The sequence below is a fragment of the Onthophagus taurus genome, chromosome 7 (genome assembly GCF_036711975.1).
Source record: "Onthophagus taurus isolate NC chromosome 7, IU_Otau_3.0, whole genome shotgun sequence".
In the NCBI taxonomy this organism is placed as follows: domain Eukaryota; kingdom Metazoa; phylum Arthropoda; class Insecta; order Coleoptera; family Scarabaeidae; genus Onthophagus; species Onthophagus taurus.
Window position 1 is genome coordinate 16,905,008 of NC_091972.1, and position 506,951 is coordinate 17,411,958.

At 33.2% G+C, this 506,951-nt stretch overlaps 23 protein-coding genes, 7 long non-coding RNA genes and 1 other non-coding gene across 45 annotated transcripts; 16 read left to right on the forward strand and 15 right to left on the reverse strand.

Moving 5' to 3' along the window:
• Positions 1-1,351: 1,351 nt before the first annotated feature.
• On the forward strand, positions 1,352-267,693 carry LOC111413795 (nucleolar protein 4). 4 transcript variants are annotated; one of them, XM_023044906.2, is made up of 12 exons: positions 1,353-2,309; positions 120,446-120,577; positions 124,248-124,910; positions 234,728-234,782; positions 243,325-243,399; positions 243,627-243,760; positions 251,846-251,989; positions 252,740-252,946; positions 253,038-253,199; positions 253,295-253,470; positions 265,637-265,845; positions 266,045-267,693. In XM_023044906.2, exons 1-12 carry the CDS (start codon positions 1,749-1,751, stop codon positions 266,206-266,208), a joined length of 2,682 nt encoding a protein of 893 aa, XP_022900674.1. In that variant the 5' UTR covers positions 1,353-1,748; the 3' UTR covers positions 266,209-267,693. The 4 variants fall into 4 exon arrangements, with proteins under 4 accessions (XP_022900689.1, XP_022900674.1, XP_022900682.1 ...); XM_023044914.2 differs by having other exon boundaries at positions 1,355-2,309; positions 253,053-253,199; XM_071197863.1 differs by lacking the exon at positions 1,353-2,309 and adding an exon at positions 43,935-43,987.
• Positions 33,232-34,607, reverse strand: LOC111413828 (uncharacterized). The gene is made up of 2 exons (XR_002706216.2): positions 34,495-34,607; positions 33,232-33,912 (listed from the first exon to the last, which is right to left on the reverse strand). It is a non-coding gene; the product is annotated as an uncharacterized lncRNA (long non-coding RNA).
• On the reverse strand, positions 53,390-54,677 carry LOC111413820 (uncharacterized). The gene is made up of 2 exons (XM_023044931.2): positions 54,137-54,677; positions 53,390-54,067 (listed from the first exon to the last, which is right to left on the reverse strand). Exons 1-2 carry the CDS (start codon positions 54,267-54,269, stop codon positions 53,487-53,489), a joined length of 714 nt encoding a protein of 237 aa, XP_022900699.1. The 5' UTR covers positions 54,270-54,677; the 3' UTR covers positions 53,390-53,486.
• LOC111413834 (uncharacterized) lies at positions 62,860-63,460 on the reverse strand. The gene is made up of 3 exons (XR_002706217.2): positions 63,411-63,460; positions 63,087-63,353; positions 62,860-63,033 (listed from the first exon to the last, which is right to left on the reverse strand). It is a non-coding gene; the product is annotated as an uncharacterized lncRNA (long non-coding RNA).
• Positions 64,178-64,965, forward strand: LOC139430662 (uncharacterized). The gene is made up of 3 exons (XR_011641051.1): positions 64,178-64,333; positions 64,399-64,481; positions 64,531-64,965. It is a non-coding gene; the product is annotated as an uncharacterized lncRNA (long non-coding RNA).
• On the reverse strand, positions 140,202-142,125 carry LOC139430677 (uncharacterized). Its single transcript, XR_011641063.1, has 2 exons — positions 141,419-142,125; positions 140,202-141,304 (listed from the first exon to the last, which is right to left on the reverse strand). It is a non-coding gene; the product is annotated as an uncharacterized lncRNA (long non-coding RNA).
• Positions 166,858-170,111, reverse strand: LOC139430680 (cytochrome c oxidase subunit 4 isoform 1, mitochondrial-like). Its single transcript, XM_071197900.1, has 3 exons — positions 169,835-170,111; positions 167,182-167,374; positions 166,858-167,132 (listed from the first exon to the last, which is right to left on the reverse strand). The coding sequence occupies exons 1-3, from the start codon at positions 170,102-170,104 to the stop codon at positions 166,921-166,923; spliced, it is 675 nt and encodes a 224-aa protein (XP_071054001.1). The 5' UTR covers positions 170,105-170,111; the 3' UTR covers positions 166,858-166,920.
• Positions 215,928-218,374, reverse strand: LOC139430905 (uncharacterized). 2 transcript variants are annotated; one of them, XR_011641263.1, is made up of 3 exons: positions 217,627-218,374; positions 216,887-217,571; positions 215,928-216,830 (listed from the first exon to the last, which is right to left on the reverse strand). It is a non-coding gene; the product is annotated as an uncharacterized lncRNA (long non-coding RNA). The 2 variants fall into 2 exon arrangements; XR_011641262.1 differs by having other exon boundaries at positions 215,928-217,571.
• Positions 267,694-271,680: 3,987 nt separating the features above from the next.
• LOC111413671 (glycerol kinase 5) lies at positions 271,681-279,358 on the forward strand. 3 transcript variants are annotated; one of them, XM_023044719.2, is made up of 10 exons: positions 271,681-272,114; positions 272,207-272,377; positions 272,444-272,758; positions 272,821-272,910; positions 272,965-273,279; positions 278,246-278,477; positions 278,538-278,632; positions 278,692-278,855; positions 278,917-279,050; positions 279,109-279,358. In XM_023044719.2, exons 2-10 carry the CDS (start codon positions 272,273-272,275, stop codon positions 279,264-279,266), a joined length of 1,608 nt encoding a protein of 535 aa, XP_022900487.2. In that variant the 5' UTR covers positions 271,681-272,114; positions 272,207-272,272; the 3' UTR covers positions 279,267-279,358. The 3 variants fall into 3 exon arrangements, with proteins under 3 accessions (XP_022900487.2, XP_071053366.1, XP_022900496.2); XM_071197265.1 differs by having other exon boundaries at positions 271,681-271,836; XM_023044728.2 differs by having other exon boundaries at positions 271,695-272,377; positions 272,444-272,537; positions 272,589-272,758.
• LOC111413692 (Ste20-like kinase) lies at positions 279,077-284,746 on the reverse strand. The gene is made up of 4 exons (XM_023044741.2): positions 284,256-284,746; positions 279,828-280,419; positions 279,531-279,755; positions 279,077-279,481 (listed from the first exon to the last, which is right to left on the reverse strand). The coding sequence occupies exons 1-4, from the start codon at positions 284,424-284,426 to the stop codon at positions 279,408-279,410; spliced, it is 1,062 nt and encodes a 353-aa protein (XP_022900509.2). The 5' UTR covers positions 284,427-284,746; the 3' UTR covers positions 279,077-279,407.
• Positions 284,747-284,759: 13 nt separating this feature from the next.
• Positions 284,760-285,732, reverse strand: LOC111413694 (canopy family protein seele). Its single transcript, XM_023044755.2, has 4 exons — positions 285,632-285,732; positions 285,465-285,580; positions 285,085-285,407; positions 284,760-285,024 (listed from the first exon to the last, which is right to left on the reverse strand). Exons 2-4 carry the CDS (start codon positions 285,544-285,546, stop codon positions 284,815-284,817), a joined length of 615 nt encoding a protein of 204 aa, XP_022900523.1. The 5' UTR covers positions 285,547-285,580; positions 285,632-285,732; the 3' UTR covers positions 284,760-284,814.
• A 3,590-nt stretch (positions 285,733-289,322) lies between these two features.
• Positions 289,323-316,726, forward strand: LOC111413764 (SIN3 transcription regulator family member A). Of its 3 annotated transcripts, XM_023044884.2 has the most exons (7): positions 289,328-289,574; positions 299,429-300,702; positions 302,163-303,542; positions 303,599-303,839; positions 303,897-304,063; positions 309,048-310,085; positions 314,913-316,726. In XM_023044884.2, exons 2-7 carry the CDS (start codon positions 299,449-299,451, stop codon positions 315,150-315,152), a joined length of 4,320 nt encoding a protein of 1,439 aa, XP_022900652.1. In that variant the 5' UTR covers positions 289,328-289,574; positions 299,429-299,448; the 3' UTR covers positions 315,153-316,726. The 3 variants fall into 3 exon arrangements, with proteins under 3 accessions (XP_022900635.2, XP_022900652.1, XP_071054157.1); XM_023044867.2 differs by having other exon boundaries at positions 289,323-289,574; positions 303,599-304,063; XM_071198056.1 differs by lacking the exon at positions 289,328-289,574 and adding an exon at positions 298,106-298,571 and having other exon boundaries at positions 303,599-304,063.
• A 3,007-nt stretch (positions 316,727-319,733) lies between these two features.
• On the reverse strand, positions 319,734-321,714 carry LOC111413747 (cilia- and flagella-associated protein 45-like). Of its 2 annotated transcripts, XM_023044848.2 has the most exons (6): positions 321,574-321,714; positions 321,325-321,520; positions 321,121-321,264; positions 320,899-321,051; positions 320,148-320,846; positions 319,734-320,094 (listed from the first exon to the last, which is right to left on the reverse strand). In XM_023044848.2, exons 1-6 carry the CDS (start codon positions 321,630-321,632, stop codon positions 319,801-319,803), a joined length of 1,545 nt encoding a protein of 514 aa, XP_022900616.1. In that variant the 5' UTR covers positions 321,633-321,714; the 3' UTR covers positions 319,734-319,800. The 2 variants fall into 2 exon arrangements, with proteins under 2 accessions (XP_022900616.1, XP_022900624.1); XM_023044856.2 differs by lacking the exon at positions 321,574-321,714 and having other exon boundaries at positions 321,121-321,283; positions 321,325-321,414.
• Positions 321,715-322,027: 313 nt separating this feature from the next.
• LOC111413704 (Ubiquitin specific protease 20/33) lies at positions 322,028-340,995 on the forward strand. 2 transcript variants are annotated; one of them, XM_023044766.2, is made up of 6 exons: positions 322,028-322,205; positions 322,468-322,565; positions 322,716-322,835; positions 328,163-329,084; positions 334,313-334,761; positions 339,634-340,995. In XM_023044766.2, exons 2-6 carry the CDS (start codon positions 322,473-322,475, stop codon positions 340,900-340,902), a joined length of 2,853 nt encoding a protein of 950 aa, XP_022900534.1. In that variant the 5' UTR covers positions 322,028-322,205; positions 322,468-322,472; the 3' UTR covers positions 340,903-340,995. The 2 variants fall into 2 exon arrangements, with proteins under 2 accessions (XP_022900534.1, XP_022900543.1); XM_023044775.2 differs by lacking the exon at positions 322,028-322,205 and adding an exon at positions 322,310-322,402.
• Positions 340,996-342,339: 1,344 nt separating this feature from the next.
• LOC139430376 (uncharacterized) lies at positions 342,340-342,831 on the forward strand. Its single transcript, XR_011640860.1, has 2 exons — positions 342,340-342,493; positions 342,597-342,831. It is a non-coding gene; the product is annotated as an uncharacterized lncRNA (long non-coding RNA).
• Positions 342,832-343,074: 243 nt separating this feature from the next.
• LOC111426251 (putative autophagy-related protein 11) lies at positions 343,075-346,302 on the forward strand. 2 transcript variants are annotated; one of them, XM_071197267.1, is made up of 2 exons: positions 343,075-345,964; positions 346,068-346,302. In XM_071197267.1, the coding sequence occupies exons 1-2, from the start codon at positions 343,140-343,142 to the stop codon at positions 346,075-346,077; spliced, it is 2,835 nt and encodes a 944-aa protein (XP_071053368.1). In that variant the 5' UTR covers positions 343,075-343,139; the 3' UTR covers positions 346,078-346,302. The 2 variants fall into 2 exon arrangements, with proteins under 2 accessions (XP_071053368.1, XP_071053367.1); XM_071197266.1 differs by having other exon boundaries at positions 346,122-346,302.
• Positions 346,303-346,603: 301 nt separating this feature from the next.
• LOC111420037 (zinc finger MYM-type protein 1-like) lies at positions 346,604-348,292 on the forward strand. Its single transcript, XM_023052943.2, has one exon. The coding sequence runs from the start codon at positions 346,604-346,606 to the stop codon at positions 348,290-348,292; it is 1,689 nt and encodes a 562-aa protein (XP_022908711.2).
• A 3,966-nt stretch (positions 348,293-352,258) lies between these two features.
• LOC111413718 (fanconi-associated nuclease 1-like) lies at positions 352,259-361,157 on the reverse strand. Its single transcript, XM_023044787.2, has 5 exons — positions 361,053-361,157; positions 359,092-360,984; positions 352,588-353,104; positions 352,421-352,532; positions 352,259-352,360 (listed from the first exon to the last, which is right to left on the reverse strand). The coding sequence occupies exons 2-5, from the start codon at positions 360,933-360,935 to the stop codon at positions 352,344-352,346; spliced, it is 2,490 nt and encodes an 829-aa protein (XP_022900555.2). The 5' UTR covers positions 360,936-360,984; positions 361,053-361,157; the 3' UTR covers positions 352,259-352,343.
• Positions 361,158-361,305: 148 nt separating this feature from the next.
• LOC111413730 (Dead-box helicase Rs1) lies at positions 361,306-367,947 on the forward strand. The gene is made up of 3 exons (XM_023044809.2): positions 361,306-361,500; positions 361,556-362,027; positions 366,277-367,947. The coding sequence occupies exons 1-3, from the start codon at positions 361,405-361,407 to the stop codon at positions 367,902-367,904; spliced, it is 2,196 nt and encodes a 731-aa protein (XP_022900577.2). The 5' UTR covers positions 361,306-361,404; the 3' UTR covers positions 367,905-367,947.
• A 5,374-nt stretch (positions 367,948-373,321) lies between these two features.
• On the forward strand, positions 373,322-374,380 carry LOC139430349 (uncharacterized). The gene has a single exon (XM_071197190.1). The coding sequence runs from the start codon at positions 373,322-373,324 to the stop codon at positions 374,378-374,380; it is 1,059 nt and encodes a 352-aa protein (XP_071053291.1).
• A 12,579-nt stretch (positions 374,381-386,959) lies between these two features.
• LOC111413786 (putative OPA3-like protein CG13603) lies at positions 386,960-388,279 on the forward strand. Its single transcript, XM_023044895.2, has 4 exons — positions 386,960-387,174; positions 387,235-387,403; positions 387,453-387,595; positions 387,658-388,279. The coding sequence occupies exons 1-4, from the start codon at positions 387,033-387,035 to the stop codon at positions 388,119-388,121; spliced, it is 918 nt and encodes a 305-aa protein (XP_022900663.2). The 5' UTR covers positions 386,960-387,032; the 3' UTR covers positions 388,122-388,279.
• A 4,007-nt stretch (positions 388,280-392,286) lies between these two features.
• On the reverse strand, positions 392,287-393,908 carry LOC111413738 (desmosome associated protein-like protein pinnin). The gene is made up of 2 exons (XM_023044837.2): positions 392,996-393,908; positions 392,287-392,826 (listed from the first exon to the last, which is right to left on the reverse strand). Exons 1-2 carry the CDS (start codon positions 393,789-393,791, stop codon positions 392,405-392,407), a joined length of 1,218 nt encoding a protein of 405 aa, XP_022900605.2. The 5' UTR covers positions 393,792-393,908; the 3' UTR covers positions 392,287-392,404.
• Positions 393,909-401,440: 7,532 nt separating this feature from the next.
• Positions 401,441-401,512, forward strand: TRNAD-GUC (transfer RNA aspartic acid (anticodon GUC)). The gene has a single exon. It is a non-coding gene; the product is annotated as a tRNA-Asp (tRNA).
• Positions 401,513-405,105: 3,593 nt separating this feature from the next.
• LOC111420421 (fatty acyl-CoA reductase 1-like) lies at positions 405,106-406,907 on the reverse strand. Its single transcript, XM_071197191.1, has 7 exons — positions 406,711-406,907; positions 406,404-406,649; positions 406,098-406,353; positions 405,859-406,051; positions 405,571-405,804; positions 405,254-405,514; positions 405,106-405,193 (listed from the first exon to the last, which is right to left on the reverse strand). The coding sequence occupies exons 1-7, from the start codon at positions 406,900-406,902 to the stop codon at positions 405,106-405,108; spliced, it is 1,470 nt and encodes a 489-aa protein (XP_071053292.1). The 5' UTR covers positions 406,903-406,907.
• Positions 406,908-409,474: 2,567 nt separating this feature from the next.
• LOC111420645 (ephrin-A1-like) lies at positions 409,475-433,035 on the forward strand. 3 transcript variants are annotated; one of them, XR_011641240.1, is made up of 3 exons: positions 409,475-409,923; positions 418,380-429,457; positions 429,571-433,035. XR_011641240.1 is itself a non-coding variant. In XM_023053680.2 (3 exons), the coding sequence occupies exon 3, from the start codon at positions 418,475-418,477 to the stop codon at positions 419,342-419,344; it is 870 nt and encodes a 289-aa protein (XP_022909448.1). In that variant the 5' UTR covers positions 409,475-409,683; positions 409,791-409,923; positions 418,380-418,474; the 3' UTR covers positions 419,345-433,035. The 3 variants fall into 3 exon arrangements, 2 of the variants coding, with proteins under 2 accessions (XP_022909448.1, XP_022909457.1); XM_023053680.2 differs by having other exon boundaries at positions 409,475-409,683; positions 409,791-409,923; positions 418,380-433,035; XM_023053689.2 differs by having other exon boundaries at positions 409,475-409,683; positions 418,380-433,035.
• A 6,791-nt stretch (positions 433,036-439,826) lies between these two features.
• Positions 439,827-441,771, reverse strand: LOC111420725 (uncoordinated). The gene is made up of 3 exons (XM_023053769.2): positions 440,397-441,771; positions 440,108-440,341; positions 439,827-440,055 (listed from the first exon to the last, which is right to left on the reverse strand). Exons 1-3 carry the CDS (start codon positions 441,673-441,675, stop codon positions 439,883-439,885), a joined length of 1,686 nt encoding a protein of 561 aa, XP_022909537.2. The 5' UTR covers positions 441,676-441,771; the 3' UTR covers positions 439,827-439,882.
• A 355-nt stretch (positions 441,772-442,126) lies between these two features.
• Positions 442,127-442,644, forward strand: LOC139430676 (uncharacterized). Its single transcript, XR_011641062.1, has 2 exons — positions 442,127-442,254; positions 442,313-442,644. It is a non-coding gene; the product is annotated as an uncharacterized lncRNA (long non-coding RNA).
• Positions 442,645-444,136: 1,492 nt separating this feature from the next.
• LOC111420742 (enolase-phosphatase E1-like) lies at positions 444,137-458,942 on the forward strand. The gene is made up of 6 exons (XM_023053783.2): positions 444,137-444,498; positions 445,448-445,683; positions 451,236-451,489; positions 451,557-451,726; positions 452,100-452,271; positions 457,403-458,942. Exons 1-6 carry the CDS (start codon positions 444,397-444,399, stop codon positions 458,617-458,619), a joined length of 2,151 nt encoding a protein of 716 aa, XP_022909551.2. The 5' UTR covers positions 444,137-444,396; the 3' UTR covers positions 458,620-458,942.
• A 5,509-nt stretch (positions 458,943-464,451) lies between these two features.
• On the reverse strand, positions 464,452-465,374 carry LOC111420368 (ADP ribosylation factor-like 2). The gene is made up of 5 exons (XM_023053346.2): positions 465,229-465,374; positions 465,037-465,147; positions 464,820-464,982; positions 464,690-464,770; positions 464,452-464,641 (listed from the first exon to the last, which is right to left on the reverse strand). Exons 1-5 carry the CDS (start codon positions 465,291-465,293, stop codon positions 464,507-464,509), a joined length of 555 nt encoding a protein of 184 aa, XP_022909114.1. The 5' UTR covers positions 465,294-465,374; the 3' UTR covers positions 464,452-464,506.
• Positions 465,375-465,560: 186 nt separating this feature from the next.
• On the forward strand, positions 465,561-490,125 carry LOC111420693 (tudor domain-containing protein 1-like). 2 transcript variants are annotated; one of them, XM_023053736.2, is made up of 18 exons: positions 465,561-465,662; positions 468,210-468,252; positions 471,299-471,347; positions 471,424-471,524; positions 471,574-471,708; positions 471,774-472,001; positions 472,061-472,171; positions 472,421-472,649; positions 472,703-472,872; positions 478,165-478,375; positions 478,430-478,695; positions 478,747-478,905; positions 478,966-479,191; positions 479,243-479,528; positions 479,591-479,892; positions 479,943-480,249; positions 485,281-485,448; positions 489,890-490,125. In XM_023053736.2, the coding sequence occupies exons 2-18, from the start codon at positions 468,245-468,247 to the stop codon at positions 489,982-489,984; spliced, it is 3,051 nt and encodes a 1,016-aa protein (XP_022909504.2). In that variant the 5' UTR covers positions 465,561-465,662; positions 468,210-468,244; the 3' UTR covers positions 489,985-490,125. The 2 variants fall into 2 exon arrangements, with proteins under 2 accessions (XP_022909504.2, XP_022909512.2); XM_023053744.2 differs by lacking the exon at positions 468,210-468,252 and having other exon boundaries at positions 465,572-465,662.
• LOC111420711 (integrin alpha-PS4-like) lies at positions 490,052-503,000 on the reverse strand. Its single transcript, XM_071197192.1, has 20 exons — positions 502,994-503,000; positions 501,288-501,588; positions 501,142-501,239; positions 501,028-501,086; positions 497,508-497,604; positions 497,371-497,453; positions 497,183-497,312; positions 496,846-497,123; positions 496,689-496,791; positions 496,460-496,639; positions 491,904-492,190; positions 491,785-491,842; positions 491,412-491,734; positions 491,200-491,360; positions 490,966-491,143; positions 490,664-490,904; positions 490,534-490,606; positions 490,354-490,480; positions 490,238-490,300; positions 490,052-490,177 (listed from the first exon to the last, which is right to left on the reverse strand). Exons 1-20 carry the CDS (start codon positions 502,998-503,000, stop codon positions 490,172-490,174), a joined length of 2,853 nt encoding a protein of 950 aa, XP_071053293.1. The 3' UTR covers positions 490,052-490,171.
• Positions 503,001-506,951: the final 3,951 nt, after the last annotated feature.

The following is a 506,951-nucleotide window of genomic DNA, read 5'->3' on the forward strand; positions in this document are numbered from 1 at the left end:
ATAAAACAATAAAATTAAATATAATAAGTATATATTTGTAATATGGAATTGATAATAGAAAAACAATGGTCACAGCAATCAACTAGACATTTCGGCGGTCAAACCTACTTTTAGTTATAACTTCGTAATGCTGTATCCCATAATTTTGATTTTCTAGAACAATAACTAGAACAACCCAGAACAACAAAGAAAATTTGATTTTACCAAAAATGGGGGGCTAGCCAAACAACCCGTTTTTTCGGTTTTCTCGCGGAGTTTTTATTTTTTCGATTTGCCGCTTTGGAACAATGTAGAACAACTCTAGAACAATCTAGAACAACAATAAAAAATTTAAAAATCAAAAAATGGGGGGCTAACTTCCCGCACTCAAAACCTTTGCTAAATAAAATTCCGTTTTAAATCTCATCATTCAATTATGTATCTGTATTTAAAGTTTAACCTAAACGCTTCTTCTGGGCTCGATTAATTAACATTGGCTTGTCGTTAACATGAGGCTAATCAAGCATTATAAAACAGTGCCTTATTTAAAGAAATACTCTTTGTAGTTCTTAACAGAGACTTAACATTCGATTAAAGGCAGATTAACAGTTGATTAACGCTTGATTTAAACTTTTTCATTTCATAAACAATAGTTTCCATATTATTGCATTATCTCGTTTTTTTTTGTATAGCAAAAAACTCGTCGGAACACAACTTTAAAGTGTATTTGATTTTTCCAAAAATGGGGGTCTAGCCAAAAAACCCGTTTTTTCGGTTTTCTCGCGGAGTTTTTATTTTTTCGATTTGCCGCTTTGGAACAATGTAGAACAACTCTAGAACAATCTAGAACAACAATAAAAAATTTAAAAATCAAAAAATGGGGGGCTAACTTCCCGCACTCAAAGGTTTTTCCAAATATAGTTGAGTCTAACAAATAGAATCAAAAAGCTAAGGTATGTACGGGTAACGCTAAAGTTAAAGTACCTACAAATTGAAAAATGAAAAATAACTGAATAAGACTGTGCAGCAAGTAAAAAGGAAGAACGAAACGCATAGAAGGATGCGAGTGAATCCACGGGGTCCGGCGCTCGATTATGTAATCGCTTCCTAATACGGGCGGTCATTTATTACGAGGCCACCGGCGGCCGGCGAGACCGCATCAAGTCGGCGGCGCCTACCCATCCAGCGCGTATATCAAGGCGGCCAGAGAATCCGATCCCCGGACGGGCCGTTCTCCATCCTCCGTTCGTTCCAACGTCGTCGTCGTTGTCGTTTTCACACACGCCAACAGACCGACCGCCGACCGAATAGAGGAGGGGATACGACGATGTCCCGTTCGGATCGGGACTACTCACCGGCAACCAGCCAGTACGGGACCATCCGGCAACGGGAATACGCGAACCGACAGAGTACGCCACCACCAGTAGAACTTACATTGCGCGCGCGCACGTTTAAACTTTACCCAAAATTAAACCCGCGAACATTCAAAACATTTTTTCAACCCCCCCAAACTAAATTTATTCCATAAACTACAATAACTAAGACTTTAACACTAATTTAATCCCAATTTAAACAAAAGAAATTGTCAAAGTGAACATAATATAGTGAAAAAATCATGATGATAACAACACCCATCATATAAACGAAACCCAAGGAAAAACATTACAAACGAAATGTCCTTCCGCTTGTGCATAGTTCCAAAATAAATTGTTGAGTGACAGTAAAAAAGTCTAAACCTCCGTATCGATAATCAACAGGTGTTTTCCGAAATGGCTACCGCGCTTTTAACAGACGCCTCGTCTCGAATAATGCGAAAGAAAATTTGTCAAGCAACCGCGAACGATGACAACGCCTCATCGATGAATAACGACCATCATAAACAGCCCCAACAATCGAGGAAGCAACCGCCGAAACGAAAAACGCCCCCGAAACAAACCGCCAAAGCGGAACAGAATAACAATGTGAAAAGAAGGCGGCTGTCGACCGCCGATGGTAAAGAGGACATGCTGACCAATTACCAGCCTTGGGTCATACAAACGTACGGCGATTTGGCCAAAACGAAAACGATCACACTAAAAAAGTATGCGAGGATCTTGCGAACGTTACGAGGAGAGGAGGTAGTCAGTGCGGACAACAGCAAGTTCCGGTTTTGGGTGAAAGCGAAAGGTTTTCACGAAGGAAAACCGTCTGGTTATGAGGCGAAACCTGCCGATGCTATCGTGGGGAGATACAGTGTGTGCGATATGGACGAGGGAATAAAACCGATAAGTGACAAATTAACGGGATCGTCGAAGGATCCATCATTGTATGTTCCAAACGCACCGTTTAAGGTAAAACAAAAATTTTTAATTTAATTTTTAATAAGAAATTTGTGACGATAACCAAGCAACGCAATCTAACCGTGACGTCATCAACCATTTAAAATTTATAATATTAAAATTTGCTACAGCTATTTCTTGTAATTTTTTTAATATTCGAAATTATTATTTTAATCATTAACGTAAAAAAAATATTTTAATTATACGAAACTATTATTCCTTAAAATTGCAGTTAATGGATCTTATTTAATTTAACCACTTGCTTAGGTACATTGTAATTTCTCTTTAATTGCGTTTCTATTTTAGTTTTTTTAATGATTGAGCTCTCAAAAGTGCTTAGGTATTTACGCGACAAAGTAAAGTAATTCGTTTTTTTAACGACTTCAAACGTGGTGTTTAATTTCAAATTTTTAAAAACTGCAAAACAAAAATAATGACGAAATTTTTACCATTTTGTTGTGGTAATCAAGGAATTTAAGTACTCTCTCATTAATTAACAGCTTGGTTTATCTAGCAAATAAATTTAACAAGAAAATAGTAAAAGTAACCCTTATTGGGACAACTTTCCACTTAATCAGCTATAAACTGCTAATTGTGCTTTATTGGTCGTTTATAACGTAGTTATTGTTTACCTTATTGTCACTCTTTAAGTTAAGCGACCAAAGGCATCCATTTTTTAATCGATTGTTAATGAAATGAGAAAAACTTAAATCGAGCGGTAATCAACGGTTAATCTGTCATTAATCGAACGTTAAGTCTCTGTTAAGATCTACAAAGAGCATTTTTTAAAAATTAAGGCACTGTTTTATAACGCTTGATTAGCGTGATGTTAACGCCAAGCGAATGTGAATTAATCGAGCCCAGAAGAAGCGTTTAGGTTAAACTTTAAATACAGATCATTGAATGGTAGGTTGTATGAGACTTAAAACGGAATTTTACTCAGCAATGGTTTTTCCAAATATACTTGAGTCTAGCGATTATACAGGGTGTATCAGGTATGAGTAGATAAAATTTGAGAGGTTATAGGTCTCCTCTTTCTGAATAAAAAATTCTTATACCACAATGTCCCATTCTTTGTCCTTCTTAAGATATGATACGATAAAGTTAAGGGTTTACAAGTTTGAGTACTACTTAATGAATTATACTAAGCATGCTTTGCTTTGCAACTCGTAATTTGTTTCTAGTTTTGTAATTTTGTTGTTTTTAATACAATAAGTAAATTTATTTATTAGAAAAAAATGTTTGTAAATTTTTACATTAAAGAGTGATAAAACAGAAGTGATCAATTTATTCGTATAAAGTAAACAACCTCTATATTATGTGTCAAATTAAAGCTATATACATAAGCAAAGCCTGCTAAGTATAATTCTTTATACAGCAGTACTTAAACTTTCTAACCCTTAATTTTATCATATCATATCTTAAGAATGGTAAAGGATGGGACATTGTGTCATAAGAATTTTTTATTGACAATAACGGGATCCATAACCCTTCAAGTTTTCTGTACTCATACCTGATACACCCTGTAACTTATAACATAATAACTTGACTTCCTCCCATATATAGTTTGGGAAGCTAATAGATATAAGAATAAATCTAAAAATCTCTAAAATATTTAGTCTTGAAGGAGTACACTTTAAAGTTGAGTGTTTCGACAACTTTCTATACAAAAAAAAACGAGATAATGGAATAATATGGAAACTATTGGTCCTACATTGTTCTGTTTAGTTTTAAAATATGTACAATGACTTACTAAACACGATGAATACACTCAATCTAACTTTGGCAATCAAATAAATACACATTAGCGTTTTTGAAAAGTTTTTCTTAAATGTTGTGTGCAGGATTTCACTTTATAGGAGTATTTGTAAAATCCACTGGACCTAGAAGCTCCTCGGATATATCATTAGGAAGCTAATAGATTAGGGGGTTTTAATCTACTACCCATATTTCTCTAAAATGCTTAGTCTCGAAGAAATACACTTCAAAGTGAATGTTCCGATGAGTTTCTATACAAAGAAACGAGATAATGCAATAACTTGGAAACTCTTGGTCCTACAGTGTTCTGTTTAGTCTTAAAATATGTACAATGACTTACTTAACACGATGAATACACTCAATCTAACTTTGGCAATCAAATACACAGTAGCGGTTTTGAAAAGTTTTTCTTAAATGTTGTGTGCAGGATTTCACTTTATAGGAGTATTTGTAAAATCCACTGGACCTAGAAGCTCCTTGGATATACCATTAGGAAGCTAATAGATTAGGGGGTGTTAATCTACTACCCATATTTCACTAATATGCTTAGTCTCGAAGTAATACACTTCAAAGTGAATGTTCCGGCGAGTTTCTATACAAAAAAAACGAGATAATGCAATAACTTGGAAACTCTTGGTTCTATAGTGTTCTGTTTAGTCTTAATATATGTACAATGACTTACTAAACACGATGAATACACTCAATCTAACTTTGGCAATCAAATAAGTACACATTAGCGTTTTTGAAAAGTTTTTCTTAAATGTTGTGTGCACGATTTCACTTTATAAGAGTATATGCTAAATCCTCTGGACAATCTTCTATTTCTCTCGAAAATGCTTAATCTCGAAGGAATACCCTTCAAAGTTGAATGTTCCGGCGAGTTTCTATATAGAAGAAAGAGTTAATGCAATAACACGGGAATTATTGGACCTACACAGTTCTGTTTGGTCTTAAAATATGTACTATGACTTACTGAACACGATGAATACACAAAATCTAAATTTGGCAATGGAATTAAAAAGTTACAAATCTTCCTGTACTATGTAGCGGTTATCTTTTTTCCAAACGGCTTACTCGAGCTACTCATCAAACTCTTTACGGACATGGAATCTTCTGCTTATTTAATAATAGGGATATGAATTATATATGTCTTGGAGGTAACTCATCTATTCTTCAGTTAGATGTTTAAGAAATTCATGGCTTGCCGCGATTAGTTTCGTTTCTTTTAGGACATCTTCTAACATGATAAGAGGCAAGTTGTAGGTTTCCTCTCCTTACGTAGACTCAATCGTTACTCTCTTCTCAAACAGAGATGAAACATTAGAGAAGCTGCGTTTTTGCTTTAGTCTTGTCTATCAGATTACATGATACCTTATCATTCGACACTATCTTTAAAGCTTCAAGAATATTGCGTGTTAATGCAGAATGAAGCATTTCTTCTTGTGTTTCTCTTTGTGTCTGATACATTAATATCAACCGTTTCTTTTCATCTATTCTCTTTCCAACCAGCTATGTGATTTGCTTATTTATTGACACCAATTTCGATATCAACCCATCTTCAGCTCTTTTTTATTTCAATTTTATCTTTAATAAACGAATTCAATTTGAATTAATTTAAGTAAAATAAAAATTTTTGTATTTCAGTCGTCGTGGTTGCGGCAATCTAGTAGGCGTTAAAAGTCCGTTACCGAATTAATAAACTTTCGCTCCGGTCTTAATTAAGCGTTCGGCAATGGCATTGCAACGCAGGGGGTAGCGACGATGTGATCGACCGGGATTTAGGGACGTCGGTCTTTCCGAAGCGACGACAAATTGGGGCGGCGAGCTTTTTAAATTTAATTAAACGGCGGGCGTGAACTTGTACCGTCAAACACCTTGTCTACTTCGTTGGAATATCGGGCGCGACGTAAAGCTTTCGATAATTCGAACCTTACTTCAATGTCTGTATTTATGTCTAAAAGTTACAAGTATTGAGTAATATTAGGATTCTATTGTCTAATTGGTTAAGTGGGGTCCCACACGATATAACTTAGAAGTACTAGAGTAACTAATTTAGGGCAACTTCTACGTTTGAGTAACTCAAAAGCACTCAATCAGTTGTTCGAAAATCATCATAACTAAACCACCCTGTATATTTATATTTTAATATTAGAATGGAAGCAATTTAGTGCAAGTTCTCTAGTACGAACAGTATATTTTATTGATGCTATTAAATTGATCCAATACGGTACTGGCTTTATTATTGTTTGAGGTTGGCGTTATACCTCCGCTAGCGATGATAACGCTTTTATCACAATTTTATTTGGTGCAATCGTGTAATTGTACCGGCCGCCGCGCCGCCAGCAACCTAGCTGTACGATAATAACTGTTCCATTGTTCCGTATCGTTTGAAAATTATCCACGCGGAATGTTCGTGCCAACGTGTTTAATACCTGATTTTAATTGATATCTTAAATAAGACATTATGCGTTCATTTCGCCACAGATTCAAAATACTCAAAATTATCTTGCGTACAATATCAATTTCGAGTATTGCGAGTGAAAGCTTTGTGAAAGTTTTTTAATTTATTGATTATATCTTTGATGGATTTTTGATAATGTAACGATATTTATGGATGTGTTTATGGTGAATTTAATTATTAAGCTGCTTTAGGCAACAACTTTGGAATGTGTAATAATACATCTCCTATAATGGTCGGAACATGTACCAACCGTTTAAATTATAAAATCATGAATTTGGCATTAAATTTGGAATAAAAAAATCATTGATTTTTAAGCCACAATGCTATTCTTGAAATATGCCTTAAATTTAGTTATAACTCAAAAATTAATAAAACTTATAAGACGCCAAAAAATTAAAATTCCAAATTTGACGTTTTTTAACAAAATTTTTTAATATCTCAAAATATTTATAAGTTATGGCAAAAAACTTTTTATGCATAAAACGTTGATGAAACGAAAAATATCACTCATATTCATTTTTATCCCATTGCTATTATAATTATTATGAACGTACGATATGTAATTTTAAAAAATTATGAATTTTATGTTTTCGGCATTAAATTAAGTTATAATTCAAAAACTAATAAAAACTTTTTATATAAAAAATATACCATATTAACGCGAAGAGGATATCTCATGGACGATTTTACCTCATTCAATATCATTTACCTATACTACACCAAAAAGTTAAAATTCCAAATTTAACGTTTTTTGACCAAATCTTTTAATAACTCAAAATATTTATGTATAAGAGATGGCGAAAAACTTTTCATACAAAAACCGTTGTAAATTAACACGAAAAACATTTCCCATATTCATTTTTATCCCATTACTAAGTATTGTGAATGTATGAGATGTAATTTTTGAAAATTATGAATTTGATGTTTGTACACTTAATGAAAATGTACACTTAACCGCAAAATTAACGTACCACTTATAGTCAAAGTTATCATACATTTTGAAAAACATATTAAGAATAGAATAAACAGAATTATTTCAATAATAACAATAAGTTTGACTTCAATGATTTGTAGGAAATAAACGAAAACTGAAAATAAACAAAATCATGTAAAATGATCATTATTGTTACTAACACAAAGAACTTCGTTTGAACCGTATTTAAGTTATCAGTAACTAGTGTTACCACCACTGGCTGTTATTGTAGTCTGACATCGTCGTGACATACTTGCAATTAGAGATCTGATGGTTTCCTGAGGGATATCTTCCCATACGCAAATAAGACTTTGTCGCAGCTCATCTAAGCTGTTAGGTGGTGGATGCTGACTTCTAATCTCCCGTCCCATTATGTCCCAAAGATGCTCGATAGGGTTCAGGTCTGGACTACAGGCTGGCCACTCGAGGACTTGAATATAAACATAATTTAAATATTCAGTAACAATATGTGCCGCATGTGGCCTCGCATTATCCTGCATAAGAATGATCCCATCGCCAATGTAAGGTGCAAAAGGTATCACAAAAGGATCTAAAAAGTCTGTTATGTATCGTTCAGAATGAAGACGTCCACCATCAACGATAAAAAGTTCTGTGCGAGCTGTTAAAGATGTTCCACCCCATACCATCACTGAACCGCCGAGTAAATGTGGTTTCTCGAATGTTACATGTGGAATATCTTTCATTGGGCCTTCTGTACACTCTTGGACGATGATCAGAACTTACAAGGCAAAACCGTGACTCATGATGGATCTCAATGATGGATTTCCCAATCCACGTGCCTTCTTGCAAAAGCCAATCTGCTTGTTCGGTGGTTTGCAGATAATCTGGGACCAGTAGCTGCTGCCCGAGGTCGTAAATCTTTTTTTCTTCTTCTTATGGTATATTGACTAACAGCAGTGCCATGAACTCGCTTGGTTGTATTTGGAGGCTTCGTCCAGTAGTGAACCATTCCCTAAGTGCTCGAAGCATCAAAAATCGATCCTCCACCGCATTTGTAGCTCGTGGTCTGCCTTGGCCACGTCGTCTAGCATAATCGTTGGTCTCTAAAAATTTTTACAGAACCCTACCGACCGTTGTAGGAGCCACGCCAAACCTTCTACCAAGTCCGCGATTTGTTAGTCCTTCATTGGACAAAGTTACAATTTGAACACGTTCATCACGATTTAAATTTCGTCTTGCACGCTCCATTATGTATTGCACGAATGTCAGTTATCTTACTTACTTAAAAAATAAGCCCCTCATGAAAAGCTGCTATGATTTCAAAATTAAATAAAGAAGACGAACAAATCCTATACAAAAGGCGTAATAATGAACAAATTATTATAACTGATATTAATGAATCGGAAATATATAATATTTCTCGAAATAAAACCAAAAGTCAGAGTGGTGCGTTAATTTTGCGGTTAAGTGTAGGTATAACACAAAAATGAATAAAAACTTTTATCTACAACTATTGAATTATCTATTCGTTATACATTTGATAAAATATTAACAGAAATGACAGCTTTCTTATATTGAGGTTATGTATGAAATGTCTATCAAGTCTATTTTTTTTCCTTTTTTTGATTTTTTTTTCAAAATTAAATAGTTGTAGATAAAGTATAGTATTCAACTTGCGTATAATGGATGTTACCCACTCAGATTACAACATTCGCTCGTTTCGTTCGCTCGTGTTGCAACTTCATCTTCGTGGGTAACAGCCGCCATTATGCACTTGTTGAATAATATACTATTTATCTACGACTGCTTGGATAAGTCATCATTACCGCACTCATTTGAGGTGATTTGAGTTACGTAATGAAGTTCATTACCGTACTGGTTTTATTACGTAACGCATTTTTAGTCTAATCAGAACATACTTAATTCATTGAAACGAGCAACAATACAAAAGAAAAAGTACTATCTACTTACAGAGAAACAATACTATTTATTATAAACATTAATTGTTATGTTTTTACATTTCAAAACACTTATTCCAGATGAGTAAACATGTTGTTGAAACTGACAATTCAAAATTGTCCACAATCATTTCAAAATATTTTTATAAATGTCAAATAGACTTTTTTAAAGAAATTGATTTTTTAGTAATTTTTAGCAGTCGTAGATAAAATGCTGTATATCACACGTGGGCTAGAGCATAATTACAGTACTCGTGTGATTACACGACTCGGTCTGAGACCTCGTCGTGCAATTTTCCACACTCGTACTGCAATTAAAAACATCTCCTATATTCGTTTTTATCCCATTGGTGATAATTGTGAATGTATGAGGTGTAATTTTTGAAAATCATGAATTTAATATCAAATTTGTTTATAAATCAAATACTGATTATTGTTAACTCGAAATGTGTTTATTTTTTTTTGTTAAGTGATAGCAAAAAAAACTTTTTATACAAAGATCGTTGTAAATTAATACGAAAAACCATTCCAATCTTTATTTTTATCCTATTGGTAACTATTATGAACGTAGGAGATGTAATTTTTGAAAATTATGAATTTGAGGTTTTCAGCGTTCAATTTATTTTTAATAACTCAAAATATTTATAAGCGATGGCAAAAAACTTTTTATACAAAAAATGTCGTAAATTAACACGAAAAACATCTCCCATATTCGTTTTTATCCCATTGGTGATAATTGTGATTGTATGAGATGTAATTTTTGAAAATCATGAATTTAATATCAAATTTGTTTATAAATCAAATACTGATTATTGTTAACTCGAAATGTGTTTATTTTTTTTTGTTAACTGATAGCAAAAAAACTTTTTATACAAAGAACGTTGTAAATTAACACGAAAAACCTTTCCCATCTTCATTTTTATCCTATTGGTAATTATTATGAACGTAGATGTAATTTTTGAAAATTATGAATTTGGGGTTTTCGGCGTTCAATTTATTTTTATTAACACAGAATATTTATAATCGATGGCAAAATACCTTTTATACAAAAAACGTGGTAAATTAACACGAAATACATCTGCCATATTCGTTTTTATCCCATTGGTGATAATTGTGATTGTATGAGATGTAATTTTTGAAAATCATGAATTTAATATCAAATTTGTTTATAAATCAAATGATGATTAATATTAACTCAAAATGTCTTTATTTTAGACAATTTGCTTCAAAAATTTGTTAAATCATTATCCAATTTTTTTCAAGTCCACCCATATACAGGTGAGTATATGGGTGGACTTTAAGAAGTGAGAGTTTTTAGTGAATTTTAAGGGTACTTTGATATATGAACCATAATAATAATAGTAAGAAAAACATTGACATTTAAACGTCAAAAATATTTCTGATAAAGATTGGAAAGCCCACTAAGATTTTTTTCATTAAAAATTCATTCCAACTTTTGATCGACAACCCCGTTGTTTAACGGGCAGTGTATGCTTTATTATTTTTTTTCTCAAAAATTAGTCGTTTTTGGGAAAATTTTAGAGAGACAAAAAAGTTTTAGGATACTTTCATCTACCTATGTAAAATTTTTCTAATGTATTTATCATCTGCATACAAAAAATGTTAGCAAAAATGTAAAGGGGGTGGTTGCGTTTAGTAGTTTAGAAGGGTAGGATGAAAGTACAAATAGGGTCAAAACGTGCTCTATTATGAGTTAAACATATTCCCCAAATTTCATTTTCCTAGCGTTTATGGTTTTTGAGAAAAAAAAATTAAACCAAAATTTTCCGCCATTTTTGGAGGGGCGTTGCTCCCCAGGGGGGCCGAAGTCGCCCATGGTTCATATATGAAAGTACCCTTAAAATTCACTAAAGAATCACCCCTTGAAGTTTGTTGCAGTCATTCAGATACACCCTGTATATAAAAAATATACTAAATGATTAGTACAAAAATTTTTAATGCCTTACAAAATTAGTACATAAATAGTACAAAATTATGGCACTATCAAAATGCTGATATCTTGAAAGGGAGGTTATATATGGAGGGGGGGTGTAACTGAACGTTCAGCTACACACCCCACTTTGACATAATATATATAAAAAAAATACTAAATGAATAGTACAAAATTTTTTTATGTAGTACAAAATTAGTACATAAATAGTACATAATTATGGCAGTATCAAAATGCTTATATCTTGAATGGGGGTGTAGCTGTACGGACCTCATGAATTTAATGTTTTTGATATCAAATTTGTTTATAAATCAAATGATGATTAATATTAACTCGAAATGTCTTTATTTTAGACAATTTGCTTCAAGAATTTGTTAAATCGTTATCCAATTTTTTTCAAGTCCACCCATATATACGTATCGCTTCGCACTTTTGAGTAGTTGTAGGCCATACCACATGCACCGGGCCTACGTGACGCGACTGAGCTTGCAGTTATCGCCGGTCAGAGCGCTCCAGCGTGCCGTGACTGCCGAACAGCGGTGTCATCTGCGCCTATAACCCCGTTACACCCGCTCCCGACCAATGCCGCCGCCCGCCGCCCGCCGTCGTCGTCAGTGTCCGTATATTAACGGCGACGTGCCAATGCAGTCGGCACTCTGGCGCGCCCGTATATGCCGCCACCGCCTGGAGGCCGCCGCTACGCCCTTTGGTGCACTGAGGTCGGGCCTAATGAGATTTTCACGTGCCGCGCGCCAACGCTCGTTGTGCCGCGGCCTCGTCATTCATTTCTATACTTATTGGAGAGACCGAAAGAGAGTCGGTATAGATTATTTTCGGTAGATATTGTACTCTTCATACAGTTATTTTATAGGAATTCCATATCCTAATTGAGAACAAAAGTAAGTTTATAAAGGAGCAAAAACTCTTTGTCAAATATCCGTTTAAATTACGTCTCAATAGTCAAAAGCGAGGTTTGTTTCATTCCACGCCACTGTTTTCTGGTAATTTTTTTTTTAGAAGTTCAACATAAATACGTCATTATCCTCGCGCGTTCGCGTTAATACCCGGAAAAAGCGCTAGGTTCGCCAGACGGGCCAACAAAAATAGTGGGCCGCGACCGGGCGGCTAATCCACGCAATTTGCAGTCGACCGCCGAGCGAGCAGCTCCGTTTCCCCCTTGACGTCCCCGGCCCCCCCCAACCAACGCTCGAGCTCCCCGTCTCGCTTCCATCGCTACCGCCACCCGTCCCGCGTTGCCTGCCCCTCACTCGTGCTATCGCCCGACGGGCCGCGGAACATCTGTCACTGCCTCGGTGCCACTTCGTTACGGACGTCCTTGTCTAACTCACACTGACCCGGCCCCCTTCAGCGATCAACCCGTTTCTCTCTATCATTCGCTTTTACCGTGAGCACGGAGCCGCGCTGTTTTGCGCCGCAGCGGCGGCGGCCGCTTTATGCGTTTTTTGTGTCGACGCCGCGGGGGTCCCGCAATTATCATTATTAATTTAATTAGTCGCGTCACGAAGTCGGGCCGAGGTCCCGGGCTTATACGACCAGGAGGAGGACCTCGTTGTTGCGGCGGCAAGGCAACGTTCGAAGCGAGATGGAGATAGCAGAACGTACATGTCGCGTACAATAATAACGTAACGCCCGTCTCGTAGCCGTTAGGAAAAGTTACGCCACCGTCGGCGTCGTTGCATCGTTTGTAATTAAAACGCGACGGCCCGATTCTAAATGTTACGCGGTTGGTATTATTTCTAAACCGAAAATCCCATTGATAAAGTTATATCACTTATAAAGATAGCCCATTAGCAACCATAACACATTTTAATAAACAATTTTTAATTAGAATTCTATATATATGTTACTGTAAAAGCCCGAACTACGGTATATCTTAGGTTTCACTAGTAAATCTTAAGATTTACCGACGTGAGTTGGTAAATGTGAGGATTTTTTAAACAGGAGATAATTTCTAGCTTTTACCAATAGAGTTTGGTAGAGGGAAACTGATGCTGCGTAAGCTGAAGGAAATATGTGCATCGGTTGGTCTGAAAATCAATATCGCTAAAACAAAATTTATGACCAATCTGGTTCCCAGAGAAAACATTGTGATGGAAGGAAAGGAGATTGAATTAATGGATAACTACACCTAGCTTGGCCATGAAATTAAAATCACAAGAGACAACCAGACCTGCAAACTAAGGAGGATAATAATCTTGTCATGGGCAGCATATGGTAAACTCAGGGATGTGTTTAAGAGCAACCTATCAATATGTCTAAAAAGAAAAATGTTCGATCAGTACGTGCTGTCTGTCATGATATGGGGTAGAAACAGTGACTTTGACCATAACATCTGTCAACAGGCTTAGAATAACACAGCGTAAAACTGAAAGATCGTTACAGGCTTTACACACGTCATTAACATGGTAATTATCCCTTAGATAGTTTATCAGGAGGATGGTACAACCGGCCCTTATAAAGTTAGCCCATTAGCAGCCATAACATATACTATTCATTTTTTAATTTTAATTTTACAGTATGTCCCCGATTCGAGTTACAAAGAGGGAAAAAAAATTATTACTGATTTCTCAAACTCTCTCAGCATAAATAATGCAAAATAGGACCATTTCATTCCATCCATTTTTGACGAAATTGTAAATTTAACCATTTGGCACAATGTGTGAATGGTAAGCTGGGAAACTGTCTTGCTGAAAGTACATTGACGTATCAAATTTAAGGGTAATTGGATTTATATCACTTCAATAACGACAATGCTGGAAAGAAACAATGTCATTTATTGAAAATTGAATAATGTACAGGGTGTTCCATTAAGGTTCCAGCTCGGACAGTCTTTTGTCTGACAGTAATGAACGTGCATTGTATGTTGTAATATTTAATCTTTTACATTCCTTTGATTTTGCAAATGATTTGTTCCCCTTAGAATCCTTGGGACAAATCGACTCACAATTAGTCCCATCGGTGCAAGATTCTGAAAATAGATTCCTACTCGCCCTGGGTAATTTGAACTTTTTACTTGGCAAGACCTCTGATTTTCATAGGGCCAAGACAGAGATAATACCAAGATAATAATCCTGTCAGACCCAACTGGTAACAGTGTATATGTAATTTTATCTAAATAATTATGGCTACCGAAAAAGTAATACTAAATGATGTGCTAATAAAACTGAGCGAATGAGCATACTTGCATTATGTTACGGATCGACAGTCAGTTACTACAAGAAAGGAAATAGACACAAGGTCAGGAGGAAGATAGTTGAAGAGATAGCAGATGGCGCCTCAAGGCATTTTTAAAACTTATTACGTATACTACATTTTCAGATTAAGTCATGTATTGGTATGGAACAACACGGTTTCTACCCTGCATGTTCTGTTGAGCCCAATCTGTTAGAGTATACTGATTATCTTTTTTCACCTCTTGATAAGATGGTCCAGGTAGATGCTATTTACACCGACTTTAGCAAAGCTTTCGATAAGGTTGATCACAACTTATTACTCTTAAAGTTGGAACGCGTAGGAGTCGCGGGTGTCTTGTTGAAGTGGTTTGCCTCTTTAATCTAACACAGGTTGTCATGATTGGTGCGCACTCGTTTGGCCATATAAATGGTATTTTATGTTTCGGAACCACTGTTTGGAATCCTCAATATGATATTTTTGTTAATAGAATAGAGATTCCTGAAACACCTTTCTTATCGATTCTGACATCCTTATACAGATTATGCCAAATCTATCATATGCCCACGCTTCAATAGCGGAGATGTTGTAATGATGTTCGCTTCCTGTTTAGGTTGGTCAATGGTTACTGCGACTCCCCATATTTTTTTTTAAGTTTTTACTTGCATGTTACTCCTTGTCGGTTATCGTCCGAAAAGTGGTCGCCATTCTGTACCAGATGAAACAAGAGCAAACGTTTTATTATCTGTAATTGAAGATCCTCATAAGCCTGGTAGAGTAGTTGCCACAGAGAATGAAATTAGCCAACGTTCCGCACGCAAGATCCTTAAGAACGAAAAATAGCATCCTTATAAAGTACAATTTTGAGAGATTTTGACAATATTTGAGCGATTAAACGATAAACCCAGAATTTTTTAAACAAATCATTTTTAGTCAACAGGCAGAACTGCAGATATTGGTCGGACAAAAATCCTCACTGGAAGATGTATAAGATATACACAGTATACTCAAAAAGTTAATGTATGGGCAGGAATTTCTAATGATCAAATTATTGGGCCTTATTTTTTCAATGGTACCATAACAGTTTTGTCTATATTTAATTATTGTGACGTTGTTTACCATTCATGTCTTGATAGTGTACACTCGGATAAGATTCAAAAACTTCAAAACTCTTGCTTGCGATTCATTTACGGTATCCGTAGAAGAGACCGCATATCACACGCACTAGTGTGGGCTGGATGGCTAAATATGTCACGACGTAGAACTCTTCACTGCCTGTGTCTCTACCATAAAATTATCTTGCATAAAAGACCTCCTTATTTATACAATAAAATTAAATTTCGTACGGATGTTCACCACATTAATGTTAGGCATAGGCATGCCTTGACGATACCTCTTTACCGCCTAGAAATGTTTAAACGTAGTTTCTCTTATTGTGTGCCTAACATGTCGGTTACCTGATTCAATTAAGAATCTTGGTCTGCTTTCCTTTAAGGGCATGGTTAAGGAGTTTTTGGGTGGGTGAGTGAGCAATGGAAGGATTTTAAAATTTTTTTTCTTTTTGTATACGATTACTGTCTTACTTTGCGCATTTAAAATTTATTTAAATATTATTATGACTTGAATCATATAATTATATTGTTTTGATTATTATTATTATTTGTTGTATTTTTTTTTTTTCGATGGGTCATTGAAAAACAGGACACGTCGGATTTTCTTTGGTCGCTCTGACATGACTCTTTTTGATTGGAGTTGTATTTTCTTCATATATTGCTATGTACTTATGTATTTCGTTTATTACCTATCAATAAATATTATTATTATTATAATAGGGAAACAGTACTGGGTATTTTTGGAATTAGAATTAATTCTGGAATTAGCCAGACGCTTTCCAGATGATATGAATCGTGTCGTGCACTTTCTTCGGTTTCAACAAGATGGAGCTTCTCCTCATTATTTACGAGGTGACTTTCTGTATGTGAGATACTGCATTTCCCAATCGTTGGATTGGCAGAAGGGGAGCTATTGAATGGCCAGCAAGATCTCCCGACTTAACACCACTGGATTATTTCTTATGGGGATATATAAAAGGCAAAATTTAAGTGAATAGGCTACAAAACATACAAGAACAAAGGATCGAATTACAGAAGAAATAGCGCTTATATCACCAGAAACCATTCGAAATGTTTTAAATGAGTTCTCACTCAGAAGTGATTTCTGTTTTTGAGACAAGGAAATCAAATTGAAAATTTCCTTTAGGTTTCTGCTTCACATTTATTGCTCTTTCATGGTACTCTCATTTGTTGAAATTACAATTACATTGATCAATTGTTCAAATTGTTCAAGCAGTTAAAAGGATTTCTTCATGTTTCCATACATTACGCGCGCACTGTATTAAATCCCACTGAATAGTAAGGTATTGTAATGTAAGATATCGGAGTGCGGGAAGTTAGCCCACCATTTTTTTATTTTTTAATTTTTTATTGTTGTTCTAGATTGTTCTAGAGTTGTTCTACATTGTTCCAAAGCGGCAAATCGGAAAAATAAAAACTCCGCGAGAAAACCGAAAAAACGGGTTTTTTGACTAGCCCCCCATTTTTGGAAAAATCAAATTTTCTTTGTTGTTCTGGGTTGTTCTAGTTGTTCTAGTTATTGTTCTAGAAAATCAAAATTATGGGATACAGCATTACGAAGTTATAACTAAAAATAGGTTTGGCCGCCGAAATGTCTAGTTGATTGTTGTGACCATAGTTTTTCTATTATCAATTCCATATTACAAATATATACTTATTATATCTAACGCAATCTGGAACAGCTATTATTTTCACTAGAACAACTTTCTAAAGGGCACTTTACTCTTTGGAAATTAAAGTTTTTGGATGTTTCAGTCAGTAATTCTTGTGTCAGCGGTTTTATATTACACAATAAGAATTAAAAAGCATAGAACAATCTAAAATAACTCAAACTTTGCCGATTCAAATTGTTCTAGATGTGTTTTACGTTTAACACGGACATTAATTTTGCTAAATCACATATTTTTTGTTGCTCTAAATTATTCTTGTTGTTCTAGGTACTTAAAATGTTTATTTAATCACTGCGGCTTTAGTTCTTTTAAAGTTTCATATTAAAAATTAGTACTTACAACAATTAAAACAATTCAGAACAGCTGTTGTTCTCACTAGAAAAACCTTAAATTTCAGTTGTTATGATATCGTACAGGTTTTGTTAAATCAGTGAACCCAATCTTTTATATAACAATAGTTTTAAAAAACTAAAAAAATATGGAATAATCTGACCACACTAATTTTCTAAAAATCACAAGTTTCACCTTTCTCTTTAAACTTATACTAGTAAAACATAAGATGCGATTTAAAGTGTATTTTATTTTGCAAAACAAAGTAATAAATTAATAAATAAACTAAACTAACAAAAGTAGGTTGGGCTGCCAAAATGTCTAGGTGATTGCTGTGACCATAGTTTTTCTATTTTCAGTTCCATATCACAAATATATACTTATTATACCTAAGCAATCTGGAACAGCTAATATTTTCACTAGAACAACTCTATAAAGAACACTTACTTTTTAAAAATTAAAATTTTTGGAAGTTTCAGTTAGTAATTCTTTCATAAGTTCATAAGTAAGTTTCATTAATATTTATTTCAATAAAAAATATATTGTTCAAAATACTTGCGGATTCGACAATATATTTTTTGTAATTCGCTACGGTAATGGAAGCTATAACAGTACTCAAACGGGTGCTGTAATGAGACTCTTTACAGCATCCGATGCTGTAATGAGATTCTAGTAACATTTTATGGAACCAGTTCAAGTTGGTGACAGTGGGTCATTAATTTTTCTAGTTGTCAATGTGACAATTTTTGTCTATGGATGTTTAAACACGTTCTTAGTATCAAATACAAGGTCCACAATGATGAGGGCCATTGACTGTGAGCAATTTCTCTTATTTTGGGAGGTGTACATCAAACATTTTTTTCAGGTGAATACATTTTGTGTTTTGACAGTTTCTAATTGTCAATTCAAAGTTTCTCTTTTCAAGTGTTCCGGTGTTACCAACTGCTACATACCTAGTTCCTACATTGCCAAAATTTACTTTATTTTTGTTAAAAAAAAGTATAAAAACGCGAATTACAAAAAATAGCATAAAAAACACGTTTCATAAGACTTAAAGCACTCATTCATTAAAAAACTCGTGGCTTCGCCACTCGTTTTTCAACTTGAATTCGTGCATTTCAAGCGTGTCTTACGAAACTTGTTTTTTAATATACTATTATAGTTTAGCATTTGCCTGTACACACAATTCATTTAGAAATCATGTTGAGAATGTTTGCACAGATTGCTTTAGTTTCCTAAAATTATTTTTTAAAACCGGTTCTAGTAAAGCAACATGTAAAAAAAGAGCTGAACTATTAACAGGAATAAATTATTGTGAATAAATCATGTGATAATAGTGAATGCTTTTTCAAATATTGCGTTTCTTTGCACACAACTATTTAAAGAAGAATTCAGTTATTGTAGGACTAAAAACTGCAATAACAGTTTAAACGTTACTTTCCATAAAAACATAATTTTGCCAATCGACATTGACACCGTAACAATATTTGGCTATGCACAGCTAAGCAAGTAATAGAAAACTACATGCAAACTCTAAGCAACAATTGCAAAAAATGTGGTTGTGATGGAAGCATTAGCCTTCAATATGGAGAGATGTTGTTTATAGAAACAACGAATGGAGATAACAATAAAACAAAATTGAGTGATTACTCAATTTCAGTAATCAATAGTATCATCAGTTACGAAGGTACTCAATCTTTGAATGATGTAGGACACTACCCGGCATTTGTGCCCAACAATGCCAATTGGATATTATTTAATGACTGCTGAAATAAATGCTCAAATGTGTATATATGTTTATAAATGAGCAAAGTGATGTAACCGTATTATTCCATGATATTAGTTTATTTACATAATTTAGTGTATTTAGTTATAGTTTACCTTAGAATAAGTTATTGTACTGATATAGTAATACTGATCGAATAGTTATTGTTTTATTTGTTAGTGTAATTTATTTATTCATTTATTACTTAGTTTATACAAAATAAAATACACTTTAAATCGCATCTTATGTTTTACTAGTATAAGTTTAAAGAGAAAGGTGAAACTTGTGATTTTTAGAAAATTAGGATGGTCAGATTATTCCATATTTTTTTAGTTTTTTAAAACTATGCTGTTCTGAATTGTTTTAATTGTTGTAAGTACTAATTTTTAATATGAAAGTTTAAAACAACTAATGCCGCAGTGATTAAATAAACATTTTAACTACCTAGAACAACAAGAACAATTTAGAGCAACAAAAAATATGTGATTTTGCAAAATTAATGTCCGTGTTAAACGTAAAACACATCTAGAACAATTTGAATCGGCAAAGTTTGAGTTATTTTAGATTGTTCTATGTTTTTTAATTCTTATTGTGTAATATAAAACCGCTGACACAAGAATTATTGACTGAATCTTCCAAAAACTTTAATTTTCAAAGAGTAAAGTGCCCTTTAGAGAGTTGTTCTAGTGAAAATAATAGCTGTTCCAGATTGCGTTATCTATAATAAGTATATATTTGTAATATGGAATTGATAATAGAAAAACTATGGTCACAGCAATCAACTAGACATTTGGACGGCCAAACCTATTTTTAGTGATAACTTCGTAATGCTGTAACCCATAATTTTGATTTTCTAGAACAATAACTAGAACAACCCAGAACAACAAAGAAAATTTTATTTTTCCAAAAATGGGGGGCTAGTCAAAAAACCTGTTTTTTCGGTTTTCTCGCGGAGTTTTTATTTTTTCGATTTGCCGCTTTGGAACAATGTAGAACAACTCTAGAACAATCTAGAACAACAATAAAAAATTTAAATATCAAAAAATGGGGGGCTAACTTCCCGCACTCTATATAAAAGGCAAAATTTAAGTGAATAGGCTACAAAAAATACAAGAACAAAGGATCGAATTACAGAAGAAATAGCGCTTATATCACCAGAAACCATTCGAAATGTTTTAAATAAGTTTTCACTCAGAAGTGATTTCTGTTTTTGAGACAAGGAAATCATATTGAAAATTTCCTTTAGGTTTCTGTTTAACATTTATTGCTCTTTCATGGTACTCTCATTTGTTGAAATTACAATTACATTGATCAATTGTTCAAATTGTTCAAGCCGTTAAAATGATTTCTTCATGTTTCCATACATTACGCGCGCACTGTATTAAATCCCACTGAATAGTAAGGTATTGTAATGTAAGATATCGAAGAATTCGTGTTTTAGACGATGATTATATGTCGTATTGATTGAATGTTATATGATAATAATTATGTATTGTTAAAAAAACTATTACAATACCAAATCAAAAATAATCTATAACAGCCCCGACCCGTTTCGGTTACGATTAAATTGAGTAACGGCTTCCCGCGATTCTTAATGGCCGGTATGTATCGTTACGTACGTGACGGAGCGCAGTATCGTTGGTAGGAAAAAAAAAAGTGGTTCGATAAAGAACGCCGCCGGAGTTTCCGGAGAACCGTGGTCCGGAAATGGCGGGGCGTCGGGGGCCCCGGCCTCGCGCAATTACGCTTTGCCGGCGCGCCCACGGGCCGACCGGTTGCTCGTCCGGTGAAGCGATGTTGGCCGCGGCGGCGGCGGCAACGTCGTCGCCGCCGACGAACCGACCGGAAACGCGCGTCCCGCATTTCGAAACAAAGCGCCCCGTCCGTCCGGCCCGTTGGGCCCCGACGACTTTACCAACCGAGTGAGCGAGCGAGCCAACGAACGAACGACCCGAGTGGCCGTAACGGCGCGACGGACCTAGTTATTCATGTAAATGCACCTGAATAAATGAAGCGCCCCCACCTGTCGACTGTCGGCGCACACCAAGAATGAAACTGTACAGATACGGACTCGGTATACTATACACCTTTCAATAAGTCATCATTTAATTGTGGATTCAAAATTTTTTACTTTTTTCTTATATTTCTTTACTCCAAACAGATGAGTACTATGTTATGAGAACTCAACAAATAATTTTGATTCCGCTTGATTATTTTATTTCATTTTTCCTCATCAGTTAACACTCCATCGTTATCTTATTAATTTCTGAACTATCCTCACGTACTTCACTTCATCTTGAGAGACGATGTTGCTGTCTTCCCCGAATTATTCAGTCCCTGTAAGATTTTCTTCATCTTCATCTATCAACAAAACCATTAATTTGTCATCACTTCGACGTGTTTTATTTACTGATTATGTGTGCGTCTAATATTCTAAAGACAAGTCTAGGAAAGTCATATCGGGTGTATGAAGGGAAAGATCCAAAAACGAGACGAGCAAGTCGCCGCCGGTTCCATTACTCGCGGAGACGGCGGCATTTTTCGCTCGTAAAGTTCCGAGTTTATCGACGCGAGATAATCCGACGAACGGTGCGGCGCCGGCAGCAGGAACGACAGCAGCGGTGGCGGTAGCATCGGAGGCGGCATCCCTTCTTCGCCCGCCGCCAGCGTAACAAAGAGGCAAACAGACAGTCGGACGAGGAGCGAAGCGGAAGCGACGCCCGCTAAGCCACGACACCGGGATAACGGAACCGGATGACGACGTCGACGGCCGAATTACGGGACGTCTAGTTGACTTGCCATAAATCGAACGGTCTGCACGGTGTTCGTACCAAAAGAAATTTTCCAAGATTCCATCATTCTTTATTATTTATTTCATATTTTTATTCGTTCATTTTCAGATGTCTATTAGTGAGATTGTTAACGTTAATTACTTTGTTGCATGTTAATTTGTAAAACAGCGTTATATTCTATGTACTTAATGTATTAAGTAAGTGGTAGCAATTTACTATTAATTGACTGTTGATGATGGAAAATAATAACACCTCATTTAATAAGCAACTATATTTATTGTTCTGTACAAATAAATGAACGAAAATTTTGGATTTTTACATGTTTAAGTTTGCCAAAATCGCGTTCTGAAAGCAGTTAAGAGTCATTACCGTGTGCAAATGAGGAGTAAGGTAATGCAAAGTAATTAAGACTAAAGAAGTGGAGAGTATAATTACATTACGTTGTATTTTTTTGTGGGATAGTCTTTAAACAAAAGGTTAATTTGCTCGAGTTACTTAAGTAGTTAGTTGTGTAACCTTGGGTAATCGCTTGTATTATTTTGCCCAAATAAGATCAACCAATACGAGGAAATGTTTTGTGTATAAAGATCAAATTATTTGCGAACGAGATCAATTCAGAATGCCTTAGAGTTACATTCATTCTATTTTATTGCATTTTCTTTAGTTTCATTCTGTTTCTTTAGTAGCTGTGGTGTAAGGTGTAATAAGCTAAGTGTAGCAACATAAGTGACAGCTCTTAACTTCCTATTAATTGAAACGAATCCGGAACCTCAAAAAACTGCAAATCTTGGAGTTACTAACTAAACATTCTTGCATTAACGCAATATTTATATCCAATCATATCAAGGTGCTGATAAAAGGTGGCAGTTGCAGCTCTGCTACGATACAGGTTGCATTGAACCAGCATCAGTTCATCAAGATTCCCTGATATATAACTTGTCTTTACCATCATTGTGATGATAATTCTGAAAGACTCTGTTGATAAAGAGGACTCTTTCCTTACTCCTTACTCCATACTACTGCTTCTACGGAACTGGGAAGGAAATTTGGTATTGTTACTTTTAACCAAGTCAATCATTATAAGTATGATGGCTCTAGACTTGGAACTAGAAACTTTCCGGTTAAGCAGTGCGTCTTTTGAAAAAGTGTTGCACCTTATTCAAAAACATGTTGGAAGTGATGAAATCAGTTAAAGTTTGACAATAAATACATGAAAAGATAATAATAACTAATTATTAGTCAATTGTCAAGTAAGTTACTTCCATGTGCGGCTGAGTTCCTATATCTATATATTCCTATATCGTCATTCTTTGGAAATAACCTCAAGTTCTTGCTAGTACTTTGTTTATGTCCAACTTTATGGTGCCTCCTCCTTTGTGGTAATGCTCGGCGACTCCAGATTGTTGGATTTTATTATTTTATAATACTTCCCGCAACTGCACGATAGCTGATAGACTCGCGCTTCTTTTAATGGAATTAGTTTCTCTTTAGCTATCGGAAGAGCTCTAGTATTCAGGTATAGGTATTCTTCTTCAGGTACCTCACAATCCGCTCCGTCACACCTGAAACATTAGGAAGACAGGTAAAACCGGCTGGTGCCTACTTACCGAGTGTTCCTTCTATTTGCGTGGTTTGTTGGCTCACTGGATATCCCTCATCTTGTAGGAATCTTTCTTCTTTCGTTAAGTTCTCTTTGTCACATATTTCTGGTCGCTGGAATAAAGCTTGAATTACGGACCTCTTCTGTTGTGGGTGTTGATGAGATGAAGCCTGTTCGTATGTGTCTTCTTCCGATAAACTCCCGGTTCCATGACCTCATCTGTTTTCCTAGTGACCAATACATCCAGGAATGGCACCTGTTTTGTAGCTTCTGTTTCCATAGTAAATTTAATTATGAAGTATTATGAGTTTAATCTGTTCAAATATCTCCATGTAAAAATTAACGATCACAGGTGACAGAGGTGGTTACCATAGAATTCTCCTTTCCAGGTAAAATATTTCGATAATAGGCAGTACTCCACCAGTTCTGGGACATACTCCGGAATGAGTTTGTGGCGAAGACCATCCACGGCATCTTTGACTGGTACTCTTATGAATAGAGATTCCACGTCGAAACTTGCCAGGATATCCTGTGCATCTGACTTCATGCTCCTGATTGATTCCACAGAAACTGTAGAATCTCTGACATATGATTCTGTTTTACCTGTACAAGGAGAGTGAATCTTGGCAACGTGTTTTGCTAGTCTTCTACGTATCAGAATTATGGCACTGGCAATAAGGCGTAGCGGGACATCCCGTTTATGAATTATAGGTAATCCGTGTATTCTTGGTGGTACTGGTACTAAGCACGGCTTAACCCGATAGTTTAAAATAAGTCTAACAAGACTTAAAACAAGTTTAATCGATGCTTAAATATTGGATTGCATCCCTCTTGTTTGAATCGTAAGCATTTAGGTTGGATTCTTTGGAATTGAGTTGAAAAAACGCTTTAACTAAAGCCATTTACTTCTTGAGATCCTTGTCTTTTTAGTCTCGGTTAAAAAGATACCGCGATATTGACACTTTGATCACAATGTTGTGGTTTTGTATTTTACACCTTTTTGAAAATAAGCTACGTAATAGAGAATAAATTTAACAACTGCCAGAACAAACTGAGAATGAAATTCTTTAAGAAGCCAAGACGGGAAATCAAATTCTGGAAATCAGATCTATTTTGGACTCGAAAGTATTGCATACGTAGTCGTCTTAACTATTCCCAAAAGACGAAAATGAAACTGCTTAAAACAGGAAATTGTGAGCATACAGCAACCTAACTACTATCCGTCGTTAACTATATAACTCAAATGATACACGTAAATGTTATCAAACACGTCATGCTTGAAGCTACGTCCACATTGAAAGGAACACAAAGGAACATTGTGTTTATGTTGCTTGTTCCTGGAACTTGATCTCAATGTTTCTGGATGTTCGTTATTGTTTATGGTTGCAGAAACAAATGTTCCTACAAGTTGCTTGTTTACGTATTTAGCGATAAATATCATTAGGAAATTTAGAAACATCTCTAAACATTTTTGTTTCGGACGCAGTGTGGACAGTGTGGAAAATATGTCATTCCAGTGGTCTACCGAAAATATTATACATTGAATTGAGATATACAAAAATGCCGAGTGTTTGTGGAACCCACGGGATAAATTTTTAAAAATCGTTACAGAAAACATTTTCTTTCTTTAATGAACTCATAAGGCGCATGATGCCATGTTTTTTTTTCTAAAAGAGTCTGCCTAGTCCAATATTTACTAACATTCTTTTTCTGTTTTTGCAAAATAATAATAATTGCAGCTACTGCGCCTGTAAATCATCATCGCACCATATTGTATTGAAATTTTGAAACATACACTAACCTGATGTAGATGGAAAGGTTCTTATTGCAGCAATACGGTGATAAGCGACTAAAATGAGTTTTCTTGGTATGGACAGAATGTTTACGATAAATTTATTATTGTTTCTGTCTCCTAAACTGGTTACAATAATCAGGAACAAAAAGTTTCAAACAGTAGTTCGTTACAGTTTTATCATTAAATGTATAAGCAAATACTATTGGACAAGACAAATAGTATCTGTCTAAGCTTGTTTTAGGCAAATACCATTTTGTCGATATAACAATACAATATAGAGTAGCTACCTGTTCACAATAAAATAAAGTAGTTCATATCGTTATCAACCTACTTTTCTTAAATTAAAATCATTAATGAGTGTCAAACGAGTCAAATTATTTGCGTATCATTTTCAAAAGGTGCATAACAGTTTCATATACTTTTATTAAGTTTAATAAAAATACAAATAAGCGATTTCTTGAAGACTTAAATACTAAATACAAAAATTTACTTGTTTTGACAATTGTTGACAAAACAGTGACTGTGAAGTGCAGGCCTCTCTCAAAGAAATAAAGCAGTCCTAGGGTTTGGTTGGGTTGGGTTGGTTTAAAGTGCTATTTGCCTGAAAATATTTTAGCCATATGCTATTTGCCTAGGAAAGTAGAATTTAGACTGAAATAAATGGAATAAAACTATTTGCCTGCGACATGGACATACCTTAACATTCACTGAAGAGAAATTTTGGATAGCATGAGGTTCCAGTGATAAAACGACCTTAAAATATGAATCTTTCTTTACATAATAATCTTCTGGAATTGGAAATTCCGAGATTGAAATAGCAACATACTAATATCGCAACAAATATTTGACAAATTTAATTTACGAGCATTACCATCCACATATTCAAACAAAGTAACTTATTGCCGTGGTATTAAATACCGGCTTAAACACCAAACGGATTTGAAATCCGGTCCACCCGCATGAAGGGTTCACGTACGTAGTACGTACGTCGTAGGTGGGCTAAGGGTCTTAATGCTAATGAATACCGCGTGTGACAGATCGATGTTCATATAACCCGGTGGCGTGGTGAAGGTGGTGCGGGTTAGGGAACGGACGCGTCGCGGCGCTGCTGGCCTCGTTATCGGGGCCCCTCTAGCGCCTTGGTTAATCACCCGTGCTATATTCCTCGCCGCCTCGCTCTCTCCGCCACCCACCCGCCCCCCGAGGTCCCTCTTTTCCGTCGTCCCCTCTTCCTCTAACCGCATCGCCCCGTCCTTCGCATCGAAAGCACCTGCTACCGCTGCCGCCTCGGATATATATTCCCGGCTCACTCTCTTGGGCGTCGCGGCGCCGCTTCGCTACGGGCGCAAACGGCCCGCCTCGACGCCGATTCTAAATTTACGAGCACGACACGTACGCCACTGCTGCTGCTACTGCCGCCGTCGACTCGACGTCCCCTGTAACGTCGCTTCGTGTTTGTTTTAATGCCTTCTGATTAATTTGGGACGTGTACTAGTTGGCTGTTCCCAGTTGTATTCGGTTTGGTCCAAAGGTGTGGTGCTGTTGCTTATTTGTATCCTGACCCTATCCGGGGATTTAATGCATTTATGATTCATTGATGAACGTGCTTTAATTGACTCGATATCAATTTCTACGCTTTCCGTTGTCGTATTGATCATCGTATTATGTTTGTTTCGGTCTGTGAGTTACGAAATTTCTAGTTCATCTGGTAACATCGGTAAAGCGAGAAACTTCCGAGGGCGAAGACGATTGTCGTCGTCGACGAAATATCGTAAGGTTACTAGCTACTCGACAAAGCCCGCTTGGGTAATTTTGAAAGTTGGGCTTCGGGGAATATTCGAGGAACGGATAGAGGGTGGTATGGAAAAGCGATAGCTCGCACGCTTTGATTTCTTTATAGTAGACGGACGCAATGATAAATTCGCTTTTCCTCCATATTTTCTTCTCTCAAACTTCTTTCCATCTTCACCTTTTAAAGGTCGCTTTGTTGGCAAACACCGTCGTTCCCGCATACACTTGCCAAGAAGCACTTTCAGGTAGAGAACGTTCAAAGGCCTTCGTAGGATCATAACAGGTGAAGCATTCATCACTAATTCGGTTGTTGACTTGAAAAAAAAAATACCTGGAGGGTTTATTTGCAACTATTATCATACGGGGTAATAATTCTATTACGAACACATGTCTCGACATTAACCCTCTGTGTCCCGACGGTACTTTAAAGTACCGCTAGTTTTAAACACTCATTTTAAACTGTAGTCTATACAAGAAAGAATCTGTATAAAAAATTACACAATCCGCACTGTAGGGTTTTTAGGTATACCTATTTAAACTTATTCATCCAGATGTGAAGTTAGAAGTTTAGTGAAAAGTGGTCTTGTTGAATTTTGTTGTTCAAAAAGGTATTTCTTTGATAAATGGTTATTAGGTGTGATTATTACAGATCATTTTAAAAAGAAAGCATTGAGCTTTAATTTAAAATAAGTTTCATTCCTTAATTTCAATAAATACGGCTTCCGGGAATTTTTAAATTAACATCTTTTTTGACACTTTTAGGTTATACGAAAATGTAAGTTTTATTTCAACATTATTTTTCTCAATATTTTTCCAATCCAACCTAACAATTATTATACATCATTTTAAAGAGAAAGCTTTGAGCTTTAATTTAGAATAAGTCTCATTCCTTAATTTCAATAAATACGGCTTTCAGGAATTTTTAAATTAGTACCTTTTTTGACACTTTTAGGTTATACGAAAATGTAAGTTTTATTTCAACATTTTTTTTCTCAATATTTTTCCAATCCAACCTAACAATTGTTATACATCATTTTAAAGAGAAAGCTTTGAGCTTTAATTTAGAATAAGTCTCATTCCTTAATTTCAATAAATACAGCTTCCAGGAATTTTTAAAATAGCATCTTTTTGGACACTTTTAGGTTATACAAAAATGTAAGTTTTATTTCAACTTTTTTTTCTCAATATTTTTCCAATCCAACCCAACAATTATTATACATCATTTTAAAAAGAAAGCTTTGAGCTTTAATTTAGAATAAGTCTCATTCCTTAATTTCAATAAATACGGCTTCCAGGAATTTTTAAATTAACATCTTTTTTGACACTTTTAGGTTATACGAAAATGTAAGTTTTATTTCAACATTTTTTTTCTCAATATTTTTCCAATCCAACCCAACAATTATTATACATCGTTTTAAAGAAAAAGCTTTGAGCTTTAATTTAGAATAAGTCTCATTCCTTAATTTCAATAAATACGGCTTCCAGGAATTTTTGAATTTGCATCTTTTTTGACAATTAGATTATGCGAAAATGTTAGTTTTTGCTCAATATGTTTTTTCCCAATATTCTATCAGATTTTGATAATTACTGATAAATAAATATTCAAATTTACTGCGTCCACGAAAATGTTGTAGCGTAAGTTCAACAGAAAGAGGAAGTTGCGAAAATTGTTCTGCCAAAGCTAGACCCCACTCAAAATGTACTTTATGCAATGTTTATTTATGTTGTAATGAAAGAAAATTTTTGACTTCTTGGGACACAAAGGGTTAAATTTAAACATTTAAGCTCGATTTTATAACATGAGCGGGCGCGTGTCATAAATTTTATTATTAAATTAACCCGCGTATCTTTGTACTTGTTTTCAACTTTTTCTTCGTTAGGATGAAACGTTGTTATAGTACGTTATTATAGAACGTTGGATGACGCCTCAACATGGAATTTATGATTCATAAAGGACAGCTCGGCAGGAGGTAAACATCTAGATGACTGGGCTCACACCCTCCTCTATGATTACATCACACCCTCCTATCGTATATCCCTTGTAACCAACCGTTCTCGTTCGTTGGGATATCCGTTGGGATCAAAATTAGGTCAAACTCTAATAAGTAATTCATTACGACATTACGTGATAAGCAAAAACACTTTACTCCAATAAAAAATATATTTGAACACATGGACGTTACACAAAGTGACGATTTAAATGTGCCACAAAGTAACGTTGAAGTGCGTTTCGAATATAAAAAAAAAAGATTTGTTAGCCACATTAGCTGACATCGTTAAATTCCACGCGCATATAAATTCAACGACGGGGATCATTTTGAGCATCGGTCGGGGTCGTAACGTCGCAGGTCGGTGCTTGAGCGTCAGAGCACGTAGGTCCTCGGTTCGGGAGGGCTCATTGTTGATGGAGGCGCTGCCGCGTGTTTGGCGAACCCTCCGCGCCTCCATCCATTCCCTTTCTCGTCGCAGCCCCCCTTTCCACCGCCCCGGGACGGCAACGCGCCCCAAAACCGTCCCCAGCGATTTTCCCGACCCAAGGGTAGCGCGCGATCGCTCTTGTTAGTATCGTTGACAGATAAGGCCGAGCCCGATCGAACGGTCCCTCGGTCGGTCCGCATTCCCGTTTCGGGCGAGAGGGAATACTTACCGGGAAACGCCGCGTTCTGTTCACTGCCTTCTCCTCTCTCTCGTCGTTACCGACTCTCGAACCCTGGGAACTGACGGTGGAATGCGGCGAGACGTGGGGAGATACTTGCTGGAATACTGAAAAAGACGCATTGAAAATGCTCCCCATTGTGTTCAATGAACGAATACTTTATTTTCATCCTTATTACACGATTGTATACTACGAATTATATTTGACGTGGTACACTTAAGTACTTAAGTGGGATTATGAGGAAACATTTTACATCTACTAGTAGTAATCAGAGTGTAGCACCAAATCTTTCCATAATTAAGTTAACAACTATGAAAAATGTTGTTGAAAAAGAAGCTCTTTAGTTATAATTTGATGTAAAAATAATTCCTCAACCTCATAAAATAGCCAAAATGATTTGCTTAGACATTTTAATGATATATTTTAATGATTTACCGTATTTTCTCGAATCTTATCCGTACTTGAATCTAATCCGCACCTCGATTTTAAAAATGCAATGATGGTAAAAAAAGTTGGTTTACCAATGTAATCCACATCCGATTGTAATCCGCATTTGATTTTAGAGCATACAAAATTTGTAAAAAGGGTGCGGATTAGATTCGAGAAAATACGGTATTAGCAGGAATTAATTGATGATATATATCTCAAATTAAAGCTAAAACCATCTATTTGAACAAAAACTATGATCTAGACGTTAATTATAAAATTTTCTAGAAAATTTTTGTTAAAGCAAATAGTACATTTGAACCAATTTCGGGTAATTTTGTTTTTTCTCAAATTTTTTGTTAGTAAATCAATACTTATGATATATCATTCGAAAAAGGGCACTTTTAGCTTTAATTTGATATAAAAATAATTTCTCAACCTCATAAAATAAAGCCGCACAAAATGATTTTTTCAGTTACAATTTAAAAAAAAATGTGTAATCTTTATCACCAGGAATTAATTGATGATATATATCTCAAATTAAAGCTAAAACTATCTACTTTAAGAAAAACTATAATAGCCTGGACGTTAATTATCAAGTTTCCCAGAAAATATTTGTTAAAACAGCTCATTCATTTGAACCAATTTTAGGGTATTTTGTTAAGATATCTTTCTCAAATTATTTCGTTAGTAAATTATTGATTATGATATATCATTAGAAAACGGACACTTTTACCTTTAATTTTATATAAAATTAATTCCTCAACCTCATAAAATAAAGCCTAAATGATTTTTTTAAATTTTTTACATTTTAACGATAGTTAAAATTAAACAAATTGTGCAATCTTTATTAGCAGGATTAATTGATGATATATGTCTCAAATTAAAGCTAAAACCATCTATTTTATCAAAAACTATGATAATCGAGACGTTAATTATCAAATTTTCTAGAACACTTTTGTTAAAACAATTAGTACATTTGAACCAATTTTAGGTAATTTTGTTAAGTTCTCAAATTTATTCGTTAGTAAATCGTTGATTATGATATACCATTCGAAAAAGCGCGCTTGGTATTAAACTATCTCTTCAACCTCTTAAAATAAAGCAAAAATAATGTTTTTAAATTTCTTGTCATTTTGATAACCACAAAAATTTAAAAAATTGTGTAATCTTTATTAATAGGAATTAATTGATGATACATATCTCAAATTAAACCTAAAACTATCTATTTTAACACTAACTATGATAACCTAGGTCCTAGACGTTAATTATCAAATTTTCTAGAAAGCTTTTGCTAAAAGAAACTAGTACATTTGCACAAATTTTAGGTAAATTTGTTAAAAATTTTTCTCAATTTTTTGCGTAGTAAGTCAATGATTATGATATACCAGGCAGTTTTAGCTTTAATTTGGTATAAAAATAAATCTTTAACCTCTTAAATAAAGCAAAAATTATCTTTAAAAAATTTGTTGTCAGTTTGATAACCACAAAAATTAAGAAAATCGTGTAATCTTTAGTAATAAGAATTAATTGATGATATATATCTCAAATTAAAGCTAAAACCATCTATTTTAAGAAAAACTATAATATCTAGGCTATCAGTCAATTATCAAGTTTCCCTAAAAATATTTATTAAAACAGCAAAATTTTTGGGTAATTTGTTAAGATATCTTTCTCAAATTTTTTCGTTAGTAAATTAATAATTATGAAATATTGTTCGAAAAAGGGCACTTTTAGCTTTAATTTAATATAAAAATAATTCCTCAACCTCATAAAATAAAGCCAAAATGATTTTTTTTAAATTGTTTACATTTTAATGACAGTTAAAATAAAAAAAATTGTGCAATCTTTATTAGCAGGAATTAATTGATGATATATACCTCAAATTAAAGCTAAAACCATATATTTTAAGAAAAACTATAATAGCCTAGACGTTAATTATCAAGTTTTCCAGAAAATATTTGTTAAAACAGTTCATTCATTTTAACCAATTTTGGTTTTTTGTTAAGAATTTTTTTTCAAATGTTTTCGTTAGTAAATTAATGATTATGATATATCATTCAAAAAAGGGCACTTTTTAGCTTTAATTTGGTATAAAAATAACTCTTCAATCCCTTAAAATAAACCAAATATTATTTATTAATAATTTTTTGTCGTTTTGATAATCACTCAAATTTAAAAAACCGTGTAAATTAATTGATGATATATATCTCAAATTAAAGCTAAAACTATCTATTTTAAGAACAACTATAATTTCCTAGACGTTAATTATCAACGTTTCCAGAAAATATTTGTTAAAACAACTTATTCATTATAACCAATTTTAAGTTATTTTGTTAAAAATTATTTCACAAATTTTTTTGTTAGTAAATCAATGATTATGATATATCATTCGAAAAACGACACTTTTAGCTTTAATTTGATATTAAAATAACTCTTCAACCTCTTAAAGTAAAGCAAAAATGATTTTTAAAGAATTTTTGGTCGTTTTGATAACCACAAATATTAAAAAAAATCATGTAATCTTTATTAATTGGAATTAATTCTTGATATATATCACAAATTAAAGCTAAAACCATCTACTTTTAAGATAACTATGATAAACCGGATGTTAATTATCAAATTTACTACAAAACATATGTTAAAGCAACTAATTCATTTAATCAAAAATGTAGATATATTTTGTGGTCTACAACTAAAAAAAAACGAAATCATTTATAGATTATGTTTTAGCGATTTATTATAAACAATTTCTATTAATACCATCCTCATCAACAGTTTTTAATTTTTGAGTTAAAACCCATTTTGTTCTTAAACGCGTCAAATTTAAAACGCTTGGGATTTAACACCAGTTAGGTTGATAATAATCATATTTTAGTTATAATATTATGTCATTCAATTAGAATCATTTTATTGTTAATCTTACAAAAGTTTTTCTTGTAACGTTTCCGAGATGGGACACTTCTCGCCAGAAAAATGCACCTTTTTGGTTTTCTACGGTGCGGATTATCTTCGGGCCGCTGGTTCGCAGTTAGTCGAAGCCAGTCGGTCGTGCCTTCCCGAAAAAAGAAGGATTCGGGCGGATACGATGGAACGACGGTGGCGGTTTCCAGTTTCCCTACTTCCTCGTTCTCGAAGCTCGCTGCTGTGGCGGCAGGGCGCGGATTGCGCCGCGAACTTAATCCCCGGAATTGAGCGCTCGCTCGCTCGTTCGTTTGTTGGGTTCGGTCGCCGGCGGCAGTAGCGCCGCGAACAAAGAACCACAGTTCTGGGGCGGCGAGGGGTGGCAGGGAAGGCCGGTGCCGCCTGCAATGATGCCGAGGCGGCAACCGCCGCTCTCATTCCGAATAAAACTGGGCTCGGAAGTGTCGACGACAGAGTGTGGTACAACCAGGGATGTATTCTAAAAAAAATTTGAAAAATTAAAACTGATTTATTATTTAAGACTTTCAACGGGGTAGTTTGCGGAAACTTAATGAATCTACTTTTATATAATAACAATTTGGAATCAAATATAAACATTTATCAAAAGAATATGTTCACGGCCGGTGTAAATTAAACTAAAACTAACACTATCACTGTTACTAGAACTAACACAAGACCTAGAACTAGAATCATTCGGGTTTAGCCGCACGACTCTCAAGACGGCTAACCCGAATGATTCTAGTTCTAGGTCTTGTGTTAGTTAAGCATAAACTATCACTATGTTGCATATTTTTATTGAACTAAAACTAGAACCAACACTAGACCTAGAACTAGAAAAAGTCGGGTTTAGCCGCACGTCTCTCAAGACGGCTAAACCCGAACGTTTCTAGAACTAGAAACATTCGGGTTTAGCCATGAGTCTCTCAAGGCTTTATTAGTTCTAGTTGCTATTCAGCACTAGCTTATTGAACTCAAGGTTCGTAAAGCGTATTGTACAAGGTTAACCAAACAGAGTGTTTCATTTGGAAAAGAAGGAAGGAATATATTTGAGATAAATTACTTCGTTTCAGTCTCTAGCTCTCACATATATAATGTAGTTGTTTCGTAAATATCTGAGCCAATAACACAAAACTAAGCGCGTGTACTTGAAAATTAATTAACTTTGACATTTTCTTGGTGACTTAAAAATGACAACTAAATGAGCCGATAAAGTAGAAAATAATTTGAAGATGTCAATATTGTTTATTTTATTTATATATTATTTAATAATTTATAAAAATTTAATGAAATAGTTTAATATTTACAAATTATTATAACAATAAAACAATGGAATATAACGATTAATTTATATAATAAGGACCATCTAGTTATTAAAAGTGCCCTCTCTCGGTATCAATGATAAATATTAGTAACAATGTAAAACAAGAACTAACACTAGACCTAGAACTAGAAAAAGTCAGGTTTGTTCTTCAGACGCACGGCTAAACCTGATACTTTCTATAATCTTTAAAAATAAAATTAAATTTCGTAACATCGTTTTAATTTGGCAGTTTCATTTTAATCATTGTTACCAAGAGAGGGCGCTTTTAACAACTATCAAGGTGGTCCTTATTATATAAATTAAAGTTATAGAATAATTTAACTCTACTGTTTAAAATAATTTTTAATAATTAATTTTATTAAATTTTTATAAATTATTAAATAATATGTAAATAAACAATATTGATATCTTCAAATTATTTTCTACTTTATCGGCTCATTCAGTTGTCATTTTTAAGTCATCAAGAAAATGTCAAAGTTAATTAACTTTCAAGTACACGTGTTTACATTTGTGTTATAGGCTCAGATATTTGCGAAACAACTACATTACATTAGTGAGAGCTAGAGACTGAAACGAAGTAATTTATCTCAAATATATTCCTTCCTTTTTTTCCTAATGAAACACTCTGTTTGGTTAACCTTGTACAATACGCTTTACGGACCTTGAGTTCAATAAGCTAGTGTTTAATAACAACTAGAACTAATACTAGCACTAGAATTAACTCTAGACCTAGAACTAGAAACATTCGGATTTAGCCGCACGTCTCTCAAGACGGCTAAACCCGAATGATTTTAGTTCTAGGTCTAGTGTTAGTTTTAATGATAGTGCTAGTGTTAGTTTTAATGATAGTGCTAGTGTTAGTTTTAATGATAGTGCTAGTGTTAGTTCTAGTGATAGTGCTAGTGTTAGTTCTAGTTTTAGATTAATACAATATTTTTTTTAGTATGTATGGATGAATAGATACGGCAATGTATTCGTGAGCATACCGGTTGAAAATTATTATAGAGACCGCAAACTAAAGCTGAAAATGCCCGGCCAGTAGTGCCGCAGCAACGCCGACCTCTCTAATATTCGTTATTTATCGACCCTTTATTACTTTTTTATTGGTATCGGGGTGCCGCACGGCGTCCCGTGCGATAGACATGGATCGAGAGGGAGCGAGCTTTTTCCTTCGAAAACGGTTTACAAACGTCGAGCAGAGACCGTCGTTATATGAAAGCAGGCAGTGGCGGCGGCGGTAGAAAGCATGGACGTACCCATCCCCTTTATGAGTTTACTCGCATAGCGCGCCCGCTTCGTTCGGCGCCCTCTGTCGACCGAGCCGGAAGCACGACCGCCGCAGCGCCATCGAACAAATATTAATCGCGCGCCCTGGGCGTGTCGAGCGCAGAGGCTAATAGTTTTTGCGTTTTGCCGTGTTTAATAAATTATCCGCCGGTTCGAGTTCGAATTGGTAACGGGCGCGGGAGCGGTCAAATCAGAACAAACGAAAAGCACCGGCTGTCCGCGATGCGTTATTATCGGAGAGTCACCGGGCGGCCTGATTTCGATCGAACCATCGATCGTAACGCTAATGGGGATACTAGACTATTTAAAAATGCAAATGCCCTAGTCCTTGTTGTTGACCGTAATAACTGACGAGATTTCGAATAGTTAAATTTGAAATAGATACAAAGAATGTCGTTTTATTCATTAATTGACATTGCAATCGAATCAATAATTACATCAAAAAATCCTGTTATTATTAGATTATTCCCACTCAACTTATAAGTAAGTAGACTGTGTTGGGAACAATGAACTTCACTTTATTGATGTGTGTGTGTTCAGTATGCTGGTACCCTCCATCATTCCTAATAATCTACTCCACGTATTGATAACCTATTAGTAAAAGTAGTTAGTTCTGTAAAAATATGTGAAGCTACGTTGCAACCCTATTTTTAGATATCCTACATTTTCCGGATTTTTGAAATAACGAAATAGAATCAAGATCAGAAAACATGACTTTGGAATATTTTTGACGTTTTGTTTGGCATCATTTTATGGCAAATATTTTTTAATTATCATTGCTTGAGTTTTTTAATAAACAACTTTCCATCAGCAATCATCATGGGAATGACCAACCATATCTTTTAGAAACAGAATGCATAAACATCAATTATTAGTGCTTGGGTTGAGTTGGTGAAACGCAAAAAATAGTGTTAAGGTGGTCGCTAGCATGATTTTATCTTACAACATGGTCCTTTGAGCAATCATAGAGATGACCATATTATTATTATTATCATTGCTGCTGGGCTGAGGAAAACGGATCTTCTCGTCACCGCCACCTATGAGATCTATTGTAACTTAAACCCACCAAAATATGTTCATTAGTCTCTCACTTGTCATTGCAAAGTCGAGAAATTTGATCGTCAGTTAGTCTAATGTTGAATAGATGGTATTTTAGGCACGTACAGCGCGTCAGGAAACCTAAGAGTGACCTCAGGATGATGAGACATAAAACCTCTTTGGATTTCTTTTGTAACGGAGTTATTATACTTTTCGCTTGTCTGTGTCCTGGAAGTTTTTTCCAGCGCAAGGCTACTTTTGAGTCCTCTCTTTGGCCACCTTTCCCGTTTTTTTGTTGCCCTCAATATCTTTATAACTTGGAACCCACCATAGAGTACCATAACTTATTGAGGGTCATTTGACCATTCATATTTCTTATTATTATTATTGATATTATTCTTGTCTTGTTGATTGTTACGCATATTATGATTTAGTGCTAGCTCGCTCTATTAGTAATTAAAATACTGGTTCATACATTTTTATTGGTTATATGATCTTTTTGAATGCTCATCTTTAGGCTATGTTACATATCGAAGGAAATTTAGAAGATACTCTTTCAATAAGCTGACACGATTTCATAAGAAGCAAACACTTTTTCATGTTTGAGTCTCTAACTGCACACTGTCTTAACTTATGTAATCAAATAAGATTCGCTGCTTATACCCAAAATGCATATAGTCAATGGTCTTACGATAGAGGAGAAGAAATTCAAATATTTTATTGCCTCAATTATCAATAAAATTCAACTTTTATTGAAAGGTAGTCAGAAAACATAATAGAAAATAATCATAGTTTGATTTATAATTTTAACCTTTTGAAGATCTTCCCTTTATTCTTAGATAATGGTGGTAGCTCAACCAGAATTGGTTATGGATCAAGCGTTTTAAGTTCTATATGAACACTTTTTATAAACACCATATTTCTTTAGGTCACTTACAGTTTTATAGTAGATATTTTGACATTTTGAAAATGATGTCTTCATGTTGTCTCTTAAAGAGTGGCAATAACTAGACTCTAAATGGTTATGGATAATGAATTTTTGGTTCGAATATGAACAACTTTTATACAAAACATATTTCTCGATCAGCTAATCTTTTAAGTAGTGATAAATTATCTTAATGTAAACTTATTATTTTTGCCATTTTGTGATTATCCTTTTATTCGTAGAAAGTAGTGATATCTAGGCGAGATAGAATTGTAGACTATGGTTTTTTGCTTCAATATGAACACTTTTTATAGACACCATATTTCTAGATCACTTATAGTTTTAGAGCAGTGATATATTTTCAAAGTGTAAATAACCTATTTAGATATTTTGAAGATTTTCCCTTTATTTTTAGTTAGTGGTAGTAACTAGACTCTAACTCGTTATATATTATGAATGAATGATTCAATATGAACAACTTTTATACACAATATATTTCTCTATCAGTTATATTTTTTATGTAGTGATACATTTTTTTGCTGTAAGTTATACATTTTTGACATTTTGTGATTATCCTTTTATTCCTAGATAGTGGTAATATTTAAGTAGGGTCTTATTATTTACTGCTCTTTTCTGTCTCAATATGAACACTTTTGATATTACACCATATGTCTAGATCAGTTATATATAGTTTTAGAGTAGTGATATATTCAATTCATTTTTACATTTCCAAAAATTTTCTCTTTATTCTTCTTGATATTTTGGTATTTATTCTTTTATTTCTAGAAAGTGGTGACACAATATTTCTAAATCACTTATTAGGTTTTAAAGTAGTGATCCTATTAATTAGTGTAAATGATCCATATTGAAATTTTCCCTTTTATCTTAGATAATGGTAACAACTAGACTGTAACTTGTTATGGGGATTATGCATTTTTATTTCAATATTAACTACTTTCATAAATAACTTATTTCTCCTCCTTTTATAGTTTATGAGTACACATCTATCAAATCTTTATTTATAAGCATATATTTTTGAGGTTAACTTAATTAACAATTAAGGTTGCATCAAACAAATTCCCTGTACACAAAGCTTTTCATGAGAATGCAAAACATATTATAGTATCTTCTTTTTACTTAAAAATGTTTCGTACAGTTACTTAGAAAGTGATTTGAAATCGATTTTCTAATACAAACTTTCGATACCATCATCAAGGGAAATTACTAATTTCCCTGTGAATAGTATGGCAATCCAATATAATGAAAATAAGTTACAATAACGTTAACATTTCCGTCTTTTACGATTATTTTTGTTCACATTGTTAATCAATTCCGACCAAATCAACTAAATGAAATAATTCCCTAACAACACGAAACTTTTTTAGGGCATTTAATAAGCTTCGATTCACTTTCTCCTCCATCCAGGTCCGATGATTACAACGAACCCAACCCGTAGGTGTTAATTACTCCACACCCACTCCACGATTCGAACAAAAAAAGAACACCCCTTTTCAAAATTCCTTCCGTTCCAGTTACCCTCGTCCGTTTACCCCGCACAAATCGAATTAGCCCGGTCCGGCCGATAGAGGCGGGTTTTGTTGGAGTTGGAGTCGGGGACGGGGTGGCAGAGTGATCGGGCGAACGCGGGGAAACGGCGGGTCGGATCCCCGACCCTCGGGGCCCACGCAACTCGAAAAACCGACCCCGGATGAAATAATAAGCCGTGGCGTGGACTTCCGTAACGGCCGCTCCGGCAACCGTAATTAATCCCCGACACGCATCGCGGAGTGCGTGGGATTTCTACCGGACAGAGGCCGGCTATGGCCTCCCTGATTGGGCCTCTACGGGCCGTTACCGCGACGGGCCCTGAATACTTTACGACCCAGCACGGCGCGCGGCAATGCTGTAATGCGTTTTTGCGAGCGGCACCCGTATTTCCTTCTGGCCGTTTGTTAAATCTTACGTTCTTGTTGCGTACTGGAATGACACAACAATTTATGATATGCAACATTTTCAGTTTTATTTTGTTTTTTCTAAGACTTACATCAATCGACCCAACTTATTTAAGTTTTTTTAAAATTCTAATTATAATAAAACTAGAACTAACACTAACACTATCACTAGAACAAACAGAACTAGAAACATTCGGGTTTAGCCGCACGTCTCTCAAGACGGCTAAACCCGAACGATTCTAGTTCTAGGTCTTGTGTTAGTTCTAGTGATAGTTCTAGTGCAAAACTAGAACTAAGCTTAAACCGAGAACTAGAATCATTCGGGTTTAGCCGCACGTCTCTCAAGACGGCTAAACCCGAATGATTCTAGTTCTAGGTCTTGTGATAGTTCTAGTGATAGTCCTAGTCCAAAACTAGAATTAACACTAAACCGAGAACTAGAATCATTCGGGTTTAACCGCACGTCTCTCAAGACGGTTAAACCCGAACGTTTCTAGTTCTAGGTCTAGTGTTAGTTCTAGTTTCAGTTCAATAAAAATATGCAATATAGTGATAGAAGAGTGGTACACAGTGAAACAAATTTTAGGTTTATGTTAGTAATTTTTTTGATTATATCACTGAAAATAAATATTTAATACATTAAAGAACAATTTTGACACATATTGAAGGAAAATAAAAATATTTATCTTAAAAAGTGAAAGAGACAAAAATATGTTAAAAAATGTTAACACTTGTTTCATTGTGTACTTCTGCTAGTATACAGTGAAACAATGCGTGGTACAGAGTAAAACACTAATATTGTTTCAGAAATTCATTTTTATTCTTTTATTATAAAACGGAATCATTTTAACACAATATTTAAATAAATCAATAGCAACGATCGGGTATAACAATATTTTATGTAATAAATCTTGAACTATTAATAATATCGTCATATAGAAAATATTTTTATCTACGACTGCTTGGATAAGTCATCATTATCACTCTCATTTGAGGTGATTTGAGTTACGTAATGAAGTTCATTATCGCACTGGTTTCATTACGTAACGCATTTTTAGCCCAATCAGAACAGACTTAATTTATTGAAACGGGCAACAATACAAAAGAAAAAGTGCTATCTATTTAAAGAGAAACAATACTATTTATTATAAACATTAATTGTTATGTTTTTACATTTCGAAACATTTATTCCAGATGAGTAAACTTGTTATTGAAACTGACATTAATTTAAAATTGTCAAGAATCACCTCAAAATATTGTTATAAATGCCAAAATAGCGTTTTTTAAAGAAATTGATTTTTAAGTAATTTTTAGTACTCGTGTGATTATGTTTTTAGCGCACTTGTAATATAAATAACTATTAAATGTAGGTGTATATTACATATTTTATTGAGTTAGAAACAGTCTTTAAAACCGATTTTTCAGATACAAATTTATTCTTACCCGTTTTATCCCACTATACCCGTCTTACTCAGACTGATCCTACTTAACGGATAGTAAGTCCTAACCCAAAGTTAATAGGAAGCTTTAAATACATGGCCAGGCGTTTGTTTTTGCTATGTGGTAGAGGTTTTGGAAGCACTGCTCTTATTCGTCCTATCTTAATTAACGATACGTCTGGAAAATCAGGAAAACGAAAACCTGACATTTTTTTCCTCCTCCCAGATACTTGTACGGAGATGGCTCAATAGCTCAATGTTTTCGATATTTAAGAATCTAAACAGTAAAACTAACATTAACACTAGCGCTATCACTACAACTAACACTACCGACCTAGAACTACAAACTTTCGGGTTAAGCCGTGCGTTTTTTGAAAAAAATGTTTATACCAATGTTTTGCAACCTTATTAAGAAACAAATTCGAAGTAATAAATATTCGTATCCATGTAGCAAGTTAATTAAGGTCCATTATCTTTTAGTTAACTTTATCTTATAGATAAACCCATCTAGTAGCCAATCAGAGCGTGTAAAATAGCCGTAACCGTGGTAATAATCCCTTAGATAGCTTAACCAAAACATGGTAGTAACGAGCCTAAGTATTAATAAAACGACAAAAACTTCATCCTTGCTATTTATTAATATATATGGGACTAGTTTCGGGCTAAATGCCCATCTTCAGGCAAATCTGGACGCACAACATTATACAAAAACCCAATTAATATGATCATTGCTTACTTACTGTCAAAACGGAACTAATACTAAAGCTATTCTGGTTAAATTTTTTGCTATAAAAACAGCAACATTTACGTTTATCTTGATCGATCTTATAAGTTAACACTTATTAATCACAATTAAAACATAAACATTTAGCGTTGAGTACTTGTCGAAGCTTGAGGTTATGTTTTTTACATTTCGGAAATACTCAAAGTGCTAGCGCGAAATTTACAGAATTACCTAAATTATTTAAGTACAAAAATAAAGGTTTATATTGTATTTCTAACTGTTCGTTAAATAATTTGTCCTTATTCTTAAATGTCTGTTTATAAATTTCGAGCATTTCAAGGAAATCGAGTTTCAGACCTTTATTACATCTATGTAAGAGTGTCGCATCTTCAAAATTAATATTACATCCTGTTTTCAGTCCATGGTCAAAAACTTTTGAGTTATTTTTAGTTTTGCGCTCATGTATTGGGGTTTCAAGTCATCGCCCTGTTTGACCAATGTAACTTCCATCTCAGTCGGAACATCTAATTTGGTAAACTCCATTCTCCTTCAAAATATCTTTTTATTTTCTCCATTGTAATTTGAAAAAATGTTAAGTAGGTTTGTTCTATTTGAGAAACCAATTGAGATGTTATACTTATCAAAAATATGTCTAGTATTATAAAAAATGTTGTTGTATAAAATGGGTTTGTAAATCTTTGTCTGTTTATCTGGTTTTTTATATAAAGGATTTGTCTTTCTTAACATTCTATTAATCAACCTATCAACAATATAAAGTGGAAACCCATTTTGACATGCTAGTGTTTCAATGCAATCAAACTCTTTTATCTTGTTCTCTTCGGACAAAGGATATGTTATTACCCTATTTATTAAAAACCTAAAATTTGAAAGCTTTTGATTCATTGGGTGTGCAGAATCGTATGGTATGGTTGTAGATATCATTGTTAGTGTTGGCTTGCTGTAAATGTTATAATCAAGGTTTCTTCCTTCTTCACTATATTTCAATTTTAAATCCAAAAAGTTTTGAGATTTATCTTCTTAGAATTCCAATGTGAATATCTTGTCTATTTGAATATATGTTCCTTAAAAGAATTTTTATCATTCATTATTTCAGTTTTGTCATTGTGATTTTAAAAGATATCGGCTAGTATTCCAGACAATGGCATTCCCATTGGCAAGCCTTTTGTAATGATGTAGTATTCTTCATTAAAGGAACAGTAATTTTGTTCTATGTGCTTTATTATATTATTAAGATGTTTTATTTTTGTATTATTATTATTAAAAAATGTCCTAAACAATTTATTCGTTAATGCAAGTGTTAACTCTTTGGGAATATATCAAATGAAACCATAATTCTGTTATTGAATTTTATGTCTTTAGTGTGTTCTACAAATTGTTGGATGTTCCTTATTGAAAAACCTGGCACAAAGTTAATCATTTTATACACATTGAACATGTAATTGGTCTTATTGGCATACCAGTCTAATATATCTTTGGAAGAGAATAAAGTTTTGGGATATTAGTGTTTATATGTATAAAAAATGAGCTGTTGACAAATACATTATTTGAATTTAAACCAGGTGTATTTTCAATTAGTCTTTTTACAACTATGAATGATTTCTCTTGTTTTATTAAGTATGTATTTAATCTAGCTGGTATTTTACTATGAATAGCAAGGGAGAAGTTTTTTGTCGTTTTATTAATACAAATTCGAAGTGATAGTTCTAGTTCTAGTGATAGTGCTAGTATTAGTTTAATTAACACCGGCCGTGAAAGCCTTCGTACTTATATAATCATTTTTATTTTGCAGGTAAGAAGTTGCATTCCACATAACTTTTCGTCGCGGTTCCTCAGTTTGACCATAACGGTAAGTGAGACAATAAATTGAGCAATAACGTCAGTTTTTCTCTCTCTCGGTCGCAATCTGTAATTGATTCCGTGTCGGGAGAGCTTTTCCTTATGACCTCCGAGCATTTTTACGAGCAGCCGTGGCCGGAATCTCCGCTCGCCTCGCCGCCTTCCTCACATAAAGACCGGATAATCGCTTCACCTACCCGTGAAGCCGTGAGCTCTCGCGCGGCTCCGATTTCGCCGTCTCTTTCGCTCCAATCGGACCGCCAACGCCGTGTCGCGTCGCCGTCGGCACGCGAGAGGGACTCGTGCAGACGCCGTTCAGTGCTTTGATCTCGCGAAGTGAACGCGACTCGCACGTCTTACTTATGTGTCGCTAACTTCGGTTCTACTACTCTTTTAACAAATCACCTACATTCTAAGAGTATTATCATAGTATTAACTAATCTGCATACTTTTTTCGTTTCTTGTTTGATTAAATCTTTTTTTAAATCACTGATTTGACGAAAATGTTATGTCCATTATCAATTTTGCTTGAAAATTTCTCCGAAGTCGAAGGGAAAGTCTAGTGTTTGTTCTATGGCGCGGTAACGAGATTTACATCGCAGTCGCTTTTAGAATTTATGCCGGGACCGACCGACGCCGTCGGTGGCCCGTACATAGAGAGTTTGCTCGCACGCATACTCACGCCACCTACGGTGCGACGCTAAACAACGGCCCAACATTAAAAACGCGTAAATGCCGCCACCATCACCAACGATTCCCAACAAACGCGCCGCTTCGCGATCGATATGGAACCAAAAGCGGTACGGCGATGAAATTTTCGAACGCCCTCTGTGGCATCGACCGACTGCTGGGATAATGAATGATATGGACGGTTAATATTAATTGGACGGTGATTAGTATTTGGCGGCGGGGTCCGGTTTCAATTAGTTTCGCTTGTTTTTGCACGCCCTCTCTTTGTTTTGTATTCAAATGCGCTTTTTCCCCGATTTTTAAATGTGGAGACAAAACGGAGATGGTAGAGAGGAGAGCCGCATTGCGTCGATTTTCTTTTTGGTTCATTCCTCAATGGAACCAGCACACCTTATGGCTGGCGGGAGCATTTGCTTTCCGAGAGAAAGCGAGAGGACGATGATGAATGCAGCAGTCTCCGGGTACGAAGCGGGCCGGCAACTCAAGTGAGGAATTAGTGAGATTAATTAGCGGGGACTGGAACATCTTCTCGCTCCACCCTGGAAGTTTACGGTTGGTTTGAAGTTTCTATTGGCATACAGAGGTTTAGCATGAGTTCGAATTTCTCGCAACAAAATATTCCGAACTACTACTGTAGGTTTTATTAACTTTCTACTTTTAAGTATGCAAAATTAAACTGTCAATGGTATTGTACTCAATTGAATACAGTTTTTATCATTTTTAGTCAATTCACAAACTTTATATGCATTTTACAATAACAGATATAGTCATTTTGCAAAATTAATTTTTGATATATCTTTAAATTAACCCATTGGTATATTAATAATAATAATGTTTATTTGTCGCATAGAAATGTGCGTACAATAGTCAACAATACAAAAAAATAATAATAATATTCAATAAACAATGCAATTTAAGTATTGCTCTATTGAGTAGAAGGTAAGAGTAGTAGTAAGTGGTAACAATCGCTTCACTTTTCCTCTGAAAATGGGCAACGGCAACTCCGAATAGGCTGGTGGCAATTAATTATATAATTTTATGCATATATAATTAGTGATTTGTTGTGCTCTTTTGATGCGGTGCTGTGGAATGACCATCCTGTTCTTCTGCCTAGTGTCATGTTGGTGAAAATATCACTATGAGATGAATATCTCATTTTGTTCTTATGCAGAAGGGTAACTGCCGCCAGTATGTAGACGCTACACTTAATATTTGCATCGCTTTAAATATGCTTCTGCAGCTATCCCGCGGTCCTGCACACGCCAAAGCTCTAAGGGCTTCCTTTTGCTGGATTAAGAGCTTGGAAGTTTGAGGCGATGATATTAGGAGTGTCTTTTCAGTATTCAAAATTTCTGGAATTATTGCCCGCCCATATTTCGCATGTATCAGGTGCTTGTCGCAAAGCTAGTCAATAACCCAGATAAAGTTGACTTGATTTTATTCAAATTCGTCTTTCTGCAATTCAATTAGATTCCGATGTTAATGTTTCCAAGGTCAAAAGTTATCCATCTGATTTTGAGTTGATGTCGAAAATTTTGTCAATCCTTGTTTGATTGCGAGAAACCAATCCGCTTTTAATTGAAAGTAGTGTTCTTTAAGATTTGGCAGGCATAAAACATAAAAGAGAAGGTTGGTACTATACATTTATGCAAATACCTCGGCATTTCAAAAATTTCTGCTAAATTCGATAACTTTTCAAAACGATCTTCTCTTCTAATTTTAACATATTTGCAAAATTCTCCACATTGATGCATCTAGGAGCAAAAATGTTACGGACCATTGCGTTAAGGGTACAATTTGCTACAACTTCTGTCGTAAAAGTTTTTCTGTATTAAGCTCCGAATACCGTTTTTTTTCAACACTCTTCTAATTTTAACATTTTTGAAAAATTCTCCACATTGATGCATCTAGGAGCAAAAATGCTGCAGACCATTGCGTTAAGGGTACAATTTGCTACAACTTTTGTCGTAAAATTTTTCTGTATTAAGCTCCGGATACCGTTTCTTTTCAACACTCTTCTAATTTTAACATTTTTGAAAAATTCTCCACATTGATGCATCTAGGAGCAAAAATGCTGCAGACCATTGCGTTAAGGGTAGGCTTGTGGGCGTCAAGGTCTTCACTACGACATGTGTGCATGTACATTTAGGCTCTAGATATAGACTCTTCCGATTCCACCCGGTTCTTGATTTTAAATGGCGCAAAGATATTCACGACCCACATTAATTCTTCCTACTTCCAGATACTTGTACATAGTTGGCGCAATAGCTCAATATTTTTGATATTTACGAATCAAAACGGTCGTTAAAATGCTTTAATCAATTCAAATAGTCTAACAATATGCTTACTATTATCGATGTTCTAGTCACAATGTGCTTGCAGAGTTTTTAGCTCTATTAAAAGCAATCTCCATATAGCCGCTAATATGCGAAGCACCACCAAATGATTGCACGCCCATATTTCACATATATCAGCTGCTTGTCACGAAGCTAGTCAATAACCCAGATAATGTTGACTTGATTTTATCCACATCCGTCTTTCTGCAATTGCGATTCAATTAGATTCCGATGTTAATATTTCCAAGATCAAAAATTATCCTTTTGATTTTGAGATAATGTCGAAAAATTTGGCAATCGTTGATTGATTGCGAGATATCAATCCTCCTTTAATTGAAAGTAGTGTTCTTTAAGATTTGGCAGGCATAAAACATAAAAGAGAAGGTAGGTCCTATACATTTTTGCAAATACCTTGACATTTCAATACTTAAAAGTTCTGCAAAATTCGATAACTTTTCGAAATGAACTTGTTGGTGTCAACGTCTTTTATAATGTGTGGGCATGTTCATTTAGGCTCTGGATGCAGACTCTTGCTATTCCAGCCGGTTCTGGATTTTAAATGGCGCGAACATATTCACGACTCACATTAGTTCTTCCTCCTCCCAGATACTTGTACGTAGATCATTGAAAGCAGTGTTCTTTAAGAGGCACAAACAATAAAAAATAAGGTTGGTGTTGGTGTATTTCTGGTTTCCTTAATTTCTTTAGTGGATTTAGAATGTTAATAACAGCAACATTTAGGTGTGGTGAATGCGGTTTTTTTTAGCCCATGTTGCTTTTGAAGTTACATGCAACATTCTACGCATGAAGACTTTCACAGCCTGTGTTCATATTTCGTGCTTGTTTACGCTCTTGTACGTCACAAAACACTTTATGCTAATCAACCCCAATCTCACTATATTATTCGTGCTGGGCGTATATATTTTGGATTATCCTACAAGTGATTCCAAAATTTTCCGTGGCAGAGAGTCGAAGTCTTTTTCCAAGTCAATAGCAGATAAGTATAGCTTTTCATTCCCACCTCCCACTCTACAAATTATTTGTTTGATATAGTCTCGATAGATCTATTCAAAACTCCTTCTCTGAGGATCACGACTTTCATTCTCAACCTGAACAACTCCAATGAACCCTGAATCAAGGATTTGCAGTTGTTCTTGTTTCTTTATTAATATTTTTTATATTAGCCTTGATCTTAAAAATTTTTGTCATATTTACACCATTCTCTTAACACTGCAGTAGTCGCGCCTCCGGTTATTACAAGAGTGGGCGACTATTGGAGTGTTAATCAAGTGTATTAGACTTACTTTCTGCATATTACGAAGTGTACAAACATCACTATTTTGATCTCCTTTAATCATTTCATAAAAGTTTCCCAAAATCGCTCTTTTACATGACAAACTTAAGTTTTTTTAACATTTTTCTATGGATCATATAGATTAGTATGAATCATATATCAATTCCATGTTCTTCTTGTTTCTTTATTAAAATTTTGTATACTAGCCTTGATCCGAGGAATTTCTTTTTCATATTATCATTTTCATATTTATACCATTCTCTTAATCAAGTGTATCAGACTTACTTTCTTCATATTCCTCAATATGAAATGTACATAGTGACATCACTATTTTGATCCCCTTTAATCATTTCATAAGAGTTTCCTCAAAATCGCAAACTTAAGTTTTTTTAACATTTTTCTATGGATCATATTGATTTCTATGAATCATATAGAATTATTCTTCTTTTATTACTAAATCTTCGTCAAGTGTTAAGATATTTTTCTCATTTTAATTTGCAACTAATAAATGTCTTCAATGAATAAATACGAATTTCTTTCTTTTCCGCGACAATTATAAATCCCAGCGAGAACGTCTATCCATTTGACTACAAAGGTAAAAACGGTCGCTCAATATCCCGAGAAATTTATACGGGAATCCCGCTGCCGACGCACCTTCAACTTTCTTCCGTTCCCCACAGGCAATCCTCCGGGAAGCAAATTGAATATCTCCCGCCCTGACAGTTCTCGCATCTCGCCGGCTACAGCGGGAACGAGACGACCGGCAGCTCGTAACTTTGAGTGGTAAACTCCTACCCGGACATCAATTAAGCGTTTCTCGTTCTCTCGCCTGAACGTCCATGCCCCAAACTCCGATCGACCTCCCTTGAAGCTGCCACCCTTCGAAACGTTCGAATACGGACCTGTAACGGGATTTAATCCGCGCTTTTTAAGCGAAAGTCGAGAGAGGAGATACCGCCCGCTCGTTTCCTTCTCTTTTACAAGAGAAGGAACTTTAACTCCTTGTAGTCATCGTCGTTCGTCTAATTAAGCTACCGAAGCGACACCAGGTGAAAGACGAAAGTGTGCGCTCGTAACGTTGGGCTTGAAGTAAAGGTTTAGATTTAGATGGATGATGATGGTAGCAGGCTGCGCTGCCAGTTGACATGGCCCATTACGTGTGGGGCCTGTAATCGGATATCGGGCGACCGTTCGCCTCGGGCTACGCGCCGCCACCGCTTCGTCGCTCGTCCCTCGTCCCGCACCCTTCATCGTCAACGCCCGCCGCCGCGCCGCGCCGATGTTCCATCCAAAGCCAACTAGAGAGCGAGTAATGATTCATCGGACGGCCGCTGGGCCGTATCATATTTCACAGATGATTTTCCTCCCGCCTTTGTTTACGATGGAGGGATGTCAACGCGCTTTGGTATGTTTATTAGGGACCGTAGAAAGGCATACGGGAAATTAAATTATATCGTTAATTAATCGATCGATGCGGTCGCTCTGAACGCGACATGTCGGTCATTGTTCGAATTGATGGGATCGCCGTTAAATTATCCTATGGACATACTTGCAACATACTTTTGTTCAACATTAATAACTAGGTATACATATATGTTCGAAATCAATAAGATGCGATATGTTATCTCCATCCGGTTAAAAAACTAAAGCCGAGGTCGCTTACTCCCGAGGCATTACCTCATCATATTTTATCTTTATATATCTCACTTATTACACTTTTTAAACAAAAGAAAAAATATATGTTCTAAGCTTACAACAATAATTTCTTTGCAAAGAACATAATACATTATCTTCACTTATTAAGATACTGAAGCCGAGGTCGCTTGCAGCCGAGGCATTACTTTGATGATACTTTATCTTTATATATCTCGATTGTAGTACCATAACAAGAATCCACCTCGTTTACACTTTTTCACAAAAAAAAATGTATGTTACCTAAGCATACAATATTTTCGTTATCAAGGACATGATACATTATCTCCACTTATTAAAATACTGCACCTGAGGTCGCTTGTTACCCCGAGGTATTACTTCGATGATATTTTATTTTTATATATCTCTGTAGTGCCATAACAGTAAGTTACCTCGTTTACACTTCTTCACCTAAAGAAAAAATATATGTTCCTTGACATGTCCACCACTTCAGCAATCCCCTAACTCAACGCATACGAAATGGTTTTGAAAACAATTTGTTGAAAACGATCTGACCATAGCTTTCGACTGCGTTGACTACGAGTTATTGTTGCTAAAATTAAAAAGCTCACCATTTTAGTGAAACCAGCATTATACTGCTTAAGTGTTACCTTTGGGAGCGTACCTAGTATGTTTCTTTCAACTACGAGACATTTGATAAAATTACAAATAAATACGAAGTTCCACAAGGATCTGTACTTGATCGGTTGCTGTTTTTGATATTTGTTAATGCCTAGCTACCTGCCACAAAGCTCGGAGGTTATATTTTATTGGGGTAATACCCGCCCTAATTTTAATATTCTTGATCAGGCTGTGTCTAGCTCTATCAGAAGACTTCTATCTTGGTTTGAATCTAATAATCTTGCGGTAAATTACGGGAAATTCCTCCAAATCTCACTCAGCCGATTAAATATCTGATTCTATCTTGATTCCAACCTAACGTGGGAGGCTCATGTGCTGAGTTTGGTTAAGAAGTTAAATAAGTGTATTTTTACAATTGGAAACCTTATAAATATATTCTCATTTGGCACTTATTACGGATATTTGTACCCATAAGTGTCCTACACCATTCTGTATTGGGGTCACTTTGCTCACGCTGCTCAGGCTTTTCGAATGCAAAGGAGATGCTTGAGAATCATGACTGGTTTACGCTTTCTGGAATGCTGCAGAACCAAATTCTCTGAACTGAATATTCTGACTGAATAGAAAGTCTACAATACATTAAAAATAATTCAACCTCACATCGTAAAGTAAGCCATAATGGTACATTAAAAAACTAGTTTCGTAAGACACGCTTGAAATGCACGAATTCAAGTTTTTTTAATGAATGAGCTTTAAGTGTTATGAAACGTGTTTTTAGCTACTTTTTGGAATTCGCGTTTTTATCCTTTTTTTTAAATAAAAATCAAATAAATTTTGACAATGTGGGGAAATAGGTATTGAAATTTGAATTGACAATTAGAAACTGTCAAAACCAAAATGTTAGAGAAATTGCTCAGAGTTCTGTTAAAACACTACTTGAATAAATAATAACACTTACTTAATTTTACTAGGTATAAATTTCAATTAAAATTGTCATATTGTATATCAATTAGAAAAATTTATGACCTATTTATGAAATTTATGATGAATGTTATTAAAATCTCATTACAGCATCGGATGCTGTAAGGAGTCTCATTACAGCACCCGTTTGAGTACTGTAATAGCTTTCATTACCGTCGCGAATTACAAAAACACAATTATCAAACTAGAAATAATAACGATATTGAAATAAATTTTACACGTACTATTACTCCGCCAAGCTGTTTAATGTAGTTCTATTGTATTTTATCTTTATGTATCTCAATAGTAGTACCTCGTTTACAGCTTTTCAGCACAATAACATGTATATGTTCGGTGCCTAAGCATACAATAATAAATTGTTTGCCGAGACCACTATACAATAAATCTACCAGTTAATATACAAAAACTCAGGCATTAATTCCATCTATTTTTATATTAAATAGTCTGAATTATAGAACTTTGGCCATCAACCAGCTCGAAAAAATTGCAATAATTATTTCTATATTATGGTCGTTATCTACTATTATATTTCGATGACCAACAAAAATATATCCATGCATTATCTTTCCCGGTTGAAAAAAACAAAACCGAGTTATTACCTCGGTCGCGTTTTGTCAATACAGGTATCGGCTGTAATGGTCGCAAGTGCCCTCATCCATAATCTTTTATTTCCAACAAAAATATATTTACGCTGCCTTAGTATGCAATAATTACACTAGTTTATAAATAAATTGGCTTCGATAAAATAAAAATGACAACCAAGTTTTTATCAGGTCAAAGGTTTTTGTTACAACAGTGTTTTAAAGCATAGGATATCAGAAAGTGTTTTAAGTTTTCTAAAATGTCTAATAAATCGTGTAAATTAGATTGTGATCGGTTTTATTATGTTTGTGAACATTTATATTTGCAAAAGAGAAAGATCTATCTAGATCAGAAGAACTGAATCTGGTATATCTGCACTATTTTGGTTTTGCAGTAACGAATTAAACGAAGACATGGAGTTCAGGTTGTAATTCCAAAAATAAACATAAAATAGTTTACGCTGATATTGTTATAAAACCAATTCTTCATTCAGAAATCCTATCACAACATATTTATCCAGATGTGTCAAATAATTAAAATATCAAGGTTTTTTAGTTGAAAATATTATTATGGTGAGTGGACTTTCCACTAGAAACCATTTTTGCCCTTCTTTAACATAAATAAAATCATATTGATGCCTTCAGTAAAAGTAAATTGATGACTGCTTAGGTTGGCCCTTATTTTGATGCTAATTTGATCAAGTATGTCAAGTTTGTTATTACTCCCTTGTTTTGACTTAGATTACTGTAAATCTTTTGCCAAACCAACACTTGTTACTAGTAATATGGTTGCATAAAATCGAAGTTTCTGGTCTTGTAATTTTCATAAAGCTTATGTTGAGATCGGTTGCTAAATTCTTAAAGCAATAGATTTTCATTTCGGCAAGTTTGACATTCAAATTTGTTTGCTCATTATTTTATCATGAATAATCGTTAGCTTTAATTTCTAGAGTCATAAAAAGATTGAAAGTTTCTGATATTATAATATCATAATCACCATCTTGTTCCAAATCCGAATTTTCCTCGTAGTCCTCCAAATTATCGTACGTTTCTGAAATTATTTTTCCCATGATTTTGGAAATGTCCAAATCAAAATCGCCAACATTTTCAGCTAATTCTTCATTAGATTATAAGTCTATTCTTTTTTTGGTTTACTGCTAAATTTGGATAAACATGTAATCAAAAACATAATCTCATAGATGGCACAACTTAAAAAAAATGTAGGATGTAGGATTTCAATAAAATTGTATTTATAATGAAGCATAACACTGTTTTATTAATAATATAATTATTACGCTATACATACAACGAACATGATAATAATATAAATTATAATGTAGAATAAAGATTACGCTATGCATGAAAAGGATTACAAGTCTGTGTGGTGACGGTTGTGTTTTGAAGATAAACCTCGTTGTAAATTAAGTGTTCGATTTTCATCCTTAGCATCAGTTTCCTGTTGACAGGTACTTGTTTTAAGTGAGGATATAAACTCACTAAAAACTGATAGTCATCGTCCTCATGGACCGCTAACCTAGCTAGTTGCTTTTCGTGCTCGTGTTTGTCGGCGTCTAGGTCCAAAAAATGCGTCACTAAATCTTCAGTGGCGTGACGACGTCTTCCCGTGCCCGCCTCCTGTTTGATATGGAACGGCGGTCTGAGGTGGTGGTGAAAACCCATTTGAAGGGGATCGACGCTGTCTTCCGCTGAGGTGGAGAGAAGGGTGATGGAATAGTCGGGTTCCAGGGTGCCGTCGGCCTTCTTTAAGGAGATATCGTGACTCCTGGCACGAACGCTCAGCGTAATGTCCTTCATGAATTCCATGGCTTTGAAGTACGACCATTTGGGATCGTCGGTTTCTAGATTTTCCAATTTGCGCATGATCTTACGATAGGAGTCTCGCAAGTTCTTCCATCGCGTTTTCACTATTTCTTCTGGCGCACAAAAGAAAAACAATGGTGGGGATAAGAAAGCGTGCTATTTCGACTACGATTTGTACTTACTTGAGGTATCCATTTTAGAAGCAACCTCACTCCAGAGTTCCTCTCTGGCGATGACATCGACTTTGTCCCAGGTCGTCTTGTCCCATAAGGGACGCCTGAGGCGTATATTTTCTATGAGGTCGAAATTATTCATGTTGGGCGTCGGAGCTCTACGGAGTTGTACACGGCGACCTGGCGCTGCGGTAGCGGCAAACTGGGAACTGCGGCAAAGCGGCGTTGCTGCGAGTTCCAAATCGCACCGCGCCGCGTCTCTTCCCCCCTCTTTGGCGGCAGACTGTCGCCGAGCTGTTGCCGCGTCGCCGTCGCTACAAGTTCACGGCCGAATAACTTCAATTAGTGGCGCTGTCAACTTTTTTTTATCCTTTTTTTCCCATCCATACGCCTCCCTATCATCAATATTAATAACGCCTAACATAAAAACTAACCCAATTAATAATAATTAATAGGTACTTATAGACTGTAGCGGCAACGTAGCGTCGCGACGCTACATTCTATCTGGAAATAGATTCGTTCGACATCATCGCCGATCATACAAAGACTTTGGAAGTTACACGAACGGTGACCATGCGTTGCAACATTACATCTGCCGCTAGAATGCTAATAGCGGAAGCAACTCACGCCAACGGACAGAACTTCGGGGGGGTTCTACGAACCTGGCATGTGTGAGTAAGTGTATATGTGTGCGCACACGAGTACGTTTCCCGCTTCGGCTCGGCTCCGGGCCGACGTGTGCAGCTTTAATATTAATGCGTTTCTCTGAATAAACAACGGATAACGGTGTGGGAGGGAGTCGACACGACGCAGAGTGGGTCCAGACGCTTATAACGCTCCTCTCCGCTATAAAAGGGTCCCTGGATACGCTAGGGAACTGCGTGCAAAGTGACGGTTTAAGAACCCGTGAAAAAATATAATACGAGCCATATAAGCACAAAAACAAATTATCATTAAAAAGTTTATTTGAATTGACGAACTCAACTTGCTTGCATTAATGTGGTTTTTAATTGAAGGAAACATCATATAAAGATGTAATGAGGAAAGTTGGCAGAAGACAAAAACGATAACGGCAATGCACTCGTTTCTGTGGAATAACAACCTAATGATACAAACACAGGAAAATATTTATGGGGCCATTATAGAACCATTAATGACGTATGGGTCAGAAGTGTGAGTGAGAGACAAAGACACAACTCGAAGACTGAGCAGCAAAGATGATGTTTTGGAGAAGATGCTGTAGAATAACCATGCTGGACCAAGTTGAAAATGATGAAATAAAAATAACTGTAGACGCACAGCTAAACCCAAAACTTTCTAGTTTTAGATCTAGTGTTAATTCTAGTTTTAATTGTTATGCAGCACTAGACTAAGAACTAGAATCATTCGGGATTAGCCGCCTTAAGAAACGTACGGCTAAATCCGAATGTTTCTAGTTCTAATTCTAGTGTTAGTTCTACTTTTATTTCAGTAAAAATAGACAACAATATAGCGCTTGATAACAAATAAAACTAGAACTAACACTATATCATTTCAAGTTCAAATTGGCACTAATCAAAATCAAAATGACATTAATCAATTACAAATTGTCACTGTTAAGGAAGCAGCAAACGTAAAACTCCAAATTTGTGCCATTTACAATACGAATTGCGTCTGGTGCAATTCAGCTAAAATTCTTGGCGTTGCAAAAAGAACAGTTGAGATGGGTAAAAACTCAAGAAAAAAGAAGAAAAACCAAGAGAAGGAAACATAAAATAAAAATTACATATGAACATCACCGTTTCTTTGAAATTAAACTTGAAGAAAATCCTAAAATCACACTTAAGCAGGTGCAAGAAACATTACGAAATGAGTTTTAGCTTAATGTAAGCAAGGAGGTGTATTCGACTACACCTTGATGGCCTCATTTTTACATTAAAACAAATACGTTTTGAACCGGAAAAAAACAACACAGTCGAAGTAACACAAAAACATCTGATTAAATACGAAATTTGCTTGAGCTTTAAAATGAAAACTTTTTATGCCCATAATCTATTTAGTCGAAACAAACTTTAATTTCTTTATCTCGCGAAGTCAGGGTCGTTCAAAAAAGGTGCACTTTCATTGCTGCCAGTAGCCGGGGAAGAAATGTTCATCTTATCAGATGTACCTGTAGCTTGGGATTGATTTATCATGAATTAAGAAGGGGTCATTTAAAAGAGAAGAGGCTAATGAGTTTGTTAGCCAATGCTTAAGGAGAGCTCAAGATAGCTAATGTTCAGTGGCTTTAGCTAGAATTACAGCTATAACAACCCCTTTTATTTAAAACAATTATTTCGCAGATTAAGTTCCTATAATTTCAATATCCAACCTAAAAAATGCGTTTTCGGTGTTAAATCATTGGAGTCATCATATTTCAGCCGATGGTATTCGAGTATCCCAATCTAGAATCATAGCGATAACACATTTTCCAAAACCAACGACTCTAAACGAGTTACAAAGATTTTTGGGAATGTTAAACTTCTACCACAGATTCTTACCTAACGGTTCAAATATTCTTGATCCCTTATACACTATCACAAAATCACTTCACTATCAAAAACTAAAAGCGATCTCATCAACTTCTTGGACACTGAAACACCAGTCTTTTTCTTCAGCCAAAGATCTTCTGTCAAATTCTATTTTTCCAGCTAGGACATCCCTCTTCACATGCTACCTTATCATTGTCAACTGATGCATCTAACTAGCATTCTTTTCCAAAAAATTTACAGCATGCCAAATTTTTGATAGAGAACTATTAGCAATCTATTCTGCCATCAAATTTTTCAAAAATTCCTTACATGGAAATCAATTTATAGTATATACAGATCACAAACCCATTGTCACATCAATTTTTTCGTCCACAGACAAAACTCCTCGTCAAAACCGATATCTAAGTTATATTGCACAATTTACTTCAGATATCAAATACATCAGAGAAAATTCAAATGTTACTCTATCCAGAACAAGCATCAGATCTCTAAATTCATCTTACCCAAATTTTCTAACCTTTAACAACGCTCAACTTGTTGACACAGAATTGTCAAACTTACTGAATAAACAATTTTCCAACAATCCTTCAAAACCTTATCGTTTGGCACATCAAACATCACAATCTAATATCAAACTGTGCTGTGAAACCTATTCATCATCTCCAAGAATTTATATTCTACAACAGTTTAGACAAGCAATTTTCGACAAAATTCATAGCTTATCTCATCCCGGAATACATTCCACCAATCATGCAATCAAAACAAGATTCTTTTGGCCACACATGTCAAAGCAAATTGATGTTTAGACCAAAATCTGCTTAAAATGTCAACAAGCAAAGATCCAAAAACATACAAAATCACCAATCATCACATCAAAATTCCTAAAATTATATTTGATCATATACATGTCGACTTGATTGGATCGCTCACTCCGTTCCGAGGTTGTACTTATATGTACTCGATGGCCAGAAGCTTTTCCGCTCACTTTTTCAGAATTATTTTAGTCGATTTGGCATTCCTACCACAATAACACATGATCAGGGACGGCAATTCGAATCAAAATTTTTTTTTCAAAATTTAATACACATCATCTTTTCATACTCAAGCAAATGGAATATTAGAATGATTTCATCGATCATTGAAGACGAAAGCTAAAGGAGACACTACTAGATAGAACAACAATCTACCCCTCATCCTACTAGAATCAAGAACATCTCTTAAGGAAGATCTAGGTTGCTCCTAGATAAAGCAGAACTGCTTTACGGACAATCACTAAGACTTCCTGGAGAGTTCTTCATACCTACTAATCCATCTATTGAATATGAACTTTTCCTCTCTAGTTTAATAGACACTTTTTCCTAAACGCATGATTGTAATACTCATCGTACAATAGACATCTACGGCGAATGAATAAAGAGGGAATCCCACTTAAGGTTTAACAAAACTAAGCCTACAAAAAAATTTATCCAGGATATCAATGTGAAGATGATTGGAATGATAAGGACCTTTGGTGGTTGGAATGCAAGAAGCAGCAATAAAAAAAGTTGCAAATACTCGCATAGAAATAGAATAGGAATATCATAAAAGATATGTATCGTAATCTTGCCAACAAGTAGTTAATAAATCAAAAGGGTATCATCCCCTCCATCAATTTATTGAGTGAGTTTCGCAAACTTTCGAAGAACCTTATAAAAGATTTACAAGGTCAGTATTCGGTAGTGCCCTCCCCTATTAAAGCGCGTCTCGCTCATTAGCCCTTTACGCGCGTTGGCTGGATTCAGGCGATCAGCATCGACGGGACCGGAAATTTAGCGAAACCGGTTCCTCTGGCCGATTGTGTCACCCCTCGTTGGCCGGGCAAATTGAATACGCTCCAATTATGCAAGTGTGTATCATCGGCCGGCCGGCAGCTGTATAATTAACCGCCGCCCTCCCTTCGAAGGGCTCCGATTGCCCTATGTATTTGCCGGGTCTCGCTCTCTCTGTGATCGAATCGGATCCGACTGCCTTGTTGTGTTGTCCCAGTACTGTACCCCTCTCTTAATAGTCCTATGTTACGTTAGTATCCATTCAAATTGACGTTACTCCTAGTCGCCACATACTACGACTTGGATTCATTTACATAATGAAGGTATTTCATACGATCAAAAAGATATTAAGCAAAACGATATTATTATAGTATAAGTGCGTAAACTAAGAGGATACAAGATTGGAAATAAGGTAGTTAACATCCTGTGCTGCGCAGATGATGTGGTGCTCATCGCGGAAAACGAGGATGATCTCAAAACAGTTTAATATGGCTATATCAGCTGCAAAAACAAAATGCATTCAAATATTTGGGCACTGAAATATCTAGTTACACAATATGGCGAAATAAGCATATTACAACTGAAGCCAAAGCTCGGATATACAAAACCGCAATTAGACCTATATTAACATATGGAGCAGAGACTCGACCAGAAATATCCGAAACAGAAGGAATGCTAGAAAGTACAGAAATGAAAATAGTGCGTACGTAGTTGCAAAAACATTAATGGACAGAGAAAGAAGTGACAATATCAGACAGATTTGCAGGATAGATAACATCAATGTTTGGGTTTGGACAGAAAGAAGAAATGGAATGAACTGAGAGATGAATTGTGAAAATCATCATCAAAACGAAGAAGCATTGGAAGACCTAGAAAAAAAATGCAGCGACAACCTTCCAAACCATTAGGGGGAAAAAAGTGGAAAAAACTTTGTGATACTTGATGGCTAAAAATTATCTATGATTTTTTATTTTTAAGTAAAATAGATAGAGAAATTTGATCGGAGATCAATTAAGGTCCTTTGCGATTCCCTTTCAGGACCAACTTAATTAACGCCAGCAGAATATGTTAATGGATAAGGCGAGTAGTAGGAGCGAATAAATTCTGTCTACGAAGGGTGAAAAATAACGAGGACGGCGGCGAGCGGGGTACACCACCATGTGCCCAATGCGTCCCCGACGGGGTTGTTTGCCGCCCCCTTCGGCCGTGAAAGCGGCCTACTTTGACGTCGCTCCTCTTTCACCGAAATGAAAAAGTGTCGACGCTCCCGCCCGTTCTTTTCTTCCCCCGGGTGCCGCCCGACGCAGTCCCGAACAACGACGGGATTTATTATAGGACCCTCTCCGTTGCTCCTCGCTTTCCGTCCTTTTCTCCGCCGAGTCGACGTTTTTGCCGGCCGGTTTTGCCCTTACCTCGCGCAAATTGCAGCGAAACGCTGCCGTCGCCTTTACCACCGCCACCACCATTACCGCCGCCCTCCGTCAATTTCTTACGCCACCGAATACATCAACCGCGAACGCGACAAGAGTTAGAGGAGAAAGACGAAGAGGGAATGTAAAGGCGTCGCGGCGGCGATGCAATTAGGGGTGGACATGTGCTAATTGGGTGTAATGATAAATGATGGTGTAATGGAAGGAATGTTTTTTTAATTGCTTAAAATCGAAAGCGTACATTTTCGAAGAAATGAGAATAAATAATCGGGTGCTCTTGTAATAGTGCGAAATCAGATAATCCCGAATATTTTCCGGTATGGCTAAATTTATGTTTGTCGCTTTTACATTTTGGCTGTGTCATTTATAATTCGAATGCGGTAAAATCCATCGACGGGGTTGGCGGCACGATTAACGGGGAGCCTTTAAATAAAATTAATTTGGCGGTTTGGAATAAACGGTTTATATTGGATTTTGAACGAAATCATTTATTGGGCACGGCTGGATGACCTCGTCACGAATGACGAATAAGTTCCAAATATTTTCATTTTTGTGGACAAATATTTGGAAAATTATAAATTAGATTAATCAGTTCAATAAAAATAAGAATAAAAAAGTTCTCTTAATTAAATTTTCTAACACCAAATGCTCCAGAGGTGTGGAAATTTTAAGTAAAAAACATTAGATCTTCACGCCTTTTATCATCCACGTTATTGACCGAATCATAACTTTGAGGATAGTTTTAAATTTTTCAAAGCTTTTTGTATAAAAAAGTACTCTTTATTAAAAGTTATATCACCAAGCGTATTTAAGAAAAAACGATTTTGATCCAACAAATCCCAATAAATTCATTACATTTTCATTCTTCACCCTGTAATATTCACGTCTTTATCCGAGTTATAATTTTGAGGACATTTCTGAAAGGTACTCTTAAATAAATTTTTTAAGACCAAATGCTTCAGAGATGTGAAGGTTTTTTTGGTAAAAAACACAACAATTAAAGAACACAACATTCTGCAACCTGTCACATCCACCACACTAATCAAATTATAATTTTGAGTACATTTTTGAATTCCACGAAGTATTTTACTTAAAAAAGTACTCTTTGTTAAAAGTTGTATCACCAAGCGTTCTTAAGAAAATACGGTTTTTATCCAACAAACAGCAAAATCCCAAAAAATTTATTACATCTTTATTCTACGTTCTGTAACATTCACGTTGTTAACCGAATTATAATTTTGAAGACATTTTTGAATTCCTCCAAGTGTTTTGTGTAAAAAAGTACTCTAAAATAAAGTTTCGAATACGAAGTACTCGGGAGGTGTGAAGGTTTTTTTGGAAATAAGCACATTAATTAGAGAACACAACATTCTGCAACCTGTCACATCCACCACACTAATCAAATTATAATTTTGAGGACATTTTTGAATTCCTTGAAGTATTTTACATAAAAAAGTACTCTTTGTTAAAAATTGTATCACCAAGCGTTTTTAAGAAAATACGGTTTTTATCCAACAAACACCATAATCCCAAAAAAATGATCATTCTACGTTCTGTAACATTCACGTTATTAACCAAATTATAATTTTGAGGACATTTTTGAATTCCTTGATGTATTTTACATAAAAAAGTACTTTGTTAAAAGTTGTATCATCAAACGTGCTTAAGAGAAATCGATTCAAACAGCAAAATCCCAAAAAATTCATTATATCTTCATTCTACGCCCTGTAACATCCACAGCATTAACCGAATTATAATTTTGAAGACGGTTTTGAGTTCCTCCAAGTGTTTTGCGCAAAAAAGTACTCTAAAATAAAGTTTAGAATACGAAATGCTCCGGAGGTGTGAAGGTTTTTATGGAAAAAAGCACATCAATTAAAGATAACAACATTCTGTAGTCTGGCACATCCAGCACACCAACAAAATTATAGTTTTGGGTACATTTTTGAATTCCTCGAAGTATTTTACATAAAAAAGTACTCTTTGTTAAGAGTTGTATCACCAACCGTTCTTAAGAAAATACGATTTTTATCCAACAAGCACCATAATCCCAAAAAATTGATTACATCTTCATTCTACGCCCTGTAACATCCACGTCATTAACTGAATTATAATTTTGAGGACATTTTTGAATTCTTACAAGTATTTTGCGTAAAAAGTACTCTTAAATAAATTTCCTAAGACCAAATGCTCCGAAGGTGTGAAGTTTTTTTTGGTAAAAAACACAACAATTAAAGAACACAACATTCTGCAACCTGTCACATCCACCACACTAATCAAATTATAATTTTGAGTATATTTTTGAATTCCTAAAAAATATATACTATAAAAAAGTACTCTTTGTTAAAAGTTGTTTCACCAAGCGTGCTTAAGAAAAAATCATTGTGGTCCAACAAACATCAGAATCCCAAGAAATTCATTACATCTTCATTCTACGCCCAGTAACATCCACGTCATTAACCGAATTATTATTTTGAGGACCCTTTTGTATTCCACGAAGTATTTTGCTTAAAAAAGTATTCTTTGTTAAAAGTTATATCACCAAGCGTGCTTAAAAAAAAAGATTTTGACCCGACAAACACCAAAATCTCAAAAAATTTATTACATCTTAATTCTATGCCCTGTAACAGCTACGTCATTAATCGAATTAAAATTTTGAGGACATTTTTGAATTGTTCTAAGTGTTTCGCATAAAAAGTACTCTTAAAAACATTCTCTAATTCCAAATGCTCCGGAGATGTGAAGGTTTTTTTGGTGAAAGACCACAACAATAAAATTGTGGACAACAACATTCTGCATCCACCATATCAACCAAATTATAATTTTGACTACGTCTTTGAATTCCTCGAAATATTTTACACAAAAAAGGTACTTTTTGTTAAAAGTTACATCATAAAGCGTTCTTAAGAAACAAAGATGTTATGCCAAGATACATCTTTAATGGAGTATTAGAGCAAAACTAAAACATCAAATACTACATTAAATAAATCAATATATATTATATTAAATTGTTAGTAAAATGAAACATATTTTATATCAACCTATTACAATATCTTATCTAAAAAATCGATACTCTTTGTAGTATTCGTTATTTTGAGATCTTGATTTTCACTTTGAGCACGCTGTATTTTCAGTGGTACCTTCTTGTCTTGTAATCACTACATGAAAAATAAAAATAGTGACAAAAAAAATCAATTTCAAATTAACTTACGCAATGTCGCATTAGAATTTTGTAATAGGAGTGCTAAAAGGACAACCACAGCTATAAGAAGTCCGAGTATTATAATGAGTATAACCAAATGAGTGGTCACTGACATTCTGGAGTCGTAATCGTCCATGTCCATGTATTTCTTTTAAAATTTTGTTAAAACTACGTTTAACATTGTTAAATTCGTGTTGGGTATGTTCGCAAGATGTAATACCTGGTTTGATGGTGACATGGTAGTGACATATCTTGTCAAGTTCTTTTTGATTAAATCTAAATGTCATTTTTTTATTGAAATATTAATGAATTAAAAAAGTATTAAAGTTTTACTTAACGTAGATGCTTTAGTAGTGTGAATCGAGCTTGAAATCGACACCGCCCGGTCCCAGGCGGTCATGGAAAAGCATGAGGCGGGAGGGGAAAGCGACCGGCATCATTAGCGCCTACGGCAGCGCCGCATCAATCAGTCATCGCACCAATGCGAGGCGCGCGCGCCGCCTATAGGGGGCCCGTGGAGCGCCTGGAATTAATGACGGCACCGTGCTCGAGCGATTAAATATTCCAGTACGGAGACCCTGAGGCGTCCTACCGTGCCTACGCCTGTGGAATAGCGAATTTCGCACCCTTCCAAACCTATGTTCGGTTCACGCCACCCTCTTTCCCTTCTATCGACTCTCAAATTCGTCGCTTTTATAAAAATGTATTAGAAGATTAAACTAAAACTTGAACTAACACTTGCACTTACACTAGACAAGTTGGAACTTATTTCTGAAGAAGATTACAACATGGCACCCGAAACATTAATAATTTTTTCAAAAAACGCACTTAACCCGATAGTTTCTAGGTCTAGTGTTAGTTCTAGTCTTAGTTTAATTAACACCGGCCATGAAAGCCTTCGTACTTATGTATTAGAAAATCATCATTGCAAGTATGCAACCAATATTGCAAATCGCGTATTGCAATACCAGTACTGTGATATTGGTTGCATACTTGCAATGATGACATCGGGTACGATAATTAATAAACACACTGTATTTAAAATTCACAAATCCATAAGTAACTTTTAAAATCATTTTATGACTATGTTGTATATGTGGTTAGATTAATTTGTCAAATATGACGGTTTCTAAACATCATTTTCGTGCATAATTATAAATCTAATCTTATGGAAAAAGACGATTCATACAGATGGGAAATGAAGATGTTAATTTTAATTCTATCATTATTTATAGCTAATTGTCATTTATACCTTTGTAAGTATCGTTTATAATAAGGATAATCCAAAGAAAATAACTAAAATAACGGGGTTTAATTAAAGTGTTTATGGGCATTATAAAAGCATCATGCTCGGACAATGGCTTGCCATTAGTTAAGTATAATAGAACGAACATTCACGCAAAGGTAAAAACACTAACATTTTAGAAACGATTATAAAATTTTTGAATTTTAGAACAAATTATTCGTATATTAACTATGTAGCTGCATTTTCCAGCTAATGACGTAAATAATTTGTGTTTGAAAAAATTGTTATATACGTAACACATATTATGTTGTGCGAAATTAACAGGATCAATACTGAATACATGGTTGTTTGAGTACTGCTGAGGTCTCGCAATTGTAAATACAGGATGAAGAGAATAAACTTGGAAATTTTTTGAATTTATGTGAACTATGTACTATTTTCGGGAAGTTACTCTCTAGAGTCTAGACAATTCCTTGACCAACAAAAATGTAGGAATTATACATGATCTGTTGAAACATGATTAAATTTCCTGCAAAATGGTTTTTATTTCATCTTGATATCTCATATACTTTTTGAGATATGATTTTATTTAATTTAATCTTTATTAACCGAACGGAGTGATATTAAAAAAATCCTTAGGATTCATAGGAATAAAAAAATTATACATGGTGTGTTGAAACATGATTAAATTTGCTACACAATGCTTTTTATATCATCTTGATATCTCATCTATTTTTTGAGATATCACTTTTTATACTTTATTAAACGAACGGGGTGGTATTAAAAAAAATCGTAACATCGAAATTTGTAGAAACAAAATAATAATTTTCACCAATTCAAATAACATATAAATTTGCTTCAAAAAGGTATTCATTTTATTGTGATATCTCAATTAGTTTTTGAGATACGACGTTTTAAAGTAACACGATAACACCTTTATTTAGTCCTATAACTTAATTTCAATCGAAGAGCTGATCTTAATCGGATATTAATTAAAGATAAAGCAGTCCAAGGAAGTCGTTAGAATTAATTCGATAAAAACTTTTGTTTTGGGACCTTGACAACATTCTCATGTTAAATACGTCGTTATGACACGTTTCAAAATTATTCACTCCTGATGGTGACTTATCGATCTTGGCAGTAATTCGGGAAACACTTATTTTATTCAGCATCGAGAGTAGGGTTGCTCTCCATAAGTTGTCAAAGGTTCCCGAAAAGTCCATAAATTGAGCCACTACATATTTTAATGCAGGGTTTGTGATCGCCCTTTCTGTTATGCATATTGCTTTTTTATGGCGCATGCGATTATATTGAATGACATGCTTTGGTATATGGAATCTATTTTCTAAGAGGTATAATGATAAATGAATGTATCATCTTTTTGGTATTCTTAACAAAAACATCGCAGGTGTACAATAAAAACGATGTCAAACAGATGCAGGTATCAACAGAACACATCCATGCTGTTAAAGCGTTATACAAAACATTGGAAAAGGAAATGCAACCCAATGGGAATATGGGTAGGAGACAGCCACATACACACCATGCTGTTTGCAGAGGATCAAATAGTTTTTGCAGAGGAAGAAAAGGATATGAGGTATATGTTAAATAAACTAGAAGAAGAATACAATCAATTGGGCTTGGAAATGAACAAAGATAAGAGCCAATATATGGTAATTGGAGGAATGGGAAAGGACATACAATTAGAGATCGGCATAATAAAACGTGTAGAGCAGTACGAATACCTTGAAGTAGTTATAAACGAAGACGCAAAGGATAATAAAGATGTAGTGAGGAAAGTTGGCAGAGGAACAAAAGCGATAAAGGCAATGCATTCGATTCTGTGGAATAACAACCTAACGATACAAACAAAGAAAAATATTTTTAGGGCCATTATAGAATCATTAATGGATGAGAAGGGTAGCTGAGACACAAAGGCACTACTCGAAGATTGCTAGCAGCAGAGATGATGTTTTGGAGAAGATACTGCGGCATAACCATGCTGAACTGAGTTGAAAATGAGGAAATAAGACATTAATAATAAGTAATAAGACACAATAATAGACACTACACAGTAATATATTTGGGATCCATGTTGCAAGTTTCAATTTCAATATTTCAAAAAACTTGTAAAAAAACTTTTTACTTGCTTTACTTTATGACAGTAAGTTGTAAATATATTACTTTTTCTACTTATTTTATATTCGAATATTTGTCATACGATATGTTTTTTAATGTAGATTCGGCTGATGATGAGTAGAACACTGCTCATCAGCTGCTTAATGTATTAACTTAATTCGTTCGTTCTCGTTAAGTATTCTTGAGATGTTTTACGCAGATTAAATTCATTATGATTCACGCCAATCACATTTTCGAATATATTAATAGCTTTGAAGCTTCTGGACATTACCCCATTAACTATTCTAACTCTTTCAGTCTTTATTAAGCAATTTAAAAACATATTTTTAATCGATTTGAGCCATTTTGACATTCAAAAATTAATTATTTCTATTTTTGGCATCATTGAAGTACTTTTAAAAAGCGACAAAATCACTTCTTAATGAGTAAAATTAATTCTTTCGTTCTTGTCAAGTATTGTAGAGATGTTTTCATCACAATTTCATATAGATCACATTTTCGAATATATTAATAGCTTTGAAGCTTCTGGACATTACCCCATTAACTTTACTAAATTACTAACTCTTTCAGCAGTCTTGAGAGACGTGCGGCTAAACCCGAATGGTTCTAAAGCTAATTCTAAATATACAAGAGAGAATAAGAAAAGAGATAGGAAAAGAAAAAGAAAAAGACCCGATACTGAAATCATAATTAATTACTAAGCGTGAACTGCCCGATCCCTGTCGCCCTACAATGCATTCTGAATTTGAGACAAGCTGCCTCCCATTCTGTGAAGAAACAACCTTAAAGAACCTTCAAAGTAATTATATTAAAGAACAAAACTGCCGAATGAAGTATGCGCCTGTTTTTCATGTTGAGCCAACTCAAATCCTTTAATTTACTGATATACTGACGCCCCCGTAATCCAAATATCAAGCGCAAGCAAGAATTTTGAATTTTCTGAATTTTTTTCGTGTTACTATACGAAATACAGGAATCATACAATGTATCACAATAATTAAAATGCGATAACACCAAGACCTCGCATAAAAGCACCCTTGTTCTACGATTGAGGAACGACCGACCGCCATAAATCAGCTTAAGAGCAGCATACGCGGAAGTAGTGCATTTATTGATGTATTTATCAAAGTTCAATAAGACACCCAAGTTTCTCACACAATCCTTCAGCGGCAATACTTGATTGTTGACAACTATCTTGACCCGATCCCGAACAGAATTGACACTTATCACCTTTCTTGGCCCGAATAAAATCAGCTCCGTCTTAGCAGCGTTCAGACAAAGGCAGTGACGTTTAGAAACCAGCTCCAAAGCTTCTATATCCGAAGTCAGACCAAAACAAGCATCATCGATATCCGATGACAGAAAAGATATATATAACTGGTGTCATCCGCGTAGAAATGATGATTACAACTTTTTATGTATCTGTTAAAATGCGATGTGTCAAGTGAACCCAAAATTGAACCCTGAGGAACATCAGACGTTGTCGAAAGAAACGATGATACGCACTGCATTCTGCCCGTCAAGTAACTGTACAAGAACCCCAATGCAAAATCATCAAACCCAATGTAGCGAAGCGTGGCATACATCAAGTCATGATTGATAGTATCAAAAGCCTTTGAATAATCTAAGAGACACATCAAAGTCAATTTTCCTTGGTCTGTGCTTCGTATGATATCGTCCACAATATTCGATAAAGCTGTATTACAGCCATAATGCTTTCTGAAACCTGACTGCGTAGGCGGTAAAAGGTTGTATTCCGTAACATAGTCCTTTAATTGTGATTCGATTACTCTTTCTGTAGTCCTAGGAAAAAATCGATCCAGGATATCAATGTGGAGATGATGAGGAGAGGACTGGCTGAAAATGATTGGAATTTGGAATGATAAGGACTGCTGCTGGCAGTAGTTTTGTAACTATGGTTACAGCATTCATATTTGATTTATATGAAATTTCCAGTAAATGAAAAGCAACTAAAATGGTATGGACTTCGACGCTGAATGAGTAAAGAGAGAATCTCACATAAGCTTTGGAACTGGGTGCTAGCAGAAAGAAACAAAGGAGGTAGTCCTAGGAAAAATTCGATCCAGGATATCAATGTGGAGATGATGAGGAGAGGACTGGGTGAAAATGATTGGAATTTGGAATGATAAGGACTGCTGCTGGCGGTTGAGATGCAAGAAGTGGCAATAAATAAAGCTGCAAATAAGCTCGCCAAATAGAATAGAAAACAATATTTGTGATATTTCTAATCTGATCATTGAGTGGTAATAGTTGAGTATATTTTATTGGTATAGAGAGGGTTATTGGGAATAAAATAAAACGAGATGTACGTTACGCTCTGGAAAATATAACTCTGAATCAAGCTTGGGTCGAGCCATTATATCCGACCCGCAGTAAGCGACACGCGAGTCGTTTCCGTCCCCCGGTTCGGCGGAAACCCAGGCCGACCGAAACGATGCGACGGACGCCTCGTCTCTTTCTGGCGCCGGCGGCGTCGCACTCTAGATCCCAAAGTCGGATAGGCGGCCGTCGCGGCGTGGAAAAAGCGGTCGGCCGTCCTGTGATCACGGCACCCTCTTTGCGGCTCGCCGGCCGTCCGAGACTCATTAGCCGTTGAATGTGGGCCGCGCCGATTGTCCCGTAAGCCGACTAACAAACAGGACCGTAACGAAAAAAAATTTTTTTTTCAAGTCTAAAAACCGCGAATTACAACAAAATCATTTTCTATTTAAACGAAGGCAATAAGTTAATCGGTACTTTACTAAAAGAGGAGTCGAAATTTAAAAAAATCCACTTGTTTTCCAATCGGTCTTCGCGGAAAACAAAATTCGAAATAGTCGTCAGTCGTCGAAAGAGTTTTCTGCTGAAGAAAAAGAAAAAGAAACAATACGCTCGCTCGTAGGTCATTAGCAGAAGCTCCGCGGAGGTCCGAGGTGTAACGACGTTTTAAAGGGAATATACCGGAGTAAAGAGAGCCGAGGAGGTTCCTTTTAATAAAGCCCCCGTCGGCCCCAGTAGACGCTCGACGTGGCCTTAATTAAACCGACGGGTATTCATTCGTTTATGGGGGAAAGTATAAATTCCGGGGGACTTCAGATTTATCCTTTCCCAATTTTCTCCGCCGCATCTTTCGCGAACAATGCCGATGTCGAAAATTTATCGTCCCCGTGTGTTAGGGTGAGAATATTCTTTGATTACAAAGAGCACAATTTTTTTTTACTCCGCAAATATAATTTCATCAACAAATAAATAAAGTTATTGATTATTATTAATCAATGTTGTTTTTTATGTTAAAAAATACTATTTTTACAATTCCCTTCTACATCGGAGAAATGTGAATTTGTTTAACAACATCCTCAAACAAAGATTGAATCTGCTAAGATATGAAAGTTGAAACTTTTTTTTTATAAAGTTAGAGAATCGCGAAGCTCAAACCACGTTATCCTTTCGTAGTAAGTTCAACAGGTTGCAGTCAATTACCCGGTACCCGCGGCACTTCCACATTGTAAAACCGTGCAAATTCGATTTCCGGCGACTTCCGGTTGCTAACGACGATGGGCCCGCGGCGGCCGACACGCTTAGAGGTCGCTAACATTCGCTAAAATTCAGGTCACCGAGGCCGGGCATTGTGTTTTAAGTAAGAGAGAGCGTCCATCGTCCCGGTCGATCGGCGGTGTTCTCTGCGGTTCAAGCACAATTTGCCGACCGCCGCGCTTCGTCCGCCACTAATTGACGGTCTCCGGGGGGCGAAGGCTCTGCTAATTTAAGAGGCGGCGGCGCCGCCACTTCTGCCCGTTACGTGTTAATTAACGCGGTTTCTTTCTTTCCTTCGGTGCGATTCCGAGAGAGCCCGTTTTAACCTGGAAAGTTCTCTTCGTCTGGGTGGCAACGGCTGCTGCTGTTCAGTTTTGCTTTTAATTCTGCTAATTAGTCGGGGTCCAATCAAAATGTTCCCGGTTACTGCCACCGCTTTTATCGTCTACTCTACCTTGAGGTTATTTTACTATGTTTATCACTGCGTGGTTTAGCAATACTTTACAAACAAAGTTGAGTGGGATACAAAATCATGAAATGTAGGAAACCTCATAGTATCGTAGAAGAATTTATTGAATAAGCTGCTACAGATATGATAAACATCATGATTGTGTATATAAAAGTGTCTTAAATTAAAAAACATGATCTGTTTGAACACTCATGATCTGTTTGAGATTCTTAATACATTCTGACAATAATTTGAATTCGCCTAAATACGTTGTTGTTTATACTGACAGAGCTCACTCTATGTTTAACTGCTTTGAAGGATTACAGCAGCTTATTCGGGCAAATCACCAAATGCACTGTGGACCTATTACATTATTCATAGGGAAGCGCTTGCATCAAAGCATCCTGAGCCCTGCACTGAATTAGGTGAACTGAGACAGAATTTTGGATATCAAGAAAAGATGAACATCCTTCTCTAACAATAAGTGATAATACTTAGCGAATGTTATTAATTTTTATTTATCTTAATTTCTCATCTTCTTGCTTATTTCTTAATAACAAATGAGTTTTGATTGAATTTCTTCCAAAATGTATTTCTGCGTTTCATTGAGTGTTGTCCGATTTTCTGTACCACTTAGTAAGCTTTTGAAAAGCTGTTCCTTGAATGCTGTTGAATATAATTTATTCTCGGCAACATTTTCAATTTCATCGTCTCGTCTTTGTTGTTTTAGCTGTATATTTTTTACTTCTATAGTAATCTGTACAGAAGATGTTATTAAATGATTTTCCAATAAAAGCGGATCGATATTGAAATGGAATAAAAAACTCTGTGTGAGATATTAACAAAAGTCTTTAAAATTTGGAATACCCTTGTATGCCGATATGTATGGAATATGACATAGTTCAAATATCCGCCGCGGCTTTTCACGCTTTGACGAAGATTCGAGAGCTCCAGCATTCCATAAAATTGAATAACCATAACACGAATTCAGCAAGTAAATGCGATTAGTCATTATCAAAACAATGTAATGATAGATACACATCCCAATATGATGATTAACAGCAAAAATGATATTTTGAGATTCTGCCGACCCGAAAAATTGTGATATAGATTCGCGCAGTTTTCTATACTTTATCCACAGTGTCAATTTAGAAAAGTCTTGCGTTTTACAAAAAATGTTTCGTCTAAATTAATCTACTCTTCGTATCTTACCATTTCCTAATTACTTCTAGTAGACCAATTATCTGGAATGTTGTGCATTGTAATCGAGAATGCTCGCTGCAATCTAGACTTTTAATTATAAACCGCAGTCCACTCTTGAATGGATACATAAATAAAATATACGTTATAGCATACAATATTCTTTGTATATCTGTGTTGTTTCATGTGAGGTTGAATTCCATCATAGCACTTACGCCATAGCAGGTACTGTGTACATCCCCACAATTGACAGTTCATTAAAGGGTCAGAATACTCTATGTTTTAATGAACGTTAATACAGAACAGAAGGGTATGTTCTTTATGTTTGAAATTTGGGACCATGGTACGCCAAAAATGGATTCTTTCAAATTTTCTGGTGTACTATTATTTGTATGTCTAGACCAATTGTTAAAATTGTTTATTTTATCATCTGTTATATCAATTTCACTTTCAGAATCACTCAATGGCAAAGCCTCCTCTTTCGTCTTAAAATATCCTCAGAATCCTGCGTTGTATTCTCATTATTTTCAGCGCCAGATAAAGTATCAGCATATATTTCGTTAATTCCAGTTTCAAAGCCTTTTGTTTCCATCGAAATTCAGGCTGTATTTATTGTACATGAAATAAAACTAATGACACTTGTCAAAAGAGTACTACAACTTTCACGGCTACTGGAAGATGAATGTCAACGGCATAACCAGGAACTGAGAAGTCCTCTTCCGCTCTCATCCCATCTATCATAAAAAGCTCGATAGGAGATGGAATTGATCAGCTTTGATACTGTATTAAAAGTTAGTACTAAAACCAGTGACTTTTTAGCCGCCCGTTTCACCAACTTGTCCGCATGATCGTGTCCCTTATTTCCGGTACGTCGTTTTCGCCACTCTATCGTAACGTTGTTATAAACATTAGCCTTCTCAAGAGATGATGTAGTTCATCAGTGCAGAAAAGCCGATAAATATGGTTATTGCTTTATTTACTGAAAATTTTCCAAATACTGGAATTAGAAGAAGTACTTGTTGGCGTTTAATCAAAAGGTTTGTTACAGCAGGAAGTATTCACTCTAAGAAAAAAAATTATGATGAAATTGATTAACTGTTAACTATGATTAACTAATTAACTTTATTTCTCCCGAATAATCTGAATCTCAAAACAAAAAATCGTAATGAAGTACTATTGACGAAAGTAATAAACAATGGGTTTTATCAAAGTAGGCCGATGCTCACTTGTTTTTTTAAAATTATCTAAGTTTATTATCGTATCTAGGTTAAAAACACACAATTTCGAAGGTAGGATTCAACAAAAGTTTTTTGACCATCAGTACAGTGCATTTACTCCAGCTTAATCAAGCATTCGTACCAGTATCTCAAAAGCCATCATCTAGTTTTTCATATCACGGAGTAATTATGTATCAACTGGTCAAAGATGATTTCTATTTTTTTGTGCCACATCATTAATACATATGGGCCGGTTGTACAATATATCGATAAACTTTCCTACAGAATTGTCTGGGCGATAACTTAGTTTGTACTGTATTACAATGTACAGATATTTTTGTCGGTGAGATTATCGGCAGGATAACTTATCGGGTACTCAGCGGTGCCGATAAGACAGTTATCCGCCAGATATTTATGGTTACCAAGGTTTTTATATAAAAACTTTGTATGGCTACTGTATAGGTTAACATATAACATTAACTGTTAACCTGACAGTCGAAAAAAATTTGCAAACAGTTGTTATTATGAATAAGGAAATATTGGGTCTACAACCAAAGGGGGTTAAATTAAAAGACCTCCTTTTACTGAGCCAAGCTTTCGATTTAATTTTCAAATCTTCTGCGGGTCATGTTACAAAGACAACAGTCCCAATGAGATTGGTTACATATAATAGGTTAAAACACTTACGTATAGAGGTTAAATATGTCTCGTAGACATAGATGTTGAAGTTAAATCCCTCAAAATGACTGAAACTTGAAAAAATTAAGAAACACCAAATGGAACTGACAGTTGGCAACAACGTAGAAATAATGGAAGTTATGAATTGGAAAAGGAATCAGAGACTCACAAACGACCTTAAAAATATATATAAAATATAATTAACATTACTCACTAACACTAATTACAATAATTGTAATAAAATTCACATACGGCAGAAGGCCGACATAAGAGATAATGTTGACGTTAGCAAATAACGCAACCAAGGGGGTGGAATTTAAAAACAAAATTAAAGGGGCAAAACAAATGGCCGAAATATACCCAATAAAGAATTTTTGAACCTAAAACAAGCGAAAAAAATCTTTTTTTATTTTTTAACAGATGAATGGGAACCAAATAATGAACCCTTCAGTCAAAACCAAACTGACCCGAACGAGTCATCAGGGGGGGAATCACCAGATTTCACTCTGGAGAGCTTGATAAAGTGACAATAAATGTCACTTAGGCCTTGAAAGTCAGTCCTAAAGTTAACCGTGTTCGTCAGGGAAGCTATGTGGAACATTTCTAAGAACATACGCTTAGAATAAGCGGCTTCTTTACATAACACCTAGGCAGTTGTTATTATTGTCACAATCATAATTCAAACTTCAATGAAAGACATTAGCGTTACCAATTTACGACACAAATCACTAGATATGGGGAAAAACTACTACCAACGTTTATTTCGCCGATAGCAATCCTATCGACAAAAACAGTTTGTACAAAAGCGGATATCTTTATCCTCCTGATAAGTTTATCGGCCGGATAGTTATCAGATAGATTTATCGGTATATCGTACAACTGAACCTTAGTGCCTTTTTCGATTTCCATCAAAGTAAATTGTGATGACAACGATTTTTTCTTTCTACTTGGCAGGAAGTTAGAAGGAATGTTCCTACAATTAGTAAGATGAGAATCTTATCTTGCACCTGTATTATCTTAGAGAATGTATCGAATCTATGTTTTGATGAATAACGTTAAAATTTATATACTATGTGTTCGTTTAATTGTTGGTACATACAGTTTTTTAGTGTTTCTAATTAGCAACATATAATAATAATTATCAGTATTCGAGCGAAAATAAACAAGGACTAGTAGAGTAGAGAGAAATTTCAAAATTGAATTTCGCCAGGAAATAAATTCATAAATTATTTTCTCATCGGTGCCCGGTTATTTATTGTTTACCTTCGCGTATGTGTGCGTGCGAGGCCCGCGCCTGGTGATTTAAAACAATTCTGTCGGCAACGGCAATTTGTTCGAACGAAGTGGACGCCGGTCGGCATTTCCGAGCGGACCGCCCACAAATGTTTACATTAATGCGCATATTTATAAATTCGGCGCCGCCGCCGGTGCTTCTGTCCATCGATACCGAATCCCACTAAAGCACCCGTTGCTCCCCGCAATCACCCCTTCAACGGGCCAAAAACTCTCGCATAACATAGAGGTAATTATGTATTGTGCTGCCGGCCTGCACCGACCGCAAAATGCATCGAAATAACGGTGGCCGTTTGTGGTCCGCATTAAAATTTTAAAAATATCGGTCGCCGCTGGCTGCATATAAAACATCAAAAGTTTCAAGCATCACAAAATGAACAAATGTAATAATTACAGCTCGATTATTTTAATATCAAATATACACCAAAGGAAATTTTACCACTTTTAATTGTGTTAACATATTTGTTTTTATTAACTTACTTTACAGATAATTAAATTAGATTTTTCACAATATTACAAAATAAAGTTCCTCTTTTATTTTTTTATGTTAAATACACCTTGCAATAAGCAATAATTGTGTCGCGTGTCCCTAAACGTAGGCACGACCATCTCATTACCTTCACTAATAGGCAATAAAAGCGAGGTTGGTAGCCCTACAGGGACAATCAAGCCGGAAAGGCCAAAAGTATACCATAATTGGGGGGCTACTGGGTATGTTCAGAGCGTCCGAACGACGAGGACGCTGTGGAATTAGCCGCAATTCGCTTCGGTCCTTCTCGGTTTCTCGCTTCCGCTTGTACGTATCGTCGTGAGTCGACCCTGATCCCTAGGGAACTTCGCGTGCTGAGACCGACCCAAATCTAATTTCGACTCGCTAAACATAATTAGCGGTATTTTTTAACTTCGTTTTGGAAGGTGTTGTCAAAAAAAATCGTTAAAAACATCCATTATACGAAGGCTGATATCGGTGACCCCTTTTTTGTTTTGGTTAAAAGTGCAAATAATTAGCGGACACGTACCCGTGAAAATAAATTCAAATGCGGATCGAGCGAGCGAGACCGAACGATAAAAAACAAAAAATAGAAACGAGACAAAACGAGAGGGGGGTAAGGCAAAATCATCCGATAGAGAGGGATGGGAAAAGAATGAAGAAGTAAAAGGAAAGAGAGAGGATGAGGAGCGCAGAGAAAACGGTAGTACGCGGAACGGAAAAAGCCACCGGGGGGAAAAAACAAAAACCCGACGAACCGTCGCTCTGGTCTAGATCCGCCCTACCGTCCTTCCGTGCGGCAACGATAAGAGGAAAAAGGTCGGGCGCGTGTTCCCGCTTCGAAGCGCGCCCGGCCCGTCTCACTCTCTCTGTCTCATTCTGGCATCGCTTCAGTCTCGGTTACGCTTCGTATAACAGTGAACCTCAAACGTTTTCAACAGGATTTTTACAATTTTGTTAGAAAAATAGCCTACAAATAATACCATATTAATAAGAAGGCAACTAAGAAAACAACGAAACATATAATTAACAGTGTTAACAACAATTTTTAGTTCATATTATATGCCATAAAACACTCCAAAGGAAGTAAAGGTGTATTGGCAGAAAAAATTAAAATTTTGCAGAAGCAATATGATTTAAGCTACATGGTAGCTGAGAAAAGTTTTTGTGTGTTAGATAGCTTAGCTAAAGATGACGATGGGAAATAGGAGAGAATGTAACTATATATAACTATGTAGCCATCGAAGACAGGTACCTCGCTAATTAATAGATCGGAGGCATGAAAGGTGGCCTTGCGCTGGAAAGAATTTCCAGGACACAGAGAGGCGAAGAGTATGATAACTCCGTCGCAAAAGAAAACTAAGAAGGTTTTATGCCTCAACAAAAAAGATCTAAGGTCGCTTTCAGGATTTATGCCTCAGCAAACCTTCTTCCACCTCGCTATAATAACATGTAGTTATTAAAGAATCCTGAACTCATGTCCAGAAAAATAATAAATGCATAATGAAAAAAGTCACATAGCAAACATAATGTCCGCACAGGCCAAGTACTTCCCTTCAATAACAGACAAATAAATAATTAAAGTTAGACAAGCTTAGAATTAAACTTGACTTTGCAACGACAAGTCAAAGACTACTGAACATATTCTGTGTGAATGCTTTTCCAGAGGCCGCCTAAGGGTGTGTTTATGTTGGAGCTGCGATAAACGATAATAGCGACGATACTACCAAAACAACGAAATTGTTGTCATAGTTTTATATGCAGGTGTTTATATTAAAACGAGAGCTGCGATAAACGATAAGAACAACAATGAGAGCAGCGATAAGAGCTGCGCAAAATGAATTGAAAACGATTTGTCAGAACAAATTTGTTGTGGTAATTTTTATCTTTATGGTCCCACAAGGGGATCTAACAAAAATTTCACTAATTAAACAGTCGATATCCATGCCGACCACACCTGATAATAGCAAAGAAAATAGGGAATACAATTAGCGTCGCTCTTATCGTTAGTCGGCTGTCAAGCTTGTGACAATTCGTCGCTCCAATATAAACACTTGCATATAAAACTATGACAACAATTTCGTTATTTTGCTAGTATCGTTTATCGCAGATCCAACGTAAACGCACCCTTAGACGCAACATTTTTGTAAAGGTACGCCTAACACCTACTGACATAAAGGAACAAGACCTTAGAGGGCTTAGAGCAATACTAAGGTTCATCAATCGATCGATAGAAGTTACAATAGATCTTATAGGTCGTGGTGATGAGAGGGGAAAATTTTACCTGGCTGAAAATATCACCGAAATATCGACTGTATCCTATAGTTGAATAACATAACAATGGGAACAACGAAGTAAAGCTATGTAGAGAGGCACGAAATTTAGAGATAGATCTGCTACGTCTAGGTAACATTCTTTTAGACACTCAGCTATTTCGTAGTGGTTGAATTTAACTGATGTGTTACACTTGGTTTAAAGAACCTTTTAAGATGATGAGATAGATGCGTTTCATTGTATGATGTCTAATATTGTGTTGGAGTGATATTAATTGCAGCAATCTTGGCCGTAAGTGGCCTTGGCATAATAAGAAATAAGTTCAACTATACAAAATCCTACAATCTTTGTTCTTAGTTTAGCCACAGAATAACCAGAAAGGACACTGATATCGGTCTTCGATGTTGGAAGAACCGCATTTTTTGACCTCGATTTAAATTCCGCCATCTTTAAGAAAGGAACCCAACAAATCTAGCAACGTTACTCGCTTCGCTTCTCGAGAGAGAGACAACGTTGCCAGATCGTTGAGGGAACCAAAGGCACGCAAATAACAACAAGGTGCCCCTTCTAAAACATGTTCGCCACACAGACAGAGTTTTGGTGGGATACCCCCAGTAGTGGCCTTTCTGGTTATTCTGTAGTTTAGCCAAGCTTTTATAATTAATACCATATCAACCCTAAACTGCTAATCAGATTGCTGTCTCTGAGCCTCAGGCGACCACGACTTTACTTAAACTGGGATATGTATGATTTTATCCAAGGTTGCTTTTGGCTAAGGCGCTACAATGTTTCGATCAAGTAGGTTTAATATGATATTAATAGCAAAACTTCGGCAGCAAATGACTTTGACTTAATTACACGAAATCACACTTCACTTATTTCAGTTTAGCCGCTATAATGTGTGTTAACCAATATTGTGTCAAAATGGTAAATTATATCACAAAATTATTGTATTTCCAACTTAATAACACCAATATTGTGTGATGATATGATATTAATAGTAGAACCTCAATCGCAAACGATTTTAGTTTAATTACACATCTTCCATCTACTGAGGCCGAGGTATTGCTATGTGTATTGTGTATTGAGTGTCAATTATAGCTCCATATCGTGGAGTTGGGGACCCCTTATGGTCAAGGCACTAAAATATGTGTTAAAAGTATTGTGTTAGGGTGGAATCAGTTGAATGTTATGATATGATGTGCTTTTCTGCTATTATTAGCTGTTAGTAGAATTGCTAGTCAAATTTGGATTTAAGTATGAAGGTTTTCACATGAATGTCTCCAGTTCTAGGTCTAGAGTTAGTTCCAATTTCCAATGCTAGTGTTAGTTCTAGTTTTAGTTTAAATTTGGATTTCCTTTATAAATGTCTTTTCCAATATGCAGTGTGTATCAAATGTCTGGAATACAGCTAATAACTTCGCCATTTGTGGTTTTAAAGAAAAATGTTTCAAATACAAGTTTCTTTATTAATCGTGGGGCATTTTTTGGGCGATATTTGCTTGTTTGTATTGTTTTTTGTTTCGTTGCTATGGCAACCAACATTGTTATTTTAAATGGGATGCATATTTGTTTTTACGTACTTTGATAGAGGATAAATCCCTGTGTGCGATGAACATATCAAATTATATAGTTGTACAAGAAAAAAATCGAAAAATGCGTTTTCTGAAAACATTAAATCAGAAATTACAATCAAAGTAGACACCGAAATAACGCCGTTAACAGCTTTAAATGTCAAAAAAAATGACAGTTTCAACAATTATAAGTAATTAATAATATATGGGCACGGTGACGCACATTTAATGTAGTTTCGTCATTGCATCATACTTCATTAATATTTGGATTCTTTGTCGTTCGCTTAATTACGCCATATTTAACATTTTGACATTTGACACACCCTGTATATACGAAAAATAATAACATTTCAGTGTCGTTTATTATTCACCCAAGATCACACTAAATCTTTTATTACTCTTTGATATTAAAAGATGTCTTTTTCTTAATTTAGGGCCGGTTGTACAATATACCGATAAATCTACCTGATTTATCGGTATATCGGTTACCTGAACTATCCGGCCGATAAACTTATCGGGAGGATAAAGATATTCGCTGTTATACAAGCTGTTTTTGTCGGTAGGATTGCTATTGGCGAAATAAGGATCGGTTGGTAATAGTTTTTCCCCATTTGTTTTATCGGATAAGTTATCCTGCCGATAATCTCACCGACAAAAATATCCGTACATTGTAATTTAGTATGAACTAACTTATCGGCCAGATAACGCTGTCAGGAAGTTTATCGGTATATTGTACAACCGGCCCTTAATAAATCTTGTTTTCATAGATATAACGTGGTTTATGACGCCATTAGTTTTTACCTTTATAAAACTTTTATTTGTTCATCAATTTGAAGATTTTTAGAACAGTACAACATACTCTTCCTTCAGAAAATTAATGTTTTTTAATTGGATAGGACATTTTCCCACAGTTCCTGACATTTGTCGCTGAAGATGGGATTTTAATCCCGAAACATTACAATACGTACATTATAATACGAAACATTAACAAGTTACTTTAATATTTAATAATATTTTTATCGACTACAACATATTTGCAACAGGTTGTAGAATTCTTCCCATGTATGCTGTTCGTAAATAACTTATAATATTGTAATGCTATGTACGACTTGATTCATGTAAAATCTTTGCCTATAAGTATGCTTTAAGTAGAGTATATTGATTACACAAGAAAATGTTGTTAACTTCAAATCCAGTTTAAACATAATCAAATAATTAGAGTGTTCTAGACTGGACGTCGCGCCTTTATTTTACTTACACAAAGAAATAAATGCGCGACGTCCAGTCTAGAACTCCTCTCTCATTTTCATTTACCTCGCGATAAAAGAAAAACCGCGAAGTCGAAAATATTCAAATTCACATATGTTACGTAGAAAATTTCAGTTATTACAACAAATTTTACGGTAATTTTTTTTATAAAGTGGTTGCCAAGACATCGATCTTTAAAGCATTGCAGTATATAAAAGCAAGCTAGAAGTTACTTTAATATTTAATAACATTTTTATCCACTACAACATATATGCTGTTCGTAAATAACTTATAATGTTGTGATGCTATATGTACGACTAGATTCGGGTAAAATCTTTGCTTATGAGTATGTTTTAAGTGTGATTACACAACAAAATGTTGTTAACTCCAAATCCAGCTTAAATATAAATAAATAATTAGAGTGCCGAATTCTTTATTTATCCTTAATCGTTTTACGTTTGAGAACCACTGAAATACAGGGTCCCGGATCCTTTATTACGTTGGACGCGGCTCCGGGCAGCATTGTCCCGTGGCACGCAATTAAAGGAGCAAGTTGGCCGAGACCGGGCGCGAATTATTTTTGCGGAGTGCTGTACGGCGTTGCCGTCGTCGACGTTCGGCGTCGTTTTGCGCCCTCGGCAAGTCGTAAACGTTACGCGACTCACGTTCCGCCGTCGGCCGCCTACGCCGCTATGACGAGACCCACCCGTTGATGCTTTTCGAGCGTCGCGACGCTCGCTAGTTCGCTTCGACGAGGTAAACGGCAAATAGCAAGCGAGGGCGAGTGAGATGGGTGGCAGCATCTGTCGAGGGGACTGCCGGCAAATCACTGCTGCCAATTTAGCGTCCCGCTACTTGGAAGTGAATCTCCAAAAATTGCTCACATATCGAGGGCGTCAACGAAAGAGAAATAAAAAATAACGTGAATTTTTTTAAATTAAATATCTTCCATTTTACTTTGGTTTTCACAGTCAATACTATATTAATTATTTAAGAATTTAATTGTATTCGGAGGCGGAGTTCTCACTTAACTTGTGACTTATCCGCGCTCTCATTAACTGCGCGATTATTCTCGGTCGGTACTCTTTTTCTGCTCGAATCCGGCCAAGGCAGTTAACCGGGCACATAAACGTCCCCTCATTAAGGCCGATTCGCAGCCAGAACGTAGTTGAACTCTTGCGTTGAGCGCCTCCGGTGGCCGTGGACCGTTATAAAACAGCTGTGCTTCGGTTTTTCGGTTGCCGAGACGCCCATAAAACGACAATTATGACCGACCCGAATGGGGCCCTTTTCGATTTAACGAACGAACTCTCGGCGCGACTTTTCTTCGCTCGAGATATTTGCGGAATTCGGTTATATCTTTTAATTGGAAATTTGATGCTGAAATTTTTCGTTCCACCGTAATATTCCATATTGGTTTTACCATCGTTCCTATTATTGTTGCTACTAATTAACCTTGTTTCTTAATCTTTATGTTGTATCGTTAACAATAATATTTCAAAAAATACTTTTCTTGATTATATTGTTTTTAATTGGGGATTTGCGGATGGTTTTGTTCGAAAGTAACTTTCTTTAAAAGATTTTAGCCAATCAGATATATACAGTTTCTGAATTTTACATTTTAGACACTTTGGAGGTCGCGGTTTAGTAGAATCATGTCAAATAATTGTCTTTGTGGGATTCCGTTATTAATTTTTCAAAGTTATGTCTCTTTAATTTCTTTTAGAACGATTTAAGCTAATTATAAATGAGAAAGAAACAGAAATAAGCCATGCGGGGAGATTATAGTTCTGTCCAATTCAATGTCGGCTGCTGTGTGTTCCAGACAGGACGTCGCGCCTTTATTTTACTTACATAAAGAAATGAGGGCGCGACGTCCAGTCTAGAAGCCCCCTCTCATTTTCATTTACCTCGCGATAAAAAGAAAATCGCTAAGCCGAAAATATTCAAATTCACATATGTTACGTAGAAAAGATCAGTGATTACAACAAACTTTACCGCAATTTTTTTATATAATGTATTGTATCTAGTTGAAAAATTTTCAAATACAAGTTTCTTTATTAATCGTATCGCATTTTTTGGCGATATTTGCTTGTTCCGTTGCTATGGCAACCAACATTGTTATTTTGTTACATTGTCTCTCAAGACGGCTAAACTCGAATGATTCTAGTTCTAGGTCTTGTGTTGGTTCTAGTGATAGTGCTAGTGCAAAACCGCAATTAACACTAGACCAAGAACTAGAAACATTCGCATTTAGCCGCACGTCTTGCAAGACGTCTAAACCCGAATGAGTCTAGTTCTAGGTCGTGTGTTAGTTCTAATGATAATGCTAGTGTAAAACTACAACAAACACCAGACCGATAACTAGAAAAATTTAGAGTTAGCCGTCTTGCAACTTGAAAGACGTGCGGTTATATCTGAATGTTGCTAGTTCTATGCAACAATTAGTGATATTGCACGATTGCATTGATTGCATTGCGTGATTGCATTGTATATTGCATCGAAATATGCAACATAGTGATATTTTATGATAACTAGCGCTACCTACCACCTACCAGCCATCTTAAGGCTCACTTTTACCACCTCTTGATAAATTTATCCGATAGATAAATCCAGCTCTTAGCCAATGAGAGCACATAAAACCGCTGTGACCATGGCAACTATCCTCTAGATAGTCTATCAGGAGAATGATAAAAGTGGGCCGAAGAGAGGTAGGGCTAAACGGAATGTTTCTTGTTCTACCCAACTGCAATCACGTCAATTAGGGTTCTCACATCAATAGTTTTCCTAACCTAAAGCAATAATTTTTCCTTTCTTATGGCGTATGCTAATAAAGATCCCTCTTTACTTTCTATATTTAAAAGACGTGCGTATTTGATAGATGACCACCCTTTATGTTTCTATGAAATGTTTTGTCCATGTTTTCCATTCAGAGTTTATATTATTTTTCAGCAACATGGAACTATACCACTCCATTGCAATATTTTCCAAACATTCTGTAAGGAGCTCTATCTTTGTCTTATCTTCAATTATTTCAAATCTTGCACATTCATTTTCAAAATCAGCTAACCATTGTGTTACATTTATATTTTTTTCATTAAATTTGTCTATTATTAGTTATGATACAATTTTTTACGTTGACTTCTTGTTCTGTTTTCTTATCGTATTATTGATTACTTTCTTCTTGATCAAGTTCTTCCAAACATTCTCCCATAAATTGTATGTTGCCCTCTTTATCTATGTATTCTTTTTTGTTTTCATCAGAAAAGGTAATCCATACTTTTCTGCTCTGGTGTCTTTTTTTATTGTGTTTTTTACTTTCCCAAATGTTTGTATTTGAGATATAATTTTGTGATGTATAACATCTTGCATTTCTTTCGGGAGTAGGTACGTTTTATTTTCTTTTGTTGAAATTGATGATATGGCTATAAAGTTGGTTTTGCCATCAGGTCCCGCTTGCACAATAAACTCATATAATAGCTTTTCCATGTTAAAATCCGATAAATCGGTTATAAAGGTTGTCTCAAAATGAGTCAAAGGAGTCAGATTAGCCAATTGTTTCTGTAATCAGTAAGATTGGTTTATTGACTACTCTTACAAAAATTATTTACAAACATTTACCTGTAATCAGTAAGAACCTAATTATTACAAGTCCTTTCACATCAGTCGAATCAGCACGATTGACAGGTAAATAGAACGTGCGTCAACTTCACAATACATCTATCCAACATAACAAAACAAAAGTCACTAACATCCTAAACATTTGAAATCAAAAGTAACTAAATGTAAAAAGTAAAAAATGCATGGTGACGTCACATCGAAATTTTGTAAGTTGTCGAAGTGATTTTTGGTATGTTCTACACTTTTCCGCACTTTTTGTTTATTATTAACGTCTTTCTTGGGTCATTTCCTATCGATTAAAATAAAAGTCAACGATTTTTAGGCGACCTTGCTATTCTTGAATTATTCTCAATAATCTTACATATACAGGGTAATTCAAATTCGACCCCCACCATTGGGATCTCAGAAACCATAAGAGATACAGAAATGGTTAAATGGGGGCAAAGTTGCGTATCTTAGAGCTCATCATTTTTCAACTAAGTTTTTGGATCTAGCCGTTTTAGTTTTTAAAATATGACCGAAAAACAAAAAAATGACTCTTTCGTTTTTTGCCTATAACTTCTTTATTTTTCGTTTTTTCGTGAATCTGAAAAAACATTCTTAAGGCAACTTTTTATGAAAAATGTCATGACAACTAGAAATTTTCTCCAACGTTTCGCTTTCGTGAAACTATCATCAGGTTTATTTTTTCTTATGAACGCCAAATGATGAGCTTTAAGATGCGCAACTTTGCCCCGATTTAACCATTTCTGTATCTCTTCTGGTTTCTGAGATCCCAATGGTGGGCGTCGAATTTAAATTATCCTGTATATACTATACATATAACCATGATTGTGAAGTATAAAATCCTGAAACGAACCAATTTTGTGCTCGAATTATCCTGTATGTGAGCGTACCGGGAATTATGAAATCCTCGCATCGCGTTTGGAGTGTCAACAATCCGATTTTTTTCGGAACTAGTAAATTCAATAGCGCGCGTATGAATTTGAGAATACCCGAATTTGCCCTCTGGCTTCCAATGCTTCACTCTGCGATAATCATTGGGATTTAATTTCAAAGTTCATCAAGGTTGAGTCGTAATAATCCTACCATACAATATTTATCTCGTCTTCATTAACAATCTGATTAGATTTCGATAACAAAGATATTGGTAATCTTAAGATTACTTTTGTGAATGTACCTCGTAGTAAATAGATTGAGAGATGATTATCTTTTAAAAATTAAACTTCGATTTTGCCTTATCAACCGTAGAATTTTTCCGGCATTTACCTCGCCGTGAGGAATTTGCATCGCCACCGTTTAACAGATCAATTTCCCCCTAGGGAAGCAAACGCTGCGAAAGAAGAGGACGAACAGGGGAGCGGCGGTAACCGCACCAACCTTCAATATAAATCAATGCTCACCAATCTGAGCACGCGGCTAGCATATCGATCAGGCGGAATGAGTTACAAGCGCGAGTGAGACAACGATGTCGTTGAGGGAAAAGCTCACTATTCCAATTCTTTCAGTCTCTTCGAGTATTTTCTTCGTCTGGTATCGGATTAAAATCAGAATTTTAAATTGAAGAAACGCGGCGCGTTCTAAGTTTCAAAACTCCTATCTCTCGACGGTCGTGTAGAAGCATCTCTTCACAAAGAAAAACCGCGGCGTGGGCAACGAGCGGATCGCACCTCCTCCTCCTCCTTTTCCTTAGTCTTTTACTCTTTCACCTCCTCCTCCTCGCTTTTCTGTTCGCCTGGTGGCCTCTTCGCCAATTAGTGCCGCCAGATGGCAGCGACGCGAGCGGCCCGTTAAGCCCGTGCGGGTCGGACTTCGTGTATCTGACGGGCCCACTGACTGAACCCGAGGGTCGTGTCCCATTCGGTCGGCAACAGCCTGTCAAAGGAGTATCGGATCACGCAGCTGAGAGAATACAGTTGTGTAACGGTGACAACTAGCCACACGTCGCGTTAAATAGGATTCAAGTTAAACTTGAACTTGCTTTATCGGAGTGAAAATATAAATACCGATAAATTCCCGATTGATTCTTTGATGTAGCCGTGATGGACCGGTATCGCTAATGAATGAGGGCCATTAAATGCGTTCGGTTGGTGAAATAGTGCAGAAGAGGCGGCTGCGTAAACGTCCCACTTGAACTAATAGCGGCGGCCGTTTTTTGCAATTAATTAAACGTCCACCGCCCGCTAGATCTAAATTCCGGGCGGCTCCTCCGGTTTCCGGGCGGGGGTGGCGATAACGCGCTTTGTTTCCGCGCGATAACCTATTGCCCGGCGGCACGGAAGCAGCCCGGCGCCGCCACCGCCGTCGACAGAGGGCGCATTACAAACAACCGCCTCGCGTTACCCAACGGCAAATCCCAGCTCTAACCTCGTATTCTAATACAGAAGTTCTAAAACATTTTACATTATCTATAAAATTATCTTTTCTTTTAAACCTTATTTCATTACTACAAACATTTCTGTAGAGTTATTACAGATCTAAATCAATTTAAATCATAAACTTCACAACATCAAATTATCACTCTTTTTTTACTCTTCTTTCAGATCGAATCATTAAATGTTTCAATAAATTAACATTCGATTCATTTTATATACAGTGTGTTAATTAATTATCGTACCCGACGTCATCATTGCAAGTATGCAACCAATATCACAGTATTCGTATGGCAATACGCAAATCGCGTTATTGGTTGCATACTTGCAATGATGACGTCGGGTACGATAATTAATTAACACACTGTATAACATAAATAGTGTAAAATATATACTTGAAGTAATTTGTTTGAGTACTGCTGAGTGCCGATTTGCCGTAGCGGGAAGAAGCCACAGCGCGCCCAGGGATTACGGACCGGGGGCATGCTAATTGCTAATTACTGGATCGCCGCAGAGCGTAGTTAACATAGCCATCGGTAGAGGGCGTTATTACGACGTCATTTACGATTCCAAATTAATTTTTGCGGAATGGCCCGCTCTACGATAAGCGCCGATGAGGAGTGCACTTAATTGAATGCGCGCCCGAGGGTAAAAAAGCAACGTTTATCCTCCTCCGCGGAAGAGAAAATGTACGCAACTTACTTTCCGGTACAAAGAGAAAGGATGAGGAAAATGCCGGGCGTAAAAGATTAAAAGGTTCTTTTCTGTGTTCTTTTTTGGACAGTAACGAAACGTTTTATTCTCGCATACCACAAAGGATAATTTTTATAATCATTATCCAATTTAATATTAGATTTTCTTAATTGCGTTAAGACAGAATAAAATAAAACAATGAGTTCACCTTGTGATATATATGGTTAGTATACGGCGAGTTTAGTACACTTAGGGGGCACGTCGTATGTAACGAGATTCGTTGGGGCCAAACGCGTCATCCGGCAATCTGGGCAATGAATCATCTGACCCATAAGGTCGTTACACGTCGGCACAGCGGGTTAGTTGCCCGGTCCGTTCTCTCCTATCGGTTTTAGGCCCGTTGGGTGCTGGCTCGTGCTATGATTGATCTACAACCTTGAGCCAATCCCGTCGTTTCGCTTTCCAACCTTAAGCTTCGTGCACGTTCCTGATACCCACGGAGTTTGCATACCCATAAAAGAAACTATTCTTTCCTTCCTACCATATATTAAGAAATTCACCAAATTAAAGGTATCGATTGCATATGGTGCACTCGTAAATTGATTTAAGTTGCGATATAATGTATCTATTAAGGAATAAGTCTATATTTGATTGCTGGAAGAAAACTTTAACTAAAACCTGAAATATTATTATATTTACTCCACTCCATTTTAGCAAAGCATTCGATTATGCATAACAAGCCAAGGCTCTGCAATGCCAAGCACATAATCTCTGCTCGTTATATCACAACTACTAGGGATACTTTTAGCTGATACTTTACAACTTCATGATAATTTTGACACTTACAAGTTACACAATATATTTAGCCAATACCATCATGTATAAGAATCCGATGAAGCTTGTGGTCGAATCATCACCAATTTAACTCTGTTCATTATACCTCGACTGCTGCAACACTTGTAGATGAAAGTTACAAGTTAGTCGCTTGCGGCTGAGGCAGTGCAATACAGACTACATAAACTCTGCTCGTTTTACCTCAACCACTGGGGATACTTTTAGCTGAAACTTTACAACTCCATGATCGATACTAAAGTCTTAGGACGAACTGCTGCAATTTTGACACTGAAAAGTTACACAATGTACTTATCCATTACCATCATGTATAAGAAGCCGAGGTCGCTTGAGACGGAGGTTCCTTGCAGTCTAACTTCTACAACCCTAAGGTCATTTGAACTAAAACTAGAAACTTTCGGGTTTTGCCAACCTTCTTCAGAAACTGGTTCGAAGTGACGAAATAGAAAATCGGGTACAATACATATATTTTAAGTCGGAAAACTGATTAAAAATTAATTAACGCTAATTATAAGCTAATTATTTAACTAATTGCGTCGCGTCCGATGTGAGGCGGGAGGAGGTCTTCGTGTTTTGACACTGAAATTTCTACAACCCTAAGGTCATTTGAACTAAAACTAGAAACTTTCGGGTTTTGCCAACCTTCTTCAGAAACTGGTTCGAAGTGACGAAATAGAAAATCGGGTACAATACATATATTTTAAGTCGGAAAACTGATTAAAAATTAATTAACGCTAATTATAAGCTAATTATTTAACTAATTGCGTCGCGTCCGATGTGAGGCGGGAGGAGGTCTTCGTGTTCACTACCATCTTCTATGTTTTGCTAAGCTCCCAGCCATCTTCTCTGTTGACGTTATTTCTATGTCGATGGATTTCTATGGCTTCTCTTGTCAGTCTTTGGTAATATCTGTTGTCCCTAGCCAGTACCTTTGTTTGTTCGAAGTCTATTCGGTGTTCCTCTGCATGGCAATGTTCCGCAACCGCTGACTGCTGGATCTTCTTCAATATTACATCCCTTTCATAAACCTTCCCACAACTACACGATAGTCGGTAGACTCCCGCTCCTTTTAATGGAGTTAGTTTGTCCTTGTGTTCCGAATCTTGCTCACCGTCCCGTATCGCACCACGATGTCGTTTTTCTTGAGGTACCTGGCAATTTGTTCCGTCATACCTGAAACACAGGGAAGACAGATAAATCCAAGTGGTTTTGTACATACCGCGTCCTCTTTCTGCTTTCGCTGCTTGATGGCCTGGTTGATGTTCTTAGAAGTGTTCTTCTGCAGCACGCCTCGTAGAAATTGTTGCTTCTTCCTCAAGTTATCTCCTTCACATATTCACAATTCACACCATTTCTGTTGGGGATGACGATGTGATGAGGTCATTGCATTCTTAAGGTCATTATTAATGTCACGAACAATTGCGGGCTACATACAGCATCAGTAAACTGCAAAATTCGTTCATTATATATCAACAAATTGCTTACATCTTAGCCATAATCATTATATATTACAAGTTTCTACTAACTTCTAGATCGGTACTATGCCGAGGTCGTTTGCGACTGAGGCACTGCAATGTTGACTCTGTTCATTAGTTGCAGTTTGCGTACTGCATCTGCAAACTGAAAAACTCGTTCATTACATAAGCATAAGCATTATGTGTCACAAGCCTAGGTCTCTTGCGACTGAGGCGTTGCAATCTTGTCTGTGTTTGTTATACCTCAACCACTTAGGGATACTTGTAGGTAAAACATAGAACTCCCAGAGCAATATAAAGGCTGATGTAGCTTGCGGCCGAGGCACTACAATTTTGATATTAACAAGTTCACTCCGCGTCTTGAAATTTGTGAAGCATTTGTAGTTTGCGTACTGTTCGTTCATTATATTATATCAACACATTGCTTACATCTTAGCCATAATCATTATTTGTCACAAGCCGAGGTTGCTTGCGATTGAGGCACTACAATTTTGGTTCTGTTCATTATATGTATATGTGTTGTACTGTTCATTATACCTCAACCACTTGGGGATATTTGTAGCTAAAATTTAGAAGGAGAAGAGATCCAGGAGTAGTACAAAGGCTGAAGTAGCTTGCGGCCGAGGTACTACAAAACCTCTACAACTCTAAGGTCATTGTTAATGCCTAGAGCATTGGCTGTTTGCGTTCTGCATCTGCAAACTGCAAAACTAGTTCATTACAGATCAATATATTGCTAACAGCATCTTAGGCATAATCTTAATCAAAATTTTGACAAATTACGCTTTCACTTTTAGAATTACTCGTTCACTATACATTGCTTACATCTTAGCCATAACTGTAATTATATTTATCAAGCTGAAGTCGGTTATAGCCGAGACATTGCAATTTCAACCCTAAACGTTATTCCTCGAGAATATTTTTAACCGTAACTTTACAACCTCTATATCGTTATTAAGGCCAAGGTTATTGTAAATGCCGAGGTCATTTGCGGGCTAGTTACCACATATCAACTTGCGCAATTTGATCGCTATGTTCAAAATTTGGTGCAATTACTAAAAAATGTTGTACTTATCTTTACTATAACGATGATAAAATATACATGGAGTCTGTGTTTCGTAGGTACTTGAGTTTACTCCTTAACCTCCTACATAACCACATCCAGAAACGTTTCGGTAATGTACCTAAAGCACTATGTCTCATGAGTCCAGTATCTCATACAATCGCAAGTACCTAGGCGTACGTTACTCAGGTTAACACTTGGAATTGTTTAATAATAATAATAATATTTATTGGCACAGCCCACATACTTTACTATTCAACATTAAAAAAAATCAAATATGAATATATAAAAAAAGAAAAGAAAAATCAAATACCTCAAACAACTTTTGACCAGAACTACTAATTGACCAATTTGAACACATCGAACATTGCTACACCTAACGAACTCACCCTCACCGCAGCTCAAATAAATATTTTATGACGGCCTTTTTAAATTCATATCTCAACTTAAAACAAAAGCAACGATTAAGATCAATGAAATACTTTGAAATATTGGATAAAAATGATTTCTTAAATAGTTGAGTCCTATGCCTTGGAATTGCGACCTGACCCCTGAATCGAGTACCGAGATTGTGAATATCAGTTGCGTAAGTTATATGACAGTACAGATATGGATGCATTTGCCAAATCATCACACTATGAAAAAACAAAGCGGTATGTAAAAACCTTCTCTTCCACATATTTAGCCAATTGACGGCCTCTAACATATGAGCAACATGCTGACGACGTTTAATAAAACAGATAAATCGTAAGCAACTATTCTGCACTCTCTGAATTCTACCAGCACTAACTTGATCTATAAACAAATGATAAAGTGCACCACAATAACTAAAATGTGATGTACTATCACATTTTAATGACTCACATAACAATTTTCTAAGCTTGACATTTAAAACCGCTTTGTGTGAATATAACAGCTTTAAACTGGCAAACGCTCTCCTGACCAGGCAGGACACAAACTTCCTCAATCTTAATTCTGAATCTATCCACACTCCCAAATACAAAAAATTTTTTTCTCGCACAAAACTAGCTTATTATGAGTAGAAAATGCTTACAAACGCTGTTTTCTATACGATAAACGGTTCCGGAGATATTCGCAAAAAAGATTTTTTTTATTAAATTTCAACACCCTGTATCTCGAAAATGGTGCATTTTAGAGGGTAAGTTGATAGAAACCTTTTTCATATTTTTGGACAAGCTATCACATCCTGAAGTCCTGCGCATATATTATGAAACACCGTGTATAATAGCTGATGCAAGGAGATCAAGCATACCACTTCTCCGTAATTAAAAAGACGTAGAACTCCCAAACGCCGAAACGCTGGAATCTCTTATCACACAGAAAGTACTTCTACAACGATGCGTATTGCCTCGCTTGTTCATGTGCCTAAGTCCTCTACCGCACATACGTTTTTATAGAGCAATACTCTGAACTCACTTAAAGTGTGATACAATAAAGTTTTATGGATCGATGCTGAGTGATCTGATTTACCATGTCACTAAATGACATCGTATTTAGACATCGATAAGTTTAAAAGTTTAATAGTTGGGAATTTCTGCAATATGCACGAAACGTCTTTTTAGATTTTCAAAAGAACTATACAATTATTGTTTATCTCACTAAATTTCAGGTCATCATCTTAGTTTTTTATATTCTTAAAATGAAATTCCTATAAGGTCTTTCTTCATCCTTGGAGTTAGTGTTGACGGTGAAGGTAAGCTCCACGTTATCGATGATCCCATCAACCAAATATGTTTCTTCTTCGATTTTTATAATATGGTCTGGTACGCAAGTCTGCTACCTCTTCGGTGTTACATATAAGATAAAATCTTTTGTATTTCATAAATTTTATTATTAGTTTTTTAATAACAACACTATTATTATGCTATACGTAAAGCCTGACGTAATCACCAAGTAATGTGTCATGAACCTTATTTGGAGTTGAGACGCATTTTATTTTTGCATTGACCTACACACCCGATTGGTCGTGGAAAGGTTGTTTATGAGGGCGCCCCTAGTCGCTCTTCGGTATGAATTATTAGGGTGTAAATAGGGTGATTCCGCGCGGCTTTGCGTAATGCCGGCTTGAGTGTGTGCAAATCCTTTGAGGACGGGCCGCGGTGACGGCGCAGATATACATCACACGTTGCCGTTACCGCCTGTGGCCCCGCTTCTCGCATTTCCATTTCGCTCCCTCCAACATCATATCGCTTAGTGCTTCTCTTTCAGACGCTCGAACTGCCGTTACCTCCTTCCCTCCCGGAGATTAATGTGCCCGTTGCATCCCCCTTTGCCTCTCAATGCACCTCCCGATGCTAGGTCATAGTGGAGACCGGACGCACACAGCGTTGATGTTATTATTAAACCGGCCCTGGTGGAAACGACCCGATCTTCTAAATATGCATCAGCTGCTTTAAATAAAAATTTTTAATTGCTTTCATTTAAAATAATTAACATTTAAAATATCAATAACACGAGTAGAATTTTTTGCTTGACTTGGGAAAGTAAGGCGGTCAACGACTTCTTTATGATGAGGAGTGTTGGTGGGCAGGTGAAATTTTGTCATTCCTAAATCGCCCCGATTCTAACGGTAACCTAATCCGCGGATGGGAGTAGCCGGCAATTTATATGCAAAATTAACGCTTACCTCCAGCCTTCACGGGTATCCCGGGTGCCGGGGCACGCAGGCGGCAGGCAGCTTTAAGAGCCGATCCGGTAATTACGTAAGGACTTTATGTACCTGCAGCGTAGACCGAGCTAAAGCCTGCGGCGTCACGTAAATTACCCACAACCATGCGACACTTTCGATTAGACCTTATTTATTATATTACGTGTTTATTTTAGTAATTATATCATTACACTTCAAATTCAATCAATTCAATATCGACGAGAACGTTGAGGCCTTTGAAAATTCTGCCTCGTCTTGAATTAATTATAATCATCGAAACGCTACCTTCACCTTACCTTTGGACGTCGAAAAGAAAAAAATCACGAATTCAAGCTGGATAGCAGGTAAGGTATAGAAGAAGGAAAAGCCAACGGTGGAATTACAGAACCGAGTTCGCACCGAGTTTCGGAGAAGCAGACTTGTCACATTAATATTTCACGGCGCGGCGCTCGCCTCGGCCACCTAACAAGGGAGAACGGAGCACGCGATGATCTGGAAAGCAACCGTCATTTTTCACATTTTCATGACGCTTCAGAAGCTCTGAATTCAAAAATGTTGAATTGTTACAGAACAATCGTTAACGATGGTATAATAACTTATAGTAGTCAAGTTATAATTTGAAATCGAAAAACGTTATTTATTATCCAGAAACCTTACCGATTTTGGAATATTTAAGAAACAGAAACGAGTTCGAGATGATAAAAATTGCGGCAACTAAGGACAAGCAAATTTGTGTTACATGTCATCGAATTTAAAAAAATAAATACATTTTTGCTATATAAGTCCAATTTTGTTCAACATTTACAACTAGGCGATAATATCCGTTGGCTTCAGTTCTTGGCTGAATTTTCACTTTTGGCATAAAGAGACAACTTTCTCAATAACATTCTGTGGTGTAACGGCAGTCGTTTCCATAACAATTGTCTCTAGGTAATCTTAGTTGGACCCAAGGACAGTAGAATCTAACAGGACTGCTACATTCATTGTTGTGACAACCTGCCCGCAAACTACATCATACCATTTGCCACGCCCAGCTCTATGCGTTTGCTGTGTATTTTTGGAGGTTATATCGTAGATGTATTCATATTATTTTTGACGTTTTATTTTTTTAGAAGTATTAATGTCTATCATGTAACCTCTAAATCTCAAAAAACACACAGCAAACGCATAGCACTCAATGACAGTTAACAGGGCGTGGCAAATAGTGTGACGTAGAGTGCGGGCAACCAACCCGTAGTGGGCTACAAAAATACAATGCCTGTAGCAGTCCTGTTAGATTCTACTGTCCTTGAGTTGGACCGTACAAACAAATAATCAAACAACCTTACAATCAACAAGTCACCGTAACTTGGAGTTTTTGCAAAACAACCTTTCTGAACTGCTGAATGTTTTGCTGGATGCATTAAAAAGACCGATGTGGTTTCAACAAGATGGTGCACTTCTACCTAATACACAGATAGTGCCTCAGTACCTGGACAGCAGGTTTCTAGGACGATGGATTGGTACAAATTAGTGATGGAACGGATAGTGATTTTGCGAAAAGCCTGATACCGGATATTCGGCACATTAAAAAGAGGATACTTTAATTAATAATTGGTAATATTTCTACAAGGATCCTTCAAGAAATTAATTTTATAGCGAACTTTGAAAATTATCGATGAAAATTTTATCAAAGCTTCAAATATTGTTTTCTCAAAAACTAAAAGTTATTTTTCAAAACATGTTGGTTCATTGGAAAGAGGACACTTTCATTAACATTTTGGGCAATTTTGGTACTCATATTCCAAGAAATCGATTTTATACGAATTTTTAAAACTTAATCGGCGAAAATTGCAAAATTTGAAAAAATTGTCGATTATTCCAAAAATTTATTTCTCAAGAACTAAAAGTGATTTTTCAAAACGGCTTTTTGCATTAAAAAGAGGATACTTTAATTAATAATTGGTGATATTTCCACAAGGATCCTTCAAGAATTTAATTTTATAGCGAATTTTGAAAATTATCGATGAAAATTGTAACATCGAAAATTTTATCAAAACTTCAAATAATGTTTTCTCAAAAACTAAAATTTATTTTTCAAAACGTGTTGATTCATTGGAAAGAGGACACTTTTATTAACACTTTGGGAAATTTTCATATTCATATTCCAAGAAATCGATTTTATACGAATTTTTAAAACTTAATCTGTGAAAATTGCTAAATTTGAAAAAATTGTCGATTATTTCAAAAATTTATTTCTAAAGAACTGAAAGTGAATTTTCAAAACGGCTTTTTGCATTAAATAGAGGATACTTTAATTAACAATTGGTGATATTTCCACAAGGATCCTTCAAGAAATGTATTTTATAGCGAATTTTGAAAATTATCAATGAAATTTGAAACAATCGAATATTTTCTCAAAACTTCAAATATTGTTTTTTCAAAAACTAAAAGTTATTTTTCAAAACGGGTTGGTTTATTGGAAAGAGGATACTTTTATTAACATTTAGAGAATAGAGGAAAACTAGACGAAACTGCAACAAGAGATTTTATATATCGTATTGGGATTGTTACAATGAGGTTACTAATGATAAATAAAGTTGTATTCAATGAAAAAAGTGTTCTTGGGGTTGAACTTGATTATTATCTGCAGTATTCAACTCCTAAAAGAGATACTAATTCCTGTGAATGGTGGAGTATTAAGCCGGATTTTAAAAAATGCTCTGATAGGCCGGATACCGGATAGTGGCCGGATAGTAAGAGTATTGGTAAGACGATTCGAATTGTGCGGGCATCAAAATGGAAGTAATTTTGTAGTTATTATAAATTTCCTTTTGTTGCTCCAATATTATTATGGTGTAAACTTTATTTGATATTCTAAAATATAATTCTGTTTATTGTTTTGTTAATCAATTTTGTTAATATTTTTTATTTATGTTAGAAAATAATGTTGTGACCACCTTATTGGTTTATATTATGAATAATTTTATTTCAATTCTTTGCTTCTTTAATGTTAAATATCTTCGAATCAACTAAGTTTTGAAATCAATGTTAATAAGGGAAGTTTGATACTCTATCACATGCACCTAATAATTGTAATGAAGGAAAAGTTTCTTTTGACTGCGGCGCCATCTTTATTTCTGTATAATGAATAATAACAATGCTTAAGAACTGAAGTCATATTTGTACTCTAACAACAACTTCTTACAAAACTAAGATATCTCAACCCATTCCAGAGATACTAGTGTTTGTTCTAGTTTTACACTAGCACTATCACTAGAACTAACACAAGACCTACAACTAGAATCATTCGGGTTTAGCCGTCTTGAGAGACGTGTGGCTAAACCCGAATGTTTCTAGTTCTAGGTCCAGTGTTAGTTCTAGTTTTTATTGTTATTCAGCGTTAAATTGTGGTATATTTTTATTGAACGAAAAGTAGAACTAACACTAGACCTAGAACCAGAAACATTCTTGAAAAGTCTTGTGATATAGTTCTAGTGATAGTGCTAGTGCAATACTAGAACTAACACAAAACCTAGAACTATAATTATTCGGGTTTAGCCATCTTGAGAGACGTGCGGCTGAACCAGAATGTTTCAAATCGCTTCAAAATAATGTATCCTTCAACCGTATAATGTTCTGATGCGGAAGATATGGGACATCCTGTATAGGAAACATGGAAACAGGATGGTAAAAGCCATGGAAACGTAGCTGGAACGGGGGTTATAGTTAAATTGTTTGTTCGTACTCGTAGTTTGGAGTGCAGGATGGGCAAGCGAACGCATACGGGACGTTCTCTCGACACGACGGTATAATAAAATATCGGATTTGCGAGGAGCCGATGCGGCAGTGGCGTCGGAGAGAGAGTGTGGTAGTTCAACAGTTCAGGTCCGGTCGGGGTCAACCCGGGACCGAAATTTTAATTCTCCTGTATTATGCATGGGAACGGCACGGAACGAACCACCGCCGGAGTCCCGGGCCCCCCAACTCCCGAAGCGTTCTGCATAGTCAAAACATCACGGAGAGAGAGAGGGAGGAGTAAGAGAGACGAAAATAGAGAGTGCGGAGCCAGAACGGTAAAAATTCCGGAGCCGACGAGCCCGCGCTCATAAATTAAATTACCGGTTAAATTGCGGAATTTCGCGCGACGTTATTTTCGGCCCACGGTTTTAACGGGCGGGATGCCCGCAACGTCGGTTTATAACCGCACGGTTTTTTACAGAAAAATCTTGCTCCAACAGAATAATCTTTATACATATTCATCAAAGTTATATAAAGAAACTAAGAGATAGCACTTTTCAAGTCTTATATTGTTTCCTAGGCTTAATTACCACCTTTCCAATACTATTTCAAGTTATAGGACAATCAAATATAAAGTGATTTATTAGGACAATTGTTCATCCCAGATTTTGGTAAGGATCCTAAGAAGTAAAGAAATAAGCTTACAAATGATTCTGAACAAAAACGGTGTAACAGTATATTCGAACTATTAAAAGTACTCAATTTACTCTATTAGATACCTGATGGTATTAAAAAGTCAAATAGTCCCACAGCTAGAAATGATCGATGATTTTTTTTGACAGCACTCATTTTTTTTTACATACGAATGGGCGAGTGCGCGGGTGAGTGGCTTTTTCAACATATTGTAAATACGACGTGCGACAGATTGGGACGATTTATAGCCCCCATTTAAATTTTGATATAAATAGGACTAAAATGAAAAGTTTTATAATTTTTAAAATCTCTAATAATTACTTAATAAATTGTATCTAGTAAAATGTAAAAATCTGTGATCAACCGTAAGATTTCTCTAATTTCTTCGATACCTTTTTTTAGTTGATGATGTACATAGTATTTAATTTTTCACGGACACATCAGCACAGAAGAATAAATTGAATTTAAAAAGTATGCAAACCAAACCTGTCATAAACATACAGTGTCGACTACAAACAAAAAATTTGTCCGAATGACAGTAAAAAAATTCTATTGATCCCCCATCCAAATTAATGTGCTTATAGCGAATATACCTATACTCGTGCACAATTAATTAAACGTATTATTAGTATGATCAACAAAGGAGATGGCAAGATGATCGGACATTACATCAATATTAGTGAAAACATTATCTAGGGATGTGTTACAACATGTGTTCAATAAATTAGTAGTGTAAATTCGATTTTGGTCAGATATTAAAATTTTCTGCTATATTTCTATCAGATCATATAATTAAATTCGATTTCAATTATATTTTTTCATGTAATAAAAAACATACCCACCCAAACAACAATTTGGGTTTCAAAGATATTATTAATCTTTAATGAATTTACTTGCATAAAATAAGTTTCTTAATTTCCTTGTAAATTCGGAATTTACTTAGCAAATTATTTGAGATCTATGGAGTACTTGTTGCATATCTCTCTCAATATCATTTGATTTAGGTAAACAATAAAATTGTTCACAACGTGAAGACTGCGATTATCCAGTCTTATTAACTTAAATCTTAAATCTTTGAAATTTCGTTTTAAAAACAAAGATGTCACGTACAGAACCTATAACACTTATGAACGAACTGGGATTCAACTAAATTACTTGCAACTTGTATATGATTCTTAGTCAATTATCATAGTATGTATTAGGTTTTTAGTGTAATATCTTCTAGAATTTGATCTCGATCATATATGTATAAGCGATTTCAAGCATATTTTTCCATTTAACTTGATCGCATATTTCTATATCATTGAAATCATATACAGTGTGTTAATTAATTATCGTACCCGACGTCGTCATTGCAAATATGCAACCAATATCACAGTGCAATACGCATCATATGCAAATCGCGTATTGCAATAAAAATACTATGATGTTGGTTGCATACTTGCAATGATGACGTCGGGTACGATAATTAATTAACACACTGTATTTCGATTTGTAGCATATATTTAAATTTGATTTTATCATATTCCTATAAAATATCAATCATATATTTCTATATGATGTCCATTATATATTCTAACATTTCTTTTCTTTTTCGAGCATACATTTTAATCCAACCTCAAGCATACATTTGGATTTCATTTGATCATATATTCAGATCCGATTTCAAGCATACATCTGAATGTTAATTTGGTCACATATTTCTATAAGATTTAATCATAAACCTCAATTTCAGTCATGTATTTCAAACGATTTTAAACATATATATGAATTTGACTTCGATTATAAATTTGTATATGATTTTGATCATATATGTCAATACAATTTAGACATATACATAAATTTTACTTAGATTACATATTTGTATAGAATTTTGATCATATATTTGGATTCGATTTTTGAGTTGATCATTATAAAATATCAAATCATATATTTTTATATGATGTCGATTTCCATATTATTTCGATCATATGTTCCAACCTTACATTTCTTTATCGAGCATATATTTTGATACTTACAACATCAATCATATATTTTAATCCAATCTCAAGCATGCTTTGGGATTTCATTTAATCATATATTTAGATCCGATTTCAATCATACATCTCGATTCTAATTTGGTCACATATATCTATAAGATTTTAATCATAAAGCTTAATTTCAATCATGTATTTCAATACAATTTTTAACATATACATGAATTTGACTTCGATTATACATTTTTATATAATTTTGATCATATATTTCGATCCAATTTTAACCATGTCATTGAATTTGAGTTCAACATATATTCCTATAAAATATCAATCATATATTTCTACATATATGATGTCGATTTCTATATTATTTCGATCATATGTTTTCACCTTACATTTCTTTATCGAGCATATATTTTGATACGATATCAACCATATATTTTGATTCAACCTCAAGCATGCATTTTGATTTAATTTGATCATATATTCAGATCCGATTTCAAGCATACATCTAGATTCTAATTTGATCACATATATCTATAAGATTTTAATCATAAATCTCAGTTTCAATCATGTATTTCACTTCGATTCGAAACATATATATGAATTTGACTTCGATCATTAATTTCTATATGATTTTGATCATTTATTTCAATACAATTTTAAACATATACATGAATTTGACTTCGAATATACATTTGTATACAATTTTGATCATATATTTCGATTCAATTTTAACCATGTCATTGAATTTGAATTCATCATATATTCCTATAAAATATCAATCATATATTTCTATATGATGTCGATTTCTATATTATCTCTGTAATATGTTCCAACTTTACATTGCTTTATCGAACATATATTTTGACACGATATCAACCATATATTTTGATTCAACCTCAAGCATGCATTTTGATTTCATTTGATCATATATTCAGATCCGATGTCAAGCATACATCTGAATTCTAATTTCGTCACGTATATCTATAAGATTTTAATCATAAAGCTTAATTTCAATCATGTATTTCAATCCGATTCTAAACATATATATGAATTTGACTTCGATCATAAATTTCTATATGATTTTGATCATTTATTTCAATACAATTTTTAACATATACATGAATTTGACTTCGATTATACATTTTTATATAATTTTGATCATATATTTCGATCCAATTTTAACCAGGTCATTGAATTTGAGTTCATCATATATTCCTATAAAATATCAATCATATATTTCTACATATATGATGTCGATTTCTATATTATTTCGATCATATGTTTTCACCTTACATTTCTTTATCGAGCATATATTTTGATACGATATCAACCATATATTTTGATTCAACCTCAAGCATGCATTTTGATTTAATTTGATCATATATTCAGATCCGATTTCAAGCATACATCTAGATTCTAATTTGATCACATATATCTATAAGATTTTAATCATAAATCTCAGTTTCAATCATGTATTTCACTTCGATTCGAAACATATATATGAATTTGACTTCGATCATTAATTTCTATATGATTTTGATCATTTATTTCAATACAATTTTAAACATATACATGAATTTGACTTCGAATATACATTTGTATACAATTTTGATCATATATTTCGATTCAATTTTAACCATGTCATTGAATTTGAATTCATCATATATTCCTATAAAATATCAATCATATATTTCTATATGATGTCGATTTCTATATTATCTCTGTAATATGTTCCAACTTTACATTGCTTTATCGAACATATATTTTGACACGATATCAACCATATATTTTGATTCAACCTCAAGCATGCATTTTGATTTCATTTGATCATATATTCAGATCCGATGTCAAGCATACATCTGAATTCTAATTTCGTCACGTATATCTATAAGATTTTAATCATAAAGTTTAATTTCAATCATGTAGTTCAATGCGATTCTAAACATATATATGAATTTGACTTTAATTATACATTTGTACATAATTTTGATCATATATTTCGATCCAATTTTAACCAGGTCATTGAATTTGAGTTCATCATATATTCCTATAAAATATCAATCATGTATTTCTATATGATGTCGATTTCTATAATATGTTCCAACCTTACATTTCTTTATCGAGCATATATTTTGATATGACATCAACCATATATTTTGATCCAACCTTAAGCTTGCGTTCAGTTTTCATTTGATCATATTTTCTGATCCGATTTCAATCATACATTTGATTTTTATTTGATCTATTTCTATACGATTTCATTCATAAACTTTTTCATAAATTTCAATCATATATTCCGATCCGATTTCGACATATATTGGAATTGGACTTCGAACATATATTTCTATATGATTTCGATCATATATTTCAATAATGTTTTTAACATGTGTACAAGATTGACTTCTATCATTTTCTATGATTGCAATCATATATTTTATTCCGATTTCAAGCACATCGTTAAATTTGATATTTCTGTATGATTTCGATCATATATTTCAATCCGATTTCGTGAAATATTTGAATTCGTATTTGGTTATATATTTCTATATGACCAATATGTTATATTTATGTATTATATTATTATACTCTCTCCATATATATATATATATATATAACATAATTGGTAATAAATCTTGATTCAATTTTTGTTTACACTGTTACAGAAAAATGTCACGTTTCACAACATTAACGAAATTATTAATGTATTATCAGTAATTCACATCAAACAATACAGTATTGATTTATTTTAAAGAGATGATCTGTTTTTGATTGTTTCAAAATTCATAAAAGCTCGAATCGATAACAGCATATACCGTGGCGTCGTCTACCGGAAGCTTCAGAAATTTTACTCCAATTTACTCCCTACAGCGCCCTCCATCAACAAGCACACGCGACTCATTCTTTGCTGAAGAGCCTTGCTGTTCAACCACTAGATGGAACCACCATCGATTTTAAACTTTTCAAAAAGATGTTATTTTTTTTTAATAAGTGAAATGTATGTAAAAGTTGTTTTTCATGTAACTTTTTTATACTTTTTACTTTATTAATTATTCTTTTGTAAGTGGGTTATTTATAATTCAGTTAATTCTATTGAAGTTTCAACCCCGTTATGTCACTCGACGGGTGCAGAACCCCTCATGAATATTTACTGGAGCGTAGTAGATTATGCACTCGATTGCCGAATGAATTTATAATGGTGATTGTGGGGCCAAGGAGGAAATCACGTTACCGGCCGATTAAGGATATTAGAAAGGAAGCGATTTTTTCGCGTTCGTCCTTCGCGCATCATCCGCGCCGTGCCTCGATCTTCTTGGTCAAAGTAGCAGAAAAGCGGCGCGGCGTCTCCTTACCTTGCCGCGCACATTTTTTGTACTTCTCTTCACTCGATTTTACGTTCACTTTTACTACCTGCAGCCGTCGGCGTACGTATAAACAGGGCACGGCAAAAAATCTAATTGTAACATAGCGGCTTTACGGAAGGATAATGACGAAAATAGAGCGATATTTCTACTGAGACGCAAAGAACTAATTCCCTACGGCGACACACCCCTTTACATCTATAAATTGTACCATTCCCGACATCTCATAAATATACAGTTCTCGTTTTACATCCCACATATGAAGAAATTAAACTGTTTTGTATTTACTTGATATGTATTTACAATTTAGTTATCAATACATTGTGTTATGAATGATGGGGTTATTATTAGGTTTGAAATGATTCGGATTTCGTGGGTTATGTATATGGGTTGTTTTCTTAAAGAAAAGTGGAGACGTTAGTGTTATTATATCCAAGGTGGTTTGAGGCGTAACCAGGGGAGACCGGGTTCGGCTTCAGCTTCCAGCTAACAACAGGAGCCACGGTGTCGACCGGACAGCGAACCCGGCGGACACAAATAAGTACGCGTCGTCGCGAGCCGGTTCGTCCGGGGACTTCTTCTTCTTCGTCCTCCTCGGTGTTCCTTCCAGATGAGAGGAGGGACCGCGCCCTGCCCTGCTGCTGCTTGCTCGCACGTTGCCGCTGCCTTCCTCGTCCGTGAGTCCCAACGACGCGGATTCCTCACGTGCACGGATCTCTCTCTATGATAAGTTGAATTTAAAGCGTCGCCGGACGCCTTCCAAATGGCCCCGCGCCGATACCAACTCCTTTGATATCGAGCCGACGATTTTTTCCGGTCCGGCGGTTCTTTGACGGACGCTTCTCCATCCGACCGTCCATCCGACCCACCGGCTTCAACAACGTAGAAAAAAAAGTTGTTCGACGAAGGGAAATCCACGAAGCTCTCGCGTGACGACGACCACTCTCTTTAAAAAATCTGACTGTAGAAGACAGATTTTTTATATATACACTAAAATTGCTGGATTAATACGGCGAAGAGAGTGTACGTTATAGCCAAGAAACCGTTATATGAAAAATTTTTAATTTACACCTCAGCTATGCATATCATTGCGTTCTTTATTAGTTAGTTCTACTTTAAGTGCAATAAAAATATAGAACGATCTAGTTGAATAACAAATAAAACTAGAACTCACACTAGCACTGGAACTAACACTAGACCTGGAACTAGAAACATTCTAATCTTAGGTCTTAATCCATCTTTGTCCAGGCGGTTATACCTACAAGCTTATAAGTGTTCAATGTGACCACCATTTGTTACAAGGCACACAACAATTCGATGATGAAAGAAATGCATATGTGTTACATAAATACTACTTTTAATGTTGCATTGTAACAAATAGTATATAAATATAATAAAACATAGGGTCATCCACGACGACCGTCCATTAGAACTTTACAGGGTTCTGGCCAATACAAAAATTTGAAGATTCAGATTCAAGTATTATCAATTGCGTTCTCTTCGACTAAAATATTTTCAAATATCTAACACTTCCGGTTATACCGGACGTCGCCACCTACTTTATTTTTTTAAATGGAACACTCTATATATTTTTACATATTTGGATTTGTCTGTTTTCAAAGTTTAAGAATAACTTTACTTTTAGCAATTTGATTCGGCCGTTCTCGAGTTATTCGAAATTTTCTAGAAAAATCTGCTCCAGCAGACATTTGTTAAAAAAATCAGAGAACACTCGATTTTTGGGATATCAATTTAGGATTCAGAACATGCGTAAGCAACATGATGGAGTATGTTTTGGTGCCGAGTACGGCTGTCTAGATCGTTAGGTCACTTTACTATGGCACGTTAACTTTTCGAAATTTGGAAATACCATAACTTAATTTTTTTAAATGGCACCCCCCATATTTTATTACTTAGTCGTCTTCGGTGTTTTACATCTTTTATATCCCATATGTCCTATACCTAACATTTATAGTTTGGGAGATAATTAGGGTTTTTTGAAAAATGCACACATATCATATCGATATTTAACCTAGTGTGCCATGAATACCTAGTGTGACTAGTGTGTAACCATATGAACTGGCCTTTTGAAAATTTGCAGACTTCTGTGTATGATGCCAGCTTTTTACTAAAATATTTTCAGGTTCCGGGTGCTTGCGGTTACACCGGAAGAGGTGACAATTTTCATATTTCAAATGGAACACCCTGTATTTCATTACATTTTTGAAATTTTTGTTCAATTTCAGGCCCCTGTATGTTGCAGCCGACACGTACGCGCAATTATTTGGTTGCACTCTCCATAAATTATTATCAAATTCCAATAATCTTCATTACTAAATTCCAAATGTGGCATTTCTTGAGAACAGATCACTACAAAAAGTCATCACACCAACAGAAATAAACCATAGCTTTAGCAAATGTCAAACTGTTTACTCTTTCCTTACTGATCCTCTGATAATACATAACCACAACAACATTCCACAACACCAATTTTTTTTCCGGCGGTCAAACTAGATGATTTATAAATAATAAAAAGTAATGTTGTAGTTGACATTTTTGATTGAAAAATGTAATAAAACTCAGGGTGTTCAATTTGAAATATGAAAATTGTTACCTCTTCCGGTGTAACCACAAGTACCCGGAACCTGAAAATACTTTAGTTAAAAAGCTGGCATCAAACATCACAAGTCTACAAATTTTCAAACTTCCACTTCATCCGGTTATTCACTAGGTCGCACTAGGTATTCATGACACACTATATAGGTTAAATATCGATATGTGTGTGCATTTTTCAAAAAACTCTAATTATCTAGCAAACTATAAATGTTAGGTATAGGACATATCGGATATAAAAGATGTAAAAAGAGACACCGTAGACGACTAAGTAATAAAATATGGGGAGTGCCATTTAAAAAAATTAAGTTATGGTACTTCCAAGTTTCGAAAAAGTAACGTGCCATAGTAGAGTGACCAAACGTTCTAGACAGCCATACTCGGCACCAAAACATACTCCATCATGTTGCTTAAGCATGTTCTGAATCCTAAATTGATATCCCAAAAATCGGGTGTTCTCTGATTTTTTGAACAAATGTCTGCTGGAGCAGATTTTTCTAGAAAAATTCGAATAACTCGAAAACGGCCGAATCAAATTCCACAAAGTAAAGTCATTCATAAACCTTGAAAACAGACAAATCCAAATGTGTAAAAATATACAGGTGTTCCATTTAAAAAAATAAAGTAGGTGGCGACTTTCGGTATAACTGGAAGTGTTAGATACCTGAAAATATTTTAGTCGAAGAGAACGCAATTGATAATACTTAAATCTGAATTTTCAAATTTTAATTTTGGCCAGAACCCTGTATAGTTCTACTGGACGTTGGTCGTGGATGACCCTGTATAATATATAAACATTACAAAACAGCTATAATTACTAACTACCTATAAATTTGAAACAGTAAAGTTTCTGGATTTTCCAATTTTCTAATTTGTTCCATGGTATATTTGATTGGCCCATGGCGTTGCATAAATCGAAAAAAAAACTCATTTCCAGCGATTTGTTGTGATGATTCAGGCATTCCATCAGAAATAAAACTTTGGTTTAATTTGCTACCTGATCTTTTTTCCGATTCTTGGTGGAAAGTTGATAAATGCTGATCAATTTAATATTTTTGATTACACGCCACCTTAAAAATCAACGAGTTCTAAAAAAAAGCCTTCAAACTTTAATTTATTCGTACTTGTTTGGAACAGGCGTTGCAAAAAATAACTTTCCCGTCAGTCACTAGCTGGTTAGATATTTTTATCCACATTTCAAGCAATTCGGCCTTAGAAGAACCCACTTTCGGCATTATGATTTATTGTTTCTTTAACACACTAACTTAACGTATAAATCACTTGAACACTTGCGTGGCTTGAAATGATTTAGAGATTACGTTACGAAAATCGGATGGGAACCACACAATCAAAGTTATGTTGTAAAGTAGACCACTGCCGCACTTTTAACTCTCTGTCTACTATTAGATACCGCCAGTATCAAATTAACTGCTGTTATATTGAAATATGCACAAAACATGCGCTCATATGAAATTACATGCGATTATGTCGAACTATATGGATAACTAAATTTATAACCGGCGAGACGATAGCAACAAACCGCCCAGCAACAAACTTTTTCCCTTATATTTCCACCTACTTCTAGGGCCCATATCTTTGTTATTTAGAAAGATAGCGAAAAACTAAGCACACGGTTAGAAAGCTTGGTCTTTTCTCTATCTTAAACCGAGTTTTCGTCCGCCGATATGTTGATAATAAGAGCAAGAAAAAATAAGAAACGTCGCACTGCATTCAATTTACCTTAAAATTACCAAACTTCACGGCCTTGTGCAGCCGTTACCAGACGAAAATTTAATAAATGGTTTACATATTCGGAAAGAGCTGACCTTGGACTATCTTATTCCGAGTTTTCGTCCGTCAATATCTGTCAGCGTCTGTAAAAAAAACGCTCCTGAAAAAGAGTCTACAGTTGGCAACAAACTTTACCTTTGTATTTCCATCTACTTTTCGGACGGATATCTTTGTTACTTATAACGCTAGCGAAAAACTAAGCACACGGTTGGAAAGCTTGGTCTTTTCTCTATCCTAAACCGAGTTTTCGTCCGCCGATATGTTGATAATAAGAGCAAGAAAAAATAAGAAACGTCGCGCTGCATTCAATTTACCTTAAAATTACCAAACTTCATGGCCTTGTGCAGGCGTTACCAGATGGAAATTCAATAAATGGTTTACATATTCGGAAAGAGCTGACCTTGGACTATCTTATTCCGAGTTTTCGTCCGTCAATATCTGTCAGCGTCTGTAAAAAAAACGCTCCTGAAAAAGAGTCTACAGTTGGCAACAAACTTTACCTTTGTATTTCCATCTACTTTTCGGACGGATATCTTTGTTACTTATAACGCTAGCGAAAAACTAAGCACACGGTTGGAAAGCTTGGTCGTTTCTCTATCTTAAACCGACTTTTCGTCCGCCGATATGTTGATAATGAGAGCAAGAAAAAATAAGAAACGTCGCGCTGCCACGAATTTTTGCCGCGGCTAAACCACGCTTGGATCAATAACTCTCTTATATGACGGGGAGAAAACTCTAGAACTATATTCATCTTATGGGAAATTTTCTGCTCTTTTCATCGGTATATAACACATCTCAATCACACGTTTGCACAATCGTTTATCAGCCCAGCAACAAACTTTTCCCTAGTATTTCCGTCTACTTTTCGGGCCAATATTTTGGTTATCTAGAAAGATAGCGAAAAACTAAGCACACGGTTGGAAAGCTTGGTCGTTTCTCTATCCTAAACCGAGTTTTCGTCCGCCGATATGTTGATAATAAGAGCAAGAAAAAATAAGAAACGTCGCGCTGCATTCAATTTACCTCAAAATTACCAAACTTCACGGCCTTGTGCAGCCGTTAACAGATGGAAATTCAATAAATGGCTTATATATTTGGAAAGAGCTGACCTTGGACTATCTTATTCCGAGTTTTCGTCCGCCAATATCTATCAGCGTCTGTAAAAAAAACCCACCTGAAAAAGCCCCTACCGATAAAAACACGCAAATATTTCTTGCACTAATAACTTTCCTATTTGACAGGGAGAAAACTTTACAACAATATTCAGCTTATGGGAAATTTCCTGCTCTTTACAACGATGTGTGACACACCGTGATCACACGTTTGCACAATCCTTTTTTCTGACTATCAACTACCTAAACCACGAATTTTTGCCGCGGCTAAACCACGCTTAGGTCAATAACTAACTCTCTTGTATGACGGGGAGAAAACTCTAGAACTATATTCATCTTATGGGAAATTTTCTGCTCTTTCCAACGGTGTCCGACGCACTTCGCTTACGCGTTTGCATACGCGTTTTTTAAATTGATGAACTGAGTTAAAATGCAAAGTTGGTAACGTTACCAGATTCAAAACCATCAAAACACAATTCAACAATTCGAGTCTAAAATCACTCAAATTCTTCCAGATTCTGATAAAATAGGTGTAACATGAAATAATCTTTCCTTTTTGAACAGTTTAACATGTTTCTAAACGTAAAACTAAAACTAGAACTAACACTAGCACTATCACTAGAACTAACACTAGACCTAGAACTAGAAACTTTCGGGTTCGCTTCCAACTTGTTTTCTGAAGAAGGTTGCAACATGGCACCCGAAACGTCAAAATTTTTTTCAAAAAACGCACGGCTCAACCCGAAAGTTTCTAGTTCTGGGTCTAGTGTTAGTTGTAGTGATAGTACTAGTGTTAGTTTTAGTTTTATTAACACCGGCCGTGAAACCCTTCGTACTTATATGTTTTTAAACGGTTTTAAATAAATTAAGAGTGAATGAAAAATTATCTGTCAACATGAAATGAAGTTAGGATTCTCTCTCAGGTAAAACTTTGTTCCAATTCCTTCATCATATAAGAAAGTTAGGTTAAAAAGTGATTGCGTTCTGCAAGCTGTAGGTTGTCTTTCAGGTGCGTTTCTTTTACAGACGCTGGCAGATATTGACGGCGTCTGTAAATGAATATTCGAAATAAGACAGGCCAAGGTTAGCTCTTTTCGAATATGTAAACCATTTGTTGAATTTCCTTCTAATAAGGGCTGCAAATTTTTCGCTATTTTTCTAGATAACGAAAATATTGGACCGAAAAGTAGACGGAAATACAAGGGGAAAGTTTGTTGCTGGGCTGAAAAACGATTGTGCAAACGTGTGATTGAGATGTATTATATACCGTTGAAAAGAGCAGAAAATTTCCCATAAGATGAATATAGTTCTAGAGTTTTCTCCACGTCATATAAGAAAGTTATTCACCCAAGCGTGGTTTAGCCGCGGCAAAAATTCATGGCAGCGCGACGTTTCTTATTTTTTTTTGCTCTCATTATCAACATATCGGCGGAGGAAAATAGCGGTTTAAGATAGAGAAATGACCAAGCTTTCCAACCGTGTGCTTAGTTTTTCGCTAGCGTTATAAATAACAAAGATATCCGTCCGAAAAGTACATAGATGGAAATACAAAAGTAAAGTTTGTTGCCAACTGTAGGCTCCTTTTCAGGGGCGTTTTTTTGACAGACGCTGACAGATATTGACGGACGAAAACTCGGAATAAGATAGTCCAAGGTCAGCTCTTTTCGAATATGTAAACCATTTATTAAATATCCATCTGGTAACGGCTGCACAAGGCCGTGAAGTTTGGTAATTTTGAGGTACATTGAATGCAGCGCGAGTTTCCTAATTTTTTTCGCGCTCTCATTATCAATATATCGGCGGACGAAAACGCGGTTTAGGATAGAGAAAAGACCAAGCTTTCCAACCGTGTGCTTAGTTTTTCGCTAGCGTTATAAGTAACAAAGATATCCGTCCGAAAAGTAGATGGAAATACAAAGGTAAAGTTTGTTGCCAACTGTAGACTCTTTTTCAGGAGCGTTTTTTTTACAGACGCTGACAGATATTGACGGACGAAAACTCGGAATAAGATAGTCCAAGGTCAGCTCTTTTCGAATATGTAAACCATTTATTAAATATCCATCTGGTAACGGCTGCACAAGGCCGTGAAGTTTGGTAATTTTAAGGTAAATTGAATGCAGTGCGACGTTTCTTATTTTTTCTTGCTCTTATTATCAACATATCGGCGGACGAAAACTCGGTTTAAGATAGAGAAAAGACCAAGCTTTCCAACCGTGTGCTTAGTTTTTCGCTATCTTTCTAAATAACAAAGATATGGGCCCTAGAAGTAGGTGGAAATATAAAGGAAAAAGTTTGTTGCTGGGCGGTTTGTTGCTATCGTCTCGCCGGTAAATTTATATGCGATAAAAATGCATAATATGAAGTTATATGCAAAACATGAAAAAGCATATAAATCCGGTCTCTAATCATCAGATTTAAACTATATGCAGTCAAACGGCGAAGTCCAGATAATAGTTTCCAAAGATCCTGTCATCTGTTCTACTCAACCAGGAGTTGAACGTTCAAACGTTCAAGATAATAAAACAAAAACCTGGAACTGTTAGTAGCGTGTAGCGTTTTCCACTCTTACGTAACTAATTATGAAGAAAGAAAGATAAAAAAAAAATAATAACATTCGTTCGCTTCAACATCAGAACTCCGAGGCAGCATAAACGTTTTGTTGTGATCTTTGTAGTGTTAATAAGGCGTCGCGCAACTTTATTTTATGTGCAAAGTTGCCATTCCATGGTCTGTAGGCTTTAGAGTAGTGGTTCTTAACCTGTGGGTAATTACCCATTGGGGGGTAAAATGTCAATATGGTATGGGCAGTGTTGTTAAATCAAAATCAAAACCGAATCAAACCAAATCATACCCGGGTATTTATTTTCAAGGGTAAATTTAAGAAAATTATTCAATGGATGATGCTGATTCTGCATCTACTTCATCACGAACGTCACATTTATCATTTCCAAGTGCAAGAGAGAAAAATCATATTCAGTAAAATATCAAAAACAGACGTCCTTGCAAAGTATGCCATGTGCAGACTCCATTTGTTTGTAAAAAATGCAATGTGCATTTGCATCCCAAATGCTTCGGTATTCTTCAAATAAAAGTTAACTCTTTAATGTGTCTTTAATGTATTGGCCCATTGGCGACTAGAATCACCATCCCATAACAGAAAAAAAACAAAGACTAAAGTTTCTTTTTCACCATATTTGTCTATTTTGACCTATTATTAGTCTCTTCTTCAAGTCATAAAAAAATTTCAACCAAAAAATGTACCGGGGTAAGATGGGTTACCCATCCAAAGTTCGTTCTAACAAGGTCCATTATATCGAGGTTTTACGTTTTCATCTAATAATTCACAATTTTATATATTTTAAGTAGAGACAATTATGTTAAAAATGCCAACAATGTGGTAATGATTTAGGTTCAATGATTTTAAACCAAGTAAATTACAGAAGTAGATTATTTCCCATTCATTAAACTCATTAGTTTTTAAAAAGTGTTCAACACTGTTCTTTTAACCTTCAATATGGTAACGTTGCATTGGTTTGGGAGAAAAGGTAATATAATAATAAGGTATAATTTTCGGGGGTAATTTTTGAATTTTTTATTGTTATTTTTATATTTTTAATAACATTTTTAGTATCAATTAGTATAATGATGGTAGGTGTCATGATAACTTGGCCATTTCCATCGATTCCGAAACTTTTAAATGCAACAATTGAAGAAGCTTCGTATTTAACAGTTGTTGATTCGATATCGAAGTCCAATTTTCGCTTTATTAGCTGAATAAACAGGAAGAATAACAACAATGACTTTTGTCCCAATCACTTTTATTATATCATTATTAATCGTAGCATTTACAAAAAACATTTTTATTTTGTGCTTATCGAGGGTATTTTCTGGGTTATGTTGCGGAGCTTGTTTTTCATCGACACCAATTTATATTAGAGAAATAACAACGCCAAAAATTCGTAGTCGATATGGTCATAGTTTAATGACTTTCATATATAGCGGGCAATTCATAGCTAATTTTGTTGGTTTATACTTCGATATTCCTTCAATGTCTTATATTCTTCTATCAATTTCAGCTTTTGGATTAATTATCTATTTTTTACCCGAAAGCCCGTATTATCGTCTTTAGAAATTTTGAGGGGGAATAAAAATGTTGATGATGAATTAAAAAGTATAACTTTAGCTGTTCAAAGACAGGTATCAGAACCAAGTCGTTTTTGTGATTTATTTCTTATTCCTGGTGATAAAAAAGCTTTGTTGATTTGTAATCTAGCAAGCGGAATCCAACAATTATGTGGAATTGTATCGTTTATGGCGTATAGTCAATATATTTTTGCACAAGCAGGAAGTCCCATTTCAAGTGGAGGATGTGCTATGATTTTCGCCGCGATGTTAATTACAGCTAATATTTCCTCAAACATAGTTTGCGATAAAATTGGAAAACGATTAGCGATGACTTATTCTTGTTTCGGCGTCTTTTTGGCATTACTCGGCGAAACCATCTTTTTCTACTTCCAATTTTACACTAATTTCGACGTTACGTTTGTAAATTGGTTTCCTATTTTTGGTTTGGCACTTTTTGTAATTTTCTTTTGCATGGGACAATCGTTACTTCTCAGCGAATTATTCTCATCGACCATTAACTATCTAATCACGCCGTGCGGTGATGTTTTTAAATATGGTTTTAGGTCTTTACATGGCCTGTATCAATAAAATGTTCGAATTGTTATTATCAAATTTAGGACTTTGCGCCCCGTTTGGTTTGTTTACCGTCATTGCGTTCGTTAGTATTTTTCTGTCGTACTTTTTTATCCCAGAAACGAAAGGTAAAACTTTAGGGGAAATTCAAATGATGATACATAACATTCAAAGTTAAGGTTATTTATATAGTCTATATAATTTATAATTTTAGTTAAAATAAATTTTTTATGTTTCTATTAATTTTTGTAATAAATAAATCTCTTTTTGTAAGGGAGCAAAATCTTATTTACTTTGGTATGAGAAGCTTAAAACTAAAAGAGCAGAAATGAGGAAAAGTCGAGTATCATCGAGTTCCTAAACCTTATCAAAATATTATAATAACAAAGGAAAAAAAAAAGAAATAATAAAAGCGTATGAGGTCTTAAAAGCAATAAAAATCTTAAAGTGGAAGCGGTACCAGTCACGAATATAGTCTATAACGATAGCAACAAACAAGGAGTGCTAATTCCTGCTTAAATAATTGCTTATTACAAAAAAAGACATCGGATTTAACGCATTACGTAACCTCCTTTGAACATTATTATTATTATATTCAATTTTTAATTTATCGTAGCAAATATGACTCAATCACTTTTCATTTATTTCTTCTCAACGATGAAGACATTGCCTCGTGCGTTGTTGCGTAATGTTCTTCGCCTTTAAAGACGAAAATCTTTTCACTTGGGTTTTGAGTAAAATCCATAAAATGTTTCTCATTCGTGTTAGCTTCCGAAAATGTTAGGAAGCTACTCAAATCATGTAACAACTAGAAACCAAGCGAATAACGATATAAAGAAGCAAAAACGGGATGTTCAAAAATGTTTATTCAAAATGGGGAGGCTTACGACACTGCATTGCATTCGAATGCTGAAATTTCGAAGCGAAGAGAATGTTGTGGTATAGAATGTTCGTGAGGTTGCTACTGATAGAGGCTACTACATTGGGAGATGAATTAACAAAGGAAAAACTTTATGGACAAAGTTATCCTTCCTCCAGTTTTTGGACCCTAACATATCTCTTCGTCTACTTTCTTTTCCATTTTTCTCGCCCTCTATCTTCGCCTTGCTCTCGTTCCTTGTATTCTCTTGTTAAGCAGTTGATAGTGAGCACAATTGGATAATGGGCTACTTATTTTCAAGGTAAAACACAATGAAGAGATCTGGAGAGAATAGATGTATGTCCGGATAGTATCGCAGACGTAGCAGAGGGATTGGATTGGGTTGGATTGGGTTGGACACTGGAGCAATACACTATCTACCAAGAAGTACTAGCAATAAGTATTTGGACACATGTAATAGAAAAATGATCTAAACTTTAGTCAAATTCAATACATTGTAGAGCTACCTCGTGCGGCAATAACAGTCTCAACCCTCCTTGGCATACTTCCCGCAACTCCTTGTATGATAGCTGCTGATATTTTCATCCACTCGGCTTGCAGAAGACACCTAAGTTCTTAACTCGGCAATCCTAATTGTCCCAGCGATTCTCGATGGGGTTCAGGTAGTAACCGTACCAATCGATGGTAGACCTCGCAACATGACAGGTAGCGTTGTTGTCCTAAAAATAACATAGGATTCTGTAAAACTGCCATAATGTAGGAAGCACATTGTTATTTAAAATTGTGTCATACCAGGAGAAACAGTGTCATATTCACAACGTTAAATTAATAGATGTGATTAAAATCCTACAACAAAGATCAATCAATCCCAAAATAATAGCATTAATATCAGATATGCATAATATCAGCTATACCAAGATTATAGTGCCATTTGGCACTCGTTGATCCGATAATCTCGCTTCACACTTTGAGCAAAGGTCCACCATCAGGATTTCTCTTGACATTGTCTTGATTAGGCATAATTCACCATCTTTTTGCATACACTCTGGATACGCCTGATCTCTAGATTAGAACGAGGCACCCCGGAAGTGCGGGGCTCATTCGAGGCCGTTCAGTTCGCGCGATGCGACCTTTCTCATTCATTAGGTTAAAGAGTCTCAATGATTCTCACACATGCTAGACTCCTTGATCTATGTTTCAAGACGGGGCCTAAAACTACTCATGCTATAATGTCGTAGACTGGTGTAGAATCGCATTTCAATGAGATCATACAAACTGCTAGACTCATAAAATTGATGTTCTATTATTTAAATCTTATGCATTTTTTTTCAAATAGATTCTTTTTCTTTCTTTCTTTATAGGTTTTTGTTGGTTAGACATAAATCTCCGGCTGATTTCATACTAAAAGAATAAATTCTTTATCTTCGACGTAGTAAAATTTTCCATACTTCCTGATCATCCTCGAGATTCTCAAAAAAGACAGCTAATGTTCCAAGGCATTCCATGGAAAATCGTTGGCAAACGTATTCAATTTAATCTACGTAATCAATAATAAAGAAAGAAATAATAAGAGTAAATATTATTTCAGCTTAGATGATTTGTTGAAAAAGATTTAGGTTATAATGTTGGCCATATTTTATTTACAAAACCTTAATAAATTTAACATAACCTTTTCCGGATGTGGAACAATTAAAGCGTCCAAATAAATAAAACAACTTTCATAATTTAGACGTGACATTGCTCTAGATAATGCACCTGGACTAATTTTTAATACGATAGGTAATCAAGTTAATTGATGTTGTCCATTCTGATCATAGTATCCTTGTGTGATAAGTCCAAATGTGAAAAGTAAACCGTTCCTGATAAGGAATCTAAAATTACATCTATACATGGTTACGGAATCTTATCTTCCCTGATCTGTTTCTTTCAAAGTTATAACTAAACACCACTTTTTAATCTCATTGTTATCATCATCATCTCATTATTTATTCAAAATCATCAGAAAATGATTTGTTAATTAATTCTATTTTCAGAGAACTTGACACAAAAAAATCGAAATATGGTTCTTTCGTGATAATAGATATTAATAGATGTCACTATACTCTATTTTTTAATTCGGATGAGTAAAATGAAAAGTCAAGCTTAAACATAAGTCATGTTTAAACATAATAAAAACCAATAATATGCAACATGTCAATACAATTTGACATTGTATTTAACCCTCGATATAACGGATTAATACGGGGAACGCAGTGTCCGTTATAGCTACATAAAGATATACAATAATCTAGCGCTGAATAACAAATAAAACTAGACTAATACTAGCACTAGAACTAACACTAGACTTAGAACTAGAAACATTCCGTTTAGCCGTACCTCTCTTAATACGTTGACTGCCATGAGAAGCTCAACTTGATGCACGGCAAAATTTCCACAACAGCCACGAGAAGCACCAGTTGATTCTCATGCCTATTTAATTTTAAAATGTTCCGGCCAGAATGGATAGACTTTTAGTGTTTTTTAGTTCTAGTTTTACACTAGCACTATCACTAGAACTAACACAAAACCTAGAACTAGAATCATTTCGGTTTAGCCGTCTTGAGAGATGTGCGGCTAAATCCGAATGTTTCTAGTTCTCGGTCTAGTGTTAGTTGTAGTGGCAGTGGTAGGTAGCGCTAGTTAGCATAAGATATTACTATGTTGCATATTTTTTTTTAACTGAAACTAGAACTAACACTAAATCTAGAACTAGAAAATATCTTGTTTAGCCGTGCGTCTTCAGACGATGAACCCAAAACTTTCTAATTCTAGGTCTGGTGTTAGTTCTAGTTTTGCACTATCACCAGAACTAACACAAAACCTGGAACTAGAATCATTCGGGTTTAGCCGTCTTGAGAGACGTGCGGCTAAATCCGAATGTTTCTAGTTCTCGGTCTAGTGTTAGTTCTAGTTTTACACCAGCACTATCACTAGAACTAACACAAAACTTAGAACGAGAATCATTCGGGTTTAGCCGTCTTGAGAGACGTGCGGCTAAATCCGAATGTTTCTAGTTCTCGGTCTAGTGTTAGTTCTAGTTTTACACCAGCACTATCACTAGAACTAACACAAAACCTAGAACAAGAATCATTCGGGTTTAGCCGTCTTAAGAGACGTGCGGCTAAACCCGAATGTTTCTAGTTCTCGGTCTAGTGTTAGTTCTAGTGGCAGTGATAGGTAAGCTAGTTAGCATAAGATATTACTATGTTATATATTTTTATTAAACTAGAACTAACACTAGAACCAACACAACACTTAGAACTAGAATCATTCGTGTTTAGCCGTCTTGGGAGACGTGCGGCTAAACCCAAATGTTTCTAGTTCTCGGTCTAGTGTTAGTTCTAGTTTTACACCAGCACTATCACTAGAACTAACAAAAAACCTAGTACTAGAATCATTCGGGTTTAGTCGTCTTGAAAGATGTGTGGCTAAATTCGAATGTTTCTAGTTCTCGGTCTAGTCTAGTCTAGTCAATCACGAGATTTAACAATTGTACGAAGATCGGTACTTCTGATGTTACTTAGCTCTCTATTACTTTTTCTATTCAATAAAATTTCCCTATTTTGATCTAACAATAAGGTTATTTTATATTATCAATAAGTTTATCTAAATTATCGTTTTTATTTCCTATATTATAAACTGCGGATAGTAGTAGTTTGTATCGTTCTTCGATTGCATCTAATTTGCTAAGTTTATTTATTACTAATTCAAGATTACTACCTCTACTGACGTTATTTTTAATCAAGTTTTCTTTAAAATTTATTAGAGTTTCAAATATTTCATTTAGATTTTCTAATGTTTTAGACATTACTCGTATATTAAATTTTAAACATTTGATTCGATCTGATTAAGTTTGTTACGACTTTGCGCGATTTCGCGACGAATTGTGGACACTAACGAACGCTTACCACGTTGATAGATGCATCGCAACACCATGATGAGCAAAAAACATCCAACTATGAGGGCTGCAACTTCCAGCAGGTCGTACTTCTTGTTTAATTTCGGGGTTGATGTGACACCTCCAAATTGGGCTACTATTACTTCTTCTTTTGTGTTGGTGGAACCTATTGTGAAAGTCCAAATTCGTGATAATTTAATTTAACTTTTCGCACAATTTTTCTATGGCACGCAACAACATTAACAGTACCAATATGGAACCAATCAAAACTAACATAACAAACAACGATTCTTTAAACAAATTTTGAAATGCTTCTTTTTCATTTGTATAACACATCTTGCGATTACTTTTGCCACAACTTTTTTCAATTCATGTTCATGCTGTCCAGCACTGGCATGATCGCCATGTAATAATTCGTGATTTTATGGTTTTCTATGTTTTATTGAAAAGACTTTAATTAATTTTAAACCATTTTATTTATAAGTAATTTAACAAGTAAGTAATACGATAGTCTACGATTGACTGTATAAAAGAAACTAATTCTAGTTGACAGGAAACGAGTAGTTCACTGATACTTGTGTTGTCAGCATATTTCAATTCATTCAGTGAACTACACGTTTTCAATATTATGCAAAAATAAAATAATAAGAATTCCTTAAAACTGAACTAAATTAAACTATTAAATATATCCATTACAGTTAGTTTTAGTGGCAGTGGTGGTAGCGCTAGTTAGCATAAGATATTACTATGTTGTATATTTTTATTGAACTAAAACTAGAACTAGAACTAGAAAGTTTCGGGTTTAGCCGTGCGTCATCAGACTCCGACTTAAAAAATAGAGTATAGTTAAGTAAAAAGTATTAAAATTTTTTACTTTGACATCCGTTCCTTAAAAGAAAACTATTTTGCTTTCGTCTTGTCTAATTAGGAACACCCTCCGTTAGCTGCTTTAGGCGAAAGCTGCCGTTACGCGAAGCAAATTAAATTCGGCGCTTTCTTTTGATGACTCTCGCCAGACCGGGTGGCGCGCCCTACGGAATTACCGAAGCCCCGAGGTGCTCTCCAGGGACCCTTAATAAGCCAGCTCGGCAGAGGCTGTCGCGCGAAATAAGAACCGCCGGAGACGCGTCGTCAAGGACAAATCACCCTCTATAACAAACCCCCGAGTCTTATTTAGATCCCTTTAATATTGATCTAATAAATTCCGTTTTATAAAAATAGTTTTTAAAGAATCTCTGATCCGCGAGAACTTGGTAGGCAACAAAAGCACATTGTAACGTCTGGTGGCTATTGAAGAGTCGTTTTAGAAATCTTCGACGCCTTCCAGAACGCGTCGTGGCAAGAGGCTAATATGCAAGTAATTAACCGTCCGCACGGCGGCAGTTGGTAGCATGGATTTAATGGCCACGGCTCGAGGAGAATTTTAATATTTACACCTTACGGGATCATCGCTGTAGAACCGCGTATAGGTCCTAGTCACGAGATATAATTGAAATTTCTCGTCGGCATATTGATTATTAGCTACCATAGTAGATGTTATGCTGATCTATAACTCGAGAGGGTCGATAAACCATCACGACATGTTTAAACGGATGTGCTTATCTATTAGTAATTATTATATTTTAATTGAATTTCTGAGTTTAATAATAAATTTTTTTTATCTTTGGTTATATTTTTGTGGTTTAAACTTAATTAGATCGAATTAACGTCGTTTATTTGTCTTTGTTATTTATTTTTGAACGTGATCTTGAGAGGCCTGTAATATTTCGTCATTTCGAATTTTCGGATTGTTATTCCGACGTGTCCGTTGGAAGTTTTTGTAGTAGCCGGCGGGGTCCGGCTGGGACCGGTTGCCGTGGCACCAACCCCCCACAAAAATACCGCTTCGAACTAGAGAGCCGCCCCGACGAAGGGTCGGGGTGGCATATTCCGTGGGTCCGCAGGGGTTTGGGGATGATTCGGCAGAACTCCGAGGCTGAGGGTAACCAGGGGTATAAAGCCCGGAGGCGGTAGGGTTGGGACGGCGGCAGAGAGTCGGGAACGGCAGCGTTGGGGGTGAGGGTGGTGCTGGAGTATGGGGTTTACCTCCCACGGGTGGAACTCTCTCTCTTGGACCCTTTTTCCCCGGCATAAAGGAAAAATAGCTGCCGCCTCCGCCTCGGCCTCCGGCCCGGGTTTACCGCCACCGTTCTACCCTGATAAAGCTTCAGGTAAAAGCTCTATTACGTGGAGTTGGCGCCGAAAAAATGTCCCACCTAACGTACTTATTTTCGATTTTGGACGTTTCGGAACTCGCCGGAGAAGAGTTCATTCAATATTTATCAAGCTTTTTAGTGAGATCCGTGCATACAACCCCCTTTGGTTGATTCGTCTCTCATAAAACTTAATTTGCTTTACTTTGATATCGGGATTTGAAGCTTTTCGACGTCTAATTCGCGTCGTAGTCTAATTCAAGGATGCTTCGGCTTCTAATTTGAACGTTTTTTTTTGGGTTTCAGAACTCTACCGGGGACCCAGTTTACCGAAAGGTGGCCGTCGTTGAAAACTTTTTTGACATCATCTATAACGTTCACGTTGAACTTGAAGGAAGACCAGGAAAGCATGCAGGACAAAAACGCACCTATCGCACGGTAAGTTTAACTTTCGAACGCGCGCCCCCGATTTTATAACACGAATGGGTGTGTGTCATAAATTTTATGACATCAGGTCTTTTTCTTGGCAATTTTCACCATGCTCTTTAAAACCCCATATCTCAGCAAACGTCCATTCAAAAAAGCTTTAAATTGGCACGATTACTCTACATATGCTATAAAATAGATTGTCATTTGTATCAGAGTATGTTGTACAGGTTGGTCAAAAAGTGAATTACCCTTTTTCCGCATTGCCAGTGCAAGAAAGTGAAAATTTTAAATGGCATATTTGATTAGCTCATCAGAAAGGGAATTTGCCGGGAAATGCCAGAAACCAGTTATATTTTTATTAGGACATGATATTTTAACAGTTTTTAGTTTCATTTATTTTTACAATTAACTTTGATTGATAATCTTTTAGTTCACTATCTTTTATTTACCAAAAATAACAAATAGAAGAACAAATAAATGAATTTCATTTATCAAATTTATCAAATAGAAGATCAAATCACTGGTAGGTTAAAAAAATATGGGGCGTACCATATAAAATTTTCACCTTTTTTGCTAGTGAATATGGAGAAACGACAATCCATTTTTTGACCAGCCTGTATAAGACACTCTGATACAACAATCAAAATGACAATCTATTTGATATCATCTGAAGAGTAATCTTACCAACTTAGAGCTTGCTTGAATAAATATTGGCTGAGATAAGGGGTTTTAAAAGCATGGTGAAATTTACCAAACAAAAACTTAAAATCAAAATAACTCGAAAACGAGAAATGCTAGGTACCAGTAACTTTTATCAAAGTCAACATATTTTTTCGCATACAAGTAAAAGGTGCAATAAAAACTATAACATTCCCTTTAAAATAACGAAGTTGAGGTCTACTTCCGGAGGACCGGAACTGGCCACCATCTTGAAAATACTTTAGATCGAAAGATCGGTATGAACCTCCCATATAAGCGAAATGTCAGAAACGTTGATGCAATGGAACAGAAATAATCCCGTTTTATTTGCTGACTTTTTGGCGGACACTGTATATGCATTATGTTATTTTTAATAAAACAGTTAAAACACAAATTTTACTAGAGTAAAAATATTTAATTTATATTAAACAATTGTTAAAAACATAAAATTAAGTTGATTAATTTTTCAAATCTAGTAACATTTACAAACTACGTAATTTAGAAATTTTCTAGGGAATTAGTTAGTGTTAGTGTTAGTTCTAGTAATAGTGCTAGTATAAAACTAGAACTAACACTGGACCTAGAACTAGAAAGTTTCTAGAGAGAATCATTTGGGTTTAGCCGTCTTGAGAGACATGCGGATAAATCCGAATATTTCTAGTTCTAGGTCTTGTGTTAGTTCTAGTGATAGTGTTAGTATAAAACTAGAACTAACACTAGACCTAGAACTAGAAAGTTTCTAGAGAGAATCATTTGGGTTTAGCCGTCTTGAGAGACATGCGGATAAATCCGAATGTTTCTAGTACTCGGTCTAGTGTTAGTTCTAGTTTTACACTAGCACTATCACTAGAACTAACACAAGACCTAGAACTAGAAATATTCGGGTTTAGCCGCACGTCTCTCAAGACGGCTAAACTCGAATGATTCTAGTTCTAGGTTTTGTGTTAGTTCTAGTGATAGTGTTAGTATAAAACTAGAACTAACACAAAACCTAGAACTAGAATCATTCGGGTTTAGCCGTCTTGAGAAACGTGCGGCTAAACCCGAATGTTTCTAGTTCTAGGTCTTGTGTTAGTTCTAGTGATAGTGCTATTATAAAACTAGAACTAACACTAGACCTAGAACTAGAATCATTCGAGTTTAGCCGTCTTGAGAGACGTGCGGCTAAACCCAAATGTTTCTAGTTCTACGTCTTGTGTTAGTTCTAGTGATAGTGTTATTATAAAACTGGAACTAACACAAAACCTAGAACTAGAATCATTCGGGTTTAGCCGTCTTGAGAGACGTGCGGCTAAACCCGAATGTTTCTAGTTCTACGTCTTGTGTTAGTTCTAGTGATAGTGTTATTATAAAACTGGAACTAACACAAAACCTAGAACTAGAATCATTCGGGTTTAGCCGTCTTGAGAGACGTGCGGCTAAACCCGAATGTTTCTAGTTCTAGGTATTGTGTTAGGTCTGGTGATAGTGTTAATATAAAACTAGAACTAACACTAGACCTAGAACTAGAATCAGTCGGGTTTAGCCGTCTTGAGAGACGTGCGGCTAAACCCGAATGTTTCTAGTTCTAGGTCTTGTGTTAGTTCTAGTTTTACACTAGCACTAGAACTAACACTAGACGTAGAACTAGAATCATTCGGGTTTAGCCGTCTTGAGAGACGTGCGGCTAAACCTGAATGTTTCTAGTTCTAGGTTTTGTGTTAGTTCTAGTGATAGTGCTAGTATAAAACTAGAACTAACGCTAGACATAGAACTAGAATGTTTGCAGTTCTAAGTCTACTGTTAGTTCTAGTTTTAGTTCAATTAGAATATGCAACATAGTGATATCTTATGTTAACTAGCGCTATCTACAACTGTCACTAGAACTAAGATTAGACCTACAACTAAAAACATTTAGGTTTAACCGTCTTAAGCCTTTGAATATATTGAATATTTCCATAATCTCACGAAAAACTGAAAAGATTGAACAATTGAAAATATGAAAAAAATTTCAGCTCTAACAAAATTGTCATTACAGACCTGTATTTTTCAAATGTATGCAAACGATCCGAAACCTTCATGTATGACTCAGAACCTGTTTATAATACATTTATATCCCATAATATAAATACGGCCTTATAAATCAACAATTAATGTGTAAATTTTTACTCTTTTATAACTTTTTTTGCCATAAAGACATCAATTTTTTTTTTAACATTTTTTTTTCATCATGTTCAAAACACAGTGTGTTAATTAATTATCGTGCCCGACGTCATCATTGCAAGTATGCAACCAATATCACAGTGCTGGTATTGCAATACGTAAATCGCGATATTGGTTGCATACTTGCAATGATGACATCGCATACGATAATTAATTAACACACTGTACATAGTTACAGGAATACTTTAGCGTTATATCCTTTCAAATGCATAAAATAAGGAGATATATTATAAAAATGAAAATTGTCATAAATTTTATGACAGCACGCCCGCTCGTAGGTTAAAAGAATGAATCAAATTAAATAATTTCCCATGTTTAACTAGCCTTGAAATAGAGGAAAAGAGGGGGCGTTTTCTAATTTATATTCTTCCGGGCAATCCTCTCTAATCCGATACATCTAAAACTGTAATCTACTTGATATTCGACGTACAAGACACCTGTTGATCATCGATATTTCACCCTTTACTCTGAGCAACATCCCCCCGCTTGACTCACCCTCCTTTATCAAAGAGAATTTTCGCCAAATCGATTATTTATAGCATCATCTCGCATAGGTTATGTGCTTGCTATATTAAATCCTCAGACAATACCGTGCCATCACGAACCGGAGTGCTTGACGTAGGGTGTGTATGGTGCGGGGTAAAGGACGAGGGGGGTTGAAAGTCCGCTCTTATCCGTACACGCCGTTGCGTCGACGATTCGCTGTCCGAGGCAAAAACCTCCTCAATTGAAACGCCAGTCGCACGTTGCCAATTGTACCTTGTTTTCCTTTTTGCAGATAACGGAGACGTATGCGTTTCTACCGCGGGAAGCCGTCACCCGTTTCCTACTGGGTTGTACGGAGTGTCAGAAGCACCCCAGGTCCCCATCCCCCGTAGTTTCCGTCCTACCAACTCCCAGTCCAAGCCCCACATTACCGCCAGCGTTGGCTACACCGCAAACCCTCACACCGAACCAAATCGGACCAATTGAGAGGAACGCGGGGGAAGGTCAAAGGGTGACGTGCCAGGTGGAGCGAGAGGATAAGGAACAAGGACGAACGCCGGAGAACAAAGCGACCGCGACGACGGGGGAAATTAAGGGAGACCACGAGGATTCGCCGAAAAGTACGAATAAACGGTCTGCCAATCCTCTGGACGTTTGCAACTTAACGTCGAGGGACTCTCCGAAAACGCCGCCCAAAAAAAGACATCTCTCGAACCATTTATTATCGGAGAATCCTCCGCCCGCGTCGTCGACCCCTCCGAGAACGCCCCAAGAGTCGACCACCCCCAAGTTATGGTCGCCCATCGAGGGGATCGAAAAGGAGGAAAGGGACAGGAGGAGGTATTTTATGCCAAAAGAAATTGATTACACGTTGCCCATCACTACGACGTACCTGAAATACATGCGCACCCTTGGCTGCACAGATGATGAAGCCCTCAAACTGGAGAACAGACACGTGAGTACGATTATCGAGCAATTCTTGCGTGATATGATTACTCATTACTTTAATTAAAAATTAATTTTAAACGTGCACGTTTAATGTAACCTACTTAATTATTTATTTAATTTATTAATTTATTTACGTTATTTGATTTATTACTTTACCTTAACTTATTTTTTACTAATACTTTTGAATGCATTAATATTAATGTATATTTCTGTAAACTCATATTACAATTATATTAGCATTTATAAATTTATTGAATGAAGTTTCGATTAGTAATGAAGTAGACCATAGTAGATTCAAGCGATATTTAAAAACGTTTTCCGTAAAGCGAAACACATTTTATTATTAACACATTATTTTGTATTGATTTATTGTCACACGATAACCTTCATCGACTAAATTATTATAACGTGGCAAACGCGTAACATACTTATAATTCAACGGTTATGAATGGTCACATTCCATTAGTCCATATTATTGTTATTGTTATTACTATCATGTGAATTTATCTGGAAGTTTGTGTTAGTGTACGTGCGTGTAAAGAATGTGGGTTGTTATAACTGATGGGTTAAAAGGAAACGCAAGTAAGTCATTTTTTTATTTATTTTATAGTAGTAAATTTTAGTATAATTTTAATGTATTAAACAGTTACTAGATATTAATTTTTAAGTGATTATTAATTTGAATCACAGTTGTAACTTTTCCGGGTTTGATTCGGAAAATATCAATTGAAATTTAAATCAATTAAACTACAATTAAAAGTTAATACAAAAAATATATAAACTTATAATTATATCATAGGCAATTTTATCATGGTAGACAAAGAAAGACGATTTCTAAAAAGTTCTAACTTTTAATTTAAAAAATATCTTTACTTAAAATGCAATGTCTTGAGAATCATAGTATACCATTTTTACGACATGGTATATTCACTATAAAGATATCATTGATTTCTATCAAAAATTATAGCGAAGTGCTACAACTTAGGGAATATTTATCATCTAATAGAATTAATCAATTTTGGTCTTTTTGGAAAGATACAGTTAATTGTTGATTGTTTTTACGAATTTTACGCTACATTCTTAAATGCAGCTATGACGAATATCTGTATGACATGGTAATAAAGCAACTAATATACACTGTGTGTATATTAGTTGCTTTAATAGCCAATATCACAGTATACGTATTGCAATACCAATACTGTGATATTGGTTGCATACTTGCAATGATGACGTCGTGTACGATAATTAATTAACACACTGTATCTCTTTAACCGTGTAAATTGTATATTTTAAGTCTTATGGCTATATAACATTTTAAGAATTTAGGTGATACCTCTTTACTGAAGTAGATTACAGGCTTCGGCCGCAAAAACATCGGTTTTGCCCTTTATGACATTGTAGTAAATCAACTAATATATCTCTTTAACATAGTAAATTCTAGAGCCTCGGCCGCAAACGACCTTGGCTTCTACAATTTTAACAGTGTCGATTGTAGTATTTTGGCTGATATATTTGTAATGGAGTATATTATAGCGTTTTGGAAATTTATGACAAATCTAGGTCCTTAATAAACCTCAATATTGCTCCAAGTTCTTGTTCCTTTATGTCAGTAGGTGTCAGGCGAAATTTGTGTTTTAGCCGGCCTCTGGCGACGTATTCACACAGTATATGTTCAGCGGTCTCTTACTCGTCGTTGCAAAGTCGACAAATTTGATCCTCAGCTTATCCAATATTGAAGAGTTGGTATTTTAGGGGCGTATGGCCATTCAGGAAACCTGAGAGTGACCTTATATTACTTTTAGGGATTTATTTAACCATTACTCTTTCTTGTTTTATTTTTTGATGTTATTTTTATTACAATGATATAAACATTTTGTTCAGAACTATAAAAAATGTATGGTAGGAAATAAATGTCTGCTATCTTTAGTATATTTTTACTTATACTTTATTTTGCTGTCAGACTTTAGCAGACTTATCAGCAAAATATTTATTCTACTTTATGCAAATATAACCTATAAATAACTTTTCAATCTCAACTTCAGCAATTTCATGAGATCTGGCTCAAAATAATGTTGGGGTCCGCATAGCACCACATCACCAGTTCTGTTAAAGAATATGTACGTCACCAGTAGAAGAGTAATTACTTATTTTAAGTAGCTTTTTTGTAGACCACAATCAGGTTGGAGTCCGATAAGGGGGGCCTTTTCATTGCCTTCAATGTCTTTGTGACTTGGAACCTACCATAGAGTAACTTCATTACCCCTAGCGAGTTTTCTTCTGTTGCCAGTACATTCTTTGACTAGTGTGGATTCACACGTATAGACCAGAATTGCCTTTAGGGCAGCCCGACTGTTTGTGAAAATGTTTATCGATGCACTTTTTTGTTTCTTTTCTAGGTTCAAAACGGTGCAGAAGTATATGGCAAGCACTTCAGCTTGAAAAATGGGTATATCCGAGCTTATATGATATTTAGTCCACTAATGCCAACACCTACTCGGATCCAACGTGGCAATTTATGTTACTATTTTATAAATGCAGCAGAATTCACGACTTCAACCTCCATCTTCACGGTTGCAAAATTTTCTTCAAAATTGATCTTGTACGGACATACCATCAAATACCTGTAGCGGAAGAAGATGTTCATAAAATCGCAGTTACCACCCCATTTGGTCTTTTTGAATTTACTTTTTTATTAAGCGAATTCACTATCATCATCCAACCATCAAAATGCCTTTTTGGAGTTTTTTCTTTAGACTTTCTCAGCCACAATGTTTCCTCAGAAGGAATTCTTCCTTCACAATCAAGAATTTAAAGATTTTTAATTATTACCACAGATTAGTTCCAAAATTTTCAGATATTTTTCGACCTCTTTATGATTTGGTAAATTCTCTTAGAAATTCCAAAGAAATTATTAGTTGGTCGAAACAACAAATGTAATCGTTTACCACCGCAAAAAAACTTTTATCACAATTAGTAATTTTAGTAAATCCTTCTACAAAAGCAACTCTATCGTTAATTACAGATGCTGCTAATACTGCCATGGGAGGAGTGCTCTCCCAACCATCTTCTATAAAAAAATTTCTATCGCTCAAACGAAATTCATACATATTTTCAGCATGCAAATATTTCAAACATTTTCTTTACGGCAATCATTTCATCATTTATACCGATCATAAACCTTTGATAAATTCTTTTTATTCTAGTTCAGAAAAATCTCTTCAATTTCGCTATTTAGACTATATTACTCAATTTACATCGGAGATTAAACATATTAAAAGAGATTCAAATATGGCTGAAACTATTCCAAAAGGCCAGAACAACAATGAAGAATAGAATCACCGCCTTGTTAGCATTTTTATCAATTGCGTAACTTCTTATTTACTCCTATTATCAAATTACCTTTTTTTGTGTATCCAGGATACTACACTATTAAGTTTTTCATATTATTATAAATATACAAATTCGAATTGAAGAGAAACGTCGAATATTGATACTTGTTTACTGAAATAGATTACAGATATACTATCTCTTTAATGGTGTAGATTGTAGCTAATATATTTGTAATGGAGTAAATTATAATGGCTCAATTGACTGCAAGCAACCTAGGCTACCATTTTATTAATGCAGCAGAATGTACTGCCTCGGCCGCAAGCGACCCTGGCTTTTATCTTTATAACGTTGTAACAAATCAGTTGATATTTGTATATTGAAGTACCAGATTACAGAGTCTCGACCACAAACGACCTAGGCTAACATCTTATTAATGCAGCTGAATGTACTGCCTCGGCAGCAAGCGACCTCAGCTTCTATCTTTATAACATTCTAATAAATCAGCTGATACTTGTTTACCGAAGTAGATTACAGAACCTCGGCCGCAACCGACCTTGGCTACTATTTCTTTAATGGTGTGGATTGTAGCTAATGTATTTGTAATGGAGTAAATTATAACGGCTCGACTCCAAGCAACCTATACTACCATTTTACTAATGCAGTTGTATGTACTGCCTCGGCCGCAAGCGACCTTGGCTTTTATCTTTATAACATTGTATTAAATCAGCTGATACTTGTTTACTGAAATAGATTACAGAGTCTCGGCCGTTGTGCTAAATTAGCTAATATCTCTTCAACGCAGATTTTAATTTAAATTATATGTATGTACAGTCATGTTCACGGGAAATGCACACTCAAGGTGAAGCGCTGTTGTGAGATCCGATATGCCGCTGGCTAAACGGGCTGAGCCGAACGCCCACGAGCCACGAGCTTCGTGGATCCCGATGATATCAAGAATTCACCTCTAAGAGTTGTCCAAGCCTTTGGCAAATCGTTAGGTTGGTTGATGTGACCAGAATGTGTAATGGGAGGATGCACAAGGGGCCCAATGGGGCCTAAGTGTGGTGTGCGGTTTCGCACGCACTCCCGAATCCATACATACAGTCATGTTCACGGGAAATGCACACTCAAGGTCAACCGCTGTTGTGAGATCCGACATGCCGCTGGCTAAACGGGCTGAGCCGAACGCCCACGAGCTACGAGTTTCGTGGATTCCGTTTAGCCAGCGGCATGTCGGATCTCACAACAGCGCTTGATCTTGAATGTGCATTTCCCGTGAACATGACTGTATGTATGGATCAACCAGCCTAACGATTTGCCAAAGGCTTGGACAACTCTTAGAGGTGCATTCCTGATATCATCTGTGGTTAGCCATTTCTCTCCGAAGACCCTCATTCTGAGGTCGATCAGAGAGAGGAATTAGCAAGCTTCATGTTGTGAAGGTGCTTATTTACCTTATAGTCTTAGAGTGTTCCGTGACCTGTGACTATACGAAGAGCACTTTCGCACTTTTACACCATTTCGCTTTTTAAATTGTAGTCATTGTGTTAACAGAGTTTTGGGTCTCATTCATGCAATAGCTTAATATATGAGCAGCAATTTACATATGTTATAAAGAAGCTGCTTTTTTCATTGACACGACATGAATTTTTAATTAATTTAATTAATTTTATATTTTTATTTTCTTTGATTGACAAACCTGTGTATGAAGAAGTAGTCAATTGAATATAAACAGTTAAAAATATAAATATTTTAATTTTTAATTTATTACAAGTAATTTTTTTGGTTTATTTATAATCTAAAAGTGTTAAACTCAACATCCTCTCGTTTTAATTGGCTTCGAAACTGTACACTGGAATAGCAATTAATTGGTCGGTTCTGAAAATGTATTGCCTCTAATCTGCGGGTGGTGGTAGTCTAGTGTACCCGATTAGGGCGAGAGCGCGACTGGTATTATCTCCGACTCACTTAATCACCATTATCGTCAATTTGCGCGATGTTCGCCAGAAATTTGCAGCGTTTGATTAGCAATCTTGTTAAACGGGCACAAACAATCATTTTAAACCGCGATTTTCGCGATACGACCCTCCAGCCGCGATCGATAATAATCAATTTCTCCCTAATCCGCGTCACCCTCGTTGTTATCCCTGGCAAAAATTTATTATCCGCGAACTTCTTTGCCCGAGGAACAAATCGCCCCCGATTTTAGCAAATCCCGTCGGATCAATATTCAATAACGAACCCGTGTACACAGCCCACGCACGCATCACAACCCCCTTAAACACGTTGCAATCCTCCCGTTCCTTTGTAACACTATATATATATGCACTCTGTGATTTAGGGCGGTTTTTGTCCCTCGTAGTTACGGCCAATAATCTTCTAATTTTCCATATTCTTTCGTTACTTTCCATGCCTTTCGAATGGGACAACCGCTTGAAGGTACGATATACGGGGGTGGGTTAAACGAAGGTTACTGGAGGGTTTAAGCATATACACGAGGGGTAGCATGAGAGATGACCACAGCCGTAACCCTTTCTACCCCCTTGTTGAAGAGATCCCAAACAAACAGAGTAATTCCGTAAGTTGGACGTGGGGTTGTTAAACAAGGGTTTATTTCTTTGATAAAAACGAATATAATTATAAAAAAAATTAAATTTAACGAAAAATGAAAACAGAAACAACTCATCATTGCAAGTATGCAACCACTATCACAGTATTGGTATTGCAATACGCAAATTGCGTATTATAAAATAAATACTGTGATATTGGTTGCATACTTGGGTACGATAATTAATTAATACACCGTATGTAAAGAAATTAATAATGGGAATATAATGGCGAGACGTGGAGCTTGGGGGCTTGAATTTTTTGTTGGATTCCACACGGGTGTCCGATCCGGTGGTCGTAGAACTCGCGGAACACCGGGGGATCTTCTCGTCCAAAAGAAACAAATCCGAGATGCTTCGCTCTGTTGCTATTTCCAGTTGGGAATCGAAGCGGCGGCGTCGTCCGCCTTGTGACCCCAGTTTTTGCGTGTGCGAGACGCGCTTCCTTGGTCGCTGGAACATGAAGCGACGGCGGCGGCGAAACAAGAACACCGCAAAACACATATGAGAACCAAGCGACGAGAAAGCGGTAGAACCGAGCGCCGCCGGTAGTGCGGATGTGTAATTTTTCATAAACGGGTTTACTATAATAAAACGCCAAGCGAACTGCTCCAAACCTAGAACCCACCGTCCACGTATCGTCTTTGTCAATAAACTGTTTGAAATAACTTCTTTAGAATTATAGTTCCGAAGAATATAATTGCCTTTAATGATCGTACTCCTTATAACCCCTCTTGATACTATCGGAGATTCGTTATTTTTAGAACTCTACCCTACACCCTCTGGTCCCTCCACCCTTCTTCCCCAAAACTTCTCTCCGCATTGCGCAAAAAAGGTTAGGAAACGCTGTTCTACGGCGTAGGGGGTCGTCTGGCCGCTCCGGGGGTGAGCCTACTCCGGGAGTAGGACACGTTTGAAGGGGGCTTCCAAGCCTCGAAGCACGGAGGCGAGGAGGGTTGCGTTGGAAGAACTCCACGGCGGCAGGGCAGATTGATTAGTGGGGTGTAGGGTGCGTGCTATATTGGCGTACACCCCCGCAGATAAGGGTGCAGCGAAGCCCCGAGCTCGCTCGTCCGCTTCAAATGTCAGCAGGGCGATATTGGACGTAGGGGCGATGTGGATAGAAACGATGGGGATGGGGATGTCGAGGGTACGAAGACGAGGTATGTGTTTGGGACAGGGTGGTGTGGCGGTTGATGCAGGGTTAAATAAGAGAACGGGTGAGCGGAGGACGGCTGCTAGCGCTTTGAGAAGGATGTACGCTGTACGTAGTAGACACACATACGTACTCCTCTCGACGTAAAAGGGGCAGACGTGAGCAGAGGCGCCGGGTTTGAACGTAGGGGTGTATAACGTAAAAGGGGAGTTGGTTGTAGCTGATGTAGATCTGGGCGACGCGGCGTTACGTTCGTGGAGGATATTCTTATGAAAATAGCGGAAGGGTATGAGCAAAGGATCCACTTTAGCTTGGGGGTAGTTTTCTTAGAGTCTCTCTTCGTATAAACTCATGTAAAGAGGAACACTTGGAAATATCGAACAATGTCAATGTACATATAATTAAACAACTTGAGAAACTATAATATAACAAAAATTTTCCGTTTTCGTTAGACAAGAACAACGAAAATAAAATAAAATACGAAATTCGCCGAGGAGTTTTTTCTCCGATCTAGGGTACCACCCGTCGTCATAAGGGAGGCGAACAAGGGCGAGCCCTATCGGGGGGAGATGGTCGATAATTATTTCACTGGCCCTTCTCAACAAGGAAGCGAAAACGAAATTTCATCACGAGCTCGAGCTATAACGAATGAAATACAAGCGCCACCGCTGACACCATTCCAATTTCAGACGCGTTTTTGGTATACTTTGCCTTCTTTGTCGGCTTTGTTCACCCCTTACCACCCACTGCGATGCCTCAACAACCGGTCATCTACTTGTTTAAGGCAATAATTTAATGTCGCCTGTTGCGCCACTATTGTTTCACTAGATTAAGTTTGTTAACCCTTAGTACATAATTTTTTTGTGACTCATGCTCATTTCTACCTTCTTGGCTGTTTTTTGAGAATACATGTTCGGATTCAATTTTATTCTTTAGAAATTTAGAAATTTTTCTTTAGAAAGAAAAAAGGGTGTTCTTCTTCCCAATTCTTGAAATGATTACATTAGGATGGTGAGTTTTCATGAGGAGAAAAAAGTGGAAGAAAGGGTGAAAATGAGAAACGAGGGAATAAAGAATGTATGTGACAGAATGTTAACGAGGTGGAGGGTGCGTGAAAGGACGTTATCAGGAGTTATCAAGATAGGAGGGCATTAGGAGAAGGAAAGAATGTAGAGAGCCACAAACATTAGTTCGAAGTCTGAACAAGAAATGGTTGAAAAAGGAGGGAGAATGAGGAAATGCATATAAAGTAAGTGTTGTTACTGCGGTGGGTGGTGAAAAGGAGATGATATTGGATGTTATGAAAGTGTAGGTGAATGGCACAAATTAAAAAAGGTCTTTGCTGCGATGGTAGCGATATCCGGTGGGATTATGGTGAGAGAGTGCAGGATCCAGATAGTGGACACAGCTACAATTAATGGAGGAATGGGTGGGATTGAAAACAAATGGAAAAATTGTGTTTATCGATAACGTAACAGTGGTTAAGTGATTAAAAAGAGGAGGAGCGTGAAAGTAAATGAATCAGTGGCAAAGGCTTGGATGAGGAGATTAACAAAGGAAGATTAAATGGCTAGTGTGGCATATAGTTTGGCTCGTATGATGTTGTCATAAGCGAAATAGGACAAATATTTGCTACGTAGTTGATATACACAATACACAAATAAGGAATTAGTGTTTAAACTTTACCTTTTAAGTCTTTATTAACCGGATAAAAAAATTGCGGTAAAGTTTATTGTAATCACTAAACATTTCTACGTAATACATGTGAATTTGAAAATTTTTGGCTGTAAGGTTTTCTTTTTATAACTGGTTAAATGATAAAGATACCAATTTTTGACGGTTATCAAGTAAGGTTAGATGGCTAGTGAAGCATATAGTTTAGCTCGTATGATGTAATAAGCAGCAAAGTCGATGAATATCTGGGATCGTTGAGATGTTGTGTATTAGGTGCTTCTCCAAGGTTTAGGGTAGGACAAATATTTGCTACGTATATAAGGAATCAGTCAAAGGAATCAAAGATAAAACATCTTTACTTTTTATCTTTTTAGTCTTTATAAAACGGGGGTTCCACTCCTAAAAGAAACTCTTTAGAAACTCTTTGGAGTTTCTTCTATAATTCATATTTGCTCATATATTTTGTGTAACTAACAGGTAAGTTTGAGGAATTCCGCACATTCCTGTTCTTCGACATTTACTTCCTTTCGATTTTTCGCAACCAAGTCAGCATCTTCATTCGGTTTAAGCAGCTGATCAAAATATCGGGGTCATCTGTTTAATGTCAATTTGGGCGTCAGTTCTGACTTTAAATCCCTTTTTTTGTTCATTAAATCCTCTGTAAAATATTCTCATTGCCTACTATCCGTGCAAAAATTCAATTCCCTTCACTTTAGGGATCGATATCTTCGCAACCGCTCGATAAAAAAAATTACGACGAAGTTTGTTGTAATCTCTGAACATTTCTACGTAACATATATTAATTTGAAAATTTTTGGATCCACGGTTTTCTTTTTATCGCGAGTTAAATGAAAAAGTATCCGATTTTTTACGGTACCGACAACTTTGTCAACTTTACGATTTTTTTTCTCGAAAATTATCGTACGAAAAAATTTGAATTTTGAACAGGTGGTAGCCTGGTGTGTTCTTAATGAGTGGCTTATTTTATTTTTTCCATATTCCATACAGTTTCGCGGAAAATCACGGTTTAGTAAAGCGCCGTTATAGGCTAGATGGATTTCCTCGCGGATTTTGCCCAAAATATGTCAAATAATGTCGGATTCCGTTATCATTTTTTCAAAATTAGAGCTCCCTAATTATTTAAGAGCGATTTGATGGAATTACAAATTATAGAGAAAGAAAAATAACCTTTGCTTGATGACGGGGGTTCCGTCCAATCGGAACACATGGTGCGTCCTAGACAGGACGTCGTCGCGCCTTATTTCTTTATGTAGATAAGATAAAGTCGCGACGTAGTGTCTAGGACATTTTTTCGGCAAATAGTGTGGAGAAAGAAAATCGCAAAGTAGACAATGTTGCTGGCACTCTCAAAAATCGGGTACTTTTTTCACTTAACTCACAATAAAAGAAAAACCACGGACCTGAAAATTTCCAAATTAACATGTGATACGCAGAAATGTTCAGTGATTACAATAAACTTTACCGCAATTTTTTCATCTACAAGGTGATGCAGAATGGAAGGGCGTTTTGAAATGGGAATAACTCAGCTGTTGTTTAATTGAAAAAAACTATATTTATAAAAAAATCAAGCAGATGACGTTAGTTTTCTACAATGCACGCTGTAGTCGATTCTCAAAGGTCCTCGTCACCTTCTCACATAGGTTGATGTCAATTTCCCTAACTTGTACTGTGATAGCTTCTTTCGACTCTTGCAGAATTCTAGGTTTATCGACGTAGACCTTCGCCTTTAGGTCTCCCCATAATAAATAATCAGGAGCTGTGAGATCAGGGAAATTACTTGTCCAGAGAAAATGCGAAATAACTTCCATTGAGGCTGTACGTGCTATGACACCATTTTGTTGGAACCAAACATTTTTTGTGTTAATTCTCGATCGATGCAATTCTGGAATCAAACAGTTTTCCAACACGAAAAGATATCGCTCGGAGGTTACAGTTGCCATTTGTACATCTTCTAAAAAATAAGGTCCAATCAATCCAATATCGCTTACAGCACTTCAGACGGTGACTTTGATGCACTTCAAGATGGTTTTTTGCTACCCAATGTCGGAAGTTCTATTTGTTAACAGAACAGTTCAAATGAAAATGAGCCTCATTGGTCTTCATTATTACTGGTTAAAAGCAAAAATCATTTGCATTCTTTCTGCGATCTGCTGGTGTTGTGCAAAATTTCCTTCTTTCAGTTGCTGGATAACCATAAGCTTACAAGGGTGAAAACGAAGGTCTTGGTGTAAAATTTTGCGATGTGTTCGACTGCTCATTCCGTGTGCTATAGCTCGTTTTCGAATAGAATGCTGTGGACTTACAATTGCTGCTTGTCTCACATTTCCTACGAACGCAGGTGTCCTTACACTTCGAAGACGACCATGAGGCTTTTGGTTTATTGCTGATGCCATAGTTCTAAAATTCTATACCCATCTGTTGATTGTGTCACATTTCGGAACTGAACTATTGCGACCAATATTGAAGCGTTGTCGAAAGAGCTGCTGCACGACAATAATAGACTCGCCCCATTTTAGATATTCTTCAACTGCGACGATGCTCTCTTGTCCAAATAACCATTGTAACTTACAAACGGATGACATTTTTCACATTTCGCTTATTCATTGTTAAATGGTAACATTTAAACTTTACTTTTTTACAAATAAACTTTTTTTCAATTAAACAACAGCTGAGTTATTCTCATTTTGAAAATGCCCTTCCATTCTGGCCCACCCTGTATCTGCTTTAATAGGCGTGTCTTATTGGAAGTCTTATTACTAGCTCTTCCGATATTTTAGTCCTTATCTTCGATTTTAACAGGAAATCCGAGTAAATGTTTGCTTCTTTGCGGCTCTTCACGTTCGGTATTTTTGACTTGTGAGGGGCGTCTAGCAGTTGATGGACAGTACTAATTGTACTGTTGATCGTCATTATTTTGCTGTTCATTATCGTCATTTAGCTCGTTATTAGTGATTTCAGATTGTGAATCAGATTGTTTAGAAATAATTTTCTTATCACTTTCACCATCAATTTTTGCTTTAAACTACTATCCTAAAATATCTTCTTGATTTTTATCAGTTAACTGAATCTATCTTCTTTCGGATATGATTGCAAAGAAAGTGATCGGTATCACATATGACTTTATCGTTATTTAAATATATTATTAACCATTTTAAATAAAATTATTTACAATTTTTCGTTTTGCGATATCGTAAAACGCGTAAGACCCTCAATTGCCAATAACATCGATTTCTGTAAGCTATAACACTTTCGATGTGTTTAATCTAAAATGAATTGACAGTGTTAAACACCTACCAATAAACTTTAATAGTATAAACGTAATTCAACGAAAGGCGTTATTATTTGACTGTAAACTTGGCTATTAATCGGGAATGTTTCGATCTTATTGGGTTTATTTATTGGGTTACTTATTACTAACCGCAAAAACTACAAAAAGAATGATTTGAAGATTTACTTTAACATTAATTGCTTTATATCGATTTTGAAATGATGAGATTTCGTTAAATCAAATTTGTGTAAAAACGAATTTATTAAACTTTTAATTCTTTGTGAAGTATTAGGATTTACATATATATGGTAGTATTAAAATTTGAAATAAACGACAAAGTCGTGATCTAAAGCTGAAGATAACTACCCCATGTTATCCAAAAATAAAAGGAACTTCTCTTTCTCTTCATATTCGAAAAGAACTTTTTCCCCCTTACTCGCAGAATTACCTACAACCGAGCCGAAATTCATTTACAAATGTAACCCGTCTCCCCTTTCGCCGGAAAGCAACGGGGGATGGGTGTTGAAGAGCGGCATCCCGAAACTACGCGAATAGCGAAGTTGGTTGGGTTCGGCGATTTTCCATTTCGGTAGTAAATTTCCTGGAGCGTAACACGAATGTGTACGAAGGAAAACTTTCTGGATGGGATCGAGGATACACCCTCGTTCCATGGAAAGGGGGTAGGTTAGGTAGCGGCGTTGTCAAGAGCGGACGCCCCCGGATATAAAGGATACTCATCTGGCGAGGATCTGAGCCTCGCCTTGTCTGGCCCTCCGCTGGATCCGGCTGTACTGCTGCTGCTACTCTTGGGTGGGTCTGCCAGGACGACCTCCAAAGGATGAATCATGAGCGGTTAGACCTAGAAGGATATACCCTCGGATCGTCCGAGGGGCTAAGGATGGATGGATGGGTGTCCCCTTTATTCGTAGAATATAATTTGATAAGGGAAGAATATTTTTACAAAATCAATTATATTACCTAAAATAAAATTTAAACTAGGCCAAAAAATATACGTTTTGTTATAGTCACGTGACGTTAGGTTGGCAGTTTACGCACCGCCCTATCACAACCCACACACTGCCCATATTTGGGCGAATAGCCCCGGCGGCCAGCTTGATCGATAGTGTCCACCCTGGATACCGCACCCCCTACCCCCAACAGAGTTGCGGCTTCACCCCTCGGCCGTAGGCCGCAGGGGTCGCTCGCACGCAGAGCCACCCCTTCGCTTCCCGTCCCAAACCCCCACATCGTCCACCCTTTCGAAGAATCTGTCATCGCCAACCCTCTTACGAAAATTACACACTCGGTCCGTGCAAACTTTGCTAGACGGAGACGACGACGGGGGGTTAACGTTGGATTAGATGACACGGGGGTTAATTGGTGGTGTGTTTATGATGAAATTTGGGGAAAATTTAAAGGGGCTCGATGATTGATGATGATTAACACGCGTGAATATCGCCGACCATTGCTTTGTTTGTGGTCAAATTGAGGACAATTTAAATACACGAAATTAAAATATAATCAAAAAAAAAATTCTGTAATTCTCGTCGGGAGTCGAGTTGTTGCCATGTTCTGCGTCGACAACCGGTGAATTTATGTTCTGCCGAAGTTCTCGACTTGTCGATATTCGTTAGGCGAATTTGACTTGTACGGATTGATTTATGTTCATGGTGGGTTCGGAGGTGGCCGTTCGCTAATAAACACTGAATTATTGTCCGCCGGGTTAATTATTCACTTTAAAATATGATTCGGACGAAAACGTGACAGCTCCCGTGGACGTCCCGATTCCAACCCTTAATGACGCCCGTCCCAACGGTCGAACGGCATCCCGACGTCCAGACGCACCGACGCTAATTGACGGGTGCCCTTTCGCAAACAAGGAAATATGCCGATGACATGTTGACCTTTGTTTGTGGACCGCTTTTTTTCGACTTCTCTTTTAATACCTATTAGTAACCTCTTTCATACGTTCCTGTCACAATTGCACAGAAATTACACTTTATAATATAGTGAATTTCATTTAAGATATACAAAAATATATTTGCATAGAAACCAGAGTGTACCTACCAGAGACCTGCAGCGAATCGAATGCACCTTGCATAGTGAATCATATTCGCCGATTCGTTGCTTGAGTGTTACCTTCATGCGTCAATAGTTATTATAAATCATGTTGTGTGAATGGATCACATGTCGAATCATATTAATCGATTCGCTGTTACTATGTTTCTTTCATTCATCAATAGAAGGATAAAACCATTCGCGAAAAAGACATTTGAAAAGTTCCGTATAACGTGTTGAATTTAAAATTTTGCTAAAAAAGTGTAAAACTGGTACAAACTGTCTAAAAAGTATCAAAAATATTAATTAACTACTAATTGACATTTCACAGCGTACTGATTGATACTCTTTGATTTAAATGAATAAAATAAACCATACAAATTTGTAATAAATGTAACTAGTTTTGTTATGGATTTACATTTTTTTAAGTTCCGATTTCATGAAAACGGATTATTGGAACAGGGTTTTCATGAGGTTTCGTACACGCAAATTTTGGCTAACTTTGAATAATTTTAAACAACTTGAGAAAATTTTGAAAAAGTTTTTATCATTTTAGATAATATTGCACATGCTTAGACAAGTTTAAATAACTATGGAGCAATTTTGCTCTTTTAAACAATTTTGGGCAAGTTTAGATAATTTTAGACAATTTTGTAAAGTTTTTCCGAATTTAGATAATTTTAGACACATTTTGACAATTTCAGATATTTTTGTGTATGTTTAGCTAAGTTTAAATAATTTTAAATACAATTTGATCATTTTAGGCAATTTTAGGCAAGTATACATAATTTCAGTAACATTTTGATCATTTTAAACTATATTGTAAAATTTTGACAATTCTAGATATAAATAACTTAGACCATTTTATACAAGTTAGGGCAAGTTTTGATAATATTAGCCACATTTTGATCATTTCACATAGTGTTGAACAAGTTTAGACAAGTTTGTGCTTTTAAATAATATTGTACAAGTTTACATACTTTCAGTAACATTTTAATCATTTTGACCTATTTTGTAACATTTTGATCATTTTGAATACTTTTTGAATATTTTAGATAACTTTGATGTTTTAGTGTTGATTCACCGTTTTTCCGTGAATATTTCATTCGGGCGAACTAGAAACATTCCGTTTAGCTGTACCTCTCTTAAGATGGTTGGTAGGCGCTAATTAGCAGAAAATATAACTATGTTGCATATTTTTATTGAACTAAAACTAGAACGTCTTCAGACGCACGGCTAAACCCGAACGTTTCTAGTTCTAGGTCTAGTGTTAGTTGTAGTTTTACACTATCATTAGAACCAACACAAGACCTAGAACTAGAATCATTCGGGTTTAGCCGTTTTGAAAGACTTGCGGCTAAATCCGATTATTTCTAGTTCTCGGTCTAGTGTTAGTTCCAGTTTTGCACTAGCATGATCACTAGAACTAACACAAGACCTAGAACTAGAATCATTCGGGTTTAGCCGTCTTGAAAGACGTGCGGCTAAATCCGAATGTCTCTAGTTCTCGGTCTAGTATAGTTCCAGTTTTGCACTAGTACGATCACTAGAACTAACACAAGACCTAGAACTAGAATCATTCGGGTTTAGCCGTCTTGAAAGGTGTGCGGCTAAATCCAAATGTTTCTACTTCTCGGTCTAGTGTTAGTTCTAGTTTTGTACTAGCACTATTACTAGAACTAACACAAGACCTAGAACTAGAATCATTCGGGTTTAGCCGTTTTGAGAGACGTGCGGCTAAAACCCGAATGTTTCTAGTTCTAGGTCTAGTTTTAGATCTACTTTTATTTCAGTAAAAATAGACAATAATTTAGCGCTTAATAACATTTAAAACTAGAACTAACACTAGACTTACAACTAGAAACTTCTAAATTATTCTCACTTTTAGACGTTTTTGATTAGACGTATCGTGTTCGAGTTATTGGCAAAAAAATACAATCTCGTTTTTGAAATACTGTCATTAAACGTAGGCCCATGAAAACAAATCGTAAGAAAAGCAAAATGTCAGGTTATTACCCAACGCAGCGTAAAATCTGGATCTTGTTCAGTCCAATATTGAGCATTTCTCAAATTAATGGTCATCAGTAAAAAGTATTTTTTCTAAAAACGCAGCATCAATAGTACATTTTCCCATCATAGTATGGCAAAACACATGATCAGCAATATTTAATTCTTGCATTGTCGACAAGTGGTATGGATACAATTGCTGTTCGTGTAGGACACGTAAGCCATACTTTTGGATATTCCGAAATGTCTTCATATATCAACAGTACTAGCAGTATTACGATCTGCCACAAAATTCAAAATGATTTCTTTTAGTTCAGGTGTGAGAAATGTTTTTATCAGGTTGTTGACATCATTTTTATACTAGTATTTGTGATTAAAATTATGTCACAACTTACAGAAACATCCTGTATGGTATCCAGCAATGGAATTATGACAGTAAGAGCAATTTAGAAGTTGAGTAACGATACCAAGACAAATTATAAAGGAACATTGTCAATGCCCCTGGTATTGCAGAAATAGTTAGTCAGGTCATTAGCGAAGGCCATCCATAATGGTTACCATGATGTAGAAGTCATCAAAATTCTTAATAATATGAACGAGATCAGAAAACTCAAGAGAATCAGACTCTGTTTTGCTTGTTGTGTTTCCAGTTTTTGTTCATAACAATCTCCCATCTTTTCAGTATTTCGCTTTGCCCCTAGCTGTAGATCCTTTCCTATTCCTATTTACATTCTGGTAAAATTTCCACGTGTCCAACTGTGTTCTTAGTTTCTCTAATTCCTGCCTCTCTCATTTTCAGGCTGTGATTACCGTTTTTTCCTTCCTCCTTGCTTTGTACTCCTTCTACATCTTTGGTTCTACGCTGCTGCACTCTTACAAAATAAAAAGTGACCTCTGATTCACGTTTTTTACACACTTTTAGAAATGTTTTTTTATCAGGTTGTTTGCGATGGGGAAACTTTCTGCAATATTGTCTCGCCGCTGCGTTAGCATTCTCCTAAACACTCACTCAACGTTAAGAGCATACCAGTTTGCTCACTCAAACTGTAATTATTTGCCATTTTAAAGAACTATTAGCCCCTAACGTATGATGTGTAGTAATTTGACAGTTACATTCCCGCTTTACTTACAATTTGTTTTCATAATCACCTACGATTAATAAAATCATTTCAAAATCGAGGTTGTGTCGTTTTGCGAATAACTCAATATCATTTTAAATTGAAATAGGCTTTTAGAATCTTTGTGAGCATCCTGTACAGCATTGATCCCGTGGTTGCATATTTTTAAAAGTGATCTTAAACGATTTCTCATGATAACATTGCACTGTTTGCCAAATTTTATTTTTCTAAGACAAACTATACTGAAAATATATAGGGTTTAAAAATTTCTTAAATTTGAAGGCTCATATCTTAGCCATTTATGAGTTTAAACCAAAAAATTTTACACGAATCGTCATCAGTTTTACTCTAGAATTTGTGATTAAAATTATGCCATGACTTACACAAACATCCTGTATATCTAGTGTTAGTTCTAGTTTTAATTGTTATTCAGCGTTAGATTTTAGTAGAACTTGCACTAGACCTAGAGCCAGAAACATTCGGGTTTAGCCGTAAGATGGAAACTTAGAGTTATCATAAGTCACCTTTTCCAAGCAAAACTTTTCCTTTGCAAAACTACCCAATGTATTATTAAGCTATGTAGCATTTTATGTGGGGCATTGCAAGTGCATAGTCGTAACTATGGTTACTGCATTCATATATTGCAAGTTATATGAAATTCTTGGTACATTTTCTAAATAAACATAATCACTAACGCAACTTGTTTTAAATTTGCAATTATGATTTAAAATTAAAAAATTTCAACTACCTTAAGAAAATTATTATTTTCGTTTGTAGTGTAACGTACGAAAAGGAAAATGGGAAATCTTTTTTCTTGAAACCTAAATAAAATATGACTTCCAAGTTCTTTGTGGTGGATAGGAAGGTAACGGGGAGTGGGAGGGGTTGCGGACGAGAAAAAAAACTTTATTTTATTTGTACGTCTCCGGGTTGCCTTTTTCGTTATTTTGTTTTTGCCACCGGGGATGAGCGACCGTGGGTCGACGGGGGTGGACGGGGTGGACTTTACCAAGGAAGCCCGTAGCGGAGAAATCCTCTAGGGGGTGAAACCGCGCAAAACCTGAGCCCGGATATCCGATTGACAGGCGATCCTAAGGGGGACGTCACCCCTTAGGTCTCTTTTCACCCCTTCGACTCCTTTTTGGTACCCTTCACCTTCCTTTTAGACGGTAGGCTTCGGCAAGGAAAATTAACTTTTCACTTACCGACAGGCTAATTACTCTCCGTATTTTGAGGGCAAATTTAATTTAAAAAAAGAGACAGTGGGCGAACGGCGAGGATGGTGATGCGTAAAAATGTCACTATGACTACTAAACTTCGTCTTCAACCGCTATGACATCCAATTATAAAATGAATAATCTACATGTTTTATCAATGAGATTGGTTCGTTTCTATAATTTAGTTTCGAATATTAGTTATTTTATTGTAACCCAAAAAAAAATCTAGTCAAAATTCATCAAGTGATTGTAATCTTAGCGTTAGCCATTTTTCAATTAAGTAAAAATTAAAAATGACGTTTCCCCCATTCCATCTAGGAGCGGCGGCGGCCTTTAATTAAAGCAACCGCGAATCCTCCTGCTGTGGTGAATGAGTTCTGCAAAACAATCGCTTTGCTACCGCTTCCAGTTCTCGATCAAAAATTAACAATGAGGCCTTCTTAATATACAGGAATTATTTACATCTACCGCAAATGCTCATCTTCATAGTTAAACTTTTTTATTCCGTTTTTAATTAATATCTAGATCTGGGTACCACTTAGAACACCCTCCTTAGATCTCGTAATGTTCTCGCTGGTGGTTCTCCTTCCCTCTTTGTTTATACCCCGACGATAAACGCGGACGTTGTGCGCTGTGGGCGTTTAATTTCGTATATGCGACCGAACTTGGTCTGGGGGTATAAAAGTTTTAGTTCGACTTTTGCACTTTACCAAAATAATAATACACCTTTATAAAAGCGGGCGTCCAGGGAGGGGCCTACGAGGTGGCTCCTCGCCGCCGCCGTAGCTGGTAAAATTGCCGTCGTAGCCCGGGCATGTCTGCAGGAGCCATATCTGGCGCGATTATTGCCAATAAACCTGAATTACTCTCAATATTATCCTACGGCGATGCTTCCGTCCTTGGCGCCACTCGTTGCAAGCCGCAGAGTGCGACGGAGAGGGCGCGACCTTAATGGCACCGTCATTCCCAAGTGCAGTATGGACCCATATTTCACGTGGCAACGAGGTCAACTTTAAAGCGCTGTCTTGTATTCTTTCGCCGCGGCGGAATGGGTTTCTGGAGACGCCCGGGCCCCCCATAAAGCGGAAAAAAGCTGGTGCAGTTACCAAGGTGGAGTCTCGAAAGACGCCCGACGAGGCGCCCCTTAGCGCCAACGAAACCTTCTCATCTCGCCCACCATCTCGAATCTGTTCCTCCCGGTTTCAGCTTATGGCTTATCCGCGCTCCACCCACACTGCTGATATCACAACCCCCCTTTTATACTCGGTTTACTAAACATTTCCTAATGATAACATTCGATGCAGCTTGATTTCTTTCTTATCTACATATTCTATGCATAAATAAAACCAATAAAAAAAGTTAAAATTTAATAATTTATTTCATCTGATATTTATTTTAAGGAATATTAATTAAGAAATTTCATTAAGAAAACTAAAACTCAAAGGAGAATGTCGTCATTTCCTAAGTTTCCGCTTCATAACTATCATATGTACAGTGTGTTAATTAATGATGGTACCCGACGTCATCATTTCAAGTATGCAACCAATATCACAGTATTGGTATTGCAATACGCAAATCGCGTATATTATGTTATACTGTGATATTGGTTGCATACTTGCAATGATGACGTCGGGTACGATAATTAATTAACACGGTGTATTTGTTATACCGCATGCCTTTTAAATTTTTTCTCATTTCTGGAATATTTTGCCATGCTGAGTATTGGATTTCCAGGATTTCCAGTATTGGACTGCCAGATAATTCTTTCTTCAAACGTTATTTTGAAGCTTTTCGATTTGCATAATAATTTCTTGACAAGTTATTGACTTTGTAAAAATCTATCAGGTCTGGAATCTTATTTGGATCTGTTGGTCAAAGCGTAGTTTCACATCCCTGCACTTGAATAGTCTTTAGCAAATTCCTTTGGTGGTGATTAGCCTCAAGACTCAATTTGTGTGTTTTGCATTATAATCACCACCTACGATAAATCGATTACCTAACACTTGAAGGAACTGTTTATATCTTCCACAATGTCTTTTCTTCAGTTCCCCCTTTTGCTGCGTTGTCTGGGTGATTTGTGGAGTAAACTTTATAGCATTTCACTTGAGAAAATTTATTGAAAGGATTAATTAATAGTAAAATTTGTGTATTTACAATTTCGAGCGAATACTGCTATATATTTGCGGTATCTAGTAGTATTTTGTGTTCTGTCAGTAGATTCTTGCCTTTTGCAAGCAGTAGATAGTCTTTTACAAGTAGTATCTATTATTTTATGTATCATCATCAGTATCAAATCTTTCATTAACAATATCCAGGTTTTTATTGCAAGTATGTATAATTCTGTGCTGGCCGTATTAAATCTTTTGACAGTGGTACTTAGTCTTTTGCTAGCAGTAGCTAGTCTTCTATTGATAGTGTCTAGGGTTCTACCTTCAGTGTCTAAAGATACATAATCAGGATATAGACTTGCATTGGTAATATTTTGTCTTCTGCCAGTAGCATGTAGCTTTTGTCTGTAGTATTCAGGGTTCTACATTTTTGTCTAAACATCTAAAGAACGACCCAGTCTTTCATTAGTCGTATGTTGTCGTCTGCTAGCAGTGTTTAGCTATCTGTAAGAAGAAACTGGCTTCCATCATCACTATCTTGTATTCTGTCAGTAGTTTCTGGCCTCTTGTAAGCAGTAGATACTGTTTTACAAGTAGTATCTATTATTTTATCATCAGTATCAAATCTTTCATTAGTAATATCCAGTTTTCCATTTCAAGTATGTATAATTCTCTACTGGCAGTATTAAATCTTATGCCAGTGGTAAGTAGTCTTTTGCTAGCAGTAGCTAGTCTTCTATTGGTAGTGTTTAGGGTGTTACCTTCAGTGTCTAAACATGCTTAAGCAGGATATAGACTTGCATTGGTAGTATTTTATCGTCTGTCAGCAGTGTTTAGATATTTATAGGAAGAATCTAGCCCTACTATCTATTATTTTATCATCAATATCAAAACTTCCATTATCAGTATCCAGGTTTTCATTTCAACTATACAGGGTGATTTATAACAAACGGAGCAGACTAAAAGGGTAGGTACTAGGGGCCAAACTGAAGAAGCTATCTAGTTTCTTTCGAGCAATATTTACTTCTCTCTCAGTCTAATCTTCTGCCACCAGTATTTAGCTTTCTGCTAGTATCGTCTACTTTTCTGCCAATAGTATCTAGTCTTCTGCTAGCAGTATCTAGTTTTCAGTTAACGCAGTGGCTAGTATTTCTCCCACAGTAATGAATGAACTCAATAATTATGTCAGAATTGTTTGCGGACTACGAATAATCTTTGTGATAAATGTTTTCTCCTCTAAAACATTTACTACTATAATATTGATGGAGTTGTGATAATTAATTGCAGCTGAATAATTCGACGAAATTTTTACAGTTGGATATAATATATCATCGGTTATCGGTTACAATATCCTATCTAAAAGTGTAGTTAAATCTAAACGTCAAAATTACTTAGAAACGGCCCATAACTTTACCCGCTGACATAGGGGCCAGTCATTGTGGGCCGTTTGCCCACGATTTTATTTATTTTCCAGATAGTAACTCTTCATAATTTGCGGCGTTGTCGGTGGGAACCCTACCTCTTTCGCGGTTAATTCGAAATCAAAGCGGCATTGTCGGCAACATTCCGCGGTGGCGGGACGCTCATATGAGCAACGTTATCGCCTCGCCATTAAAGTCCGCCAGTAAAGCTCGAGGGGTCATCAAAGTTTTCTCCCGCTTTAGCCACTTAAACCGAGAGAGTCGGAGACCCACCCAAAAAAGACGAAATTTTTGTGCTCCATATATTTTCTTTGTGTGCCCGAAACTAGACTCGTCTTTTAAAACATATAATAATATGGATCGCGAATTAACAGAGTACTTGAAATAGGTCAATTATGTTGAGATCAAATGAAACTTTTAGCGCCAGATCTAAATTGGTAAATGGTACATAGATGTTCCATCCTGCACTTAACCATCGAGGAAGCAAACCTATGTGCGGCTAAAATATTTAGTAAACAAACTTGATAGACAATTGGACCGTGTTATTGAGAAAACGAGATTTTCGTTTTCATATCTCTAAAAATATAAGGCGTGTTAGAATAGACAGTTTGTCTGTCTATTTTTATCACAGAACACTGATCACAAGTACAGAAGCCGCTTTGTATATTTTACGATTATACAGGATGTTTCTGTAAGTCGTGGCATAAATTTAACCACAAATACTAGAGTCAAAATGATGATTCGTGCAAAAATTTTTGAAGAAAATAATCTATCGTTTGATTTAGTACTTTTAAGCTGGTTTTTATTTTATATAGAATTTAAGTCTAACTAGTTTCGGCCTTTGGCCATCTTCAGAGACTCTACAAATAAATTAACAACTCTCATCTTATCCATTTTACAAACAAGTTTCTTAATGTTTCCTTTTCTTTTATTAAAAAAGATCACATATCAAAGTCGAAATCAGATTATTAGTTACTAATTTACAAAATTAAAGTTTAAAAAGTTGTAAAATGCAATTAAGGACGAAGTGTTACAAGTTTACAGGTTAAAATTTTTTTTATTTAACAAAAGAAATATTAAGTACCCATATTAAGCAAAAAGCACGTTAAAAATACTAACACTGGATTAACTTCAGTTATAAAACATCTATTATATGATAACTAACTTGAGGTTTAAAATGTCAACCTCAATTTTGACATATTTATAATCTTCATTAAGAATCCTTTAAAATGAATACAAACACGACATATTTATCTTCAAAATTATTGAAGTTATGGTCAACTTCCGGTTAAGAATGTCAACGTTAATTTGGACATATTTGTAATCGTCGTGAAACATCCTTTAAAATGAGTCTAAACATGATACGTTTAATTCCAACATTACTGGAGATATAAGCAACTTCCGGTTTGAAATGTCAACGTCATTTTGACATATTCTTAATTTTTATGAAATGTCTTAATATTTGTCACAAAAACAAAAATATAATAAAAAAAATAAAAAATTAAGGTTGGTATTAATATTTAAAAATTGAATTGCTATCTTCATTGTTGCTACATTTGGGTTTAATGTTTTTTATTCTAACTTTTTTGTTTTTTGAGATAAGTGCGTCATCTTTGAGCTCACTTTAAAAGTTTTTTAATGAAGATGACAAATATGTCAAAATTGACGTTGACGTTTCAAACCGGAAGTGATTGTATCTCCATTAATATTAAAGTTAAATATGTCGAGTTTGGACTCATTTTAAAGGATTTTTTATGAAGATTACGAATATAATAATAAAATGAAAGTTGACAAGGTGACAACTGAAATTTTTCACGAGTAAACCCGAATGTTTCTAGTTCTCGTTCTAGTTTTAGTTCAATAAAAATATACAACATAGTAATATCTTATGCTAACTAGCGCTACCTATCACTGCCACTAGAACTAGCACTAGACCGAGAACAAGAAACATTCGGATTCAGCCGCACTTCTCTCAAGACGACTAAACCCGAATGATTCTAGTTGTAGGTCTTGTGTTGGTTCTAGTGATAATGCTAATACTCGGATTTAGTCCCACGTCTCTCAAGACGGCTAAACCCGAATGAGTCTAGTTCTAAAGGGTGTTCAGGAAGTTGGGACGAATATTAAAGTGCTATAGAATTTACAAAGTTTATTGAAAATGTAAAATTTTCTGCAAACATATTAAGTAACATGACACGACGAGCTTCTAGAGGACTATCTTCTATGTAATTCGGCAATTCTTCTTCCAAAAAGTGAAGGTAAGTTTCTGCACTAAGACGTCTTTCAAAAAAATGAGGCTCAACAAGTTGATTATTTAACAAGCCGCACCACACGTTGACGGAAAAACGATATTGATGGTTAACAACGATTGCTTTGTGTGGGTTTTGATCCGTCCAGATGTAAGAATTACGTGTGGTGTTAATACACCTTATTAATACCATTCCTTGTAAACTAGGCCTCATCCGTAACGCAGGAAGTAAATGCTGGACTTTGTGTAAATGTCCATCATAATGCAGAATTCTCAATACGTTGCTTTGAGGAATTCCCGTTGTATGGGATATTCTACGAATAGTGATAGAAGGACTTCGTTCAACTGCTTCAGACAGCATAAAAATCGTTAATTTATCAAACGTTATATCGTCAAGACTAACTATAACTTTTTTTAATTCCTTCGATATCTCCGAAATAAAGAGGAATTCACCCAGTGCCGGCGCTAGCAAATGAAGCGCCAGGGTGCGGAAAAATTCATTTTAATTTAAAAAAATTAAAAAATGCATTTTAATTAAAAAAATATATATAATTAAGAAATATAAATAAACTTAAAAAAGACTGGAATAATCATAATCCATACTTCAGCGAAAGTTTAAAAATTTTCAAAGAAAAACCAAACATAAGGGAATAGTTGGGAATACTCTGGTCAGAAGGTTAGGTTTGCAAGAAAAAGTCTGAAATTGCAATAGTTATAAACTAGACTTCAGTAAAAAACAGGAATTACATTGTTCAAAGTCCACATGAAGTCTGAAATTACTGTTCAGAGAAAACAAAAAATTGATTATAAACCAAACATGATTTTTCATGGCAATACTTATGTGTTCAATAAAACAATGCGAAGTATATGAACAAGAAACCAATGGACTTGTCTTGTTATTGCACAGGACAGGAAATCACTAATACGGAAACTTTACCAATGCAGGATAAGCAGAAAAGCAAAGTAAGAGCTGCAGAAATGAGGTACCGGGTGGTACAAGATCCGTATAGATAATAAGAGGCTCCCAAAAAGATGATGATAGACACCCAAAAAGAAGTAGCTGTCAGTATCAAGAACAAAACATACATAACGTTGACAGAAGACTAGATACTGCTACTAAAAAACTAAATACTGCTTTCTGAAGATTAGATACTGCTAACAGGTCTAAATACTGCAAAAGAAAGATAAAATATTTTGGAGAAAACATGCATAATTTTGGCAGAAGACTAGATACTGCTTCTAGAAGACTAAATACTGCTTTCTGAAGACTAGATACTGCCGACAGGTCTAAATACAGCGTCTGGAACACTAAATACTGCTTTCTAAAGACTAAAATTGCTTTGTGGAGACTAAACACTGCTTTCTGAAGACTAGCTACTGCTGACAGGTCTAAATACTGCAAAAGAATGATAAGATATTGTTGGAGAAAACATTAAAAAGGCGCCGGTTGCAGTGCACCCCTTGCAACCCCCGGTAGTGTCGCCTCTGAATTCACCTATAAGTGATATACCAATTTTTGATCGTAATGACTCCCGGAATATATGGTATAAGTTTGTCGGTCGAGTCACAGAACACCCTGTATATAAAATGAAAGACATAAACTTTTAATTTTATACTAACATCTAGAAAACGACACTAGCCCGAAATTGTAGGTCCGTCCATTTTTTTTATAGTAGAATTTCTTGGTGTATCTATGTGTCGTATCTAAGTCGGTTCTTAGAGGTATGATGCAAATCGGACTTGAAATCGTATGACGTGATTGTCGCTTAGCTTTATCCTTTAAAACAAATGGTATTTTAGGTCCTTCGGTATTCTGCCTTTTTTCCTACCAGACAGCATGTAAATCTCTAAAACCGATAAAATGTCGGTTAGTCAAGTGTTGTATAACGCGGTCCAATTGTAAGTGTAGTTGAGGTATTAACTAAGGTGCACAGATAACCTATGCGAAGTTAGCCCCCAATATTTCTAACCCCCAATTAGATAGGATTTTACATGTATAGTATTTTGATTATAACAAGAGAACCAGTCAACCGATTTCGATAAACTATATCTCATTCGAAAGCTCAATCCTTGGCCAAAACGAAAGTGGGCGCCCGATTCGAAATCTCTTTCAAATTCCGCGAAAACGCCAAAATAATGCGAAGGTACACGAAAATAACAGAAAAATGACCTTTTTTAAGTGGTGATAACTCGTAAACGATGTACCCGATGATCAAGATCTATACGTCATTCGATTCGTCATAGTTTCTTCTATCGAAATCATAAAATGCCCGATTTCAATTCTCTCCCGTTAACCTTGCACAGCCCTCGGAATGACACCGTGTTCGGCTCGTTGTTTATGCACGTATGAACGCCCGAAAGTCTAGCCTCCAATATAAAAATATTAATTTAAACTAAATCGACTATAATTAGAGAACGGTTTGACGAATTTTAATGTTTTATATCTCAATCGATAGCTTTCGCCTGGCCCATGCCCGATTCGAAATATTTAAGGATTTTGATTAAAACACAAAAAACGAATTAGTTAAACACATTAATTATCTCCTTAACTAATTGACCAATTTTAGTCATCAACATCTCGATCGAAAGTATGATCTACAATGAATGCGAAGGTGAAAATGCCCGATTTCAAAATTTACTAATTACCTGCGTACGGCTGTTGAAATGATCCTGCGAATCTGACGACTAGAAGTCTAGCCCCCGATATAAAAAAATTAATTTTGATTACATTTGCTATAACTAAACAACGGTTTGACGGATTTTAATGTTTTACATCTCAAATGAAAGCTTGCATAAAACACAAAAAATTAATTAATCAAATAAGTCAATTATCTCCTTTATTAACTGACCGATTTTAGTCGTCAACATCTCCATCGAAAGTATGATCCATGGTAAATGCGAAAATGGAAATGCCCGATCTCTAAATTTGCCAATTAACTTGCTCACTAAGTCAAGTGATGTATAACGCGGTACAATTATAAGTGTAGTTGAGGTATTAACTAAGGTGCAAAGATATAAGACAATGGTGATAAATAAATGGTGAGGATTAACATAGACATCGCGTCAATTATGTATTCGTCTAAAAATTCATGGATTTCCGCTCGGATGGTGCAACGGTATTAATATTAGAAAAGAAGAAATGAAAGAAAAAAAGGGCGGAACGCGAAAACCCCAACCGAGTGACGAATGACACCGTAACACGATATAACGTTCCCCGTTGTCCACGGCACCTCTAAAAAATTAAACGTCCGCCCCCCCTCGTGAATCGATAACGGGGTGGATTCGGCCCCTTGCCCCAACCCAACGACTACGTCGTCGACGACAACGACGCTAGAGTCAACCCTCGCGCCCCGCGACGTTATTTTCGTCCCCCAAAACCGCCGACATCACTGCCAGAAGACGTTATACACCGTTCGTCAGTGCCGCTCGACGAACTATCTGCGAACAAAGCGCTTCCGGGTCTATATCTATCGGCGGTAGTATCTAGGGTGAAGCCACACACCCCTCTCGCACGTACAAAGCGCCCCCGAAGCCGCCACTACCCCTCCCTACCCAACGTGTCCACCGCCCTTCATCAAGTAAATTGCAACGAGCGGTCCCCGTTTCGGATATCTGGCAGGTTGAAGGCTTGGGGGGGTTAGAATCCCCCGTCCGTGTTACCCCGCGGGAACGAAATGGGGACGGGTTACTCCCGCCACCCTCCGGACGCCCCCGTCGACCTGGGGTTGCGAGGAGAAAGGTTCTCTGGGAAGTCCCGGACGCCTAGCGATAACGCGAACAAGGTAGATGTTGGTAGGAGGTGACTCGACGTCCTTATGAATTACGTCGACGCCAAACGAACAAGGAGGAAAGAAAGTTCTTCTCTTGATAAAAATGTGTTAGATGTTCAAATGTATAAAACGAAAACCTCTACATTGTTAGAGATATCAATTAGAGAATTAGAGAATTGAAGGTGAATTAGAAAAAACAACCGATTGTCGCTAATAATTACCAATGGTAAAAACGATGTGGTTCGTTCAAAGTAACGTTCGATTAAAAAGCTGATTTATAAACGGGTCGTTCGCGCACCATGTCAAAAAAAAAACAAGTAAAAAGGGGGAAAAATGTATTTAATCTGTAAACAAAGGGTGCTCGGAGTGGGCTGCTTTAGCACAGAGAGACGACCGTGAAAAAAGCAGCACACCAGAATTAAACCGAAACGAAATGTCACGTCGACAGGAAAAAGTGCGTCGCCCGTTTTATTTTTTTCCTCCATACTAACCCATCGCTTCATCCCTTTCTCTTTTCCCCCCTACGTCTCTTTCTCTCCCCCGTTCGTCGTTCCTCGCCGGGTTGGACGCGCGCTGCTGCTGAGTGTAAATAGGTTACAAAGTGGCCGTTTATCTGTAATCAACAGGTTAGCGAGAATAGCGAAGCCATTCACAGGGACCGCCAGATGAAAAGGAAAGGCAAAACGAACGTAATCGCAACAAGGGCCATCAATTAGTAGCAATGCGACAATTTCATTAGATCGAAGATCGAACCGATTCTTTTTTTTTTTCATCTATTTGGCGTCAACATTTGTTACTAGGCTCAAAACCGATGCCGATAACACTTTTGATTTGCGATGGCCCCGCTACCAGGCATCATATATCACGACCGCGAAACCACTGATTATGCGACCGTTATGTGTATATTTACCGACCGGATTAAAATCTTGAATAATGGATCCAGCTTGAACGCGAGATACCACACGAAAAATATGTGACAGTTTGTGAGATTCTCTATCGCACCGCGTAGGGCCTACTTCAGATAACAGGTCTTATTGTTGTTCCTATAATAATTACAGGAAGTGTTTTGCAGTTTTATGTTAGAATGCATAGAAAACGCACGCATACGACGCATTATGTCGGCAGAGTTAAATTATTTACCTACTTCATATAATTACTTATTAACTCCTTTAACTCCTTTATAAACGGATGTCATTTCAACTAAATCTTCTTTTTCCTTCTTTAAATCATATTTAAAGGAAATCATATCTTAGGTTAATCACATAAAACCTATTAATAAATGCGTATTATGCAAAGGATTCAAAATAAGTACTATATATAGTATTAATATTTACTGTATTGTTCATAGGGATAATAAATTATTCTTTATATTATCAGTGTATAGCACCACAAGGTGAAGATTCGACATTTTTTGTTATAAAATTGATTTTAATTCACATTTTAAATAAATATATGAAACAATTTTCGATAAAAGCATTAACCTTCGGAGTATACAGTCTGTTCAATTGTAAAATGTTGTACCATGCTTCATACGTCTTCATGAGGTTCTCAAAGGTCGGATAATTTGTCCATAAATAATCATTAATATTCAATATCTGTTGATAAATAAGCTGTAATTTAGAGTAAAAAGAATTTTGAAAACTAGTTTTTTTGTTAGAGGTATTTTCTTTAGCTTTAAAGTTGGTTTTTAACATTTTTTCATTACCATATCTTCATGAAACGCACATTTGGCAACATAGTAGAACAACATTTCAACATTAAGATTTTCGATTCAGAGTCGGTCGTAGAATGTCGCTACGTGTAGTTTATCCGCCAATTTCTGAACACCCTGTATACATACATCTTGTTGGAATAACTGCCGTTGGAATTGAGTTGTGTCAACATTATCGGGATGGAAGAAATGACATCGCTTTGAAAAAATTTAAACATCTCTTTCCAGTTAAGGTTTCCTCAAATCTTTTACGGATATTGGGTGTGCGACTTAATTTAGCCTAATTTAGATTTTCGGTAGCGCAATACCGACAATTTTGTCTATTTACTTGTCCACTCAATGTAAATGACCCTTCGTCGCAAAAATTATGTTTTTGACAAAGTCTTCGTTATCGTTGCAAAATTGTTGTTGCAAAAACTACGATTGGTTGCTCGTAAATCAGGTTTACTTTATGGTAATGATTTTTTTGCTTGTTATAAAATTTTATGAACCGTTGATTTACTACTGTCCAAATTAGACCCAATACTCCTTACAGTAACATGAGGGTTTTCTTGCCCAGCCAAAACCACGATTTGTTGAACTTCCCCTGAAACATGTAGTAGGCCAGACTTCAAGAGATGACCATGCTGTTTAAATTTAGTCACAGCTAGGCTCGCCATACTTTGGCTAATGAGTTGGCGATCAGGATATGTTGTACTAAATCAGTTTTTGACACTTAGGGAATTGTTTAAAATAATTGGTTACCATAGTTACTCATGGCTACTGCTATTTTCATCATGTCAACAAATCTGATGTAGTTACACTTTAAAGTAATTTTTCTCGAAAATTTTCTTATGTAAGCAATATTATTGTTATATGTATATTGCAAACAATAGCAAAAAATTTAAGTCTTTAGAATCGTTTCAGGGATTTTTCCATAAACCGTTTGTAATGATTTTATCGCCTATATCCGTTACTTTACGGACACACTGTATAAGTTGGAACATACATAATAATTAGTCGATTACTTGGTAAAACATTTATTTTTTATTCGAAATTTTCATAACAAGTATTACACATTATAACACTGTGATCTCTACATATAAATCGTTTACATTTTTTCTGAACACATCTATTCTAGCAGCACCTTTTCTATCTTATGTCCTAGGGCAAAATGAACAACGGAACCTTTTTTTAGGAGTATATTGGATTGCCTTGATGTATTAGGTGTCTCAATGCCACAATGTTTCAAATTGTGTTTTACTGGTTCCTGTAATGTTTGTATTGTACTTCTTCTTTTCATGTGTTGTTCAAGGAGAATGAAATCTACAGTTCTTATAAAATGTCGTTTGCCATGTTTTTTATCTTTTATTGCGCCTGCATTCGTGCTGTTGTACAATACTAATGCATTTACAGTACTTATATATTAACATGGTCATTGGCCACCTCCTCGTTGCTTTTTATACTGAATATGCACTGCATAACTTGCCCACTGTATCAATTCCTCCTTTGGTACTGTTATAGAATAACATTTCTTCTGGTTTTTTTGTTTCTGGATCTATAGTGGTTGCTCAGTCATGAAATGTACTGAAAAGAACCACGCTTTTATTTATTTTGGTGACGTAAGAAAGCAATTTTGATTGTGGACAAAATCCTTCTATAGTTGAGTGCACAGGACGACGTTTGCTGGGTAAAAAATCGATAGGTATTTCTCTTCTATTCTTTTTTAGTGTTCCCACAAGGGTGATTTTTTTTTCAAGAAGACTGTGTCCTCGAGGAATAGAAGTGTGCCAATTATCAGTGATTAAATTTCGACTTGTATTGGTTGCGTGATTTCCATAACATATTTGTGGACCAGATCATTTGCAACTCTATTGCCTTCTTTACCGGCATATACGAGCACAACAGATACTGAAAACTTTTATACCGTATTTTGCTAGTTTCTTTGGGAGGTATTGTATAAAATTACACCTTCGTCTAAATGTTATCAACATTTCATCTAAAGTTGCTTACTCACTTCGTGTAGTATTTCTTACAATTTTCGACGAAAGGAGTCCAAAAATTTGAAATCGCTGCTAATTTATTGGTGAAATTCCTTTCAATTTTATTGTCATATCTTAAATTGGTCAAAAGGTATACGAAACGTCTTTTCGACAGCGTTGCATGAAACATAGGAAGTCCATATTTAGTACTCCATAAGTCATCAAGTGATAAATGAGCGGAACTGAGCGCATCACATAGATAAAGAAGACCAATTATTGCTAAGATTTCTTCTTTATTTGATTGTTTTTCATAAGTTTGCAATTTTTTGTTATTTGCAGTTTTGCTCTGTATTTTCAGGTTGGTAAAGATTACTATGAGATCACTGATAAAACATCTCAGTGCGTCAATGGGAGTTTTTACCTGTTTTCCAGCTTGTTTTGCACCCGGTAAATTAGTCACCAAGTTTTTGGCACGAACTTGCGTACATGCGATTGCTGGAATCTTCTTATACCACTTGGTTACGTTATCTTTTTTTAACAAATAACTATCACTCTCATCACTTTCTGTCGCATTACTACTTTCTGTATTGTCTTCACCGTTACTCACTTCAATTTCCAATTCTTCACTACCATTACTTTGTGCCTCGATCACTTCTGGCTCAAATTCATCATCGCTCGATAAAATATCTGTAGGTTCTTCGGAAAAATTATTTAGACATTTTCTCGTTATATTTTACTGGCACTAAAAATGACATACATTTTACTAACTATCCAAAGAAAAAAGTACAACTTACCTCCAGTAATTCTAAAACGCAAAATATTTTTTTTATTGTAAAAGTCAGTAATATGTTACGGAACTACACTACTTCACTAACATTTATCTTTGAAATATGTGAAAAACTCGTTTGTTTACAACAGAAATCGTAATTCGGTGATTCCCCAACTAATAAATTTCTCCAGTACACGAAACTGCAACTACAGAGTAATTTTTAGTTTTGTGAACGAAGGGAAGATGGCACTAATTGTTGTTTTTAATACATATTATGCATACTGGGGTCAGTTTTACCCCAAGACCTATGTATATTGAACTGTTCACAGGGAAAATACATCAATATATTTATACTAGTATACAGCTTTTAGCATAGAAATTTCGAAAAAATTGTATTAAGAAAAATTGTTGCTGATTTAATTCTAAACAAATTTTATTTGAAAAACTTTTTGATACAAACAATAATTATGAAGATAACCTCAAAAAAATTATTTTTTAAATCAGTGTAAAGCGCCACCTGGTGAAGATATCGAATTTTGTTCTTATAACACTGATTTTAATTAATATTTTAAATAAATATTATACGAAACTATTTTCGATAAAAGCATTAATTTATAGTGTACTATTCACAGGGAAAATAAATCGATGTATTAGTATACAGCTTTTCGCATAGAAATTTCGAAAAAATTGTATTAAGAAAAATTGTTGCTGATTTAATTCTAAACAAATTTTATTTGAAAAACTTTTTGCTACAAACAATAATTATGAAGATAACCTCAAAAAGATTATTTTTTAAATCAGTGTAAAGCGCCACCTGGTGAAGATATCGAAATTTTTTCTTATAACATTGATTTCAATTAATATTTTAAATAAATATTATACGAAACAATTTTCGATAAAAGCATTAATTTATATTGTACTATTCACAGGGAAAATAAATCGATGTATTAGTATACAGCTTTTCGCATAGAAATTTCGAAAAAATTGTATTAAGAAAAATTGTTGCTGATTTAATTCTAAACAAATTTTATTTGAAACACTTTTTGATACAAATAATAATTATGAAGATAATCTCAAAAAGATTATTTTTTAAATCAGTGTAAAGCGCCATCTGGTGAAGATATCGAAATTTTTTCTTATAACATTGATTTCAATTAATATTTTAAATAAATATTATACGAAACAATTTTCGATAAAAGCATTAATTTATATTGTACTATTCACAGGGAAAATAAATCGATGTATTTCTACTAGTATACAGCTTTTCGCATAGAAATTTCGAAAAAATTGTATTAAGAAAAATTGTTGCTGATTTAATTCTAAACAAATTTTATTTGAAAAACTTTTTGATACAAACAATAATTATGAAGATAACCTCAAAAAGATTATTTTTTAAATCAGTGTAAAGCGCCATCTGGTGAAGATATCGAAATTTTTTCTTATAACATTGATTTCAATTAATATTTTAAATAAATATTATACAAAACAATTTTCGATGAAAGCATTAATTTATATTGTACTATTCACAGGGAAAATAAATCGATGTATTAGTATACAGCTTTTCGCATAGAAATTTCGAAAAAATTGTATTAAGAAAAATTGTTGCTGATTTAATTCTAAACAAATTTTATTTGAAAAACTTTTTTCTACAAACAATAATTATGAAGATAACCTCAAAAAGATTATTTTTTAAATCAGTGTAAAGCGCCCCCTGGTGAAGATATCGAAATTTTTTCTTATAACATTGGTTTTAATTATTATTTTAAATAAATATTATACGAAACAATTTTCGATAAAAGCATTAATTTATAGTGTACTATTCACAGGGAAAATAAATCGATGTATTTCTACTAGTATACAGCTTTTCGCATAGAAATTTCGAAAAAATTGTATTAAGAAAAATTGTTGCTGATTTAATTCTAAACAAATTTTATTTGAAAAACTTTTTGATACAAACAATAATTATGAAGATAACCTCAAAAAGATTATTTTTTAAATCAGTGTAAAGCGCCATCTGGTGAAGATATCGAAATTTTTTCTTATAACATTGATTTCAATTAATATTTTAAATAAATATTATACAAAACAATTTTCGATGAAAGCATTAATTTATATTGTACTATTCACAGGGAAAATAAATCGATGTATTAGTATACAGCTTTTCGCATAGAAATTTCGAAAAAATTGTATTAAGAAAAATTGTTGCTGATTTAATTCTAAACAAATTTTATTTGAAAAACTTTTTGCTACAAACAATAATTATGAAGATAACCTCAAAAAGATTATTTTTTAAATCAGTGTAAAGCGCCACCTGGTGAAGATATCGAAATTTTTTCTTATAACATTGATTTCAATTAATATTTTAAATAAATATTATACGAAACAATTTTCGATAAAAGCATTAATTTATATTGTACTATTCACAGGGAAAATAAATCGATGTATTAGTATACAGCTTTTCGCATAGAAATTTCGAAAAAATTGTATTAAGAAAAATTGTTGCTGATTTAATTCTAAACAAATTTTATTTGAAACACTTTTTGATACAAATAATAATTATGAAGATAATCTCAAAAAGATTATTTTTTAAATCAGTGTAAAGCGCCATCTGGTGAAGATATCGAAATTTTTTCTTATAACATTGATTTCAATTAATATTTTAAATAAATATTATACGAAACAATTTTCGATAAAAGCATTAATTTATATTGTACTATTCACAGGGAAAATAAATCGATGTATTTCTACTAGTATACAGCTTTTCGCATAGAAATTTCGAAAAAATTGTATTAAGAAAAATTATTGCTGATTTAATTCTAAACAAATTTTATTTGAAAAACTTTTTGATACAAACAATAATTATGAAGATAACCTCAAAAAGATTATTTTTTAAATCAGTGTAAAGCGCCATCTGGTGAAGATATCGAAATTTTTTCTTATAACATTGATTTCAATTAATATTTTAAATAAATATTATACAAAACAATTTTCGATGAAAGCATTAATTTATATTGTACTATTCACAGGGAAAATAAATCGATGTATTAGTATACAGCTTTTCGCATAGAAATTTCGAAAAAATTGTATTAAGAAAAATTGTTGCTGATTTAATTCTAAACAAATTTTATTTGAAAAACTTTTTTCTACAAACAATAATTATGAAGATAACCTCAAAAAGATTATTTTTTAAATCAGTGTAAAGCGCCATCTGGTGAAGATATCGAAATTTTTTCTTATAACGTTGATTTTAATTAATATTTTAAATAAATATTATACGAAACAATTTTTGATAAAAGCATTAATTTATATTGTACTATTCACAGGGAAAATAAATCGATGTTTTATACTAGTATACAGCTTTTCGCATAGAAATTTCGAAAAAATTGTATTAAGAAAAATTGTTGCTGATTTAATTCTAAACAAATATTATTTGAATAACTTTTTGCTACAAACAATAATTATGAAGATAACCTCAAAAAGATTATTTTTTAAATCAGTGTAAAGCGCCCCCTGGTGAAGATATCGAAATTTTTTCTTATAACATTGGTTTTAATTATTATTTTAAATAAATATTATACGAAACAATTTTCGATAAAAGCATTAATTTATAGTGTACTATTCACAGGGAAAATAAATCGATGTATTTCTACTAGTATACAGCTTTTCGCATAGAAATTTCGAAAAAATTGTATTAAGAAAAATTGTTGCTGATTTAATTCTAAACAAATTTTATTTGAAAAACTTTTTGATACAAACAATAATTATGAAGATAACCTCAAAAAGATTATTTTTTAAATCAGTGTAAAGCGCCATCTGGTGAAGATATCGAAATTTTTTCTTATAACATTGATTTCAATTAATATTTTAAATAAATATTATACAAAACAATTTTCGATGAAAGCATTAATTTATATTGTACTATTCACAGGGAAAATAAATCGATGTATTAGTATACAGCTTTTCGCATAGAAATTTCGAAAAAATTGTATTAAGAAAAATTGTTGCTGATTTAATTCTAAACAAATTTTATTTGAAAAACTTTTTGCTACAAACAATAATTATGAAGATAACCTCAAAAAGATTATTTTTTAAATCAGTGTAAAGCGCCACCTGGTGAAGATATCGAAATTTTTTCTTATAACATTGATTTCAATTAATATTTTAAATAAATATTATACGAAACAATTTTCGATAAAAGCATTAATTTATATTGTACTATTCACAGGGAAAATAAATCGATGTATTAGTATACAGCTTTTCGCATAGAAATTTCGAAAAAATTGTATTAAGAAAAATTGTTGCTGATTTAATTCTAAACAAATTTTATTTGAAACACTTTTTGATACAAATAATAATTATGAAGATAATCTCAAAAAGATTATTTTTTAAATCAGTGTAAAGCGCCATCTGGTGAAGATATCGAAATTTTTTCTTATAACATTGATTTCAATTAATATTTTAAATAAATATTATACGAAACAATTTTCGATAAAAGCATTAATTTATATTGTACTATTCACAGGGAAAATAAATCGATGTATTTATACTAGTATACAGCCTTTCACATAGAAATTTCGAAAAAATTTTATTAAGAAAAATTGTTGCTGATTTAATTCTAAACAAATTTTATTTGAAAAACTTTTTGCTACAAACAATAATTATGAAGATAACCTCAAAAAGATTATTTTTTAAATCAGTGTAAAGCGCCACCTGGTGAAGATATCGAAATTTTTTCTTATAACATTGATTTCAATTAATATTTTAAATAAATATTATACGAAACAATTTTCGATAAAAGCATTAATTTATATTGTACTATTCACAGGGAAAATAAATCGATGTATTAGTATACAGCTTTTCGCATAGAAATTTCGAAAAAATTGTATTAAGAAAAATTGTTGCTGATTTAATTCTAAACAAATTTTATTTGAAACACTTTTTGATACAAATAATAATTATGAAGATAACCTCAAAAAGATTATTTTTTAAATCAGTGTAAAGCGCCATCTGGTGAAGATATCGAAATTTTTTCTTATAACATTGATTTTAATTAATATTTTAAATAAATATTATACGAAACAATTTTCGATAAAAGCATTAATTTATATTGTACTAATCACAGAGTAAATAAATCGATGTATTAGTATACAGCTTTTCGCATAGAAATTTCGAAAAAATTGTTGCTGATTTAATTCTAAACAAATTTTATTTGAAAAACTTTTTTCTACAAACAATAATTATGAAGATAACCTCAAAAAGATTATTTTTTAAATCAGTGTAAAGCGCCATCTGGTGAAGATATCGAAATTTTTTCTTATAACGTTGATTTTAATTAATATTTTAAATAAATATTATACGAAACAATTTTTGATAAAAGCATTAATTTATATTGTACTATTCACAGGGAAAATAAATCGATGTTTTATACTAGTATACAGCTTTTCGCATAGAAATTTCGAAAAAATTGTATTAAGAAAAATTGTTGCTGATTTAATTCTAAACAAATATTATTTGAATAACTTTTTGCTACAAACAATAATTATGAAGATAACCTCAAAAAGATTATTTTTTAAATCAGTGTAAAGCGCCCCCTGGTGAAGATATCGAAATTTTTTCTTATAACATTGGTTTTAATTATTATTTTAAATAAATATTATACGAAACAATTTTCGATAAAAGCATTAATTTATAGTGTACTATTCACAGGGAAAATAAATCGATGTATTTCTACTAGTATACAGCTTTTCGCATAGAAATTTCGAAAAAATTGTATTAAGAAAAATTGTTGCTGATTTAATTCTAAACAAATTTTATTTGAAAAACTTTTTGATACAAACAATAATTATGAAGATAACCTCAAAAAGATTATTTTTTAAATCAGTGTAAAGCGCCATCTGGTGAAGATATCGAAATTTTTTCTTATAACATTGATTTCAATTAATATTTTAAATAAATATTATACAAAACAATTTTCGATGAAAGCATTAATTTATATTGTACTATTCACAGGGAAAATAAATCGATGTATTAGTATACAGCTTTTCGCATAGAAATTTCGAAAAAATTGTATTAAGAAAAATTGTTGCTGATTTAATTCTAAACAAATTTTATTTGAAAAACTTTTTGCTACAAACAATAATTATGAAGATAACCTCAAAAAGATTATTTTTTAAATCAGTGTAAAGCGCCACCTGGTGAAGATATCGAAATTTTTTCTTATAACATTGATTTCAATTAATATTTTAAATAAATATTATACGAAACAATTTTCGATAAAAGCATTAATTTATATTGTACTATTCACAGGGAAAATAAATCGATGTATTAGTATACAGCTTTTCGCATAGAAATTTCGAAAAAATTGTATTAAGAAAAATTGTTGCTGATTTAATTCTAAACAAATTTTATTTGAAACACTTTTTGATACAAATAATAATTATGAAGATAATCTCAAAAAGATTATTTTTTAAATCAGTGTAAAGCGCCATCTGGTGAAGATATCGAAATTTTTTCTTATAACATTGATTTCAATTAATATTTTAAATAAATATTATACGAAACAATTTTCGATAAAAGCATTAATTTATATTGTACTATTCACAGGGAAAATAAATCGATGTATTTATACTAGTATACAGCCTTTCACATAGAAATTTCGAAAAAATTTTATTAAGAAAAATTGTTGCTGATTTAATTCTAAACAAATTTTATTTGAAAAACTTTTTGCTACAAACAATAATTATGAAGATAACCTCAAAAAGATTATTTTTTAAATCAGTGTAAAGCGCCACCTGGTGAAGATATCGAAATTTTTTCTTATAACATTGATTTCAATTAATATTTTAAATAAATATTATACGAAACAATTTTCGATAAAAGCATTAATTTATATTGTACTATTCACAGGGAAAATAAATCGATGTATTAGTATACAGCTTTTCGCATAGAAATTTCGAAAAAATTGTATTAAGAAAAATTGTTGCTGATTTAATTCTAAACAAATTTTATTTGAAACACTTTTTGATACAAATAATAATTATGAAGATAACCTCAAAAAGATTATTTTTTAAATCAGTGTAAAGCGCCATCTGGTGAAGATATCGAAATTTTTTCTTATAACATTGATTTTAATTAATATTTTAAATAAATATTATACGAAACAATTTTCGATAAAAGCATTAATTTATATTGTACTAATCACAGAGTAAATAAATCGATGTATTAGTATACAGCTTTTCGCATAGAAATTTCGAAAAAATTGTTGCTGATTTAATTCTAAACAAATTTTATTTGAAAAACTTTTTCATTCTAAAAAACGTAATACATTTTTTTGTTTTCTTAATTTTTTAATCATTATTTCTTATTATCTCTATAGATGTCATTATCGCAATAAATACTAAATAAATCCCTATATTTTACAAACACCCTATAAGTATAAAGAAAGTTTGCCTTCAACTCAAAATTTTTAAATAATTACGTCATTTCCTGTTGTTACGAGACAATCGGAAACGGGGACGTCCCCTTAACGCGATTTTTTTTGAAAGGTCGGTTAAAAGTAAAAGAGGAAGTGAAGCTTCAAACTAAAACGACATTCAAGGGTCCAGATTTAAAAGCAAGATACGCCGACTTTTAAAGAACCACCTGTAGCTTTAACATCGTTACAAGGATCACAATGAACACAATGATATATCCATGAAATTCGCCAATGAAAAGATGTTTACTAATATATAATTATTTCTTTATGTATGAACTTAAAATCAATTTAGATGATTTTAAAAAGATTTCAATCCATTTCACTTTACCCTTTCTAAAAATAGAGAATATTTTAAGACGAAATTGAATATTTTTGTAGTAATTCCGGTCCTGTAAAACCTGACTTGTTTGTGCACCCTGGCTGGGTTGGTTATTCGGTAATATAAGGTTTTCTAGAGCCGAGAGTATTACAAACAGAGAACGTTACCTACGATCTCGCCCTTCGTCACAAACAGAGAAGAGAAGAGAATCCTTTGCGACGTTTTTCCAGTTGTTTGCTAGTTCAGAACCCTCAAACGCAACGTGTCGGCCTTAAACCGGGACCTCGAAAGGGGACAGAAGGGCCACCGACCCTCTTCTATAAAGTGAAAACTGACCGTAATAAAATTTTACGTCAGCCAAGTTACGAGCCGGAGAACTCCGCATAAGATGGAAATAAGTATAGCGAAAAACGTTTCATAAGATATCCATAAGTTGTTTTATTTTTATTTTAAAAACGTACGAGATGTATTAAATTCGACTCTAGTGATGATACTTAGATAACGATAACTAGATATTTTGTGATAATCCAATTTTTATTCGGCATAAAAACGAAATTTTAGCTTTTTTTTCGTTTCGGGGGCGATATGGCGAGTTTCAGTGAAGTCCTGATATAACATTTAGGGGTGAAATCGTTAGCGAGGTAATAAACGATTCCAACGTGCGATTTGCAAACATAAACCTGGAGACTGAGTAGAGAAAATGTTCAGTGCTGTTAAAATTAAAAGGGTCGTTACGTAAGCGCCACTCTTTTCATCCGCTTCGTTTTTAACTTTTAATGTCACCGACCCTTCGTTTTCACGCTTCTTTTTGAATACACGATCTAGTTTTCCCTTTAAACCTCTTTATCCTATTATGAATTGTATAAAAATGTTTTTTAACAAAAATGATGATTATTCTTTTGTAAGTTAAGCAAACTCTAAGAAGATTTTTTGTTTCCTCCTTTGCAAACATCCCTTAGGACGGTTCTGGAAGCTTCCTCACACCACCACGCAACCCAACCGGGTGCTTTTGTACCCCCTTTCGACCCTCAAGGATAGGAAACGGTCATCTACCCACCCCAACGAGGTTGCCGGGTGGCGCTGCGTGGGCGGACGTCCAAGATAAGGGTTCAACATGAGCCTTTGGGGTTCGTTTCCGACCCTTATTGCGGTCGCCCGTTCTCTCCTACATTCGGACCTTGAGCCGGGGGTACCGTTTTTAGTTCGACCAACGGACGGGGTTGTATGTGTGCCGAGTCCGCCGTTTTATGCTCCTCTCATGCATATATTCGGAGACGGAGGCGAAAGAGGGTCGAAGTCCCCGATCTAATTTTATTTCGGGGGCGGCATTAACGCCGTTAGGCAGATTTTAGGAACTTTTAAGGAGCGCAGTTGGCACTGTTTCTAAAACCCCCGACGAACGGCGCGATGTAGAAGGGTGAATTATGCTAATTTTCCTTTTTGACTTCGAGCGAGTCTTTTTAAGTGGAAAAAGAAAAATGCTACAAAGAAATTGAACTTAAAAAATTATAATAAATTTTTTAATTGATTATTTGTGTATTTAAATTGAAACATAACTCGATACCCAGATCTCAAGTCTTAGCATATTTACGATGATTACCATGTACTCAACGTTTATAAAAGAACTCCCATAAGAGATTTTCAATTAAGATAAGATTGCAAAATTAAACTTTACGTATTGATTTATGTAAACATTAAGGTTATAACTACTTACAACATTGAATTAATTTTCAGCATTTATTTTATTTATAACAAATGTAACACATAATATAACACAACAATTACGGGCATTCCTCCCCAATTTTTTCTTTAGGACCGTATGGATTATAAGGTTCTTCAAATAACCACGAGAATAAACCTTTCTTCCATTCTTTCTTTTCATAATCGTACTGAGAAGCAGTTCCAGTGAAAGGATTAACGTGTAAATCCAAAATTCTCTTCGTATATGCATGCTTGTATTGCCATCTGAATGATTTTGGTTTTGGATTATGTACTAAGAAAAAAGTTAAAAAGTGGAAGTTACGATAAAGTAAAATACTCACTAAAGTAGTTTATAAAAATGTATCCCCAACATGCTAAGGAGGTATAAATTAAGGCATAACCCACTATGGCCATCCATCCACTATATGAGTACATGAATTCGGAAAATGTTTGACAAAAGGATGCTCGATATAACTCTTTTTTCTCATCGATTGATAACAATCTCCAATCTCCTCGTTCTTTTTCTTTTAATGCCTAAATAAGTACATTAATTGGTTTGATACAACGTTTGATGTAAAAATTAAATTCTAAACTATCCATTTCTAATAATTCTATATACGGAACTATTAGTGATATAGTGATAGTGATTGGTTAGTATATAAAGCTAATTATGTATTTTATCATGGTGAAATCCGATTTTGAAAATCCCATTTAGTTTCAGAGATAATAAATTTTAATCACAATCCTACATTTAGAGGGTAACAATTTTAGTACATTAAAAAATTTATTTGTGAGGCAATCGGCTTGAATATAAGATGATTTATAAAGTACAGAGTCACCTTTTTAATGGTGAAGCCCGTTTTTTAAAATCAGTTTTAGTTTATGAGTTATGATTTTTTGAAATGAAGCGATATTTTTTGGTTTGTCAAGATTAACAATTTTTTTCTATTAAATATAAAAATTCGCGAGAAAACCATTTCTAAAAATGTAATTGTAATTTTTTGATAAAACATAAAATTAATTATGTATTTTATCAAGGTAAAATCCGATTTTGAAAATCTCCTTTAATTTCGGAGATATTAAGTTTTAATCACAATCGTACGTTTAGAGAGTAACAATTTAAGAACATTTTAAAAGATTCATTAAAAATCTGTTTGTGAAGCAATCAGTTTGAATATGATATGATTTATTAAGTACAGAGTCACCTTTTGAATGGTGAAATCCGTTTTTAAAAATCACTTTTAGTTTATGAGTTACGATTTTTTGAAATGAAGCGATATTTTTTGATTTCTCACGATTAACAATTTTTTTCTATTAAATCTAAAAATTCGCGAAAAATCCATTTCTAACAATGTAATTATGATTTTTTGAGAAAACATAAAGTTAATTATGTATTTTATCATGGTAAAATCCGATTTTGAAAATTCCATTTAGTTTCGGAGATAATAAGTTTTAATCACAATCGTACATTGAGAGAGTAACAATTTTAGAACATTTTTGAAAAAATCATTAAAAATCTATTTGTAAAGCAATCGGTTTGAATATAAGATGATTATATAGTATAGAGTCACCTTTTTAATGGCGAAATCCGTTTTTTAAAATCACTTTTAGTTTATGAGTTATGATTTTTTGAAATGAAGCGATATTTTTGTTTTGTCAAGATTAATAACTTTTTTCCATTAAATCTAAAAATTCGCGAGAAATCCATTTCTAAAGATATAATTATAATCTTTTGATAAAACCTATAGTTAGTTATATATTTTATCATGGTAATATCCGATTTTGAAAATCCCATTTAGTTTCAGAGATAATAAATTTTAATCACAATCGTAGATTTAGAAGGTAACAATTTTTGAACATTTAAAAAAAATCATTAAAAATCTATTTGTAAAGCAATCGGTTTGAATGTAAGATGATTTATAAAATACAGAGTCACCTTTTTAATAGTGAAACCCGTTTTTTAAATTCACATTTATTTTATGTGTTATGATTTTTCGAAATGAAGCAATATTTTTTGGTTTGTCAAGATTAAAAAATTATTTGCATTAAAATCTATTTGTGAGGCAATCGGCTTGAATATAAGACGATTTATAAAGTACAGGGTCACCTTTTTAATGGTAAAATCCGTTTTTAAAAATCACATTTAGTTTATAAGTAATGATTTTTTGAAATGAAGGGATATTTTTTGATTTCTCAAGATTAACATTTTTTCTATTAAATCTAAAAACTCGCGAGAAATCCATTTCTAAAAATGTAGTTATGATTTTTTGTTAAAACATAAAGTTAATTATGTATTTTATCATGGTAAAATCTGATTTTGAAAATCCCATTTAGTTTCGAAGATAATCACTTTTAATCACAATCGTACATTTAGAGAGTGCCAATTTTAGAACATTTAAAAAAAATCATTAAAAATCTATTTGTGAGGCAATCGATTTGAATATAAGATGATTTATAAAGTACAGAGTCACCTTTTTAATGGTGAAATCCGTTTTTTAAAATCACATTTGGTTTATGAGTTATGCTTTTTTGAAATTTTTTCGTTTGCCAAGTTTAACAATTTGTTACCGTTAAATCTAAAAATTCGCAAAAAGTCCATTTCTATTATACGATTTTTTGGTAAAACATTAAGTTAATTATGTATTTTATCATGGTAAAATCCAATTTTGAAAATCCCATTTAATTTCGAAGATAATCACTTTTAATCACAATCGTACATTTAGAGTGCCAATTTTAGAACATTTAAAAAAAATCATTAAAAATCTATTTGTGAGGCAATCGATTTGAATATAAGATGATTTATAAAGTGCAGAGTCACCTCTTTAATGACAAAACCCGTTTTTTTTTCAAAAATCGCATCAGTTTATGAGTTATGATTATTTAAATAAAGCGATATTATCTGGTTTGTCAACATACAAAATTCGCTTCAATTTCATGTCTAAAGATATAGTTATAATTTTTTCAATAATAGAAAACGATATTTTTTAGTTTTACCATAATATCTGCAGTTTCTTCTTTGTATCGAATGGATGGAAAAGGAAAAGATGGTAAATCAGCATAACACGGAGTACCATTCCAGCCATAACCAACCATTTCTCGATTCCCAATTAATTCAGTGATATGTTCATCGTAAGGTTTCTCCTCATAACATTTCTCCATACAAAAATTTCTTTTAACACTAACCAGCATTGGTGAGCACGATTTGGAGATTAATTTCTTACATAAAAGTCGATTTATGATCACGATGTTTTTTCCGATAATCATTTTTGCAATTTTTTGACACTATTAAATAGCTAATAATATTCATAATATTCGTCTCCATAGTAATGCGAAAAAATTATCGACTGGTTTAAAAGCTTTAAGTAAGCTAATAAAAATTAAAATCGTTTAAAAATTATGGTGGGATTAAATTATGTATAATACTCATTTCATAAATACGTTTAAAAGTTAATAACCATGCTGTTATTGATGCCGAAGTGAGTAAGGAAGACGGTGTCATCAATCATTAGCCGAGAAGGCAATGAACACGTTAAATAAGGAAAAGAAGCTCTGTTTTTCTTCTTAGGTGCTGAAATTAATTACACGCATTACTACCATGAAACTTTAACTATATCAATTATCGTGTTAACTGTTATTGCATCTGACAGAGTTAATTTTCAATTCATAATTATAATAAAATAAACACATAAAGTGTTTGTGTTTTATTTTTGGTTGAATTCATTTGTAGTTTTTATTCTTTACATATGTGCGGGAGAGTCGGAGGGACGAACCGCAGTTCTAATTATTACGTCGATATTCGCGGTGGCCGAACGTAAAGATAGATATACACACACATACAACCAACACAAAAAGCGCATTAAGACCGCCCCCGATCGACGGCAGCATTGGGGGCCTGGCGATTCCGTACTCGTCCGGCTCGAAAACCTCCTTCCGCCCGTTTGGTCCTCTATTCCACATTTCCCTCGATGACGTAACCAGATTACCGGGACCCGTTATTTAAATGTGCGCGCTCGGACGTCCGTCGCGTCGAGAACCTTTTTTCCATGTTCGTCAGGAAAAGGGGGAAAAACAGCGGCGGGGTTTAGGGGGCTGTTAGATACCCTCTGCCACCGCCACCGCTGTCGTCGTCGTGGGTGCGGCGCCGACATTTTGCCCTTCCTACGGGCACGTCCCTCGTGGGGATACATTAGCCTCGTTTCCGGTCACACGAAATTGGACTCCGGCATTATATATGAGGACGCATAGCACGTGTACAACTAGTGGTAAAGATTGCTGCTAGTATGCTATGTATGATACATTGATTATCTTAATAAAATTACGCGAATTTATTTTAATATTTCATTTTGAATTGAGTATTTATAATGGTATAAACTGAGTGGATTCATTAATTATGAGTATAATTATATGTATGTGGCTAATACGTTAGACCACTTTATACATGATGTATTAAGACCTTGGTTTCGAAATAGAGGTGAGCCTCTCCACGTCCATAATTTGCAAAATTGGGTTAGCTGATTTTTCTACTTTTGGAGATTAATACTAAATCGTCGCAGTATTCTAAACATGATATGCCGTTCTAATCACCGCTCTTACAAAAAAGTCTTCTGGCTCAGGTGTAATCTTTCAATTGATGGGTCGGAGATCCTTGTCATGATAGTTGGAAGGTGCTACAAAATGTATTACGACTTCTAATGGCCAAAAGTGACTTAAAAATTGAAATTGGTTCCAAGGGAAAGGAAATAAAAAAGAACGGTAAAAGAGAAGCAAACGATAGAAAAATATCAAATGATATTGAACCACCAGAGATTGGAAAATCAGTGCTAGAAAGTAAATACAAATTTGCAACAGACCTACTTTTGGGTTGGACAGCTTTAGGGTTGAATTTAGAGTTGCTTTAGACTCTTAGAGCTTCTTTAGTTGGCTTTCTTTGGACTTCTTCTTATTTTAAGATATGAGTTCTCAAACCGTTCCTATGAGGTTTGAGAGCCTACTATTAAGAGATTCGTGTATGATTTGCAACAGACCTATTTTGGGTTGGCACAGGTTTAGGGTTGGATTAGATTTTTGTAGAATTGGGTTGCTTTAAAGTAACGTTACTTTGCTTTCTGAATTACTTTGTCACTTTGTATATGAGTTCGTTTAGGGTTCAATTGATTTGTAGTAGAGTTGCTTTAGAGTTGGCTTTCTTTATCCCCTTCCGAACTGCATCCATAGCCTTTTCCAAGTCTTTCACTTTGTAATTCATGTAGGATTTTGACCCTGAAGTTTTTTGAGAGTGACTTCCTTTAATAACAAGAAAAAAAAATACCAGAAACAAAAACATAATCTAACCTCGCTTTCATGACACAGGACTGAACACGGATGCGTTGTGTCCATATAGCCCCGGGGTGGCCAAGTAGCCCCATCTTGCGGTACTTCGTCACTTTGTATATGAGTTCGTTTAGGGTTGAATTGATTTGTAGTAGAACTGCTTTAGAGTCAGTGGGCTTTCTTTAGACGTCGTCTTTTTTTAAGATATTATCTCTCAATCCTCTCCTATTAGGTTTGAGTGCCTTCCATTAAGAAATTCGTATATGTTTTGCAACAGACCTACTTTGGGGTTGCACAGCTTTAGGGTTAGGTTGGGTTTTTGTGGAATTGGGTTGCTTTAATGTTACGTTACTTTGTGATTGAGTTACTTCCTCACTTTGTATATGAGTTCGTTTAGGGTTGAATTGATATGTAGTAGAGCTGCTTTAGAGTCAGTAGACTTTTTTTGCCTTCTTCTTATTTTAAGATATTAGCTCTCAAACCTCTCCAAAGAGGTTTGAGTGCGTTCTATTAAGAAATTCGTGTATGTTTTGTAACAGACTTATTTTGGGGTTGGTTTAACACAGATTTAAAGTTGAATTGGATTTCTGTGGAATAGGGTTGGTTTAAAAATACGTTACTTTGTGATTGCGTTACTTCGTCACTTTGTATATAAGTTCGTTTACGATTGAATTGATTTGTAAATTTGTAGCAGAGCTACTTTAGAGTCAGTATTCTTTCTTTTGACTTCTTCTTATTTTAAGATATTAGCTCTCAAACCTCATATGAGTCCAGTTTTGACAATCCTTAGTAGTTTTGTTTGAAGCTTCCATACGTTTATCAACGTCTCTCCTTTTACGTTTCCTCTTGCGAACCCATGTCACAAAGTTCTGTACATACATTCCATATCTCTCTGATACTTCACTTCTTTCCTGCCATGTATATCCTGTTAATGACCTTGGCGTCTTCATTTCTAACCTCTAGAAACACATACTTGTCTTGCTATATTATGTCCCTCAGGTAACCTGAATCAAAACTCCATTCGTTGTTTGAGCTACAACTTCTTCTTGAAGGTTCCTGCTCTTCGTAATATTAATTAATATACCTCCAATTTACTCCCTTGATATTATTGGAGATTTTGTTTTTGACACCAAGATGTTCAAGTTGAATTTTGTTAAATTTTTTTTTCACGTCAGTTGTTTCGTTCATATTCAAATTTAAGATTGCGGAGCTTAGACTATATCCCTATCTTATGCCTCTTTGTATGGGTACTCTGCGTGTCACTCCGTTCTCTGTTCTTATTCTCATCCAGATATTGTTAATAAGCTTTACAACAATATTTGCTATATTGGCTAGTAAATCTCTATTTTTCCAGCTTTGGACTTTGTGATTGGGTTATTTTGTTACTTTGTGGTTGGGTTGTTTTGAAGTTGACTTCTTTTAAATTTGCTACTATGGGATTGGATTAGAAGTGAACTAGTTAGGTTTGTGATTCGATTGCTGATATTTGTGTATATTTTGCAACAGACCTGTTTTGGGGGTTGCATAGCTTTAGAGTTGGATTGGATTTCTATGGAATTGGGTCGCTTTAAAGTAACGTTACTTTGTGATTGAGTTACTACGTCACTTTGTATATGACTTCGTTTAGGGTTGTATTGATATGTAATAGAGCTGCTTTAGAGTCAGTTGGCTTTCTTTGGACTTCGTCTTATCTTAAGATATTAGCTCTCAAACCTGTCCTATGAAGTTTGAGAGCCTTCTGTTAAGAAATTCGTGTATGTTTTGCAACAGACATATTTTGGGGTTGTACAGCTTTAGGGTTTAGGCTTTGTGATTAAGTTACTTCGTCACTTTGCATATGAATTCGTTAAAATTGAATTGATTTGTAATAAAGTAGCTTTAGAGTCAGTTGCGTTTCTTTGGACTTCTTCTTATTCTAAGATATTAGCTCTCAAACCTCATAGGAGTACATCTCCGACAAATCTTGGTAATCTTGAGGCTTCCATACGTTAATCATTTCCGTCTTCTTTTGAAGACCCATGTCACAATGTCCTATATATATATATCTCGTGTCCCTCTGATTCAACACTATGCTATATTATGTCCCACAGGTAACCTGAATCAAAACTCCATTCGTTGTTTAAACTACAACTTCTTCTTGGAGGTTCCTGCTCTTCGTAATATTAACGCCAAGACATTTAAAGCTGGTTCTATAGCCTTGTTGTATACCTCCAATTTACTCCCTTGATATTATTGGAGATTTTGTTTTTGACATCAAGATGTACAAGTTGAATTTTGTTGCTGTTTTTCAAATTGGTATAGCATTCTTTAAATGTTATCTTCATCCGCCGACAACAAGACATCATCTTCCCATAACAAACTATTATCAGATTTTCCAACTCTTTTTACGTCAGTTATTTCGTTCATGATCAAATTGAAGAGTGCGGAGCTTAGACTATCTCCCTATCTTATGGCAGTTTGTATGGGTATTCTTTTTGTGTCACTCCGTTCTCTGTTCTTATACTCATCCAGATACAGTTAATAGGCTTCACAACAATATTTGCTATATTGGCTAGTAAATCTCTATTTTTCCAGCTTTAGACTTGATTTGTTTTAAAATCGCATCACTTTGTGATTGGGTTATTTTGTTACTTTGTAACAAATGGTATATTGGATTACTTAGAAGTGAACTTGTTAGGTTTGTGATTGCTGCTTAATTGGTTTTTGGATTGGGTTGCTTTGGAATTGACTTGTTTTAAGGTTGACCTAGTATTATTAGGATTGGGTTGCTTTGTTATTTTTTAGTTGAGATGTTTCAGGGTTAGTTCAGTCGGCTTACTTTGGAGCTGACTTGTTCTAAAGTAAGACTAGTTTGTAATTGCGTTGCTTTGGTACTTTGTATATGAGTTAATCTAGGATTGAGTTGATTAGTAATTAGGTCGCTTTAGGTTCAGTTCGCCTAGTTTTCGATTAGATGCTTTATAGTTGAGTTGGGTTGGCTTGATTTGGAGTTCACTTGTTCTACAGCTAGACCACTTTCTAATTGGGTTGCTTTGTCACTTGATACATGAGTTTAGATTTCAGGATTGAATTAACTTAAAGTTAGACTAATTTGTAATTGGGTTGCTTTGTTACTTTGCAGCTAACTTAGTTTAGGATTGGGTTGGATTATTTTGTAATTGAATTACTTCTACGCCTTTATAATTGAGTTGCTTTAGGATGTGGATATCTTGAAATTGACATATTTTGCAATTACATCACTTTGTAATTGTTAAGGTAGGGTTAGAATGATTTCTAATCAACTTTTTATATAGTTAGATTACATTGTGATTTGGTAGCTTTGCAGTTTGTGTGCTTTAGAGATAAATTACCTTTGTAGCATTCAATTGATTTAGGGATTGCCTACTTACAGGCTTATCTAACACTACAGGAAAAAATCATTTCTGTCTTTCAAGCTCTTCAGGTCAGGAAATAGCATAATAATTCTCAATCCAACAGTATGGGGTTGGGTAGAAAATTTTTTTTCATAATTTATTTCTCCCTCTAAAATCAAAGTATGAATAGATTTCATATTTAATGTAATATGTATTAAGAAGTCATTTCATCAGATATCGAAAAGTGAAATCAGTAAGTTAAATCAGCTCATAGTGTCATGTAGTAGGTAGGAAATAGTTAGCTGGATTTAATATGTTTGTAAACGCTTTTATAATGTGCGATTTGCATATTAACCAGTAGTTTATATAAATTTATCGCCTCTTAAAAGAAAATAACGCGTTCGGCCGCTGCATTATTTCATTTGTCCAGCAGAACCGATCGATCGTCGAGTCCGTCGTCATAAATCGTACGAGTCGTGAACCCTCTGGTTGTAAACGGTGTTCCTGCATTGTAATGAAGCGATTGGACCTTTCAGAATGTAGTTAGTTATTAAAATGAGGCAAACAGCCACCGCGTACACGCTGGTTATTAGTGGTAGGTGGACACTGAGTTTATGCAGAATGGACTGAGATGACCGTGTTCGTGTGTGTAGGTGTACAAGAACGAGAAAGGGGTCGTAAGAGGGTGGGGTTAGGGGATAGGAGGCAAACAGAGCACCCCAAAGCAGCACATGACATGTGAGACAGTCGAGGGCAATGAAAGGTTGCCATCCCCCGACTCCTCTACATCCCCCGTTACCCTTATCGGAGACCGAGTGAAGCTCGAAAAAAGACCAGGGTAAGGCTTCCTCCCTGACCGTTCTACGTCAAAAGGAACCTACGATTTTTCTTCTTCCATTTCCCTTACTTTTTTTTTCCTTTTTTTCGTATAAACGGCAGGAATTGTATGTTATCTCTTAAAATGTTATTCTAAAAATAGATCATTTTTTTAGTTGTTAATAAATTTAATTTTAACTTATTTTTATTTATCACTCCTTTTTTTCTTGACTAATAATGTTTTATACGAAAAGATATGGCCGTTGGTTTCGTGCAGTGTGCATTTTATCGTTGATAAATGTCCATTGTGGAGTAGCCCACATGCACGGATCTTGGCTAAAGTCTATAGTTCACGAAGGAGAAGGAGGCGTAGGGACCGCATCGTACCGTCCCTCGTCTTGTTATCTCTTGGAGCTCGTTACCTTCCACGAGATGGTGGAGTCCCCAGGAGAGTCAACTTCTCCACCTACTACCCTCCCCAGACGATGACAGCTCGCTAGACCCACGCCATTTCTAAGCTATGCGCACCCCAACTAAAACACGAGACGGATAACGTTCGGTTTTAAGCCCTACTCTAAGTTGAAATCATCTAAATTCCAAATAATTTCTGAATTTTATATAAAATTTTGCTTTAGTTTCTTTATATTCAGTCCTCTTTCATTAGATTTTTAATATTCTTATTTTTAATATTCTCTGAAACTTCTAATCAATACTATATAATAAAATAACATCTCCATAATCTCCTGTTCATACACGAACCCATTGAGCTATAAAATGAATAGAGGATGTACTCCGACCGAAGATGATTAATACCGAAAAACGAAGATAATTACTTTCCCGGCCGAGTGTGAGGGGGCGTAAGGGTGGCGACGTCTCGCGAAGCCCTAAAGGCACCCCGGGAGCAGCCCCTACAGCGCTACGAACCATTGAAGGGCGTCAGTCCACCCCCAGCAAGGCCTCGCAGGAAATAGGGGGTTTCTTGAGGACAAAGGGTTGTTTGGAAACCTTCCCTCCAGGACAAATGCGGCTTCGATCCGGTCTGCGCCCCGAGGGGTTAAGCCCGTCGCCGGCCTTCGCTTGTCCGCTTCAGTCCCAATCCCTCTCTACCCTTCACCACCCTCGTTCGTCCGCCCCAGGGGTACCGTGGGCAGTGCCGGATTTCGCAATTAGTGGGCGCCCCGATAGATTTAAAATAGCCGTCCCATCAGATTTATTTCAGTTAGGGTAAGTGGAGTTAGTCGTTAAATATAGTTCCCTATGGGATACAACACCTCTTCATGATACATTTTTTTTTAATTACTTACATTCATAATTATTATTTATGTTACATTCAAAAATAAATTCTGAAATACTTCGTACACAAGACGAGGTGTTAAAACTCCCCCTTCCAAATACTTCAAGTACGTCACCCCCACGGTCATAAGCAAAATCGAAAATTAAGACGTAGACATTCTTGTGGGGTGACGCGATAGGGATCGTCGCAATTATCTTTGGTTGCAGGAGGGAGGGTTAGTCCCCACTCTTATTTATTTCTATTGTGTCCTTTTATTATGTATTAATTGTCGAGCTTATGTTCTGGAAACTGTTTGAAGTAATTGTATTCAAAATTACCATATTTATTTACATAAAAACGATGTAAATTTTCACTTTAAGCAGGCTTTTAACGTCAGAATATTGTTTCTGTTTGTATGCGCCACTTAAAAATGAAAATTCTTGGTAGTTTTGGAACCTCTGCTATCTGATTCTATCCTTTCATATGGGTTGGGCAACGCTGTTCGAGCGACACATCATCATACCACATCCCATTAGCGTTGAAGCCCCTACGCAGTTGTCAAGAGAGTCCCTGTGGAACCCGACGGTTCGGAATCAGGGCCGCACCCAGGTCGGAGGCACCCCGACGCGGTGGGCGTACTAGGGCCCCCCCATTCGAACGGGGGGATCCCTCGCGGCCCTCGCAAAACCCCGTGACCGCGACACACGTCCGCCACGCAACGGTGAGGCCATCCTCCAGTACAAAGGCACTAAATTCGCATGCATGTCCAAATTCAATTCCATTTATATGCATTTCGCCGCGCGGCCGGTATTGACCGAATTTGCGCGGAGCGCACTTAATATTGAATGAGTGCAGTCGGCCCTACCGAGGGACTCCAAACGACATCGAATAACGCCCGTTCGTCCCTTTATCTATACGAATTAGACGAAACCCTGTGCGGTGTACACGATTGCACTGTTGCAACAAACCGACTACTAATATTCGAACCCAAAAGTTGCGTGGATTTCAAACCATTTCAATGTTACATTGGTTTACTATATGTTGGCGTAGACCTGTATATCTGTATCACTCGTTAATTGGGCAGATATATAACGTAGTCTAAAATTATCTATGCGTTTCGCCTATATTTTGTTTTCAATACATTTTCAATACGTGTTCCGATAAAATGGAGATAAAATATTTACGTATTTAACCTAGTTTATTATTGCATTTGTTTATAACATTATTTCATCTAATTCAATTATATTATTGGATTAACACCCAATTTTCTTAAGTTTTTATATTATTGTTATGGTAGAAAATTTGCAAATTTATTCACCATCTACCGGTAATAAATTAAAATGAAAGGGCAATTTCAATATACTCTTGTAAATAAGATTATATTATTTTATATTTTTTGATAGATTAACATATTTTTAATTCTCTAACATTTATATCGTTCGTAATCAAGTTAATTGTTAGAGCTTAACTTAAAGAAAACTCTGAAAAGTATCATTCCTTATGATAACAAGTGGATAAGAAAAGATATTTTAATGCGTAGTATCTTAAAAGAAAAGTTAATCAATAAGGAACGCAACACAATGTGAGACATGTTATTTTTGAATGACACCATATCGGGAAGGTCGAGTTACTCAGAACAGATTTAGTCACATAGAACCATACTTGAACTCCACCTATTATATCTTTAGGATAAATTGAACTATTTCCATGTATGATATCTTAAATGAATGCTTATACAGTAAAGATTTAAGATAATACAAATTATTTAAATCAAATATAAGATACGTTTATTATTTCAAATATTTAACACCAAATTAGGACTTTTATTTTATATCATTTGGACAAATTAAGATATTTTGATGCTTCATATCTTAAATGAAATCCTAATTAATAAGGATTTCAACGTGATATCTCTTGTTAAATTCTAATATTTAAGTCGTTTATAATTAGGTTAATCGTTAAAGCTTTAATTTGAAAGATGTTATTCTTTTTGATAAGTATTGGAAAAATTAAGATATTTTAATATGTAATATCTTAAAAGAAAGCTTGATTAATAAGGAATTCAACACAATATAAAGTGTTAACTTTGAATGACTCGATATCGAAAACGTCGGTTTACTCATAATCGATTTAATTCCTTTAAACTACATTTGAGCTTTATTTATTATATATTTTGAGATATTTTGACGTATAGTATCTTAAAAGAAAGCTTAAATAGTAAAGATTTTAAGGTAATATAACTTATTTTAATCAAATATATGACACGTATATTATAGAGGTAATCAGTAAAGCTTCAAACATTGAACACTAAACTAGGTTCTTTATTTTATATTATTTGGACGAATTGAGATATTTTGATGCTTCATATCTTAAATGAAAGCCTAATCAATAAGGATTTTAACGTGATATGTGTTGTCGAATTCTAATATTCAAATCGGTTGTAATCAGGTTACTCGTTTAAGCTTAAATTACAGGAAACCGAGAAAGATACCATTCCTTTGATAACTATTGGAAAAATCAAGATATTTTAATGCGTAATATTTTAAAAGAAAGCTTGGTTAATAAGAAAATTAACGCAATATGGAGTGTTAAATTTGGGATGACTCGATATTGAGAAGATCGAGTTACTCATAATAGATTTAATCCCTTTTAGACCATACTTGAACTTTACTTATTATATTTTTCAAATAAATTGAGATATTTTGAAGTATGGTATCTTAAAAGAAAGCTTAAATAGTAAAGATTTTAAAGTAATATAACTTATTTTAATCAAATATATGACACGTTTATTATGGAGCTAATTAATAAAGCTTCAAATATTTAACACCAAATTAGGTTCTTTTATTCTATATCATGTGGACGAATTGAGATATTGTGATGCTTCATATCTTTAATGACAGCCTAATTAACAAGGATTTCAACGCGATATGTCTTGTTGAATTCTAATATTTAAATCGTTTGTAATCAGGTTATTTGTTAAAGCTTAAATTAGAGGGAACCCTGACTAATACCATTCCTTTGATAACTATTGGAAAAATCAAGATATTTTAATGCGTAATATCTTAAAAGAATGCTTGATTTATACGGAATTTAATGCAATATGGGGTGTTAAATTTTAATGACTCGATATTGAGAAGGTCGGTTTACTCATAATAGATTTAATTCCTTTAAACCACATCCGAACTTTACTTATTATATCTTTTGAATAAATTGAGATATTTTCCTGTATAGTATCTTAAAAGAAAGCTTAAATAGTAAAGATTTTAAGGTAATGTAACTTATTTTAATCAAATATATGACACGTATATTATGGAGCTAGTTAATAAAGCTTCAAATATTTAACACCAAATTAGGTTCTTTTATTCTATATCATTTGGACGAATTGAGATATTTTAATGCTTCATATCTTAAATGACAGCCTAATTAATAAGGATTTCAACGCGATATGTCTTGTTGAATTCTAATATTTAAATCGTTTGCAATCAAGTTATTTGTTAAAGCTTAAATTAGAGAGAACCCTGAAAGATACCATTCCTTTGATAACTATTGGAAAAATCAAGATATTTTAGTGCGTAATATCTTAAAAGAAAGCTTGATTAATAAGGAATTCAACACAACATGGGGAATTAAATTTGAATGACTATTATATCGAGAAGGTCGAGTTACTCATAATAGATGTAATCCCTTTAAACCACGCTTGAACTTTACTTTATATCTTTCGAATAAATTGAGATATTTTCCTGTATAGTATCTTAAAAGAAAGCTTAAATAGTAAAGATTTTAAGGTAATATAACTTATTTTAATCAAATATATGACACGTATATTATGGAGGTAATTAATAAAGCTTCAAATATTTAACACCAAATTAGGTCTTCTATTCTATATAATTTGGACGAATTGAGATATTTTGATGCTTCATATCTTAAATGAAAGCCTAATTAATAAGGATTTCAACGCGATATGTCTTGTTGAATTCTAAGATTTAAATCGCTTGTAATCAGGTTATTTGTTAAAGCTTAAATTAGAGGGAACCCTGAAAGATACCATTCCTTTGACAACTATTGGAAAAATCAAGATATTTTAGTGCGTAATATCTTAAAAGAAAGCTTGATTAATAAGGAATTCAACACAACATGGGGAATTAAATTTGAATGACTATTATATCGAGAAGGTCGAGTTACTCATAATAGATGTAATCCCTTTAAACCACACTTGAACTTTACTTTATATCTTTCGAATAAATTGAGATATTTTGATGTATAGTATCTTAAAATTAAGCTTAAATAGTAAAGATTTTAAGGTAATATAACTTATTTTAATCAAATATATAACACGTATATTATGGAGCTAATTAATAAAGCTTCAAATATTTAACACCAAATTAGGTCTTCTATTCTATATAATTTGGACGAATTGAGATATTTTGATGCTTCATATCTTAAATGAAAGCCTAATTAATAAGGATTTCAACGCGATATGTCTTGTTGAATTCTAATATTTAAATCGTTTGTAGTCAGGTTATTTGTTAAAGCTTAAATTAGAGGGAACCCTGAAAGATACCATTCCTTTGACAACTATTGGAAAAATCAAGATATTTTAGTGCGTAATATCTTAAAAGAAAGCTTAATTAATAAGGAATTCAACACAATATGAGGTATTAAATTTGAATGACTATTATATCGAGAAGGTCGAGTTACTCATAATAGATGTAATCCCTTTAAACCACACTTGAACTTTACTTTATATCTTTCGAATAAATTGAGATATTTTGATGTATAGTATCTTAAAATTAAGCTTAAATAGTAAAGATTTTAAGGTAATATAACTTATTGTAATCAAATATATAACACGTATATTATGGAGCTAATTAATAAAGCTTCAAATATTTAACACCAAATTAGGTCTTCTATTCTATATAATTTGGACGAATTGAGATATTTTGATGCTTCATATCTTAAATGAAAGCCTAATTAATAAGGATTTCAACGCGATATGTCTTGTTGAATTCTAATATTTAAATCGTTTGTAATCAGGTTATTTGTTAAAGCTTAAATTAGAGGGAACCCTGAAAGATACCATTCCTTTGACAACTATTGGAAAAATCAAGATATTTTAGTGCGTAATATCTTAAAAGAAAGCTTAATTAATAAGGAATTCAACACAATATGAGGTATTAAATTTGAATGACTATTATATCGAGAAGGTCGAGTTACTCATAATAGATGTAATCCCTTTAAACCACACTTGAACTTTATTTTATATCTTTCGAATAAATTGAAATATTTTGACGTATAGTATCTTAAAACAAAGCTTAAATAGTAAAGATTTGAAAGTAATATAACTTATTTTAATCAAATATACGACACGTTTATTATGGAGCTAATTTATAAAGCTTCAAATATTTAACACCAAATTAAGTTCTTATTTTATATCATTTGGATGAATTGAGATATTTTGATGCTTCATATCTTAAATGAAAGCCTAATTAATACAGATTTCAACGTGCTATATTTAATTCGTTTGTAATCAAGTTAATCGTTAAAACTTGATACATGATACATCAGATATTTTCATGTATAGTATCTTAAAAGGAGCCTGAAATAGTAAAACTTTTAACGTAGTAGAACATATTTTAATTCAATATAATAACGCATTTCTTATCGAGATTATTAGTACTGCTTCAATTCAACCCAAAGTGGCAATTAACCTGTCTTCCGCACCTCTCTGTGCATTTTTAAATTGGTACCATACAAATATGGTGTGTTCATCTTCTTATTTATTATCTTGGATTTTCATTATACGGATTAGGTATTCTCAGTATACAAACTGCTAACACATACTTATATCGACTTAAGTGAAAGCCAACCTGTCATCGCTCCTTAGATTCGGAATGATCGATCTCTTCACATTTTCTTGTTCTCCATTTTTCCATGCTAGGTATAAATGCATCCACGCTATATAAGTTTTCTTTCTCACATTCTATTCTTTTATTATTTTTTGGCAACCTGCAGATTAATAATCTTTCTTCTTTGTGTAAATGGATCGTCTATATAAACGGTCAACTATGTACTGATGTCCAATTCATTGTTTTCATGTCCTTACGTATAAAAGTATCTAGATTCTTCACTAAGGGTTGGGTTGGATGGAGGAATTTCCTAACTGTATCAGATCTATTGAACTTTTTCGTCCTTTGCAAGATAAGCATTCTCGTTTTGTCTTATCTATCTTTATATAAACTATTGCTTTGATCAAAGTTTTGTACGAGACCAATTGATAGATAATTGATCACTTTACACGCGTAGAGGGCAATGACGTAGACAATATTTAAAAAAAGTGATTTTTAGATAATCTTTTATTTTAAAGAAACTTTGATTAGCTATATCTCGCCAACGAGGCATTTGCGACCCCCTGTATATTAAGACTATTCATCTTAATTTTTCATATATTATCTACTCTAGAAGTCTGTCAGCGGTTTTTTGAATCAGCTTGTAGTGTGTAGTGTTCGTTCATTCATGTTGATCTTTTAGTATAACTGACGTAAGTGAAACATATTTCATTAATTGTATTTACTTCTTTATTTTAACGTGAATGGTTATATATTGTAAAATGTTATTTTTATCTGTAGGTGATTACCCTGATAACGGTTTAATAAGCCGAAACCGGTAGGAATCAAAAACAAAATAAAAACATCAAGAAGTTTAGTTTAGTTTAGTTTTGAATAGTTTTAAATTTAAACGATTTAATTTTGAATTTGATGTAGTTTGTGGGTTAGTTTATTTTGGGTAATTTAATTTGATTTATTCTGTAACATATTAAGGGCCGGTTTATCAATATCTAGTTAAGACGATTTATCTGTCAATTAAAATTGTAGCTGAAAGATAACGTCGACGAATCGTTTATCCACCCGTAGTTTAGGGTAATCTTATAGATAAATATGACATTTGGATACCCACCAGATTGAAGTACTGGTTAAGGGTTTACCTATTAGATATTATCAAAAAAATGTGAGCACAAGTTTGGTTGCTTGGTGAAAGGAAATGACAATAAAATCAAAATATAACGTCAAAAATAAATTAAGCTTATCTTATAATTTTATTGTGGTGATGGATAAGCAAGAGAAAGAAATGATCATCAAATTATAGTACAGCAGAAAGAGCTGATGGATTTGGCAAACGAATATAAAAATATTATAGAAAATAAATAATAATCTAGTAATTAAAAAAAAATAATAATATAATCTATAATCTAATACAGTATAATCTCGTCTCAATTTTAACCAAGATTGACAAAACTGTGTGCTTTTTTAACCAAAATCTAACAAAAAAACGTGGTCGTCCAACTCCTCAAGGTGGTTTTGACTTTTGTCTTTCTTTTATAATATATGGTCGTCGTTTATAATTTAAGAGTTGGACAATATCCTCATCTTTATCGCTGTCTAATAAATATTCATGTAGGAATTCCATTATAAAAGAGGTTTTCGAAAACAAAGCACAATACCGAAAGCACACGGGAATGATAATCTCCAAAACACGATCAGCTGTTTATATCAACTTCACAAACTAAAGTCAATTATTCAAATTTCACCAATTACGTTTCATTTCCGTTTCTAATGTTAATAAAATGTTAACACTCAGGGGTACCATCTATGTTCTATCTCGTAGGTTGCTGCCTGTCGGGTAGAAAGTTGCTGGATAAACGGTTCACTGAGGTTATCTGTTAGACAAGTTTATCCATGAGTTGTATATCTAACAGATTTAACTCGACATTGATAAACCGACCCTAAGGGTCACCAATAAAAGCATTTATTATTATTAAAAAATAAAAAAAAATGGGATATCTATTTGTCAACCCAATTTATGCCATCTTTTACCATCCTCCTGATAAACTATCTAGAGGATAGTTGCCATGGTTACGGCGGTTTTAAGCGCTCTCATTGGCTAAGGCTCGTTACTACCATCTTCTGGTTAAGTTATCTAACAAGGGAAGTATCACAACTGTGTCTCACCGATTTCGATGCAATTTGGTACAGTCATAGAATGGGCCAAAATAAGGTTCGTACATTTTTTTATACGTGCGGTAAAAGCCCCTGGGGCGAGTTATAGGGGTTGAAAGTTTGGAGAAAAAGTACGTTTTCACTTATATTTTAAAAATGAAAAGTGCTATCAAAATTTGGTAAATTGTAACTGATATTCATTTTAAAAGAGCTTTCTTTTGATGTATCACACATATACCAGAGGGTTAAGAAGGGCGAACTACCCCTATTTTTTTGGAATTATTTAAAAACCACCCTATCGATTTTGGCGGCATTAAGTATACTTCCAGCACGTTCAAAAATATTAGTTAAGGGTTTTTTCCCATTCGCTCTAGATCATCCCCAGCGAAGTTACGGGGGTTAACATGTAACCACTTTTCGTAAGAATGATGTGATAAAATTGTCAGGTATTTTGAAAATACTTTAACAAAACCGTAAATTAGTCGCACAATAAAATGTTTAATGTAAAATAAGGCATAATACACCATTTAGGGGTGGTTGGGGTTAACCACCCCCTTAAAAATTAATTCTATCCCGGGCATTACTTGTTGATTACGGCGAAATTTGGTACTGTGTTTGTTTTATATAGTTTATTAGTTTATTTTTATTCTACATAATGTTGCCAAAAATACACCTACCAAAAAAATTTTGGCACAATATTTGTTTTTTTAGTGCCGCTTGCTAAAGGTCATTTCTCAAAATAGTTTTTTCTAGTATAAAAGAACGTGTGCCCAGTGGGTAGATTTTAGTTTCAGAGCAACTGACAGAAGCAATGGTTACAATAAACCCAATAAACGTTTTAAATTTGCTAATGACAGTTTTTACTGTTATGAATATTCCCCAGACTCCTGTAAATGAAGCAGAAGTTAGTTTAAAAGAAAATATACAGCGTATTTTAATGGAAAGTATGGAAGACTACAATATGCAAATTGAAGACGAAACTGTATTAATTTTCGATTCATCCAATGGCATCAATGACGGTCAGCAAATTATTGAAGACCAGGATACAACTGACAGGTTTGTAGAAGATACTGATGCTCATTGTCCATTGAAGGATGACATCGACTACGAGTACAAATTAGAGGCGGTAAATTACTGGACAAGTGGGAAGAAAGGTTATTTGAAACTAGAAACCGTAAAAAACAAATACCGAAAAGTAACGTCAAAGACCCAATTGCACAGATGGTCTAAATATATTGAAGAAAGAGGGACATACAAAGAAAAATTAGCAGAAATTACCGAATTTGTAATTAATCAAGCGAGAGCCGCCGTAGATAATAAATTGCCACTACATGATATTGATATACGCAGATGGGCTATACAAGCTAGAAATGAAAAGAATTTATCTCCTCAACTGTTCAAAGCATCTCATAGCTGGGTGCAACGTTTTAAGAAAGCAAATCGGTTAGTAAGCCGAAAAATAACAAAATTTCTATCCCAAAAACAAATTGGAAATGTTGATCGAGTAAAAACTTTAGCAAAAGATTTCGTTAAAGAGGCAAAGCTACAAATCCAAATATATGGACCTGAAAACACCTACAATTCGGATCAGAGCGGTTTTAACTTGGAATTCCATTCGGGAAGAACATTAAGCGATTTAGGAGTTAAAACCGTAGAAAGTGTGGTCCAGTCGGTGTCATCTACAACGCACAGTTACACAATTCAACCCGTAATATCTGCTGATGGGAAACTTCTTTCTCCACTTTTTATTGTTTTAAAAGAACCCTCTGGCAGCTTTGGACCGAGGGTAGCAAATACAATGTTTAAAGCAGACAATATATACGTTTTGGCATCAAAATCTGGAAAGTTAACTTCAGAACACATGAAAAATTGGCTCCAAAATGTATATTTTCCAAATACTGGTTCTAAATCATTATTATTATTAGATTCTTGGAGTGGCCATTGTCCTGAAGTTATTAGTGAAATAACTCCATCAGGTACTAATTTTAAACATTTATCTATACCTGCAGGGACAACAGGTCAAATACAGCCCCTAGATGTATTTGGTTTCAGAATATGGAAAAATTTTATTAGAAGATTCTCTGATCAGATGATTCTTTACCAGTATGATGTCAATTTACATCAGAGGGATAACATATTAAAATTGCAATCGTTGACGCATAACCAGTTGGCTTCCCCTCGGTTTATAAATGTTTTTAAATACGCATGGTTTGCAAGTGGCTATATAGAGGAGAGACCAGACCATTTTGAAAATCCCGTGGAAGTTTGCTTTTCGAGTGAGAAGCCAACGTGTGATATCTGTGGGGATATAGCGGTCATAACATGTGCATGGTGTAAAAAATCCTTATGTTTAAAACATTTTTTCCACGACTTTCATTTTTGCCAACACTACGTAGAATAAAAATAAATTTAATATTGAAAATTAATATAATACATAAAAAACGTCAATTAGTAATGTAGAATAAACTTCTTTGGTATATTGAACTATTTTTTTTGTCAGTTGCTTTTTAACTCATAAATAAATAAAATATCTTATTTATCTAGTAGTTTTATATTTATTATTTAAAGAAAATGAGGGTAGTTTACCTCGTGGAACATCGATAGATAGATTTTTAAAAAACAATACCACAGTTACGATGGCAGTTTTCATCTTCGAGGTATAAACAAAAAACTACCCCTAATTTGTAACCCTTATAACCATTTTCAAAAATTTTTACTTCAAATATAAAACAAACACAGTACCAAATTTCGCCGTAATCGACAAATAACGCCCGGGATAGAATTAATTTTTAAGGGGGTGGATAACCCCAACAACCCCTATATGGTGTATTATGCCTTATTTTACACTAAACATTTTATTGTGCGACTAATTTACGGTTTTGTTTAAAGTATTTTCAAAATACCTGACAATTTTATCACATCATTCTTACGAAAAGTGCTTACATGTTAACCCCCGTAAATTCGCTGGGGTTGATCTAGGGCGAATGGGAAAAAACCCTTAACTAATATTTTTGAACGCACTAGAAGTATACTTAATGCCGCCAAAATCGATAGGGTGGTTTTTAAATAATTCCAAAAAAATAGGGGTAGTTCGCCCTTTTTAACCCTCTGCTATATGTGTGACACATCAAAAGAAAGCTCTTTTAAAATGAATATCAGTTACAATTTACCAAATTTTGATAGCACTTTTCGTTTTCAAAATATAAGTGAAAACGTACTTTTTCTCCAAACTTTCAACCCCTATAACTCGCCCCAGGGGCTTTTACCGCACGTATAAAAAAATGTGCGAACCTTATTTTGGCCCATTCTATGACTGTACCAAATTGCATCGAAATCGGTGAGACACAGTTGTGACACTTCCCTTGTAAGGGATTATTGCTACGGTTACAGCTATTTCACGCGCTCTCATTGGCTAGTAAATGGGTTTATCTATAATATATTAATATATCTAATAGATAAACCTAATAGCCTAAGGCCCACTACTACCACTCATAGTTAAAGTCTCTGATAGCGTTATCTATCGGATAGCTTAAAAATTGGTTACTACCACTGTATTTATCTTATAGATACCGCTATCCAAAAGATAACTTTTGAAATATCTGTAACCCGTGGATTGGGTGTGGGATAAGTTGCTATCTAAGGGATATCTGCGGATACCTAACCTCAAATAGAATTTATACTGACGTATAAAATTCGAGCGTTTTACTATTTCAGTTAAAATAAGAAAAGTAATATAAACTTAGATAAAAAACTATTAATAATTAACATTAGATAAAATCATTATGGATAATTTCTTCGACATTGGAGATGGAGAACAAATTTTTGAAGAAATCAACGAATTATTTCCTATAAGAAGCGAAAGGATAATAAGGAGTAGAGTTGACCATTTAAATATTCATTCAGATGTTGAATTTGTGACGAGATTTCGTCTCTCGAAAAAAAGTTTTCATCACCTTTTGAATCAAATAGAAGATGTAATAAAACCTCCATCCATGATGTAAGCAATTTGTTAATTGCTATTATTTAATGTAAAATTCATCAAAATTTTAGTAATAATGCTGTACCTAATTCAAACCGTTTGTTGCTGACACTTCGGTTTTATGCAATAAGTAACATGTTGCAGATTTTGCAGGAGTGAGTGTACAATTGGCATCTTCAGTCGTTCATCATGTTAGTTGTGCCATTATTGTTTACCATCACATTTTAACATACAATAATACGAGATATACATAGTTTTTGCTTTCCTTGCCATGTAACTGCATCACTTTTTTTCTTTTCTATTACGTTTTTATGTTTGATAACAAATTCAAGAAGATGTTCGCATTCCTCTTTGATGAAATTGGTGGTTCGTCGCCTTTTCTCAGTTTCCAAATTTTAATTTTAAGATTTGGACAGGTTAGAATATCGTCAAAATACCTAATAGTAGGTCTTTTGATCTACATAAAACTTTAGATTAGAGCTACATAGATTCCTTGGCTATCTCAAGGATTTCTTAACTATGAGATAAATGGAGGTGGTAGTACGCACGACCCTGTAATCTACGAGATAAATTGTATCTTATAAATAGCTTAACTGACAGATAGCATTGGTTTGGTAGTAACGGGCCTAAGGTCCATTACTACCATCTTCTGGTTAAGCTATCTAAGTGGTTATTACCACGGTTACGGCTATTTTGAACGCTCTGATTGGCTAGTAGATGGGTTTATCTATAAGATAAATTTAACGTAATGGACCTAAGGCTTGTTACTACCATCTTCTGGTTAAGCTATCTAAGGGATTATTGCTACGGTTACAGCTATTTCACGCGCTCTGATTGGCTAATAGATGGGTTTATCTATAAGATAAATTTAACTAAAAGATGGTAGTAATGGACCTAAGAACTGGATTTATCTATCGGATAAATTTATCAGGAGGTGGTAAAAGTAATTTATTAACTGCACCCAGAAATCTAATAATATTTTTGAGTTATCGTGTAAAATTTCTTACTATATGTGCAAATTTATTTAGCGTTACGCCATCATGGTAACGTAAAATTAATTCTATATTATTTTTTTTAACATTAACAGGATACAATATGTAATTATATCACACCTACCGTACGCGTAAATTTGAAACCGTAAACACTTTTCATCTTCCTTTGTCTCTGAGGATGAGGAGAAAGAGGAGTTTGAAAGAGAAGGAGCTTGTAGCCCACTACCAACCTTTCACAAAACAAAATTCCCCCTCCGCGCTGCGCCAGAGGGAAGAGCGAAAAAGAAGTAGTAGAAACGTGGGTTCGAGGGGAAAGGAATAAAGAGAGTGAGCGAAAGAAATAAATAATAAAAGGAAAGACGGAGAGAGTGAGAGAGAGAGAAAGAGTTCAAGATTGAAAGTGGGGATCACGCAATGCCCGAACTTTTTTTTTTAGTTGCGTGAAGACGGTCAACGTTTAGGTTATCTTCTTCAGGTTGAGGTCGGTTCCTCTTTGACAATCGTAGTTTGTCGTGTTGGAGGGCCGCTCCGCGTCGTTCGTGACGTTGGTGGGGATAGGCGCGCGGCGTCGCGACGCCGACGGGGAGGGAACGCGGCATCTTCAAGCGGGGAAATATCTCTCTCTCCAGTCCGGTCGTGTGGTTCAGTCAGCGATAGGCTTTCGTGCGCGAATAACGCACTCAAAGATACACGCGAAAACGAAAAACGCCGGTTATTTTTTTCAAAGAAAACTTTACACCGCCAAATTTGTTTTACAATTGTGTACCTGCAATATCCGCACGGATATTCTAATCTACAAAAAATAACTAACCTCCGATAATACGGTGATACTCATTCTTGGTAGATAACAGCAGATAATAACAATAAAAAGTTTAAACGAAAAAAACAGATTGTTTTCGATCGCAATTTTTTTTTTTAATTATAATTTCGGTGTGCGAACAATGGACGGAGTCGATCTGTGCTGATATAATAAAGTCGGTTTATCGTCGTAGTAGCGATAACGTTCACGTTTTGTGAGAACAATCGGAAAGTGTTTCTCGCGAATTGGTCGGTTTAAAATTCGCGTGGAACGATGACGTCACCGCGTCCCGACCTATCTTAATATTAGAAACAGTTAGTTGGTCAGGGTCACGCAAACTTTTGTACGAGTGTGATCCACGTGTTCTTCTGGCTACTCCTGTTTCTGCTGCTTCGTACTCGCTCCTGCTTGTTCTTGATCCCTTTGGACCAACGTTTTGATGGTGGTTTGATTGGTGCTTAGATGTGAATCGTTACTTTTTTTTGTACCATGTCAGCTAAACGTAAAGCATCCGCTATAATGCAACACCACAAGGTATGTTATTTTTTTATTACTAAAATGTTCATTAAACATGTTTTGTTTGAATCAAATTTTTTCTTTTGGTACTGATTTCGAATACAAATGAATCATCTTCAGCTAAAATAACGTTTTAAAGAGATAAAATCGTGTGAAACGAAAAATTAAAGGAAGTTTACAACAATAATAACCAACAATGCGGCATCGTGATGCGTGATATGTTATATTTATAAACCTAACAGGTAGAGAATAAATTTGAATTGCAGAAATAATTAGAATTAGAACGCAAAGTGGGACGAAATTAGGAGAAAACAAATTGTTACATCACGTAAAAATATCACAGAAAATTATGTTATATAAACATATTTTGTAAAATAGCTAATTAAAAAATGTATACATAATAAGAACACTAACAGCTTTGTAGTTGTAGATTGAGTTGTAGACAACAATGCTGACTAACTATAACTAATCAAAACTCACAAAATGAGGTAAAATTAGCTAGATTCTTTGTGTTATTTGTTTTTGTTTGATGCTGTATGAAATTAAAGTCGTAAATATGATCACAATTGAGACCTAAAGTGAATGCGAAAGATTTGGAATGTTCTGGAAATTTCTGGCAATGTTGAAGGCGGTTTGAAAAATTTTTTATACACCGTTCAAGCATAGCGCGTGGAATTCCCCGAGTTTTTCGAGTTATGATTTGCGAAAAACCTTAAGAGTTGGTTTTTCAATGTAAATTGGAGCTTTCACGTTCGCTTAGAAAAGTCTTGAGATATGGTAAATAGCCATATCACAAATAGCGGAACCAACCTAACCCAATTTATGCAATTTTAGTCAACTTCACCCAGAAATCTCATAGTATTTTTGAGTTATCGAGTAAAATTTCTTACTATATGTGCAAATTTATTTAGCCAGCTGTATCAAGTCTCTTGTACTTCTATCTATCTATCTTTATTCCCATATCTTCAATTTTGATCTTACCTTTTGCGATTACGATCAGATCATCAAGCTAAGCTTTCAAAACAACATTATTTCCCATATCTAACATTAGGCTGCAGTAAAAGAAGACATATCAAAGTGTTGGATCTCCAAATAAAACTTTAATTTGTCCATTGAAAGTAATGATCTGAAAGATATGTCTCCACAATTTTCATTGGGCAGTTTCCTTCTCGCTGGCATACTTACGTCTTCAAACCTGATCATACGATAATCGCTGAAGATTGTAGTATCAAAGTCTAAATAAATCAACAATAGGATATCTATTTGGTGCCACAAAAACAGTGGAATCAACCCAACCCAATTTATGCCATCTTAGTCAACTCCACGCAGAAATCTAACAGTATTTTTGAGTTATCGTGTAAAATTTCTTACTATATGAGCAAATTTATTTAGGCAGCTGTATCAAATCTTGTACTTCAATCATCTCGAACTCTTGTACTTTCTCCTCCCTTGCAAAATAAGCATTCTCGTTTTATCTTATCTATCTTTATTCCCATATCTTGATTACCGCATCAACTGCTTTTTCCTTAACTTCAATTTTGATCTTACTTTTTGCGATTACGACCAGATCATCAAGCTAAGCTTTCAAAACAACATTCTTTCCCATATCTAACACTAGAATGCTATAGAAGAAGATATATCAAAGTGTTGGATCTCCAAATGACACTTTAAAGATTTGTCCATTGAAAGTAATGATCTGAAAGATATGTCTCCACAATTTTCATTGGGTAGTTTCCTTCTCGCTGGCATACTTACGTCTTCAAACCTGATTGAATCAACAATGGGATATCTATTTGGTGGCATAAAAACAGTGGAACCAACCCAACCCAATTTATACCACCTTAGTCAACTACAAAAATTTTTATACACCGTTCAAGCATACCGCTTGGAATTCCCCGAGTTTCTCGAGTTATGATTTCCGAAAGACCTTAAGAGTTGGTTTTTCAATCTAAATTGGATCTTTCATGTTCGCTTAGAAAATCTACGAATTCTCTTGAGTTATGGAAATAGCCCTATCTTCTTGAAACCAAGCCGTATTGATCTGAATCCGATATATTCTCATTTCAAGTCAACATCGTAACACTGTGAGTTAACCGTCACAGCACCTGATAAATGAAAATAAGCTTCGTCAGTCTTTATCAAAATATAGTCATTTCCCAAGATTTCTAGGATCGTTTCTGCAAAAGTAAACCCCCGTACATAACCACTTTCCTCCAGGATTTAAATCATCATGATTGTATATATTAAAGTGATGAAGAAAAGGATGAAGACTGGTCTCCACAGCCTGTGAAACTCTTTCGATGTTTTCTGGTATTCCAATAGTCTGATCATCACCTCTAGCAGTTGTTGGTCTCATAGTTCTTTTCGTTCTAAAGTTGTTAAACCATTTCAATATTGTAGGAAGAGAAGAATTCAAAATCTTCGCTTATTTGCACTATTGAACGATCAGTTGCAACTAAGGTGTCGTAAACAAAGACGCGATTACCGTCAACTGATATTGTATCTAACAACGAGTATATCAGATATTCCGAAAACATTATTTTTCCTTAATTTCATATGCAAAGCAAATTCAAAGGCCAATCGTTCTTAGTCTAATGCCCAAACTTATTTCCTGCTCCATAAGTAAATGAAACTACCTTCTGATTCAACTATTTTTAGATTTATATATGCACTATCTGCTCATTAATATTTGGACACATACAATAAAAGAGAACTATAAAGTTTATTCATTTCAGTACTTGGTAAAGCCTTCACGTGCAGCATTTACCAGGAGATCCTACGATCCCAATCCATACCAGGAGAAATACCCCAGACAATAATCCTACCTCCTTCAGCGTTTTTCGAGCTGGCATCAAACCTAGACCTTGCCATCTAAACGGTAGAACCTAGATTCACCCTCAACCTCGTTCAATCAAGATTCGTTACTCCAGAAAACCTCTTTCCACTAATCTACGGTCCATTGTCAATGTGCTTTACAAAATGTTAACCGATAAGCTCGGTTAGACTTAGTCATGAAAGGGTTATGGGTATCAGCACGACCATAAAAACTAAACAGATGTGCTTTGTTACGGATGGTATTCATCGAAACATCACTCCTGAGTGCCAATTGAAACTCCTGGCATATATGGTCTCTATTTCCCAGTTTTGTGGGTCTGCCGACTCGGGAAATATTCCGACAATCACTTCAGAACAGCCTAGGCATAAACCCAGATTATTGGATATATATCCACACTGAAAACTACGTTTTGATTATTCATTTAGCCATTAAAAAGCGAAATGAAAAAAAAATATATTGCTAAATATATTATTGCAAAATAATATATTTAAAAAATATATAAAAAAAATATTATTGCTAAATCGCTTCTATCGTTCTCTTTAGAAGAGGAATGTAGTAAATTATTTTGCGTTGTTCAATAATCCAGGATGTTTGTACTAGATTTCTTTCTTTCAACTGCAAAATTAGATGTTCTCATCTTTTTTTGAGCAATTGGTCAACTCATCTAGATCATTGCCATCATCGCTGTCCTTTAAAAATCGTTGGTATCTTAGCCTGTGTGTATTGAATTAGGATTGTTATCTCCTGAAATCCACTTAGAACGATTTTTGTAGATTATTCCAAAAACAGTCGCAACACAAAAATAACGACGATTTGTTATTTTACAATTTTACCAGAATAAATTTTCAATTTACAAATAATCATTTATTTGAACATAAGATAATTTGAGAGAATTCAATCGCCTCTGTATCTGTTTTCTATTCAGAGTTCCCCACATGATGCTAACTTTTTGACACACCCTGTATATCCTCAAAATATTAAAATTTAGTTAAATTTAAAAAATTATAACTCAAAAAGTAAAAGTGATATTAAAAAATGAATTGTACCGTTAAAAAGATGACTCTTTAATTAACAATTTATTCAACATTCAAGACCATTTAGTAGGTATCATAATAATACTTAAAGAAATGAATTAACAAAAACGCAAAAAATGAATATAGTAACTAAAAAAGAACAAATTGCGATATGACGATACAATAAAAAACATTATCAAGCAGATTTAATGAAGATTTAAAGTGCCATAAATAATTTCTTTTTCTCCATAAACATCATTGTTATGATTTTTTTGTGCTTGTTATAGATATTACGAACAGAACCATTTTGCAACAGATCGATGCCTTTTGACGTGGTAAGCATGGAAGTAGCTGACTTCAAGGATTTTAAACCAATTCTTCAAGTAACAATGCTCCTTTTGTTAACCGAAAATAATTTATCTCAGATGATTTATAACTTTTAAAAGTTGTTTATCTACAAGTTCGCTCAAATGAAATGATACTTACGGACAAACAAAAAATAAGAAGGAGATGTATAGAGAACAATAAATTATTTTTGGGTACATTTATTCTTAATTAAATTTGCTTTAAAATGTTTTTATTTCGTCGTGATATCTCAATTCGTTCTTCAGATATCATTTTTTAAATTACTGTTAATAGAATCGATAACAAATAGTGCAGAGTTGGACATAAACAATCATAACAACGATGCTTATGGAAAATAAGCAATTATTTATGGTGGATTATATTTCCATTAAATTTGCTTTCAAATGTTTGTTATTTCACCATTAAATCTTAATTCGTTTTTGAGATATTATTTTTAAATTACTGTTATTAAAATCGATTACAAATAACGTGCATAGTTGGACATAAAATAATCATAAGGATTTTTATGGAAAATAAACAACTGTTTATGGTGTACTGTATTTCCATTAAATTTGCTTTAAAATGTTTCTTATTTCATCATGATATCTCAATTCGTTCTTGAGATATCATTTTTTAAATTTTATTATTCAAATTTGTCACAAATAAAAGTGCAGAGTTAGATATAAAAAATCATAGCAACTATGTTTATGAAAAATAAGAAATTGTTTATGACACACCATATTTCCATTAAATTTGCTTTAAAATGTTTCTTATTTCACCATAAAATCTCAATTCGTTCTTGAGATATCATTTTTTAAATTTTATTATTAAAATCTGACACAAATAAATGTGCAGAGTTAAATATAAAAAATCATAACAACGATGTTTATGGCAAATAAGAAATTATTTATGGTACTCTATATTTCCATTAAATTTGCTTTAAAATGTTTATTATTTCAACATGATATCTCAATTCGTTCTTGAGATATCGTTTTTTTAATTTTATTATTAAAATCTGACACAAATAAATGTGCAGAGTTAGATTTAAAAAATCATAAGAACTATGTTTATGGAAAATAAGAAATTATTTATAGCACACTATATTTCTATTAAATTTGCTTTAAAATGTTTCTTATTTCACCATAAAATCTCAATCCGTTCTTGAGATATCATTTTTTAAAGTACTGTTATTAAAATCGATTACAAATAACGTGAAGAGTTGGACATAAAGAATCATAACAACTATGTTTATGGAAAATAAGCAATTATTTATGGTGTACCATATTTCCATTAAATTTGCTTTAAAATATTTGTTGTTTCATCATGATATCTCAATTCATTCTTGAGATATCATTTTTTAAATTTTATTATTAAAATCTGTCACAAATAAATGTGCAGAGTCAAATACAAAAAGTCATAACAACGATGTTTATGGAAAATAAGAAATTATTTATGGCACTTTATATTTCCATCAAATTTGCTTTAAAATGTTTGTTATTTCATCATGATATCTCAATTCGTTCTTGAGATATCGTTTTTTAAATTGCTGTTAATAAAATCGATTACAAATAGCGTGCAGAGTTGGACATAAAAAATCATAACAACGATGATAATGGAAAATAAGCAATTATTTATGGTGTACTATATTTCCATAAAATTTGCTTTATAATGTTTAGTTTTTCATGATGATATCTTAATTCGTTTTTGAGATATCGTTTCTTAAATTTTATTATTAAAATCTGACACAAATAAATGTGCAGAATTAGATATAAAAAGTTATGACAACGATGTTTATGGAAAATAAGAAATTATTTATGGCACACCATATTTCCATTAAATTTGCTTAAGAATGTTTATTTCACCATAAAATCTCAATTCGTTCTTGAAATATCATTTATTCAATTGCTGCTATTAAAATCGATTACAAATAACGTGCAGAGTTGGACATAAAAAATCATAACAACGATGTTAATGGAAAATAACCAATTATTTATGGTGTACTTCATTTCCATTAAATTTACTTTAAAATGTTTGTTATTTCATCATGATATCTCAATTTGTTCTTGAGATATCGTTTCTTAAATTTTATTATTAAAATCGCACACAAATAAATGTGCAGAATTAGATATAAAAAGTTATTTCAACGATGTTTATGGAAAATAAGAAATTTTTTATGGCACACCATATTTCCATTAAATTTTCTTTAAAATGTTTCTTATTTCTCCATAAAATCTCAATTCGTTCTTGAGATATCATTTTTATAATTACTGTTATTAAAATCGATTACAAATAACGTGCAAGTTGGACATAAAAAATCATAACAACGATGTTTATGGTAAATAAAAAATTATTTATGGCACACCAATTCGATCTTGAAATAAGATTTTTTAATTTTTATTTTCAAAATACAAACAAAGATGCAGAAAAAATCATAACAACGAAGTTTATGAAAAATAATAAAACATCTTTGGAATATTAAATTATATTCGTTCTTGAGATATGATTTTTACTCAAATCTTATTTAATTTCGAATAAAAAACATTTTAAATACAATCTTGCATTTAAACATTGTCAATTATTAAATGTAAAATTATTTTAATGGTTTCTTAAGTTTTAAGATGTTATAAATCAGCATGAAAACGCATTGAATTATTCATCCGGTCAGATTTTTCTATCCGATCAAGGTTACACATTCCTTTTCCTAATTAACAAGATTCCTTAGTCTCATTTCGTTTGGTCTCTGGAAAAGGCGTGAGCACCGCACGACTGACAAATGTCATTGACAACTATCTGCGCGTTTTATTGCCACTAGAAATTTACATTTCGTCGCGAAATCTGGAATGCGGTTTATGGGAGCTTTTCGTCCGTTCTTCGCGTTATCTCGTTCGTTAAAATTTTGATCGCAAAAAGCGGCGCGGCACAAAAGCCTCAAAACCAGCAACCTTCTAGCCGAGCCACTAACCCAGCTAACCGAGTCTTGTTTCTCTCTATTCTGGCTATTCTGATCGGAACAAGTTTCAAGAGAGTCTTCGCACGCCATATGGATTTAGCGAGTTTCGAGTTATGATTCAAATTAAGTGAAAATGAAATTTAATTAAACGGTTTCTAAAAACACACACACGAAAACGCGGAGTCGTTTCGGTTGGTTATGCTAATATGGCAAAGTATGCGTTCATATGAGGTGGTCGCTGTATATCTGATGTTGTTGGCCTTGGTCACTTAGCAATGTGGCAACCTTATAAAATGTGTTCGTTCCTTGACGAAATGCCATTACACGTGTTCCAGGTCCTACCAGAGTATTTATTTTCTAGATTTCATTAAGAAAAATAAAACAGTTTAATTAAACATTGATCTAAAATCAGGTCAAAATAGTCGAAATGTCAGGTGGAATAGCAATGTTTACTCAACCGGAACCATTTAGCGGTGTTATTAGTGTCCTTTGGCGTTAATTATAGGTCTTATTCAGTATAATGAGTATATTTAGTGCCGTTGTGAGAAACTGGATAGATACGAATCTCGCTTCCGTTTGCAAATTGGTTTATTTGATGCGAAGAAAAAAATTACAAAAAAGATTTAACCGCGTAATGAATAAACCTTACTTTTTGTAACTTTAAATGTGACCGTGACGTAATACGTCTCGCTTATAAAGGTACAGCACGACACACGTCTGCACACGTTTGTTCAGAGACAAAATGGGTGTAGTATAAAGTTTTAGCGTTAATGTATGCGCCGGTGATATGTTTAATGTCAAAAGCGGGAACGTGTACATATTACGTTTTGGATTGAATAAACGTCATGTATAAGTCACTCTTTTTTGAGACTTCTACATATACTTTATATAAGTGATTCTCAAACATGTTCTTTTTATCTTTTATTAATATCCTCTGTTCTCGCATCTTAATTCTAGGTTTCTAGAACATCTCATTTATCTTTGAATCATTAGAATCATCATCATTGTGTGCTACAATCCTCTTTCCGGCTTAAAAACGTATTTAAACCAAAAGTTAATTGTGAGATTCCTTCCAATTGGTTAGAACCAGTTGCCATATTTTTTTAAAGGGACGGAAAACTTCAAGATTTACAAGTTGAGTGAGGTTAGTGAAGTTTTTTCGGAAGACAAATGATGAGAAATTATCTCCTATCAACACCTTCCGGCCAAGTATACGTTAAGAGTGTGGTAAAAAAGAACTCTCGAACGAATTTGTGGATGTTTGAACATCCATCCATGATTTGTCAATCCAGATAATGCTTTTGATAGATAATGCTTTTTATTGTTAACTAATTAAAGTTTACAATTTCCTATATAATACATAATAAACTGCGTAACTTCCAATATCACCTCCTTTTCTTCGTTCCAATCACCTCCCTCATCCATCTCCTGCCTTCTAAAATTTCCTTCCTCAACATATTTTCCAGCGTCTCTCAATCCTCTCCGCATCGTCCACCCAGTACCTCTTCGCTCTCTCCTCATTACCACAACGAAATCTGACCACCAGCCTCTTCCCTTGTCCCATATTTGTGTCCTTCTCTCCTGTCTCTGGACATCCCTATCCCTGTCGCTTAACTCCCCCACATCTCCACCCCCTCTCTTCTTCTATTATTTATCTCTGCCTCCGAATAACCCGTCCTTCTGTAATATTTTCTGCTCTCTCCTTTACCATATCTAATCTTTCCCTTTCTAACTTGCTTCCAAAACTCCTCAATGATCCCGCAGTATGGTCTTCTGTTTATCATTTCTTCATATTTTGCTCTACTGCCCGCCTCCATCCTCACTTCTTCCCGCACAACGTACCCTGGTGTTTCACTTGCCTAAACCTAGACCTAGAACTCCAGTACCGATTCTGAAAGTTCTCCAGAATATTCTGCCTCTTTCATCCCAAAACTCACCAACCCAACACACAATCTTTCTCTTTCTGACATCTTTCCCAAAAACTCTTTCATCCCATCATCTTATTCGCCCTTTTCGCCATCTCCCTCACGCGCTGCCTCCTTGCTATCCTCCCTGAATCTGTACCTCATATATATGAATTCTTTCATCTCCTTAATCTATTGTTGCCACATTTTTCCTCGTTTTATATAACATATGGAGGCAATAATACGCCAGAAGCCTAACCACACACCATTGTAGTGTAATGTAATAACATTTTCTTTTTACCTAGATCTTCCTCTTCCTCCTCGCTCTCTATACCGTTGGATTCGTTATTCTTAATAAGATCCGCCTCTGAAGTATTTCCTGCAAAGTTGACTACCAATTATCTCTCTATCTCTTTGATGGTTTGATTCCAAACGGGTTATTTGTAAGCACAATTTTCGGTTGTCTGTTATCTGACTGTTCTACAGATGTCTTCGTGCCAAATTCTTCAGAGTTCCAAAAATCTTAGTCAAAAACATTGTTAAAGACTTTCTTAGAAATACACGACCACAAAATTGTCCAGCGACTCTTAAAGACCTTCAAAATGCTTGGTTGCAACATAAGCATCAAATTGCATTTTTTACAACTTTCCGAAATATATATATTATATTTCGGAAAGTATATTATATTGGTGTTATAAGTGATGAGCATGGTTAGATTTGATGATTTTAGAGGCACGGAATCAAGATAGATGTGATATATGTATATTAAATAATTATTTAGACCCAGAGGCCAAAACTTAGTTGATAACAAATCACAAATTTTAGACAACAAACTCCTGTACCTCAGTATAAATGGTGGGTTTCTATGTTAAAGTTTTCTGTCTTTTTGAGAAATTCACGTATTACATATAATTCTATGATTTTCTTTGATGTTTTATGATTCATTTATGATTTTTCGGGGTAGGGTTGGGTTGGGTCGGGGGGGCCTTTTGCATTGGATAATAGATAATATCTTCTAAGTCGACTTCAACAGGGTGATAGGTTCTGTAATATAAGGTGATCGTCTCTCTTGTGTAATGGCATTGTTATGCCAAGATTTTTTTCCTCTGGTAGTAGGCTAGGAATTAGGCTTAGATGTCCATACATTTGTGACAAGTTATAGAAGCATCTGTATCAGCTTATCCCTTCACTATTTTATCAGTTTTTCTTCATATTAAACCAGCAATCTATCCTGTATGTAATATTGCTTCGTCAGACTTCGTCTCTTTTCGTCTCTGGTCATTGCTATCCTACGTTTAAAGCTTCTGGTATTTCTATTCAGATTATGGTAGAATTTCCTCATGTTCAACTATGTTCTTAATTTGTCTAGTTCCTTCAATCCACCGTCTATAACGATTTTTTCTGTCTATAAGTCCTCTTTACTTAATTCTTCCGTGTTCTATACCCCTCCTACGTTTGTGTGATTCTATGCTGTTGTAGCCTTCGATAGACTTGATTCGTTCTTTTCAATTCTTGCTTTTACCCTACTCACTACCAGGTAGTGGTCAGAGTCGGCGTTGGCACCTCGACTACTTTTGATATCTATTACGTTAGATTTGTGTCTTGCATCAAAAATGAAGATTGTTTTTGTCCTGCTGAATTTTTGACATTCCCAATTCTTGTTCCGACCCTACTCATTACGATTCGTGGTCAGAGTCAACGTTAGCACCTCGACTACTTTTAACATTTATTATGTGAGATGACTTGCATCAACAATGAAGTAATATAACATGAATATCATTAAGGGAACGTGGGTAGTTCCCTTGTGGATGTCTTTGCGTTCACACTACTCATTCTTGTTCTTAGTAAAATATTTCCTTTTCGTCATCCTCCTTGTTTGGGTTCCGTATGAGAATGTATCCATATGAGACCATAACTAAAAATCATCCTTTGAGCATCAGCCTGGATAATGTAGGGTTGTATGCCTTAAAATATTTTAGGAAGCTTTTAATTCTATTTATAAGGAAGCCTGTGCTCAGTGTGTGTTCTGATAGGAAACAGCTATAGAAGATTATATGATTTTGCATCTCCAGCGTTCCAGAACCTGCCCATTTCATCTCTTGTAGCAAAATTTGTCAGCTTCTCCTATAAGGTTCTGGAGTACACCCAGGATACAGAGACTTTACATTCCAAGTCGCAATCAATAATGTCCCGGTTTCGCATGAAGTCGTCGACGTTGAACTTTCATAACTGGTGTTTTCTCCAGAGCTATGTAGTTGACCATCTTCCGCTTTTGTCAGCCCTCATCTTGGTTCCAACACAACCTTTCGCAAGGTTCGTCCGGTTACCAGGGATCACCAAGTTGGACATGAGAGTCAGAATTGAGTAGGAGAGGCTAAATGATCTAACATACCACAAAAAGTTTTTAGAGAAGAACTTTTTACTAAAAAATACTATTTACACACTTAGACACTGTATTCTTTGTTACTAAAGTAAGTACTTACTTCCAATGCACAATGATCGGCCATTACTACACTTGTCGGTAATGTCGCAATCGCACTAATAGTTTTGGCGCTAAATTCAAATTTCTACAACAGACATAAGGAGTAATCTCACCTTTAAAGATCAATTTCACCCTATATGATTTTTTTACGATCATATTAGGCGTCTTATAATTCGCGATTCTTTGAGCTACATTGTAAAATGCCAATAAAGCGTTGTTTGGTGACACTCCTTTGTTAAAACTTTCCTTCCTGATCCGAAAATTAAATTAAAAAAGTGTAAGAAACAAAAATAATTTCATAAATTATGATTTGTGAATGTAAAGTATATTTTCAAACTGTCTACTAGAATCTTAGATACAGACAGGTTGCATAATTTAAAGGCACATAAATCTTTGCTTCATTACATCTAGTCGTTAATACATTCAAAATAGCTTAAGGATTATAAATATTAAAGGTATGTCTATAAATATATTGCAACCACACGGAAAAGAATTAAAATAAATCATAAATAAACCACGATAACTTATTAAGTGATAAATGATGTGAAAAAAAAGTATAAAAATGATGAATTATTGATTGTAAATGAAGAAATGTTGTTATTATCATTTAATAAGGTGTTAATATCTAAAGAAAACGAAAATTAAACAACTAATCAAGTGTCACAACTAATAAGTTTATTATCTACCATCAACCACATCCGGTGAGTAAAATTTACATAGCGTCCTTCGTTTTCGTCTTGTGTTTAGTGGACTTTCTAGTGCTATCGTATAATGAAGATCAAATGATGTCAACCGCGTTTAAGATGACAACCGAGCGGTAAAGGATTAAAGAAGCAACAAATAGCTTACAATTAGGGCAACTCGGTTCCCTTCTTTCAATATTATAGGGGACCGCTGCGTGTCCATAATTAATAACAATTAAATGGTAATTGCCTACATACGAGTACCCGCATGTTATAACCGTATAGGTACCACCGAACCATTTCTTTTCATTTTTTTTTTCTTTTTTGTAGTCTTAATGGTGTGCATTTTGACCCCACTTGTGCAAGACATAGAGGTAAACGTCAAAAGTAAACTAAAAATGATGTAATTTTTTCTTTTGACGCAAAATACATTATGAATATGTAATGTAAACGTTAAGAAGTGGGACAGGTGAAACGGTTTTTACATCGATAATTACGGAAGAACCCCTTTTTTCTGTTGGTTATTGAGTGTAGCCGAAGGAACACCTTTCATTCATACGCAAGGTGTGATATATTTTTTTGTTGACCAAGAGATACCTTGTAAAAAGAAATGAAAATAAAATCGACGGATATTTTTGCAGTTTTTATTGCCATTTTTATTTGCAAATATCCATATAATGTTATCGTCTATGTCTGATAGAAATTGCAGTTTGTACAAAGAGATAAGTGAAGTGGGTCATACAAATAAGATTAATATAATTGTAGTAAATGAAGTTATTCGGAATTTCTTCGATTGATGTATGAAGACGATTATTTTTTTTTATTGTTCAATCTTATTTTTATAAATCTAGAAATATATACTAAATGCGTCATGATATCTTAGTATTACGTTTTAAAATAAATTCTTAGAGGAAATTTATTGATGCTACGTTTATTTTTACTTTACCGGTTTCATCATATAATTTGTGACATCTTCAGGGGACTTCAATTTATAAACATAGTTTAAAAAATAGATATTTTCGCTGCTATAGATTTTTGCTTCAATTTTAACTAATTTCTATAAGAATTTTCTTTGCTATTGATCAGAAATTCCGAACTATTTCATTCCAATTGAAAAAGAGGTTAGGTTTGAAGACATTTTTTTAACGTCCACGTTAAAAAAATGTCTTTCAAAAAATCATATCTATTTCATTTATAACAGTTAAGAAATGATTTTGATATCAACTTAAAGTTTAAAATCTCTTCTTTAGAATGATATAATTTATTATATTAATGTATTATAAAAATTTCGGAGAAAAACATAAAATAAAAAGAAGTTATGTGTGAAGACATTTTTCTGGATAAACTTCAAAAAATCATATCTGTTTTATTTATAACATTCAAGAAATAATTTTGATATCAAATTAAAATTTAAAATCTCTTCTTTAAAATGATATAATTTATTATATCAATTGATTATACAAATTCCGGAGAAAAACATTAAATAAAAAGAGGTTATGTGTGAACATTTTTCTGTATAATCTTAGAAAAATTATATCTGTTTTATTTATAACAACTAAGGAATGATTTTGATATCAAATTAATACTTAAAATCTCTTCTTTTCAATGATATAATTTATTGTATCAATTGCTTATATAAATTTCGGAGAAAAACATTAAATAGAGTTATAATTAAGAGGTTATATGTAAAGACATTTTTCTATATAAACTTAGAAAAATCATATCTTTTTTAGTTATAACAATCAAGAAGTGATTTTGATATCAAATTAAAGATTAAAATCTCTTCTTTAAAATGATATAATTTGTTATATCAATTGATTATACAAATTCCGGAAAAAAACATTAAATACAGTTATAATTAAGAGGTTATGTGTAAAGACATTTTTCTATATAAACTTAGAAAAATCATATCTTTTTTATTTATAACAATCAAGAAATGATTTTGATATCAAATTAAAGATTAAAATCTCTTCTTTAAAATGATATAATTTGTTATATCAATTGATTATACAAATTCCGGAAAAAAACATTAAATAAAAACAGGTTATGTGTGAAGACATTTTTCTAGATAAACTTAAAGAAATCATATCTGTTTTATTTATAACAATCAAGAAATGATTTTGATATCAAATTAAAGATTAAAATCTCTTCTTTAAAATGATATAATTTGTTATATCAATTGATTATACAAATTCCGGAGAAAAACATTAAATAAAAAGAGGTTATGTTTGAACATTTTTCTGTATAATCTTAGAAAAATCATATCTGTTTTATTTATAACAATTACGAAATGATTTTGATATCAAATTAAAACTTAAAATCTCTTCTTTTCAATGATATAATTTATTGTATCAATTGCTTATAAAAATTTCGGAGAAAAACATTAAATACAAAGAGGTTATGTGTGAAGATATTTTTCTATATAAACTTAGAAAAGTCATATCTTTTTTATTTATAACAATCAAGAAATGATTTTGATATCAAATTAAAGATTAAAATCTCTTCTTTAAAATGATATAAATTTGTTATATTAATTGATTATACAAATTTCTGAGGAAAACGTTAAATAAGAAAAGGTTAGGTTTGAAGACTTTTTTGGGCTTATGTTTAAAAAAATCATATTTAATTTATTTATAACTACTAAGCAATGTTTATTATATCAAATTGAAGCTTAGAATCTCTTCTTTAAAATGATATAAATCATTATATTAATTGATTATAAAAATTTCGGAAAACAACATTAAATAAAAAGAGCTTATGTGTATAAATTTGTAGCTTATTTGTATACATTTAGAAAAGTCATATCTTTTTTATTTATAACAATCAATAAATGATTTTGATATCAAATTAAAGAACAAAATCTCTTCTTTAAAATGATATAGTTTCTTATGTTAATTGATTATAAAAATTTCGAAGAAAAGCATATTGAATAAAAAGAAGTTACGGTTAAGGTTCGAAGACATTTTTTTAACCTAAACTTAAAAAAATCATATCTATTTTATTCATAACAACTAAGAAATGTGTTTTATATCAATTTAAAGCTTAAAATCTCTTCTTTAAAATGACATAATTCATTACATTAATTGATTATAAAAATTTCGAAGAAAACTATATTGAATAAAAAGAGGTTAGGTTCGAAGACATTTGTTTAACCTAAACTTAAAAGAATCATATCTATTTTATTTATAAGAACTAAGAAATGTTTTTTATATCAAATTAAAGCTTAAAATCGTTTCTCTAAAATAATATAATTTAATTAATTTACTCCTATTAATTGATTATAAAAATTTCAGAAAAGAAACATTTTAATCTCCTCTTTTTAGTGTTGTTAAGAAATGAATGATATAAAAGTCGTGATGAAAAGATGAAAAATCATTTTATAAAAATGTTTACTTGCAAACGATATCCTTTCTGCCTACGACATTCTTTTCCGTTGTAAATGGGTTTACGTTGAAAAATTTATTCGTTTCCTAAGTCTATTTTCCGGTTAGTTACTCTTATAGGTCAGAGGCGCGGTTCTAGCAAGGTTTGAACATTATCGACTATTACTCAACATTTTTAATGTTCTTTGATACGGAATCCAGTAGTTTTAAAGAAACACCTAGCACATAACTTTTAACATAAATCGTTTTATATCTTTCTTATTATCCCGCTTATTATTCCACTTACCTCCACATATACATACAATACACCATATTTTTGAATTTAACTTATTTTAATTAATACTTTTTTTTTTGTTTTAACCATCATTGTTTGAATTGTGTGTCAAAAAGTATTTAATATGAGAATTTTTTCCCATAATTACTACTAAAGAATGGAATGATAATGGATTGGATACCTAGTTAAGAAATATTTTAGAAACAACTGGTTGTAATTGTAATTTGTATAGGCGCTAATGAATAAGCAATGTTAATGAAGTAAATAAAACAGGTTTTAATGGACTTATTCATTAACGCTATCATATGTAAGAATTTATAAGTGATTGAAAGTTTGTAAACATGTACTTGTTTGTTACAGACAGGTTTGTTTCAATTTTTTTCAACTAAAATTATTTAATTTAAATCATCAAATTTTAATGAGTTTGGTGAACAAATTAAACAGAATTACTGTGCGATTACTAAAATAAGCTAAACGTTACAAACTGGAAATCTGTCATTAAGGATTATTATTTATGATACACACAATTTGATTTACGGCTTGTTCTATTCGAGGTTTTGATGTCCGTTTTGTGTGAACAACAGATTACTTTTGTAAATAGTGCGTATAATCCCAACATTTGTAATCACAAAAAAAAATCTCCGAGTATATCGAATTCGAATTAAATATAACAACAAAAATGTATTAACACAATCCATAAGTATCGTGTTATTCTTGATGTTGGGGTAAAGTTTCCTTCATTCTTCTTAAATTAAAATTTAATGTGTCATATTGTTAATGTTCTGTAAAAGCACGGCAACGGCGCCGCGGGCATAAAGGCCCCTCCGTTTAATGGCGTTACTGTTCGCTCAGACACAAGACACATAACCGGGGCCGCAGTAATAAAAGTGCGGCCTTAACTGCCGTTGCCAGCAGTTTTAGTGCCTCCGTGGAGTACGCATTCCTCCTCCTCATACTCTCTTTTTACTCTGGTTGGAGTATGTGTGTGTATGCCGAAACAAAAAGGATTCTCCAAACGTGCATGAAGTCATCTCCTTTATCTATACTCTATTTTTTTAATTCGAAGGAGTAAAATGAAAGGTCTCGATTACACCAGTGTAATTTCTAAAGTATCGAAATGTTTCTAGTTCTACACTAGCACTATTACTAGAACTAACACAAGGCCTAGAACTTGAATCATTCTGGTTTAGCCATATTGAGAGACCTCCGACTAAACCCGAATGTTTCTAGGCGACCGGCAACATTTCGAATTTTCCTAGTATAATTTTTGTTTGAAATTGACCAATAGTAGTGATGGAACGAATAGTGATTTTGCGAAAAGCCGGATACAGGATATTCGACATCCCCTTTGGCCGAATATCCGGTTATCCGGCATATCTATTCGGGCATTATGGTTATAACTTCAGGTGCATTTCTGAAGACATTGCCACATTATTGCGATATTTGAATAAAAATGAAATTAATAAGAAAGCTGATAAGATATGTCAACTTATTTGATGATACTTAATTAATAATTGGTGATATTTCCACAAGGATCTTTCAAGACATTCATTTTATAGCGAATTATCAAAGTTATCGATGAAAATTGCAACATTGAACATTTTATCAACATTGTTTTCTCAAAAACTAAAAGTTATTTTTCAAAACGGGTTGGTTCATTGGAAAGAGGACTTTTATTAACACTTTGAGAAATTTTCATACTCATATTCCATGAAATGGATTTTATAGGCATTTTTAAAACTTAATCGGCGATAATTGCAAAATTCGAAAAAATTGTCGATTATTTCAATTTGTTTCTCTAGAATTAAAAGTGATTTTTCAAAACGGCTTTTTGCATTAAAAAGAGGATACTTTAATTCATAATTGGTGATATTTCCACAAGGATCCTTCAAGAATAGAATTTTATAGCGAATTTTGAATATTATCGATGAAAATTGCAATATCGAAAATTTTATCAAATCTTCAAATATTGTTTTCTCAAAAAGTAAAAGTTATTTTTCAAAACGGGTTAGTTCATTGGAAAGAGGACACTCTTATTAACACTTTGGAAAATTTTCATACTCATATTCCAAGAAGTGCATTTTATACGAATTTTTAAAACTTAATCGGCGAAAACTGCAAAATTCGAAAAAATTTAGTTCATTTCAAAAATTTATTTCTCAAGAACTGAAAGTGATTTTTCAAAACGGCTTTTTGCATTAAAAAGAGGATACTTTAATTCATAATTGGTGATATTTCCACAAGGATCCTTCAAGAAATGAATTTTATAGCGAATTTTGAATATTATCGATGAAAATTGCAATATCGAAAATTTTATCAAATCTTCAAATATTATTTTCTCAAAAACTAAAAGTTATTTTTCAAAAGGGGTTAGTTCATTGGAAAGAGGACACTCTTATTAACACTTTGGGAAATTTTCATGCTCATATTCCGAGAAGTGCATTTTATACGAATTTTTAAAACTTAATCGGCGAAAACAACAAAATTCGAAAAAATTAAGTAATTGAGTTTAATTTATTTGAAATTTATTTCAAATATTTATTTCTCAAGAACTAAGAGTGATTTTTCAAAACGACTTCTTGCGTTAAAAAGAAGATACTTTCACAAGGATCCTTCAAGAAATGAATTTTATAGCGAATTTTGAAAATTATCGGGGAAAATTGCAACATCGAAAATGTTATCAAAATTTCAAATATTGTTTTCTCAAAAACTAAACATTATTTTTCAAAATGGGTTGGTTCATTGGAAAGAGGACACTTTTATTAACACTTTAGGAAATTTTCATACTCATATTCCAAGAACTTGATTTTATACGAATTTTTAAAACTTAATCGGCGAAATCTGCAAAATTCGGAAAAATTTAGATCATTTCCAAAATTTATTCCTCAAGAACTAAAATTGATTGTTCAAAACGGCTTTTTGCATTAAAAAGAGGTTACTTTAATTAATAATTGAAAGAGTTATCCATGTTGCAAGATTAAAAATCAAATAAAAACCATGTAAAAACTTCTAACTTGCATTTATTTATATAAAGTCGTACTAGTTTCGGGTTACCCCATCATCAGCGACAAAGTCAATGAAGCTATAATAGGTGTAGACTGGAAATCTAATGAAAATAAAGCATTTTGCTATCTGATGGATAAACAAAATGAAGATAACAGATGAAATAGAAATGGCGACGTTAAAAAGTGTGGAATGTTAAAAATTAGAAAAACTTTAAGATGTGTTGGTGGGATGAGATGAGGCGAGACTTTATATAAATAAATGCAAGTTAGAAGTTTTTACATGGTTTTTATTTAATTAATAATTGGTGATATTTCCACAAGGATCCTTCAAGAAATTAATTTTATAGCGAATTTTGAAAATTATCGATGAAAATTGCAACATCGAAAATTTTATCAAAACTTCAAACATTGTTTTCTCAAAAACTAAAAGTTATTTTTCAAAACGTGTTGGTTCATTGGAAAGAGGACACTTTTATTAACATTTTCGGAAATTTTCATACTCATATTCCAAGAACTGGATTTTATACGAATTTTTAAAACTTTATCGGCGAAAATTGCAAAATTCGAAAAAAATGTCGATCGTTTCAAAAATTTATTTCTCAAGAACTAAAAGTGACTTTTCAAAACGGTTTTTTGCATTAAAAAGAGGATACTTTAATTAATAATTGGTGATATTTCCACAAGGATCCTTCAAGAAATTAATTTTATAGCGAATTTTGAATATTATCGATGAAAATTGCAACATCGAAAATTTTATCAAAACTTCAAATATTGTTTTCTCAAAAACTAAAAGTTATTTTTCAAAACGTGTTGGTTCATTGGAAAGAGCACACTCTTATTAACACTTTGGGAAATTTTCATACTCATATTCCAAGAACTGGATTTTATACGAATTTTTAAAACTTAATCGGCGAAAATTGCAAAATTCGAAAAAAATGTCGATCGTTTCAAAAATTTATTTCTCAAGAACTAAAAGTGATTTTTCAAAACGGTTTTATGCATTAAAAAGAGGATACTTTAATTAATGATAATTGGTGATATTTCCACAAGGATCCTTCAAGAAATTAATTTTATAGCGTATTTTGAAAATTATCCATGAAAATTGCAACATCGAAAATTTTATCAAAACTTCATATATTGTTTTCTCAAAAACTAAAAGTTATTTTTCAAAACGTGTTGGTTCATTGGAAAGAGAACACTCTTATTAACACTTTGGGAAATTTTCATACTCATATTCCAAGAACTGGATTTTATACGAATTTTTAAAACTTAATCGGCGAAAATTGCAAAATTCGAAAAAAATGTCGATCGTTTCAAAAATTTATTTCTCAAGAACTAAAAGTAACTTTTCAAAACGGTTTTTTGCATTAAAAAGAGGATACTTTAATTAATAATAATTGGTGATATTTCCACAAGGATCCTTCAAGAAATTAATTTTATAGCGAATTTTGAATATTATCGATGAAAATTGCAACATCGAAAATTTTATCAAAACTTCAAATATTGTTTTCTCAAAAACTAAAAGTTATTTTTCAAAACGTGTTGGTTCATTGGAAAGACGACACTCTTATTAACGCTTTGGGAAATTTTTATACTTATATTCCAAGAAATAGATTTTATACGAATTTTTAAAACTTAATCGGCGAAAATTGCAAAATTCGAAAAAAATGTCGATCGTTTCAAAAATGTTTTTCTCAAGAACTAAAAGTGATTTTTCAAAACGGTTTTTTGCATTAAAAAGAGGATACTTAGATTAATGATAATTGGTGATATTTTCACAAGGATCCTTCAAGAAATTAATTTTATAGCGTATTTTGAAAATTATCGATGAAAATTGCAACATCGAAAATTTTATCAAAACTTCAAATATTGTTTTCTCAAAAACTAAAAGTTATTTTTCAAAACGTGTTGGTTCATTGGAAAGACGACACTCTTATTAACGCTTTGGGAAATTTTTATACTTATATTCCAAGAAATAGATTTTATACGAATTTTTAAAACTTAATCGGCGAAAATTGCAAAATTCGAAAAAAATGTCGATCGTTTCAAAAATGTTTTTCTCAAGAACTAAAAGTGATTTTTCAAAACGGTTTTTTGCATTAAAAAGAGGATACTTAGATTAATGATAATTGGTGATATTTTCACAAGGATCCTTCAAGAAATTAATTTTATAGCGTATTTTGAAAATTATCGATGAAAATTGCAACATCGAAAATTTTATCAAAACTTCAAATATTGTTTTCTCAAAAACTAAAAGTTATTTTTCAAAACGGGTTGGTTCATTGGAAAGAAGACACTTTTATTAACACTTTGGGAAATTTTCATACTCATATTCCAAGAAGTGGATTTTATACGAATTTTTAAAACTTAATCAGCTGAAATTGCAAAATTCCAAAAAATTGTCGATCATTTCAAAAATTTATTTCTCAAGAACTTTTTCAAAACGGTTTTTTGCATTAAAAAGAGTAGAAGAATACTAAACGAAACTACAACAAGAGATTTTATATATCGTATTGGAATTGTTACAATGAGGTTGGTAATGACAAATCTGATATAAATAAAGTTGTATTCAATGAAAAAAGTCCTATTGGGGTTGTTTTGATTATTATCTGCAGTGTCCAACACCTAAAAGAGATTCTAATTCCTGTGAATGGTTGAGTACTAAGTAATAAGTTTTTAATATAGTATAGAAGCACCACAAGTAATGACCAATCCCTAAATAGCAAGTCAAAATTTTTAAGAATTATGATGAAACGGTGGAGCGTAAACAGCCGGAGGAGGAAAAGTTATCTCATTAAATAAAACCTTTCCGATTTTATGGAGGAAAAGGGAGGTAAAAAGTGATTATAAAGTGGTGGCTACGTAAGTTGGCGAGAAACGCAACAAGTAGGTGGATTGCTGCTACAGCAGTATTTATCTCCGAATTGAGCATGCGTAATGAAGGAATTAGTTCGATTCTAATCGTTACTAATTAGAACGTTATCAAGAGAATTAATCAACATAATTTAACTCCCCACCAATATAATCGATCCCAACAAAATTTAGGTTGTTTTTTCTCTAAACGGTAAATAACATGTTACCTATAAAGTTAATTCTAGTAATTAGTGTCCATATGAAGATATTAACTTCCAAGATGTGGACAATTACCAGACATTTACAGCAAGAATATAATTTCTATTAAAGGCAAACGTACGATGAACAGGAATTCTTGTTGGTTTAGCCGGATCGTCCCGTAATATTTACAAGATTGCCACTTGCGCAATTCCCCCCCATTTGTTTGCGTTCCTTTATCGCGTCGATTGCTGCTGACGTTAGAGAACCAAAGGAAGAGGGACATTGGCGCACGCAATCTGCTTCCTCGGACGCCGACCGTGTGAAAAAAGTCGTTGACACCAACGACTACGAATGTCTTCGCCGCCGCCACGCCACCAACCGACTACGTCCAAGAAATTGATGATTGGATGTGTAGTAACAATACTTTATGGTTAGATTGTTTCAGCTTGCGGAGAGTTTTAAAGTGATGAATCAATCGCAGGTGTTTAACCTTGATTGAACCGCGATTTAACGGGGGGCCATCTGTCGATTGCAAATTTGCATTTACGTCGATGCCGACAGAATGCCGTGAAGGCTGAAAAGACGATTTCAGTTTTTCTCTTCGTCGAAATGAAGATTAGCCCGAATTAAACCACTTAGTGCCTTACTATCTCTCGGGAATGCCACCATTACTGCAAATGGAAGGCAATTGCCGCGGAGTTCCACAATTTCCTCGGTGTGGCCGCGTTTGGATATACGGAAGCGAAAAGCTTTCCGAGTACCGGGAATTAGACTAATTTGGAGAGCATTGTTAACAAAACATTTGGTTAAACTACCTTTTTTTCCTTTCTCACTACTTTTATATAGGAACACATAAAACTTTGTTTTTTAATTAAGATGTAAACAAGTTTTGGAAAAATTTTAAATCAAAATCTTTTACCCCCTTTTAACATTTCCACCGATGGAATAGGGATTAATTTTTTTTTACTGTCAGAAAAACCGTAGGGGCCATTTTATGGCATTCGGTCGTGTGCTAGGGTGCATTTGCGTAGCGCAAAACATTCACTAATCCCGATAATCAATGGAACGGACGGTGTAACGCAGCAGTGGCCCCATGTAGGCGGATGGTACAGTGTGCGTGCGAGGCCGTGTGACATGTATGTGCATGTATATGCACAATGCGAGGGGGTAGGCAGCCGCTCCCGCCGCGTCTATGGGGTTGAATGCGGGGCTCGATCCCCCAAGGGGGTAAGGCAGCCCTGGATGTGCGTGCACCTGACCCACGACCCCCTCAGTCCCCAAACGAGACCCAACTCCCTCCCCCCCTCCTTCCTCAACGATCGATAGTACGGACTGGCCTCCACCCGCTCCCCTTGCTGCTCGGCTTGGCCGCCACGCCATGCCGCCCCCTAAACTATATCGGCAGGCAACTATAATGTCACCCCCGCGATGTGGGGTTGATCGATAAAACCGAAATTAACTAATGACCGTTGGTGACTATCGGCCCCCGTGACTCACACCGCTAGTCACGTTGTTCTTTCTATGCCTATTAGTTGAAGTGGTGTGTAGGGAGTGTTGAAATGAAGGGGTAGAATAAATTAACCGAGATATAATCGGGGTTATAGATTTATACCACACTTTCTCCAATTTTTTTTTCATAATTAAAGATGATAACAACTTATAAATATCAACTTATACATAAATAATACAATCAAATTTATTCTTAAATCTTGATAAACGAAATTCCGTTGGAGAGTCATCATGCATGACCCGTTTGTTGTGTTGTGGATTAAAGAAGTTTGTGGCAACAGGTTTCGGTTCGGTGTTGACGCCATGAAGACGTCTGGAACGATCCCGCGCCGCCTCTCTTCGTGACTTCTTGATCAGAAGGAGAAGAGCTACCGCGCAGCAATAATAACGGCAACGGAAGCATTGGCTTTGTTTTTCGCCGGAAGCAAACCACGACAGAAACAACGGCGGCACGACACGCCGGGAGTTATAATTTGAACCAAACCGTCGTCGGTTGTCTTCGTCGTCATCTCTTACTCAATTTCAACAACATCCGGCAAAATTATATAAATTCAGTAAAATTATATAATAAGTTAACGAGGGTGCTTTAAAAAAAGTTGGGTCTATTAAAAAGTAAAAAAGCTTTAATTTTTATATTATTATCAAATCTTATGGTTTTTATAAATTATCATAAAATAATCTAAAATTATTTTGGTTATTATTATAGATGGAGTAATAACTAAGACATTATATGGACACTTTTTTACAGAGAATTTCATGACATAGTCAAACAAAAATTTTCTGTTCCAATCTGGTTCCAACAAAATAATGATCCTAAACATACATCATACCTTCTCAAGGAATGGTTATTATACAATCCCTGAAAACAACTAGAAACACCACCACAATCTTCAGTTTCAGCTAAAGAATAGCAAGTGCCGAAACAAAAGCGAATTGATATTTGAAATTTATAAAATTTGGGATAAAATCTCGCTACCAAAATCTACACCAAAAAGTTAGTGTGCTCCATGTCACGGCGAATGCAAGCGATAATTAACGCCAATGGAAGGCTTACATCCTATTAAAACATAATAACAAAATAAACTTAATGACTTTTGCTCAACTGTATCCATTCCCCTGTATACTCAATTTTGTGAGCAACTGTAACATACATTACTGTATAACTGTTTAACTGTAGGTACATAAATTATCACATTTTAGCTGCAATTTAAGACATAAATCATTGCTTCACGCTTTAAAATAAAGTCGGTATGATGTCTTAAAGTTTCTAATTCCATTTGACAAATTCGAAAAAAACGTCGTCTCAATTCGTCGTTTAAGATTTTTTTGTGGTTATTCTTGTTATCAAACCATACGGTTTTTATAGGTTATCAGAAAATAGAGTCTTTTAGCTCCAATTTAAGATATAAACATCCTCTTATCTCCCAAAAATAAAGTTAAGGTGATTTTTTGAAATTTCTCGTTTTCTGTTATATACCAACATAACCCCAATATTTAGTTTCTTTTTCAAGATCCTTTTTCTAAAAAATTTTGCTAATTAACTCGTACATTTTTTAATCTTATCATCAACTATCACCTTTTATCTTTAATTTAAGACATAAATTATTGTTTCACGCTTTAAAATAAAGTCGATATAATGCCGTAAAGTTCCTAACTCAATTTAACAAATTCGATAAAAACGTCGTATCAATTCTTCGTTTAAAATTTTTTTTATAGTTATTTTTGTTATCATAAAATAGAGTCTTTTAGCTCCAATTTAAGATATAAACCTCTGCTTAACTCCCAAAAATAAAGTTATGGTGATTTTTTTTAATTTCTCCTGTTCCGACATATTCCCACACAACCCAAATATGTAGCTTCTTCTTCAAGATTCTTTTTCTAAAAATTTTTCTAATCAACTAGCATATTTTTTAATCTTATCATAAATTATCATCTTTTAGCTTTAATTTAAGACATAATTCCTTGCTTCACGCTTTAAAATAAAGTCGATATGATGTCTTACAGTTTCTAACTCAATTTAATAAAATCATCAAAAATGTCGTGTCAATTCTTCGTTTAAAATTTTTTTTGTGGTTATTTTTGTTATCAAACAATACGGTTTTTATAGGTTATCAGAAAATAGAGTCTTTTAGCTCCAATTTAAGATATAAACCTCCTCTTAACTCCCAAAAATAAAGTTAGGGTGATTTTTTGAAATTTCTTCTTTTCTGGCATATTCCAACGTAACCCCAATATGTAGTTTCTTCTTCAAGATTCCTTTTCTAAAAATTTTTCTAATCAACTAGCACATTTTTTAATCTTATCATAAATTATTACCTTTTAGCTTTAATTTAAGACGTAAATCGTTGTTTCACGCTTTAAAATAAGGTCGATATGATGTCTTAAAGTTTCTAACTCCATTTGACAAATTCGAAAAAAACGTCGGCTCAATTCGTCGTTTAAGATTTTTTTGTGGTTATTTTTGTTATCAAACCATACGGTTTTTATAGGTTATCATAAAATAGAGTCTTTTAGCTCCAATTTAAGATATAAACCTCTGCTTAACTCCCAAAAATAACGTTAAGGTGATTTTTTGAAATTTCTCGTTTTCTGTTATATTCCAACATAACCCCAATATATAGTTTCTTTTTCAAGATTTTTTTTCTAAAAATTGTGCTAATCAACTCATACATTTTTTAATCTTATCATCAATTATCACCTTTTATCTTTAATTTAAGACATAAATTATTGCTTCACGCTTTAAAATAAAGTCGATATGATGTCTTAAAGTTTCTAACTCAATTTAATAAAATCGATAAAAATGTCGTGTCAATTCTTCATTTAAGATTTTTTTTGTGGTTATTTTTGTTATCAAACCATACGGTTTTTATAGGTTATCATAAAATAGAGTCTTTTAGCTCCAATTTAAGATATAAACTGCCTCTTAACTCCCAAAAATAAATTTACGGTTATTTTTTGAAATTTCTCATTTTCTGTTATATTCCAACATAACCCCAATATTTAGTTTCTTCTTCATGATTCTTTTTCTAAAAATTTTTCTAATCAACTAGAACTTTTTTTTAATCTTATCATAAATGATCATCTTTTAGCTTTAATTTAAGACATAATTCATTGCTTCACGATTAAAATAAAGTCGATATGATGTGCATAAAGTTTCTAACTCAATTTAATAAAATCGTGATAAAAATGTCGTGTCAATTCTTCGTTTAAGATTTTTTTTGTTATCAAACCATACGGTTTTTATATGTTATCAGAAAATAGAGTCTTTTAGCTCCAATTTAAGATATAAACCTCTGCTTAACTCCCAAAAATAAAGTTATGGTAATTTTTTAAATTTCTCCTGTTCCGGCATATTCCCACACAACCCAAATATGTAGCTTCTTCTTCAAGATTCTTTTTCTAAAAATTTTTCTAATCAACTAGCATATTTTTTAATCTTATCATAAATTATCATCTTTTAGCTTTAATTTAAGACATAATTCATTGCTTCACGCTTTAAAATAAAGTCGATATGATGTCTTAAAGTTTCTAACTCCATTTGACAAATTCGAAAAAAACATCATTTGTCGATTCTTCGTTTAAGATTTTTTTGTGGTTATTTCTGTTATCAATTTAGTTCCAATTTAAGATATAAACCTCCTCTTAACTCCCAAATATAAAGTTAGGGTGATTTTTTGAAATTTCTCGTTTTCTGTTATATTCCAACATAATCCCAATATGTTTTTTCGATCAAGTTTTTTGTGTTTTTTCTTATTATCAAACCTTCAATTTTCAGAGGTTAGGTTATCATAAAATAATCTTCAATTTAAAATATAAAGCACCGCTTAACTCCAAGAAATAATGTTTGGATGATTTTTTGAAGTTTTTCTAGCTTTTTCAAAATATTTTTTAGAGTGGTAACTAACAACTTTAATTCCTGATAGAGAAGAATTTATCAACGTCAATCGTGTTTGTTTTCTTGATAGTAGATCATAAGAATCAAACATGGTCTCTCCTTGTAAGTTTAATGTGGATTAACGATGAGAACGTTAATTCCCAAGTGTATTAAATTTCAACTATATCTTGTTGGGGTTACATTCCAATGGGTCCGTAACCGCATAGGTGAGGTGTTATCATCATGCTATGAGCCAAAAAGAATACTGCTACCAGCTACCGGGTAACGCAATCCCATTGCGTAACGTTATAAAAATAGCCGCAGCAGACACAATAAGCTTTAGAAACCTCATTGGTGTGCACGGAAGTGCAAGGATCTCTTTACTCGACTTACGAACGCACCAGATGGCCGAATGGTAAAAATCATTGCCAAGCAGCAGTATAACCCCGTTTAAGAAAACCCTAATAGTGCGGCTCCATTAAAAATAAACACACCCGTATAACTTCCCGTTCGGGGAACGAAACAAGAAGAAAAAGAAAAATTCTAACACGTAACCGTAAATTACGGTCCGCGCGCTTGATGAAGGTGCCAATTAACAACCTCCGTCTCTCTTCGCTTCTTTTCAAGTGCGACGCCCGCGGCTTAATAACTTTGACACAGTTCTCTTCACCTTGAGCCGTGTGCGCGCGCGGTGTTCTCCTCGAAACGACCGACAACAGATCGCTGCCGGTGATGATGTTGGAAAGTCAGCTTTTCACTTTTCCGCTTTAATTTCCCGAGTGAAGAGAATCCGAGTACTGTTCTTTCTCTCTTATCCTGGAGAATATACGGGGCTTCTGCGACGGTTTCTCAAGCAAATATTTGAACAGCGGGCCGATTTTGCACGCCAGCGTTAATGCGCCGACGAGATCCGCCTGTCGTTGACCTCGGATCGCATTACGAAATCCTCTGGCACACACACAACCGCACGCGCGCACTCACTCTCTGCATCCCAACACGGACAACAACGTGAATCTCCCTTTGGTTCTAGACATTATCTTATTGAGAACTTGCTCGAATACTAATACATCCCGCAGAAATCTCAACGTTCATTACTTTTAAGTCCCCAAGGTGATGTTTACATCTTATGATCTCATGACATGATAAAATTAGTTAAGTTAAATCGATCTTGTTAAACGTTTCAGAAGATTTTTTTCTAGTTCGGTCAATGCAACAATAGTAGAAATATTCAGAACTAACTTTTTGGGTTATTATCAAATTGGTTATTTAGTAAATTGTTGCATATCAAAATATTGGGCCAAATCTAAACAGATATGTTATCACGAGATACCGGTTAAAATGAAACGGCATTCTGCATTCCCATAAGTATTTTCTTTTCTGGCTTAATACACTAAAGAAGCCAAAAATGAAACAGAGTGAAAGCAAATAGAAACCAGAAAGAACTCGATAAGTGGATAGAAAATGTTAGAAAGAAGTTTGACTTCTTATTCTTTTTATTCTGGTAATTTTCACTTTTTTAAAATTGGTGTTATACGCCAAAGTAACATTATTCCGGAATAATAAAACTTTTAGACCAATATTTTTGTTATTTAACTACCTAGTTTTTATAAGTTAACATAAAGTTGAGTATTTTAGCTTCAATTTAAGACGTAAATCTTGGTTTAACTTAAAGAAATAAAGTCAGTGATTTTTTTAGATTAATTCGAAAAAACGTGATGTTAATTTTTATTTAAGATGCTTTTTTCTGGTAATTTTTGTTATCAAATCACATAGTTTTTATAGATTAGCACAATGTGGAGACTTTTAGCTCTAATTTAAGATATAAACCGCCGCTAATCTCCCAAAAATAAAGACGCAAAGTTATTTCTTGAAATTTCTCGTTTTCTGACAAATTGCAACTAAACGTTAATGAAAGTTTTTTTTTCAAAATTTTTTTCTAAATATTTTTCTTATCAACTACCACATATTTGAATCTTATCATAAATTACAACATTTCAGCTTTAATTGAAGGCATACATCATTGCATCACGCTTTAAAATAAAGTTTGTGTGATGTGTTAAAGTTTCTAACTCAATTTAACAAATTCGAAAAAAACGTCATGTCTCAATTCTTCGTTTAAGATTTTTTTTGTGGTTATTTTTGTTATAAAACCATATGGTTTTTATAGGTTGTCATAAAATAGAGACTTTTAGCTCCAATTTAAGATATAAACCACCTCTTAACTCCCAAAAATAAAGGTATGGTGATTTTCTTAAATTTCTTCTTTTCTGGCATATTCCAACATAACCCCAATATGTAGTTTCTTCTCCAAGATTCCTTTTCTAAAAATTTTTCTAATCAACTAGCACATTTTTTAATCTTATCATAAATTATCACCTTTTAGTTTTAATTCAAGACATAAATCAATGTTTCATGCTTTAAAATAAAGTCGATATGATGTCTTAAAGTTTCTAACACAATCTAACAAATTCGAAAAAAACGTCGTTTCAGTTCTTCGTTTAAGATTTCTTTTGTGGTTATTTTTGTTATAAAACCATATGGTTTTTATAGGTTGTCATAAAATAGAGACTTTTTGCTCCAATTTGAGATATAAACCACCTCTTAACTCCCAGAAATAAAGATATGGTGATTTTTTTAAATTTCCTCTTTTCTGGCATATTCCAACCTAACCCCAATATGTAGCTTCTTCTCCAAGATTCCTTTTCTAAAAATTTTTCTAATCAACGAGCACATTTTTTTAATCTTATCATAAATTATTACCTTTTAGTTTTAATTTAAGACATAAATCAATGTTTCATGCTTTAAAATAAAGTCGATATGATTAAGACATCATATCGACTTTAATCATAACCCCAATATGTAGTTTCATCTCCAAGATTCCTTTTCTAAAAATTTTTCTAATCAACTAGCACATTTTTTAATCTTATCATAAATTATCACCTTCTAGCTTTAATTTAAGACATAAATCATTGCTTCACGCTTTAAAATTAAGTCGATATGATGTCTTAAAGTTTCTAACACAATTTAACAAATTCGAAAAAAACGTCGTTTCAATTCTTCGTTTAAGATTTCTTTTGTGGTTATTTTTGTTATAAAACCATATGGTTTTTATAGGTTGTCATAAAATAGAGACTTTTAGCTCCAATTTAAGATATAAACCACCTCTTAACTCCCAAAAATAAGGATATGGTGATTTTTTTAAATTTCTTCTTTTCTGGCATATTCCAACATAACCCAAATATGTAGCTTCTTCTTCAAGATTCTTTTTCTAAAAATTTTTCTAATCAACTAGCACATTTTTTAATCTTATCATAAATTATCACCTTTTAGCTTTAATTTAGGACATAAATCATTGTTTCACGCTTTAAAATAAAGTCGATATGATGTCCTAAAGTTTCTAACACAATTTAACAAATTCGAAAAAAACATCGTCTCAATTTTTCGTTTAAGATTTTTTTGGGGTTATTTTTGTTATCAAACCATATGGTTTTTATAGGTTATCATAAAATAGAGTCTTTTAGCTCCAATTTAAGATATAAACCTCCGCTTAACTCCCAAAAATAAAGTTAAGGTGATTTTTTGAAATTTCTCGTTTTCTGACAAATTGCAGCATAACCAGCTTACGAGGTGTATAAATGAAAAGAATGGAAGAGAATGGAGAATGGAAGGGGACTCAAAATGAGTCCCCTTAAGGTGATTTTTCAATTTCTGGAAGAGGAAAATGTCACAAAGACTTAAGTCTGGCGAATAAGGAGCCTGAGGAGCCACAGGCATGTTTTTTACTGATCAAAAACTCGTTTATTGAAAGTGCTGTGTGACAAGGCGCAATATTGTGATATATAACACTCCCCAATTTCTATGTTTTTCAAGAACCTCTCGGTAAAAGTGTTGATTGACTCATTCTTGCTTTTTTGGGCCTTGGTAAGGTTGAAGTGTGCCACTCCATGCTCTGGCGTTTGATTTTCTGGTTGTACTCGTCTGCAGTAATAACACATCCCAGAAAATGGGGATCATTTTCAATCTATTCCGAAAAGTAAAGGCACCTTTCTCTCCTAATGTCCTTTTGGTCTTGCGAAAGGTTTTCTGGAACCATTTTTGCGCAGATTTTTCTCATCCCCTATTTATTGGTCATAGTCTGATGAACGGTAGTGTGAGTCAAATTCAACTCTTCCCCGATCATTATGACTGTCAACAGACGATCTGAAGGTACAAGATCTCCGATTCTGTCGACATTTTCATCGGTTCATAAAGATGAAGGTACACTTGAAAATGCCTTAAACTCCCAAAAAGCATGAGCTTTTGACAAAACACTGTCTCCGTAAGCCTGCTGAAGTTTTGTAAAATGTTCCGTTGCATTGTGCTTAAGTCTGAAGCAAAACCTAATAGTACACCATCGCTCAAAATTTTTAGAAGTCATTTTAGAACGCACTAGAGAAAACTGTTTCACGAAAAAAATCACTACGGACAACCAAATGACTTTAGCAAGTTCAAACTCGTACTGAAGGCATATCACATGTTCACCTGCCGCTCCTCCAAGTCCCACTTCCTAAATGTTGCCAGATCGAACGCTATGTTGCCAGTTTCGTTGATTTGACTTTATAAAAACGCTGAAATAATCAGAACCTTTTGCTGACATAGGGATAGCTACATCTTTCTTTTTTGTACGTGTCTTTCCAAGACAACAAAAAACCGATATCATCTAATATCGCCGAGGTCGCTTGCGGGCGAGGCACTGGGTATGGCTGCTTATGGATAATGCGCCTGCTAATACAAAAAGAATTCAGGATAATGTTAAGGAAGAATTTAACTTCATAAAAGTAATTTTTCTCCCCCCCCAACACTACTTCCCTCCTGCAGCCAATGGACCAACAGGTTATTTCCAACTTTAAAAAATTGTAATTGGAACTTACCCTAAAAGAGTTTTGGAAGCATCACTTTGATATTGTTGCATGTTTGAAATTAATTGACGAAGCTTGGAAGGGGGTAACAAAAAGAACATTAATCTCTGCTTGGAGGAAATTGTGGACTGATATGGTTCAAAATCATGAAATGGAACCAATTTCAAACGAAACAGAGCCTTATGAAGAAATCATGTGTCTGCGAAGATCTCCTGGTCTTGTAGTAAATGAGTCAGACATTAATGAACTCATTGCAGAACTTAATGAGGAGCTCAGCATTGATGTGTTGAAGGACTTGCATATGCAACAATATGAGCTAGAAGAGATAGACGAAGACAAAGAAGTAGAAAGTGAGAAAAAAAGACTGACATTGGCTCCAACTGGATGCATCGGTTCTACGATTCCACCATTCGAAGACATCAAAAACATGAATAATATCATCTAATATCGCCGAGGTCGCTTGCGGGTGAGGCGCTGAGTATGGTTACATCAATGTAAAGCAACTATAAAGTATTGGTTCTAGCTTTTCTGTTATTCGTTTGAATGTATCCTTAATTTCATGTTTTTTCCGAGGTATACATCGAAATATTTGGTCTAGCCACGTTGATAAAATCTGTTTAGTGACTTGCTTTTATTCCCATCACATCTAAGTGCTTAAGCTCTCAGAATTCAGAATGTTTAGCTATAGGGCAGACTTAAAAGTGTATTCGATGTCCAAAGTTATCATAACGATACAACCCACACAATCTAATATAATACAACTCAAATCCAACCTCAATTCAAATCTAACCTCAACCTAATACAACTCAAAACTCAATCCAACCCAATAGGATAATAATGTAGGGAAATTTTAGAAGTAGTTTTTGCTATTCTTGACGTCTTCTCGTTTAAAGTTGGTGTATTATATTTCCTCGAACTTTTTGACGAATTGATCTCGGTACTTTACTAATGTGACGCAAATGATCGAGATTAAAAAAGTTTCGCAGCATAAAAATCGTAACGCATGCTAAAAATACCACTTAGGTTTTAAAATTTTATTTCTGAACACAATAAAAGCTTTATTAAAGTGTTACTTCTCCAATAACTTTTAAATTATCATAAATCTTAAGTTATTAGTATAATTTTAACAAAATCATCGAGAACTTGCACTCTCAAAGTTAGCAGTTAAAAAAATTGTCCAAGGTGACGCTTTCGTAATAAACGTAACCGTTTCGTAATACAACTAACCTTGATAAGGTGTGGAGTGTTGGTCTTTAATCGAACTATTTCAACAAAAAATTGTTTATTTTAACAAGAAGTAAAAGAAATAACTAAATAAAACTGTTCAGATTATTAAGGGGGAGAGGGAAGATATGTAGGAATATGTGGGTTGTTAAAAATTTATAGTCGAGTGTGGGTGGTTGGTTTAAATAAATCTCTTTCGTAAGCGATGTAGCCGGTTTATTTCGCTGTCTTTTTAATCTACAACCGTGACAGTTCGAATATAGGACATTCGTGATTGAGCGCCAGTCAGTCCATGTTTCAAACTGTACCTCGATAACTGATAACTGTTTCTCCGTTACGGTTCCCCTCAATAAAAACTTGAACATGCTCGCGTTTTCATACGAAGAGAGTTTGCGTGTTGTATACAGAACTAAAAAAAAAATGAAATTATTTTAATTTTTTTCTATAAGTTTAACTCTCACGATACTTATTATTTTTAGTCTAATATTTTTGTTACACGTTTAAGGTTATTGTAAGCATTATTATGCAACTTTATAATTAATTCTTTCATTGTAACATTGAACTCTTAAACGTATACAACTAAAAGGAATAATTAAACAAAAATCTTTATATAAGTGTTCTTAAATATTTCGAATGTCTCAAATAAATTTTGTACAGATTACGTCACAAATTACAAAACTCAGCACAATAACAGTTCCAAGGAAGGCCAATTCGAAGAATCCTCGCCGGCCTTGAGTCCAATACTCGTGAGCTTGAGATTTATTGCGGCTAGCAAGGCAATAACTTGCAGCGCCTTGTGCAACTCACGAGGTGGCTTATAGCGGTTCGTATAACATTGACTGCCTATTCGTTTGTTCCTATATCGCATAAGTAAAGTTGTGCGTTTTAAAAGTCCGACGATTCGAAAAACGGCTACTATAATTGGAACAAACAGTTCAAGAACGCGCTGTCGTTTGCCCGTTACAATTATTTTTCAAGCCCGGGAATATTTAGAATGTTAATTTTATCTGATGACCGCCCAACGCATGTGGAATTTTGTATGCGTGTTTCGTTATCGGTTAAAAACGTAAAAACTGTGTGTATTTTGTATTGGTAAGTATTCGTTTTTAGTTGTAACTAATAAAATTAGATAAAGTTGATCGAGTTAATTGGTCGGATAGGATTTATTTTAAAAATATTTTGAAAACTTGGACTAGCCATCGTTATAAATTGATGACAAAGAACCACTTACGGCAAATTCATCACTCCAACACCATTCCACCCTTTACCACCACCGTCACAATCTATCGATTTTCTGCACTCGCGCTTTCCCCCTCAAGTAATTAAATTATTTATGCCAACCACCCCTGTTTGGGAATAAATAACGTTGGCACCGCGAACGTTCTCGTTTCAAATACTACTACCGTCGTTATCTCTCAAGAGAAAAGTTTTAATTGCACTTTTTCATTATTTTTTGGTTCTTAAATTGAAAAGAAAGTGTATTTACTGAAATATTATCGTTTAGTAACTTTGTCAATTTGAATTAGTCAACTTAATTTTCTTCATTTAATAATTACTCAATTATTTAAGTAGAATATATCCAGTTTCTAGGTTTGAGATGACTTTGAGGTTCAAGTTGATTTTTGTTATTAAATTTCTGTTAATTATAATGACTTATTCACACAACACAATCTCATTCATTTTCAAGTTCATATACAGTATTTATTACTCATGTATTTACTCGAGACAACGTTCCACTGATTATATATAATAGAAATAGTTTAAAAACTTTAGTGCTAAATAAGCAATGACAATTTATGATTAGATTTCTATTTAAAGTTCTTTCAACTTGACGAGTTTGCGTTTAAAATTAATTGAAATGCAACGTTTCGACTTTTGATGATAAAATATTGAATTTAAATGAATTAAAAATTTTCAAAAAAATTATCAAAAAATTCACGATTTTCGTAATCAACAGAAAATTTTAGCCTAATTTGATGTATCACACCCTATATCTACCATAAAATTCACTTTAAAAAGCATAAATGTCACAATTTATTAGTGTTTTGTTTTCCGCCATCTTGATTTTATAAAAAATAAAAAAAATCCAAATATCTCGGATAATTTAATATCAAAACAGCTCTTAATAAACTTCAAAATGTAACATTTTTGTAGTTATCAGTAAATTTTAGTCCAATTTGATGTATCACACCCTATATCTATCATAAAATACACTTTAAAAAGCAGAAGTGTCAAAATTTATTAGTGTTTTGTTTTCCGCCATCTTGATTTTATAAAAAATAAAAAAATCTAAATATCTCGAATAGTTTAATACAAAAATATGACGTGTTTGGATTCATTTTAACGGATTTTTCATCGAGATTAAAATTATCACAAAAAATTAATTCCCAATTAAAAAACAACTCTTAATAAACTGCAAAATGTATTAAAAGCATTTAAAAATATCATAATGAATACGATGTTGTTGAAGATTAGAAAATTTTAACCCAGTTTAATGTGTCATACTCTATACCTGTCATAGATTTCATGATTACAGATGGCGCTGATTAATAATTTTGATTTCGACCATTTTGTTTGTATTAAAATTATAATAACTATTATAATTGCTTAATATGTCGAATTTGGACTCAGTTAAATCGATTTACCACAGAAAAATGTCAAAAAAAATCGTAAAAATTCAAATATCTCAAAGAAATCAACATTTTCGTAGTTATCAGAAAATTTTAGTCTAATTTGATGTATCACACCCTATATCTACCATAAAATTCACTTTAAAAAGCACAAATGTCACAATTTATTAGTGTTTTGTTTTCCGCCATCTTGATTTTATAAAAAATAAAAAAATCAAAATATCTCGGACAGTTTAATACCAAAATATGACGTTTTTGGATTCATTTTAACGGATTTTTCATCGAGATTAATATTATCATAAAAAATTGATTCCTAATTAAAATAAAAGCTCTTAATAAACTTCAAAATGTATTAAAAGCATTTAAAAATATCATAATAAATACGATTTTGTTGAAGATTAGAAAATATTAACCCAGATTAATGTGTCATACTCTATACCTGTCATAAAATTCATGATTACAGATGGCGCTGATTAATAATTTTGATTTCGGCCATTTTGTTTGTATTAAAATTATAATAAAAATTATAATTGCTTAATATGTCGAATTTGGGCTAATTTAAATCGATTTACCAAAGCAAAATGTCAAAAAAGAATCGAAAAAATTCAAATATCTAAAAGAAATCAACATTTTCGTAGTTATCAGAAAATTTTAGTCTAATTTGATGTATCACACCCTATATCTACCATAAAATTCACTTTAAAAAGCATAAATGTCACAATTTATTAGTGTTTTGTTTTCCGCCATATTGATTTTATAAAAATAAAGGTATCTTGGGTGTTATACCACCTAGATATGTCGAGTTTGGACTCATTTTGTATATTTTTTAATTATCTAGCATAATATTTACGAATCATTTAATTTGGCAATCTTGGATTTGATAAAAAAATATCAATTTAGTTTTTGTTGAATACAAAATACGCAAAAAAATCTATCAAATCCTTTAATCTTGTTTTATTATTACTGGACGTGTTGGATTAAATAATTGGATTAATCAAGTTAAGTTGAGCCGGATTGGATAAAATAACCACGAACTTGTATTCAATTTGAAACTTGATTTCAAACCGAACCCAAACGTTTCAATTTAATTTTGTTTTCACCACACCTAACATTCGTTATTAAACTAGTGTGTTAATCAGTTAAGTTGTTAATTCATTGAAATCATTATTATTTATTATCACCTAATTTTTATTATATTTCAATTGTATTTAATAAAAAAGTGTTTTGTTTTAAATTTATCCATGCAAAGTTCTTTATTACTTCTTTGGATTGGGTTCTTATAAAGACTGTCTGGTTAGACACTCTTATAGATAATATAGAAGTAACTTCTCCTTAAACCCTTAATTTAATGGTTTTTTGTCGTATAAGCTATCAATGCACCCAAGGGGTCGGAGAACAATATTATCACAAGCTTCTTCAACATCACCTCTCCAAGGACTGATTTCTGCCATCACCAACGAAACTAATCACTGAGTTGTTTTCAGTGTTGTCTTTGTCTAAGCATGCTTTTTAGCGTCTAATTCTTTTTTGTAGACAAGCTTCTCTAAAGCACCAAGTTGTTAAGTCCAGTATATATAACGACTAAATCGTATGCAAAAGATACATACAGTTTCTTTAATGATCAGAACCAGAATGTAATAAGTTGATTTCAGTATTCAGTGGAAGATTCCATTACTAGTTGTGATGTGCAGTATCTATTCCAGAAGAATGGTTGATTCCATTACTGCTATAAATTAGTTAGAATTAAAAGATTATTGAAAGATGTTGAAGTCTCAGCAACAAAGATAGAATCTTCTAAAGAAATTTTTTTAAATTGCATCTTGTATATATAAGTAGAAGGACATTTGTTGTTGGAGCCTTGCTATTACCATAAAGACATTTTCATCGCTATTGAGGGCACAAATAAAAAGTAAGCTATTCCAAGTAATTTTAGGCGCAGAGATGAATTTATTGCTGACGATATCAATTTAACAAAATTTGTCAGTGGTCAGCAAATTTATGACACCAGTACCCCTCACACCTTACCCGTTTCCTTCAAACTGGAACCAACAGAAACTTCACATGGGTCTATCCCGTGATGTATCTTGGCCATCTTCTGGTATTCCTAATCCACTTCCCCTAATTTTAATGCAAAGTGAAACCAGCTGAGTGGTTATATTGGTGTTTTCACACAGTTGTAGGACTTGCGTACAAGATCGTCTTGGATGAGTACCAACGTATCATTCATTTTCAAAACGTATCATTCGTTATGATCGTGGAAGAAAACGCGCCTTAACGGATTTTGAATACTTTTGTCGCCATGGATAATGAATACTTCAGGTATTAGTATTAATTTCCAAGTTCTAGCAACTAGAACCAGAATGTTCTCCCATGAGTTCTAGTATTTGGAGTATGATTCTAGTATCTATTAGCTGGATAGCGGTATCTATAGCGATTTGTTCGAATATCCAGTGTTAGATATAGTGTTAAAAGTGACTACAACCAGAATCTAGTAGTTGATTCTAGTATTTAGTGGACGATTTCATTATCTAGTTCTTAGATGTAGTATTCATAGTGATTAAATCCAGTGTTCATGCAGATTGGACATCATTATATCCTTATATTATCATTATATTATCATAATATTATCATTATAGTGGTTGTCATTATCTATTGTAGATGATCGTAATATTATTTAGATAATTCCAGCATTGAGATTGTTGGAATTCACAGTGTCCAAAAGCTAGACAGAGTTTTCATAGTCATTAGAACCAGAACGTAGTGATTAGTCCTAATATCTAATAGATTATTCCAGTATCCAGTTGTTGGATGCAGTATCTATACTAATTGTTCCTGTATTCACCATAACTCTAATGTGCAGTTGTTAAGTGCATGATTACACTTAGTTTCAGATCCGTAGCGATGGGTTCAAGTCCTCAGATGTTACTATATCGTATATATAATAACACAGATCTGCAAGATTTTGTTGTCGGTCAGCTGAGAGTAATTTCCGAAGTAATTTTCTACGTAGAATCATAGGCTTTTTTGACTACTGTTGAACTTATGCAATATTTTTTTTTTAATACTCTTATGACAAAGTGTTACGAAACTCTTTCGTTTTGAATCTGACGATATTCCTCCAATTTCAACAAACTTGAAGAACAAAATATGACGATTTCGGTTGTAACACTAGTGACCTTCGAGAATATCAAGACATCGATTAACTTGATTATGAAAACTCTATTTTCTGCCGGTTCTGTATGATCAGACTGCACTAAATGATTTGGTTAGGGATTTAAGTTTACCTAAAGATAAATTTGAACTGCTAAGTACACGACTAAAAGAGATAAATCTTCTTGCTCCTGTACCTTCTCTTGGTGTAGAAATCGAGAGAAGTCATTTATTGAGTTCTTCTCTGAAGGTTGTAGCTATGTTTATTATCATTACAATAAACATCATAATATACCATAATATCCACATACAATATATGTGGACATTTGAAAATTACTGGATTGCTTCTTGGACAACATCTTCAAAGAAGATGTCAATGTGATGCTAAAAAATTAGGTTGTAACACGAGCATGAAGTTACACTATTTGCTTGCACTCTCATATACATTGGTTTCCTGGCAATTTAGGCGATGTAAGCTAAGACCAAGGAGAGCGTTTCAGGATGTAAAAGAAATGGAAAGACGGTATCTGGAAAAATGGTCCACATCTATGCTAGCCGATTATCACTTCAACGTGATGAGCCACATGCTTAACACAAGAGGTGATCTACATAAGCAAAAGAGATTCCATAAATGTAAAATACAATACTAAATTCGGACTGGCGTGTGCCCTGCATCCGACAATACTGATCCATATGCTGGGTTCTAACTCATTACGTCATTTTAAAATGTCCATAATTTATAATGGAAAAATCGTACAGCACCATTCGAGAGCGCATTTTGAAGAGTAAGGATAGTACTATATGATGAAATAGATAGAATGCAACAAAATAATATTGTGCGTCTCAGACATAACTTCCAAAGTTGCCAAAAAGCCATTTTTCTTGTATATAACCTCAATTATTTCAAACTCCTGGTACAATTATGAGCTCGAATTCTGATTTTACGCAGAAAATTACATCGGAAATGATCGTCCGCCAACCAACAACAATCAACACCCCTTTTTCGCAGTTATGTGTAATTAGTTCCAGTATTCAGTGGTTGATTAGTATTTAGTAGATGATTCCAGTATAATTCGACAATTGCAGCGTAAAGTGGAAGGTTAAGTATCTATCAGTACTGAGCTAATCAGTACTGAGCTAATCAGTACTGAGCTAATCAGTACTGATAGATACAGTTAGATCAGGAGTAACCAGAAATCCAGTAGATGCTTCAGTATTTAGTGGATGATTCAAACATCTTTACATTACTTTCTTGTAATGCCTGGTTCATATTATTCCAGTCCAGTAATATAAGAATTCGCAATCTAACACTGGATTGACCATCTACACTATTTCAGTGGTGCTGTAATGGGCAAGCTGGAGTGAAAAAGAAGACCGTTCAATCCAGTCCACTGGAATAAGTACATTTCAGTGCATTCTAGTGTCGGTTCACATTATTCCAGTGGAATTCCAGCACTGGTTCGATCACTGGACTGGAGTACTACTGGAATAATGTGAAACGGGTATAATACCTTGCATTTGATACCGGAAAGACAATGCATAACTTAAAACAAAATTTTTTTTTATAAACCATCTAATATTTTCAGTTATAAATTAATGTATTAAAGCGTGTCTTCAAAGGCTCACAATCAGACAAAGAGAACCACATTTGGGATTAGGAAAAAAATCTTGAATTGAGTACCCAGATTCCTCAGTATCTCCTTTAATCTAGTCATTTTTGTGTCAAATATCAAATATTGAGTTTATTTGTTTAACAAAATTTTATTAAACTCAAAAAGTTTTAATCAGCAAGTTTAATTGTATCGAATATGATACAATCTAGATCTTGTGTTAGTTCTAGTGATAGTGCTAGTGCAAAAGTAGAACTAACACAAGACCTAGAACTAGAATCATTCGGATTTAGCCGCACGTCTCTCAAGACGGCTAAACCCGAATGATTCTAGTTCTAGGTCTTGTGTTAGTTCTAGTTTTGCACTAGCACTATCACTAGAATCATTTGGGTTTAGCCGTCTTGAGAGACGTGCGGCTAAACCCGAATGTTTCTAACTCTAGGTTTTGTATTAGTTCTAGTAATAGTGCTAGTGCAAAACTAGAACTAACGCAAGACCTAGAACTAGAATCATTCGGGTTTAGCCGTCTTGAGAGACGTGTGGCTAAACCCGAATGATTCTAGTTCTAGGTCTTTTGTTAGATCCAGTGATAGTGCTAGTGTAAAACTAGAACTAACACTAGACCTATTTATATCTATACACTAGAAATATTCGGGTATGGCCATGCGTCTTTAGAGGCACGGCTAAACCCGATTCTTTCTAGTTCTAGGTCTAGCGTTAGTTCTAGTTTTAGTGCAATAAAAACATGCAACATAACTTATGCTAACTAGTGCTACCTACCACTGTGACTAGCACCAATTCATTGTCATTTTTAATGCTATCAAATATGGAGTTTATTTGTTTAACAAAATTTTATTAAACTCAAAAAGTTTTAATCAGCAAGTTTAATTGTATCGAATATGATAGAATCATCAATAACCACAGAAATAACAAACAACAAAGGAGTGTTAACGACTTGTTTGTAAAATATCACTTTTAATAACAACCAATGTTTACGGTCGAGTCGGATTCGAACAAAATCGCGCTGTATCAAGCAAAATTATTGTTTACAATTTTAATAACTAGCAACACGCGGCAATTTCCCAAGTTGGGTTGGGGCTAGAATAAGCCGTGGCGAAAGAAGTGTAGGTATATACTGAAAACTCTATTCTTAAATTATCGTCGTGATGAGGGAGTTTTTCCCCTCAACGGTGGGCGAAGAGGCGGCGCCGGTTTCCCCGAGAATTAATTAATAAAGGAGAGTGCTAATAACTGTTTGGTATCCGCTGAACCACCATAAAGGATGAATATATCCCTGCGGGTACGTGTGGTGGGCAGAAAACATTGGATGGAGCGCAGCAGACCGCAATACCCATCGGACCTCGCGGTAGTGTTGAGGTCCATTCCCCCCACGTTCGGTTCCTTTTCTCCCCCCCGCGTTCGAGTTCGTCCCTTCTAGGAGCCCAACATGTGCATAAAAGCGGAGAGAGAGCGTATTAAGATTAAAATTCCCGGGCGGCTTCTATTGTATTTATTAAATACCCGGGGGCAGATGTGCTCAATTTTCAGCCGGTACCGGCGTCTAATATAAAAATCTAATATCGGTGGCGGTGGAGGTTCCGTCGTCGTTCGGCTAATAGGGTTCGGGGAGTTTCGGGGGAATTCCCCGAGGATATTCACCGCGCACCGATTTTTAAAATTCGAGGCGATTTTCTGTGCCTTCGGACACAGTTCGTTCCCGTTAATAACGGGCAGGTTTTGTTACGCGAGATTCGCATTTAGATTTTGGTTTAAGTAACGTATTTTCTCTTGATTAAATCATTCAATTAATTACCTCATTAAATTTATGATCACAATTTATTATTATTATTACGTTATAATTAAAAAAATTACAATATCAAAATCGCAAAATAATTCATTAAATTTTAATAATATTTGTACGTCAAATTATTAATTAAATATCTGCATCGAACTCATCATTTAATTAAATTTGTATTAAACAAGATAAATCTGTACAATTTTTGTTGTAACATTATCTCTTTTCTATTACAGGAAAATTTATCTACACCAGAATCATCAGAAAACACTGAAGAAGATCAATACTCAGGTAATTAATTTATTTGGATTTTTAACTCACAGCAATAAAATGAATAAAATCAGTATTATTTTTTAAATTAGTTAATTTATGACCTAGACGTGAAGATTACTGCAAAGTTTAATGGAAAAAGTTTCTCGCATAAACCTAATAAGTGCGAAATTTCTTTAGTTAAACGCAATACTGAGTTTATTTCATTTTAAGAAGTTAATATTTTAAAATAAATGTTTAAATAAAACTTCTCAATGATTATCAAAATCACAATTTTTAATTGACTAAATTAATTCGTTATAAGTTTTAATATAGAGTGAATTTCACTTAAGATATAAAAAAAATAATATAAAAATATATATTAATAATATATAATAATATATATAAAAATACATTTCCATAGAAACCTACTTGCTTTATCCCACATAAAATGCAACTTGTCAATATAATTTGACAAGAAATTGAAACTAGACTAACACTAGCATTAGAACTAACACTAGATCTAGAACTAGAAACATTCCGTTTAGCCGTGCGTCTCTTAAGATGACTAAACCTGAATGTTTCTAGTTCTAGGTCTAATGTTAGTTCTAGTGACAGTGGTAGCTAGCGCTAGTTAGCATAAGATATCAATGTTGCATATTTTTATTGCACTAAAACTAGAACTAACATTAGACCTAGAACTAGAAAGAATTGGGTTTAGCCGTGCGTCTACAGACGCGTCTAACTTTTACACTAGCACTATCACTAGAACTAACACAAGACCTAGAACTAGAATCATTCGGGTTTAGCGATCTTGAGAGACGAACGACTAAACCCGAATGATTCTAGTTCTAGGTCTTGTGTTAGTTCTAGTGATAGTGCTAGTGCAAAACTAGAACTAACACAAGACCTAGAACTAGAATCATTCGGGTTTAGCCGTCTTGAGAGACGTGCGGCTAAATCCGAATGTTTCTAGTTCTCGGTCTAGTGTTAGCTCCAGTTTTACACTATCACTAGAACTAACACAAGACCTAGAACTAGAATCATTCGGGTTTAGCCGTCTTGAGAGACGTACGGCTAAATCCGAATGTTTCTAGTTCTCGGTCCAGTGTTAGTTCTAGTTTTACACTATCACTAGAACTAACACAAGAACTAGAACTAGAATCATTCGGGTTTAGCCGTCTTGAGTGACGTGCGGCTAAATCCGAATGTTTCTAGTTCTCGGTCCAGTGTTAGTTCTAGTTTTACACTATCACTAGAACTAACACAAGATCTAGTACTAGAATCATTCGGGTTTAGCCGTCTTGAGAGACGTGCGGCTAAATCCGAATGTTTCTAGTTCTCGGTCTAGTGTTAGCTCCAGTTTTACACTATCACTAGAACTAACACAAGACCTAGAACTAGAATCATTCGGGTTTAGCCGTCTTGAGAGACGTGCGGCTAAATCCGAATGTTTCTAGTTCTCGGTCTAGTGTTAGCTCCAGTTTTACACTATCACTAGAACTAACACAAGACCTAGAACTAGAATCATTCGGGTTTAGCCGTCTTGAGAGACTTGCGGCTAAACCCGAATGTTTCTAGTTCTAGGTCTAGTGTTAGCTCTAGTTTTGCACTAGCACCATTACTGGAACTAGAAACAATCCAATTTAGCCGCACGTCACTCAAGACGGCTAAACCCAAATGATTCTAGTTCTAGGTCTTGTGTTAGTTCTAGTTTTAATTGTTATTTAGCGTCAGATTTTTATTGAACGAAAAGTAGAACTAACACTAGACCTAAAACTAGAAACATTCGGGTTTAGCCGTGCGTCTCTTAAAACAGTCGTAAACTCAGGGTTATCATAAGGACGTTACCTTTTTCCAAGCAAAACTTTTCCTTTGCAAAACTACCCTATGTCTGTACAGGGTGTCCAAATTTCGATGTGTTTGTAGGGTATCTCAGTTATTATGAAAGATAGAATGTTGCGGCTTTCGCGAACCTTAGCTACTTTTTTGTGAAACTTACAATAGCGCAAACCAAATTTTCATAGCCCTCTTCGTTTTTGATATACAGGGAGTGTTTCAAAATTTGTTTTATCTCGGCTATCCGGAAACCTAAAAACGGGTTCTAATAGATTTTTTCACGTAGAATTTTTCTAGTCATCACGGTTTTAGAGTTATAAAGAGTTAAGTATTTTAGAAGTTGAGTATTCAGTGTTTGAGTTGTGTTTATAACTCAAAAACCGTGATGACTAGAAAAATTCTACGTGCACCATTGGATTCCACGTGAAAAAATCTCTTAGAACCAGTTTTTACTTTTTTACTAAGTTTCCGGATAGCCGAGATACAGGAGGTGTCTAAAAATCGTAAATTTCAAATACTGTATATCAAAAACGAACAGGGCTATGAAATTTTGATTTGCGCCATTGTAAGTTTCACAAAATAGTAGCTCAGGTTCGCGAAAGCCGCAACTTTCTATCTTTCATAATAACTGAGATACAATGCAAACCCATCGAAATTTGGACACCCTGTACTATTATTAATGTTGGATTTTATGTGGGACAGTGCAAGTCCATAGTCACTATGGTTACTGCATTCGTATATTGCGAGTTATATGAAATTCCTGGTATATTTGTATACAGGTGTCCCGAAAAGGGGTACAGAAAATAGTACCACCAATGGATTCTTTGGGTTAAAAGATTAAGATTGAGTCCAAAAAGTATATTGAAAAAGTGTCTCGTTTGGCAGTTATTAATGGTCAAAGTTTTTGAAAAAAATGTTTGGAGAATATCTCAACAGTCTTTAATGAGATTCACGGTGTATTTCTTTATCAGTAGGAGGCATGTTTTGATGTAACATTCATGTTTATCCGCAATGGGCAAGTGGTAAGTTCTTCACCATCACCGCTTACCAATTAGCAGAACTTTTTATTGATTTGAACTCTTGAAAAAATGTTTTCTCTTTCTGATCTGAAACACAAATTTTCCATTACTGCGGTAGGTATCCTAGTAGGTGCTGATATAATTGCATTCAAAACGTCATGAAAATTAATCAAAATCTCTTGACGTTAGTTTGACACCTAATAAGAATGTCTTTTTCTAATGAAGAACTATGGTTACTACTGGTTACTGGTTACTACTAACGATATGGCTAAACAAAACACTTTTTCCCTATACTTTTTTAAGCCAAAGAACCAAAGAATCTCGTGATGCCATTTTCTGTACTTCTTTTCGGGACACCTGTATATATTAATAAATATATATATTTATATTAATAAATTTTGATAAATATTGAAGGTTTAATAATTAACCCAAAATTCTTAATTATTAAAACTATTGCAAATTTATGATATTGCAAAATAAAAATTTGAATTATAACGAAATCGAAAAAAACGCTACAACACATACGATAGATATCGCGTGTCAGCAGGGTTGGTTGATTTATTTTTTTTTTTCTGTCGGTACTTTTGTTTTGACGCTCTGCTGGATTGGGATTTGCAACGAATTTCAAATTTTCGGGGCCAACGGTAACAAAAAAAAAGAAACGTTCCAAAAATAAAATATTTATAAAATACGATTTTTTCGTTTCAATATTCATTCAGCATCTCTCAATTCGGCGGGATTGAGCGCCCACGATTTTTTTTTTGTGCGTTCCATTTTTTTTTTTTTTTATTTTGCCTGCGGAGTATTTATTTTCGGTGCAACTGCTGAAAAAAAAAATAACAAAAAAAACAGGACGGCACTGAAAAAAAAAAGTTTTGAAATAAACGGAAAATGCGAAATCCATGTTTTTGTTATCCATATATTTTTTTTTATCTTGAAAGATATTAAAATCGATTTTTTTTTATCACAAACTATCGTTAGTTGCTAGATATTAGTTAAAACTAATAATTGTAACAAAAAAATAAACCGGTGGAATTAAATCAAAAATTTTAATCAAATTTTAATCGAGGAGATTTGTTACACTGAATCTTTCTATTAAAACACTGTTTGTCGTTTCGGACACCATTTAGACAGTTTTGCAAGATTCTGGCGACAAAACTTTAAGACATCCATCCCACCAAAGTCCATCTTGAGTTGATGCAAAAAGAGCTTTATGTAGAACAAGAAAGAGGATTGACATAGTTGTCCTACTTGCAGATAAAGTCAAAGGTAGCCACCGTGATGATGGACAGATAGGAATGCGAGGACAAGATTAATGTTGTATTAGATTCAGACAGCCACAAGAAAATTAAAAATGATCACACGGATTAAATAGTAAGGACCTAATTAAGTTGAAGGATAATTCACTTTAGGAACAAAAAAAATGGTTATACAAGCAAGGATATGATTTGCCAAAAATCTGCAATCCAGTTATTCCACTACGACCTATTGTAAGCGCAATTAATTCTGTTTGCAAAATACGTTGCCAAAGTATTATTGCACTTTAAAGGAAACACATACTAACACGTTAAGGGTTTAACACATTTTTGAAATTAATTGGCAATATTTTTCTGGATCCACAACACGGCAAAAAGATGCTTTTCTTGAGACGATTTCTTAAGTCATTTAAACAGCTAACATTAAATGTTACAGTTAGTCATGTGGAAGAAAAAGATAATCAATAATATATAAATCGTACATCGAGTAAAACACAAAATAAATATGTAAAGCTTTATCACACCACCATCTACAACAGAAACTGTTCGCAATTAGTGAATAGTGATTAGTTCATTAATTAGTTAACAATTGGTTACTAGAGTCGATTTGCCAGCGATTTTTCAATTTTGAACTTGTTTCTGAAGAAGTTGGCTTCAACAAAACATCAAACTGTACTTTAATAGATGACCGACAGAACCAGTTTTCGAATTTATTTCTAGTTCAAATTAAATTGATCACAAATTCTGCTCATCTCGTTTTTTGCAAGAATTTCAGAGAAACCTGCTTTCGAAAGAAATGGAATAAGATAAATATATTTTTTCGTATTTGCAATTTCACCCCGATTTTTGCAAGAATTCAAGGAAAACTGACTTTCTACAGAAATAAGGAAGGTCAAAAGTTTTTTTTCCATATTTATACTTTTAAAGATGACGAGAAATTCGATACAGTTCAAATTAGATTGATCAAAAATTCTGTTCATCCCGATTTTTGGAAAAACCCAAGGAAAACTGACTTTATAGAAATAAGAAAGCTAAAGCATGTTCTTTCATGTTGGTACTTGCAGAGATGACGAAGAATACGATGCAGTTCTAATTAGATTGATCAAAAATTTTGCTCACCCCGACTTTTGCAAAAATTTTTATTCCCATATTTATACTATTAGATATGATGAAAAATATCGGATTAAAAATTGCTCATGCCGATTTTTGCAAGAATTTTTGATGAACCTCTTTTTTCAAAGAAATGGAAAACCACAAATATAACTTTTTTCATATTTGCAATTTCACTCCGAGGTTTGCAAAAATTCCAGGAAAACTGAAAATAAGAAAGGATAAGAAAAAATAAGAAAATTTTTCAATTTTTGTACTTGTATTATGACGAAGAATATAATGCAGTTCAAATAGATTGATCAAAATGTTTGCTCATCCCGCATTTTGTAAAAATTCAAGGAAGAATTTCCATATTGTTACTTGTAGAGATGACAAGGAATACGACGCAGGTAAAACTAGATTGAGCAATTCTGTCGCCTCGACTTTTGTAAAAATTGTTTTTCCATATTTGTACTATTAGATATGATGGGAAATATCAGATGAATGATTGTTCATGCCGATTTTTGCAAGAATTCAAGGAAAACTGACTTTAAAAGGGGGAAAAGCATTTCATTCATGTTGGTACTTGTAGAGATGACAAAGACTACGATTCAGTTCAAATTAAATTAATCAAAAATTCTGCTAACCCCGCATTTTGCAAAAATTCAGGAAAAACTGCCTTTTTACGTTAAATTAGGACAGAGCAAAAGTTTTTTTTCCCATATTGTTACTTGTAGAGATGACGAAGAATACGATGCAATTCAAATTAGATTGATCCAAAATTCTGGCTCACCCCGACTTTTGCAAAAATTTGTTTTTCCATATTTGTACTATTAGATATGATGAGAAATATCAGATTAAAAATCGCTCATGCCGATTTTTGTTAGAATTTCTGCAATTTCACTTCGGTTTTTGCAAAAATTGAAGGAAAATGGAGGTTACAGAAATAAGAAACGCCTGAAGCATTTTCTTTCATGGTGGTACTTGTAAAGATGATGAAGAATACGATGCAATTCAAATTAGATTGATCCAAAATTCTGGCTCACCCCTCATTTTGCAAAAAATCAAGGAAAACTAACTTTCGACTACTAACGACTTTTCCAAAAATTTGTTTTTCCATATTTGTACTATTAGATATGACGAGAAATATCAGATTAAAAATTGCTTATGACGAGTTTTGCAAGAATTTCTGAGAAACCTCTTTTTTCAAAGAAATAGAAAAAAAAGCAAATATACTTTTCTCCATATTTGCAACTTTAGATGTGAAGAGGAATGACACAATAGAAATTAAATTGATCAATAATTCTGTTTTGCAAAAATTCAAGGAAAACCTGTTTCCCAAAAAGATGAAAAATGATACATAATTTATCCTATATTTGCTCTTTTGAAGTCAGTGACGAATGCGTTGCAGTTCAAATGAAATTGGTCAGAAAGTCTGTTCACTCCGAAATTTGTAAACAGTGCAAAAATCCTGTCTTTCCGAGATCTTGAAAACCTCTACTCATTAAAAAGTTTACACAAGGCAGAGGAATTCTTCTTTACCTACTTTTAGTTTATTTCATTATCAACATTTCGCTTTTGGATGTAAATGCCCAACTTTATCTCAGTGTGGTTACACTTGAATTTTTTGTTAAAGAATGTTATACACATCATTTGTTAATGTAAGGAGAAAAATCGAATGTATCTATCAGAATACACTCAACTCAAGTGTTTTGTCACTAAGAAATGGCATACTTGGGATTTCAAAAAATCCTGATCAATTAAAATTACAGTTCAAAAAAGAAGCGCTTAAAAATTCTAAAGTATCCATCAAGTCCAAGATTTCGTTAACTATACTCATTATCAACAGCTCAAAATCATCCAACATACCATATTCAGAAATGTGTTGTTTATGAATTGACTTCATTAGTTTTCTCTTCGCATATACTTAATGTAATGTTTCGCTGCCACTTAAGGTGAAATTTATAACTTTTAGTCTTCTTTTTGCATAAGAATGCAGAGGTTTGATTTCCAAATTTTTACTACAATCACTACAAAACCTTTCTGGCAAGGTATTAATTTATCGCTACTTTACAACTTAGTAATTTATCTTTTATGCAAATTTTGTAAAGGTGTAGGTTGAAACAGAACTCAAAATAGACTTTTTCTCACTACTATTTGTCCCATTAGTGTCGATGCAATGTGATCAGCCCAATGATCTGAACGTCATAGTGAAGAAATTCAAGCAAGCACATGATAATGTTGAGCAGTGGTTGCGTTATGTTCGGAAACATAACCTGCAAATATGATGGCATGAACAATATGATGACTAGTTGTAGGTTGATATAATATTATGCACTTTTCACTTCAATTACAACCGAAGCCGAAGCACAACAATATGATGATTAGCTTCGGATTGATACAATATTAATTGCAGAAGCTCGACGACTAGTGTCCTAAGCTTAACCAGGACAGGAAAGCTACGATGCTTTGTTATAAAGCTGAGGTCGCTTGCGGATAAGACAGTTCAATATTATATCATTTATATTCAATACTAGGTAGGATCACAACTATCCTATCATCTGCTTCATGTATAAAGGAAACTAATGCAGAAATGTATAGAGGTTGATGGGCGAGATAACACGCATCCTATTAGCCTTAGCTTCTTGTTAACATACTCCCAGTGCAGTTTGGCTCAAGTACGACCATAAACTCCAGTGTGGAGCATTTGGGATTGCAACATCTCCTTAACTATTTGGGTGCATTATCTCGTTACATCTGTGTTATATTATGATAAAACAATCTTGGAGCCAAAGTTTTGTGTCACCTAGGAAACGTGACAAATGAGTAAGATATCGAGGAAATAACCGTTCAGCTGCATTAAAACGTTTCTGAATGTGGTTAGACTCTGAGAGGCAAGTAGTAAATAGCTGGAAATTGCACAAATAGAGTTAGTCTCACTAGAGGAGATTAAAAACTTAAGCACTTTTATGATTAATGAATTAATTTCTCGTACTCCATGAGTAACTTATCCATGATTCTCATAATGCTTGATAAGCCATCATTGAAAATATGTGCACCACTCGATATAGATTTACATAGAAGTTTTTATTAATAAGATTCCACTTCTTAGCATATGAAGTGATGTTTTCAAGATGCAGTGATTCTTTTTCAATCAAAATTGTTACAGATCTTTGACAGACGTAAATAAGAGTTTCTATTTTAATATAACTTCAATTTTGTTTTATTAATTAGAACTTTTTTCAATTACGCTTGAAAACCCGTTCTATTATCTACAATGTTTGATTTGTACAATGTTTTGATGAAATGAAATTGATCTTTCTCTATTTATATTTATCTCGTACCAACCCTGCTAATCGGAAATTATCATTAATTGTGCAGGAACCGGAACAATGAAAGACACCGACAAACTCAAGTTGATGCTCTTGGCGTGGAACTACCATAATCAGGCTCAAGGTAAACCAATGACACACACCTAAAATAACATTTTGAGTTTTATGTCCTTATTTCTATGTTAAAATGAAAAGAATCTTATTTATTTTATTAATAAAACAATTAAGAATTAATCTTAATTAAAAAAAAGTTAAAGTAATTAGGATTCTTTTTATTTTTGTTTGCTGTTTTGTGTTTAAGAAAATTAGATGTTGTTCTGTTTGATTTAAAATGAATTTCCTTTGTCTTAGGTAACCGTAACGGTAGTGACACACCCGAAGTTACTCCTGTACCTGAAGATATGGCGGGCATTTGGGCTCAGTACAATTCAGCCCTTGGCTTGGCAAAAGGAAAAGCTACCCCACCCGTTAACCGAGATCCTCCGGTAAGTTTCAAGAGAGCTTCATCTCCCCCTTTGACATTCCTCGCCAAAATACTTACGATACCTACAAAATCTTTTGCAAGAACATAAGAGACATGTTTAAAGTTTACTTCAAAGAGAACCAACGCCTCTGAGAAGTATTGGAGTCGAGCGGTTAAAACTTTTCTTTCATCATGAATTTATAATTAAGAAATATTTTAATAACGAATCATCAAACAATTTATCTTTAAAATTAAACTAACATGGTTTGATTAATTTTACCATCAGCTTGAATAAAATTGTATTGCTTCGCTCAAAGTTACCTTTTAAGGTCTGACAGAGAAACAACGCCAAGTCTCTCTACTAATGACTGAATGCAAGTCCTCGATAAAGTAGACTTGTACGTATATGTGTGTGTCTTACAAGGAAAGATACCACCAGCGTTTTCTAACTAATGACTTATCTACGCCCACCAAAGACCCAGCTAAGTCTTTCTTGTATGTGCTTCACTTATTTGAACGCCTCAAGACATTTCTTCGTCGGAGATATTGTTATACGGGTTCGTAATGGCCAGTTAGAAATGTATATTTAGATCTTGTACTTTAAACGCGTTTACCTATTAGTTGTGGTTAAACGAAATAAAAAGAAAACATACTCCCTTAAAAACTTCATTTACTTTTATATTGCTTTAACTTTATAACTAACGTCACATTCAATTATGGTATTGAAGAAGTTGTTTGTGTGTTGCAATCTCATTTTGTGGTTTTATATTAGAGTTAAAACCATGTTTTTTTATGTTTTAGAGGGATAGTTAACTGGTTGTTATTACTATTTCAATTATGTGTTTATGTAATAGAAATAAGATCATATCTTAAGAACGAATTGAGATATTATCCGGAAATAAGAATCGTTTTGAAGCAAATTTAATCTAAATTGATACGGATTAATACTGGGAATAATGTCCGTTATAGCCAAAAGATCAAAACACAAAAAAAAATAATCTAGCGCAGAATAAGAACTAAAACTAGAGTTAACACTCATCCGAATGTAGGTAGATAATTAAAAAACATGTAAAATGAGCCCAAACTCGACATATCTAGGTGTTATAACATTCGAGATATCTTTATTTTTATAAAATCAAGATGGCCGAAAACAAAACACTAATAAATTGTGACATCTATGCTTTTAAAAGTGAATTTTATGATAGATATAGGGTGTAATACATCAAATTAAACTAAAATTTTCTGATAATTACGAAAAAAGTGAATATTTTGATAAATTTGAATTTTTTGAAAATTTTTAATTCATTTTGATTCATTTAAATTCAATCTTTTATTATCAAAAGTTGCAAGTTTTGCACTTCTGTTAATTTTAAACGCAAACTGGTAAAGTTGAAACAACTTTAAATACAAATCTAATCATAAACTGCCATTGCTTATTTAGCACTAAATTTTGTAAACTATTTCTATTATATACCGGGTGTCCCTCAAAAGTGGCTCACACCCATATTTTTCTTTATTATTGGTGATATAAGAAAACCATTTGGAATGCATAGTTAGGTCGCTAAAACGGATTATTACGACATGAAATCATTCTTTTTGTACTTCCGGTTATACCGGATGTGAGTACTAATTTCGCTATTTTTTTAAATCTATAATTTTTTTTTCTTCAGTTGGGTTGATAGTATAATTTCACATAACTTTTACTTGAAAAATTTTTAACGATAGCTTATAATTTTTGAAAAAAAAATTATTTTCGTTATTTTATAACGTTTCAGTACCTTCAGAAAATGTATTACAACTTTTGACGCATAGTAGCTAGGTTAATAGTATAAACTACGTTATGTCCCTCTTGATTTGCTATTTCTCGAGCAGTGATCACTGCTATGCATTAGTCACTGGTTCTTTTTTAATAATGGTGTAAATTAACAGTTGTATTAAATTAGTTTTAAAAGAATAACGCGATCAAACAATTAAGTTATTAAGTACTATGCATTCCAAATGGTTTTCTTATATCACCAATAATAAAGAAAAATATGGGGGTGAGCCACTTTTGAGGGACACCCGGTATAATCGGTTATCTAGAGTAAATACGTGAGTAATAAATACTGTATATGAACTTGAAAATGAATGAGATTGTGTGATGTTTGCGTGAACAAGTCATCATAATCAACAGAAATTTAATAACAGACATCAACTTGAACCTCCAAGTCATCTCAAACCTAGAAACTGGATATATTCTACTTAAATAATTGACTAATTATAAAATGAAGAAAATTAAATTGACCAATTCAATTTGATAAAGTTATTAAATGATAATATTGCAGTAAATACACTTTCTTTTCTATTTAAGAAACAAAAAAGGAAAAAGTACAATTAAAACTTCAACGCTAGATTGTTGTATGTTTTTCATTGAACTAAAACTATAACTAAAACTAGACCTAGAACTATAATTATAGAAACGTTCGGGTTTAGCCGTGTGTCTCTTAAGACAGCTGATAGATAACACAAAAAAGTTTATAAACAATTGATGATAGAAAAATAAAACAACTACTACATGGAATATAGCGAAACAAGAAACTAGAAAAACAAGTTGAAAGAAAGAACATAATTCTCGTCTGGACGCAAATGACCTATCAATTTTTTGTACATAGTGGTAAAAGTCCAACCATCAATATGGAAATAAAAGATCATATTGGGCTCGAGTAAATTGAAGATGAAGAAAAAGGAATACAACTAGAAGAACTCGGAGAAGAAAAAGTGGAAAAGATAATCAAATATGTGATTAAAACAATTACAAAATGATGTTTAGGGGATGACAACGAAGTTAATTCAGAACAAAAACCAATAATAAGAGAAATATTATGTATATTATTAAACGAATGCTTAAGAGAGGAAACTTTTCCAAATGAATTAAAGTATGTAAGAGTCATTTCCATCCAGAAACCTAATGATAAAAGGGAATAAGACCAATAGTACCAATAATGCCAAAAGTTTTCGAAACTGTAATAAAAAGCAGAGTCATGAAACATATAACCTAAAAGAAATGAAGAACAAAATATCAACACGGATACCAAAAGAAAAAATCAACAATGCCAGAACTTCTTACTGCAATTCAAAACATTTGGTTTTGATATGCAAAGTTACACGCAAGTAGCCTTCTGTGATCTTAGCAAGGCTTTTGATTCTGTAGACTATAATATTCTCTTAAGAAAATAAAAAAATTCGGTATACAAGAAAACGGAAAGAAACTAATCGCTTCTTATCTTCATGATAGACAGCAACAGGTTTATTGGAATCAAACAACATCTAATTGGAGGAAGGTTAGAATGGGAGTACCACATGGTTCCGTGCTGGACAATATTTTATTCTTATTGTATATCACTGACTTGCCTCAAAATATACAGGCTGACTGTGTCTATACGCTGATTACACGTCTTTTATAAATACTTCAAAGGATTTTCAGTTTCAGTCAACAATGGGTTCAAATCAAATTATTTATACTTAAACAGGGAAAGAACACAAGAAGTAAAAAATCAAACGACAAAATTTCTAGGTGTAACATTATATGAAACCCTTTCTTACGAAGATCACATAGTGGAATGAAAAAAGAAATTAGCGGATTCATTATATTGCCTACGAGTGGTATCAAAAATATTGTCTAAAGAAGAAAGAAACGTGTATTTTGCGCACTTTCATAGTATGGAAGTATATGGCATACTCACATGGGAGAATCCACATCAAGAGAATCCGCAGAGATTTTTAAAATGCAAAAAAAGGCAATTAGGATTTTAAAGCAGCTAGGATACAGGGAAAGCTGTAGATGACACTTTAAAAGTTTAAAAGTTTTAACAATACCATCATGTTTTATTGAAGCTTGCTTCCAGCATGTACACGAACTAACAGAAACATTGTAGAGAAATAAAGTCTGTCACGATAATTACGACTCGCGTTTCGGAGATAATTCATCCAGAAATCTTTCATGCAAGGTTCAAAAAAAGAAAGGGCCAAATTTTTTGTATTGTCAAAAGCCGATAGTTGCAAGTCATCACTTTGCAAAAACAAGTATCCCTGAGCGAGCTTCAACTCGATCATGCATATATATATATATATATATTGTGCGAGAAAGCACGGCTATTCCGCTCTTCGATGGTGTTTCAGTATGTTTGATCAAAAAGTCGCAGACGCGAGACAGAAGATTATGAGTATTACAAGGCTGCTACCCCAACACTCTTTAAAATGTATCTGAACGAAGACTAAACAAATGGAGATCATTCCAAGAAATATGAATACAGCTCACAGTTAACATAATCACTGTTGTCATTTTTATCATAGTCACTATACAGATGATAAAGAGTTTCTGGAATTTATGTCAAAGAAACTTTTCAGCAAATATGAAAATTGGGGTCTTACAGTAAATCTTAAGAAGACAAAATATCACCAGTCTGACAATTTGTAAATGCCACACCAAAAAATCTGTTGCTCTTTAGCTCATAATAAATCACACTTTGCTAATCCCACTAAACACAGAGCATTGTCTTCCATCCATAGCGATTTGACCAAAGATCCTTTACGTTTAGAATACTGAAAATATATTCATTTTTCATCGCTAGTTACAATTCGATTGAGAAATGACTTTCTTCTGTACCTGACGAACATGCTGACGGCATGTTGCCAGTGGATTTCCTAATGTCTTTCATTCAGCTCATGTTGAACCCTTTTCCGATCTTGCGAATCTTTCCCATGACCTTCAAACGTTTGCAGACGACGGCTTCTCGTGTCATATTTAATTAACGCGCGATTTGTTATTTCGTTTGAGCACCGTCATCATCCAACCATATTTGCAATTCACTGTCTAAAAATGTCTTCTAAAAATTAGCCAAAATCGTCACGTTTGAATATTTTAAACCATCAAAAGCACTGTGATTTATTCACAATAAGCTTTGAAAGACATTCGATGTAATTCTGCAGCAATTTTTTCGTTAAATTATAACAGAATATCAACGCTGTCCGAAAAATAGTAGCTTCCAGGCACAAAATTCAATATGTTCAACGCATTCATAAATCATTAATATGGTGTTATATGAAACTAGTACCATTGTCTCGTAATCTTCGTCATGTGTCAACTAATAGAAATGGAGCCAATGATGCGGTTTAATTGTTATTACATTGACAGTTAGGGCCATCCATGGGCAAATTCCGGTTTCTTATTTACACACATGGTAGTTATTTTGGAACAACAATAACAACGGGTTGGGTTGCAGAACACGAAAGAATGAAAAACAATTTTAAAAGTGAATCTTTGCAGTTAACAAAGAACCTTGACCAAAAATTATTAGCGCAGAGACGAAGATCATATAGTAATAGAGGACACTCAACAAAAACAGCTAATTTGGTACGAACACATTGAGAGATTGCCAGAGCAAAGAATTTCAAAACTTGCTTTTCCAACGGTTATCTGGGTAAACAAGTTTCAGAGGGAAGTGTCGAAGAGAAATCTGAGACAAAGAGACTGGAAGGATAGAAGAAGATAGATGTTTATTGTATTGAGGCAAATATCCGCTGTTTGGAAGCCACTAACAACAACCTTTATACAAATAATATGATGTATCGAGCTGTAAAACGCTCTCAGCATGACTAAGATGTCATAACAAAGCAATGTGATGAATAGTGGGGTTGATATGATATTAATTGTAAAACCTCGCCCGCTAGCGACCTCGGCTTAATCAAACAATGTGATATATTTTATATATAAAGTTATGCCGAGGTCGCTTACGGCCGAGGCGCTACATATATAACATACAAAACTACAAAATTTTTAAGGATTTACATCCTAATTAAGCCAAAGTCGCTTGCAACCAAGGCAATACATTTTTAACATATCGACACTAATCCACGTGATTTCTAAAGATTTATATTCTAATTAAGCCAAGGTCGTTTGCGGACGAGACGCTACATCTATAACATATCGATATCGCAGAATAACCAGAAATGACACTGGCGTCGATTCGTTTGATGTTGGCGGCACCTCGTTTTGTGACCTCGATTTAAAATCCGCCATCTTATCACGAGTTACCAAAAGCACAGAATCAAGGTCCGTTGAGTAAACATACTGTATAAGATTATCCAACACTCTATGAACGCTGTTGTTATGAACGTATCCGTCTTTAGAGACGTGCGATTCTAGTTCTAGGTATAGTGTTACTTTTAGTGATAGTACTAGTGTAAAACTAGAACTAACACTATACTTAGAACTGGAATCATTCGGGTTTAGCCGTCTTTAGAGACGTGCGGCTAAACCCAAATGATTCTAGTTCCAGGTCTAGTGTTAGTTCTAGTTTTAATTGTTATGCAGTGCTAGACTTAGAACTAGAATCATTCGGATTTAGCCATCTTAAGAGACGTACGGCTAAACCCAAATGTTTCTAGTTCTAGGTCTAATGTTAGTTCTAGTGACAATGCAAGTGTAAAACTAGAACTAACACTATACCTAGAACTAGAATCATTCGGGTTTAGCCGTCTTTAGAGACGTGTGGCTAAACCCAAATGATTCTAGTTCTACGTCTAGTGTTAGTTCTACTTTTAATTGTTATGCAGTGCTAGACTTAGAACTAGAATCATTCGGATTTAGTCATCTTAAGAGACGTACGGCTAAATCCAAATGTTTCTAGTTCTAGGTCTAATGTTAGTTCTAGTGACAATGCAAGTGTAAAACTAGAACTAACACTATACCTAGAACTAGAATCATTCGGGTTTAGCCGTCTTTAGAGACGTGTGGCTAAACCCAGATGATTCTAGTTCTAGGTTTAGTGTTAATTCTAGTTTTAATTGTTATTAAGCGCTAGATAGTTGTATATTTTTATTGAAGTAGTTGAAAGGTTAAATATACGTATTAGAAAAGTATGTATATTAGCTTATATAGTAGAACTAGAATCATTTAGGTTTAGCCGTCTTAAGAGACCTGAACTATTAGAAGTGACACTAGCGGTATCCCGCCAAATCTTTACCACCAATAGCAACATACTTTGGTAACTCTGGTTATTCTGTGTCGATACTAAACTATATGATTTCTAGGGTTTTTTGTGCTAATTAATTCGAGTATACTAGCGGCTATAGCGCTACATCGATCTCATATCAATATAGTTACTCAATTTTCAACAATATATATCATCAGCAAACCGAGGTCGAATAAGTAGCATTGCTTCGACCTCGGCTTACTCAAGTAATGTCACATACTCTTCGTTTAAAGATGAGCCAAGGTCACTTGCGGCCGAGACGCTATAACACAGGTTAACTTGATTCGTATTGATATGGTAATATTTGTAACGCTCTTGTATACGCATCGTTTAAAGACATTTCAAACGCAGCTGCTATCATGGCGAACAGTTAAAAATAAATCATGAAATTCTTATAAAATTAATCACTTGTATTCAAATTCCTCCACTAGTAAAAAAAAGGTAAGAAATTAACATAGCGTTTAATGTACAAGTAATTGACATAAATGAATACGATCTAATTAATCACTGCGTGTTGAACACGTGACACGCACACGGTTTTACCTACAGAATAACGGTATCGGCGACAAATGTTCCGTGGTAAATGACAGCGAGTAACATCTGCAAAGAACGAATGAACGGAACACGGGCTGGAGAAAAGATGCGCGTTCCTAATCGCGGTTTATCGCCCGATTTTTTTATTTCAGTGCCACTTTTATTGGCAAAACGTTCCCATCGGAGGGATTTATCGAGACGCGACCCTGTATGGTCTCTCTTTTCTCTGTTGAAACGACCGATAATTCACCATCGTCGGCGGCAGCGGGAATAAGGTAGTTGTGCCGCCGCCGAGTCATCTGGGTTAAAAGAAGCCTTCGTTCTTTCCTTGGAATCTCGATTTCCCATAGAACGTCGTCGATCGTCTTCTTCTTATACAATGGACAACCTTGGATTGACACAGCTGTTTACCGCGTTAACGTTACCTTAATAATACCTGCATAAAGTCTAACGTTAAATTATTCTTATAGGCCTCTTTAGAAACGTTTTTTGTTTCTCTTTGTATACTTTTTTAGTGTAGTAGCAAAAAATTTAATAAACACTTTTTTTTGTTATTTCAGAGTCCTGTTAATGCGGAAACTGGATCTGCACATGATGAAACTAGTTCTAGTGGTAACAAGGACGATGAGGATGATGATGACGATGAGAGTGATGATAAAATTGATACTCAAACTCACGATCCTGAACGACTCAAAGCTTTTAATGTAAGAAAATTTGATTTAATAATTGTACTTTGTTAAAAAAAGAATTGTTATTGAAGCTGTTTCAACAACACAATTTTTTTTTTTGAGACAAAGAAGTATTTGGTCGTTACACTGCGATACGATCGTTTTTAATATCGGCTATAACAATAGTTTTACGGTCCAAAACAAGAAACTTCCACCTTATGTGCGATTGTAGAACGTCGTCGCTAGAAGTGCCTTTATTTGTACGTTTACAAAACCACTCGGGGATTGGCGAAATTAAAGTTTTGCCGGCCCCCGGTCTATGAGCAAAAGCACAAATCGATTCGCCATTTTACGGCTGGTCGTTATAAAACTTGTAATATCGAAATTTTACCGTTTTGTTTTATCACCAACATTTTTACATTTGCCATTTTACTGTCTTGTTTTTGTATTATACTTTTATTTCATTTATTTTACACAAAAAAATCAAACTTTTCTTCTGATGATATTTATCAGATTTATGCTCAACCAGCAATAAGCTTTCGTGGCATCACGCAAGTTCCGGTCGATAGTTTAAGAACGAGAGAGGGTAAATGGAAATTCAGTAAAGCTTATGGGCATTAGGTTGGATATAGTATATCCCGTTCTCTAATAGGCATTGACACTCCAACAACATCCTATTAGACAAAGCGCGCAACAAGTGTGTTTACCATTAAAGTGGTTTTAGCTTAATCGATCCAAATTGAGAGAATTCACTTTGCAAATGACATTATTAATTTTTCTTTATAGATGTTCGTTAGATTATTTGTCGACGAAAACTTGGATAGAATGGTTCCGATTAGCAAACAACCAAAAGAAAAAATACAAGCAATCATCGATTCTTGTACACGACAATTTCCCGAGTTTGCCGAAAGAGCACGAAAACGTATTCGGACGTACCTAAAATCGTGCAGGCGAAATAAAAGGGCGAGAGATCCTAACTCACCATGGGATGCTGTGAGTAAACGAAATTTCTTATCTTATAAGATAACAATAGATTTCGCATTTCGCCGCTTTTAATTTTAATCTTCGAAAATGTAACCTGCAGTTTGATTTTTTTCAGACACGACCAACTCCGGCTCACCTCACTTCAGTACAGGCTGAACAAATTTTGGCTACAGCCTGCGAAAACGAAAGCCATAACGCAAAACGGATGCGATTAGGCTTGGAACCAGTTAGTCAACCTATGCCACTACCTCCAGGATCAACAGTAAGTTGATTAAATAAATTGGTACTAAAACAAAGCTGATTTATAAAGAAATTGATTTAGCTAGAGATTGAATTGATTTCTTTTTTTTTTTTAAGTCAACTGATACAACAGCGCCCATAAGTAGAGGTTTAGACTTTAGCGGATCAACGCCTATAAAAATAGAAGCGGAATCGGTTTCCAGTGTATTTCCACCCTCGACAACACCTTCAACAACGCCCAATTCGGTTACGAAAGGGATGTCGTTAACGCCGGACATAAAACCAAATTTAAAGTGAGTATTAAGCTTTTTGTCTTAATTCTTTAAATTTAATACAAAAAATATCAAACGCATTTAATGTTACGACTTGAATTGCAATTGTAATACAAGCATAAAATAGCTGCCCAAAGTTCTTTGAGTTGCAATTCTTTTCTTTGTAGATTTTTTTATAGCCAGCATAAGCATTTGATAGATTTGCATTAACTTTTGAAGTTCTTTCAAACTTACTATCATGTTTTTCAAAAAAAGCCATTGCTTTGTGAAGGTGCTCAAACGCTTGTAGAAGTATTTTCGTTGTCAAACCTTCAAATAGTTCAATATAACCTTCACTGTTGACTTCTTCTTGTGTTTTAAAATTTAACAAATATTCGTTGATCAGAGATCTATCATGCGAAGCAAGGAGATTATTTACATCTCCTCATTCTACTTCTAGATCTAGCTCTTTTGCCATTTCTTCAATGTTACAATCACTATCTATCCCTGCACATAACCTTTTCAAAGTTTTCTGTATTGTTGTTTCCTTAATATCTTTCCAGCATCTATTTTAATATAATCTAAAATGTGGAAACTCTTGCAAGTTCCTAAGATCTCACGGTCCCTGCCTTCTTCATTATCTATTGCCTAAAAGACATCTTACAGTGACTAAAAGATAATATTAATTGATAATAGTAAAATCTTAGGCGGAATCTTAATCTTCTTACAATACGCAGTCAACCAATCTTGAAAAATAACTGTGGTTTTTCAGTGCTCTAGGGTTTTCGCTTTGGTAAATTAACATTGGTTTCAGTTTTATAATCCCCGAGGCGTTACTGCCCAATAAATGTATTATTCTGTGTTTTGCTGCTTTGTAACTTGGAATAGACTCATCTTCTTTAGCGATAAATGTTCTTGTAGGCATTTTTTTTCCAAAACAAACCTGTCTCATCAACAGCCCTCCTCTCTTATAATTTTTTCAACGAATTTAGCTGCACTTTCAGTGTCTGCACCACCTGCTTTCCCTTGCACTTTGATGTTATGTAAATTTAACCTCTACTTAAACTTTTCAAAAAATCCATGACTAGCTACAAATTTAGTATCTTCCGTTGTTTCCCCTTTCTTGGCTTTTAAATCATTAAAAAAACTGTGAGCTTTATATTAATACTACTTATACTAGACTAAGACAACGCACTGAAGATGCCAAGTGAGATCTTAGCGAAACCTCTGCCCTTTTCCAAAGGGAACCAACAAGAGGAATGGATGATATCTCAGACCGACCACAGCAACACATACTTGTCCATCCGTGAAGCACTACGCATTAATATTAATAATAATCTTTCCATATCTGAAATAATTGCATCTCTTTTTCTAATAACTGTTGTTTTAATTGGTGTACCACTCTTTATTTCATCAACAATGTTATTAATTGTAGTTTTTGAAAAACATTGAGTTTTTAATAAGAGTTGATGAAAGCCTGAATATCAGCACACAAAGAATTGCCATCGAATTAATTACGATTGGATACTGAGAAATCTCTTTTATTGTTTCTATCTTGTCGTCTTCTATACACAACAATTAACTTGTTACTACACTAAAGATGGTACTTGCAAACTGTCACAGTTACCATTTCAGGTGCTTAACTTTAAATATTTCCTGCTAATCCAAACCGTACGAATTTGGACATATTGAGGTAAACCTAATATTGAATAATGTTCTCACCTAACTGTATCCCGGGAATTTATAAGTTGCACTGGGACATAGTAGTTTGTTGCGCAAGAGCAAAGTAATCAGTGTAGTGAAAACGCATCAAGCATACTAAAATTTTAGCCACCTAAAACTAAACCCAACCCAACCCAACCCAACCCTAAATTATTGTCTAAATGACATTAAAATATTTTGAATTCAACCCAACCTCATTTTCTCGCATTTGAGAAACAAGTAGCCGAGATTCGTCTCAACACGGCTGTACTGCGATAAGATGTTCTACTCATCGACTTACGCTTCAAGGCAGGTCTGAATTTTCCTCTCTGCACGTTTTTTAACCATCATAGTCGGTCTCATGACCTTTGTCAATGCGTCCACTCTCATTTCCTCTTCTATCAGTAAATGTGTTTCCACCCTCATGGCTCTTTTATGAGGAGTTCAATCCTCTTCTTTTCTCCACGAACCTAATGCAATGGAAGATGAGGTGCTCAAGAGTGTTGCTGCATCCAAAATTGCATCCATCAATTTCAAGCTTTAATTTCGTGATCATGATCGCTTGGATTTTTGTAGCACCCAGCTAATCTCGTGTATTCTTGCCATCGTTTAACTACTTTTCTGTCATCTGCTGGTTCATATCTGTTTTAATGCATCCTTTATTCTCCCAGTTCTTTCCTCTCTCCTAAACTAGGAAGTCCAATGATCCGTGCCTTAGGATGTTTACGTATTTTTTATATATCAAGATCGTTTGATCCTCGGCATCAATCTGGATAGCAAATTTTGAATCTACGCTGCTCTTTGAGATATAGATTTTAAGCGGGCTGTTATTCTGAGATCTTTGCCCAGAGTTACCACTTTAATGGTAATATCGGTGAGTTTCTTTCTCCCCCGTTTCTGATTCTGCCTTTTTGACGCCCATATTTGTTACGCATTCCACGATTATTTTAATGGACTACTAGGCTTTGTCAATAATTGCATCTTATGTCACTACATCATTTGCATAGCCCACGAATCTAATTCTTTCCTTTTGCGTTAAGGATAGGATTTCATTGTAGTATGTGCTAGCCACAACTGATCATTGTCTCCATTCTCTATTTTGGAGGAGACTCGTCCTTTGCAAGTATGTCCACAAGAGGCTTTGCTCCTGATTGCTCAAAGACGAATTTTACCTCGTCCCAAAAAACTGTGTTAAACGCGTTCCTGATGTCAATCATTACCACAACGCGAAATTGTTTGTGCTGGAGGCAATTCTTCGGAGAGCTGCAGTCCTCAAGCAATCATTAAAGACATGCAGGAAGGCTTCGCTTCAATGCAGACTCTAAGTACTTTGTTAGTGCCTCTCATCTCCGCCAGCTTGTTAGAGGGATCACCCTGTCGTAATGATGGTTCTCTTCTATTGACTTCTTCCAAGACTGTTGAAAAGCTTATACTGCGTTTATAATACGAGTTCTTAATAAGGAATCACTTTCAGACCTAAGCTATTAAAAGGAAGCAACCATAACTTACGAGGTAGCCGAAATCTTGCTTGCAACCGAGGTAGAATAACTTAAGCCTTGAAACAGATAAAAGTAGAAATCAGTTGCGGCCAAAAAACTATAACTTAAAAGATTAAAAAGTTAGTAGCCGAAGTCGCATGTAGCCGAGTTTTATCACTTTCTTTCCTTCAAGCTTCTCCGCCCGAGTTTGCTACTTTTTTCTCTTCCTCCATCTTCTTTGAATCCTGTACTACACAAGAAAATTGTGTAGTCTCCTCTGTTTCCATTAATTCCATTCTATCTTGTCTCTCCTCTTCTTTACTAAATTTCTGACGGTAATTATTTTAATATGTTTTTTGTATAATTTACTAATGAATGTTTTTTCAATGCAGTCGTGCCTGATGACGAGATATTTTCTCGAAACATATGTTGCACCAATATCATTTAATAAATAATTTTTCATCGTACTTAATCTGAAGTTTATTATTATTAAGCTAACTTTCTGTTTTCATCTGCTCCTATTAATGTTGCCTTAGGAGATAGGAAGGAGCTATCATCTTAATTTTGAATGCTTATACATCTTTCATATCCGGTATGTCTACTCTTGTATACACTCTGTGTCGAACAATTCCATAGTCTAAATTTTTGTTCGCTCTTGCACTCTTTTCCTAGATGCTCTTTCCTCCCGCAATTATAGCAATAGGTACTTCGATTTTCCCTTGTGCAGTACTTGGTAAAGTCTGATGGTGATCAATATCTTGAAAGTTAATCCTACACCTTAGCCTTTTTCCATTCGTGAATATTAGCTTCATCCCCTTTTTACTAGTTCTTACTGTGATTGCACGCGTGTATTTGGCATATGGTCTTAATTTGTTCAATTTAAATTCTATGTTGCCTCCAGGTCTCTTCCTTATTGCGTCTTTTATCTCATTGATCTTTGTTGCTGTGGCCATTCCTTTTATAATTATTATTGTTTTTTTTTCTTTTATCTCTTATTCCTGTCGTCGTTATGCTTCTGGGTCAGCGAGAAAATTTAGAATACGGAACGATTACTTTTTCTTCATTCCAATAATTAAATAAAAATCAATCAAAACTCGCTCCAATCAACGATATCCGCCTCAACTAAAATTAACGACTTAATCGATAACGACAATAATTATCACCACCGTTTTAACAATTAATCTGATTTTGATTGGTATCTGGTAATATTCATTAAAGCGTCAAGAACGACATCTATAAATCTAATCAATTCCTCGCCGTCATATAAATAGGTAAAAAGGAGAAGGATTAAAAATAGAAGAGAGTAAATAAGAAATCTCACATGATCATTTATCGGTTGAATCCGATGATCTGTGGCTACTCTCAAAAGGCATTTAATTATTTATACGAGATAATCGGATCGAGGAAAAGAGTTTAATTGCTGCATATACATCAATTAATTTTCCAATAACGACGATATTAAATTTACAAATAGAATTACACACGGATCATTGGCTTACCGTTAAACCACCGCCGCCACCATCATCGTTGCTGCCGCTACCACCGGCTGTTCGGTTCATCCGTTCGTCCGACGAACGAATGAGAGGTCGATTCCGACGCCAGGCGTCAATTCCAACATCACGACGCCCTTGTCTATGGAATCCTTGGACCTTGAATAAAATTGTTGAATTTGTTAATTAAAACAGTGGTTACAAAGAGGATGTTGTGAAAGAAAAGGACTTTTAAAGTGTTTCTAAAAAAAACTTTTTCCATAGAAAAACTATTTCATAATGCACGAAGAAACCTCGATAAAACGAAAAGATTACAAACCTTATATAAATAATTTTATCGGCGGAAAATCGTAAAATTTCTAACGACCACCCGTAAAATTCGTGCATCGCGGCGAAAAGGGGGTGGTGTACAGGAAGGTTGTAATTTAAGTTGCGTTTCATGGCGAAATGCACCCGGGCCAACGAGATTCCCTGCACTTTAACGAGTATACTCCCTTTGGGACTGCACCCAATCTTTCGACGTTAAAAATCCTTAACGTCAACATCACGTTTAAAATTATTCCAAAATTTTCTATCAATTATTAATTATTTTTTTTAAGATTCTTACGATTTTAATCAAAACTTTTCAATGGGGTGTTTATTATAACAAATTTGATGTTTTTATATGTTATAAAAGAACATAATAAAACCGGATATTGTTGGTTTTTAGGGGTTGAGAAAAGTTTATGGTGTACTAAATAAAAATATTTATGAAATGTTGTAACATTTTTTTTGTGTTTCATCATGTATACACGGGACAAAAATAAGTCCTTATTCTGTCATATCCTCGTATACATATTGTATATTTTCCTGTTATATTTGAACCTGTTGATAGCTTGGTTTAAGTTTTGACCATCACTGCCAGAGTTCTGTCATAGAGAAGTTGAGAAGGTAGAAAAACATTATCACATACCCTAGAGTGCTGAGACAGGGTTCAAACTACTTGGTCATGGTTAAAATGAAATTTTAAATCTTTCAAACATTAAAGACTTTTTTTAACTTCGAAATGTTAGTCAATTGATGTATAAAAGTTATTTGTCATTAATGTTACATCAACTATTCTCGAACTGAATTGTTACCCAAAAAGATTTTCTGATACTATAATAACGTTATTTGTAATAATATAGTTTTGTATCTTTCTGTCTTACTGCTGTTAAATTTCTGTTTAATGGCTATTCTGTGTCCATTTCCTGGTTAGTTGAAGGGCTCGGTGCAAAAAGCGGTCATCTCCATTTTTTCAAACTTTACAGTGTCACTAAAAAACTGTTAAACTGTTGCATCCAAACAAATTAATGCCAGCTCCATTTCTAATGCAACTTCCAGTTTACAACGGTGGAGATAGCCGTTTCTTTACACCAAACGATGCACACTGCTGAGTAGAGCCAAGTTCAGGCAAAAAAGCAATTTCATCAAAAAGTGGAGCTGACCGGTTTTTGCACCGAGCCCTTCAATTCTGCATAGTGACAAAATTTGTTAATCTTTCTTCAATATCCATCATCATCATATGCATTACCTATATTATTTCTAGGAGCCTTCTTGACTGTTTAGGAACTTTTTGGTATCTTTCTGTCTTATTTCTAATTTATTCTCGCTATCATTGGTATCGCTTTGCTATCACTCTACCATTTTCTCTTCTTCTTCTTCTTGTCCTTCTTAATTTAGGACATTGTCTAGTATGTGCCTCATTATTGTGCATTTTGCAATGTTAACATCCTGCTTTCCTTCACAATTTTTAGCAATTAGTTAAGGCTATTCTGTCAACATGGTCTCTCCAACCCTTTCTTCGCATTCTGGTATCTGTAACAATATGCTCAATGCAACATATCTTTCTGATGTTTTAGCTTTTTGTCTCATTTCAGTAGTCCTTAAAAGCTTTTTCGTGGTGGAATTTTCCGCTCTTGTTTCTACCGCGTATGTCATTATAGGTCTTATATCTGTTTTCTTTACATATTCTGTTTCTCAATATTATGTTATGTAAATACCCCGATATAATTGCTGCTTTAATTGTTTGAGCATATACTTATCTTCAAGTTTCTATTGCTGATTATGTAGATTCCTAGGTATTTGAAACTCATTACCTGTTTCATACTTTGATTGTATATCGCATTATTATGACCAATGTAACTAATAACCATAATCTTCAATCTTTGTATCAAGCAACAAATAGCAATTTTCAACAAATTCGTTCTTATTCTGATCTTTTAGACAAAATCTAATTCGTGTATGTAATAAATCATCCATATATTATAAAATCGTCATTTCCTTCATGATAATTCAGTATATTTGTAATTCTGTTTTTAACAAATACCTATAATAACATAAAATAATATAATATGGAGTTCCACCAATGTTTCAAACTTGACGACAGTTATTTAGGGAAGAAAGAGATTAGGACAGAATATTAGTTTGGTTGAATAAATTACAGATATCTACAACAAGACAGTAAAACTCTTTGTTTCCATTATTGATTATATTTACAATAATAATCAAACTTTAAATCAAAAAGCTTAACATAACCAACTTCTTATTTTAAACTTAAAAAAAGATGTTACCAACACGACCGCCAAAATAACTGTTTAACCAACTTAACGTCATTTTGATATTTTAGGAATTTTTTGAAATGATTATGGTAAATATATTTTTATATATATTTTTTGAATACCATCAACAGTAAATAACATAAGTACTGTCACTGGGTCATTATCATATTGAGATATGTACAGGGTGGGCAAATTTGGGTGTTATTATAGGCTATCTCAGAAATTATAAGAGATACGAAAAAAGTAGGTGCCATGTCCCGGTCTCTTTTTTCGAGACTAACCCAATCCCGCAAACACCAAACCTCTATCTTCTTTTGTTTTTAAGTTATAGCCAAAAAGTCAAATTTTCGTGATTTCAAAAAATGCTCATATTTCGTTTATTTTTGAAATTAGAGAAATGGGATTGATACGTTCTTAAGACACTTTTTTAAGTAGAATATACTGCCGTTGAAAAATTTTAAAAATATTTGATGATTTTTGAGATACAACACAAAGTTGTATTTTTATTAAATACAAACTATACTTGATTATGATGTTATTGAAAAGAGCATATTTTTAGCTTTCCAATGATGTATCTCATGTAAGCGCTAAAGTTCAAAATTTTGATTATAGTAGGCGGGTTCGGACAGTAATTACTACCTAATTGCTATATCGTTTCGCACGAATATAACAGAAAGTTGCTCTTGTACCATTATGCAGGATAAAGTTGGTTTTGTATACGAAAATTGTCATGATATCTCAAAATCTAAAACCGAAAAACTTTTTTTGACTACGTCATGAAATTCTCCGTAAAAAAGTGTCCATATAATGTCTTAGTTATAATACTCCACCTATAATAATAACCAAGATAATTGCACTTGTTGGTTCTTGTTGGCGCTTTGAGGTTTTCGGCATTAGCAGTTTCTCGAAAAACGAGATCATGACAGCTACTTTTTTTGTAACTGTTAAAGCTTCCGAGATAGCCTATTCTAACATCGAATTTGAACCATCCTGTATGTGGACGACAAATTCAACTTTTTAACACTTTTATGGAGGTTTTCTTTTAAAACTTCTTCTTCATACCTTGATGCGACCATCAGATCGGAAATTGTTGAACTTACTCTCATCTGAGAAGAGTACTTGATCCCAGAAAGTATTTGGTTTATCCCTTTGTGTAGTCCAGGCGTTTCTTTTAGCTACGTACAGATATTAACGGCTTTTGCAACACGTGCCTTTAATCAGTCTCGTATAATACTCTTCTAATTGTCATGGGATGAATATCCTTTCAAAAATCTTGTTTTACTTCAACAGCAATATTTGTTGACGTTATTTTTGGGTCTGCTTTGACTTTTCGGATTATCTGTTTGCGTTCCCGATCGCTTAGCTCGGAGACGGCCAGAATGCTTAGCTATTTTGAAATTTGATGCTCCTTTAAATCGTTTAATAACGCTGCAAATAGTATATCCGCTTCTGTTCATCATTTCTGCAATGTCAGCATGCGGTCTGCCTTGGTTGTGCAAATGAAGAATTATTTTGCGCTCAGATACGGTGGTTTCTTTTTGTATTCAATTCAATTGCATATTTAATGAACTACTAACTGTCAATAAGGGACTTTTGACATTTCGACTAAGCATATGTACGTTTATACCAATTATTAAGCGTACCAATAATTTAGTGCGGTGAAAATGTATACATTTTTTGAAATAAATGCTTAAAAAAATAAAAATATTAAAAAAAAATAACTGCAATAACAACTTCTCTTCATTAAATTGTCTTTACTTCTTTATTGTCAAACTGTCACTGTTTTAAAATACCTAATGTTCAAATTATCTAATGTCAAAATAATCTATAACTTATTATTCTTGTTGTTATTGTTATTTTTTAGTTTAATAATAATTGGTATTAATACAGGGTGTCTCACGTAACTGGTTCGTTAGAACTTTTTTAGGTTTCACTATTCGTAGAGGTTTGAAATTTTGGTAGCATGGGTTGTTCATTCTAAACTTTCAATCTAAAATATTTTCAAGATGGCCACCACTTCCGGTCTACCGGAAGTAGACCACAACTTTGTTATTTTAAATGGAAAGCTATAGTTTTTACTACACCTTTCAATTATACATAAAAAAATATGTTGACTTTGATAAAAGTTGTTAGTACCTACCATTTTTTGTTTTCGAGTTATTTTGATTTTAAGCTTTTTTTGGCAAATTTCACCATGCTTTTTAAAAGCCTATATCTCAGTTAACGTTCATTAAAAAAAACCTCTAAATTGGCACGATTACTCTTCAGATGTTCCCAAATAGATTGTCATTTCTTGTATCAGAGTATCTTATACAGGGTGGTCAAAAATTGAATTACTGTTTCTCCATATTCAATATCTAGAAAGTCGAAAATTTTAAATGGAATACCCAGTATTTTTTACCCTATCAGAAAGGGAATTTAATTCTCTACAAATTATCTATAAACATTCCTATACCTATTTATTGTAGTTTCCTTGATATTGGGACATTAATCAAAGCATGCACGGAATGCGGGAAAACGTTTGATTTTTTTATTAGAAGGCAATGGAATTTTGACAGTTTTTGGTCCATATTTGTGTTATTGTTGTTGTTACTTACTTTTGATCACGAGTGAAAGTCATTGTATATCATAGCAAATTATTCCAACGCCGATATTTTAAATTTGTTTTATATTCATGGCAATGGCCTCCACGATCTCCAGATTTAACACCATTGGATTTTTATTTGTGGGGTCACTTAAAAAATCAAGTGTACAATTCACCGATCAACACACGACAAGAGTTGCGTGATATAGTGATGCGTGCACTACGTACTATTGATGGCGACCAACTTCTACGGGCCACAACCGTAGAAGTCGAAAGAAGAGTTGAAAAATGTTTAATGGTGAATGGTCAGCATATCGAACAGTTTTAATTTTTTTATAATTTTAAGTTGTTGTTTTTTTATATGTTATTCATTCTAATTTCTGTTATTAAATTGTTGTTTTTCATTGTTTCATTTATTCGTTTTTCTGTTGGTTACTTTTCGTAAATAAAAGCCAGCAAGCTAAAGGTTATTCAACCATAGTTAATTGTAGAAATAATACCAATAATAATTTAAATAAATTAAACGATGAACTGTCAAAATGTCTTGGCCTGCTAACAAAAACACAAACGGGCTTTGGGATTTTATATCTGATTTTGATTAATTTTCCAATATCAGGGAAACTACAATAAATAGGTATAGGAATGTTTATAGATAATTTGTAGAGAATTAAATTCCCTTTCCGATAGGGTAAAGAAATTTAAAATTTTCGACTTTCTCGCAATTGAATATTGAGAAACGATAATTCCATTTTTGACCAGCCTGTATAAGATTCTTTGATACAACAAATGACAATCTATTTGGCAGCATCTGTAGAGTAGTCGTGCCAATGCAGAGCTTTTTTGAATGATCGTTAGCTGAGATATGGGCTTTTAAAGACCATGGAGAAATTTGTCAAAAAACACTTAAAATCAAAATAACTCGAAAACAAAAAACGCTAGGTACCAACAACTTTTATCAAAGTCAACATATTTTTTTACGTATAATTGAAAGGTGTAATAAAAACTATAGCATTCCATTTAAAATAACGAAGTTGTGGTCTATTTCCGGTAGACCGGAAGGGGTGGCCATCTTGAAATATTTTAGATCGAAAGTTTAGAATGAACAACCCATGCTACCAAAATTTCAAACCACTACGAATAGTGGAACCTTAAAAAGTTCTAACGAACCAGTTACGTGAGACACCTGTATAATTGTGGTGAATAAACATTAATTTATTTTTATCTCTTACTTATAAATACAGTGAAATTCCCCTAACTCGAATCGCTAAGGGAGCCGAAGAAAACGTCGAGTTAGAGAAAAATTAGTAGAATTTCAACTCTAAAGAAAAGAAATTAGAAATGTACTTTTCTAATACGTATATTTAACCTTTCAACTAGTTCAATAAGAATAAACAACAATCTAGCGCTGAATAACATTTATAACTAGAACTAACACTAGAACTAGAAACATTTGGATTTAGCCCTGCGTCTTCTAAGACGCCTAAACCCAAAAGTTTCTAGTTCTAGGTCTAGTGTTAGTTCTAGTTTTATACTTGCATTGTCACTAGAACTAACACTATACCTAGAACTAGAATCATTCGCTTTTAGCCGTCTTAAGAGACGTGCGGCTAAACTCGAGTGTTTCTAGTTCTAGGTATAGTGTTAGTTTTACAGTTGCAATTTCACTAAAACCAACATTAGACCTAGAACTAGAAACATTTGGGTTAAGCCCTGCGTCTTCTAAGACGGCTAAACCCGAATGTTTCTAGTTCTAGGTCTAGTGTTAATTCTAGTTTTACACTTGCACTGTCACTAGAACTGGAATCATTGGGGTTTAGCCGTCTTAAGAGACGTGCGGCTAAACCCGAATGTTTCTAGTTCTAGGTATAGTGTTAGTTTTAGTGACAATGCAAGTATAAAACTAACATTAGACCTAGAACTAAAAACATTTGGGTTTAGCCCTGCTTCTTCTAAGACGGCTAAACCCGAATGTTTCTAGTTATAGATCTAGTGTTAGTTCTAATTGTTATTCAGCGGTATTTCGAATCATAAGATCACTGTAATAAAAAAAGTTGCCTTACAGAACGGATTCAAATAGTTTATTCTTTAGAAAATTCGACATATAGAAGTTAAAGGTGAAGTAATTCCATAATAATTCAGTTCGAGTTACAAAGAAATTGGAGTTAGTGAAATTCGACATAGGACACATTTGAAACCTGGTAAAACGCTTGAACATACAAAAATGATTCGACTTAGAGAATAATTCGAGATATAGAAGTTCGAATTAGGGGAATTTTATTGGCTATTTAAAAATGATTGCTGATTTTAAAATAGTCCTTGATGGTAGAAAAACGAATCTTACAATATCTACTAAGTTTTTTTTCTTTTGTGTTGCAGCAGCAGCAGCGGCGTTTCAAGTACCGGACTGGTGTCGGCGCCGATGAATGGGATTGGCATCTCAAGTACAGCCGGTTCAGCACCAACTGCCATGTATAGACCGAATTTCTCGCAGGCGTTCCAACGGGCCGGACCATACCCTCTTTTTCCAGGGCAGGCCGGCCCATTCGCCGCCGCCGCCGCTGCCGCCACCGGCTTAATTGCAAACGGTACAAAAAACAATTTTTTTTAAACCCGCTAATTTCACTTTTTTTATTCTTTTCTCTTTTACCCTTTTACAACTTACAACTAAACTTTTTCTTTTATTTGCACAAAAACTCTTTCGAATTCATTCAACAGTTTCTCCATTTCTTATTTAGGATCTGGTCATTAATAAATTTGCTGATTTTGGTTTTTATTCGTTTTTAGGTCCTGCTGATTTAAGTATGAAACAAAAACCGTTAGTTAACCATAAGTTGAACACTGGGGAAATGGCTGCAGTAAGGCAACTGATAACTGGTTATCGTGAATCGGCGGCGTTTCTTTTACGTTCGGCGGACGAATTAGAACAACTTTTAATTCAACAACAATAAATTTAATTTCGAAGATGAGAGAATTAAGTTTGATTGTACATTTTGTATTTAAAACGAAAATGATAAAGAGAATGAACTGTTAGTCACTAATGCCATAAACATAAAAATGGTTAGAGAGCGAGTATTTAACATGTTACTATTATTATTATTGTAAAATAGGAGTCTTTAACGTCGGTTATTGCTGCTACAAGTTTTATTTCTTTTATGATTTTTTTTTGTATGTATAAAAAGGCACACTGAAACTGTTTTTCAATGGCGCACCGAACTGAATTCTTAACTTAATTAGTATTAAATACAAATGAAGAGACCGCGAATCTGTTTGTACATGTTTAGTGTAAAATCTTCAATAATATAAAGACAAAAATATATAGAATTTTATAATTGATAAAACGCAATTGTAGAAATTTTTGGGTTTGTTTTATTTTTCATTAGTTTTTGTGAGTAGTAGGCACAGGTGATAAGAAGCGAGCGGCGACATCTATCGTGCTCCTCCTTTCGACAGGGTTCTTTTAGCCGAGCGCGCTCATATTATAGGTATCTGTTGTACCGACAGATGTGTATCAGTACAAGTTGTGAATAGCACTCGTGAGATGCTGCTAAATGTAATTTTGTAAATAGCCTAATTAGATAACATAATTTGATTATTAAAAATAATTTAAAATAAATATATTTTTAATTATCACGTTATTTATATCATCCGCTTGTAGATTTTTTAATAAAAGCTATATAATAAAATAAACAATAAAATATATTTATGATTATTGTAAAAAAAAGTGATGAATCCGATGAAAAAATATTATTCTTAAATGTTTATTTATTTAAAAAAATATATATTAAATTTTACTATACAGGGGGCTATATTGTGTGAAATTAATGAAATAAAATGATAAAAAAAAAGAAATTGGTGTACCAAAGAACTTGTACATAAAACATTCGCCGATATTTAGAGTTCCTTTTATAATTAATTAATGAATCATTAATTAGTTTAAAAGCGAAAAACTGTTTAAGAAATATTCGTAATCTACTCACAGGATGATAATTTCAATTTTAATACGATAATAATACTTAACAATTAGTACTACTACGATTTAGAATACGGGACAAATTTTTGATAGAATTTAATATTTTCTATAGCAAGCAAAATTTAGTCAACACGAGAAAAATGAATACAAAAATAATGAGAGAATAAACGCTGTAAAGAGAAAAACTTTTCTGTGATTGTTAATAAATGTTAGACACTAAATTCAGGTAAAAAAATTCAAGTATGAAGTTGAAAAGTGAACTACAGATTTTTGTAATCTATATTATTATATAAAAATATAAATATATTATATTATACATGTATCTGTACTAATTATGTATTATATTTCGACATTCCATTGTAACTTTTCTCAATGTATATAACGATAATTAAATTGTATTTTCATCTGATCACACTGCCAGAGAGTTTTTTGTGTATCAATAAAATTACATCTGTGTAATTCATCTTAATTTATCAATTTCATCTTTACCAAATCCAATAATTTTATTCATCCAGGTTTAAACGCAACATCTATTTTTTCAAATATGTTTAAATAGAAATGATACTTGGGGGGCCACAAAAAGAGTGTACAAAATTGGGTTGAAACTACAAATTCATACAAAAATATCTTTATGTAGAATTTTCGTTGTGAAATAAATGTAATTACGATTTGAGTGATCCTTTAAGGTTAATAAAACGTCTTTTACAACTATGTTAAATCAACAACTTATCATAATTAATATAACCACAACTTATAGTGTGTGTATTAAGTTGCCTATTCTATAAATAATAACCCCCTTCTTTTTAAAAAATCAATATTAATAAAATCTTAAGCTTATCTAACACAATTATATTAGTTTTTTTTACTATTCTAACAAACCTAGTTGTGTAATTATTTATTTTCATAAACACTTCATGTTCTTTTATAACTTCTTTTTAAATTAGGAGAAGCATCTTAAGTCATCTTAAGTTTGTAACCAGAATGATTTAAACACTTTATTTGTGTGAAATTAATTCCTCTCTGTCAACTGTTTATCCTATGATTAAAGAATATAATGATGCTGGAAAGCTTATGGTCCAAGCAAATAGAAGGGCAATAAAATTCTTACCAAACTACATAGGTAGTCTTCTATAATTGTTATAATTATCTCGTTCATTACATGAAGTAATGAAATAAATATGCCACAGATTTCAACATGTGCAGATGATAGCATTTAATACCACTACTGATGTAAGTTTCCTTTTTCCGTTATATGAAGGTACTAATGTACACTTTTTTAGGGTAAATTGGATGAGGATTGTGATGAAAATTTCAATGCTGCTAACTAAGGCAATAATCTACAAGTTCTTAAGCCTAAATATGTTGTTACTAATCATAATACCGATTAGCTGATAATTTTAGTAACTGAAAAAATTAAAAAAATCAAAGATGAATTCGATACCATTGGCAAAAATTGGTGAAATTTTCTCCTGGTATGAAGTTATTTGCTGAAAAAGTAATAAATGATTGTCTGTTTGATGCTCAATAAGTCCCATAAACAAGAACAAAACAATCAAAAATTTGTCAAATTGGAAATGTTACATTAATGGTAACTCATTAAATTTTGAAAGCACAGATCATCAGCATAGATAAACCTCTGATATTTGCAGTTACATAAATAATATCTAAGATTAATCTTTAAACTGTTAAAGGCTTCATACATTTATTGCTCATTATCAAACATTTTCTGTTAGATACATTTGTTGTGCTGCAAGGTATGATGTAGTACATAAAAATGTTGTGAAAATAGCACATTATTCTGTGAAATATGTAGATGTCAGAAGAGACTGAATGAAGAAAGTGTGGATTTGTCCATGGCTGAAACAAAATTGATATTACTAAAGTCAAATAGAATATAGGAATTGTTCAGTAATAAGAACAGTAAATCGAAAATAAGAAAATTAAAATTAAATCAGATTTAGGTAAAACAAAGTAAGAAAAACGGAGGCAAAAGCATAGGGAATTGAAACAACTGGAAAATAAAGCAAAAGAAAAACAAAGAAGTAAATATGAGAAGCAAAAATTGGTTGGAACGGATATTCGGCAACTATCCGGTTGTTTCGAATTTTGTAATTTTCGCCGATTAAGTTTTAAAAATTCGTACAAAATCCATTTCCTGGAATATGAGTAAGAAAACTTCCCAAAGTGTTAATAAGAGTGTCCTCTTTCCAATGAACCAACACGTTTTGAAAAATAACTTTTAGTTTTTGAGAAAACAATATTTGAAGTTTTGATAAAATTTTCGAAGTTGCAATTTTCATCGATAACTTTCAAAATTCGTTATAAAATTCATTTCTTGAAGGAACCTTGTGGATATATCATCAATTATTAATTAAAGTGCCCTCTTTTTAATGCAACAAACCGTTTTGAAAAATCGCTTTTAGTTTTTGAGAAATTAATTTTTGAAATTATCGACAATTTTTTCGAATTTTGTAATTTTCGCCGATTAAGTTTTAAAAATTCGTACAAAATCCATTTCCTGGAATATGAGTAAGAAAACTTCCCAAAGTGTTAATAAGAGTGTCTGTCCCCTTTCCAATGAATCAACACGTTTTGAAAAATAACTTTTAGTTTCTGAGAAAACAATATTTGAAGTTTTGATAAAATTTTCGAAGTTGCAATTTTCATCGATAACTTTCAAAATTCGTTATAAAATTCATTTCTCGAAGGATCCTTGTGGAAATATCACTAATTATTAATTAAAGTATCCTCTTTTTAATGCAAAAAGCCGTTTTGAAAAAAAACTTTTAGTTTTTGAGAAAAGTTTTGATAAAATTTTCGATGTTGCAATTTTCATTGCTAACTTTCAAAATTCGCTATAAAATTAATTTCTTGAAGGATCCTTGTGGAAATATCACCAATTATTAATTAAAGTATCCTCTTTTTAATACAGAAAGCCGTTTTGAAAAATCACTTTTAGTTTTTGAGAAAAAAATTTTTGAAATAATCGACAATTTTTTCGAATTTTGCAATTTCCGCCGATTAAGTTTTAAAAATTCGTATAAAATCTCCAGTTCTTGGAATATGAGTATGAAAATTTCCCAAAGTGTTAATAAAAGTATCTTCTTTCCAATGAATCAACCCGTTTTGAAAAATAACTTTTAGTTTTTGAGAAAACAATGTTTGAAGTTTAAAAAAAATTTTCGATGTTGCAAATTCATCGATAATTTTCAAAATTTGTTAGAAAATTCATTTCTTGAAGGATTCTTGTGGAAATATCACCAATTATTAATTAAAGTATCCTCTTTTTAATGCAAAAAGCTGTTTTGAAAAAAAACTTTTAGTTTTTGAGAAAAGTTTTGATAAAATTTTCGATGTTGCAATTTTCATTGATAACTTTCAAAATTCGCTATAAAATTAATTTCTTGAAGAATCCTTGTGGAAATATCACCAATTATTAATTAAAGTATCCTCTTTTTAATGCAAAAAGCCGTTTTGAAAAATCACTTTTAGTTCTTGAGAAAAAAATTTTTGAAATTATCGACAATTTTTTCGAATTTTGTAATTTTCGCCGATAAAGTTTTAAAAATTCGTATAAAATCCCGTTCTTGGAATATGAGTATGAAAATTTCCCAAAGTGTTAATAAAAGTGTCCTCCTTCCAATGAATCAACACGTTTTGAAAAATAACTTTTAGTTTTTGAGAAAACAATATTTGAAGTTTTGATAAAATTTTCGAAGTTGCAATTTTCATCGATAACTTTCAAAATTCGTTATAAAATTCATTTCTTGAAGGATCCTTGTGGAAATATCACCAATTATTAATTATAGTATCCTCTTTTTAGAGTTGCTTCGTGAGTTAAATCAGCATCAAAAAAGTTCATTTTGTATCTTGGTTCCAAATAAGATGACAGCTCTTATCAGCTTTTTTATTAATTTCATTTTTATTCAATTATCGCAAAATCACTATCCCTTCCATCACTAACACATACATTGAATAAATAAAAAAAAGATGTTTTTGTAATTAAAATTTTTTTAAAATAAACCAATTTACTCATTATTCTCCGATTTAATTACAAGCTAGTAAACTATAAGCTAAAGTTTTATTAGTACAATAATGGATGGGATGCACCAACATTGTTTAAACATTTTTTTAAATACTGTTTAAACATTTAACAAGGTAGGTTACTTTAAAAAATATCTTAATTCTCAACTTCTTTATCTTGTTCCGAATCATACCCATTTTATTCATAATCTACATCCAAATAGAAATAAACGAGTCATTTTAAATGATAAACAATTTAATTAGCAATTTAAAAAACACGTCATTTTTAGTATAAATTATAACAAAATCGAACTGGTTTAATACCGGTTTAAAAGAAATGAAAGTAATTTAGAGAGGTAGAAACAGTGAGTCTACTTTTCAGTTTTAACAAAAATATTAATAACGAACAATTTAATTTGAAAATCTATAATCTTGTTCAAAATTGTAATCATTTATTCAAAATTGTCCTTCATAATTTGTTATTATCAACAACTTATCACCACTTAAAATCAATACAAAACTCTTAAAGATAACTCAATCGTGTGCCTCATACTATTTGTTACGCGACATATTTTAACAATTTGTAAGCATTTTTGTTGTAATCTTTTATTTGAATCGAATTAAAATATAACTCGTATAAAATGTATTATAAGTAGGCGTATTGCGCATGACTCTCCATTTATATGCCGTTCTATAAAGATTTCGTGCTGTACAATCGTACGTTGATTAAAGTACGTACGATAATCGTACTGTTTATTAGGGATAGCAATTTAACTTTCTCCCTCTCTATCTACCTAAATAACTACACGTATTTACGTGTCACCACCAATGCGAAACTCGCATAAATGCCTCTGCTTTTGAGTACGTAACTTGAAACGTTTAAAAGATAATTTTTGATAATCGCGGTCACAACTTATTACGACAAAGGTCATCTTATTTTAATTTTATTGTAGCACACATCTCATTCAGCTTATTATTTTCTTATTGCTTCATTTATAAGTTTATTTAATAAAAGGGGTATGAGTGAAATGAGATATATAGCGACGTTGGACGTCGGAACGACCACTCTTCGTTGTCATATAATAAATTCAAATTTGAATGTTATTTCAACAGCAACTACCGAAGTAAGTATGTGCATTTATTTTTTAAATAATTTTTTAACGATTTTAATTCAAAAATAATAACTTTAGGTTACTTTAATTTATCCACAACCCGGGTTTGTAGAAATAAATCCTGATGAACTTTGGGAGGCTGTTCAAAGAGTCATAAAAAAAGCAATCGGGGGTAATTTGTTTAATAGTTATTATTTATTGAGTTATTTATTTGTTTGTTTAGATGCTGGATTACAACCATGTGATATAAGTTGTTTAGCCATTTCCACACAAAGATCTACTTTTATTACTTGGCAAAGAAATAATGGGAAACCTTTTCATAATTTTATAACATGGAAAGATATGAGATCGAAAAGTTTGGTGAAAAGTTGGAATAATTCGTTTACTATGAATGTAATTATAAAAACAGCAACTCTTAACCAAACAAGTATTTATTTTATTTATTTAATTTATAGGTTTTCAGAAAATTAGGGTATCTAATTTATTGTTTTACGAGAAATCGAAGATATCTAATGGCAAGTGAATTAAATTTTTCCACAATACAGGTAAATAATTAAATAAATAAAAATTGCAGCTTTATCACATAATAAAATATTTAGTGTTCATGTAGATTATTATGGGTGTTGGAAAATATTCCCGCAGTAGCGGAAAACTTGAGACGACGAAACGTTTGTTTTGGTACCCTAGATACTTGGCTAATTTACAAATTATCGGGCTTCCGGTTATTCGTCAGCGATGTGGCAAACGCGAGTTCGACCGGTCTTTATGATCCATTCATCATGGAATGGTCAACTTGGCCTAGGGAACTCTTTGGAATTAGTTTAGACATTTACCCGAACGTTGTTAGTACTGATTACGATTTTGGTAATACAGCTTATGATATTTTTGATGCTTCCATTCCATTAAAATGTATGGTAAGTTTTTAATAACACTATAAAACTTTGACTTTGAGTAACCGGTTAGAAATAATGTAGATCAGTGAGTGAGGAGATAAAGGTTAGGCTTATTGGACACATTAAGGAGTTTGTGCTTCATGTGGTTTTGGTTGTTATTACCTGGATTAATGGGCTATGATTGTGTAGTTATCGCCTTGGTGTTTATTGTGTTATGGTGTTTTATATTACATGGTTTGAGTCTTTTAACTCTTTGGGAAGTGATTTCATCATCATCATTAGTGACACAATAACCCACTGTGAGTGCCATTTTATTTTGTTCCACATCTTACTTTTATAGTTAAAATTCAGCCATTTACTGTCTAGTCCTGGTCCATATATCTAGTCTTGGGTCGTTCTACCATTTTTCTGACCACCCACTGTTTAGCAGTTTTATTTTCTCCACATGATCCATCCAACACAAGCGTTCTATTCACGTCTGCAAATATGTGTCGAAACATCTAGCTTCCGAATGTTGCTCTTGGACATTACCCAAGCTTCAGATCCAAATTCCAGAACCGGTATTGCTTTTACGAGAATTTGATGTATTACAAATAATTATAGGAATACATAAGCCGTCTGCACATGAAGCTCCTCGTAATATAATTTTTTTGCGTATAAAAAGCGTCGCTGTATAAGGCCATAAATTAGTCTTTCTTGTGTAGAGCTGCTCGCTGGTTTTCTTTCAAATCCTCTTTGTACACTCTATTTCTGCTGTGATCTTTGAGGTTCTGTAGTATTTCTCATGTTTTTGTCCTCACTATCAGGTAGTGATCAGAGTTAACGTTGTATATATGGTAAATTAAAAGTACTCTGCCCTAACAGACAATTATTGAATAAAAATGTGACGTTAATGTTATGTGATTCCTTAATTTTCCTTGATGCGCAGAGAATAGAAAGGGTTCAAAAATCTTGTCCCAGATTTATTTATGGCATACGCCGAGTTTCTGAAGGCTGGGCACATTGTTCCAGTGAATGAATCTGGTTTCAGGGAAGGACATAGCTGTAAAACTGCTCTGAACAATATAGCGGATGACATTGTTACTGCAACTGACTCCAATAGATTGACTCTTCTGGTGGTATTAGATTTCTCCAGAGCATTCGATACTCTAAAGTCTCTAAACCAAGACTTATTAATATCAATTCTTGATCATATTGGGCTTGATTCTGTCGCATTACCTTTTTTCAAAAATTACCTTAAAGGCAGGATTCAATCAGTCAGTATTGATCAGGTGAAGTCAAGCACTCTACTTCAGATTTGGAGATAAGGTCTTGCAAAGAGTAATTCTTGGCCCTACACTATTTAAAATTTACACCATATATTTCAATGGCTTTGTTGATTTCTGTAGCGCCCACTATTATGCTGATGATACTCAGATTTATTTGTCCTATTCTGAAGGCCAATTATTATAAGTTTAAACGTGACTTACATGGCACTATCGATGGGGCTCGGGAATACTGCTTATAGATAAACAGGAATAATATCCAGATCATTCTGTTTAGGCCCCGAAGATAAAAGAGAAATTTATTGATGGGTTTTAGATGGGAAATACTCCTATTCCATTGAGTAAATCTGTCAAAAACCTCGGACTGGTCATGGACGAGGCGTTAAGCTTTAGAGATCACACTAACCAGTTGATTGGTCGAGCGTTAAAATTGATTTACTCTAATCGTTATAGTCTTGACTGGTACAAAAAAAAAAGCTTTTATGCGACTCTCTGGTATTGTCACACTTTAATTACTATGACAGCATATACGAGGCTTTATATGACAAGCATATAAATTAGTCTTTCTTGTGCAGAACTGCTCGCTGGTTTTCTTTCAAATCCTCTTGGTACGTTCTATTTCTGCTGCGATCTTTGAGGTTCTGTAGCATTTCTCATGTTTTTGTCCTCACTATCATTTAGTGATAGGTAGTGCAAATTAAAAGTAGTCTGCCCTAACATACAATTGTTGAATGAAAAAGCGAAGTTAATGTTATGTGATTCCTTGATTCTGCTTGATGCGCAGAGAATGACTTGATTTTTGGAAGGGTTCAAAAATCTTGTTTCAGATTTATTTATGGCATACGTCGTGATGAAAGAATATCGTATATATTGGCTAATGCAAATTGGTTAAACATAATAGAGCGTCGTAGACTACATATTGCTTGTCGAATGGTTTCTATTAACTCTAATTACAAACCACCTTACCTTTATGAAAGGATCACGTACAGAATTGATGTGCATCATCTAAATTTAAGGCATAAAAAACTTGATTTCTATTCCAAAATATCATACGATTTATTATTGATCTCTATTACGTCAGAATGCTATCTTGCAACAACAATGAAGTGATCTATCATGTTAACTTTTTGGCCATCTGGGGTTACCCACGATCCCTTGTGGATGTCTTTGCTCTTAAATCATGTAGTTACAATGACCATATCAAGAGAGACCACTATGTTTATTAGTCTAGTGCTATTATCGGATTATTGGATCTATTGTTGGATTATTTGTCTAAACTGTGTTATGTATATAAGACTTGCAGCACAATATTTGAATGTTTTGTGCCAAGCATATAAACATCTATTTTATCCTTTTCTTATTAATACCAATTGTCCACCTATGTAATACGTAATTTGTTGCGAATTGGTTGCGCTACTTCCGTAATCACTTGGGGACACCAGCTATTGAATCACTTTCCGGTATTTTATCTGCGCCATCATGGATTTTGAAAGAAATACAGTAACTGATAAAGATGAAGTCTGGCTTAACTAAGCTGAGGTTAACTTTTTTCAACCTAGCTTTGCAAGCTTTTTTGTTTGTTTTTTGTGTCTTCTTCTTGTTTATCTGACATCTAGTTTTTGCTTTATTACTGCTATCCTACCTTGTTTATGGTGTTTCTTCAAGCATTTTCTTTGCTTTCTGTTGTTTCTCTAGTTTTTAATTTGATTACGCATTTCTTACTTGTTTCTGACTTTATTTCGTTTTCAACTTTGTTCGAGCATTAAGTTTCTTTGGATTCTTCAATGTTACTTTTTCTTTATATCATTTTGTTGAACAACTCTTCAATCTCGTTGAGTAGTGCGACCCCATCATATTTAAGCATCTCATTCAATATTTTATTAATCCATGCAGATTTATGACGTTTTAATTTGATTGTTATCTGTTTTATACTGTATCTGGACATGGATTACTGTTAAGGGGGAGATATACATTTAGACACGCAAATATAAGTGCGTTTTCAAAATTTTATCAAAGATGCAATTAATTTTGAACATTTTGTTCATTCACTACTATTCACTTATGCTTTATACTATAAAAATTAATATTCACAATTTCCAAAATCAATCGTTTTAGGGTTACAGCGCGAGTTGCTTTGCTTTAGACGCTCTAGAATTTTTTCAGTGGATAGAATTACTTCAGGATACATTGAAATTGTTCGCAACATTCATATCTTCTATGTGAACCTAAAAAATTGGAAGAAAATTAATAATTCAGAGAAATACAATGTTTTTAAAAAAATGTTCTTATTTTTTAAGAAAATTTTGATGAATTATACAACAAAAAAGCACTCACTGTTTATATGTGCAACAAATTTCTGGAAGATTGGAAGTAGTTTTTGAGATATCGTGATTTTTTAAACAGTAAAAACTAATTTCCAAAGACTTGCCTGCTAGTCTGCAATTCCAGAATCATACAATAAACCTTCCATTTCTTCATAAAATGAACTTTCCGTGGACAGCGACGTCGCTCTTGCCGAATAATTCGGTGTTCATCCATTTTATCGGCATATATTATAGCTTGCTTGCTAATAACAATATTCAATGAATTCATTATTTGTAAAATAGCACTGTGTCCTTCATTAAACCAAGCTAGCCGCAATATCGACAAACGGTGCAGTTGAAACTGTCGTTAACATCTGACTAGCAAATTATCTTGAGATCGATCTTCATAAATTGCCATGTTTTTGTACATCTGGATGTAGTGGTAGAGGATGCTTCAGTAACTGATCCGATCCAGAACCTTTCGCTTTTGGCAACTTGCACCAATTCTCAGGTTCTAGCGGACAGTACTAATGATTTGGATATTCATCTGCAACAGTAGTGATAATAACTGGCTATTATCGCTTTTATCATATTCTTTGTACTATCTACATTTCTGCAAATAGCGCAGCTGTCAATTTTCCTTTCTCCTCCAAGCTTGTTTCTTCTTGTGGTTCGGGTTCATAACCAATATGGTTACCTAAGATATTCTAGGAATATTTTCTCTGGAAATACTTGGAATTTCACTTTAATATTTTAGTATCACATTCTTAAAATATTTAATAACGTTTTTATGAAAAAAAGTGTTTGAATTTTTTGAAGGTTCTAAATGTATTTTCCCCCTTAACGTTTTTATATGTTAGTTGTAAGTTTCTGAGTTGCTCACTAGTGTTTTCTTACACCGCGGTAAAGTTTACAAAAGTGTTCTAATCGTTAAGTGCAGTTTTTGTAAATTTCACATTTCTGTGTTTTACCATATTTCAAAATTTTCTTTGCCCTCTGTTTGTGCATCCTCTTCTTGCAACTTCCCCACCAGTATTTACAACGTTATATTTTAATTCATGTGTGTATTTTACTTTTTCTCCAAGTCTCTGTTAGTTTAAAGTTTTTGTTGATGCGTCCATCATTGATTTGACATTAATCTTGTTCGTCTTTTAAACCAGCTCTTTTCTTATGTGTTACATCTTACTTGTTATTTTTGCCATTAGTAAGTTGTGGTTAGTTGCAGCATTTGTTGATACATTTCTGTTAGTAGCAATGTAATGACTCAAATGAAATAATGACACTAGATATTTCCCCATAGATAATTTAAAAAAATCAACTATTTTACATCTAACTAATTCAAAAAAATGTTGTGTATTTCACTCAATAATTTTTCTAGACCTTAATATATATTTATAATTGATATTTTAATTTTTTTAGACAGCTGATCAACAAGCAAGCATGTTTGCATCTTGGTATTTGAGTCAAAATGACATCAAAGTAACTTTAGGTACCGGAACGTTTATCGATTTGAATACAAAAAATGAAGCTCACGCTAGTGTTGGAGGAATTTATCCTCTCGTAGCTTGGAAATTAGAGAATAAAATTACTTATATGGCTGAAGCGGCATGTAACGATACCGGATCATTAATTCAATGGTTATTAAGTATAGGTTGGTTGCATCTTTTAGTTTTTAATTTCAACTAATAAAACTAATTTTAATTTAATAAAGGATTAATAAACACCCCGGAAGAAACCTCCTCTTTGGCGCAAGAGGTTGAAAACAGCGATGGGGTGTATTTTGTTCCAGCTTTTAGCGGATTGGGAGTAAATCATTTTAAATTTTTGATAAAAAATTAAAATTCTTTAAGAAATTTCTATTTTAGCCACCAATTTCGGACGATATGGCCGCTTCCGGTTTCTTTGGGGTTAAACCAACGAGCACTAAAGCGCACTTAGTCCGAGCTACGTTAGAAAGTATCGTTTATAGAATCATCTTGTCTTTGAACGTTTTAAAATCGGAACGAAACGAAAGCTATAAAAAAATTTGGTAATTACTTTTCACAATAATTTGAAATAATAATCATTGTAGTGATGTTTGTAAATTTTAGTGTAGACGGTGGAGTATCTAACAACGATTTCGTGTGCCAAATGTTAGCGAATATGTCTGGATTAGAAGTGATTCGTTTTCGAACGCACGATTTGTCAGTTATCGGAGCTACTTTAATAGCCGGTATTAATGCAGGTTATAAAAGATGCCAACAAGAAATGTTTCGCATTAAAATAATTGCTTTATTTAATAGGTATTTGGAATAATAACGAAAATCCAATAAAAACATTCAATAAGGAAACGACGATATTTGAGCCAAATATAAAAGAAAGTCTCAGGAAAGAATTACACGCTAATTTAGACAATTGGTTAAAAGTGGTGAAGAGATTTAAATCGTGGTATTTGAAGTAATGATTAAAATTAATCTTTTTAATTATTAATTTTTAATAATTTTTTTATTCATTAAACTTGTAAACTAATCAATAGACAATTTTTATACGCTATTTATAAAGCTTTTTTTTGATCACTCTCTTAAAATACCCAATTCTTTTATCAAAAATCCCAGTCGCAACTATACAATTCTAAGTCAGACATTTTTCTAACACTTTCAATAGTATCCAATTCATCTAAAATAAATTTAATGTGATTTTAAAATCATTTAGCTTCTTTATTTACCTTTATTATAAGCCACCTTATCACTTAATGGAATAACCGGTGCAAGATATTCAGTTAAATGAGCGTGTTTTCTATTGAATTTCAAATAAGGATGCGTTAAAAGTTGAGCGGCAGTCGGTCTGTCCATTTCTTCATATTGCATACAAAGTAAAGCTATTTCATGCAAACCTTCGTTGAATTTTCTCTTCGCCTGACGACTTAAAATTGTCATCACTGCTGAATCTCCTTATATCGAATAAATGATTTAATAAAATTAATTAATTAAAATAAATGTTTTCTTAATAATAATTTTCTTACCCTGTATATTATGATCATCAAGATGTATCGTAGAACAATCTAATAATTGGGGAATCGATCCTCTAACTTTTTCAGTTAACATAACAGTAGTAGACATATCAGCGTAAGGTTCCGCCCCGTTTGCTAACTCACAAATTAAAACGCCAACGCTGTAAATATCCGATCGCTCGTTGTAACCTCTTAAATTTTGTTGTAACACTTCGGGGCTTAACCAATTCAAATTTCTAACTGTGCTGCTCGGATAAGAATGGATTTTTTGTTGCCATTTTCCATTACTGACGATTCCGCAAGCATATCTAAATCCGGTGATACAAGCGTGCCCTTTATCTGATATTAACACATGACTTGCTCTTATTGCTCTATGAATAAGCCCTTTTTTGTGTATGTAATCGACCCCATCCAAAACGTCTCGTAAAATCAAAGCTATTGCGTTTTCTGGGAGACCATCAGCAAAGTGATTATTTAATAAATCTCTGCATGATCCGTATCCCATCAAAGGGCTAACTACGCACACATCAGAACCCCAAACGTATGAAACAAGATATTTAAGTATATTACTGTGTCTTAGTTGTTTAGTTAATATGATTTCATACTAAAAATAATAATTTATTTTATTAAAAATAATTAATGTTTAAAATAAAACAAATTTATTTAATAATTATGAAAATAAAATTTTTGAGCTTTTGAATTATAACCTGTCAAAATAATTTGTCAATTAAATTGACATTTGGCAATTAACTAATTGCAAATACATAAAGGTTAGGAACGAAAGTGAATATTTCATCCGGAGACGAAGGAAGCAATTAAAATGGTCTGCTTACCAGGGTTCGACTGATTTAAATCATTACATTACATTACATAGACTACATATCGGGTAGGCGGACCAACCGACCGTGCAGTCTAATGTTCTTAACAAACATTAATACCTTGATCAGTGAAAGGTCATTGAGATCCTTTGAGGAGATAAACTGCGACCAAAAAATCGAGAATCTGATACGGTTAACAGCAGGGCAGTGGCATAAAACATGTTCAACTGTCTCTGCTTCCTCTGCACATAATCAGCTAAACCCAACAAGTTGAGGTGTGCTATTAATCGGCAGTGCCCAGTAAAGACACCCATTACAACTTTTATGCTGCTACGAGCAAGTCGTAAAATATTCCCGAGTTTGACAGTGGCGATGTTAATAAACACCTTAGCATGTCTCATTCCAGGATAACTGGTCTACAGTAGGCGAAGTCTTTCTTCAGCCCACAATCCAATCCTATGTTTGGCCATCGCAAATGATACACCAAGTGCTGGTTCTGGAACCACAAATGCTTTAGAGCTGCCCTCTCATGCTAGCTTATCTGCCGCTTCATTGCCAGCAACTCCAGAGTGACCCGGGACCCAGATTAGAGAAACTCTGTTATCACAACTCAGTGTGTCTAATGTTCTCTTGCAATCATTACCAGAGTCGACAGCATTTTCACGGCTTGCACCGCCTGGAGAGCGGCTTAATTATCAGAGAAAACTCGTACTGTCATGTTCTTCACCCCTCTCTCAAGAAGGATTTTAGCACCCATATCAATAGCATATACTTCCGTCTGGAATACAGTACAGTACGTACCCAGGCTGTAAGCTTGCTTAATTAATAATAATAATAAATGTCTTTACTGCACATACCATTGAATACAACAAAAGAAAAAAATATATAATAACAAAAATTGTATCTATACTGTAGATATACTCTAAACTAGAATGTTTAAACAACAATAAATCAATAAAGTCAGTACCTAACAATACAAAAAAAAACGAAAAGGAAAAAAAATGGCATTGTGCAAAAGGCGGGCTCCAGATAACATCTGTTCAACCAACCTTACCACAAACATAAACTTAATATTAATTATACTACACGCGTCCCACCACAACGACAATACAATTTCTCGAAAATTCCTCTCTCTTGCTCTAAACGTTAAAAAAAATACATTCATATGATTAACTATGACAAGGCTGCACATTCTCCAGAATGTATCTTTATATAGTGTTTTTTGAAATTATTGATATTCAGTTTTTTGATGATAGGCGGTAACGTTCCATATGACTTATATATGTGATATGTAAAAGATCTATGAAACAAAGAGGTTCTGTATTTTGGTGGATATATACCATATTTTAATCTTGTTTTAATTCTGTCATACTTCCGGATTCCAAAAATGAACCTAAGGCAACTATTTTGAACTTTTTGTATGCTGGATGATACACAGGCGCAATAAAGTTGAAGTGAGACAACACAAGTGCAGATAATAATAACCTTCCTCTGGGCGACTAATTTGCAAAACTATGAGAATTGATGCAAATGTTGAATTCAAAATTTTTGAAATGATCAGAACTCCAAGAAAGGCTGAGTGTTGATGAAAGTATGGTTCCATACTTTGGTAAGCACGGAGAAAAACAATTTTTTAAAGAAAAGCCGATACGATACAGTTACAAGATGTGTGTTCAGCGGATAAGAAGAAAATGCGACTACCACAAAAAAGAAAACCACCTATAAAGGAACCAGCATTTGGTGTAGGAGAGTCTGCTGTACTTGGACTGATAAAAGTCCTACCAAAACAAACTAATAACTCATTTACAGGAAAAAGATATGGATGTACGGGAACTATCAAATAAAATAGAATTGAAAAGTGTCCCATAATGCCTTCAAAAGTGGTAGAAAAGAAGAACAGAGGTGTCTATGACTATTGTACAGATCTTACCAATAAACTAACCGTTACAAGCTGACATGATGATAGAACAGTTCTGATAGACAGTACTTATGATTCTATGTTCCCAGAATGTAGAGTGGAAAGGTGAATATCAAAACAGAAAAAAAAGTCTCAATACAATAAATTTATGGGCGGTGTGGACAGAATGGATGAGAACATAGACAACTACAGAATTTTCATTAGATCGAAGAATTTTCGCAATTTGTGTCGATATTTCAGTGCACAATGGATGGCAACTATATAAAAAAGGACTTGGGTAAAAAATGGATTATTTGCATTTTCGAAGAATAGTTGTGCAAACGTATTTACAAAAATTTGGTATTCCCCCGGTAGGAGGAGGACGTTTATCTTTCCATAAACTGGCTTCAAGAGTACCAACGCAAGTTCGATTTGAAGAAAGCAACCACTGGATTATCCATGCAGAAAAACAAAATTGCTGTGCTTTCTGTAAGAAAAAACACGAGATAGCCTTGTCAAAAATGTAAAGTTAATCTGCTTGAATCCTGTTTTGTTCACTTTCACACAAGATAATGGACAAAAAATAATTCCAATACATTTATTGTTAAAATTTATGTTGATTTGATTGATTTTATGGAGAAAGTATATGGTCCTGCTCAAAAAAACTAGAACAAAATAGTATTTTCTCAAAAATAATGCTTAAAGTATGTTACAAAGGATAAAAACTGACACTGGAAACACAAAAACCTAAAAAAAAGTAATTGGGGCATAAACGGGTTAAACAGTGGTAAAATACCGGTTTTATGGTGATAATTACAAAAAAAATATGCAATAAAACATAATATTCCATTTAAAATAACGTCTATTTTTGATAGACCAGAAGTGGTGAATATCTTAAGAATATTTATTAAAGCTTTTTAAGTTGTAGTTTTACCTATTTACCTTTAACTAAATTAATTTCTATGGTACTTGGTCCGGGGTCTTCTCCATCAGATATCCTAAGCTTGCACTTCTCATGGTGTTCTTTTAAACCTGTGAACTAGTCCTTCTATATTTTTTCCACAATTTTTACAAACTGCTCTTCTACCAGTCTTTCCTTTTTCCACTTTTTCTAAGTAATAATACCAAATTTTGTCTTTTTTTCTTCTGGTCATTTTATTTTACACACTTCACCTTTTACACACGAGAGAACTAGCAATAAAACACTAATAATCAACCGTTTTGTAATACATAACATTATTCAACAAAAAATTTTAAAAAATCACGATTTTTTTTATCATATCATGATTTGAATCATTGATTCTTTTATAAATCATGATTTATTCGAACCCTGGTTACTGAAGACATATATATCTTCTGTGATACAAAAAATTCTTGCTACGGACGAACAGGCTTAGGAATGATGTTTGATGTATTTCATCAATAGACATATCATGATAGAAGTAATTGATGCTGTGTATCGATAAGTACCTTACTGTAGTTACATTTTGCCAATTACTAATATATTTTGTTAATAAGTAACAAAATTATAACCACACCCAATCATATACATTGTCAGTTTCTATATATCTCATTATTTCCAAGATATTTCATTATACTTGATAGATACAACAAAGAATATCTTAATTAAAACTAAAAAAACAGATTCAGAATAACTCAAAAGCTCAACTCTTTTATTTATGTCCTAAAAAATAATTAAATCATTTTTTAAATAAAATAACTTACTTCAATTAATGCACTTTCTTCTTTAGCTTTGTCCATATTAAACCGTTTAACAGCAACCATTTGCCCCGAGGGCGAATGTTGAGCCAAGTGTACAACTCCGATATCATTGCAACAGTGCCCCAATATAGATATAGTCCTATACTCACTGTTTTTTGGCTCGAATTTGACCATAATGGTTATTATTGATGTTTTATCACATATTTAAACGTTACGATTGTGCTATTTGGACGTTTTTTTATTTAAATCTGAGAAAGTTTTTAGTAATACATAACCTTTAATAGTAAATTTTAACATAACCTCAACTTTGTGCGTTTCGATTGATTTCGTTTATGTTTATTTAAATGGGGGGAAATTTAATTTGAATGAATTAATTGATGGTTAATAATAAAGGTGGTTAATAATTGGGATGTTTTCTTTTTATGATTAGTTTTGTAAGTATTAAAATATGGTATCTTTTAAAATAATTGTTGACATTGAGTCAATTGAAACGTAAATAAAAAATAATTTTGATCAATAAAAATTTTATTTTCAAATATTAACAATAATTTTTAATTATAAACTATAATTCATCTCTTTCTTCTTGTAAGATTTTCTCCAAGTTTTTTATATCTTCATCGACTTCCTCATTTTCAGTTTCATTCTTATCGGTATCTTCGAGAGTATCACAGTATTTAGTTTCTTCAATGCACATTTTATGCTTCACAGTGTCTTTATTATTAATGTAATTTTTAATGATTGCATCTTCATACATCTCTAAAATTTCTTCGCACTAAAAACATCAAAACATTCTCAATAAAAATCAATTAAAAAAGATAATTAAAACACATACATAATATTTAAGACTCTTATTTAAATCATCATCTTGTATAAAATCCACTATGGACATATCAGGATTCATACTACCATCAGAAAGAACCATTTTCAATAAAGTTAACTTCCCGTTTGATTTGTAGGTGGCTCGAACATAATCTTCCATCTTTTCACAAATATCTTCAATAGTTTCAGATAAAGCAACTTCTGATTGAGTTTGGGAAACAGTTTTTCTCTTCAAATTTCCCTCATGATCTATTTTATAACCACCAATTTCCATTTGTAAATCTGGATCTAATTTGTTTATTGCAACATTTAATTCGTCAAATGTAACTTTGCAAACTAAAAAAATTAAATAATAAGTTATTGTTTAAAAGAAATCGCAAAAAAATACTTCACCTAAACATTTTAATTCTCTCACGTCTATCTTCGCTGAAGCAAATGCGGATAAAAGAAGAATATAAAATAAATATAACAACATTTTTAAGGAAAAAGTATTGTAATCAAGTTTCGACCTGAAAAATCAAGTTTTATAAGAATTTCTGAGGGGTTTACCTTCAAGATACCTGCATATCTATTCACATTAAACTCTGACACGTTTTACGGTTGCTATTGGTGAATTTCGTTAAGAATCTTTATTTTGATTGGTTAAATTCTAATAATCATTTTCAATACAATGTGTATATTTCTTATAAATGTTTAAATAATTTTTTTAAGATTATTAAGATAAAAAGTAAATTATTGTTAAAATATAATTATTAGCATTAGACTTTAGACTTTTATTAGACATTTGTAATTGGCTTAGTTCTCGATGAGACAACTAGATGGCTGAGGTTCAAATTCCGTTTTTAAAAAAATAAATTTATCTTCAAAAAGTACAATAAAACAATATTATTTTATTTATATCTTCAATCTCGTCTTTGTTTATACTAATTTTTTTATGAGTTGTTTTTAAGTTGACTTAATAAATTTATGAAGTTATAAATTGTCATTTTGCAGATATGATCTGTCATTTCTTTATCTTGACTTAAACATAACCTCAAAAGTAAGTTTTTGATGGAAAATGTTGTACAGAACTCAGTAATGTGTTAAAAATCAATAAAATGGGAGATGCCTAAAACAAGTAAAAATGATGTATTTGTATTTTTTATTTAGATTTTAGCATTTAGATTTTTCCGCCACGAAGTAAAGCTAACAGATGTGCATCATGTGCAAACAACACCAATGCTGACTTATCTGTAGATATACTTGTCTTGAGTATTTTTCTCGGTAGAAATACGTCCTGAGTTTACTTTGAGACAATGTTAAAGAGTGAAGAACACACAATGTGCAAAAACCTTATCATCATTAGTTAATTCCAAAATAAGCACATTAATGAAGAAAATAGATTAATAAAATAACTTGAGAGTAGACTACAATGACCTTACAACATATTTCTTTTGAATATCAGAGAACATTTTTCACTGGTCTGGCTACTAGCTGCTACTATGGAGACACTTACAAACCATATAATTTAGAACATAAAGAGAAATGAATGACTGTTTACTGTGCTGACTATCAAAGCAATAACTTTAAATGAGTGCTTTTCACAAGGCCATGTTAATCCATCGCCTCCCATCAAGTAACTGGTATAAATGTTCATTTAAGGACTGAAAACATTTCTTCTAAACGCAACATAAATATTAAACTACTTATGATAGCACCACAATCACAGCTAATGGCCTCACATCCAGGGATCGCCTATCCACCTCTGGGGTAATGTTGTATTGAGAAACGCATGAGTGTTGTCATAGTGTGCAAGAGCGTCATGTTGAAATATTGTTAGCAAGCCACAAATCACACTAAATCTTCCTCTATACCACATCTCGAGTGGCGTGGGCACACCCTTGCACATCACACTATAAAAACTTGGAGAGTTATCCTATTTGGTGAAGTTTTCACAATTCTTTCTTGCTTTGTTACTTTCCTGTGACTGGCCAAAAGTACACCATGACTTTATAGACACACTATACGTTATCCGCCAAAGCAACAAGATTTCACTTGACTCAAGGAACAGATACTGACACAACTCCTTTCTATTATCTTACAACCTTACCAACTCTCCATTCAGTGCTTTATTTATCTTATTATAACACCCTGCATTACTTTCTTTTCATCAACGCATATGATAAGGGTCCACTACGCGATTTACTGATCTCAATTCCACCACTTATAACTTAAAATTGAAAAACTAGTGAAACGTTGAAAGTACTTTATTGAATTAAAACAGTGCGACAAATGTTTTGAGCAATTATTGCTCTTCTTCAGGCACGACTATCAACAACAAATGAGAAAAGAATAATTCTTCCTTACCACCAATTGATACGCATCACACCATTTTTATTTATCTCCAAACTTACCCTACCCCCAGGGTAAGCCATGCAAGAACTTGGTTTCTAGTAGATTTGGTTGGTTGTGTAGTAACTAAGTTAAGTGGTGTAACTAGCGTTAGATTTTATTCTCCGCTCGAGTCTAGTTTGACAAAGTTACCAACATTTTCTCAGTCAGCAGTCTTCACTAATTTCCTTTTTAATTAATTAACAATTCCACTCTCATTGATCTCTCACAGATCTGCAAAGTTTTGTTGTCTATCAGCTGAGAGTCATTTTCGAAGTAAATTATCTGCGTAGAATCATAGTCCGAGCTCAGAATTGGACCATCATGTCAGGGTTTTGAGATATCTGAGGTTATGTACAAGAACTTGCAGCACTATGTTAATATGAATTGGCCTAAGGAGACCCAAACATTCTCAAAGATCCATTGATTGCGAAAAAACTGCCCTCGCTGCATATCAAATTAGGAATAATGAAGCAGTTCGTAAAGGTGCTTAATAAAAATGGTACTTACAGCCTTATAGATAAATATCTCAACTTGACTGATACCAAAATAAAAGAAAGGATATTCGTTGAGCCACAGATTCGAGAGTTGATGAAAACTACTGATTTTGAAAATATGATGATTTCGGCTGAAAGAGATGCCTTGACTAGCTTCAAAGAAGTTGTCAATGGTTTGTTAGGCAATAATAAAGCTGCTAATTATAAGGTGGTATGCTAAAAGACTTCAAAAAATTTGGTTATAACATGAGCGCGAAGTTGCAGTATTTGCAGTCTCCTGGTTGGTTTCCTGGCAATTTAGGTATAAGCAAAAGAGATTCCATAAAAGTTAAATACAATAAAAATTCGGACTGGAATGCCCCCTGCATCTCACAGTACTGATCCATATGCTGGGTTTTAAAATGGCCATAACTTATAATGGAAAAATCGTACAGTACTATTCGAGAGCGCATTTTGAAGGGCAAGGAAAGTACTATATGATGAAATAGATAAAATACAGCAAAATAATATTGTGCGTATCACATAACTTCAAAAGCAGCCAAAAAAGCCATTTAATAATCCCAAATATTTCAAAATGCTGACGTGAAAAATACAAAACGAGAAAAAGATCTATTTTAGATCTTTTACAGTACATTTATTAACAGAGTTAGTAATTGCCCATTAATTGATTTAAACTCTATAGATATAGAATCCAAATTGAAATCATACAAAAAAAAAGTTTGTCCATTACTTGGCAGAGTAATTTAAATAACTTATGACGAAGTATTACGTTCGAAATCTCATGATTAATTGTTCCATAACATCAAATGTGATATTTTTGTGAAATTTTTTTTAGCATCTTCTCGAAATAGAATAAGTAATCCCCCATTTATCAATAACTTGTATGCTAATATTCGTTACTTTTACATTATAACTTTAATTTCTTTTTGCACTGTTTCAATTTATTTAAAGAAAATAAATTACACAACAGAACTGACCCAAAACATAGATTATTATTGAATTCTATTTATAATAGAACCGTTTTATGACGTTAAATTGAACAATTTTAATTTTTACGGACTTTTGTATTATTATATTTCCTTTTTTTTTATAATTATTTTTTTAAATTTTTTTTGTGGATAAAAATAAAATTTAAAATTAGCGCGTTAAAAAGTGTGCCATCTGGTTTGTTTACAGCAAACTAATAACAGCCGCTCACAGAATCGGGTCGCTTGCATTTTGACGTAAACGAGGGGAGTTGGGTAGAAATTGTTTTTAATAAATTTCAAAATTTAATGTAATAACATAAGTAAAACTAGTTAAAATCGAATTTGTAGTGTATTTAAGTGTTGGGTGTAATGAAATAAAGTAATTTTAAAAATGGGATCATGAATAGTAAAGCGTTAGTTTGGGTAACCGGGCCGTACCATTAGAATGGGCTCGTCCAAACAAGCTTCTGATATTTTCGAGCAGGCAGTCGCCAATCGGTCATTGGACAGGGAGGTTGTCAACAGAATGTGTCAGATTTTTACTTTGATGAATTTTAGTGTAAAGTCGATTTTTTTACGCGAAAAGTGTCCCGTCTCGAGAGCGCACCGCGGCGGACCCGCCGCAGTTGGAAAATTCGAAAGTGCCGCACGCCCAGGACGTTTATGAGGTAACTGACATATTTTTAAGTCCTAATTGCCGACCGTCCCGCGATCTGCCCCCCGTAAACACCCGGGGCCCTAGTTTTCCCTATTTTCGACGTACTGCGAAGAAGTCGTCATCGTGGTTTTCGCCGAGTCGCGCTCACCTAAAAATCTACCTGTTCCAAATTTAGTCATTGTTCTAACCAGGTAGGGGGTCGCAAGAAACGATCTTGCCGATTTGTTTTTTATTCGGGGAGGAACGGTTTTTATTCGGCATCGATAAAGAAAAAAAACGGTGCCCCTCGATTCCGACGTTTTTAACGTAGCTGGTGTTTGTAATATTTAGCGACGTTGCGGATGCTTGACCTGGCAACGGTGCAAAGCATGTTATAAAAGATACCGAGATTGTGTTGTTGTAAACTTGGCAACGTCGCTTTGTGTTTGGTGTGGTAGAAACCTTTTTTTTTTGTTGATTTATTATATAAAAATCGTTTTTTAATTCATATTTATTTAAAAAAAAATTCTTTGTCGCGTTGCGTTGTTTTAAAATTTATCGAAAATTTATTTTAATCCAAATAAAATAAATGAATAAAGACAAAACAACAAAGAAAAACAAAAGATTTTTTAAAAATCATGGTGGTTAAAATCATGATCAGGCGTACCGTGTATAGTAATTGTAAGTACGGTATAGGAATTGTGCGTTATACACGTCGTTGTATCATCTCTGTTGCCTTGACTATCTCCGTCTCCTACTATTGTCCTATCGATCTGACTACGTCCAATGAGGAGCTGGATTTTGCGATCGCGGGAGCGGCGTTGTCAGACTTGGTGTAGTGCGCAACGACACACTCTGACAAAGGTAATGGTGGCTGCGTATGCTTACCGCCTGGTTAGAGTGAGATAGGTTCCGCGTTAAACGAACGAGCGAAAAGGATCGAAATACAAGGAGCGGGATTTGAGGCGGCGTTGTCGGTTCGTTCGACGTTTACGAATGAGGCCCGTACTGAGCTGTGTGTCTGTCGCGTCTCCTTTAAGAAAACCGGGACGACGATTGTGCGCTGGGCTTTGATAGCTTTTGGTTCTATATATATATTTTTTGTTTCGTTTTGGTTTGGTTCACCCTTTCGAGTTTCGAAGTTGTATCTATTATGGTTATTGTTGGTTGTTGTAAGTTGGGTTGGGTTTGGTTTGGTTTTTTTGGGAGGAGGAAAAGGTGGAAAAAGGTGGCCATCTTGGCGGTTCCGCCTGAATTTAGACGTAGTTAGAATGTGTAACGAAGTTGAGTTACTTTTTTTTTATTGACAGTTTTTGTTGGCAAGGTTGATTATTTACCTACCAGTTTTTTGTGATGCGGTTTATTCTAGATTTTAGTTTTAAAATTTAAGAAAGTTTAAGAAATTTCACAACAAAAATCAAGAATGTTAATAATTGTTTAGTTTATCATTTAGATATTAGCATATCTTAGTTTTAAGGATACTTTATAATCATTCGCCGCAGTGGTTCCCAAACTATTTTTATTGGCAGCGCCTTTTTCAGTTAAAATATTTTTATTAACTAAAAGGATGATTATTCGTAAGTAAGAGTTAAAAATAAATAAACTTTCTTTATGGTCACCTCATTTCATTTTTAACCTTGATTTTTGCTATACATTCGAAAACACAAAAAATGGTGTTAAAATTGAAATCCAAAATTCTTTCAATTCCAAATTTTGCATTCAAACTTATCAAGTCTTCTTGTGCAGAAATAAATTTAGACGTAGTACTTAAATGCATCTTGAATTCAAGCATACTTATCAAGTTTTTCATTTTGATAGATCACGAAGCCTTGCACATGAAGTTAGAGATGTGTTTGGAGGAGGTATTGTTATAGAAAGGTATAAATGGGTATTTTCAGGTGTCATTTGGTGACAATAAAACTTATTTAATAGCTTGCAGGATCCCTTGCGCTTGATAATCTCTGCTAGGCGCTTTTACATAGATTTTACCAGCTTTGATGTTTCTTCCTTCAGACGTCCTTCAGCATTGCTTTTGAAGTTCTGTCATGCTGCTGAAACTTATCTTAGAAAATCACCTTTTCCCAGAAATCTAGCGGCTTATTTATGTGTTCATTGGCAAAAGCAATTCATTTCTGTCAATTTGATGACTGATAGCCAGTTTGCTTCAGAATTTTGCACACAGTATCACTACAAATGGTTTTCTGACATGTTTCCTGGATGTTTTTTGCCATTTTGGAAGGCGTAAGTTTTAGATTTTGCTGCACTTTTTAATGATGTGGCGTTTTTCTCTTAGTTGGCTTAGACGGGCATCCTGAAAGCCGTTTCGAAGCAGTCGATTTATAATTTTTAATAACTCTGGATTATAGAATGAGTTCTACTACTTCGTTATTGTTGGTTGTTGTAAGTTGGGTTTGTTTTTTTTTGGAAGGAGGAAAAGGTGGAAAAAGGTGGCCACCTTGGCAGTTCTGCCTGAATTTAGACATAGTTAGAATGTGTAACGAAGTTGAGTTACTTTTTTTTTATTGACAGTTTTTGTTGGCAAGGTTGATTATTTAGTTTTTTTGTGACGGTTTATTCTAGATTTTAAAAATTTAAGAAATTTCACAACAAAAATCAAGAATGTTAATAATTGTTTAGTTTATCATTTAGATATTAACATATCTTAGTTTTAAGATATACCTTTTTTTAGTTAAAATATTTTTATTTCGCCATACCCTAACTAAAAGGATGATTATTCGTAAGTAAGAGTTAAAAATAAACTTTCTTTATGGTCACCCTCATTTCATTTTTAACCTTGATTTTTGCTATACATTTGCTTTTTATTACAGCAATCGCCGATAACGCAGTTTCGCACAAACACATTAAAAATTGTGTTAAAATCAGCTGAACCTTAAGATTTAGAAGGGTATTTTTCATTGAAATCCAAAATTCTTTCAATTCCTAATGTTGCATTCAAACTTATCACAACTCTTCTTGTGCAGCAATAAGTTTAGATGGAGTACTTAAATCAAGCATACTTATCAAACTTTTCATTTTGATTGATCACGAAGCCTTGCACATGAAGTTAGAGATGTGTTTGGAGGAGGTATTGTTATAAATAGGTATAAATGGCTATTTTCAGGTCTCGAAAAATACAAGAGATTTATGGCTGTGTAATCAGGTTGTTCTGACATGCACATTTTCTCCACCATTATCATTGCTTAAAACTTGCTCTTGTTGTAATTCATCCCTTTAAAAGTCACAAAATAAGATTTGTTGTACAGTTTTCTTGAAATCAGCAGCGTACCGTAGTGAGTTATAAACATGGTCTAAAGTTCCGTTAGTTCGCAATTCTTCAACAGTGTTTATTATTCTTTCTTGTAATTGTTGAATGGTGATAATTTCTACTTAATATACTAAATTTTTTAATGTACCCCACAAAAAAAGTCTAGTGAGTGAGGATACCTTGCATTAAAATGGTCATTTAACCAGACAACAACTCTTCTGGCTGTTTATGGATATGCACCACATGTTGGTTCCAAAATATCTCCCAGCTGTGCCAACATATTATCCATGATATTTTCCACTATGTTTTCCAATAGATTTAGATAGCCGTCTGAATTTAATCTGTGATCGATGAACACAGATATGTTTCTATTGAAGATAGCACTCCAAACATTTACACTAAACCTTTACTGCGAAGCCTTGACTCTCTACTGAGTACAGTGATTGTTATGCACATTATTGACACCATCTCTTGTAAAAGTTGCTTCGTCAGACCAAACAATTAAATTAAAAAAATTTGGATTTTGCCTATGCTGTTGTAAGAATCATTCACAAAATTGAACCCTTATTCCTTGGTCACCTGGTTGCAAATTTTGCACTAGCTGATGGTGAAGACTTGGACAAAGTCCAAGTCTTCTGGTAACTCTTCTTATGCTTATCGAAGATTCATCAGTAATTCCATCAATAAGGACTTCCTATGTCTGTGCATTGGTGCAAACACGTGGACCTTTTCCATTTCCATTGCAGAAACCATAAACAAAAATAATGATGAACATATGAAACATGCATCAGAAAAAGTTAACGTACATTGTACATAAAAGTTCATCTGGTGACAATAAAACTTATAACTTATTTATCCCTTGCGCTTGATAATCTCTGCTAGGCGCTTTGGCATAGATTTATAATTTTTAATAACTCTGGATTATAGAATGAGTACTACTACTTCAGCAATTTCGAAAAGCCCAAATATGTGCTCCTGTTTTTTACTAAATTTTGTTCGAAGCGAAATAGGGAAAATCCCGTACTTTATGTTGTACGTTAATTGTTTCTGTAGTGGCGATCGCACAATTTTTGAATATTTATCGATAAATCCATTGGCGCCATAGTAAATATGTTACAATCATATTTAAAGGATTAATTAATTTTGTGACTCGATAATTACCTTAAAAAAAATTCTTACGATTTTTAGTATTCGTAGACAAAGCAGTTTTCTTTGTCTACGAATACTAAAAATCGTAAGAATTTCTCATTTAGCCCTTTTTCTGACTGGTGTATCTATATACCAATGAGGTGGTATTATAGTCGGAAATCTTCCTGCAAGAAGTAAGGTCTGCAAAAAAGTTAATTTTGCGCAACTACTATATTGAAAATAAAATTAACACTCAAAACTTCATTCGCTTTTCTTATCCATAGCTGATTAAGTTTTTTTATAAAAGCTGATATTTGCATGCATTTTTCCATGCAGAGAGAAAGTATAAGAATTCAACATTATATGGATATAGTGGATATTTTGTACACTCCATGTTTGAGAAGTCCATGCTTGGCTTTGGTTACTTTGAACAGCTTCATATAGAATTGTACGTAAAACTCTCGTTTCTTATTTTCTTATTAGAATTTTTTTTAATTCTCCTGTAGATGTCTGAATCCAATAGGGGTTCATTTTGTCCGCGTATTCATTTCTGTCCATCTTACTACGTAAAGCTCTATCACCAATTGTAGAGTTGGAATTCAATTTTCTGCTTCAACTTATTCAGACGTAATTTCTTCTTTTTGCACTCGAATTGAGCAAACTGCAATGATTACTCTTTCTGTGCATTTGTCGTACTAATGACCCCTAAGTATTTTAATTTGTGCTTTTTCGGGTTTTCTAGAATTCTGGTTCTGTCTTCTTCAACTATGTCCCAGCACTACCGTAATAGCGCCCATTAATTATGAAAACTAACACAAACATAGTTATTATAATCTTCTCCACTTGACGTTGCAAAATTACTGAATGTAATGTATTGATTTATTGATTCTTGAGTAATACGTAGTGTTTCAAAAATATTTGGAGTTACAGGTTATAAACCAAAATTTTTAAGAAACTGCCATCGTTTGAAATGATATTGTTTTGTATTAGCTTTATAAATAACCAGAGCATTTATTGCGATTTTTACCTGTTTCTAATAACACTGTAATTCGCGACATCTAATCTACTATATCTCCTTTTGTTGAATTAACGAAATCAATGATCCAATTTTTCCAAATTTGCCAAAAACGTTTTTAATAATATTCTGAGTTAATTTTTGTTATTTAATAAATAAATAACATGTTGTACTTAATTTGTTATTAATATTACATATAACGGGTTATTTAGTCTATCACATATTATTTTTTGTATAAACTGTAATAACCAAGGTTTATCCTGTTTTGACGTGTGGTACATAGTGTTTTGAGATATGGTTACTGATAAGAAAAGAACCCGCAGAAACTTTAATTTTATCAACATTAACGATTTTTAGTAACGGTAGTGTTGATATAAAAGATATTATGGTAAGATAAATTATATTATTTCATGTTGATATCGATAAGTTTATGAAAGTAGCTCTAAACACTTCTTTTTTGTTTTTATTCTATGTTGGTTGGCGCTGACTTTATAAACTACCATGAAAGTAGATATCTTTCAGAAGGAATTAAGAAATAAATAAGTGAGATGCATTTGAATATTATAGTAGAAGAAATAAGTTTGAAAAGAGTTACAGGAGTTACAGGAGTTACAGGATCAGGACATCGATGATTTAAAAGAAAGAATTCAGCAAGAGATAAGATAAATTGAACCGGAAACGATTGATAGAGCCATGTTAAGTAGTTAACGGAGAACGGTTTGAAAGTCTTATCAAACAACAACAGTCATTTGTAAATAAATCAATTTTCTCACTTACTGTACTTGATAAAAATAAATTACTCCGCCGTTTCTTATTATCGAATAAAAATTGTGCCCCTTCACGAGAACTTTTTTTCAACACTGTATATTCCGTGCTGGTTTCAAGCTTCAAGGCTTATCTTCAGAATTGGTAAACGGTGTGTAAGTATCTTCACGCACTTAAAATGGAGAAACGAGAAAAAATATTCATTGTTTAGTTCCATTTGCTAAATTTAGTTCCAATATATAAGAATTGAATGAAAATGACGAAATAATTGATTCTGCTCTTACTTTCCATTCTGTCTTTATTCTACTTTTGTAGGCTTTCTTTTCTGCATTTCTTCCTCTTCACCAGACTGTTCATTATGCTTTCGTTTCATCTTGGTAGTTTTGCATACTTTGAATTCTTCATCTGCTCCTCTTTTTGTGTTTCATGTGTCTACGTTATAATATTAAAGTCTGAACGTCTGATGTTTTGCAAGCTTCCATTCTGACTCCATTTTTTAATTCAACTTATTGTAGCAATCCATTTCTAGATAATTCCATTTTCCTATAATCTGTGATTTTGTTCTGACTAGACATTCCGAGTCTCTTCATATTTAGTACACTTTTCATTCTACATCTGTTCAGCAAATTCTGCGTTCTGTATTTGGTTCTCTGTAACAGACTTTACATTTTCAGTATTTGTGTCCAAGGACGTTATTATATATTTTGCACCTATATCTGTTTAGAAGCGTCTGCATTTTACCAATATTGCTCTATATTTATTTTTAATTGTAACGAAAATGCATCAACCTCAACTATGGTAGTGCCACCAGGAAGAATACCATGTTGTACTACGTGACGCATAAGTCATTATTCTATTGTAAGATGTTATAATTTTTGCAAATAGCAGCAAATGTCAATTCTGCTTTGATATTTATGAAGTAAATAGATAAAAAATACATGTCAACAAATCATGGATCGATACCAATTGGGCGTTTAGCCGCTTACCTTAAAGAGTTTGGAACAACACGAGATGCTACCAGGTCTGGCTTGCCCCGGATCAGCCTTTCTGCTGAGATTATCTCGGCTGTGGCCAAATGCTACAGAGCCATGCTTAACGACTTTTTTGTTCCTCAATTGGATGAATTGAGACTAGAGAACATGTGCTTCCAATAGGATGGAGCAACGGCGCATACTGCACTGGCCACAACCGAGATTCTGAAAGCTACATTTCCGGATCATCTTATCTCTCGTTTTGGAAATTTGCACTGGCCGGTAAGATCGCCTGATTTAACCGTTCCAAATTTCTTTTTGTGGGTTTTTTTGATGTCACGAGTCTATGTTAACTCTCAGACTCTTATAGCCTTCAAAGAAAATATCCGACAAGAATGCGAGAACCTATTGCTCGAAGTTCTCTCAAGAGTGATGGAAAATCATAACTGGGACCGTGTGGTCATCAATTCTGGCGGCGGCCACTGGGCCGTTATCATTTCCTCGACTTAATCAAAAAAAATTAAGACATCAAATAAACAATCCAAAAGCAAAACCAAAGTTTTTCATTCATAAAAACAGAACATTTGACAACTTTTGTGTCATCTTGTAGTATTTGACAGTATTGTATCTTGTAGTATTGCAGTATTTGTAGTATTGGACAATTCCAAGAAACTCCACCATAACAAGTTCTTCTATTACATCCGACGAGCAGTAGTAATAATTAAAGCAGTAGTAATGATTTGATGAGAATAATGATAATTGACTTTATTACATTAGATGCTGAACAAGATAAAATCAGTGGAAATACTTCATCTGTTATATCTGTATAAATGAGAGCACCAAACCCGGCAATGTTTTAGCTAAAGTATTAAGCCTTTTCATTTGCTAATGATGTATTATGATTAATAATGGTAATTAAACTGAATATGTTTCGATATCAATTATGCAAAAACCATAAAATTTTATTGAGTATCTGTGTATTTGCGGCAGCCATAATTAAAAAACTTATTTGTTGCACTTCCAAAACATATTAAAGAAATTAAAAATATAGAAATAAAGTTTTTAACAGAATGGCAAAAGACTTAAAGTATCTATTTACACCACTTCAAAATTGGAAATCCATAACAAGAACAAGAAAACGATAGAAAGACAGTATGGAGTATCAATAAGTTATGAAATAAATGTATTGGCTATGATACTTTTATACTAACCTATAAAGACATACAAAATTTTTTCTTGTAGACATTTACAATGAGCATATTACAATATATTATGGTACTTATGTCATTGGTATATATCATTGATTGTGAGTCATTAATGAACATAGCAAAACTACTAAATATTTTTATAGCACTCGATTTATAACCATTTTAATGTATTATATTCTACTCAAATAAAATTAAAAAATACATTAACAACTTGCAAACTTCGTATTTCATTTTCATCATTGCGTAGAAATGTTTAGTGCTACAACAAACTTAGAAGAAGTTTTACTAAAGTACTCGAAAATATTTAAATTTCATTTCAAAATTCATGTTTAAACATTGAATTACACAATGTTAGCAATATAAATGTTCTAGTACAACCTAATATTACACAATTTATTTATTTTTTAATTTATTTAGTAACTCATATTATTAAGCGAATATAAACCGTTCAATATGGCATCTTTTTTTTATTAATTTATCCACCATAGTGGGGAGGGAAATATTGAAAAAATAAAGTAATATTTAATTCCGGTTGTTTCCAGCGGAACAATGCAAGTTTGTTTTCTCAAGAAAACGACTAGAAAACATCCGTAACAATATGGTCCTGAAAATTTCTATGTTTGGAGTGCAATATCGTACGCATCTCATACTATTTTTCGGATACGTGATACGACCAGTAAGTTGAAATACCGTGAAAGTTGTTGATGTAAGGTGGGGAAAGATGTTAATTAGTTTTAGGATTTAATGTTTTTAAAAGCTTCGATTGGTTGATTTTTAAATTACACACAAGGTCATTGGTGAAAGTCGCTTGGAAAGCATATTAATAAAGTGGACGTTTATGAGATTACGTGGTTGGTATTTGCCATTTCTTCGGCGATGTTTATTAACGTTTATGGCAATAATAAAAGATAGGTGTACGTAATTTAAATTGGAATTAGAAGTTTGGAATTAAAAATGAGCTTAGTTTAGATTAATGGAGATGTGGGTTTATTTATTTGGAAATTCCTATGAGATGAAATTTTGCGCTTGTTATTAGAGGAGCTCTTATTTTCTATGAGTCTTGTATGATTATTTGCGGCTTAAAATGAGTAAGTCTGCGAGAACGCGGACCGTGTGCCCGGGTTTGGAACGAGCCGAGACGTATCTTTTATTTCACTTCAACGCCCAGTAGTAGTAAATCGTCTCGCCGAGTTTTGTATATAAATGTAGTGGGCGTGTTCAATCGTTGATCAGCTGAACTGCACAGCAGTCCTTTTTAATAAACCAATAATTGTTTTTAACAACTTTATGAACAAGTTACGTTCAAGTTATCTTTATAAAAATTATTCTCATCAATGTAATATTAAAGAGCTTTATTAATATTTACTTCTATGTTATCTTATTATTAGAACAACATTGTTTATGAGGGGGTGTATTGATAAAAATAAAATAAAACTTTGTAACATCGAAAATTGTACTGTTATTACTTATGAATCTTATTAATTGGAATATCTTTTTAAGCGATTCATTTAAAATAGTGTTTTTTATTTGCAGCCGTCTCGATGTAAATTGAAATGAAACGTCTGCGCGTGGATGAAACAGTGCAGGAAGGCAGTGGTCCACCGTTATCTGGTAACAACTTATATCGCTCATCGATACCGAACACAACATCGGCTATAGCCTATTCAGGTGCCGGAACAATAAAAGTGGTTGGAAGCGAAGGCATGCAGTCTAGTTTGTACCCTCCGACCCCGCCAGTAAGTTACGGTGTGATGCCGACGGCGGCCGTTCCGCACTCTGGCAAGGGTCAGACAATCCAGCCGCTCTCAGTGGGAGGCCACGCTGCTCAAATAAGGAACAAGGGCGCTTCGCCTCCTTCAGCCGTTCCCCAAGTACCGGTACAAGGCGGACATCAAGGGCCGGCCCAGCAACCGACGCCGCCGTCACAACAGCAGCAAGGGCAGCAGCAATCACCCGGCAGTAATTTTCAAAGACTCAAAGTCGAGGACGCGCTATCGTACCTTGACTCGGTCAAATATAAATTTGGCGATAAGCCGCAGGTTTACAACGATTTTCTGGATATTATGAAAGAATTTAAGAATCAATCCATTGACACGCCGGGTGTTATCCAACGAGTATCGAACCTCTTCAACGGATTCCCCGATTTAATAGACGGTTTCAACACGTTTTTGCCGCCTGGATATAAAATTGATGTGCAAAAAAACGATCGCGGCTACGCTTTTCAAGTGTCTGTGAGTGTCCCTAGACCTACTGGTACCATGGTTTCTGAGCCTGTTCAAAAAACTGCTATGATACTAACAGGTTCAGGAATTATCCATAGCAATATACCGAATCCGGGAGGACAGCAACCAGTTTCCGGACCTGTATCCTCGAACGCCGCCCTCCCGGCACATTCCCAGCCCTTGTCACTGTCCTCACAGCACGTTTCCTCTATTCCTCCCCAGGCTCCCCCACATTCCAATCCCGTTTTACAACAGCAACACCACGCGACCGCTGGAGCTCCGTCTGCTGTTTACGGAAACGCCGTCACTCCTACTCTACAATCAGCAGCCACCCAGCAACCCCACCATCTCAATTTAAACAGCAATGGCAACAATTCAACACCTTCTGTGCAACAACAGCATCATCATCACCACCATCACCATCATCATCAATCCCAACAGCAACCTCATCATCATAACAACACGTTGCAATTTTCTGCCGCGCAAGCTGCTGTCAATCAAGCTCTACAAGGTGGACATACCGAAGCACCCCAAAATCAACCTGTTGAATTTAATCATGCCATCAATTATGTTAATAAAATTAAGGTAAGCTAAATGTTGCTCTTTAGTATACAATTAAAACATTATATACTGGGTGATTTATTAGCTCATCATCAAACTTTGACATATGATAATTAATCCAATTAAAAAAATGTTAATGAATTGAATTTAAAATGAATTTACGAAATTAGAACACTTTAAAGTTTTAATTTTTATATCATAATTAACTACATTTTTTTTAAAACACAAATATTACAAATATTGTTCAAAATAGCCTCCCTCTGCTCGAATACATGCTTCACAACGACGAATTAAAGAGCTCTTCAGCCAAATTAAAATGTCTGGTTGATTTCTTATTTCAGTAGCAGCGATTTGTATTCTGTTTAATAATTGTTGTCGTGTGTTAATTTGCACTTGATACACAATTTGTTTCATTTCACCACCCCATAAGTAGAAATCCAATGGATTAAGGTCAGGGGATCTAGGTGGCCAAGCAAATGGACCATTATTACCAATCCACTTGTTTGGAAAATATTGGTTTAACCACTCGACAACTACTCTTTCGCGATAAGGTGGGGCACCATCGTGCTGGTACCACATATTTTGAATTACATTAAGAGGTATATCTTCAAGTAAATCAAAAAGTGTATTGTTCAAAAAAAATCTGTAATTTACAGCGTTCAAACGTCCATCAAGTACATGCACACCTAGTAAATTGTTGTTAAATATTCCACCCCATACGTTGATGCTGAAACGTTGTTGAAATTTCCTTGGTCTAATCGCATGCGGATTTTGTTCATTATAGTAATTATCAATGACAGCATTAATTACAGCTTCTTCGTCCTCTACATTAACTACATGCGGTCGAATAGCTTTTGCTAGAGCAAGATTACCTGTTTCTCGAAGTCTTCTGAAAGAATCGCTAAAAACTGAATAATATGGCAAATGACGCTGTGGAAATCTTTCTTGATATTCTTGTACTGAAATTATATCAGCATACTTTTCAGTGCTATAAGCGTACATTTTGAGGTTCTTCTTGTATATAACAATTAAACCTTACAGCAAACTGACATATTACAATGACAACTTTGTTTTTGTTGAATGTTTGATTTTACTGACTATTAATAAATTCGCTACAGAAAACTTTAAAGTGTTATAATTTCGTAAATAAATAGGACATATGTTCATTAACATTCTTGTTTGGTAATTGGATTAGCTATCATATGTCAAAGTTTGAGGGTGAGCTAATAAATCACCCTGTATAGTAACAAAAAACTGTATTTAGAGTTTATTATATTTAGTATTTCCTGAGTTTAAATACGTAATTAAATGACCTTGAACAAAAACATTTTATTGTGTTTCTTCCAATTGGTTTATTACTTCATGAAATCATAAAAATATATAATCTTAATGGTTAGGGAAGAATTTTTTATTTTTTAGATATTTGATTTTAGGCAACTCCAAGATACTTTTAAAATATTATTAGTATTAAATTTTGTTTTCAGAATCGTTTTCAAGGTCAACCAGATAAATATAAAAGATTTTTGGAAATATTGCACACATATCAGAAAGAGCAAAGAACCTTAAAAGAGTCCTCCCAAGGTGTGGGTGGTGGAAAACATCTAACAGAACAAGAAGTTTACAGTCAAGTAGCAAAACTTTTTGAGAATCAAAGCGATCTTTTAGCGGAGTTTGGTCAATTTTTACCGGACGCAACGAGTCACATAAACCCGCCCGCGATGGCAGATCATCAACAGAATAGCTTTAAAAAGCAGCCGCTAAAACCATATGGTCACCATAGCGATCGTATCATCGATCGTATTATACCCCATCATAAACCGAGCCATCTTTCTTCAAACCAATTGAAAAGATCGCCGCCTTATCCAAATTTATTAAGCAGAGACGCTCCTTTACCGAAGAAACACAAACTCTCATCGTCGTGTAGAGATGTTACAATCGCCGAAGCTGGCAAATATTGCACATTAAACGATTACGCTTTCTTTGATAAAGTCCGAAAAGCCGTTCGTTCGCAAGATGTTTACAACAACTTTTTACGATGTTTAGTGATTTTCAATCAAGAGATCGTTTCGAAAAGTGAACTTGTCCAACTTGTCACGCCGTTTTTATCGAAATTTCCTGAATTAATGAAATGGTTTAGAGATTTCGTTGGTCAAACGGACGTCGAAAACATACCTTATAATGTTACAAGAACGGAAAGGCCTGTAGGAGAACATACATTGGACATTGATTATTCTACTGCCAAACGTTTAGGTACGAGTTATTGCGTAATTCCACCGTCCCAGGAAGGTTTGAAATTCTCGGGTCGAACGCAGTTATGTCACGAAGTGTTAAACAATCAGTGGGTGTCGTTTCCGTCTTGGGCTGAAGACAATTCTTTTGTTGGATCGCGAAAAAATCAATACGAAGAATACATGTATAGGTGTGAAGATGAACGATTCGAATTGGACGTTGTTATTGAAACGAACGCTTCAACGATTAGAGTTTTAGAAGGAGTGTCTAAAAAACTTAGTCGAATGAGCCCTGAAGAAATTGCAAAATACCGTCTTGATGATTGTTTGGGGGGACATTCGCCAATATTACATCAAAGGGCTTTAAGACGTATTTATGGGGACAAAGCACAAGATATTATTGACGGTTTAAAACGGAGTCCTGGCGTAGCTGTGCCCGTAGTTTTAAGGCGATTGAAGGCGAAAGAAGAGGAATGGAGGGAAGCGCAAAAGGGATTTAATAAAATTTGGAGAGATCAAAACGAGAAATATTATTTGAAAAGCTTGGATTATCAGGGCATCAACTTTAAACAGAACGACGTTAAAGCGCTTCGATCAAAAAATCTTTTTAACGAAATTGAAACGTTGTTTGAAGAGGTAAATTAATTCAATTTTAAACAATTTTGTTTATTTATTAGATTTTTTTTCCTTAGCGAAATGAACAAAACGACGAGAGTTCGTGTAAACCAATTGTTGGTCCCCATTTGGTGTTTCATTATCGAGATAGGACAATCCTTGATGATGCAGCTAATTTGTTAATTCACCATGTTAAGCGGCAAACGGGAATTCAGAAGGGGGAGAAACGGAGGATTAAACATATTTTACGCCAGTTTGTGCCTGATTTGTTCTTCCATCCACGACAGCAACTTAGTGATGATGAAAGAGAAGAAGACGGTAAGTTTATTTTAATATTTGATTCTTATTTGATTTTCAATTTCTTTTTGCGTTTAGATGATGATAAGGAAGATGGCGATGAAAGTCCTAGAGGATCAGTTGGAAATAATGAGAAACGCAATAGTCCAGGAAAATCTCCAGGATGCGCGGATGGTGATATAATCTTTTCCAACATTGATATTAAAGAAGAACAATTGCCTTTACATGCACAAACTGATGATCCTGTAAGTAAATGATAATGGTTTTTATCGCATCATTTGATCTAAGCAAGTTTCGTTAAATTAATTTTCTTAGAAATTTGTACAAGACATGATGCAAAATTAATAAATGCAGGCTAGAGTGAAGGGTTTATTGATTTATGATTTTCTCTTCTCATTCACCTGCAACAGTTTAATGTTAAACGTTTGTTTTGTATATTTAATAAATTTCGTGTGTGTATTAACGTAAAAATACGAATATTAAATGTTAAATTCAGAATTTTACGCAACAGTTATTATTTAAATTTTAATTTCAATGTGACCAATCCTAAAAAGATAAAATTCAGATATCAGAATACTCCAATTGCTAATTTAATTGAGAGCATGGTATTATAAATATTGCACGTTAATAAGAGAATATAATAATGGGAAAGTAAAACACAAATGATAAATCTTTTTGTGAAAGGAGAAATATGTCACGATAATAATCTCTATCTAATCTTTTCTCTGATTTGTTGTTTAACTTTTTGAGGTATGCTAATAAACTTAGAGGCATAAAAATTTAAAATTTTAAAGCAGTGTGTTAATTACTCTTTATTAATGGTGGAACTTTATTCTACTTAACACCAATTTAATTTTTTGAAAATTAAAAATTGAATTGGTTGTTATGTGATAAGTGGTTAATAAAAGAAAATAATCTACAATTACTTTCATTATAGTTTTAATTTTTTATGCAGTTAAGAATACTAAAGAAGTTTCTGCAACATTTTTGTTTATACAGGGTGAATTATAAAAAGTATTGAATCTCATCAATTGAGACGCGTGATTGAATGCAAATTCAAAGTAACGATTGAAAAAACAAGGAGTTAATTAATGTTTTGAAGAAAGCAAAATGGTAACACTAAATCATAGAATAAGTGTCTACTCAAACATTGAGGAAATGTCCCAGAAAATGCCCTATATAAGAAGAATCATATTTTATGTCAGAGTTAAAACCTGCCTCACCAAAACAAATCAATTACAGGAATAAATATTTCAAGAAATTTGGAATATTAAACTCAATATCAGAATGAAAGACTTTATACAAGAGGAGAAAATGGACAAAAATAAACTTTTCTTCCTTCCAAAAACTATTATCAGAGATAAGCTTTACACCAATGCTTAGCGACAATCAAAACAAAATTTCTAGTATTTTTTGAAACATTTAATTATTAATGTTATCACACTCATCCTAAGATGTACCCTTTAAAAGATATCATTAAAATCTAGATAAACAATCATCACAAGTTTCTCCTGTAATGTTATGTTTACACTGTCTGGTATTGGGGTTGCATGTTTTTGAGTATCCATTACAGTCATTACAACATTTTTCTGGGCGATTAGAAACGTTGATGTTTTGTAATCTAACGTAATCGTAATCGCAAGATTCATATGAAAAATCTGTGTATCCTGAAGGACAAGAACATTTTAAACATTGTAAAGTGAACGTTTAAATTAGACATTTTTTTTGAATGTCAATCTAAGCTTCTTCAACAGCAACTTTAATTTGTTCTATGAGAAATTTAGCTCTTAATGTTAATGATGTTGATGATATGAGCTAATAAGTGATTAATATTGTTGCTTTCATTTCATTAAGGACAGTTAAGGGCTTTTCTTAAAAGATTCTTTCTTAAAAAATAGTGATATAACGGAAACGCAAATTTGTGATTCTTACATAATTCCTCCGCACATTTTGCACGAATGTAGTTACTTTACTGATTTCGTAGATAATACTGAAAGCATCAATTACATTTTTAATTATTTATTTAATAATTAACATGATATGGACACAATGCACTTATTTAGAAAACATTTTCTAAATTCATCCAATCCTTAAAGTTGTCTTTCGTCGTATTTCTATTATTTTTAATATTAATGTTCTTATCCTGGCCAGTTTCATGTTGTTCTAACCCAACTGTATATAATATATCATCATCAGAGACGTTCATTTCCTGAGTTTATTGTCTCTTCTTTGTAACAATTATGGCATAGATAAGTAGCGTCTTCATTAGGAATATAAATTCGATTACATTTTAGAACGCATTTTTTATGGAAACTTTGTTTACATTCCTCATACTTCAAGTTAGTCTTATTTTGACACATTTTTCCGCAAACAAAACATTTCAGTTTAATATCTTTTTTCGTGATTGTCGTCTTCCTTTTCCCATTAAGCTTCTTCTTAGAGCTTCTTGTCGTTCTGTTTCTATTTGTAATACTCTTTGTGTGCCTTCATGTTTTGGCGAATTTGATAAGGTGAAGTAATTGCCAAAGAAACCTGATATGACCTGTCAGACTCTCTTTATGCCCTGAATGTTTGATTTTAAAATCAAGTGTTGATTTGGGCACATTATATTTGTTGGTAATATCTCCTAGAGAAGAACAGCATCTAATCGCCTATTGACGATTTTTGATAATCTTTAAGAAAAAATTAAACATTTAGTGTTCGGCTGTTGTCCAATAACTATTTTGTCTTACAATTTTATAATTACAGCTGTTGAGCGCAGTGTCCAATGATTAACAATCCACACTGATTATAATACAGTTATTGGAAATTGGAACAGTTTACTCTTTTAAGTTAGAAACGCTAAACTGACTATGTTGCACCATTTTATATACCATAAGCTATATTTTGGCATAACTTACCTTATGTTTCACAATCAACCTCACAAAAAAAGACAAACCTTTCAAAACTTTTATCAAAATTATTTACAGTATCACCGACGATATTCAGGTTAACTTAACCTGTCATATTTCGTCAACTGTGATACATAAACTTGCGCAAAGTTCTTGTTTTTAAAAAATAAATCTGTGCTACCCAATAACTGTCACTTTTCAATAATTGTATGGTTTACCCTACTTATATATTTTTGTTATACAGCAACTTTTCGAATTTTCTTTCTTTGGTAAACTAATATTTCGTCCTCCTTACATTATATCCAAGAATGACACTTTCAATAAATATATTATTTTCTTCATTCTCACAGATTTTTAAAGTATTTTTACAATTGGCAATTTGGTGTATTTTTCTTCTCCAACTCTTGCTTTTTTCAGAAATTTGTGAACATTGTTATACATTTTATATATTTATATACATATTTTTAAAATTTTTTAGAATTAAAGACTTTCTGAATTCAATTGAAGCGCAAAACACTTTGAAAATCAAAGTTAAGATTCCCGCTTCAAAACTGACTCCCTAAATTGACGAAGAAATGTATGAAAGTCCTTGACAGTATAATTTACTTGGTCAAGTAGCTTGGAAGACAAGGAATTCAGAATTATGGAACCAATTAATTTTTATAGATGAATCAAAATGTAATATATTTACTTCCAATGCTTTGTTCTATGTTTGTTCAATTTGATATTTTGGGTTTTCATGTATTTGTTGAGAATTATGGATAAATTAACCTCTTAATTCTAAAATAACGTGTTACAAAGTGACGCAAGAAGAATCTTGTAAAGACTTATTTAGAAAAGTCACTACAGTCGTAATTTAAAGTACGTCTGATACTTGACTGTCTCAAAACTATTTATTCATAAATAGACGAGATCACAGACTCTCATATGATAAGTTTCATGTTGCAATCTCTATATTCTGCAAAGTCTACATACATTTTGTTGCTGTCATGAGTGTTGTTATTATGAATATCTCCGTAATTAGAAGATGTTCTTAATTATCATATGCATATAAAATATATTCATTGACGGATGTGTCAACATGCCATGAGTTATTAAAGTTGAATGACAATCATCAATATCATGACTATCATCAATAAAGCCCAGACCATCTAGTATTCTTGTTGCTCTTTGCTGCAGAGAAAAAAGTAGTGCAATCCAGGTAATCAATCCAATAAGAAGATAAATATTGCTACCAATTCTGCTTTCTTCAAGATTGATTAAAGTACTATATCTAAGATTTTGGTATCAGTAGGATTATCAAAATATGTGTCACATTGATCAAAGTGTTTATGGCATCATGAATCACAGAATGAGTAGCAGAAATTCGTTAATATCCTCAAATCAAGTATCTAAATCAGAGCAAGAAACAATTCTTTCTAAAACCACGTTACTTATGGTGTAATACATAATTGATTTCTAAAAAAATTTACTTTTATGTTATAAATAGCTCGTTTATAATTCTTGATAGAAAACGGGAAGAACACAAATAATTGGACGAATAGTTTTTGAGATCCTAATTCCTGTTAAGAAAGTTCAAGCAATTGGGAATTGCAATTTGAATAAAAATTATTTTCAATTCAATTGTATTCACAACTAAATTTAACAGACTGGCGATTAATATACATAGTTTATACATCAACACAAATTCTTAAGAGAAAAAAACACCTCAATTATGCTATTTGCTATCAATTAATTTTTTAAATATTTTGTATAAATTTGTAACTAGGAAATTTTTGTAAATAACAAAAGCCTGTATATAAATTAGCATAAATTAGCCCGTATTATTATTACTGCAAAACATCACAAAATTGTTAATAAAAGAACGTAATAATATTGTAACGATGTTTCATGGTTAACATGACATCACGCTATCCAAGACATGAATGACTGGATATGTAAAAAATGTTGCTACAACAACAATAGAGATAACGTAACAATTTTGATAAATAATTACAGTTTTTATAATGAGTTGATAAATAATGTAGAATAATACAGTAGTACTATAATGTGTATCTTTATGCACAGTGCTATCATTACTAACATATATAATAAACATTTATGATACGATCATAAACAACGTTTTAAAATTTTAAACGCATATTTTTATTCCCATTCATCTATGATTCTTTTGTACTATTTATGAAATACTTGGAACACCCATGAGTCATCTCTTTTTTAAACCACATTTTGTTTTATTTGAATCATATTAGGTTTTCCCCACTTTTTTAAAATTTCTATTATTATTTAATTTATTTTTGGTGTTAATCCTCATTTTAAATATTATTCTTTTTTACAGGAAGAAGCATACACATTATTCATGGCAAGTAACAACTGGTACCTCTTTTTAAGGCTACACGTGATTTTATGCGAGCGTTTAGCAAAAATATACGAACGAGCCGTTTTTCTAGCAGACGAAGAATCGAAACAAAAAAATAATCGAAAAGAAAGTACGGCGGTTGCGTTAAGATTAAAACCAAAACCGCAAATAGAAGTGGAAGATTATTATCCTGCGTTTTTGGATATGGTTAAAAATTTGTTAGATGGTAATATGGAATCCTCGATGTATGAAGATACGCTTCGAGAAATGTTTGGTATTCACGCGTACATTGCTTTCACGTTGGATAAAGTCGTTTCGTACGCCGTTAGGCAGCTACAACATTGCGTGACGGAAAGAACGGCCGTTGCTTGTATGGAAATGTTTCAAAAAGAACAGAAACGAAGTGGGGCTGGCGGACCATGCTCTACAGCTCACAGGAGGTTTCATCAAGAATTAGCGTATCAAAGGGCGATAGAAAAAGTCCAAGATGAAAATTGTTTTAAAATTTACATCTACAAAAAAGATTGTAAGTTAACCATTGAAATGATCGATACCGAAACGGAGGAACCCAAAAAACTAGAAGAAGCGAAAAAATGGAGTTCGTACAAAGATAAATTTGTGGAATGTTCGAGTACAATCAACAGGCGATTACCGTTATATCTCAATCGAAATTTGAAAAAGTATAAGAACCGGCATTTCCGCACGCGGAATAACATAATTTGCAATGATATTAACGACATTAAGATCGAGAGAAGGGACGACGAGTTGAGCGTTAGTAATAAACGACAGTCGGATGGCGGCGAAAAAAGGGATAATAAGAGGTTGGAGCCTTATGAAGAACTCGAAAAAAAATTAAACGAGAGGTTGCCTTCGGAAAGGAATCAAACAGATCATCCGGGATATGTTGTTTCTGATGATACCCAGTGCAGGTTGGATTCTGCTAATGCGGAAGTTACGTATACTGCTGATAAAGGAAGTATACTTTATAAGTATGGAGCGTTTGGAAGAGCTAAAGAGGTGGGTAATTTTATTGACTTAAAATAAATTGTTTTAATTTTTTTAAGATTTGGAATATTGTTTAATTAGACTCTTATTTTTTTGAAAATTCATGGCAAATTTATTTGAAATTGCGAATACTTATTGAAACTTCTTTATGTTAATACGTTTCGCAAGTTGGGGTCACTTTGCATTCTTGTTTTTACTTTAATGCATACTGTTTTTCAATGAGATTTCAAGCGTGTTGCGAATTATAACAAATCCTACAACAGTTTTCTTTATTGAACAGTTACTGGATTATATAATTAAAGTATTTTACAAATAATCATCATTTTGAGATACATCTTGATTAAATAGAGATTAGTAAATTTTTAAATTATGTGTTTTTAACCTATTTTTTTCTCCACAACTTCCACAGTTGTGATGTCACTGGTGTTAAGCAATAATGAAGACTTTTCTTTTTGATTTATTATATTTATCGTCTTCATTAAATCCACATTTAGCGTTTTATTTAGGTGTGTAAATTTACTGATATCTTTGAAGTTTCTTTCTTTGTTGTTGTCATGGTAGTTTCAAATTGTTTATCCTTCATAAACTGGCGAATATCTGCGCCAATAAAAATTTCCTTGTCAGAGAAATCTGCACCTTTTTGCACAAGTTTAAAAAAATCGAAATCTTTTGGAATAGCCTTAACAAACTACTTGCATATAAAACAGTATACTTTTTCTGGGTTAGTTAAGCTGTTCCGAATCACTTTCTTAGTCCCTGGCTCAAGATTTTGTTTTTTCAGCCATTCCTTTTTGATCCAATGTTGTTATTTTTATGGAAATAACTTTCAAATCACCCCAAATGGTCCAATTATGAAGAAGGACAGCTAAATTTGCTCATCAATCCAGGAAGATCAGAACAAAATACCAGCTTCTCCATTTCCTCAAAGTACTTAACTTAAGTACTTAAGTTGTATTCAAAGGCAGTATGACAGATGAAATTTTCTCAGGATTAGCTTTTGATTTCATAATAAGATATGAAAGTAACAACCATCAGAGTATTTGGCTTCTTCCATGTTATCTTCTGCCTCTTTTTTCGGTGCCATATCAGCTAGACTTTGTATCTATCTCCTCTAAGATGGCCTAGATATGATATCTTTCTTATCTTAATAGTTTTAAATAATTCACAAACGACAGTTGCTCTATTTAACACTGCATCATTGGTCTACATGGCTGTCCAGGATATTCAGACCATTCTTTAATGCAACATCTGAAATGCTTCCAGGCTATTGATCGCGACAGCCTTTAGAGTCCAGATCTCAGCCCTATACAGGTGTCCGGAAATGAAAATGAAATGAAATAAAAACAAATTAAAAAAAAATATTAAAGTCCTCTAGCTGCTAAACTAAGCAATTTGTATATAGATAAGTTGAGTTAAATCATCATATTTTTGCTCAAGGTACTTGTGGTCTTCCATAGTACACATCATTTTTGGACACCTGTATAACAACACTGACCTGACATAACCTTGATCATTCTTTGACGCAATTTTTGGTTCAAGTTATTATTATTGCTACCCTCTCGTCACAACGATCTATAAGATCGATTGTAACTTAACTTTTCCAAATGTTTATTGTAAATCTAGGTCCTTGATGAACCTTAGTATTACTCAAAGGTCTTGTTATTTCATATCACTAGGTGTTAGGTGAACTTTCTGGCGACACATTCACACAGTACATGTTCAGCGGTCTTTGACTCGTCGTTGTAAAGTCGACAAGTTTGACCCTCAGCTTGTCCAATGTTGAAGAGGTGGTACTTTACGTAGGGCCAGTCAGGAGACCTGAGAGCGACTTTAGATCCTCTTCGCAGAGGCATAAAACCTCTTTTGTTTTCTTTTGGGACGAAATTATACTTTTCGCCTATCTGTATCCTGGAAGTTCTTTCCAGTGCAAGACTACCTTTGAGGAGACCTCCTTATTTATTACCTGTTTTAAGTGTGGTTTTTTTGTAGTCCACAGCCAGGCTTGCGTCAAATAAAGGGCGTCCTAGCTACATCTTTGCACCTTCAGCTTGTCCAATATTGAAGAGGTGGTACTTTAGTGGCATAGGGCCTGTCAGGAAACCAGCGAGCGACTTTAGCTTCTCTTGCTGAGGCATAAAACCTCTTTGGTTTTCTTTTGCGTTTTTTATCTGTATCCTGAAAGTTCTTTGCAGTACAAGACTACCTTTGAGGAGACCTTCCATCTATTGAGTTTTTTTAATAGTCTACAGCCAGGTTTGGGTCCAATAAAGGGCGTCCTGGCTGCATCTTAGACCAGTTTGTCCACCTTTTTAGTGTCTTTAACGTCTTCGTGACCTGGAACCCACCATAGAGTAACTTCATTGTAAGTTGTTACAGAAGAATGATTTCATTGTTAGAATAGTTGCGGGAGCTGTTTCAATTCTACGGTTAATCTCTTTACCTGGATTTAGTTGTTCCGTGAAATAGCGTCCAAGATATCTGAATTGGAAAACTCTCTCATTGTTTTGTTGGTACATGTGTACAGAGTGTTAATTAATTATCGTGACGTCATCTTTGCAAGTATGCAACCAATATCACAGTATAGGTATTGCAATACGCGATTTGCGTATTTGGTTGCATACTTGCAATGATGACGGTGGGTACGATAATTAATTAACACAGTGTAGGGAAGTATCATCGTGCGGTTGGCGATTGAATATCATAAATTTTGTCATAGTAACATTCATTTTTAGAACTTTTTCTTGTTCTGTCACATTTACATCCAAATAACCACCATTTTTTGTGTTAAAATCATCAGATTTAGGTATTTTTCCTTTTTTTAAGTTGGCAATCTTATATGAATATGATTTTAGGATTAATTATAAATGTTTTTTTTTATAAAAACTTATTTCTATCTGCTTTACTTTTTGAAGTACAACATTTTTTGTGTCATAATCGTCATATTTAGGTAATTTTTGCTTTTATCCATACTAAGTTGGCAAAATTGATCTATGGATTAAAACCAATTTTTGAATATGATTTTTAGGTTCTTTATTAATTTTTTTTTATGTAAAAAAATATTTCTATCTGCTTTACTTTTTGACCTAGACCATTTTTTGTGTTAAAATCATCAGATTTAGGTATTTTTCCTTTTTAACCACATTAAGTTGGCGATCTTAATCGGAGAGTTAAAACTTATTGTTGAATATGATTTTAGGATTAATTATAAATGTTTTTTATATAAAAACTTATTGCTAGCCGCTCTACTTTTTGAACTACAACATTTTTTGTGTTAAAATCATCAGATTTAGGTATTTTTCCTTTTTAACCACATTAAGTTGGCGATCTTAATCGGAGAGTTAAAACTTATTGTTGAATATGATTTTAGGATTAATTATAAATGTTTTTTATATAAAAACATATTTCTATCTGCTTTACTTTTTGACCTAGACCATTTTTTGTGTTAAAATCATCAGATTTAGGTAATTTTTGCTTTTGTCTCTACTGAGTTGGCAAAATTGATCTCTGAATTAAAATCAATTTTTGATTATGAATTTAGGTTCATTATAAATGTTTTTTAATATAAAAACTTATTTTTATCTGCTTTTATTTATTTCTACCGAATTGTGATGGTGAAAATAGGTTATTTCTTTCGAAATAACTAGCAGTTCAGATTTTTATAATCTTTGATAAGATCGGTAGCAGAGAAATGGGCCTATAGCTTCCTCTGTCCAGCGGATCACCCTTCTTGAAAATGGGTACCACAAGTGCCATTTTAAGAACATCAGGAAAACAATGCTCCTCCAAACAGATATTAATTAATTTAGTGAGTGGAGATACAATGATGTTCTTTATACACTTAATAATTCCTACTTCGCTTCTTATGGTTTCCTCCTTCGCACAGAACAACTTTAATTTGGTTCATTTTTATGTAAAATGCACCGTTTTCGAAATAATCGCTTGTCTCACATTAAATGGACCATCCTGTATATCTCTGCTCTTGTTTTAGTATCCTGATGGTTGTTTTGTGGTTCCATTATATATTTTTGGTCTTGTGTCTCTCCATATCATAGTAAAGTGTTGTAAAGTGTTCTTTCACATCTCTTTTCTGATTTTGAAGTTTTTTTCTCCTTTGTTGGTTCTTTAACCTCTGGTGTATAGTAGGCTGTTCTTATTATTCCACTAATGTTTACTTTGCGCTTTCCTATTCATATCCAACCATTACTATATTAAACTTTAATTTGTTCCAGATTTTTATCATCTTCTTCTATGTTATGAGTGGAAGAGGCGTGATGTTGCAATCTCTCTCGCTACAGATCTTTTACATTTTTCCTCTGCTATGCTCTCAATGTTTGATTTTTGTCTACATAATTCAGTTTATTTTTATTGCGAATCGTTGTTTACACAGCTCCAGTTTATGGTCATTTCCTATGTTTGTTGAACTTAACGTTCTCGTGTCAATTATGTTTGTTGGTTGAACAGACAAGTTTACATAATTCCTTGTTTTCATTCATTTCCGATAATTTCATCTAAAAATAATTTTTCTCTTGCATGAATTTGATTATATCTGGGGCGTACGCACAAATTCAGTATTCAATCGTTTCCATATTGTTATTTATCGATGTTATCTTTGTTTTAGTATCTTTACCTCCAAAAATCTTATTCCTTTTCCTTGCCATAATTGTTTTATTCTAAGCCATACACTCCAAGGCTTGTTTGTTACCCTTCGAATAATTCCTTCCTATAGGCGGAGATAATAAATCTTAAACAGAAAATACCTAACAATAAATATATTTTTCTTTGATATAAAATATTGTATAAATATTTATTTATTTATATATTTTTTTTGTAAAAATATAGACTCATGCAGCTGTGACGAAACGACTGGCGGTGCAGTTCCACGCGTGGCTAAAGAAGTGGGTCAGTTCGAACGTCACGGATGTGCAATTGAAACAGTGTACGGATTGGTTTATGGGTCGTGGCGAGAATGTGGTCCCGAACAGGACGCGAATACAAACGAATAACGATTACACTCGCACGCCGTACGCGGTCTACAATAAGTATCACGTGGAAAGGCTCAAGGATGACTCCGCTACGTGAAACGTGATTTAGAAAAGTGCCGAACTTAGACGTGTTTAATTATTATTATTATTAAAAAAAGAATATTATTACTACGAAGTTTAAAGTGAGAAGTTCCTGTGATGGGATACGATTATTATAATTATGATAATTGTGTATATGATGATGATGATGGTAATTTTTGTGTTTGAATTTTGCGGGATTTGTTTTTAAATTGATTACGACGTTTGATCTCTACCACCAGCTCACTTTTATTGCTTCCCCCCATTCGATTTTTTTGTTCTCTGACGGTTGTTTCAAAATATTTCTTTGGTCTTAATTTACTTTTGAACACAATCTCATTATTAGCGTAATAGTAATGTTTAAATAATTTAATTCAGCTTCGATTTAAGAAAATATTGATACATGGTTTTTTAAAATACGCGTGTAAATTGTTTATGATCATTTAATTTATTTTTTACGTTTCGTACAAGAAGTGCTTATAATACAATGTTGATGAATTTGTTTAATAAGGTCTAAAACTGTTTATTATAAATTACACCTTTATTGTTCTCCTCTTTGTTTAAGGAATCCTTAAAGTTCATTTAATGTCGTTAAGATTTTTCTCTGTGTTTGTATCACCTTTTTTTTAGAATTACACCTTTTAACTTTTATTGTTAAAAATAGTACAAATGTTACGTTTTCTGTTGCTTAAAAAAATTTTACAGAATTGTACTTTGATTGATCATCGAACGTGATGTTTTTTTAAGTTTTCATCTTTATTTCGTTCATTTATTTCAAAGCTAGTGTGTCTAAGCGGTTAATTTTTCATGTTTCTTTGTAATTTAAAAGTTTGAAAAATGATAATCGCATTTATGTTGACATATCTGTTTGCTCTTGTATTATTACGCGCGGATATTTGAGTCCACATATTATATTTATTGAACTCAGGCACTGTCAAAACGCGAAACGATTTGTATATTAATATCAAAGTAATATATTTAAAAAAAAAGTACAAAAGTATATTTTTATATTGAATAGATGTGAAAATATATTGTGTTGAAGATATGTCAGCATCCGCATTCTAATATTAATATAATACCCCTCTCTTTATGATCCTCCTAAAACTTCCCTGTGTAAATAGTGTGAATAAGTGTTGAAAGTTTTTCGACGAAATAGATAATAAATAATTATTATTAGAAATGCGAAAATAATCAAATAGGATTTCTTATTATTATTATTAAAGGAATTGATGGAAAAACATTCCACATTATTTTTGTTGTATTTTACTTTGTATTGCTAATATAAACCAACGTTTAAAATGACTGCTAGGTGTAGTAATACTCTCGTTCTTTGTATATATTATATAAAAAGTAATTGATGATGGAAGAATATAAATACGGTTTGGTTATTTTCGCATCGAGTGCCCGCCCGCCTGCGCCAGCCTGCCTGTATCGCTCACCTTTGTAAATATTAATAAAATCAATTGTAGATACGGTCCCTCTCGCCCAAATTCCCCCAGTCAAGTGAGCAGTGATTGTTCAAATTTTTAAATTTAAAAAATGCATAAAACATTGTACACTGTAAATATTTCATTTATAAACTATTATTCTTAATGAACGACTTTTATTTATACCAATACATATTTAATATGAAACATTTTACTACTTAAAAATTTTCAATTCATTTTTTATTTAAGTTACAGCTTTTGGAAGAGAGATAAATCTGCAAAGATTTTCTATATGCAACCATATTGAACAACGCTGACTGAAGATGACTGAATTTAATAGTATTTATTAGTGGTGGAACGGATATCTTCTTTGCTTTGGCTGGATATTGAAAACCTATTACTTAGTACTCCACCATTCACAGGAATTAGTATCTCTGTTAGGTGTTGGATAGTGCAGATAATAATCAAGTTCAACCGCAATAGGACTTTTTTCATTTAATACAACTTTATTTATATCAGGCTTGTCATTAGCAACCTCACTGAAACAATTCCAAAACAATATACAGGGTGAGTCAGAAAGAATGGGAAATCCGAATACCGGAGACACTAGACACCAAAATATGACGATTTAACCTAACTTGTCTTATACAAATGTCGGTGGTTTTTAATACAGAGGTTGTTGAAAGTTAAATTTTTATTTCGAAATTTCTTGATAATTTTGAAGGTTTTTGTACTATTAACATAAAATTTGGTAGTTAGATGTTTTCGAGCATGAGAAATACGAATTTGATATTTGTTTTGTGATTACTCGTAGAGGGCGCTAGATACACACTGTACGTTTGAGATATCAAGTCATGACTATTTTGTCAGTTGAGGTATGGTGAATTAAAACCAGAATTAAGTTTTAAAAATTCCTATAAAATCCATTTCTTGGAATATGAGTTTGACAATTTCCCAAAGTGTTAATAAGAGCGAAGTTATGAGAATTATCCATGTTGTAAGTAAAATGAAATTTGAATATAAAAATAAAACACAATTTATGAACCTTACACTTGCAGAGATTATTTAATTTATATCGGAACCGGTTTCGAAGTTTATAACTTCATCTTCAGCCGAAAATGTCAGAAAGTGAAGCCAACAGGTATAATCATTTGAAATTTGAAATGCTGAAAGTTTTTGAAATGTTGAAATATTTTTAATATTTTAACAGCCAGAATATAAAATATGTGTCGTTAAAAGTTAAAATTCAAAATGGAGGAGACATTAAAAAGCGTGGTGCGTTATAACAAAATTACAATGAAATGAATCGAAAATGATGGTTAAATATAAAATTCCTTGAACAATTATAGCAAATGAGGTATTAAAGGTTAGATGTGACCATTTTGGCGGAGCGAAAAGAGAGACTTGAAATCTCTCTTCTCACCGGCTCCGATATAAATTAAATAATCTCTGCAAGTGTAAGGTTCATAAATTGTGTTTTATTTTCATATTCAAAGTTAATAAGAGTGTCCTCTTTCCAATGAACCAACCCGTTTTGAAAAGTAACTTTTAGTTTTTGAGAAAACAATGTTTGAAGTTTTGATAAAATTTTCGATTTTGCAATTTATAATAAAATTATAAATTTTAAAATAGATAATATTCAAAATTCGCTATAAAATTAATTTCTTGAAGGATCCTTGTGGAAATATCACCAATTATTAATTAAACTATCCTCTTCTTAATGCAACAAGCCGTTTTGAAAAATCACTTTTAGTTCTTGAGAAATAAATTTTTGAATAATCGACAATTTTTACGAATTTTGCAATTTTCGCCGATTATGTTTTAAAAATTCGTATAAAATCCAGTTCTTGGAATATGAGTATGAAAATTTCCCAAAGTGTTAATAAAAGTGTCTTTTTTCCAATGAACCAACAAGTTTTGAAAAATAACTTTTAGTTTTTGAGAAAATAATATTTGAAGTTTTGATAAAATTTTCGATATTGCAGTAATTTTCATCGATAACTTTCAAAATGCGCTATAAAATTAATTTCTTGAAGGATCCTTGTGGAAATATCACCAATTATTAATTAAAGTACCCTCTTTTTAATGCAATAAGCCGTTTTGAAAAATTACTTTCAGTTTTTGAGGAATAAATTTTTGAAATGATCGACAATTTTTTCGAATTTTGCAATTTTCGCTGATAAAGTTTTAAAAATTCATATAAAATCGATTTCTTGGAATATAAGTATGAAGACTTCCCAAAGTGTTAATAAAAGTGTCCTCTTTCCAATTAACCAATCCGTTTTGAAAAGTAACTTTTAGTTTTTGAGAAAACAATAATTTGAAGGTTTGTTAAAATTATCGATGAAAATTGCAACATCAAAAATTGTCCCACATAAAGGACAGTTCAAGTAGATAGTGGTTTCGTTACTATGGTTACCGCATTCATAACTATATTGCGAGTTGTAATTATTCATTATCGTACCCGACGTCATCATTGCAAGTATGCAACCAATACCACAACATTGGTATTGCAATACGCGATTAGCGTATTCAGATATACTCAGTGTGATATTGGTTGCATACTTGCAATGATAACATTGGGTACGATCAAGGTTTGTAAAGCGTATTGTACCAGGTTGGCCAGACTCAACCTTTTCAATGAACGAAAATATTCCCCCCTTAGATGCCCTCATCGTGACGTCACCAGATCCAGCCGTAATACACAGTAATACGATTTGTTTTTTTCATTGTTATTTCGGTTATTTTATATAATAAAATAGTTTTTTTTTGTTTATTACTGGTTTTTATTGTTGAACATTTATAATTAGTGTTAAGAAACTTTCTAATAATTTCAATACCAAGGTAATTATTTACAGATAAACCATGATTTATTATAACCCCATATCAAAATTTGTAATTTTAGATGCCCGTTTCATGTGCAATTAAAAATTGTCGTTCGAATTATGTTGTATCAACAGTTATAGGTTTAAATATGTATATCGTTTTATTTGAATTAACTTTTTAAATGAAAAGTATGAATCGTTAAAAAAAATCAAATGTGTTTAAAGGAAAAATCAATAAAATTAAACAAATGTTGAATAAAAACAATACGCTTTACAAACCTTGGGGTACGATAATTAATTAACACACTGCACATACTTTTGAAAAAAAAATTTTTTAATAAAAACAACTTACTTTTACAATATTTATTAATTTTCAAATAAATCATGATATAAAAATGGTTATAAAAGAAATCATTTACGGTAATTTAAATTGTCTTTGTAGATCCGAAATATATTTATGTGGAACTTTATGTTCTTTCAAATATTCAATCTTTTCGTTCATCGTTTCTTTAAGTTTCAGTGATCTAAGGTCTTGTTCTAAACGGAGCGCTTCGCCCTCCTTAAATTTCAGTTGGTGCATACAAATCCTTTCGCGTTCTTTTTCGTTAATTTGTTTAAGCAATTCTTTTCGGTGTTTAACAGCCGCCATATGTTTACTTGCCTTCGAATCTCGTTCAATTTCATATAATTTTTGCTGTACTTTAGCAACCTAAAAAATAATAAAATAAGAATTTATAAATTTCCTTTTTTTAACAAATTTACTTCATGAAATTCTTGTTCGTCTCTTTCCAATTCTAACGCTTGAGCTCTACGAATTTCATCAATTTGTTTTCTTCTACCTTCAACTAATTCTTGATCTTTAGCCTTTTTCTTTTCAATGGCCGCTTTAGCCTCTTCCCTCCATTTCTTTTCGGTTTCTTCTTGAATTCGTCGCGCGTTCAATTCGTCTTGAGCGGCTTGAAGCTCCATAGCACCCTGTTGACTAGCCATCATCCTCGCGATTTCTTTTTCTTTCGCAGCTTTTAACGCCGCTAATTCCGCTTCCCTAGCATCTTCTCTTTCACGTTTTTTTCTCAAAAATTCTTGAAGTCTCATTTCTTGTATTCGTTCTTCTTCTATTCGAACTTTCTTAAAAACTTCCAAATTTTCGTTTGCCACAACTAACTCAGCTTGAGCTTTCTTTTGAGCAAGTTCTTTTTGCCTCAACTTTTCAGCATCTTCTTTTTGCATTGCAATCACTGCTTTATTTATTAAACGACTTTCTTCTTCCAACTTTTCAGCTTCAACCAGTTTTTGCAAATAATTTTCTTTTAGTTGTTGATTAATTTGATTTACGAATTTTTTCATTTCAGCAGCTTCTTTTTCATGTTTCTCTTCATCTGCTTTTATGGCTCGTTGTCTTTCTTGTTCAACCATGGCGTCTAATCTTTTTTCTTCCGCTTCCCACTCTTCTTTGATTTTCTACAAAAAAAGATTGTTATTCAAGGTGTACCTTGTTGGGGATCATTTTTACAATTTTTTCCTTAACTTGAGCCTCTCTTATCACCATACATTTACAAGCAAGAATAGCACTATTCATCTCTTTTATTTCTTCTTCTTGTTCCTGGCGTAATTTCTGCGCTCTTTGAAGAAGATAATTATTTTTAGCATTCGCATCATCTTCAACCTAAATTGGGGAACAATTTGTATTTATTACTCTATAATAAAAATAAAGATATGATTCCAAATTTGGCACCTTGCCTAATTTCCCCATTTTTAAATTTTGATCTATTTGCGCTTTCGCTAAACGATCTTTACGAAGTTGGCTCTCAGTTTGTATGCGGATCTTTTCCGCCTCAGCTTTTTCGATCATTGCTTGTTTTCCCGCTTTTGTCACCACCTATTGAATTATATTAAAACTAACACAAAATTTTTTGTACATTCACCAACTTATCCTTACATGTCCTTGTTTAACAAGCCTATCAAATTCTGATTGTGGAATTATAGCCGGAATATCGAGCGGATCTTTGTTAGGTACAATTAATTCTCGAGTTCCATCCGGTTCATGTATGCTAACCATTATTTTGCCTTCTGTAGCTTTTGCAGGTTTATAATGAATATATTGATCATGAAGTTTATGGTTGCATTCTGATGGTCTATGTCAAGAAATATGTTGTACTAATTAAAATGATAAAGAATGTTCACTTACTTATGATCACCCTTGTTTCTGAAAGGTTTCTTAATCGCTTTCAGATTTTTGCTGGCCATTACTTTTACTTGAAAATTAATTAAAAATGTTGTATATTAAAGAGAAAGCTCGGCGAATGTGAAATAAAATAGAATATTGATAAAATAAGCAAATTTTGCTATAGAAACTAAATATAAATTTAGTTCGTAACACATCTAAAAGATGGCGGTGAAATTAACGAAATTAATTTTAATAATTTATTTATAAAAAGAAACACCGTCTAATTTAAATAAACGGATAAAATACTAATTTTGTTTAAAAAAATAATAAAATTAATGTTACAAAACATTTTTTATTCTAACTTGATCGATATTCCCGATATAGCGCAATTAAAAATTGATCATGTTATTTTATATGAGCTATACATAAATAGCGTATTAACGAACGTATCCATTACACGATTTTTGACATTTTTAAACATACAAATGACAGAAAATGATTTGACGTCAGTGCAGTAAAACTGTAAGAAATTTGTAAAAGCGAAGATGTAATTTCAAAAAGAATATAATACGTATTTATCTCGGACTGACTCTCGACCGGATTAACATTTCCTTCCGATATTTATGTGACACCGCGAAATATCGTTTTGTCAGGTGAGCATAGAACAAATCAAAAACACAATTTTTTTTAATCGGGCGCTTTTCATCATCGGGACGTCCTCTTTTTTTCATGTTTTGTGTCTTATCAGTGTCATTGGGGATTCGCCACGAAAGTTATTAAAATTTACGTAACGATAACCGTGCGTTTTTCACGGTGGGATTCGGTTTTTCCACGTAAAATTATTCGATTTGTAGGTTATGTTTACTTTCGCTTGTTAAAAAATTAATTTCACATTTTTATGCTTTATCATTGTAGCGTAAATGTCCTGCAAAGTTGCGTACTCGCAAACGTCATGTCCACACCTGAGGACCACCACTGATATTCCATTACATGAATTACTAAAACATGCCGAGGTAAGTCAATAAAAAATAAATTTAGAATGAAATTTAATTAAAGTATAATACACCATAAAATTTTACTGGTTAATATTGTTTATTTATTGCTTGTTTTTGCCTTTAATTGCACAATAAAATAATTGGTTATTTTTTCATTTAATTTATTAGAAAATCCAATGTGCGGATTGTGAATGTACGGGGCCCAACCTGTGGATATGTTTACAACATGATTGTTTGAAGATTGGATGTTCTGAACAGTCAAATGACCACAACACTTTACATAATGCGGTAAGATTAATTAAGTTTTAATCAATTTATATGAATCATTTTATTTTTATTGAGAAAAAACCTGCAAATAATTACATATAGGTAGGCTTCTAAAGAAGTTTCTAGAAAGGGTTAGAAGCTTCAATGTGACTCTGAAAAACCACCATAAACTCGCATAGGGAAATTTAATTAAAGGTATTTCCTGATTTCTTGTAGATTCTAGCATTATGGTATCTTTCACTCCTGCAAAAAACGTCCTTTAAGAATGTCTTTGCAAATATCAAAGTTATAATTCACCTCTATATGATCTCCTATCTGAGCAAGGTTTGTACACAGGGTCGCTTATATCTATGGAAATGGTCAGTTATCTATTAAATTAAGATAGCTAGCAAAAAATGTTAAGATACAAATTAAGTATACAGGGTCAGTCAAAACGTTATAACGAGACAAAGTTACGTATTCTTTAATGGAACAGTCTGTATATTATTCCATATTTCAGTTCATCTCGAAATTCTACCCAAAATTCATGTAAATTCAATACAACTTTGTTTCGTCATAACTTTTTGACTGACCCTGTATACTTAATTTGTCTGTATTGTAATAGATTTAAAAAAACATTAAAACTTTTGTATCTTAACATTTTTTGCTAGCTATCTTACTTTAAGAGATAACAGACCGTTTTCCATACATATCAGCGACCTGTATAAGAGTCATTACGTCATTGGCGACAAATAATACAGGGAAATAATTCAAATTTTTAAAATAATTGATGTAATTGAATTACTTTAATATATTTAGTGTGGTATATAATTAAGTGCGGTAGTAAAACGGAATTATTTTCCGTTTTCAACTTAATTTTTGATATAAATTCACTTATAAAATAATTGAGGGAAAGTAAAGTACAAATTGATTTATGTTATACTTGAGAAGACGTTTCAACTCCCACTAAACATGACCTTGAGGTTGCGCGCGCAATCCGTCCCCACTTACGTCACGAGAATATATAGATTTTTTTAAATGGAACACCTTGTATATTTTATCATATTATGAATACAGCTAAATTTGTTTATACAACCGTATATGTTACTATTTCACAACGTTCATTGTTCCTGAGATCTTTTTAAAAACTATGTAAAAACAACATTTTTTCCCATTTTGCTTGAAACTACGCCAGACAATAGTCAAAGCCAGTAGGTAGATGATAGTATCCAAAGATATTAGATACACTATACAGCGTGTTTATAAAGCTTAGTTACTTTTGATGTTTTTCAAATGGCTTTTTCTTAAGTTTTTTAAATGGAACATCCTGTGCTGATTGAATTGCCCAGCAAGTTTCCTTTAATTAATGATAAGTATGTCATAAGTCAAACTTTATTAGTTTTCCTGATATTTAGAATTTAAAGAAAAATGTGTAATAAAATGTCATTATTGTACTTAACAAAGTGACAGAATGTAACTGTAAACTATAAACAATTACTAAACGTTGCTCAACAAGTAGGTATTAATTTAATTAGTACTTAGAAGTTCAAAATGCCGCCAATTCCTCTTCTACAACCATTAATGCGCTGTATAAAAGATCTTGAGGTATCTCTTAACATGTGCCTCTTCTTTTCTCTAAAGTCGTAAATTATATGGCAGAACAATTGCATATTTTATTACTTGCATCTGTTTAAATCTCATAAAGTACCAAGTCAAGTTAAAATTTGGTATATGGCAGCAAAATTATTTTACATTATAAAATATTAATCAAATAATAAAAGGAAGAACAAAAAATCTGATAAAAGTAGACAGAATATAATATTAAGTACAATAACGCATATTTTATTACACATTCTGTAAATTCTAAATATCAGGAAAACTACTAAAGTTAGATATATGACATACTTATCATTAATTAAAGGTAACTTGATAGGCAATTCAACTAGCACACAATATACAGAGTGTTTCATTTAAAAATCTTCTGAAAAAGGCATTTGAAAAACATCAAAAGTAACTAAGCTTTATGAACACGCTGTATAGCGTATCTAATATCTCTGGATACTATCATCTACCTACTGGCTTTGACTATTATCTGACATAGTTTCAAGGCAAAATTAGAAAAAATGTTGTTTTTACATCGTTTTTAAAGAGATCCTGCAATGGACACATTTTGGAAATACAATTGAATATCTCAGGAACTATGACCGTTATGAATTAGTAACATATACGGTTGTATAAACAAATTTAATTGTATTCATAATATGATAAAATATACAGGATGTTACATTTAAAAACATCTATATTCTCCGTTACACCTAAATGGAACCACCTGTATAACTGAAAATAATTTTACGTAATAGAAAGTGGTGAGTCAAACATTTTGCATAAAATATTTTTTTCCTTCTCAAACGGTTTAGCAACTATCGTCCGCCAGGATACTAATAACTCACCTGTATATAAATCTTGCTTAAATCTCAGGCTTGTTCCGCCGACCTCAAGCTTCCCGGGGTCCAGCAACTTCCATCTTCGACCTCTCCTGCTTTTCGTTCATTCCTCAATCGAAATTGGACTCTGCCAGAGCTGATGTATAGGCACTAATTCATTACATTCTCTTCACCAATTTACAGAATGAAGTCAAGGTCGGTTTGCGGCTGAGATACACAACCTCAATGTAGTTTTATTTTTATGGATTTTGATGTATTTTCTTCACTAATTTAGAAACTCAAGCCAAGGTCGCTTTGCGGCACACTATTTTCATCGTAGTTTATCTTTATGGAAGGGATAAAATTCTCCATATTTCTCAATAAAATATATAAAAATATAGAAAAAGTAAAAACTTTTTATGAGAAATAATTAAATATTAAAATTTATTATTAAAGAGCAGACATGTTTCGAAACGATTGTTTCATCTTCAGTACTTTAAAATATATGCAAAATGATGGAAAAAATACAAAAATATAAATAACTTGGGAATACCTTAGTAAATTTTAAAAAAAAAATTTTAAAAAATTTTTAAACAACTTGTAAACAAGTTTATTTCCAATATTTCTAAATGTTTTATTTTCATTTTTAACAAAAAGAAAACCTATATAGAAATAATTTCATTTTTTAAGAAAATTTGTTATAAAAATTTACTAAGATATTCCCAATTTATTTATATTTTTGTATTTTTTCCATCATTTTGCATATATTTTAAAGTACTGAAGATGAAACAATCGTTTCGAAACATGTCTGCTCTTTAATAATAAATTTTAATATTTAATTATTTCTCACAAAAAGTTCTTACTTTTTCTATATTTTTATTTATCTTTATGGGTTTTGATGTATTCTCTTCAATAATTTCATCACATTTTAACTTTACGATTTCTGATGCGTTTTCTTTATCGGTTGAGAGAATAAAGCCGAGGCACACTATCTTCGTCATAGTTTATATTTATGGGTTTAAATGCACTAATTTAAAATTGAAAACTGAAGACGAGGTTGCTTTCCGGCCGAGGCACTACCTCCATTCCACTTTAATGTTACAGGTTTCTATGCAGTTTCTTAATAGCTTTAGAGAATAAACTCCAGATCGCTTCGCGGCCGAGACACACAATCTTCATTGTAGTTTATCTTTATAGGTTTTGATATATTCTCTTTACCGATTTAAAAACCAAAGAGGAAGTCGCATTACCTCTGCCACATTTTAACTTAACGGGTTCTAATGCAGCTTCTTTATCGTTTGAATATTCTTATTTGTTGTAGTAGTCACTTCTTGATGAAACATTTTTATAACTAATGGTAGTTTATAAAACGCCTTGGCTATTACACTGTGTATTTATTAGATTAAATCTGACAATTGCTTTGGTTATTACACCGTTCTCAAAGTTTATCTTAAAACTAACCCAAGTAAGCACATGTTTTCCAATCTAGCTCTTAAGTTGGGTGGTTGGAATGGTTGCAAAATGTTTATTACGGTGTTAATAAAGGGTCTGTTGGCAAAATCTAATTGTGTGTTGGTGATTGTTTGGTTTTGCTTTTTAAATTTTTTAATTTCTAGATTTCTAACATCTAAGCGTTTACTTTTCGTTACATTATGTATTAACCTAGGGTTGTCCATATCAGGAAAGTTATTATTTTCTATGCAGTGTTCCGCAATACCAGTACTTCTTACATTGTGCAGTACTGATCTTTTATGTTAAGTGATTCGTTTTTTGATGCTTCTCCCGCTTTGTCCTATATAGACAGCGTCACAATCTTTTCATTTAATGCTATATACTCCAGATTAGTCCAGTTTATTTAATTTATCTTATCTCAACATTGTACTGAAATTTGTTTAATTTACCCAGACTGTTTCAATATTTAATTGTTTTAGTATTTTGTTATACAGGGTGTTTCTGTAAGTTGTGGTATAATTTTAATCAGAAATACTAGAGTCAAAATGATGACGATTCGTGTAAAAATTTTTGATCTAAACCCATAAATAGCTATGATATGGATCTTCAAGTTAAGAGATCCGAAAACTGTAAAAATGTTCAGAGAACTTGTTCTATTATAAATACGCATACTTTTTCATAAAAATTTTACAATTTTAACATTTTTACAGTTTTCAATTTTAAATTGTTCAATTCTAATTTGTTTTTGTCCAACTTTATTTTATTGTGATAGTGTTTTACATTGTTACATCTTTACATATTGGAATGTTCATCACTTTAATTTTTTGACATTGCTTCTGAGGATGACTTACTAGTCGAAACATGTAAAGCTACAAAATAAATACAATAATCAGTATACATAAGTACAAAGAAAACATCTTTATTTTATTTTTATTGTTATTATTATTTTTAAGATTTGAATGTCTTGGATACTTATCCAAGAGTTAATCTGTAAAGTCCGTGGTTAGAGTAACCTTTTTAGCTTAAGGAACAAAACATCGCAATACCTACGTCAGATAATGAAGTCCATACTCATTCAGTTATAGTTCCTCAATGGCTTCAAGTTTATCCTTCGTTTGAATTTGTTTTTATTTTCGATTCCATCAAGGCCATGATGAGCCTTATTCAAACAGGAAGTCGGCTTGTTTACGTTTTTATGCCAAGCATTCTCTCTGATTATTAAAAATTCAATAGTTATTTAGTTTAATTTAACATTCGATCAAATTGTGATAAAATCTTATAACATTCGTTTAAATTTAAGTGGAAATGTAAATTTCTATTTACTCGAAAAAAAATTTTTCTTTTCACAGTTTTTTCATAAATATAGAAAGTTCATTTCACTTTTTAATTAATTTTTCCATTCATTTCAAACCTAACCTTCATCATGTAAATTGATCTTTTCGTGTAATTTGTTTTAAACGCATTCTAATATTGTCTTTTTTTTAAATTTTGTAGTCAAATCCATCACATTGCGTTCACATGAACTTAACAACCCATAGAATTTGGTGTTATGAATGCAAACGCGAAGTATTTTTAAGATCTTCTCGAAATGGCGAAACAAACATCGAAGGTAATGGAGATCAAGATCCTAAAAATCACCACCAATTCGCCTCGCAAACCGATGATTTCCGTTGGAGGATTGGCAATGGTGGGTTTGATCGTGTCGTTGGTATGGGGGGTGATACCTCCGAATCAAGCGACGCCGAAGATAGTTCAATTGTCCCAACACCATCATCATCAAAGCCTCAAGGTTTAGTGGGTCTACAAAATATCGGAAACACTTGTTATTTAAATGCAGCGCTCCAAGCGCTAAGTAATACAACCCCTTTAACAAAGTTTTTTCTCGACTGCGCTTCAACGGTGTTAATTCTTTCCGATGGTCGTAAACCGGGGTTATCAAGAACATATCAAATGTTAGTTAAAGATATGTGGTTAAACAAAAATGGAGGTTATATTAACCCTCAAGGGATTTTGTATGGTATCCGAAACGTTTATCCAATGTTTAGAGGTTATCAACAACATGATACGCAAGAATTTTTAAGAAATTTTATGGATCAATTGCACGAAGAGTTGAAGCAGGTTGCGGTGCCGGATGTTAATCCTTTGGATTTGGATATGTTAAGTGGTTTGGTGACGGAAGATACGGCGGTGGTGGGGGGTGCTCTTGGGACGAATAATAATTACGATTCAATTGAATCGAGCGAGGGGGAGTATGAAACGTGCGATTCGGGTGTTAGTGAACGGTCGAGTTTAAGCGATGATAATGAGAGACCTACAACTGCCACTCAAGGAGCATCTAGCATTCCAAAGAGGCGATCATCGAGATCGATGAGCCCTAGTCGAAGATTAAGAGCCAAATTAGCCAATAGTGTAATTGGTAATTATGAAAATTTATTTTTTTTATTGATTTTTAAGAAAATTTAAGAGTTGCAGTTTTATCAGATATTAATAATTGTTTAGTTATTTTAGATTAGGTTGATAATGATAACCTAAGCTGTGTTAATCCTTAGCATTAAGTTACAAATACCAACTGGAAGAATGGCGTCTTTCTATAGATGCTTCTAAACTAAGTTTGAAAGTTGTCCTTGTACATCTACCCCAAAAATGATCCTGTTTCAAGATGATACTCAAGTCACTGAAAGTTCTTCAAAATCTAGCTCCATGCTATTTAAATCAAACTCCACTTACCTTGACTAATATATGGCAGTAACTACTGAGGGGGCATGGTTTGACTGTTAGCGTAAAATTTACGTGTAACATGTCTAGATGATCTGTTTGCTAAGTGGGTCTTCACCCAGAACTGTCAAACCACGCCCACTCCGTAGTTATTGCTATAGCAGTGGTGTTAGACGCAAATTTGACGCTAACAGTCAAACTAGGCTCCCTAATAATTACTGCCATTGTAGTCGACTTGGGGTTTGTCGTGATACTATTTCTTTATTTAGTCTGTCGTGAAAAGACATTGTTTGCCCTAACTAAGAATAATCTTCTGCATAAGTAATATTAAAATTACCAATATATCTTGGGATTTCTTCTATATTTGACGTAATTTTGATCTTTAGCAAGTTTATGTTTTACCTGGTTTCTTTAGAAGCATTATAAAGTGCGTTTAGCTGATCCTGCAACTGGTTCGCACTATTTGCAAATACGACAATACCATTTGCGTACCACCAGGGAACATCACAATTAACATCAAGTAGGCTAGGAAATTTTAAGGCGGCCATAACAGGTGTAAGTTGTTTTAGTACCCATATCTGTCAAAAGTTCCGTTAGCTACAAATTCATCAGTTAGGTTTCATTAATTATGCGTAGAAAGTCATATGATTGATTGCGTTCATATGGTTTTTTAGGTATACAGTTTCTAAAGCTGTTTACATCACTATGCTTGGCCTGCCTTATTAGTTTGGGTAACACCTGTCGTTTCCAACTCCTGCCCTTCAGTCATCTTAGGTCCTCCTACATATTGTCCATAAATCTTATTTTCGACCTTCCAACCGCTCTTCTACCCACAGGTGCACGGTGATCAAATATAATTCTTGTGGTATTTTTTATGTCCATTCTGATTATATGGCCAATCCATCTCAACCATTTTCCACTTTGATAAATTTAACTATCTCTGGTTGCAATGTTGAAGAAACAACTCGAAGTTGAAGAACAGCGCCATATTTCTTTTAAGCAGTTTTCTCAGGCTTGGATTATTCTTTTCCTTATTTCAGATAATTCATCTCTATCTTGTCATTCCCAACTTCTAAATATTCTGGTTTGTTTCCACCACCAGCATTTGCCACTCTATACTTGATCTTTGTAATATTTATCTTCCCCGCTCCATTTGTAACCTTATAAAGGTTAACCTCGTTTTCTGTTCTCCCTATAACATCAATGTCATCGGCAAATGCCAAGATCTGCGTTGACTTGTTGAGTCCTGTATCTCGTACTATACTTTACACATCTCTCTGTCTTCTATCTTTTTGATAGATATCCTTGTGTTCTTTCTTTACAGGAATTCTTCTTGAGAGTTCAACATAGCATTACTAGTATATGAGGAGGTGCATTGAACTGCGACATGTTTTTGTTTTAACAAATTTTATTCAAAACTAGTCCTTTTTCTGGTCATATACTATATGCGGATTCAGTGAGAACCACAAAATCAGAACCATATGAATACGCATAGTTGTCGGTTCCGGATCCTGACGTACGGCTACTAAATCCGACTCGGTCCTGAAAGGGTTAAAATTGATTTTTTTCTATTTATAAGCTCCGCGTCTGATATGCTTCTAAAATTCGTCACATAGAGCATAAATCAATGTGGAAAAGGGAATGAGAGTGGTCGTGTTCACTTTAATTCTACAATTTGAGAAAATGTGCATTATCACAGTTTATACCATTTTGAAAAGAATTAAAGATTTAATTTAATAAATTAATTTATGTTTTAAAATAACATTACTTAAATGTCGGCCATTATTATTAATACAGTCTCTTGTACAATCTCTTGCGGAATTGCAGTGATTTCTTGACTTATGGCTTTCTTTAGTTCATCCAAATTTTGTGGACGATGTTTAGTCTGTCATTGTTGGTTTTGTCAGCCTAATAAGTTTGGCAGCGATCCCCATGTTATACATGAACTTATATTGTACATTGTATACTGTCGTACGCCTGACGAAAATCAACAAAGATGTTGTAGACATCCACATTGTGCTCCCAAGCTTTCCTCAGTACTTGTTTCACCGCGAAGATCTGATCGGTGGTTGATCTGCCCTGCCTGAAGCCCGCCTGGTATTTACCAATCAGGGTTTCTGTAATAGGCTTCAATCTGTTGTTCAGGATCCGCGTCAGCACCTTATACAGCAGCGATATCCCTCGATAATTAGAGCATCTCAGCTTGTCGCCCTTTTATGTATGGGACATATTATGCCCCTTTTCCACTCGTCGGGTATCGCAACCGTCTGGACAGTTGGCGTCCGCCGTATTTAAGGATTTCAGCAGATATTCCGTCAATTCCAGGAGCCTTATTGTTCTTCATGGCCCCTAGGGCTTCTTCAATTTGTTCCGTTGTCGGGATCACCACAGCCTGGTCGATTTCCATTGTTTGTTCTCCTGTTGAAAGTTCCTATCCCAAATCCGACTACATATCCAAATCCAGACCTTACTTACAATTAGTGTTCAACAGGTCTACGAAGAAGTGTTTCCAGCCCGATTCGTTTCTGCACAGGGTTGTGCTTGGTTTGTATCCCTACCTCAGCTGTTTAAGATATTTGTACGCTTTCCTCGTGTCGTGCGCCTCGTAATGCTTTTCCATTTCGAGTATTAAGTTGTTTTCATAATCCCTCTTCCTCTTTCTACATATTCTGTCCGCTTGTCTTCGGCTTTCCTGAAAGATCCTTCTATTTTCCCTTGTTTGCAACGCAATGTAGTTCCGATGGGTTTGATTTCCACTTTGGCTTTCAAGTCGTCGATGACGATTTTGATATCATTCGATGGGGTGGCATTGTATGTTCTTTCTAGTTGGTAAAACTGAGCGTTTAACAATGTCACATTGAAGAAACGGGTCTTTACTCTTATCTTGCATATTCGCTCATTAACTGCTTGGAAGTCGATAATATTGGGTTTAATCCTGTTATCACTCCAAATTCCCTTGTTCCTTTCCACTGTAGAAGATCGCGTGCGTTTTTGTGTCCCTCGCCCCAGAGCCTAGCCACCTTGTTTTTTCTTGTATGGCTGTTATTGGAAGCTTGTATTTGATTATTTCGTTTAATAGAGTTTGATGGGCTCCGCATTTGTTAAGTGTTCTTACATTCCATGTTCCAATTGCAAAATCCATATTTTGTAGTTTACATAACAAAACTCCACTTATAATTTGATAATAAATGTATTACAAAAAAACATTAAATGTACTAATAAGGTTCTAAAATATATTTATATAAGTCTTTGCATGACAGATTAAAGTTGGTTTTTATTTGTAATTTTGCCTTCACACTTTTCATATCTAATCTGTTTCAATTCTTGCTGCATGTATTTCCGCGCAAGGAAAACATTCTTTCAGCCTGTACATTGGAGACTGGGATCGAAAACGCAAACTGAAGTAGTTTGCAAAAAAAAATGGTTTTCATTAATTTCATCTGGTGTTGACTTTAGAATGCGCATGGGACTTTAGACCACGTGTCGAGGACTTTAGCATTTTACTTACACTCCTTTTCCGCAATTACTTTAGATTTAATTGGTTTGAGGACAGAATACTCCTCATATAATACATCTAGGTCGACATTTATATTTAACTGAGATACAGTTTTAACCAAGTCTTTGTACTGGATTGGATTCTTCAGTGTCAATTTTTGCAATAAGTAAAAGCTATTAGTGTTAGTTTCTGCTTCAGTATTAGTTGGTTGTCGAAGTGCACATTCATACCAAAGAAAGCATCTTCAAGACGTTGCTTCAGTTTTTGCCTTAAACGGTCCATAATTCTGTACACATTGCATATTAGCGGTTTGCACCTTCAAGTTGAGTACAGCTTCTTGAAAAATTGTCAGGACATGGTGATAAAACGCCAAATATATTTCTGCATCCAACACATCTTCGTTGGTATTTTCGGTACCCGAACCAGATTCTGCGCCAGTGGTATTCTTGAAATATTTGAGAATGTGTATTGGGCAGTCGTCAGATTCATTTACGAAGTATTTTTTCACAGCCGTCAGATTTTTGTAGAGTCGTTCTATTGCTGAATGCAACATTTAACCATCGAGTGGTCACATGTCGAAGCAAGCGCGAGTATTCTATATCCATGAACTGAAACACCTCCTTTAGCTCACCTGTTTTCTTTGCGTGACTTGCAAAATACGAGAACGTTTTTGTCACCAAGCTTTCGATGTTAAAGTCCATTTCTTGAGAACTTGCAGAACTTGTTATGCTCGATGCTTTGGTCCTTCCTAATTTCATGTCACCAGCAATTTTGGAGTCTGGATATATGATAGGAGCCAGTTTAGATGTGCAGTCTAACGAAAGGTAAGATTGTCCATGCACTATGTTATGATAAACGTTTGTAAGATTCTCTGCAGGAATTTTCTTCGATGATGATGTGTCCGCTTGGGATCCAAAAAACTTCGCAATAGATTGGTTGGTTTTCACCTGTTTGACGTATTCTTTGCAACATAACATGTGCGTAACCGAAATAAGGGACGGTGTTCTGTCCCGTATTGTTATATTAAACATACGGGACGTGGTTTCTGTCTGATTTTAAGGCTGAAAAACGGGACGTCCCGTGAAATACGGGACAGCTGGCAAGCCTACCCTGAGCCCAACCTCCTGTCGGAGGGGTCCCCCTCTCTCGTTTGCCCTGACCCTGCGTCCCACCTGGGTTGAAACCACGGTCTTTAGCTGGATTGCTCAGATTTCTAGGTTTTACCACGCAGAGGTGAGGGATTGAGTAGGAGCGGCTATATGACCATAGCTGCAACCTCGTCGTGTATCACGCGTGATCTACCCCTTTGAACCCAAAAAAGAGTCAACCTAACCTAAAAATTTAATAAAATTTGATTAAACCTTATTACAAAATTATTCTTTGATATCAATTAAACTTAACGTTCTTAAATACTTTTATTATTTAATTTTCAGAAATTCAACCATCTTCATCACCTTCTTCTTTAACCAATAACAACAAAAAACAAATAAAATACAAATCAATAATATCGGATATATTCGACGGTAAACTGTTATCAACCGTACAATGTTTGACGTGCAACCGTGTTTCCAGCCGTATTGAAACCTTTCAAGATCTTTCGTTACCGATACCGTCTCGAGATCATCTCGCCGTAATCCATGGACGGAACGTTGTCGCTGCGACTCCTGGCGTCGGTTCAACAACTTGTTCCGAAGCGGTACTTCCGGTGGATAATGGTTGGATTACGTGGATCGTAACGTGGTTAAAATCATGGTTTTATGGCCCAACAATCACACTGCACGATTGTCTCGCGGCGTTTTTCAGTACTGATGAACTTAAAGGAGATAATATGTATAGTTGTGAAAGATGTAATAAGTTAAGGAATGGTATTAAATATAGTAAGGTGGGTGATTCAAATTAGGAAATGCAATACCGTTAAAAATTTCAATACCGGTATTTCGGTATTTTCGCTTTTAGAACCGGTAAAATACCGATATTACTAAAACTTTAAAAAAAGTAAACGAAATTGAAATTTACTTACAAGCGTGTCAATCATGAAATTAAACGTCGCGTCTGCAACCAAAAGATTAGAATCTTTTCTGCACAGTGCTTCGACTCCTATTTTAATTGGTGACAATGCATCGATGGTTTCAGAAATTAATAGAAACTTCTCTTCGAAAAAGACTATGTTTGAGTTCAAATCAATTAATGCTTTTTGGATACAATACCGTAATTGTTAAAACCTTTTCAACATAACAAGTAAACTATTCCAACGTGTTATGACATCTAATTGCAAATTCAATTCTTTTCCAAATTGTAGTTTTAGATATTTTTGTAAATATTGATCATTTTTTGTTTGGAGATCTTTTGAAAATTTTAATGACTCTTCTAATTTTTGTTACCAGCGGAAATAAATTACTATAATTTAAATTTATTTCAGTGTCAACAAATCCAAACTCTAGGACAACACCATCATCTTATTCTTTTTATTTTCTTTATTGTCAGTTTCTATGTCATTGTTGTCATCTACATCACTATCACAATCGCTAGATTGAGATTCAATTGTTTCAATTTCAACATTAACAGTTGCTAAATCGGAGTTGTTTTTGTAAAAGACTTCTCTAACAGCTAGATGGATGCCATGTGTAAAACATAACTGATGTTCGACATCAATTAAATGTTCGAGTTTTACCATAACTGACGCACCATCTGTCAATATATAAACAACGTCATTTGTTAAGTTGAGATCATATTCTTGTAATTTTGTTTTCAAAATCAAAATGATTTTGGTAGATCATTATATCTCCTAACATGTAGCCCTTTTCTTACATCCTCCAAAGAGCAGAAAATTCTAAATGGCATCCCATCACGCGCAACTATACGAGCCAGGATTTTACATAACTGTTCCTTCTTTTGATTTTGAGAATAATGACTTAATTTTCTGTAGCTTTTGACTAGAAGAAGACTAACAGCCTTCACGAGTGCGGGAAGTTAGCCCCCCAATTTTTGGTTTTTAAATTTTTCGTCCTAGATTGTTCTAGAGTTGTTCTATATTGTTCCAAAGCGGCAAATAGAAAAAATAGAACCTCGGCGAGAAAAATCGAAAAAACGGTTTTTTGACTAGCCCCTCATTTTTGGAAAAATCACATTTTCTTTGTTGTTCTGGGTTATTCTAGTTATTGTTCTAGAAAACCAAAATTATGGGACACAGCATTACGAAGTTATAACTAAAAATAGGTTTGGCTGCCAAAATGTCTAGTTGATTGCTGTGACCATAGTTTTTCTATTTTCAATTCCATATTACAAATATATACTTATTATACCTAAAGCAATCTGGAACAGCTATTATTGTCACTAGAACAAGTCTATCTCAAACTTTGCTGATTCAAATTGTTCTAGGTGTTTTACGTCTAAACTATGTAAAAAAAGGTTTTTCTGGTTACACGGACATTAATTTTGCAAAATCATATCTTCTTAAAAATACAGGAAAATGCAGACCTAAAAAGAAAAATGATAAATCAACAGATGAATAATCCACCTATTCGATCAGAAAACAAAAACACACTATTTATATTAAAAACTAAATATCCAGCAAAATGCAGTTATATTACATTTTTTCCCATATACAGCCCCATTCAGCATACAAAGTATGGACCAATCAATTTATCACCAATTATGCCACACCAAACACTAACCGACCATGGTCGTTGATGTTCTAATTCACGCAACCATCTCGGATTTTCAACGCTCCAATAGTGCATGTTATGTCTATTGACTTATCCTTTCTTTGTAAAAGTAGAGTCATGCGAGAATAGCACGTTACCAAAGAAATTGATGTCCAACCGCATTCGTTCTTGTGCCCATTGACAAAATATTAATCGATTTTCAAAATCATTCTAAGAATGAAAAACTAAAGACAATGTATCGAAGCGGGTAGGAAAATGTTTAAAAATCCATAAAGCTTATTTGTTCTAGCTAGATTATAAACGTTAGTTAATTGTTTCTGAAGAAGTTTCAATTTTTTTTCAAAAGACGTTTTGCCGTTGTACCGGCAAAACCACACAGTAAAATTAATGAATTACTTGCCATTAAAAAAATTGGTCGTGACCTTCATACAACCTTGAAAATAAGGTCAAGATCAAAAAATGAACCGTTTTCGAGATAATCGCTTGTCTCACGTTAAATGGACCAACCTGTATATAAATACAGGGGTGCGTCAAATGTCTGGAATATAGCCAACAACATCGCCATTTGTGGTTTTAAAGAGAAATGTTTCAAATAAAAAATTCTTTATTAATTATGGCGCATTTTTGACGTTACTTGTTAGTTTACATTGTTCTTTGTTTCGTTGCTATGGCAACCAACATTGTTATTTTAAATGATTAAAATAATATCTAAATAAATTTATAGAGGATAAGTCCCTCTATGCGATGAACATATCGAACCATATGGTTGTATAAGAAAAAATGCGTTTTTTGAAAGTATTAAATCAGCTGATTACAATGAAAGTAGGCGCCGATATAACGCCGTTGACAGCTTTAAATGTCAAAAAAATTACAGTTTCAACAATTATCAATAATTAATAATGTATGGTCATTGGCAACTGTCTTCGGTCATCAACTTTTTGTTTAAACTGTCAGTTTTTTGACATTTAAAGCTGTCAACGGCGTTATTTCGACGACTTTTAAAAAACGTATTTTTTTCTCGATATTTTTCTTATACAACCATATGATTTGATATGTTTATCGCATAGAGGGACTTATCGTCTATCAAAGTATGCAAAAAAATGTATGCATCCCATTTAAAATAACAATGTTGGTTGCCATAGCAACGAAACAAAAACAATACAAACAATCATTTAAAACCACAAATGGCGAAGTTATTGGCTATATTCCAGACATTTGACACACACTGTATATCTCTGTGTGGGTGGGACACAGAGATATTTAGTTTTTAATACATAATGTATAATACAAATAGTGTATTTTTGTTTGCTGATCGATTAGTTGGATTATTCATTTGTTGATTTATTATTTTTCTTGTTAGGTCTGCATTTTGCATTTAGGTCTGAATTAATGTCCGTGTAACCAGAAAAACCTTTTTTTTTCTAGTTTAAACGTAAAACACATCTAGAACAATTTGGATCAGTAAAGTTTATTTTAGATTGTTCTATGTGTTTTAATCCTTATTGTGTAATTTAAAACCACTGACGCAAGAATTACTGACTGAAACTTCCAACAACTTTAATTTTCAAGGAGTAAAGTGTCCTTTATAGAGTTGTTCTAGTGAAAATAGTAGCTGTCCCAGATTGCTGTAGGGTTAATAAGTATATATTAGTAATATGGAATTGAAAGTAGAAAAACTATGGTCACAGCAATCAACTAGGCATTTTGGCAGCCAAACCTATTTTTAGTTATAACCAGTGGCGGCGTTACTGGGGGGTGCAAGGGGTGCACTGCACCCGGGCGCCGCTTAAAAGGGGGCGCCGGCGTCTTTTTAATGTTTTCTCCAACAATATCTTATCTTTCTTTTGCAGTATTTAGACCTGTCAGCAGTAGGTAGTTTTCAGAAAGCAGTATTTAGTCTCCACAAAGCAGTTTTAGTCTTTAGAAAGCAGTATTTAGTGTTCCAGACGCTGTCGGCAGTATCTAGTCTTCAGAAAGTAGTATTTAGTCTTCTAGAAGCAGTATCTAGTCTTCTGCCAAAGTTATGTATGTTTTCTCCAAAATATTTTATCTTTCTTTTACAGTATTTAGACCTGTTACTAGTATCTAATCTTCAGAAAGCAGTATTTAATCTCCACAAAGCAATTTTAGTCTTTAGAAAGCAGTATTTAGTGTTCCAGACGCTGTATTTAGACCTGTCGGCAGTATCTAGTCTTCAGAAAGCAGTATTTAATCTTCCAGAGCAGTATCTAGTCTTCAGAAAGCAGTGTTTAGTTTTTTAGAAGCAGTATCTAGTCTTCTGCCAACGTTATGTATGTTTTGTTCTTGATACTGACAGCAACTTCTTTCTGGGTGTCTATCATCATCTTTTTGGGAGCCTCTTATTATCTATAGGGATCTTGTACCACCCGGTACCTCATTTCTGCAGCTGTTACTTTGCTTTGTGCTTATCCTGCATTGGCAAAGTTTCCGTATTGGTGATTTCCTATCCTGTGCAATAACAAGACAAGTCCATTGGTTTCTTGTTCATATTTTTCGCATTCTTTTATTGAACACATAAGTATTGCCATGAAAAATCATGTTTGGTTTATAATCAATTTTTTGTTTTCTCTGAACAGTAATTTCAGACTTCATGTGGACTTTAAACAATGTAAATTCTGTTTTTTGCTGAAGTCTAGTTTATAACTATTACAATTTCAGACTTTTTCTTGCAAATTAACCTTCTGACCAGAGTATTCCTGACTATTCCCTATATTTTTTTTTTAATTAATATATTCTGATATTTCCAAAAACACTCGCAATTTGCGTCTAGGTGCTAGTCCGCACTGAACTATTTCCCTAATTTGTATCTTTCTTAATTTGCTATAGTGGAGGGGATCCCATTTGTTTCTAAGAAGTAGATGCGGGATTCCCCGAATCAAGCTTATCGTGTATCAAGTAGCGCTAATGTTCCAATACTGAAAATACCGGTATTTTAAAGGTAATAATTAATACCGGCGAAAACTTGAACAGTAGCCGGTTTTTGGTATACCGGTATTGCATTCCCTAATTCAAATTAAAATTAACAAATTAAAAAAAATTATCGTCTTTAATAATTTATCATTTTTTAGGTTTTACAACTTCCTGAGGTGCTTTGTATACATTTAAAAAGATTCCGCCACGAATTAATGTTTAGTAGTAAAATTTCCTCAACGGTTAGTTTTCCATTAAAAGGTTTAGACATGAAACCGTATCTTCACGCCGATTGTTCCTCACAAGTAACAACTTACGAATTATTTTCGGTAATTTGTCATCATGGAACAGCCGGGGGTGGTCATTATATGTGTTACGCTTTAAATAACGGCCAATGGTATGAATTTGACGATCAATATGTAACGAGAGTTTCTTCAGAAACCGTGGGCGTGTGCGAAGCTTACGTTTTGTTTTATCGAAAAGTCCCGGTTGATGTTGAATCGGTTTTAGAAAAAATGAAAGATTTGCAAGATAATGCGGTTGGGATTCAAGAAGAAGAATGTTATTACATATCGAAACAATGGTTAAGTAGATTTTTTACGTGTGCTGAACCCGGCCCGATAGATAACCGCGACTTTTTGTGTCAACACGGGTTAATTTGCCCGGATCAAGGGATTAATTTAGATCAATTAGCGACGGCTGTTCCAAAAAAAGTGTACACATTTTTGTTTAGAAAGTACGGTGGGCACCCGGCTTCTCCAACAACAAACGTTTGTCCGACTTGTCACGCGTTATTAACACGTTTAGTGTTAGAAATGCAAACTTTAAAACAATTAAACTTACAATCACAAGAACAAGACGTTCAAGCGACGCATTTATTACCAAAAAGTTGGTATCAAAATTGGTTGGCGTACGTACAAAGGATTACGATAGACCCGCCGGGTCCAATTGATAATTCAAAAGCGACGGAATATTTAAATGAAATTAATTCGGATTTCGCTGAAGTTAGTGAAGATATTTGGAACTTTTTTTATTCTATTTATGGTGGTGGGCCGGAAATAAGGATAAATAACGTTAAGGATGAGGAGGAAGAAATAATTAGCGAAGAAAATAAATCGGTTTTAATAGGAGGAAAGAGTGCTAATCATATTGATAAGAAAATGTATTGTAGAGGCGAACCAATGGAAACGGAAAGCGAAACGGATAATATTAATGTATCAATGATAACCGATGAAGTTTGTCAGGAAAATGGTAGCGTTAAAGAAAACGGGGAAGACGTTGATGGCTTTAATGATGAGATTCAGAATCATAATATGATGAACGGCAACGTTTCGAATACTTCCTTGACGGATGACGAAGTAACGGAGCTGGTTAATGTGAAAAAGTCAAAATCTTATAACAGGAGGAAGAAGAGAGATAACTTTTAATTGATTGTGAATTATTTTTCAGGTTTTTATTTGTATTTTCCAATGCATACTACACAATTTAAAGAAAGCAATATATTTTTCAAAATAATTGTATATGAATACGTGTAATTTTTCTACTTTGGGAAATGAATTGTTGCATTATTATTTCGTAGGTTACATAAAAACGATATATTCCCCAATTTATAATAATAGCAAATTTTGTTCGTGTATCAAAGTGAGATTTGTAGCTAATTTGTAAATATTTCTTGGACTTTGGTTTTTCTATATATATATTTTTTTTAAAAAGGTTGTATGTAGCACTTTGTTTCCATTTATATACCACCTTTATAGGGATGCCAACGTTATAATTTTTTTTTATTTATTTGTACATTTTCAATATATAAATACAAAAATACCTGTCATGTAACAAAAAAAAAGTTAACGAGTTATTATAACAGAAAAAAACTTAAATATATTTTATATCTTCTATGTGATCATTCAATTAAAATTAACTCAATGTGACAAAAACTTGTAAATAAATCATGTCAAAACATAATGACTAATTTTATTTATTCCAAGAATATAAGTAACACATTACTGTCTGCTGGAAGAGGAACTACAATAAGCTTTATTGTCCGCTTTCAATACTGCAAATTGTTCTTATTATACAGGTGTCCGTAAAGTAACGGATATAGGTGATAAAATCATTATGAACGGTTTATGGAAAAAACCCTGAAACGGGTCTAAAGATTTAAATTCTTTGCAACTTTTTGGTGTAGGTTTCAAATTTTTTCCGCCATTTTTAACCGAGTTATGACGTCATCGATATTTTTTTTCAAATGGCAATCCCCCATTTTTATTACGGAATATGAAAGAGAATTTTTTTCTAAATCTAGTACAGTTAATATTAATATTGGTTACATAAGAAAATTTTCTAAAAAAATTACTTTAAAGTTTAATTACTTCAAATTCGTTTGACATGAAAAAATAGCAGTAGCCATGAATAACAATCGGGTTAATTACAAATAAAAAATAAAATTAATAAATTAAATGGAAGAAGTCCAGCGGAGTCATATCAGGTGATCTTGCAGGCCATTCAATTGGCCCTCTTCTCCCAATCCATTGATTGGGAAATAATTGATTTAAATATGCACGAACAGGAACCAGTTGCAGATAGAGATAAAATAAGTAAATTCTATAAAATCAAATATATCCCGACAATAACCAATAAAATTAAAGCTATTTTTAAGAAATATGAATTTCAAGAAATCAAATTAGCACAATATAACAATAATAAATTAACCAATATTTTGAGTAATATGAAAGACAAAATAGATAAGACGGACAGAATTAATACCATATACCAATTAGAATGTAATAACTGTAATAAGGTGTATATAGGTGAAAGTAAACAACAATTACATAATCGTATAAAACAGCATAAATACGATACTAATCAACACAAAATTATTAATAAAACAGCCCTTTGCCAACATGCAATCAAGAATCGTCATAAATTTAACTTTGATACGCCTAAAGTGTTGACCACTGAAGGAGATACATTCAACAGAAAGAATATTGAAGCTATCTATATCACCAAAAACATTAACAGGTCAGTTAATTTTAAATCAGATTCAGGAAATATAGGTAGTTATTATGCAGGCATAATAAACAAATTAGATATATGATTAGTTACTAATTAATTGTAATTTTAGATATTGGTAAATTTTAAATTTGTAATTTGAATTGAATTGTATTGATTTCCGTAGAACACATTGTTAAAGAAAAACTGGTTCCGTCACGATATTCCTTCTTATAGTCGCTAAGTCCATACGAACACGTTGAAATGTTTTGTAATTTGAAAAATTTATAAAATGTAAGATCATGGAAATATACACAATTTACCGATAGAATTGATAAATTAATCAATAGGGATACTCGACAAAGGTACATTTTTGTTTTTTTTGTTTTCCTTTTTGTTTTTCTTTTTGTTTTCTGTTTTTGTAATAATCTATGCGTTGTACGTTCAATTTGTTTTAACGATTTCCATAAAGGAGATAATTTCGTCGACGTTGCTTTTTAAATTTCTTTTTTATAGTGATTTCTGATGATGAACTATGTAAATAGTTCGAAACGTTAAATGACTTAACAAAAAAATAAATACAAAATCAAGAGGAATTTCATGTATTTGGATTTTAATCATTAAAGAATAACCAATCCTCTTTAATCAATTAATATATTATAATTACATAATTAATATGGAATACATAAATATCCATGAATTTAGAAGAAATTGCAAACGAGAAGATGGAGATGTCAATGTCGGCGATAATTTTAAGAAAATAATTGATTGTTTTAATGTAAGTACCTTTGTTGAGCGCCTTCTTAAACCCACATTCGAAAAAGCCATAAAAGCTTATTGTAAATTGTTTTATTTGAAAAATTCCCTTAAAATGAATTTAATACCATATCATATTCTTAAAAACTTGAAAAATATAGATAACCTTTTTTATAAAGATTATCTAATAAATTACAAACAAAAAATGCAATCTAAACACATAGCCCTTAACATTTTGAAAGATGAAATAAATCAAACTTACTGGTTAATTAACAGGATTTTTAGATATATTGATTTTGTTATAACTAGAAATCCCATTAATGAAGGAGACAAATTTAAGGTCAATTTCAGAAGGATCATCTTGAATAAGGCTAATCAAAGATACATCAAGTTCACACATAAAATAAGAAGAGACGAGTTACATAACTCAAATCGATTGAAAAATAGAAATCGATTGAAATTACCTTTGTTCCTAGAAAATGCACATAATAATTCTAACATAAATTTACATACTGATGATTGGTTACAAAATAATTATAACGATTTACACAAGAAAGGTAGAATACTGAATCTTACAAAATTACAAATACCCATAAATATACTAAATCTCTTATCTTTGGGTGAAAAATTTTGCTTTACAACACATAACAATAAAAAATCTCTACACAAAGACATTTTAAATATGATAATAGACATAGAAAAAGTTTTTATTAACTTGAAGACTTCAGAGAATCACATTAATATAACAAGAAGCAATATAATTAATGAAATTTCCAATTATCTAGATAGAAATAACAAGAATATGAAAAATAAACAATCATTGACGTTAAATAATAATAGAACATTTTCAATATTTCATAATACAGTGATAAAAGATATGATTTTCTTGAAAAGATTTTTAACACAACATAAGGACATAGTTATTATAAAGACTGATAAAACAAAACAAATAGCCTTTTTGTATAAATCAGAATATAACGATAAAATGAAAGAGTTACTTAACGATATAGATACTTATAAAACATCTAGATTAGATCCAGGTCCTAATCTAGTTAATCGCATTAATGATTACCTGAAAATATTAGAAAAGAAAGGATTTATAACAAAGCAACAAAAGCTTAGATTATCACCAAACCATTATGTGACACCTAGGATACATGGATTATTAAAAGCGCATAAAGATAATAACCCTTTACGTCCAATCATTAATAATATAAATGGACCTACCAATGCGTTATCTATATTTTTAAATAAATCTCTGAATAATTTAAATGATGAAAATCATTACGACGTTAAAAATGCCTTTATGCTTAAGAAGCGTCTCGATGAATTGGAGATTGAAAACTATGAAGATATTGACATAGTAAGCTTTGATGCGAAGTCCCTTTTTACAAATATTCCGTTAAAACTCATGCTTAAAATCATAGATGAAAATTGGAATAAAATTGAAAACTTTACTTGCATAAAAGACAAAAAAATATTTTTAGATGGAATAAAGCTTTGTACACATAACAGCTATTTTAAATTTAATAACACTTTTTATAAACAAATATATGGACTTCCTATGGGCTCCAACTTAAGCGTAAATCTGAGTGGCATAGTGATGAACTCGTTACTTGACACACAATTAAACGACACTTTCATTAAACCTTTCTTAATTACAAAATACATAGATGATTTGCTAATCATTCTACCTAAAAATCAATATAAACAACTTTTGGTCAAATTTAATGAATACAACCCACGCTTACAATTTACAGTCGAAACGTTACACAATGAACAAATAGCATATTTGGATATGAATATTACAATAAATAAAGAACACAATAAGATATACACATCTTGGTATAAAAAAGACATCAGTAGCAATAGAACTCTTCATTATTTAAGTAATCATCCAAGAACTCAGATAATAAATACTATTAATAATTTAATCCGTCGAGCTATTAATTTAACTGATGATATATACATGAAAGAAATAAAGACCAAAATATATAATATCCTTTTAGAAAATGCATACCCAAGAACATTAATTAATAATATTTGGTACAATAATTATAATAAAGTCAAACAATCAATACCTATAAACACACAACAGAGCAATATTGATAATGTTGAACAAAGATCAAACTTAAATGGAGATCAGATTATTGCAAAAATGAGACCAAGCAAACATAATAATGCAAGTATTGACAACAAGAATAAGGGTGTAACCCAAACTCAAACAAAGATCACAGATTACTTACCACATACGGAAACTTTATATCAGAATGATTCGAATGAATTAGACGTACGGAGTGTTGCAGATAGAGATAAAATAAGTAAATTCTATAAAATCAAATATATCCCGACAATAACCAATAAAATTAAAGCTATTTTTAAGAAATATGAATTTCAAGAAATCAAATTAGCACAATATAACAATAATAAATTAACCAATATTTTGAGTAATATGAAAGACAAAATAGATAAGACGGACAGAATTAATACCATATACCAATTAGAATGTAATAACTGTAATAAGGTGTATATAGGTGAAAGTAAACAACAATTACATAATCGTATAAAACAGCATAAATACGATACTAATCAACACAAAATTATTAATAAAACAGCCCTTTGCCAACATGCAATCAAGAATCGTCATAAATTTAACTTTGATACGCCTAAAGTGTTGACCACTGAAGGAGATACATTCAACAGAAAGAATATTGAAGCTATCTATATCACCAAAAACATTAACAGGTCAGTTAATTTTAAATCAGATTCAGGAAATATAGGTAGTTATTATGCAGGCATAATAAACAAATTAGATATATGATTAGTTACTAATTAATTGTAATTTTAGATATTGGTAAATTTTAAATTTGTAATTTGAATTGAATTGTATTGATTTCCGTAGAACACATTGTTAAAGAAAAACTGGTTCCGTCACGATATTCCTTCTTATAGTCGCTAAGTCCATACGAACACGTTGAAATGTTTTGTAATTTGAAAAATTTATAAAATGTAAGATCATGGAAATATACACAATTTACCGATAGAATTGATAAATTAATCAATAGGGATACTCGACAAAGGTACATTTTTGTTTTTTTTTGTTTTCCTTTTTGTTTTTCTTTTTGTTTTCTGTTTTTGTAATAATCTATGCGTTGTACGTTCAATTTGTTTTAACGATTTCCATAAAGGAGATAATTTCGTCGACGTTGCTTTTTAAATTTCTTTTTTATAGTGATTTCTGATGATGAACTATGTAAATAGTTCGAAACGTTAAATGACTTAACAAAAAAATAAATACAAAATCAAGAGGAATTTCATGTATTTGGATTTTAATCATTAAAAAAAAAAAAAAATGTATGTATTTGTTTTAGTCCATAAAATACAATGGAGAAAAAAGTTGCCAGTGGGGCACAAAAGCGAAAGATAAAAAGAGAAAAGGATGAAAAAAGAAAAAAGTTACTAAAAATAGATACATTCCTCCAAAAATTGAAAAGAGTAGAAAGTGTGGAATCGGAGACACAGGAAAATCTTTCCACTCCAGAAGTAGAAATAAGTGCTTTTGGTTCAAGTACTGCTGGTTTAATAAATACAACACAACATCAAAAATCACAAGTGCTGCACTTCCTAAATGAAAATGAGGAAAACAACGACGAAGAAAACTCAGAATTTAGAGATCCGGATTTGGGTTATTATGTACAAAATAACATCAATTTAACAGATAAACTTAGACGGTTTTTAGTGGGTCTAGACGATACAATAAACAAACCACAAGGACCATTTCCCAGAGATCCGATGCAGAATAATCGTTGCTTTTCTGCAAAATTTTTCACATGCATTACTAAATATGGTCCAGTTCCTCGATCTTGGTTACACTATTCGAAAATTCTTGATGCAGCTTACTGTAAACCATGTTGGTTATTCTCTGGGCAAAAAAATCAATGGTGTACTGGTATGCGTGATTGGCAAAGTTTTTCCAATAAGTTGAACACTCATTCTCTTACAAAGCATCATATTGAAGCGGTCTCAGTGCATAAAATTTGGCAAGAAAATAAGACAATAGACAAATGCTCAGAGGAGCTTATTCGTCAAAATGAGATCTTTTGGAGAAAGGTTCTAAAGCGTTTGTTTGATATTACTTTAAAGTTGGCAAGAAATCGTACTTCATTTCGTGGCCATTCAGAAAATATCGGAGATGATTATAAAGGCAATTTTATAGCAGAAGTTGAATTATTGGCTAAATATGACAATATTTTAAAACAAGTAATTGACATGCCAAATGGATCAGTTAGATACTTAAGTCCCAAAATTCAAAACGAACTAATTCAATGTGCAGGGCAAAATCGTAGAGGAAATTTAATAAGTGAAATTAACAATAGTTTATGTTATTCGCTTTTATTGGATACTACCCAAGATATAGTGAAAAAGGACCAATTAAGTGTAATGATTAGACATGTGCATATTCTAAGAAATGATCGCTTAGAATCTCAAGGGTTTCAAATTAAAGAAACTTTTTTAGGATTTTTTGATCAAACAGATCTTACTGCTGAGGGAATGAAAAATAAAATTCTCTCTATATTAGACGAAATGAAGATACCAATTGAAAAATGTATTGGTCAAGAATACGACGGAGCGAATGTAATGAGTGGTATATACAATGGTCTGCAACAAAAAATAAAGAACATTCAACAAAATGCAGAGTACGTTCATTGTGCAAGCCATAATTTAAATCTTGTCAATAAAGATGTGTCCGCATTTTTCGTTACACTCCAAGAAATATATTCATTTTTTGGAAATTCTATTAATAGATGGGATTTGCTTTCAAAGTTCACAGGCGAATCAAATGTAACTTTAAAAAAATTAAATCCTACTCGATGGTCTGGAAGATTGACTTCTCTACTAGCTGTGAAACTCCGTTATTTAGATATTATAAAATCTTTAACACACTTGATGTTGACAGAGAAAAAAGAAATTCGTGATGAAGCTCAAAACATAAAAGATAGAATGGAAAAATTTGAGTTTATTTTTATGTGCGTCTTTTTGCATAAAATTCTAGCAGATATTAATTTAGCTTGAAAAGTTCTACAAAAGAAAAATGTAGATTTAGATGAAGCCAAAACTGTTTTAAACCAAGCTAATAATAAAGTTTCAGAACGTAGATCAAAATTTACTGAAATAAAAGGTGAGGCTGCAGAAATTGCAAGAACTTGGAACGTTCCCCTTGAGTTTCAAAAGAAACGACAGCCTAAAGTGAAACACCATTTTGATGAATTGTCGAAAAATTATCACTTTTCTTCAAGAGAAGATATGTTTAGAGTTGGAATATTTAATGTTGTCATAGATACTATTTCACATCAACTACATGAAAGATTTAAAAGCATGGAAAAATTAAGAAATTATTTTAGATTTCTGGATCCACAAAGATTATCAACGTTAAAAGACAAAGATATTTTAAGAGAATGTAAAAAATTACAAAAGAAGTATTCAACTTTTTTAAGTGAACAATTTTCATTGCATTTTATTCATGTTCATTCGCTTTTAAAAGACAAGTTAAAAGAATTGCAAAGTGTAATAGATTTTGCTAACTTAGTAATGACCAAATATAAATGCTTAGAAACTGATATATCGGATGTATTTTCTGTTTTTATATTGTTCTTCACACTCCCTGTAACAGTTGCTTCTGTAGAAAGATCATTTAGCAAGTTAAAAATAATAAAGGACTATAGAAGAAATAGTATGGGACAATCGCGGCTGAATAATCTTTCTATATTAGCAATTGAAAGCAGTGAGGCTAAGAAAATGGATTTAAAAAATTTAATAAGTATATTTGCAGCGATGAAATCTAGAAGAAAACAACTTTTGTAATAATTTAGTTCTTAGTTCTTGGTTTTTTGTTAGTAAATTTGAAAATAAATAAGTATTTTCAACTTAATTTGTGTTTTTTTTTCTGTATACCATAATATGTATACATAGTATTACTACCTTTGCTATAAAGACAGGGGCCAATTACAAAATTTTGCGCCTGGGCCCATATTTTCTAGTTACGCCACTGACAGGAACCGTATAGTGTGGCGGCGCAACATCTTGTTGGAAGAACAATTGCCGTTGAAATCGACTTGGGTCAACATCATCGGGAAATCTGGTCGTTATGGAAGGAATGAGATCTGTTCGTAGAAAACCTAAATATCTCTCTCCAGTTAAGGTTCCCTCAAAAAAGTAAGGACACAGGATAGTATCCTGTACTATTCCGCACCACACGTTAATCTTTTGCGGATATTGGGTATGCGATTCTCTTGCCCAATGTGGATTTTGGGTAGTCCAATACCGACAATTTTGCCTGTTAACTTGTCCACTCAATGTAAATGTTGCCTCATCGGAAAAAATTATGTTTTTAACGAAATCTTCGTCATCGTTGCACAATTGTTGCAACTGCTCACAAAATTGCGATCTTCTATCAAAATCATCTTCATTGAGCTCATGAATGAGATTTACCTTATAGGGAATGATATATTGCGGTTTTTTAATATTTTGTGAACCGTTGTTTTACTAATGGCCAGATTCGACCCAATATCCCTTACCGTAATATGAGGGTTTTCTTCCACAACGTTATATTCAGCCTCGTCTGAAACATTTGGTCGGCCAAACTTCGACGGATCCCATGATTTTTAAATTTAGTGACAATGCGGCTTACCATACTTTGGCTTATGCGTTCATGGTCAGGATATGTTCCGTTAAAGAACTCTACTACTTCTTTTTAAGTTCGAGTTCAATCACCAATTTCAATGAAACACAGAATTTCTATTCTTTCCCGCTCGGTTAAACGTACCATTTTAATAAATTAACAACGAAAACAAATAAAAGTAAACAAAAAACAAAAATTAATTCAAAAGTGATGTAAGAATAGTTTAAATCAGTGCTATAAGAAACAACAAGCTTTACTAAATCAGTGTTTGACACTTATAAAACTTAGAGAATTGTTTAAAATGATTGGTTACCATAATTACTCATGGTTACTGCTATTTTTTCCATGTCAAGCAAATTTGAAGTAATTAAACTTTAAAGTAATTTTTCTCGAAAATATTCTTATGTAACGAATATTAATATTGACTGTACTAGATTCAGAAAAACATCTTCTTTCATATACCGCAATAAAAATGGGGGATTGCCATTTGAAAAAAATATCGATGACGTCATAACTCAGTTAAAAATTTGTGACCTACACCAAAAAGTTGCAAAAAATTTAAATCTTTAGACCCCTCTCAGGGATTTAAATGTAGTAACCACCTACATAACATGTTCTTATTTATTTAATATCTACAATTAAGGCCTTTTCGAAATCAACTTAAAATTTGAGCAGAAATTATCTCCGTTACCATAGTAACACACAATCCCATAATGACGCCATAATTTGGTTGTCTGTACGTCAAATCTTTTTTAATAAACGTTTCAATATCTCGAAAACTATGCAGTTTAAAGCATTAAAAGCTTATGGCATTTTGCAACACCTTGTCAAAAGGAATCCAAAAACCTTAAAATATACAGGTGTTCCATTTGGAGGAATTTTGAAAACTAGTTTTTTTGTGAAAGTTATTTTCTTTAGCTTTAAAGTTCGTTTTTAACATTTTTTCATTATCATGTCTTCATGAAACACACGTTTGCAACATAGAACAACATTTTAACATTAAGATTTTCGATTCAGAGTCGGTCGAATTTCTGAACACCCCTTTATATTCTTCAAAGCACTTTCCTCGGCATAAAGCAACTTGACAAAATTGATAAAAAAACATGTATCTTTCCGAATCCCATTATTTTTATAAACTCTGCAACGTTTTTGAGCAAACGTCTTTTTGTCTGAGTTTTCAATTTTTCCTTTTCTATGTTGTTTCATATTTCCAGAAAATCTACCAGGCGGATTTCTTTTATAAGGCTTCCTGCAAATTAGAGCTAACCTCGATGTGCACCAGAGAACTGTCACTTTCAATTCAGTGTTTGACAATTTGTTGCAAAAAGGAAGCAAATTTATTTCTTTTCTGGATTTAGCTTTTTATATACAATGTATAAATTTAAAAGTATACAATCTAAGAGTTTCCGTTCGCACGGAAATGTGCTTGTACTCTGTTTTCCCTATTAGTACTACACATTCTAAATTGATTAATAGCCTTTTCTCAGCTAGTTCAACACTATTGTAGTAGTTATGCATATTAATATGATGCCACACATTCTCAGTACTTTTCAGCAGATCAGATACGAAATCGTTTAATTTTTCACCAGTACCACTACATAATTTAAATTTAATGATTTAACCACTTTCAGCCTCGCATAACATTCTCACAAGAGGTCCACGATAGGGTATTGTAGCTTCGTCCAAAGAAAGATTATTAGAAAAATGTAGCGATTGTAAGATTTATCAAAAACGTTCCTTTCATAACAATTTGGAAATAATTTAATTCCCACATCTCCTAAAAATTCTTCTGGTGTGATATTATTTGTATGTTAAAATCGTTTATTTGATCTTCCACATCTGGGCTGGAAGATTTTGGCGCAGGAATGTAGTCCGAATGAGGCAATGGTTTTTGCCCACTTGCAACACCAACGTAATATGATTTTCTTATCGTTTTTCTCAATGCGGCTTCTTTATTCGCACATCACGTCGTCTAACCATCTTTTACGAGGTCTTTTCTCTGTTGGTTTCCATTCTGTAAGGATTTTTGCACTTCTATCGTCTTCCATTCTTCTTATGTGTCCGAGTCATCTAATTCGCCGAGATTTAACAAATCTGCTTATGTCCGCTGCACCAACCAGGGCATTGAGTTCAAAATTTGTTTCTCTCCATGTCCATCTTGTTTAGTTACTAATTGGTCCAAGGTACATTCAACGCTGTTCCAAGTTACTTCGCGTTTGTTACTAAGAATTTTATCACTTAAAGCATTGCAGAATCAAATTAAACCAAGAGATTTGAGTAATAACTGATAAATTTTAAAATATTAGCTTTAGAAAAAAATGGTCCAAAGTACACTTTACCCTATAATTAAAAGAGAAATCCATTTGTTATAGCCCATTTATTTACAAATATTAAAATAACTAAAAATAAACTTAAAATTAATTAAAAAGTATAAAATAAAACGAATTAGTTTCCTCCTAATCCTAAAAAAGAAAACATTCACATTACAAGTTAAAATTAACACGTGTCAAATAAAAACGTACTTTTAACTCGACACACTTCAACATCAACCCCAATTTCGTGTAAAAAACTTATCCAAAGCTTCTGTTTCGTTGATAATTGATCCCCAGGCCCTTTAACTTCGACAAATTTGCACTAAAAAAAATCAATTTTTACAATTTCAAAAAAAAATAAATCAAAAAAATCTTACTTTTAAATCATTCCATAAAAATAAATCCGGCAACCCCGCCCTGCACTCATCATAACTCTCAACAAACCTCTCCATAATTTCCCCAATAACATTTCGACCAATCACCTCAATAAACCGAAACGTAACATCAATATCAAAAACTTTAACAACACCTTTACACGGCTCTGCCTCCTCCCACGCGTTTCGAACGTATTCGTTGAATTCATCTTGTGACCAACCGAATTTGATTTTTTCTATCCTCTCGTCGATAAGATCTTTTCGCCTCGTGTAAAACTCGTCGTGGTTTAAATCTAATGGCACGGTTTGATTTGGATTAATAAAAATTGGGATGGCATTGTCTTCTTTGTAAATGATGTCCCAAAATAAAATAAAAAATAACATGTTTATTATTGTGCCTTCGCAGTGAATTCCGTTTGTAAATTCGGAGTTTGTTACGTAATGACGGATCGCGAAAATTTCGACGCGAAGATATTCTCGGTCTTCGGAAGATGTTGTATGGACAAAATAAGGTTCATTACTAAAAAGAAAATTGTAATAAGTTTTTATTAATATGTATCGTAATGAAAGATGTTAATTAATTACACTAACAAAACTTTCTAAATATTTAGTTTCCCGATGCTTAAAGACTTAATGAGGGAGATAAATTGGATAGAAAGACGCTTTAGAGTACTCGCAATGATGAGAATAGCTACCTTACCCAAAGCAAGTCAAGATTTCTTCACTTGGGACGAAGTCATCGAGCTTTTTACTTAACACGTTGACTGCCATGTGTATCAAAATTGGTACACACTTCTGTAGTGTAGTAATGCGCGTGATATACCCGCGGCAGTCAATGTGTTAATCACTGTTTGCGAGATGATTCACAATACGATGAATCGGTTGAGTCAGTACAATTTTGTAGTCAGCGGGTAACAGATTTTGATGCGATTGTGAAACGCTTTCAGGATCAAAAGAAGATTATAGATAAGCCGAATGCAGAAAATATGTCGCTTGCGGATGTGACTCAACCTCAATCATGACGCTTCGTCTTCTCCATAAAGCTAGATGTCCACTTGAGAGAAACTTCTGAGACTAACTCTCGATATTTACTCTCAACTCTGTGTCCACTTGAGACTGTTTTAGCTCTCCGAGAGCTTCTATAAAACTTCCGAGAGCTTCAATAAAACTTCCGAGAGCTTTCTCTCAGATAGTTCTTTCAGGACCGTGTCCACCAGTGAAATGTGTCCGTGCTTTGGAAAGTAAATTTTATTTTCTTTCAGTGCTTGGTGTTTGTAAACATGGATGTAAACAAAATTGCAAGTGCAATAGTGTTGTACAAAATTTCAAAAAAAAAAAGCAAACTGAAAAAAATAAAAGGAACTGTTGGGTGAAATCATGGATTTGGCGTAGATTAGAGCTGGATGTCAACAAATATCAACATTCGTTGTCAAATTGTTAGTTATTTGGCATACTGGATTCACAAAAAAGTGAACTCGATTGCTTTAAGGCACTTATAAATGCAAACTATAAGTTTATTGTCGTACACGTGATAGCTTAATAGTGGCTTGGTAGTATTTTGGAAAATTATTAGAAAATATAAACTTAAACGCCTCAATTGCTGAAAGAGACTAGATATTGCTGGTAGAAGCCTAAGTACTACTAATGAAAGACTAGATGTTGCAAATAAAGCAGATTCTTCTTACAGAAGACTGCACACTACTACGAGAAGACGAAATACTGTTGGTAGAAGACTAGATATTGCTGCAAAAGACTAGATATTGCTGGCAGAAGACTAAATATTGCTAGTGAAAAACTAGATATTGCAAATGAAGCACATCTTTCTTACAGAAGACTACACACTACTACTAAAAATCAAATACTTTTAGCAGAAGACTTAATTTTACTGTCAGAACACCAAATTATGTTGTCAGAAGTTACTATTACTAATGGTACAAATCCCGTTTAAATTTCTGTCCAATACTTGTTAAAATTGCATCCTTCGCTTCCCGATTTCTATGTTCATTAGATTTGATATTCCAAAGAATTGAATTTTCTTCATACACTTCAATTAATTTAAATATTTCTTCTTGGGACTATTTTCTTTTAGGTGTTATCTTTAAACGTGTTATATTGAGAAAACTCGCAGCAAAATTCGAACCGTGTTCGTTTTTTGACAGTTACTCTCACGATAGATAAATTGTGCGTGTCCACCTGAGTACAAATCTCAACGTGTTTACTCTCCGAGAGTTTGTGGGAACTCTCTGATAGTTACTCTCAGATGCGTGTCCACCAGAAAATATACTCTCGATAGCTTCTCTCGAGAGCATTTCTCGCAAATGGACACTTAGCTTTATGAAAGGAAAAATAACAAATTAATGCTGAGGTTGGATTGGGTTGAGGCGCGATCTTGATTATCTTAATTACGTTGCTTTATGTTTAAACGATAACCAGGAAATTAATTTTAATTTACCTCAATCATGACACCTTGTCTTTATCCGTTAAGATAAAAAAGTAAGACGTTGATTCTAAGGTTGGATTGGGTTGAGGCTTTACCATAACTATGATGTTTTATGTTAGAACGATGACTAGAAAATGAAGCCGAGGTCGCTTGCCACTGAGGCTTAACCTCAACCATGACGCTTCGTCTTCTCCGTTATGAAAGGAAAAATAACAACTGGATGCTGAGGTTGGATTGGGTTGAGGCGCGATCTTGATCATCTTAATTACGTTGCTTTATGTTTAAATGATAACCAGGAAATTAAGTCGACGTCGCTTGGGGCCGAGGCTTCACCTCAATCATGCACTTTGTCTTCATCCGTTAAGACAAAAAAAAATAAGAAGTTAATTCTGAGGTTGGATTGGGTTGAGAGTTTACCATAACTATAATGCTTTATATTTGAACGATGACTAGAAATTGAAGCTGAGGTCGCTTGCGACTGAGACTCAACCTCAACCATGACGCTTCGTCTTCTCCGTTATGAAAGGAAAAATAAGATCAACTTCTTATTTTTCCTTTCATAACGGAGAAGACGAAGCTGAGGATGGATTGGGTTGAGGCGCGATCTTGATTATCTTAATTACGTTGCTTTATGTTTAAACGATAACCAGGAAATGAAGCCGAGGTCGCTTGCGGTTGAGGATTTACCTCAATCATGACACCTTGTCTTCATCCGTTAAGACAAAAAAGTAAGAAGTTGATTCTGAGGTTGGATTGGGTTGAGGCTTTACCATAACTATGATGTTTTATGTTAGAACGATGACTAGAAAATGAAGCCGAGGTCGCTTGCCACTGAGGCTTAACCTTAACCATGACGCTTCGTCTTCTCGGTTATGAAAGGAAAAATAAGAAGTTGATGCTGAGGTTGGATTGGTTTGAGGCGCGATCTTGATTATCTTAATTACGTTGCTTTATGTTTAAACGATAACCAGGAAATTAATAATGACACCTTGTCTTTATCCGTTAAGACAAAAAAAGTAAGAAGTTGTTTCTGAGGTTGGACTGGGTTGAGATAGTAGTTAAGCCAATAGTATTTAGACTTCCATTAGTGATGTTTAATCATTTTCCAGCGGTACATGGTCTTGTATTAGCGGTATCTGGTTTTCTGCCAGCTACATCTAGTCTTATATTGGCAGGATGTAGTCGCTTATCAATAAACGTGTTATCTTCTGCCAGTATCTATTCTTTTATTAGCAGTATCCAGTTCTCTATCAGAAGTGTGTAGGTTTCTGCCAGCAGTATCTAGTCTTTTATGAGCACTATCTCGGCTTTAGTCAGTAATACCTAGTCTTCTAGTTGCAGCATATAGCCCTCTGCATAGCCACAGCGCAATGGATGTTCTGCTTGACCTATCTTCTTTGCATTTGCATATAGAGAAAGTGACTAGAACTACCATTTCAGGTTTAAGCAATATGCTCAATACTGCTCCGACATGTCCTACCAATGGACTGTGGAAGATACTATAAGCACTGATATTATGCTATCAATGCCGTCAGATTTGACGGGGTCACTACCAGTGATTAATGCTCGATATTAGATTATACTGCCTAAACGGCAGTCCTGAAAACAAAAATTCTTTGGTTCAGGCAGATATTTGCATGTTCATAGATGGATCGAAAACGCCGGAAAGGGTCGAAGCAGCAGTATACTGCCAGATATTTCGGATTAAGCAAGCTTACTGCCTGGATACGTACTGTACTGTATTCCAGACGGAAGTATTTGCTATTGACATGGTTGCTAGAATTCTACTTGAGAGAGGGGTGAAGAACATGACAGTAAGGTTTTCGCAGACAGTCGAGCTGCTCCACTATGGAGAATTTGAGCCGTTTGTAGAAATGTTAGATTTTACTACTAATAATTAACTTAAGGTTTATTTTTATATTACCTAATTAAGTAAAAAAAAATATCAAAGTTTATATGTCTTTGAATTAACGTATTTCGGTTAACTTTGTCATGATTTTTAAAGTGTTACCATACAATTTTAGTCTAAAACCTATACAGGGACACAGCTGTATAGGTCTCGAGAGGGTCTCGCTGTGTCTCGCTGAGACACAGCGAGACCGGTCATTAGACGTTTCTGGGGTTCTGGCCAAACCAAAAATTTGAGAATGCAGACTTAAGTATTATCAATTACGTTCTCTTTATCTAAAATATTTTCAGATTTCTAGCACTTCCGGTTATACCGGAAGTCGCCACCTACTTTATTTTTTTAAATGGAACACCCTGTATTTTTTTACATATTTGGATTTGTCTGTTTTGAAGGTTTATAAATAACTTTCCTTTTTGCAATTTGATTCGGCCGTTCTCGAGATATTTGATTTTTTCTAGAAAAATCTGCTCCAGCGGATATTTGTTAAAAAATCATAGAATACTCAATTTTTGAAATATCAATTTAGGATTCAGAACATGCTTAAACAACATGATGGAGTATGTTTTGGTGCCGAGAACGGCTGTCTAGATCGTTTGGTCACTTTACTATGGCACGTTAACTTTTCGAAATTTGGAAGTACCATAACTTCATTTTTTTAAATGGCACCCCCCATATTTTATTACTTAGTCGTCTTCGGCGTCTCATTTTACATCTTTTATATTCCATATGTCCTATGCCTAACATTAATAGTTTGAGAAATAATTAGGATTTTTTGAAAAATGCTCACATATCATATCAATATTAACCTAGTGTGCCATGGAAAACAAATGTTTAATGACTTAATGATAAACGTCAAAGTCTGATTTACGTTGGTTGATGCTTGTGAGTCTAAAGCCAGTTAAAATGGATATTAATAACGTAAATAATGTTTATACAAATGAAGAAATCCATAATTTATTTTTTGTGCACGAAAAGTGCGACAAAGTTCTTAGTAGAACTTGCAGAATGTTTAATGAAAATTATCCACATTTATCTCCGATGACAAAAGGTAAATTTAGAAGAATAGAAGCAAATTTTTGCATTTTGGACGAATTAATCACGTGTTAAACTGACCAAAAAATGTAATAGATAATGCAACGGAAGTGGTGAATACCTTGACTTATTTCGAGCCCAGTCCCAACATCTCAATTCGAGCTGCCAAAGAAGATCTGGGAATCATACTACGAACTTTGTCGCGCTTTTCATGCATAAAAAATAAATTAAGAATTTCTTGATTTGTGTAAATATTACTTTCGTTATTGTTATCGATTTTAACTCGTTTCAGTACTAATATTAAGGGACATAACAGATAATTATTAGCTCACATGCATCAAGTGACGTAAACAAGTGAGTCTTTGACAAGAACTTATTGAGAAGGCTTGTTTTTCATGGCACACTAGGCTAAATATCCATATATGTGTGCATTTTTCAAAAAACCTTAATTATCTCCCAAACTATTAATATTAGGTATGGGACATATGGGATATAAAAGATGTAAAATGAACCACCGAAGACGACTAAGAAATAAAATATGGGGGGTACCATTTAAAAAAATGAAGTTATGGTACTTCCAAAATTTGAAAAGTTAACGTGCCATAGTAAAGTGACCAAACGTTTTAGACAGCAGTTCTCGGCACCAAAACATACTCCATCATGTTGCTTAAGCATGTTCTCAATCCTAAATTGATATCCCAAAAATCGAGTGTTCTCTGATTTTTTAAACAAATGTCTGCTGGAGCAGATTTTTCTGGAAAAATTCGAATAACTCGAGAACGGTCGAATTAAATTGCAAAAAGTAAAGTTATTTATAAACCTTGAAAACAGACAAATCCAAATATGTAAAAATATACAGGATGTTCCATTTAAAAAAATAAAGTAGGTGGCGACTTCCGGTATAAACGAAAGTGTTAGAAATCTGAAAATATTTTAGTTGAAGAGAACGCAATTGATAATACTTAAATTTAAATTTTCAAATTTTTATTTTGGCCAGAACCTGTATAATTCTAATGGACGGTCGTCGTGGATGACCCTGTATAATAATTATAATGTAGTTATGCAAGAAAATGTTATAAAACGATTTTTATTAACAATTAAAGAAAAAATAATGAATTGTTTTTACCTCTTTTGTTTTCCTTGAATAGTTATGGTAGAAAATAAATTTACATTTGGAGCTCTCTTTAATGATTCCAAAACATCGTCATCAAAGAATTTATTACATTCCCTTTTTTTCATAAAACTTGTCACTCGATATATTAATTCGCATTCGTCCGAAAACGACAAAGAATCATCTTTCAAACCTCTTATTAATGTCTCACAAGCTTTTTGATTATCTTTATAAAATTTTTTATAAATCGTAGCTAATTGACCATACAGAAAAGACTTCTTTCTTATTCTAAACTGATTTTGATTTAGTAATTCTTCAATCCAAACTTTAGATCTCTCCAGAAATGTGCCTGATAACTTAGTAATACCAAACACCAAGGCCGAGGCGTATTTATGACCGGAAGTAAACCGGTTTAAAAAGCCAGGTTTTGTGTTTTTATAATTCCTTTGATTCAGAATTAATTTTAATTCGGTTAAAATTTCCTCACAATGTTCTTTCATTACCAATTTATTGGGGCATTTTTTATTTGCTTCTTTTACTAATTCTTCTTTGTATGTAAAGGCTCTTGAAAAATCATCAAATTCCTTAGCATTTTCGAATATTTTTATTTCTGATGTTTGAAATTTAGGGATGAGCGATTTATTTTGGTGTATTTCATGCATAAATTTATAAACGCCATGAGGAATCTCTAATTGTGGGTGTGTAAATGAGTACATTAAATGGATTTTATAAAAAGTGTTATGAAAATCTGCAGTGATTTTAATCATTTTTCCCAATTTTTTACAAATCATCATCTTTACTACTTCATTCATTGGTTTTGATGGGTTTAATGTGGGTTGTTTGGTAATGTGGTTTAAAATGGCGAAGATTTTATCTTCCCTAGTTCGTAAAACGCAATTTTTCACATTCAATCGCAAATCTTGACAAATTTTTGTTAAATCTTCCCTATTTAAGAGTGTTAAAAGATTCGATAAATCATCATTTTCATAGTTAGTTTGTATAAAACCATATTTTTCTAAATCTGTAATCATTTCATGAATTTCTAAAGATATCAAATTTAACTTATTGCGACCCTTTAAACTTTTAATAAAACTCTCCGGGTTATACCACTTAATTTGATGTGTAAATAACTTGCAACAAATAAATTGGTAGAGAGTTTTTATGGAACAAAATGATAAAATTAAATTTTTTTCATTTTCAAACAATAAATCTTCAAAACTAGGCCTTAAAGAGTGCTTAATTATCACCCAAATATTATTTAAGGCATTTTTAAAGACTTCTTTGCATTCAAAATCATCCAAATCAACACCAAATTCGCATTCATAAATTAAACCTTCTATATTCAAAGCATAACTTTTATGAGAATAATTAAGACTAGATTCTAATTGAGTTTTGGTAAGTTTAAAATCATTTTTTATGTTTAAACAAGGTTTAGTTACTGCTATATTTATAATTTCCGAGGAAGAATCAGATGAGTTAAGTTTTATTTTGCTCCTATTATTGTTTAACTTCAATAAGGAATTCTCATCTCGCTCTAAATCAATTTTAACCTTTTTAGATGGAGATGTATCCGCATTTAATATAGGTTCATCATCAAAATAAATCTGTGGTGATAAAGGACAACAGTTTACTTCAATCATTTCTTCTTTTACAATTACTTTTTTCATTGGGTCATCATCATCACTTTCTTTATCAGGTTTCTTATTTTTTAAACGTTTTGAACGGCGACACCTTTGAGGCTTCTTTATGGTAGATTTAAACTTTGACTCTTGAAACGTAAGGGGGCCTTTACATGGCGAAAAAAAGGACTTTATCGATGATTGTTTAAAAGAAATAACTTCTACATCATTTTCAGCCATTGTTTATGGCGCGCTTTTTCTTATCTTTTTAGGTTAGGCATCTCGTTATCTATAAAAATAATATCATTAATTAGTAATTAACGTACCAATATAACATTAATTTGTAAAATAACTTACCTTTTAAAATAATATTGAAAATTGGTTGTTATAAAATTTTTTTGATGGTGTAAACAAAAAAATAATCTTACTAAATGTCACTTCAACAAACACAAAATTCCCTAATACAAATTCCATAAAAAACGTCTTTGTAACTACTCGTTACGTATTTTATTATAATGAATCATTTTACGCAAAACTTTTTGTTATTGTAAAATAAATACACTTAAAATTGCATTTAATATTTTCTAATTTTTTTTTCTTAAGTTGGTGATATTCCAAAATGGCCACATGTTATTAAAGAGGTTATGTTTCATAGTAAACACAATTCAATTCAAAAAATCGATTTAAATTAATCTTAAAATAATTAAAAATGTCTAAAATATCTAAAATTCCCGACTTAATAAAGACGATACAAGACGACGAAGATGTCGAGGATTTTTCTGAAGATTCAGATGTAGAATTGGAGGTAAAACTTAACCTCACTTTTTTTTCACTCAATCAACATTATTTATCTTTTAAAGAATCACTTTCAACCGACCAAGGAAAAGAAAAAGGAGAAAGATTTCAACACTGACTTTCAATTTGTAAGTTCTGTGGAGGAATACAATAAAGATGAATGGAACGATTTGATGAAATATGTAAAACGAAAAGCGAAAACAAAAACCGATGATAAAATTAAAAAAGTTTTAGCTGCTAAAAATCAAAGTGAAATTATAAATAATGATGAAAATGAGGCAAATGGAAACGATGATATTTGTATATCGGATGATGAGTTGGTTCATGATAATATCAAGAATAAGGATAAAAAGAAAAAGAAGAAAAATAAATCAGGGAATGGGGAAGAAGAGTTTTTTGAAGATGTGCATACTAAAACTGATGGGGTTACTTTTTATGAAATGAATTTATCACGTCCTCTTATGAAAGCTATTGTTGAAATGAAATATGTTCATCCAACTCCAATTCAATCAACAACTATTCCAATTGCTTTACTTGGTAAATATTTTTATAATTTTAATTAATAATAATAATTGGAAATAATAATAAGATTACAATGTTACAAGAAATAACAACATTATCCATAACTAATCTAAATCCTACCCTTTTCCCCAGCCTCTCTATGTCTCATTGCTCCCACAACCTCCCACAAACTTACTATACTCCACCAGCAGATGGTGTAGAGACTCCCCACAGAGCTTGAACCCCCTCTCCTCATCTCTCATCCAATATTTTGGATTGTACCTACTTTCCCTTATCACCGTCCTATCTCTTGCATTTCCACATCCTTGTCCCTGCTCTCCAGTAGTTTCCACATCTCAATCCACCCTTACTTGCCTCAATCTGTCTGTAGCACTCCCCAAGATTTTAATCGATTAACCGCCTCCATCCTCACTTTATCTACCTTCATTTCTTCCCTAACTATACAGAGTGACTGGCACATAAACGTATTTATTGAAATGCATTATTATAGAGCTCATTTGCAATTGATTAAGCCAAATATGCCTTATACAAAGTTCAATAGTTTAGGAATTATTGCTATTATAAATATTGAAATTCAGAGTTTAATAATAGTTTCTTTGGCAACATATTGACTTCTCTGGATAAACTACACTCTAATACACATTTTAAGTTGAAAAATATTTTAAATATTTCGATTGTTTAAAAATACAGTGAAAAAATAATGTGAAAAACTAATTTTTTATGAGCGTCTATTTCAAGATTTCAATAATACATTTGGCGTATAAATCATGTTAAAAATTTCTCTGTTTTATAACCTTTCTAATGATTTATTAACCAGGGCTAAATGTGTATAATATTGACAACTTGCCCAAAATTAAAGAAATTAAAATAAAGAACTAAAAAACGTTACTTCATGAATACAATAAATGAAATTCAATTCATTAATAATTATAAACCATCAATTATACAAAGGTTTTACATTTAGCCAGTGGTAGCAGGACATTTCGTTTTTTATTAGTAAGCCATAGAATTTTGACAGTTATTTAGTTAATATTGTTTATCCACAATCACCTTATAATTGAAGTTTTATCCACACTTATGAACCATATAAAGTACCACTCGCTTCCAGAACGCATAGTGCCTGTCCAAGTTTTTGAAAAATCTGTGGAAACAATGCACGTTTCCTCTAGTAAGGGAACGACTAGTACCAGTAGAACCTTGGATTTTTCTTGCGATATCAAGCTTATTACATATAGAATCCTCGATATAAGTTTCTGCTATGCCAGAGCTTCTCCACCCACCATGTCGTTTAATTATTGTCAGGTCGCCTCATACAATGGCCGCTATAAGCTTTTGCATTTGCCAGATTCAAAAACGAAGCAACTATTGAAGGAACTTTCGACAAAGTGTTAATCCCAACAGATTGTGAAGTATATTTTTGATAAGCGCATTTTAAAAAGAATCTCTCATTGGATAACTTCTTCGGACGTAAAGACATGTATTTTCTATACGTCTCCACAGTATTGATAGAGAATCCTTCTTCTATAATTGTAAATTTTCGTGAAATACCTGTCTTGGTATCTGGTATCGAAACAATCAAATATGCGCCTCTATCTTCTACATCACTAATTTTCAAATTAGTCAGTTCACAGCATCGACAAGCACCAGACACCCCCATTATTAGTGCAACCTAATATATTTCAAAATTTATTATATATAATATCCAAAAGGTTAACAGAGATTACCTTGACATCAAATATTCTTTATCGCAAGCCCTTGTCAAAAACTCTTCGACGTGTGTTCATTCCAATACTGCAGATTTCTTCGCCTTGTATCCTCTTGACTGATTCTTCAAATAGGCCATGGAACTTACAATATTTTCCTATGTCTATGTTTTTATAGACCTTTATAGCGGCTTTCAGCATCGAATACTTCGACCACATGCATGAAATTGCATACCTCTTCTTCAAATTTAAGAAATACGATAGCAAGACTTCCTCATTTATTGTTATTACCCCCCGTTTTTCTTTCCCTTCATTAAACTCATAAAATACTTTTTCGTAATGTTCCCTGGACTTTACAGGCAATAATTGGACAGTTGCTTCTTCAGCTTCCGTGAGTTGTCTAAAACACTTACACAATAAATAACTATTGTTTTTATTTGAACTTAATTTTTGCGTAAAATGTCATCGTTTACCAGTGTTGAGTATGCTGACATATTATGCATTTATGGTTTCTATGACGGAAACGCGGCAGCAGCTCGTTAAGAGTACCAAAAACAGTATCCAAATAGACAGGATACTCCCTCACTTCCTCGATTACCCTCTCCTCCCATCTCCAGTCGTCAATCTTCTTTCGACCTCCTTTACAGAACCTCATCATTTTCGTTTTGTCTACTTTCACCACCATATTCTTCCGGCTAAAATACCTTACCGGCGACCCCATCATTGTCCTCATCTCACCCGTCTCCCTCGCGATCACTACCAGGTCGTTGGCATACGCCAGTACGTGCACCTTCCTCCTTCTGATTACAACCCTCATCTGTCCCCCGGCCCATCTGTCTTCTATGTCTGTGGTATACAAAGCAAAGAGGACGGAACTAAGCGGACATCCCTGCCTCAATCCCCTTGTATCCCCTTTATCCTGGCTACCATCTCCATCTCCTCCCATAATTTTTCTCTATTCTGTCAAACGCCGCTTTTAAATCTATAAATTCCTACTATTGAACATTTTAGACTTCAACAAATTATCTCGAGCGCGACTCGTGTCACTGTCTCCTCCACCACATTGATTGACTTTGTGATTAAATGTAGATGCTCCTGTTCTTGAATCGGGTGTGACAACTATACATAACATTGCTGATCACGCACTTGTCTTTGTTACTTAGTCCTTTGATTTGCATCAATCTACAATTAAAAGCATTACTTATAGATACTTCTGAAATTTTTCTGGATCAGCTGAGGGCACTTCCTTGACAGGAATTTTTGCACCTGTCGAATATTAACGATAAAGTTGGTTTTTAATCTTTATGTACCTATCAAGACATCGATTCTACATAAGTATTACATAAGCGCGAGAGATACGGCCTATAAGAAGTTCAAATCCTCTAACTCACCATCTGATTTTATTTACTACAAACGACTACGTAACTTCACCAATATTGCATTTTAGCATGAAAAGAAAGCCTTTTTATCTCAGCCATAATAATTCAAAAAAACTAGGGGGTGTCTGTAGGTCTTTTGTAAAAATAAAACTAGTGGCATTCCTAGTAATCATAATAATGTATGTATTAAATACCTGGGCCATAACAGTGGACGTGCATTGTCGAAACACAAAATAAAGTAATAATAACATTACAAAATTACAGAATATAATAAATTCACAATTAACATTTTAATGAAATTAGATTATTGAGGCATCAAAGAGATACTTCCGCTGGCTCTAGTATGCGCCCTTTATCAGAAATAATTTAACTTTACTTTTAAAACTGTTTATTTCATTTATTTGTTTTAGACTATTCGGGAGCTGATTATATAATTTAACAAAATTATATTGTGGACTTTTTTCATACAAAGATGTTCTGTGCGCGGGCATCTTTGCTTGGCGATGCTGATTCCATTAACAACTTTTCCTATCCTCTTAAAATAACAGCCCTGGTGATGGAGATCTTATACAATTCTATAATTGTCTCCCTCATGTCTCTAGTAAGCTGTACTTTTCGCTCGCCTCTGAATAGGAAATGAGTGTGATGGTATTAGCGCAAAAATGTTGTTGTTGATCCATATTTGTGTCATATTATCAATTGTTGTCTGGAATTTGGGTTCTAACCTAACCATTGGAAAACTGCATTGATTTCACCAACTCCAAAAAACAAGAATCCAAATGCTTTGGTTGATTTACGGCCTATTATTATTTTAAACGTTACCTCGAAGGTTCTAGAGAAGATTGAGGCGGCGAGAATCTAGAGCCATTTTAATGAATTTAATATATTACCAGATTGGATTTCGCCCTGGTTTCAGCTGTACCACGGCTCCTTTTGATGTTACCGACAATATCTCTTGCGTGGGATGGATGAGAGATTTTCTAAGGCTTTTGACACGATCCATCATTTAACACTCCTATCAGTGCCCCATTATATTCACCGGCTGTTGATTTCTTTAAAATTATTATATATTATATTAAATTGTATTATATATTCTTTCTAAACCCTGCCTGAAGTGATGATATATTTATTAACATGTTAGACTTATAACTTCCAATTAATTAATAAAATTAATTTTTTTAGGAAGAGATATTTGTGGTTGCGCTGCCACAGGAACAGGAAAAACAGCCGCTTACATGCTTCCAACGTTGGAACGTCTTCTTTATCGCCCCGTAGGCACAGCAACAACACGCGTTTTAGTTTTAGTGCCAACTAGAGAACTCGGTGTTCAAGTTTATCAAGTTTCAAAGCAATTAACTCAATTCACCGATATCGATATAGCTCTATCTGTCGGCGGATTAGATTTAAAAACTCAAGAAAACATTTTAAGAAAAAATCCCGATATTGTAATCGCAACCCCCGGTCGATTAATAGACCATTTAAAAAGTACACCTGGATTTAGTTTGGAATCGATTGAAATCTTAATTCTGGATGAAGCTGATCGTATGTTAGACGAGTTTTTCGCCGAACAAATGAAAGAGATTATCAAACAGTGTTCAAGAACTCGCCAAACTTTGTTATTTTCGGCTACGATGTCAGATGAGGTTGAAGATTTAGCCGCGGTTTCTTTAACAAAGCCCGTTCGTGTATTCGTTGATAGTAATAAAGATGTGGCTTTTAATTTGCGCCAAGAATTTATTAGGATCCGAAAAGATAAAGAAAGCGATCGAGAGCCAATCTTATCCGCGTTAGTTTGCCGAACTTTTCGTACAAAAACAATCATTTTTGTGCAAACAAAAAAACAAGCGCATCGATTACACATCTTATTAGGACTTTTAAGTGTAAAAGTTGCCGAATTACACGGAAATTTAACTCAACCCCAACGATTAGATGCTTTGGAGAAATTTAAGAACGAAAAAGTCGATGTTTTAATTGCAACAGATGTCGCGGCTCGCGGTTTAGATATACCAGGGGTTCAAACTGTGATTAATTTTATGATGCCGCCAACCTTAGAACATTATATTCATCGAGTTGGTCGTACTGCGAGGGCAGGAAGAGTTGGAGTTTCCGTGAGTTTAGCAGGAGAACAAGAACGAAAAGTTGTTAAAGAAGTTATTAAACGAGCAACAAGACCAGTTAAAAGTCGGATAATCCCTCTAGACGTTTTAGAAAAATACAAAAATAAATTAGAAAAATTAGAACCGGAAATCGAACTAATTCTGAAAGAGGAAAATGAAGAAAGGATTTTAAGTAAAACTGAAAACCAAGTGAACAGGGCTCAAAAATTATTAAACGGGGAAAAAGACCAAGAACGACCATGGTTTCAAACGAAAAGGCAACGAAAGGATGAAAAAGAAAGATTATCGCTAAATCAAGAAAAAAAGGTTAACTCAAAAACCAAAAGTAAAAATAAACTTAGTGAAACGGATAAAGGTGGTGATAAGAATGACAAGAAAAAGAAAACTAAAAAGGTTAAGGATACCGCGGAAGATCGCGTACAAGGGGAATTGAAAAAATTAGCGTTGTTACAAGCGAAATTGGCGAAGAAAAAGACGAAACCGAAAAAGATTAACGCAGTATATGATAATGTTGATGGAGTTAGTAAAGGAAAGAAAAGGAAAAGATCGAATTTTGCTGACGAACTTTGTGATACCTCGAGAAAAGGTGTTAAAAAGTTTAGACACCAGGGGAATTTAAAGAAAAAGGGGCAGCCTAAGAAAAATGTTGGAAAAACATTTGGCCGACCTCAATCTAAGAAGCAAAGAAATTAATTGAATGTATTTAATGTTTTTTTAATATAGCTTCGTTACCTAATTTTTCGTTTCATTCTTATTATTGTTGATTAAAGTTTATTGATTAATTTGTTGCATTTTATTATTATTTGTTACATTTTTATTGGCAGTGCCATCTATTAGACAATATTCAAAGTTTTACGTCAACTTTCACTTTTTCATTCCTTTTTATAGATGTGTAGACTTCATTTGAAATAACCATACTTGGCAAAATCGAAATGGGGGGGTGATCCTATAATATTAATTACTCTATATAGAGTAATAGTAACATCCGGAATTGAATATGGTTTGTGGATACTAATGCCTATTTCTAAAACTATGATGAATAAACTTCAGGTAACGTGTTATGAAGCCTATAGAGCTATACTGGGTGCCCTGAGATCTTCTCTAACAAATGCGTTGATTGAAGCAGGTGAAACATCTATTGAAGTTAGTGTAAAACTGTTGTGTACTAGATTTCTGATTAGAAGTCTTAGTATAATCGATTGTTCAACAGAGTAGATAGAATTTCGCAAATCTTCATCTAACGGCCGTTGGCAAAGAATTGCCCTTTGATTGCTAACATCTACTCAAAACTCAAACTTGGTATCCCAAATTTATGCAAAAAAAATGCATGATAACATTTGTGTCCAGATCATATAAATACTCAACATCACACAGTGGAATGATTAGTGTGATAGGTAAGGAAATTGAGCAGGGGGAGTGCTATCACCTCTATTATGGTGCCTGGTAGTTGACGACTTGATGAACACCCTAACTAAAAACGGATTTAAGATACAAGGGTATGCTGATGACCTGGTAATCACAATCCGAGGTAAATATGATTCAATCATAACTCAGCTAATGCAGAAAGCCCTACTACTCACCAGTACTTGGTGCAGAAGCAATGGGCTCAGCATCAATCCCAATAAAATCGAAATAGTCCCTTTCACTCGGAGAAGGAAGCTACAAATAAAAGCACCCTCCATTGAAAGCAGAACTATTAACCTCAAAACAGAAACTAAATACCTAGGGGTAATACTTGACAGTAAACTAAACTGGAACTCACACTTAGATAAGGTGAGGAAAAATCATGGCAAACCAGATCTGCCGCGGGCTCCTAGGAAGGAACTGGGGTCTCAAACCACGAATGGCTCATTGGGCCTACGTAGCAATAATCAGACCCATGGTCGCCTACGCCTCATTGGTTTGGTGGCCAAAAACAAAACATAAGACAGCTCAACAACAGCTGGCACAAATCCAGCGGTTAGCATGTCTTAACATAACGGGTGCAATGAGATCCTGTCCGACGGCTGCTTTGGAAGCCCTACTCGGTCTCACACTGAGAACCGATGTCTAAATCACCTGATTGAAATTAAAACGGACCTCATACCGACGGAATACAATTTCAAGCAACCGTTTAAGGTCATATTTAGTAGCAGGGATGATTGGGCGAAGGGAGGGCCTCAACTAAAAAGAGGAGCCCTAGCCTGGTACACCGATGCTTCAAAGACAGTAAGATCTGGAGTAGGCATGGGCATCAGTGGACCAAATAGCCACATCAAATTGCCCCTCAGCTCGGTGGCCAAAAACAAAACATAAGACAGCTCAACAACAGCTGGCACAAATCCAGCGGTTAGCATGTCTTAACATAACGGGTGCAATGAGATCCTGTCCGACGGCTGCTTTGGAAGCCCTACTCGGTCTCACACCGCTCCACATATATATACAAAAGGAGGCAGCCTTAAGTGCCTTATCACTGAAAACAGTTTCTTCACTCAAGTTGATGCAGGGTAACCTCAGAGGACACCTCGAGATTCTCAAGGACCCATGTCTAAATCACCTGATTGAAATTAAAACGGACCTCATACCGACGGAATACAATTTCAACCAACCGTATAAAGTCATATTTAGTAGCAGGGATGATTGGGCGAAGGGAGGGCCTCAACTAAAAAGAGGAGCCCTAGCCTGGTACACCGATGCTTCCAAGACAGTAAGATCTGGAGTAGGCATGGGCATCAGTGGACCAAATAGCCACATCAATTGAAGTGAGGAAAAATCATGGCAAACCAGATCTGCCGCGGGCTCCTAGGAAGGAACTGGGGTCTCAAACCACGAATGGCTCATTGGGCCTACGTAGCAATAATCAGACCCATGGTCGCCTACGCCTCATTGGTTTGGTGGCCAAAAACAAAACATAAGACAGCTCAACAACAGCTGGCACAAATCCAGCGGTTAGCATGTCTTAACATAACGGGTGCAATGAGATCCTGTCCGACGGCTGCTTTGGAAGCCCTACTCGGTCTCACACTGCTCCACATATATATACAAAAGGAGGCAGCCTTAAGTGCCTTATCACTGAAAACAGTTTCTTCACTCAAGTTGATGCAGGGTAACCTCAGAGGACACCTCGAGATCCTCAAGGACCCATGTCTAAATCACCTGATTGAAATTAAAACGGACCTCATACCGACGGAATACAATTTCAAGCAACCGTTTAAGGTCATATTTAGTAGCAGGGATGATTGGGCGAAGGGAGGGCCTCAACTAAAAAGAGGAGCCCTAGCCTGGTACACCGATGCTTCAAAGACAGTAAGATCTGGAGTAGGCATGGGCATCAGTGGACCAAATAGCCACATCAAATTGCCCCTCAGCTCGGTGGCCAAAAACAAAACATAAGACAGCTCAACAACAGCTGGCACAAATCCAGCGGTTAGCATGTCTTAACATAACGGGTGCAATGAGATCCTGTCCGACGGCTGCTTTGGAAGCCCTACTCGGTCTCACACCGCTCCACATATATATACAAAAGGAGGCAGCCTTAAGTGCCTTATCACTGAAAACAGTTTCTTCACTCAAGTTGATGCAGGGTAACCTCAGAGGACACCTCGAGATTCTCAAGGACCCATGTCTAAATCACCTGATTGAAATTAAAACGGACCTCATACCGACGGAATACAATTTCAACCAACCGTATAAAGTCATATTTAGTAGCAGGGATGATTGGGCGAAGGGAGGGCCTCAACTAAAAAGAGGCGCCCTAGCCTGGTACACCGATGCTTCAAAGACAGTAAGATCTGGAGTAGGCATGGGCATCAGTGGACCAAATAGCCACATCAAATTGCTCCTCCGTTCCGACTTAACAATTTTCCAAGCAGAAGTTCTTGCTATAAACTTCTGCACCGCTTTGAACCTACAGAAAGGACAAAAAGGTGCATCCATAAACATTTTCACAGACAGTCGGGCCGCCTTAAAGGCAATTCAGGCCTACACGTGTGGCTCCGCACTGATCAGAGAGTGTACCAACAACCTGAGAGAACTCGCTAGGGGCAATGATGTTACCCTATGGTGGGTTCCAGGTCACAGCAACATTGAGGGCAATGAGGGCCGACAAGCTGGCCAAAGAGGCAGCAAACACGCCCTTCATTGGACCTCAACCTGGATGTGGACTACAAAAAAGCCACCTAAAACAAACAATCAACAACTGGGAGGCTTCAAAGATAGCCTTACGCTGGAAAGAACTTCCAGGTCACAGACAAGCGAAGAGTATGATAACTCCGTCGCAAAACAAAACCAAAGAGGTTTTATGCCTCAGCAAAGGGGATCTAAGAACGCTCTCAGGCTACCTGTCCGGCCATGTGCCCCTAAAATACCACCTCTTCCACATTGGACAAGCTGAGGATCAAACTTGTCGACTATGCAACGACGAGTCAGAAACTACTGAACATATACTGTGCAATTGCGTCGCCAGAGGCCGTCTAAGGCACAACGTCTTCGGTAAAACTCCCTTGTTACCTACCGACATAAAGGTTCAAGACCTCAGGACAATACTAAGGTTCATTAAGGACCTACATTTGCCCTAAACCTTTGGAGGGCTAAAGTTACAATAGATCTTATAGGTCGCGGTAACGAGTGGGGCCGCTCTCCTCAGCCCGGCAGCAATAATAATAATAATAATAAGGAAATTGAGCAATATATAAAGAACACATGGCCGGATGCACATTGCATATATACGGACGGTTCGCTGGTTCAAGAGGCGAAAAGTGTTTCATGCCTCTTTATTGGAGATTGAAGAATACTACCTTGCCAGATCAATTAACTATCTTTTCTGCGGAGGTTGTCTTACGCCATCTTAAGAACAATTGCACTAACTTTGGAAAAAGAAATCCCCCAAAGTGATAAATATAACAAGTTCCCGAAGCACACTCGAACGTATTAAAAACCCCAAACCATAAAAAGAAATTACATCCTTATATCAGTAGAGCTTTAAGTCTGTTGTATTTGGCATATCAGAAAGATATTGATATCACATTAGTATGGGCACCGGGGTATATTGGAGTGAGTGGAAATGAAAAAGCTGACGAATTGGCGAACAGGGGACGCCAGGAGGAGGTTCACAGAATAAGAATTATTTCAGCAAGATATTGATAACATAAACCATCAATGGGGACAAGAGTGGACTAGAAGCAGCTCAACTAAAGGGATTAGATACGCTATGTGCCAACGTGTGGTACAAAAAATTCCATGATTCAAAAAAGTTTCTTTTGTATCACGCCAGTTCTACACTATACTATATAGTTCTACAGTATATTATTCCAAAATGAAGGTATCGAAAGTCCATTGAGTAAAGAAAATTCGTTGGCTCTAATGGCAGATATAGGACTATCTAGGTATCAGTATAATGTATTACAATGCTGCAACACAAGGATGTAAATTATTATCTAGCTATTAACAAGTTCAGAGCGCAAAGAAAGATTGTTACCTAGTGCCTCTATCGATAACTGTCACACCAGTAAATTTGCGTGACCACACCACCTAGAGACCTTTTAAAACACAATGAGAAGTGTTAAAATATCTTACGGTAACTGATCTCAATGTGAGAGTGGGGATGTGATGGGTCTTCTGGACAAAGCCAATATAAACAGATTTTGCCAGATCAAATAGCCGATTCTCATTTATTTCATCATTAGTTCCTTTGTGTATAACCGACAAAACATCCACAACAATATTATGGGATAACCCAACTCCTTCTTCGACTCGATTCTGTAGACCCATATCTATAGAGTTTGCAAAAGAAACTGCGGAGAGGACCAGATGTCTAGCTTCAAATATAGAATCCCAAGTGTACCAATTACTACCTCCGTTCCAAAATAAGTGTCCGATTTGAGATTTTTTATAGGATTATTGAATAAACAAAAAAAAAGTTGTAATTATGAATTTATTTATGTAGAACACATATTCATTGGTCATAGTAGGTCGGGTATGTTTTTGACAGTAGAAATTTAAACCAGTGTCAATTACTAAATCTTGGTAAAAAAAAAATTAATTTTGTATATTCTCCGCCAAGTATAAAAATTGAGCAGCGACAAGGTGTCTTACAATATCTGCTGAAAACATAAGCAATGCAAAGTTGAAACATGGTGCAATTAAGCAGTGCAGCACTAAATTCTGGAAGGAAACGTAAAGACAGAGAAGGTATAAAAAAGAAAATCTCGGAAGTTTCCATAGCACAAAGATCAACTATCCGCAGTCTTTGTAACAATATTAACGTGTCATTAGGAACAGTGCACAGAATTTTGAAGGAAGGAGTCATAAAGAGAGTTTCAAGTACATTGAAACCTGTTTTGACCGATGACAATAAGAAGCGTCGATTAGAATTTGCACTTTGTATGTTACAAGAACCTAGCCTATATCTTCAAGAAATGTTAGAGCTTGTTCATATTGATGAAAAATGGTTTTACATAACCAAAACTAAGACAAACTGCTACTTTCTTCCCGAAGAAGAAACACCTCATCGAACATGTAAGAGTAAAAGATTCTTAACAAAAGTCATGTTTCTAGCTGCAATGGCTCGTCCAAGATATAATTACAACAAAAAGTCTGAATTTAATGGTAAAATAGGCTTATGGCGTATTGTAACTCAAAAACCAGCAAAACAAAATTCTAAAAATCGTGTACGTGGGACATTAGTGACAACATGTGTTGAAGTTACTCGTCAAATTTATGTGAACATGATTACCAAAAAAGTTATTCCAGCTATAAAAGAAATGTGGCCAAAGGGTAGCAAAAAGATGCCCATCAAAATTCAACAAGATAATGCCCAACCACATTGTAGTATAGATGATGGTGAAGTAATTCGTGCCGGAACAGCTGATGGATGGAATATTAGTTTGATTTATCAGCCACCAAACAGCCCTGACTTTAATGTTCTTGATTTAGGCTTTTTTAATGCAATTCAGTCTATACAATATAAAAGCTCGATGCATAATATAGATGAATTAATTGCTGCTGTTTTGAAGGTATGGGATGATACACCTGGATATAAATTAGGCAATGTTTTTATGACACTGCAGAAATGTATGGAGTCCTCCATGCTTCATAAAACAGGTAACAATTGCCAAATCCCTCAAATAGAAAAAGAAAAATTACGGTCTACTGGACAATTACAAAGAAATGTAATTTGTTCAAAAGAATAATAATAATAAATTATACTATAAAAAATTTGGTTCAATTATAATTTAATACAGTTCAGTTAATAAATTAAAATATGGTAGTACTTATATTTCACTTTTTTTTAAAAGTTGACACTTATTTTGGAACAAATAAAATATACAAATCGGACACTTATTTTGGAACGGATGTAGTATTTTTTTGCAATGATCGATGAAAAAGTATGCAGCACATTAACAGACTCCTTCTACATCTACTTGTCTGGTATGCATTGCCAAACCAAATAAAATAAATAATTTGGAGATGGTAACAGCAAGACTATCTATGGTCTTGCATGTAACCACCGCACAAGTACTCTGCTTTTCACTCACTTCACTACACTAACTCGAAGGGTTTAGTCCTCTTCAATCTTCTTGTGAAATTGGTGGTGTCGAGAAGCTAGAGGCACTGAGGTTCATGCCATCCTACGATTTTGGGATTATTTGATTAATTGTCTCTATTTCAAGATCCTCACAGTTGCGGAAGTACCAAGGTGCATCGACCATGTCTCTCAGTTTTGTTTTGTAGTCGTTGAATGATTTGAATATTACTTTTACTAGCACAGATCCAAAGTTGTAGGCCGTATAACCGTATTGGCTTCAGTACTTACTTCTAAAGGAGCAATTTATTGTGGATGGGTAACTTGGAGTTCCTTTCAAGCAACCAGTACGTTTTTCTATATTTTAGATTAAGCTCTTCTTTTTTTCTTTTTCACGTGGACTTTCCAGCGTAGCCATGCGTCTAAGGTACTTCGCCGAGTTAGCATGTGGGATCTGGGCATCAGTTACTCTGATGGGTATATGCTGTTGTCACAAACTAGCTCTCGAGAAGTTCTCGTTTCCCGTAGTGGGTTTCCTAGCTAGGTCCACGGAGCGGCTCGCGTACCCAACTGTCCACGCACTACCGTTTTCTTGATAGCTAGCAATGACTGAGTTAGGGTTTGGCACACTGCATTCGTTCACTTGAAAGCGAACGGCAGTAATTTGAAATTAAGAATAAAAATAGATTGAAAGAAAACGAAATTTCACTGCTAAAGAATAAGTTTGCTTTATTTTTGAACAAGAACGTATTATATTATATATATAAAAAAAAACAACTGACAAAGATTTTAAAAAGTAAAAATTACATGACATAAGCTATTCAACAACATCATTACGGAATTTGCCGAGGTGGTTAGCAGGTTCAATGAGAAATCGGAAGTTTAAGATTTTAATAACGCTTACCCGTTTGTTAAAGTAAAATATTCATCGAAGAAAGAGAATCCAATTCAACGAATTTTATAACTAAATTGCTATAAGTTCAAATCGCACGACTCGAATTTAAAAACACAACAAAAACTTTAATTTCCCGGTTTCGCCCGATGCTTTTCTGTTCCAATCCCGTAACCGACTCCCCGATTTTTTCTTCATTTCTCCCCTGCTCCATCTACTCTAACTGCCACCTCGGCACATTCCTGCCAGAACCGCCTACGTAGTATTTAGTCTGGACCCTCGGTTCTCAAGACGCAACTTCGTAATTAAATTACAAAGTTCTGCCTGTATTGCGTTTTATTATTTTTTTTTAATCGCTTTCGAATCCCAAAATGCGGTTTGTTACATCCCTCCCACCTTTTTAAAAGAAGGCTCCCCTAAGAGCCTTATTTATGATACCAAAATGAACAATACAAACCGCATTCTAGTATTTCCGATATCTACTTGAAATCTTAAGAATCAACAATCTCAATCGTTACAAAAAGTCTACATCTAAACACTTCTCAGTAACATAGAGTCCAATTTTCACATAATTTTAATTACGAAAACACATTTTTAATGATATTCTTTTGAAACAAAAAGTCAATTTTTTTTTTTTTTTTTTTTTCATATGCATTTTAGTCACTTTCTTAAGAGTCTTTCACCGATTTTAAACTTAATTTATTAAAAATTATTTTAAAAGTTGTAACATAGTCCTTCACACCAAAACGTTTAAGAACTACCACGCACGCACAGTCAAGTAGTCGAAGTAGAGAAGCTGTCATCACATCTCGGGGCGACCTGACGGGTGCTACTACATTTGTTCGGTGGAAAATAAACATGTTCTCAGCTGGCTCCATTTATGTGTCGACGATAAGACATTGTTGATTTATTTAGAATGTTTTTTTTTTTTTTTTTTTTTTTATTTAATGATTATTTACAAATGATAGGAATCGTATATTTCAGGATTTTTTTGAATGAAGGACAATTTCGGAGTAAGTATTCTTGGTTTAATAGGATCTGTAACAGACGAAGTTTTCTGAATCTTGGTTACCATTTATTTCCGCATCCAACTTGGAGAGGTCGGTACCTCAGAATATATATTTGAAACCATCACTTCAGGGCTTGTGGAATTGGTTGCCTCAGGAACTATGTTAGTCGGAGTTTCTGGCGAAGCAAGATCCTCACCCCTTCTCTGATTAAAAAGCCACATCGTAAAATTTTTCCACAACTGGCCAAGATGACGATACCTCATCCCAAGGTTTTAAATATTGCGTAGCCATTCAATATCACGCTAGCGAGTCCCTTTACGAAACACAATAAAACAATCACTCGTGCGATAACGTGCTCTTAGCAAATTTACGCAACTCTTCCGCATGAAATAGTTGAATCCAGTCCTTATTTTTCTGTCTTCTTTCCCTGGATTTTTCTAATAATGACATTGTTTATAGCTGATCGTTCCAAGCCGACTTGTACTAGTTCTTGTGCTTGTCTGACGTCTTCGTTGTTATAAATTTCGGCCACTCCCAAATTCATAATGGTACTAAATTTTGACTTCTGAATCTTCATAAGGTAGAAGTCCATCAGGTGGTGTCTGGGATACCTGCAGTGGAGTTAAGGCTACCCAGGGCTTTTCAATCTGATACATTGGTGAACTAATGAGGTTGCGGTCAACCTGGTCTGCATAGTCCAGGAGTACATGTGTCATTGGCGACTCAAAATAGGACCGGTTATCCGTATCAGAGACAGGAAGTTCATGGTAACAAGTATACGTTTTTCTTACTTGCACTCTCTTTGGTACACATTTCAATATGTACAGGACTTCTCCGATTGCACGGCCGACATAACTCGTTTCATTCTTAGCGAGCAAACTAACGGTGGTTGGTGATAACGGGGCCAATAATAAGCGATTTTTATGTGTTTCTATATACGATTTGTCGGTGAATCCGGGCTCTTTGGACTATTTGCACTTGTAACATGTTTTCTACATAATTGGACCTTATTTGTGAACAATCTCCAACTTTTTTTTTTTTTTAGCGATATGAGACTAATATTAACACTACGGGCGCTACAATCGTATGCGATAATAAATTGTTAATCCTATATTTATGTAGGCTCCAATCGCCAATAAAGTAGTTAAGAGCGCTGAAACAAACAAAAACAAAAATCCGATTTTCCGGTGTTTAGTAATCAACAACAAAATAGACAATAATAAAAGCTATTAATTATATATTTTTCTTATTATTTAAAAAAAAAATAAATAAATTTATTTTCTTTTTAATTTTAGTATTTAACTTATTAATTTACTTATTTTAATATTAATATTTTTATTTATTTATTAGTTATTTATTTATTTTTTTCTTTTTTTTTTTTACCTGTATACCTTATACTTTACCTATACCTAGCTGGAAGTTTTATGGCTCTCCTCTCCCGTCGTATTGCCAACGGTTCTTCAAGGGGTTCATCTATTAATTCTGGTGCCTTAATAATAATGCTATCGTCCTCACGTTCTCTTTCTATTTCTGAAGGGTTTTCAGAAGGTTCAGCTATTGACTCCAACAACTCCTTACTCATACATTCATTTTTCCCTTCCAGATTTTCTGCTGTACTAGTATCATTACTCTCTTCTAGAATTAATCGTCTCGGACATATATTAATTTTTGGGCAGGGGGTCTCATTTAGTAAATCTGTTACTCCTGTATTTTTTCGAAAAGTCAGATCCGGTGTATGTAAACTGATTATCGGCATATGTGGCTCAACATACCGGTCTTCGTTTATTTCTTCGAGGTGTACATTCGAATCTAGGCTTTTACACTCTTTCGCAGTTGATTCTTTATTAGTTCGAAATGATTTCAATCTATTACTATGTACAATAGATTTTAGCTTTCCGTTTACTGATGTAATTTCGTAGTTCTCTGGTCCTTTAATTTTTGTAATCATGTACGGTCCTATCCAAGGTTGGGCTAATTTTCTATTTAGACCTGGTTTTATAGATGTGTCTTTTAAGAGTACCAACTCTCCTACGTAAAAATCTCTGTGCTTACTTCTTTTATTATAATACTCAGCCTGTCTTCGAGCGGCAAGCTGCAAACTTTCAAAAACCGTCTCATACACGTGGTTCATTCGCGCTGCCAATTCCGTCACATAGTTCTCATCACAGTCGTACTTACACCTGGAGGGTCGGAGAAAAACATCCACTGGTAATTCCATTTCCCTGCCGTATAACAAAAAGTGGGGGGTATAGCCCGTACTGCTATGCACCGTTGATCTGTACGCCAGAAGAACATAGGGTAACCATTCATCCCAGGTTCTTTGGTCCTTTTTAACATAGTGAGATAGTACGTCTTTGATCACCCGATGACTTCTCTCGATAAGACCATTGCACTCGGGATGATACGGTGTGGTTTGTATTTTGTCGATATTTAATAGCTTACAAATTTCCTTCATGAGTGACGACACAAAATTTGTACCCTGATCGGTGAGCAACTGCAGAGGAGTACCGTGGCGACTTACTATTTGCGTTACAAAAGCTCGAGCCACAGTATCAGCCTTCTGATCAGGTAAGGCTACTGCCTCTAAATATTTGGTGAAATAGTCCTGGAACGTAAGTATATACTTGTTTCCTTTGTATGTTGTTGGTAACGGACCCACTATGTCCATTGAACTTCTTTCGAATGGCTTTCGAACAGTTGTAAATTTTTGCAAGGGTGCTCTAGACATATGGGGGGAAGTTTTACGTCTATTGCATGACTCACAATTCGAACAATACTTTTTAACATCACGTGTCATAGACGGCCAAAATACCCTATCCTTAAGTAAAGCTAATGTTTTCGCTTGACCGCCATGACCTGCAAATGGTAAATCGTGGTAATCATGCAAAGCCTTCTGCACAAATGATTTCGGCAACACTAGTACTTCTTTTCCTAACTCATCAGTTTTAAATAAGAGCTTATCATTATCTATGAAATAACTATCCCTAAGATCTTTGTTTGATGAAAGAGAATCCCGTATTTCAATGCAAAACTCGTCCTTATCTTGTTCTTTCAAAATAACATTTTTATCCCAAACTGGCGTTGCTATATTTTCCTGTATTTTACATAGTGTTTTGTTTTTAACAAAAGGTAATTTATATACCATTATCATGGTATTCGTTCCCTCAAAACATTCTCTTAATTCTTCTTTAACTAGGCTCCACTTTAGTTTATCGAGACCACATCCTATTCTGGGTATTGCCAAATATCTCTCCCCAGATTTATTCATTTCCTCCCGTAACGTTTCTAGACACTGTCTCAACATGTGGTACGTTGGTTTATGGTAGTATTCGTCCTTTGTAATTAAATGGTATATTTTTCGTTTCTCCGCTATTTGCGGTACTATGTCACCAACTCCTTTCTCCTCGGATCTTAATTTTTCAACGGAGCCAAATCGCTTTTTAAATTCCTTTGCAATACCAGCTCCCATCGCAAAATCAGCCGAAACGCAATGAGCTAATACCCAACCTTGGGGAGCATCAAACAAATTTCCCTCTACTTCATTAATGCATAACTTATCTTTCTCATCCTTTCGGATTAGGGAAACTATACTGTTTCGGCTGAGAGCATCCACGTTTCCATGCTTTCGGCCCGGTCTGTGGATAATCTCGAAGTCATACTCCATTAGCATTAAAGCCCATCGTGCTAGTCTCGAGCTCGGGTCTTTGATATTCATCAACCATTTCAATGGTCTGTGGTCTGTTATGATAGTGAAACGGCGTCCATATAAGTAGCACCGAAATTGCTTTATCCCAAATATGACAGCAAGACACTCTTTTTCGGTAGTCGAATAGTTTAGCTCAGCCTTCTTTAGTCCTCTACTAGCGAAAGCCACAGGGCGTTCATTTCCCTCTCTCACCTGGCTAAGTATAGCACCTAATCCTGTGTTACTCGCGTCTGTAGCCAAGATGAAAGGCTCATTGAAATCTGGGAAAATTAATACCGATTCTGATGTTATCGCGGCCTTTAAGCTTTCCACCGCTTCCAATTGCTCTTTTTCGAATTTAAACGCGACATCTTTGCGCGTTAACTTCGTAATTGGGGCCGCTAATCGGGTAAAGTCCGGTATAAATTTCCTATACCATCCCACCAGCCCTAAAAATTCTCTACAATTCCTAACGTTTTTTGGAACGGGGAAATTCTGTATCGAGTTGATTTTTCCCGGATCCGGTTGAACGCCTTGGGCAGATATTATGTGACCAAGATAAGACACCTTTGGGACCGCGATCTGGCTTTTCTCCATCTTAAGTTTTAGTCCTGCATCTCGGATTCTATCAAAAATAGTTTGTAGTTTGTTCAAATGATCGTCGACACCCGTTCCATTGAAAATTATTATATCATCTAAATAGACGAGGCAATGAGTACCTAACAATCCCGAAAATGTAAAATTCATGAAGCGCTGAAACGTCGCGGGGGCATTTACTAGCCCAAACATCATTCGGTTGCTCTCATAGTGCCCGAACGGCGTGGAGAAAGCTGTTTTTTCTCGGTCATTCTTCTCCACTTCTATTTGATGGTACGCCGACGCTACATCAAACACGCTAAACAGATTAGTCTTCCCTAACACATCTACTGTCTCTTGCAGATTCGGCAACGGGTACACATCTTTCTTAGTTACCGCGTTGAGTCCTCGGTAATCTATACATACTCGGGGTTTTATCGATCCGTCTGACATCTGCCGGTTAACGATTACAACCGGCGCCGACCAGGGTGAATGAGATGGTTTAATAATATTTTTCTTTAACAGCTTATCTATTTCTTCCTGTAAGAACTCTCGTTGATGAACTGGTACTCTATATGGACGTTTACTAATTGGTGGTACATTCTCAGTAATAATTTGATGTTTGACCTTGTGAGTTTTCGTAAACCTTTCGTCACCATTGTCGAAAATATCTCGATAATCCAATAACAATTTTTCAACTTTCTCTTTGTCTGTTTCTGATAGATGAGCCAATGAGATCGATTCCAAAAATGTTGATGTCTCTCCGTCTTCTCTTATCATTGCAACCATCTCGCTTTTTACTTCTGGATTAACCTTCTTATTCGGTATTATACAACTATACGCTCTAGCTATCTCTGTATGCTTTGGGATCGTTATTGATTCTTCTCCTATGTTTGCAACCAATACTCGTGGTTTTTCCCCTCTTGGAACAGCACATCTTCCTATTAATATATTTGGATGAAAGGGCGTTTTACTTGATTCAATTACAATGTCGTTCTTTTTATTATTATTACGCACGTCAACCGCTAACACCTTCTCTGTAAACGGTTCAACGATATCTTCTTCAACGGTGATAACAGGATTACATTGACAGTTTTTATCATTGTTTATTTCGTTTTCTTTCGTATCTTTCATATTAGTTTCATCCTTAATTTCTTCTTCATTTTCGCATTCCCTTAACTCATTATTTTCTGCAACAATTCGTGACTTCTGCGTCACTAATCCACTACTTCCGCTGGGGTCTTCTTGAATTTCGCCTTCTCGGCTCTCCCTATGACTTTCTTTAGTCTTTAATTTCTCTATTTTTTTTTCTTCTTCTTCTATTCTTTTATCGTGACAATCCCTGTCCACATTTACATCGATCATTCGGCGATACCCGGTTTCATAGTCATCGTTGCTATCTGAACTTAACTCCCCAAACTCTTCTACCAAAACATTTACCTCGAGTGGCATAAACCTCGTTCGTTGATTCGTCTCCTCGGTTACGTACTTTTCTTCGACTTCACGTTTCTTTATTAGATACTCCGTCCTCGTTACTTGCGGTTCGATTAAATTTATTTCCGTTGATAATTCTGATACATAATCATTCGCGAGTTCCAAATTATCTACCTGACCTACACCCAAACCTGATGTGGTGGATTCTCTACATTCAAGGGAATCTGTAGACACAATACGCTGCGACCCCAAATTGACGTTCATGATACTTGAAAATCTAACATCAATACCTCCTACATTTAGGCTACCTTTACTAAAATCAATAATTACATTGTGAAATTCCATAAAATCGCGTCCCAATACTCCATCTGTGGTTAAAGGCAAATTGTCCAAACATACATAGCACGAGAAATCTCCTAAATTCGATTCATTCCCCAATGAAAAATTTAACTCAGTCGTACCTAGCATGTCAATTCCGTGTCCCGTTATTCCCGAAATACTAAAATCTCCTGACATAGGTTTAATTGCTTCCGAAATTACACAAGAATGTTTAATTATCGTAACAGGAGAACCGGTGTCTACTAACATCGTTATTGGTTTGTTTTTATTGAACAATTTAATAGAAAAAGGTGTTTCAAAAATGAGTCTCATATGCGGTATAATCTTATTTACAGTTGGGTCATAATTTTCGACAGGCTTTATTGACTTATCGTAACCCTTTAATTCGAGTCTCCTGCGGTTCGGGTATTCACCGCAGGACGATATGCGTTTAAAGAGTTCGTCTCATTGTACCTGTTATTTGCGGGAATTTGCGGTGATCTAGTAACCCGCGGGGGCGATTGTCGGCCCGTATAATTGTTATCGTTTACATTACGTCGCGGTTCGTTTTGATAATCTCGCTGTTGGTAATAAAAATTTCTTCGGTCGCGGTTGTTTACCTTATCGGATGAATGACCCTCTTGAAAACTAACACGGCGTGGGAGGTCACGCCTTTGGTCGTAGTTCGGTTGCATTTTATTTGAAGGTAACCTACATTGTTTACTAATATGACCGGGTTTTCCGCAATTATAACAATTAAACACGGTTGTCTGTGCATTACAAAATTTCGCAAAATGACCTGACTTTCCGCATCTGTAACATAATCTAGTAGTCGTATCCACCGCTCCTATATTAATTCGATTTGGACGATTTCGGTTTGTAGCCTGATTTAATTCTTCAAATGATGCGATCTCTTCCGCTTTATCTAGAGTTAAATCCGTTTCACGCATAAGTAACGTTCCTACCATTTGACTTAATTCACGTTTCATTCCCACTTTAAATTGACTTAGTGCTAATTCATTAATTTTTATAATAACTCCCGGTAATTCTGCTGCTGTTACTTTCGCTTTGTCCTCCTCGATAATCTCATTCGCGATAGACTTTATACTGGTTACGTAAGACGACACGGATTCATCGTGTTTTTGGAACGCGCGCATTAATTTCCCTAGTGCTTCTCCCGGTAATTTTCGCGGGGTAAACTTTTTAATTAATTTTTCCCGTAATTCTACATATGTGACCTGATTACTCTGTAAGTTTGTTTCCGCCTTATAAAATTTATAAGCCTCTCCACTCAATCGATACCTAACAATATGAAGCATTTGTGTTTCATTCCAATTATCTAAGATCGCACGTTGCTCTAACCTTTCAAAATACAGTTTAACATTTTCTCGACCTGAAAAAGATTCTACCGTTCCTGCTAACATTCCTAAAGAAATCGGTGTAACCATCATTGGTGTTGTTAGAATAGAACCTTCAGCTTCGCCCGGAATTTCTGCTACGTTATCATCGGCGTTCATAGTGATTAAGATTTTTATTATTTTTAATGATAGTCACAAAATATTCACCTACTAACCCCTGCACGACAAAATTTATTACTTTATACGTACAAACAAAAGAATGATTGACAAAACATTAAAGAAAATTAACTCGAAATCTTTAAATTTTGAAACAGGAAATAGTAACAAAAACAAAATAAAAAAATAACAATTAGATTTTATTTCTACTTTTACATCAAATTGTGCCAACCCCACACCTGACACCAGTTTGTCACAAACTAGCTCTCGAGAAGTTCTCGTTTCCCGTAGTGGGTTTCCTAGCTAGGTCCACGGAGCGGCTCGCGTACCCAACTGTCCACGCACTACCGTTTTCTTGATAGCTAGCAATGACTGAGTTAGGGTTTGGCACACTGCATTCGTTCACTTGAAAGCGAACGGCAGTAATTTGAAATTAAGAATAAAAATAGATTGAAAGAAAACGAAATTTCACTGCTAAAGAATAAGTTTGCTTTATTTTTGAACAAGAACGTATTATATTATATATATAAAAAAAAACAACTGACAAAGATTTTAAAAAGTAAAAATTACATGACATAAGCTATTCAACAACATCATTACGGAATTTGCCGAGGTGGTTAGCAGGTTCAATGAGAAATCGGAAGTTTAAGATTTTAATAACGCTTACCCGTTTGTTAAAGTAAAATATTCATCGAAGAAAGAGAATCCAATTCAACGAATTTTATAACTAAATTGCTATAAGTTCAAATCGCACGACTCGAATTTAAAAACACAACAAAAACTTTAATTTCCCGGTTTCGCCCGATGCTTTTCTGTTCCAATCCCGTAACCGACTCCCCGATTTTTTCTTCATTTCTCCCCTGCTCCATCTACTCTAACTGCCACCTCGGCACATTCCTGCCAGAACCGCCTACGTAGTATTTAGTCTGGACCCTCGGTTCTCAAGACGCAACTTCGTAATTAAATTACAAAGTTCTGCCTGTATTGCGTTTTATTATTTTTTTTTAATCGCTTTCGAATCCCAAAATGCGGTTTGTTACACTGTTTTAATTTATTGGTGAAGTTTACATGTACAGACTTGATACGCTAAGTTCTGGTCTAAGTATTTATTTTGTCCATAGAGGATTATTTTTCAGCAGCAATTTATGAAGTAAGCCTTCGTGCCCGACTTTATCAAAAGGCTGGGCTACATCTAGGAATATTGCAGAGCAGATTTCGTTTCCTTCTAAAGACTTTTCAATAATATTTATAATTCTGCGTATCTGGTCTATTGTAGAGTGGCTTTCCCAGAACCCGAACTGGTGCGAAGGGATTAGGTTCTTTTCTTCTATTATCGGTTCTAATCTTTTAAAAAATAACTTAAAATCATTTCAAAATTACTGGTAACAAGGAAATAAGCTTGTATGACGACGTTTCCTCAGGTAGTTTTCCTGGAGCATGATATGAATAAAGAGTTCGAACTCTAAAACCCAACTGGATGTTAATCAATCAATCAATAATCCTACAAATTTTAAACCCTTTTAATAACGAACAAAAATGAAGACAAACCTGCACACTTCCTAAGTTTCCAGGTTTCTCACGTCGTCTATGAATAAGTCAAGCTTACTCAGAAGACTATGATGAAGGTCTTCTCACATAATTATGCTAAACGCACAAATGAAACGACTACTACCATATAACAGATACCAAAACGTGCTCAAACATGATGCTTGAATTAAATGATTGTATTATACAGTTGGTATAACTTTTATTATTAATAACTAATATACGTATTTACATCTATTTATTATAAGAAAATTACCCATTAATAAGAAAATTTAACACCAATAAAAGAAAATAAATATTTTGTTTAAATTTTATGTGACAAAAATCTGATACAAACCTTAAATATAATCGTAATCTGAATTATTTAAATCTGACTCATTTAACCATAAAGTTAAATCAATATTTTTCCAAGAATTTAACACTTTCGCTTTATTCCTTGTTTCATAACAACTGAATCTTATAGTGCTAACAGATTTTTCTTTATAACCATTTTCATCGGCATTTTTATTATTAATTTTCTTGTTTATAACATTTTTTTTATTTTTCTTGTTAGCACTATTTCTTCTCTTAATATTTTTTTTAGATTTTAGACCATTTTTACTGTCGTCTACAATATTATCTTGATAGCATATGATTAATTCTTCTTCGGGAGTTTCATCTATCGTATCTAACACTGGTATATACTTTTTAAAACGTTTTTTTAAAAATCTCTTTTTATAAATATTTTTATTGACCATTAACGAACACTTTTTACTACTTCCATTATTGTTTAATGCTTTGAAATTCAATGTAAATTCGTACATGTTCTGTACCAGATTTTCGAACAACCCAATGGTATATGTGAAATTAAACGTTTCCATTATTAAACAAGTAAAAAATAATAATTAAATAAAATCTTCTTGGAGTAATAACACGTTACGAAAATCTCGTTTTCTTTAAGAGTTTTTGAGATATAAAAACTTGTCTCAACGCTTTTCTGTAGTTTAAGATGAAATTTGAAAATAATTTATCAAAATAATTAAAGTTTATGTCAAAGTCAAATTTGACGTTTATTATTAAATAATTAAACGTCAATTATGACGATTAAAAATTATTTTTTTTTTAATTATTTAATATTAATAACATAATTAATCGTGATTTAAATAAATTTAACAATTAATTATTAAAATTAAAGTTTATATTTAATTTTTTTTAAATCTAGGAATGATGTTAAAATCAAAATTATTCAAAGTAAGCAACATATATGTATATCGATATCATTGGTCAACTGTCAAAAAAAATTCATTTTAAAATTAAATGTCAACCAGAGTCGTAAAGAGGTTACTTCGTAAGAAATCGAAACGAAAATGGTTGTAGGAGCGTTTCCCGCCGCGAAATTGGGTGCTCTTTTACTGAAACAAATCAGTAAACCGATTGCGAACGCTGCGAAAGCCCAAGCGAAAAATTCGCCGTTTTTTCGCAAATATATTTGTATGCCTCCAGCTCAATGTAAGTGAGGTTATATATATATCACCTTGTTAAGTGAAACTAAAAGTTATTTGTTATTAGTTTATAATTGGTGCGAGGTCAAGGCGAAAATGTGGATTTTAAATTTAGGAAAACCTGTAAATATACCAGTATTAAATGAAGCTATGGCTATTGAATTAGGGGCAAATCTTTTGGGCGAAGGAATTATTTTTATAATAGCTGCCGGATTACTTATTAATGAATACGCCAGGTATTAAAAAGCTGAATTTTGAATCGTTTTGACTAGAACAATGTTTTAGATCTAGTCGAAAAGAATATGCGAAGGAAGTTAAAAAGAAGCAAGAAATGGAACTCGTTCAACAAACTTTACAAGAATTATTTTTTACTATCGAAACTCAGGGAACTCAAATTAGAGAATTAACAAGAACTATTCACGATTTAGGTAATCTAATTTTTGACATTTACATAACCTAAATTTTTAATCTGTCATTTTAATTTTTTTAGAAAGTAGAACTGTTCACAAACCTTGGGCAGCTAAAAAAGATAAACCAAAAGATGATGTCCCACCACCCCCACCATCAGGAAATTTAGCACCGATAATAACCTTACAAGAAGTCGAAATTTTTGATTGCGAACCCAACGAAAAAGTATCTCATATGGAAACCCCTGCTTTTAGTTTAAAATCCCTTCAAAAATCGGTGTCTGAAGCTTCCGGTACATTAGCCCCAATTATAACAATTGAAGAAGTTGATGTTGGGGAACGAAAACATGACGCACCCAAAAACATCATTCCGGAAGTTATGAGGAATAAAAAATCGGAAATTTCAACTAATTTATTGTTAAAAGCAGTTGATGAAATCAATGAAGAATTTTTTAGTAATGAAAAATCAGTACGGGAGGATGGCATTGTTACAAAAGCGATTAACTTTTTTTATAGTGATGTTTATAGGGTGAAGTTTAACGCGTAATAGTGATGATTAAGGATCGTTTAGATCGCTTTAATTGAGAGTGAGTAGTTGTTTTTTATCGTTTACTCTGTATACTTCCTTTTTAAGTTTTAAATAAGCATGTAATATGTGGTTTTTATTTTGTATTCAAAATAAAGTTGGTATTTGTTTTAAATTAATTTAAATATGTATAATTTCGGTTTGTAGCGTTTCCCGCCTTCCAATTGCAAATCTCCAGCCTTTACAGTCCTCTCTAATTCTTCTTCCTGTTGGATTTCATTGCATCACTTTCTTCATCACTTTTATCTTGGATCCATTCTTTGAACGTGGCCATACCATTGGAGCTGTCTTCTTTTGCCTTCCTCGATTATCGTTGTTTGTGCCCCCATCAACTCTCGTATGTCGGTGTTTCACACTCGATCTAGTTTAAGTTAAGTTTCTACATGCACGGATTACTGGCGCCAGTACGAAGGCAGTTTAGTGGCGCCAGAAGTAGTTTCCACATAAATGTGATAATTGGCACATTAATAAAAATGGCGTCAAGTGATGTACTTCGTCGTCGTCTAATTAACGGTTTAGGCCTTGTTCTAAATCTCTGGAGTCCCACTGATCGTCTTCCTCTTGGTTTATATTGCAGTGCCAATTTTGCTATTCTGTCGTCCTGTATTCTCTGCACGTGGTCCATCCATTTTTCTTTGTATTCCTTGGTTTTATCGTTAACTGCGAAAATTTCCAGTTCCTCTCTAGAATAACTTCGTTTCTGATATGATCCAATCTGTTACAGCCCTTGGTCGTTCATTCTTCGGTGCCATACCCCAGGGTCGGTATTGCCATTGTCTTATAAAATTTCATTTGACTATCCTTCCTGCATTTACCAATAGTTCGTCTAATAGTTCCACACATTCATGTGAAGATTGTCAATTTGTGATGTATGTCCTGCTCATGTTCATCCTAGGTATTTAAAGTGGCTGGTCTATTCTAAGCTAGCGTTATCAATGTATATCTTAGTTCTTATTGGTTCATTTCCTATGAATGTCATTGTTTTTGGCTTGGAGATTTCGCAGTTGTAACATCTATTTATGCTATTGAGCAAATATATTGGGCTTTTTGAAGGTTATGTTCTGACGTAGCAAAAATTATTTGATCGTCTGCGAAGAGTAGTGTTTTCGGGGCGTTGTACTTCGTGTTGACATCAATGTGGTAATGCAAATGTGTTCCTTGGAACTCCACTTGTTATTAACAAACTAACGAAAACATAGCTGCTGGGTTTGATCGTGGATTGCACGTAGAAATTACCTAAGTGCTCAAGTACTTTAATTAGAGAACTATGTCATGAATATACATAATTATACACATTATTATGTCATAATTATACACATCATCAGCTGATTCTCCACTTCTGCACGAATTTTAAAACAACCTTGTTGGTTGGTACGAACTTGTATACGAATTACGTATATTTCGTATTTTTACCTTTACCGAGTTTTCGTCAAAATTGAGAACTGTTTTCGACATAACCTCAACTATCTTTCTTAAATTGGCAATTGTATCCTTCTTAAGGTTTCTTTTTTTGCAGTTCGATCCTATATTCTGGAATTTTATGATTCCACAAACACGGGTATTCTTCATATGTTTCCAAAAACTGCATTATTTGTTATAATATCCATTTTTTGGACGGTTTATTACAAGATTTTCGCAATATCGTTTGTTGGCGCCAAAAACGATAGACTTTCGATCAACTTTATTGGCGCAATGATTACTGGCGCCAGTTTATTGACGCCATTGGATTTTTACTATTTCCACATGCAACTAAAGTGGTGCCAGCTAAATGACGCCAGTAATCCATGCATGTGGAAAGTCACCTTTAGTCTTGCCAGTCGGTTTTTTCCAGAAATCCATTTCAAGTACCAACAGCCGGTTGTCTATTTGTTTCTTTAATTGCCAGGTTTCGCATCCATACAGCGCCACCTGGATGAAAATAGTGAAATGTAATTTCCTTTTTTTTTTGAGATATTTTATGACCAAAGGAGGGAGTTTATGACTTTTATTATGTTTTTGCCCCGTTGTAGTCGGCTTCGTATTTCTGCTTCACATCTTTCACTGTGGTCCATCTTAGTTCCAAGGTAAGTGCACTCTTCGCATCCTTTGATTAAGGTGTTATCATTTAACACCAGACCTGTTGCTTCTCCGCCGACGCAAGATACTGGGTTTTTGCTACATTCGTAGTCAAGCTCCACCGGTAGTATACTTCTATTAAATTTCTTGCCATATATTCAAGGTCTTCTTCGTCCTGGGCTACTACCACCTGGTCGTCAGCAAAATATAGACTGTACAGCATTGTTTATTCATCAAGTTCTACGCCCATCCCTCTACATGTCGTTCTCCATTCTTCAAGAGCAATTTGCACATATATGTTGAATACTATGTTGTACTATAAATAAATGTACTCAAACTTCGATTAACGAGAAAAACATTATTTATGAACATAGAGTGAAATGGAATGGCTTCGAAAACAGAAGACAAATGTAATTGAAATATCATGTTGCAAATGTTCAAATTGATGACCATTATCGTCCAGACAATGCTGATAACGCACACCAAGGGATTCGCAAACGTTACGAAACAGGTCATTAGGAACATCGCGACATTTTCCAATTTCAATGCATCGATTGTTCTTGGTTTGGTGCGATAAATTTTGTCTTTGAGAAGAAGTCCATGGGCGTAAGGTCTGGGGAACGCGCATGGTATTCTTCAATGGTACCTCTTCGTCCAATCCATGTGTCTGGAAAAGCAAGCAGCTGAGCTCGTACATCGCGAAACATCACCACACAGTGATAATCTGGGGGTGACGGTAGACAGGGAACATATTAGAGGGTCTATTCGAATTATCCAGGGTAGTCGCAGATTGCTACAACTTCTGTAGTTTCAGAAAACGATTTTTCAATTGATATGTTCAATACTTATCTGGTCAACTGTAATTTTATGAATCTCAATCTGGTACAGATTCGAATATGAATCTAACTTCAGCCACATCTTTGATTAACGTAACATTTATTGACGTTGCGATAACGCTTGCCACAATTTTTGTTGAGGAATGTCATACGTCTTAGTGAGGTCTATGAGAGAAGTGTTATTCTTCCTATAGCTACTTTCTTCACTGTGATTTGGTTTAGACTAAATATATTATTCATACTCGCTCTGAATCCCGCCAGTTCTTCCAATTCACATGATGCCCATTCGTTTTGTATAAAATTTTTCACTATTCGACCGTATAGTCTGTTTAAGGAATTTATGACCCTTAGACATCGGTAGTTTAGCTACACTTCTTTCTATCTCCTTTTTTATAGATTGGTGTTATCCACCTCTTCTTCCAAACCTCTGGAATTTTTTCTCCATTCGCAAAGTCTTGAAAGATACCTGCTAATATTTCTAGCAATGAGTCCACTGCGTTTTTTATTAACTCAATTTGCTTTCAGGGCTTTTTTTACCTGATCTGCTTTTATTTCTACCGCAGGACCTTCTACTCTATGTTTCTGATGTTTCTGTTATGAACCGAGATCTTTGTTCTTTTAATTAGTTTCCATAATGTTCTTTCAAAACTGATACAAGTATGAGTGTTTTAAATTTAAATAAACAATTATTGGGCTGCTCAAAGTCTCATCTTTTAACAACCACGTTTGTGCTAAAGTTGTCAGAGGCGAGGCGATGTTGCCTTTCTGACGAACTTTCTTAGCTGAAGAGACCAATCGAAGTCGAAACGAGCGAAATAAAAATATAATCTGTTCTATTTGTCGAACGATGCTCTCTGAGACACAAAGTCTTTTGCTTGCCAAATTTTTCCAAAGTGCGAAGTTTGCACAAATCTGGAAAAGGCTTTGTTTTTGACGAAGTTTGACTGTTTGCAAAAAGTTTGACAAAATGGGATTCATTCAAAGTAGTTCTGTGAATGTGCAGTTATATTTTTGTTTTGACATTGATTGGTCTCTTTAGCTAAGGAAGTTCTTAGGACACCTTAGGACAAACATGTTTGTTAAAAGATGAAAGCTTACTTTGAGCAAAATTCATAACTCCTCAAAACTCAGATCTCTTTTGACTTTGAATTTTAGTTCATTGAGAACATTAATTTTAATAATATAATTAATGTCATCATTAAGATAGTTTTTATCATGTTAACAAAATTGATGAATTTAAAAAGAACTTACACTATTTTATTATTATTTTCAGAAAAACAATATCCACATTATTTTATAAAATACAGATTAAATTCCTTTTCTTATTTAATAAAAAAACACAAATTATTTTTATTAATTTTCCAATTGTACTTCCATCGATTCATTCACATCATCTTTTTCAATAATTTCCTTTACACAAGCATCATCAATGTTCTGGGAAATTTCAACTTTTTGATGTCCTTTATCTTCCATCACATTTTCTACATTCGCCTCTTTCGATTCGTCATTTACATCAACCGTTTCTTCTTTTCCATTAGTTTTTTCCTCATCTTTATTCTCATCTTCATTGTTAATGATATTAACCTCGCTACTTAATACATCATTTATTTCTTCATCATATAAATCTTCGTGATGTTTATCATCATCTCCTTCTAATTCATCTTGAGTTTCGGATTGTTTAACATCTTTTCCTTTCTTTTCGAAATTTTTCTTCATCCGTTCCTCGATTTGTTGAAGATCATCAAAAACATCTTGACGTTTTTTATCAATCATTTCTAAAAAGAAAATTATATATTTTAATAAATTAAAAAAAATTAAATATTTTAAAATAAATTTGACATTTATCATAACCTAAATAGGTCAAAAAAATTCTAACCTAAATATGTCAAAAAATCCTAACCTAAAATTCTTAAATTATAGTATATTAAGTTAAAAATAACTCACTTTCAATTTCATTTTTACATTCTTCCAAAGCTGTTTTATTCACCTCATTTAATTTTCTTGGTAAATAACAAATTTGTGGTTTAGCTTTGGTTTGAATAAAATGCATCCTTGGTTTTTGTCGTTCCTCCCATAATGAATACTCTTTCATTCTGGTCATTTTTAATTCAATCATTCTAATCTCGGCTTGTTTCTTTTTCCGGTTAAAAAACAATTCTTGCCTTTCTTTTTTAATTTCCGCTTTCTCCCTAATTTCATGTTCTTCGATTTTCTTTTCTAATTGAGCTCGCTTATCCTCCTTCGATTTCAATTTAGTCTCTTCCTGTTGGAACTTTTGCAGCGTACCTAACAGCGCTCCAAACATCCTTCGATTTCTCGCCTTTGATTTTTCATCTTTATTTTGGGCTGCTAAAGCTTCCTGTCGACTCGGAATTTCTTTTGGAGTAACTATAATCTTACTTATCATCTGTTTTTGAGGTTGTTTAAGCTCTTCCTCGTCATATTGATTATTTGGTTTATCTGAGAGACGCTTAAAAACCGAACTTCTCCGTTTATTAATCGGCTCATCGTTTTCATGATTAAAAGGTCTTCGTATTGTGGTTGTTGAACCTCTTTGTCTCACTCCGCGTATATCGTCTGGTTGTGATGATCTTTTTATAGCTAACGCTCTGGGTGTTACATCTGATGGGTCTCTACCAATTAATCGTTTTATACTTTCATCTACACCTTTTAAACTTGATCTTGCCTGTTCTAATTCGGATTGCAAAGTTCCGAATGATTTTAATATCTCTGTAGCCATACTCTTCTTTGCCTTCTATAAACTTAATTATTATGATTTATTTCTCGTTTTTTCTGATATTAAGGGAATCGATTTACATTTTTGTGTCATATGCGTCTCTTTAGGTTAGGGATATTTTATTTTTATTGGCATGTAAAGAAAATTAGTTGACAGATAAATTTTTGGTTGGTTATAGTTTTTGCGGCATATTTAAAATTGTTTAAAAAATAAGTTTCTTTTTATAATATTTGCGTCATTTCTTAATAATTTTTATTGATTGTTTAAAGGAATTTAAATTATTTTTTTTGTAGATTGATTATTTATTACGTTTTTTGATGAAAAAGTTTTAAGTTGGCAACACTATTGTATCTTTAAACTGCCGAAAATACTATTCTTCTATCTTTAATTTTCTTTTTTATTATAAACATTATAATCTGATCACAAATGATCAATGAATAATAATTTGATTCTATCCTAAAGTACTACGGGTTCAAATCCAGCTCCAGGGATTTTACGATTAGATAGCAGAACTTGGGACTGATTGTATGTCGAAATCCCACCGTAAGATGGCATTAGCGTCTATACTGAAATAATTTAATTAAACTAACAGTTTTATTATTAATAGTGGGAATGATGAGAGACAGCAATAACAATTATTACCAGTATCATTCTTTTAATTTAAAAAGTATAGATTCCAATTCGTGTTATATTTTTAAATTTGTCGCTAACTTCAACTTTTAAAAAGTTGAAGTTTGTTCAGAATGACAGATGAAAACGTCATTTTAAAGTGATTTTTTGGTAAGAGTATAATAAAGTAATAATGGTATGATTAAATAATTAGATTATTATTGACATTATAGCTTTGTTTCAGCTATCGTTATAACTGGTTGGAAGCTCGTCAGATGCAATCTCACATGTCATATAATGCCCTGATATTCAAATGTGGCGGCATTATTTGACAGGTGTAATTGCCTTAGCTAATTGCATCTGAGGAATTCCCAACCAGTCCGAACGTTAATAGGAGCTACGTAGTGGCTCCAAACAGTTATTCTATGGTTGAAGCTTTTATATATAAACCCGATCCAACCTGTATTCTAGTGGTTCGGTTCTTAGCTGAATAATTCCAAAATATCCCCAACAGATGGCGCCACATACGTTCAATTTTTCTATGGTTCAAATTCAATTAAGGTTCTGATCAATAAGTCACCTCAGGTTCTGATAACACTAGACAACAAATTTATATTTTTACTTTCTCTTACAGTCGTAATAATAACAATAAAAACAAATTTATTCTGGCCCGTATTCTTCTTTCTGGAACTGTATGCTATCGTGCTGCTCTTCGGTACTTTCTGATATCAATGTCCAACAATAATCAACCAACATTTCACTGTTCCAGTTGCCCTGAAAATGTTTTTCAATAACAGAAATGTCTTGATTAAATCTCCCACAGTGTTCATCACTGACGTCGCCGAGATTCGTGGGAATGAAATCCAGATGCGAGTATAAAAGATGCCTCATGTTACGTCCCAGTTCATGATAACTTCTAAGAAATTCATTATCAATTGCTATGTAGTTGTTAGATTTTGTGTTTCCTAGAAAGTTTTCGATCACATTGTTAAAAGCATTTCAAGCACCACGTTCCAAGTCATTTAAAATCTCTTCAAATTGTGCATCTTGTTGTAGACGTTTAATTTTAATCCTACAAAAATTCCCTATTTGCGTTTTGCATTTGAAATATTGGGATATTTTCGTTGAAGGTATTGGAATCTTCGACCATTCTTATCCATTGCTTTGACGAAATTCTTCATCAAACCTAATTTTATGTACAATGGCGATAGAAATATTTTATTAGGTCCAGGAATATACTGAGCCTTGACTGGCGCTCAGTAAATTCAGGGCCGATCTCCCCTGAACCGTTTGTACCACTAGCTGTTAATACAGCTTCAAAGCTGATAAACTCCATCTCCCATCGAGCTTTCTGCGACAGATGGGATGGGACAGCAGCAGGTGTCTTTGCTAAGAAAACTCTGCTCTACCCTGACCGGAAGAGATCTACTCAGTTTCTAGGAAAATCAAAAAGTGACTTGAGGCTTCTCACCCACTTTCTGACCGGACACTGCAGGTTATATGCAGTGTTCTACATAAGCATATGTTCTATATGAAGCTGGCAAGTAGAGTGTCCCAACCTCGCGTACTTAAGGGAATACATTTTCGAAGTACCATGGCTCCAAATTTCGGATATAAGGAACATATGTTTCTGTTCTATATTAACGTTCATGAAAGGATTGGGCTGGTTTTCTGACCATTGAATGAACAGTAATTGTGGGGACGTACAAAGGGCCCGCTGGAGCCTAAGTGCTGTGAAGAAACTCACCCCCACGTGAAACTACATACATGGACTGCGTGGCCAGAGCCTTTTTGAGCTTTCAAACTCAATTTCGAAGCATAGATAAAAAGACGCCATTCTTCTGGTTTATGTTGATGACCTTATGTCAGCATCAAGTCATCGACATTATTGCAGAATGAAAGACCTTCTTTAGTTGAATAGTATAGTTGAAATACTGTGACAGTTCTTTTGGTGATTAGGATACACAGAAATATGTGTGCCTGGAGCTTACAGCTTCCATCCTTGAAGTCTAGATCCTAGTATTTCTGCTTGAGATTTTGACAAATTCAGATTTCGAATAAGGTCATTTAATTCTGACCGATTTACTAAGTGAGGTTCGTCCTCTTGGTATGGCAAATATGCATCATCGCTGGTCGATAACTATTTGTTCTTCTGCTTCTGTAATAGCATATTCTTCACTCGAAACACCTATAAGTCTTGGTACTGGTAAGCTTTCAGCTGTCACAAACAGAGTTAATTGAATCTAACGAGCCGTGCGTAACTCCCTATATACCCACATAGCCAGAAATCGACAACTGCCTAATTTGATTGACTCCAGAGGCCCCAACCAAATGAACGTGGTTTGAATGTTGTGACGTAGGAAACAGGCAAGGACATGGTCAGACATTCAATGTTAGGCAGTACAATATATCTTGCTTATATAAAAATCGCTTTAAAATTCTGTAAAATTTAATATACTTTTGAAAAAGCCATTTAAAAACATTTCTCAAAATCCTGACGCGATGGAATAAATTTAAAATTAGTTTCAGAATCAGCATGAAAAACGACATAAACTACACGTAATGGTGTATGAGAAAAGAAATTGTGTTTGGCAGTTCAATTATGATTGAACTACACTAATTTTATATAGTTTAGTCCTCTCTAATCTTCTTGTCAAATTGGTGTTGTCGAGGAGTTGGAATGCTTCAGAATTTACGTGTTGGAGAAGTCGTTGTTCATGACATCCTGCGATTTTGGGAATTATTTGAATAAGTATCTCTATTTCATGGTGCTTGTGGAGATCACAGCTGCGGAAGTACCAAGGTGCATCGACCATATGTCACAGTGCTTTGTTTTGTAGTCGTTGAATGATTTGAATATCACTTTTACTAGCGCAGCCCCAAAGATGTATAACCATACTGGCTTTAGTACTTGCTTATAAAGAAGCAGTTTATTGTGGATGGGTAACTTGGAGTTCGTTCCAAGCAATCAGTAAATTTTTAGTTAGCATGTTTTTTTAGTTATGCTGTTTTCATTTATTGGTGAAGTCTACTTGTACAGACTTGATACGCCAAGTTCTGGTCCAAGTATTTATTTTGTCCATAGAGGATTGCAATTTTTCAGCAGCTTCTTCATGATTTTTTCATATTACCATGATAGCGGTATCATCTGCAAACGTTGTCAACTGCAATGGTGTTCTGTTCAAGATAAGGAATATCACTTAGATAACAAGTAGAATACTGGGCCGAAGAAACTACCTTATGGCTCTCCAGCCTAGATCTTTCTTAAGTTAGAATAGGAATTCTCTTGCTTTATGCTAAAATATCTTCCTGTAAGATATGACTTTATCAAAAGCCTGACCTACATCTAGGAATATTGCAGAGCAGACTTCCTTTCCATCTAAAGATTTTTTAATAATTTTTGTAATCCTGTGTATCTGATCTATTATAGAGTGGCTTTCTCTGATCCCGAATTGGTGCGAAAGGATTAGGTTCTTTTCCTCTCTTATCGGTTTTAATCTTTTAGGAAATAGTTTTTGAAATAATTTCGAAATTACTGGCATCAAGAAAATAGGCCTGTATGACAACACTTCCTCAGATGACTTTCCTATTTTAGGAGTCATTATTACTTCCGCTATTTTTCACATCATAGGAACATATCTTAATCTAAATGTAGTGTTAATATGATAAGTCACTTTTACTATTGCTTTCTTTGGGAGCTGTTTAAGAATTTCTCTTGTGATTTGATCGAATCCAGGTGCTTTTTTTGGATTAATATTCGTTTTGACTTTTTTCCAAAACTTCTTTTGAGGTGGTGAGTAAAATCTCGCCATCCTCTTGTCTTGGTTCATTCCAGTCTTGTGGTACTTTGGTTGGAAGATCAATTCCAGATGTTCTGCAAATCTGGTTGCTTTTTATAGGTCATTCCGAGCCCAACTTCCATCAACCTTTCTGATTGGCGGGTTTTGGAGGGTAGGTCGTTTTAGACTTTTGGTGGCTTTCCACAAAGAGTAGTCAGTTTTAGCCAGTTTAGTCAGTCAAGCCAATCCATAATGAGATTTAAACTCGAGAATCTTTATTATACTCGACAAATTCTTCTGTAGAAGATTGTACTTCACCCAAACGTGTATATATAGTTGCCTACCTACTCATTTTGATGAATATAGTACAATAAAGTTGTATTCAATGATAATTAATTATTAATAAATATAAAACCGCATAAACCACATAAAAGTTTACAACAAAACGCATAAATGAAAGTGTTGCATTCATATTTTTAACCGCATTTGGATTATAAAAGGAAATAATCTTACAAAAGATACAAATATTAAGGTTACAAATTAATGATTAAATTTTTATCAATGATCATTTTTATAATAAGTTTTTTTAGATAATATATATAGTTTTGAATTCAACCTCGTCTATTTATAAGTTTGCCAAATCATTGGGGATTTCTCTTCGATGAATTCACTCATTTTCGTCTTTCTCCAAAGCAAGTTTACAGACGATGACGTATTGGAATGAAACCATTTTCGAAGAATATGACGCATAAATCTTTCACGTTACGTGAATAAGACCACGGTTTTCATCAATGTTGTGACGTCAACAAGTGTGTAATTTAATAAATCCCCTAAATTAATATAAATAATTTATTATTATAAGATTATGAGATGGTTACGAAATAGGAAAGAAAAGTTGGATATTCCAAAACCGTATTGCGGAATGTCCACATGAAGTAAAAGAAAATATTATTAGTCATTTATAAGCGAAGACTAAGAGAGAGGTTTGAAAATAGATAACCAAGCAGGAGTTTTTCCAATCGGTTTGGAGTTTTGTCTTGGTCTGTGCGTAATAGTCACCTCTTTTTAGCCCAACATAAAATGCGCGCGTTTTATAAGAAGTGGAGTCAAATGATTCGCAAAGATAATCGTGAGCAGAACGATTCCCCATCAAAAAAATTAATTGGAAAGAATTTATTTAACGTTAAGTGCTTTAAAAGAAAGTTTTGAGGTGAATAATTTTTATTTTAAATAAGGTGAGTGTATATTATGAAATTAATAGTGATTTTGCGAAAAGCCGGAAATATCTATCTGGCCATTATGGTTATAATTTTTGGTACATTTCTGAAGTGGGCACCCCACATTGCTACATTATTGCGATATTTGAATAAAAATGAAATTAATAAGAAAGCTGATAAGATATGTCAACTTTTTGGATCCAAGATACAAAATGAACTTTTTTGATGCTGACTTAACTCACGAAACAATTCTAAAAAGAGGATACTTTAATTAATAATTGGCGATATTTCCACAAGGATCCTTCAAGAAATAAATTTATCATAGAAAGTTATCGATAAAAATTGCAACATCGAAAATTTTATCAAAACATCAAATATTGTTTTCTCAAAAACTAAAAGTTATTTTTCAAAACGTGTTGGTTCGTTGGAAAGAGGACACTCTTATTAACATTTTGGAAAATTTTCATACTCATATTTCAAGAAATGGATTTTATATGAATTTTTAAAACTTAATCGGCCAAAAATTGCAAAATTCGAAAAAATTGTCGTTTATTTCAAAAATTTATTTCTCAAGAACTAAAAGTGTTTTTTCAAAACGGCTTTTTGCATTAAAAAGAGGATACTTTAATTAATAATTGGTGATATTTCCACAAGGATTCTTCAAGAAATTAAATTTATAGCAAATTTTGAAAGGTATCGATGAAAATTGCAACATCGAAAATTTTATCAAAACTTCAAATATTGTTTTCTCAAAAACTAAAAGCTATTTTTCAAAACGGGTTGGTTCATTGGAAAGAAGACACTTTTATTAACATTTTGACAAATTTTGATAACCATATTCCAAGAGCTGGATTTTATACGAATTTTTAAAACTTAATCGGCGAAAATTGCAAAATTCGAAAAAACTGTCATTTATTTCAAAAATTTATTTCTCAAAAACGAAAAGTGATTTTTCAAAACGGCTTTTTGCATTAAAAAGAGGATACTTTAATTATTAATCGACTGTGACAACAGCGACAGTTCCAATTACAAGCCAAGAGAAGATATATAGGCTGTCCGGATATTTTTGATACCTTGACCAAAAATATGATGATTTAACTCAACTTATCTATATACAAAATTGCTTAGTTTAGCCGTTATAGGGCTTTCAAAATAATAATATTTTTAAAAAAATTTTAAATAAGTCGAAAAATCCTCAGTGGATTTTATTCATTTTTTGGTCATGCGTTTGTTATAGAGAAAAATTATAGGGTGCTTAAAAACTTTGTCACAATAAATTATGCATCCATATCTTTTTAACCCCCTTTACAAACACTACCATTCTTTTTTTCGGAGTAGTTACTTTAATTTAGAAACTATTTTGTCTCTTACAAAATTTCAGTTGGGTGAACGGTTTAGCCACAAAAAAATATTTGCTAAATCTCCACAAGCGCGAATGAGTGATATAAGGTAACACTAATAACGTCTTTTTAATAGTTGGCTAGGTATAATTAATTTTAAAAATAAAAACAGTTTGTCACTTAAACTTGACAGCGGTATTCGTATTTTTTGTTTTGTTTTTTATCTTTGATTCATCATGAATGTTTAACGCCCTCTAGCGGCTAAACTAAGTAATTTTGTATATAGATAAGTTGAGTTAAATCATCATATTTTTAGTCAAGGTACTTGTGGTCTTGCATTGTACACGTCATTTCGGGACACCTGTATATCGTATTGGAATATTAATTTATTACAATGCGGTTGTTAATGACAAATCTGATATAAATAAAGTGGTATTCAATGAAAAAAGTCATATTGGGGTTGATCTTGATTATTATCTGCAGTGTCCAAAACCTAAAAGAGATACTAATTCCTTTGAACGGTGAAGTACTAAGTAATAGGTTTTTAATATCCGTCCAAAGCCGGATATTTGGTAACTATCCGGTATCCGGCCGGGTTTTAAAAAATGATCGGATAGGCCGGATAGTTAATTAAGATTTAAATTAAATCAAATTTGTTGATGATACTGGTTGCAACGAATTTATAAAAAATAGTGCTAATTTTCAAGTCCCAGATAGTATAGTGGTCAGTATCCCCGCCTGTCACGCGGGAGACCGGGGTTCGATTCCCCGTCTGGGAGATGTTTTTTTCCATTCATTTTAATTTTATTATTAACAAAATTAATTTTCATTTCAGTTAAATGTCTCGAGAACCTCAAAAACCTCACCAATTCGGTTGTAAATGTCAATCTTGCAATAGCGGATTACATTTATTAGCAAACGTAGCAAGTGGAAACTCATATTATAATTACCAACAACCCCACACGTCATCCTCATCATCATCATCATCAATGTTTTCAAAATCGTCAACTTCATCTTCATCGATGGTTTGTTCGTTTTGCAATAAAAGTTTTACGCATCGCGGCGATTTAAATAAACACGAGCGAATTCACACGGGGGAAGAACCGTATTCTTGTAAAATTTGCCAAAAAAGATTTAACAACACCTCGAATTTAAGTAGACATGAGAAAACGACGCACAGCAATGAGAGGCCGTTTAAATGCGATAGATGCGGAAGTGAATTTAATAGGAAAGATAAATTGGATAGTCATCAGAAAAGTAGAGGATGTAAAGGGAATTATTGAACAATGAAGAAGAAAGAAATGACTGAAAATATTTAAAGTTTACTGTGATATTTTAACATTCCATTGATTTATTTAAAAAATTTTTAGATGAATTTATTTAATTTTTATTTATTTTAAGTCCTTATGTTTTATAATTGTGTAAAAATTGATCAAATAAATTTTTTTTTTTTAAATTGAAACTTTTTTATCTTTCATCGTTCAATTTTGACATTGTGGTGATTTGTGCTATATCATTACAAGCTGGTAATAGATAAATATGAAATAATTATGGATTATGATTTATTGATGCATTCGCAATGTTTTTTATTCATAACGTCTTTCACCATCAGTTTAGGTACATACGTTGTAGTTGATTTAATTTAGAAAAATCGTCCAATTTTAACATTTCGTAATTCATGAAGTTGTCCATTTGTCTATTATATGATAACTAACTTCAGGTTTAAAATGTCAACCTCAATTTTGACATATTTGTAATTGTCGTGAAAAATCCTTTAAAATGAGCCCAAACATGACACGTTTAATTCCAATATTAGTCGAGATATAAGCAACTTCCGGTTTGAAATGTCAATGTCATTTTGACAAATTCTTTATTTTTATAAAATGTCTTAAAATTTATCAAAAAAACAAAAATACAATAAAAAAAATTAAAAATTAAGGTTGGTATTAATATTTAATAATTAAATTGCTATCTTCATTGTTGCTAACTTCGGGTTTAACGTTTTTTTATTGAAACTTCTTTTATTTTTTGTGATAAGTGCGTCTTGTTTGCACTCATTTTAAAGGTTTTTTAAATAAAGAATAACATCATGAAAGAACACTATGAAGTTGTCCATTTGTCTATTATATGATAACTAACTTCAGATTTAAAATGTCAACCTCAATTTTGACATATTTGTAATCTTCATTAAAAATCCTTTAAAATAAGAAAATGTCTTAAAATTTGTCACAAAAACAAAAATACAATGAAAAAATGAAAAATTAAGGTTGGTATTAATATTTAAAAATTATGTTGCTGATTTCAATGTTGCCAACTTTAATAATTTTTATTACAACTTTGTTGTTTTCCGAGATAAATGCATCATGTTTGAACTCATTTTAAAGGTTTTTTAATAAAGAATGCATGATGAAAGAACACCATGAAGTTGTCAATTTGTCTATTATATGATAACTAACTTCAAGTTTAAAATGTCACGTAACTGGTTCGTTAGAACTTTTTCAGGTTCCACTATTCGTAGAGGTTTGAAATTTTGGTAGCATGGGTTGTTCATTCGGATCTTTTGATCTTCCGGTCTACTGGAAGTAGACCATAACTTCGTTATTTTAAATAGAATACTATAGTTTTTATTACACCGTTTAATTGTAAGTAGAAAAATAGGTTGATTTTGATAAAAGTGATTGGTACCTAGCGTTTTTCGTTTTCGATTTATTTTGGATTACTCTTCAGATGCTGTCAAATAGATTGTCATTTGTTGTATGGGACTATCTTATACAGAATGGTGAAAAATTGAATTACTGTTTCTCCATATTCAATGGCGAGAAAGTCGAAAACTTTAAATGCAACTCCCATATTTTTTAGCCTGTCAGAAAGGGAATTTAATTCTTTACAAATTATCTATAAACATTCCTCTAAGACGCCCGGCCTAAACCTAAAACTTTCTTGTTCTAGGTCTAGTGTTAGTTCTAGTTTTAATTCTTATTTAACCCTAAATTCTTGTACATTTTAATTGATCTAAAAATTTTTTTTTTTGATTTAATCCACTTACCTTACTTATAATTTCATCCATTTACCCATTTTGAATTCAATACAACCTTTAAATCCAATTAATTATGTGTTTTCCATTAAAAAAACTTAAAAATTCAACGTCAATTTTGACAAGCAACTGTGATATTTGGATCTTAATCACCATGGTAACGAGTCAAGTTGGATAACCTTAAAATAATAAAATCTTATTTCGACTTTTTTATCAATTCTAACCTAATTTTTATTAATTTCAAAACAATTCGAATTCTTTACGATTATCTCGCATTTTTTTTAAATATCTTTATATTTTTGTTTTTATAACAACAGCGCGCCCCAGGGATCTTTGATAGAAGAACTTGGAACTGATTGTATGTCGAAATCGCACCGTAAGATGGCATTAGCGTCTATACTGAAATAATTTAATTAAACTAACAATTTTATTATTAATAGTGAGAATGATGAGAGACAGCAATAACAATTATTACCAGTATCATTCTTTTAATTTAAAAAGTATAGATTCCAATTCGTGTTATATTTTTAAATTTGCCGCTAACTTCAACTTTTAAAATTATAAAGTTGAAGTTTGTTCAGAATGACAGATGAAAACGTCATTTTAAAGTGATTTTTCGGTAAGAGGATGATAAAGTAATAATGGTATGATTAAATAATTAGATTATAATTGACATTATAGCCCTGTTTCAGCTAACATTATAACTGGTTGGAAGCTCGTCAGATGCAAGTGATATTCAAATGTTGCGGCATTATTTGACAGGTGTAATTGCCTTAGATAATTGCATCTGAGGAATTCCCAACCAGTCGGAACGTTAATTGGACCCACATAGTGGCTCCAAACACTTTCCAAACAGTTATTCTGTGGATGGAGCTTTTATATATAAACTCAATCCAACCTGTATTCTAGTGGTTCGGTTCTTAGCTGAATAATTCCAAAATATCCCCAACAGATGGCGCCACATACGTTTAATTTTTAGTACGAAGTTTTTGTTTAGAGAGTTGCATTTGTACGAAAACAGCGTTTATAAGGAGTTGGATAATTATACAGTATGTTTACTCAACGGACCTTGGGTATATCTTTGAGCAGTGTAATATACAGCAGCCAAGGTCATTTACGGCCGAGACGTTAGAATCAAGAACAACAAGCATAAACTGCAAGTTAGCTGCGGACCAAACACTATCTAATGGTTAATATCTTCAAGATATAATGAATAGATCAGGTCGTTTCGCCATTTCGTTTTCACAGTATGTTTTCGAGTCAAGTTGTTGGATTTATAAAAAAAAACAGAGTAAAAATTCAAATTTTTTCATAATTTACAAACAATTTAAATATTATTTAGAACCAATAGCTAAGACATACATAGCACCAATTTAACACCACGTACAACAAATAGAATTTAATGAAGAGATTCAGAAAGTAAAATCTGGAAGAAACAAGTTCACTAATAAATAAATCATCACAAAAAATTTGTTAAAAAAATTACATTTTGTTCCGTAAGCGGTACAGCTCAATGTTCTTCGAATCGTCGTTTAACAAATATTTCTTAACCGCATTGTAACTGTTAACAGCGTATTCCTTTAAATCTACATCTTTGGTTATTACACCGTAAAATATTTCCTTATCAGCTTTGTCTAGTTTTTCTTCTAGTTTAATACATTTGCTGTTATCAAATGTCCATTTTCTGACTGTAAAGTGCCGCACAGTTTGCATTGATAACATGAGACGCTTTTGAATGGTAACCAAACTAAAATTTGAAAACGTTAATCATTTAAGAACAATCACATCTTATTTAAGACATACAAAGGTTTTTGAAAGAAGATGATTAATATGAAATCGACCAACAATGCTGGAATTAATTGAAAGATAAAGGATACAGTCATAAATATACAATAAGATTTTGTAATGTATATTTCAGGATACCAAAGAGCATGTTTGAATGGTTCTTTACGCGCTGTTGCAACAAATACATCAGTTATATAACGCCAAGTGTATGGAAATCTATTAGTTATGTTTATTGTAGGCGTTGATAAATAACTAAAAGAATTGAAATAAATTTTAATTTTATCTAATTATTAAAGAAATATTTACTTGGTCTTTGCTCTTTCGTATCCACAACATATCACGCTATTTATGGCGAAATCCACGGGAATAACTTCCGGTACACTATCGCCATCCACTAAACCTGATTTCAAAATCCCTTTTGCACTCGCTACAAACATTCCCATGGGGCCATAAAAATTATCAACCCAACCAGGCGTTGGTTCAGACAAAGAAGGAACAACTAAAAAAAACTTATAATTTTTCTTCTGCAATGATTTGAAACGTACCAATTGATGGTCTTGTTATAATTAATGGTATTTTATCACCCATATCAACGGCTATAATTTCAGCAAGTCGTTTAGTAAACGTATAAGTATTTGGATGAGGACCTAATAACCTTTTAGTAATAACATTTAAGCACTTTTCATCCATCCACTCCACTATATCAATAATCTTGTATGGATCAACATCAATTGGGTACACTTTCTCCTCCATATTCTCAATTTCGACGTTGCAATAAGCGGTGGATAAATGAACAACCGACTGGAAGATATTTTTTTAGCTATTTAACATAAAAAACTTTTTAAACGTACTTGCAAATTTTTCATGTCCATACAAAATTTAAACAACTCGTAAGTTGATTTAGTATTTGTAATAACAGCTTCTTTTAATGAAAGGTCCATGCGAACGGAAGCGGCGATGTGAAACACAACGGATACTTCATCAACTAATTTTTCCCTATCATTTAGCGACATATCAAAACCTTCTTTGGTTATATCCCCGCAAACCGCTTCAATTTTTTCGTTGGCTTTTTCGTTTAAATCGTTAAAGGTGAAAATCTTTTTGAGAAAAAATGTTTTATTCGCTAAAAATATGAAATATTTTTTTAAAAAAACTTACATCGCTATTCGTTAATTGCTTAATTCTTTCTTTGGGAGTGTAACCTTTTTTGGGTCGCAATAAAATGTAGATTTTCTTAATATCGGGTACACTCCTGATTAATTTTTCTAAAAGAACTTTTCCCATAAAACCCGTTGCTCCTGTGATAAACACAGTTTTTCCAGTGTAAAATTCAACAATTGGACTTCTCATTTTTTGTATTTTACGGTATTCAGATCGAACAGAAATTTGTTAATAATAATTTTCCACACGGGCTCTTTTATTTATATCTTACTGTGTTAAATAAATCGATTTAAACCAAGCCAATTATTGTTTTTTATGGCTTTTGTGACATAATTAGGGGATTAGAGCATTTCATTTCAATTTTAACCGTCGGCGTCGTTTAAACTAAAAATAATAATCAGGAAATTTTTATTTACTGTATGATTAAACAGGTATTCGTTAAATCGTTCTTTTTGGGATAAAATATGTTTGGAAAATCTTATAACTAAAATTAAAGTTTTTTGCAATAAAAAATATCCAACTCCCATAATCATATTAAATACAAATCTTTTGCAATGAATTAATCTTTGGTGTCGTTCGGATTAATTAGAAGACCCTGTATATTATTAGGCGATTAGATTAATTCATGGAAATTTCAACATTAATGCAATCAAATTTACTTAATACCTTTAGCAATTTTTTCTTTAATAACACACGTTTACAAATTCTGATAAACTTTTGTATCCGACCGAATGAGCGTGTTATAAATTTTATGACATCAGATCCGTATTAATAAGTAATTACGTTACTTTTAATAAAATTTGATAAAATTAGCAGAGGCGTTGAAAATATGAAGAAAGAAACTTTGACGCGCTATATCTCGTTAAGGAAGCATTTGGGACCTCATGTATATTAAGACTTTTCATCTTAATTTTTGTTGTATTACCTGCCCTAGAAGTCTGTCAGCGGTTTTTTGAATCACCCTGTATAAATGCAGTAACCATAGTTACGAAACTACTGTGAACTTGCACTGTCCCACATAAAATGCAACATAGCTTAATAGTACAGGTAGTTTTGCAGAGGAAAAGTTTTGCTTGGAAAAGGTGACGTCATTATGACAATCTTGAGTTTTCGTCCGTCTTAAGATACGCACTGCTAAACCCGAATGTTTCTAATTCTGGCCATTCTGGTTCTAGTGTTAGTTCTACTTTTCGTCCAATTAAAATATCCCACAATCAAACGCTGAATAACAATTATAACTAGGATTAATACTAGACCTAGAAACATTCGGATTTAGTCGCACGTCTCTCAAGACGGCTAAACCCGAATGATTCTAGTTCTAGGTATTGTGTTAGTTCTAGTGATAGTGCTAGTGTAAAACTAGAACTAACACTAGACCTAGAACTAGAAACATTCGGATTTAGTCGCACGTCTTGAAAGACGGCTAAACCCGAATGATTCTAGTTCTAGGTTTCTGTTAGTGATAGTGCTAGTGTAAAACTAGAACTAACACTACAACTATGTTAACTAGTTCTATGAATGCGATGCGATCCAAATTAAATTGATCGGATATTCTTCTCAACCCTAATCTTACAAAAAAAATCAGCAAAACCTGGTTTCCAGAGAAGTATAAATTGACAGAAATGTTTTATTTCCTGATTTGCTGTTCTAAATAATAAGGAATGCTATAAAACCCAAATTAAACTGATCAGAAATTCTGTTCAACCCAAATCTAGCAAAAAAATCCTGCAAAACCTGGTTTCCAGAAAAATGCAAATTGTAAAAATGTTTTCTTTTTTTATTTGCTGATTTAAATAACAAGGAATGCTTTGCAATTCGAATTAAGTTGATCAGAAACCCTGTTCAACCCAAAAATTCCTCAAAAACTGGTGCCTTCTGCGTCTAAGTTTCCTGATGCTTCTTTGACTATTGATCCAAGACTTTTTTTGACTATTTCTTACTAAATAAACAATAAATTGAATTAAAAAATGAAAAGAATTTCGAATTTAATACGACTATTCTTGACATAAATAGATGGCAGCACTCGCCGTCCTTATCTTATTTTTTATTTTTACTATTTATAATAATTAATATTAAACAAACATTCAATTTAATTGAAATGGTGAATCATACCATGTTCATCACTAAATGAACAATAAATTAAATTAAAAAATAAAAAAAATCGAATTTAACACGACTATACTTGACATATGTACATAAATAGATGTTATTTTTTTCAACTACATATTTATAATTATTAACATAAAACAAATATTCAATTTAATTACAATGATGAAGCATATAATGTTTATTACTAAATAAACAATAAATTAAATTAAAAAATAATAAAAATTCGAATTTAACACGACTATACTTGAAATAAATAGATGGCAGCACTTAGGTTCCTTGAGTTACTTTTTCTTTCATCTATTTATAATTATTAATATAAAATAATCATTCAATGTAATTACAATAAGGTAGTTTATTTACTAAATAAATTATATTATAAAAACGAGGTTGATGTTGGTAATGAAAATCGCTTTATTAGAATCTGAAGTTGCATCAAATACAAATCGAAAATTCTTATGTATCTCTTTATAAATATTGATAATTAATATGAAGCATTTTAATGTTAATAATAATAAGAATTATGAAAAAAATGTTATTGTGGAATTATTTTTAATGGATAAGAAAGATTTCTATAAATTTTTCAATTCATCATGATTATGATTGAAATAAATAGATGTCAGCACGTGAGTCGCTACTGAAGCTGGACCAGTGACAAAATGGCAATGGAATGTAGCCGTGATCAGTAACTTTACGTTATGTTTTCATAACATTTTTTGCGTAACCCCGGTGTAAATCTTGTACGGAAATGTTGTGTATTGGATGAAATAGTGTACGGACGAACATTACGTGTAGTGAGTGAGTTATTTTTCTGTTAAAATGCCCGTTGTTTTTCGGTTTGCGAACCGCACACTTTAACAATAGGTAACTTAATTCAACATGTCTTATCATTCACCTTTGTACATATATATTTTTTATTAATGGTAATTTGATTTATTGATTGGATGTTTCTGTCTACCGACGACAACCAGGTGCGTTGATTTTATTGTTTTTCGCGTTTTACAACGATCGTCGTTCTTCGTAGTGCAACAATACTTTAATATATGGGGAATACGATATGTAAGAGATATTATAAATAATGGTATACAATCTCTTTTATGTCAGGTAAACACGTTTTTCTTTTTTTTTCATGTTGTTATATCTATCGTTTCGTTTTTGTTTCGAAATCAAATTTTAAAGAAATTTAATAAAACATGGATAACTTGATTGTAGAAATCAAGTATTCTTTGTTTTATTTTTTTGTTTTTAAACAATTTCATTCATGGCATGCTTTTTTTTATTACCGTTTATCTTAATCAAAGGTTAATTAATTCAGAATTTTTATTGCAAATTATGTTTTTTATTTGTGGCCAATAAAAAAACGAGGTTCATTATCAGGTTATATTGCCTATACAAATTTTGATGTTTAAGGCCTGGTATATTCATCTTCAAGTAAAGTGTCTTTTAGTGTTAGCTGACAGAATAAGATGTACTTGTAAGAATAATTGTATATTCACCTCTTGGTAAAGTTAATCTGTCTGTTAATGATACCTACCAGAGGGTTAATTTACTAAGGTTAGGTTTTTTTTTAAATAAAATTCAAAAAGACATTATTGACGATATTCTTATAGAAGAAGAAATCTTATCTTATAGAAACACTCGAAATAGATTTTAACATTCTAATCATTTCACTGCTATGGACAAAGTAGAATTTTTTAATCGTTTTTGCTTGAATAAAGAAACTGTATTGGATTTTCTACCCAATATTCAACACCAATTAGAACATAGAAGAACAAGGTAAGTATATATTTATTTAATACATCTTCAAGGTCCTTCAAAAATTTAAATCAAAACCAATTAATTAAATATTAGCAGATCTACTGTTTAAACAAGCATAATATTTTTATATTAGGAATAACACCAATGGAACAATTTTTATTAACTATAAGGTTTTATGCTATTGAAAGTTTTTATATTGCTGTGGGCGATTTTGTAAATGTACATAAAGACTACAGCTTGATTAATTATAAAGCTGAATTGCAACTGAATTTATATATCAGTTGAGAGACCAGTACATATATATGCCAAGAAATGAGCAAGAAAAATGGAATCAATGTTGAAGTTCTTCCAAATTACCTATTTTCCAAAAGTCTTAGGTGCTATAAATGGTACATATATACAGCTTCAATCTCTAGGTGAGTTAATAATAAAATAATATTCAGTAATGTTTATTTGAATTGTTGTAGGTGGAAAAAATGTTGAAATTTTTATAAATCGCCTGGATCATCACATGATGCAAATATTTTTGATAATTCAAGAATAAAAGCTAGATTTGTATCTGATGAAATGGGAGACAATGTTTTATTGTGGTGTATATCCACAATGCCAATATTTAATGACATCTATAAACAATCCACAGAATGAAGCTGAAAACAGATATTAAGAATTTCATATAACAACAAGAAATGTTGTTGAGAGGATATTTGGAAGAGGAGATTCAATATATCAGAGCCAAACAGTATTAAGTGACATTTTTTAAATTTTAGCAATTTGAAGATTTTGAACAATGATGTTTTTCAAACTAATTACTCTTGTAACAGGAGAGCTTGGGTTATTATTTTCCCAGTTATAATTTTGGAATATAACTAAAGCTTATAATTACAAACCTCCTACATTATTTTTTTTAAATAATTTTAAAATAGTTGATACTCTTTGATTCTATCTCGTGACTTAATATTGTTTAGCTTCTACTAATTTATAGATATGTGGCATCTTGATACTTAATTATTGTTAAAAACCCATGGTAGAACAATGGAAATTTGTAGAATTGCAATTTTGTAGAACAAAAACTAATTCATATCATTTATAACTAATTAATAAAGGGTAACAAAAGGCAAAAAAACACTAAAAATATGATTTAATGAGGTTACCATGTGGAACGTTTTTAAAGTATTCATGGAATCTTTTAGGTACCCATGTCAGTAACTTTTGCTAATCATTATACTTTTTAGTTGAAATAGGTTTTAGTGTCTCTCTTATTGGTTTCAGCAGCAATAACTTCCTTAGAATTAACAGTACTTTTCTCTTTGCGTGTTAGTCTTTTAGTGGATCTATTGAAATCAACTTGTTTAAAATTTTCTTGATTAAAATCTGTTTTAAAATATAATACTCCAGGTGTTTCTCTTAAAAATTTGAAAATATGAAAAAGTTTTGATTATTTATAGTTTTTTTTTTATTATTGTAAAAGTAAAATCCGGATTCTTCAGATAAGAGATTAAAATTCTTAAAGTCCATGGTTTCCATTTTCGCTACTTCAATTTTATTACCACAAAGTCTTAAAAGCTGTTGCCAATGCCAGTTATTAGAGAAAATTTGGGGGATGTTTTTTTTGTATCCCCTTCCATGTGAAGGGGATATGGAAGGCTTCAGCAAAACATAACAATTTTTTCCACAGACTCTTTTACATTTACATTAATGTATTTCAGAATACATGAAGCCATTTCATTTCTACCTCGTTTTGGCTATAATTCATCCCAGGTGAAGCAATATCCTATTTTCTCTGTTGCATCATAAACTGTATAATTGAAAGTCCATAGTTTTAAAGAATAGAAACTCTGAGCATTCGTTAATAGAGGAGTGGGTAAGCATTTTTGTAAATCCACCGACCGTATTTTCGTGTTCGTCTCCGTTTTGTAGCCTCTTTATTCTGTCGCTTTAATTTATACCGATTATCTGCATCAAGATGTGCGTCGTAGTTCGTTTGTAATACACGACGTTCTTTCAGGGACGCAGATTCAACATATCCATCACATTTATCATTCCCTGGTTCTTTGAAGGATAAATTAAATTCCGAATTGAACATTTCAGTATACAGCCATTGCTTGGGAGTATCTTTTTTAGGAATTTGGTTTCTTACACATTCTTCATAAAACCAGCGATATATCATTGAAATTTTGAGATAGCTGCCTAAGTACTTTCTGTGAGATTTATTTCTAGAATAGTGTGATATTGTTTCTTACATGTAAGGAAATTTTGTTTGAGGGTTCATGTTTACCCCTTTGATCAGGTATTACGATGCCACCACTTGTCGTTTCGATAATGCGTTAAGTACATAGGTTTGGGATATATTTAAGGTGTTAAGAAAATAAGTACGACACACACTAAACTTCTTATCATTTACACAAAAAAAATACTTCAATGACGTTGTTCTTTTTCCAGCTGACATCCCGTTCTAGCACGAATTCTTCAATACAGCTAGCTATTGTCTTGTGATAATTGTTGTGACGTGTAAAAGTTGTCGTGGTTTTACCAATGTCAGTACTACTTGAGAAGCGATTGGCAAATTTTTATAATCATTATCAAAATGAGTACCTTTTCCGGTATAAATGATAAATCCCCACACATATCCACTTTTAGATTCACATAGCATATAAGACTTTATGCCAAATCGTGCTCTCTTCATGGGTATGTACTGTACCCAGCCTAATCTGCCTTTATACAGAAGAAGACTCTCATCGATTGTAATGTCTCTCTCTGCAGTATACAAATTCATATTTTATTTAGCTTAGGGCTAGGATGATTTTCAGGATCATAATCTGCATTACTTGAACAGTGAAGGTACTGCTTTATCTCTACAAACCTTTTGTATGTCATCACTTTCCTAAAGAATGGAGTGATGGGATTTCTACCCCAATAATCTCTTGGATATCTGGTTTCTTTACCACGCTTTATATTATATTGATCGCCAAAAAGACGAATATCATTTGTAGTTACATCTCGCCATTGGCACTTGACGTTACCCTCAATCCTAACCTGGTTAGCGTATTGTATATTAGTTTGAAGAGAAGTTTCCTTCGCTAATGGATCATCGAAAAATAGATTAAAGTACTGCAACGTACAGTTATTTATGTCGTCTTTCAAGTTTATAATTGGCGAAATTCCTGGGGTACTTGTAATACATTATATGTAGAATGTAACTTTTTTATTACACAACATTGATGAATATTTACCTTGAAATGGGAAACGAGGAGGTGCACGAGATATTGGCAACGTTCTATCAATTTCGCACCACTTTCTGGTTTCTAACAAGAAATTTTCGTATTCATAGTCGTCGCTTTCCATATCCGCTATCTCATCTTCTGAGGAACTACTTCTCGACTGCTCTATCTCATCTTCCAACACAAATTTTTCTTCACTAGATTCATAATCTGGGCTAGTAAGGCAAGCGGTTAAGGAAAATGCAGAAAATAATTTTCATAGACCATTTCTAAAATATGTTAAAAATTTATAGTTCACTATTTTATCATCTATTTTGTAATAAAGTACTTTATCCACAATCACCTTATAATTGAAGTTTTATCCACACTTATGAACCGTATAAAGTACCACTTTATCCACTAGTGGAATAAAGTTACTTTATTCCGCTAATGGAACAATGAAAAATACAATCTTAAATCAATCAAATTCTATTTATTATTCGTCATATCACTTTCTTCCATTTTTCACCAACTTTACCTTTACAACCTTTACACTTTTACAAATATGTTACAACTGGAGTCGATAAACAATCGAAAATAAATAGCAACAATTCAACACATTCCAATGTTGTTTTAGTTAATTGTAATGATTTTTGAGGTGACAGCCGCTGTCGGAGTGAAATGTCAAACCATTTTTTGATAACATCACATGAAATTTTGGCGATTCTGCCAAATTTGCATTTCGATTGCATGCGTGTTTTATATACATTTTATTCACTTAAGAAAATTTAACGCTTGAGCTTCGTTCTCGCGTTTAAACATTCTTGTTTAAATAAAATGCTGTCTAAAACACTTACACAATAAATAACTATTAATTTCTATTTTTTCAATTTTTAATTATACCAATATAGAATGTTTTGTGATTTGAATATTAAAATGAGTGACATAAAAAAGATTATTTATTAATAATAAAAACATAAAATAATAAAAAACCTGGTATGCACGTCAATGCAAGTCCTTCAGCAAATAAAAGCTGAAAGCGAATCCATTTAACTAATCTAAGCTCTGTTTCCAACAATTTTTTATATTGCAAATGTTTAATTTTCATATCCAATTGGTGGGCCTCTTCTTCATTCACAATTTGATTTTGAATTAGTTGCAACTTTTTTTCTTTAATTTCTTTCTCTAATTTGACATTTTGCATTTGGATCTGCACCAATTTTTGTCTGGAATCAGCCACAGAGGAAAATTTTTTTGCAACAGTTTCATTGCTTATCTTACCTTTTTCGTTTAGTACCTCTGAGTGTAGTTGGTGTGGTGGTGGACTGTAATGATGGTGTCCAAGGTACATTTTCTTTTTCCTCTGTAAAGTACATTTTTACGTGCCTAGATATATCAAAATAAGATTCAGCTTACCTTCAACAATTTGTCTGTAATTTGTTTCCAATTTTTCTTTTGTATAAGTCGATGGCAAAGGTAGCTCTTCTATAACACATTCACTAAAAATGTGAAAGGTTGAGGCGAAACATTGCATAGAAGTTTAAAAAGTTATCTGGGCTATGTGGAGCATTTTGGCCAAGAATGATATTTTCCCCTTCACTTGGGATTACTACTTGCAAAATTGCAGGACTAAAGTGCTGTTGAATTTCACCAGCAGGGACCAAAAAAACTAAAACACTTTTATATACCATTTTAAAGTTCGTTTGAATAGGAATAATTCGTTTTTTTTTCTATAATACTTGTCAAGGTAAATTTTTTACGGTTTCTGTTGGTATACAACGCTTATAAAATTTATGTTGTTTTCCTGATTTTTAGTAACATTTTCAGTAATTAGATAATTGATGTTAAAATACTAATACATTTTTAGATAAATAACGAAGGACATACTTATTGTAAAAACGTGCTACAAACTAATGAAATAGAACAAAACATATTTTCTAGGTAAATAAATGGCAAATTCGTTTTAGGTCGACCCCCAATAAGTTGCGTTTTTTTTCTTGTGTTCATTTTATTTTAATTTTATTACTTTTGACTTTTTGAATAATGAAAGCTCAAATGTCAGTGTGACATTTATTTCAAAACATGATAAAACAAAACTCCCTGTTAATTTTGCCAACTTTACAACAATTTGACAGGTATTATAGAAAAAAAATGAACTCAATGTGCGTTAATACATTTACAGCCGGTTGTACAATATCTAATAATTATCCGGCTGATAAACTTATCGAGAGGATAAAGATATTCGCTGTTGTAGAAACTGTTTCGCTGTCGGTATCATTGCTATAAGCGAATTAAGAGTCGGTTGGTAGTATTTTTCCCCATTTCTAGTAATTTGTGCCATAGATTGGTAACGCTAATGTCTTTCTTTGAAATTTGAACTATGATTTTGACAATAATAACAATTGTTTAAACATTTTTTTTGTAATTCGCGACGGTAATGAAAGCTATTACAGTATAGTTCGTTTTTTTTCTATAATACTTGTCAATGTAAATTTTTTAGGGTTTCTGTTGGTATTATCTAAGACCCTTACAAAATTTATGTTGTCTTATAAAATTTATGTTGTTTTCCTGAGTTTTAGTAACATTTTCAGTAACTAAATAGTTGAGGTTAAAATACTAATAAATTTTTAGACAAATACGATTTTAACAAAGTAAAATTAATTAGAATTAAATAGAACAAAACACCTTTTCTAGGTAAATAAATGGCAAATAAACACCCCACAACATTTTTTAAGCACCTTTTTTTTTGAATAACGAAAGCTAAAAGTCAGTGTGACATATTTATTTCAAAACATAATAAAACAAAACTCCCTGTTAATTTTGCCAACTTTACAACAATTTGGCAGGTATTATAGAAAAAAAATGAACTATACTCAAAAGAGTGCCGTAATGAAATTTTAGTAATATTTTATGGAACCAGTTCAAGTTAGTGACATTGGGTCATTAATTTTTCTACTTGTCAATGTGACAATTTTTGCCTATGGATGTTTAAACACGTTCTTAGCATCGAATACAAAGTCCACAATGATGAGGACATTGAGCAATTTCTCTTATTTTGGGAGGTGTACATGAAAAATTTTTTTCAGGTGAATACATTTTGTGTTTTGACAATTTCTAATTGTCAAGTCAAATTTCTATTTTCAAGTGTTACGGTGTTACCAACTGCTACATACCTATTTTCCTACATTGTCAAAATTTACTTATGCTTTCAGCTTGAATTCGTGCATTTCAAGCGTGTCGAAACTTGTTTTTTAATATACTATTTCACGACAACGCTGATAACCTACGTATAGGAAGTTTTTATACAAAATCCTTGGTAACCATATATATCTGGCGGATAACTGTCTTATCGGCACCGCTGAGTACCCGATAAGTTATCCTGCCGATAATCTCGCCAACAAAAATATCCGTACATTGTAATACAGTACAAACTAACTTATCTCCCAGATAACGCTGCCGGGATGTTTATTGATATATTGTACAACCGGCCCTTAATAATTTTTCTTCATAATCCATAAATGTAATATTTTTAGCATTACCGCCACCAGTTTTATAAAGTTCTAACCGATTATCAGATTTTTTTCTTTTTTAATGTTTCTTTGATTCCTTTATACTTAATTTATGGCATTGCATTCGTCAGCCAATTTCATTTTCAATGACAGCATCAATTTTTTTTGTTTTCAATCGTTTTTGAATATTTCACAATGAGGTCTACAAGTAGTGGTGGGACGGATATCCAGTATCCGACCATTTTAAAAATCCGGTCGGATACCCGATAGTTAATTCGTTAAAAATATATTAGTTATATTCGTATAAAATCAATTTCTTGGAATATGAGTATGAAAATTTCCCAAAGTGTTAATAAGAGTGCCCTCTTTCCAATGAACTAACACGTTTTAAAAAATAACTTTTAGTTTTTGAGAAAACAATATTTGAAGTTTTAATAAAATTTTCGATGTTGCAATTTTCATCAATAATTTTCAAAATTCGCTATAAAATTAATTACTTGAAGGATCCTTGTGGAAATATCACCCATTATTAATTAAAGTATCCTCTTTTTAATGCAAAAAACCGTTTTAAAAAATCAGTTGTAGTTCTTGAGAAATAAATTTTTGAAATAATCGACAATTTCTTCGAATTTTGCAATTCTCGCCGATTAAGTTTTAAAAATTCGTATAAAATCAATTTCTTGCAATATGAGTATGAAAATTTCCCAAAGTGTTAATAAGAGTGTCCTTAGTCCTTTAACAAGGTTTAATATTTCTACTGCTGTAAAATTTGAGGATCTCTCGTTTCTCTTTATCTCCTTCATTTTGTTGAAAACAAGAACAAAACAATTAAAAACAACTCTACTGAAATAATTGACCATATACATTTGTTTTGAAAACGTTTTGTTCTCAAAAGTAAGTTCATTTAAGAATGAATAGCGTGAATATACCCGAATTAATCTTACCAGTAAATATAACTGAAAAGTACTTACTTACTCCTAATAGTTTACTGATAGATGAATATACCGTGCCTTAATTTACTTTTTTAAAACATTTTTGATTACTTTAAGCTTAAAAAATGTTATTAATCACGTTATTAATTAAAGAAACTTTTCAGATTATGATTGAATCCGAAATGGATCAACGGGCAATGTGAATACGTTCGACGACTCTACACGAACTTCAGTTCGAAACATCACCACGGGAAGTGCAATGATGATAATGAAAACATCAACGATGAATTGGCAAACGTGCAACAGAATGAGTAGAATGGCATTAACAACCCTTCTAATATTATTATTATTAGATGGAATCGTAGACGCTACTCAACCGAGCAACGCAAAATTTTACACGATTCATTGGAACTCGTCTAACCCAATTTTCAGAATAGACAACACCGATAACGTGATCGACGTAAATCGAGACAATTCGAAATTCGAATTCGATCAAGTCAACTTAATTTGTCCCGTTTACACACCACACACAAAAAACGAAGACGATATGGAAAAATATATTATTTATAACGTTTCGAAAGATGAATACGAAACGTGTCGGATAACGAATCCTAATCCTCGGATAATAGCAGTTTGCGATAAGCCGTATAAACTAATGTATTTTACGATTACTTTTAGGCCTTTTACACCGCAACCTGGTGGTTTAGAATTTTTACCTGGCCATGATTATTATTTTATATCAACGTCGACTTCCGACGATCTTCATCGAAGAATCGGGGGGCGTTGTTCAACCCACAACATGAAAATGGTGTTTAAAGTTTGGGCGCCCGCCGCTTACGATACAACAATAAAACAACAACAACAACCATCCGTGACAATTACAAGACCAGTCTGGTCTTCAATACCACCTATGCTGAGAACACCATCCACGATCTCAACGACCGTTTCAACGACGACGACATCCACATCTTCAACTTCGACGATGAGTACCACGAAGAAATTTAAAACTTACGATAAACATCCGAATGATGTCTTAAAAAGTGAAGAACTCACTTTGAGTGCTCATAGTTGTCATGCGAGCACCGTTGTGTTTATCGCAATGCTCGCGATTATATTCGCGTTACGATGAAACGAATAATTTGTTTTTCTTTTTGTTGTGAGTGTGTCTCTCTCGGTGTGTACGCGGCCTATCGGTGTGATTATTTAATAATAATAATGGTTATTATTATTTAAAGAAATTGAGTTAAAAAAAATTAAGGTAATAATAATTATTAATAATAATTAATATTATTACGGGACTGGAAAATTTTCAAAAAAGAAAAAAAAAGAAATGGTGTCGTGAAATAATGAAATAATAAGTAAAAAAAAATAATAATAAAAATATAAACCCATCCTAATTTTTTATAATGCAAGAATATTAAAATAAATAAGAGTGTGTACGATTAAAACGGGAAAATGTATAATTACGTATATTTCCGTTTTGAAATGGTATAATAGGATGATCAATTAAAAAAAAAACAGTGCCATGATTTTAGTTTTTGGTTAGTCTTTTTTAAAAATGAAAGAAATTTAAGGTGAATCTATCTAAAACATAATAATGTTTGAATACTCTTATTTAGAGGTGATTTAATTTTAGTCTGCCAAAGGAAGAAAATTGCAAAAAGGAAATGTTTATAAAGAATTTTTTTATAATTGGATTAATATTGCAGAAAATTGTTTAAAAATGGAATTTTTGGACTAAGACTAAAAGTTAAGCACAAAAGTTTATACATATATACCAACTAAATTCCCTGCAGGTAAACAATAAATCTTTTATTAATAAATATTATGTTATAAAAGTATATATTGGTCCAAAGTTAGAAAAATTCTTAAAAAAAAATACAGCTCCAATGAGTAAGTGAATGCATGCAATCACTATTTTTATTTATATTGAACAAGGTTATCAATGAGTTGGATGGCTCCAAATGAGGAAAAATTGATTAAAAAATTATCAAATCATATTTTGAATCCTTGATATGGTGCTTTTAATCTTAAATCGACTACAACTCCGTCAAAAACGGAAATTTGTTCCTTTAGAAATTAAATCTAATTGATTTTTTCTACTACATGGAGCTTCTCATAGTAAAGAATAATGCGTTGGTGATTGAGATATTTTCATCCAAATTAGAGAGCTTTTTTGTGTTGATTATCTTTGTCTAAGAAGTGGTCAATTCCAACCAACTCAACTTCATTTCTAATATTCACTATACACAACGTCTAAATGTAATTAAATTAATTCCGTTATAACTGCTGCAACAAACTTATTATACAGTCCGACATGGATAAGTGGGATCTCTGGGGAACAACTTTAAAAACCCACTTATAGAAGTGTCCCAGTAATCCAAAATCGCAGTTATAAAAATCGCAATCCCACATACAGAGGTTTTTTATGGAATCAAAAATAAATAAAATTTTAATAAATTAAAAACATGGTGATGAATTTGTTTCTAATCGGCCTTCAAAAAAAGATTGTAAAACATTCATAGCTTTTCGTGGTTTCGCTCTGGTTATTACAGGATTTTGTACTTCTGGTTCTTCAACATCTTGTTCATTTTGATTCAAGTTTTTAGTCATCATTTTTATATCCGCAAATACTTAAACCAGTATCCACGTTTATGAAATCCCACGCAGTGATCTAATCTTCGCATCTTTCAGTAATAGTCAGCCAATGTTCGCATTCTATCGGTGGTTATTCTTGATCTTCATGAAATTCAGCAATATCCATTTCTTCATCTAACCGGTTTTTTTGAAACAATTATTGCTAATTAATAAATCGTTTTCTCAGTTCTTGCAATAAATTTATTTCTTGTAAAATTTCTTCTTCCATACATTTGAGTATGTGTTTCACAACAATTTGACGAAACTTTGGTGCTGTTTAATTTATCAATGTCCTTGTGAGTTGAGCAGTTATCAATAAAAACAATAATTTTTTGATGGCGCAGTTTCTTGGATCTTAATATTTTGAAAACACTTTGGGTTCTTTGATTATCCAATCAAAAGTAATGGTAGTTTTTCTGTCTCGTGCATATTGGCTCATGACAATAATGTTACTCGTTCTTTGCTGTGTTTTCCACCATGACAATCGTAGTTTTTGAAACAAATAGTTTTGTCAAGAAAACATTTAAAAAATAATCCAGTCTCGTCCGCATTAAAAATGTTTTTCGGCTCATATTCCCTTCGAATTTCAGGTAAATCATTAATCCAAGCATTACAAACCGTGTTATCAACACATTTGCTCTAACCACAGATTTTTTTGAATGTTAAATCATTTCTCTTTTTATAACCTTCTTTCCAACGATTACTGGCAACAAAACCTTGAAGATTTAATTTCTTTTCAAAATGTAAGGCCTTTTCTTTTAAATTGTTTCAATTTATAGATACATTTTGTGAGTAATCTTCCAAAATTGGAAACTCTTCTTGTGGCAGCCTTTTAAGTTTTCCGCGTCCTTTGGATGATTCATCTAAAGTACTTTTGAAATATTGCAACGTCTTCTATTTTGTTTCAAAATTATTTATTATTATGACCGGCCCAGAAAAATATTATCATATAGTAACGATATAAGCCTAAATAAACATAAAAAAACAGTTAACATTCTAACAACAACTTACAATGTAAAAAAACTGCACCCGGTTCTTTTTGACATGTTTATACTTTCCATACAAATGGGAATCTTACATGTAATACAAAATGGGATGTCTTTCTTCTTTTACTCGCAGGGCACTTTCTGTATGCTTTTCTGACTTCAAAATTTTCTTCTTCGCCAGTATTATAGTCTTCTTTTATTTGCAATACTCCCTAACTTACTTTACTAACGTATGATGCGAAGATTCTGTAATCTGCGTTCCATTTCAGGTTTAACCTATTACATTGCTAATTGTATAACGAAAATATATCTGGACAGATTCGGATTTTCTCTATATGATTCTTGAAGTAAATAAGAACTTAAAGAAGAAATGTCCACCATATAAATACTACATTTTTCATGTTTCATTTTTATATTTCAATCTTATTCTGTAACCATGCTCATTGAAGAGAGTATTTCATACATTTTCTGATTCTTCTTTTCTAACAGCACCGTTTTTCAATCGTATCGTTAGACATTTTATGGCAATACTATGATGCAAGGTGCGCGTGTTTTTACTGCACGGAGGTACTTTAGACCATTCTAGACATATTTACCATAGAAAAAAATTGTGTTAGGAGAAGACTCTGGTGCCTCAATCTGTAATTCTTCATCTTCCGTTGTATTAGGCTCTACATTTTCATCTGCTTCTACTTCAGACTCGATGTGATGATCGCTTGGAACAAAATCATTATCTGAATCTACGTCGCTTTCGCTGGAACTAAGCTCTTCTAACCATTTCACCAATATTTCTTCGTAGTCTTTATCTCCATACTTTACCCTCTTTGAGGACCCAGGAACTTGGTTCTTATTTATTGCTTCAAGCTAGACAACACATTGAAATCAATTAATAAACAATTGTAAGCATATCTCCAGCTCTTTCACTAATCACACTTGAAGTTGCAATTTTTTTTATTTGGTAGTCCATCTATCTCGGGGGTATTGAGGTTCGTTCGACCACCTCCTAGGAATTGATGGACCTTTGGTATACATTACTTAATCAGGATGTAACACAAAAAATACAGGTTATCACAGGTATATACATTGTTTATTTCAAAAAATAAAGATATAAACTGCTTGAAAAGTGATTAATATAGAGTAGTTGTAAAAGATTTTCTCCAGTCATCTTCTTTCCACAGCAAAATTTCGCTTCCCACGCTAATAACATTTATTTTTGAATCTTGTGTCATAAAAATTATCGTTTGCAAATTGTATTAATATCTATATCTTTAGATTCTGAGGATGACGTAAGTTCATTCTTCTTTTGCGTTCTCTTCCTACTCTATACAGTCTAAGCTGTTTAGATGCACCACATAAGGTGAAATGATTCGGCAACGTTAAAGTCTTAATACAATGCTTTGGGCGTAATGATTAAGTATTATGTTTCGAAATCATCAAAAAGACTAAGAATCAATAAACCAAAAGCTATAACAGATAGCAGTTAAGAGCATGTATATCATCAATTAAAATATTGCAATAAACACGTAGTTAGTCGTTGACAAGCGTGTCCTAACCAGAAACTTTGTAAATTTCGAATTTTCAGTATCCACGGTTGAATGTTAATGGGAAGTATTAAAACAATGTATTCTAATTTCATGATAAATCAAACCCATCTATATAACGTCAAAATTTTATTAAACCAAATCCGCTATCATTGCTGCAACAAACTTATTGTTACTTACTAATTACAAACTTGACTTACTGCTTGAAAACATTCATTGAGTGAAAAATCGATGTTTGTACCTGTCATTATTATTGATGTATGCATTGTGGTACTTTAGAAACATCGCGTCAAAGCTATTCATTCTTATAATAACTGTTATTAAGACATTTTATGTTCTTATACCAAAATTTGTATTTTTATCAAAACAGAATCTATATAATGCTTTGCTTACTTTTAAATCTAATTGATACATTAAATTTGCTTATATTTACATTTATGTACCATAAAATTTGCATGGAACCACCTAAAAATAAATTGATTGCCTTATTTTATCATTCAAAAGAATCCAATGAATACCCAACTATAAAACAACAACTATAAATCTTTAAAGAAAACGTTGGTGAAATTAAAATGGGAAAAACAATTTTAATTGTAACATATTAACACTTGATGCAAATGTTGGCCAAGATATGATCGTATTCCGAAGAAAATAAACAAACGAGATTTTTTTAATAACTCCTAATTATCTCGAAATTTCTCTCAATGAGTTCAAAATTCTTCCATCTTCAATTTTATTTAATATACTAAATAAACATCGTACCTACTTAGTTTAAGCCCCTTTCATCTTTATTACAAACGACCATTTCATGAGAATGTAAATTTTGCTCACCAAAAACATACTATAAGTTGCATAAAGTGTTTGGTGTAACTTTTTGGGTTTGCGTATGGCAAGAAATCTTTCAAATAATACTGTCTAAACTGTTTAGATGCATCACATTACGCGGAATCGGCAACGTTAAAGTCTTAATTGACTCTATGTTGCCTTTTGTTTAGTCTTAACCAGAAACTTGGTAAATTTCGAATTTTCAGTATCCACGGTTGAATGATAATGGAAAGTAATAAAACAATGTATTGTAATTTCATGATAAATCAAACCCATATTTCTTATATATCCGATAACATGAATGTTTACTCCTCTACAGCTGGCACAAAACTTTCTACTTGATATTATGGTCTTTTTGATTTATTATCTTCAGTGTTTGCTCTTTTCAGCTGATTGCGAATATCTTTTAATGGAAATCATCATCCCATTTAATTTCCAACAATCCTTACAAGCAACGTTTTGATGATATCCTAGGAATTTGAGTTTTAATTCATTTAAAGTTATTTTCGGATTTTCTTCAACATAACACATGATATTCAGCTGTAATTTTTTTTCGTCTTTTTCCACCACGTAGGTTTTTAATGTCTTGTTGATTTACCCAGCGAATGTATTTGTTGGCGTTTTTCAAACTTCATTATTCTCATTTTGAAATTTGAAGATAGAAAAGTGTAGTTTATGAATATGTTGTTATATTTATTGAAACAGTTAATTAAACATTCCCAAATATCTTGTATTATTGTTCAACAAACCAAAAAGATCGTAAGACATCTCTAAAAATGTTTCCTTAAAGTGTTCTCCATCTATAAATTTTGTTTCCTATTGTTAACAATGCAGTATGAAGTTGAAAAAGCTTGACTTGTCAGTTTCATTATATGCAAAAGCCTGAGACTTCTCATTCTCCAATAGCTTTTAAGAGCTTGCCACTTTATTTTTATATAAGCTACAACACAAGCTTATGCAAATATCACATTTTGGGCATTTCTTAAGTTGTTGTTCCTAAATGTAATAAATTTTTGTGCTTAACGCTAAATAGTACCTCAAAAATAAATTTTAATTTCTATTTTCACCATTTTTAAACCACCTCTTTATCTTGGTATTTGATTAACAATATTAAATAATTTTTATTACAAAATTAACTATCAACAAAAAAATTTTTTCATGACACTAATTTTTTTTTTAATTCGAACATTATAAATATATCGATTATTTTCATAATAAAGGAGTCGTCCGTTTTTTCGAATTAAAAAAGGAAAAAGAAGAATTTATTTCTTTTTTTCTTTAAGTGGTGTACAGATCTTTCTTTTAAATGTTGGTGTAGATATTAACAATAAAATTATATTATATAAATGAGTATAGTGACCAATAGCAGCGCACGCGAACATAAAGAAAAACTATAAAAAAAATAAATGTTACATATATATATTATATATTTTGGTCGGTTGACTCTTTGGTAGGGTAATAATAATAAAAGAAAAGGAAATTAAAGAAGAAAAAAACGAAAACGTCTAAAAATAAAAACGAACAGAAAAGTGTTGACTATTTAAATAATCTGTACTTGTATAATTGTGAAGACTGAAATGAAACTATTTTTATTTTTTTCTTAGTTTTTATTGTGTTATAATGCGATTATTAAGACAGAGGATAAGAAGATGAACGAAAATAAAAAATCCCGAAAATGAAATAATTAGAAGAAAACGAAAGAAGAAAAGAATAAGAATCATTCTTTTTTAGTGTAAGGCTAAAGCGGTATTTTTACACTGACAGTTTGCATGTACTTTATTATGAGGTGTTTATCATCAAAACTAATTGCCATATTTATAGTATTTTTTTGTATATATTTATGTATGTGTTATTGGTAGAGATAAAAATAGTTACATAAAAAAATGTATAATATACATAAATGTGATAGGCACAACTAATTACAATAAGCGCCGTCATTTTACACGCACAGATTGGGGAAATTAACTAACGTTTCCTAATGAACCTAATATTGTTTGAATTATTTCAAAACTTTTCCCATTATTACTATTACTCCTGTTCCAGTATTTGTTTCCTTATATCTTCTGGAAGTAATTTAATTAGTTTTCTCCAACTCATTTCCGATGATGTATGTTATTATACCACAATGGTAGTGAGTTAATTACATAATTTTCCGATTTTTAGATATAATTGGAAAATGACTGCGCTTATTGTAAATTGTTTGTTTTCGCTGATGCATGTGGACCATGAAAAAATAATACTTAATTCTCGTTAAAAATAATATCCTGGATTTATCACACTATAATAAGTTACCTCATTCGTATGTTAATGATGTTTTGGAACTCTAATATTACAAATTTCACTTTGTTTTTGTGTGGCATCATTAATATTTCCATGAAGTTGGTTGCATATATATTTCATAAATAACTATGTCCTTATCTAGAGAGTATTGTTATGTCTCATTAGGGCACAATAAGCTCAATAATCAAAGTCATTTTTTTATCTATAAATCGTCTACAAGGGATTAAAAAAATAGAAACATACTCCAAGTTTTTCTAAAACTTAACTTCATCAAAATTCTCAGAATGGCAAAATTAGGACTGTTTAGTTTCTCTGTTGGAAATAAGCCAAAGTCGCTTATGGGCGATTCACTCCAATTAATCGTATGAACCCAAAATCTGCTCAATACATTACAACGCCTCAGCCGCAAGCAACCTCGTCTTAATCCGAAAGTGATTTTAGTGAGTTTAGCCGAAGTCGCTGGCGATCGAAGCTCTACAACTAACATAATATGTACCTAAAAATTTGTCAAAACATTGCAATACTTCGACCACAAGCGACTTTGGCTAAACCTAAAATAGAAAAATCAGATTTCTTTTTTATTAAGCTGAGGTTGCTTGCGGCCTAGATTGTACAATTAATACAATTTGAACTCAAAACTGGTCAACATTTTATAACGCCTTAACCGCAGAACTTTGCCAACTTTGTACGGATTAAGCCGAGGTCGCTTGCGGCCGAGGCGCTACAATTTAATATGATATAAACCCAAAGTTTGTCAAAATATTGCTTAAGCCAAGGCTCTATAATTAATCTTATAAATCCAAAACGGTAACTCGTTTTATAAAAAATATGTTGTGAACTTGCAGATATTTGGAAGAAAGTTGTTATCAATTGATTAAAAATTTATCTTTTCAATGCCGAATGTATTCTTCTTCTTTGCTCATTAACACTTTATGTGGGCTCAGTTCTCCTAATATTTCTGCACTACGACATTCTGCCCTGGGTTGTCGCTTCAAATAAATTATGTTCATTTAGCGAGTTGATCATGCTAGTCCACCAGATACACCTTCTTTCTCTTTTGTGAGGCTTTTCTTACAACATGATGTTCGTTCACCTTGAAGCTGCCAGTAAAATATTTGTTCCGGAGCCTTTTCACTCCTATTGTAAAATGATTCAACAGGGCATGAATTAACCGTAAAATAAGTTTGATTTTGAAACAAAAACTGCCAACTTTCATTTTATCTCTTTAATCATTAGCATTTTGTAAATTAGTTTCATGTGTAGCTTCCAAAGTCTCTCTTATTGGGAAACAAAAATTGAGTCTCAAATATTAAATAAAGACTTTATATGAACAGGCAGAAAATTGATGCAAAGCTTTTGCTATTAGTTGACATCAATTGAATAAACGCATGGATTAAGTTTTTGACTCGTACTTCCAAATATTTTCTCCGTCAAAATCTCGAATTTTCCATCTTCAGGTTTGTTTGTTTCATCATCTACTTTTTTTTTCTGCAATCAAAGGTTGTGCAAATTCTCCTTCAGATTTTGCTACCTACAGTGTTAAAAAAAAATAATAGAAAAGTTTCTAAATATTATTCTGTTAGCTAGACAAAAATTGGAATTTGTTGATGTCAGATTTGGCTTTCCATAATTCTTAATTGGGAGCTCATGAGAGATAAAATTTCTGATTTGTGCAAATCGACATAAATGCCCAAGTTCAAAATTAATCAAATTGCTGTGGCTTTGCGATCTTAACGTGTGCCAGCTAGATAATTGTTCCAAACAGCTTTTACAGTTCGGAATCTTCTTACTGACCAATTTACATAGCAAGTTTTTTTCATCAGCAATTTTCAACATTGCTTAAGCCAAGGCTCTGTAATTAATATCGTATGAATCCAAAACGGTTACTCGTTTTATTAATGAAAAAATATTTTGTGAACTAGCAGATTTGTGAAAAAAAATTGTTATTGATTGATTCCCCAGATCTAGACTAGTGAAAGAGAGTGTCTTTCACTTTTGTGAAGCTTAACGTTTTTCTTACAACATGATGTTCGTCTCTGCGCATAACGTATTTTTCAATCACATGGACCAACTTGAATTTGCCGGGAAAATATTTGTTCCGGATATGTCTAATCTTGTCACTCTTGTTGTTAAATGATTTAATAGGGCATGAATTAACCATAAAATAAGTTTAATTCTTTAATTTTATCCACAAAAATATCCTCAAACTTTCATATTATAGATTTCATTTTATCCTTTTAATCTTTAGCATTTTGTAATCGAAAATTCAGGGTCAAATTTTAAATATAGTTAGTCTTTATATGAACAACTAGAAAATTGTTTTTGACTCGTACTTCCACATATTTTCTCCGTCAAAATCTCGAATTTTCCATTTTTGGGTTTTTTTGTTTCATCATCTACTTATACAAATTCTCCTTTAGGTTTTGCTACTAAGAACTTGTTACTTACAGTGTTAAAAAAAATAACAGAAAGGTTTCTGGATATTTTGTACATTTCATCCAACACGCCTTGTCGCATTCTGTTAACTTAGACAAAAATTGGAATTTGTTGATTCCTTCTGACTTCTTTTTTTCCAGATTCGGCTTTCCAGAACTCTTAATGGAGAACTCATGAGAGATAAAATGTACAAGATAAAATTCCTGGCTTGTGCAGATCAAGAATGTGATTCAAACGTAATCCAAATCAAAACGTTTTATGCAGAACGGCTTTCGCATCTTGTCGATCAAGCTCAGTCAAATCTAAGTATACTAGAAGGGTGGAAACGTCATTTACATTCTTTCTTGATGCATCATCACGCAAGTTTTATACACATTTGTCTTAAATATATGCAGTATTCTCCAACCCCTTCCGTCTTCATAATGCAATTTGTAAACTCAAGCGTATTTATGTGACTTTACTTACAGCGTATTTAATTGTCAATTTGTTTTAGCCCTATTTTCTTCATTCTGCAGATTTTTTTTAGATTAAGCCGAGGCTCTCCAGCTAACATCATATGAAGTTGGTCAACACATTGCAATACCTCGACCACATGCGACTTTGGCTAAACCTAAAATGGAGAAAGTAGATTTTCTTTGTATTAAACTAAGGTTGCTTGCGGCCGAGGTTGTACAATTAATACCATTTGAACTCAAAACTGGGCAACATTTTATAACACCTCAACCGCAAAGAAACCACAGTTAATTTCAGAATGGAGACAACTTAGTATCATATGAACCCAAAATTGGTCAAAATATTGCTTAAGCCAAGGCTCTATAATTAATATCCTATGAATCCAAGACGGTAACTCGTTTTATTATTGAAAAAATATTTTGTGAACTTGCAGATTTGTGGAAAAATATTGTCATCAATTGATTTGTTTTCAATGCCGAATTTATTCGTCTTCTTTGCTCATCAACACTTTATGTGAGCTCGGTTCTCCTAATATTTCTGCACCACGACAATCTGCCCTGGTTCGGTTCAGATAAATTATCATGCTAATCCACCAGATCTAACGATTTAGATCCACCAGATCTAGACTAGTGAAAGAGAGTGTTTTTCACTTTTGTGAAGCTTAACGCTTTTCTTATAACATGATGTTCGTTTCTGCGCATAACGTATTTTTCAATCACATGGGCCACCTTGAATCTGACGGGAAAATATTTGTTCTGGATAATGTCTAGTCTTGACACTCCTGTTGTTAATAATAGGGCATGAATTAACCGTAAAATAAATTTGTTGACTTCTTTTTTGCCTGATTCTGCTTTCCAGAACTCTTATTTATACCTTAATTGAGAACTCATGAGAGATAAAATATACAAGATAAAACTGCTAGTTTGTGCATATCGACATAAATGCTCAAGTTCTTGTAGGAAAGATGCAAATTCTCTAGGTAATTGTTCCAAACAACTTTTACAGTTCGGAATCTCCTTACAGACCAGTTTACATAGCAAGTTCTTTTTCCAACCCCATCCAATACTTTGTATTTTGGTGATAGTAATCGTAGAGTTGTTAATTAATTTGGAACAGGATTTATTTTGTTGAAAGTTTGTCATGTAAACAATCCAAGAGAAAAAAGTGTTATCACGTTTGAATGTGATTCAAAACGTTTTATGCAGAAAAACGGCTTTTGCATCTTTTACTCTTGTTAATCAAGCTCACTCAAATTTAAGCCTCCGCATCAAAATACAACGAAATGTGTAGTAGATGAGTGGAAAAGTTATTCAACTAACATCATATGAACCCAAAATTGGTCAACACATTGCAATCAAGCAAAACCTGAATTGGGGAAAAGAGATTTTTTTTGATTAAGCTCTCAGCTTTTCTTTACCTTTATTAAGATTCAGTGTTTATCAATTAAAGATCAATTAAAGTTGCCAGATCTTCCGTTTTAGATTGAAATATTGAAATGCACCAAAATTTCATTAATGTACTAATGCAGAGCCAAGAAAATCCAGGAATATAATTACTTACTTTGTTAAAATGTGTAAAAAGAATAATATTTTTTTAATCAAATTTTAGAATACAAACTTATTATATTTCTTCATGGCTCTAAATGTTTTTTTTAATGATTTTAATCACTTCCGGTTGTACGGGAGATTACAAACTTTTACTTAATTATTATTTATTTTTTAATTACTCCTATTATAAATGTTTTTAAGAAAAATATCTCAACACATAACACATACATATTATATTTTTATTCTTTTCTATAATTTTTTTATTTCAGTTTTGTTTTAAATAGTAAAACAATTTAAATAATGTAATTATTGCAAAATAAATACGACATAGACAATAAACAGTTACAATTTTTCGTAACTAGTAGCAAAATATTATAATCTAATGATGAAGTGTGCTACAAAATATATTATTATTTTTATGGTTTACGAGAGTTTCCTAAATTTAATATCAACGATTAACAAAGAATTTAGGACTCTTTTAATCAGAATGTTTATTTTTGATCATCAAAAATTTAAATCAAATTCATTTTTTTGTTAATTTACCAGCATTTAACTGCCACAATTTTATATAAGGAAATCTTTTGCTCTCTCTTTTCTTCTATATTCTTAATTTTTCTTATTAATAACTTGAATCTTGTAGTAAAATCTTATAAAGTGCCATCGACAAATTCGGCCTTATCGAATAAATTTTAAATAAATCCAACTTAAATGAATCAAATTTGAGCCTAAAACGAAATCGAATGTAATTATAATAATTTATATCAACGAATTTTATTTTATACACTTGTGATTATTATTTTTTTTTTATATTTAATGAAGTCATAGATTTATTGTAATGAAATAACATTGAAGATGTCGTTCTAATTAAATTTAAATGAATCAAAATCGATAAATTTGTGAACTTCACGTTTTAATTTTAATTTATGTGATTCGTAAATACTTTTTGCGATACACTCCGTATAAAAAAGCAGTATTCGAAAGAAACGAAGATGTTATTCTGTGATTTTTGAAAATTATTTACCTCTTTATGTACTTATTTTCGCAGCTAAAAAAACAACTCCGATTATAAATCGAAAATTAAACGTTTTCAGCCTATTTATTATTGATATTATAATTGTTCCTATTCCGCACTCGTTTTTTATATTCAAATAATTATTATTTATGTGCTGCTCTTTTCTTGCCCATTATTTTTATTTTTAAAATAATCTTTAATTATTATTAAAATAGTCATCAGTATTCTTTTCGTACTACAAACTGTCATTGAAGTTTTCTAAATGTATACACCTCGGACTCTTATTATATTTATTATTAATAAACTAAAGAAAATTAAAAAAAAGGAAAAGTAAAAGACAGGTTATAAGAAATTAAAAATCGGAAATAAATGATTGTATATATTTGAAATTTCCTGTAAAAATACCGAACGAAAAATGTTCGATACATGTGTAGAAATGTAGTTTTACTACAATATAATCTATATTAGGTATGAAACGGACCCATAGTGATATAAATTCGCTCTTTGTTTATTATATTTTTTTGTGTATGGTTAATTTTCGTGCATGATAAAACTATTTAATAAAAAAATCAATGTCAAAAAATTGTATATTTTACAAAAGCAGTGTTTTCCTTAAACGAAAAATCATAAAGAAATATTTTTCAAAAAAAAAAAACGCCTACACGAATAAATATTAATAAATAATTTAAAATAATTAAAAAGAAAAAATTTTTAATTAACTTATGAATCTCAAATTATTAAATAAGAGAACAAATCATTCTCTTTATGTTTTTGGAAGAAGAAGACGATGAATTAAACGCAATTTATTTATTTATACCTACGTTAAGACGTTCGTTTTCTAGCTTTTATTATTGTATTATTTTTTTTATACGTCGTGTTCCGATTATTTTTTTTTGTTGCCAACTCCCCTCCCTCCCCCGGAAGCTAAAAGAGCCTGGAACAAAAATAAAAAAATACCGCGCTCTATTTTTCCTTTTCGGTAACGTCATCTACGAAATGAAACTCTATATTTTAGTAGATGAAGATACACTGTATATGTATTACAATTGTAAATGCACTCTATATACATACAAACATTATATAAATACATAAATGCCATTTTAGGTTTGTTTTCTTTATTCATAATAACCTGTCCTGTTAATGATTTGTTGTAGATGCGCGGTAATCAAGACTGGATTGATATTTTGTGGTGGCAGAAATGTTTATTTTATAAATAATTAAATTTACATAGATGCCATTAAATCTATGCGATGTAACAGGAGAGGATGAATTAAGAGATCAAAAGAAGTTGCTGTATTTAGCTTGAAAAAAGACTGAATAACATAAATTTGCTAAAACAAAAATTGAATCAAGTTTGGATTTGAAGATCTATTTGACACGGCCAGCAAAAAGAAGTTGTGAGAATACATGAGAAGGAGGGAGATTAAAAGGCGATAAAGATAGTAAAAGAGATAGAAAGGTATCATTTTATTTCAAGCTTTTCACCAACTTGGAGTTTCTTCCTTCTAGCATATCGTACAGTTTCTCCTCTATAGCCTCAAACATGTTTTTAGCTTTAGATAAGTCTAAATAACATAAATGTGCAAAAATAAAGAGTTGAATCTAGGTTGGATTTGAAGATCGCGTTTGACACGATCAGCAGAAGGAAGTTGTGAGAATGAGGGAGATTAAAAGGCGATCGATGAAGATAGTAAAAGAGATGGAAAGGCATCGTTTTATTTCAAGCTTTTTACCAACTTCGATTTTCTTCCTTCTAGCATATCGTACAGTTTCTCTTCTATAGCCTCCAACATGTTTTTAGCTTTAGAAAAGAATAAATAACATACATGTGCTAAAATAAACAGTTGAATCAAGGTTGGATTAAGAACATCGCGTTATTTGACACGGTGGGCAGAAGGAAGTTGTGAGAAAAGATAACAATGAGGAAGATTAAAAGGCGATCGATAAAGGTAGTAAAAGAGACGGAAAGGCATCGTTTTATTTCAAGCTTTTCACCAACTTCGATTTCCTTCCTTCTAGCATATCGTACAGTTTCTCCTCTATAGCCTCCAACATGTTTTTAGCTTTAGAAAAGACTAAATGACATAAATGTGCTAAAACAAAGAGTTGAATCGAAGTTGGAGTTGAAAATCGCGTTTGACACGGTGAGCAGGAGTAAGTTGTGAGAAGAGATGAGATTGAGGAAGACTAAAAGGTGATCGATAAAGATAGTAAAAGAGATGGAAAGGTATCGTTTTATTTCAAGCTTTTCTAGTCTACTTCTTATCTTTTTCGACGCACATACTCTACATTGCTTTTGAGATGTTTTGCTTTTACCACTTGTCACTATTCTTATAAGTTTATGCTTCTTTATGCATAATAATCTTTCTGGAAGATCTGATCTTGGTGCTCTTCTCGTAGGCTCTGAAGTATTTGATTTGTTAGTTGAGTCTGCTGTGTCGTCACTTTCAGAATCTGTTGATGATAAATCGGATATCCAACTTCTTTCCGTTCAATGTTGTGTACGTTTTAAATGCATTAAAAAGCGCACAATTGATTAAAAACATCACTACTCGTTTGGTCCACTTCTTCGTTTTTCTAAAAATAGAGTAGTAAGACAGATATTGATCTGCGCGATCTACCCCCTTCAGATACTTGTTGTAATCAATTATTGACTCAGGCTTTTGAATTGATATATGTGATCTTCTATTTACACTTCCGGATTCCATTATTCACGCCGAATGTATCGTGGATATCATGTTTACATTTCGTTTACCGTTATTCCATATTTGTAACAGAATATCGTGTTTTCTACGAAATGTAGTTTGACCATTTGACAGGGTTATTTTTTGGAGACATTGAGGAAGACCTCTATTTTTCCGAATAGTTCCACATACCCGTACTTTAATTTGCAAGAGAACTTCAGCCATATGGACACTGTTGTAATAATTGTCCTGATAAATGTGATGCCAAATATTTTTATAAGGATCCATAACTTGTTGAATAGTGTTTTCCAATTTCAGTCCTTGGCAAGCATACACTTCAAAATTACAAACGTATTCCGTGTGAGCTTCACAAACTGCTCTCACAAGTATGCCGTACTTTACAATTTTCGCGGGATTGTAGGTTCTGAATGACAGTCTTCTCCGCCACATTCATCTAAGGATAATTGTTGACAAGGTTTATACACATCAATAAATCTATTCTTTAAATAATTTATAACTGGCTAAACTTTTACAAGTCTGTTTGAATTTGTGGCTATATCTTCATTACTACAAAAGTGCCAGCTCTGCAGTATCTACATAAATCTGGTTCTGTTCATTACTTTAGAAAAAAAACGGAGTTTCGATGCTTGGGTCAGTTGACCAGTAATCGTGAAGTCTGTCTTTTTTTACTTGTCCCATTAGAACAATTAGACCTAAAAAATTTTTCATTCCTAGCACCGTAATATCCATCCATTTCTTCGTTCTTGAGATATTTTTATATTTATTGATTATTTGATAGTGATATCTATTCGATTCTTTAAGCAAATATTCTAAAAAGTCATCTCCAATAAATAACTTTACAATGTCCATTACACTTTCTTCGTATTTTGGTAGAATTTTTATACCTGGGCTGCCTTCGAAAGGTTCCAAAATAATTGATTTGTCATTTGTTGACCACGTATCGATGTTTACTTCAGCAGTGTCATCATTATCACTTTCTGAATCGCTAGATTGCAGTGGCAACAGTGTTGTTAAATACCCGGGTATTTATTTTCAAGGGAAAATTCCCTGGATATATACCCGGAGGTATTTACCCAAGATGCGTATTTAGAGGTATTTATAAAATTTGATTTAAATTGAGTTGATGGCAGTTTTGCAAGTACTTCAAAAATGCAGAGTCCATTATCGATACACCAAACTTATTTATTACATTTAAAGGATTCCTACAATGACGGTAAAATTGCATGAAAGTACTGACCGAATACTCATTGGGCGTGGGGTAAGACAAGGCAATATTATGTTGAACCCAAATTGTTCATCACAGTCCTGGAGAGTGCATTTAAACAACTGGATTGGACCCAAAAAGGTATAAACATTGATGGCAATACCTAAGTAATTTGCGCTACGCGGACGATATAGTCCTTATTTCGGATAGTCTTGGAGAGATGAAACTGATGCTGAACGTATACAGGAGGCGTGTGCAAGAGTCGGGCTAAATATCAACAAAATTTAGGACAAATCTTGTTCCAAGCTCTAACATCAATATTGGTGATAATGAATACTTCTATCTTGAATACTTTCGATGGTATGTCATTAATCCCTGATGCCTTTCCATGTTTTGACGCAGTGATTGCGTTTTGAACCTCACTAATTGATATAGGTTCCATGACACTATCCTTTCTTTGGCGTGACGGACTGCTGTCTATTTCCAAATCAGTTTCTATGCTTAACAGGTTTTGGAAATAATTTTTCTAAATGTCATTCATTTCACTATCACATATTATTTTTCCTGTTCCATCTCAGCATAGAGCTACGTGCGATTTGTGCCTTTGTCTTAACTGTCTAACAAATTTATACACATTCCTGGTGTTATTACCTTTAAGTGTACATATATTTCGGAAAAGTTTATATTTTCACTACCGACCATTCTCCTTTACGTAATACTCTTCGAAAATATTTAACGATTTCTTTAATGCTTGAAAAACAACTTTGAATGTCCTAAATTGAGTATCAGTCTAATATTAATGACTAAATTCAGTTTTCCTGCTTCATTAATTCTTGTTGCTTGATTCTTTTCTAGTCATATTGCACTTCCATCAAATCCAAGATTCCAAGATCCATGAGATTGTTGATTTCCAATTGAAAATTAAGTAGTTCGTTTAAGATCTTATTATTCTTCTTCTTTTATTCAGGTTGTAACCTGTTTTTACGCATCATTCATGGTGTTTCATTAGAGCTGGAAATCCAACTTCCTGGTCTCCCGGGATCTCTTAGCTAATCTTTGGTCTCTTGCTGTCTTAATCAGCCAGGTTTCTTCCATTCTTTGGAAGTATTCATTAAATTTTTTTATTTTTCCCCTAGCAAATCTCATGAGATCTCCGAGTCCACAAAATTCTTTTACAATTTTGTTCCTTACTCTATCTCTTCTTGTCTTTTCCACTATTGTTCTTAAAGTACTCATCTCTGTTGGTTCGCATCGCAGCCATATAACTTGGCCATGAGGTTCGTGTATCGAGAGATAATAATCAAACAAGCGAACTAAACAGAAGGATGATACTCGCAGGATGATACTCGCATACTCATCTTCATGAGCGATATTCCTGTATATTTGAAAAGAAAGGTTTTCAATCAATTCGTGCTTCCTTTGGTTATGACATACGGTTCCGCAACTTTAACATTAACGGTGGCCATTACCAGGAGGCTCAAAGTAACGCAAAGAAATATGGAGAGGTCGATGCTGGGTGTAACCCTAAGGGACCACATACGAAATGAAGACCTACGAAGAACTGGCGTAAATGATGCGGTCAACATTGTGGCAAAGCTCAAGTGGAACTGGGCGGATCATCGTCGCAAGAATGTAGAATGAGCAGTGGTTACCTGATAATAATACGTCTTCGATCGTTGACAATTCCTCGTCATCAACGCTCATTTCATCATGTTCCTCTACATTTTTGTCCGAATCTGTTATATTTTTACTTGTATCACTTTTATATGTACTGTTTGGGTATTTACCCTGAGCCGGGGTAAGTACCCAGATAAATACCCATTTTATAAATACCTACCCGCCGGGTATTTACCCAGCGCCCATCACTGAGTGGCAATAATTTGCGCGGCTTCCGAATGTTTATAGAAAAATCACTGCTATCACCATCACTATCACTTTCTGAATAACAACTATAGTCTGAAAAAGTACCTAAGCAATATTCTTCATCTGGACGATCTTTATCGATTGTAAACGGTGAAAAGTAAAAATATTATAATTCGTAAGGATATGAAGAGGACAGCTAACTACCAACAGAACAGTAAATCCCACTGGTCGATCGCTACGCTTTTATACACGTTTGTTTGTCTCAGACATATAGTCAGATGATACCCGTCGATACCTAAATGCCGATTAATAGGTTATCGGTCGATAAGCGTTGGCAGTCGAAAAGCCGATTAATAGGCTAGCGGTCGATAAAGAGTTAAGATAATTACACCAAATTTAATAAGAAAACTATATATATTCTATATATATTCTTGCCCGGACGATCGACTGAGACTAATTTGGTATCCTACGTCAATTTTATTCATTCTGCCCTAAATGAAAATTCTCAAGTCGATGCTATTTACACAGATTATTCTAAAGCTTTCGACAAGATTGACTATACAATTCTTGTTCAAAAACTCTCTTCCTTTAGCATCCCAAATGGCATTGTTCACTGGATTATATCATATTTATCAGATAGAAGTCAGGCAGTCAAGGTTGGTAGCTTTCTATCCGGTTGTAAGTCCATCTCTTCCAGTGTGCCTCAAGGCAGCCATCTTGGACCAACATTATTTTTAATTTATATTAATGATATTGCTTCCTGCTTTAAGTATTTCAAATTCCTGCTGTATGCAGATGATAATAAAATATTTACAAATATAACATCAAGTCTCGACTGTCTGCGGCTTCAGGAAGACCTTGACCGTTTGCATGACTACTGTTTCGTCAACAAACTTCATCTCAATTACGACAAATGTCAAAAAATTACGTTTACTTGGAAACGATATCCGGTTAACTTTTATTACAGTTTTAACGGCAGAGCCACGGCAGAGCTATTGCGTCCACTGACAGAGTGAAGGATCTTGGTGTTACTCTTGATTCCAAACTGCAATTCCACTTTCATATTAACCTTATGGTGAAAAAAGCATTACATAACTTGGGGTTCGTTATCAGAATAAGCAGAAATTTCACCAATGTTACCTGTATAAAGTCCCTTTATATGGCATTTGTAAACAGTGTATTAAGCTATGGTTCTGTGGTGTGGAGTCCCATGTACGCCGTCTATCGTGATTCCATTCAAGGTGTCCATTAAGTCATTAAGTTAATTATTCGTTAAGTGTCCATTCAACGTCGCTTTATTCGTCACTTGGCGTATAAATATTATCTTCCGTACTGCGATTACGACAGACGCTGTACGGTTTTCAACCTATTGCCTCTAAGGCAACGGCGGCTCTTGTCTGACCTGGTATTTCTTTTCAAAATTGTTAACGGCATGCTGAATGTCCCCGATCTTCTATCCGAGCTGAATTTGAATATTCCACAGCGCTTCACCCGGAATAATATCACTTTTCGTTTGCGCACATCTAATACGAATACTTATTCTAATTCGCCAATCATACGGGTTCTTAATACTTACAACCAGAGCTTCAACCATGTTTCTCTATTTGGGCTGTCATTGCGTTCGTTTAAAGATTTCGTGTTGCGCGATATTGTTTAGTTGCGAACCACTTTAATTCTGTATTAACTTGGTAAAAACATTGTAACTATTTTTCTTTATATTTGAATTTCTTGCTTGTTTCTAAGTGTATTGTCACTTTATGAAATATGTTAAATAATGTTAATTTCGATATGTTGTGAGGATGCTTCACTGGGGATGTTCTCCCTGTTTGCGTCCCAAATTGTAATAAATAAAAAAAAATAAAATAAACAGACATTTACACTCTCGCCAACTATTGAAGAATTGGCTGACTGACGCATTCAACAAAGTTAATTGCTCCAACACTAACTGGGATGTACTATGTTCATAAAATCTCATAGTTGTCTTTAAAATTTAGTGATATTTAGTGGCTGTCGATATTCGCCTTCTTTCCCCTAAATTGGGAAAATCGACGCTTTAGTTATGGAAAAGTTAAGGTATGATAAGCTTTATAGTGTTACTTTGCCCTTTTTTCTTACAAACATATTATATTTATTTAAAAAAATATTTCCGCAACTATTTACAACAAACGTTAGATAACTTCAATTTTCAAATTCATTTTCTTCAGTTTCCCCCATTTCTTTTCGCAATTTCATCATCAACGATTTATCACTTCCATTTCCATCGGACGAGGAACCACTATCGTCAATTTTAGAACAATTTCCAAACTGAAATACTATCCCTGATTCGCTTTTAGCCATTGATGAAGAAGGCACTAAAACAATTCTCAAATAATACATTGAAATAAATAATTATAACTAATTTACAGCTATTTTGATGAATTTCACTAATAATTAACTTAGGTTTACGTCCAATTTTTTTATCAATTATCACACTTTCTTCTTCTAAATGTTTTAGTTTCATTTTCGCTTCATTTATAATTGAGTCTGTTGGACTTCGACTTGAATTACTTGATGTTGGTGATTTTCTTCCACATCTTCGTTTATGCACTCTTTGTATGTATCGAAAATTGGGGGGAATGACGTTATTTGTACGTATATCTATAAAAAAAAATTTTATAAATAAAAACGAAAAATAAAATTTTAATAAAATTACATTCTTCTCCCGCCCCGGTGTATGATAAAATATTTCTTTGATTTGCAACTCTTCGAAAAGGTTCATTATCGTCCAATGTATTATGTAAGATGCTGTTTAATCTCAATATATTTTGCTGAGAGATATTTAATTCTGCCATCAATGTTGAAGCTCTCAAAGCTAAATTATCCAATTCTTTAGTGAAGCCGTGATTATCCAAACGAAGAATTTCATTTTCTTTTTCTAATTTTTCTATAGATTGTTTTAAAAAATTATTTTCAATTTTATAAGTTTTTAAAACCTCTATATTTAAATTTGCATCATTCGATTCTTCATCATCATGGTTAATATCACATTGAGAACTTTTGTTTTGCATCGGAATATTACTAGTTGATACAGAAACATGAACTTTTTTTATTTTACATTTATCATCGTTTAATTTACATTGAACATATTTATTTGATTTATTCCCATTTTGTTTTTGTTTCAATTGCATCTCATTTAACTGTGTTTTCAACTGATTTATTTCACTTTTATGCTCATTTCTCTCAATTTCAAATGATTTCTCTATATCATAGGCTCTTAATTTATATTTACTCAATTGTGTTTTAAATTCCACTTTTAAATTGGCTTCTAATTGCTTCTCTTTTTCTTTGTGTTTATCACAAATCCATTTAATTGAATATTTTAATTGGTTAACTTCTTCTGGAGATATATTTGAATTAAAAAGGATTCTATCGATGTTATGGATTCCTAAATCGAAATCATCACCTAATAGTGTTGTGAAGAAAATGTCTTGTATCATATTTTCTCTAATTTGCATTGGTGGGATGGGTAAAAAATAACACAATAATGGATCTTCGCCTTGTTGATATAGTAAATAAATGCATTTTGCTTGTTTATTATGCCGCATGATACCTAAAGTCTCCAAGATATCCAAAACTTCTTTTTGGGTGAATTTAAATCTTTCACGTCCGTTATAAAATACTTTATTTAATGTAACTTCTGTACCAAAAACACATAATGAGAATTGATAATTACTGTAAGACATGTACTCGGCCACCAACAGATTGATTGCTTGTAGCTTTGGCGAGGAAGGTGCTTGTGGTTCAAGTCCCAATGATGTCCCAGCTGAGGTGTTGCGAAGAATCTCGATCATATTACTTTTGAAATATGCACGAAGCTCGCTCAACAAACCCCTGTTTTGTAACCAAGTGCATAATTGCTTCTGGAAATCGTCCGCGGAGAGATACGTGGCATCGTCGATACTTAACGCAGGTTGTATATTTGAAGCCATCATTTTAGTATTAAATTAGGATTATTTTTAACTGAAAATTTTTAGTTGTTCATGCAGGAAATTTAAATGATTTCGGTGTTTTGACGTTTTTGACAAGTTTGGGGTGTTGCCATAGTAACGGATATGATCACAACAATTCACAATTAAATTTAAAAGTTTATTTAGTTTTCTAATAAATAATAATTAGTTTATAACATTTAAATGATTTAATTAAAATTAATTAATACAATTAAATTTAATATATTACATTTTTTAATAGCGATAAAATTCAGGTCGAGTTACAGCACCATCTATGAAGTTCAATATGAATTAGATTATTATTATTATTAATTTAAAACTTTATTAACAAAAAGAGGTATTAATATAAATTTTAATGCTAATTAGATTTTTACTTTAATTTGATTTTTAATTAATAAGATTATATAATTAAATTTATTGCTGTACAAATTTATAGGTTAGGTTGTTTATAGGTTAGGTTAACCTCCTAATAATTCTTGCTTTTTGTGTTTAAAACATTACAAAGTTAAGTATTTTACAAGCAGAACGTCATTAAAGCCGAAAATCCAATGAAAATGATAAATCGTAAAAATAAATGTTTTAAAAGTTATAAACAAACTAAATAACAATGCTTTATTTGTAGGAATTGCAAACTCACTTTACCATATAATTAAAAAAAATAAGGATAGCAGGAAGGAAATGTATATCATTGTAATCATTTAGAGATGACAGTATTTAAAACATGTTGGATACAGGCATTTGTTGAAAAATGGGGTTTAAAACCTATTAATTTAAATCTAACCCACGCCATTTGTCTAGAAAGTTCTTCATCATTCATGTAGTATTTTATAGCGTCGGTTCAAACCGTATCAACATTATAAGAAGATATATCATTTATTAGTAGTTTTCTTTGAAGTGAAGTATATTGATGTTTGATAAATTAAAGGAGGCATCTTTAGGGGGCATGGAGAATTATTGAGACTATTTTATTGTGGAAATACAATTTAATTTTTGTGATTAAAGGGCTGATGATTTTTTGAAAAAGTTTATGATGGATGTTTCAATTAGGGGAGTTTTGAGAGAGGATTTGTTTTGTATTTGCGTTTTGTGTTGTTGTTTAGGGCATTGGAGTTATTATATGATAAGTGTAGGTTGATGAAATGGGATGGTTTGGATTGCTGTTAGTGTAGGTGTTTCTTTTTACTTGCTATGGGTTATTCTGTTGTATATCAGATAGGCTTTACAATTCAGGGTTGTTATGCTTTAAACAAAGTGTTTAAAATGAACTGTTTTTAACATGTTTAAAACTGTAGGATATGTTTTAAACCAAATTTGTTTTAAAACATGGCATTTTGTTTATAAGAATAGGTGCCTTTAAAAATTAGCATGTTCCATTTTTTCTTTCTCTATGTTTATTATTTATTTATTTAGTTCTTGTTTCCACTAGATGCACCATTTACTCCATTTAGTTCTCTAAGTATACAAACTAATTTTGCTGCTTTATCATTTCCTAATCTAGGACGCCAAGGGACTAAAAAGTCGCGCAATATTGGCAGATAGTACTGCAGTTTGTAGCTGTTGAATTAATTTTAATGTAATAAAATCCAAAAAGCTAATAGATTTGCTTACGTTGGTCGTTACTAAACTTTCTACACTTTTTGCCACCTGTTTGAATGTATTCCGAAATATTTTTGTCCATTTTGTCCATCAAAAAGTCAAATTTGACATAAGGAAACTAATTATCACAAAACAAGTGCAATAGCTAAGTCGGTTTTGGTCATGGCACACTTTGATTGTTATATTGTCTACCTTATGTATCTAGATAAATCGCTTATGCATTTCATATTTACAATAATTTTTACATTAAACTGAAATGTAGCAACTATTATTGGACAGAGGAAGTAACATTTAATTACTGATTGGAAGCGATTAAATTGAATTCATCAACTCACAAAATTACAATATTATATGTACTTTTATGTATAGAATTGATAAAATGATATATAAATGTAATAAATAGATAATAAAATAAATCATAAATAAAATATTTAAAAGAATCCTGTTATACAGCTCCATCTATTAATATCGAAATGATATTAGATTGACATTTGTTTTAAGTTATTAGTTTAGTTATTAATACATTTTTGTTTAAATTAATAATGTTCTTAAATCCGATTATTTTAATATCTCAAATTATTTGATATAATAAATAACTTTATTTTATTAATTTAAAGGATAATAAGGAAATTGATTGATAGCTCCATCTTTTGGTGATTAACGAAACTAATCGGTATCAACTTAATTCTTTTAATTTCTAATTAAAATTTTTTGATTTGAAGGTGATTTAATTGATTGATAAGATTAAAATATTAATTTGAATTAGTTGAAAGTTAATTGTTAGTTTGAGAACTTCTGGTTCTTTGGGAAACAAGTTTTCGAGGGAGAAAGAAAATGAAAAAAAAAACTCAACCAGCTCTATTGTGTTCGTGTACGACCGCTAACGATCGTTGTAGGAAACAGGGGTGGGGGAAAATAAAAACGCGCATGCGCCAAAGACCGACCTCGCCATTTTGCACTGATTCGCGAACGCATTTTTACTCCATTCAGCTCGACATAAACCGGTCCATTTATTCTCGTCCACTGCCAGTGTTCGTTTTAAATAACATCTAAACCATTCGGTTTACTAGTCAAACAAAAGTTAATAAGGAAAAGTTTCGAAGAGGAAACATGAGCGGAGATAAAGGGACGACAACGGTCGGCGGTTTCGATAAATGTTCGGTCGTGCTTTTAGACGTCGCCGGTACGACAACCTCCAACAATTTCATCAAGGTAAAGTATTACTTTTTCATTTCAACTTTATAACGGTCATTTTTAATTTAAAGAAAATTAATTAAAACAACAAACATTTTATTTTAATTCAAAAAATTTCAAAGCCTACCGGTAAAAAATTCTACGGAAATAGAACTTTGCGGAATCGAATTTTGAGCGAAATTTTCCGGTTTGCAGGCAAATATACAAAATTTACTTCCTGCGCAGAAGACGAACAGAGTTTTATATCTTTTTGAAACTTTACAAGTTTACGTTTTCATTTTAAAACTGTTCTTGATGGATTTTAACGGATTTTCTAAACCGTTCGGGGTCTGTTGCTGTTGTCCTTGGACAGGTAAAAATTCGTCCCTTGTTGAATACAGTGCATTCATCTTAAGTACAGTCGCCACCAAAGCTCTCTACTCTCTCTCTACATGTAGTTGTGTATCACCTGTGTATTGGACTCTCCTTGTTAGTTATGCCACCTTTTGTATTTTTTAATACAAAAGGGGAAAATGTAGCAGCTGGTTTTTACTTCATTCATCCAATTCAAAAACTTGAAAAAAAAAACAAAGCATATTTAAAGGGTTCACAAAATGTTTTAAATTTCCCAAAATTTTTGTATTGTATTGAAAATGTATTCAAACTTCATTTAATTCATATACAAATATTTACATTACCTTTTATAATCAAATTTTACCAAATTTTGTTGTTAATATTTAACATAACCTGAAAAAAAATTTAACATAACCTTAAAAAAAATTAAACATAACCTTTAAAGTTAACAAAAAATTATTCGAATTATTTATAGAAATTAATATAAATTTAAAATAAAGTTATAACTTTATTTCCTATAAAGTATTTAAACTTTTGTCATCTTTACACATAACCTCAAATTAATAAAATAATTTAAAATCATACTAATATTTTTTTAATAAACAATTATCATGATTTTTTTTCTTTTTAACAGGAAACGTTGATCCCATACACTGCCGCAAATCTCGAAGAGTATTTAAAAACAAATTGGGATGAAGACAAAGTCAAAGAAATTATTAAAGCGATAAAAGGTGATGAAGAATTGGATGTTGAGAAAGCAGTAAATGCTTTTAAAGAACTTTATGAAAAGGATGCCGATAACGAACAGGTTAAAGCCATTCAAGGATTGATTTCTGCTAAAGGCTATGATAGTGGCTCACTAAAAGCACAGTAAGTAAATTTTAACCCCAAAATAAACATTTAGAATTATCTTAAACAGCAATATACAACTCTATAATGGAGAGGTAAAACATTTTACAGTATAAGAAGTTGTAATTATAAATAAATCATATTATTTTAAATAGTTTTTTATGCTGTCTTAAAAACCATGTTAGTATTATTTTAAACAATTAACTTTTTTATACAATGTACATTTTACCTTTACCTCTACCTTCAGTTTGGAGTTAAGATTTTTTATCCCTGGTTGAAAATAATAATTAATAATAAAAATAATGGGCTTAATATGCAAAATAAGTTTTATATTTCAACAAAACAAATAACATGCATCAAACACCACATAGCAAAGATGTTTTAGTTAATAAATGCATCAAAATTTAATGAAGACAAGCTTTATTCAGTTACTTCTTCATCAGAACTATCACTTTGATTGTGTTTTGTAGAAATCAGAAGACTTTAAAAAAAATTATAGGACTATTCAGGCACCCATTGCAAACTTTTTATTAAATAACTGTGTTTTTTCTTTGTTATGCCCTTTAAATTACTTCACAAACATAATAATTTATCAGGCAGTGATACAGGATTTCTTACAGATTTTGAAATATTTAAACTTTTAAATTCTTTCTCATTAAAATTATTGTTGTAAAAGACAGTGTTAGGATAATCAGTTCGATCAATGGAGTTGAATCAATGGTAAATTATAATTTACCATCATCATAATTCTCATCATCTGATCAAATTATTAAATTTTCTATGGTGGAACCAGCAATAGTATTTTCAGCCTATTTAATCAATATGGACGCGATTTCATTGCTCCCTCTTCCAGCTTCTGATTCATCCCATACTAAGCAATAGGAAGCATTATTTTGTTGCATGATAAATAGTCAAATTTAAAGTCCATAGCTTAAGACAATAAAAACTTTGGTTATTTGATAAATATGGAACCTTCCGTTTACCCTTGGATTGTTTACTTTCTTCTTTATCATTTTTTTTTAAACTTATATGTACTATTAGCTTCTTTCAAGTGATCATCATGTTGTTGTTGGATAGTTGATAATTCTCTTAAACCATGAGTTTCTTTAATTCTTAGTGAAAATTAAATTCAGTGTTAAAACACTTCTTATAAATCCAAAGCTTAGCAATATATTCGTTTAAGATGTCGTCTTGTTGACATCTTATGTGTGCTTTCTACTGTTATTCTTCTGAATAAACTGCCTCTTTATATCCCAATTTTTCTCATCACACCAGTATTCTTTTAAAATCTGCTTTCTAGATTTTGGAGATACGATTCTTTATCTCTTTGAAAAATGGAGATACTGCTTTTTCATAAATACAATAATAAGTAATCAAGAAATATAGAATTACTATTCTTTGTCAATGTAGTTTGAAAATGCTATTAACTCAATATTGGATAAAATACGACTGTTTACCTCTCTGCTATAGAACCATAGTTAAACTAAACAATAAGTTATCATGTTAAATACTTTTATTGTTCGTCCTTACATTTTTAAGTTTCTTTTCTCTGTTAAGAAAGTAAATTGGCAAGATTAACAGAGAATTTTGTTACATAAATTCAAGTTTTTGATTTATATTTTTACACAAATAATTTAAATAGAATAAACTTAAGAAAAAACGTAACATATTGGGGATTTTTAAAAATTTTACAAGAAATCAAAGAAACGACGATATATTATAACATTCCTACTGTTTGCTTTACCTCTCTCTACATCTGGAATTCTTATAAGTACGTTTTCTCCTACAGTAATGGATACTTTGTTTTTGAAAAGCATAACATTTTGTAAGCTTGCTTTTCTAGGGTTGCGTTCACAACGCTTACTCGATTCACCCAGGTTTAACCCTGACATTTAACCTGGGTGAATCGAGTAAGCGTTGTGAACGCAACCTAGTGCGTGCTTTACAGTGTTTCGAGCTTCTTGAATGCTTGTAAATCTTTTATTGAGTAAGGAGGTGAAATCACCTTTTTCTTCTGAACTATTTTGAACTTTATCGTCACCACCGATTTGTCCTGTTGTGATTAAGTTAATAGCCAAAGTTCCAATAGTGGTTAATTGCATATTTTTGGTAGGATTATGTATTTCCATTTCCACATTGCTTTCATTCTGTGCTCATTATCTTTGTGTCCTTCTGAAGTTATCTCTCAAGTTCGTTATTTTCATTACAGTGCTCTTTTAACACCTCTTCAAGTTCCTCCTCTATAGTGATTTCTGAAATAGCATCTATCGGCTATCTTTGTCGGAAGTAGCGTCTGCTTCATACGGACTGCGATCATCTATTCCAAAATGATGAGCCCTATTTTTCATGAATTGGATAAATTTAATTCGTTCTGACCATTTTGTGGTATTATTTGTTTCAATCCATGTACACAACATATTTTCTATGCCTTGGTTGGCTCTCTCAACCGAACCTTGTGAGCTACCAAAATTGTTAATATGTTCAGAAGATGATAGCAACTTCTTCGTCTCGTTTTGTTTTTAAAGATCTGAGGTAAACAAACTTCGTGAGATGGTCTTGATAAACCATTATAAATTAGTAGTTGCCATCTGATTGTGACTGCACATCAATTCTGACATCTTCAATTAAAATTACTGCTTTTAATTGGCATAACAATTCCCTTTTTCGGGATGCTCAACTTTTTTTGACAGGGTTCACAAAGATTTAAATATATCATGACAATTTCTACTGTAATGTTCTTATATTAAGCATTAACTTCTTTTATCATTTTATTTCGTCCTCCATGTCCAATTCCAATATGGTTTAGGTGAACAATTTAAAAATTTTCTTCCAAAAATGTGTAATATATAGGGTGGTTCAGTTTTTAATCGGAAAACTTTACTAGAACGTAGTACTTGCCAAAATACCACAAGTTTTTTGTATAAATGTAGAGTCGCAAGTCGTTTGTTTTCGAGCTAGCTCATAGCCAAAGTCTAGTCAAGCACTAGTCAAAGTTGAAAAATTTACATTTTGTTTTGTATTTCGGCTGTAAGTAAACCGTAGAATTTGAAACTTTGTGCGTATTTACTGTTGGGTAAGACCTTATTTTCAAGCATAGCTTAAACTTCGCTAGACCACCCCCTTGATTTTTTTTAAAGAACTTTTTAACGCTATAGAATATTAATATAAAAAAATATGGGTTGTAAAGCTCATTCTTTAGTGGTACTTTTTTGTCTCTTTAGTATTTTCCTTAAAGTTAATAGTTTCCGTGATAAAAAAATAAAATGTCGTGCCATGTACCGCTATTTGCCGCCATGTTTAGCTAAAATTCATTTAGGGTGAATCCTCATAATTATTGATGATTATTAATAATTTTTGACTATTATTAAGCAAGAGTATCAATTTTGTTTAAAACAACGTAATTTGTTTAGACATACAGTCATCTTATTTATGGTTTTTCTTATGAAAATCATAATTAATTGGTGTTATTTAGTTAGTACTAGATCCTAGTAAGTGCACAACTTCCATAGCCAGCTATAAAGAAAAATTTTCTCTTAATAATAGCAGCGCTTTCCAGTACAATGTAGCATCTTATTTTTTTTACGCTAATACTATTATCTCTAAGAAAAAAACTAAAGAGACAAAAAAGTAACAATAATGAATAAGCTTTACAACTCATATTGTTTTATGTTAATATTCCATGGCGTTAAAATGTTGTTATAAGGAGATCAAAGGGGTTGTGAATTTCATCCTTTTAGAGGGCGCGGGTTAGGAAAGTTTAAGGTACGGTTGAAAATAAGGTATTAACCAGTAGTACATATCCGAAATAAAAGATAAAATATAAATGTTTCATAGCTCGAAAACAAAAGAGTTGTGACCCTATCTTTATATAAAAAACTTCGATTAAAAGTTGAACCAGTCTGTATAATCGGTTGATTTTATCGTTGATATCCTTCAGGGGATTTACCAGAACTGTTACCTTTATTTTCTTTAACTTATGATAAAAAGGAATAATATTCTTCTCATATTCTAAATCATTCTTTCATCTCTTTTAAGTTAGCTATTATATAGTTTACGATATTTTTGGTGGTTTTTATGACCCTCAGAAACAGTAGTAGCAGTAATTATCACCCGGAAAAAGCACCTGGACGTGATTTATGATAGGTCCTCCTAGGGAAGTAGGTCCAGGAACGCACTTCTTTTTTTATTTTACTTTAAATTCAACAAAATAAAACAGAAATGTAGTAAAGAATATAAATGTATTTATACCTAAATGATTTTACAAAAAAAAGCAAGTATTAATTAAAAAAATAAAAATTAAAACATATATTTATTATAGTTATCTTAGAATTAGTGTGAAAAGATAATAAATTATATAATTATAATCATAAATTATTTAAACAAGTGGACTTTTTAGATAGATTTAAATAAATTGTTGTATTTTCACACAAAGTAATGGTATTTAAGTTTTCAAATATTATGTTTTTGTAAATTTTCGTTAATGCGGACCTGAACAACTCACGCCAGAGTTTGGGGTTCGTAAACTACCTGTATACAACCCCGTCTTTGTTCGTTATATGACTGCAATTAAGTCATAAAAACCACCAGAAATATCCGAAACTATATTTGAAAGGAAAATAAAGTATTAGACTTCGACAATACACTGAATTCCAAGAGCCTAAGTAGATTAGACTGAACCCTTGCCATGTGCGCAACAGCAGAAAACGTAGCAGTGAATATGGATGATATTTTTCTTACTTGTGCATTATTAATAAATATTGGTTTATGTGATAAATTTTTATACATTAATCACTACGACCTTTTTATTTGCTTAGTATTTATATAAACTGATTAATTAGTTGAATATGATATATTGATGATTTCTCATTTAAATCTTTCCCACATTTCCTCGTTTGTAAGACTGTTGTAGTTTAATCGAAAAAAGGTAGTTGGAGCCACAGCATGCTCGTCTATGTGTGTTTGTATCTAAGATGCTAGTAACTCCTATTTTATCTATTAAGATATGCTCTATTTGATTCGCCTTCATTTGGAAAGATCTACATCATCTTGTGGATGTTCTGATGTACAATGGGTTTAAAATATATTAAATTTCTCTGTTCTGAAGCAACCATCTAGGTTTCATAATCCGTCTGTTTTGACGGGAATTCGCCCTAAGGTGGTATTCAACCTATATGGAAGGCAGGGTTCCATATAGGTTGAATACCATCTCTTTAGCAGGGTTGTTTCCACAGTTTTCCATCTCTTAAGGTGTTATGAAGGTGAGTTTCATCCTTATTGTGCTATTTAACAATATCTTCCTACGATATTGTCGTAGAGGTTATAGATTAGTATTCATATTCTGGCTCAGATTGGTATTAAATACTATTATCGCTTGTCTTTACTTTTTTAAGTGTCCTTCCTCTTTTAAGAAAGTATATTAACCTGTAAAATTGCAGAAAAGTTTTTTTTATAACACTTCTTACAAAAAGAAAGTTTTACAATAATTTTTTGTGATCAAATAAGTCAAAAGAAATTATAAATTAAATTGTCCCAATCAAAAATTTATTTTTAATTTAATTTGTGTTTTTTTTTAGTGTATTCAGTGATGTTTCAACATCGTTAGAAGCTTGGGCAAAAACCAAACGTGTGGCGATTTTTTCAACTGGAAGTGTGGAAGCGCAAAAACAACTTTTTGCAAATACAATCGAAGGTGATTTAACCAAAAATATCTCCAATTATTTTGATCTTTCTGTTGGCGCAAAAACTAATGGTGAGAGTTATGAAAAAATCGCCAAAGAATTAGCGGTTGGAGTACAAGAAATTATTTATATAAACGATAAAATTGAAGGTAACATAAATGATAATTTTTTTAAATGATTTATTAAATCGTTTTTATATATTTTTTGTGTATTTAGAAGCGGTAGCTGCAAAAAGTTCTGGTTTGAATACTGTATTAATCGTTCGAGATGGAAATGAAGCACTCAAAGATGAAGATAAAAAAGATTTCGCCGTGATCTCAAGTTTTACTGATTTAACTGGGGACGGTTCCGGAAAACGAAAGAACGAGGATGTTGAAACTCCAGAGGTTTGTGGACGTAGAAAGTCTTTGAGGTCTGCTTAAAAATCGGGGGTTTTGGATACGGGTTCTTCTTCTTTGTAGTTAAATTTTTAAACAAATTGGTTAATAATCTCATTGTTGTACATTTTTTTTTTAAGATTTTAGGAGTAGAAAGTGATGTGATACAAGTATTTTCTTTCTTTTTTGTTGTTGTTTAGTGGCGTTCGTTACAATTATAAAGTTTATTTTTGTCATAATTTATTTTCTTTATTTCCCTTTTCTTTCTATTCTTTTAAATTATATTCTCTTTCAAAACACTTTTCTTTTGTAGATGAAGTAGTTATTTTATTATTAACTCTTTGCTTGCTGTGTTTACCATCGACTTAAACTCTTTATTTAGGCTCCACCTTCAAAGATACCTAAAACTATACCGGAAGAGGAGAAAAAACCAGATGATAAAACTTCTATTGAAACGATTAAACAAGAAAATGAAGATGTCAAAGAAGCGGAACAAGCTGTAGAAGCTATGGAAGTTGATACAACAGCAGACACAACCCCCACAACAACAGAAAGTAAGTTTATTTAATTTTTCAATATAAGAAATTACAATTTAAACATCAACACTAATTTATTTATTTCACCTAATAATAGGTTTTGTTGTTGACAGCATTTATGAGTGCAAAAGACTACCGAAATCTTATTTTGTTGCGATTGAAGTTGTTGGCCAAGTTTAAATATATTAAAGCTACATCTATTGCTAGCCTCCGCTTTAATTAACATGAGAAATATAAGATTTTCCACTGAGGCACCACAATTAATATCATATCAATCTGAAACTGATCAACATATTGTTGCTCCTTTACTTTAATTAAAGTGGAATATGTCTGATGGCGCAACTACTTGGAAACGTCTCTGTGATGTGTTATGTAAGTTTCCACTTAGAGCAACTAATAAGAGTTGCAGAAAACTCTCAGACTTGCTTAGATTACATAGTTTTGAGGATTGTATTGTCTTTGATGTTGGTATGTTGAATTCGAGCATTTCAGACCATTGTGTCGTGTACTTACACCTTTAATGTGGTGGAATCAGTTTTACCGCCAATTAGATATTTTAAAAATTTTAACTATGACTATCTTTTTATGCTGACTTGATGTCAGTTCCTTGGTTCTACATGTACATCATCGTGTTGATGACAACTTGGACTTTTTTAATGCTAATTTGATGTAACTTTTAGATCTTTATATTCCCTTGGTCTAAATTACTTATAAAAATAAGCCTAAAATACCTCTGGTGACGGACAATGTTACATTTATGATTAGACTGAGAAATAAAGCATTTAATATAAATATAAAACCATGGGAAATCCTGCATATGAATATTATACGATTTTGTCCTACACCTCAAATACTTATAAATAGAGATTTATAAGAAATAACATTAAATCAAAGAACGTCAGGCAGCTTGATTGTAATGAAATTAATAAATTCTTTATTACTACTTCTTAACACAACTTCTTTTAGATGAGTCCTTGCTAGAGTATTATAAAACTTTCTTAACAATTCTGTTGGAACTACTTTGTCCTTTACTGAGAAATTATCAATTTTGTTAATAAAGTTAAAATATTAGATCTAGAGATTGACAGTGATGAAACGTTCATATGGCAAATTAAAAATACTCTACCCTAACAGACGTTTATTGAATGAAGATGCGTAGTTTATATTATGTGATTCCTTGATTCTCTCATTACTCAAGTACTGCAATCTTGTTTATAGACCTTGTTTGATGATGAGGGATGCGCAGAGAATGGAAAGGGTTCAAAAATTTTCTCTCAGCTCTCTATAGCATACGTCGTAATGAAAGAATACAAATTCAATTTGCATTTGAGTCAATTTTTAAAATTTAGGTGCACAATATACAAAAATGGCATTTTTTGTGTGGTATAATAATGCTGTATCTGGCTCACTAGCATGTCTATATTTGTTTGATTAGAATGATTCCATTAATTTTGTTAAAATTGTTGTATCGTTTATGATATTCTATTGTTGTATTTAAGGTGTATTAAATATACATATACTGAGTATATACAGTGTCCCACGTAAGCAACAAAGTACATAAATGGGTGCATATGTATGGATATGCATAAAATACATACAGGTTGTTCCATAACGACGTACTGAAATAAACATATGTTATTTTAAATGGAATGACATAGTTTTTATTGCGTATTCTGATTCTACACACAAAGCTGAGTTCCAATATCTCCAATATCAGTTCATTATCGAAACATCGCCTGCTCGGAAGTCAACGTTTACCACCTGTGAAATTACAAACAATTATGGCGGCATCACTTGAAAACTGTCAAATACATATATTTCATGGCCTACTAATAGAAAAAATAAATAAAATCTGCCATTCTTTGCATGATTTTGATTCATTCCACTCTATCTCAATAAGTGCAACAGATAGGTATAGGGGCATGTACTGAAGATTTGTAGAGTATTAAATTCTCTATCTGATAAGCTAATCAAGTATGGGTGTTCCATTTAAAATTTTCGACTTTTTTGCAATTGAATATGGTAAAACAGTAGTTACACTTTTGAACATACTGTATAAGATAGAGTGATATAGCCAATGGCGCTCTATTTAAGCGTATTCAAGCAGCAACTGTTACAAATTTTAACTTTCTAGCTCGATCTGTTGCCAAAAAATCGGGTCATTCAATGTGGCCCAGACTGAACCAAAACTGTGTCAAAAATCGAAAATCATTGCAATAATAGTTTTTCATGCTGAAATCATTTAATAACTGGATCAAATGCACATTTTCAACTTTACTACGTTTTCCGAAAAATATATACAGGATGATCTAATAAAAATTAAAAAATGTTAAAAATTGAAATTTGATCAAAAAACAAACACAATTTTAAACAAAATAATTACTAATACAAATTAAACACAAATATATTACTAACCATAATCAGATTCCTCATCATCGTCCTCACTTTGCCGTCCACCAGGTTCTTCATTTTCCGAATTTTCTTTTATGTTTATACAGGTGTCTACCGGAAGTAGACCAAAACTTCGTTATTTTTAATGGAATGCTATAGTTTTTATTACACCTTTTAATTGTACGTAAAAAAATATATTGACTTTTAGTTTTGGTACCTAGCGTTTTTCGTTTTCGAGTTATTTTGATTTTAAGTTTTTTTTGGCAAATTTCACCATGCTCTTTAAAACCCCATATCTTATCCAACGTTCATTCAAAAATGCTCTAAATTGGCACTCTTCACATGTTGTCAAATAGATTGTCATTTGTTGTATCAGAGTGGTCAAAAATTGAATTACCGTTTCTCCATTCATTGAATGGGGAGAAGTCGAAAATTTTAAATGGAATGCCCCATATTTTATTAGCCTATTCGAAAGGGAATTTAATTCTCTACAAATTATCTATAAACATTTCTATACCTATTGTAGGTTATCTCATATTGGGAAATTTATCAAAACATGCAGGAAATTAATTCTTGCATTATTACCGTCATTAGAAGTACCACGATAATTTTTGTTTCTTCGGTTTGGTTGCTTCAAACCAAAGCCAACTAATAATTTTAAATTTACTAATACTCAAGAAAATTTCATTTTTTTCAAGTTTCTACGAAAACCATACATTTTAGACATAGGGATGTACTGACAAAGTTCCCTTATTTTTCAGCGTACAATACACTGGTGAAGGAAAAAATTGGGGTTGCTATTTAAAAAAACTGCGAAAAATTTAAAAAAAATATTTATATATTTGATATTTGTCACATTTTATTGTGGTTCTGGGCCACAGTGGACAGCGTTAATTGCTAAAAAAAGTTCTTCTAATTAAAATAACTCAAAAACAAAAAGCACTAGGTATCAACATGTCTTTGATAAGTCAACTTAGTTTTGTGTGTAGAATCAGAATACGCAATAAAAACTATATCATTCCATTTAACATAACATATGTTTATTTCAGTACGTCGTTGTGGAACATCCTGTATGTATAAATATATTTCTTGTTTATAGTGTGATAAATTTCCTACAACTTTTGTCTAAGGAAGAACTGCGTATCTTGGCTCCTTAATGCCATTCATGTACAGAGTGCTTACAAGAGACTTGCGTATCTGTTTGGCGTAAGTGGGGAAAGAATGGCTATAAGCTTTGCATAAGTTAAGAGAACAGATATATCGTGACCAAAGCTCCTCAATTTATTGGCGGCTCGTCGCTTTACGGTAGAGAGGTCATCCGGTTTTAGTTAGGTATCGAGCGTTCAATAGAGTAGTCACGAATTTATATTTCCTACGTTTTCTATAGTTTTTCTGCGAATTAATTTCCTAGTTTTGTTTTCTGGTTGTTTACCTTATTTAAGTTTTTTTTTAAATTTATTCTTGACGACTTTAATTTAGATTTAAGAAGTTTAATGAGTTTTTTATTTATTCTTAGTAATTCTTACAGAGTTTTTTAAAATGGAATTAGATTTACATTCAGAAGGTTACAAAAAAATCACCAACTGGATATCAAAATACAATCTACAAGATGTCTTTGCTGTAACTGGAGAAACTGAAGTACAGTGCAATATTTGTTGTAAACGATTAAGTTGTTCTAAAAACAATCACCTATTAAACCATATAAAATGTAAATCCCACATTGACCAAGAAAACAACGTTTCCCCAAACACGTTCAATATGGATTTATGTGAAGCGTTTTTGGCCGCAAATATACCTTTAGAAAAATTAAAAAATCCAACCCTAAAAGCATTCCTTGCTAAATATACCGAGAAATCCATTCCACATCCCTCTACACTCCGCAAATATTATGTAAATAAATAAAATCAATTTTTATTTTTTTATATAAATTAACGCACATTAATAATAAACGCTCTACGCCACTGGTTGAGTTTTAGTCAAACAATCCGCCAAACACGTATTGAACGCTGCACCGCGGAGAACCCCCCAAATCTTACATGGGCCAACATTCAACCAGTATCGTTAAGTTGCGGCACATCGATGTGCTCGATAAAAGCATGTTACTACGTTATAACGCGGTGAAGGTGACATCAACAGCCCGATGACGTCGCGGCTCTGGTAATAATCACCTAAACGTTCCCATGCGAACTCTATACCTACAAAAAGTAAACGTATGGGTAGGTATTATTGCAAATGAAGTCGTCGGACCATTCTTTATTGACGGAAATTTGAACGGCAATAAATATCTGGAGTTGCTGCAAAACAGTGTCATTCCTGCCGTTCAGGCCCGTTTTAATATTAATAACATTTGATTCTAGCAAGAATGTTAATATATTAAGAAATAAATTAATTTGCATATTGAATATCTTCACTTTCTCTGTTTGTTCTCCATCAAGTCTCATGCAACAAGTCTGGTTGCAGTAGAGGTTTGAAATTATTCTGATGTCTTTGTTGTCTGAGTTGGTATCTTTAAAAATCTTGATCATTGAAATTCATATATGGTTAACAGAAATATAGGAAATATCTTCCTAAAAAGAACTTTCATATTTTCTTTTTGTTCAGTTTTTTTTATCTATAGATATCATATCAATTTGAAACTAATAAACACATTGTTGCGCCTCAGCAACAATGTTCTCTGTCCGCTATTTTAAATTATTTTAATATTATTGCTTTGAAAATAAATGGATCAAAAAAGTCATATTTGTTTATTTATTTACAGCCTCAGTTGCGAAATTAGAGGAAGATCAAAAAATGGAGGAAGATGGAAAGGATTCTAATAAACAGGAAGAGAAAGAGACTGAAAAGAAACCGGAAGTTAACTTGACTGATGAAAAAGTAGTTCAGGAAGAAAAAATGGAAGCCGAAGAAGAAGTTTCAAAGCCAATAAAAAAGACTGAAAATACAAAAGAAACAGAGAAAGTAGAAAATAAAAATGAAAAAAAAGAAACTAAAAATGAGGAAATAGTTCCGGATAAGAAAGATATTGAAAAGAAAAATGAAAGTGTTGTTGAAAAATTGTCAGTAACTGAAGAAACTAAGAAAGAAACTATAGAAAGTTCAAAAACGGAGGTTGTTGAAACGAAATTAGAGGAAATGGATACTGTTTGTAATGTTAAAACGGATAAAGCAGAAGAAACTAAATCAAATGATGAAAAAAGTGTTGAGAAAAAAGATGAAAAAGTTCCTGTAGAAAATAAACCTGAAATAATTGTTGAAAAGAAAGTCGAAGAAAAAGCAGAAAATGATAAAGAAGAGAAAATTAACAAAGAAGAAACAAAATCAACATCAACAACAACGTCAACAGAAGATAAATCAATAGATCACAAAAAAGAATCACAAAAGGACGATGTTAAAGAAATTAAAAATGAGAAAGCAATTAAAGAACAAACAGAAATTAAAGAAAAATCAACTTCAGATGATATAGTTAAAGAAAAATCAACAACAAATGAAAATAATGTAAAAGATGATGTTAAAGAAGACAAGAAATCAACGGAAGCTAAATCAACGGAAGCGAAATCAACGGAAGTGAAATCAACGGAAGCTAAACCAGAAACGATAGAAGATGAGGGAAAAGTTGAAAAACATAATTTGAATGAAGAAAATACGTCCAAAGAAAGTAGCACAAAAGAAAGTGAAATTGTGGAAGAAACAAAAGAAAAAGATGATGTTGATAAAGAAAAAGTAAATGGTGACGAAAAAGTACCAGAAAGTGAAAATGAAAAAGAAAATAAGAGTGAATTGGCGAACGGAAGTAGTGGCGGTACCGAAACGGACACAAGTAGTGATGTAAAAAAGAACGGTGGTGCTGAAGTCGTTGAAAAAGCTACGTCGGAAGGTGGCGTTGGCGTGACTGGTGAAGAGATTAAAGTCAAAAAGATTGAGGAAACGACCGAATCACCGACGACGACGACGACGGCGGTTGCAGTCGAGGTATAATATTTCTATGTTTAAAAAAAAAAAAAAAAAGAAATGAGAAAAAAATAATAAGTATACATGTTTTTTCATTTTTCTCTTCTTATTTTTTCGTATATTTTTGTTTAATGTTAATTATTATTTTTTTTTTGTATTAATTTCAAAAAGTAGTGTACATTTTTTATGATTCCAATAAGAAAAGTAATCTGATTTTTGCACTGTTATTTCGTGCGACAAAATAAAACATTCCAAGAAGAAAAAAAATTATTAAAATCATCTCAATAATGTTCGTAAAAAATAAGTATAATACGATGTGTTGAAGAATTATTTTCCAGTAAAAATATCAATCAAGAAAAAAAAACTTACATTAATTTTGGCCAAAATAAAAGAACTGCAGAATTAATTATTTATTTTCTTTCAAGTTTTTCTTGAAAATAATTTTTCGACACACTCTACAATAAAGACTGGATGTTATTGTTTTTTCTGTGTGTATTATTATCAAGTTTTGTTTAAATGTCTTTTGGAACAGTATTAAAAAGAAAGAAGAAAAAAAATCGTAAATTAAGAAAATAAAAATAAACCGATGGAAGTGAATCTCTTAATTAATAGATGTACTTAGTGATAAGGCTTTTTTACATTCCCTCCCATTTCCCAGTTAAACTAATTCATTTTTATTATTACTATTAATGAATTATTATTGAAGTCAAATATTTCCAAGAACAAAACAAATTCGTTCTTCCATAAATTTAAGATAAAACAACACTTCGATAATAATAATTTATTTTAGTATCTGAGATTTTCTCTATAATTAATTTTAAAAAAACATTTTTTATATTAAATTTAAGACTGATTTTTTATTAAGTAGTAGTCCAAAACACACACATAATCAATAAATTAACTACTTTTAAAAGACTGGATTATCGAAGTGTTCCATTTTTGATGCTAAAAGACTTCCTAAACTAAAACATTTTTTTCTTCTCTATAATGTGATTATATGTTTTATTCCATGAAAGTTATCCTTTTTCATTTTTTGAAAACGATGACTAAAACGACCGGTTATTTGTTGTATCGTATACGTTTTTTGCTTATGTGCGTTTTTTATTCGTTTAATTTTATTTTTCAAAATAATTTGTTTCGTGCGTTTTTGTATTTTGGGGCCACACGAAAAGCCCCATCATCTCCTGGGGTGCTCTGTGTACTTTAATAAGCACCGAATAAATTTTGTAGCCATCAAAACATTTTTTGTCTTACTTTTAAATTCCTTAACGTAATTCCTTTTATATATCTATTAAATTGAATTCTGTTAAACCATATTTGCCCAGACGGTGATTTTATGTGGTGACAAACGAAAAATGTTATAGATAAATACAGTGTGTTAATTAATTATCGTACCAGACGTCACCATTGCAAGTATGCAACCAATATCACAGTATTGATATTGCAATACGCGATTTGCGATATTGGTTGCATACTTACAATGATAATGTGTAATGTACAATGACGTGACTGGTAGATATTACATAATTAGATGTATATGTTGTACATCACATATATTTTTGATCACTTCTGGTATTCCCCACCTCTTTAAATACCTCTTTTCGGGGACAAAATAGAACTATTAAAAAGTGTCAATTTTTAAATATTTTTTGTTGCAATGATATAATTTAACCGGGATCCATTTTTCCTACAGTGTTTTACCTGTAGTATCAACGTATCAAAACATACTAAAAGTAATCAAAAATTACTGGTGACTCTGGTTACCAGTGGGCTGATACATTAATTCTTTTTAGCATTTTATTTACTCTAGAAAAACATGTTTCGACATATCGTTGCGTTATTTCCTCATTCTTTCTATCTATGCTGCTTAGTAAAGACGCTTTTTTCGCTGTTTGTACATGAAAGTGGGTGAAATGGTTATATTTTTTTATATCATGTAAAATGAAACGTCAGTCTTTAAAAATGGATTAAATCTTGCATTTACCATTTTCATAGCACGTAACACGATTTATTTATCTCCATGGTAAGATCGTTGATCTGTTGTTTCTGTTAAAATCTGATGATCAACCTTAACTCCCAGAAACACAACCTCTTCCTTGTAGGTAAGTTTTATACCATTGAATATTAGATCTAATTCTCTTTTTTTTGTAGGAGTTTCTATTGTTATAACGTTTGTTTTTTGTAAGTTGTTATTTGAAAACCAAGTTTGCAGATTACCTAGATATTGAGCTGAACCAATTCTGACATTTGTTCCTCAGTTTTTGTAGTTAATACTATAGTGGAGTCATCAGCAAAAAGGATTAGTAGATCACTTCCGGGAGATCATTGATGTATAGGATACATAGGAAAGGTCCCAATATTGATCCTTGTGGGACGCCTCGGAGAACCTTTGTCCAGTCTGAAGTAACTTCAGCACCAGTTTGATCATACGAGACCACCCGCTGTTCTCTTTCTGACAAGTAAGACCTAAACCACTCCAGCGGAAGTCCTCGTATCCCTATAGCTTCCAACTTCTTCAATAAGATGTCATGGTGGACTGTCAAATGCTTTAGTTAGGTCCACCATTATACAACTGGTAAGATCGTTGTTATTAATTCCAGTTTGAATTTGTTCTAATAACTGAAAAATTGCTCTGTTTACAGATCTGCCTTTTATATAACCGTTTTGGGACTGGTTAAGTATTTGGTTATTGGTAACGTAATCCTTTAGTCTTTTCAGGACAAGCTACTCAAAAACTTTTGCAATATTAGAAATTAGTGCAATTTGTAAAATTACTTATAAATCGGTCTTACTACAGTTTTTTTTTCAGATTCATCGGAAATATTGCTGAATTGAAAGAGCAGTTTATGACGCTGCTCAAGGGTTCTGCTATTTCATCAACGCACTTTTTTAGAACAGAGATTGGAATTTCATCATAACCCACCGTATGTGTGGTATTCAATACGTCCGCGTCTGCCAATCCACCGATTGTGAATTTTTTGGTTGAGGTATTCTCGTACAACTAGTGCATAATGAGGAGACGCACCATCATGCTGTAGCCAAATTCTGGGATTTAGTGAATTTAGATCTTCTGCATTTGGAAAAATTGCAACTAAACTTGGAATTAATTCTAATTGAAGAAAATTCAAATACTGGTCACCGCCTTTTGTTCCAATAAAGAAATACGGTCCAATAATTCTGTTCTCCACTATTCCAGCTCACACATTGACCTTTTGGGGATACTGTGTATTTGCCTCGGCTTTCCAATGGGGATTTTCAACTGTCCAATAACGACAGTTTTGCTTATAGACTGCTTCATCAGAGAATAGAATATTTTTAATGAATTCCGTATTTGCGTTGCATAGTTCCGTCATTCATCTCGTGCACCAAGTGTACTTTGTAGGGGTGATACTTTTTCTTTTAAGAAATCTTGATACTGTGCTTCTAGATGTATTTAAATTTGCAGTAATATTGGAGATGTTTGAATGCGGATTTTCCTCTATACTTAACAGGACATCCAATTGACGGTCTTCATTTAAGGCCAATGGACGTCCGATCTTAGATTTATCATGTACATGACCAAGTTCGCGAAATTTACTTTCAATTCGACTTATTGTCGATAGTGATATTGGAGTACGGTTTGGATGATTTTCGTTAAACAACGCACGGACATCGTTATACGTTCGGACTCTATTTCCGAAACCAATCATCATAAGAATCTCGATGTTTTCAGTTTCAGTAAGCGTCATTATTACTTTCTTACTTATCAAACAGTCAATAATACGTATATATAAATAACAACGAATAGCGTTGAATAGCAACAAACATAATAAACGAATAACAATGAATAACAACAATTAACACAAGAAACTCCACAATACTACTCAAAATAATCTCATTAACGCACAATAAACTGTTTCAAATCGAATTTTGACACTTGGAAATTTTAAATCAAAACAATTGGTTGCCATGGTTACGCACGGCTACTACTATTTGTTTATATCAATTGAATGGGAAATAATGAAACTTTAAATTAATTTTTCTCGAAAATTTTCTTATGTAACCTATATTAATATTTATTGTACATAATTTAGAAAAAAATCCTCTTTCAAATTCCGATATAAAAAATGGGGTGTTCCATTTAAAAATTTAAATCTTTAGTCTTTAATCTTTTAAATTTCATCGAATTTATCCGTTACTTTTGAAACGCACTGTATATATATCTTTGAAATCAGAAAAGTCTAAAGCAGTCGATGTCCTACCTCCTCTGACTGTATTTATGGTGCCCCAGGTGATTTATTTTATTGTTGGCAGTGTCAATCACTCTAGAAAATATATTTCTTTTTGAAAACTTAATTTCATTACGTACGTGTTGACAGTACATATTCAAATAGTTTCTATCAATTTTTCCTGACATCACCTTCGTATAATTGGCCCTGTATATGTAGATGTGTTCTGTTAGGTATAATATCAGGTTTTCTTTTAAGAATCATGCATTAACACCTGAAGAGATGGTGTTAATCACATTACGGTACATGGCAACGATTGATAAAAGTACTGTTAGCAGAGTTTTGGACAAGGTCATCAATCTAATAGCTTAACTATGTGGGACATATATAAAAATGCCAAATAATGAGGAATATGAGGAAGTTATGGTATTGTCCTTAATAAACAGGAGAACAAGGCTTAAATGCGAAAACACTATCCTAATTTATAAAACACTCATTCGACACTCATCACCTATGCCTACGTTGTCTGGGGAAACCCGCCTAAATCAAATCTTAATAGGGTTCAGGTTTTACAAAACAAAATATTACGCATAGCAGTAGACTCCACAATGACTTCCCGGTTTCACGAACGCATACAATACACAGAAATACTACAGCCATACAACCTCAGCAAAAAGAACATCCACTGTCGCCTTAAAAGGAAACTACCACAAGACATCTACTTAAATTTAAAATACGTTAAATGTTACCATTCAATTTGACTTATGTTTATTATTTTGTAAGTAACAAGGTCCTTTTAGTTATGTAATGTGAAATTTATTTAGCATAAGAAAAAGCCTTGTATAGCAATATTAATTTACTGGTCTGGCAATAAAAATACTTAAAAAAAAGAGTATAACGGGTAGCTAATGAAGCGCACGGGTGAGGAAACAGGAGTGGCGCCCACCTGCATTTTGGACGGAATACGGAATGCGGGGGAAAAATTAAAAATGCCTTTTAATTTAAAAAAAAATGATAACTTTTTTAGCCTTCTAGTTAAATATTTCGGTATAGCTTCTCAACAGTGGACAACTTATTAAAAAGGTGCCGGCGCCCGGGTGCAGTGCACCCCTTACACCCCCGCATCTTATGCATGGTAAGAAGTGGTGGTGCCCGCTTTTCACAAATACACTCTCAAATATGTTAGTAAATGCATGGAAATTACATGTACTAATTGCAAGCTATGAAAAGGCTCCAGTAATGGATCAGTTAACATTTAGAAGTGCTATTGCAAGAGATCTTTTGTTGACTAAAGATTTGTTTGATGATGCTGATTCTGCAGCTACTTCAACATGAACGTAACATTTATCATTTTCAAGTGCAAGACAAAAATCATATACAGTCAAATATCAATATCAGCCGTAGTTGTAAAGTATGCCATTGCAATTTTCATCCAAAATACTTTGATAAATATGACAAACTATTCTTTTTTTCAAATGAAAGTTAATTCTGTTATGTTTCTTATTATGTATGTGATTAGAATCACCATCCCATAACAGGACAAAAACAGACTAACGTTTTTTTTCACCATGTTTATCTATTTTGACCTATTAGCAGTCTCTTTTGTAGGGGTCATCAAAGAATTTCAATCAGAAACTGTACCAGGCCAAAATGGGTTAATAAATAAAGCTTTATTTAAGTAGTAATACAAAAAATACAAAAATTAGTTAATCCAAAGTGAATATTCTCATAGCGATATCAGAAATAAGCCAATCAATCCCTTGCAACAAACAATCTCCTGTAACAGCACTACATAAAATAATTTGCCAGTGATGAGTTTTAATTGTATCCAAATCCAACACCTACAAAAAACCATTAATATCCTTTTTATACTTAATCAAAATATTTACATCTTTAAGTTCTTCTGAAGTGCAAGCTCCAGGTAAATCTTGTTTGTTTGCAAAAACTAAAAGAGTAGCACCAGCCAAACGCTAAAAAAATATATTAGAAATAAAACTCAATTCAACAACAAAGCCTTACTTCTTCTTGTAAAAGATTGTGTAATTCTTTCCGACAATCTTCAAGCCTTCGTTTATCAGCACTATCAACGACCCAAATCAAACCATCTGTGCACTCAAAATAATTTCTCCAGTAAGATCTTAATGATTTTTGGCCACCAACATCCCACATGTTCAACTTAAAGCTAAAACAATTCATATAAACAAATTTGAGATTAATACTTTTAAGTTAAACGAACCCTTTATGTTCAAGAGTTTTTATGTTAAATCCTAACGTTGGGGAAATCGTATTAATATCCTCCCCATTAAAACGTTTCAAAATCGTCGTTTTACCAGCGTTGTCTAAACCGCTAATTAATAAATTAAGGAATTTCTAAGTTTAAATACATTTTGAGGTTAGGAATTATTTTTGCAAAAAAATAAAAGGATACAGAATTAAAATTCTCATCTCCTTCTCTTTTTGCTTCATCTTTCTCAAAACGGTAAGAAACCCCATTATTGCGTGTATTAAAAATCACTTAAATTAAAAATTAATTTGATACAGTTATTACTGACATTTTAAGGTTATGTTGTGACAGCTATGGAAAGTTTGTTTTTTATAATTTTTAAAATTAAATTCGTTACTGCGATTGTTATAATTAGTTAATAATTTTAATTGTATTTAATAACTAAATTATAAATTATTTCTCCAAAATAATATTTTTTATTATAAATTTTTTTTGTAGCTAACTTCGTGGCGGTAAAAATTGCGGCGAATACTTGTACTACAAAGGTATCATTTGTGATACGAACAGGTTGTGTTTCGAGTATTGAAAAAAGAATCATTTTTAGCTCAAGAACAATCCCTTCAACTTTATTAGTTGGGGTAAGTATTCATTATGTTAAACAATAATAGAAGCATAAATTCCAGAAGTTTCGTTTATTTGGCTACGCAATATAACACATAAAAACAGCAAATTTTTTTTTACTTAAGCAGTTTAAAAGTGGATCACATACAATTACCCACTTAATTGTTCACACGCCTAAAACCTTATTTAACATTGTATTTTGTCAAATGTAAAGATTTTATTAATGTCCAATTTGTATGTTAGATTTCATAGCGAAATCGGCGGGATAACAAAACGGTTTGAGGTTATGTGTACACCTGTCCTGGAATGTTTCGCTTAATATTTTAACTAATTATAATATTTAAGGCCGGTATTACACTATCATGGTTCTATGTCATAGATTTATCATCAAATATTTGTAATATAAAGTTTGATGAGAAAATATTATAGAAAATATGTTGTCGATTTACTTTTGGTGCCTGTTTGAATTTAATAATTATAATATGTTTATTATTGAAAAAGCAATGTAAAGAAGGAAAAATGAGTGTGGGAGAGAAGCCTAAAAACAAGAGCCTTGTGTAGCAAATTGTAATAATTTGGAAATTCAAAATCATTTATTGAGAGAACTGAAAAGTGAAGACCCAAAATGTTTTTTGAGAGAGAAGAGCTTTTGTTTCTTGGCATGTAAAGTATATAAATTAATTTCACACAACACTAACAGTATAAGCGTGGAAGAGCGCCTTATTGTAACACTTAATCCTTCTTAATCCTCTGTCCTTAGCTTAATCCATTGATTTTCTTCCTTTTAGCTTTTTAAAACTTGTCAGATGTAATATATTATGTTCTGTTGGCAAGAACATACATATGGTCATAGACATATAATCATATTTAAATTATTATAATATTTAGTACATTACACTGTAATATTTTTTATAACATATACAGGTGAGAAATAGGTATTCCTGACATATTCAATCTTTTTAAAAACGATGTAAAAACGACATTTTTTCTAATTTTGCCTTGAAACTATGTCAGATAATAGTCAAAGCCAGTAGGTAAATGATAGTATCCAAAGATATTAGATACACTATACAGCGTGTTCATAAAGCTTAGTTACTTTTGATGTTTTTCAAATGGCTTTTTCATAAGTTTTTTAAATGGAACACCTGTATATTGTGTGCTGGTTGAATTGCCCATCAAGTTACCTTAAATAAATGATAAGTATGTCATATATCTAACTTTAGTAGTTTTCCTGATATTTAGAATTTAAAGAATTATGTGTCATAAAATGTGCGTTATTGTACTTAATATTATATTCTGTCTATTTTTATCAGTTTTTTTTTGTTCTTCCTTTTATTACTTGATTAATATTTTATAATGTAAAATAATTTTGCTGCCATATGCCAAATTTTAATGCGACTTGGTACTTTATGAGATTTAAAAAGTAGTAAGTAATAAAATATGCAATTGTTCTGCCATTTAATTTACGACTTTAGAGAAAATAAGATGCACATGTTAAGAGATACCTCAAGATCTTTTATACAGCGCATTAATGCTTGTAAAAGAGAAAATGGGCGGCATTTTGAACAACTTCTAAATATTAATTAAATTAATACCTACTTGTTGAACAACGTTTAGTAATTGTTTATAGTTTGTTGCTGCATTTCCTAGTTTGTTACTAAATTATTTGTAGTAATTAAAACGGGATTTCTTGTTCTGCCATTTAATTGTATTTTTATCACGTTTTGATTATTTATTTATTAAAGTTTTTTTTTTTAAATGACAGACAAACAAAAAAGAAAAAACAAAAAAAGGACACAATATATTTCATTCTGTCACTTTTTTAAGTTGATATTTTATTACACATTTTCTTAAAATTTTAAATATCGGGAAAACTGTTAAAGTCAGACATATTTAGTAAAAATGTCTAACAAATATGTCTAATAAATTCCTTTTCTGATAGGCTAAAAGAATATGGGGCGTTCCATTTAAAATTTTCGACTTTCTCGCCATTGAATATGGAGAAATAGGAATTAAATTTTTGACCACCTGTATAAGATACTCCGATGCAACAAATGACAATCTATTTGACAGCATTTCAAGAGTAATCTTGCCAATGTAGATCTTTTTTGAATGAACGTTGGCTGAGATTTGGGGTTTTAAAGAGCATGTTGAAATTTACCAAGAAAAGCTTAAAATCAAAATAACTCGAAAGCGAAAAACGCTAGGTACCAAAACTTTTATCAAAATCTACCTATTTTTTGACGTACAATTAAACGGTGTAATAAAAACTATAGCATTCCATTTCAAATAACGAAGTTTTGGTCTACCTCCGGTACACCGAAAGTGGCAGCCATCACCCTGTATATAATAATAGATCTATGACAAAGAACTATGATAGTGTAACACCGGCCTAACATTTTATATTTGTGGTACATATCATACACTAATTTTAACACTTTTGTACATTATGGTGTGGAAGATAGTGATGTAAACATCAAAGCTCACGCTTTTTTGCTTTATTTAAGTTTTATTAGATTAATTTTTTTTTGTAAAGTGATTAATAGATTTTGTATCCATTTCAGCAACTTGGAATCACTTTACTTCAATTATATTTCAAATGTCTCAGTAAGTGAAGCGATATTATCTATTAAATTAAATTGATGGTAGATTTGCGTTGTACATTTACCTAAGAAATGGGACATGGGTAACTGGAAAAAGTCAAAGCAACAAATTTGAGAGTTACGATTAATACAATTATAAAAGAATTTTATTAATTTTGTTCTTAGTGCTAACAAGTAACACTAGGGAAGTGCCATACGGCGATTTTCTTGAAATTTGGCACACAAGTAGTGCATGGAAAAATATTCGACGCGTATATTGTCATTTCTGCCCGATGGCCGTTTTAAGGGTAGAAAATCACCCTTTCCGATTTTTGGGATAAGTGCGATTATTTTACGAATTATTTTTACGATTGTTGCGAAATCATGTTACTGAGGATTTTAGGGGTCGCTCATGACGAATCTGATGTCCGTATTCGAGAATTCAGAATGTTGGGCGCATTTTGTTAAAAATTGCGAAAAATTTAAAAATATGTAACAAATTATAATTTTAAGGCGGATTTCTAGGAAACGGTTAATATCAAAAACTACCCCTAACAGTAACGAATCATGGAAACTCATTACTAGAAGTAGTAAAAACTTTGTAAACAACAAAGCAGACAATATTGCAATATTTGCAACAAAATTAGGTATATTAACATCCGATCTTGCCATTAATTGGTTCAAACACGTTTTTTTACCAAACACCCGCGAAAACTTTGTTTTTTTGTTAGATTCTTGAACTGGCCAGACAGAAAAAAAATTGACAACATTGATAAATTTCGCTAGTGTTGATTCTGTGTTCATCGTGTAAATGTTAAATTTAGGTGTGAATGTTTTATAACAAACTACACAATTTGAAACGATGAAAGTGTTCGGTGAAAGTATTAATTTATTTCTGTGCTACGATCGTTAAGACCAATATGTTGGTCTTCATCTGACACTTCTAAAACGGATGTACAAAGTTTGTTAGTTATGATCAGAGCCACGACGTTTCGGGCTGTTGATGTCACCATCTGTATAGAGCAGCGAACTGGTTATAGCGTAGTGGTAACATGCTTCTATCGAGCACATCGATGTGCCGCAACGTAACGATACTGGTTGAATGCTGGCCCATGTAAAAATTGGGAGGGAATGCTGCGGTGCAGCATTCAATACGTGTTTGGCCGATTGTCCGACTAAAACTGAACCAGTGGCGTGGTATACTATATGTGGCGTGATGTGGTCCATGTGGCCCGAGTCTCTACTGTAAGGCGACGAGCCGCCAATGAGTTGCCCGACAACGTCGCGGCTCTGGTTATGATAGATTTTAACCTTTGGAATTTATTGACTTTCCTTTTTGTTTTTGTCTGTCATAAAGATGTGACGATTCTGTAAGTTACCAGTTATATGACATTATGTGACAAACGAGTTGTTTTGTTAATGTACCTCGGCAAAGTATCAAAGGTCGGTACTACAGTGGAAAAGACAGTGTAATTTCAAGTAGAGTTTCCGGGTTCAAATCCAGCACCGTGAAAAAAAAGGTAAGCCTTTTTTAATGCGTTTATCAAAATTTGCAGCAAGTAATAGTTATTTACGTAATCAGTTATGAAAAGACTAATTGTAACTCATGTAATTTACAAAACTCGAAATTAGCCGTTTTATAACGTGTTAAGCACAAAATTTATTATTTTGATAAATACATAACATAAATTTATTATGATTTAATTGATTGTTATGATTGTGCGCTTCTTCCATGTTGGTGGAAATATGAAATTTTGTATGCAGAAGTTAAACGTGTTATAATAATAATAAGCTTTATTTCCATCTTTACAAAAATGCACAGAAAACGTCAAATAATATTCAAACAGTCTGATTTAATCTACTGTAATGGTTCCAGAAAAAAAAATCATTTATCGAATACAAGTTTCGTTCTAAAAGATGTTGTTTGAGATATGGATTGTGTTGTGCACTTTTGAGCTACAGTACCGCTCAAAAGTGTATCATATTTTTGTTTTATGTGTGTAACTTTTTTCCTATTAACTTTTTGATCTGAAATTTTCACACAGTATTTCGGGAGGTATTTCACATCTTCTGAACTTCAAATATACACCAGTTTTTATAACCATATATATGCCATCTGTTCCAAACATGAGGAACTTGCTCTTGTCGCTCTTGATGACTGCTGTCGAGTCCAGTTGAGGTAAACCTTCGTGCACTCCACGTGTGGTTTCCTATTCTTGGTTGACATGAATGGTTTATTAATTATCGTCACCACAGATATCTGGCACTACCCTACATGCCACAATTCACGTCCAATGTCCACTGTGTTGAATGGACATTGGACTGGCGTTGAGAGGCTAGTGCTAACTCTTGGTCTTTCTGGACGTTTCTTCCTCACTAAGCCTCCGTTAGTTCGCGAGTTTTTAATACAGTTCTGGATACAACAGACTAAATGATCGAAACTCTGCTGCTTGAGGAATCGTGTGTTTATAAATTTTTGGTGTTGATCATCGTAGTCGCAATTTAGTTTGGGAGCGAACTCATTTTAGATGTGTTGGGCAAGTAAGTCGCATTTTTGTTGATCTGTTCTATATTCTGTGTTGTTATGATATGTTATTGGAATGCCCCGGTCTTGTATTTTGTTATTTTCTTGATTTTATCGAAAGCGAGAGGAAGTTCTGGAAATCTCCTATGAAGCTTGTGTTGATTGGAGCTGATTTGGATTTGTGTATGAAAATTGTTAAGTTAGTTTGTGTCTTTTGCGGTCCCTTGAGGTTTATGTCTTTTACAATTTCGGTGATATTATGCGTGTCATTATTTATCCGCATCAGAAATGTTCGATTATTGAATACTTAAATGCTTGTGGGGTTGTTTATATCAGCTTTCTGTTGAACATTTCACAATATATTAGAAAATTTTTGATTTTACAATATGAATATCTCAGCCCATTTCTTAGGTAACCATAAAACCCTTACTTGTAATATTTTGGACCCTTAAAAAAATGAAAATAATAAAGTACAAAAGTGGAAAAAAGAGAGAAATACGATTGGTACAAAAGTGTATAAGTTATAAATTTGACTTTATTTCTTTAGGTGCGTGGTATACGTTAATTATCCACCAGTATCGCTTATAGAAGATAGGGTAAGGTCGAAATCAATGATGATTATAGAGTGTTAAGATTGAATAAAAAAAATATTAATATTTAATTATTTTTTAGCAAGGTGTGTATAATATTTTTAATAAATTTGGGGAAATTATTAAGTTATTTTGCGATAACGAGTACAAGAAATTTATTAAAATATACTACAAAGATCCACTGTAAGTTAATAAAAAAAACTATTTCTTCTATTAATTTCTAATCTTTTAGATCCCCGTCTATTGCTTATGAACAAATTAATAATAAACCACCACTTTTTTTGTCCTTAACTTTGAGGGAAGATAAGTCGCCTATAACAAAAGTAAACCGTAACCGTTTATCATCAAACTTTTTAAATTCATCAAAGTAAGTTTATTTCTTTACAAATATTGTACAAATATTTAGATAACATAATTCTTAATTATTCAAAGATTATTAAACGATTCCGTACACGACTCTTGTTCGAGCACCAATAGTAATATGGGTGATGAAGAAGTCGAAGTTAGTCTTCTCCCAACTTTTTTATATGATATATTTGGGGATGAAATCAGCATTTTTAAAGACGATAATAATCGCGCTTTTGTATCAATTGATGAATTGAAACGCCACAATTTTCAACTTTTCGACGAGTCAAAACAGCCACCGCCAATAACTGAAGAGTAAGCGACATTATTGATGTTTTTTTAATTTATTAATCGATTTTATTTTTATTATAAAGGGATTATCTACAAGAATTAAAAGTTTATCTTTCCGTGAAAGTACGTAAATTTCAAATGCTTCATCGTCAACACATTATAACAACATCAGCTTCAAGTTCAATTATAAATGAGTAAGTTAATATATTTTATTTGAATCATACATGACGAGTTAATTTAACTTTAACCAAAAATTATGATTAGAACCAATTACTTTTGGATGTTACTCCAAATTTTATTATTTTGGAATAATCATAACTCATTCGCGATGCTAACTTAATCGCAATTATTCATTGACTTCCTCAAAATCGTAACATGTACCTATATTTTAATTTCCTAATTTTCTATTAAATTGAATTAATTTGATTTTTAATTTTTTTTAGAATAATCAATGATTATAAAAGCTCAAAACCGCTTACTCCTGTATCAAAACAACAAAGTCCATCAAACTCTGTTACAAAATTTGGAAATAAAAACGTTCGGAAAACTATAAATGGAGCATTTAATGATGCTAAAGAGAATAATTCTCCAAATATCGAAAATTCAAGGAGAAAATATATTGTACCAGAAAATATTAATGTGGTTCCTTTGCCATTAAATACACCAATTGAGGTAAAGAACTTTTTTTTTGTGCTACAGTTTTAATTAAAATTATTTTAATGTAGGTTTCAGTTACTTATGGGGTAAATGAACGCCGTTGTTACGTTTATTTAAAATCGCGTGAATCCGATATACGCACTTTAACACGAAGAGTTGAAATTGAAGCGAAAAAATCATCGCCGGTAGAAAATCCTATAGTCGGTAATATTTATGCTGCAATTTATGAAGGAGAATGGTAAGAATTATTATAAAAATATCTTTTTTTTTAAATTTATTAACTGACTCCAAAACAATGAATATCACTGGTATAGTAGAAACCACGAGAGCTGGCAGTGACAGATCGCTTAGAAATGGTATGAATCAAGATATGGACGTATGACTTAGATTATTTCACCACATACATTTAAATGTAGGTTATGTTAGTAATGGAGGTTATGTGTCAAACATTGTCAATGATATTATTTAATGATTTTCCTTTCAAAGAAAACATTTTCGGCTTGTGAAAACACTAACAGATTAATGACAATGCTCACAAGACGTTTCGATTTGAGGTTATAATTATAGAGTTACATCCCTTAGAAGAACAGACGTACTTTTTCGACGTGGCCATTTGAATTGTACAGCAGACATAGTAAACTAATGCTATCTCTTTTTAACACACATTACTCTCTAGCGGTTTGTGAACTACGTATGGCATTTGTAAGAGCGGAAAACGATGATTTACTGCCAGCTCTCGTGGCGTCTACTATATCAGAGTTTTAATATACAAAAATAGATAAACAAAAATTTACAATAGGTTGTATATATATAAAAAAAATCTTCAAAAATATAAACCTATCAGTTAACAGTTCAATACTCATTCACTCCAAATACAATTTAAGATTATAAACTAATTTTTTTATTGCCCCTGCCTCCACTATAATTATCAGGACACTGTTATATGCTTAAATGCTAAGATATAATGGCGTTCTCTGTCCTGTCGTTGTTCTAGAATATTTGTTTATAAGATTATTTGCATTTCGGGTGTTATATTCATGCCAATTCTTAACTTGTTTAGTACTTATATTAATCTTCAATAATTTATTTTTTATAGAATATATTATATATTCTATTTGTTGAAAAGTTCTAATTTTCTGTAAGTTCCATATACTTTCCATTTTATACACAAAATCAGTTGATGTATAATAGTAGTTCAACTGAAAGATACATTTTACTGCTTTATTTTGCGTTCTTTTTAATTTATTTAACTGGTGAAGCGGAAGACCGCCTCAGTATGCAAATAGATAGATTTGAGGCACTATAAAGCTATTATAAAGTAATCGCCTAGAGTTTTTATTTAAGCAGTCTGTACACCTTTTTATTGCACTAACCATTTTCATTCAGTCGTCATTTTTTAATGACAGCATTCACATGTACATTCCAATTGAGATCATTTGTTAAATTTAAACCTAAGTATTTATACATGTGCACTTCTTTTACTTTTTCTCCATTCAGAAACACATTTATATCACTTCTTTGTTTAATAATCATATATACTGTTTTGTTAATATCCACCGATAATTTACTGTAGCACAGCCATGTGTAATAAAGATCATAAAGTCATCGTTTGACACCTTTTCAAGTTTCATTTTACTATATCATTTCATGACAAAACCAAAACGGTGTCATCAGCAAACACAAAATACCTAGCTTGAAGTTGTAAAAACTTTAAGTTTTGTATGTACAGCAAATGTTGCAATGGACCAAGCACTGATCACTGAACAACTCTAATACTTAGGTTCTTTTTTTACTCTTTGCCTTATTGATTTGACTATAATTTTTGCAATCCTTAGAATATGTTTGAAAAAGTTCTTCTGCGATGCTTCATACTCCAATTTTTTTTAACTTATTGAGTAAAATATCTATGTCTACAGTATTAAATGCTTTTTGTAGATCAATAAACCCCGTTAAAACATAAATATTTTTATCAACTTCTTCTGTAATATGTTATAATAAATCCCCCTATCGCACCCAAAGAACTGCTCTTTTGAAATTCATATCGACTTTGTAATGTTTCTGTATAAAGTTAATTAACCTGTGCTTGATAACGTTTCCTCTTATTTTAGAAAATATATAAAATTGAGATTGGCCTATAGTTACTTACCAAGTTCTGTTTTTGCTTCTTTTTTATGAATAGGGGATATTTTCACCGTTTTTAATTCATCCATAAATAGGCCAGTTTCCAGAATGTTATTAATAATATTCACTATTTTATCTCCCAAAATTTCAAATAGTGGTACTATAATATATCCGATTTAGTTTTATACCATATTCTCCAGGCGAACTATTATTATTTAAATCCATTATGATAGAGTAAATTTCTGTTATATCAGTTGTTTCTAGGTAGATGGATTCTTTTATTTCTTCTATAAACTGCTGATTAATAACCGGTTTTATTTTGGTTTCTAAGTTCTTGTCTATTTTCGAAAAATAAGTATTAAATTCTTCTGTTATTTGTTGCTCATCTTTAGTGATTGTTCCTGACATACTTCTCATTTGCCCTTTTTTGATCATTTTAGACATAAATCGTTCAGAACCTTCCACATTTTCTTAGAGTTTGCTCCAGCCTCATTAAGTGTTTTTTTCACGTACTCTTTCTTTAATTTTCTCGTCATATTATTTACCCCATTCTTCAAAGTATTAAAGTGTCTTTCGGTTTCAGAGTTTGTTATTAACTTCCATCCCTTATACAGGGTGTTTCGGTGACTCGGGGAACAAATTTAACCAGGTATACTAGAGTGAAAATGATGACGATTCATGTAAAAAAAATTAGTTAAAGTCTTCAAATTTCAAAGATACAGGCCATAAAAGTTAGGAAATTTTAACACATTTTTCCAAATATCTTAAACACTATTTACAGTAAAGCGTTGAAATTTGGTACAGTGTAAATCAATGTCATGTAAAATCGTTAGGCAATTTATGAATTGGATCGGTCATCGGGAACAATGCTATACAGGATGTTCCTAAAGTTTGTTTGTTCAAAACTTTTTTATTCTATCATAACCGTACATTTATGTTTGCAGTTTCTGATAGCAAATTTAATTTAGAAACTTTTATTACTCTTAGATAATATTGATAAAAGTCACCGTTTTCGTGTTAAATGCAAAAATGTTGGGTTCCGATTTCATTAATAGCACTAAAAAAAAAAGAAATCTAAGTTTTTGAACATTTCCTTTAGTATTTTTTATTACTTGTCTTGTTATTTTATGTATGTTTTTTTATTATTCCTGTTAGTGTTGTCGTTTTTTTGTTTATTTTTTGTTGATTTTTTATTAAACCAATTAAAACAAATTAAAAATGTGATTTAGCTAAATCTACACTTGGACATGTTGCATACATAATAGTTATGACAGCTCAGTTCGATTTTCACTTGTCATTGCCAATTCAGATTATTTATTTATTTCTTTTTTTTTAGTGTTATTGAATTACATTCTTGCATTTAATACGAAAACGGTGGTTTTTATCAATATTCTCTAAGAGTGATAAAAGATTCTAAACTAAATTTACTATTAGAAACTGCAAAAATAAATGTAGGGTTATGATAGAATAAAAAAGTTCTGAGCAAACAAAGTTTAGGAACAGTCTACATAGCAGTGCTCCCGCGTACCGATCCAACTCAAAAATTATCTAATGATTTTACGTGATATTAGTTTACACTGTACCAAATTTCAACGCTTTACCATAAATAGTGTTTAAGATATTTAGAAAAATGTGTTAAAATTTCATAACTTTGATGGCCTGTATCTTTGCAATTTGAGGACATTTACTAATTTTTTTACATGAATCGTCATCATTTTCACTCTAGTATACTAGGTTACATTTGTTCCCCGAGACACCAAAACACCTGTATGAATGATCTCTATGTTTTATTTTTTCTGTAAACTCAGCATTTATCCAATAGTTATTATTAGATACTTTTATTCTACTTTCCTTTGTACATTCATTTTTTGTTATTATTTGTTAAAAGAAGTAATTTCTTCCTGTTACAATTTCAGTTGAATTATTTCTTTTCATTTTTTTATTTGCAATATGGTTTTATTGATAATTTCTTTGGTATTTTTCCAATTACTACTTTATTTAATTTAATGTACATAATTTTATGGTCTGACATCACACGATCTGTAAGGGTTATATCACAGTAAATACCTCTATTTATTCACTAAAACATGATCTAGGGTAGTACCTGTTTTTTAAATTTTTCTAGCAGAATTCTCAGGAGTAATATTCTGTATTGTGAAAGTGTTCATTTCATAAATTTATATTTATTTCTCCCAAAATGATCTCCCAAAGTGACTTCTGAGTCTACATAATTTTATCTATTTGTCTTAAAAAAGCATTAACTTTATTTCTAGACGATCTGTAGATATTTATAATTACACAATTAACTTTAGTAAGACAAATATAAACGTTACAGTCCTCAATTTCCATTTGTGAAATATTTCTTCAATCATACTCCAAATTGCTCTTTGAATCTCTACAATATCTACCTAATATTGATCAACCTTGGTAATGACATCATAATTTGGTATATTAAAATACTCCACTTCATTTTAATAAATCCATGTTTCAGTGAGTGCATTTGAATTTCAAATTCTTCAAACTTTATTTCTTAGACTTCTTATATTTATTTAAAGCATATTAAGTTTTTCATCCATTTCTTTTACTCTCCAAATATTTGTATATTAATTCTACATTGTACTTATGGTTTTAATATTATGGAGCAAGTTTAAGTATAAGTTTAGATGTTGTTCAGATCTTATTCTGATAGATTGACCCTTAACTGTTTTGTGAAGATAAATCACGTGTACTTTAAAAAAGTATCTGATTAGTAATAGTAAGATCTGCGTTTTTTCCATCGAAACCACATTCACTTACTTTGATACCTTTAGTTCTTTAATTTTTTTGTAAACTTGCGATTTCAGGCTTTCTTCTAAGAATGTCACAACGATTTATCCTTCTCTCTTCTGTTCAACTCTAAAGCAGCCCATAACTTTATTCATTGGTATATTCAGCATCATTGTTCCAAATACTTTATACACAACTTTTATAATTTTCTTTACTGATATATCAGAAACAATAATATTCTTTTGTCGATCTATTTACTTATTTACTTTTTGTTCCAGTATTTCCAATCTTTTCTTTAATATACGATTTTCATCTCTATAAAGCTTTATAATATTTCATTTTTATTATATTTCAGACACTGTCTTTTGATCCTCAAAAGAATCCGACATAAATTGAACAGATTTTTTAAGATTATCTATATCTTTAAGTAATTTTTCCTCAAAGGATTTAAGGGCTTAATTTAAAAGTTGTTTCATTATGTTTTAATTTTAATCATCCTTATTCATTACTTTTGCTTGTAACGCACAACTAGGGTGGGAGTAAAATTTGCAGATTTCACATCCCACTGGTGTATTGACTTTCTTCTTGCAGAATTTACTAAAATTTAAATCTAAATTATTTATTAATAATTTATTTTTTAAAGGCATCGTGCTATCGTTCAAGGAGTAAATCCGTTAAAAGTTCAATACATTGATTTTGGAAACGATAATGATTTCCCATTAAAAGAAGTTCGCCATCTTTCTGAAGCTTTATGTAATTGTCCCTGGGAAGGAGTTTGTATCAATTTCGGGACAAACCCGGTACCAGGAAGATTAGAATATGGTTCAATTCTGCATATCATCGCTCTACGATTTGTAATTACTACAAACACATATTTTTAATGATTTTGATTATTTATTTTATTGTAGAACACTGATCATTCGTATCAAGTTAAAAAAGCATCGGAAGAAAGACACGATTTTAATAGAAACGTTAATTTCGAAAGGAATAAAGTCGAAAAAATGAACGTTGAGACACAATTTGTTGAAAATAAAAATAAAAAACCTGTTGTTGATGAGGAAAAAAAGGATGAGAATGTTGCTAAGATTGAGACACCGAATCGTTTAAATGCTTTAAATATGTTAAAACAAAAAATAGCTGGTACTTCGAAGGAAATTTTAAATCCACCTAGAAGGTATAAAGAGTTATTTCTTCGCGAATAAAATTAATTTATGATTTTTTTTAGTACGATTCTTGAAATTTACAATTCGGGTAGTGGTTTATTACAATATGTGGATAACATTGAAGGTAATCATATCGTATTTACCATTCCTGCAGCCGCGGAACTAGAATTAGAAAAACTTGATAGTCTTTCTGATGTGGTTTCAAAAAATGATAGTTTTCAGTAAGAAATCGTTTTTTTTTTTAATTGTAGGTTAGCTTTATACAAAATGCTTCTTTTTAGAGCTAATATCGGAGATACAGTAGCGGTGTATAAAGAAGAAGAAGATAAATGGTATCGAGGAACAGTAATCGAGAAAACAAACGATAGTTACCACATTGCTTTAATTGATTATGGTAAAATTGAAATTACATCTACAGTTTATAAACTTGATAAAGCTATAAGTGATATTGGAGAGTTTTGTTGCGTTTGTGTTGGATCAGAAAAGTTTTTAACTGAGGCTAACAAGGTTGTTTTTTTTTAATTATAAATGATTTATAAAAATTTGTGTGTATTATAGGGTCATATTATGTTTGAAGTAGTATCAAAAAATCAAGTACAACTAACGTATTCCGATAAATCTAAAGAAACAGTTTCGTGTACTAGATGGGATCCTTTTCCTAAAAACGTTGATAAAATAAAACCAAAAGAAATCGAGCCGATTTTTACGAAACCGAAACAAATGGAATTGAAAAATGGGGATTTGTGTAAACTTTCCAATTTTATACAAGGAAAATTATTTGTAAAAACGAAAGATTGTTTGAATTCTTATAAGAAAATTATGAATTCAATATCTGAATATAAAGGTAATGTATTTTTAAACATTATTGAGTTTAAGAAAGAAAGTTTTTATTATTTTTATTTTTAGCGGATAAATTAGAAAACCCAAAACAATCACAAATTGCTTTATGTAGCTATAAAAATAGCAAAGATTTATACAGAGTAATGATTTTAAATATAAATAATACTCAAGTTGAAGTAGAATATTTCGATTTAGGAGTTACCAATCAAGTAAATATAAATTCATTAAAAACCATTTCTGAATCTCTAGCAACAAATCCAATTCCAATAATTCCAATTACTTTAATTGGATACGAAACTAATGAATTTAACGAAGAAGAATTTGAAAAAATTCGAAATATATCTGAATCCACAAAAAGATTTTCCGCGGTAAATAAATTAATTATAATTTTGATTTTGTATAATTTTGTTATTTTTAGAATATTGTTTCAAATACTCCATTAATATACGATTTAGTGTGTGACAATGAATCGTTAACAAAGACGTTGAAAAAATTGCGGAAGGATCCCGATCGATTTCTTTATGAAGATGTGCCGAAAAATGATTTTACTGGAAAAGTAAATGTTTTATGTTTCGATCAAAGTAATGATAGTGCTGTAGTATTTGTTAATATGGATGATGAATCCTTGAATCAATTGACTTATATTACGGAAGCTTCACAAAAATTCCAATATAATGAACCTTATGTTCCCATTGAAGATGAAGTTTGTTTCGCTAATTACGAAGGTAAGAAAAATTAACGATCAAAAATTAGACTCGTATCTTGGCGAAATCTAAAATCTTTAATGATTTAATATCTTCAAGCTTGGAAAAAATATGGTTAGCTAAGGTCAAACTTACATTGGTATTTACTAGTGGTGGAACGGATTGTTACCAAATATCCCGTTGCGGCTGGATATTAAAAACCTATTACTTAGTACTCCACCATTCACAAGAATTAGTATCTTTTAGGTGTTGGACACTGCAGATAATAATCAAGTTCAACGCCAATAGGACTTTTTTCATTGAATACAGCTTTATTTATATCAGGTTTGCTTTAGCAACCTCATTGTAACAATCCCAATATGATATATAAAATCTCTTGTCGCAATTTCGTCTAGTTTCCTTCTCTTCTCTTGTAATTCATTATCACATTCTTTACTAACAGAACTGTCGCTGTTATCACTTTCGATTATTAATTAAAGTACCCTCTTCTTAATGCAACAGCCGTTTTGAAAAATCGCTTTTAGCTTTTAGATCGACAATTTTTTCGAATTTTGCAATTTTTTGAGAAAACAATATTTGAAGTTTTGATAACATTTTCGATGTTGCAATTTTCCTCGATAATTTTCAAAATTCGCTATAAAATTAATTTCTTGAAGGATCCTTCTGGAAATATCACCAATTGTTAATTAAAGTATCCTTTTTTTAATGCAACAAGCCGTTTTGAGAAATCGCTTCTAGTTTTTGAGAAATACATTTTTGAAATGATCGACAATTTTTTCGAATTTTGCAATTTTCGCCGATTAAGTTTTAAAAATTCGTATAAAATCCAATTCTTGGAATATGAGTATGAAAATTTTCCAAAGTGTTAATAAAAGCATCTTCTTTCCAACGAACCAACCCGTTTTGAAAAATAACTTTTAGTTTTTGAGAAAACAATATTTGAAGTTTTGATAAAATTTTAGATGTTGCATTTTTCATCGATAATTTTCCAAATTCGCTATACAATTAATTTCTTGAAGGATCCTTGTGGAAATATCACCAATTATTAATTGAAGTATCCTCTTTTTAATGCAACAAGCCGTTTTGAGAAATCGCTTCTAGTTTTTGAGAAATACATTTTTGAAATGATCGACAATTTTTTCGAATTTTGCAATTTTCGCCGATTAAGTTTTAAAAATTCGTATAAAATCCAGTTCTTGGAATATGAGTATGAAAATTTTCCAAAGTGTTAATAAAAGTGTCCTCTTTCCAACGAACCAACCCGTTTTGAAAAATAACTTTTAGTTTTTGAGAAAACAATATTTGAAGTTTTGATAAAATTTTCGATGTTGCATTTTTCATCGATAACTTTCAAAATTCGCTATACAATTAATTTTTTGAAGAATCCTTGTGGAAATATCACCAATTATTAATTGAAGTATCCTCTTTTTAATGCAACAAGCCGTTTTGAAAAATCGCTTCTAGTGTTTGAGAAAAAAATTTTTGAAATAATCGAAAATTTTCTCGTAGTTTGCAATTTTCGCCAATTAAGTTTTAAAAATTCGTATACAATCCTGTTTTTGGAATATGAGTATGAAAGTTTTCCAAATAACAAAAGTGTCCTCTTTCCAATGAACTAACCCGTTTTGAAAAATAATGTTTAGTTTTTGAGAAAACAATATTTGAAGTTTTGATAAAATTTTCGATGTTGCAATTTTCATCGATAATTTTCAAAATTCGCTATAAAATTAATTTCTTGAAGGATCCTTCTGGAAATATCACCAATTATTAATTAAAGTATCCTCTTTTTAATGCAAAAAGCCGTTTTGAAAAATCACTTTCAGTTCTTGAGAAATAAAGTTTTGAAATGATCGAAAATTTTTTCGAATTTTGCAATTTTCGCCGATTAAGTTTTAAAAATTCGTATAAAATCCAGTTCTTGGAATATGAGTATGAAAATTTTCCAAAGTGTTAATAAAAGTGTCCTCTTTCCAACGAACCAACCCGTTTTGAAAAATAACTTTTAGTTTTTGAGAAAACAATATTTGAAGTTTTGATAAAATTTTCGATGTTGCAATTTTCATCGATAATTTTCAAAATTCGTTATACAATTAATTTCTTGAAGGATCCTTGTGGAAATATCACCAATTATTAATTAAAGTATCCTCTTTTTAATGCAACAAGCCGTTTTGAAAAATCGCTTTTAGTTTTTGAGAAATAAATTTTTGAAATGATCGACAAGAGAGACAATGGATTTATTTTAGACAATTAAAAGCAATATACAACATAAACAACAACATAATGTACATTCTATATTAAGTCTAAAAAGGGCTATCGACCAAAGTCCTTCCGCCCCATCTCAATAATTAAAAATTTTCAGCCATATATTGTTATCCTGTCACAATCCTTTTGTAAATAGTGTCGAATTCTGATTGTATAAATAGGGGTGACATTTCTTCAGCCATCTTGCTCTTAGATTTGTTTGCTAAAATTAGAAGTCGCTCCGTCAAAGGCTTTGTTTCGGTTTTTTCATATAGAGTTTTATTTGCGATTTTCTGCAATGGAATGTTCTTGTGTCTCATTTTCGTTACTGCTCGGAGACTTGTTCTTTCGCCAACTTCCAAACTCCTTAGTGTGCATCGCTTGCTATCATAGGTCAGTAGGCTTGCATACTCTAAAATTGGTCTACAAATAGTGTTATAAATATGCGCAGCGCATTTGATGTTAATGCCTTCTTTCTTGTAGGTTAAACTTCGAAACAGCTTCGCTCTGTTGATTGCTTTCATTTTAGCCTTTTTTGTGTGTATGTGGAACTTCACTTTGCTGTCGAAGATTATACCCACTTATTTGATGTTCGCTGAAGGACTGATTTGCGTCTGTCTGATGTATACTGTTGGAGAATTATCTGCTATCCTATGGAATGGTATTAGAAATTTTGTTTTTGAAGCGTTTTTGTTAATTCTCCAGGAAGAGCACCGTTTAGTTATTTTGTTAGTTGCTTCTCGTAATGTTACTATGGCTGTTTCAAGTTTCTTCCCATGTGCTATTAATGCAGTATCGTCGGCATATTGCAGAATATATAAATCGGTAGACAGCGCGGAAATTTCCATCATGTTATATGCAAAAACATTGTATAGTATTGGTGAGAGCTGCGAACCTTGTGGTACGCCTTGTTGAATTTCGAATTCACCCGAGAAGGTTCATTTGTTCTTAGTCGAAAAGAACGATCTTTTAAAAAATTTGACAGTAATTTAAGTAACTCCGGTGGAACGTTTAATTTGTGTAATTTGTAAATCAAACGCCACACTGAGTCAAACGCTTTTTGTATGTCTAGAAAAAGAGCTGCTGATTTTATTTGCTGCAAGCGACAAGTGTGTAGATTTGCAGTAAGAATACCTAGTGGATGTATAGTCGATTTCCCTGATCTAAATCTAAACTGATGATGTGGAATCTTATCTTCAACATACATTAGCAGTCGTTTTTTAATAAGATTTTCAAACATTTTCCCGATGACAGGAAGCAACGTTATAGGACGATAACCAGAAGGCGTGTGTAGATTCGAGTCTTTTTTTTTGGATGCATACTACTGTCCCAGTTTTCCATTCATTAGGAAAGCATTAATTTTGGAAACAAAAGTTGAATATGTCTCTTACATGTGCATGATGTAATTGTCTAAAAATTGTTCGTGTCAGCTTGTGTGTTTTTTTTCCTTTGCTTAACAATTCCCAGTATTCATCTTCGTCGACATTCAAACTGTTACTAGAAATTTGTGCTGTGTTGTCAAATGTTGTAAACCATTCTCCAACCTGATCGTGATAGTCGTTATGGAATAAGTGATTTACAGGTTTTTTAAAACATTCTTCGAGATATATAGCACGCACTTGTGCCTTTTCGAAATTAGTGTTACAACTGGAGCCATCAGATGGATCTATAAGATAAACGGACTGGATGTTTTTTTTTTGTATTTTGATAGTTTTTTGACTTCATTCTAGAAAGATTTTACCTTACTTTGGTTGATATTGTTACAAGCTTCAATAAATCTGGAAGAACTGAATTGCCATATTAACTTGTAAATGTTTGTACTAATCTCATTAATTCTCTTCTTGGTGTCAACATCTTCATTTCTTCTGAACTTTCGGTACATGCACCTTTTAGTTTAACCAACGTTAGGATATAAGGAGGGAGTGGGAAGGAGTAATAGGACTTTTTCCTTTTTGGGGAATGATATACTAGTGATTTCGTTAGGTGTTTGATAAACGATGGGTTAATAGCAGGATTGTTATGGACGTAATTTGTCAGGTCATTGTTTAGGTTTTTGATATTGCATAAATTAATATTAATGTGTAGTGGAATGTCTACTATTGGGGAGTATGGTGGGGTGTTTAATTGAAAATCTATGCTGAGGTGGTCTGAACCAAGATCTGTTATTAATTCTAGAGCATGGATGAGAGGATTTTGTATCTTGGATCCAAATAAGTTGACATATCTTATCAGCTTTCTTATTAATTTCATTTTTATTCGAATATCGCAATAATATGACAATCTAGGCAATCACTTCAGAAATGTACCAGAAATTATAACCATAATGGCCGGATAGATATTCCGGATATCCGGCCGAACGGGATGCCGAATATCCGGCTTTTCGCAAAATCACTATCCGTTCCATCACTAGTATTTCCTAGGATCTCTATAAAATTTAGTTGTTTTCTAATTTCTAGTCACATTTTCGTTAATTAGACAATTGAGGTTATCTCTTTCCAGTTAATATAGACAACCTAAGCCTGACGTCACAGAGATGGGCGGAGCTTATACCAACTCCAAACATTTTCGTTGCTAACTGTGTTACTATTGGTAAATCGCCGTATGCAATTTTTCAATTAGTGTTAAAATAAAATAAACTAAGTGACATTTTAAATGACATTTTTATGGCGATTTATCATTAGCAACGAAATTGTTTGAAATCGGTATAAGCTCCGCCCATCTCTGTGACGTCAGACTTAGGCAGTCTATTTGCGCATGCGCACTGTGTCAATAGTTACTTAATACTACTAATAAAATCTGTTTTTCTTATAGCCGAATGGCACAGAGCTCGAGTTCTTGAAGCTAACCCAGACTTGGATACATTTAAAGTTATTTTTATTGATTACGGAAATGTAAGTACGGTTTCATCGACGAATATAAGAAAATTAAATGATGATTTGAAAACGATTCCTAATCTGACTTTGATTTGCAAGATAAATGGTAAGTTAATTAAATTCAACTTAATAAAAACAAAACTATACAAAGTGTCTTAACATTTACACTCTTACTCTTGTGATTTCATTGAATGATGTTAAACATATTGAAAATGATTGTTCTATGTGGCTAATGCAGAAAGGTTTAATGTGGTAAAGGTCCAAGATTATGGGTGTGAATAATGAGACACTTGTATACAGTGCGCGTCAAATATAACCCATCTAATTTGAAAGCATTTCGAGAGATATCATGAATCAAATTATATCGATCTTATTTTTTTTTGTAATGGAAAACACCCCTCATATTATACCATTTTCTAATAGAATTGGGTTACATTTTACGTGGACTGTATATGAAGAGTCTATGAAAGAAAGGCAAAATATGCATCAACAAGATAATTAGAGTAACAATAAGAAAAACAAGAATATACAGGGTGTCTCACGTAACTGGTTCGTTAGAACTTTTTAAAAGTTCCTTTAAAAAGCATGGTGAAATTTGCCAAAAAAAAACTTAAAATCAAAATAACTCGCAAACGAAAGACGCTAGGTACCAATAACATTTATGAAAGTCAACATATTTTTTTTACATACAAGTAAACGTAAAATAACGAATTATAGTCTACTTCCGGTAGACCGGAAGTGGTGGCCATCTTGAAAATATTTTAGATCGAAAGTTCCGAATGAACAACCCTGAAACCTGTGGAACCTGAAAAAGTTGTAACGAACCAGTTACGTGCGACACCTTGTATAAGTCGTGCTTGATATCATAAAGAAGGGATGAAAACCCTAAGAATAATAACGAATAATTAATAATATAACAACACTTTTAATTGGTTTCAAACGTCAAGAAAGTGTAAAGCAAAAATTTCGAGTACCAAGAACAACGTAGAAAGGAGAAGGTGTCACATTTTGAGCAACGATTGGGACCTAACGAATCTTGATTTGAAAAAGCAAAAAGAGTCGATGTTCCTTATATTCGCTCTTATACCATGAATACTCACTAAAATCTGTATGTGTGAATGATGATAGCTCCTCAGGCATAATACGCCGGTTGTTTCCTTTGGAATGATCTCAAAATCTTTGTTTCCCTCTGAAAGAACTTTTGATTTTAAGATTGTGGACAATGGCTCGTCCATGAATCTAGTAATAACAATCTCTTGAATACTGCGACTGGTTTTAAATAAGCATTAATAAACTTATTTAACTCTCTACTATTATCTCGGACCATATGACAGGTTAATTTGCTTTTGAACTTCATGGTTTTATATAATATTTGGTGAACCATATTTTGTGTGGTCTGTTTTGTTATACTGTAGTCTATTATTGACTTTAATTATTATTATTGCGTTTTGTGTCTTAGTATACTTGTAATATCAACTTGAAACCAGTCATCATGTCATGTAGCCTCGACTTTAATTAAAGTAGGATAAGTGTGGTTTTATTTGGTTGATCCGAAGTCTACAGCATGTTTCTGTAAGTCGTGGCCAAGGACAATAGACTACATCTATTGTTGTGACAACGTGCCCGCACTCTACGTCACACCATTTTACAAATATAAAGTCTTATAAAGATTGAATTCGGCATGAAATCATTTAAGATCACTTTTGAAAATATGCAACCACGTGATCAATGCTATACAGGCTGTTCACAAAGGTTATTTCCTTAAAAATTTTCAACTGATTCTAAAAGCATATTTCATTTTAAAATTGTTTTCATTCTTAGAAATTTTTGATTAGACGCATCGTTTTCGAGTTATTTGCAAAAAGAAACAACCTCGATTTTGAAATGTTTTCATTAATCATAGGTGCCTGTGAAAACAAATTGTGAGTAAAGCAACTGTCTAATTATTACTCAACATACGTTAGTCACTCATAGTTGTTTAAAATCGCAAATAATTACAATTTTAGTGAGCAAATTCACAGAAGTATTTAAATAACGGAAATTACAGGTCAGTTCGTACACCCGAACGAGAAGAACATCTTTGACTTTGTGGCAAATCGTAGTTCTGCTAGGACTATTGATATCCACAGTTCAGACATTTCGGAATATTCAAAAGTACGGCTTGACGTCTCCTACACAAACAGCAATTGTGTCCATATCATTTGTCGACAGTGGAAGAATTAAAAATTGTCGGATCATCCGTTGTGAGTTCACTTTTGCTATGCCATAATAGAAAATGTACCATTAATTACCAGCTGACCATTAATTTGAGAAATGCTCATAATTGGACTGAAGAAAATCTAGATTTTACGCCAAGTTGGGTAATAATTTGACAGATTGCTTTATTGCTTTACTTACGATTTATTTTCATGGGCAATTAATGATGATAATATTAAAAAAACGAGGTTATATCTTTTTGCGAATAACTCTAAAACCCATATCTTAACCATTTATGGGTTTAGACTAGTGATAGAACGGATAGTGATTTTACGAAAAGCCGGATATCCGTTTATTCGGCATATCTATCCATTATGGTTATAATTTCTCGTACATTTCTGAATTGCCATATTACTACGATATTTGAACATAAATGAAATTAATAAGAGAGCTGATAAGATATGTCAATTTATTTGGATCCAAGATACAAAATGAGCTTATTTGATGCAGATTTAACAAACGAAGCAAGAAGATGATTTTTATTGGAACGACTTGTATCAGAAACTGAAAGTGATAACAGCGGCAGTTCTGTTAGTAATGAATGTGTTGATGAATGACAAGGGAAGAGAAAAAAAACTAGAAGGAACTGTGTTCAAAGTTATGTCTGGAAAGCAGGGGATGTATTTTTTATAACTTGACTTAATTAACAACATCCTAACGTTAGGAGGTCGCTTGAAGCTCAGTCATTAACGTTATCTATTTATCTACATATACAGGGTGCGGCAAAACTCCCTCCCTAATTTGAAAGTTGTATAAAAAACAGATGGTACAAATTAACGAAACTATATCAACATGAATGGAATCTGCAGAATGGGAAGTTACGTTATTATGTTTTACAAGTTTCTCTTTTTGAACAGTATATCGCTCAAGTGTTTTCCTTCGTTATCAATGCATTGTCTAATGCGAGTTCGGAAGTTCGCCATTACTCTAATCAACATTTCTTGAGGAATACGAGCAATCTCTTCTTGAATCGTTTGTTGTAGGGTTGGCAGAGTCCTCGGACGATGTTTGTAAACTTCAACGTTAAGAAACCCAAATACAAAAAAATCACAAAGAGTAAGATCGTACTGGCCAACAGCTGCCTCAGTTCTTGAAGAGATCTCCTGCCCCGTCTTGCTGAAGCCACACATCCTGTTGAATCTGTATCGCATTGAATCGTGCCATAAAACTTTGAAGCATTTGAATGTATCGATCCGAGGTAACGGTCACTGTCACTCCTTTTTCTTCAAAAAAGTACGGGCCGATGATCCAAACACTGTTAATCACTAACCACACGGTAGCATGTCTACTATGCAGAACTCGTATTCGGCAATGCATTGATAACGAAGGAAAACACTTGAGCGATATACTGTTCAAAAAAAGAAACTTGTAAAACATAATAACGTAACTTCCCATTCTGTAGATTCGATACGTGTTAATACAGTTTCGTTAATTTGTACCATCTGTTTTTTATTCAACCTTCAAATTAGGGAGGGAGTTTTGCCGCACCCTGTATTTCGGCTTAGAACGTTCTCTCTCATCTCTTTATCAATTCCCTCTCTCCAGCAGGGCCTTGGTCTTCCTCTCTTTCTACAACCATGCGATTTCCACTTTAGAATCTGTTTAGGAAGTCGATTTTCATCCATTCTTTAGACATGGCTAAACCATCTCAGTTTTTTTTATCGTTTTTATATCAACTATGATGGCCCAATTTCGCTAATAATCCATGTCTATGGCTTCAAGATGTTTTTCCGTTTTATGTTTCCATGGTCAGACTTCGCTTTCATTTGAGACTGTGCTTTTTAAGATTTTGTTGAATATCCTCTAGTTTTGATATCTTTTGATTCCATATTATGTTGTTTATTATCCTTCTTTCCTAAAGTGTTTCTTTCTTTAATTGCTGTCAGGCTGTTATTGTAACTTAAACCCTCCAAAGGTTTAGGGCAAATCTAGATGTTTGTATGTTGCACATTTTTTTGATTTTGATTTGTTTACATTGTCTAAGAAAAGATCCCCCCGATATACATGCAATCCGTTTTTTTCATAGTTTATATTCTTCTATTAGCTTTTTATTCATATATTACAGATCTTAATAGTCTTGTGCAATAACCATTTGGGAAATCTGCCAAGCAGATTGGTATAAATAAAACTTCATAAACATTTTTGCAAAGTTACCAAAATAATACAGGGTGTAGCTGACTTTTTGGCCAACACTGTATGTTATTAATAACCGAGATTTGATATTTCGCCTTTTTTCCGTGAACTCTTCACATATATGTGACATACAATAATAAGAATACATTTTCATTTAGATTTAAATGGAGGTACAATAACAGTAGGAAACAATTATACCATCTCAATTTTAAACAAGGATAAAAATGGTACTTACACCGTTAACATTGTTTAATTTCGTTTTCAAAATATATTTTAATGGATTAAAATTTTAGTTTTTCGACTCAAAACATAAAAATTAATTAAGTTTTTTAAAAATCTCGTATGTTTATTAGGTTATCCTTTATTGATTAATAAAACAATATTTTAAAAATGATTTTTAATGATTATAATAACCCAAACAGAATTAAAAAATCATTTGGTTATTCCTAAAAATGAAATAAAATATTATTTAGTATCAAATTTAATATAAATTATAAATAACATACGCCACTTGATATTTCTTCCTCGTTAACTAAAGTTTGAACATCGCGTCTTTTGAAGAATTTTAGCTAAAAATTAAAAAATGTTTAGATAATTATAATGTATATCTTAAATTCTTTACCCTATATAATCCATAAACGATTAAAGCTAAAATTAAAATAGCTAAAATTACCGAAACAACCCAAATCCAAATTGCAACGGTTTGTTTTGCGATGTTTGTGTATAAAAATGTCGAAATTTTTGGTGATCTAAAAATAATTTTGATATTAAAAGTTTTATTAATAAAAATATTATTTATTACGTTAGATTGTATAGGATTAATGATTCGAATACGACGAAATCTTTAGTTTTTAAAGTTTCATCGTAAGATTTCACTAAAAAGAAAATTTTTTATAATTTGTAATTCCCTCAAACTTATTTTTTAAATTTACCTAACTTATTTAATTCAACGGTAATCGAAAAATCCAACTTCAACGAATGATTCACCAATAACTCAAGATTACAAATAAATCTTTTACATTGCACCATTTTATTATTAGAAGCGTTACAATCCAGAAAAACTTTTTTATTTCCATCTTGAGTTGCATTAAAATTTGTTGGAATCTCTTCAATAGTCCTTTTACGTTTTAGCAATGGAATATCTTCAGATGAACAAAGATTTTCTTCTAAAGACTAAAAAATTTATTAATAATGCTCGAATGTTTATAAAAAGAATTAATTTGTTAATATTTACAGAAATATTAAAAATGTTTTTAAACTCTCCGTTTATGTTAGACACATTTTGTGGGATGAAAATCGTTACATATTGATTTATTAACGGACTAGGTCCATTATTAAACACCACGTATTGATGGTGGATGTTGTAGGATTCCTTTTCCGGGTTGTACAATAAATATTCAGGTGATGAATGACTAAAAATAATTTTTTAATTAATTTATTTAAAAATAAGACCCTTAAAAATATTTACCCAATAAGTGTTAAATTTGCTTTATAAACCAACGGTAAATTAATCGTTGCATTAACCGTTTTACCATCACCTTCACCAACGCTTAAAACCCGTATTTCACCTTTAATTGAATTTGTATAATTATAATAATTTTTTAAATCCACTTCAAAATTTAAAACTTTCTACAAAAAAAATTAAAATCAAAATCGACACACCATATTTTTAAACCTTACCTTTTGTCCATTAATAAATCGATTTGAAATATCACAAATGATAACGTTTTCGTGTCGAAAACAACTCGCTGGAATTCGGTTAATTTCAGCGTTTAATGATAAATTTAATTTGCAATGATAGGCCGTTTCGCCGTTATTTGCGATTTCTATAATTAATGGTAAAAAGTGGGTACTCCCCACGATGAAATTCGTTAGATTTTGAAACGAATTGGTCATTGTTAAATTAGGGGTGCAAATTAAATCTTTGCCACATCCGGTTGTCGAAGGGATTTCAATTTCGTTTATTGTGTCATTTGGATAAACTATTGGACAACTTGGACAATCTAAAAAAAAATAATTAATTAAAAAGATTAAATTAATTTAAAAAGTTAACCTTTTATTTTATTTATTATCTTAATATTGAGTGGGTAGGGATTGTAATGAGCGTGCGACTAAAAAAGAAAATTAATAATTAATTAAAGTAACAAAAAAAAAAATGATATGAAAAAATACCCTTAATTTTAAGTGGATATTGTTACATTTACGACTATTAACATTAATATCTTCAATATAAATATTTTTATTTTCGAATTCGATTCTATCATCCGATATGATATTGTATTCTGTTGTAATCATTGTATTATCATATCCTTTATATTCGTAACAATACGTAATATTTAGTGTATTTATATCATCTTGAATATGATTTACATCGGAATTAAGAACACCAGTGAACATTAATATCGGTTTTGATTTGAATATTATCACTTTATCTGATAAGTATGCCCCAACAGCAAAATCTAAAATCAAAAAAAAGTTGTTAAATAATTACTGAGTCAACGAGGCGAATCAACGATCTGACAACGTCTAGCTCTTCGCCTATCCAGAGAGAAGTGAAACGAGCGATGTTGCCAAATCGTTGGGACGAACTGTCATTTCACGAAATTTAAAATTCTAATTTCGCATTTTTTATTACCTAGTTGTTTTATTAAACGATTATATTTAAACGAATAATACGTTCGATGTTATTAACAGGCAGTAATAACAAGTAAAAGGTAATAACAATTGTGAAGTGTTGTGTATGAAAAACAGGTAAATAAAAGTACGATTTAATAAATTTCTTCACTTATTTGTGGCTTTTAATTTCCAGTAAGTCTTCCCACATGGGTTTTAAGTGGAAATATAATTTAACCATTTTACATTAGGCGATGAAACAAATTATCATGACTAATGAGGACGAGGAAGAATATGAAAAAAACGGATAATTCTAAAATTGAATAAGACATTACAGATAATGAGGAAGATCTACATAAGACGTTGCATTCAGTAGCTGCGATTTATCAAATGGAGAAAAACTTTACCATCAGAACATCAAAATATCATGTCTGGAAGCTTTCTTTTTAATTGCTGGACAGAGAGGAGCGACCACGACCACCAAGAACTCCGTAATATAAATGCATAATTTTCTATTAGCAAACGTGTGCTCATTTATTGTTAATGCAAAGCAGAAAACCAAATCTTTCTAGCTTTCACAGTTTCGGCAATATTACCAAATTTATAATTCAAAAACGATGCCAGTTAGACCTAAGGTATCCTTAACAAAGTACCATTGAAATTTCACTAAGAATCTAAAAATGCAATAATATACAGGTGTTCCATTTAAAATAACAAAGTTGATATCCATTTACGGTAGAAGCGGAAGTCCACCATTACTGTAACTAATTTTAAAATATGTACAATATGATTCGATTCAACTTTTATGTGAAACATTTTTTGAAAAACTCAATCATAATTCGGCTATGGACCGAGGCAACTTAGGGGGGACACCTGTATATACTATAGTATGGTGCATTTTTCCCTTATAATTTTCACACCAAGTTTATCTCCTTTTCTTATCAGTGTAGGGTTATTGTAAGCTGTTCTCCCCCATATTTTAATAGCTCTGTCAATATGTTGCCTTATTGTTTTTTAACTGTTTTGAGTACAGGGTGGTTCAAATTCGATGTCCGAATAGGCTAACTATAAGAGTTAGAAAAAAAGTAGCTAATGCCGAAAACCTCAAAACGTTATCGGCTTTTGTTTTCCCCCTAGAGGCCAAAATTGAAAATATCGTAAAATCAGCAAGTGCAATTTTCTTGGTTATTATCAGAGCCCGGACAGTTTAGGAAAGTTATCCTAAAACGCCTCCCACTCCAGTCTCAAAAATTCAATCGAAGGGTGCGAACCTGTCGGATACGTCATACCTTATGTCACGAAATAAATTATGAATTAAGTTATTAATTATAAATTTAATAAAACCAAAAATGAATAATTCAGTCGTATTTTTATATTATTTTTATTAATTCATTAATTAATGTTGCACAGCAAGTTCTTCGCTAAGGTACGCTCGAAAATCAATTTTCAAGAGTAACTTAGTGATCAAAAGGTGTCAAAAGTGACAACAAGTACGTTGTCATGGAATTCATTTCGTGTGGAGGGGCGCACTTTTCCTAAACTGTCCGGGCTCTGGTTATTATTATAGGTGGAGTATTATAACTAACACATTACATGGACACTTTTTTTACAGAGAATTTTATGACGTAATCAAAAAAAAAATTTCGGTTTTCGATTTCGAGATATCATAACAATTTTGGTTTTTTTAAATGGAAACAACCACTGATTATTCGCTTATTAAATTCGTTACTTTTTTTCTGATTACAAAAATATAGGGTTTGACAGGTCTATTTCTTAATGTTTTAGAATAAAGCTAAAAATAAACTTTTATAGTGTCGTCAAAGAAATTAAATTTACAGTTTCCTGTAAATTATAACTAAAAATTAAAAAATCATATTTCTGATATTTGAAACAAACACATTTGTTGAACTATTTAATTTATATTTGTTTTACACAAAAGTTGGAAGAGATTGCATTATTTCACATTTTTTTATTAATATTTAATATTATTATTAAATGACTTAATAAATTATTGATAGATGGTGCTCATATATTTTTTTTTAATTCAAGTAAACATAGCAACATTTGTTTGTATTCAAAAATTTTCTGAAGTGTCAAATTAAAAATCCATAAAAATCCTGTTTTTTAAGATAGATTACGAAAAGTTTTACATATTAGAAAATAAAGTAAATTTTATATAAATTTTTAGTGGAATAATTTTTATAGTACCGTAATTTACAGGAACCTGTAAATTTAAAGAAAAAATGTATTTGACTACGTCACCAAATTCTCTGTAAAAAGTGTCCATATAGTGTCTTATCGTTAGTTATAATTTATAATACTCCACTTATAATAATAACCAAGGTAATTGCACTTGTTGGTTTTACGATATTTTCAATTTTGGCGTCTAGGGGAAAAACAAAAGACGATAGCGCTTTGAGGTTTTCGGCATTAGCAGTTTCTCGAAAAACGAAATCATGACATGTAAGCTACTTGTTTTCTAACTCTCATAGTTTCCGAGTTAGCCAATTCGGACATCGAATTTGAACCACCCTGTACTTTTAGTTGTCCTCAATGGATAACGGGGATATTAGCTTCTGCAACCGACTTAAAACAGCCGACTACTTTACAGAGTCAGTGAATTGGCGTTAAGGAATCTTAATAAGAATCAAAAATGCTTTCATTTGATACCAAACACGATATGTTTACGTTAAAAAATAAAAAGGTTATGTTAGAAACTGTCAAATGTCAAAATTAAATATAACGATTTTTTGATAAATATTGAAATGATCTTAATAAGAATCAAAAATATTTTCATTTGATACCAAACATGATATGTTTACGTTAAAAAATAAAGTTAAATAATAAACTGTCAAATGTCAAATAATCGCCATCTTTTTTTTTGCTGAAAACTAAAATATCTCGATAACGGTTAAAGATAAATAAATCGAGTTTGGGTTCATTTTGAAGGATTTTTAATTTTCTATCCAACGGCTTTATAATTAAAAATTTTTTCTGATCCTCATTAAGAAATAAATACGACTAACCCAAAAATATTTGGTTATATCCGACTCATGTTCATAACTTGCGATTGTTCGGACGCTGATCGGATACAGCCTAAGTGATTAAGTTGTCCTTCTAGAGTTCTTGTAAATCATTTTCATCATTTTAGTTGGTCTTTCTAAGTATTCCTTTCTATCTTCGTGTCGATGATGAACAGCATACATACAGTCTCTGTCGTACCATTCATTTTCACTTTCCTATTACAGCGATTTGAAGTACTTTCCAGATACTTCCAGGTATTTGCTTCTCAGAGTGTGCCCATGTCGCGGTGTTGAGTTCTTCTTTTAGTGTTTATTGATGCTGTATCTTGTTTCCTCGTCTTTCAACCTCTCCACGAATTGCTTAGAGATTTGTTGTCTATTAGACGAGCTATTACGATTCATCCGGCTTCTATAATGTATGCCAACCAAATAGTTGTCAGAATCACAATCAGCCCTTCTGTATGTCTTGACATTCAATATGTGTAATGCTTCTCTTTTCTTTATCAGGACATGGTGTATTTCATTATGATTATTGTTGTCAAGCGATGTCCATGTACATTTATGAATATGTCTTTGCTAGGGAATTAGGTTGATGCAAGAATCTTCCTTTTCTTTCCTTAAGTGTTCCAACCTTATTACAATTTAAGACTTTTCATATTCCAGGTTCCTGTCATCATGTCCATATTGCGTTTTCCGGATTCTTTACCGATAGTCTAATCCTGGTTTGAGACAAGTTTTGAAGTTTCGTAACAAGAGCTTTTGTATGTGGTAATGTTATTAGCCTAACGCTCAACTCTCTATTCTTTGGAAGGCCATTTCACCTGCTCTCGATAGTCTTGATCTGCTTCCTTTCGGGATAAATACTGGTAGTCAAACATAATCATGGATTATAACACTTTTAAAGGTGTTGAGATTGTTGACAAATTTTGCGCGTAATTGTGATTTATAATTCATTATTAAACATTGCTGGTATTAATAGTATGGTTATCAAAACCAGAAGAAACATAACATAATAAAATCCCCTGTTAATCTTACCAATATTACAACAATTTGACAGTTATTATAGAAAAAACCAATCATAATTTATTTTACCTGTATAACTATTTTGATCTACATCCAACGCATTGGATAAACTAAATCCAAAACCGCGGATATTTTCATAAACTGATTTCCCTCGAATTTTTTGCAATAACATATAACTATCTTCATTTTTATTGAATAAATGTATACTTCCAGACATTTCATCTTCGTACGGAGCTGATATAGCAACAACTAAAAAGTAAAAAATTAATTAATTGTAATTTTTTAATTATACAAGTACCATTCAACAAATTGTTTCCAAATTTTCCCAAAAAACTCATAGCAAATCCAAACCTCCCACCAGCTTTAATCCCACAAACAGTTTGGGAAAGTGGTAAATTTGGCTAAAATTAAAAAAAAAATCAAAATTCTAAAATGATTAATTATGTTTTTAGTACAGTTAATCCATAAAAGATATAAACACATCCTTCTTCATAACTTTTCACACTGTACATTGGAGCACTTATAAAAAGATCGCTATTTGCCACTAGAAGTGTATGGCCAAAATAAGATCCGAATTGATCTCCATTAAATATTTTTAAAAGAGTATACGGAAAATGTGAGTATGAATAAATTTGTACTTGACCATGAACTTTGCTTCCTTTTGGCGCGCCCGCTACTATACACGAAATCATTCTTCCTCGGAAGTTAAAAGATCCGTATTCGAGTGAATAACCTAAAAATCAAATTGCAACTAAAATTGGGGAAAATTCATAACATTTTGTTTTAAAGTACCTAAATAACTAAGTTTTTCTACTTTTGATTCTGGATTTAATTCGGCGTCGTCTCCATCAAAGCTATACTTTAAGATGGTTCCTTTCCAGGATAAAACGCCAGGTGCTCCAAGTAAAAAACCCACGTTGGGCTAAAATAATTATTAAAAATGAATTGTTTTAAAAAATAAATGAAAAATATTTGTTTACAATATATTTTATGGAAAATCCCAATTGTCCATGAGAATATAAATATTCTAAAGTTTTATTGTAACGTCCAATTTGGCGACTTGCTAAAAAAAATTTTAATTAATCAACTTTTAACTTAAATGTAACTATATAATTACGTTTGCTTAGAGGCGAATATTCCTTAAAAGTTTTTTGTTTAAAATAACAAATTCCATTTGTATGATATTTTTCGTCTGCATATTGAGGATTACAAATCTAAAAATTATGACTATGTTTAACTTTATTCGTAGGTGCCAAGGGCGGTAAAATCTAAAAGGACTGCAATATCCCGGGAATCCCATGCTTAATTTATTCTGTTCGTGTTTTGTAATGTTATTTTGAGACATAATAAGGGTCATAATATAAAAGATCTTGATCGAGTTCAGGTTCTTGATCGGTCTCCCGAATGTTTCTATTTCTTTTAGTTTTAGTTCAATAAAAATATACAACAATCTAATGCTAAACAACAACTACAACTAGCCACTATAGCAAGCAAATAGAAGCTCAGAGAAACTCACCGTCCGGATCTGAAGCAAAAAAGAAGGAAGTATTTCTACTTGGAAATATTATTTCTCTCTTCAAATCCGATTTGCATCATACGTCTAGGAACCGACTTAGATGCCAAGAAATTTTACGATAGAAATCAGAAAAAAATAGATAAAAAGTAAAATTAAAAGTTTATGTCTTTTATTTTATATAGAATAATTAACTAATTAACTGAACTAATTAGTGTCGGTTCTTGGCCATCTTCAGAGACACCTCAAATAAATTAACATCTCTCATCTTATCCATTTTACAAACGACAGCGGTAGGTAGCGCTAGATAGCATAAGATATCACTATGTTGCATATTTTTATTGCACTAAAACCAGAACTAATACTAAACCTAGAACTAGGATCATTCGGGTTTAGCCATCTTGAGAGACGTGGAACTAAATCCGAATGTTTCTAGTTCTTGGTATAGTGTTAGTTCTAGTGGCAGTGATAAGTAGCGCTAGTTAGCATAACATATTACTATGTTAGTCGCTATTATAGTCGTAATCTTCATAAAATAACCTTTAAAGTGAGTCCAAACATGACGCATTTATCTCATAAAACCAAAACTTCGAACTTTCAACTTTTATATTTATCAACTTCATATCTAACTTTAATATTAATGGAGATACAATTACTTCTGGTTTGAAACGTCAACGTCAATTTTGACATATTTGTCATCTTCATTAAAAAAAACCTTTAAAATGAGTCCAAAGATGACGCACATCTCAAAGAACAAAAAAGTTAGAATAAAAAACATTAAACCCAAAGTTAACAACAATGAAAATAGCAATTCAATTTTTAAATATTAATATCAACCGTAAATTATTACAAATGTGGAAGATTACGGAAGATTACAAATGTGTCAAAATTGAGGTTGACTTCAGGTTTAACATGAAGTTAGTTATTCATATAATAGACAAATTTATTAAAAAAAACCTCTAAAATGTGTACAAACAAGACGCACTTATCACAAAAAAGTTAGAAAAAAGAACATTAAATCTTAACTTTGTAACAATGAAGATAGCAATTTAATTTTTAAGTGTTAATACCAACCTTAATGTTTTATTTTTTTTTATTATATTTTTTGTTTTTGTGACAAATATTAAAACATTTTATAAAAATTAAGAATATGTCAAAATGACAGTGACATTTCGAACAGGAAGTTGCTTATATCTCGAGTAATATTAGAATTAAACGTATCATGTTTGGGCTGATTTTAAAGGATTTTTTTCACGGCGATAAATATGTCAAAATTGACATTCACATTCTTAACCGGAAGTTGACCGTAACTTCATTAATATTTAAGATAAATATGTCGTGTTTGTACTCATTTTAAAGGATTTTTAATGAAGATTACAAACATGTCAAAATTGAGGTTGACATTTTAATCCTGAAGTTAGTTACCATATAATAGAAGTTGTATAACTGAACTTAATCTAGTGTTAGTCACTTTTTCAAGAAAATCGTCGATTTTTAAGTCACATGATAATTCTTGATTTCCCAAGTTTCTTAATATTTCTTTTGTTAAAAAAGAGCGCTCTTTAATTTTAACCTGTAAACTTGTAACACTTCGTCCTTAATTTCATATTACAATTTTTTAAACTTTAATTTTGTAAATTAGTAACTAATAATCTGATTTTGACTTCGATATGTGATCTTTTTTAACAGAAGAAAAAGAAACATTAAGAAATTTGTTTGTATAATGGATAAGATGAGAGTTGTTAATCTATTTGTAGAGTCTTTGAAGATGGCCAAGGGCCGAAAGTAGTTAGATTTAAATTCTATATAAAATAAAAACAGTTTAAAAGTAGAAAATCAAACTCTAGATTATTTTACAAAACGAACCGTACCAAACTTTTGTACTTGTGATAGTTGTCATCAGTGTTCTGTGATAAAAATAGACAGACACCAAACAATTTTCAACAGTTTGAGCCTGTCTATTCTGAGAAGTCTCATATTTTTAGAGAGATGAAAACGAAAAATCTCGTTTTTCTCAACATTGTTCATTTGTCGCTTAGTCAAGTGATACATAATGCGGTTCAATTAATGCAGCCAGAACAACAAAAGCAAACACCAAATAGTAATCCTAATTTAACATTCAGTACAGACAGAGGAAAATCTACAAAGAATTGTGAGGAGTCGTTATCAGATATACTACGTGACAACAGGACGAAGAAAGTAGATGACGATAGATATTTTCTTCTATCGCTACTTCCAGCGTTTAAGAAATTCGACAAAGTCTAGAAACTTATGGCCTATGTCAAAATGAATCTACACAGCTCTATTCTGTCTCAAGACTCCCAAAGCAGTTATTGTACCAACCTCAATTATGCACTTCTTTTGCTAGTCTGTCAACTCAAGATGCATTACCGTTTGCAAGATCCTCATCATCATGGGATGATGGATCGTCGATATACAATACAACCACATTAACCATTTGAGTCCCAATCAGTGCCATTATTTCGAAAAAACTCAGCACATTTCGAGCATTGCGCTATCACCGAGTTATCATCGTTTTAAAGCTATCACGCCACTTGGGTCTTTTCGAACTCATTTAGAAAAGCGCCATAGCGCTGCTAGGGATACTTGCGACGAAAAAGTTTGATGTTTTTTCAATGCGATTTAAGTTATATACATAAGTTTTAGTAATAACTGACTGAACCTGAACGTGATGTGACGAATTGTCCCGATACTGACGTCATTTTCTAAATTACAAAATAACAAAGGATGTAGCAGTCCTTTTTGATTTTACTGTCCTTAGTAGTTAGCATTAGTTAATTTATTTATTGATAAATTCTATAGTATGTCAAATTAGTTGTCAATTTGACAATTGTAAATAAAAGCATTTTCGTTATAAACGTGTGGTACCACTATCTTTCAAATTTGACAAGTTAAAAATTATACTTTCACCAATACAACGAAATAAATAATATAAGTATGAAAGAATTACAACAAATTTTTAACAATTTACACAAATAAATATTTGTTTATAAAACAAATAAGATTACGATTGACCACGGATTTTCCCATTATTAATAAGCTTGATAAAGTTTTTTAACAACAGATGTCATTACAAGTCAAATTTTTTTAAAATTAAACTTACAACTGTATTTCTATTAGCAACTCCTGTACCGCTTATTGAAGCACCCACAAAATTAATTTCTACAAAAAAACATTTTATTAATAAAGAATTTAAAAAAACAAACATTTAACTTACTACTAGGCTTTAAAGGAACATTAAACCTCTGACATCCATCCTCAATGGTACAAGAACGAACAACGTTATCTTTAGGAGCGGCCGATAATAACTGGAAACTTTATTTACAATTAAATAAAATTAATAAATTAAAAAATTTGCATTACCGTTTTACATCTAAATATTCAAGATAAACACTATATCCAAAATATCCACTACTATTAAACACAATTGTATTCTGGGGATCAAAAATAGATCCATCGGCGATTATCGTACAAAAAGTGATAAAAATTATCTTCAGAAGACTCTTCATTATTATGTTGTACCACATCCGATGTTGTTCGACGACAAACTGATTCACTTGGTCAACTCTCGTCCTATTGTTATCGAAATGCAGTTTAATCACTATTTTTTTACATCCATCCGTTGTTAATTTTATTACACTTAATGAAATAAAAAGTTCTTTGACTGTTCCACAACGTTTTAAACATTAAGGGGGAATTTTCGACAAAAAATCATTGAGTTGTTTTTATTGTTATTGTCAGCTAATTTGCAATTAGTAATTTGCTGACTAATAACGTATCATCTAATTTAGAAAAATCCTTGAATTTTGTGTCCAGTCACACTTCCATCCAGTCACACTTCCTCCTTTTCCGGTTGAGCACTCATATTTAATCTTTCCTCAAAATTCTCTGTCCATCTTTCCAGTATCTCTCCCTTTTACTTGCTATATTCCTTGCTTTATTACGACACAAGTTTATCCATGGTAGGAAATCCTTCCTATTTTTATTAATTTTCTGATAAAATTTGCTATCCTTTCTTTCCCTGTTATGCATCTTCTTTTCTTCTCCTCTCGGCCGTCTGTAATCTTCCTGCGTTTATCTGGTTCTCTACCTTTGTTGTAGTGCTTCATATTGTAGCTCCTCAGGTGTGTCGGTTCTTGTGTGAATCACCCTGTATACATAGTGTTTACTATTAATTTCTCTGTAATTTCTCTCTGTAAACTGGATACAAACACAAAATAAATAATAAATATACTACATTTTTTCTGGCTATTATCTCTGCGCATTCTTTATCAAACCAGGTTTCATCTCGCTTTTATCATTTTTCTTTTCACAATGTATCGTTCGCCACCTCTTCAATGCCTTGTCTACATTTAGCCCAATATTGGTTTATATTTATTGCTGTATCGTTGGCCAGCTCTGTTAGTTTTTCTTCTAGTCCTTTCTGATATTTGTTCCCCTGCTCATCGTTTTTGAGTTTTGTTGTGTCATACTTCTTTCTTCTACTTCCTACGCTTTTCTTCATATTAGATATTCATGCTCTTATTTTCGTTTCCAAAAGTTAGTGATTCGACTCTATATTCGGTCCTCTTTAACTTTACTGCAAAAAAAAAATTTATTGAGTTATCCTGTGATAGCTCCTTGAAAGCGATTTTTAAAGACCACTCTTTACTTTAATAGGCTTTTGACTCAGTATTGGAAATGAATTCTCTATTTTGTTAGAAAAAGCTATCAAAGTTTTATTACTTTTTTGCGCAACATATCTATGTGAAAAAGAATTTTCCAAATATACTTATTTGAAAGATAAATACAGAAACAGATTAAATGCAGAACCTGATTTAAGACTGAAACTGTCAGACATTGAGCCTATTCTAAGTTTAAATTTATGTGTTCTAGCAAACAGGCGCAAGTGTCTCATTAAGAGTGTTGTGTCAATTTTGTGTTTTGATTTTCTTGTATGTATGTATTATTTTTGTATGTGTTATTTTTTTGTTATGAATTAAGAGTGTCGTATCAATTGTCCTGTATGATATAATGGTCTTGTATAACATGGAAAATAAAAAATTCTACAAAATTTTATTTTTTCTTACCTGTCATTTTAAAGGTTTTTTTAATAATTACAAATATGTCAAAAATGGCGTTGACATTCCTAACCTGAAGTTCACCATAACTTCATTAATATTGAAAATATATGTCGTGTTTGTACTCATTTTACAGATTTTTATAATAAATATTATAAATATGTCAAAATTGAGGTTGACATTTTAAACCTGAAATAGTTATCATATAACAGACAAATGGACAACTTCATGGTGTTCTTTTATGATGTATTGTATTCTTTATTAAAAAAAAACCTTTAAAATGAGTATTAAAAGGGTTTAATGTTTCATTAAACGAAGTAAGCAGCTATGTATGAAGATGCAATTTAATTTTTAAATATTAATTCCAACCTTAATTTTTATTTTTTTTTATTATATTTTCGTTTTTGTGACAAATTTTGACACATTTTATAAAAATTAAGAATATATCAAAATGACATTGACATTTCAAACCGGAAGTTAGCTATCATATAATCGACAAATGGACAACTTCATGGTGTTCTTTCATGATGTATTGTTTATTAAAAAAAACCTTTAAAATGAGTCCAAACAAGACGCGTTTTTCTCAAAAAACAAAAAAGTTAGAATAAAAAACACTAAACTCGAAGTTAGCAACAATGAAGATAGCAATTTAATTTTTGAATATTAATACCAACCTTAAATTTGGATTTTCTTTATTATATTTTCGTTTTTGAGAAAAATTTTAACACATTTTATAAAAATTAAGAATATATCAAAATGACATTGACATTTCAAATCGGAAGTTGTTTATATCTCGAGTAATATTAGAATTAAGAGGATAACCTATTAGCAAAAACAACGAATACCATTTTATTCAGCCATCGTTTAAAATTTTTGTATGTATGTTACATCAAAATTTCTATTTTTTTATATAGTTTTTAGTGATGCATTTAGTTTTTTCAAAAAATGTCGCGTAACGTTTCTAAAATCACGTTTTAACAAATTTTTAAAAACGGAATGCATCATGAGGTAGTGGAATGTAAAGTAAATCATATTTAAAGAGTTCAATTTTTTTATTAAATGCAGCAAATTTAAATAAAATGGGTTTAAAACGTGTAGTTCGTTTTGATTGCTTGTGGAGTATAAATACGGCAACATCGCAAATATTGCTCCGTCCCAAACATTGCCCGAGACATAGTGGAGCTCGGTATTCTCAGTAACCGAGACGTCGGCGTAGTGTCTCCCAAGAAAAACAAACCTGAAGCGATTAATATTTTCGGATAGATCAAAAAATTTTTATATCATTAATTTAAATTTAAACATTTAATTTACGTAGAATGCAAAACAATGTCTAAATGTGGCAATACATTTTTAATAATGAGAATATTTGCACAATTATCTGATCATCTACTATTAGATTAATTATTAAAATAAATACAAAATAAAAATATAAAGAAGCACCAAAGGTATATTTTAAAATAAATAATACAATATAAATAATAAAAAAATATATTAACTCACAAAACCTAAAAATTTTCTTAATAACAATTTTTAAATTTTTTCAAACATTTTCTGATATAAGGGTACTAAAATTTTACATCATCGTAAAGAGAAAAACAATCTCTATCAAATGAGCCTAACGAAAGGGTACATTGCCATTTAAAAAAATTCAAGTGTTATTCATTGCTCATTTGTTTTCTGAAATATAAACAATTGAATGCTGTCTTATTATGGCAAATAAAATATTAAACAACTTTTGTATAAAATGTTTTTTTATAAAGTCAACATTTACCGAGATATATACTATATTCCATAAATAATGGGCACCCTATATATGGTGTTTATATATGGGTCACAAAATATATGGTGTTTCTGTAAGTGGTGGCATAATTTCAACCACATATACTACCAAACATATAACAAAACATATAACAAACATATAAAACAAACATATACTAGCAAAAATTATGACAGCTAGTCTAAACATTTTTAATCTTTAAATACAGGTTGATTTATTAGCTCACCATCAAACTTTGACATATGATAGCTAATCCAATTACCAAAAAAAAAAATATTAATGAACATATATCCTATTTCAATTATTTACGAAATTATAACACTTTAAAGTTTTCTGCAGCGAATTTATTAATAATCAGTAAAATCAAACATTCAACAAAAACAAAGTTGTCATTGTAATATATCAGTTTGGTGTAAGGTTTAATTATTACATACAAGAAGAAACTCAAAATGTACGCTTATAGCACTGAAGAGTATGCTGATATAATTTTCGTGTATTTTTTTTCATTTTCATATTATTCAGTTTTTAGCGATTCTTTCAGAAGACTTTGAGAAACAGGTAATCCTATTCGACCGCATGTAGTTAATGTAGCGGACGAAGAAGCTGTAATTAATACTGTCATTGATAATCCTTCCATTAGCACTCGAAGAATAGCACACAACATACATGTAAGTCAACATTTTGCATGGCGCGTATTGAATCGACAAGTCCTTCATCCGTATCGTAAACAGAACGTTCAAGCTCTACAGCCAGGAGATAATCAGCAACGGTTAGCATTTTGTGAATGGTTATTGTAGTAACATGCCCAAAATAATGACTTCATTTCAAATGATCGCTGGACAGATGAATCATGTTTTACACGAGATAATAAATAATTACCATAATGAACATATCTGGGCATTACAAAATCTGCATGCGATTAGACCAAGGAAATTTCAACAACGTTTCAGCATCAACGTTTGGGGTGGATTATTTAACAACAATTTACTAGGTTTGCATGTACTTGATGGACGTTTGAACGCTGTAAACTACAGATTTTTTTGAACAACACACTTTTTGATTTACTTGAAGCTATAGCTCTTAATGTATGTAATTCAAAATATGTGGTACCAGCACGATGATGCCCCCCTCATCGCGGAAGAGTAGTTGTCGAGTGGTTAAATAATTATTTTCCAAACAAGTGGATTGGTAATGGTCCATTTGCTTGGCCACCTAGATCCCCCGACCTTAATCCATTGGATTTCTACTTATTGGGTCATATGATACAAATTGTGTATCAAGTGGAAATTAACACACGAAAACAGTCATTAAACAGAATACAAATGGCTGCTACTGGAACAAGAAATCAACCAGACATTTTAATTCGGCTGAAGAACTCTTTAATTCGTCATTGTGAAGCATGTATTCCTTCTTCAGAAGGAGTCTATTTTGAACAATATTTGTAATATTTATGTGTTTTAAAAATAATGTAGCAGTTAATTATGATATAAAAATTAAAACTTTAAAGTGTTATAATTTCGTAATTAATTAAAATAGGACATATGTTCATTAACATTTTTTTTTGTAATTGGATTAGCTATCATATGTCAAAGTTTGATGGTGAGCTGATAAATCACCCTGTATAAATCAATAAATGGCTAAGGTATAGATTATCTGTAATAATTTCAATGATTTGTCATATACAGATAAAATTTGGTATACTGTGCAATTTTATAATGAGGAATCTGATAAGATCGGCATCCACCAACATCCCTTTTCGTGAAAATATATAATTTTAACTAACAATTGATAATAATGAAATACTAGCAATAACAGCTATGTTCCAAAAAGCGGCCCCGGCTCGTATTCAAATGCATTCAACTAAGAATAAAATCAACGTCGCTGATTGTCGGGGAATTACCCGACAATCGGACAGTCCTGGTCGTCATCGGCCTGGCGCGCCAGCCCGATCGAGTACACGTGGAGCGGTGTTGCCGCATTAAGCGTGTTCACGAGGGAATCTCGTTTCGAATTTTTCGCCAGCTAGGTAGGCCTCTTAAACGTATCATGTTTGGGCTGATTTTAAAGGACTTTTCTCACGACGATTATAAATATGCCAAAATTGATGTTGACATTCCTAACCGGAAGTTGACCATAACTTCATTAATGTTGAAGATAAATATGTCGTGTTTGTATTCATTTTAAAGGATT

Bases quoted from the DNA above. Each gene is read 5' to 3' on its own strand.
- LOC111413795 (XM_023044906.2), top strand. From the start codon at position 1,749: ATGGCTACCGCGCTTTTAACAGACGCCTCGTCTCGAATAATGCGAAAG. The intron at 243,400-243,626 runs GTAAACCAATGA...CCTTTGTCTTAG, and splicing joins CTACCATAATCAGGCTCAAG to GTAACCGTAACGGTAGTGAC. The intron at 252,947-253,037 runs GTGAGTAAACGA...TGTAACCTGCAG, and splicing joins CTAACTCACCATGGGATGCT to TTTGATTTTTTTCAGACACG.
- LOC111413820 (XM_023044931.2), bottom strand. From the start codon at position 54,269: ATGAATAATTTCGACCTCATAGAAAATATACGCCTCAGGCGTCCCTTA. The intron at 54,068-54,136 runs GTAAGTACAAAT...TTTGTGCGCCAG, and splicing joins TTCTAAAATGGATACCTCAA to AAGAAATAGTGAAAACGCGA.
- LOC139430680 (XM_071197900.1), bottom strand. From the start codon at position 170,104: ATGATTATCGGAAAAAACATCGTGATCATAAATCGACTTTTATGTAAG. The intron at 167,375-169,834 runs GTAAAACTAAAA...GTACTTATTTAG, and splicing joins AAGAAACTGCAGATATTATG to GCATTAAAAGAAAAAGAACG. The intron at 167,133-167,181 runs GTGAGTATTTTA...CTTTTTTCTTAG, and splicing joins CATTTTTATAAACTACTTTA to TACATAATCCAAAACCAAAA.
- LOC111413671 (XM_023044719.2), top strand. From the start codon at position 272,273: ATGAGTGAAATGAGATATATAGCGACGTTGGACGTCGGAACGACCACT. The intron at 272,759-272,820 runs GTAATTATAAAA...TTTAATTTATAG, and splicing joins ATAATTCGTTTACTATGAAT to GTTTTCAGAAAATTAGGGTA. The intron at 279,051-279,108 runs GTTATAAAAGAT...TTTATTTAATAG, and splicing joins AATAGCCGGTATTAATGCAG to GTATTTGGAATAATAACGAA.
- LOC111413692 (XM_023044741.2), bottom strand. From the start codon at position 284,426: ATGGTCAAATTCGAGCCAAAAAACAGTGAGTATAGGACTATATCTATA. The intron at 280,420-284,255 runs GTAAGTTATTTT...TATTATTTTTAG, and splicing joins AAGAAAGTGCATTAATTGAA to TATGAAATCATATTAACTAA. The intron at 279,482-279,530 runs GTAAATAAAGAA...AATTTATTTTAG, and splicing joins TAAGGTGGCTTATAATAAAG to ATGAATTGGATACTATTGAA.
- LOC111413694 (XM_023044755.2), bottom strand. From the start codon at position 285,546: ATGTTGTTATATTTATTTTATATTCTTCTTTTATCCGCATTTGCTTCA. The intron at 285,408-285,464 runs GTGAAGTATTTT...TAATTTTTTTAG, and splicing joins GAGAGAATTAAAATGTTTAG to TTTGCAAAGTTACATTTGAC. The intron at 285,025-285,084 runs GTATGTGTTTTA...TGATGTTTTTAG, and splicing joins ATAAGAGTCTTAAATATTAT to TGCGAAGAAATTTTAGAGAT.
- LOC111413764 (XM_023044867.2), top strand. From the start codon at position 299,449: ATGAAACGTCTGCGCGTGGATGAAACAGTGCAGGAAGGCAGTGGTCCA. The intron at 303,543-303,598 runs GTAAATTAATTC...TTTTTTCCTTAG, and splicing joins TTGAAACGTTGTTTGAAGAG to CGAAATGAACAAAACGACGA. The intron at 310,086-314,912 runs GTGGGTAATTTT...GTAAAAATATAG, and splicing joins CGTTTGGAAGAGCTAAAGAG to ACTCATGCAGCTGTGACGAA.
- LOC111413747 (XM_023044848.2), bottom strand. From the start codon at position 321,632: ATGGCCAGCAAAAATCTGAAAGCGATTAAGAAACCTTTCAGAAACAAG. The intron at 321,265-321,324 runs GTAAGGATAAGT...ATAATTCAATAG, and splicing joins GGCTTGTTAAACAAGGACAT to GTGGTGACAAAAGCGGGAAA. The intron at 320,847-320,898 runs GTAAAAATGATC...CTTTTTTTGTAG, and splicing joins CTCAAGTTAAGGAAAAAATT to AAAATCAAAGAAGAGTGGGA.
- LOC111413704 (XM_023044766.2), top strand. From the start codon at position 322,473: ATGTCCTGCAAAGTTGCGTACTCGCAAACGTCATGTCCACACCTGAGG. The intron at 322,836-328,162 runs GTAAGATTAATT...TAAATTTTGTAG, and splicing joins ACAACACTTTACATAATGCG to TCAAATCCATCACATTGCGT. The intron at 329,085-334,312 runs GTAATTATGAAA...TTTAATTTTCAG, and splicing joins ATTAGCCAATAGTGTAATTG to AAATTCAACCATCTTCATCA.
- LOC111426251 (XM_071197266.1), top strand. From the start codon at position 343,140: ATGGAATACATAAATATCCATGAATTTAGAAGAAATTGCAAACGAGAA.
- LOC111420037 (XM_023052943.2), top strand. From the start codon at position 346,604: ATGGAGAAAAAAGTTGCCAGTGGGGCACAAAAGCGAAAGATAAAAAGA.
- LOC111413718 (XM_023044787.2), bottom strand. From the start codon at position 360,935: ATGGCTGAAAATGATGTAGAAGTTATTTCTTTTAAACAATCATCGATA. The intron at 353,105-359,091 runs GTAAAAACAATT...TTTTCTTTTTAG, and splicing joins ATTCAAGGAAAACAAAAGAG to TAATGAACCTTATTTTGTCC. The intron at 352,533-352,587 runs GTAAGATTTTTT...GATTTTTTTTAG, and splicing joins TTTTATGGAATGATTTAAAA to TGCAAATTTGTCGAAGTTAA.
- LOC111413730 (XM_023044809.2), top strand. From the start codon at position 361,405: ATGTCTAAAATATCTAAAATTCCCGACTTAATAAAGACGATACAAGAC. The intron at 361,501-361,555 runs GTAAAACTTAAC...TATCTTTTAAAG, and splicing joins ATTCAGATGTAGAATTGGAG to AATCACTTTCAACCGACCAA. The intron at 362,028-366,276 runs GTAAATATTTTT...TAATTTTTTTAG, and splicing joins TATTCCAATTGCTTTACTTG to GAAGAGATATTTGTGGTTGC.
- LOC139430349 (XM_071197190.1), top strand. From the start codon at position 373,322: ATGGTGCAATTAAGCAGTGCAGCACTAAATTCTGGAAGGAAACGTAAA.
- LOC111413786 (XM_023044895.2), top strand. From the start codon at position 387,033: ATGGTTGTAGGAGCGTTTCCCGCCGCGAAATTGGGTGCTCTTTTACTG. The intron at 387,175-387,234 runs GTAAGTGAGGTT...ATTTGTTATTAG, and splicing joins TTGTATGCCTCCAGCTCAAT to TTTATAATTGGTGCGAGGTC. The intron at 387,404-387,452 runs GTATTAAAAAGC...ACAATGTTTTAG, and splicing joins CTTATTAATGAATACGCCAG to ATCTAGTCGAAAAGAATATG.
- LOC111413738 (XM_023044837.2), bottom strand. From the start codon at position 393,791: ATGGCTACAGAGATATTAAAATCATTCGGAACTTTGCAATCCGAATTA. The intron at 392,827-392,995 runs GTGAGTTATTTT...TTTTCTTTTTAG, and splicing joins ATGTAAAAATGAAATTGAAA to AAATGATTGATAAAAAACGT.
- LOC111420421 (XM_071197191.1), bottom strand. From the start codon at position 406,902: ATGAGAAGTCCAATTGTTGAATTTTACACTGGAAAAACTGTGTTTATC. The intron at 405,515-405,570 runs GTATGTCTTAAA...TTCAAATTTTAG, and splicing joins ATCTTCTTTCAAAAACCTTT to TTTGGTTACCATTCAAAAGC. The intron at 405,194-405,253 runs GTAATTTTTTTA...TGTTTCTTCCAG, and splicing joins TACCGCTTACGGAACAAAAT to ATTTTACTTTCTGAATCTCT.
- LOC111420645 (XM_023053680.2), top strand. From the start codon at position 418,475: ATGATGATAATGAAAACATCAACGATGAATTGGCAAACGTGCAACAGA.
- LOC111420725 (XM_023053769.2), bottom strand. From the start codon at position 441,675: ATGATGGCTTCAAATATACAACCTGCGTTAAGTATCGACGATGCCACG. The intron at 440,342-440,396 runs GTAATTTTATTA...TTTTTTTTATAG, and splicing joins CACCGGGGCGGGAGAAGAAT to ATATACGTACAAATAACGTC. The intron at 440,056-440,107 runs GTAAATTAGTTA...GAATTGTTTTAG, and splicing joins TGAAATTCATCAAAATAGCT to TGCCTTCTTCATCAATGGCT.
- LOC111420742 (XM_023053783.2), top strand. From the start codon at position 444,397: ATGAGCGGAGATAAAGGGACGACAACGGTCGGCGGTTTCGATAAATGT. The intron at 451,490-451,556 runs GTAACATAAATG...TTGTGTATTTAG, and splicing joins TATAAACGATAAAATTGAAG to AAGCGGTAGCTGCAAAAAGT. The intron at 451,727-452,099 runs GTTTGTGGACGT...CTCTTTATTTAG, and splicing joins AGGATGTTGAAACTCCAGAG to GCTCCACCTTCAAAGATACC.
- LOC111420368 (XM_023053346.2), bottom strand. From the start codon at position 465,293: ATGGGGTTTCTTACCGTTTTGAGAAAGATGAAGCAAAAAGAGAAGGAG. The intron at 464,983-465,036 runs GTTCGTTTAACT...GAATTGTTTTAG, and splicing joins AAAACTCTTGAACATAAAGG to CTTTAAGTTGAACATGTGGG. The intron at 464,771-464,819 runs GTAAGGCTTTGT...ATATTTTTTTAG, and splicing joins ACAATCTTTTACAAGAAGAA to CGTTTGGCTGGTGCTACTCT.
- LOC111420693 (XM_023053736.2), top strand. The intron at 472,172-472,420 runs GTAAGTTAATAT...AATTTTTTTTAG, and splicing joins TCAAGTTCAATTATAAATGA to AATAATCAATGATTATAAAA. The intron at 485,449-489,889 runs GTAAGTTAATTA...ATTTTCATTTAG, and splicing joins TTTGATTTGCAAGATAAATG to ATTTAAATGGAGGTACAATA.
- LOC111420711 (XM_071197192.1), bottom strand. The intron at 497,124-497,182 runs GTACTTTAAAAC...TTTGATTTTTAG, and splicing joins AGAAAAACTTAGTTATTTAG to GTTATTCACTCGAATACGGA. The intron at 491,144-491,199 runs GTAAATATTTTT...AATTATTTTTAG, and splicing joins GCAAATTTAACACTTATTGG to TCATTCATCACCTGAATATT.